This window comes from Halichoerus grypus, chromosome X, assembly GCF_964656455.1.
Source record: "Halichoerus grypus chromosome X, mHalGry1.hap1.1, whole genome shotgun sequence".
Classification (NCBI taxonomy): domain Eukaryota; kingdom Metazoa; phylum Chordata; class Mammalia; order Carnivora; family Phocidae; genus Halichoerus; species Halichoerus grypus.
In genome coordinates, this window is record NC_135727.1 from 88,474,381 (window position 1) to 88,906,926 (window position 432,546).

General features: G+C 38.6%; 2 protein-coding genes, 1 long non-coding RNA gene, 1 other non-coding gene and 1 pseudogene across 6 annotated transcripts; 3 read left to right on the forward strand and 2 right to left on the reverse strand.

Annotated features, from left to right (window-relative positions):
* The first annotated feature begins 36,387 nt into the window (after positions 1-36,387).
* On the forward strand, positions 36,388-40,110 carry LOC118541793 (GTP:AMP phosphotransferase AK3, mitochondrial pseudogene; annotated as a pseudogene).
* Positions 40,111-82,008: 41,898 nt separating this feature from the next.
* LOC118552117 (diphosphoinositol polyphosphate phosphohydrolase 3-beta) lies at positions 82,009-83,328 on the reverse strand. Its single transcript, XM_078064564.1, has one exon. The coding sequence runs from the start codon at positions 83,040-83,042 to the stop codon at positions 82,548-82,550; it is 495 nt and encodes a 164-aa protein (XP_077920690.1). The 5' UTR covers positions 83,043-83,328; the 3' UTR covers positions 82,009-82,547.
* A 47-nt stretch (positions 83,329-83,375) lies between these two features.
* On the forward strand, positions 83,376-353,653 carry LOC118551451 (uncharacterized). 3 transcript variants are annotated; one of them, XR_013444665.1, is made up of 12 exons: positions 83,376-83,501; positions 85,010-85,097; positions 88,221-88,303; positions 88,754-88,832; positions 297,406-297,475; positions 299,551-299,637; positions 301,610-301,687; positions 302,218-302,319; positions 344,269-344,467; positions 345,808-345,899; positions 350,208-350,264; positions 352,358-353,653. It is a non-coding gene; the product is annotated as an uncharacterized LOC118551451 (long non-coding RNA). The 3 variants fall into 3 exon arrangements; XR_013444663.1 differs by lacking the exons at positions 297,406-297,475; positions 299,551-299,637; positions 301,610-301,687; ... (3 more) ...; positions 350,208-350,264; positions 352,358-353,653 and adding an exon at positions 137,479-137,799; XR_013444664.1 differs by lacking the exons at positions 83,376-83,501; positions 297,406-297,475; positions 299,551-299,637; ... (4 more) ...; positions 350,208-350,264; positions 352,358-353,653 and adding exons at positions 84,138-84,290; positions 137,479-137,799.
* Positions 308,125-313,063, reverse strand: BMP15 (bone morphogenetic protein 15). The gene is made up of 2 exons (XM_036117216.1): positions 312,718-313,063; positions 308,125-308,981 (listed from the first exon to the last, which is right to left on the reverse strand). Exons 1-2 carry the CDS (start codon positions 313,040-313,042, stop codon positions 308,125-308,127), a joined length of 1,182 nt encoding a protein of 393 aa, XP_035973109.1. The 5' UTR covers positions 313,043-313,063.
* Positions 353,654-389,223: 35,570 nt separating the features above from the next.
* Positions 389,224-389,325, forward strand: LOC144380650 (U6 spliceosomal RNA). The gene has a single exon (XR_013444872.1). It is a non-coding gene; the product is annotated as a U6 spliceosomal RNA (small nuclear RNA).
* The last annotated feature ends 43,221 nt before the right edge of the window (positions 389,326-432,546 follow it).

Below are 432,546 nucleotides of genomic sequence, written 5' to 3' on the forward strand. Positions count from 1 at the left end.
GACTTCAGGCCTCAAATAGGATAAAATAAGGAAACAGAAGTTTGGAAAACGCATCTCAGGAATTTCAAAGAGGCTGTTACAATTTTGGGTGATTTCAAAACAGTTTTGTGACACAATAACCTGTGGCCCAGGAATACCTTATTTAATGAGCACTCACTATGTGCCAATCACTGTGTATATATTTATACATATACATATGCACACATATATAAATGCATGTGGGTGTAAATGTAAAAAAGCGTGTGTGTATGTATGTATACATATATGTATAATTTTTTTTATTTACTTGTCAGCGTGCACAAGCAGGGGGAGTGGCAGGCAGAGGGAGAAGCAGGCTCCCTGCTCAGCAGGGAGCCCGACATGAGACTTGATCCCAGGACTCTGGGATCATGACCTGAGCCGAAGGCAGAAGCTTAACCGACTGAGCCACCCAGGCGTCCCTACATGTATGTATAATTTAATACTCAAAACAATACATCCAAGACCATTAAGTACTGGTCTTACTCACATTTTAGAGATGAGGAATCATAGCTATAGGGAAGTTTAATCAAATTACCCAAGGTTATTTAGCAAAAAATAACAGAACCTAGAATCGAACCTATATGATATTCTGAATCCACAGTCAAATATTTTACTAGGTTACTTTCCGTATGAGGGAAAAAATAAATCTCTTTCTCTGTCCCTGTCTGTCTCTGTCTCTGTCTCTCTCTTAGGAACAAGGAATGCCATTATTATTATCAAGTCACACAGTTATTCTCCTATTGCTTCATTTAAGTAAAAAAACCCATGTGTTACAGAGATTGTGTAACAAATTGTCATTATAAGCAATTCAGCTCTATCAAGTAGGCCACATAAGTACAAAATGAATTCCTTTGAATAAGTCAACAATTATTCTATGAGTATTTGTTTGCACTGAGTTAGGTATTAGCAGTGTAAGAGTATGTTAAATCTTGCTCTCTATATTCAAAGATCCTATAGTCCGGTTGGAATGGCAGTGCATATCTATCTTGTACGCTGGTAAAACTGGAAGGGAGTTTGGTGTAGGCTGTCACGAGCATCAGATTATTTCTGGCACATAGAGTATATGTAAGGAAACTGTTCTGTGTCAGCACACTGACAGACTTGTGTATGGGCTGTGTGAGCTTTCAAAAGTTTGACCTGGAGCTGGGTAGAATGCCCTGTTGTCCTCCAGGAACATGGAAAGACGGGCTGGTGTCTGAGATGCTGCTACACGACCATTTCTCACCATCTCCCTTATCACCTCTCTGGTTCCGATACTTTTCATCTTGATTCCTCCCTTCCCCCTGACCTCAGGGTACAGGTGAAAGCTATAGAATAGCCCAATGCCTAGCTACAATATGGAAATGACTCTTAAGCAACAGAGTTCCACACCACTGATGATGCCTTTCGTCTGGCTAATTTTGCTTTGATGTCATCCTGTGGAACAAGGGAAGTGGGAGGTGACACCATGTGTATGTTTCTTTTTCTGTCTATGTAAGAAATAAACTGACTCTATCTGGGCTTGTTGTTACCAAAACTGTCAGCTTGTTTGACAGGAAGCTTTCAGTAGATGTTAGCTACTACTTCTATCATTATTATTATCATTTATGCACATTTTGCTATTCATAAGGAAAAATGTGGAATAATAAATACTATAATTGCAGACAGAATATACAGAATTCCGGTGTTCTTGATAACGGATTTGATCTTTATCTGAGGATATGATGATCTAGCCCTAAGGAATACACAAATTCTGGCATCATGTGGGATGTTGAGTCTAGCTATTAGGGTCAGAAATATCTGGGTACATGATAATAATACTAAAATCCCTCTTTACTGTGCCAGATACTGTTTTGAGCTCTTAACATGTATCATCTATTTTGATCCTTACAAAAATCTAGAAGGCATGTGCTATTACTGTGCCCAACTGACAGATGCGAAAACATAGGATCCCCCGTTCACTAATTTGTCTGGAACCACACAGCAAGTCAATGGTAAAACTGGAATTGAAACCCAGGATGTCTGACTCTGAAGCTAAGCTCAACATGTTAGGAGATCATGAAAATCACAAAGTTGCTTAGAGCTTCAATTTCAATGTCCATAAAATGGGAAGAAACATAGGAGTTTCCACATAGGAAAGCTGTTTTTATTATGTATTTTTTTTAAAGATTGTATTTATTTATTTGTCAGAGAGAGAAAGCACAAGCAGGGGGAACGGCAGGCAGAGGGAGAAGCAGGCTCCCCACTGAGCAAGGAGCCCAACGTGGGACTCAGTCCCAGGACCCTGGGATCCTGACCTGAGCCGAAGGTGGGAGCTTAACTGACTGAGCCACTCACTTGCCCCAGAAAGCTGTTTTTATTTATTTATTTATTTTTTATTTTTTATTTTTTTAAAGATTTTATTTATTTATTTGACAGAGAGAGACACAGCAAGAGAGGGAACACAAGTAGGGGGAGGAGGAGAGGGAGAAGCAGGCTCCCCGCAGAGCAGGGAGCCCGATGTGGGACTTGATCCCAGGACCCTGGGATCATGACCTGAGCCGAAGGCAGTCGCTTAACCGACTGAGCCACCCAGGCGCCCCCAGAAAGCTGTTTTTAAAATATATTATTAAAGAACAGAGTTTAATGGCTGACATACAACAGGCACTCAATAGTTGCTTAAAATTTTTTTAACTGTGGTAAAATACATATAAAATTTATTATGTAAAAAAATTTAAAACTAAACAATTTTAATTTTATTATCTTAAAAAATTTAAAATTTAAAAATTTTTAATTTTATTATCTTAAAATTTTAAATCAGTAGTATTAAATATATTCATACTGTTGTACAACAAAGCCATAGGACTTTTTCGTCTTGCAAAACGGAATCTCTATAACCATAAAACAACAACATCCCATTTCCCCCTACCCCAGCCCTTGATAAATGTTTTATACTTTCTGCTTATGAGTTTGACTGCCCTAGACATATAAGTGGAATCATAAAGTATTTGTCTTTTTGTGACTGGCTCATGTCACTTAGGATAATGTCTTCAGGGTTCATCCATGTTGTACCATAAGTCAAGATTTCTGTCCTTTTTAAGGCTGAATAATATTCCATTCTATGTACATACTACATTATCTTTACACACTTATCCACTGATGGACACTTGGATTGCTTCCACCTGTTGCCTATTGTGAATAGTGCTGCTATGAACATAGGTGTGCAAATATCTCTTCAAGACCTTTCTTTTAATATTTTTGGATATACACCCAGAAATGGAATTGCAAGATCATACAGTAACTCTAATTTTAATTTTTTAATGAACGACCTTACTGTTTTCCACAGTGACTGCACCGTTTTACATTCCCACCAACAGTGCACAGAATTTACAATTTCTTCACATCCTTGACAACACTTGTTGTTTCCATTCATTTTTTTTAAAGAGCAGCCATCCTATGGGTGAGTGGTGATATTATAATTTTGATTTGCATTTCCCGAATGATTAGCAATATTAAGCATCTTTTCATATGCTTGTTGCCAATATGTATATAATTTTTGTAGAAATGTCTATTCAAGTCCTTTGCCCATTTTTAAAGTAAGATTAATATTGTTGTTACTGAATTGTAGTGGTTCTTTATATATTCAGGATATTAACCTCTTATCAGATATAGGACTTGCAAATGTTTTCTCCCATTCCATAGGTTGCTTTTTTCACTCTGTGCATTGTGTCCTCTGATATATAGTTTTTAATTTTAATGTTCAATTTATCTATTTTTCTTTTGCCTATGCTTTAGGTGTCATATCCAAGAAATGATTACCAATTTAATGTTATGAAGGTTTCCCCCTGTTTTCTTCTAAGAGTTTTATAGGTTTTGCTCTTATGTTTAGGTCTTTGATTCATTTTGACTTAATTTTTGTATATGGTATAAGTTAAGAGCCCACCTTCATTCTTTTGCATGTGGATTTCCAGTTATCTCAACACCATTTGTTGAGAAGACTCTCCTTCTTCATTGATAGTTATTAGCACCCTTGTCCAAACTCCTTTGACCATAATGCAAGGTTTTATTTCTGGGCTTTCTATTCTATTCCATTCATCTATATGTTTGCCTTCATGCCAGTACCACACTCTTTTTTTTTTTCCATATTCTTGATTAATGTAGCTTTGTAATATGTTTTGAAATCAGGATGTGTGAATTCTCCAGTTTTGTTCTTTTTCAAGATTTTTGGGGGCTATTTGGAGTCTCTTGATTTGCATTTACCTGATGATTATTGATGTTGAGCATCTTTTCGTGTACCTGTTGGCCATTTGGATGTATTTTTCAGAAAAATATCTATTTGATTCCTCTGCCCATTTGTGAATTAGATTTTTGTTTTCATTGTTATTGAGTTGTGTGAGTTCTTTATATTTTAGATATTAACCTCTCATCCAGTATATGATTTGCAAAAATTTTCTCCCATTCTTTAGGTTGCCTTTTCATTTTGTTGGGGTTGTTTTTTTGTTGTTGTTGTTGTTATTTACAGAATCTTTTTAGTTTGATATAGTCCCATTTGTTGATCTTTGCTTTTGCTGTTTGTGCTTTTGGTGCCATATCCAAGAAATCATTACCAAGACCAATGTCGAGAAGCTTCTTCCCTACATTTTCTTCTAGGAGTTTTATAGCATAAGGTCTTATGTTTAAGTTTTTGATCCATTTCAAATTAATTTTGGTGAATGTTGTAAGATAGAGGTCCAGTTTCATTTTTCTGCATGTGTTTATTCAGTTTTCCCAATACCGTTTTTTTAATTTCTTTTTTTTTTTAGATTTTATTTATTTATTTGTCAGAGAGAGAGGGAGACAGAGAGAGAGCGCGTGCAAGCACAAGCAGGGGAAGCAGCAGGCAGAGGGAGAAGCAGGCTCCCTGCTGAGCAAGGAGCCCAATATGGGAGTCCATCCCAGGACTCTGGGATCATGACCTGAGCCGAAGGCAGACGCTTAACTGACTGAGCCACCCACGCGTCCCTCCCAACACCATTTGTTGAAGAGGTTACCCTTTCTTCATTAGGTGTTCTGGGCTCCCTTGTTGAATATTAGTTGACATAATATCTGAGGGTTTAATTCTGGGCTGTCTATTGTGTTCCATTGGTCTGTGTGTTTATTTTTATGCCAGTACCTTACTGTTTTCATTACTATAGCTTTGGAGTATAGTATGAAATCAGAAGTCTGATGCCTCCAGCTTTGTTCTTCTTTCTCAGGGTTGCTTTAACTATTTGGGGCCTTTTGCGGTTGCATACACATTTTAGAATTTTTTTTTTATTTCTGTGAAGAATGCCATTGGAATTTTAATAGGAATTGCATTGAGTCTGTAAATGGCTTTGGGTGGTATGGACATTTTATTTCTGACTCATGAACATGGGATGTCTTTCCATTTTTTTGTGTCTTCTTTGATTTCTCTCAACAAAGTCTAGTAGTTTTCATTATACAGATCTTACACTTCCTTGGTTAAATTTATTCCTAAATATTTTATTGTCTTTGATGCTCTTGTGAATGGGATAGTTTTCTTTACTTCTTTTTCAGATGTTTCATTTTTAGTGTATAGAAATTCAACTGATTTATGTGTGTTGATTTTACATCCTGTAACTAACTGAATTTACTGATTAATTCCAGCAGTTTTTGATTGTGTCTTTGGGATTTTTTTTTTTACATAGAAAATCATATCATTTGCAAATAATGAAAAATTTACTTATTCCTCTCTGATTCAGATGCCTTTTATTTCTTTGTCTTCCTAATTGCTTTAGCTAGGACTTTCAGTACTATATTGAGTAAGAGTAATGAGAATGGGCATTCTTGTCTTGTTTACCACTGAGTATAGTGTTAGCTGTGGATTTGTCATATAAGGCCTTTATTATGTTGAGGTATGTTCTTTCTATACCCAGTATGTTAAGAATTTTTATGATGAAGGGATTTTGTATTTTGTCAGATGCTTTTTCTGCATCTATTGAGATAATCATGTGATTTTTATCTTTTATTCTTTTAATTTGATGTATCACATTTATTGATTCATGTATGTTGAACCATCCTTTCATCCCAGGGATAAGTCCTACTTGGTCATGGTGTATAATCCATTTATTTATTTATTTATTTACTTATTTATTTATTTATTTAATTTATGTTATGTTATGTTATGTTAGTCACCATACAGTACATCATTAGTTTTTGATGTAGTGTTCCCTGATTCATTGTTTATGTATAACACCCAGTGCTCCATGCAATATGTGCCCTCCTTAATACCCATAACTGGGCTCACCCATCGCCTCACCCCCCTCCCTTCTGAAACCCTCCGTTTGTTTCCCGGAGTCCATAGTCTGTCATGGTTCATCTTCCCCTCTGACTTCCCCCCCTCCAGTTTTCCCTTCCTTCCCCTAATGTCCTCCATGCTATTCCTATGTTCCACATATGAGTGAAACCATATGATAATTGTCTTTCTCTACTTGCTTATTTCACTTAGCATAATCCCCTCCAGTTCCATCCATGTTGATGCAAATGGTGGGTATTCAAATGAATAATATTCCATTGTACATATGAACCACATCTTCCTTATCCATTCATCTGTTGAAGGGAATCTCGGCTCCTTCCACAGGTTGCCTATTGTGGACATTGCTGTTATGAACATTGGGGTGCAGGTGCCCCTTCTTTTCACTACATCTGTATCCTTGGGGTAAATAACCAGTAGTGCAGGAAAAGATGGCAGAGGACTAGGGACCCTATTCCAGCTGGTCCCCGGAATTGAGCTGGATATCTACCAGACCACTCTGAGCATCCACGAAATCAGCCTGAGATGTAAGAAGATCTGGATCTCTACAAACAGACTAAGGCAGGCAGTTGGTTTCGAGGTACGGAGTGGGGAGCCATGATTCCGCGGGCAGATATCAGAGGATAAACGGCAGCAGGAGGGAGCCTGGCCATGGGGATCCTACACCGCCGGTGAGAGACAGCCTCCAGTGCAGGGGACGGGCCACAGACTCGCGGACCGGTAGCGGCGGGGAAAGGACTTTAGGGTAGCCCCCCTGGGACGGAAACCCCGGAGCTGCGGGGTCGCTTGTGCAAACTGGGAGCGGCTGGTGGTTTTAGAAGCACAAAGGGCAGAGACATGCCGCAACCTGGAGGAAGGACTGGGAGCGCTACAGAGGGGCACACAATCCAGGATGCTGCAGTTTATACCAGCACAGAGAGAAACGGAGACAGTGTGGCCTGGAGAGCTCACTAAAGAACAGACTGTGATCTGTCTGCTCTGAGGCAGAGGGTTGGAAACGGTCTCTTCTGCTCTGACTCTTGGAAGAGATGCAGAAAGCCGCCAGGGAAAGCCGGCAGAGAACAAAAGCCCCCAAAACTGGTTCCCACTGAGCCCATCTCCCACCACAGGGGGGCAGGGCAACTCTGCCCAAAGAGGGTTGCCTGAGTAACAGCGCGGCAGGCCCCTCTCCTAGAAGACAGGCTGGGAAAACAAGAGGCCAGCAACCATAAGGTCCCTAGAAAACAGGTGCATCTTGCTTGGGTTGTGGTCAATAATTTGGACTCTATACATTCCCTCAACCACCCCTCAACAAAATGACTAGGAGGAGGAACCCCCAACATAGGAAAGACTCAGAGATTATGATTTATGCCGCAGATTTACAAATGGATGCAGATATAACCAAGATGTCGGAGATGGAATTCAGGCTAGCAATTGTGAAGACAATAGCTAGAACGGAGAAATCAATTAATGGCAACATAGAGTCTCTAAGGGCAGAAATGAAAGGTGAATTGGCAGAACTTAAAAATGCTATCAATGAGATCCAATCTAATCTAGATAATCTAACAGCTAGGGTAAGCGAGGCAGAAGAACGAATTACTGACCTGGAAGACAATATAATAGATAAAAAGGGAAAAGAGGAGGCCAGGGAAAAACAACTCCGAATCCATGAAAATAGAATCAGAGAAATAAGTGACACCATGAAACGTTCCAATGACAGAATTATTGGAATCCTGGAGGGAGTGGAGAGAGAGAGGACTAGAAGATATATTTGAGCAAATCGTAGCTGAGAACTAACCTAATCTGGGGAATAAAACAAACATTCGCATCCTAGAGGCAGAGAGGACCCCACCAAGATCAAGGAAAACAGGCCAACACCCTGGCATGTAATAGTAAAACTTGCAAATCTTAGAACCAAGGAAACCATCTTAAGGGCAGTTAGGGGGAAGAGATTCCTTACGTACAGAGGGAGGAACATCAGAATAATGTCAGACCCATCCACAGAGACCTGGCAAGCCAGAAAGGCCTGGCAAGACATATTCAGGGTACTACGAGAAGAACATGCAGCCAAGAATACTTTATCTGGCAAGGCTGTCATTTAGAATGGATGAAGAGATGCAGAGCTTCCAAGACTGGCAGAAACTGAAAGAATATGTGACCACTAAACCGGCCCTGCAAAAATATTAAGGGGGGTTCTATAAAAGGAGAAAGACCCCAAGAGTGATATACAACAGAAATTTACAGAGACAATCTATAAAAACAAGGTCTTCACAGGCAACATGAATACAATTAACTCATATCTTTCAATAATCACTCTCAATGTGAATGGTCTAAATGCTCCCATAAAACGGCACAGGGTTGCAGATTGGATAAAAAGACAGGACCCATCCATATGATGTTTACAAGAGACTCATTGTGAACCTAAAGATACATCCAGACTGAAAGTGAAGGGATGGAGATCCATCTTCCATGCCAGCGGACCTCAAAAGAAAGCTGGGGTAGCAATTCTTATATCAGACAAATTCGATTTTAAACTAAAGTGTGTAGTTAGAGACACAGAAGGACACTATATCATTCTTAAAGGGTCTATCCAATAAGAAGATCTAACAATTGTAAATATCTACACCCCCAACATGGGAGCAGCCATCTACATAAGCCAACTGTTAACCAAAATAAAGAGTCATATTGATAATAATACGTTAATTGTAGGAGACCTCAATACTCCACTCTCAGCAATGGACAGATCATCTAAGCAGAAAATCAACAAGGAAACAAGAGCTTTGAATGACACACTGGACCAGATGGACCTCATAGATATGTACAAAACATTCCACCCTAAAACAACAGAATACCCATTCTTCTCAAGCGCACATGGAACTTTCTCCAGAATAGACCACATACTGGGTGACAAATCAGGTGTCAACTGATACCAAAAGATTGAGATTATTCCCTGCATATTATCAGACCATAATGCTTTGAAACTGGAACTCAATCACAAGAAAAAAATTGGCAGAAATTCAAACACTTGGAAGCTAAAGACCACTCTGCTCAAGAATGTTTGGGTCAACCAGGAAATCAAAGAAGAACTTAAACAATTCATGGAAATCAATCAGAACGAAAACACATCGGTCCAAAACCAATGGGATACTGCAAAGTCAGTCCTAAGGGGGAAATACATAGCCATCCAAGCCTCACTCAAAAAAAGAAAAATCCCGAATTCACCAACTAACTCTACACCTTAAAGAACTAGAGAAAAAGCAACAAATGATGCCTAAGCCACGCATTAGAAGAGAAATAATTAAGATTAGAGCAGAGATCAATGAATTAGAAACCAGAAAGACAGTAGATCAGATCAACGAAACTAGAAGCTAGTTCTTTGAAAGAATTAATAAGATCGACAAACCACTGGCCAGACTTATCCAAAAGTAAAGAGAAAGAACCCAAATTAATAAAATTATGAATGAAGGGGGAGAGATCACGACTAACACCAAGGAAATAGAAACAATTATTAGAAATTATTATCAACAACTATATGCCAATAAACTGAGCAATCTGGATGAAACGGAGGCCTTCCTGGAAACCTATAAACTGCCAAGACTGAAATAGGAAGAAATTGACAACCTGAATAGGCCAATAACCAGTAACGAGATTGAAGCAGTGATCCAAAACCTCCCAAAAAACAAGAGTCCAGGGCCTGATGGATTCCCTGGGGAATTCTACCAAACATTCAAAGAAGAAATAATACCTATTTTCCTGAAGCTGTTTCAAAAGATAGAAACAGAAGGAAAGCTTCCAGACTCGTTCTATGAGGCCAGCATTACCTTAATCCCCAAACCAGGCAAAGACCCCATCAAAAAGGAGAATTTCAGACCGAGATCCCTGATGAATATAGATTCCAAAATCCTCAACAAAATCCTAGCTAATAGGATCCAACAATACATTCAAAGGATCATCCACCACGACCAAATGGGATTTATCCCCAGGATGCAAGGTTGGTTCAACATTCGCAAATCCATCAGTGTGATAGAACACATTAATAAGAGGAGGAGAAGAACCATATGGTCCTCTTAATTGTTGCCGGAAAAGCATCTGACAAAATACAGCATCCTTTCCTGATTAAAACTCTTCAGAGTATAGGGATAGAGGGAACATTCCTCAAGTTCATAAAATCTATCTATGAAAAACCCACAGCAAATATCATCCTCAATGGGGAAAAGCTGAGAGCCTTTCCCTTCAGATCAGGAACACGTCAAGGATGCCCACTCTTGCCACTATTGTTCAACATAGTACTAGAAGTCCTAGCAACAGCAATCAGACAACAAAAAGAAATAAAAGGTATTCAAATTGGCAAAGAAGAAGTCAAACTCTCTCTCTTCGCAGATGACATGATACTTTATGTGGAAAACCCAAAAGACTCCATCCCCAAATTACTAGAACTCATCCAGCAATTCAGTAATGTGGCAGGATACAAAATCAATGCACAGAAATCAGTTGCTTTCTTTATACTAACAGTGCAACTGTAGAAAGAGAAATTGGAGAAACCAATCATTTACAATAGCACCAAAAACCATAAGATACCTCGGAATAAACCTAAGCAAAGAGGTAAAGGATCTATACTCTAGGAACTACAGAACACTCTTGAAAGAAATTGAAGAAGACACAAAAAGATGGAAAAATATTCCATGCTCAGGGATTGGAAGAATAAACATTGTTAAAATGTCTATGCTGCCCAGAGCAACCCACACCTTCAATGCCATCCTGATTAAAATACCACTGACATTTTTCAAAGTGCGGGAACAAACAATCCTAAAATTTGTATGGAATCAGAAGAGACCCCAAATCACCAAGGAAATGTTGAAAAAGAAAAACAAAGCTGGGGGCATCCTGTTGCCCGATTTCAAGCTATATTACAAAGCTGTGATCACCAAGACAGCATGGTACTGGCACAAAAACAGACATATAGACCAGTGGAACAGAAGAGAGAACCCAGATATGGACCCTCAACTCTATGGTCAAATAATCTTTGACAAAGGAGGAAAAAACATACAATGGAGAAAAGACAGTCTCTTCAATAAATGGTGCTGGGAAAATTGGACAGCCACATTCAGAAGAATGAAACTTGACCATTCTCTAGCACCATACACAAAGATAAACTCTAAATGGATGAAAGACCTCAATGTGAGACAGGAATCCATCCAAATCCTAGAGGAGAACATAGGCAGTAACCTCTTTGACATCGCCCACAGCAACTTCTTTCAGGATACATCTCCAAAAGCTAGTGAAACAAAAGCAAAAATGAACTTTGGGGACTTCATCAAGATAAAAGGCTTCTGCACAGCCAAGGAAACAGTCAACAAAACAAAGAGGCAATCCACAGAATGGGAGAAGATATTTGCAAATGACACTACAGATAAAGGACTGGTATCCAAGATCTATAAAGAACTTCTCAAACTCAACACCCAAAAAACAAATAATCAAGTCAGAAAATGGGCAGAAGACATGAAAAGACACTTCTCTGAAGAAGACATACAAATGGCTAACAGACACATGAAAAAATGTTCATCATCATTAGCCATCAGGGAAATGCAAATCAAAACCACATTGAGATACCACCTTACACCAGTTAGAATGGCAAAAATGGACAAGGAAAGAAACAACAAATGTTGGAGATGTTGTGGAGAAAGGGGAACCCTCTTACACTTTTGGTGGGAATGCAAGTTGGTACAGCCACTTTGGAAAACAGTGTGGAGGTTCCTCAAAAAATTAAAAATAGAGCTACCCTGTGACCCAGCAATTGCACTCCTGGGTATTTACCCCAAAGACACAGATGTAGTGAAAAGAAGGGCCATAGGCACCCCAATGTTCATAGCAGCAATGTCCGCAATAGCCGAACTGTGGAAAGAGCTGAGATGCCCTTCGACAGATGAATGCATAAAGATGTGGTCCATATATACGATGGAATATTACTCAGGCATTAGAAAGGATGAATACCCAACTTTTACATCAACATGGATGGGACTGGAGGAGATTATGCTAAGTGAAATAAGTCAAGCAGAGAAAGTCAATTATCATATGGTTTCACTTATTTGTGGAACATAAGGAATAGCATGGAGGACATTAGGAGAAGGAAGGGAAAAATGAAGGGGGGGGGAATCAGAGGGAGAGATGAACCGTGAGAGACTATGGACTCTGAGAAACAGGGTCTTAGAGGGGAGGGGGGAGGTGGGATGGGTTAGCCCGGTGATGGGTATTAAGGAGGGCACGTACTTCATGGAGCACTGGGTGTTATATGAAAACAATGGATCATGGATCACCACATCAGAAACTAATGATATATTGTATGGTGACTAACATAACATAATAAAATTTAAAAAATTTTTTTAAAAAGTAAAAAATAAATAAATAAATACCCAGTAGTGCAATTGCTGGGTCATAGGGTAGCTCTATTTTTAACTTTTTGAGGAGCCTCCATACTGTTTTCCAAAGTGGCTGTACCAACTTGTATTCCCACCAACAGTTTAAGAGCGTTCCCCTTTCTCCTCATCCTCTCCAACATTTGTAGTTTCCTGCCTTGTTAATTTTTGCCATTCTAACTGGTGTAAGGTTGGTATCTCAGTGTGGTTTTGATTTGAATTTCCCTGATGGCTAATGATGTTGAGCATTTTTTCATGTGTCTGTTAGCCATTTGTATGTCTTTTTTGAAGAAGTGTCTGTTCATGTCTTCTGCGCATTTTTTGACTTATTTGTTTTTTGGGATGTTAAGTGTGAGAAGTTCTTGATAGATCTTGGATATCAGCTCTTTATCTGTAGTGTCATTTGCAAATATCTTCTCCCCTTCCGTGGGTTGCCTCTTTGTTTTTTTGACTGTTTCCTTTGCTGTGCAGAAGCTTTTTATCTTGATGAAGTCCCAAAAGTTCATTTTCACTTTTGTTTCCCTTGCCTTTGGAGACATGTCTTGAAAGAAGTTCCTGTGGCTGATGTTGAAGAGGTTACTGCCTATGTTCTCCTCTAGGATTTTGATGGATTCCTGTCTCACATTGAGGTCTTTCATCCATTTAGAGTTTATCTTTGTGTATGGTGTAAGAGAATGGTCAAGTTTGATTCTTCTGTATATAGGTGTCCAATTTTCCCAGTGCCATTTATTGAAGACTGTCTTTTTTCCAATGGATATTTTTTCCTGCTTTGTCAAAGATTAGTTGACCATAGGATTGAGGGTCCATATCTGGGCTCTCTATTCTGTTCCTTTGATCCATGTGTTTGTTTTTGTGACAGTACCATGCTGTCTTGGTGATCACAGCTTTGTAATATAGCTTGATATCAGGCAACGTGATGCCCCCAGCTTTGTTTTTCTTTTTCAACATTTCCTTGGCAATTTGGGGTCTTTTCTGGTTTCATACAAATTTTAGGATTGTTTGTTCCAGCCCTTTGAAAAATGCCATTGGTATTTTGATCAGGATGGTGTTGAAAGTATAGATTGCTCTGTATAATCCTTTTAATATGTTTTTGAATTTGGTTTGCTGATATTTTGTTGAGAATTTTTGCATGTATATTCATCAGGGATGTTGACCTCTAGGGGTTTTTTTCTTTTAGTGACCTTATCTGGCTTTGGTATTAGGGTAATGCTAGCCTCATAGAATCAGTTTGAATGTTCCCTCCTCTTCAAATTTTAAAAGAGTTTGAGAAGGATTGGCATTAATTTTTCTTTAAATATTTGGTAGAATTCACCAGTGATGCCATCTCATATTGGGGTTTTCTGTGTTGGGAGGTTTTAATTACTGATTCAGTCTTTTAATTCACTATTGGCCTGTTACTGATTTTTTATTTCTTACTGATTCAGTTTTGGTAGGTTGTGTGTTTGTAGAAATGTATCCATTTCTTCTAGGTTATCTGATTTGTTGGCATCTAACTGTAGACAGTAGTTTCTTATTATCCTGTGTATTTCTGTGTTATCAGTTGTAATGTCTCCTCTTTCATTTCTAATTTTATTTATTTGAGTTTTCTCTCTTTCTTAGTCTAGCTAAACACTGGTCAGTTTTGTTTACCTTTTAAAAAGCAGCTTACTTTTGTTAATCCTTTCTGTTGTTTTTCTGATCTCTAATTTATTTTTGCTATGATCTTTATTCTTTCCTTTCTTCTGCTAACTTTGGGCTTAATTTGATCTTCCTTTCTTAGTTCCTTGAGGTGGAGAGTTAGGTTGTTTATTTGAAATCTTTCTAATTTCTCAATATATGCATTTATCTCTATAAACTTCCCTCACAGAACTACTTTTGCAGCATCCCATAGGTTTTGGTATGTTGGGTTTCCATTTTCATTCGTTTTGAGATATATTTTATTTCCCTTTTGATTTCTTCTTTCACTCATTGATTTTTCAGAGTGTGTTACTTAGGGGCGCCTGGGTGGCTCAGTCAGTTAAGCGTCAGACTCTTGGTTTCAGTTCAGGTCATGATCTCAGGGTTGTGAGATTGAGCCCCGCCTTGGGCTCCGCACTCAGTCTGCTGGGAATTCTCTCTCCCTCTGCCCTTCCCCCTGCTTGTGTGGGTGCGCACTCTCTCTTAAATAAATAAGTAAATAAGTAAATAAGTAAATAAATATCTTTTAAGAAAAAAGAAGTGTGTTATTTAGATTCCACATATTTGAAGGTTTTTCGGCATTCCTTTTGTTAATTTCTAGTTTCATACCATTGTGATCAGAAAATATAGTTATATGATTTCAATTTTCTTAAATTTGCTAAGATTTGCTTTGTGTCCTATGATCTGTCCTGGAGAATGTTCCAGTACACTTGAGTAGAATGTGTATCCTGCTGCTGTTGGATGGAATATTCTATATATGTCTGTTATATCCATTTGGTCTACAGCATGTTTTAAGTCCAGTGTTTTCTTGATTTTCTGTCTGAAGTCCAGTGTTTTCTTGATTTTCTGTCTGGATGATCCATCCATTGCTGAAAGTGAGGTATTGAAGTCTCCTCCTATTATTATATCATTGTATATTTCTCCCTTCAGATCTATTAGTATTTCCTTTGATATATTTGGGTGCTCCAATGTTGGGCGCATGTATTTATGATTCTTATATTTTCTTGATGTTTTGACCACTTAATCATTATATAATGACCTTCTTTGTCTCTTGTTACCATTTCTGGCTTACAGTCTATTTTGTCTGATATAAGTATGGCTATCTCCACTTTCTTTTGGTTTTCACTTGTGTGGAGTATCTTTTTTCATCCCTTCACTTTGAGCCTGTTTGTCTTTAAAGCTGAAATGAGCCTCCTGTAGGCAGCATATAGTTGGGTCTTGTTTTTTTTTTTTAATCCATCTAGCCACTTCATACCTTTTATTGGTGAATTCAATTCATTTACACTTGCAGTGGTTACTGATATGTAAGGACTTACTATTGCCCTCTTATTGATTGTTTTCTGCTTGTTTTATATTTCCATTTTTAAATTTTTGCCCTTCTTTCTGCCTACCTTTGTAAATTGGTGGTTTTCCACAGTTATTTACTCTGTTTTCCCTTTTTTATGTTTTGTAAGTTTACTTTAGATTTTTCCTTTGCAGTTTCATGAGGCTTACATAAAACATCTTGTAGATAAAACCATCCATTTTTTGCTGACAGCAGCTTATCTACATTCATTTTTGAAGGCTTTGTTCTTTTACTCTTCCCTTTTTTTTGATGTCACAATTTACCTCTTTTTATGCTGTGTATGTTAACAAATCCAAGTAGCTATAGTTATGTTTAATACTCTTTTCCTTTAACTTTTATACTGTTGTTAAGTAATTAATATACCATTCTATTATAGAATTGGAGTCTTCTAAATCTGGCTATATATTTTTCATTTTATCAGTATGTTATGTACTTTTATGTGTTTTCATGTCTCTGATTATTGTCTTTTTATTTCAGCATGAAGAATTCCTTTCAACATTTCTTCCAAGGCAAATCTAGTGGTGATTACCTTCTCAGCTTTTATTTGTCTGTGAAAGCCTTTATTTCTCCTTCATATCTGAAGGATAATTTTTCTGGATAGAATATTCTTAGCTGGCAATTTTTATCTTCCATCACTTTGAATATGTCAGTTTATTCTCTCTTGACCTATATGGTTTCTGCTGTGAAATTTGCTGATAGCCCATTGGGTGTTCCTTTGTAGGTTGTACTCTTTTTTTCCTCCCTAGTGGTTTTTAGTATTCTTTTGTTACCTTTCATTTTTGATGGTTTCATTATAACGTGTCTTAGAGAAGGCCTTTTGGCATTGAGATGATAGGGTCATCTGTTAGCTTCTTTTCCCCAAGCTTGGGAAGTTTTTAGCTACTGTTTCCTTAACTAAAATTTCTTCCCCCCTTCTCTCTCTCTATTCTTTCCTGAATCCTGATTATTTAAATGTTTTCCCTTTTGATTGAATCCCATAGATCATGTAGGCTTTCTTTGCTCTGTATTCTTTTCCCTTTTTTTCTGTTGTAAATGTGTTGTTTCAAAATTCCTATTCTGCCAGTCATTATTCTATCTTCCATCTGGTGTACTCTACTACAGATGCTTTCTGTTGCATTCTTCATTTTATTCATTGAATTCTTCAGCTCCTGAATTTCTGTTTGGTTCTTTTTTATAGTTTCAATCTGTTTTATAAGAGATTTTTTTAAAGATCATATTTATTTGAGAGAGAGAAAGTGAGCGAACGAGCAAGCGAGAGAGCACAAGCAGGGGAAGAGACAGAAGCAGACTCTCCGCAGAGCAGGGAGCCCGATGTGGGGCTTGATCCCAGGACCCCGGGATCATGACCTAAGCTGAAGGCAGATGCTTAACTGACTGAGCCACCCAAGGGCCCTGTTTTTTTATAAGACATTATAAGAGATTTCTCTCATGTATTTTTTCCTAATCTCATTGATCTGTCTTTTTTTTTTTAAGATTTTATTTATTTATTTGAGAGAGAGAGCAAGAGATAGAGCATGAGCAGGGGTGAGAGGGAGAAGCAGGCTCCCCACTGAGCAGGGAGCCTGATGCGGGGCTTGATCCCAGGACCCTGGGGTCATGACCTGAGCTGAAGGCAGACGCTTAACCAACTGAGTCACCCGGATGCTCCTCATTGATCTGTCTTTCTGATTATAACTTGTTGAGTTTCTTTAATACAGCTATTTTGAATTCTTTATCAGTTGATTGCATTATTCTGTGTCTTTGGGTTCAGTTGCTGTACAGTTTTTGATACCCTTTCACAATGACATATTTCCTTCATTTTTTGAGTTCCTTGTATTTCTGAGTTGCTACTTTCTCATTTTAAGTTTCTTTACTTATTATCTTCAGATGGTGTGCTGTTTATTGGTGTTGTTTCTCTGGGGAATACCAGATTTATAAGGGATAGACCTGTTTTACTCTTGTTCCCTCTTATGGCAGAATTTTTAACCTTTGTGTTTTCTCTTGTTGTTATAATTTGCCAAGCTGCCTGCAGAAAGCCTCTCTCTCTTTTGTTTTACAAAAGGTGGCACTGCAGCTCCAGTTTGTGTTTTCTCCCTTGCCCACAGATTTTGAACCATTTTTCTGAGAGCACTCAGATTATCTGACCTGCTCTCAGTGCCACACTAGGAAGCACACACAAGGAGCTGCACACAAGGTAGGGTAGGTGGGTAGGCGGGAGCTTTGGGGATACCCATGTGCCTGGTGAGGCAATATGCTTCATTGGGGTACTCCCAAAGGCTTGTGGGCCGATTCCTGCTGAAGTCCTGAAGAGATACCTGGGAACTGCACTCCTTTAATGCCTTTTGATATTCACACCTGCTTCCTTCCTTTTCTCCTCCCTCCCTCCAGTGATGGAGGTCCTTCCACAGAAAGCAGGGTGCTCCTGGAGAGAAATAGGCTTCTCTGGCTACAGCTGCACTGAGATAGCCACTCACTGCTTTTGCTCTCCACTCCTCCGTGGAATAGGCTGCCACTTTCCAACTCCTCTATAGGAAGGTCGCCACTGCTGCTGCCAAACAGCTCAGATCCTTGCAGTGTCATCCTGGGGAAGGAAGTGGCTCTGGTGATCCCTCCCTCTAATGTATGTCCAAACTCATCTCTGTCTCACTCCAGAGGTATACTGGACTCTCCTTCAGGCAGGCTGGACTCTAATAGTTTTCTCATGTGTGGGTATCTGCCCAGGTGTGCCACTCTCCAGGTTTTCTTTCTGACCACAGTAATTGGGGGTAGGGTGGGTTCACAACTTCTTTGGCTTCACAGCCCTTATAGAAGTCTTGTTTGTTTATTGTATTTTTTTAATATTTTGTTTATTTATTTGACAGAGAGAGAATGAGCACAAGCAGGGGGAGCAGCAGGCAGAAGGAGAAGCAGGCTCCCCACTGAGCAAGGAGCCCGATGTAACACTCAATCCCAGGACCCTGGGATCATGACGTGAGCTGAAGGCAGACACTTAACTGACTGAGCCACCTAGGTGTGCCATTGTTTGTTTATTTTTGGATGTACAGCTGGGAGCAAATCTTCCTGGGTCCCTGGATGTAAAGGTGCACTTTTGTTCAGTTATAGATGTCTATTTATTTAAAAAGTGGGGAGAGAAAAAAACAAATTATGTTGCCATGATGCTGATGCAACTCTAGTTGGGGACTTTAACTTTCTCAACAATGGATAGATCGTCCACTCAGAAAATCAGTAAGGAAACATTGGACTTAAACTATACAATAGATCAGATGTACCTAAAAGACATTTTACAGAACATTCTATCCAAAAGCAGCAAAATACCTATTCTCCTCAAGTGCACATGGAATATTCCCAGGATAGATCATATGTTGGGCCATGAAACAAGTCTTAATAAACTTAAGAAGATTGTAATCATATCAAACATATTTTCTGATCACAATGGTATGAAACTAGAAATCAATTACAAGAAGAAAACAGGAAAACACAGAAATATGTGGAAACTAAACAACATCCTACAGAACAACTAATAGGTCAGAGAAGGAATAAAAAGAGAAATCAAAAAATATATTTAAAGAAAGGAAGCACTAAAACTTATGGGAAGTAGCAAAAGCTGTTCTAAGAGGGAAGTTTATAATGATAAATGCCTACATTAAGAAAAAGATCACAAATAAACAACTTAACTTTATACCTCAGGTAACTAGAAAAAGAAGAACAAACTAAGCCCAAAGTTAGTAGAAGGAAAATGATAACAAACATCAAAGCAAAAATAAATGAAATAGAGACAAAAAAAACCAAAAGATTAAGAGCTGTTTATTTGAAAAGATAAACAAAATTGACAAAACTTTAGATAAAAGAAAAAAGATGATTCAAATAAATTATAAATGAAAGAAAAGACGTTATAACTCATACCATACAAAGGATCACAAGAGACTACTATGAGTAATTATATGCCAACAAATTGGACAACATAGAAGAAATGGATAAATTACTAGAAACAATCTACCAATCATGAAGAAATAGATAATCTGAGCAGACCAATTATTAGGAAGGAGATATAATCAGTAATCAAAAATGTCCCAAGAAAGAAATATCTAGGACCATATGACATCATTCCAATTCTTCTCAAGCTCTTCCAAAAATCTGAAGAGGAAGGAACACTTCCAAACTCATTTTATGAAGTAAGCGTTACCCTGATACCAAAGCCATGCAAGGATACTATAAGAAAATAAAATTAGAGGCCAGTATCTCTGTTGAACACAAATGCAAAAATCCTCAACAAATATTATCAAATTGAATTCAACAGCACATTAAAAAGATTGTACACCATGATCAAGTGGAATTTATCCATGGAATGCAAAGATGTTTCAACATCTGCAAATCAGTAAATGCGATACACCACATTAACAAAATAAAGGATAAAATTATAATTTCAATAGATGCAGAAAGATCATTTGACAAAATCCAACATCCTTTTGTAATGAGAACTCTCAACAAATTAGATATAGTAGAAATGTACCTCAGCATAATAAAGGCCATATATGGCAAGGCCACATGTGACATCATACTCATTGGTGGAAAGCTGAAAGCTTTTCCTCTAAGATCAGGAACAAGAATGAGTGCCCATTCTCACCAATATTTTCAACATAGTATTAAAAGTCCTAGCCAGAATAATTAGACAAAATAAGTAGATAAAAGAAAATAAATAAGGCATCCAAATCAGAAAGGAAGAAGTAAAACGGTCTCTTTTTGCAGATGACATGATATTATATATAGAAAACCCTAGAGACTCTACCAAAACTTTGTTATAACTAATCAGTGAGTTCAGCAAAGTTGTAGGATACAAACTCAATATGCAAAAATCAGTTGCATTTCTATACAGTAACAAACAATAAGGAAAGAGTAAAATACTTAGGAATTGATTCAACCAAGCAATCTCCAGATTCAATGTAATCCCTATCAAAATTTCACAGAAATAGAAGAAAAAGTTCTAAAATTTTTATGGAACCACAAAAGACCCTGAATAGCCAAAGCAATCTTGAGAATGAATAACAAAGCTGCAGGCATCACAATTCCTGATTTCAAATTATTTTACAAAACTGTAGTACTCAAAACAGTATGGTATTAGCATAAAAACAGACCCATAGATTAATGGAGTAGACAACCCAGAAATAAATCCATACATCTGTGGTCAATTAATTTATGACAGGATCCAAGAATATACAGTGGGAAAGGATAGTCTCTTTAATAAGTGGTATTAGTAAACTATATAATCACATGCAGAAAAATGAAACTAGACCCCTATTTTACACCATAAAAATAATCTCAAATGAATTAAAGATTTAAATGTAAGACCTGAAATTGTATAACACTTAGAAGAAAACATATGGGGTCAGTTCTTTGACACTGGTCTTGGCAATGATTTTTTTGACACCAAAAGCAAAGGCCACAAATGCAAAAATAAGTGGGGGTACATCAAACTAAAAAGCTTTCCTTAGCAAAGGAAACCGTCAATAAAATGAAAGGGCAACTATGGAATGGGAAATAATATTTGCAAACTATTTGATAAGGGGTTAATATCTAAAATATACAAGGAACTCATACAACTCAATAGAAATCAAGCAAATAACCCAAATAAAAACTGGGGAAAGGATTGAAATGGGCATTTTTTTTTTCAAAAAAAGATACAAATGGCCAGCATGTACATGAAAAGGTGCCCAACATCACTAATCATCAGGGAAATACAAGTCAAAACCACGATGTGATATAACCTCAGACCTGTTAGGATGGCTATTATCAAAAAGACAAGAGATAAGAAACTCTAGTGAGAATGTAGATAAAAGGGAATTCTTACACAGTGTTCTTGGGAATTTAAACTGGTAGAGTCACTGTGGAAAACAGCATGGAGATTTCTTAAGAAATTACATAGAACTACCCTATGATCCAGCAATCCTACTTCTGGGTACATATCCATAGGACACAACCAAAGATCTTAAAGAGGTATCTCTACTCGCATGTTCATTGCAGCCATAGCCAAGGTATAGATACAAACTAAGTGTCTGTCAATGGATGAATAGGTCAAGAAAATGTGGGATTATGTGTATATACAACGGAGTATTATTCAGCCTTAAAAAGAAGGAAATCTTGCTATTTATGACAACATGGTTGACTCTGGAGGGCATTATGCTAAGTGAAATAATCCAGACAGAGAAAAACAAATACTGCATGGTATTACTTATAGGTGGACTTTTTAAAAATAGAAAAGAAAAAGAAAAAAAATAGAACGCATAGAAACAGAATAGAAAAATGGGCTTTAGGTGGAGGAAATAAGGAGTTTGGTAAGAGTACACACTTTCTTGGGCACCTGGGTGGCTCAGGCAGTTGAGTGACCGACTCTTAATTTCAGCTCAGGTCTTGATCTCAGGGTCATGAGTTCAAGCCCCATGCTGGGCTCCACACTGGGGGTGGAGCCAACTTAAAAAGTAAACACTTTCAGTATAAGATTAATAGGGTCTAAAGATCTAATGTATAGCATGATGACTAGAGTTGATAACACTGTATTGTATAATTGAAATTTCTAAGACGGTAGAACTTAAATGTTCTCTCCAAAAAAAGGGGAGTAAATGTGTGAGCTGATGGATTTATGTGAGGTGTTTATTAACTTGATGGGGAGAACCCTTTTATGTATACATATATCAAATTATCATGTTGTACACTTCGAATATCTTACAGTTTTTAATGTCAATTATACCTCAATAAGGCTGAAAGAAAAAGAGTCAAAGGGAAGGAGAGTGATGAGGTGTGGGTATGGGAGTGTAGAAGTGAAAGCATATGGTTTCAAAGAATATAGAAATGTTTAGTATGACCAGATGATGGATGGATTATGCAGGCGTCGGGGACTGTTGAGAAGTAAAGAAGTAGTATCCATTCGAGCAATTGGATTAGAAATTATATTGAGGGAGTAATAGAAAAAGTTCTAACACTTTAGCTGACAACCCATTTTTTGTAGTCTTAGCTGCAGCAATTGTTAGCAAAGTTCCCTCTTTAATCTGTACTTTAGTTAAAATGCATCATGACATTAAAATATCTTTTCTGTTAAAAATACTTTAAAATATTTATTATTTTTCTGAGACTCACTGGTATATTTGCAGAGATCTTAGGGTAGATCTGGGAAGAAGTGGCTGAAAAGCATAAGGAGAGAGGATGAAAAGGATTTCCTGCTATATCAGTTTTAAAAAGGAAAGAAACCAGGGAGAATTAGTGAACCATAATTAAATGAGAGACTGTATTCTTGTGACTGTTAAATAGCTATGGATTTGACTGGGGCAAGTCATTAAAGATTTATTGGACTCAGTTTCTCATTTATAAAATGGGATAACAATATTTTAAGCTTTTTTTGTGAGGGATAAAAGAGAGAATATACATTAAGTGCTTAGTATATTGGAAATCATTACACGAATTCGCTATATATATTTTAGCCAAAGAGAAAAAATGTGTTCCTTTCTCTTTAAATATCACAAAATTGGTTGTATGTTAATACAGATTTTCTATATATTCTTTGAATGTGTGAGGTGGTGTGTGTATATGTGTGCAAGTGTCTATGTAATGTGTCTACAGATGCTTCTGCTTTTTGAAGTCGTTAAAGCCACAGTTTTGTATTTTAAAAAGAAATCGGAGGAGGAGACGAACCATGAGAGACTATGGACTCTGAGAAACAAACTGAGAGTTCTAGAGGGGAGGGGGCGGGGGGATGGGTTAGCCCAGTGATGGGTATTAAAGAGGGCACGTTCTGCATGGAGCACTGGGTGTTATGCACAAACAATGAATCATGGAACACTACATCAAAAACTAATGATGTATTGTATGGTGATTAACATAACATAATAAAAAAAAATCATAAGAGAAAATACAAAAAAAAAAAAGACAAAGTCTTTATTGACTAAATCATTTTCTACCTTCAAGCTTTCTTCTCTCTCATAAGTCTTCTGTTCTTCTTTCTGTTAATACTAGGCTTTTAGAGACTATCCTGTCTTAGAGTCTAGAAAGGAACCTTGGATCTTCCTTCTATCGTATATAGCCTCTTGGTGTCACCACTCTATCCTTCAGGGCCTGGTTGGGTAATTTCTCTGGGGAAGGTGTGTAGAGGGGAGCTTGGAATTTGACAGGTTCTCTTCAGAGTTGTGACTTGTAAATGACTCTTTTTTTATTTTTTTTATTTTTATTTATTTTTATTTTTTATATCATTTCTATTTTTTTTAAGGTTTTATTTATTTGACAGAGAGAGACACAGCGAGAGAGGGAACACAAGCAGGGGGAGTGGGAGAGGGAGAAGCAGGCCTCCCGCGGAGCAGGGAGCCCGATGCGGGGCTCGATCCCAGGACCCTGGGATCATGACCTGAGCCGAAGGCAGACGCTTAACAACTGAGCCACCCAGGCGCCCCAATGACTCTTTTTAAAAAAAAGAAGCTATGAGGCTGATCTTTCCTAGAAACTTAGAGGCATAAAGCTGAATATCTTCACCCTCAAGGGGAGTAAGCCAAGATGAGCTCCTTGTTCTCTTCCTTGTCCATCTGCTCTACTTCACCAGACTCAGAAAAATTCTGAGATTAAGGAAGGGGAATTGCTAAGCTCTTAGCTTGAGGAACAGGTCTTTCTTTTCTCTGGTGGCCCTATCAGGAGCATTCCCTAGGACTGGGAGTACCAATCCCTAAGAGAGCCTGGGACCGGTGGGTGAACACTTGAAGAATCCATGGGGTTGGAGGGTGTATTCTTTGAGAGGATTCTGGGACTGATGTAGGTGTAGATATATTAACTTTCTAATTTTTATGTCATAATATTATTTATTTCCCAGACTATTCATTTTTAGAGTTACCTTGATTTAATTAAAATATTAAGTACAGGTCATATGTAGATGAGACAAAAACCATGAAGATGGCATGGGTTATTAAAATGGTAGAAATGCTGCTTAATGTCATATTATGTGTTGAGAACTGAGCTGGCACTGTGTGGCTAGGCCCAGAAAAATGAGTCCAATTTCTAGTCCTCAAACACCTCAGAGCTGCCCAAGAGAATTTCTATAACATCTGTTACATTAAGGCACCGGATACACAAGCAAGACATCTACAGAGAAAAAAATCTATACTAATTTCAGATTGGAAGGGGTATTTTTCCTATCAGTGTTAATGCCAAAATTAATTTTAATTCAACAGATATGTCTACTATATTTCATGCAGTGTGATATCTATTAGATATGAAAAGACCAATAAAATGGGGTCCTTCCTCTCAAAGGTATCACAAACTAGTGAGGGGGCAAACACTAACCGAATAGCATAACAAAGGACTACAGCTACTGAATTTGAAGTCTGTATAGAGTGGTGAGAAGGGAGGAAAAAGAGAAAGAGGAGACAGTGAAATAAATTGAATGAATGGGCAAAGGAGAAGGAAAATGAGGAAATATGTTTCATTATGAATGTGAAAGCTCTAAACATACTTAGTAATTTTATCAATCACTGGGTTCACATCTTTGATTCTTACCCATAGGAAAATGGCTCTATCATGGTGTCCTGGTGCCCTTTCATGTATCCTTATAGTCCAAGGCCTAAGCCACAGCTAATCTGAGTCCTATAAGAACACCTTGTGATCTTCTCAGAATACAAGAGCATGGGAGGCCATGGGAACTGCTACAAGGCCATTTACTCACCTTCCTATCTCCTCTAGGAGGCTGTCAGGAGACAATTTCTCATCTCCTCCCTGATTCTGAGGAGATAGAAAGCTTTCTGTCTTGTGTTCCTCAAAATAGAGCTGGGGAATATAAAGTCACTTAGCTGTTGTCTAGATTTGGCTCCTAGCAACAAAGTACGTCACAATTTGTGTTGTAATCTCCTGGCCCCTTTTTTTCCTGTTATCCTTTTTGATGTGTAAGACAAAGATCACAGGTTGCTGGTACCTTTGGCTAATCTTCCTTTACTATCTTTGTAAGTAATAAACTGTCTAAATCTAAAAAGTGTCTCATTGCATCTTTTCAGGTCAAAGTAGTCAAGCCTTGACTTGGCCTTGCCTTATTTTTATTAGTGAGCTTAACAAATTTTGTATCCAGTGTGGAGCTGTAAATTTAAAATATCCTTTTAGAAAACATGGGACTGCATAGGCCACGTTAGGAGATAAGATAGATTTCCTGGCACCTGGTAGCACATGCTTTCACCTATGTGGTACACAAAAGAGAAAGTAGGGTCCTCCTAGTAAGGGATTATAATGAGACCTGTTAGGAAGGGTAAGACTCCCCATGATCAGGTAGTGCAGCCCTTGGCCTAGGAGGTAGGCAAGGGGAGAGGAATCAGGGTCTTCCCACAGGAGCTGTGTGAGCCAGGTTAGGGGATAGGACTCCCAGGGATCCACTAGTGTTACCCGTTAATAAATGTTTGGAGATCAAGCGGCTACAAGTAAGATCAAAATGAGCTGCTCAACTGATGTTTTGTTTTTATTAAAAGTGCGTTGTTGAGACCTGTGAATAGCCATTTAAAACCAAAAGTAAATGTGAAGATAATGTTTATCATGCAAGTTGCTTTCTGTGTGCCACACTTTTCCCCCACCCTTTGAGCTTTCAGCTACAGTGTAATCTAGAAGTGCCTAAGTTAAAACTTTTTGTTCTGTGTTTCTGTAAAAAAAAAAAAAGAGAGAGAGAGAGAGAGAGAGAGAGAAAAGTACCTGATAGAGTATGGGGAAACTTGCCATGGATAATTTTTTTAAAAATTTAAAGTAACTTGTGAGTGAGGTTCAGGATGATTCATTGCGTGTACAGTTGTAAAAATGTGTAATTGGTTTGAAGTGTGATACATGTTTTAAATTTGAGTGTTTATAAAGTATTAGAAAATTCCTTTGATATCCAAAGTTTTCACTGTATAATGATGTTTTGTTAAAGATCTCATTCTCAGTGGCCTTGTCTGCCCGCTAGCAGGAGTGCCTGATCAGTCCCAACAAAATTCAAGGCCTGCTTGCCAAGAAAAGTTTCTTCAAATAATAGCAACTTCACAACATTAAATCCCTCTGGAAGTCAAAGAAAAACTGCTGTCTTTTGCAAACTAAAAAACAGTATGTTCCTGATAGAAAATTTGTAACTCCTACAAAAGTTGGCCATTTATCTTACAGTAAGAGAAGTGATACACAGTGGACTTTGGCCCCACCTGTTTCTGGCAGGCTGACTCCATTCAGATTTTTAACCCCTTCCTCTTAGAGGCCTATAAGGTTTAAATGCCCTGTTAGAAAAAAAGGTAGGTGAGACCCCTCAGGTTGAGTAGCCAGGTATGGAATGGGACCTTGGTGGGTAGTAGCAGACCTAGTTACTGAAGTGTTCAGTGCAAGGTAGAGAACTAGTGCTTGACCATCATGATGATGAGAACCCTAATGAATTGCATCAGTAGTTACAGTTAGAGATAAGAGTTAGGGACCTTTTAAAGCTAAACAAAGTATTCCATGGTTGTTATTCACTCTCCTTGCTATTGGGAAAGCAAAACTATTTCCCCCTGATCATTAGCTATAGTCACAGATAAAGTACTCCCTGGTAATCAAGAGTTGTCAGATACTCAGAGATGTGCTAAGGTCTACTCTAACAATGACTAGGAAATGTGGGAAATTAGAAGTAGGTTTGAGGAAAAGCCTAATGAAACTACAGAGGCTTGGCCCCTTTGACTAGCAGGTGAGGGAGCCATACTAGTTTTGATGGTGAGAGGGGATGGAAATCACTCGGTTATCTAAAGACAGACCCATGCTCAAAGCCAGCATGGCCACATGCACCTTGGCTGATGGACGACATGAGCATGGAAAAACAAGTAAAGACCAGTCATGGCTTGTTGCATTGGGTGTTTACATTTATAAGAAAATGGTGGTCTACCTGAGATGAGTTTCTGTCATCTGATAAACACACATGAATGAGAACAGGGAAAGCTATCACTTCCCTTATGGTCACTGTAACCCGAGCTGGATTTATAATGGAGAACATGAGTGCTCAGATGAGATATTTATCCAGGGAAAGACTGACTGGTTTCAGTCTGGTAGTACCAGGCTGTCAGGAGCAATTACATCTTCTCTTGTGCCCCAGAGATCGCTTCCAGATTCTGTCCAACAAACTGTCAGAATGGAAGCCTGAACAAAAGACCAAGAAAATGTCATTGAGAATAATGAAGAGAAAAAAAAAAAACAACTGAAGTTCTAGACCATAGAACCTTATTGACCAAGCTATTATGCCAGGAGAGCTCCAAAGAGGAGAGTGATAATTTGCCTATTGTCTTAGTCTATTCATGTTGCTTAACAAAATACTATAGACTGAGTGGCTTAAACAACAGACATTTATTTCTCAGAGTTCTAGAGCCTGGGAAGTCCAAGATCAAGGTGCGAGCATATTTAGTGTCTGATGTGAGAGCCTGTCTCTTGGTTTACAGACAGCCATCTTCTTGCTATGGCCTCACATGGCAGAAAGGTCAAGAGAGCTCTCTGGGGTCTCTCTTATAAACACACTAGTCCCATTCATGAGGGCTCCATTTTCATGAGTTAATCACATCCTGAAATCTGCACTTCCAAATACATTGGGGATTAGGATTTTAACATATGAATTCTGGGGGGACATAAACACTCAGTTCATTGCACCCATGAAGGAAACTCAATATCAGACCATAAGAGGACTACAAAACTTAAAGATCTTGGCTGTAGTAGGCTACGATCCCTGGTCAGCTTTGGCATTTACTGTGGACAAACAGGAGGAGGACCAAGAGGACCTTGCTGAAGTTTGTGTTGTTTGAATTAGTGTTGATCCAACACCTTCAATATCACTTCTTTATCCAGACCTTACCAACCTTCAAGACAAACAAGATTAGGACAAAGGCCAGGGTCCTTCCTTCCGTAAGAGGGTCTGAAGGCCTTGTACACTAGTCAGGGTGTGTTGGGGACATGATGAAAATGAAGGTTGCAAAACCTTTTCAACTCTTTGGGCATAGGGACACAAGCACTATGGTGCTGAGCAGCACCCATGAGCATGGCCAGGATGGTATGCTAAATGATGCCTTCCCCTCAAAATGTTCACATCCTAATCCCCAGAATTGGTGACTATGTTACATGGCAAAGGGAAATAAGCAGGTGTGATTAAGGTAAGAATCTTGAGATGGGGAGCTTATGCTGGATTATCCAGGTGGGCCCAATGTGATCATAAGAATCATTATAGTCCTTATAAGAGGGAAGCAGAAGGTCAGAGGAGAGAAGATTCTATGCTGCTGGTATTGAAGATTGAGGAAGGGGCCATGAACCAATGAATTCAGGTAGCCTCTAGAATATGGAAAAGGCAAGGAAACAGATTCTTCCCTGAAGTCTCCAAAAGGAATGCAGGCCTGCTAATGCTTTAATTTTAGAATTATGACTTTCAGAACTGTAACAGAATAAAATTGTTTTGCTTTGAGCCACTAAGTTTGTGATAATTTGTTATAGCAGCAATAGGAAAATTATACAGCCTCAAATTAACTAGATTTGGAAATAAATCTCAGATTGGACAATTGACTTATAAAACCATATATGTGGGCCTTTTGGGGCCAATACCCACTAAAGTGGTTGTAACATACTTTTCTTGACTTTAAAGGATATTCCCTATTGAGAAATACCACAATTAGAACAGTGGTGGTGATGTGAATGCAAAACCAGAAGTCTGCCTGACTTCCCAAGTCTATTCATGTAGTTACTGTAAAGCAATAAAGATACCAGGGTGGTAATCAAGAACTAGTGGAGGCAGAAATGCTTAAAGAAACCATGTAATCTTATATTATTTCTGTGTGTCTGGTGAAAAAGGCCAATGGTATTTGACACTTTGAACTGTTGTAAACTCAATGCAGTAGTCTCCCTAATCCCTGCAATTCCAGATAGCAAAATGATGACTGAGCATTTTGTGCGGACTGAAGGATTCTGATGTGCAGTGTTGAGCACTGCTGATCTCTTCTCAGCATCCCCCTAGATCTACATGATCAAAGCTAATTTGCCTTCATGTGGGTCAGATTAAAATATGTTTACTGAGCTGCCTCAAGGCGATCTGAACTCTGTCATGATTTTTCATCATTGAATAGGCTGAGACATAGAAAAGACTGAAACCTCACCACAGGTTTTCTAATAACATTACATGGATGATATTATTCTTGGCTGGAAGGGCTAAAGACAGCATACAGACTGCCTTAGTTAAATAGTACAATATGTGAGTAACCAGGGCTGAAGGATTAACTCTGACAAGAATCAGTGGCCAGCAATGCAACTAATACTCTTGGTAACCATGAGGGCTGATGCCCAGGGAACAATCCCTAAACTTATTATAGAAAAACTGATTACCTTAAAAACTCCAGTAAACAAAAGGGGATGTCTGATAGACTTGTTCAATATTTGAAGTTCATCATCCCTCATATGAGGAAAAAGTAACCATCTTTGAATGTGGCCCTGACCAGCAACAGGCCTTAGAAACTATCTAGCAAGCTGTATCGACTTCCACTTGGGCCACTCAGCTCTAAGGAGCCCTTTCAGATACAAGTGTCAGTAATTGACAATTATGCAGACTGGAGCTTATGACAGAGATCTGATCACTAGGCAATGGTGCTCCCCGGGGTTTTGGACAGCCTCCCACCAGGCAGCAGGTGACCACATGGTGTACCTCATTTGAGAGACTATTAGTGGCTTGTTATCGGGTGTTGGTGGACTCTGAAAGACTGACAAAGCAACAGCAAATCAGAACACCAACAAAATAGATATTGTACAAAAGCATCCATTATTAACTGGAAGTGGTATATTCAGGGGAAAAGGTAAGATAGGCCTTATGGCATGTCACAGTACATAAAAAAGTGTCTGGTCACCCTCCAGATGAGGTGGTCTCAGATATGGGGTCTGTGCCAGCACCTTGGGCTTCTTGGAGGCTTTAGTACACTTGAGGTTCCTGAGGATACCTGGGCCTGATTCACAGATAGATCAGCTGAATTCAAAGCCAGTGAGGTGTACTGGGTCCCTGCTTCTGTGCAACCCCAAAGAAAACTGTACTACAGCAGTGCATGAAAAAAGGAACTTTGTTCAAAAGGATATTTCCATGGTGTTTGCCCTGGAAAACACTTCCCAGAATGCACCCTGTTACATGGTCACTGACTTATGGGCAAAAGCCAAAAGGCTGACAGTGTGGTGCCTGGTAGGAGGATGACTAGATAATTCTCAGCCTCTGTAGAGACATTAAATGGCAGCAAATCACACAAGACTCACAACCCCTGTTGGTGACCTACACACACGCGCACAGATGTATATCAACTTGACTATTTGGCCTATGTGGAAGACAGATGGGTCTTGGAGAATGACAGTGGATCATCATAAGTTTAACCAGGTAGTGCCTCCAGTTGCAGCTCAGTTATTTTGGAGTATAGCACATCTCTTCATGGGTCATGCTTTGTACCTCACCTTTAGGGGTCTGCTGAGACTTGAATCTAATTACAGGTATAGAAGCAAACAGGTGGTGGGAGTGAGTCTTGGGGAGAATCAGCATTGTCTTGCATGGCAGCTGCCTGGGTGAAGACATTACAGTTTCCTCAAGTAATGCAGGGCTCATCTCAGATGGGGGTGGAAGAGCTGCTAACTCTGGGAGTGGAAAAGCTGCTACCACTGGGGTTGGGGAGGGCATTTTCACTGGCAAAGCAGACTCATCAGAATTTAGAGGCTTCATGTCCTGAACTTCATCAGGATCTTCCCATATGTTCCCATTCCAACTTATAATATCCCATTCTTTCCTAATCAATGACCTTACTTTAACAGTAGACACCCTGTGAGACTGGGAGTTCGACTTGTGTTGTAATTCAGCTAATTGCTGTATGAAATTCTGTGTTTGATTTTCAGCCATCTCAGCCCTGCTGCTGCAGGAGATAAGGGTCTCCTTCAGGGCACACATAGAAGCTCTTAGAAAATTTATGTGGTGCTTGAGCTGGGAATTCAAATCCCTGAGCCAATCCTTTTTGCTTCACTACTTTGTCTAGTGACATTAGGAACAACCTCCTAATGAGCCAACCTCATTATATTCACCAATTTTCCAAAAAATATTCAAAACTATCATATATGCAGTCACCCAGCTCCTTGCTTCTTATAAGTGGCTTATTAGGAATATACAATACAGATATCTTGTTTATCTGTATTGCCAGATCCTGCCATGTTCTATCATTGCTCTCTTTACTACTGGAAATAGTCATCAGCATCTTTAAATCTAATAAGTATGGAGAGTCAATTCCAGAAACTCTGAAACAGTTCAGAAAACTCATTCTTAACATCTATTCCTCTAGAACCACTGTCAGTATCAAAATCTGTATTAATCAGCGTTCCCCAAAAAAACGAAACCAATTGGATATTAATTAACTTATTCATTTATTTATCATGAAGAATTGGCTCAAGTGATTATGGAGGCTAAGAAGTCCCAGGACCTCACACTGTAAGCAGGAGACCCAGGAAAGCTCTGAAGGCCTGACAACCAGGGGGAGCTGATGGTATAAGTCTGTCTCAGGGCAGAAGACTGGTGTCCCAGCTTAAACAGTAAGGCAGAGAGATGACAAATTCTTCCCCCATCTGCTTTTTTGTTCTATTCAGGCCCTCAACAGATTGGATGATGACCACCCACATTGGGAATGGCAATCTGCTTTATTCAGTCTACCAATTCTAGTCTACTAGCTAGTCTACCAACTCAGTCTACTCAATTTTACCAAAAATGGTAAAATTCAATTGTTAATCTTATTCAGAAATATCACCATACACATACCCAGAAATAGGGGCGCCTGGGTGGCTCAGTCTGTTAAGCATCTGCCTTCAGCTCAAGTCATGATCCCAGGGTCTCGGGATAGAGCCCCGCATCAGGCTCTCTGCTCAGCGGGGAGCCTGCTTCTCTCTCTCCCTCTCCCTCTGCCTGCCTCTCTGCCTATTTTGCTTGCTCTCTCTCTGTCAAATAAATGAATAAAATCTTAAACATACCCAGAAATAATATTTAGTCAAATATCTGAACACCCTGTGATCCAGTCTAGTTGACACATAAAAGCAACCATCATACTGATCAAAACTGCAGTATCCAGAAAAGGACACCTGGATACAGCATCCATCTGAATATAACATTGCACAGGTATGGTAATTCATCTACAATCCAGGGCTGAACCCCAAAAGCAAGATCTACTGATTCCAGGGCTGAACTCCAAAAGCAAGACTTAGTACATGAGGCTAAGAAGCCTGGCAAATGTGCCCAAACTGCTAGCTACACAATCAAGTGGCAAAGGGAGCTTTGGGGCACATATCCTGAGGTACTAGATCTGGCCAATCCTGGCAAACAGACTATAATAGCCCCCCTATTTTCCTCTTGAGAGTACCACTGGGCATTGGCTTCATAGACACCTTTTCAGGATATGGTATTGCCATCCCTGTCCACTTAGCAAATGGAGACCATACTATTCAGTGCCTCTTAGGTGAACTATGTAGCATATTTTGATTCTCTAAACATGTGATTAGACATTGATACTGTCTTTATAGCAAAAAATAACAAATAGTGGGAAGTTATATAGGCATTCTATGGACATTTTATGCCCCATATCATCCCCAGGCAGTAGATGGATTAAAGTAAACTATTAAAGGAGAAAATGAAAAAGATAATTGGATAATAAAGGCTCAGCTCCCAGTGGAACACATACTTATGATAGGCAGTTTGGGCTTTAAAATGGTAATTCCACAGAAGGTTACCTTCCATTCAAATAAAATGCCTAATTATGAGGTTGGAGGTGGGGTGCGGGAGGAAGCCCAGACGGGCTGTAAGAAAATCCAAATCATATAATTCACTCTTCTCACTCTATCATTTGTTACTTCCATACCTGCTCCTGGGAAATCAGGCTACTAGAACTTGCAAGAAACAAGATTGTGGGGATGGGAAACTCTAATCTGATGCTTCTTTAGGTGTCTGGCTATGCTTGATGGATTTGGGCAATTGTGGATATTGATAATAATAATCATTAATGTGAGGTAATAACCCCTAAGGTGGTCTGGGCATGGCCCACATGTCAGGGGTTGCAAGATCATCTCAAATGGTACAAGAAATACAAAGAAGAAATTTCTGAACCACACAGGTACAAAATCAAGGATATGGTTTGGGTAACACATTGGGAGGATTGGAAAAAACGGTGAAGTGATTGCTGCAGGAACCAATCATACCAATCAAGTGGCTATGGAAAGAATAACAACCCTGGCTGGTGGAGAGAGAAAATCTTTGACCTTGGGTGGTCAAGGGTGGAGAAAGAGACTATTAATTTCTGTTTCCTTCTCTCAGTTCTTATCCATCGTACATCTGGTCAATTTAACACCAAGTGACACCATCACCCATAACTTAATTGCTGACCAAAACAAATCTTAGTTTAAAAACTCTCAGAAACCTCCTAATATCTGCTGACTCCAGAAAGAACAGCCTTGAAACAAAGAATAAGTTTAACATTCTAGACACTGATATGATTCTCTTTAGCCTTATGTTGTTATTGCTGGACTCTTTTCTATGCTTTTACATATTGAACTGGCTTGACTGCAACTGGCTAAGGTCTCTTCTCCAGATGGTTCCAATCATCCTACTAGGAGTTATAGTTGTCAATCTTATCCAGTGTTGCTTAAGTCAAACAGAACAGATTTGATACAATCCTCTATCAGTACAGTTGATTGACTTATTTGGGTGGTGCAATAAAGAGTGTGACTCCATTTTTGTATTTTTGTGGACTACTGAAAGCTTTTAAGCCATGCCTCTCCCTCTTGTTCATCTACCCACATTTGGGCAAGCTGATAAAGTGCACCCTTCATTAGTGCTGATGGGAGTTTTAAATAATGCAAGACCCTACTTATGCATAGGGACACTCACCATGGTGCCCCCCCAAACACAATAGAAACTCCAAGCCAGTTTCCTTTTCTTGCTCTCTCAAGATATTTTCAGACCCATTTGGGAAGTCCACTCTGCTCTCCCTCAAAATCCTCATTATGTGAATGTTAAAACTTTGAATATGCTCTTGGTGTGTAGGTGGCATTATCTGAACCTAATTTGGGGTGAGGGCCCATCCTGTGTCTTCAGAGTGGACACAACTATTGGCAAGGTGAGCAGTATAGCCTAGGTGATGACCACTACTACTGGGGGTCTTTTTTTTCTTGCCTTGGCTTGATAACTGGCTCTGCTGTCTGATAGAAAGTATGTAATTTGAGCTGTTACCTACTGGCTGGCTTGCCTTTTGAGTGTCCTCCTTTGTGTTGCATTTGCTAAGTTCTACCAAGTTTCTGTTATAGATTTGACCAGCCTAAGTTGGAAGTTTTGATAAATAATGAGCATTTGTGGACTGGAGTATAGGGTTGATGTCCTCTTTAAAGTAGCCCTGGGACATTTGTCATGGCCCAGACCCATCTATGTGTCTTAGAATGAATGATGTGTTTCAAAAATTAGAATAAACTATTACTGACACTAGGCTCAGGGGAATAACTTTTACCCTGTGACCAATTAATTGGCACCAATTAATCTCAACCAGGCATTGGTCCCCCATTCTATAGAGCACTCATGGGAAAGGCTATACCCTGTGAAATATATGCAATATGTGAACTGGTCAGGTGGTCACTTGTGTGGAGGAAGAATAATCACTATTTGGAGAGTAGTTGCTATTTGAAGATTTGAATTTTTGAGGTCCACAACCCTAAAGGCAGATGGCTCACTAGGACTCCACAAAATATTTTAGTTTCTGGTGCTGCCTATGCCTGTCACCAAAAAAGATCCCAATCCTGAGAATAATTATGGAAAAATGCCAATGATACTCCTGTAGCATACCAAGAGATTAATTCAAAACCAACTTAAGCTCAGGGTTCTTAAACTCTAAAAAACAAATATTGCAATGTGGGAGGTCCCTAATCCTCATGATACCAATTTGAGGCTCTCTGGAAAAAGAAATTTATAAATAAATAGGGTAGGGATAATGGCTCCAAGTATATGGAAAGAGAGAAAAAGAGAGGGAGGGAGAGAGAGAAAGAGAGAGATGAGGATTAAGGAGTGTACTCGTTGTGATGAGCACTGGCTGATGTGTGGAAGTGTTGAATCACTATATTGTACACCTGAAACTAATAATACACCTGTATGTTAACTATACTGGAATTAAAATAAAAACTTAAAATGGAGAAAAGAGGAGAGGAAGAAGGAAAAGGAGACAAAGAAGGAGGAGGAGAAAAAGGAGAAGAAGAAAAAGAAGAAGAAAAGTGGGTATAGGGAGAAGAAAAAAAATGAAACAAAGGTCCAGAATCTGACCCAACTGGAAATCCAACCATTCCTAAATGAATTCATACAAGAAAAAGATGAAGGGTCACTAATTGCCATTTGTGCTTCTACAGCATAGGTACTGAATTAATTTTAACAACTGCTGAAATGCAAAATTGGCAAAATTTCATGGTCTTAATCAATTCTGGGGATCAAATTGCAGTTATATCTCTGATCTCATTAAATTTATACATGGCGTGATAGATAATTTTATGTTTCAAATTAGAGGGTGTTTTTGAATGAGATTAACATTCTGCAGCCAGCCTTCCGGGGCTGGGCCGTGGAGCAGAAAGAGCGCACAGCCAGGCAGAGCCCCCTGTAGGCTCTGGGCCTCTCCTTTGGGCCATGGGGTCCTTGGTGAGGTTGCCGAGCGCCTGCCACGATTTTCACTGACCAAGGGAAGCTCATCCCAGATGATGTCATGACTCAACTGGCCCTTTGTGAGCTGAAAAACCTTACCCACTATAGCTGGCTATTAGATGGTTTTCCAAGGACACCTCCACAGGCAAAGCCCTGGATAGAGCTTATCAAATAGACACAGTAATTAATCTGAAAGTGCCTTTTGAAGTTATTAAGCAACGTCTTACTGCTTGCTGGGTTCATCTAGCCAGTGGCCAAGTCGACAACATGGAATTCAACCCTCCCAAAACCGTGGGCATCGATGGCCTGACTGGAGAGCCTCTCATTCAGTGTGAGGATGATAAGCTGGAGACAGTTGTCAAGAGACTGAAGGCTTATGAAATCCAAACAGGGTCAGTCCTGGAATATTACCAGAAAAATGTGGTGTTGGGATGTTGGAACCATTCTCCTGAACAGAAACTGACAAGATCTGACCCTATGTCTATGCTTTCCTATGAACAAAAGTTCCAAAAATAAACCAGAAGGCATCAGTTACTCTGAGGAAAAATGCATATAACTAGTAAGATAAGCAGAGGCTCCTCATCTCTGCATTTAGAAGTTCCTTGTCCTGAGAATTGCATGTATGAATTCTTTGAAAATTATTAGTTTCACTTCTACTGATTTTATTCTGGAAATTAAGGATGTGCCAAATAAGTCAGATACTAAGATTCATCTTTTTCATCTAGTGTGTTTTATCCAGTTATCTTCTATAGGTGTGCAAATCAAAAACATCAGGTATGTCGTAACTTTTGAAAAATCTTCCAAAGCCTAATTAAAAGAGCAGTTGGTTGTAATATAACTTTTGTTTGGAAGAGTAAATGGTTGATAAAAATGTTCTTATTTTTCTGGAAAAGTTAAAAAACTTCCATGCCATTTGGGAAAGTATCTCACCAGAGAAATTTTCTTATACTGATGCCAAAAAACTGGCATCATTAGCGCTGTGGTACATGGTTTTGTGAGACACCATGTCTATCAAATTTAAGAAAAAAAGCAAGGGATATGCGGATTAGTTTCAGGATGCAAATTCACTGCTGCTTTTACACTAAGAAACTTACAAGCTTAGCCATATATGCTATATTTATTTTGTTATTAAACATACCTTCAGTTTACTCAGAGGTTTCAGTCTGCTATAAAATTGTACTAAATTAGCATATAGGAAAATATTACTTTCCTATGACATATTTTCTTTTGAGAATACATGTGCATTGAGGAAAATGATTTATGTTAGAAATTGGCTTTAGAGGTTCTTGCAAAAGCACCGAAGTCGAATTTTCAATGGAAAATGTAATTACAGTCTTATGTTTTCAGATGTTACTCAGGTTAAGAAATATGTGCTTTAGTATCTACTTGCCAATTTCTCTTTTTGATCACTATGGATGATCTGCCTTGATGAGTAACAAATTAAAGTACAAAAAGAAAAGAAAAGAAAACCCATGGCCCTAAGTAAAGCAAGCATACTTTGTCCTTAGGAAATAGAAATAGATCAGGTATGCCTGGGGAACATTCCCTACATACAAAGCAATTATAATTAGTAAACAGGTGTAGCAATTAGAAGGATTTACATGACAGGTTAAAAAAGACCAAGAAAGTAATTGAGTTTGCTGAAGGAATTCTTTATTTCTAATCAAAGAAGTTGACAGCTACTAGCTTTCACTGCCCTTCTATCATCTGGCAGGAAAAGAACTCTGCCTGTGTGTATAAGTTGAGTAGCCAATTAAAAATGAAGATGATTTGACTTCTTAGTGGGGCAACAAGGATACATACTTATGTCCTGTGACCTGGTAGGAAGAGTGAGGCAATGAGAGGTTGAGGAGAAACACAACTACATCTTCAATGGCATATTTACTCTCACTTTACTTGGTGCTAAATCAAATGAAACAAGTCCTTGTACAAGCTGTTATTAACTGCCTTTGAACATTTGACCCATTTTGTTCCAGGAACTTAAAATACAAATGTCAGCAAGCAAGTGGTTCTTTATGTATGTTGTGGGGAAAAACTCATTTTCTTTTTCTTTTGATTTTTAAAAATTCAATGTTGATCTTTCAAAATGGACCAAGGCTTTTAAAAAGGATTATAATAAACATTTAATTCTTTACAAAACTTTCTATAATGCCTTATTTGATGTTAATATTATGTGCTTTCTAAAAATGTTGTGAACTACTAAACCTATGAATTATCACTGGGTTACCAGGCATACATTGGTATTAATGTACTAGAATAAAATTAAATTTTATTAAAAAAAATTACATCAGTGAGGGTGCCTGGGTGGCTCAGTCATTGAGCGTCTGCCTTGAGCTCAGGTCATGGTCCCAGGGTCCTGGGATCGAGCCCCACATCGGGCTCCCTGCTCCGCGGGAAGCCTGCTTCTCCTCTCCCACTCCCCCCTGCTTGTGTTCCCTCTCTCGCTGTGTCTCTCTCTGTCAAATAAATAAAATCTTTTTAAAAATTTTTAAAAAATAAAAAAATTACATCAGTGAACTTTGAGCAAGCAGACTGCTCTTCATAGTATGAGTGGGCCTCATCTAATCAGTTGAAGGCCCAAATGGAACAAAGAAACCATCCTCTGTGAGCCAGAGGGAATTCTCCAGCAGATTGATATTGGACTTTATCTGCACCATTGCTTCTCCTGGGTCTCCAGGCTGCTGGCCCACACTGCAAATTTTGGATTTACCAGCCTCTATAATCTCATAAGTCAATTCCTGTAGTAAATCGTCTCATGTTTATATATATATATATATATATAAACATCCTACTGGTTTTGTTTCTCTGGAGAACCTTACTAATATAGATTATGGTACCAAATGTTTCCAGAAGAACAGAATCTTTTTTTTTTAAGATTTTATTTGTCAGAGAGAGAGAGAGCACAAGCAGGGGGAGAGGTAGGCAGAGGGAGAAGCAGGCTCCCTGACGAGCAGGAAGCCCAATGCAGGACTTGATCCCAGGACCCTGGGATCATGACCTGACCAAAGGCAAGCGCTTAACCAACTGAACCACCCAGGTGTCCCCAGAAGAACAGAATCTTAAGCAAAAATCTTTTTAATTAGTTCTGGGGTTTCTGGTATTGTCTCTCTGATCTGGTTAGACTTAATGGCACTAATGACTCTATTTCCAGGAGTAAAGAGAGCCTTGATAGCCATGACACAATCTGGCAATAGAAATAAGCAAAATATCAACATTAGATACTCCTAATAAGATACTTATAAGAAGCAAGGAACTAGGTGATCATGCATATGATGCTTTCAAATATGGTTATCAAATTAACAGGTATAATGATATTGGCTGGTTGTTCCTAGTGTTGCTGGACAAAGTAGGGAAAGAAAAGAATGAACTCAAGAGTTCAAATTCCCAGCTCAAACACCACATAAACGATCTGATACATTCTGTGTCTGCCCTGAAAGAGACTTTATTTCCTGGAGTCACAGGACTCAGATTGCTGAAAACCCACAATCTCAGCCTGTGAGTGGCTGAATTACAACACAAGTTGAACTCCGAGGCTTGCAGGGTGTCTACTGCTAAAGTGAAGGCATTGATTGGAAAACAATGGAATCCTGAAAGTTGGAAAGGGAACATGTTAGAAGTCCCTGACAAAGCTGGGGACATTGAACTCCTAAATTCTGAAGAGTCTTCTTTGCCAATTGAAGTAGCTTTGTCTGAGGGGATTAACCCTACATGGCATAAGGAAACTGTAATAGCCTCCCTGGAGGCAGCTGCCATACGGAACAATGCTGATTCTCTTCAAGACTAACTCCCACTACTCCTCTTTTCCACCTCCTTCTCTGCTCTCCTCTGTACCGCTAGTGCTAGATTCTTGGTATTCTAGGTGGTGCTCCACAACCTCTTAGGTATTGCTAATGATATGCCTTTCTTTAAGGGAAGTAGAAGCCATTTTTATTTCTCTCAGAAGTGATCACAGATGTATGGCTTTGGCAGGTGTGAAGGTGTGAATGTTTGCAGTGGCCTGAGGATTCCTTTGCTAATCATTTGCCTCAGGAGTGCAGGGGGCGGGGGGACTTTTGGTAGGGGTTTCTTCCAGATGCCTGACTGTCTGCATTTCATTGGGTTCTACATCCAGTATGATTTCCACTGATCTCTATAGATTCATAAAACTTGATTATCCTTGATTATTATTTTCTTTTGTAATGCTGAATATTTCTAGTTTAACGATCACAAATGAAATAGTGATAACAAATAGATTGACTTTCTATGTCAGCTACACCCCACTCAAAAAACATACAAGTTATATCAGTTTGACTTCCATTCCTAGGGAGGTTTGGCAAGAGATATAATACCTGAGCTTCAGTGACTACTTCCTACCTTGCAAGGTCATTACCAGAATAAAATTAATTGGATTAGTAATAGGAGTAAAGATAATATTAAAATAGAACAAATAATAGTACTGTTATGGGCTGAGTTGTGTTCCCTCAAAATTCCTATGTTGGACTCCTAACAACTGGCAACTCAGAATGTGACTGTATTTGGAAATAGGATCTTTCCAAAGAGATCAATAAGTTAAACTGAGGTCATTAGGGTGGGCCTTCACCCAATATGACTGGAGTCCTTATAAAAAGAGGGATTTAGGACACAGACATATATAGAGGGAAGACCATGTAAAGGCACAAGGAGAAAATAGCCATCTCCAAGCCGAGAGAGGACTTAGCAGAAACCAACTCCGCTGACACTTTGATCTCAGACTTGTAGACTCCAGAATTATAAGAAAAAAAATTCTGTTTTTAAGCCACCCAGTCTGTGGTACTTTGTTATGGAAGCCTGAGCAAACTAATACATACTTTTAGTGCCTTTGAGGAGGTGGGTTTTATAGCTATTTACTATGCTACAACTCCTCCTACTACTAATAATAATATAATGACCACATAATAATATAATAATTCCTGTGTCTGAGCAACCAAGTGATGATGAGAAAACCTCAAAACTACATTTTATCTCAAACCTTAAAACCATTATTTTATCTTAAATGCATGACCATGAATGAATGGTTTCTTATTTTCACTCTCATTTTACCTATACCACAGTACTCCTCAATTGCTAGCAACTCCCTTTCTTTCTAATGACCTCCCTGAATAATCCATTGAGATAATAGAAGTAATAAGGTGGAACTTCTCAGAGCTTCCCAAACCCAGTCTACCTGTTTCTACCCTCAAATTCTCTGCCACCTCTCTGCATACATGTTCCTAACTGCAACCAGCCCCTCACCTCTGCTCAGGATCCCATGTCTTCCACATCTCAGCGACTTTGCTCCTGCAATTATTGCTTTTCCCTCCTGAACCATAAATTACCTCCTCTACATTGATTTGTTCCCAAGTTAAGGGGAGAAAATACTAAGCCCCATCCCATACATCCTTCTGTAGCTACTTGCACATTTATCTGTGTCCTTCAAAGAAAAACTGCTTCAATTTATCCTAAAACCATTCATTCCTCAATGCACTGCATCAGAGCTGATTCTAAAAATTATACAGAAAGGCAAAGGAACACTGTGTGTTATACGCAAACAATGAATCATGGAACACTACGTCAAAAACTAATGATGTAGGGGCGCCTGGGTGGCTCATATGGTTAAGCGACTGCCTTCGGCTCGGGTCATGATCCCAGGGTCCTGGGATCGAGCCCCGCATCAGGCTCCCTGCTCGGCGGGAAGCCTGCTTCTCCCTCTCCCACTCCCCCTGCTTGTGTTCTCTCTCTCGCTGTGTCTCTCTCTCTGTCAAATAAATAATAAAATCTTAAAAAAAAAAAAACAAAAAAAACTAATGATGTAATGTATGGTGATTAACATAACATAATAAAATAAAAAAAAAAGAAAGGCAAAGGAACTAGAATAGCCAAAACAATTCTGAGGAAGGACAAGTTGGAGAACTCACACTATCTAATATCAAGACTAAATATAATCTTATAGTAATCAAGACAGTGCGGTATTGAGAAGAAAGTGACATACCAGAGGAGTCCAGAAATAGACTCATACATATGATCAATTAATTTCAACAAAGGTGCAAAGTCAATTCAATGGAGAAAGATAAATTTTTCAAGAAATAATGTTGGAATAATTGGACTCCATAAGAAAAAAAATGACCCTTTACCTTGACTTTAGTCCAAATACAAAAATTAACCTAATATGGATCATAGAACTAAATGGAACACTTAAAACAATGAAACTTCTAGAAGGAAACAAAGAAGAAGATATTTGTGACCCTTAGATAGGCAAAGTTTTCTTAAAGAAGACACCATAAACACAATGTATTGAAAACTTGATACAGTGCCCTTCAAAATTAACAAATTATGCTCTTCAAAAGGCACGGTTAAGAGAAAGAAAAGCCAAGTCACATATGGGTACAAAATGTTTGCAAAGCACATATCTGATGAAATACTTATTTCCAGAATATATAAAGAATCTTCAAATCTCAATAATAAGAGAAGAAACAAACTAATTTAAAATAGAAGAACTGGACACTTCACCAAAAAAGATAATGAATGACTGATAAGATTATTATAAAATCCTTAACACCATGAACCATTAAGGAAATGCAAATCTAAAGCATAATGAGCTACCCACTACACACCTATTCCAATAGCTAAAATGAGAGAAATAACAACAGTACTAAAAAGCTCACTGGGGGGGGCGCCTGGGTGGCTCAGTCGTTAAGTGTGTGCCTTTGGATCAGGTCATGATCCCAGGGTTCTGGGATTGAGCCCCGCATCAGGCTCTCTGCTCTGCGGGAAGCCTGCTTCTCTCTCTGCCACTCCCCCTGCTTGTGTTCCCTCTCTCGCTGTGTCTCTCTCTGCCAAATAAATAAATAAAATCTTAAAAAAATAAAAATAAAAAGCTCACTAGGGTTTGCAGTGCAACTGGAATCTTATATATTGCTGATGGGAATGCAAAATGATACGGCCAATTTGGAAAACAGCTTGGCAGTTTCCTATAGTTTGAAACATATACTTACTACATGACCCAGCAATCCCACTCCTAGATTATTATCTAAGAGAAAAAACAGTTATGTTAATTCAAAACCTATAGATAGAAATTTATGGTGGCTTTATTCATAATTACCAAGAACTGAAAACAACTCAAATGTCCTTCAGTTGGTGAATGTATAAAAAAAAACAACTGTGGTATATCTATTAGGGAAATACTATTAAGGATAAAAAGGAAAGAAATATTGGTATACACAACCACATGGCTGAATCTCAAATGCATTATACAAAGTGAAAATAACCTCACTCAAAAGGTTACACAGTCTAGGGTTTCATTTATATGACATGAGCAACAGAAAGCCTATATATCTTTTACCCAGGGTCCCCAGCTGAGGCAGCTAGGATGCATCTTCAGCATGCTACTAACCCAAAGATAGATCCTGACACTGGTCTATGATCCAAAGCTGAAGGATATAAGGAGACTTCCACACACCTTTTATGGATAGACTTAAGTCTAAGTAGAACAAAACACAGGGATGTATCCACTTCTACAAGAAAAAAAAAATCTCCCCTTCTTTCTTTATTGACTGCATTTTCTGTCTTCCCCTTGAGTGTCTCCTCACCTAAATTTCTTAATCAAAGTTAGTCATCAGGTGACTTGGGGAGAGTAACAGAAATCAGCATGTTTCCCTGGTTTTAGCTTGCTCCAAGTTGAGATTGGCTCAGTGAAAACACTTCAACCAAAGTCAGTACAACTTAAGAATTCCTGTTCCCCACAGTCTACTTTTTTCCTTTTCAAAAAACATTAGGTTATTGTCAGGTTCAGGGATGTCAGGGCTTATAAATCCATGGGAAACATATAAGACTAGTGCTGTGTAAACTCTTCCACTGGGGAGGGAAAGAATGAGCTTCCAATACTTTGTAGCAAGTTGGCATAATATTGGTATCAAAACTCAAGAAGGAGACTTAATTGGTTAAGCTGTATATTTGTTTTAGGCCTCTGTTAATTAAGGTAATTAAGTAGAAATTTACTGGAAATCAGGAGCTAAAGACAAATATTCAGTGGAAGACTTGAAATCATCAGTTCAACAAATCTTTAGAAAGCTGAATAAAAAGATAAAAGAAGTGAAACAATAAAAAATAAAGTCTTAATAAATGTGATCTAGAGTTAGGTCAAGAAAATTTCCAGTTACTGAGAACAGAGAAAAAAATTGGAGAAACTTGTCAAAGATATATTGCAAGAAACCTCTTTAAAAATAAATATCATGGGGCGCCTGGGTGGCTCAATCGTTAAGCGTCTGCCTTTGGCTCAGGTCATGATCCCAGGGTCCTGGGATCGAGCCTCGCATCGGGCTCCCTGCTCCGTGGGAGGCCTGCTTCTCCCTCTCCCACTCCCCCTGCTTGTGTTCCCTCTCTCGCTGTGTCTCTTTCTGTCAAATAAATAAATAAAATCTTTAATAAATAAATAAATAAATAAATAAATAAATAAATAAATATCATGAGTATCCAGCAAAAATGTATAAAGACTTAGATAAAGTGGTATTAATGTAAACTTTCAGAATACCAAAAATAAATAAAAATAAATAGTAAATTCTCAAAACAACAAACAAGAGGACAAACAATCCAATAAAACATGTAGAAGACAACTGAACAGACAAGACTATATGTAGATGGCAAATGAGCATGTGAAAATATGCTCAACATGTTGAAATGCAAATTAAAATCCCAAAGAAATAACACTACACACCTTTTTAAAATTAAAAAACTGATCATACCAAGTGTTGGTGAGGATGTGGAGCAGAGAATGTAGAACAAATAGAACCCTCATATATTGCCTGTGGAATTGCAAAGTGATACAGCCCACTTGGCAATAAGGGTGTAAAAAAGAACTTGGGATGAATTTTTAAAAAGAACTTTATGGGACAAACAGAGCAAGGAAAAGTATTTCTGGTGAATTTGAATTAAAACAGATGGTTCTAAGCAAAAATGATGGTTCTAATGAAAAGTGCACATGGGGTTCTAAAAATCTTAGGTCCAAAACTGGTTGTACCAAGGACTAGTATTTTTCTTTTGGGGGGTTTTGTTTGTTTTTTCTTTCTTTTTGATAGTCAGGATATCTGATTGTATTTTATTTATATTTTGTTTTGTTTTGTTTTGTTTTATTACTTTATGACCAACTGCCCTGCATGAACAGACAAGCTTCTCTAATATCACCTGTTGCTGGTGGATAGATTTTCTTTGTCTTTTTGTTTTTAGCTTTATTGAGGTATAAATGATACCTTTAAACTGCATATATTTATTGTATACATCTTGAAAAATTTGGACATATGCATACACCTGTTATACCATCACCATGACGAAGGTATTAAACATATCCATCACCTCCAAAAATTTCCTCGTGTCTTTTGTTTTTGTTTGTATGTTTGTTGTTTTGTTAAGAACATTTTACATGAGATCTATAATCAAACATATTTTAAAGTACAAAATACCCCATTGTTAACTATAGGTGCTTGATTTCTAGAATATATTCACTTAGCATAACAGAAGCTTTATACCCACTGAAAACCAGTTCTCTATTTTGCCCTTCCCTAGCCCCTGCCAACTACCATTCTATTCTCCACTTCTATGAGTGACTATTTTTTGATAGTCATATAAGTGGAATAATGCAGTATTTGTCCTTCTGCACTTGGATTATTTCACTTAGCATTATGTCCTCCAGGTTCATTCATGTTGTCACAAATGCCAGAATTTCCTTCTTTTTTAAGGCTGAATAATATTCCACTGAATGTATATACCACATTTTCTTTATCCATTTATCTGTCAATGGACGTCTGAGTTATTTCCATACCTTGGCTATTGTGAAAAATGTTGTGATTAATATGGGGGTTTAAATATCTCTTTGGGATCTGATTTCAATTCTTTTGGATATATACTCAGAAGTGGGATTGAGAGCTCATATGGTAGTTCTGTTTTTAGTTTTTTTGTGGGAACTTTACACTGTTTTCCATAGTGGCTACACCATTATATGTTCCAACCAAAAGTGTGTAAGGGTTCCAATTCTCCATACCCTCACCGTTGCTTATTATCTTTTCTTCTATTTTCAGAAATAACCATCCTAATAGGTGTGAGGTGTTATCTCATTGTGGTTTTGATATGTATTTCCCTGAGGGTTAGTGATGTTTTTATATACATGGTGGCCATTCCTATGTCATCTTTGGAAAAATGTCTTATTCAGATCCTTTGCATATTTTTAAATTGAGTTATTTGGTTTTACTGCTATTGAGTTGTAAGATATTATATATTTTGGTTATTAACCCCTCAGCAGATAAATAGTTTGCAAATATTTTCTCCCATTTTGAAGGTTGCCTTTCACTCTGTTGATTGCTTCCATTCCTGTACAGAAGCTTCTTAGTTTGATGTAGTCCCACTTGTCTATTTTTGCTTTTTGCCTATCACAGCAAAGAAATCATTGCCCAGACCAATGTCAAGAAATTGTCCCCTTATGTTTTCCTCAAGGAGTTTTACAATTTTAGGTCTTATGTTTGAGTCTCCAATCCATCTTGAGTTGATTTTTGTGTATGGTATAAGATAGAGGACCAATTTAAATCTTTTTACAGGTGGATATCCAGTTTTCACTGCACCATTTGTCAAAGAGACTATCCTTTGCCCATTTGAGTTATTGGCACCCTTGTTGAAGATCAGTTGACTACATATACACAGATTTATTTCTGGATTGTCTATTCTAGTCCATTGGTCTATGTCTGTTTTTATGCCAGTGCCATACTGTTTTAATTACTGTAGGCTTGTAATATATTTTGATGCCTCCAGCTTTGTTCTTCTTTAGCAAGATCACTTTGGCTATTCTTTTGTGAGTCCATATGAATTTTAGGATTTTTTCTATTTCCTTAAAAAATACCATTGGGATTTTGATAAAGATTGCATTGAATCTATGAACAGTTTTGGATAGTATGAACATTTTAACAATATTAACTTCCAATACATGAACACAGGATATAGAAGAAAGATCTCAAATAACCTAATTTTCTATCTCAAGGAAGCAAAAAAATAGAATAAACTAAGCCCCAAAATAGCAGAAGGAAGGAAATAATAACAGAGCATAAACTTAAAACAATAGAGAGTAGAAAATAAAAAAGATCAATGAAACTAAGAGTTGGCTTTTTGAAAGGATAACATTGATAAATCTTTAGCTAGACTAAGTCAGAAAAGAAGACTGAAATAAAATTAGAGAAAAAAGAGGAGATATTACAATGGATACTACAGAAATACAAAGGATCAAAGGGAAATACTATGAACATTTATACTCCAACAAATTGGATAATTTAGAATAAATGGATAAATTCCTCAAAACATACAATCTACCAAGACTGAATCACAAAGAAATAGAAATTATAAACACACCAATAAATAAGTTAAGAGGTTGAATAGAAATAAAAAATATCCCCAAAAGAAAAGCCCATGACCAAATGGCTTCACTGGTGAATTCTACCAAATATTTGAAGAAGAATTAATGCCAATCCTCACACTTAGTGAACATTTTGAAGAGGAGGGAACACTTCCAAGCTCATTGAATGGGGCCAACACTATCCCAATACCAAAGCTAGATAAAGACACTACAAGAAAATAAAACTATAGACCAATATCTCTGATGAATATAAATGTAAAAATTCTCAACAAAATATTATCAAACCAAATTCAAGAACACACTAGAAGGATTATACACCATGAGCAAGTAGGATTTATTCCTGGGATGCAAGGATGGTTCAGACATATGCAAATCAATAAATGTAATACATCACAATTACAGAGTAAAAGAAAAATCACATGATTAACTCAATGGAACAGAATAGAAAGTCCAGATATAAACCCATGATTATATGGTCAATTAATCTTTGAAAAAGGAGGTAAGAATACACAATGGGAAAAAGAGTCTCTTCAACAAATGGTGCTGGGAAAACTGGACAGCTATATGCAAAAGAATGAAACTGGACCACTTTCTTACCACCATACACAAAAATAAACTCAAAATGGATTAAGGACCTCAATGTGAGACCTGAAACCATAAAAATCCTAGAAGAGAGCACAAGCAATAATTTCTCTGACATCAGCCAAAACAACTTTTTTCTAGATATGTCTCCTGGGGCAAGGGAAAGAAAAAGCAAAAATAAACTATTGGGACTACATCAAAATAAAAAGCTTCTATACAACAAAGGAAACAACCAACAAAACTAAATGATAACCTACTGGGGTGCCTGGGTGGCTCAGTTGGTTAAGCATCTGACTCTTGGTTTCAGCTCAAGTTATGATCTCATGGGTTGTGGGGTGGAGCCCCACGTTGGGCTCCATGCTCAGTGGGGAGTCTGCTTGAAGATTTTCTCCCTCTGCCTGTCCGCCTACTCAGTGTCTGTCTGTCTCTCAAATAAATAAATCAGTCTTTTAAAAAAATGACAACCTACTGAATGGGAGAAGATATTTGCAAACGACATATCTGATAAAGGATTAGTATCAAAAATATATAAAGAATGTATACAACCCAACAACCAAAAAACAAATAATCCAATTAAAAATGGGCAGAAGACATGAACAGACATTTCTCCAAAGAAGACATACACAGCAGACACATGAAAAGATGCTCAAGATCACTCATCATCAGGGAAATGCAAATCAAAACCACAGTGAGATATCACCTCACACCTATCAGAATGGCTAAAATCAAAAACACAAGAAACAAAAAGTGTTGGTGAGGATGTGGAGAAAGAAGAAAACCTCATGTACTGTTGGTAGGAATGCAAACTGGTGCAGCCACTGTAGAATACAGTATGCAAGTTTCTCAAAAATTTAAAAATAGAATTACCATATGATCCAGTAATCACACTACTGGGTATTTACCCACAGAATATGAAAACACTAATTCAAAGCTATACATGCACCCATATGTTTATTGCAATATTATTTACAATAGTCAAATTATGGAAGCAGCCCAAGTATCCTTTGACAGATGAATAAAGAAGAAGTGATATATATATATATATATATATATATATATATATAATGGAATATTATTCAGCCATAAAAAGAATGATATCTTGTGATTTGCAACAACATAGATGGAGCTAGAGATTATAATGCTAAGTGAAATAAGCCAGTCAGTGAAAGACAAATACCATATGATTTCATTCATACGTGGAATTTCTGAAACAAAACAAATGAACAAAGGGGGAAAAAAGAGACAAAACAAAAGAACAGTCTCTTACCTCTAGAGAACAAACTGGTGGTTACTAGAGGGGAGGGTGGGGGGATGTGTAAAATAAGTGAAGGGGATTAAGAGTACATTTATCTTGGTGAACACTGAGTAATATATGGAATTAGTGAATCACTATATCGTACACCTGAAACTTATATAACACTATACGTTAACTACACTGGAATTAAAATTTTTAAAAATCAAATGATCATCACAATAGATGCAAAAAAGCATTTGACAATATTCAACATCTTTTCACAATAAAATCCTTCAACACATTGTGAATAGAAGAAACATACCACAACATAATAAAGACCATATACAACAAATCTGCAGCTAACATTATCCTCAAAGGAGAAAAATTGAAACTTTTCCTCCAAGATCAGGAACAAGACAAGGATGCCCCTCTTTACCAGTGTTATTCAATATAGCACTTTAAGTCCTAGCTGGAGCAATGAGGAGATGAAGACAAACAAACAAACAATATCAAGATCAGAGAGGAAGAAGTAAAACTGTTGCTATTTGGAGAATATATGATTTTGCATATAGAAAACCCCAAAGACTCAACCAAAAATATTTTGGAACTAATCAATAATTTCGGTAAAATTGCAGGATATAAGCTAAACATACAGAAACCAGTTTTATTTTATACACTAATAATGAAACATTGATCAGGGAATTTTTAAAATTCTATTCACAATAGCGTCAAAAAGAATAAAATTCTTAGGAATACATTTAACCAAAGGGTTACAGTGAACACCATAAAATACTAATCAAAGAAATTAAAAGGACTAATGTGGTGACCTTGAATAAGATATTTATCTTTTTTTATCCTCAGTTATTTCCTTAATAAAATGGAGATAACTGAGCAGATATATTCTTTTATGAAAACTGGCCACTCTGATTATAGTTAACCCTTGAACAATGCAGGTTTGAACTGTGCAGGTCCACTTATGTCTAGATTTTTTTTTCAATAAATACAGTAGAATACTGTAAATGTATTTTCTCTTATGATTTTCTTAATAACATCCTTTCTCTAGCTTATCTTATTGTAAGAATACAGTATATAATATGTACAACAGACAAAATATGTATTAATCTACTCCAATCAAAAGTAGGCTATTAGTAGTTATTTTTGGAGTCAAAATAATACACGGATTTTTGACCATGTAGGGGGGTCAGCTCAGCTAACCCCCATGTTGTTCAAGGGTCAACCGTATTCAGTTGTTAAGTGTGAAGTTGGTAGGTTATTTTAGATTTAAATGTGAGGCTTAGATGTCACCTAGCCTCATAGCAGCAGGATCACATATACAAAATCAGTGACCAGTGGATGTGGGAATCCAGGTGGCCTTTTTTACTCTGACAATGAGTCTCCTTCTCCTGGTTTTCCTCCTGCTTCCTGCCACTCAACTCACTATGTTTTGTTATCTTTTGTTTCTTTTGTTTTGTTTTCTGGGTCCCTTCCTGTGTTTCTCCTCTGCATTTCAACAGCTTTTCTGTTTATGTATCTATCTACCTCACCAGAGTGTTACCTCCTCTAGCAAGCACCACATGTCCTTGGTCTTTTCATTTCTGGAATCCCAGATATTTTCTGAAACAAGCTAAAAATCAGTGCATGTGTACTAAATTGATCTTTTGTAACAACTCCCAACAGGAAAAGCACCTCCTCCATTTAGAAGTCAGCATTATAGATTTTATATTTGTAGGCACCATACATATGACCTTTTGTTTGGTGTCAAACACTGCAGGGGACTGGCTCTGCTTTGTTGCCCTGGTGAATTTGCATGTTCCTACTTAGGCCGTGTAGGCAAAGCTAGACGTCCCGCACATGACTCTTGGCAGAACACCTTGTGATTCCTCTTGGGGGGCGGGGGTAAGCAGCCTGATGAGAAGCTGCTACAAAGTAGTTTCTCACCTGCCTCCCTATCTAGCTGGAAGCTGACACAAGGTCAAATATGCATCCATCTCTGGTTTCAGTTAGGTACAGGACATCCCTCCTTGCTCCACCTGAGAGTACAGCTGTGGACTACAAAAATGCTCCCTGCCTTAGGGTACTGCTGTGAACTTCACACTGGCAGAGAGACCCACCGGCCTGTGTTGTCTGTCACTGAACAACTCCCAGTCAGTGTCAGTCCCTGTATGACTACTGGTGCAGGGAGCTGACACCGAGCTGATATTGCTTTTGCTGTGTCTGTAAGCAGTAAACGGTTTGAATCCATTTGGGCTTACCATTTCCTGACCGGTCAAATCTATGGAAGTGTGATAAGCCAAAATAACAGCTGCTGTGGTTAAGCATGTGGTCCTGTTGGCTTCTGCAGTGTTACTTAAGGACCACTTGACGGACTCTGGTGTTGACTTGTGTGGGTTGCATGACCAGAATATTGACTTATTTTCTTTGGCATCACACACAGCAAGGAACACAGTTCTCAGCACATACCATGACTTAGAGCAGCCTTGTCAGACCTCAGATATTTACAGACCCACTTTAGAATGGATGCCATGTCTAAGACCAGCTACATTGTTATTCAATCAATAAATGTATTGAAATCAGTTTTTAAAATCAAATCATTTAAAAAGTTAGCTAAAAAGACATCTATGCCTACTTGAGGGGCGCCTGGGTGACTCAGTCGTTAAGCGTCTGCCTTCGGCTCAGGTCATGATCCCAGGGTCCTGGGATCGAGCCCTGCATCGGGCTCCCTGCTCAGCGGGAAGCCTGCTTTTCCCTCTCCCACTCCCCCTGCTTGTGTTCCCTCTCTTGCTGTGTCTCTCTCTGTAAAATAAATAAATAAAATCTTAAAAAAAAAAAGAGACATCTATGCCTACTTGAAATTCAAAATCAGTATCACTTGCTAGAGATGGAATTGTGATGGTAAATGAAATAAAAACAATTTGAAAGTTTAAATGAAAAATAAAGGAACAAGCCAAATCCATTCGCAATGTAATGCCTAACTTCATATGTTATTTCATTTATTCTTCATAGCAATCAGTTAGTATAAATATTGTAATTTCTATTTTATTTTATTTTTAAAGATTTTATTTATTTATTTGACAGAGAGAGACACAGTGAGAGAAGGAACACAATCAGGGGGAGTGGGAGAGGGAGAAGCAGGCTTCCTACTGAGCAGGGAGCCTGATGTGGGGTTCAATCCCAGGACCCTGGGATCGTGACCTGAGCCGAAGGCAGAGGCTTAATGACTGAGCCACCCAGGCGTCCTGTAATTTCTATTTTAGAAATGAAACAGACCCAATGGATCTAAATGCCTTTCCTGTCATCAGACAGTCAGTGTCAGAGTCAGGACTGAAACCCATGGCTATTTCATGCCATACCCAAAAGGAGGCAGAATAGGTAAAAACCAAGTTAATTTGTTTCAGCCATACCCCCTTTCTCTCTCTCTCTTTTTTTTTTTGTTTTACTTAGCCCCTCATTTTTTTTTAATCCAACTCCACAACCCAGGGACCGCTCATATATTTTGTGGCTAAGTGTGACACCCTACCTTTAGTCTCACTTTTAATTTGAACCTTAGATTTTTCAGTACTTTTTGACTAAGGAGTATTTTTCATCCTCTGTAAAGTGGGGAAACAATTGCTCCTTGTAATCCCTTGCCATTCCCTAAATGGGGTGAATTTTGAGTAGTGCCCTTAGTTGCAGAAGTATTTTTTTGGAGTGTGAGGATGCAAATGGGGGTGGGGCTCAGTGATACAAGTAGTTCTTCTATCGTGCAGACTAATAGGGGTGTAAGGCTAGAACTAGCCTCTGGAGGTGCTTCTGAGATATGGTGATTGTTAGGCTGATAGAGATGTTGTATGTAGAGGGAAAAAGAGATCTGTGGCTTTTCCCTCCCTGCCTTTAAATAACTTTTGAAGAGAGGTCAGAAATTCTTCAGATGTTGTGGTCTTTTGCCATGGCGCCTTGTGTCACCAGTTCCTTTCTCTTTCTTCATACGAACCATTCCAAATGGCTTTAGTATTCTAGTTATATTTTTCTACAGCACAGTAATTTATGTTATCAAAATATTTTTAATGTTTGTTATCAATGATTTCATCTGGGACACTCACTATATGATCTGTGGGCCACATTTTGGGAAAACTTTCAAGAGAAGAACAAAACCTTTTATGTCAAATGGTGAAAAAATTACTATAAATTTTTATGAAAATATCAGATTACCATGATAGTTATAATGTACACTGTGAATTTTCCTAGATTTGGCATTTTCAGAAATATTTACTTCGAGAAAGAACAAGCCTTCTAACTTAGAACTTGAATCTCCAAGTCTGCTGCTTACTGGAGTCAGATATAAGTTTTGGGTACACTCTGACCTTTTTTGTGAGGTCATAAAATGTATAAAATGAGGTCATAAATGTATGAAACTTAGAACAAAGAAGTGGCTAACTTAGTACTCACAAATACAAGTTTTTATATTAACTCCTGTTATTATTAAAGAACACAATAAATGGAGTTACAGTCCTAACTGTACACAGCTCTGGTTGGTCAGCCATTCACAACCATTATCTAGGCAAGTTAATAGAGCCATGATGTTTATTTTTCTGGGTATAGAAGAGTAATATCAGCATAGAAACAGGAGCAGGTAGCTTGCATAGTGACAGCATCATTAGGGGTATCTTGTAGGAAAGATGGGCAACTCACAAGGCTTGAAAAAATAGTCACTGTACTTTAGATAGGGTCCAATGCTAAAAAGGAGATGCAATTCAGAAACAGCTAAACATGGGCAAGTCTAGCCCTGCATTACTCACAGCCTGTCAGAGTCTTCAGTTCCAGGGAGTAGAAAAGGGTTTTACATACCAACTCATTTTATGAAGCTAGTGTTACCTTGATACCAAAGTCCAAAAAAGAGAGTACATGAAATAAAAATACAGGTTAATGTCACTCTTGAGGACATACACAAAAATTCTAAACAAATTATTAAGACTTAGATTATTCAGAATAATAATATATCATGACCATTTTTCTCCCTCGTAATGAATGGTTGGTTAAAAACGGAGGAAGTTACCTATGTAATTCACCACATTAACAGATTAAAGGAGAAAAAAATCCTATGATCATCTCGATAAATGCACTACAAGTGTTTGATGAAAGTCAACATATATCCAAGATAAATATAGAACTTTCTTTACTATACAATAAACATGGTGAAATTTAAAATTTTCCACTTCTTATCAGGAATAAGACGAGAATGTCCAATATTACCAGTTCTATTCAACATTTGTACTGGGTGGGTCTGTCCAATGTTATGAGAGAAGGAAAAGTTACAATGTTTAAAACAGAAGAAGCAAACTGTTAGTATTCGAAGATTATATAGTTGTGTATGTTGAAAACCAAATGGAAGCCAGACATAAACTTTCAAAATTAAAAAGCATATTTAGCAAAGTTGCTGGAGAGAACATCAATTTACAAATATATCTGTATATACCAGGTAAATCACAATACAAAATTTAAAATAATGAACAAAACAAACGAATAAAGAAAAAAGGAGACAAAAAACAGACTCTTAAATACAAAGAACAAACTGATGGTTGCCAGAGCAGAGGTGGGTGGGGGGATGGGTCAAATAGGTAAAGGGGGTTAACAGTACATTTATCTTGATGAGCATCAGGTGATGTATGGAATTGCTGAATCATTATTTTGCACACCTGAAACTAACACTGAATATTAATTATACTTGAATAAAAAAATGACATATGAAAATTACAAAGTAGATGCTCAGTAAATGTTCTCTCCCAGGGAAATAATAAATAAATGAAGTGATATGATTTTCAATAGCATCAAATGCTTAGAAATAAGTTTAACAAAACATTTGCATGAGTCTTTGGAGAAAGTTGTAAAACTTTATTGAGAGAATTTTAACAGTGAAATATCCAGCATTAAGAACAGTTTGCATGGTTTCAGCTTGTCTTCATTTAATACTGTGACTGCCCGTCATCTGTAAGGTAAACAAAACAGTTGGAAACATTACTTAGCAGAATTTTATTTATAGTACATTAAAGGTATACAACAAACACTATAGTTTTGGTTTTATAAGATAGATTTTAAGCATATATTTAATCAGTATTTTTAAACACATCACTCTTTCTATGGGTACAAGGAAACAAAAAGGCAGTTCAAGTTCAGAACACACTAAATGAATGGAACTCAGGTCATGATCTCAGTGTCATGAGATCGAGGCCATGTAGGGCTCAGCAGGGAGTCTGTTGGATATTCTCTCTCCCTTTGCCCCTCCCCCTTCTTGTGTGCTCATGCTCTCTCTCTCAAGTAAATAAAAATAAAACTTTAAAACTAAAAGCTTCCACTTGAAATAACATTCTGAATATAAGATATCTAAAACAATGTCACATTTTTGCTGCTTAAGTGAATAAAAAGGCCAGTACTATATTTGTTTTGGCTCTATTGTGCAGAAGTGCAAAAATGTTTTTTTGAGCTAGTTTAGCCTTTATGTGATTGGTAACCATTTGTCCCCATTTCCACCTGTAATCCTACTATGATTATGAATAATGCCCTTTTTCACACTTGACAGTTTGTATAATAAATTACATGGTCATACTGATTTTAAGTTATCACCATCATTTCTGACATCAAAATGTGAAGCACATATATACTGTGTCTTACAGTATGATACAAAAATGGAAGGAATGAATTGAGGAAGTGAAAAAGGAAATGAATGGAGAGAGGGAAAGATACCTAGAAAAGTCAAACATTTGTTTCTAAAAGTAAGTGCTTTTTAAAAACTTTTATTAAGGAATAACTGACAAACATACTTGTATATATTTCAAGTGTACATGATGATTTGCTCCTATGTGCACACTGTGATTACCAAATAGACATAAGGAATTAACACATCCATCACCGCATATAGTTAACCTTTTGTGTGTGAGAATGCTTAAGATCTACTCTCTCCACCTTTCAAGTATACAATCAATATCATACTATTCACTAAAAGTAAGTGCTTCTGAGGGACAACTCTGACAAATTTCAGAAGTTTTCTCATAGTATCTGCAATGTTCAGATACTTCTGGGATATATTATATAAGTTTTCCTAATATATCAACCATTTCATCCATATTTTAAAAATATTAAGAGTTCAAGAATGTATTCACTTTCAGTTATATAAAATACTATTTGTTAGTGTCTTGTTCATATTCCTTATTGTGTGTACTTCATTTTTTTAGTTTCTTCAAGATTATGTAAACTAGTGGATACTCTTCATAAATATTTTTTAAAAGAGCAATCTGCCTCATTTATTAGTTGCATTACTTTTCCTTTTACTAATATTTCATACCTTTTATTTAGTACCTCTTTCCTTTTTGTTAGGTTTATTCTGTTGCTTTTTTTTCTTACCTTTTATATTGGATGCTCATGTAATGTATTATCTATGGAATAACATGCATTTTAAAGGCTATGATCTTCCTATGAGTACATTTTAGCCATGTTCAATAGGCTCCTGGAAGTAGTCTGAAAAATATCTCTTTATGTAAATAGTCTAATGGAATGGTTCAGCAATGTAGACTAAAAATGTTTAGGCCAATGAAAGGTAATTTCCTCCCTAAATATCAAGTGTGTCCTTTAAATTCAGAAGCTCATATAATTAATGGTCATCGATTTGAAAAACACGTATGTAAAACCTAAGTTGATTACTTAGGAATTATTAAAGTTATAGACTTTAAACTTCAAATCTTACCAATTTATGTCTCAAGGCAGAAACTTATTGTCACTTTTGCTATCGTTATAGGTGATTTTATCATAGTGTTCACATTTTTATTAGGGACAGTAGCTCATGAAGACTGACAGGGGGACAGTGAGTGTGCTTAGCACAGATATCTTATACCCATCTTGAGCATCAGTGACTACATGCATTTTCTCTACTTGATCAGCCACAGATACTAGAAACTTGACTCCCTCTTGCCATTTTCTTATGTAGTCATTTGAGGCTTCTTGGGAAAAAGGATTTAAAATGCAATTGTTTTTTAAAAGCCAGAAGAATTCAGAATTTGACAGAATCTACTTACAACTATTTGGGTCTCCATATAGAAAAACAAACATCAAGCAGTATTTACTCATTGTCTTAGTAACAATAAAATCTCATTCAGATGTTAACATTTCACCCCAGATGATATTTTACAATAACTGAGTCATGCAAAATAGCATATCTTTGTATTCTATTCATGCTATCCAACAGAACCAGAGAATGCAAAAATCAGCATTAAAAGTTACTTTAATACATCTGATTTGAATTCACTAATTATACAGGAGTAAAGGTGGGTTTAGAAGTTAAGGGATTCTCCTGGAATCACACAAATTACGTTAGAGCTGGTAGTAGAACCTACTTTAGTACCTCAGCATATTTCATACAAGCTGATATTTACTATAAATGCATTATGTATTTGTAAACGTAGACATTACAAAAGAATCTGAAAATTATTAGCTCTTGGCTAAAGTACTTATATTCAAAAGTAAGAAGATGTTTTATATTTCATAGTTCAATATGGCTTTGACCCAATTTGTTTCTAGATCTGTTAGTCTGTAAGTAAGGCAGTCAGGCACTTAGGGTCCAAATTACCTGCCAAATAATCTTTATTATGTGAACAATAATAAACTTGACTATGTCTTGTCATTTTATTATTTAGTCATCTGAGGCTTGTTTGGGGAAAGGATTTAAAATGCCACTGTTTTTATTAAAGTAACAATAATGTTATATCTATATTATTAATGATATAATATTCTGAAAACTAAAACCACATACTTTGCATTCTTAAAGGGTAGCATATCTGCTTTTGGCATTTTAATGAACTCTACATCTGATAAACTTGCCCCCTTGACATTCAGACCATCTCTACACTTACCCCCAGTATTTAACTCAGCCAGTTCCCAGAGATCAGCTTTCAGATCAGGCTCTTAAAAAAAAGTTAACAATTTAAGCAATGAACATGAAATATAAATAAGGAAAAAATATTTATTCCTTCAGTTATATGAAATAAAATCCTCTCGGCTACTATGATAATAACTATGATGGAAGGATGGACTTCACATCTTTGTTTTCCTGTATTATGAAACTATTTTAAATGACAACCTAAAGATAAACCACACACACAAAAAGATAAACCACACTACATCTACATTTCCATTATATTACCATAGTGTACCAAAAGTAGAGAGCATCAGCTATCTAAGAAACCTGAAGTGTACACCATGGATAGGATTTTAATTACAATAAAAATGTAATTTTCTGAAGGATTAACTGAGTGCATTTTTGGGCTTATGACAAATCTTATAGTAGTGACACACATCCCCTTTTGGGGTAGCCTGAAACTTATTTTGTTAAAAGTAACTAGCTATATTAAGGTACAAAGGCCCTTTATGTAATTTTCCATAAATAAGTCCTATTTAGAACAAAGTATCAAAAATACCAACAAATTATTAGGAAAATTTCTGTCCTAAATGAGAATAAAGGAAGTAGGTTGGAAGGAAATTAATGGGCTTTGTTGTCAGTCATGTTGTGGAAACCTCTTAACAATGAATTGCTAAAATAATCCATGGCCTAAATTATGTAAATAATTGACTATAACTTTTTGGTAAAAATACTATATTTAGAAGAAACAGTTTTTGGTTGTATGGTAATTTTAAGGTACTTCTGATTTTCCTAATCATAGAAGTATTTAAACATCTTTTAAAGCCGCTTTAAAAATCATACTAATATATTTAGCTATATGCCAGTATTCTAAATTATCCAGCTATTACCAAGCTTACCAGATCAAACTATCAATAAAAAGAAATAGTGGCTATCACTTATTGAGCTCTTTTCTGGAGTCTCTCTCCTGCTCCACTGAACTGCATTTATTCCTGGGCCAGGACTGAGCTACTTTACAGTAGAGACACATTTGAGTATTAAGCATTTTATATAAAACCATTCACTTTTGTTTGTTTTTATTTTTTTTCTTAAAGTTTGTATTTAAATTCCAGTTAACATACAGTGTAATATTAGTTTCAGGTGTAGAATTTAGTGATTCATCACTTACATACAACATCCAGTGCTCATCACAACAAATGCCCTCCTTAAGACCCATCACCTGTTTAACCCATCCCATCCTCCCCATCCCCTGCCCAGCTCCCCTCCAGTAACCCACAGTTTGTTCTCTATAGTTAAGAGTCTGTTTCTTGGTTTCCTCTCTTTTTTTCTCTCTGCTCATCTTTTTGTTTCTTAAATTCCACATGAGTGAAATCATATGGTATTTGTCTTTCTCTGACTGACTTATTTCGCTTAGCATAATACACTCTAGCTCCATCCACGTCATTGCAAATGGCAAGATTTCATTCACTTTTCATACAGTGTAGATGGTAAGAAGAACATAAGCCTTGGAATGAAATATGAATTATGCTTCCATGAGTGAAGTGCAAACCATGATCCCTGAGCCTGTTTTCTCATAAAATGAGACTACCATCCCTATGCAAATAGGCTCTTATTCCAGGTGTTATATGTTGACTTGGCACTCGGCCCATGCTGTTAAAAGTTGCTTACACTTTTTTTTAAGTCGCTTACACTTTCAATGCAATGACTAAAAAGGTCACACAACAATGTTCTGAGGAAAACAAATTAAACTACTGAAATAATGTGCAATTTTTGTAGTTATAACTAAACACAGTTTCCTCTGCTTTGGCAAGGTCTGTATTTTCAAGCAAAAGAAAAAATCAATCTTGTAGGAAAAGAGCAAGTTCATTATAGTGAAGGACTGCACAAAGTTGCAAAGTATAGTCTCTTCACATTTTCAGCCTATTTTCAGGAAAGGTTTGAGATAATCTCTGTTTTCCTTCCTCCTGTTATGGTATGTCATAATGCATGATGCCCACATATACCCCCTCCCCCCTTAAGCATTCTTCCCCTTCCTTTCACCTTGAAACACAGATGCTCCTTGATCTTCCTTCCCTTGATCCTGACTCTCAGGGGATGCCTCCTTTTGTTTCAGTTGCTCAGCACTGCGCTGCTGGGCCTAGGGGTGTGTGTGCGCACACACACGTGTGCAAATAAAAAGTTTTGTTGTTAATACTTGCCAACAATATGAATCATACAATACATAGATATATCTAGTCATAAATAAGTATAAAGGCATTTTAAAAATCAGATTCTATAAACTTATTCTTAATGAAGTTACTCTTCCCATACACTGACGACTCAAGAAGAAATACCAACAAGGACTTTGGAGGCTATTTTAAATTATACTGGGATAGATGTGTGCAATTTGCTGTTAAAAAAAAATGGGAAAGAAGTCCCAGGGTGTATTTCCACAGGCAACACCAGAATGGAATTCTCCTGGATCAGTGTTTCCCTCCCATTATCACCAGAGAAAACTTATCACTGTATCCATAATAGTTCAACAAAATTTTCAGAAAAATCAATTTCTGGTAATAGAAAACATCAAATATTAAAGTACTCACAACCACAATATTAATTCCCTGGGAAGACTTTTGATCATTTCTTCTTTGTTTAGATTGGGATCCTGATTTTACACGCCCACTCATATTTCACCCTGAAAGTATAATATTGGTATTTGGAAAATGTATTTAAGAGAATAGCTATACCACTACCATGTCTAAATGTTTTCTTTTAATTTCTTTTTAACTTCAAAAATACTTTATTTAAAAAAAAAGATGTATTTATTGCACAGAGAGAGCACGCACCAAGCACAAGCAGGGGGATCGGAGAAGCAGGCTCCCCCACCCAGCAGGGAGCCCCATGCGGGGCTTATTTGAGAGAGAGAGCACGCGCGCCAAGCACAAGCAAGGGGAGCAACAGAGGGAGAGGGAGAGGGAGAAGCAGGCTCCCCACCCAGCAGGGAGCCCCATGCGGGGCTTATTTGAGAGAGAGAGCACGCGCGCCAAGCACAAGCAGGGGGAGCAACAGAGGGAGAGGGAGAGGGAGAAGCAGGCTCCCCACCCAGCAGGGAGCCCCATGCGGGGCTTATTTGAGAGAGAGAGAGAGAGAGAGAGAGAGAGAGCACGTGCGCCAAGCACAAGCAGGGGGAGCAACAGAGGGAGAGGGAGAAGCAGGCTCCCCACCCAGCAGGGAGCCCCATGCGGGGCTTATTTGAGAGAGAGAGAGAGAGCGCACGCGCGCCAAGCACAAGCAGGGGGAGCAACAGAGGGAGAGGGAGAAGCAGGCTCCCCACCCAGCAGGGAGCCCCATGCGGGGCTTATTTGAGAGAGAGAGAGAGAGCGCACGCGCGCCAAGCACAAGCAGGGGGAGCAACAGAGGGAGAGGGAGAAGCAGGCTCCCCACCCAGCAGGGAGCCCCATGCGGGGCTTATTTGAGAGAGAGAGAGAGAGCGCAAGCGCGCCAAGCACAAGCAGGGGGAGCAACAGAGGGAGAGGGAGAAGCAGGCTCCCCACCCAGCAGGGAGCCCCATGCGGGGCTCGATCCCAGGACCTGGGATCATGACCTGAGCTGAAGGCAGACGCTTAACCGACTGAGCCACCCAGGCGCCCAAAAAATACTTTCAAAGTAAGTCCCAGAATATATGGCTGTTTTCACACTACAAGGGCAGAGATGTTTAGTTCCAACACCGACTAAAGGGTCTGATCCTCCCTTGCACTTTGCACGATGCACCACAAGTCTCGGAGAGGCAGTTACAACCCTACAACATTCCCCGTTTCTAGACCCTTTTTTATTGCCCACATGGCAGGCTCCCTGCCCATGGCCCCCGTGAGGAATCCAGCTTCCGCACTCTGCCGGCAGTTCCAGGTACTTCCGGGACTCAGACACCTCAAATAATAACCCCAAGGTGCACCCCCATCTTTATCTGACCCGTTACCTCCGTGGCCCACGTTTCTCCCTTGTCTCCCCCGCCCCCCGCCGCCTCGCCCAATAACGCGGGCCATGATGGTCACAACGCCTGTGAGAAAGATGACGACCTCCAGAACCTTCCTTCTTGGAGGCCACCAAATGTGCCACCTGGATTTGCCTGAGGCCCAATAGCACCCTCTTTACAGTCACTCACACTTAGATTCCTGGAAAAACTGATTTGTGGACCTACCAGTAGCGTCTCAGACAGAAAGAATCAAGACGGAAGGAACACGACAGCCTCCACCTCAGCTCTGCTCACCGAACACAGACAGCAAAGCGCATGTGCAGCAACTGACGCGCACAGCAACGGGCATGCGCACTGATTGAGGCACGTGAAATGTGCATTGAGGTTTGCGATAGGTTGCCACTGAGACTCAGAACCACAGGGTCTCCCGAGGACGACAAACGGGGCTTGAAGAGTGTTTTTTTTTTTTTTTTTTCCTCCCACCCAGTCTTTCCTATGCGTCCAGAAACTTTGGAGACAGACAGCCCCAGGTACCCTTTGGGAAGACTGTTTCTCAGAACAACGTGACAGAAATGGATATTAAGTATTTACTTTTTTTTTTTTAAGATTTTATTTATTTAGTTGACAGAGAGAGCACAAGTAGGCAGAGTGGCAGGCAGAGGGAGAAGGAGAAGCAGGCTCTCCGATGAGCAGGGAGCCCAATGCGGGGCTTGATCCCGGGACCCTGGGATCATGACCTGAGCCGAAGGCAGCCGCTTAACTGACTGAGCCACCCAGGCGCCCCAGTATTTACTATTTTTTACATGCTTTGATTAATCATTTCCTTCTATGTTTCTGGGACTTCTGTCATACTCAGTCCACTCTCAGATGGTGTACAGCAATGGTGACTATGCTCTTCATATACTGTACTTCCCAAATATCAACCAATTTGCTGAGTGAAGGTGACTTTATTGCATAACACTGTAAGGGAGAGCACTACCCAGACTGAGGCTTAGTAGAGTCTTGCAGGTGGCAGGGCAGGAGAGATATTTATTCAGATTTTGAAGTTGGTGTAGAGCAGGTCTACAAATGTCAGGGGAGTACAGGTGTAGTTAGGATTAACAATCATAATAGAATGGTTTGGGTTTAGTGAATGTGGTGAGGCAAGAATTTTGAGACAAATGGTTCAAAGAGGCATGAGGTTGAAAAATGTCACTTGGTACTTTTTATTGAAGAGTTGATGGGTCTTGTAGGTAGTTCCTGGAATGAATAAGAGTTATTTCCCATTTTTATCTTCTTAGGCAAGAGAATCCTGGATTAGTGAAGTAACGTTGAGGAACCCAGTGGAGTATGAACCCTTGTTAACATAAACAAGGAGCTGTGTGCAGATTTCCTTTCTTATTACTTTTTTATAACTTACCAGTTTTCTGAGGGAAGTAGTACATGGAAGGAAAGGACAGGAAGGGGGCCCTAATCAGAAAATAGCATTTTGAAAATAAATTAGGATGTGTTGGTGAACTCTTATGTATCCCATCCAGTTAGGCTTCTTTTAAAGAAATACCATGAGTGGGGGTAAGGGAAGTTTCTCAGTCTCTCTCCCCATAAAAAGCAGATTGAATAGGAATTGTGTTTCTTCAGAAAAATTTTTTAAGAGTGAGACTAATCATAATCCTTGATCTTTCATTTAGTTTATCTTTTATCTTTTTTGATCTTCTCAGCAAGGACACTATCATTACCAAATTTAACTTGCTTTTTTTCTGTTAATCCCAGTTATTAATGTAGTGCAATCAAATGCTCAAAGAATGGAAGATAGTGATTTTTGGATTTAGACTTTCTGTGAGCACATAACCAGCAAATGGTCAAATTCATGCCATCAAATGGCTAGACAGCAATGGTTCATGAGGACCTGGGCTTTGATTATTCCTGAATTGTTCAGTCCACTTCAAAGGGCAGGGGTTTGCCAATCTTCAGCTTTCTCTCACCATTCCTGTGGGAGATAACTGCTGCCCAACTTGTTATAGGGCAATGATTAGACTTGGATGAAAGCTAGTTGTGAAGCAGCTCTGGTGACACACAGGAAACAGCAGAAAATATGAAAGACACTGTAAAGACAAGAAGAATTGCCTGATGCATGACTCTAGGTAAACTCTCTCTGGGCTGCTAAGCAAGGAGTTAGGATCTGGGACTGCCAGCAGCTGCTCTACCTGTGGGAGGGCTGCAATTTCCCACATGACAAGAGTGTCCTTTCTTTCAAGTAGGAGAATCTAGGAAAAAAATTAAGTTTTAACAGGACCAAGGGTGAGAGTGGGGGATGGAGTAAGTTCTACAGATTCAGGGCAGCCACCATTTTCCAGAGTACCATAAAGAGCTGGAATCCAAGCTCAGACTGCTTGGTGGCTGAGGTCAAATTATGTATTACTTATCATGTGAAATGCAACTGTCACACTTGCCTCATAAGGTACACACAGGATAGGCACAGTAGGATATGGGGTCCTTTTGATACAGCCCAGCAATGCATAACATTTAGCTATGCCCCAGCCGAAGCACAGTATTCGTGACACCAAGAGATCAAGAGGCTATAGGCACCTGCTGACACTTAAGAAGAAGAAACAGGTAACATGAATACCTTATATGCATTAAAGGAATTTTCTTTAAAAAACAACAAAGAAATAAAACAACAAATCCAAAGGCTTTTCTTCAAGTAAAATCCAAGGCTCTTATGGCTTCACTGGTGTAATGGTTCATTTTATGTGTCAACTTGACTGGGCTAAAGGATGCTCAGGTAGCTTGTAAAATATTATTTTTGGGTGTGTCTTTGACAATGTTTCCAGAAGAGATTAGCATTTAAATCGGTAGGCCTGGTAAAGAAGATTGCCCTCATCAATGTAGATGGGCATCATCTAATTTGTTGTGCTCCTAAATAGAACAAAAAGGTTAGAATTTGCTCTCTGCTTCAGCTGAGACATCCATCTTTTGCCCTCAGACATCAGTGTTCCTGGTTCTTAGGCTTTTGGACTCAGACTGTGACTTAGGCCATTGGTCCCATGATTCTCAGGCCTTCAGACTCGAACTGAATCACCGCCCTGACTTTCCTATTTCTCCAGCCTGCAGACAGCAAACTGTGAGATTTCTCAGCCTCACAATCACATGAACCAATTACTATAATACTTTTGTATTTACCTATATCTATATCTTATTGGTTCTGTTTCTCTGGAGAACACCAGCTAATGCACATTTTGGTACTGAGAGTGGTCCTAGAGGAACTGAATGTTAAGGATGAGTTTCTGAATTGATTCTTGAGTTTCTGGAATTAACTGTTTAGTATTATTAGATTTAAAGAAGTTAATGACTCTATTTTCAGTAGTAAAGAGAGATAGTCCATGAACTGTTTATAGAGATACGCAAAATATCTGCATTGGATACTCCTACTAATCAGTGACACATAAGAAGGAAGGAGCTAAGTGACTCTGTATATGATATTTAGAACATTTTTGAAAACTAAGAAATATAATGACATTGGTTGGTTTCTCCAAATGTCCCTGGACAAAGTAGTAAAGAAAAAGATGAGCTGAAGGATTTGAATTCTGAGTAATGAATGACTTAAGTTTTTCTAGTTGTGCCCTGAAGGAGAGCCTTATCTCCTATAGCCACAGGGTTGAAATTGCTGAAAATCAAATGCATAATCTTATCATTTAATTGGCTGAATTACAATGGAAGCCCTAGCCTTGCAAGGTGTCTGCTGTTGAAGTGAGGGCAATTGACTGGGAAAGAAGGGGATCCTGTAAACTGGAATAGGAATGTGTGGGAAGGCCTTGATGAAGCTGGGTACATTGAGCCCCTAAATTCTGATGAGTCTTAATTTGCCAGTAGATGGTGTCTCCCCATGGCCAGTGGAATTGGTCTCCCCATTCCCAATGGTAGCCTCCCCACCCACAGTAGTATGGCCTTTTCACCTGTGTCTGAGGGTATTAAACTTGCATTGCCTAAGCAAATGATAGGAGCCTCCCATGAGGTAGTTTTCATGCATAACAATGCTTATTCTCCTCAGGACCCACTTGCCATGGCTCTTCTTTACTTTTAGACCTGTAACTAAACTTACATCCCAGTAGGCCCCTAAAGGTGAGGTACTATGTGACCCATGAGGAGGTGTGCTACACTGCAAAGGAACTATTTGAGTTTTTAATTTATACAGACAGAAATCTGGAGAACATGTGTGGGAATGGATACTAAGAATATGCATGGAATATAGAATAATGGTGAAATGAACATAAAGTTGGCTCAGGCTGAATTTATTGATATGGGCCACTAAGCAAAGATTTCACATTCAATGTTACAGCTCAAGGAGTTAGAAAGGACTCTAGCAATTTGTTTGGTCTGTTGGCTGAAGCATGGAATTTAGGTGGCCCACAGTGCATAAAATAGAAATTCCTGACCTGCCTTGGTATAATGTAGAGGAAAGTGTTCAAAGGCTTAGGGAAATTGGAATGTTAGAATCATTTAAGACCTACTCACCCACACCAGAAGAGTCCTGAAGCCATACCATGAGAAATAAATTTGTGAGAAATGCCCTAGTATCCTTGAAGAGTACCTATCTTTAGGTCATATCTCATAGTAGAAACTGCAGTCACTGAATTGGGCAACCTAAAGCAATGGGAGTAATTGGGTCCAATGGTGTCAGGAGCCAAGTTGTACCACTCATCCACCAAAGGCAAAGTGGATATGGTTACTGTAGTGGACAGCAGAGACAAAGCAACAATCTGAATAGCCTGACTCATTCAGATATGCCTTTGGCTAGTTGATCATTGTGTTTCTACCAGTGAAATAGATAGGAAGCCTACTAAATTCTTACTTGATCTGTATAAACCGAAAAGTTTTAGGTAAAATGAAAAAAGTTTAATCTGGATCATAAGAGAGAGACTCATGACTACTCAATCAATTTCCAGTTTATAGGCCTAGAACTCCTTGAATGAAGGGGAGACTAGAACTCCTTGAGTAAGGACCCTGGTACACTACTGATAAATATACTGTTACTCTTTCTCCCCACCCTCCCAAAGACACCTGAAGCCCCTTTTCAGGGTAACTGTACATTGGAGACAAGAAAATAGACCTTTCAGGAATTCCTGGACATTGGCTCTGAACTGACCCTGATTCCAGGAGACCTGGAAATGTCACTGTGGCTCCCATGAGAGTAGGGGCTTATAGAGGTTAGGTGACCAATGGAGTTTTAGCTCAGGTTTGTCTCACAGTGAGCCTAGTTGGCCTCCAAAAGCATCCTGTGGTTATTTTGTCAGTTTGGGAATGAATAATTGGAAGAATCCCTACATTGGTTCCCTGACCTGTGGAGTGAGGGCTATTATGGTGAGAAGGGCCTAGTGTAAGACACTAGAACTACCTCTACCTAGGAAAATAGTAAACCAAAAGCAATACGGCATTCCTGAGGGATTGCAGAGATTAGTGCCACCATCAGGGACTTGAAAGATGCAGGGGTGGTGATTCTCCCCACATCCCTATTCAACTGTACCATTTGGTCTATGCATAGGACAGATGTATCTTAGAGAATAACAGTTGATTATCATAAGCTTAACCAGGTGGTGCTTCCAATAGCAGCTGCTATACCTCATGTGGTTTTGTTGTTTGAACAAATTAACACATCCCTTGGTATCTGGTACCCAGCTATTAATCTGGCAATGCCTTTTTCTCCATTCCTAAGGTTCACCAGAATCAGTTTGCTTTCAGCTGGAAAGGCCAGCAGTATACCTTCACTGTTCTACTCAGGACTATATCAATTCTTCAGCTGTATGTCATAATTTAGTTAGCTGGAATCTTATTCACCTTTCTCTTCCACTAAATATCACACTAGTCCTTTATATTGATGACATTGTATTGAATGGATTCAGTAAGCAAGAAGTAACAACTACTCTAAGTTTATTGGTAAGACATTTACATGCCATGGGGTGGGAAATAAATCTGGCAAAAATTAAAAGGCCTTTTACACCAGAGAAATTTCTAGGGGTCCAGTAGTATGGGGAATGTTGAGATATCCTCTCAAATGGGCAAAAAAATGTGAAGATATTTGTGTCTTATGTGAATTCTTACCAAAGGGTGACCTCAGGAGAGAATTTAATAATCAAGTGGATAGGATGACCCATTCTGTAGATATCAGTCAGCCTCTTTCCCCAGCCAACCCCTATTTCATGAACAAAGTAGCCAAGGTGGCAAGAATGGAGGTTATGTATGGGATCTGCAACATGAAGTTCCATTCATGAAGGCTAACCTGGCTATGACCACTGCTGAGTACCCAACCTGCCAACAGCAGAGACCAACCCTGAGCTCCTGAATGGCAACATTCCCTAGGGTGATCAATCGGCCAGCTACTTCATGGCAGGTTGATTAAATTGGACAGCTTCCATTATGGAAGAGGCAGTATTTTTGTTCTTATTGGAATAGACACTTACTCTGGATATAGATTTGCCTTCTCTGCATGCAGTGTTTCTGCCAAAACCACCATCCATGAATTTACAGACTGCTTTACCACCATCATTGTATTCCATATGGTATTATGTCTGATCAAGGAACTCACTTCACCACAAATGAGGTGCACCAATGTGCCTACCTCATGGAATTCACTGGTTTACAATGGTCCCCACCATCTTCAAGCAGCTGGCTTGATAAAACTGCAGAATGGATTTTGAAGACTCATTATAGCACCAGCTAGGTGGTAATACATTGAAGGACTAGGAAAGATTCTCCAGCAGGCTGTATATGCTCTGAATCAGCATCTAATATATGATGCTGATTCTCCCATAGCTAGGATTTATAGGTGCAGAAATCAAGGGGTAGAATGGTAGTGGCACTACTCACTATACCCCTGGTGACCCAGTAGCAAAATTTTAGTTTCCTGTTCCTGCAACTTTATGCTCTTCTGGCTTAGAGGCCTTAGTTCCAAAGAGAGGATTGTTTCTTCTTCTAGGAGACACAACAATAATTCCATTGAACTCTAAGTTAAGACTGCAACCTGTCCCTTTTGGACTCATCATCCCACTGAATCAATAGGAGAAGAAGGGAGTTACTCTGTTGGCTGGGGTGATTGATCCTGCCTACCAAGGGGAAATTGGACTGCTACTCCACAACAGAGGTAAGGAAGAGCATGTCTGGAATATAGGAGATCCTTTAGGGCATCTCTTAGTATTACTATGGTCTGTGATTAAAGTCAATGGAAAACTACAACAACCCAGTCCAGGCAGGGTCACTAGTAGTGGGAATGAAGGTTTGGGTCACCACCCTTCCACCCTAAGTAAAGAACCACAACCAGCTGAGGTGCTTGTTGAAGGCAAAGGGAATATGGGATGGTTAGAGAAAGAAGGTATTTATAAATATCGTTTATGATCATGTGGCCTATTACAAAAATGAGAACTTAATTATCATGAGTATTTCTTACTTGTTATGAATGTTTTTTTGAGTTTGTGTGTATGTATATTTAATACCTTTCTTTCTTCCCTCTGTTAACCCTTTATCATGTAAGATAAGATATATTGGACTTTGTATCTTACTATTTAACTATTGGATTTAATTTATGGGATTTAATTTATTGTATTTAAGCTATGGGATATCAAGGAGAAGAGTAAACATCACTCAAGGACTTTACCTCATCTTCTAGGGAAGAGATTAATGTGTTTTGGTTATACACAGTATAGTTGTATCATGTTAGGTGGAAGGATGACCTTCCTATTGACCTCATTTGGAAATTAAGTATGGCTTAAGGAGATGTATATGGGTGTCAAATTGACAAGAGGTAGACTTGTGATGGTTAATTTTATGTGTCAACTTAGAGGTTGTTTTTGGATGAGATTAACACTTAAATCAGTGAACTTTGTGTAAGATTGCCCTCCATGATGTGAGTGGGCCTCATTCAATCAGCTGAAGCCCAAATATGACAAAATGACTGACTTCCTTGAGCAAGAGGGAATTCTCCAACAGACGACCATCAAACTTCATAATGTAATACCAGCCTTCAGACTGAAACTGCACCATTACCTCTCCTTCATCTCTGAGCTGTCATCCCACACTGCAGAGTTTGGATTCACTAGTCTCCATAATCATGTAAACCAATTCTTTATAATAAGTCTCCTATACGTGTGTGTGTGTGTATGTGTGTGTGTATATGCATGTGTGTGTGTATATACGACCTATTGGCTGTTTCTTGGAGAACCGTGACCAGTAAACATGGTAACCCCTATAATCTTAGGGTAGTTACTGAATATTAAATAGAGGACAACAGGTATACCTTATTTTAACCATCATAATTGCTGCCTTGACTAAATTCCCCATGGTAAAAGCACCCATTGCCCTTAAATATCCAATAGTGGGCATGGACACTTTGACCCATTAAGTAATAAATCAAAATTAAATTAAGTATTTGGCAAGTACAAACTGGTTTAAAGAAATGGAATGTCGTGGACATTTTCTCCACCTTTATCTAGTTAATATGGCCCAATGTAAATTAAAACAGAGCTTTCAAGGAGTGAAACCCATTATACAAGACCTATTTAGAAAAGAGGTGATCCTCACTGCTTCATTTCACAGCCTCATTTGGCCTGTTTTTCACTTGGAAAGAACAAATGGGTCTTCATAATGGATTACTATAATCTTAATGCCATTACGGCCCCCATAATTAATATTATGGAACTTATTGACTTCATCCAATCAACGACTGATATTTTTCTATTATAGATTTGGCCAATATGTTCTGCTTAGTGCCTATTTCAAATGCTTCTCAGCCTGTTTTCCTACCCCTTCAAAGGGAAATGATACACCTTTACCTGGCTATCCATAGGGTCTCAACAGCTCTTCTATCTCACACAATCTTTGCAGGCAAGACCTTAACTGAATTCAACTTTCTCCAGGAGCACAAATATGACGTTTACACTGATGCCATTCTTTTCCAAGGGGATTCCTTGAAAACACTAATTCAGGATATCCAAATATTCAAAAAGGAGCTCAAAAAAAGGGTGTGGGTTATTGACTCACACTTAAGTACAAAGTCTCACCATTTCAGATAAGGTCCTGAAAATTAGTAATCTGAGAGCTGCCAATTCTTGACACTGTCAAAAAAGCACAGCTTACCCTCTCAACACCCACATTGAAACAAGTCCAACACCTTTTAGTCCTTTTTTCATTCTGGAGGCAACATATTCCTCACTTATGAATTTTATTTTAGCCTATTTACACTGTTATTTGCAAATTGGCTCATCTTGAATGGCACCGCCCCCACTCCCCCCTACAAAAAGCAATACTATAGGTATTCCTATTAGTGTCCTCCAGAAACTCTTTCATTGTAGAGGCTTAGCAACCTACTCTGATACATCTTGGAGTCTCTGGACCACCCATGATGACCATAAATTGCCTGTGGCATTTTGACACAAGAAACTGCTCTATTAGGTCCTGTGCTATGTATCATTAGAGTGCAATTGCTGGCTACACACTGGGATCTTCTGGAAATAGAGGCTTTCACAGGCCCTGAGTTTATGACCCTCCATATCCAGCTACTTGTGCCTTGGGCCTTGGAAAAATCACCCCACAAACTCATCAGTCACCAGACCTCTTTGTATGGAGCCAAACCTGGGTCCTCTAGCATATCACACTTGCAGGTAGGAATAGTCCTCCATGTCCTCAGTCTCTTGCCAGATGTCATGGGGCTGGAAAATGTCACCCCTTGGTTACCTGAGGATCATCTTGGGATTAATTTAGTGGATAGCAATGGGAGTTTGTACACTTTATGGATACATTGCCGTAATCACACATGATGGATCTAAGTGGATTGTTGCTGCTTTTCATCCCTTAACCCATAAATCTTTGACAAAGTACTAGACCCAAGGATCAGCACAATTCACCAAACTTCAGGCGGTCATTTTAGCACTGGATACTCTGGGCAACAATTGGCCCCTTCTGCAAATTTTTAGACTTCTAGGCCATTGTCTATGGCCTGGTTATCTGGTTTGGCCAATGGCAGCAACATAAATTCTTTATTCAAGATTGTCCCTTTTGGGGTAAAGACTCTGGGAATCTCCTGCTTCACAGATAAGAAAATATAAATCAACATCACACACACCTCTATATATACTAAAGCTATGATACAAGTCTTCATCAAGAGAGTCCTTATCCCCTTCAGAGTTCTAGGCATTGTTGACTATGATCAAGGTATTCATTTCATTTCTCAGAATACACAATGCTGAGGAAGACATTTGATGGAAGTTTCATCTTCCTTACAGGCCTCAGGCTACAGACTTCACAGAAAACCGTAATGGCTTATTAAACCTGTACAAATTCAATTGAAGAAACATGGTACATGAAAAGATGCTCAGCGTCACTCATCATCAGGGAAATACAAATCAAAACCATGATGAGATACCACCTCACACCTGTCAGAATGGCTAAAATTAACACAGGAAACAACAGGTGTTAGCAAGGATGCAGAGAAAGGGGAACAATCTTACACTGCTGGTGAGAAGGCAAACTGTTGCAGACACTCTGGAAAACAGTATGGGGATTCCTCAAAAACTAGAGCGGGAAACCAAGAAAGAGACTCTTAACTATAGAGGACAAACTGATGATTACTGGAGGGGAGGTGAGCAGGGGGAATAGGTTAAATGGGTGATGGGTATTGTGATGCGAATCAGGAAATGCATATAAGTGATGAATCACTAAATTCTACACCTGAAACTAATTGCACTACTAGGTATTTACCCAAAGGACACAAAAACACTGATGCAAAGGGGCACATGGACTCTGATGTTTATAGCAGCATTATCAACAATAGTCAGATTATGGAATGAGCCCAAGAATCCATCGACTGATGAATGGATAAAGAAGATATATATATATATAATGAAATATTACTCAGCCATCAAAAAGAAGGAAATCTTGCCGTTTGCAATGACATGGATAAAGCTAGAGTGTATTATGCTAAGCGAAATAAGTCAGTCAGAGAAAGACAAATACCATATGATTTCACTCATATATGGAATTTAGGAAACAAAACAGATGAACATAGGGGAAAGGAAAAAAAAGAGGGAGGCAAACCATAAAAGACTCTTAACTACAGAAAACAAACTGAGGGTTGATGGAGGGGAGGTGGCCAGGGGATGGGCTAAGTGGATGATAGGTATTAAGGAAGGCACTTGTGATGAGCATTGGGTTTTATACGTAAGTAATGAATCACCATTACACTATATGTTAACTAGAATTTCAATAAACACTTGAAAAAAAAGAAACATGGTACATTTTAGTCATCAAACATCAGGGATGAATTGTAATAAAGTCTGTGTCCATTTTATTTTGATGTTTATTGACAGCTCTGAAACTTCACCCCTCACTCTTCCCCTTCAGCTGCACATCTGGACAAGCTAATAAAAACCCCGGGTGCTCTCTCCTTTGGTGCAATTGAGAGTTTCAAACCATTCAAGCCCCTGGCTGTGCATTAGATCCTTCACCTCAGCCCCACCCTCTAACCGCAACAAAAATCAAAGCCAGTCTCCTTCCCTTGTTCTCTCAAGACATTTTCGGACCAGCTTTGGAAGCCTGTTTTCCTTTCCTCATAAAGCCTCATTATGTGAGTAATAAACCTTTTAGTATCCTCTTGGTATGTAAGTGGCATCACCAATCCCAACATCTGAAACAAATTTTGGATGGGAATGGGTCCATTCTGTATTTTCAGAGTAGCCACAACCAGTGGCCTGTTTAGACAGAATTCCAAGCAGGATATATGAAAGTGGAATTGTAGGGAATGGCTCATCTATGGTGACATTTCATCCTTGCATATATTCATATAGGTTTGAACTGCAGCTAATCTGAGTCTGGGTTAAATGCCCCATGACTTCCCAGAACACAGTCATATAACCCCCCTTTCTTCCCGTTTTTATTTAAATTCCAGGTCATTAACATACAGTGCAATTAGTTTCAGGTGTAGAATTTAGTGATTCATCACTTATATACAATACCTGATGCTCATCACAATACCATCACCCATTTAACCTCTCCCCCTGCTCACCTCCCCTCCAGTAATCATCAGTTTGTCCTCTATAGTTAAGAGTCTCTTTCTTGGTTTGCCTCTTTTTTTCCCATGTTCATTTGTTTTGTTTCTTAAATTCCACATGAGTGAAATCACATGGTATTTGTCTTTCTCTGACTTATTTCGCTTAGCAATATACTCTCTAGCTTCATCTATGTCATTGCAAATGGCAAGATTTCATTCTTTTTCATGGCTAATATTCCATTGTGTATATTTATACCACATCATCCTTATCCGCTCATCAGTTGATGGACACTTGGGCTCTTTCCATAATTTGGCTATTGTAGATAATGCTGGTATAAGCATTGGGGTGCATGTATCTCTTTGAATTTGTGTTTTTGTATTCTTTGGGTAAATACCTAGTATTGCAATTGCTGGATCATAGGGTAGTTCTATTTTTAACTTTTTAAGGAACCTCCATACTGTTTTCCAGAGTGGCTGCCCTGGAAAACAGTTTGCATTCCCCCACCAGCAGTGTAAGAGGGTTCCCCTTTCTCTGCATCCTTGCCAACACCTGTTGTTTCCTGTGTTAATTTTAGCCATTCTGACAGGTGTGAGGTGGTATCTTATCATGGTTTTGATTTGTATTTCCCTGATGATGAGTGATGTTGAGCATCTTTTCATGTGGCTGTTAGCCATCTGTATGTTTTCTTTGGAAAAATGTTTATTCACATACAGCCCCTTTTGTTTCTTTGTTCATTAGGGTATGTGGGACAAGGACCTGGGGAGCTGGCACCATTAGCTCATCCTTCTTTGCACTGTGTATATAAACTGTCAAAATCTAAAAGTAGCTCATTGTATCTTTACCAGTTGAATCAGTCAGGTCTCGGCCTTGCCTTGTCTTGTATGTGTGAATTTGTTACCATATAATCCTGATTGCTATTTTTTTTAAGATTTTTATTTATTTATTTGAGAGGGAGAGAGAGAGAGAGAACAAGAGTGAATGAGAGTACAAGCAGGGGGAGGGAGACGCAGACTCCACACTGAGCAGGGAGCCCAACATGGGGCTCAATCCCAGGACCCTGGGATCATGACCCAAGCCAAAGGCAGATGCCTGACTGAGCCATCCAGGCACCCCCCTGATTGCTATCTTTTATCCATAAAATAGAATGATATAATTGGCATACTTGTACATTTCTTAAACTGAATAAATACCAAGGGCCTACCATATCTTTCAATCACTTGTATTTGGGAAAGTTCAGTGAATTACCAAATGCAGTGGTGGGGCCAGTTCAGCACCTGAGGGAATGTCCCATAGTATTAAGGTTAGGAATAGTTGTTACTAGAAGATTCTGAAAAAATGGAAACATGATCGATAGACAAATTTTTTTCCCAATAAAAAGAAATTTGAGTATATACAGTCTTATGGTATATCAATTTTCACATTTTCCAGCAAAAAAATACTTGGTAAAATAACAGCAATATATTTTTGACAAGTGGGAGGCATGACAATCATTTATATAATAAACATGAGCACCTGTGGGGCACCATGTTCCAGGCCCCATGCCAGACTCTGGGGACACAGAGACAATCATTTAGTCTCAGTCCCAGAGCCAGGGGACTTCAGAAGATAGAAACATTCAGGCTAATAAATATAATAAATAAAAATATAATTTTGATAAGAACTATGAAATAACAACGCAGTGGGGTACTTGGGAACATAAGAGTACACTCTACCCCAAGAGATCAAAAGGGCTTCTCAGAAGCAGTGTTATTTATAAAGGTGGGGGCTATGATTATCCCCATTTTACAGAAGAGAAAACCAAAGATTAGAGAGGTAAAGTAACTTGGCAGAGGCCACAATCAGTTTTGATCCATGGCCTGTTGGGACTCCAAACCACTATTTGTTTTAATTTACAACCACCACCTACAGTTCCATTCCCCTGATTCTTTTTGTCTTGAAATTTTATTTTTTTAAAAATTTTATTTATTTATTTGACAGAGTTCAGAAAGAGCACAAGCAGGGGGAGAGGCAGGCAGAGGGAGAGGAAGAAGCAGACTCCCCATCAAGCAGGGACCCCGATGTGGGGCTCGATCCCAAGACCCTGGGATCATGACCTGAGCCAAAGGCAGACACTTAACCGACTGAGCCACCCAGGCGCCCCCTGCCTCGAAATTTTAAAAACCTGCTAAAATTAGAGCAAACTCAAGTTAGGAAATGACTTCCAAGAAAAGAGAAATTTTGTGGAATTTTTCTGTTCCTTCTAACAGGAACCTTGCTTGGAAGGGAAAGCTCTGCCCAGCTGGGGCTAGTAAGGGACACTCTTAGGTAAACCTTTCATCTGGCCTTTTCCAAGAAACCGCTGTTTCTGGAGAACTGCTTGCTCTTGTAATTGAAACACACTTAGAGAGCAGAAGTAGAATGGGCAGCTTCAGCTTCACAGTACTTCGCACTTACAAAGGTGTTCATCTTTCCTGGAAGGGGCCTCCAATGTTGTTCTTTCTGCCTGCTCCTTCTTTACTCATGAAAGTTGGGGCAGACCCCAAGTCTGTTGATTTCAGCACAGCTTCACTACTTCTGCCTTTACAGAATTCTAAGCACAGTCAAAAACATAAGGAATATCTACAGTCTGGGATGTTAACTACTTACTTTCCTGTTTCACCTACCTTTGAATATAACTGTAAAGTTAATGAATATGCAATTAACAAGTCTACAGCCACTACTTTTTTAAAAAACTATTCAAAAATGGCATTTTATTGATTTTTATAAAATTCCATAAATTTGTTCCCTGGAGACTCCATTTCTTTGCTCTTTCACATTGAATATGAACTAGACTGTATCAAATATCCTGTTCAACAGAACATGAGAATCCATTCCCACTTTCCAATCAATAAGAATTTAACTCTTTGTTTCAATGAGCCAAATTAAGAGGAAAAAAATGCTAACACTGGCCTGTATGAAGAGAGACACTGGCCACTCTTCTTGGGCATTTGACCTCCTGGGCTAGAAGAGGCAACTTGGAACCAACATATTCTAAACAACCTAAAATTTTTTTCCCTCCTCTGTCTGTGCCTTATGTATTAGCTTTATTAAGAACTCTGATAACTACTTTTATTAACTTTTTCTTATGGAAAATGTCAAACATACAAAAGTAGAGAGGAGGGGCACCTACGTGGCTCAGTCGTTAAGCATCTGCCTTCAGCTCAGGTCATGATCTCAGGGTCCTGGGATCGAGCCCCGCATCGGGCTCCCTGCCCAGCGGGAAGCCTGCTTCTCCCTCTCCCACTCCCCCTGCTTGTGTTCCCTCTCTCGCTGTCTCTCTCTCTGTCAAATAAATAAATAAAATCTTTTAAAAAAAGTAGAGAGGAATGTAGGTAATGAACCATCATCTAACCATCACGCAGCTTTAACAATTATCAGCTCAAGGCCAACCTTGTTTTATTATCTCTAATGCACTTAACATCCACTTATTATGAAGCAAATTCCAGATATCATTCCAACCATAACTTTTTAAGAATGTATCTCTAAAAGTTAAGGACTCTTGTTTTCAACATAACCACAATAACATTATTCCAATGAATATCAAATATCAAGTCAATTTTATAATTATCTGGATTCTCATAAATGTATTTATTTTACAGTTTAGTCAAATCAGGATCCCAAAAAGATCCATATATTACAATTGGTTGATGTGTCTCTAAGTATCTTTTAATCTATAGGTTCATCCTCCATTTCTTTCTTTCATCCTGGCAATTCATTTACTGAAGAAACTGGATCATTTGTCCTATAGTTTCCTACAGTCTGGATTCTGCTGACATCAACTCTGTGGTGTAACGTTTCTCTATTCCCTTTTCTATAGATTAGCAATGTCTAAAGATATAGACTGATTTAGGTTCAAAATTGTGGCAAATATATTTAATAGGTGGTGTAGGATACTGCCATCAGGAGGCACATGTCTGGGATGATAGAGACATATGAGTAAGAATTTTTGCTAATATCTCACGGTTGCCTTGAAACAGTGTATGACACCTGATATACAAAAACATGTATGTGCTAGACAGCAATTTAGTGTCCTAACACCAGTTTAGGTGGTGAATGCTTTCCCACTCAGTGTCATTACAAAATATTAGACAAATCTTCAGTAATGTCTACCATATTTCAAGTGATGTCTTGTAGATACATAAAAAGACTAAGGAAACTAGGTCCTTGCACTCAAGGTCATATAACCAACCTGGTGGGAAATATAGACACATAGTCATAAAAATACAAAAAAGGCCCTATGTGCCAAATTAGAAGTCTGTACAGATACAGTGGTAGTGTAACAACCCGGAGAATAGTCATTGTAATAAACAGGAAAGTGTCCAAAACCATAGGATGAACTTGTCCTTGGGAGTGTGACAGAGCTCACCTGTGCTTCACAATTCCAATCATTGGGTTCACATACTTGATTCTTTCAAAGTAAACCTGAGTAACATCTATGCCATTTACCTAAAAAAATCTTATTGTTTTATTGGTTCATCAATTCCTCTAGGCACAAATATTGAGAGTCTACTAATGTTCATCAACCACTCTGTATTGGAACAGCCTTCAGTGAATTATCCAATACAGTTCCACTCTGAGGCCACGTGAAAATAAGATTGTTCCAGGTAAAATATGAAGCTAAGAAATCAAGAATATACTAGTAGTCGACATTTCTAATCTGTGGATCAACAACAAATGTCTCCAAATTTTAGCCATTCTTCTAGGCTCTGAGAATAGGGGCAGGATTCAGGCTGGGTCCTACTCCTCAAAAGAGTTCATAGTCTAGCAGGCCAACAATCATTCAGAAGGATGATTACAATACTAGAATGATGCTGAAAATATTTCCTGTTTTTCTTGGTGTTTCCACCAAAGGGACACTGAAAAAGAAAACTCTAGCCAGCTGTTAGTACTTAGGCTCTAACACAGATTTTTCACCTCCCTTCTCCCAGTTAGTAACTTTTGATAAAGGGATTGTCTTTCTTCTACCTGGACTCCATTTAAAAGGGAAGTGAGAGGAGCAGCTCCAGCTTCAGAGCCCTTTAAACCATCTGTCCCAGAAAGGCCCTCGAACGTTGCTGCAACTTTACAAACTGCCTGTTCCTGCTCTTACACTCTTACACACACACACACACACACACACACTTATTTGATGTTTCATAATATAAAAATGTTGAAATCTTTACAATTCTTTCAAATGAAACCATACAAAGGAATTCAAAATATTTATAGACACCCCCATCCCTTTCAGAGTTAATTCGTTCAACAGTGATTTGATAAAACAAAACATAGGTTTCTTAGAAAATAATACATTAGACTGAGGGAAATTATGTATCAAGCATCACCTTTATTCCAACATGTCTTTTTAAAACTTTTTAAAGATAAGAATAGGCACTTATCCAGTTGGGAAAAGAAAAAAAAAACAGCCTTTACAAAATCATGCTGAAAACAAATTTCTACCTCATATTTGAAAGTCTTATTTATCTTTGATCAATGCCTTGTTTTTTTGGGGTGCTATGAGCTGAAAGATTCATCTGTTCATTTTTTGTGCAATCATCACATAAATAATTCATGGATGCTATACACTGACTGCGGGGAGAAAATTCCAACTGTGCATCAAACTCTTAGAGGATGTAAGTTATAGACATGGTTAGGTTTGTTAGCTCTGTGTCAACTGTTTTTGGTGGAATTTTTCGGATTTCTCTTTTAAAATGAAAGGCTATTGTTTTGAGGTTCTTTCTTAATTTTTTCTAGACTGAACTCCAAAAGCATATATAATAACTTCCTGTGTGACTTTGAAAGCTTAAGTGTGATAACTGTAAAATGTTCTGTTGCAACTTAGAAATTCAAGCCGTGGAAGTTTTACAAATTGCATAAAGATACCTGAGCACTGAAGAAAATTCTAGCAAGTGACAGAACTCAATCCAAATGTTTCTGAATAAAATACAGTAAATACAGGCTAACAATTCTTAAGAGTTAACAACACTGTACTGTTCACATTCGTCAAATGCATAGATCAAAAGTCAAAACATAAGATTGTGCATTATCTCTAAAAATTCCATGTATAGGTTAAACCTCCCAGGTATTTGTGGCAGCATTTTAGATGAGGGCAGTTTTATATATGAAATAGTTGTAAAGCAATAATCCAGTTCCTTTACTGTTAGTTTATATTTTGAAAAATCTCAGGTTACAGAGAATATCTATCAGTCTATTTGGATTATTTTAACAGGAAAGGTCAACGTGTAGAATTTAGAAAGTTTAAAAAAATAAGACATGTCTTTCTGTACAAAGAAACATTTTTGAAAAACATTAGATGATTCTGCATAATTTACAATATGAAATTATATAATTGGTTTTTAAAAGCTGTTGATTTTCTACTCATTCCTTTAACAATAACTTTTGTTAACTAAAATATGTACTTTATTCAGACATATTTATATATGGCAAAGATTAAAAAAAAAAACGGTTGCACCAAAGTTAAAAAAAAAAAGGTAAGTCAATTCTACTAGGGATTGTGTTTTTAAACGTTAATATGCAGAATAACAAAGTATTTAGATATTATCCACTTATATTTATTACTAGTTTGTAGAATATTTTCTAGATCTTAAATGTTATAGGTAAGATGATATTACCCATCTATACTCTCTTCACAAAACAGGTTTTTCCTCAACCTTCCTGAAAGAAGATAAGGAGTTCCGAGAGGAATCTAGACTTTCAAAATTTCTTAATAGAGTGCAAAAAAAGTGACCCTCAAAGTTAGTTGAGTGACACAAAAAAACACCTATCAGTAATGATTAAAGATATGACATATTCTCAGTTGCCCTAAAAATTAGGAAAGATCTTTCCTCCCCCCAATACCGACTTCGTGAAGTCGGCTTTATTTTTACCTACTATTTAACATGGCTGGGGTGGAACACAGGAAGTTTCAAGACACATTTAAGTATTTTAGATGGTATTCTAAAATACTTGCAAGTTAGCAAGGCAAACGTAAGAATTTTTAGTTTGGCAGCAAAAGGAGTTTGTCTTCTGACACAAAATATTTATCCTAAATCTTTAAGAGAGATTATTCAGGCGTCCTGACAGTTTAAGAAGTCTGTAAAAGCTGAGTATCAAGAAAGGTACCTCACTGGATTGGGATCTTATCACCATATAAATTCCATTCCTATGGTTACTGGTAGTCAGGAATGTTAACTGGAATGTCACTACATTCAAATATGTGAAATAACTTTCTTTCAAAAACTAGTTTATATTGAGAGAACCATGGTTGTTCTAGGGTATTAAGAAAGGGGCAATGGAGTTGGAAGTTGAACATACTAAATCGCACTCTGTGAATACAGTTTTCATGATAGTATGTACATATCAGGATGTGTTTGGCTAACAATACTTTCCCAAGAAGATATTCACTGTGTAAAGTAATATTTTGTTAAACGACATTTGGGCTATATGGGAAATGGCCATTTCAAATAAGCAGCAACAAAATACCACTAGTGAAAATTCTTTTGAAAATCAAATCATGTACATGAGTAATGAAACTTCTGAAAAGGGCAAATTAGATCACATTACTGAACACAAAATTATTGCCCAGTGCGGAAACCACAAGATGTAAAATTTATACATATATGTGTGTGTATATATATATATATATATATATATATATATATATATATATAAAACACTGATTTTTAAACCAACTCCCATCACAGAAGGGCTTGCTAGCAAGTTAAGAAAATTAAAGAAGCCACACAACCAAGATGTTCAGATTTTAAAGGTGTTCAACTACAAAACAAACCACAAGATTGGTACCAAAAACGCACACGTGCACACACACACGTGTGTGCAATGTAATAAAACAAACCACAACGTGTACGTACACACACGCTAAAGGCTGGGCAAGCACTTAAGGCACCTTAAAAAAAACCCCAAAAACCCATGTGGTTTAGGATTACCGAAATCTGTTACAGTGCTACCAAGCAGCGATTTTCAAAGCATCTGAAAAACGTGCAAATTGTCTGAAAACAGTGGCTGGCAACTGAGACAGTTTGCAAGCGTGATTCAGAGGTCTGCCAAGGAAACAAAAGAAGCCCCCCTCCTCCCCGTGAGACCGCACAAGGAGTGAGAGGTGCTCCGGGCACTATTTATTCTAAGGTAGGCGGAAAGCAGAAGTCTGTGCAGGAGCGGTACATACTAGGGATCGCTCTGTGGCACGGATGGGGCCACGGAGTTTCCACTGGTTGGGGAACCGCCCAGCTTTAGTTTTTCCAGATATTCGGCATGCATGGGCTTGTGGCACTGGAGAACCTTGATCGCATCTTCGATTTTGAACCACTCTCGCTTCCTCCCAATGCTAACCGAATCTTCCCAATCCTCCAGAATCTCAGTGACAGTCAGTACGTACACGTAGGTTCTGTGCTTGCGGTCTTGGTTCTGTTCGAAAATGCCCAGGAGCCGGCCTAACTTCCCCTTGACTCCCGCCTCTTCGTACACCTCTCGGACTGCCGCACCGCCCGGCTCCTCCTCGGGCTCCACGCCCCCGCCCGGCACGATCCAGCGGTCCGGGTACCGACTGCTACTCACTAACAGCACCTCGTCCTCGCGCTCGCTCCGGAAGCAAAGGCACGCCGCCCGCTTCTTGAACCCCTCCGGGTCGTAGGTGCGCGTCTGGTTCGGCTTGCACTTCATCGTCTCAGAGGCCGCCAGCTCCCGCCGCTCGCTGCTGCTGCTGCTGCTGCTGGGGTCGCGGTAGCCGCCGCCGCCGCCGCCGCCGCCGCCGCCGCCGCCGCCTGAGGTGCCTGGGAGAGAAAGGGCCGAGGAGAGGTGCAGGGAGAGAAGGCGCTCCAGGAGTGAGCCCCGGGAGCCCAGGAAGCCCAGGGGAAGATGAGGAGGGGGCGGGGGCGGGCGAGGTACGTCAGTCAGTTCGTCCCTCGTGCGGGCCGGAGGGTCCCGAACGCAGCCGCCTGAGTGGACGAGGCGCCGCCGCCCCCGCGCCCGCCCCCCTGCCTCCGCTCCGCCCCCGCGCCGCCGCCGCCGCCGCCGCCGCCGCCAGCGGGTCCGCCACTCCGCACACCGCCCACCCGCGGCTGCCGCGCGCGCCTCCCTCCCTCCCTCCCTCCCTCAGGCACCGGCCGGGGGTTGAGCGAGGTGAGGCGCATTCGCGTGCGCGTCCGCGTCCACCTCCCGATTCACGTGCGCGTTCACGTTGCAGGGCGAGGGGCGGGGGCGGGGGTCTCGCGGCTCCCGCAGCGCGCGCGGCGCCTTGGGCCCACTGCGCAGGCGCCCCGCACCTCCCAGGCTGGAAATGTCTTTCCACGCGGAGGTCAATTCCCGCATTGTGACCGGGGCCAAGATCGCTTCCACGTGGGCCCTTGAGTTGCACTTGGCTGTGGCGTGGCCAGACCTTTCTCCTCATCCTCCCCGGCACGTTGTATGAAACACAGACCCTTATTTTACAGGCGGTAAGGTCGAGGGCATCATCATTGCCCATAATGAATGCTACCGCCTTATGTTTAGGAGGGCCCGGGGTTGTCGAAATGATCCTCAGTATTCTTGGCAAAATGGTACCTAGTCTTTGCTGAGTCATATCATACCCTTTTAGTTCTTGAACAGGTTTGTCCACCTAAAAGGTAAAACAGCCGGTTATAGTTTATCAGCAAAATGGGTTGATTTGGGTGTAGCAGAGGAATTGCAGTTTGGGGCAGGCAAAGTATGGCACCCCATAGGCCAGTCTGGAGATCAGACCAGAGGAACCTTCTTCTCTAGGGAAAAGGAGGCAGTTGGGAGAGATTGCTGTGAAGGAAAAGTCCATTGGAGGAGAGCGACAGTTCGAGGTGCTGACGTTTTTCTCACGGGCCCCGTTGTGGTATTTTCCTGTTGGCTGAGCTTGTTGCTGGGCGAGGAGAAATTCTTCCTTCCTCCTGCTGGAGTAGGAAAGTAAGCTGCTTCCTGGGGGGAATGCCAGGCACCCTTTGTCCTTGTTGGGGTCTGCAGTTAACTGCAGTGGTAGGGCATGAGAGGTCCCCCAGCTAGCCGCCCAACTCCATTTTAAATGAGGTTTCCTTGATTCGGGGTGGCAGGTTCTTGGCCTTGCTGGGCATGTTGGCACAGCCCATAACTTAACACTTTTCTTGAACCCCTATTGACCTCTTACCTAACCTCTGTTCCTCAGTTTCCTAGAGTAAACTTCTCGCCTACTTCTTTCAGCCCTTGGCACTTGGAGTCCTATTCACCCAACAGCTGCAGAACCTACCCAAGTCGCCTTTTATGATAAAGTCCCAACAATCTTCACCCTCCACACACTTCCACCCTTCTCTCTCTTTCTCATTGATAGGTACTGCTTCGGGTTTTGGAAGACATGCCTATAGAACTCCCTTCATGTTTCTCAGTCTGATGCTTAACGAGGCTCCTGGTGTGGGACTCCGGCAAGGCCACTTGGTGCTCTCTCACCACCTCTCTGTTTGGTCATGCTGTCCTCTTGGCCAGGACGTGGCCCATCACAGCCAAAAAGTTAACAAGCAAAAGCCTTCCCTCACCTTTTCATTTTTTCTTACTGTTTCCCTGCTCTAACAGTAGCCTTATGGAGAAGACCTCTGATGTCCCCTAACTTTTGCCATACTGCAGCCTAGGCATCTTTGTCTCTCTCTTCCCCACAGACCCTCTGCTGGCATCAAGCAACCAGGATCATGAAAACCCCTTTTCCAGTGAAATAATCCCTCATCAAAGGGAAGTGGAATCTGAAATGTAAGTGCAAAGGACTTTTTTTTCTTTTTTTTTTTTTTAGAGAGAGAGAGAGGGAGGGAGGGAGGGAGAAGGAGAGCATGTGAGCGGGAAGGGGAGGGGCAGAGGGAGAGGGAGAGAGAGAATCTTAAGCAGGTTCCACGCCCAGTGCAGAGCCCCATGAGACCCTGAGATCATGACCTGAGCCAAAATCAAGAGTCGGACACTTAACCGACTAGAGGCACCCAGGCGCCCCAACAGCCCAATTCTTAAATAACAAGTGAGATCAGCTTCCCAGGGTCTGCTCTCCTCCATGTCTACCCAGAATAGCTCATAAAAACGATCCTGTTCCCAGTGGCAACAGACGCGTGCAATACCTAGAGGATAATAGGACAAAAATGTGTCGGTTGCATGAGAAGAAAATGATAAAGTGGAGACATAAAGAGAATGACTTCAACCACTAGAGATACTACTAGTGTTGGCCATATTTTAATGGTATATGGATGATCAAAGAACATTTGATGGAATGTGACAGCCTGCAATTAAAAACAGAGTAGGAACGTAGATATTTGCAGGCTGTATTCCTCAGTGTGTCTAATATACAAATACACAAATGATGTTAAACGACTAGAAAAAATTCCATTACAATCAGGATCTAGGCAAATGTACCTATTATCACCAGTATTACTAACTTTTGCTTTAGATGGTCTTTCCAGTGTAAGGAGATTGTAAAGAGAAAAACATTGTTTTAGTAAAGAAGACAAAATTTTCATTATTTCCAAATGATATGAATATCTTCTTGGGAAAAGCGTAAGAAATGAGTAAAAATGAATTCCCTTCAATGGTAGAAGGAAGTATTAATATTTAAAGCAGCAATGCCAGCAGTAATCACATAGAAAATATAATGGGGGAATGATGGCCTTCACAGTAGCAATATCAACCACCACACAGTAAATAAAATACCAAGGGATCCTGAACAATATAGTTAGGACATTGGAGTAGAAAATGATAGAGCTCGGACTCAGCCTGGAAAGATGGCTTGGATGAATCAAGAGGAACTCTAGCAAAGCTGGGAAGTGGGGCTGGTGACTGCGGGGAGGAGTGGCCCAACCAGGCCCCAGCCACATCACAAGTCTACAGTTAGCACGGAGTTTGTCCTTGTCTTACCAGAGGGGCCGCTTCCTAGTCTAGGCCATCACTTCCCCATCAGATGATGCCTATGCAGTAGGTCTCTGCTGGGGGCATATTCTTTGGAAGGGAGAGGAATAGCAACATTATGATACGGAAAGAGGTGCGGGCTGGATTCCTACTGGCAGAGTCATGGCACATTTCTGGATGAGGGGATCCACAATTTACAGGTATGGTACAATGCCAGGGAAATTTCAAACTGGTCTTTTTTGGCAGAATTTCATAAAATAATTTTATTATTCACCTAGAAGACTGATAACAGGGCAAGATAGCTATGACTTTTTCTACGGAAGAGTAAAAGTCATTTTTGAGAGACTAGCTTTCATTCTCCTGTCTGGTTCACCCATAGTTAAGTATTTCTCTAATGAAGAACAGGGTCATTTCACAAACTACTGTAACAGTGGACTGTTACAGTAACGACTGTATTTTGCACTGTGCCTGCCTGTATCTCCTCCCTCATTGCCCTTGGCCATGGAATTTGCTTTGTTCACTGGAACACTAGCAAGTGTGAAGCAAGCAGAGAATTGAAAAGTGCTTGCACACCAGGGTTTGCCCTCTCTTGCTGCTCTTGACACAAGAGAACAACCATGTGAAGAAGCGTGGGTTAGGTGGATGATGAGAGACCCAGGGCCCATGCATCCCCTCCACCACAGCTGACAGTGAACCAATTGCCAGAAATGTGGGTGAGACCGTCGTGGACCATCCGGCCCCCAGAGCAGAGCCAGGGGCACTGCCTACAGATGCATAAGCAAGCCTTGTGAGAACAGCAAAAGGACCTCTCAGCTAAGCCCAGCTGAAATTATTGTCCTGCAGAATTGTGAGCAAAAGAATTGGTTGTTTAGAGTCACTACATTTTGGATGGTTTGTTGTGCATCAAAAACTGGCTGGCACAACCGGTAACTGCCACCCATCAAAATCCAACCAAAAATGGGAGAGAGAGAAAATAACTTTTCATAGCGGAAATGTAACCTCTGCTTGCAAAGGTTGACCGTGAACTTTCCCTGGAGTCTTAAGGGAAGGGATGAGGTTAAGACATGAGGTATTTGGCCAGTAGAGTCTGTGTGCCAAGGCCTGTGTTGATCCCTGCATCCTGTTTAACAGCGCATTAAGTCTTAACGAGGAGGTTACTATTTGCAGTTCATCGAAGAGAAGACTTAGAGTGGAGTTTGTATGTGATTTCAAGTCTTCATGTCTCTACAGCCTGTGCTCTCCCAACATCGCCGTGTCTTGTCAAAAGGATTATTTTTATCAAGAGCTTTGGTTTGTTGTGTCAATTTCTTTTTTTTAATGATGTTCAGAGTTGACTTGTTACGTAAGGTGTTCGTTTGCTAAGAGTCACTGGGTTCAAAGAAAGGTATTTTCCGTCTGGATGTTCTTCTCCTCACAATCTAGTGAAAAGAACACCTGAGTGCCTAGCTCACGGCCATCAGTCAAGTGTGTCACCTGGGCATGTTACTTGAGAACGCGAAGTTCCGTATCTTCTGCACACATAAAATGGAATTAAGTGATGCGGTAGAGAAGTTATTCTGTGTTGTCATCACTCTAGGCATTGATTTTGAGCTATTGATGGTCTGATTGGTTTTACGCACTTAATATTTATCTACCAACAAACCTGAACAATGAGTATCAGAATCTCCTTCAACAGATTAAGAAACAGGCTGAGATGTGCTTAAGTAAGACAGTAAGTGAGGGAGCTGAGGTTCACACCTTGGTCTGTGTGACTCCAAAGGTAATCCTCTTCCTTTCTCTCTGAGACATGTCGTGTATGTTGAGAGTTGCTGACATGCACGGTACATGCCATTCCTGTGGTACAGACGTCTTCCTTTCTCATTTTTTTTTTTTTTACTACCGGGAAGACCCAGGCACCCAGGAGAACATAGCTTCTGTGGAATGTTCTAATGCTGAGGGGAACTGCTGTGAGACCAGCAAGTCTGATACATGTTTCTGCCTTTTTTCTAGAGTAGGCAGGAACAGGCAGATTGGAAAGTGACAGCGCAGTGACATTAGAAGCATCTTCGTGGGACGTCGAGCACCTGACTTAGGTGAGATGGTGGATTACAATTCTAAGAGAGAGGAGCTCTCCAGACAGCTGTTACCTGGGATAGAGAATGTTACAGAACTTCCCAGAGCCTTTTAGCACTCACAGCTGGAACCAGCTTTCAGGAGAGTGACCGCAACATACCTGAGAGGATTTCAGGATCTAGTAAAGGGAAACAGTCAGGTGAAGTGATTTTAGTAGTAGTCAATGAGAGAAAATACGGTGTTTTGCAAACCAAATGACCTAGGATTTCAATCTGGCTCTCTCGAGTAGTTCTGCAGCCTGAAGCAAGGGAATATCTCTAGGGCTGTATTATTTCTCCTCTGTAAAATGGGGATTCTAAAAGTACCCACCTCATTAACCTCCCCTCGCCTGAAAAGGCTTTCCTGACCATGGGTGCTCACGCTCCCCGTACACTAGGACTCAGTTACCCCCCTCATTTTTTCTTTTCTAGGATCCCTGGACACTAGTTCTGTCGTCGCTCGAATCAAGGAGCTCTGTAATGATTGGCCAGCATGTTTGGAAGCAAGCAAGTAAGTAAGTCAAAGGCTGGGCGCCAGCCTGAAACATGCTTATTCTCCCTGAGTCAGCCCAGTGCCTGGAACTTGGTGTCCAGGAAGGATTCAAAATATATTGTTTGAGTGTAAGAGTATGATGGAAGCTCCATGGATCAACGGCCAGCGATTATCATACCCGTTCATGGTTTAGTAGTGATATAAAATGAAAGATGGGTGAACAGAGGCATCTCCGTATATCTTTTCACTTGCGGAAGTGGGGTGGGTTGTGTCTTTCAAATCACTCTGCACATGTCCTCCCAATTCGTTGCTTCTTTGTGGATCTTAGATACTCTGTTTTTCCCTCCATCATAGAACTGGCTCCGTAGGGCATCTATACTAGATAATTCAGTAAAATCTTCCCCAATACAAAGTGATCGGAGCAAAGAGTACGTCTCCAGTTTTTCCCTTTGAGTAATGAGTGAATCACAGGGTGACTACAGGCCTTTTACTTTTGTCATTTTGTGAGTCATGGCACAGCTGTGCAACCCAGGGTGTGAACGCAAAGCTCAGTGGATCTCAAGTCCAGGTGAGTGCTTCCATTCTCTCCGAGAGGCAGCACTCCTTGACTTCTGCTGCTGCTTTGGTCACTCCCTCTAGTTCCCTGACTGCTGTGTCTCTCCTTTTCACTGACATTGTCCCCGTACATACTTCTCAGTCAGCACCTAAACCATTTCTAGTGCTCCTCTGTTCATGTGTCAGAGTCAAATGCTAGATCCTCAGGAAGGTCTACAAGCCCCCGCCACCCCCTATTATATATTGCTAAGTGCACTCCCCCTTTCCACCCCACCCCATATTCCTGATCCCCTTTACCTTGGCCTGAATTATCACCTGCCAGACTATGTTATTTACTTCTTTGTTACGCTTATTGCTTATTTCTCTCCCCACCCCCCCCCATCATAACTCCTGCTTGAATAGAAGCTCCTTGATCTTAGGGATCTTTGTCTCTTGCCCACTGATATATGTGAAGCAGCCCAGAACATAGCTGAGCACACACTGTAGTCATCCAGACCACATCTGTTGATGGAATGGACATGTCTGTCTCCTTTGCTGCGTTGTGACACCCTTGAGGGCAAGGACCCTGTTTCCTTGGTCTTTGTCAATCCACCATCCAGATCAATTTCTGATACAAGTGGAAAGGCATTGCTGCGTATCTGTTGAATCGATTAGTTAATCGTTTGAAAGTGACACTGTTAGGGAGAACATTCTGTCTCCAGACCGCGCTTATTCTAGCAGGTGCTCTTGGTGTCAGCACCATGTGTGTATCAGCTGCCGTGCGAGCTCTGCTAGTCAGCTGGGAGATGTTTGAGGGGTGAAGTCTGACTCACTCTTGTGGATCCGTCCTAGGGCTGGCGCTGTTCTTCCTGCACAACAGGATTCAGGGTGGTGTTTCGGATAGCCATTCATCACCTGATGACTTGATCTGTGCAGGACTTGTACCATAATTTACATAATATATATTAAAATAAAGCTGTATCTTTGGGAATAAGACCTAGTTATATAATCGAACAGATAAAATGAAAGCAATTTACTGACAGGGTTGAAATAAATGTTGAGGCTCATGTGAAGTAATAGTGCACATAATGATGGGCCCTACACTAGGCTCTTCATCGATGTTTCATTTAGTCCTAATAAAAATGCTTCAAGGAAATACTGTCATTCCCATTTCACAAGGGAGGAGGATATTGAGATCAAGGACATCGTGGAAATTGCCCAGGATCTGAAAGCTGGTAGGTAGTTACATGAGGTAGAAACTCAGGGCTCATTGATGACAACACCCCAGAAAGTCTGCGGTGTAGGCTGACCCCGCTTAGCCTGCCCCCAGCAGTCCTGTCTGCTTCCCCTTGCATTTTCCACTGATACAGCTCTCCACTGTCTCATCCTGTCTCCCACCGTTTCAGAAGCTCTTCATCCCAGAGATCTTTCCCCTGTTCTTTTGGCCCAATGTTGATATATTCAGCACTGATTCTGGCTGCGGCAGAGGAAAGATGACTGTTTGGAGTCCTTGTGAAGGAATAGAGTAATTGTTATTTACCAGTCCTTCATGACTTTTGATGATTGTGGATCCTGAGGAGGGTCCTTCGTTGCAGAGCTGGTTTCCTTGTGTGAGAATCCTGTTTTTGGCAGGATGCCCTTCCCTTCCACTGAGGCATCAAACCCGCCCAGGAGGGAAGATCGCTTACTTGTCAATGACGCTGCGCACCCACAGGCCCAGGCACCATGAGACCAGTTCCCTCAGAGGCAAAACAGGTTTCTCAGGGCCACCAAGCTGTTCCACACATTTCACAGGCTCCTTAGATAAAGACAACAAGGCACATACAACCGATGTTTGGTATCAATTTGGGAAAAGGAAAATGGCTCCCTCCTTCTTTCACAGTAAAAGCTTCAAGTACCCCCCAATAACATCAGCCTGTTCTGGAAAGATGCACCATTATATTAGTGAGCACCATGGTAGAGTAGCTATGACCAAAGGTTCTGAGCCAGGCATTATTCTCTGGAATTTGAGATTGGTAGGAAGGCAGCTTTTCCTTTTCTTGTTTTCCATCTTCTTTTGGGTTACCTATTTTAAGGCAAGTTTGAAAATTAGTGTTTTTTTCAGAAGTTCTCTCAAAATCCAGTGGTATATCTCCTAGTAGAGGATACCAATGAGACTCTTAGTTTCTGAACTTCACTTTAACTTGGATCAAATAGCTTTTTCTAGCAGCCTACATCTCAAAAGAAGTATCCTAGATTTGTTGCTCTGGATGAACTTCCTGATGTATGTAATTCCCAAAATCCTCATAGAGGAATCCTACGTGGTTTTTTGTTTGTTTTTTTAACTACTGTATCAGAAGAGATCCTAAAAGCTCTTTGAGGGCCTACCATGTTTCAGGTATTTTGCATATTTTGCTGATCACTTTCATAAAATTCCTATGACATAAGTACCATTAATCCAATTTCACAGATGAGGACATTCAGGCCCAGAAGGATAGATACGTTGGCCCTGACCCATGGCTAGAAAGTGGCAGAGCTGAGATTTAGGACTGCTGTCACAATCCATTGCCCGCATTGGCCAGCGTATAGTGACATTAAAAAAAGAATGAGGGGCGCCTGGGTGGTTCAGTAGGTTAAGCGTCTGCCTTCGGCTCAGGTCGTGATCCCGGAGTCCTGGGATCAAGCCCCACATCAGGTTCCCTGCTCAGCGGGGTCTGCTTCTCCCTCTCTCTCTCCCCCTGTGTGCTCGCACTCTCTCTCTTTCTCTCTCTCTCAAATAAATAAATAAAATCTTTTTAAAAATACCTGTGTTTTTGAAAGTCACCCAACGTAAATTAAAATATTCTCTACCATTGCTTTGTTATCACTCTATTTACTTTTAGAGTTTTGCTCTCGCTAATAATGCTTTTCCTTTCCATGAAATACCAAGTTTATAACACTGTAGTCAGGGTGGTGGATATGGAAATGCATATACGTGACTAAGTCCTAGGAATTGTTGCTGTAAGCCATATTGTGTGCTGAAAAGTATGCTCTGTGCTATGTAGAGGCACATGGACAAATGGACCAGATTTCTATTCCTCCAACACGTCCTAGCTTCTAGAAGGGCTTACATGGCACCTGATCCTCAAAAGCCACAAATATGGTAGTGATGTAGGAAACATCTGTGCGACCTGCACATTGGAAGTGGGTGTTCTTGCTGTCAGTGTTTCTTTATGAAGTAGATGACGTCAGCAAACCTTCAGCAATGCCTCCCGTGTGTCCCGTAGTCTGCTTCATAGCGGATGTGCAAGGAACAAATCATGGTCCCGGCACCTAAGTGCCTCACAGGAAAACAAGCAAAAACGGAATATAATTTGTGAATTAGAAGTGTCCACAGGATACATTTGCAGTGCAGGAGGGGGAAAGGGGAAGAGGAGACAAAGAATTGGACTGAGGAAGAACAGAGGCAATAGGAACAGGAGTCAGATCAGGGGAACTGAGTCCTCGTGACTATGAACGTGTATGCCTGTACCTGAAAATTCTAGACTTTGGGCACTCACAGACGTGATCCCACGTCCCTGAAATTTATAATTTTCACCAAAACAGTAATCACATGACCAGTCTTCTATTTATTAATTAATTTCTCCAGTTCAATTTCTTTACAGGTGTGATTTCTATATATTCATCACTTTGTATTTGTAAAGCCTAGGGGAATTTCAAAACTTCTCCCACCGAGAGGACATTTCAGAAACTGAAAGATTATTAGAAAGGCCAACACGGATTAGGAGGCAGGAGGTCAGCAATACACTGGTCCTGGAAGCTATTGAACATAGGCAATGGGATGAAAGTCAGAAAATCCGTATGTACCACACTCTTTAGTAGGCTCTGGGATTAGGGGGGTCATTCAAGCTGATCCAGCTGTCTTAGTACCGAAAATCATAGAGGCAGATCTTAACCCCAGTGGTCTGTAAAGATTTGTCAAGATTGCTCATCAAGGAAGTGTTTTACACGCACGCACACACACACACACACACACACACAGACATTTAATAAATTAGAATTCTGGAATTCAGCTAGGATTATAGAGTGTTGGAGCCAGTCTGTCTGACTCTAAAGCCTCAAAGAATGTCTATGACACCTGACCCTTTTTCTTTTTTAAAGATTTATTGATTTTAGAAAGAGAGAGAGGGGAGGGGCAGAGGGAGAGAGAGAATCCTAAAGCAGGCTCCCCACTGATCGTGGTGCCCGTTGTGGGTTTTCAATCACAGGACCTTGAGATCATGACCTGAGCCAAAACCAAGAGTCAACTGCTTAACCAGCTGAGCCACCCAGGTGTCCCCAGGCCCTTTTGCATAATAATTTTTTTCAATTTAACTCAGAGCCCTTATCTGCAATTCCCCTGACTGTGCATTTCTGTTGTTGCCCTGTAAGATATCCTTGGAACTGAATGTTCTGCTTTATCTAAAGGGCAGGGACTGAATGGGCAGCTCCTGCTTGCAACTCCTTCACACTAAGTATGGCACACATCTTATCGGGAAATGTCCTCATGGTTACTGTCACAATTCAAGCTGTCCGTTCTTGCCTCTATATTGCAATTAATCTTCACTATATGAGAATTAGAATTCTCTGCATTGTGACTTTGGCTGTGCTTATTTTAATTTGCACCTTAGAGCTACATGTGGTTCTGGCTGGGGCAGAAATTATGTCCCCTTCTCTCCAGTAACTTGGATAATACAGAGAGTTACCTTAACCACAACAGATTCAATATGCTAATAGCATAAATCCCTGATATCAGTTTTCTATTGTTGCACAACAAATTGCCACAAATTTAGCATCTTAAATCAACCCATATTTATTATTTCAGTTTCTGTGAGTCAGATGTGTGGCACGGATCTAGTGAGTTCTCTGCTTAGGTTCTCAAAGGGCTGAAATCAAGGAGTCAGTTAGGCTGGAATCATACCAGGAGGCTCTGGAGGGGAAGCTATTTCCCAGCTCATCCAGGTGGTTGGAGGAATTTAGCACCCATGGTGCAGGATGTTGTCGGGGCTGCTCTCAGATTCTAGAGGCTGCCTGTACTTCTCCTTGTGTGGTTCTCCATCTTCAAGCAAGCAGTGGTGTGTCAAACCCTTCTTGTGCTTCACATCTCTCTTGCTTCCCCTTCTGCTGCTGGCCAGAGAAAACTGTCTGCCTCTAAAGAGCTCCTGTGATTAGGCTCTTTTGGATAATCTCTCTATTTAAGGTCAGTTGTTTAGTAACCTTCCTTACACCTATAAAATCCCTTTAGCCATGTAACTGAACACAAATATGCACAAGATAATTCATCTTATTCATGGTATCTGAGATTATGGTGGGAAATCTTGGGAGATCAGTTTTAGAATTCTACCAACCACAACCTTTAATAACCATCACTTAATTATTTATGAAAACCTTCTTTTGTGCCCTGATTGTTTGAATCCTGTGAACATAACGCCCACTCTTTACTGAGTTATATCATGTCATCATGTGGTTGTACTTCAACAAGTGCTTGTGCCTTCCCAAGTGTATTAGTCAGAGTTTTCCAGATGAACAGAATCAATAGGCGATATATATATATATATATATTTAGCTCTCAGGACAGAAAATCATACCAGCAGATCTTAACCCCAGTGGTCTGTAAAGACTTGTCAAGATTGCTCATCAAGGAAGTGTTTTACACACACACACACACACACACACACACACACTTAATAAACTAGAATTCTGGAACTCAGCTTGGATCACGGAATGTTGGAACCAGTCTGTCTGACTCTGAAGACTCAAAGAATGTCTTTGACATCAGACCATTTTTCTTTTTTAAAGATTTATTTATTTTAGAGAGAGAGAGAAGGGAGGGCCAGAGGGAGAGAGAGAATCCTAAAGCAGACTCCCCACTGACTGTGGCGCTTGTCGTGGGGCTCGATCCCCGGACCCTGAGATCATGACCTGGGCCAAAACCAAGAGTAAACTGCTTAACCAACTGAGCTACCCAGCTTCCCCCAGACCCTTTTTCATAATAATTTATTTCAATTTAACTCAGAGCCCTTATCTGCAATTCCCCTGACTGTGCATGTCTATTGTTGCCCTGTAAGTTATCCTTGGAACTGAATGTTCTGCTTTATCTAAAGGGCAGGGACTGAATGGGCAGCTCCAGCTTGCAACTCCTTCACACTAAGTATGACACACATCTTACCAGGAAATGTCCCCATTGTTTTATATATATATAAGAAATATATAAACTTGTTATATATATATATTGTTTATATATAAAATATATTAAAATGTATTTATTTTAGATAATAATATTTCTATATTTATATATAATATAAGAAATAAGTATAATATTTGTGTTTATATAATATATATTATATAATATACATTGTTTATATATAAAATATATAATATTGTTTTGTGCATGGGTAGATATGTAGATATATATATATATTTATAGTTATATATACCAGGAAATGTCCTCATTGTTTTATACATATATATAAAACATTGTTTTATACATATATATATAAAACATTGTTTTATACACGTAGAGTTATATATTTATATATATAAAACCTTGATATATATATATATATATATATATATATATATATATATATATATATTTAGACAGAGAGAGAGATTTATTATAATGAATTGGCTCAGATGATTATGGGGTCTAGGAAGACCAACATCTATGCCAGCAAGGTGGAGAGCCAGGAGAGCTCTGGTGTAGTTCCAGTCCAAACCGAAAGGCCTGAGAACCAGGAGAGGTGATGGTATAAGTTGCAGTCCAACAGCCGCTGAGATCAGGTCTCAAGAAGTTGGGATCTTTCAGTTCGAGTGTAAAGGCAGGACAAGAGCAATGTCCCATCTCAAGCAGTCAGGCAAGAGGGGTTCCCTCAAGCAGTCAGTGTTTTTGATCCATGTAGCCTTCAACTGATTGGATACAGGGCACCCACATTAGAGAGGGCAGTCTTTTTACTCGGTCTACCTATGCAAATGTTAGTCTCATCTGTAAACATCTTCACAGACACACTCAGAATAAGGTTTGACCTAATATCTGGCCATCCTTTGGCTCAGTCAAGTTGACACATAAATTTACACGTAACACCAAGCCTCTTGACACAGTCCATCGATTAACATTTATTTTTTTTAATTTTTTATTGTTATGTTAATCACCATACATTACATCACTAGTTCTAGATGTAGTGTTCCATGATTCATTGTTTGTGCACAACACCCAGTGCTCCATGCAGAACGTGCCCTCTTTAATACCCATCACCAGGCTAACCCATCCTCCCACCACCTCCCCTCCAGAACCCTCAGTTTGTTTTTCAGAGTCCATCGTCTCTCATGGTTCGTCTCCCCATCCCCCCCACCCCACCCCCCACTCCAGCAACCCTCAGTTTGTTTCCTGAGATTAAGAATTCCTCATATCAGTGAGGTCATATGATACATGTCTTTCTCTGTTTGACTTATTTCACTCAGCATAATACCCTCCAGTTCCATCCACGTCGTTGCAAATGGCAAGATCTCATTCCTTTTGACGACTGCATAATATTCCATTGTATATATATGTACCACATCTTCTTTATCCATTCATCTGTCGATGGACATCTTGGCTCTTTCCACAGTTTGGCTATTGTGGACATTGCTGCTATAAACATTGGGGTGCACGTACCCCTTCGGATCCCTACATTTGTATCTTTGGGGTAAATACCTAGTAGTGCAATTGCTGGATCGTATGGTAGCTCTATTTTTGATTAACATTTATTTTTAAATTTCCTTTGTATCTCAGTTAAATACTCTGTTTCCATGTTTCCTGACTATAAAATGCATCTGTGAATGATTTCACTTTCAGTCGCATGTTAACTAATTAGCTTTAAGGTTATATGTGTGATAGGGAAAACAGATGTGCAAGCAGTTTACATTCTTTACTGTAAAGGGGAAATTTGCATCAAGTTGCATGCAAATTTAACAATACCTAACATTTATGAAATACTTACCATATTTGGCAAGTCCTTTTGTAAGCTCTGTAGGTGCTTTACCTCATTTGGTCAGCACAATACCATGACATATGTGTCATTAATAGCCCTGTTTTTATGTGAAGAACTTGAACACAGAAATTAAGTAATCTTTCCATCATGACAGCTTGTGACAGGCCCAGGGTTGGAATCTATGGCTTCAGAATTGATGTTCCTAACTAATTCATGTGCCTATATAATTTGTCATCTAACCTAGTACATAAAATTTATTATATGAGCCAGAATGAGAGTACTTTTATAAATTATACTTGCTCAATAGGCATAAAACAGCAAATTTGTAGATATGCCTAGACATTGCTCACTCTGTTAGTGAAAATTCTTTTTGTTGCAAGTATTGGAATTCTCACCTAGATTGGCTAAACCAAAAAACAAATCCATGATCTCAGGGCATTTGTAAGATCATCATCACTTTTCCTCCCTCTGCTAGATTATTCCTTTCAGCCTACAAACTGGTATTATTTGCTTTCATCTTAAAAACAAAACAGAACAAAACAGATGGCCTCCCTGCAGCGCCCTTCATCCTCCTCCTGATAGCAAACCTCCCAGAGAGAAACTGTCTCCAATTCTTCTCCCATTCTGTGTTAATCACATGCCAATCCAATTTATACACCATCTACTAAATTGAAATTGTTCTGGTCAAGCTAACAATGTCATCAGTATTTCTAAATCAAATGGCTATCTCACAGTCTTTTCCTCAGTTGTCTTATCAATAATTTTGGGCAGACTTGATCACGCGCTCCTCCTGGAAGTACTTTCTTTCCTGGTGTGTTTTTCAGGGTTCTCTAGAGAAACAAACCAAATTGACACAAGTACACCTGGGTTCCAGGACAATACTTTTCTGGTTGTTCTCTGACCTCCTCAATCTCTTTGCCTGGCTCTCCTTTCCTTTTGACCTTTTGACATTGACCTGCCTCAGATCCTTGGTCCCTTTCTCTTTTCTGCCTACACTCTTTCCCTTGGTGATCTCATTTAGTATTTTGGCTTTATATGCCATCTATACCCTCTTCTCTCTTCAACTTGTATCTCCAGCTTTAATGCCAGAGTCTATTTCCAACTGTCCACTGGCATATCTAATAGACATTTTGATTTAAACAATGAAAAAAACAGAAATTCTTATTTCACCCCCTCACTTCATCTCCTTTAGTTCTTCTTCACCTCAGTTAACATTAACCTTATCCTAGATGCTCACTTAAAGATATTGGGGTCAATTTTGGCATTAAATCTATCCAGAAATCCTGTTGATTCCATGTTCTAACTATATTGAGAATGTAAACAAGTTTGTCACTTCCTCTGCTTCCACTTGACTGGAAGCCTTGGATTATTGCAATAACATCCTTCTTGGTTTAACTTCCAAAACTTTGTCTCTGATGTATAGTCTCATCACAGCACCAGAGGTATCATCAGATCATGCCACTCTTCCGTAATTGTTCTCCATCTTACTGAGAGAAAAAACTCAAAGTATTTACATGGACTAGAAGTTTGTACATGACTTGATACTGCCTTACTTCTCTAAAATCCAACTGCACTTCCACCAGACCCCCCATATCTACCTTAGCTATAATAGTCACACTTTCACCTGAAGACTTTAGCTTTGGCTATTCTCTGTGCTTGAAATGTTCTTCCTCCACATCTTTAATAGCTCATTCCATCAACTCCTTCAAGTCTTTTCTCAAATATCACCTTCTGAGGTTAGCTTATATTGACCACTTTTTATAAATTCCAATTCTGCAGCACTCCAGGTATTTCTTAACTTGCTGTAATGTTTTTTCATAGCATTATGAGCTTCTTACATGCAGTATAACTGAATTGGTTATTTTATCTATTGTTTGTACACTTATCCAAAAATACGAGTTCTATGAGGGCTGACACAGTTGTCTTTATTTACTATAGCATTTTCAGGGCCAATAGTAGTGCCTGGAAGTTAGCTATTACTCATTAAATATTTGGTCCATTTACAAAATAGACTGAAAAACAAAATAGGGTGGGTTCTAGACATGGGGGACCTCTAGCTCATCATGTTCAGATTCTTTTCCTCTATTTTCTCTGCCATCCCCAGTGTCCCACCAGATTGGTCCCAAGATGTCTGTAGCAATTCCAAACCTCACATCTAGGCATGGTAATATTTAGACAGGAAGGAAAAATATCTTCCAGTGTCCTTTTTTTGAAGAGACAGGAAGCTATGACATAATACTTTCCAGAAGTTATCCACCCGCATCAACCCCAGTATATGGGACTGAATTTGGTCACATGGCCAGTTCAAAACCAGTGTTTGTTAAAATATTAGATTTGTTGTGACGAGTTAGATGAATACAAGATAAAATGGATGTTGAGGAGTCAACCACAATGTCCCCTGTAACACATCAGTGCATTGGTATGGTAGGATGTACGTGTGTGTGTGTGTGTACCTGATAGGGAAATGAATTCTGGTACTCAGTTATTGTAGAGTGAAAAGAAACAAATTATGGTAATTCAGAAGGCAGAAGATGGGGGAAGCGTTGACATCTTACATAGAAACTCTGTTAATGGCATGAAACTAACATCATCCAATATGCCAATATGTCCATCTCACACTAAGTAATCCTTTGACATGGAGACCAGAAATACTCCCAGTGTCTTGGTAGAAATCCTTGCTCAGCAGAGAGCCTGCTTCTCTCTCTCCCTCTGCTGCTCCCCCTGCTTGTGTGCTCATGTTCTCTCTCTCTCTGTCAAATAAATAAAAAAAAGTCTGTTTTTTTGTGTGTGCCTTTTTTTATGCATACAGTGCTGAGATGGGCATTAAAAGTATTTCCTTTCAAGGATGACCAACCACTCCTCCTAATACATTCTTCATGTAGCCATATTAATACCTTTATTCAATTCTTGGTGTTTCTCTGAGCTGGGATCTTCCTATTCTATTTTTGTTGGCTTCAGTTTTGAAATACCATATACATACACACGAAAAAGTGCATAAAATATATATTCAGATATCAGTGATGAACAATATAAAGTAAAAACCTATGTAATCACCATTCAAAACAATAAAATCTAATATTATTAAAACCCCAGAGCCCATGATGCTCCCTTCCCTGACTACAAATCTGTATTTCCCAATAGAGATATCTACCATCCTGACAATTGTTTAGTATCTCTTTCTTGGTGCTCACTGTAGCTTTAATACCTATGTAAACAATGCTAAAATATCTAGTTTAGTTCTTTTAAACTTTATGGCACTGAGTTTTTAGTGCACACTCAGAAGACCACCCTATTTAACTTGTTTTTAGAGGCCCCTTAAGTGTTTAAAGGCAACCCCTCTTCCCAGGTTAGAAAGGACAAATCCTCTTCCCAAATAGGTACTTGGGGACCTACTGTGTGCTTGGGAGTGAATTAGATGCCAGAGTATACATGAGGGCTAAATGGCATTCTTTGCCCTCAGTAATATGATAGTCTAGTTGGAAGATGGTAGTTAATGATAGCGTACACTGGTAGGACTGAAGACAGCTCAGTTTAGTAGCCAGGCCATGCATATTGCAGTGAGATTTTCCGTGGGCCACTTCTTACTGGCTCTGTGTTTGGGCAAGTCTCTGAGTCTGTGTATTTAATTCTTAAAGAGAGAAAGATTTAAAACCTGCTCCTCAGGGTTGTCATGTATGGTACTATGTAGGCTGTCAATAAATGGTAGATTCTGTTGCTGTAATACATTGTGCTAGTCAGAAGGAAGGGTAAAAACTAATTCAGTTCTCCCTGAACAATTTGAAAGCATATGTACAAGTCTAGTGACTTTAGTACATACTAGATGTTAATAATGATTATTTGTTTGGCTGCCAGGTACACATCTGGGCAGCTAAATGGAATGGTTAGAGGCTAGACATTAAGATCATAAATGTTGGGATTAATAATTATAATCATGATGAAAGCTACCTTTTACTGAGCTCTATATGCCTCCATAAGCACATAGAGTAAGACTCCTGATGGGCACCTCAGTGACATGATTATATCTGAGTACTTGGAACCAGAGATGTCTAGGATAATGATGCACTTTAAAGACTTTTCAAAAATCAAAAACATTAAAGAGGTTTATCTTTTAATGAGTATTCCCTGGGTGCACGATATCGCTCAAAGCATATTGTATGTATAATTCCCTGGGTGCACGATATCGCTCAAAGCATAATGTATGTATAATGTATAATTTTGTGCAATTGTTGCAATGGCCCTAAGAGGTAGGTAGGCTTAATGATTATCCCTATATACAGGTCATAAACCTTGAATTCAGAGATTAACTGTTCTGTAATTACACAGTTAATAAATGTAGCAGCCAGGAACTTATCCCAACTGGTATCCAGAACCCACATTACTTTTTGTGAGGGAGATACTTTTATTTTGAAATAATTTCTTTAAAATTTTTTTTCTTTTCAAGTATAATTAATATGCAGTATTATATTAGTTTCAAGTGTACAATATAAGGATTCAATAATTCTATATATTTCTCAGAGCTAATCAAGATAAATGTACTCTTAATCCCCTTATCTATTTCCCCATCTCCCACCCACTTCCCCTCTGGCAACCACAATTTGTTTTCTGTATTTAAGAGTCTGTTTTTGGGGGCGCCTTGGTGGCTCAATTGGTTAAGCATCTGCCTCGGCTCAGGTTGTGATCCCGGGGTCCTGGGATCAAGCCCCACATCGGGCTCCTTGCTCAGCAGAGAGCCTGCTTCTCTCTCTCCCTCTGCTGCTCCCCCTGCTTGTGTGCTCATGCTCGCTCGCTCTCTCTCTCTGTCAAATAAATTAAAAAAAAAGAGTCTGTTTTTTGTGTGTGCCTTTTTTTTCCTTTGTTTCTTAAATTCCACATGTGAGTGAAATTGTATGGCACTTGTCTTTCTCTGCCATATTTCACTTAGCATTATACCATTTTGTCCATCCATGTTGTTGCAAATGGCAAGATACTATTCTTTTTATGGCTGAGTAATATTCCATAGTAGGTATATATCATATTTTCTTTTCCATTCTTCTGTCGATGGGCACTTAGGTTGATTCCATATCTTGGCTATTGTAAATAATGCTGTAATAAACATAGGGGTGCATATATCTTTTTGAATTAGTGTTTTCATTTTCTTTGGGTAAATTTCCAGTGGTGGAAATACTGGATCATATGATAATTCTATTTTCAATTTTTTGAGGAACTTACATATTGTTTTCCACACTGACTGCATCAATTTTCATTCCTACCAATCTTTCAGAAGGGTTCCTTTTTTCTCCACATCCTCACTAACACTCGTTATTTCTTGTCTTCTGATTTTAGCCATTCTGACAAGTATAAAGTGATATTTCACTGTGGTTTTTATTTGAATTTCCCTAATGATTAGTGATGTTGAGCATCTTTTCTTGTGTTTGTTGGCCATTTGTATGTCTTCCTTGAAAAATGTTTATTGAGGTCCTTTGCCCATTTTTTAATTGGATTATTTGTCTTTGATTGGTGTTGAGTTATATAAGTTCTTTATATATTTTTGGATATTAACCCCTTACTGGATATATTATTTGCCAATATCTTCTCCCATCCAGTAAGTTACCTTTTTGTTTTGTTGATGGTTTCCTTCAGTGTTCTGAATATTTTTATTTTGGTGTAGTCCCAGTAGTTTAATTTTGCTTTTATTTTTCTTTTCTGAAGAGACATATCTAGAAAAATATTTTTATGGCTGTTGTCAAAGAAATTACTGGCTGTATTTTCCTTTAGGAATTTTATGGTTGCAGGCCTCACTTTTACATCTTTAGTCCATTTTAAATTTAGTTTGGTGGATGGTGTAAGAAAGTATTTGGGTATTACGCTAAGCGAAATAAGTCAGTCAGAGAAAGATAAATACCATATGATTTCACTCATATGTGGAATTTAAGAAACAAATCAAATGATTATAGGGGAAGGGAAGGAAAAATAAAATAAGATACAAACAGAGAGAGAGGCAAACCGTAAGAGACTCTTAACTCTAGGAAACAAACTGAGGGTTGCAGGAGGAGAGGTGGTGGTAGGATGGGGTAAATGGGTGATGGGCATTAAGGAGGGCACCTGATATAATGAGCACTGGATGTTATATGCAACTGATGACTCACTGAATTCTACCCCTGAAACTAATAATACACTATATGTTAACTAAATTGAATTTAAATAAAAAATTAGAAAAAAAGAAAGTGTTCCTTTCAGTTTTGTTTTTTGCATGTTGCTGTACAGTTTTCCCAACACCATTTGTTGAAGAGACTGTCTTTTTCCCGTTGCACCTTCTTGCCTCTTTTGTCATAGATTAATTAACCTTAAAAGTGTGGATTTATTTCTGGGTTCTCTATTCTATTCCATTGATGTTTGTTTTCTATTTTTGTGACAGTACCATACTGTTTTGATTACTGCAGGTTTGTGATATAACTTAAAATCTGGAATTGTGATGCCTCCAGCTTTGTTTTTATTTTTCAAGATTGCTTTAGCTATTTGGGGTCTTTTGTGATTCCGTACAAATTGTAGGATTGTTTGTTCTAGTTCTGTGAAAAATGCTGTTGTTATTTTGATTGGGATTGCTTTAAATCTGTAGATTGTTTTGGGTAGTATGGACATTTTAACAATATCGTTTCTTCCAATCTGTGAGCATGGAATATCTTTCCATTCCTTTGTGTTGCCTTTACTTTCTTTCATCAGTGTTTTATAGTTTTCAGAGTACAGATCTTTCACCTCCTTGGTTAAGTTTGCTGCTAGGTATTTTATTATTTTTGGTGCAATTATAAATGGGATTTTTCCCTTAATTTCTCTTTCTGCTCCTTTGTTATCAATGTATAGAAATGCAACCGATTTTTACAAATTAATTTTGTATCCTGTGACTTTACTGAATTCATTTATTAGTTCTAGTGCTATTTGCTTTATCTTTCAGTTTTTTTTATTTTTTATTTTATTTTAAATTCTAGTATAGCTAACATACAGTGTTATATTAGTTTGAGGTATACAATATAGTGATTCAACAATTCCGTATATCACCCCGTGCTCATCAGGACAAGTGCACTCCTTAATCCCCATCGCGTATTTTACTCACCTCTCCACCTCCCCTCTGTAACCATCAGTTTGTTCTCTATAGTTAATGTCTGCTTCCTGGTTTGTCTCTCTCTTTCTCTCCCCCTCCCTCCCTCCCTTTCCTTTGCTCATTTTTGTTTTGTTTTCTTAAATTCCACATAGGAGTGAAATCATATGGTATTTGTCTTTCTCTGACTGACTTATTTCACCTAGCATTATACTCTCTAGCTCCATCCATGTTGTTGCAAATGGCAAGATTTCATTCTTTTCTATGGCTGAATAATATTCCATTGTGTACGTGTACCACATCTTCTTTATTCATCTATCAATGGACACTAGGACTGCTTCCATAATTTGGCTATTGTAAATATTGCTGCTATAAATATCAGGGTGCATGTATCACTTTGAAATAGTATTTTGTATTTTTTGGGTAAATACCCAGTAGTGCAATCACTGGATCATAAGGTAGTTCTATTTTTAATTTTTTGAGGAATCTCCATACTGTTTTCCAGAGTGGCTGCACCAGTTTGCATTCCCACCATCAGTGCTTAAGTGTTCCTTTTTCTCCACCTCCTCCCCAATATGTGTAGTTTCTTGTGGTTTTGATTTTAGCCATTCTGACAGTTGTACATATTTCATTGTAATTTTGATTTGCATTTCCCTGATGATGAGTGATGTTGAGTATCTTTTCATATGTCTGTTGGCCATCTGGATGTCTTTGGAGAAATGTCTGTTCATGTCTTCTATCCATTTTTAAATTAGATTGTTTGTGTTTTCATTGTTAAGTTGTGTAAGTTCTTTATATATTTTGGAGACTAACCCTTTATTGGGTATGTCACTTGCAAATATCTTCTCCCATTCCATAGGTTGCCTTGTCATTTTGTTGATTGTTTCCTTTGTTGTGCAGAAGCTTTTTTCATTTTGATATAGTCCCAATAGTTTAATTTTGATTTTATTTCTCTTGCCTCAGGAGATATATCTAGAAAAATGTTGCTATAGCCGATGTCAGAGAAATTAGTGCCTGTGTTCTATTCTAAGATTTTTATGGTTTCAGGTCTCAATTTAGGTTTTTCTTTAGAGTTTCTATATATATAGCATCATGTCATCTGCAAATAGTGAAAATTTTACTTCTTCCTTACCCATTTGGGTGCTTTTTATTTCTTTTATTGTCTGATTGCTCCGGCTAGGAATTCTAGTGTTATGTTGAATAAAAGTGTTGAGAGTGGACATCCTCTTGTGCCTGATATTAGAGGAAAAGCTCTCAATTTTCCACTATCGAGTATGATGTTAGTTGTGCATTTCTCATATATGGACTTTATTATGTTAAAGTATGTTTTCTCTAAACTTACTTTGTAGGGAATTTTTCTAATGAATGGATGTTATACTTTGTCATTGCTTTTCGTGCATTGAGATGATCATATGGTTTTTATCCTTTATCCTGTTAATGTGATGTATCACACTGATTGATTTACAAATATTGAACCACACTTGCATCTCTGGAATAAATCTGACTTGATCATGGTGAATGATTTTTTTAATGTGTTTTGGGATTTGGTTTGCTAATATTTTGTTGAGGAATTTTGCTACTGTGTTCATCAGACATACTGCCCTGTAGTTTTTCTTTTCTTTCTTTCTTTCTTTTCTTTTTTTTTTTTTTTTTTGTAGTGGCTACTTCTGGTTTTGGTATCAGGATAATGCTGGCATTGTAGAATGAATTTGGAAGCTTTCCTTCCTCTTTTATTTTTTGGAATAGTTTGAGAAGAATAGGTATTGTCTGATATTTAAATGTTTGGTAGAATTCACCTGTGAGGACATCTGGTCCTGAGCTTTCATTTGTTGGGAGTTTTTTGATTACAGATTCAATTTCATTTCTAGTAATTGTTTTTTTCAATATTCTATTTATTCCTGATTCAGTTTGGGCAGGTTATATGTTTCTAGGAATTTATCCATTTCTTCTAGGTTGCCCAATTTGTTGGCATATAATTTTTCATAATATTCTCCTTTAATACTTTGTATTTCTGTGGTGTTGGTTATTATTTCTCCTCCTTCATTTCTAATTTTATTTATTTCAGTTCTCTGTCTTCTTTTTTTGATGAGTCTGGCTAAAGGCTTATCAATTTTGTTGATCTTTTCAAAGAGCAAGCTCCTGGTTTCATTTATCTTTTATTTGGTCTCTATTTCATTTATTTTTGTTCTAATCTTTATTATTTCCTTTCTTTGACTGACTTGGGCTTTGTTTTTCTTCTTTATCTAGCTCCTTTAGGTGTAAGGTTAGGTTATTTGAGATTTTTCTTGCTTCTTGAGGTAGGTCTGCATTGTTATAATCTTCCCTCTTAGAACAGCTTTTCCTGCATTCCAAAGATTTTGGACTGTTGTATTTCCATTTCATTTGTCTCCATGTATTTTTTTATTTCCTCTTTGATTTCTTGGTTTACCCATTAATTGTTATTAGCATGTTATTTAGCCTTCATGTATTTGTGTTCTTTCCAGATATTTTCTTGTGATTGATTTCTAGCTTCATACTGTTGTGGTCAGAAAAGATGCATGAAATTATTTCAATCTTTTTGAATTATTGAGACTTGTTTTGTGGCCTAACATGTAATCTATTATAATGTTCCATGTGCACCTAAAAAGAATGGGTATTCTGCTATTTTTGGATAGAATGTTCTGAATTTATCTGTTAAATTCATCTGATACAATGTGTCATTCCAAATCTTTCCAAATCTGGGGAAGGAAACAGATATCCAGATCCAGGAGGCACAGAGAGCCCCCCAAAAATCCACCCAAGGAGGTCCACACAAAGACACATTAAAGACAAAATTAAAGTAGCAAAATATAGTGATAAAGAGAAAAAAAATTAAAATAGAGAAAAGAAAAGAGTTATATGTAAGGGAAACTCTACAAAGGAGATCCCTGTGGCCACTGTGGGGTTTTAGTTGGGCAGTGTCAGCAGTCAGACAAGATATGTGCCCTCAGTCCATTTGCTGGGGCTACAGTCACACTGAACTACAGAGTGCTCTCCCTGCATTGTCCCCTAAGAGGCTTTTGTTGATGGGCGGGACCAGCAAGGAAACCATATGCCTGCCCCCAGTTCTTCTGCAGGGATTACAGTAACCCTGAACTGCAGGGCTCTCTCCCTGCGCTGTGCCCAGAGAGGTTCTTGTTGGTGGGTGGGGCTGGCTGTCAGAATAGATGCCTGCCCTTATCTGTCTACTGGGGCTGCAAAAGGCATTGATCAGCAGGCACTCTCTCCACAATGCCAGTTATAAGGTTCAGCTGCTGAGACTGGTGGAAACACATAAAGGTTTCCTTCCACTCTCCTCAGGGCAGGAGTTACTTTAGAGTTGCATCAATCCCTACTGGGACTGAGTGTTCACGCTGGTTCCAGAAGTTGTCTGTCTAGGCTGCGGAAAGGAATGGAGAAATGATGCCTTCCAGCTCTTTTGTTTTTGGAGAAGTCACCTAAAGATCCCTGCCCCTCCAGCATGCTTTCTGAGGTTAGTAAATAATTCTCCTTTGGTATATCCCAGGCACTTTTCAAACTGCTGCTTCTATGCTATATCTCTGTGGGGTTGTTTGTTGTGCTGTCTCTTTAAGGGTGGAGACTCAGTTTCCAATTGCCCTCTGATCTCCCAGAGCCAAGCCTGCTGAATTTTTTAAAAAGATTGTATTTACTTATTTGACACAGAGAGAGCACAAGCAGGGGGAGCAGTAGTCAGAGGGAGAGGAGAAGCAGGCTCCCCACTGAGCAGAGAGCCCAACACAGGGCTCCATCCCAGGACCCTGGGATCATGACCTGAGCTACAGGCAGACGCTTAACCGACTGAGCCACCCAGGCGCCCCAAGCCTGCTGATTTTTAAAGTACCTGGAGTTAAGCCCCATTGGTTGTAAAAACTCACAGTTAAGCCCCACTGGTTTTCAAAGCCAAACGTTATGGGGACTTGTCTTACCAGCGCAGGTCCCCTGTGCCCGAGGTGCCTGGTGTGGGATCTGCTCTCCCTTCTCCATGCTGTTGTGTCCCTCTTGTTTGTAGTTTGCCTCCCAGGGAGTTTGGTTCTTGACTGCTTCTCTGCCTCTCCTACCATGTTTTCAATATGACCTCCTCTCTATGTTTTACTGTGGAAAGTCTGTTCTGTCAGTCTTTGGGTCATTTTCTGGGTTGGGTGCACTGATGTGCCTGTTATCCAGGTGTGCCTGTGGTAGGAGATGAACTTAGGATCCTCCTGCCTCACTATCTTCCTAACCGCCATCTATTTTGAAATAATTTCAAGTTTACAAAAAAGTTGAAAAAATAGTACATGGAACTCCTGTTTATACTTGACCCAAGTAGCTTAATTGTTAACATTTTGTAATTTACTCTCTTTCTTTTCCCCTTTGTCTCCCGATTTCCTTCTCTCCATCTCTGTCGCTCTCTCTTCCTCCCTTTTTCTTTTTCTACTTACACACATCACACACAGATACACGTACATACAAATTTTTCTAAACTATTTGAGAGTAAGCTGCAGACATGTCCTTTTATCCCTAAGCACTTTATTTTACTTTATTTTTAACATTTATTTATTTGACAGAGAGAGATACAGTGAGAGAGGGAACACAAGCAGGGGGAGTGGGAGAGGGAGAAGCAGGCTTCCCGCCAAGCAGGGAGGCCGATGCGGAGCTCAATCCCAGGACCCCGGGATCATGACCCGAGCCAAAGGCAGATGCTTAATGACTGAGCCACCCAGGCGCCCCTCCTCTAAGCACTTTAGTGTAACTTTTGCATAACCACACTACAATTACCAAAATCAATACATTAACATTGGTACTATACTATTATATATCTCATTTATAGACCTTATTCAAATGTGGCCAATTATCTCAATAATGTCATTTATAGAAAATTTTATAAATTTTATAATTTTTCTGTTCTCTCCAATCTAGTATCATGCGTTGTATTTAGTTGTTATTTCACTGTATTCTTCTTCAGTCTGGAACAAGTCCTCAAACGTATTGTCTTGTACAACCATAATGGTTTTGAGAAGTATGAACCATTTACTAGAGTGTCCCTCAACTTGGGTTTACCTGATTTTCCATTTTCGTGATTAGATTCAGCTTATGCATTTCTGCAAGGAAGACCACAGAGTGTTACTATATCCTTCTCAGTGCATTATATCAATTACCACATGATATCCATTTATTCCCTCATTGGTGATACTAAATTTGATCTCTTGGTTAAGGTTGTATTCATCAGATTACTCAATGTAAAGTTAATGTTTTTTCTTTGTGCACTTAAATATTTTGTGTGGAGATACCTGGAGGCTATGGAAATATCCTGTTCTAATCATCCATTGATGATTCTTGACTGAATCCATAACACATAATGGTTTAAAAATTATGTGTTTCTTTTTTATTTTTTTACCACATATACAACTAGATTTATTTTTATGGGGGCGATTCACATATTCACAACTTAGTGGCACTAAATACATTCACGGTTTTATGCAACCACCACATCTATTTAATTCCAAAGCATTTTCATCATGCCAAAATAAAATCCTGTATCCATTAAACAGTTATTCCCCATTCCTCTCTCTCCCCAGTCCCTGGAAACCTTCAATCTGCTTTCTGTTTCTTTGGATTTACCTATACTATATATTTCATATAAATGAAATCATACAAAATGTGATCTTTTGTCAGGTTTCTTTCACTCAGCAACGTTTCCGAGCTCATCCATATTATGGCATCTATCAGTACTTGTTACAACTGAATAATAGTCAATTTTATGGACATACTATTTGTATATACATTAATCCCTTGATGATATTTTATTTCTATATTTTGGCTACTGTGAATAATGTTGCTATAAACATTCATGTATAAGTATCTGTTGAACACCTGTTTTCAATTCTTTTGGTTTTACATCTAGGTGTAGAATCACTCGGTTACATGGTTGTTCTATGTTTAACTTTTGTGTTCATTTTTTAAAAATTTTATTATGTTATGTTAATCACCATACATTACATCATTAGTTTCTTTTCCCCCCCCAAAGGAATTTCTTTTTTAAAAAAATTTTTTATTGTTATGTTAATCACCATACATTACATCATTAGTTTTTGATGTAGGGTTCCATGATTCATTGTTTGTGCATAACACCCAGTGCTCCATGCAGAACGTGCCCTCTTTAATACCCATCACCAGGCTAACCCATCCTCCCACCCCCCTCCCCTCTAGAACCCTCAGTTTGTTTTTCAGAGTCCATCATCTCTCATGGTTCGTCTCCCTCTCCGATTTCCCCCCCTTCATTTTTCCCTTCCTAATATCTTCTTTTTTTATTTAACATGTAATGTATTATTTGTTTCAGAGGTACAGGTCTGTGATTCAACAGTCTTACACAATTCACAGCACTCGCCATGGCACATAGCCTCCCCAATGTCTATCACCCAGCCACCCCATCCCTCCCACCCCCCACCACTCCAGCAACCCTCAGTTTGTTTCCTGAGATTAAGAATTCCTCATATCAGTGAGATCATATGACACATGTCTTTCTCTGATTGACTTATTTTGCTTAGCATAATACCCTCCAGTTCCATCCACGTCATTGCAAATGGCAAGATTTCATTCCTTTTGATGGCTGCATAATATTCCATTGTATATATATACCACATCTTCTTTATCCATTCATCTGTCGATGGACATCTTGGCTCTTTCCATAGTTTGGCTATTGTGGATGTTGCTCCTATAAACATCGGGGTGCATGTACCCCTTTGGATCCCTACATTTGTATCTTTGGGGTAAATACCCAGTAGTGCAATTGCTGGGTTGTAGGGTAGCTCTATTTTCAACTTTTTGAGGAACCTCCATACTGTTTTCCAGAGTGGCTGCACCAGCTTGCATTCCCACCAACAGTGTAGGAGGGTTCCCCTTTCTCTGCATCCCTGCCAACATCTGTCATTTCCTGACTTGTTAATTTTAGCCATTCTGACTAGTGTGAGGTGGTATCTCATTGAGGTTTTGATTTGGATTTCCCTGATGTCGAGTGATGTTGAGCACTTTTTCATGGGTCTGTTGCCCATTTGGATGTCTTCCTTGGAAAAATGTCTGTTCATGTCTTCTGCCCATTTCTTGATTGGATCATTTGTTTTTTGGGTGTTGAGTTTGATAAGTTTTTTATAGATTTTGGATACTAGCCCTTTATCTGATATGTCATTTGCAAATATCTTCTCCCATTCTGTTGGTTGTCTTTTGGTTTTGTTGACAGTTTCTTTTGCTGTGCAAAAGCTTTTATCTTGATGAAGTCCCAATCCTTCATTTTTGCCCTTGCTTCCCTTGCCTTTGGCGAAGTTATAGGAAGTTGCTGTGGCTGAGGTCGAAGAGGTTGTTGCCTGTGTTCTCCTCAAGGATTTTGATGGATTCCTGTCTCACATTTAGGTCTTTCATCCATTTTGAGTCTATTTTTGTGTGTGGTGTAAGGAAATGGTCCAGTTTCATTCTTCTGCATGTGGCTGTCCAATTTTCCCAACACCATTTGTCTTTTTTCCATGAGGTATTCTTTCCTGCTTTGTCGAAGATTAGCTGACTATAGAGTTGACGGTCCATTTCTGGGCTCTCTATTCTGTTCCATTGATCTATGTGTCTGTTTTGTGCCAGTACCATACTGTCTTGATGATGACAGCTTTGTAATAGAGCCTGAAGTCCGGAATTGTGATGCCACCAGCTTTGCTTTTCTTTTTCGACATTCCTCTGGCTATTTGGGGTCTTTTCTGGTTCCATACAAACTTTAGGATTATTTGTTCCATTTCTTTGAAAAAAGTTGATGGTATTTTGATAGGGATTGCATTAAATGTGTAGATTGCTCTAGGTAGCATTGACATCTTCACAATATTTGTTCTTCCAATCCATGAGCATGGAATGTTTTTCCATTTCTTTGTGTCTTCCTCAATTTCTTTCATGAGTATTTTATAATTTTCTGAGTACAGATTCTTTGCCTCTTTGGTTAGATTTATTCCTAGGTATCTTATGGTTTTGGGTGCAATTGTAAATGGGATCGACTCCTTAATTTCTCTTTCTTCTGTCTTGTTGTTGGTGTATAGGAATGCCACTGATTTCTGTGCATTGATTTTATATCCTGCCACTTTACTGAATACCTGTATGAGTTCTAGCAGTTTTGGAATGGAGTCTTTTGGGTTTTCCACATAAAGTATCATCTCATCTGCAAAGAGTGAGAGTTTGACTTCTTCTTTGCCGATTCGGATGCCTTTTATTTCTTTTTGTTGTCTTATTGCTGTGACTAGGACTTCTAATACTATGCTGAATAGCAGTGGTGATAGTGGACATTCCTGCTGTGTTCCTGACCTTAGGGGGAAAGCTCTCAGTTTTTCCCCATTGAGAATGATATTCGCTGTGGGCTTTTCATAGATGGCTTTTATGATATTGAGGTATGTACCCTCTATCCCTATACTCTGACCAAGAAAGGATGCTGTACTTTGTCAAATGCTTTTTCTGCATCTATTGAGAGGATCATATGGTTCTTGTTCTTTCTTTTATTAATGTATTGTATCACATTGATTGATTTGCGGATGTTGAACCAACCTTGCAGCCCAGGGATAAATGCCACTTGGTCGTGTGGTGAATAATCCTTTTAATGTACTGTTGGATCCTATTGCCTAGTATTTTGGTGAGAATTTTTGCATCCATGTTCATCAAGGATATTGGTCTGTAATTCTCCTTTTTGATGGGGTCTTTGTCTGGTTTTGGGATCAAGGTAATTGTGGCCTCATAAAACAAGTTTGGAAGTTTTCCTTCCATTTCTATTTTTTGGAACAGTTTCAGAAGAATAGGTATTAATTCTTCTTTAAAGTTTGGTAGAGGGGTGCCTGGGTGGCTCAGTCATTAAGCGTCTGCCTTCAGCTCAGGTCATGATCCCAGGGTCCTTGGATCGAGTCCCACGTCGGGCTCCCTGCTCTGTGGGAAGCCTGCTTCTCCCTTTCCCACCCTCCCACCGCTTGTGTTCCCTCTCTCGCTGTCTCTCTCTCTCTATCAAAATAAATAAATAAAACCTTAAAAAAAAATAAATGTTTGGTGGAATTCCCCTGGGAAGCCATCTGGCCCTGGGCTTTTGTTTGTTGGGAGATTTTTGATGACTGCTTCAATTTCCTTAGTGGTTATAGGTCTATTCAGGTTTTCTATTTCTTCCTGGTTCGGTTTTGGTAGTTTATACATCTCTAGGAATGCATCCATTTCTTCCAGATTATTTAATTTACTGGCATATAGTTGCTCATAATATGTTCTTATAATTGTTTGTATTTCTTTGGTGTTGGTTGTGATCTCTCCTCTTTCATTCATGATTTTATTTATTTGGGTCCTTTCTCTTTTCTTTTTGGTAAGTCTAGCCAGGGGTTTATCAATCTTGTTAATTCTTTCAAAGAACCAGCTCCTAGTTTCGTTGACAGGTTCTACTGTTCTTTTGGTTTCTATTTCATTGATTTCTGCTCTGATCTTTATTATTTCTCTTCTCCTGCTGGGTTTAGGCTTTATTTGCTGTTCTTTCTCCAGCTCCTTTAGGTGTAGGGTTAGGTTGTGTATTTGAGACCTCTCTTGTTTCTTGAGAAAGGCTTGTATTGCTATAGATTTTCCTCTTAGGACTGCCTTTGCTGCATCCCAAAGATTTTGAGCAGTTGTGTTTTCATTTTCATTTGTTTCCATGAATTTTTTAAATTCTTCTTTAATTTCCTCATTGGCCCATTCATTCTTTAGTAGGATGCTCTTTAGCCTCCATGCATTTGAGTTCTTTCCGACGTTCCTCTTGTGACTGAGTTCTAGTTTTAAAGCACTGTGTCTGAAAATATGCAGGGAATGATCCCAGTCTTTTGGTACTGGTTGAGACCTGATTTGTGATCTAGGATGTGATCTATTCTGGAGAATGTTCCATGGGCATTAGAGAAGAATGTGTATTCTGTTGCTTTGGGATGGAATGTTCTGAATATATCTGTGAAGTCCATGTGGTCCAGTGTGTCAACAAAAAAGTCTTTATTTCCTTGTTGATCTTATGCTTAGATGATCTGTCCATTTCAATGAGGGGGGCTGTTAAAGTCCCCGACTATTATTGTTGTCAATGCGTTTCTTTGCTTTTGTTATTAATTGGCTTATATAATTGGCTGCTCCCATGTTAGGGGCATAGATATTTACAATTGTTAGATCTTCTTGTTGGATAGACCCTTTAGGTATGATATAGTGTCCTTCCTCATCTCTTATTACAGTCTTGGGTTTAAAATCTAATTTGTCTGATCTAAGGATTGCCACCCCAGCTTTCTTTTGGTGTCCATTAGCATGGTAAATGGTTTTCCACCCCCTCACTTTCAATCTGGGGGTGTCGTTGGGTCTAAAATGAGTCACTTGCAGACAGCATATCGATGGGTCTTGTTTTTTTATCCAATCTGATAGCCTGTGTCTTTTGATTGGGGCATTTAGCCCATTTACACTTAGGGTAACTATTGAAAGATATGAATTTAGTGCCATTGTATTGTCTGTAAGGTTACTGTTACTGTATATTGTCTGTGTTCCTTTCTGGTCTATGTTACTTTAGGCTCTCTCTTTGCTTAGAGGACCCCTTTCAATATTTCTTGTAGGGCTGGTTTCGTGTTTGCAAATTCCTTTAGTCTTTGTTAGTCCTGGAAGCTTTTTATCTCTCCTTCTATTTTAAATGACAGCCTAGCTGGATATAGTATTCCTGGCTGCCTATTTTTCTTGTTTAGTGCTCTAAATATATCATGCCAGTCCTTTCTGGCCTGCCAGGTCTCTGTGGATAGGTCTGTTGCCAATCTAATGTTTCTACCATTGTAGGTTACAGATCTCTTTTCCCGAGCTGCTTTCAGGATTTTCTCTTTGTCTCTGAGACTCGTAAGTTTTACTATTAGATATTGGGGTGTTGACCTATTTTTATTGATTTTGAGGGGGGTTCTCTGTGCCTCCTGGATTTTGATGCCTCTTTCCTTCCCCAAATTAGGGAAGTTCTCTGCTATAATTTGCTCCAATATACCTTCTGCCCCTCTCTCTTTCTTCTTCTGGGATCCCAATTATTTTAATATTGTTTTGTTTTATGGTATCACTTATCTCTCGAATTCTGCCCTCGTGATCCAGTAGTTGTTTAGCTCTCTTTTTCTCAGCTTCTTTATTTTCCATCATTTGGTCTTCTGTATCACTAATTCTCTCTTCTGTCTCATTTATCCTAGCAGTTAGAGCCTCCATTTTTTATTGCACCTCATTAATAGCCTTTTGATTTTGACTTCGTTAGATTTTAGTTCTTTTATTTCTCCAGAAAGGGTTTCTCTAATATCTTCCATGCTTTTTTCAAGCCCAGCTAGTATCTTTAAAATTGTCATTCTACTCTAGTTCCAACATCTTACTAATGTCCGTATTGATTAGGTCCCTGGCATTCAGTACTGCCTCTTGTTCTTTTTTTTGAGATGATTTTTTCCATCTTGTCATTTTGTCCAGAGGAGAATAGATGAATGAGAGAACAAAATGCTAACAGGGTAACAACGACCCCAAAACAATATACACTAAACAAATCAGAAGAGACCCGAAACCGGGGGAAAAGAAAGGGAAAGAAGAAAAAAAGAATATGATCAAGCTGGTGCATAGATCAGTGCCACACACTAGATTTTCGGCATATTTTGGTCTGTTAGAAGAAAGTCCCTCCCAAAATTTTAAAGAAAGGAAAACTTATATATGTACAAAAATAAGGGTAAATACGATGAAGGGATGGAATATGACTGTAAAGATGAAAAATATAAAAGATTTTATAAAAGGAAATGATAAGATAAGTTGGTTGAAAAAAAAGAGGAGGAATTAAAAAAAAAAAAGGGAGAGAATGTGGTCAGGCAGGAGGCTAGAGCAAAGCCATACACTAGAGATTTAGGGTATATTTTGGTCTGTTAGAAGAAACTGTATCCCAAAATTTTAAAGAGAGAACTATATATATATATATATATATATATATATATATATATATATACACACACACACACCAAAAATAAGGTTAACTATTATGAAGGAATAGAATATGACTCTAAAAATGAAAAATAAAAAGATTTTTTAAAAAAGGGATTGATAAGATGTTGGTTGAAAAAGCAAAAAAGAAAAATTAAAAAAAAAAGAAAAACGGAATTTAAAAAAAATTAACGTTGAAAGACTAAAGAATCAGGGGGAAAAAAGCCATGAATTCTATGTGCTGTATTCCCCTAGTGCTGGAATTCCGCTGTTCTCATTGATCGGTAAACTTGGTCTTGGCTGGCTGTTCTTGCTGATCTTCTGGGGGAGGAGCCTGTTGCCGTGGTTCCCAAATGTCTTTGCTGGAGGAGGAATTGCCCCGCCCTTGCTGGTCCAGGCTAAGTAATCTGCTCGGGTTTGCTCTCGGGAGCTTTTGTTCCCTGCAAGCTTTCCCTACAGCTTTGGAGGACGAGAGTGAAAATGGCAGCCTCCCAATCTCCGCCCCGGAGGAGCCGAGAACTTGGGGCCCCGCTCCTCACTGTGCCCCCAGAGAAAAGCAGTCAATCACTCCCGTCTCCCCGGTCTCGGGCCGCACTCCGTGCTCACCCGGCCTGTGACCAAACATTTCTATCTCTGGCGCACAACCCCGTGCGGAGTCTCCAAACCCAGCAGATCCCTGTGGTGTGCTCCCGCGCCACTCCTCCCGGGGGAGGAAAGGGAGTCTCCCCGGATCTGCCGCTTGTTGGGTCCCTGCTGGAAGAGCAATGGCCCAACTGTGCTGCGGATCACGGTTTATGGCAACTCCGAGCTGAGAGCCCGCGCCTGGGCTCCGTCTGTGCTGCCGGCCTCCCTGCTCCGATACCTGGGAGCTCTGCCGCATTCAGGCACCCCCAGTCCTTCTGTGACCCCAAGGGTCCTGAGACCACACTGTCCCAGCGAGGGTTCCACCCCTCGCTTAGCCACTGGAGCGACGTCCCTCAGCAGAGCCGACTTCTAAAAGTTCTGATTTTGTGCTCCGCGGCTCTATCACTTGCCAGAAGCGGACGATGGAGGCCCCCTCCCCCGCTGTCTATCCTCCCGAATATCACCTCGGATTCAGTTCTCCACACGTCCTACCTTCCAGAAAGTGGTCGCTTTTCTGTTCAGAGAGTTGCTGCTATTCTTTTCTTCGATCTCCTGTTGAGTTCGTAGGTGTTCAGAATGGTTTGATCCCTATCCAGCTGAATTCCTGGGACCAGACGAAATTTAGGTCTCCTACTCCTCCACCATCTTGCTCTTCCAATCAAAAAGTATGTGTTTCTAATTCCATTATTTTCCCCCATTTACTGGTGAGGATTCTTCTGCAATGAAGAGCTTTTCTCTCACCCTCATTTATTATTCATGTCTTCATTCGTTTCAGTATGGGTTCACAGATACATAATTTATTCACTAGGTAATAACCCATTACCATCATGATTTATTTTGATGCTTGAATTTGCCCAGATTTGGTCACTGAAACCCCCTTGATTCCTGTTCCTGTGTCTCTTGGATATGTGTCCATTTTTCTTTGAAAACTTTTTTGGTGCAGCAAGATGTTCCAGGCTCTTTTTGTACTTTGGCTGTTCCAGCCCTGGAATCAGGCATTTTCCCAAGGAGCCCTGGTTTCTTACAGTATTGAATGGTATATAGAATTGAGTCTGCACTTTTAACCACCATTTTCTCCTGGCACAATGACTTGACAATTCCGTACATTTCCCTTAACTTCAGTTACCCAATATGTAGAATTGGAACAAAAACAGGACTTTTGTCATAGGTATGTTGCAAGGTTTAGAAATAGTAAAGAAAGCATTTAGTACAGTGCTTGGCACACAGGTAATGTTTTAAAATGGGACAATTTGAGCATCATAATGAGTAATAATAATAATAATAATAATGGATTATGACCCAATGAATACAATAAGAATCTATAAGTACATTTGAAAACAAGTGGTAGCTATTTTTATCTTTATTTTTTTACTATCAAATACTTCTGGATGTCAATAAGATCCACCTCTGGGGAAAACCTCAGGATTACAATATTTGTCTTGTCAAGTCAAGGCCACCTCAAGCATTGCAGAGCCTGCAAGAATAGAAACATGAAGAATGATTCCAGAAGCAGACTTTAGGACTTGTTGACTGACAGACTTCAATATTAGAGACAAACAACAAGTGAAGAACATCAACCACTCCTACAACCCCTGCTACTAGAACCCAGTACTTTCCTTATCATGGCCCTAACACCACTATGCTATAAACAAACAGTTATTTGTCTGCTCTTTCATTAGACTGTGAACTGACAGAAGTAACTTGTTTATGACTTACCCTTGACACTCAAAGCAGTGCCGGTCAGTATAGGAGACATTCATAAGTGTGTGCTGAATGAATGAATGAAGGAAGGAAGGAAGGAAGGAAGGAAGGAAGGAAGGAAAGTGTTGAGCAGTTTCAAATAGCTCATTAGCATAACTAACAAGAAGACGAAATTAAGGCTGACAAAAGTAGAGAAGCATCCCCAAAGCCATACACTTGTAAGAGATAGAGGTAGAATTCCATCCTGTTCTGAATCTAGAAGCCTGAAGCCTTAGCTGTATTGCCTCCTTGGATGATGGGCCTTCCCTAAGTCTGCCCAGTTTCCATGTTTCCCAGAGTTCAAGTGGAAGCCCCATATGGTGCAGACTGTGTATCCTAGGCTGGTTCAAGGGTCAAGTAATTATTTCAATAAATATTTATGGATCACTTACTATAGATCTTTCAGGCTTTGGGGATATAGTTGAGAGCACAACAGTCAGATTCCCTGCTCCTGTTAATATTTCGTTTTAGTGTGGAGAGATATACAATGAACAAAGGGACTCATAAACTTTTAAATGGTGGAGAAATCAAAGCTTGATTAACAAATGGAGAATCATCCAGCATGTGTGTGTACAGAAGGAAGAATGAATGTGGAGGTGAAAGAGAGCTTGCTGGGTTCAGGGAACTTGGAGTAGTTTGTAATAGCTGGAGGTAGAGTGGAATATAGGCTGGGGGTTCAGTGGGAAATTAGAAAGTAGGATCCACAAGAAAATGAGTCACGTAACTTCTCTGGGACTAAGTGTTTTTGACAAGAAACGAGGGATGTAAACATCTGAGAAAATGTGTGGCAAATGTCTAAAGCTCAAATCTAGAAACATTAATGTTCTTTTCTGTTATTGAACAATAATGACAATTATAGCTGGTGTTTCTGAGTTTGCTATTTATTAGGCCCTGTGCTAATTGCTTTACATGTTTATTTATTCCTCTATAATGAAGAGTAGTGGGGATTTTTATAGTTTACAATGTTGGGTAGCAGTAGATGGCAAGTATTAGGATTAAATCCCAAATCTGTCTAATTTCAAAGAGCTTATTTTTTTGTCTGTTTGTGCTTTCTAGAGTGACACTCAGGCAAATGGTGACAACCGAGATGAACTGAATAGCCCAAAAAGTTTAAAAGGGCAGTTACAAAGATTAAATGACATAATGTTTACAGAGTGTTTAGTAAAAGGGAAATCAATTAAGTTTATTATATTTCAGTCTTAATTTTTAAACTTTTATATTTTCTTGAATTAATTTTTAGAAATACCATAGCAGCATGCTGTATTTTTTCAGTAATTTTATATGATTCCATTTGAAATGACCTTAAATACTAGCATGGATTTTGCATGTGTCATGTCAACCCTATTGTTATATCAGATGAATGACTGAGGTGCTGTTGAAAATGCTGTGCAAAGTCAGGCTTTAAAAAGAGAACTTTGTTAGGTACAAGGTAGAGCTGCTAAACATTTTCTGTTAATGAGATTCTCCCAGAAAGCCTCACAGTTGCATAAGAGTTTTCTTGGAATCTGATCTCTAAAGCCATACAAATGGTGCCTACAAAAGTGGGTACTTTTACCATGTGTGGTCTCTATAAACTATTAATTTGTTATAATAGCAAAATTCAGTTATTCCCACCATATTTCCAGAAGTTTTTCTCTGGATATGCAAGACCAATGAGACATGGTCTATTGCAATCATGGATCTCACAATCTTGTGTTGGGGAGAGATACATAAATGAAAAAATAAAGGAACTCTAGACTCTGAAATAAAAATCTGTACAGGTTACCATGGGAATCCAAGGTAGGGACATAGATCAGTAAACCATAGAAATGAACAGAGAAGTATCCCGAATTGTAGGATAAGTGATACCATACAGTGTTTGTCTTTCTGTTTGTCTGGCTTATTTCACTTAGCATAATGCCCTCCAGCTTCACCCGTGTTGTCATAAACGGCCCTATGTCCTTCTTTTTTATGGCTGAATATAAATATATATAACATTTTCTTTGTCTATTCATCTATTGATGGCTACTTAAGTTGTTTCCATATCTTGGCATTTGTGAATAATGCTACAATGAACACGGGAGTGCAGATATCTCTTAGAGATAGTGATTTTTTTCCCTTTGGATATATATCAGAAGTGGGATTATTGGATCATGTGGTAGTTCTATTTTTAATTTTTTGAGGAATCTTCATATGGTTTTCCATAATGGCAGTACCAATTTACATTCCCACCACCAGTATACAATGATTTCCTTTTCTCCACATCCTTGTTTACATTTGTTATCGCTTGTATTGTTGGTAAGCGCTAATCTTACAGGTGTGAAATGATACCTCATTGTGGTTTTGATTTGCATTTCCCTGATGATTAGTGATATTGGGCACCTTCTCATGTACCTGTTGGCCATTTGTATATCTTCTCTGGAAAAATAACTGCTTAGGTCCTTTACCCATTTTTAATCAGATTACTTGGGGTTTTTTTTGTTTTTTGTTTTTTTCTATTGAGTAGCATGAATTTCTTATATATTTTGGATATTAAACCCTTATCAGATATATGGTTTGCAAATATTTTCTCCCATTCCACAGGTTGCCTTTTCATTTTGTGGATGGTTTCCTTTTCTGAGCAGAAACTTTTTAGTTTGATGTAGTCACATTGTTTATTTTTGCTTTTGTGCTTGTGGTTTTTTTCTCAGATTAAAAAAAAAAAAGTGTTGTCATGACAAATGTCAAAGAGCCTTCTCCTTATATTTCTTCTAGGAGTTTTATAATTTCTTATCTTAGATTTAAGTCTTTAATCAATTTTGATTTAATTTTTGTGAGTGGTATAAGATAGGGGTCCAGTTTCATTCTTTTACATGTGTACATCCAGTTTCCCTATTGGTATTTATTGAAGAGACTATCCGCATTGTGTGTTCTTGGCGCCTTTGTCAAAGATCAGTTGATCAAATGTGTGGGGGCTTATTTCTGGGCTCTCTGTTCTGTTCCATTGATCTATATGTCTGTTTTTATGCCAGTAACATTCTAGTTTGATAACTATTGCTTTGTGATACAGTTTCAGATTAAGAAATGTGATGTCTCCAGCTTTGTTCTTTCTCAAGACTGATTTGACTATTCAAGGTCTTTTGTGGTTCCCATGAATTTTAGGATTGGTTTTTCTGTTTCTGTGAAAAATGCCATTGAAATTTTGATAGAGACTGCATTGAATCTATAGATCACTTCCCAAAAACTGTTAGAACTAATCAACGAATTCAGTGAAACTGCAGGATGCAAGATCAACATGCAAAAATCAATTGCATTTCTATACACTAACAATAAAATAACTGAAAGAGAAATAAAGAAAATAATGCCTTTTACAGTAGCATCAAAAACAATAAAATACTTAGGAATGAATTTAACCAAGCAGGAGAAAGACCTCTACACTAAAAACTATAACACATTGATGGAAGAAATTGAAGAAGTTTCAAATAAATGGAAAGATATACCATGTTTTGGGATTGGAGGAATTTATATCATTGAAATATCCAGGGATTGGGATATTTGCTCCCTGCATGGCTCTGTCACAACAGATGAGTGGGGAATTGGATTTACTTCCGTGGGCTGAAACTAGGATGGAATAGATCATCTCCTTCCTTGGCTCCAGTGAAACCACATGGGAGGTGGTAAGTTGGTGAGGTATAGTTTTTTCCTTTGGTGTTTGTCTGTAGTAGGGTGGGAATTGCCAAAAAAATTTTATGCTAGTAGGCCACCTGCTTCCTGGCCTTTTGCCTTGGGGAAATAGGCTTTCCTTAGAGCTTTGTAGCTGTTTGTAGTTTAGGTTGGAGACTTATGCAGCATTCTGTTCTGGATATATGTAAGGCAATAAGGAAACCCTGAGAACTCATTTCTGTGTTGTTCTTCAAGTTCCAAAGTCCCTATGTTGTCTTCTTTCTTTCCACTTTTCTGAGTCTTTCAGTGTCTACTTATTGTTATATCCAGGGTTTTTAGTTGTAAGAGGGAGGACCTAGGAAGAAAAGAGCTACTCTATCTTGGCCAGATTCAACTTATGTAACTTTTAAAAACAGGGAAATCTAATGTGCTAGAAGTCAGGATAGTGGCTACCGTTCAGGGAATAATCACTGGAAGGGTAGTGATAAAAGTACTGTTTCTTGATCTGGCCAATAATTATACATGTCTGTTCAATTTGTGGGAATTTGTTGAAATGTATTATGATTTGCATGCTTTTTCTCATAGATGCCATTTTTCGATGACATGTTTTTTTTAAGATTTTATTTTATTTATTAGAGAGAGAGAGTGCACAAGAGCAAGGGGAGGGGCAGAGGGAGAAGCAGACGCTCCACTGAGCAGGGAGCCCAATGCGGGGCTCAATCCCAGGACCTGAGAGGAAGGCAGATGCTTAACCGACTGAGCCACCCAGGTGCCCCTCAGTTAAATGTTTTGATGATGATGTAGGCATATTATTTGAAATGAAATTATATGTACTACCTAATGTCAAGCATAAAGAACAATTTACAGAGTATATGGTATTTCTACATATTTTTGTGAAGATATTTGTGAATGTGTGTGTGTGTTATACACAGATAAAAGTATGGAAGGCTACACTATAAAATATTGACAGTGGTCACTTCTGAGCAGAGACACTTCAGTTTTTTTTCCCTCTTTCTAATATATATTGTTATATTCTGAATTTCTTACCATGGGCAGGAGATTCTTATTTTTTCAATTTATCTTATTTCTAATTAAATATATAATTGCATTTATAAAAGCTAACATTGTTTTTACCACACTGGCTGAGCATAATGTGTATTCAACAGAGATCTGTTGAATGAATTAGTTATGCATTACTCACATATTCAAAGGCATATATTAAATGCTCACTATCTGTCATACATTCTGATTTCAGAAATAAGTATACTCACTCTTAAGAACATTGTTGCCTAGAAAAATTCAACTCCTCTAGCAGTGTTTTTTTTTTTCCACAGTTAAAGTAGTTAAGAGGACATTTTTTTTATTATGTTATGTTAGTCACCATACAGTACTTCATTAGTTTTTGATGTAGTGTTCCATGATTCATTGTTTGCATATAACACCCAGTGCTCCATTCAATACGTGCCCTCCTTAATACCCATCACCAGGCTAACCCATCCCCCCACCCCCCTCCCCTCTAACACCCTCATTTTGTTTCTCAAAGTCCATAGTCTCTCATGGTTCATCTCCCCCTCCGATTCCCCCCCTTCAGTTTTCTCTTCCTTCTCCTCATGTCCTTCCTGCTATTCCTTATGTTCCACATATAAGTGAAACCATATGATAATTGCCTTTCTCTGCTTGACTTATTTCACTTAGCATAATCTCCTCCATTCCCATCCATGTCGATGCAAAAGTTGGGTATTCACCCTTTCTGATGGTTGAGTAATATTCCATTGTATATATGGATACAGATGTAGTGAAAAGGGCCATATGCACCCCAATGTTCATAGCAGCAATGTCCACAATTGCCAAACTGTGGAAGGAGCCGAGATGCCCTTCAACAGATGAATGGATCTAGCAGTGTTTTTATGCAAATTTAGCTTATTACCTGAATAAGAATCTAATGTATTGAAAAAAATTTCCCAGTAATTTATAAAATTGAGGCAAGATATACATAACACAAAATTTACATTTTTTTACCATCAGTCAACCTACAAATGCATAATGACATGTATCCATTATTGTAGTATCATACAGAATAGTTTCATTGCCCTAAAAATGCTCTGTGCTCTGCCTGTTTATCCCTCCTTCCTTCCCCCAGCAACCACTGATCCTTATACTGTCTCCATAGTTCTACCTTTTCCAGAATATCATGTAGCTGGAATCATCCAGTATGTAGCCATTTCAGTTTGGCTTATTTCATGAAGTAATATGCATTTAAAGTTATTTCATGTCTTTCCATTGGTTGATAGTTTATTTCCTTTTAGTGCTGAATAATGTTTCCTTGTCTGGATGTACCACAATTTATTTATCCATTCACCCACTGAAGGACATCTTGATTGCTTCTAAGTTTTGGCAATTGTGAATTAAGCTGTTACAAACATTTGTGTGCAGATTTTTATGTGGTTATGTTTTCAGTTTATTTGGGCAAATACCAAGGAGCATGATTACTAGATCATATGGTAAGAAAGTTTTGTAAGTAACTGCCAAACTCTCTTTCAAACTGGGCCATTTTTTATTCCCACCAGTAATGAATGTGAGTTCCTGTTGCTCCACATTCTTGCTAGCATTTGGTGTTGCCAGTGTTTTGGATTTGGCCATTCTAATAGGTGTGGAATTATATCTCATTGTTGTTTAAAGTCTTCATATGCTTATTTGCCATCTGTATATCTTCTTTGGTGAGGTGTCTATTCAGACCTTTTCCCCTTTTTAAGTTGGGCTTTGTTTTTTAAGCTTTATTGAGGCATAATTGATATACACAAATTTATATACTTAATTTATACATTTTCATGAGTTTAGGTACATGTGTATACCCACAATATCATTACCACAGTCAAAGTACTAAATATATCCATCATAACCAAAACTATCCTTGCACTCTTTAGTAGGTTTGTCTGTGTGTGTGTGTGTGGGGAGTGTTAAGAACATTTAACATGGGATGTATCCTCTTATATTTTAAAGTGCACAATACTGTATTGTTAACTATAGGTAATACATTGTACAATGGATCTCATTGTTGAGTTTTAAAGATTCTTTGTGTATTTTGGATAACAGTTCTTTAGCAGATGTGTTTTTTGAAAATATTTTCTCCCAGTCTTTGGCTTGTCTTCTCATTCTCTTGGCATTGTCTTTTGAAGAGCAGAAGTTTTTCATTTTTGTTTTAATTAAGTCCAATTATTTATTTTATAGATTATGCCTTTGGTGTTATATCTAAAAAGTTATCATTATACTCCAGGTCACTTAGATTTTCTCCTATGTTATCTTCTAAGAGTTTTATAGTTTTGTATTTTACAGATAGGTCAAGGTCCATTTCTTTGTTTTTATTTAAATTCTAGTAAGTTAACATACAGTGTAATATTAGTTTCAGGTGTACAATATAGTGATTCAGCACCTCCATACAACACCCGGTGCTCATCACAAGTGCACTCCTTAATGCCCTCACCTATTTAATCCATACCCCCCTCCACTCCCTTCTGGTAACCGTCAGTTTGTTCTCTATAGTTAAGAGTCTGTTTTTTGGTTTGTCTCTCTCTCTTTTTTTTCCTTATGCTCACTTGTTTTGTTTTTTAAATAATTTTTAAAAATTTTTTTAAATTTTATTTTATTGTTATGTTAATCACCATACATAATTTAAAAAATTTTTATTTAAATTCAATTTAGTTAATGTACAGTGTATTATTAGTTTCAGGGGTATAATTTAGTGATTTATCAGTTGCATATAATACCCAGTGCTCATTATATCAAGTGCTCTCCTTAACGCCCATCACCCAATTATCCCTTCCCCCCACCCACCTCCCCTCCAGCAACGCTGTTTATTTCCTAGAGTTCGGCATCTCTTATGTTTTGCCTCCCTCTCTATTTTCATCTTACTTTATTTTTTCTTCCATTCCCGTATATTCATCTGTTTTGTTTCTTAAATTCCACATATGAGTGAAATCATGGTATTTGTCTTTCTCTGACTGACTTATTTCACTTAGCATAATACCCTCTATTTCCATCCACATCATTGCAAATGCCAAGATTTCATTCTTTTTGATGGCTGAGTAATATTCCACTGTGTGTGTGTGTGTGTGTGTGTGTGTGTGTGTGTGTGTGTGTGTGTGTATACCACATCATCTTTATCCATTCATCTGTTGAGGAACATCTGGGCTCTTTCCATAGTTTAGCTATTGTGGACATTGCTGCTATAAACATTGGGGTGAAGATGTCCCTTCAAATAGATATTTTTGTATCCTTTGGATAAATACCTAGTAGTACAATTGCTGGGTTGTAGGGTAGTTCTATTTTTAATTTTCTGAGGAACCTCCATACTGTTTTATAGAGTGGCTATACCAGTTTGCATTCCCACCAACAGTGTAAGAGGGTTCCCCTTTCTCCACATCCTCACCAACATCTGTTGTTTCTTGTATTGTTAAATTTAGCGATTCTGACCGGTGTGAGGTGGTATCTCATTGTGGTTTTGACTAGTATTTCCCTGATGCCGAGTGATGTTGAGCATTTTTTCATCTGTCTTTTGGCCATTTTTATGTCTTCTTTGGAGAAATGTCTGCTCATGTCTTCTGCCCATTTCTTGACTGGATTATTTGTTTCTTGGGTGTTGAGTTTGATACGTTCTTTATAGATTTTTGGATACTAGCCCTTTATCTGATATGTCATTTGTGAATATCTTCTCCCATTCCATAGGTTGCCTTTTAGTTTTGTTGATTGTTTCCTTTGCTGTGCAAAAGCTTTTTATCTTGATGAAGTCCCAATAGTTCATTTTTGCTTTTGTTTCCCTTGCCTCTGGAGACATGTCTAGCAAGAAATTGCTGCAGCTGAGGTCAAAGAGGTTGCTGCCTGTGTTCTCCTCTAGAATTTTGATGGATTCCTGTCTCACATTTAGGTCTTTCATCCATTTTGAATTTATTTTTGTTTCTTAAATTCCACATAGGAGTGAAACCATATGGCATTTGTCTTTCTCTGAACTGACTTATTTTGCTTAACATTATACCCTCTAGCTCCATCCATGTTGTTGCAAATGGCAATATTTCACTCTTTTCTATGGCTGAATAATATTCTTATATATATATATATATATATATATATATATATATATATATGTGTGTGTGTGTGTATATATCACATCTTTATTCATATATGAATGGACATTTGGACTCATTCCATATTTTGGCTATGGATATTTGGATAATGCTGCTATAAATATCAGGATGCATGTATCCCTTTGAATTAGTGTTTTTGTATTCTTTGGGTAAATATCTAGTATTGCAATTGCTGGATCATAGGGTAGCTCTGTTTTTAACTTTTTGGGGAACCTCCATACTGTTTTCCAGAGTGACTGAATCAGTTTGCATTGTCATAAACAGTGCAAGAGGGTTCCCCTTTCTCCACATCCTCACCACACCTGTTGTTTCTTGTGTTGTTGATTTTAGCCATTCTGACTGGTGTGAGGTTATATCTCATTCTAGTTTTAATTTGTATTTCTCATATTATTATTTTTATGTTATTGCTGAATTTAGTTAAAAAACTGTATTGAGCATTTTTTGTGTCTATGTTTATAAGAGATATTGAGCTTCTTGTTTTTTTCAATTGTCTTTGACTGATTTTGGTATCAAAGTAATTTTGGCCTTATAAAATGAGTGAGAAAGTTTTCCTCTGGTTCTGTTTTTTGTAGGGTACTGTGTGAAACTGGTATTATTTCTTTCTTAAATATTTGGTAGTATTCACCAGTGAAATGATCTGGGCCTGGAAATTAATTTTTTTGAGTAGTTGTAAACTATGAATTTAATGTCTTTTAATTAATTCATTTATTTATTTTTTATTATGTTCAATTAGTCAACATATAGTACATCATTAGTTGTCTTTTAGAACTATAGGAATATTCATTTTATCTTGGTGAGTTTTAGTAGTTTGTGTTTTTCACTAAACTTGTCCATTTTATCTACATTGATTAATTTATGTATTTAGAATTATTCATAGCATTCCCTTATTATCCTTTTAATGTCTGAAGGGTCTGTAATGAGATCCTCTCTTTCATTTCCTAAAATTGGTAAATTGTGTCTTATTTTCTCTTTGTCACTTTTGCTAGAAGTTTTCAATGCTATTCGTATTTCCAAGAAATCTTTTTTGTTTTATTGATCCTATTTCTTTTCTATTATTACTTTCTTTATTTTTTGTTCTTATATGTATTTTTTTTTCTTTCTGCTTAATTTGGTTTTGTTTTACTCTTCATTCTTTCACTTCCCAAACTAGAAACGTGGAATATTGATTTGACACTTTTCTTCTTTTAAAGTAGTTATGTGCTGCTATGAATTCCCCCTGTAAGTACTGTTTTAACTGTGTCCCACAAAGTTTGATATTTGGTATCTTTCATTCAGTTAAAAAATTTACTAATTTCCCTTGAGATTTCTCTTTTAACTAATGAATTAATTGGAAATATATTGTTTAATTTCCCATTATATGAGATTTTTACTATTATCCTTCTGTTTTTGATCTCTAGTTTAATTCTATTATGGTCAAAGAAAATTCTGTGTATGATTTCAATTATTTTTAATTAGTTAAGACTTATTTTATGACCCAGAATATAGTCTATCTTATTTCATGTTCCGTATGCACTTTAAAAGAATGTGTATTCTGTTATTATTAGGTATAGTGTTCAAAGTTGTTAATTAAATCTAGTTGGGTAATGATATTGTTGCTTTCTTCTTATTCTTGTTGATTTTCTCTTTGTTAATTCTGTCTGTTACTGATGGATAAGTGCCGAAATCTCCAACTGTATTTGTATACTTGTCTATTTCTCTTCTCAATTCTGCCAGTTTTTTCTTCATATATTGTAAAGCTCTGTTGTTCAGTGAATATGTATTTAAGATTGTTATGTTCTCTTGGTGAATTGATCATTTTATCATTATCATGATAGTAATGTACCTCATTATTGCTGGTAACTTGCTTGGAAGTCTACTTTGTCTGATATTGATATAGTTGCCACAGGTTTCTTCTGGTACTTTTTTTTTTACATGGGATATATTTTTCTATCATATTTCTTCTATCCTACCTATATCATTATATGTGAAATAAGTATTTTGTAGACAGCATATATTTGGATCATACTTTTATTTTTCCTGATGATCTTTGCCTTTTAATTGATATGTGTGGACCATTTGTATTTAAAGAAATTATTGATATGCTTGGATTTAGGTCTAAACTTGTTTTCTCTTTGTTCCCCTGATCTGTATTCCTCTGTTTCCCCTTCCTGCCTTCTTTTGCATTATTTGGACATTTATTGATATTTCATTTTAATTTACCTGTTATGTATTCTACTTTGTCTCTTTGTATTTTAGTGATTGTTTTAGGGATTTTCATATAAATACCTAACTTTTCACATTCTACTTAGAATCAATATTTTATGGAGTGGATTATAGAATGGAGTATAGAATTTTTAAGACCTTATAAATACATTTACCCCATCCCCATTTTATGTTATATTTATTGCATATATTACATGTGTCCACACTGAAAATCCCTTAAAACAATGTTACAATTTTTTCCTTTCAGCCATCAAACATATTTTAAAGAATTAGTAAATGAGAAGATTAGTTTTACTTACCAAGATATTTACCATTTATCTTGTTCTTCACTCATTCTCCATGTTCCAAGTTTCGTTCTGGTTTTATTTCTCTTCAGTCTAAGTCAAAAAATTCCTTCAATATTTCTTTTAAAGAATGTCTGTTGGCAATTAATCCTCTTAATTTTCCTTCTTTATGGAATGTCTTTATCATTCATTTTTTGAAGTTTTTTTTTTGGTTATAGAATTCTGAGTTGACAATTCCTTTCTTAAACACTTGAAAAAATTTTTGCTTCCTTTCAGCCACTATGGTTTATGATAAGAAATCCACAGTAACTCAAATTGTTGTTCTGTCATAGGTAATATGTCATTTTTATTCTGTCTGCTTTAATATTTTTTATGTGTTGTTTTTCAGCAGTTTAATTATTGTGGGAATGGGCATGTATTCCTTTGAGGTTACCTTGTCTGGTGTTCCCTGGTCCCCTTAAATTATTTCATTTTTTATTGTTACCATTTTGGAGACACTTTCAGCCATTAGTTGATCTAATAATCTTTCAACACTGTACTCTTTCCTCTATTTCTGGGACTCAGATGACATGAATACTAGGCCTTTGATATTGTCTCCAAGTCTCTGTTTACTTTTTTATTTTATTTTATTTTATTTTATTTTATTTATTTATTTGACAGAGAGATAGAGAGAGCACAAGTAGGCAGAGAGGCAGGCAGAGGGAGAAGGAGAAGCAGGCTCCCCGCGGAGCAGGGAGCCCGACGTGGGGCTCGATCCCAGGACCCTGGGACCACGACCTGAGCCGAAAGTAGCTGCTTAACCAACTGAGCCACCCAGGTGCCCCTCTGTTTACTTTTCTTAAAGATTTATTTATTTATTGTAGAGAGGGGTTAGGGGCAGAGAGAGAGGGAGAGAGAAAATCTCAAGCAGACTCCCCACTGAGCATGGAGTCTGATGCAGATCTCGATCTCACCACCCACGAGATCATGACCTGAGCCGAAATCACGAGTGGAACGCTTAATCAACTGAGCCACCCAGGCATTCCTCCAAATCTCTGTTTACTTTTAAATGACATTCCTCCCTGAGAATCAATTGACTACCTATTAAACAACACTAGGGTGAGAGGAGAACTACAATGATAATTATGGATTTTGAAAAAAAGATACAGTGAAATTAGTACATATCAGTATCTTTGTCATACATGAAAAGCATGGTCAGAGGAAAATTCAAAAGCTTACTCTTGTATCAATAACAATTAAAGAATAATAAACGAATTAGGTTTAAAGCTCAAAAAGTAAAAAAGAAACCCAATAAGGTAAAATTAAAAACTATTAGGAAGAACATAATAAGTATAAAATAAGGAAGTAGAATGTAGTAATGATATATAAAAGAGAAAAACATTGTTTTTCCTGGTTTCTTGAAAAATACTAGTAGGCACACCATAGCTAACACAATCAAGAAAAAAAGGAGAAAGCAAAGACATACAAAATAAGAAATTACAAGGGGGGTAAATAACTATTGAATTAGAATGTTAAAAAAATCATGCAATTTACTTTGCAGACTTCTGTGAAAGTACATTTAAAACCTAATGAGATGAATAATTTCCTAGGGAAATACTTGTTACAAAAATTGAAACTATTAGTGAAATAAAGCCTAAACAGACCAATTTTCCTAGAAGATACAAAGTTATCAATTATTCCGTCAAAAAGAGCTCAAGGCCAAGATGGCTTCACAGGGGAATTCTACCAAACTTTCTCAATAGAACAATCTGGTCTATTAGTATTTTTCAAGAAACCAGGAAAAACAATGTTTTTTTCTTTTATATATCATTACTACATTCTACTTCCTTATTTTATATTTATTATGTTCTTCCTAATAGTTTTTAATTTTACCTTATTGGGTTTCTTTTTTTACTTCTTGAGCTTTAAACTTAATTCATTTTTTATTATTCTTTAATTGTTATTGATACAAGAGTAAGCTTTGAATTTTCCTGGTATTAGATATTAAGGAAAGCTGCTTACTTTTTTTTTTTTTTAGCTAAAGCAAGTATCACTTTTATATTTAACCCTGATAAAAACAGTGTGATTCAATACCCATTCTTTTTTTTCTTTAATTTTTTAAAAAAGATTTTATTTATTTATTTGACCGAGAGAGAGCACAAGTAGGAGGAGCAGCAGAGGGAGAGGGAGAAGCAGGCTCTCTGCTGAGCAGGGAGCCCAACGTGGGACTCGACCCCAGGACTCCGGGATCATGACCTGAGCCGAAGGCAGATGCTTAACCACCTGAGCCACCCAGGTGCCCCTACACCCATTCTTGATACAATAGAAATTCATAAATAGCTTTTCAATAGAATAAAATCTCGAAGCACTTCCACTAATATTAGTAACCAGTTAAGGTTGTTCACTCTCTCCTCTATTATTCATCATTTTACCAGAAGTATTAGCCAATGCAATGAAAAGAGAAATTTATTAATGGCATAGGGATTAGAAAAGATGATGTAATATTATTTCTATTTGCAGATAATATGAAAGTGTACCTGAAAAAGAAAGTACCTGGAATACTCTAGAGAATCAGTGGTAAAAATAACTCAAAAAAAACATATTTAATTAGAGAAGCAGACTATAAAATTGCCATATATAAGTCAATAGCCTTAATTTACACAAATAATCAATTAGAAGATATACCATGGTAGAGAAAACCTCATTAACAATAGTAAGAAAGAAGATAAAATACTTACGAATACATTTAACAAAGAAATGTGCAAAACTTATATGAGATTAGCTTTCAAACCCTCCTAATAGGCACACATGGAGACTCTAAGAAATGGAAAGACAGCCCTTGTTTTTGATAGGAACACTCATCATAAAGATGTCAGTTCTCCCTAAATTAATTTTTAAATTTAATGCCATCTCAATAAAAATACCAACATACTTTATGGAATTAGACAAATTGGTCCTAAAGTTCATATGGAAAAATAAACATTCAAGAATCTCCAAGAAAACACTAAAAAAGGAAAGCTATGGTGAAGGGGCAGCCCTACCATACATTAAAACACACTATAGAGCCTCTGTAATTAAAACAAGTGGAACTGGCTTATGAATAGGCACACCAGTGGAATAGAATAGAATATCCTGAGATAGGCCTAGATAAAAATGGAATAGAATTTGGGATATGATAAAGGTGGGATCTCAGTACACTGGGACAAAAGTGGACTTTAAAATAAATGGTGCTTGCACGTTCTGCATGGAGCACTGGGTGTTATACGCAAACAATGAATCATGGAACACTACATCAGAAACTAATGATGTAATGTATGGTGATTAACATAACATAATAATAAAAAAACAAAAAACAATCATGGAACACTACATCAAAAACTAATGATGTATTGTATGGTGACCAACATAACATAATAAAAAAATGAATAAGGAATTAATGAATAAACTGGAAGCAAACCATTAAAAAAATAAATAAATAAATGGTGCTTGGACAACTGGAGAGCCATGTGGGGAAAAAAGATAAAATTAGATACTTCACACCATATAGAAGAATAAACTTCAAATAGATTAGCAATCTAAATGTAAAAAATACCATGTTGTACTAGAGGCAGATATAGGCGAATTCCTCTTTAACGTGGATATAGGGAAAAGTTTTTAAGCTATGGCTCAAAATCTGGATGCAATGGAAGAAAAGATTGAGAAATGTAACTACATAAAAAATTTAAAACCTTATTTCTGCATGGCTAAAAATAACTCATCATAAAAAAAATTTAATTGGCAAATTGGGAGAACATATTTGCAACATAAATAATAGACAAAAGGTCAAAATCCCCAATATATACGTATAACTCTTAAAAATTTAGGGGCAGAAGATGAGTGTTTTTCCTTCAGAAATTACACTTATGACTCTGCAGTTTGATTTTGTTTTCTCGACAGTAAAGTTTGGGGCTTTATTACTCTCAAATACAAATAGAACCACCTCATTCTGTTTACTCCCTGCATAGTAGAGCATTCCATAGTGTGCCATAGTTAACAAACCACTTTGCTTTGGGGGTATTCATTGATTCAGCACATATCTATTAAGCACCTACTATGTGTCAGTCACCACGTGATACCTTAGAAAATAAGGAAAAAGTAACTTCTCTGCTCATGGAGCTGATTTTCAAAAAATTTTTAAAGTTTTTATTTTAATTCCAGGTAGTTAACACATAGTGTTATATTAGTTTGTGGTGTACAATATAGTGATTCATAATTCCATACATCACCCCGTGCTCATCATGACAGGTGCACTACTTAATCCCCATCACCTATTTTACCCACCCACCCCTACCTCCCCTCTAGTAACCATCAGTTCTCTATAGTTAAGGGTCCGTTTCTTGGTTTGAATCTCTCTCATTTTTCTCCCTTTGTTTGTTTATTCTGCTTCTCAAATTCCACAAGTGAAATCATATGGTGTTTGTCTTTCTCTGTCTGACTTATTTTGCTTAACATAATACTCTCTAGCTCCATCCATGTCACTGCAAATGGCAAGATTTCATTCTTTTTTATGGCTGACAGTGCATGAGGATTTCTTTTTCTCCACATCCTCACCAATGCCTGTTGTTTCCTGTTTTTTTTTTTTATCTTAGCCATACTGACTCATCATGTGAGATGATATCTCATTGCAGTTTTATTTCCCTGATGATAAGTGATGATGAGCATCTTTTCATGCATCTGTTGGCCATCTGGATGTCTTCTTTGGAGAATTGTCTGCTTATGTCTTCTGCCCATTTTTTAATGGGGTTATTTGTTTTTAGGTGTTGAGTTTTGTAAGTTCTTTATATATTTTGGATACTAGCCCTTTATCGGATATGTCATTTGCAAATATCTTCTCCCATTCCGTAGGTTATCTTTTAGTTTTGTTGATTGTTTCCTTTGCTGTGCAGAAGCTTTTTATTTTGATGTAGTCCCAATAGTTTGTTTTTGCTTGCCTCAGGAGACATATCTAGAAAAATGTTGCTATGTCCAATGTCAGTCAAATTACTGTGTTCCCTTCTAGGATTTTTATGGAATCAAGGTCTAACATTTAGATCTTTAATCCATTTTGAATTTTTGTGTATGGTGAAAGGAAGTGGTCCAGGTTCATTCTTTTGCATGTTGTTGTTCAGTTTTCACAACACCATTTGTTGACAAGACTGTCTTTTCCCCATTGGATATTCTTCTTGCTTTATCAAAGATTAATTGACCATATAGTGTGGGTTCATTTCTGGGTTTTCTATTCTGTTCTGTTCATCTGTGTGTCTATTTTTGTGCCACTACCATACTGTTTTGATCTCTACAGCTTTGAAATATAACTTGAAGTCCAAAATTGTGATTGGGCCTTCAGCTTTGCTTTTATTTTTCAATATTGCTTTGGTTATTTGGGGTCTTTTGTGGTTCCATACAAATTTTAGAATTTTTTTGTTCTAGTTCCATGAAAAATGCTGGTGGTATTTTGATAGGGATTGCATTAAATACGTACATTGCTTTGGGTAGTATAGACCTTTTAACAATATTTGTTCTTCCATTCCATGAGCATGGAATGTCTTTCCATTTCTTTGTGTCATCTTCATTTCTTTCATCATTTTAAAATAATTTTTAGAGTGTACTCTGAAAAGACCTGTAGGTCTTTCACCTCTTTGGTTAGGTTTATTCCTAGGTATCTTATTATTTTGGGTGCATTTGTAAATGGGATTGCTTTATTAATTTCTCTTTCTGCTGCTTCATTATTGGTGTATAGAAATGCAACAGATTTCTGTGCATTGATTTTATATCCTGTGACTTTACTGAATTCATTTATAAGTTCTAACAGTTTTTTGGTGGTCTTTTGGGTTTTCTATATACAGTATCATGCCATTTGCAAATAGTGAAAGTTTTACTTCTTCCTTACTGATTTGGATTCCTTTCATTTCTTTTTGTTGTCTTTTATGTTCAATAAAAGTGGTGAGAGTGGACATCCCTGTCTTGTTCCTGTCTTTGGGGGAAAAGCTCATTTTTTCCCCATTAAGGATGATGTTAGGTGTATCTAATGTGGCCTTTATTATGTTGAGGTATAGTTACCTCTAAACCTACTTTGTTGAGGGCTTTTTGGTGGGAATGCAAACTGGTGCAGCCACTGTGAAAAACAGTGTGGAGTTATCTCAAAAAGTTAAAACAGAACTAACCTTTCCATCTAGCAATTTGGATATTTACTCAAAGAGTACAGAAATGCTAATTCAAAAGGATACTTGCACCCTGATGTTTGTAGCAGCATTATCTACAACAACCAAATTATGGAAACAGCCAAAGTCTCCATCAACTAATGAATGAGTGAAGAAGATGTAGGGTGTGTACGTGTGTGTGTGTGTGTGTGTGTGTAATGGAATATTACTCAGTCATAAAAAAGAATGAAATCTTGCCATTTGCAACGACATGGATGGAGCTAGAGAATATTATGTTAAGCAAAATACGTCAGACAGAGAAAGACAAATACCATATGATTTCACTCATATGTGGAATTTAAGAAAGAGAGGAAAACAAAGAAACAGACTCTTAACTATAGAGAACAAACTGATGGTTACCAGAGGGGAGGTGGGGGGGAAATGGGTGAGAGTTAAGGAGTGCACTTGTGATGAGCACAGGGGTGTTGTATATAAGTGTTGAATTGCTAAAATGTACACCTGAAATTAATATTACACTGTATGTTAACTGCAATTTAAATAAAAACTTAAAAAAATTTAAAAAAGATTGAACCTACTTTGTTGAGGGTTTTTATCATAAATGAATATTGTACTTTGTCAAATGCTTTTTCTGCATCTATTGCTATGATCATATGGTTCTTATCCTTTCTCCATTTGATGTGATGTATCACATTGATTGATTTGTGAATATTAAACCACCCTTGCAAACCAGGAATAAATCCCACTTGAATGTGGTGAATGATTTTTTTAATGTACTGGTCAATTCAGTTGGCTAGTATTTTATTGAGATGTATTGAGGTGTATTGGTAACATGGTAGGTCAGAAATCATCTGATTGGGAAGGGGGTATGGAATGACTACCAGAAATGTGAATGGAAGCAGGTAGGGTAACCTGATTTTTTCACCTATGTTCATTAGGGGTATTGGCCTATACTTCTCTTTTTCACTGGTGTCTTTATCTAGTTTTGGTATCAGAGTAATGCTGGCCATGGAGCTGATATTTAAATAGTAAGGACAGACAATAAGAAAATATATAATCCAGTATAAGAATCCTCTCTTGCCCTACACATCCCACCCTAGCTGCTATTCTATATTTCCTTCAAGATTGAGATATCAGGTTACCCTACCTGCTTCCATTCACATTTCTGGTAGTCATTCCATACCCCCTTCCCAATCAGATGATTTCCGACCTACTATGTTACCAATACATCTTTGCTCACTGCCACTGACCTCCAACGTGAAAATCCTAGGGGATGTTTATCAGTCCTCATCTCATTCTAGTTAAAATCTCTGCAGTCATTGACACTTGGTGACACTCTTCACACCCTTCTTTTATTTCCTTTCAGGCTACTGTTCTTTGGTACTCCTTGATGAAGACCGATCAGCCAAACCCTTCCCAGCAACTCTAACCCCATATATCCAATTGACTGCTACACTTTTCCACTGGAATATCTTGGATACACCTCAAATTCAGTGAGGGTATAAATGAACTCATTTTCGGATGCCTAGGTGGCTCAGTTGGTTGAGCAACTGCCTTTGGTTCAGGTCATGATCCTGGAGTCCCGGGATCGAGTCCCGCATTGGGCTCCCTGCTCAGCGGGGAATCTGCTTCTCCCTCTGACCCTCCCCCGTCTCATGTGCTCTTTCTCTCTCATTCTCTCTCTCTCAAATAAATAAATAAAATCTTTAAAAAAAATAAATGAACTCATTTTCTTTCATATATTTCTTTCTCTTAGTTCTCACTCCCCTATTTGTGCTAACTGGTTTACAGAGATAGTCTCTGATGAATGATGACTCAGTTTTTACATCTTTGTGTAGTCATTTTTCACACTGAATATGGGCTAGCTTTATTACCAAAGAATAAAGGAGTGATGATGTGCCATTTCTAGGTCTAAGCTTTAGGAAAGCCTGGAAGCTTCCAATTTCACACTATTGTGAGCCTTGAAGTTCTGCTACCCTATTATAAATAAAACTGGAGAGCCAGAGTAGTGAAGGAGAGGCTCTGAGACTGCACAAAGAGAGAGAGGCCTAGCAGTCTCAACTGAGTCTGGATTTCCAACTATGCCCTTCCAATGACCCAGATGTGTACATAAACTCTGGTAGATTTCCATTTGGCCAAGCCCTTGGATGACTGATGACTCAGCCAATATCAAGTGGAGCAGAAGAAACAACCAGCACATAATCTAAGAGGTAATAAAATGGTGGTTATTTGAAGCCACTATTTATGCACCACCTTACCCAATGCCCACCACCAGCACTCACCCATACAACCAAACAATAAAATCATTTTCTCCATTTAGACAGACATCTACTCAGCCCTGGCCATACTGGGGTCTTCTTATCACATTAGGCAGGATACTCTACAGGTTCTTACTTCTACCATGGAGGTTCTTTTTAACGTAGATGGGCCTCTAGCCATTCTTGCCCACACCTAATTCTCCAACACCACCACATGCAGTGTCGTGGTTCAATTCCATCATCAATCTCTATTATAGGTATGTTTCTTTTTTTACTTAAGTTTTATTATATTACTCCTCTGTCATACATAGGGATTCCACAGATACTTATATAACAAAAATTCCATGTGTGTGGTGCTGGAACCTATAATTGTATGTAGAATATACATTCTCCATATAGAGGCAGTTATTACATTTTGGCCTTTTCCATGGTTTTCATATACTCTGTGTGTCTGTGTATGTGCCCTTATTTTCCACATTCAAGTGACCTTGGATGGACTGGATCAGTTGTCCAAGTTGCAGTATACAAACTGCTACAGCTACTTTACTACCTACAGGGTTCCAGAGACCCATCCCAGACTCTACCTTTAAGTCTTAGACCCTATATTCTGTGCTCAATTATTCCTGAATTAGTTTTCTATTGCTGCTGTGGTGAACTTCCACAAACCTAATGACTTAAAAAAAACCCACAAATGTATTCTACTACATTTTTGGAGGTCAGAACTCAGAAATACTCTTATTGGGCTAAAAATCAAAGTGTCAGTAGGGACGTGTTCTTTCTGGAGGCTCTAAGAAGCAATCTGTTCCTTTCCCTTTCTCATCTTCCAGGGACTTTATACATTCCTTGGCTCATGGCCCTTTTCTCCATATTCGAAGCCAGTAGTGTAGCATCTTCAATTCTGTCTCTTCTCTGACCTCTGCTTCTGTGGTCTTCTTCTCTGAATCTGACTCTGAGCCTCTTGCCTCCCTCTCAGAAGGACTCATGTGATCACATTCAGCCTACCTGGATAATTCAGGATAATCTCCTCATCTCAAGATCCTTAACTAAACCATACCTGCAGTGTCCCTGTTGTCATGTAAGGAAATATACTTCCTTTTGGGGGTTAGGACATGGATATCTTTGAGAGCCCATTATTTAGCCTACCACAGCCCTCAGTCTTAACCCTCCCACCTCTATGTCCTGACCCTTTAAGCTGATCACTGACAGAATTATTTGGCATCAACACAACATTGCTGTTGAACAGTGCACCTAAGATTCTCCCAATATTCATGCTCTGCAACTAGTAGTAAAATCTCCGAAATCTGTCTAATCCTTCCCAGACTCAGCTTTGGTTTCAGATACCCTAGCCCAGTTACAGTTTCACATGCCTAGAAAGGGAGTTTGGACAGGGTTGGTGGTGGATAAAATAACTAGAATTGGGGTTCATACCCAAGGAAGAGACATTTATGAGAAACACAGGGATGAGTGCACAGATGAGAGTCATCTCACACTGCTTGAGGGAATCAGGGAAAGCTTCAATGGAGAGAAAAATTAGGTTTTGCAAAGTGAAAATGGAATATTGACAGATATTGAAGAAGTGGCAGATAGCAGGAAGGAGTTCTTGGAAGGGGAACAGCATGTGCAAAAATGCAGAGATACAAGAGAGTGCATCAGATTCAGGAATCCTACAGGGTAGTTAATATAGCTGAAGGGAGAAAAAGGATTAGTTTGAAGCGAGATGGGAAATAAGGGAGAGTGGATTGAGAGAGATAGTAAGAAGTAGAAACACTTAATGCATGTTGGGCAGTATGCTAATAGATTTATATGCATTTCCTTCATTAAATTTTCATTAGTTAGCCCAAGTGAGCATTTTTATAGATATGAAAAAATTGGATGCATTAGGTCCAGACTTGAAATTCCAGCCCAGCTCTGCCTAAAATCAAAGGCTGTCATCTTTTCACAAAGTCAGTGCTGCTTAAAGTGTAGCATGCAATCCATGATTGGTGCCCAATAGGTCATTACTAGTACATGGACAAAATTGTTGTTTGTTGTTTAATACTAATATATTTGTTTATATTTTAAAAATAAGATTTAATCCACATGTAGGCCTTTATGGGGAAATGAACAAGAGCATTTCCAGAAAATAACCCAAGGGGGAACCTCCATAAAATCCCCTCTAAACATGACACTGCTCTTTCTAGTGTTCCTCTTGAAGCAACAGCTGTCCAGTCAAAATCCTCCATGCTCTGACACTCCACACCTCCACACAGCATCCCTGAGTCTCTCCTCTCTTCCCATCAATTACTAAATGTGTATTTTTCATTTTACTAACCTCTTTCTTTCTCAATTTCCTCATCTATACAATGAAGATAATAGTAGGAGCTAACACATTGGATTGTAATTAGGTCTAAATGACTTAAGGTCCTTAGAATAGTGCTTGAGATACTCCAACAGACAGATCAATCTTTTTCATAAAGATCTTCCCTTGGATGTCCACCACCCCATATTTGAGTCCAGAGCTTCCATTGCCTGTTGACCACCTCTAACTCCAGTTGCCTCTCCAATATCCTGCTTCTAGCCATTATCCCTCACATTGTTTTACGAAGATGACAATCTGGTTTCTTAGCTCCTATTTACATTCTCTCGCTAAGTTACCAGCTTTGAACCAAAAACTCTCCTCAGAAGCCATAATTCTTAGTAAATAGTATGAGATTATAGCAGTTATCTCTTTATCTCAAAAATACTTGAAAGCAAAGTTGTTTTTTTGTTGTTGGTTTGGTTTTTTTGTTGTTTTTTGTTTTTTGTTTTTTGTTTTTTGTTTTTTTTTTTACAGAGGGTTAGTTTCAGGGAATATACTTAACCCTATAGGAAGTGACATGGAGTAACAAAATTCCAATGGAGATAGCCAAGCAAGAAATCACATTGGATCACCAGAAGTTGGTAAGTGCCAAAAGTAGATAATCAGACTTAATGAATCAGAGCAAAATGTTTATTATGCACTGCAAAGGAAACAGCAGGAACATTAGTATGGTAGCATGAGTTTACCTGTCCCCAAGTCCCACAGGGCCCAGATGGTGGCTTCACACAAAGGGAATTGCACTACAGCTGAGGAACCAAAAATCAAGAGCTCTGCACCTTTTGTAGCAAGCAGCAAACAGGTTAGTTCCCTTTCCCAGGGAGTAAGCAGTTACATAGTAATTAAGCTAAGGTCACTTTGACCTACTGAATTACCTATGTGACTAGCTACATAAACTGCTGAATATCAAGGGACAATTAGGCACCACAGTGTGGACACTCAGGACCCTTGGTTGACTGCTTTTCTCAACAGTTAGAAAATCCATTGTACAGTATTGTAATATATCACATGGGGCGAAAATGACATCAGTGTTGGATATGCACAGCATTTAACTACTGGTTCTTGAAGAAAGTCTCAAGAATGAGGAAGTACCTTGACTTGTTAGAAGATAAAATGAAAATTGTGAAGAGCTATGACAGAGAGGAAAGGAAAAGGAAAGAGTGGGACTTTGCTGGAGAATGAGTAAGTTGGGTACTTCCTACATTACATGACTCTGGGACTTCAGAATAAAATAGTCAAGGGTTGAAATCTGGCTTTGCCACATATATATAAGAGAATAATAATACATGCATTGAGGAAACAATGTGAAGATCAATTGAAATAACTTACTTAAGACACAATTAGATTTCCAATTCCCTGCATTTCTTTTTAATATAAGTTTTCAAAATTTTTTTTCTTTTAATTGTAATTATTTTTATCTTTATGGCAATTAATCATATATACATAAAAATATTAGGCATATAATAGAATTAGCTGTGTAACTCTGACAAAACCCTTTGAGGTAATATAAGAAAGAATAAGGTATAAAAAGTGTTGCTCAAGTCATGATGTATATGGGTAATTTTGCTAGTGTGTGTATAGGTTGATGTAGAAAAATATATGAGAATACCATATTGCTTGATACACAAAGATTTCACATGTTGTCTACACAGACAGGATCTACTATACTCACTCCAATTGGAAAGAAGGCTATTTCTCTAACCAGTGTTATCATCATAAATAAGTTATTCAGTTAAATATCCATTGATGTCTACTAGATCTCAAGAAGTGTTCTGAAAATTGGATATGCAAAATCCAGTCACTCAAGGCCCTACCTTTCAAAGATTGACTATCTCAGGGAAGGAAGCAATCATATAAGCATATAGGTCCTAGAGGATAGGTTACTTATTCAAGGTCACACAACAATAGTAGTAATAAATTGTCCACTTTAGTTCTACTAGTCTGAAATCCCATGCAATTGTTTTAACCCAAGTTTTCTCTTTTGATTTTCTCCATTTTAATTTATCTCACCTCCCCTGCCTCTGTTTGACCATGAATTATTAAAATATGCATAAGTTAATAAACTTGGATCAGGGGGCAGCTTCTGGGGAAAGATTGCTGGAAGCCTCTATATTTTCCTGGTGTTCCCTCAAAGAATAATTCTGGAAGTAAAGCTCTGCTTATCTGTGAGTGGTATAGGGATCTAAGGCAGGCCTTTCATCTTCCCTTTCCCAGCTAATAGCTAGGCCAGAAGAATTGCTTTCTCTTAGACATTGACCCCATTTAAGGAGTAATGACAAAATGCTCCCAAGCTTTTCAAACTAGGTAAAACTTCTGTTATCCTCAGAAGGGGCCTCTGACACTTCTGCCATTGTCCAAGGTACCTAATCCTTACTTATGTATAAAAATGTCAGGTAGTTGGACCTCAAGCTGGTTGGTTTCAGCATAGATTCTCTGGACTCTGACCTAGTCTTTTGAGGGATACCACAACTTTTCAAGTGTCCTCCTATGTTGGTAGGAAGATGACTCTGTCATCAGAAATGACATCTACATCTCAACAACTGTAACATAAGCAGTGTTTCTCTGGTGAGTGGATAAAAGCCCCCCTTTGGAGTTCAACAGGCCTGAATGTGAATCCAAGTTCTACCACTTAACTACCTAATTTACCTAACTCATTTCAGCCTATTTCTTTAACTGTAGAAGGGGAATAATAACATGTTTCTCTTAGGTCTTTGGGAAATAACAAATGTAAAGAGTTGAACACACAGTTGATATTCAATATAAGTTATCATAGAAATGATGTTTATATTATTCCTCCATATTGTTGATCTCCCCAAGGCACATACCCTATGTGCACTGATGTAGGAAAGATGTTAGGGTTTGGAGCCAACAACCAAGAAAGAATTTTTGAGACGTCTTTGGTGTAAAAATGTGGTTTTATTATAGCATGGGGACAGGACCTGTGGGCAGAAAGAGCTGCACTGGGGTCATGAGAAGTAGCTAATTATATACTTTCAAGCTGGGAGGGGGTTAGGGAGAGTGTAAATCTCTAAGGAATTTTGGAAGCAAGGTTTCCAGGACCTTAAGGGGGCTAACTATTGTTAGGGAAAGGTTATTTATTACTGTCTAATAAAACCTGAGTCATGAGACCCTTCAGATATATATCGGTGGGTCATATGCTTGGGGGATGATTACCAACATGTATCTTGGGGAGTAGAGATAAAGGAAGTTTCCAAAGGAATTTTTATATGTTAAAGAAGACCTACAGGATCCTGGGGTTTGGGCTAAGATTCCCTTTTGCCCTTAGCAAAGTATTAACTTCAAGGCAGCTGAGTTCCTAGAGGAATGTCACACTGTCTGTTTTAAGGACTTGTCAATGGGCTGTAAGTAGTAAGGAAATTTAATTTTTTCTTTTGCCTTTGTTTCCCACATCATATATCATCTCTGTGTCCTTCATACTCCTAGCACAGTATTTAAAATAAAGTGTCAGTGAAGGTTTTGGAGCACAGCTGACCAGGCTTTTTTTTTCATCTGAAAAACAAATGAGCTTTTCAATTCTGATTTTTTATAGCTCTGTATAAACTACCTTCATATGCCAATGTTGATATTGATCTCTTATGCACAAAGTAAAATGTTGCTGCATGTAACTCTCTTTCCATGATGATTTTCATTTGTGCTGTTGAGATACATGAGACTAGGGCTTGATTGCAGCATTTCTGGTCCTAAATCCAGACAGGACAATATACAAAGGCTGAAAGATTTGGTCTCTTATAGCATCTCTTTTTTAAAAGTAGAGAAATATATCCAAAAATCACCTCAGCAGACTTCTCTTCAGTGTGTATTGCCCAGCACTGGGCCACATGCCCAATCCTAAATCAGTCAAAGCCAAAGAAGATTTTATGAGAAAGGAGGTAGGTGTATATGTGGGTGTGTGGGGGCAAGGGAAATTCAGCTGTGTGTGCATATGTATTTGCCCATGCCTAACAAATGGCTGATTCCTGGGTGCATCAAGATGATGCAGAGTGAAAATGGTCCCATAGTTCAGATTTCAAGGAACAGGGGACAGCTGACATGACATTTGCATATAATTTACCTTTTTGATGACATCAGGATAAAATAGTCCATTGTATTTATCTAGCAATTGTTAAAGCCTTGCAAATGGGATCTGGTATATGCATAATCCTTTTGGTAAGACTTTTTCTACCCCAGACAGTGCTGGAATGGGTACTGATACTGATGATAATTGTTTCCATGGTTGACCAAATATTTACCTTTGGGATTGATATTTTTTTTCTGTAATTATTATAATATTTTAATAGTTTTAGTCTTAAGTTTTAAAGACTCTCTGAAAATATCTTCCCTGGTTTTGTAGTTCAAACTTAGAGAAAAAATATATTTACCTGAGGTCTCAGTGTTGCCACCTCCCTATGAACACCCATTGGAAAGATTTTACTTTCTGGGGTTTTCTCTCAGGTTTCCACATCCGCACATGTTCATGTAAGGAGCTTTTTCACATGAGGTAATTCTGGCTTCACATTACAAGTGTAAGGACTGAATAAACTAGTGGTCATGATCACATAAATTCCAAGAGGCATGGAGATGGTGCTGCAATGTTGAAATCTCTGAAATATAACAGATTTGAGACCTGCTTACCAGTGGTACAGTGATAGCTAATGTTTAACCATGAGACAAACACTTCTAAATTCTTTAATTATATTAATTATATTTAATTATATGAATTAATGATCAAAGCAAGGTCCCTATTAGTTTAGATACAGGCATTACCCAATTTTATCAATAAAGATACTGATAGAGAGGTTTAGTGATATGCTGATAGTCATTCAGCACACAAATAGTGGAAGCAGGATTTTCACCCAGTCTCCCTTCAAAGCCCAATCTTGTAACCACTGTGGCATACTGCTTTCACTCCAATGGCTAGAACAGGAGAGATGCTCACATTCTTTTATTATTTTGGGGAGGTTAGTGTGACCCAGTGCAAAGGGCATGGAGAATATTAATAATAATGTGCCTTCTGGTTTCCTCTGAGAATGAAAAAGAGAAAATATCATGCTTCAACTAGCATTTATATAGAAGCCCAGTGAATGATAAATGGCATATACAGAAAAAAGACAAAAGAAGGAAACAACCTCATTTGTGTTAAGAGTGAACGGTAATAACCTAACTATGGGAAATGGACTGTCAGATTATTTTGTAAATGTCTTCTCAGACCACCCCCTAGGTGTCTGGATGAGGTTTCTTCTGAAAAAGAATGGTCTGTTGTTACACATTTCAGATGAAGGTGGGTCCTGAAGCCTAAAATGAGGGTACTATAAATTCCCCCTTCTTATACTGAGATGAGGGAAGTTTTCCAACATTCTCTTTTGGGCTGGTAGCAAGCTTGGCCATGATTCCCAGATATAAAGTCTCACAATGGGGGTAGTTAACTGCCCCTGGCCATTTGGAGGCAAGCTGGCATCCAGGCAAGAAACTGGCATAGTGAGAGATCCCAGAATGGACCTGTTTGAACAGGTCCATTGACATAAGGTCTATGAACAGTTGGTTTTAAGTCCTAGTATTTGTGTTACACTTCTCTCCCATAGTGCAAGAAGTGTGGATAACATCTCATTAAATATCACAGCCTGGTATCTGCTGTGAAGTGGGAAATCTGGGGAAGTCCCAAGTCCATGCTTGGAGTAAAGAGGTGGAGGTAAGAGAGCAAGATCCCCTCCACTGAGGCCTGAGTGCTGATGGCTGAGGTTCACCAGACTGGAACCAAAATGCCCTGTGGAAGAACATCGTGAGGGTCAGAAATGGTGGAAGTAGAATGGTATGACAGCAGGGCAAGAAGTCCAGAGTAGATGGGAAGACTCCAGGGAACTTTTTCACATCACAGGGAAAGCAGCAGCAGAACTACCTGTAGCAAACCTGATTCATCAAACCAACTTATAAAAAGGACTCATCTCTGATCAGAAAGATGGCCTTGGTTTTCTTGTTTTGGTCATTGTAACAAGGGAAGAATTACTATCAGTACAGAAAAACCCTTGCACAGAGGCTAAAAACTGCTTAAACTTTTAGTTATGTTTTCTTTTTGCTCTTTTAATTCCAAACCTAGATGATAGATCATAAAAAGGAGATGAGGTTTTGAAATAAAGAGCGAGTGAGTCTAGGTCTTCAGAGTAGCAACGATTAATGATACCCAGGATTTCAATGAAGTTCACAGGCTCTGGACACAAACATTTCTATGGTGAAAAGTATGACTCCACCACTAACCGGTGAGTGATCTGGTGATTGCTACCAAACCTCCGGAAGCCATACTTTCTTCACCTGTAAAAAGGAGCTGATGATGGTACCTATATGAAAATTTTAAAATGATGTAAATTTGGTGAATCAGTCACTCATAAACTGCAGATTGTATTGTGAAGTGATTCAATCTTTATGGAAGTTAAGGTTCTTCAAAGATTAAATATGCAGAATCACTGAATCAACAATGTCCTTTCAACAATTTATTCTAAAGGAAATAAATGGACATGTGTACAAATATGCAAGTAAAAGATTGTTTATTAATGAAAAAATGCCATAAGTTTACATTACAGTTGAGCTTAAAGGCCATTAATTTCCTGACTACACTTAAGCAAGGTTATTTTACTCCCTTCCTAGGAAGGTAAGTGGACCTTCCTGGGATCAGTTCTGAGTTGGTCTCTTTGGGTCCTGCAGGGAGTTTCTGGGTGGTCTGCCGAAGGTGCTGTACCTAAAGAATGAGAGGGTTGTGGGGTAGGGACCTTGAGCTGTGGGGTATGCTGGTCTCCTAGAATCCCGGCACTCACACTCTTCAATTAGCCCCTCTCTGCATTTCCACTGCCTCAGTGATTCCACATCAGTACCTGTGCACCAGCTATGCCCCCTTGCAGGAATGCCCTTTCTGGACAAAGTGGTCAGATAGGCTTTCATGAGCTCCTCTGCTCCTATGTATCAGCTCCATGCTTGCCTGCTTGCCCCTTCACAGGGATCCATGCACTTAGGGGCACAAAACCCTATTCTTTCCATTTCCCTGTTTCTGTCTTTGCCTTCCTCCTCCTTCCCTGGCCTCCCTACCTCTTCTTTGTTGGCTCCTTCTTCTGAGGCGATGTAAGTTTCTGAGAGGAACTGCATACACAGCTTCTTCATCTCCACCCCAATCCTGGACACATGGTGAGATAGAGGAGGAGGAAGAGGGAGATAAAGGTTATACAAAGAAGAGAAGGAAAGAAGAGAGAAAAAGGAGAGGATGGGGGTGAGGAGAAGAGAGGAAAGGAGGAGAGGAGTGAGGGAATGTGGGAGGGAAAATATCATAGAGGATGATTAGGAGTGAAGGGAGAGCATTAGGAGGTAGAGGAGAAGGAGGAACAGGTGATGGAAGAGGAGGAAGAGGAAAGGAAGGATGCTATATTGAGGAGGAAGGGAAGAAGGAGTGGGAAGGAGAAAAAGGAGCTTGGGGTGGGGGTGAAAAGAAGGATAAGAGAGGAGGAAAGGAAGAAAAAAGAGGAGAGAAGGAAGAGGGTTGGATGAAGGTGTGGGGGGTTTTGTATGTCTGAGGACTTCAGTCCATGCTCCCCAAGGACACCTTTCCCAGGAGAGGTCTGAGTCTGACTCTTCCCTGCTTCCCCCACAGATAGCCCTTTACAAGGGTATTCCCTGCCCACCTCTTGTGCTTGTGCTGCAGTTGCTGGTGTTGTTTGGAAGCTGCCTCCAGGAATGCCTTTGCCTTCCTGTTCTCCTCTTCGAACAGCTTCCTAGAAGGTCAGCCACAAGGGTTGGGGGTCATCAGTCCATTCCCCAACTCCCCCCTTCAGCTTCCCTACATTCTGCTGTGGAAGAAGAGCCTTTTGCTGAGTGCAGAATAGCCCTTCTCATAAAATAGCTGGCTCAGCTGATGCTGCAAGTCCTCTTACTTTACCTGTATCAGATTCCCTGTGGAAGTAAGCAAGGCAGGGTGGAGACCTCTTACCTTTGGGCCTCACTTTCCTTTCCTTTGCATTGCATCAGGAAGATCCTCAGTGTGTCTATGGGAAGAGGAACCGAGGAGGCCCTGTGAGGACTCACAGAAGGAACCGGGGTTGAGGATATTATTAGGTGGAAGATGCCAAACTAATTTAAAGGAATCCCAGTCCTCTGCCTCTATATCTCTCATCCAGAGTCCCTATTTCTCAGATTGGGGCCCTAGAGAAAAAAACCTGTATTTTATTCATTCATCTTATTGGCCTTGGCACATGGTAAGGGCCCTGGTACAACTGCCACACATTTGCATGAACTGAACAGAATCATCAGGTGCCAGAATAGTCTGTGTGTACCTGCAGGTGTTGCTCTCTTCCACAAGCTGGTATAGAGCAGGAAGTCCATAAGTGTCTATCAGAAATGGGCAGTTTGTTCTGCAGTCATTTACCCTGGCCACTGAGGCATCAGGTTTTACACACCACACACACATAGAGGAAAGGTGATCTTCTGAGAAAAGTCTAGGGTTCCTATGACCTTTGCCTCTACTTCTGGAAGATTCTTATTTCCTCTTGGAAATGGCAAATGGTTGTTGGATGGATTTATGAATGCACAGATGGATGAATAAATGGTTGGATGGATGGACGAAATGTCAGTTGAACAGATAGATATAAAAATGGATTAGTGGAAGAGCAAATTAATGATTGGATAAATGAATGGTTGAAAGGAAGAGGAGATGGCTGGTTGGATGATGGTATGAATTTTTGTACATATGTATGTATGACTAGATGGATGGCTAATTGGATGATGGTTATATATATGTATGTTTGAATGGGTGGACAAACAGCTGTGTGGATGACTAAATTGATATACGGTAGGTAGACAGATGGATGGATAATGAAATAGATGAATGGATGGGTGGATGAATAGATGGTTGGGTCAATTGTTGGTTAGATGAAAAGATGGATGGGTAAATAGTTGGATGAATGGATGGTTAGTTGCAAAGAGTGATGAAATGGAAGAGTGGATACACTGGATAATTTGGATAGATAGATATATGTATAGATGGAAGATTGGGTGAATAGATGGCTGGTAGGTTGACTGGATTATTAAATGGATGGAGGGATGGTTAGCTGAATTGGATACTGCTGCTTTTAAGTTCCTGCATGGTTTTGGCCTGTCTGGCTCCCTATGTATTTTCTCTCTTTCTTACCCTGGTTTCCTCTTGCTGTTTCTTCCAGAGAGGCTGGATTAAAGCAATAATAATCCTTCATCCTCCTAGGAACTGATTCAAATTCATTTCCATAAACACTTATTTGATACCTATATATGTGTCAGACTTTGGGCTTGGGTTGGTAAAAATTCAATGAACAAAAAAAAGGGGGTGATTAATTGCCATTAAGGAATCAACAGACTAATGGGGGGCAGGTATTGAGTTCACTAGCATACAAATAACTCATTACTAATGAAAATTATTATCAGTGAGTAGAGTGTTTCATGCAAAAGGAATGGCAAATTCAAAGACTCTGAGATTTTGGAATGTACGTAGTGAGTGTCTGGGTAGTAAAGAGGCTAGCATGACTGGAGTGAACTCATCCAAGGGAAGTGGTAAAAGGTGAAATGGAGAAGTAAAGGGCCCAGATAACATCTAATTTGCAGCTCATTGGCAAGATATCTCTGTTTACTATGAGTGAGATTGTAGGTTGGAAGGCGTTTCATTATAGGAGGGATGTGACTTGATTTATGTTTCAACAGGATTCATCTGTCTACTATAGGAAAAGTAACTTTTGTGGCATGACTTGGCCAGAAGCATGTACACACATGCATACACACACACACACACACACACACACACACACACACATGCACACAGGGATTGAGAGAAAGAGCAGCTATTAAATACCTTACTTTTTCCTCAAGACCTCTTCTAGGCGAAGCTGTTCTAGATTCGCTGGAAAAAAAGAGTGACACTTTCAGACCCAGAGACCACAACCTGCCCTGCCCCCAACAACTCCAACTTCAGGGAAGGGACTTGCTTGATATAACATGAAAAGTCTTATACAGACCCAGGAGATACCTGAGTGTCTCCCTTCTATCCCATCTCCTTTGCCTAGTGAAGATCACTCTAAAACCAGTCTTCTCCCCGTGTGTGCCCATATTCTTTTTGAGTGCTAAAAGGCCATGGCATTTACAAATGACCATGTAAGTATGGTACAGAATGAACATGGTTTTACACAAACCTTACGTCTCATTGGAGAGATATGATAACAAAGATGTAAATATATCAGATTAGGTGGGGATAAGGGCTATAGAGAAAAAAAGCAAGGTAAGGGGAATGGGGAATGATCAGGTTGGAGACAGATGTTATTAGATTGGAAGATAAATTAATACCTCTATAAGGAGCTGAGGTTTGAGCTGAGGGCTGAATTATTAGAGGCAATAGGAGGACATCTAGATTATCAAGGGTGAAGAACATTACAGGCAGAGGGAACAGATCGTGAAGTCTTTAAGGTGAGAGTATAACTTGTGAGTGTTTCATTGTCATTAGAGTGGAAGGGGAGTGAGAGAAGTTGAAGCCAAAGAGGTGACAGGATACCTAAGTGGGTCTTGAGGACTACAGTGCAAAATCTGTGTGTCTGGAACCAAGTATTTAGGGAGGATAGGGGGATTTATGATTTAGAGATATCATGGGACTTCACTGTGTTCTTCTTGCACCACTTACATGAATCTAATTCCTTCTGTTTGGTCTCCCACAGGGCACAGGCCTCTCTCACCTCCTCACTGGCTTTCTGTTTCACTAGGCCAGAGAACAGAAGATAGATGTTGAGTAAGCAAAGTCCTTGGCTCTTCTCCCTCTTAAAATGTTGCATTTCAAATTGCTCAACAAGCATTCCCAGATTATGTAGATGAAGAAACAGAAGCTTCAAAGCTCAGGCCCTTCTCTTTGAGTTAAGCCAGCCAGCAAAGGTCCCTGAGCTCTCATTTTTTAAACTCCTTAACCTCGTTAACGAGGTCCTCAATCCATGGATCCAGGCTTTCTGCTATAGAGGAAAAGGTAGATTGAGCTGGAGACGGCCAGCCATCTGAAGCAGGTGGAGATGAGGTGCTGGTATGGTGTCTATTCTGCTTTCATTCAACATGAATTTATTGAGTGCTGCATCACAAAAGATGTGCATGACCCTTGTGAGCTTCTGTTATAAGTGGCAGAAAAAGAGTGAACAGAAAAACAGATCACAATATTTAACATCATGTTGGTCACTGAATTGTAAAAAAAATAATAACACAAGGCATAGGGAGATAGAGAGTGAAGGGATGGATGGTGTTTCTTTAAGTACAGGGAGAACTTCCTGGGCTCCAAGATAAGCAAGCTCTATAGTTCTCAAGGAGGGGAGGGTTGCAGACATTTCCAGGCAGAGGGAACAGCAAATACAAACACCTTGAGCTGGGGAGGCAAAAAGCACATGTTCTAGGGTATGGGGAGGATACCCAGTAAGCAAGTAGAGAGTAGCAGGATATGAGGTGGAGTGAAAGGATAAGGGAGATTCTATAACGTCTTGTGAACCAAGATAAGGGCTTCTGGATTTTACTCCAAATGCTGTGAGAAGCTAATAGAGATCTCCCTACAGTTTCATCCTATTAAAATCAAGGGTTAATGGTTGGGGAAAAACATGACAAATCTGTGACTAAGGGATTAGTCTAATTAGACAAAAGGAAAAAAAAATGCTGCTCTCTTACATGCCAGCTGGCAGCTTGCAAGCCCTCCAGTGAAAGGGAGCACACTGCCTCTTGGAGAACTTTGGCTACAATCTTCTTTAACTTAGTTTCCTCACAAGTTTCCCGATTTCAATGACCTGAATTGAGAAGCATTCTTCTTTTTGCCTCTCTGGCTCCAAGATCATCAGCACAAAGCTGGGGAATCAAGTTTGAGGAAAACTGTTCCAAATGTCCCTGGGCCCTCCACCAATTCCCTAAGAACTTCTGGACCCCAGGTACCCAGTTCCTTCTGTAAACCAGGGTTCTGGCTGTGGGACACAGATGTTACAATTCTACCTCTAGGATGGGATTTAAAAAACAAAACAAAATAAAACATGGAAATATAAGGCAAAACATTCTATCCATCTCTTTAAAAAATACTTTAGGTCTTAAAAGTTTTTAAAAAAGAAGTTTTACTTAAGCAGCAGGCCTGATGTTCCATCTTAGGAAGGAAAGCCAAAGATCCTACATCTGGTTTTGACTGACCACAGCATTTTAAAGTGAGAATGGGCTCAGCAGAACCCCTTTGCCCCAGTTCTGCTGTGGGCTCTGGGCTCATGTCATCTCTATGATACAGCACAACAACAAAAAGAAGATGCAAAGCCATCTACACTGTTTTTGGCCACTTGTATATTAAAAAATGGGGAAAGTGGGGATATATATATATATAGTCATGTATATGTAAAATATCTCTGGGAGGATACATACATTTTTGAATAACAGTTGTTACTTACCTGCCCGTGGGGAAGGCAAATGAAAGACAAGAGTTTATGGAAGTCATTTGCCATCTATCCTATTTAACTTCTTAATTCTGAATGATGATGTGGTATTGTTGGTTCAGATAGTTAAATTTTAAAATAAAAAGCAAAATGGGATAATTTCCTGAGGTTTTCATTGTGAGGGCTCTGAACCATGTCCTCAAACCCAGGCTCAGACACAAGGGGATACATGACCTTGCTGCAGCTCTTCCACCATCTCCAGAAACTCTTCTATCTTCTTTGAGTTGAAATGCCCTGTGGAGGCAAAAACTAGAATAACAGTATTTCCTGAGAGTGAGAAGGAAGTAAAGGGCCAAACTGATTTGGAAGTAGAGGGATGGGACCCCTAATGGACTTTTAAAAACAAGCCTAGGCTTCCTGATATTTCACATCCAAATACTTCAGAATGCATATCTAAAAATTAAAGGTAGGGGCACCTGGGTGGCTCAGTTGGTTAAGTGTCCAACTCTTGGGCTCAACACAGAGTCTGCATGGGATTCTCTTCCTCTCCTTTTGCCTTTTCCACTGCTCTTGTGGGTGCTCTTTCTCTCTCTAATAAATAAATATAGAAAAATTTTAAACTAGTTTAAGAATAAAGAAAAAAATAAAAAATTAAAATTAAAAGTATTTTCTTAGAAATCCACAACTCTATTATAATGGCCAACAAAATACCCTACTATCATCCCAAACCTAAACCTATACTAATGTTTGTGATTGTCCCCAAAATGTCTTTTTACAGTTGGTAGGTACAACCATTTCTCGGTGTAATGTTGGCAACAGATGTGACCTCCACCTCTTCTTTTTACCCTCCACTGTATTTTTAGTGCTTGTCACAAGGCATGGCTTGGTGTATTCTCATGTGTTCCCCTAGGATGGTGTCATCATTATTATGTGCCATCCGCCTAAGACAGTAGAAAAGATGTAATCCAAAATTTTTATTTATAGTGGTTTAAAGGGAGTGTAGAGGAGTTGAACACAAGAAGGGCCAGAAGTCAATGATTGTTGAGATACAACGGCTTTTTTTTATGAAGTATTTTTTTTAAAGATTTATTAATTTATTTGAGAGAGAGGGAGAGAGAGAGAGGGAGAGAGTGCAAGCGGGGGACCGTGAGGAACAGAGGGAGAGGGAGAGAGAGAATCTCAAGCAGACTCTGGGCTGAGCGCAGAGCCTGACTCGGGTCTCCATCCCATGACCTTAAGATCATGACCTGAGCCAAAAAAAACCAAGAGTTGGTAGCTTAACCGACTGAGCCACCCAGGCACCCCAAGGAAGAAGGGCTTTTATTATATATTATTCTCTCTACTTCTCTTTGAATGTTTTAATAAAAAATTAAAATGGCATATCCTCTGAGGTATGGAGTACAGTTATGGGAGACAGTTAAAGGATAATTTTTCAATGTTCTTATCTTTTTTGGATAGTGATTTTCAGAAGTTCTCTAAAATAAAATGCACTGGCTTTTAATTCTATAGGGGGAAATATCATATTCTAAAAGTAAAGGGAAAAATATGTTTGTGATAGAGGACGTTATTGATTAAGAGGTTCTTAAAAGAATGTGATATGTGGGCACTGGTTTAAAAAAAATACCACTTTTAAAAGTGATTGTGAGGGTAAAAGAGGAAGCTATATAGGAGCTGACTGCGTGTGAGATGATATTAGGGAATTGTTCATTTTTTCAACTGTAGTAATATGATTTTTGCTAAGGAAAATGTTCTTTTATTAAAGAGAAACATACTAAAATATTTCAGAGGAAATTGAAAGGATATTTAGAATTATTTACTTTTAAATACTAAAAAGTAGTTATAGCAAATATGGTAAAATTAATAAGACTGAAATGTAAGTAACAGAGTCAGAAAATCGTGATAGCAGTAACACAGCTTATCAGTCTGTCTTCATCACTTAAAAACAGACAGAACAACTAGATAGCAAAATAAAATATGACCATCAACAACATTTATAATAAAATGTGATGACAAACTCTTCTCATAGACTTTAAAATACACGTGGGTGGAGACAAACCATCAATACCCACAGGACCTGTTGGCATCTGTGTGATAGTAAAAGGAGAGAGTAATGGCACAGCATCTGATGGACCTGACAGGAGAACAACAAAATAGCATAAATTCAGCAGAAAACACAGAAGGCCAATTTGAGAACAGCAGCTGCAAGTGGTGGTGGTTTTGCCCTCTGCAATACTGGGTGAGTGTAAGGGCCCAAGGTAAAGACTGATGGAGCAGTTTAAACCCTATGTCTGTGGTGTCCTTAGCTATCTAAAGAAAAAAAAGGCTTGACTGTAGTATTTGTAAATTTCTCCCACCATGGCTAATTTCAAGTTGCCAGTGTGATGTCACTGAAATCAGACTGGAGAAAAAATGAAATAGAACACTATAATAAAATATCTCTATCATACAAACACAATAGGCATGAATAATCTCAAGAGTATAATATAAAATGTAATGAAATACAAATCTAAACTTTTGTATGCCTTGGTAATGTAGTTTCAAAATACATAATGCAAGAACTGATAAAACTAAAAAGAGTAATAGAAAAATCTAATTTATACTTAGAGATTTTAACAACCACCTGACAATAAAACAACTGGGCAGAAAATTCTTGAGCATACTAAGCCAACTGAAACTTATAGAACTATTAACCAACATAAGCTAATTGAAATTATAGAACATTCTATCCACAACAGAATCCATATTCTTTTTAAGTGCTCACAGAACATTAACCATATTCGGCCCCAGAAAAGTCCAAATAAATTAAAACATATTCAATAATACAAAGTATGTTCTAGTCATAGAAATAGAATAGGTCACAATAGAAATAAAGTAGAAATTAATAAAGGAAAAATATCAGGAAAGCATGCAAATATTTGGTAACTAAATAATATAGTTCTACATAACCCACTGGTCAAAGGAAAAAAAGGACGCTGAAAAGTGTTGTGAACTAGATTAAAATAAAAATGCAATCTATCAACATTTGTGGGATACTTCTAAGACAGTGCTTAACAGGAAGTTATGGCTCTAAATACTTATATTAGAAAATAAAAAAGGTCTCAAAATAAAGACAGAGCTTCCACTTTAAAAAATATAAGAGGAAGAGCAAAATAAGCCCAAATCAGAATGTAAGCAGAAAGAAGAAAGGAAAACAAAAAACTAATGAAGAAAATTAATGAAGCCAAAAACATTTGAGGAGAAATCAAAAGTTTAAGCTCATCAAATTGTACACAATAAGCATGTGCAGCTCTTTGTATATCAATTAATACCTCAATAAAGCTGTTTTTTTAAAGAAGGGGAGACAAACCACTAGCCAAAGTGATCAAGAAAAAAAGAAAAAACACTAATTACCATTATTAGGAATGTAAAGAGGACATAGTGATATATTTTACAGATATTAAAGTCATAAGAAGGAAATAGTATAACAACTTCATTGCAATAAATCTTACAACTCAGAGGAATGAATAAATGATTTGAAAGAAACTACCAAATCTCACTCAAGAAGAAATAGGTAATTTGGATGGCCTTGTAATTATTGAAGAGACTGTTTTTATAATTGTAAACCTTCCTGCATAAAAAACATGGGGCCCCTATGGCTTCATCTGAATTCTGAACATTTAAGGATAAAATAATATCAATTCCATGCAAAATTTCCAGAAAATTGAAGAGATATGAAAACTTCCTAGTTCATTCAATAAGGAAAGCCTTACTCTGAAACCAAAGACAGAGATAATACAAGAAAAGAAAACTAAGTAGTATCTCTCACAAACATAAATGCAAAAATTCTACAGAAACATTTAGCAAGTCTAATCTAAAAGAAAAATATATCATGATCAAGCATAGTTAAATATGAATTAATATAATGCATAATTAACAAATTACAAAAACAAAACAAATTTTAAAAGAAAGATGTACTGTGAAAAACACAAAATATTAATGAGAGAAATTTAAAAAAAACTAAAATAAATAGAGGCATATACCATATTTGTGAGTTAGAATATGCAATTTTGCTGAGATAACAAAACTCCACAAATTGATCTATATACTTAGTGTTATCACAATAAAAAATCAGCAGGTGGTATTCTAGACATTGACAAATTGGTTTAAAATGCATATGGGAATTAAGGGGACCTAGAATAGCCAATAAACTTTGAAAAAAAAGTTGGAGTCTTACAGTGCCTTATTCCAAAACTTATGATAGAGCTACAGTACCAAGACAGTGAGGTATTAGCATGAAGATGGACAAATAGATCAATGGAACAGAATAGATCCAAAAATAGACATATATATGGACAACTTATTTTTAGCAAATGTGAAAAGACAGTCTTTTCAACAGATGGTGCTGGAACATTTGGATACCCTATGCTGAAAAAAAAATTTTAAAAACCTCAAACAAAACCAACCAAAACTTGGAATCACAGCTTACAACATATAGAAAAAGTAACTCAAAGAGAATCATACACCTAAAATTAGAACATAAAACTATAAAATTTCTAAAACACCCAACAAAACAGAGGAGAAAACCTCTGTGAACTTGGGTTAGGTAAAGATTTCTTAGATTAAAAAAAAAGCAAAGCAGTCTCTGTAAAAGAACAATTTGATAAACAGTACTTCAAATTTTTAAAACTTCTGCTCTGAAAAAGATACTTTACAGAATGAGAAGACAAACTGCAGAGTGGGAGAAAAGCTTTGCAAAACATTTATCCGATAAAGAACTTCTACTCACAATAAATAACAAATTTTCAAAACTCAATAACAAGCAAACGAACAACCCAATATAAAATAGACAAAAGGTTTGAGCAAACACTTCACCATAAAAGATATACTGACAGCAAATAAACACATGAAAAGATGTTCAATATTATTAATTACTAGGGAAGTGCAAATTAAAAACAGGAAATACAATTACACACACCTATTAAAATGGCTAAAATTAATAATACCTGCTATACTAAGTGTAGGCGAGGTTGTGGAAAAATTCGAACATACACACTACTGGTGGAAATATAAAACGTAAAAGTGTAAAATAGTACGACCACTTTGAAAAACTGTTTGACAGATTCTTAAGAAGTTAATCATACATTCATCCTGTTACCTGGCCATTCCCATCCTAGGAAATTACCCACAAGTAAAACTATATGTCTATAAAGACTTTTAGCCAAATATTCTCAGCAGCACTATTTGAATAGAAAAATCTGCAAATAATCGAAGTACAAACACCCGAACAAATTGCAGTATATAACACAATAGCTTACTACTTAGGAGTAAAAAAAGGAACGTGCTATTGATACAAGATCATAGATGCATCTCAAAATTATCATACTGGTGAAAAACCAGACCAAAGAACGCATATCACATAGTTCCAGTTATTAACAAATAGTAAAAACGGCAAACTGATCTATAGTGATAGAAAGCTGATAAGTAGTTGCAGATGGAGGAGAAGCAGGAGAGAGGATTACAAAAACGAACAATGTAAGTGTACTCCTTGTTTTGATTGTGCTGGTTTTTCAGGAGCATACATATGTTAAAATTTATCAAATCATAAGCTTCAAATAAAACTGATTGTATGTCAACTATCCTTTAATAAAGCGGTTTAAAATAACCTACATAGCGGTTATTTTAGTTTTGATTAGTTTATTTTCTCCAATTTTCATAATAAAAAGCTTAACGTCATTATTTTAAAATTCATTATTCATAGTATTACAGTAGTATTTTATATGGAGAAAGCTTCCTGCTCTAATTACATCCATCAAGCCCAAGCCTCTATCTGCTCGGCATAAGGTCCAGACCATTTTTCTTTGCTCCCCTCCCAAACTTGGTACCACAGGGAGGCGCTCCATGGCCACCTAACCTCCTTACCTTCAACCTGCTCAGTCAAGCCATTATTCCTGGAGTACCCAATTTGGACATTCCTGACATTCCGGCCATTATCCAAGGGTCTTTTTGAAGCTCTTCTGCTAGTGATTGGACCAAAACCTTGCAAGGGGCGGAGTGCTCTTCAGCTTGAGCCTGCGCAGTATACCTCCTGGCCATTTTCGAATACCAGAAGCCAGGGAGCAAGAACGATGAGTTGGTGGTCTAGACAAAAGCAGTATATCTGGCTTGAGGAGGAGAGTGCCAGGAGTAGATGTCTGGTTTGGAACAGCTTAAGCACAAGGTTCTCTTTTAAAACGGCCCCAGGCAGGCTATGTGCAATGGCCTTTTTCACGTCTGAGCACCACAGTCCCCTATGCAGGCACTACCCTAAAAAGAATGCCCCTTTCATTCAGACCTGCCAACTGACTGCCTGCGAGACCATAAATAGTCCAGTCCAGTAATCTGTTCAGGAGGCAGATCTCTGATGCAGGGTCTGAGAGTAGGATGTCCAAGAGAAAAGGTATAGCCCCTCCCAGAGCCTGGAACATCAGTTGAGGTGGGGCGGTGGTGTTGAGGAAGTGGAAGCAAAGGTTTCCCAAAGGCAGAGGGGATTCTCTCAGGGGGCATCTGGCACCTCAAGTGGCTTGCAATCAGGCTGAGTCCTTTCCCACATTTTGTGTGGACCCTCAGAAGCTGCCCGCCCTGAGCGTAGAGGGTCCAGCCACAGGCTTCTGCAGCAGTCTTCCTCTTCTTCCTCCCAACAGTGTCGGGAGTCAGTTAAGCGTCTACCTTCGGCTCAGGTCATGATCCCAGGATCCTGGGATCCAGTCCCCTATCGGGCTCCTTGCTTAGGGGGGAGCCTGCTTCTCCCTCTGCTTGCAGCTCCCGCTGCTTGTGCGCGCTCTCTCTCCCTCTGACAAATTAATAAAAATATATATATATATATTTTTAAAGATTTTATTTATTTATTGGACAGAGAGAGACATAGTGAGAGAGACATAGTGAGAGCAGGAACACAAGCGGGGGGAGTGGTAGAGGGAGAAGCAGGCTTCCCGCGGAGCAGGGAGCCCGATGTGGGACTCGATCCCAGGACCCTGGGACCATGACCTGAGCCGAAGGCAGATGCTTAACAACTGAGCCACCCAGGTGCCCCTAAAAATATATTTTTTTAAAGTCTTCAGTTTTAAGTCATTATGGTGAGTCTCTTCTGCAGAAGCCAGGTGGGGAAGCAAAGAGCCACTACTTCTGTGTCTTCACCCACTTCGTATTTGTACAGCAATTACTGTATGTAAATAGGCTGGTCCTAACAGATTTACATACCCCAGTTTTCCTTGTCCAAATATGTGTATAATACCAAATAAATAAATATGTATAAGATAATGATACTTTAAGAGAAATAGTAGGGCAATACTAGCCTCAAAATAAGGGTTTAAAAAAAAGGAAAAAAAAATTGGGGCGCCTGGGTGGCTCAGTCGTTAAGCGTCTGCCTTCGGCTCAGGTCATGATCGCAGGGTCCTGGGATCGAGCCCCACATCGGGCTCTGCAGGAAGCCTGCTTCTCCCTCTCCCACTCCCCCTGCTTGTGTTCCCTCTCTCGCTGTCTCTCTGTCAAATAAATAAATAAAATCTTAAAAAAATAAAAAAAGGAAAAAAAAGAAGTGTTCCCTCCTATTTTCTGGAAAGTTTCGTGTAAAATTGATACTATTTTCTGGATGTTTGCTAAATTCTTCAGTGAAACCATTCAGGCCTGGAGATTTCTTTTTTTGTGTGTGTGTAAGTTTTAAGTTACAAATTCAATTTATTTAATGGTTTAGACTTATTCAGTTTATCTCTTTCCTTTGGCTGAATTTTGGTAGTTTTTGATTTTTGAAGAATTGGTCAATTTCTTCTAACTTGTTGAATTTATGAGTTTAAAATTGTCAGTCTTCCCTTATTATCATTTTAATAGTTGCAGGATCTGTTGTGATTCCCCTTACTTCTTTCAGATATTGATGGGTTTTGTCTTCTCTCTTTTTATCCTTGTCAGTCTTGCTATTAATTTTATTGTTTTTTCTGAAGAAACATCTTTTTTTCTATGTGTTTCTTATTTTCATTGCATTGATTTCTGATCATATCTTTGTTATTCCTTGCCTTCTGCTTGCTTTCAGCTTATTTTGTACTTCTTTTTTTGAGATAGAAACAAATTACTGACTTGAAATCTTTCCTTTTTTATTCCTAATGCAAGCATGTAGAGCTTTAAATTTTATTCTCAGCATTGTTTTAACTGCATTCCACAAATTTAGATTTATCATTTTTCATATTCATTCAGTTCTGTATATTGTTTTTATTTTCTTTGAGATTTCTTCTTTGATTCATGGAGTATTTTGAGATGTGTTGTTCAATTTCCAAGTGTTTGGAGATTTTTCTATTGTATTTCAGTTATTGACTTCTAGTTTGATTCCATTATGGTAACAAAACAGACTCACTATTATTCAATTTTTTAAAAAAAAATATGTTGAGATTTGTTTGATGACTCAAGATATGATCTATCTTGGTGGAAGTTCCACTGAGAAATCTACTTTGTCTGATATTAGTATAACCTTATTGTATTTTTGGTTAATGCTTTTATGATATATGTATTTTTCTTTTTTTAACTTTCAATTTACCTAATTTGTTATATTTGGTATCAATGTCTTATAAACAACCTATAGTTGGGCTGTATCGTTTTAGCTACTCTGCCAATCTCTGTCTTATATTGGCTATACTTGATCATTTACAGTTACATTCAACGTTAGGGCTTAAAAGTTCCATGTTATTGTTTCCTGTTTATTCCCTTTGTTTCTATTTTTTCAGTTCTTCTATCTTCCTATGGGTTTCATGTACATTTTATAAAGCTCTGTATTATTTATAATATTTTTGGGTATGTTGCTTTTCATAATTTTCTTACTGTTTACTCTATGTTATTGCCATATGCACACATAACTTACCATAGCCTACTAGTATTGATATTTTACTTCAAGAGAAGTGTAGAAACTTACCTCATTATGTTGTTTTAACCCTCCCCACTTTTATTTATTTATTTTTTTAAAGATTTTATTTATTTATTTGACAGAGAGAGAGAGAGCGAGAGAGGGAACACAAGCAGGGGGAGTGGGAGAGGGAGAAGCAGGCTTCCTGCGGAGCAGGGATCCCTATGCGGGGCTCGATCCCAGGACCCTGGGATCATGACCTGAGCTGAAGGCAGACGCTTAACGACTGAGCCACCCAGGCGCCCCTAACCCTCCCCACTTTAAAAAAAATATATTTTATTTTATTTATTAGAGAGAATGAGAGAGAGAGAGAGAGAGAGCATGAGAGGGGGGAGGGTCAGAGGGAGAAGCAGACTCCCCACAGAGCAGGGAGCCTGATATGGGACTCGATCCTGGGACTCCAGGATCATGACCTGAGCTGAAGGCAGTCGCTTAACCGACTGAGCCACCCAGGTGCCCCAACCCTCCCCACTTTTTAAATATAATTGTGCTAAGTATTTGTGTACATACATTGAGCATCACAATTAGATGGTGTTATAACTTTTGCTTCAACCATAAAATGTGATTAAAGAAATTCATGAAATAAAGGATGGTCTATTATGCTTACTTCTATTTTACCCATTCTATTGTCCTGGCTTGTTGTTGTTAATTATTTTCTTTCTGTTTGGAGAGGTTCCTTTAGCTATTGTTCAAAGGTAGGTCTGGTAAGGAAAAAAAATTTCTTGATTTTCCTTTGAGAATTTCTTCATTTCTTCATCATTCCTGACGGGTAGTTTCAATGGATTAACTATTCTTTTCTCTCAGTATTTGAAAATGTTATGCCCCTTCCTTCTGGCCTCCATGGTTTCCTATGAGAAATCCACCATCATTTGAATTGTTGTTACTTCATAGATAATGTGCTACCTATCGCTATTTTTAATATTTTTGTCTTTAGTTTTCAGAAGATTACTTATGGTGTTTCTTGGTGTGAATTTTTTTAGTTTATCTTATTTGGGGTTCACTCAACTTCTTGGATCTGTAGGTTTATGTATTCACTAAATTTAGAATGTTTTCAGCCATTATTTCTTCAAATACTTCTTCAGGCCTACTGTTTCTCTTCTCCTATAATTCCAATGATAAGAATGTTAGATATTTTGTTATCGTCCCACAGGCCCCTGATACTGTTTATTTTCAGTCCACATCCTCAACAAAAAGAATGGTGACGGCTCAAGAATCCTACAGATTGGGGCGCCTGGGTGGCTCAGTCAGTTAAGCATCTGCCTTTGGCTCAGGTCATGATCCCAGGGTCCTGGGATCGAGCCCCACATCAGGCTCTCTGCTCAGCGGGGAGCCTGCTTCTCCTCTCCCTCTGTCTCTAGCTCTGCCTACTTGTGCTCTCTCTCTCTATCAAATAAATGAATAAAATCTTTTAAAAAAAGAATCCAACAGATTATTTCATTTATTGATAATAATTTGTGTTATTTTGAAAATTTGGGAGATTTATTATGTAAAATTCAAGCAATATAGAGAAGTAAAAAGAACACAATTACTCCAAAGCCTCCCAATGAGAAGTAGCCAGTAATAACATTTTGTAATTTGCATTTCCTTTTCCATATCTATCTCTGCATATTGACCTACAGAAGAATGAAGAAAAAAAATTATTAAATTAACATCAAAGTATAAATGCTATTTTAAAAATATTCATTTTAAATGTGTGCAACACAAACATGACCACAAACCCAAATTGTGAAAAGAATGAGTGAATATAAGACTTTGTTTTCTACCTTGTCCTTTATCAAAACCTATCCCTCGGCATCTTTGGTTAATCCATTTTTGTACTTCCTTTTCCTGATATTTCAAGTATTTGCAAGGATTTACAAACACAAATTCCTTTAAAACATTCTTATTTGACAAAAATGATACCATACTTAAAAACAACTTTTTTTCTTAATAATCTACCTTTTGGATCTTCTCCTATTAATAAAACCCTGTGAGCTCTAGAGTGGTTTCTGAACTTGATCTTCCCTTTCCATTCTACTTGGAACAATAGACTACCATTCAAAAGTGTGCTTTTTCTTTTTTTTTTTTTTTTTTTTTTTTTAAAGATTTTATTTATTTATTTGAGACAGAGAGAATGAGAGAGAGAGAGCACATGAGGGGGGGAGGGTCAGAGGGAGAAGCAGGCTCCCCGCCGAGCAGGGAGCCCGATGCGGGACTCGATCCAGGGACTCCAGGATCATGACCTGAGCCGAAGGCAGTCGCTTAACCAACTGAGCCACCCAGGCGCCCAAAAGTGTGCTTTTTCTATTAATATCATAGTTTTTAGATTTAACTATAGAGATACTTGATGATATGGTCCATTCCATTTAATTGCTGTATAATTTTCATTTAGTAAAATATACATAGATCAGTTTATTTATCCACATTTCTTCTGAAGGCTTATTTTAACCTAGGTTACCATTAAAGCAGAGCCTGAAACAGAGTCTGTGTATGTGTGTGTGTGTGTAGCAGTAGTAGTAGCAGGAGCAGCAGGAGTTTATTTCAAAAGTAATTATGAGGAAAAAGAATGGGGGACAAATGAGAACACATATCCAGAAATGGAATTCCAGCACCAAATGGGCATTTGCATTTTTAATTCCACTTTCACTTTTTTTTCCTATATTTCATAACTTTATTTTTTTTTAATTTTATTATGTTATGTTAGTCACCATACAATACATCATTAGTTTTTGATGTGGTGATCCACGATCCATTGTTTTCGTATAACACCCAGTGCTCCATGCAGTACGTGCCCTCCTTAATACCCATCACTGGGCTAACCCATCCCCCCACCCTCCTCCCATCTAAAACCCTGTTTGTTTCTCAGAGTCCATAGTCTCTCATGGTTCATCCTCCCCTCTGATTCCCCCCCTTCATTTTTCCCTTCCTAATATCTTCTTCCTTTTTTAAATATATACTGTATTATTTGTTTCAGAGGTACAGGTCTGTGATTCAACAGTCTCACACTATTCACAGTGCTCACCAAGCACGTACCCTCCCCAATGTCCATCACCCAGCCACCCCATCCCTCCCACCCCCCACCCCTCCAGCAACCCTCAGTTTCCTGAGATTAAGAATTCCTCATATCAGTGAGATCATATGATACATGTCTTTCTCTGATTGACTTATTTCACTTAGCATAATACCCTCTAGTTCCATCCACGTCATTGCAAAAGGCAAGATTTCTTTTTTTTTTTTGATGGCTGCATAATATTCCATTGTATATATACACCACATCTTCTTTATCCATTCATCTGTTGAAGGACATCTTGGCCCTTTCCATAGTTTGGCTATTGTGGACACAGCTGCTATAAACATTGGGGTGCACGTACCCCTTTGGATCACTACATTTGTATCTTTGGGGTAAATACCCAATAGTGCAATTGCTGGGTCGTAGGGTAGCTCTATTTTCAACTTTTTGAGGAACCTCCATACTGTTTTCCAGAGTGGCTGCACCAGCTTGCATTCCCACCAACAGTGTAGGAGGGTTCCCTTTTTACTGCATCCTCGCCAACATCTGTCGTTTCCTGACTTATTAATTTTAGCCATTCTGACTGGTGTGAGGTGATATCTCATTGAAGTTTTGATTTGTATTTCCCTGATGCGGAGTGATGCTGAACACTTTTTCATGTGTCTGTTGGCCATTAGGATGTCTTCTTTGGAAAAACGTCTGTTCATGTTTTATGCCCATTTCTTGATTGGATTATTTGTTCTTTGGGTGTTCCGTTTAATAAGTTCTTTATAAATTTTGGATATTAGCCCTTTATCAGATATGTCATTTGCAAATATCTTTTCCCATTCTGTCGGTTGACTCTTGGTTTTGTTGACTGTTTCCTTTGCTGTGCAAAAGTTTTTTTATCTTGATGAAGTCCCAGTAGTTCATTTTTGCCCTTGCTTTGCTTGCCTTAGGCGATGTGTCTAGGAAGAAGTTGATGTGGCTGAGGTCGAAGAGGTTGCTGCATGTGTTCTCCTCTAGGATTTTGATGGATTCCTGTCTCACATTTAGGTCTTTCATCCATTTTGAGTCTATTTTTGTGTGTGGTGTAAGGAAATGGTCCATTTTAATTCTTCTGAATGTGACTGTCCAATTTTCCCAACACCATTTGTTGAAGAGACTGTCTTTTTTCCATTGGACATTCTTTCCTGTTTTGTCAAAGATGAGTTGACCATAGAATTGAGGGTCCATTTCTGTGCTCTCTATTCTGTTCCATTGATCTATGTGTCTGTTTTTGTGCCAGTACCGTACTGTCTTGATGATGACAGCTTTGTAATAAAGCTTGAAATCCAGAATTGTGATGCCACCGGCTTCGGTTTTCTTTTTCAACATTCCTCTGGCTATTTGGGGTCTTTTCTGGTTCCATACGTATTTTAAGATTGTTTGTTCCATTTCTTTGAAAAAAGTTGATGGTATTTTGATAGGGATTCCATTAAATGTGTAGATTGCTCTAGGTAGCTTTGACATCTTCACAATTATTGTTCTTCCAATCCATGAGCATGGAACATTTTTCTATTTCTTTGTGTCTTCCTCAGTTTCTTTCATGAGTATTCTATAGTTTACTGAGTACAGATTCTTTACCACTTTGGTTAGATTTATTCTTAGGTACCTTATGGTTTTAGGTGCAATTGTAAATAGGATTGACTCCTTAATTTCTCTTTCTTCTGTCTTGGTGGTGGTGTATAGGAATGCCACTGATTTCTGTGCATTGATTTTATATCCTGCCACTTTACTGAATTCCTGTATGAGTTCTAGCAGTTTTGGGGTGGAGTCTTTTGGGTTATCCACATAAAGTATCATATCATCTGCAAAGACTGAGAGTTTGACTTCTTCTTTGCCGATTCGGATGCCTTTTATTTCTTTTTGTTGTCTGATAGCTGAGGCTAGGACTTCTAGTACTATGTTGAACAGCAGTGGTGATAGTGGACATTCCTGCCATGTTCCTGACCTTAGGGGAAAAGCTCTGTTTTTCCCCATTGAGAATGATATTCGCTGTGGGTTTTTCATAGATGGCTTTTATGATATTGAAGTATGCACCCTCTATCCGTTCACTCTGAAGAATTTTAATCAAGAATGGATGCTGTACTTTGTCAAATGCTTTTTCTGCATCTATTGAGAGGCTCATATGGTTCTTCTTCTTTCTTTCATTAATGTATTATATCACATTGATTGATTTGCAGAGGTTTGAACCCAACTTGCAGCCCAGGAATAAATCCCACTTGGTCGTGGTGAATAATCCTTTTAATGTACTGATGGATCCTATTGGCTAGTATTTTAGTGAGAATTTTTGCATCCATGTTTATCAGGGATATTGGTCTGTAATTCTCCTTTTTGATGGGGTCTTTGTCTGGTTTTGGGATCAAGGTAATGCTGGCCTCATAAAATGAGTTTGGAAGTTTTCTTTCCATTTCTATTTTATTGGAACAGTTTCAGAAGAATAGGTATTAATTCTTCTTTCAATGTTTGGTAGAATTGCCCTGGGAAGCCATCTGGCCCTGGGTTTTTGTTTGTTGGGAGATTTTTGACTACTGCTTCTATTTCCTTACTGGTTATGGGTCTGTTCAGCTTTTCTATTTCTTCCTGGTTCAGTTTTTGTAGTTTATACATCTATAGGAATGCATCCATTTCTTCCAGATTGTCTAATTTGCTGGCATATAGTTGCTCAAAGTATGTTCTTATAATTTTTGCATTTCTTTGGTGTTCGTTGTGATCTCTCCTCTTTCACTCATGATTTTATTTATTTGGGTACTTCCTCTTTTATTTTTGATAAGTCTGGCCAGGGGTTTATCAATCTTATTAATTATTTCAAAGAACTAGCTCCTAGTTTCATTGATCTGTTCTACTGTTCTTTTGGTTTCTATTTCATTGATTTCTGCTCTGATCTTTATTATTTCTCTTCTCCTGCTGGGTTTAGGCTTTATTTGCTGTTCTTTCTCCAGCTCCTGTAGGTGTAGGGTTAGGTTGTGCATTTCAGACCTCTCTTGTTTCTTGAGAAAGGCTTGTATTGCTATAGAATTTCCTCTTAGGACTGCCTTTGCTGCATCCCAAAGATTTTGAGCAGTTGTGTTTTCATTTTCATTTGTTTCCATGAATTTTTTAAATTCTTCTTTAATTTCCTGGTTGACCCATTCATTCTTTAGTAGGATGCTCTTTAGCCTCCATGTATTTGAATTCTTTCCAACTTTCCTCCTGTGATTGTGTTCTAGTTTCAAAGCATTGTGGTCCAAAAATATGCAGGGAATGATCGCAGTCTTTTGGTACTGGTTGAGACTGATTTGTGACCTAGGATGTGATGTATTCTGGAGAATGTTCCATGGGCACTAGAGAAGAATGTGTATTCTGTTGCTTTGGGATGGAATGTTCTGAATAGATCTGTGAAGCCCATTTGGTCCAGTGTGTCATTTAAAGTCTTTATTTCCTTGTTGATCTTTTGCTTAGATGATCTGTCCATTTCAGTGAGGGGGGTGTTAAGGTCCCCCACTATTATTGTATTGTTGTCAATGTGTTTCTTTGCTTTTGTTATCAATTGGCTTATATAATTGGCTGCTCCCATGTTAGGGGCATAGATATTTACAATTGTTAGATCTTCTTGTTGGGTAGACCCTTTAAGTAGGATATAGGGTCCTTCCACATCTCTTATTATAGTCTTGGGTTTAAAATCTAATTTGTCTGATCTAAGAATTGCCACCCCAGCTTTCTTTTGGTGTCCATTAGCATGGTAAATGGTTTTCCACCCCCTCACTTTCAATCTGGAGGTGTCTTTGGGTCTAAAATGAGTCTCTTGCAGACAGCATCTCGATGGGTCTTGTTTTTTTTTATCCAATCTGATACCCTGTATCTTTTGATTGGGGCATTTAGCCCATTTATATTCAGGGTAACTATTGAAACATATGAATTTAGTGCCATTGTATTGCCTGTAAGGTGACTGTTACTGTATATTGTCTGTGTTCCTTTCTGGTCTATGTTACTTTAGGCTCTCTCTTTTCTTAGAGGACCCCTTTCAATATGTCTTGTAGGGCTGGTTTGGTGTTTGCAAATTCTTTTAGTTTTTTTTTGTCCTGGAAGCTTTTTATCTCTCCTTCTATTTTCAATGACAGCCTAGCTGGATATAGTATTCTTGGCTGCATATTTTTCTCGTTTAGCGCTTGAATATATCATGCCAGTCCTTTCTGGCCTGCCAGGTCTCGGTGGATAGGTCTGTTGCCAATCTAATGTTTCTACCATTGTAGGTTACAGACCTCTTGTCCCGAGCTGCTTTCAGGATTTTCTCTTTGTCTCTGAGACTCGTAAGTTTTACTATTAGATGTTGGGGTGTTGACCTATTTTTATTGATTTTGAGGGGGGTTCTCTGTGCCTCCTGGATTTTGATGCCTGTTTCCTTCCCCAAATTAGGGAAGTTCTCTGCTATAATTTCCTCCAATATACCTTCTGCTCCCCTCTCTCTCTGTTTCTTCTTCTTCTGGGATCCCAATTATTCTAATATTGTTTCACCTTATGGTATCACTTATCTTCCGAATTCTGCCTTTGTGATCCAGTAGTTGTTTATCTCTCTTTTTCTCAGCTTCTTTATTCTCCATCATTTGGTCTTCCATATCACTAATTCTCTCTTCTGTCTCATTTATTCTAGCAGTTAGAGCCTCCATTTTTGATTGCACCTCATTAATAACCTTTTTGATTTTGACTTGGTTAGATTTTAGTTCTTTTATTTCTCCAGAAAGGGATTCTCTAGTATCTTCCATGTTTTTTTCAAGCCCAGCTAGTTTTTTTATAATCGTCATTCTGAACTCAGTTCCTACATTTTACTAATGTCTGTATTGATTAGGTCCCTGGCAGTCAGTACTGCCTCTTGTTCTTTTTTTTTTTTTTTGAGGTGATTTTTTCCGTCTTGTCATTTTGTCCAGAGGAGAATAGATGAATGAGAGAACAAAATGCTAAAGGGTAACAATGACCCCAGAAAAATATACACTACACAAATCAGAAGAGACCCAAAAACAGGGGGAAAAGAAAAGGAAAGAAGAAAAAAAAGAGAATATGGTCAAGCTGGTGCATAGATCAGTGCCACACACTAGATTTTGGGCATATTTTGGTCTGTTAGAAGAAAGTGCCTCCCAAAATTTTAAAGAAAGGAAAACTTATATATGTACAAAAATAAGGGTAAGTACGATGAAGGGATGGAATATGACTGTATAGATGAAAATTATAAAAGATTTTATAAAAGGAATTGATAAGATAAGAAGTTGGTTGAAAAAAGAAAGAAGAAAAATTAAAAAAGAAAAAGGAGAGAATGTGATCAGGCAGGAGACTAGAACAGAGCCATACACTAGAGATTTAGGGTATATTTTGGTCTGTTAGAAGAAACTATCCCAAAATTTTAAAGAGAGAAAAACATACATATACAAAAAATAAGGTTAACTACAATCGAGGGATAGAATATGACTCTAAAAATGAAAATTAAAAAATATTTTAAAAATGGATTGATAAGATGTTGGTTGAAAAAGAGAAAAAGAAAAATTTAAATAAAATAGAAAAAGAAAAAATAAAGAAAATTTAAAAAAATTAACTTTGAAAGACTAAAGAATCATGGGGAAAAAGCCATGAATTCTATGTGCCGTATTCCCCTAGTGCTGGAGTTCTGCCGTTCTCATTGATCGGTAAACTTGGTCTTGGCTGGCTGTTCTTGCTGATCTTCTGGGGGTGGGGCCTGTTGCCGTGGTTCTCAAATGTCTTTGCCAGAGGCAGAATTGCCCCGCCCTTGCCGGGGCCAGGCTAAGTAATCTGCTCGGGTTTGCTCTCGGGAGCTTTTGTTCCCTGCAAGCTTTCCCTACAGCTTTGGAGGACGAGAGTGAAAATGGCAGCCTCCCAATCTCCACCCCAGAGGAGCCGAGAACTCGGGGCCCCACTCCTCAGTGTGCCCCCAGAGAAAAGCAGTCAATCACTCCCGTCTCCCTGGTCTCCGGCCGCACTCCATGCTCACCCGGCCTGTGACCCAGCGTTTCTATCTCTGGCACCCGACCCCGTGTGGAGTCTCCAAACCCAGCAGATCCCTGCGGTGCACTCCTGCGCCACTCCTCCCGGGGTAGGAAGGGGAGTCTCCCCGGATCTGCCGCTTGTTGGGTCCCTGCTGGAGGAGCAGTGGCCCAACTGTGCTGCGGATCACGGTTTATGGCAACCCCGAGCTGAAAGCCCGCACCTCAGCTCCGTCTCTGCAGCCAGCTTCCCCGCTCCGATACCTGGGAGCTCTGCCACACTCAGGCACCCCTGGTCTTTCTGTGACCCCGAGGGTCCTGAGACCACACTGTCCCGCGAAGGTTCCACCCCCCACTTAGCCACTGGAGCAAGGTCCCTCAGTGGAGCTGACTTCTAAAAGTTCCGATTTTGTGCTCCTCTGCTCTATCACTTGCCAGAAGAGGCCGACGGAGGCCCCCTCCCCCGCCATCTATCCTCCCGAATATCTTCCCGGATTCACTTCTCCGCACATCCTACCTTCGAGAAAGTGGTCACTTTTCTGTTCATAAAGTTGCTGCTATTCTTCTTTTCAGTCTCCTGTTGATTTTGTAGGTGTTCAGAATGGTTTGATCCCTATCTAGCTGAATTCCTGGGACCAGACAAAATTTAGGTCTCCTACTCCTCCACCATCTTGCTCCTCCTCCTCCACTTTCATTTTTTACTTCACTCAATACTGCCATTCTCCAATGTCTGTTCTATTTCTCATTCTCACCAACTGAAAGTATTCTCATTGCTCATCATGCTCACCATCACATGAATTATCAGACTTTCAATATTTTTCTTGTCATGTGTGTATAAAATATGGAATCCAAGGGTGGTTTTATTTAGCAATTCCATGATTTGTAACTAGGGAGGTTGAACAATTTATCATATGTTCTTTTTTTTTATTATGTTCAATTAGCCAACACATAGTACATCATTAGTTTTTGATGTAGTGTTCAATGATTCATTAGTTGCATATAACACCCAGTGCTCATCACAACATGTACCCTCCTTAATATCCATCACCCGGTACCCCATCCCCCACCCTCCTTTCTGTAACCCTCAATTTGTTTCCCGGAGTCCAGAGTCTCTCATGGTTTGTCTCCTTCTCTGATTTCTTCTCTCATGGTTTGTCTCCCTCTCTGATTTCTTCCCCTTCAGTTTTCCCTCCCTTCCCCTCTGGTCCTCTGAGCTATTCCTTATGTTCCACATATGAGTGAAACCATATGATAATTGTCTTTCTCTGCTTGACTTATTTCACTTAGAATAATCCCTTCCAGTTCCATCCATGTCAATGCAAATGGTGGGTATTCATCCTTTCTGATGGCTGAGTAATATTCCATTGTATATATGAACCACATCTTCTTTATCCATTCATCTGTTGAAGGGCATCTTGGCTCTTTCCACAGTTTGGCTATTGTGGACATTGCTGCTGTAAACATTGGGGTGCATGTGGCCCTTCTTTTCACTACATCTGTATCTTTGGAGTAAATACCTAGTAGTGCAATTGCTGGGTCATAGGGAACTCATTTGCCTAATTTATGTATGGTAGTTTATTATATATACAGAGTACCTAGTGTCATTTGGTTATATGCAAATATCTTCTTGTCTTTGGCTTAAATTACACCTGGCATTACAGGCGCAGTGGCATATAGTAGTTGGGAAATATATCCTCTGACCTCAGATTACTGGAAATTATATATTTACTCAAACTTTTATTAGCTGCATGTTCTTAGGGAAGTTATGTATCTTCTCCATAACTAACTCTACACATATAAAAAATGATATTAATTACAATACCTATAGTCTGGCTTTTCCTAAAGAATTGAAAAGCACAATCCCTGTAAAGCTCATAGAAATTGCCCCATGTAGAAAAAAATTCAGTAGGTATTAGCTATCATATTTTGATTACCTTTGGTAAAGCATAGGTTAATAATTTTAATGTAGTCAAAGTTCTGTCTTTACCTGCATTGATTGGCCTTTGTCTATGTTACTTAATTCTTCTGCATTCACAAATATGAAATGATTGTCCTTCCAATATTTGATGTTTACTCTCCATGACAATTTAATTTTGTTAGTGTTATGGAAAATGGGAGTCTGCCCTTTTGCTATTTTTCCTGCTCATTTACATTTTTGAAATGGGATAAACTTATTGTTTTAGTGTTAATCACCAACTGTTAGGAATTAACTTTTCTTTCACTCTGGCCACTTTGATAGTGCTACCATTAGTATTATTTGCTATAACTCACTACCAGGAATGTATGTACTTAGTTTGTGTGTATTTGAGTGACTAGTTAATGACCAAGTAAGTACTGAATTGAAACAGGCTGAATTTTCTTTGGGATCAGTCTCATGTATCCAAATTCTAGTCAGTGGTGCAGCCTCACAAAAGTTCATGTTGCATTAATTCCCTTGCAGTGGTCTTATGTTGTATGATTCTTGCTTGTATATAGCTATTAATTGCTTAAGTGTACATTTGCCAAGGCCTAGCTGACAGGATACTAAATATGAAATGACTCCAAACAATACCTCTCTTAAAAGTACATGCTTATTTGTATTAAAGTCATAGATGAGGTTTTATCTACCTATAATAATTATCACTACCTTGTAAGGAAAGCAGGACCAGGAATTGAGGTTCTTTTGTTTTCTGATCACAAAGCCAGATCTCTAAGCCTAATGGTTTATCACTTACATGAATCCAGTGTTAAAAATCAACTGGGTGGGTGCCTGGGTGGCTCAGTTGATTAGGTGACTGCCTTCGGCTGAGGTCATGATCCCAGTGTCCTGGGATTGAGCCCCACATCAGGCTCCCTGCTTGACAGGGGGCCTGCTTCTCCCTCTCCCTCTGCCACTCCCACTGCTTTTGCTCTCCTGCTCTCCCTCTGCCAAAAAGATAAAGTCTTTAAAAAAAAATCGATTGGGTGCATGATCCTGCAGGAAGAAGCTAGGAATAAACACTTGTCTGCATAAAAATTGTAAGAGATTGAAATATCCAAGAAAAGCTCTCAGAGGGAAAAATAGAAGCCAGTGGGATTAAGAGATTGTTCATCTGGAGAGTAAGGAGAGGAAATGTAAGAAGCTAGAGGAGGAAACAGGTGATTTAAGAGTATATATACACCTAATGGAGACAAACCTATTTTAAATGAGTAAACCCTGAAACTCATCTCCCCTTTGAAATCTTTAGAACAGCCAATATATGTTCCTAATGATTTGGTACAAGCAAAGAGGCACAGATCAATCCCCTAGGTTCCCTTATAATGAACATGTGTTTTAGGTAGAGCCCACAAGCTCCCAGGAGCTTCTCCCACAGAAGCAGTCCCAGATGAAGACCTGGGCTTCATCTGTGTTGCACCAATACTACCAAGTAGGTAGCATTCTATTCGTCATCAGATAGACCTTTATTTGGATCAGTCTCGCCAGAGCCTCTAGAGACTCTTGGGTGCATCCCCATGTAGATAAAACATTACATTTTAGTTAAAAACTAATTAATAAATACTATTTCAAGCCACTACTTATTTCTTTGATGGGAAATTTTTCTCAATGATGTTACTATTGAAACATGATTTCCTGTTTAAGGACACCTTTGTTTCAAGTTTTTATCCATATTTTAACATTTGGACCATTTTCACATTTTTCTGCATATTTTATACATTTAAAAATTCATTTAAAATTGTATTTTAGGATATGTCCCTGCCTGGCAGTATTATGTCACTGTTGTCCAGAGGAGAATGTCTTCCCCCACACCCTAGAAAATTCTTCCATTTGGACTTTGGAAGGGAGGAAGAACAGAAAAGGGGGAAAGTAGCTATTTTCAAATATACCCAGAGCATTCACAAGTATCCTTGTGAGGGCTATCCAAAACCAAGAAAACGAATGAGGGCATATTAGTGTGAAAGGCAGACATCAAGAAGTGAGTTCTGGTACCCTAGTTAGAAAGAGGGGAATCCTGCAGGAGGTACTGAGGCATCATGTTCTTCTTGTTTACCACAGGATCCTTATTCATGAACTTCACGTCAGAAAGCAGGTTCTACCTAGATCTGAGGACTATCATGTGAGTACTAAGAGAAATGAGTCACCACTTTAGGATCCTGTAGTGATAAATAATGCTGAGTGTAAATACATAAATACAGAAGATCTGCTTAATTAAAATGGCAAGGAACTCTACCAACACATAATTTCAAAAAATTGTACTGATTAAAAATAGTACTAATGATGACTTCTGGTCTTTGGTCCAGTATGCAAGGAGCTTGGAAGTTGTCACTCTTATCCTCACAATAAGAAAAAAAAAGATTAACAAACTAAAAATCAACAACTCGTCTTAGAATCATCAGAGAATTGAGGTCACAGGGTAAACTTCTGCCCTGAAAATTGTAAAGAACAGACAGACAGACAGATATAAAGAATTGCAACTTACTGGAGTAGAAACCCAAGAGAAGAAACCTCCATGGGAACCAGTACTGGGGTAGGAAAACCTAAACTGTAATTGATGAATTACCAAAGGCTCTGTGTGGACAAGTTTCGGGGCCCAGAATAAGGGGGAACCCACATTGTTGTGAGTTTTACCTCCAAGAGCTCTACCAGATTCTCACAGTGAATTTCAGAGAAAACTTCCTTGTGCTTTTGATAGGGAGAAGAGGAAAAATGGCCATTGTGAAATATACCCAAAGTAATCCACTTATTAACAAGGCTTACCCTCAGGAGAAACCGTTTCACACGGCCTAACTGACTAGGATTTTACCAGAGTCTAATGACCTAGAGAAGGGAAATACCCAATTCCAGACCCGTCTAGCTTTTCTGTCTCACATAAGGCAGGGGGAAACAAAACCGAGAAGCACTTGTGAAAGTCACAGCTCAGAGACAGAGGCTCATTAAAATATAACTAGTAATAGGACTTCTACCACACACACACCTTACCATCACATCATTATGGCTTCTATATAATAATAGGAGAGTATAACTAAAAGACGGCACATCTCAGATAGACCTTATTTAAGAGGTGTCTAGGGAAACCCAAAAACAATAGAAGAAAGAAAAACAAGGAAACCAGCAGAAATTTTAGCTTCTGACATCTACATTTACATCAAAAAATAACCATAGCTTAACTGCTAGCCAGAGAAACATAAAATCTCACATTAAAGGACTATTTATTTCAGTTCCTTTGGCTCAATATATCATGTCCAGCCTTCCATAAATTACAAGCCATAAAAGAAAAAAAAATACTATTTGAAGGGACAGAACAAGCATCAGAACCAGACTCAGATACCACAGAATGTTAGAATTATCAGACCAGAAATTTAAAACAATTATAATTAGTATGCTATTGGCTCTAATGAAGATATCGGACAACATGCAAAAGCAAATAAGTAATGTAAGCAGAGAGATGAAACTATGAAAGAATGAAAAGAAAAAGCTAGACATCAAAGACATATAAGAAATGAAGAATAACTCTGATGGGCTTATCAATAGATTTGGAAATCAGTAAGGAAAGAACTAGCAAGCTTGTAGAAATGTCAGTGAAAACTTCAAAACTGAAATGGAAAGGGGGGGTGGGAGGGATGGGGTGGCTGGGTGATGGACATTGGGAATGGTATGTGCTAAGGTGAGTGCTGTGAATTGTGTAAGACTGTTGAATCACAGACCTGTACCTCTGAAACAAATAATACATTATATGTTTTAAAAAAAAAAGATAGTAGGAAGGGAAAAATGAAGGGGGGGGGAATCGGAGGGGGAGACGAACCATGAGAGACTATAGACTCTGAGAAATAAACTGAGGGTTTTAGAGGGGAGGGGTGTGGGGGGATGGGTTAGCCTGGTGATGGGTATTAAAAAGGGCATGTATTGAATGGAGCACTAGGTGTTATATGCAAACAATGAATCATGGAACACTACATCAAAAACTAATGATGTAACGTATGGTGATTAACATAACATAATAAAATAAAATTAAAAAAAAAAGAATGAAAAAGACAGAACAGAATATCCAAGAACTATGGGACAATTAAAAAGGCTTACCATATGCATAATGAGAATGCCAGAAGGAGAAGAAAGAGAAACAGAAGAAGCATTTGAAGCAATAATAACTAAGAATTTCCAAAAATTAATGATATACACCAAACCATAAATCCAAGGAGTTCAGAGATACCAAGAAGGTTAAAACCAAAACATCTATGCATAAAATCTAGGTATATCATATTCAAAATGCAGAATCAAAGACAGAGAAATCTTGAAAGTAGCTAGAGGGGGGTGGAAAAAAGCCTTACCTACAGAGAAGCAAGGATAAGAATTATATCAGTCTTTATTTCAGAACCTATGCAAGCAAGAGAGTAGAATGAAATATTTAATGTGTTGAAGAAACAAAACACCAGCCTATAGTTCTGTATACAGTAAAATTATTATTCAAAAATGAGGAATAAATAAATACTTTTTCAGACAAACAAAAAAGAGTTTTTCAACAATAGACCTGCCTTACAAGAAATGTCAAATTCTTAATGATATAGGTCAGAAACTCAAATGTACGTAAAGAAACAGAGTGTTAAAGAAGGAATAACTGAAAGTAAAATTAAATCTTTTATTTTTCTTATCTAAGGTGATCAAACATATAACAGTTTGTTGACAATAATAACAATGTATTCAGTGATTGTGGTTTATCCATAAGTGAAAGGAATGAAAGCAATGTTATAAAGGATGGGAGGAAAGAATTGGGAATATTCTGTTTTAAGGCACCATACTACTCATGAAGTGGGATAGTGTTCTTTGAAAGAGGACTTGGGTTAGTTGAAAATGTATATTGAAAACTCAAGGGCAGCCACTAAAAAAAGTGAAAAAAAGAAGTATAATTGATATGCTAAGAGAGAAAGATAAAAAAATGAAATCATATAAAATGCTCAATTAAAATCAGAGAAGGTAGAAAAAGTAAAAGCAAAGATAGATTAAAAGTAAAGGGATTGGAGGTCAGCATCATGGTGGTATAAGACATCCCTCATTTGTCTCCCTTTTAATAACTAAAATTCGTCATTCATTCAAAAACAAAACTGCTCCTGTGGGAGTTGTGGGATCTAGCATGATAGGCTAAGGGACCCAGGATCAGTCTCACCCACCTGTGTAATTAGGCAGACAGACTTTGGTAGGGCCTGTGGAACCAGCAGGAGTGTTTGAACAGTCCCCATTCCTTCTTGGCTAAAGTTGGGGAATTCCTGGAGACTGCTGACTTAAGCAGATACCTGTGAATAGATGAGAGAGCCTTTGGAGAAGTCCAGGCTTCCTGAGGAGAGCTTTCAGCACTCTGTCAGGGAAAAAATAATACAAGTTTGGATTCACTGGAGAAGTAAAATGAAATTGCCAGTGCCACCCCTCCCCCAAGGTGGCTTAGGAAGGAGACCCAATGGCCTCTACCACTGGGAAGGAGAGTGCAGTGTGTGAGTGCCTGGCTTCCACCCAGGGTATTTAGGCACTCATGCCTGGGGGGAGGGAGGAGAATGAGAAAGAGGCAGATAAGAAAATTAGAGCATTTTTTAAAAATTTAAATTAAATTAATTAACATATAGTGTATTATTATTTTCAGAAGTAGAGGTCAGTGATTCATCAGTTGTATATAATACCCAGTGCTCATTACATCATGTGCCCTCCTTAATGCCCATCATCCTGTTACCCCATCCCTCACCCTTCTCCCCTCCTGCCACTCTCAGTTTGTTTCCTATGGTTAAGAGTCTCTTATGGTTTGTCTCCCTCTCTGATTATGTCTTGTTTTATTTTTCCCTCTCTTCCTCTATGTTCCTCTGTTTTGTTTCTTAAATTCCACATCTAAATGAAATCATGTACTTCTCTTTCTCTGATTGACTTATTTTGCTTAGCATAATACCCTCTAGTTCCATCCATGTTGTTGCAAATGGCAAGATTTCATTTTTTTGGTAGCTGAGTAATATTCCACTATATATCTATATCTATATCTATATCTATATCTATATCTATATCTATATCTATATATCACATCTTTTTTACCCATTCAACTGTCAATGGCCATCTGGGCTCTTTCCATAGTTTAGCTATTATGGACATTGCTGCTATGGGGTCCAGGTGCCCCTTCGAATCACTACACATGTATCTTTGGCGTAAATACCCAGTAGTGAGATTCCTGGGTCAAAGGAATATCTCTATTTTCAACCTTTTGAGGAACCTCCATGCTGTTTTCCAGAGTGGCTGCACCAGCTTGCATTTCTACCAACACTGTAAGAGGGTTCACCTTCCTCCACATCCTCACCAACATCTCTTATTTCCTGACTTGTTAATTTTAGCCATTCTGACTGGTGTAAGGTGGTATCTCATTGTGGTTTTGATTTGAACTTCCCTGATGCCAAGTGATGTTGAGCACTTTTTTTAACAGGGAACTGAGCTGGGTATTCTGGTTTGGAAGCTAGAGAAGATTCATTCATTTTTTTATTTTTTATCTTATTTTTAATTAATTTATTTATTTAATTTATTTTTTTATTTTTATATATTTTTTTATTATGTTATGTTAGTCACCATACAGTACATCATTAGTTTTTGATGATGTGTTCCATGATTCATTGTTTGCATATAACACCCAGTGCTCCATTCAATACGTGCCCTCCTAATACCCATCACCAGGCTAACCCATCCCCCCACCCCCCTCCCCTCTGAAACCCTCAGTTTGTTTCCTGGAGTCCATGGTCTCTCATGGTTTGTCTCCCCCTCTGATTTTCCCCCCTTCATTTCTCCCTTCCTTCTCCTAATGTCCTCCATGCTATTCCTTATGTTCCACAAATAAGTGAAACCATATGAAAATTGACTTTCTCTGCTTGACTTATTTCACTTAGCATAATCTTCTTGAGTCCCATCCATGTCGATGCAAAAGTTGGGTATTTATCCTTTCTGATGGCTGAGTAATATCCCATTGTATATATGGACCACATCTTCTTTATCCATTTATCTATTGAAGGGCATCTTGGCTCTTTCCATAGTTTGGCTATTGTGGACATTGCTGCTATGAACATTGGGGTGCATGTGGCCTTCTTTTCACTACATCTGTATCTTTGGGGTAAATACCTAATAGGGCAATTCCTGGGTCATAGGGTAACTCTATTTTTAATTTTTTGAGGAACCTCCACACTGTTTTCCAAAGTGGCTGTACCAGCTTGCATTCCCACCAACAGTGTAAGAGGGTTCCCCTTTCTCCACAACCTCTCCAATATTTGTTGTTTCTTGCCTTGTCAATTTTTGCCATTCTAACTGGTATAAAGTGGTATCTCAATGTGGTTTTGATTTGAATTTCCCTGATGGCTAATGATGATGAACATTTTTTCATGTGTCTGGTAGCCATTTGTATGTCTTCTTTGGAGAAGTGTCTGTTCATGTCTTCTGCCCATTTTTTTTGACTCGATCATTTGTTTTTTGGGTGTTGAGTTTGAGAAGTTCTTTATAGATCTTGGATATCAGCCCTTTGTCTGTAGTGTCATTTGCAAATATCTTCTCCCATTCCGTGGGTTGCCTCTTTGTTTTGTTGACTGTTTCCTTTGCTGTGCAGAAGCTTTTTATCTTGATGAAGTCCCAAAAGTTCATTTTCACTTTTGTTTCCCTTGCCTTTGGAGACGTGTCTTGAAAGAAGTTGCTGTAGCCAATGTCAAAGAGGTTACTGCCTATGTTCTCCTCTAGGATTTGGATGGATTCCTGTCTCACATTGAGGTCTTTCATCCACTTTGAGTTTATCTTTGTGAGTGGTGTTAGAGAATGGTCGAGTTTCATTCTTCTGCATGTGGCTGTCCAATTTTCCCAGCACCATTTATTGAAGGGACTGTCTTTTTTCCACTGGATATTTTTTCCTGCTTTGTTGATTAGTTGACCATAGAGTTGAGGGTCCATATCTGGGCTCTCTGTTCTGTTTCAATGATCTATGTGTCTGTTTTTGTGCAGTACCATGCTGTCTTGGTGATCACAGCTTTGTAATATAGCTTGAAATCACACAACATGATGCCCCCAGCTTTTTCTTTTTCAACATTTCCTTGGCGATTCGGCGTCTTTTCTGATTCCATACAAATTTTAGGATTGTTTGTTCCAGCACTCTGAAAAATGCCATTGGTATTTTGATTGGGATGGTGTTGGAAGTATAGATTGCTCTGGGCAGCATAGACATTTTAACAATGTTTATTCTTCTAATCCATGAGCATGGAATGTTTTTCCATCTTTTTGTGTCTTCCTCAATTTCTTTTTCCTGTGTCTGTTGGCCATTTAGATGTCTTCTATGGAGAAATGTCTGTTCATGTCTTCTGCCCATTTCTTGTATGGATTTTTTGTTTTTTCGGTGTTGATTTTGATATGTTCTTTATAGATTTTTGGATACTAACCCTTTATCTGATAAAACATTTTCAAAAACTCCTATTCTGTAGGTTGTCTTTTGGTTTTGTAGACTGTTTCCTTTGCTGTGCAAAAGCTTTTTATCTTGATGAAGTCCCAATAGCTCATTTTTGTCTTTGTTTCCTTTGCCTTTGGAAATGTGTCTAGTCAGAAATTGTTGTAGCAGAGGGCAAAGAGGTTGCTGCCTATGTTCTCTTCTAGGATTTTGATGGATTCCTGTCTCACATTTAGGTCTTTCATCCATGTTGAGTTTATCTTTGTGTATGGTGTAAGAAAATGGTCCAGTTTCGTTGTGCTTTATGTGGCTGTCCAATTTTCTGAACACCATTTGTTGAAGATACAGTCTTTTTTCCACTGGATAGTCTTTCCTGCTTTTTTGAAGATTAATTGACCATCGAGTTGAGGGTCCATTTCTGGGTTCTCTATTCTGTTCTATTGATCTACGTGTCTGTTTTTGTGCCAGTATCATACTGTCTTGATGATTACAGCTTTGTAATAGAGCTTGAAGTCTGGCACTGTGATGCCACCAGCTTTGGTTTTCTTTTTCAATGTTCCTCTGGCTATTTGGGGTCTTTTATGGTTCCATACAAATTTTAGAATTGTTTGTTCCAGCTCTGTGAAAAATGCTGGTGGTATTTTGATAGGCATTGCATTGAATGTATAGATTGCTTTGATTGTATAGACATTTTAACAATATTTGTTCTTACAATCCATGAGCATGGAATGTTTTTCCTTTGCACTGTGTCTTTTTTAATTTCTTTCATAAGTGTTCTATACTTTTCAGAATACACATCTTTTACCTCTTTGGTTAGGTTTATTCCTAGGCATCTTATGGCTTTTGGTGCAATTGTAAATGGGATTTATCTTTCCGCTGCTTCATTGTTGGTGTATAGAAATGCAAGAGACTTCTGTGCATTGATTTTATATCCTGCCACTTTGCTGGATTTGTGTATCAGTTCTAGCAATTTTTTGGTGGAATCTTTCATGTTTTCTACATAGAATATCATGTTGTCTGTGAAGGGTGAACATTTGACTTCTTCTTTGCTCATTTGGATGCCTTTTATTTCTTTTGGTTGTCTGATTGCTGAGGCTAGGACTTCTAGTACTATGTTGAACAACAGTGGTGAGAATGGACATCCCTGCTGTGTTCCTGACCTTAGGAACATTGAGGATGATATTAGCTGTGGGTCTTTCATATATGGACTTTATGATGTTGAGGTATGTTCCTCTATTCCTACTTTGTTGAGGGCTTTTATCAAGAAAGGATGCTGTATTTTGTCAAATGCCTTTTCTGCATCTATTGAGAGGATCATGTGGTTCTTATCCTTTCTTTTATTAATGTGGTGTATCATGTTGATTTATTTGCAGATGTTGGACCACCCCTGCAGCCCAGGAATAAATCCCACTTGGCCATGGTGAAAATCCTTTAAATGTACTATTGGATCCATTTAGTCGCTATCTTGCTGAGAATTTTTGCATCCATGTTCATCAGGGATATTGGTCTACAATTCTCCCTTTTAGTGGGGTCTTTGTCTGGTTTGGGGATCAAGGTAATGTGGCCTCATAGAACAAGTTTGGAAGTTTTCCTTCCCTTTCTATTTTTTGAAACAGCTCAGAGGAATAATATTAGTTCTTCTTTAAATGTTTGGTAAAATTCCCCTGGGAAGCCATCTGGCCCTGGTCTCTTGTTTGTTGGGAGATTTTTGATTACTTATTCAATTTCCTTGCTGGTTATGGGTGTGTTCAAGTTTTCTATTTCTTCCTGTTTCAGTTTTGGTAGTTTATAAATTTCCAGGAATACATCCATTTCTTCCAGATTGCCTAATTTGTTGGCATATCGTTGCTTATAATATGTTCTTATAATTCTTTGTATTTCTTTGGTGTTCCTTCTGATCTCTCCTCTTTCATTATTTTATTTTATTTGGGTCCTTTATCTTTTTTTTGATAAGTCTGGCTGGTGATTTATTGATCTTATTATTTCTTTCAAAGAACCAGCTCCTAGTTTCCTTGATCTGTTCTACTGTTCTTCTGGTTTGTATTTCATTGATTTCTGCTCGAATCTTTATTTCTCTTCTCCTGCTTGGTTTAGGATTTATTTGCTGTTCTTTCTCCAGCTCCTTTAGGTGGAAAGTTAGCTTGTGTATTTGAGACTTTTCTAATTTTTTAAGAAAGGCTTTTATTGCTATGTACTTCCGTCTTAGGACCACCTTTGCTGTATCCCAAAGGTTTTGAATGGTTTTGTTTTCATTGTCATTTGTTTCCATGGATTTTTTAAATTTTTATTTAATTTCCTGGTTGACCCATTCATTCTTTAGTAGGATGCTCTTTAACCTCCATGTATTTGAGTTCCTTCCAAATTTCCTCTTGTGACTGAGTTCAATTTTCAAAGCATTGTGGTCTGAAAATATGTGGGGACTAATCTCAGTCTTTTGGTACTTGTTGAGCCCTAATTTGTGACCTAGTATGTGATCTGTTCTGAACAATGTTCCATGTGCACTTGAGAAGAATGTGTATTCTGTTGCTTTAGGATGGAATGCTCTGAATATATCTGTTAAGTCCATCTGGTCCAGTGTGTCATTCAAAGCCCTTGTTTCCTTGTTGATCCTCTGCTTAGATGATCTGTCCATTGTTGTGAGTGGGGTGTTAAAGTCCCCTACTATTATTGTACTATTATCAATATGTTTCTTAAATTTTATTATTAATTGGTTTATATAATTGGCTGCTCCCAAGTTAGGAGCATAAATATTTACAATTGTTATATCTTCCTTTTGGATAGACACTTTAAATATGATATAGTGTTCCTCTTCATCTCTTATTACAGTCTTTGGTTTAAAATCTAATTTGTCTGATATAAGGATTGCTACCCCAGCTTTCTTTTGATGTCCATTAGCATGATAAATGGTTCTCCACCCCTCACTTTCAATCTGGAGATGTCTTTGAGTCTAAAATAAGTCTCTTGTAGACAGCATATGGATGGGTCTTGCTTTTTTATCCAATTTGATACCCTGTGTCTTTTGATTGGAGCATTTAGCCCATTTACATTCAGAGAAATTATTGAAAGATAAGAATTTAGTGTAATTGTATTACTTGTGAAGTCACTGTTTCTGTATATTGTCTGTTCCTTTCTGGTCTATGTTACTTTTGTGCTTTCTCTTTGCTTAAAGATTAAAGGGATACAGTTCTTGCTGATTACATTCAGAACTCCAGTAGGAAGTCTGAACAAGACCCTTTGGGAAAACCTCACCCAAGGATCTCCCCATCTGACCTGTGGATACCCCCAAAGTTCCCAGTGTTAAGCCCACACCTATCGCCACTCTATGCCAGGCTCCTTGTGTGTCCTCCTGAGTGGGGTGGCAAGAGCGAGCTCCTTTATGAAGCAAGTGTGCCCAGAGAATAGGATAGGGTCTGTGGGCAAGAGAGAAACCACAAACTTGAATTTTAGTGCCACCTTCTGGAAAACAAAAGAGGTTTCCAACAGCCAGTATGGTGTATTATAAGCTGGAGAGAAGACATACAGCTTATGAATTCTGCCACAAAAGGAAGTGAAATATGTGAAGCAGGTGTATCCATACAAAGGGAGAAAGTCACAGATACAAGCAGAACCAACAAGAAAACTCCCAATTGAGGACAAGTAGTAAAGACTAGAGGAGGTGACTGCTACTTCAAATGTAAAACAACAATAAAAAACACCAAGAATGAAGAATCAAGGAAATATGACATCATGAAAAGAAAATGATCCTCCAGTAACAGAAATCAGATACCTGGAATTCTGTGATCTACCTGATAAGAAATTTAAAATAGATGTTTTGAGGTAACTCAGTGAGCTATAAGAAAACACAGAAAGACAGAGGGGATTTAAAATGGAGGAGTAGTAGGGGGACCCTATTGTTGCCTCATCCCTCAAACACAGCTAGATAAATATCAAATCATTCTGAACACCCAGGAAATCAGTCTGGGGACTGAGAGAGAAAACACCACAACTAGAGGGAGAAAAGAGGCCACACAGAGGAAGGTAGAAAGTGTGGAGATTTGATGTGGGGGAGAAGAGAATCATAGATGCTATGGAGGAAAGGGACCACTAATCAGAGAGAGCAACAAGGGAAAAGAAATCCCTAACCTACAGAGAAGACAAAGTTAGCAGCAGATCTCTCCATAGACCAGAAGAAAGTGGCATGACATATTCAATGAGCTGAATGGGAAAACTATGCAGCCAAGAATACCCAGCAGGGCTGTCATTCAGAAAAGAAGGAGAGGTAAAAAGTTTCCCAGACAAACAGAAACTAAAGGAATTCGTGACCATTAAACCTGCCCTGCAAGGAATATTAAAGGAGACTCCACTCCCTGAGTGGGAAAGAAAGACCAAAACCAACAAAGACTAGAAAGGAATGTTGAAAATCTCCATAAACACCAAATTTACAGGTAATATAATGGCACTAAATTTATATCTATCACTCTGAATTCATTCATATAATCACTCTGAATGTAAATGGACTAAATGCTCCAATCAAAAGACATAAGGTATCAGAATGAAAAAAAAAAAACAAAACTAAACAAAAAAAAAAACAAGACCCATCTATAAGCTCCCTACAGGAGACTCATTTTAGACCTAAAGACACCTGCAGATTGAAAGAGTGAAGGGATAGAGAACCATCTATCATGCTAACAGACATCAAAAGAAAGCTGGAGTAGCCAAACTTAGACAAACTAGATTTTAAATCAAAGAATGTAACAAGACATGAAGAAGGGCACTATATCATAATAAAGAGGTCTATCCAATAAGAAGATCTAACAATTGTAAATATTTATGCCCCCAACATGGCAGCACCCAAATACATAAATCCATTAATAACAAATGTAAAGAAACTCATTGATAATAATACAATAATAATAGGGGACTTTAACACCCCATTCACAGCAATGGACAGATCATCTAAGCAGAAGATCAACAAGGAAACAAGGCTTTGAATGACAAACTGGACCAGATGAACTTAACAGATATATTCAGAGCATTTCATCCTAATGCAGCAGAATACACATTCTTTTCAAGTGCACATGGAACATTCTCCAGAGTAGATCACATACTATCAGGTCTCAACAAGTATAAATGATTGAGATCATACCATTCATATTTTCAGACCACAATGCTATGAAACTAGAAGACAACCACAAGAAAAAATTTGGAAAGACCACAAATACATGGAGGTTAAAGGACATCATACTAAAGAATGAATGGGTTAACCAGGAAATTAAAGAAGAAATTAAAAAATACATGGAAGCAAATGAAAATGAAAACATGACAGTCTAAAACCTTTGGGATCCTGTGAAAGTGGTCCTAAGAGGGAAGTATATAGCAATACAGGTCTACCTCAAGACAAAAGAAAAGTCTCAAATACACAACCTAACCTTTTGCCTATAGGAGCTAGAAAAGAAACAGCAAATAAAGCCTAAATCCAGCAGAAGAAGGGAAATAATAAAGATTAGAGCAGAAATAAATGATATAGAAACAAACAAACAAACAAACCCCCAGTAGAACAGATCAATGACACTAGGAGCTGGTTCTTTGAAAGAATTAATAAAATTGATAAATCACTATCCAGACTTATCAAAAAGAAAAGAGAAAGGACCCATATAAATAAAATCACAAATGAAAGAGGAGAGATCACAAACAACACCACAGAAATACAATAATAAGAGAATATTATAAAAAATTATTTGCCCACAAATTTGACAATCATGAAGAAATGAATAAATTCCTAGAAACATACAAACTACCAAAACTGAAACAGGAAGAAATAGAAAATTTGAACAGATTGATAACCAGCAAAGAAATTGAATGACTAATCAGAAATTGCCCAACAAGCAAAAGTTCAGGGTCAGATGGCTTCCTAGGGGAATTCTACCCAACATTTAAAGAAAAGATAATAACTCTTCTTCTGAAACTGTTCCAAAAAATAGAAATGGAAGGAAAACTTCCAAACTCATGCTACAAGGCCAGCATTACCTTGATTCCAAAACCAGACAATGACCCCACTAAAAAGGAGAACTATCAGCCAATATCCCTGATGAACATGGATTCAAAAATTCTCAACAAAATACTAGCAAATTGAATCCAACAGGTGTCCTCTAGAAGGTGCTGACTTCAGAGCGTCCATCCAAGGTGACAGAATAAGTCAATATCTTTAGAAGTTGATAGCTGCTACCCAAGAGAAAAAAGAATCATTTTTTTTCTTCAATACCCATTCTGTCTATTTGCTTTGCTACTAATCTTGCCTATTATTACACGTTGATGTCTTCTAGAACACTAACATGATCTCTCTTATCTTTCACCTATTATTTTTGATCCACATCATCTTCTTCTGACACTTAAAGAAGAATACAACTCTCTTTCCCAGTCCACAGCTACTACTCTGAATTTAACTAATTGCTGAATCTGACATCCTCTTCCCCCTCCACTAAAAAAAATTAATAGCATTTCTTTAATCACTTCAGAAGATATATTCTCTTTTATAGGTCCCAACCTTCCATCTTGTAAAAACTGACCCTTGACTTCATATCTTCAAAATGCCTCTACCAAGGGCATTACAAGACCTATCAGTAAGACCTAGATATTTTAAAGTAGTTACTGATATTGGGAATATGCTGGTGATTAAATTCAGTTTTTTATGTTCAGACATACTTTATCCAGTTTTGCAGAAATTAATTCCACTTGAGTTATTTGTCCATCTTAAGAGACACACATTTGACTCACTTTTTTGTGATAAATAACACCTATACTCTCAATGCAGTCCCACTAGGGTATGACTTCTTATATAGTCAGTAGGCTTATACTTGCCATACACTAACCTATCCTCTATCAGGATAATTATTAGAGATGTCCAGATATTTAAAACTACCACTCCTTCAATGGATCATTCCCCCCCCACACACAAACACACACAAAATTACCCAAGAATCCCCAAAATTAAGAATATATCAGCTCCTTTGGAGAACTCTTAGAAACTTGTTCCTTCTTTATGCATACCATGTGAGCTGCGATTCTCACCTTAGGAATGATACAACTGGAATAATAGTCCAAAACTCATCTTTGGCTCTAGTAAAAGTCATAAATATGCAACTCCTACTCTGAAGCCCAACAAACTAGTCTATATTCATTAGTTAAAGTTGTTATGGGCAATCACATAGCCCTAGATTTTCTCTTAATTACCTATAGTAAATACTTCTTACTGTACTTTTATACCACAAAACAAGCAAAACAGTCTGTGACTAAGCTTTATAAAAGGTCACCTGGATCTCTAAAACAAATCCAGATATATTTATTGAGTGAATTTTATAGACTAGGCCCCTAAATTCAAGGTTTGATTCAAGTACTAATAATCATTATTCTTTCTGATAGTTGCTTGTGTTAACATTTGGTTGGCATATTCTGTCCTGAGTATTAAATACTATTGCATAGCTGTTGCCACATCAGATAATTCAACAACTCATCCTATAACAAAGGAGCAGGAAAGATTAATCCTAGTCCAACTATAGACAACATTCTCTAAACAACTTCCTAATGAGCAAAATCTCAACAATGGTAAAAATATGGATATTATGGATAAATACCCTGCAGCCTTATGTTGGCTGTCCTTGGCCAAAGGGAGATGGGACTGACAAAGAACAAAGCAGCTCTGACATCAAGGAGTGTGTCTAGTAATATCAACTAAGTCTTGGTGTTGCTAGGAGCTGGCCTGGCACTCACAGCAAGGCCCTGGTGTTCTCCCATTAAACAATTTCTTAGAACATCAATAGCAGACAAGACCACGCTGTGACCATGATAGAGCAAAACAAAAATAACACCACTCAGTAAACATGCCTGAATATAGACAAAACTAGGAATATTATCCAAATTACAAAAATGATAAAATATCCCTCTACACTGGCTAATATGAGTGATTGCTTCTTTATTAATCACTGTTTTAGTTTCAGCCATTCCTTCTTTATAAAATTCATTGAAAAAATAAAATAAAATGTACTGAGATACTCAATTATAGAATTCTACCTGCTTCCTTGCAGTATGCAATCCAGACTAAAAGCTCCTCCCACGAGTGTTCTCTGAAATCACTCAAAACAAACCCAAACCATTATATATTTTTATCATCATTTTACTGAAATGTTCCATGGTTCCCTAGTCTTATTCTTCCTCACTATAGTGAACAATAAACCCAAAATCTTAACCACAGATGTGATCCTTCTGGTCTTTGATTCAGGGAATTAACACTATATACCTTTTTTTCTGATAGAAAAGTCAAACAATACAATCTAAGAATGTCCCTTCACTTTGTTACCATTCCCCAAATCTAAGTATTTCCCTCAGAATTAACAGTTAGTTTACATTCCACACATATGGGACAATAAATAATGTCTTTGTAGTCTATCATGATTTTTTTTTCCGTTTTTTAAAGATTTTTTTTTTAAATTTATTTGAGAGAGAGGAGATAAAGCACTTGGGAGAGCAGGGGAAGGGGCAGAGGGAGAGAGAGAAAGAGAAAGAGAGAATCTCCAGCAGACTCCCTGCAGAGCATGGAGGTTGATGCAGGGCTTGATCCCATGACTGAGATCATGACCTGAGCCAAAATCAAGAGTCAGATGCTTAACTGAATGAGACACCCAGGTGCCCCTTGATTTTTTTCCTTATAAAATTTTCTCTTTTGGAGATCATTCCATGGCATTAAATAAAGGTCTGCCCCATTGTTAAAATTAATCTGCTTAGATAAAAAAGATGTGGTCCATATATACAATGGAATATTACTCAGGCATCAGAAAGGATGAATACCCAACTTTTGCATTGACATGGATGGAACTGGAGGGGATTATTCTTAGTGAAATAAGTCAAGCAAAGACAATTATCATATGGTTTCACTTATATGTGGAACATAAGGAATAGCATGGAGGACATTAGGAGAAGGAAGGGAAAAATGAAGGGGGGGAAATCGGAGGGGGAGACGAACCATGAGAGACTATGGACTTCGGGAAACAAACTGAGGGTTTCAGAGGGGAGGAGGGTGAGGGGATGGGTTAGCCTGGTGGGTGATGGGTATTAAGGAGGGCACTGTTGCGGGGCGCCTGGGTGGCTCAGTCGTTAAGCGTCTGCCTTCGGCTCAGGTCATGATCCTGGGGTCCTGGGATCGAGCCCCGCATCGGGCTCCCTGCTCAGCGGGGAGCCTGCTTCTCCCTCTCCCTCTGCCACTCCCCCTGCCTGTGAGCTCTCTGTCTCTCAAATAAATTAATAAAGTTAAAAAAAAAAAAAAAGGAGGGCACTGTTGCATGGAGCAGTGGGTGTTATATGCAAACAATGAATCATGGAACACTACATCAAAAACTAATGATGTACTGTATGGTGACTAACATAACATAATTAAAAAAATAATTTGCTTAATTTTGTGCCTGATTTGAAAAAAAATCTCCACCAATATTCCACAATATTCTTGGATACACCTGGATTTAGCCATTCCCTTATTGTTGCCCATGTTTCACTATTACCAATACCTTGGTGACCACTCCTGGTTTATGTCTTGGTGTATTTTCCCCATTGAGGATGATATTAGCTGTGGGTTTTTCATATGTGGTCTTTATTACATTCCTTCTAAATTTACTTTGTTGAGGGTTTTTATCATGAATGGATGTTGCACTTTGTCAAATGCTTTCCCTGCATCTATCGAAATGATCATATGGTTCTTATCCTTTCTTTTATAAATGTAATGATCACATTGATTGATTTGCAAATATTGAACTGCCCCTGCAGCCCAGGAATAAATCTCATTTGATTGTAGTGAATGATTTTTTAAAAGATTTCATTTATTTATTTGAGATAGAGTGAGAGAGAGAGAGAGCACAAGCAGGATGGAGGGACGGAGGAAGAGGGAGAAGCAGGCACCCCACTGAGCAGGGAGCCCAATGTGGGGCTCAATCCCAGGACCCCCATGACATGAGCTGAAGGCAAATGCTTAAACTGACTGAGCCACTCAGGGGCTCCTATGGTGAATGGTTTTTTAAATGTATTGTTGAATTTGGTTTGCTAGTATTTTATTGAGAATTTCTGCATCTGTGTTCATTAAGGATATTGGTCTATAGTTCTCTTTTTTTAGTGGTGTCTTTATCTGGTTTTGGTATCAGGGTAATATTGGCCTCATAGAATGATTTGGAAGTTTTCTTTCATCTATTTTTTGAAATAGTTTGAGAATAGGTATTAACTCTTATTTATATTGTTTGTTGTGAGTTTTTTTGATTACTGATTCAATCTCCTTGCTGGTAATCAGTCAAATCAAATTTTTCTATTTGTTCCTGTTTCAGTTTTAGTAGTTTACATTTTCTTTCTTTTTTTTTAAAGATTTTATTTATTTATTTGGCAGAGAGAGAGCACAAGTAGGCAGAGTGACAGGCAGATGGAGAGGGAGAAACAGGCTCTCCACCGAGCAGGGAGCCGGATGTGGGGCTCGATCTCAAGACCCCAGGATCATGACCTGAGCTGAAAGCAGCCACTTAACAAACTGAGCCACCCAGGCGCCCCAGTAGTTTACATTTTCTAGGAATTAATCCATTTCTTCTAGGTTGTCCAATTTGTTGGCATATAGATTTTCATAATCTCTTATAATTGTATTTTGGTGGTGTTGGTTGTTATTTCTCTTTTCTTATTTGTTATTTTATTTATTTGTGTCCTTCCTCTTTTCTTTTTGATAAGTCTGCTAGAGATTTATTAATTTTATTGATGTTTTTAAGGAACCAGCTCCCGGTTTCATTGATCTGTTCTACTGGTATTTTTTTAGTTTCTGTATCAGTTATTTCTGCTCTAGTCTTTATTATTCCCCATGTTCTGCTGGCTTTAAACTTCTTTTGTTATTCTTTTTCTAGCTTCTTTACGTGTAAGGTTAGGTTGTTTATTTGAAAATTTTCTTGCTTCTTGAGGTAGGCCTGTATTGCTATATACTTCCCTCTTAGGACTGCTTTTGCTGCACCCTAAAAGTTTGAACTGTTCTGTTTTCATTTTCATGTGTTTCCATGCACTTTTTGATTTCTTCTTTGATTTCCTGATTGACACATTCATTCTTTAGTACCATGTTTAACCTCCATGTATTTGTGGTCTTTCCAAATTTTTTCTTATGGTTGACTTCTAGTTTCATAGTGTTGTGGTCAGAAAAGGTACATGATATGATTTCAAGTTTTTGTATTTGTTGAGGACGGATTTGTGACCTAATATGTGATCTATTCTGGAGAATGTCCCGTGTGCACTTGAAAAGAACGTGTATCCTGCTATTTTAGGATGTAATGTTCTCAATATATCTGTTAAGTTCATCTGGCCCAGGGTGACATTCAAAGCCATTGTTTCCTTAAGGATTTTCTGTTTAGATGATCGTCTCTTGATGTAAGTGGGGTGTTAAAGTCCCCTACTATTATTGTATTATTATCAATTAGTTCCTTTATGTTTGTTATTAATTGTTTTATATGTTTGGGTGCTCCCATGTTGGGGACATAAACATTTACAATTGTTATATCTTCTTGTTGGATTGTCCCCTTTATGATTATATAGTGCCCTTCTCTGCCTCTTGTTATAGTCTTTGTTTTAAAGTCTAGTTTGTTACTATAAGTGTTGATACTCTGGCTTTCTTTTGACATCCATTTGTGTGATAAATGTTCTCCACACCCACCCCACTTTCAATCTGCAGGTGTTATTAGGTCTAAAATGTCTCTTGTAGGCAGCATATAGATGGGGCTTAGTTTTTTTTATCCATTCTGACACCCTATGTCATTTGATTGGAGCATTTAGTCCATTTACATTCAGAGTAATTATTGATAGATATATATTTCATGCCATTTTCTTACCTGTTTTGTCTTTGTTTGTCAGAGATTTTCTCTGATCCTTCCTTGTCTTTGTGACTTTTGGTCTCTCCTTTCTTCTCAAAGAGTTCCCTTTAATATTTCTTGCAGGGCTGGTTTAGTGTCACAAACTCTTTTAGTTATTGTTTGTCTGGGAAACTCTTTATCTCTCCTTCTATTCTGGATAATAGCCTTGCTGGATAGAGTATTCTTGGCTGTAGATGTTTCCCATTTGGCACTTTGAATATATCATGCCACTCTCTGCTGGCTTGCCACATTTCTGTTGAGAAATCTGCAGCTAGCCTTATGGGTCTTCCTTTGTAAGTTAAGGACTTCTTTTGTCTTGTTGCTTTTAAGATTTTTTTTCTTTATTGCTATATTTTGCAAATTTAATTAAAATGTGTCTTGGTTTTGGCCTGTTTTTTAAAAAATTTGATGGGAGTTTTCTGTGCCTCCTGGATCTGGATGTCTCTTTCCTTCCCCAGATTAGGGAAGTTTTCAGCTATTATTTCCTCAAATATATTTTCTGCCCCCTTTTCTCTCTCTTCTTCTGGGACTTATAACATGAATGTTATTATGTTTGATGGCATCACTGAGTTGCCTAAGTCTATTCTCATGTTGCATAATTCTTCTTTTTCTCTTTTGTTCCGCTTCATTATTTCCCATTATTTTGTCTTCTAGTCACTAATTTGTTCCTCTGCTTTTTCCATCCTGCTGTTCACTGCATCAAGTGTGTTTCTAATATCATTTATCACATGCTTCATCTCTGATTGTTTCTTTTTTAACTCTTTTATTTCTGTAGTAAGGGTCTCACTAATGTTTTGTATTCTTTTCTGAAGCCCAGTGAGTATACTTATGATTGTTGTTTTAAATTGTCCGTCAAGCATGTTACTTATATCTGTTTTCCTCAGATCTCTGGCTGTGGCATTATTTTATTCTTTCATTTGGCATAAATTCCTCCATTTTGACATTTTGTGTAAGTCTCTACTTTCTTCGGTGTGTTAGAAAAACCAGTTATGTCTCTTGCTCTCTCTCTTCCATGTGACCTCTTCTCTCCCTTTAGTTGTAGAGTTTGTTCTGTCCATCTTCAGGTCAGTTTCTGGGGTACTTAGAATGATTTGATAGTTATCTAGTTGTGTTAGTGGGAGATGAGCCTAGGGTCCTCCTACTCTACCACCATCTTCCTCTCTCTCCCTGTATTTTCATTTCTTATCCTAAAATGATTACGAAGAAGTAGAATAACATTTTAATTCCAAAAAAATTTTCCAAATTGCTGTTCAGTTTCCTCCCAGAGTATAATCAACACTAGATACCATTTCCACACTGATTACACAAAACAATCCAAGGACTAAAAATGGCATCTCATTGTTATCCAATTTTTTCCACTTCAAATGAAGATGCTCATATCTTCATCTAAATATATTAAATAAGTTGAGGGTTTTGAGAAATAATGCTACAAGTTTCTTTAGCCCAGTAGTGGTTACAGTAAGAACTTAAATAATGTGATCTATTTACAGCTTTTTATTTATTTTATTTTTTTTGCTATCAGGCTGAGGGCTGGCACTCTATGCCAGGTCCTGCTCTTAATGAGCTCTCTGTGCATTAGTCTTGTATTTATTTTAAAAATTTACTGAATATCTACTATGTGGCAAACAAGCATTATTTTAGGTGATAGGAAAGCAGCAGCAAGCAAGATTCCTTTTTTAAGATGATAAAACTGCAGGTTTTTTAGACAATAAAAAGGTAAGTAAATCATCATCATCATGATCATCATCATCAGTATTCTTATATCTACCTAGATTAGTCTGGAAGGAGGCAACCTGTCATATTCAAATTATAGCAGCTTAAAAGATGTGCAGTGGATAAATAGAAGAAGAATGGCAGAAAGTCAATAATTGTTGAAGCTTAGTGATAGAGCTACCAATTTTATTATATATAGTTCTTTTTACTTTTGATGTGTTTGAAACTTCCCGTAATAAAAATTTTAAAATAAAATTATAGCAGCATATCCTCCAAGGGGTGGAGTAAAGCTATAAGAAAGATTTTCAATTTTTTTTTCTGGAATGCAAATTTTTAGCTTCGCTGTGATGAAAATGTGCTACCAAATTAAGCCTGTGGGGATGAGATTCTCCATTAAGAGAGATTTAAAATACCCTCATTCAATATGTAAACACAGGTGTGAAAAAAAAAACACTGGTAAAACCCATTTTGGGGACAATCCAGCAATTCTGGGTATAGGCTAGGTGAGAGATAATGTTTTTAGGGTATTTGTTGTTAATTTTCTCCATGTGGTTGTTGATTTTTTTTGAGGATAATTTCCTTTTATTAAAGACATGAATACAAAATTCTTAAGGGCAAAGGAGAAGAATGTCTATAATTCACTTTAAAATACTTAAGTAATAAAAATAGATTAAGCAAATATGATTAAATTAATAAAACTAAAATCTAGGTGATGCTGATTCTGGGTATATGGTAGTGGTAGCTACTTAGATTTTTTATATCTCTGAATCCCTACAAAAACCCATTGACAACATTTACAACAAAACTAGATGACAGAGTTTTCCCGTGGACCCTAAAATACAAGCAGATGGACAAGATCTGCATATAGGTCTTGTCTATGGAGGAGAATAAAGCTGTGAGCTACTTTCCACCCTAAGCCTGTCTGACTCAATACCTCATGCTCTTTCCATTACACTGAGCTCTCTCACACTGGGTAAGGCATTCATCTAGCCTTGAAGAGGCTTCTGATGTTGCTGTCATTTCCTAAGCTTCTTACTGGGGCTTTTTGTTGAGAGTCATCTCCTGTAACCAGAATGTAAAAGCCAGATGCACTCTGAATTTATGCTAATAATTTTTCATTTGAAATTCAAAAAGAAATTTAGTTAGGATAGGACAGAATTTTTTTTCTCATTCTCTCCATCAGGTGGCATAAAACATTCCAAAAATCATTTTACATACAACAGAGTAAACATAATTAGAGCTTCATTACCCGCAATTAACAGCACTGAATAATTTATGTAGGTCTTTATTGGTCCAAATTGTTGCTGGTATTTTTCATAAAAACATCATCTGCTCTTTGATGAATCACATCATAAAGTTTTATTTTACCCAGTATTTGTAATCTTGCCTCCCTTCTTATGTATGAATTATTCTTAAATAATTTAAGACATAAGAAGTTGCAAAATTAGTACAGAGAATTTACCAGCACCCTTCACCCAGATTCCCCAAAATATAATATAACCAACATACAATATCAAAACCAGAAAATCCACAATGGATTATTATATTATCAACTCAATTACAGACCTTATTCTGATTTCACCAGTTTCTATATGTACTTTTTATGGTGTATATCTCTATGAAATATTATTACATATAGATTTGTATAGTCATCATCACAATCAGGATACAAAACTTTTATCACCACAAGAAACTCCCTGTTGCTACCCTTTTATGGTCAAACTCTTCTTGCAACCCTAACCTTAGGAAATACCAATATCTTTTCAATCTTTATAATTTTGTCATATAAGAATGTTATATAAATGGAGTAACATGGTATGTGATCTTTTGAGATTGGTTTCTTGAACTTAGCATATGTTTTTGAGATTGATCCAAGTATTGCATGTATTAATAGTAATACAATTACTGTTGTATAGTAGTATTCAGTTGTGTGGATGCACCATAGTTTGTTTATCTATTCACCCTTTGAAAAGCATTTGGGTTGTTTCCAGTTTGGGACTATTACAAATAAAACTGCTATGAACATCTGTGAATAGGTGTTTGTGTCAGCACAAGTTTTCATTTACCTAGGATAAATACCCAGGAATGGAATAGAAGGATCACACAGTATGCATATATTAAGCATAAAAAGAACCTGCCAAACTTTTCCAGAGCAGCTGTACAATTTGACATTCCAAACAGCAATGTATGAGAGATTCAGTTTCCTTGCATTTTGTCAGTACTTGGTATTTTCCACATATATATTTTTAGCAATATTAATAGTTGTGTAGTAGTATCTCATCATAGCTATAACTTGTAGTTCCCTAATCTTTGATTATGTTAAATGTATTTTGATGTGTTTATTTTGGCATCTATATATCCTCCTTGGTGAAGTGTCTTTTCTAACTTTGTCACTTTTAAAATTTATTAATTTTATAGAGCTTTAAAAGAACAGCTTTTATCATGAAGGATTTTCTCTTTTATTGTCCTCTTTTTGACTTCCTGGATTTCAGCTTTTAATTATTTCCTTCCTTCTACTTTTTTTGTTTATTTTTTTCTCTTTCTAGCTTCTTGAAGTGTGAGCTTAGATTATAGATTTGAGACCACTCTCCTTTTCCTAATATATGGACTCAGTGCTACAAATTCCATTTTAAGTACTCAGCTCCAAATTTTTATTTGCATCAATATTTCACTTTTGTTTATTTTTTTCCATCTTGACTTCTTCTCTGACCCATGAATTATTTAGAAGTATATTGTTTAATTTCATGTGTTTGGATATTTTTCTGTTACCTTTCTGTTACTGACTTCTAATTTATTTCTACTATGGTCAGAAATCATAGTTTGTATGAATTAAAATATTTTTTAAAGGTTTATCTTAGGATCCAATATATATTATAACATAATGAGCACAGCATGTGAGCTTGAAAATATTCTGCATGCTTTTGTTGTTTTTTAATGTGTTCTGTAGATTGTATGGGTAGATGTTATTATTCACTTCTATTTCCTTGCTGACACTTTGTCTATTTCTCCTTTTAGTTCTGGGTTTTTTCCTTCATATATTTTACAACTCTGTTGTACAGTGCATATATATTTAAGATTATTATATTTTCCTGTTGAATTGACCCTTTTATCATTATGTAATGGCCTTCTTTGTCTTTGCCTCTTTATTTCTGGTAAATTTTTGCTGTGAAGTCCTACATTGTGTGATATTTTTTCAGCTTTATTGAGATATAAATGACAAAATTGTAAGATATTTAAAGTGTACATGATTTTATACATGTATACATTGTGAAAGGATACCCCTCATTGAGTTATTTAACACATCCATAACCTCACATATATATTCCCTCCCTTTTTGGGGGGAAAACACTTAAGTTCTACTTTGTTAGCAAATTTTAATTATACAGTATGATGTTATCAACTATAGCCACCATGTTATACATTAGATCCTCAGATCTTTTTCATCTTAAAGTTGTACCCTTTTACCATTACCCTCCCCCAGCCCCTAGCAACCATTTTTCCTCCTCCTCCTCCTTCTCCTCCTCCTCCTCTCTTCTTCTTCTTCTTCTTCTTCTTCTTCTTCTTCTTCTTCTTCTTCTTCTTCTTCTTCTTCTTCTTCTTCTTCTTCTTCTTCAGAATCCACATATAAGTGACACCAGGCAGTATTTGCCTTTCTCTGTCTGGCTTATTTCACTTAGAAAATGCCCTCCAGTTTCATCCATGTTATAACAAATGAGAATTTATTTTTTTATGGTTGAATGATATTCCATAGTGTGTGTATATATATATATATACACCACATCTTCTTTAGCCATTTTTCCATTGACAGACACTTAGGTTGTTTTCATACCTTGGCTATTGTAAATAATGCTGCAGTAAACATAGGCGTGCAAATATCTCTTCAAGACAATGGTATCATTTCCTTTCCCAGAAGTGCTTCTACTCTTATTTCACTAACAAACAGACTTTTGAAATACTCCAACAAACTCCAGCATTGAATAGGGTTGACATCAGCACAGACCTCACCCAGGGGATGGTGATTGGGACTCCTGTTACTCAAAGAAAAATGAGTGTCCAGGATTGTGGAAGTGACATCACAAGGACTTCATACATTGCAGAAATTCAGGTTAAAACTCCCACCTGCAGGTCTCAGGTGGAGGCTAACTTGAGAAGGAGTGATTGAAGGCTGTTGGCTTCTCCATATCTGTGATATATGCCTAAAAGTGTATTTTCCAGTACATATGTGAAGTCCTTTACAGGTTTTAAAAGGAATTGTCAAATGGCTAACAGACACATGAAAAAATGTTCAACATCACTCAGCATCATGGAAATACAAATCAAAACCACAATGAGATACCACCTCACACCAGTCAGAATGGCTAAAATTAACAACTCAAGAAACAACAGATGTTGGCCAGGATGGAGAGAAAGGCGAACCCTCTTACACTGCTGGTGGGAATGCAAACTGCTGCAGACACTCTGCAAACAGTATGGAGGTTCCTCAAAAAGTTAAAAATAGAACTGGCCTATGACCCAGCAGTTGCACTACTAGGTATTTACCCAAAGGATACAAAAATAACTACTCGAAGGGGCACATGCACCCCAATGTTTATAGCAGCAATGTCAACAATAGCCAAATTATGGGAAGAGCCCAAACATCCATCAACTGATGAATGGATAAAGAAGATGTGGTGTATGTATATATACAGTGGAATATTACACAACCATCAAAAACAATGAAATCTTACCATTTGCAATGACATGGATGGAACTAGAGGGTATTATGCTAAGTGAAGTAAGTCAGTCAGAGAAAGACAAATATATGATTTCATTCATGTGGAATTTAAAAACAAAACAAGATCATAGGGGAAGGGAAAGAAAAATAAAATAAAAACAGAGAGAGAGAGACAAACCATAGGAGACTCTTAACTCTAGGAAACAAACTGAGGGTTCCTGGAGGGGAGGTGGGTGGGAGGATGGGGTAACTGGGTGATGGGCATTAAGGAGGGCACTTGATGTAATGAGCACTGGGTGTTATATGCAACTGATGAATCACTAAACTTCTGCATGTGGCTGTTCAATATTCCCAGCACCATTTGTTCAAGAGATTTGTATTTTTCCATTGGATATTCTTTTCTGCTTTGTCAAAGATTAATTGACCACAGAGTTGAGTCTCTATTCTGTTCCATTGATCCATTTTTCTGTTTTAGTGCCAGTACCATGCTGTCTTGATGATTACAGCTTTGTAATACAGCTTGAAGTCTGGAATTGTGATGCCTCCAGCTTTGGTTTTCTTATTCAACATTCCTTTAGCTATTTGAGGTCTTTTCTGATTCCATACAAATTTTAGAATTGTTTGTTCCAGCTCTGTGAAAAATGCTGGTGGTATTTTGATAGGAATTGCATTGAATGTATAGATTTCTTTGGGTGGTATAGACATTTTAACAATATTTGTTCTTACAATCCATGAGCATGGAATGTTTTTCCTTTGCACTGTGTCTTTTTTAATTTCTTTCATAAGTGTTCTATACTTTTCAGAATACACATCTTTTACCTCTTTGGTTAGGTTTATTCCTAGGCATCTTATGGCTTTTGGTGCAATTGTAAATGGGATTTATCTTTCTGCTGCTTCATTGTTGGTATATAGAAACGCAAGAGACTTCTGTACATTGATTTTATATCCTGCCACTTTGCTGGATTTGTGTATCAGTTCTAGCAATTTTTTGGTGGAGTCTTTCATGTTTTCTATATAGGGTATCATGTCGTCTGTGAAGGGTGAACATTTGACTTCTTTGCTGTTTTGGATCCCTTTTATTTCTTTTGGTTGTCTGATTGCTGAGGCTAGGACTTCCAGTACTGTTGAACAGTGGTGAGAGTGGACAATCCCTGCTGTGTTCCTGACCTTAGGGGAAAAGCTCTCAGTTTTTCCCCATTGAGGATGATATTAGCTGTGGGTCTTTCATATATGGTCTTTATGATGTTGAGGTATGTTTCTCTATTCCTACTTTGTTGAGGGTTTTTATCAAGAAAGGATGCTGTATTTTGTCAAATGCCTTTTCTGCATCTGTTGAGAGGATCATGTGGTTCTTATCCTTTCTTTTATTAATGTGGTGTATCATGTTGATTTATTTGCAGATGTTGGACCACCCCTGCAGCCCAGGAATAAATCCCACTTGGCCATGGTGAAAATCCTTTTAATGTACCGTTGGATCCAATTGGCCGCTATCTTGTTGAGAATTTTTGCATCCATGTTCATCAGGGATATTGGTCTACAATTCTCCCTTTTAGTTTGGGGATCAAGGTAATGTGGCCTCATAGAATAAGTTTGGAAGTTTTCTTTCCATTTCTATTTTATGGGACAGTTTCAGAAAAACAGGCATTAGTTCTTCTTTAAATGTTTGGTAGAATTGCCCTGGGAAGGCACCCGGTCCTGGACTTTTGTTTGTTGGGAGATTTTTGATTACTGATTCCATTTCTTTTCTGGTTATGGGTCTGCTCAGATTTTCTTTTTTTTTTTTTAATTTTTTTATTGTTATGTTAATCCCCATACATTACATCATTAGTTTTAGATATAGTGTTCCATGATTCATTGTTTGTGCATAACACCCAGTGCTCCATGCAGAACGTGCCCTCCTCAATACCCATCACCAGGCTAACCCATCCTCCCACCCCCCTCCCCTCTAGAACCCTCAGTTTGTTTTTCAGAGTCCATCGTCTCTCATGGTTCTTCTCCCCCTCCGATTTCTCCCCCTTCATTCTTCCCCTCCTGCTACTTTCTTCTTCTTCTTCTTTTCTTTCTTAACATATATTGCATTATTTGTTTCAGAGGTACAGATCTGAGATTCAATAGTCTTGCACAATTCACAGCGCTTACCAGAACACATACCCTCCCCAGTGTCCATCACCCAGTCACCCCATCCCTCCCACCCCACCCCCCACTCCAGCAACCCTCAGTTTGTTTCCTGAGATTAAGAATTCCTCATATCAGTGAGGTCATATGATACATGTCTTTCTCTGTTTGACTTATTTCGCTCAGCATAATACCCTCCAGTTCCATCCACGTCGTTGCAAATGGCAAGATCTCATTCCTTTTGATGGCTGCATAATATTCCATTGTATATATATATACCACATCTTCTTTATCCATTCATCTGTTGATGGACATCTTGGCTCTTTCCACAGCTTGGCTATTGTGGACATTGCTGCTATAAACATCGGGGTGCACGTAGCCTTTCGGGTCCCTACTTTTGTATCTTTGGGGTAAATACTCAGTAGTGCAATTGCTGGATCATATGGTAGCTCTATTTTCAACTTTTTGAGGAACCTCCATACTGTTTTCCAGAGTGGCTGCACCAGCTTGCATTCCCACCAACAGTGTAGGAGGGTTCCCCTTTCTCCGCATCCCCGCCAACATCTGTCATTTCCTGACTTGTTCATTTTAGCCATTCTGACTGGTGTGAGGTGGTATCTCATTGAGGTTTTGATTTGGATTTCCCTGATGCCGAGTGATATTGAACACTTCTTCATGTGTCTGTTGGCCATTTGGATGTCTTCTTTGGAAAAATGTCTGTTCATGTCTTCTGCCCATTTCTTGATTGGATTCTTTGTTCTTTTGGTGTTGAGTTTGATGAGTTCTTTATAGATTTTGGATACTAGCCCTTTATCTGATATGTCATTTGCAAATATCTTCTCCCATTCTGTCAGTTGTCTTTTGGTTTTGTTGACTGTTTCCTTTGCTTTGCAGAAGCTTTTTATCTTGATGAAGTCCCAATAGTTCATTTTTGCCCTTGCTTCCCTTGCCTTTGGCGATGTTTCTAGGAAGAAGTTGCTGCGGCTGAGGTCGAAGAGGTTGCTGCCTGTGTTCTCCTCAAGGATTTTGATGGACTCCTGTCTCACATTGAGGTCTTTCAACCATTTGGAGTCTATTTTTGTGTGTGGTGTAAGGAAATGGTCCACTTTCATTCTTCTGCATGTGGCTGTCCAATTTTCCCAACACCATTTGTTGAAGAGACTGTCTTTTTTCCATTGGACATTCTTTCCTGCTTTGTCAAAGATTAGTTGACCATAGAGTTGAGGGTCCATTTCTGGGCTCTCTATTCTGTTCCATTGATCTATGTGTCTGTTTTTGTGCCAGTACCATACTGTCTTGATGATGACAGCTTTGTAGTAGAGCTGGAAGTCTGGAATTGTGATGCCGCCAGCTTTGCTTTTCTTTTTCAACATTCCTCTGGCTATGCGGGGTCTTTTCTGGTTCCATACAAATTTTAGGATTATTTGTTCCATTTCTTTGAAGAAAGTGGATGGTATTTTGATGGGGATTGCATTGAATGTGTAGATTGCTCTAGGTAGGATTGACATCTTCACAATATTTGTTCTTCCAATCCATGAGCATGGAACGTTTTTCCATTTCTTTGTGTCTTCCTCAATTTCTTTCATGAGTATTTTATAGTTTTCTGAGTACAGATCCTTTGCCTCTTTGGTTAGATTTATTCCTAGGTATCTTATGGTTTTGGGTGCAATTGTAAATGGGATCGACTCCTTAATTTCTCTTTCTTCTGACTTGTTGTTGGTGTATAGGAATGCCACTGACTTCTGTGCATTGATTTTATATCCTGCCACTTTACTGAATTCCTGTATGAGTTCTAGCAGTTTTGGGGTGGAGTCTTTGGGATTTTCCACATAAAGTATCATATCATCTGCAAAGAGTGAGAGTTTGACTTCTTCTTTGCCAATTTGGATGCCTTTGATTTCTTTTTGTTGTCTGATTGCTGTGGCTAGTACTTCCAATACTATGTTGAATAGCAGTGGTGATAGTGGACATCCCTGCCGCGTTCCTGACCTTAGGGGGAAAGCACTCAGTTTTTCCCCATTGAGAATGATATTCGCTGTAGGTTTTTCATAGATGGCTTTTATGATATTGAGGTATGTACCCTCGATCCCTATACTCTGAAGAGTTTTGATCAAGAAAGGATGCTGTACTTTGTCAAATGCTTTTTCTGCATCTATTGAGAGGATCATATGATTCTTGTTCTTTCTTTTGTTAATGTATTGTATCACGTTGATTGATTTGCGGATGTTGAACCAACCTTGCAGCCCAGGGATAAATCCCACTTGGTCGTGGTGAATAATCCTTTTAATGTACTGTTGAATCCTATTGGCTAGTATTTTGGTGAGAATTTTTGCATCCATGTTCATCAGGGATATTGGTCTGTAATTCTCCTTTTTGATGGGGTCTTTGTCTGGTTTTGGGATCAAGGTAATGCTGGCCTCATAGAATGAGTTTGGAAGTTTTCCTTCCATTTCTATTTTTTGGAACAGTTTCAGAAGGATAGGTATTAATTCTTCTTGAAATGTTTGGTAGAATTCCCCTGGGAAGCCATCTGGCCCTGGGCTTTTGTGTTTTGGGAGATTTTTGATGACTGCTTCTATTTCCTTAGTGGTTATAGGTCTGTTCAGGTTTTCTATTTCTTCCTGGTTCAGTTTTGGTAGTTGATACATCTCTAGGAATGCATCCATTACTTCCAGGTTATCTAATTTGCTGGCATAGAGTTGCTCATAATATGTTCTTATAATTGTTTGTATTTCTTTGGTGTTGGTTGTGATTTCTCCTCTTTCATTCATGATTTTGTTGATTTGGGTCATTTCTCTTTTCTTTTTGATAAGTCTGGCCAGGGGCTTATCAATCTTGTTAATTCTTTCAAAGAACCAGCTCCTAGTTTCGTTGATCTGTTCTACTGTTCTTTTGGTTTCTATTTCATTGATTTCTGCTCTGATCTTTATTATTTCTCTTCTCCTGCTGGGTTTAGGCTTTATTTGCTGTTCTTTCTCCAGCTCCTTTAGGTGTAGGGTTAGGTTGTGTACTTGAGACCTTTCTTGTTTCTTGAGAAAGGCTTGTATTGCTATATACTTTCCTCTTAGGACTGCCTTTGCTGTATCCCAAAGATTTTGAATAGTTGTGTTTTCATTTTCATTGGTTTCCATGAATTTTTTTAATTCTTCTTTAATTTCCTGGTTGACCCATTCATTCTTCAGTAGGATGCTCTTTAGCCTCCATGTATTTGAGTTCTTTCCGACTTTCCTCTTGTGATTGAGTTCTAGTTTCAAAGCATTGTGGTCTGAAAATAGGCAGGGGATGATCCCAATCTTCTGGTACCGGTTGAGACCTGATTTATGACCTAGGATGTGATCTATTCCGGAGAATGTTCCATGGGCACTTGAGAAGAATGTGTATTCCGTTGCTTTGGGATGGAATGTTCTGAATATGTCTGTGAAGTCCATTTGGTCCAGTGTGTCATTTAAAGTCTTTATTTCCTTGTTGATCTTTTGCTTAGACGATCTGTCCATTTCAGTGAGGGGGGTGTTAAAGTCCCCCACTATTATTGTATTGTTGTCGATGTGTTTCTTTGCTTTTGTTATTAATTGCCTTATATAATTGGCTGCTCCCATGTTAGGGGCATAGATATTTACAATTGTTAGATCTTCTTGTTGGATAGACCCTTTAAGTATGATATAGTGTCCTTCCTCATCTCTTATTGCAGTCTTTGGTTTAAAATCTAATTTGTCTGATATAAGGATTGCCACCCCAGCTTTCTTTTGGTGTCCATTAGCATGGTAAATGGTTTTCCACCCCCTCACTTTCAATCTGGGGGTGTCTTTGGGTCTAAAATGAGTCTCTTGCAGACAGCATATCGATGGGTCTTGTTTTTTAATCCAATCTGATAGCCTGTGTCTTTTGATTGGGGCATTTAGCCCATTTACATTCAGGGTAACTATTGAAAGATAGGAATTCAGTGCCATTGTATTGCCTGTAAAGTGACTGTTACTGTATATTGTTTGTGTTCCTTTCTGGTCTATGTTGCTTTTAGGCTCTCTCTTTTCTTAGAGGACCCCTTTCAATATTTGTTGTAGGGCTGGTTTCGTGTTTGCAAATTCCTTTAGTTTTTGTTTGTCCTGGAAGCTTTTTATCTCTCCTTCAATTTTCAATGACAGCCTAGCTGGATATAGTATTCTTGGCTGCATATTTTTCTCATTTAGTGCTCTGAATATGTCCTGCCAGTCCTTTCTGGCCTGCCAGGTCTCTGTGGATAAGTCTGTTGCCAATCTAATGTTTCTACCATTGTAGGTTACATATCTCTTCTCCCGAGCTGCTTTCAGGATTTTCTCTTTGTCTCTGAGACTGGTAAGTTTTACTATTAGATGTCGGGGTGTTGACCTATTTTTATTGATTTTGAGAGGGGTTCTCTGTGCTTCCTGGATTTTGATGCCTGTTTCCTTCCCCAAATTAGGGAAGTTCTCTGCTATAATTTGCTCCATTATACCTTCTGCCCCTCTCTCTCTTTCTTCTTCTTCTGGGATCCCAATTATTCTAATGTTGTTTCGTCTTATGGTATCGTTTATCTCTCGAATTCTGCCCTCGTGATCCAGTAGTTGTTTATCTCTCTTTTTCTCAGCTTCTTTATTTTCCATCATTTGGTCTTCTATCTCACTGATTCTTTCTTCTGCCTCATTTATCCTAGCAGTTAGCGCCCCCATATTTGATTGCACCTCATTGATAGCCTTTTTGATTTCTACTTGGTTAGATTTTAGTTCTTTTACTTCTCCAGAAAGGGTTTCTCTAATAACTTCCATGTTTTTTTCAAGCCCAGCTAGTATCTTTAAAGTGATGATTCTGAACTCTAGATCTGACATCGTACTAATGTCCGTATTGAGTAGGTCCCTGGCAGTTGGTACTACCTCTTGTTCTTTTTGTTGAGGTGATTTTTTCCGTCTTGTCATTTTGTGCAGAGGAGAATAGATTAATGAGAGAACAAAATGCTAGCAGGGTAACAACGTCCCCAGAAAATATACTCTAAACAAATCAGAAAAGACCTTCCAGAAAGTGGTCGCTTTTCTGTTCAGAGAGTTGTTGCTATTCTTTTCTTCAATCTCCTGTTGCATTTGTAGGTGTTCAGAATGGTTTGATCCCTATCCAGCTGAATTCCTGAGAGGAGACGAAATCCAGGTCTCCTACTCCTCCGCCATCTTGCTCCGCCCCCCTCGGGTCTGCTCAGATTTTCTATTTCTTCCTGTTTCAGTTTTGGTTGTTTATATGTTTCTAGGAACTTATGCATTCTTTCCAGATTGCCTAATTTGTTGACATATAATTGCTCATAATGTTCTTTATAATTGTATTTCTGCAGTGTTGGTTGTGATCTCTCCTCTCTCATTCATGATTTTGTTTATTTGGGTCCTTTCTCTTTTCTTTTTGATAAGTCTGGCTAGGGGTTTATCAATCTTGTTAATTCTTCAAAGAACCAGCTCCTATTTTTGTTGATCTGTTCTGTGTTTTTCATTTGTATGTCATTGATTTCTGCTCTAATCTTTAGTATTTCCTTTCTCATTCTGGATTTAGGCTTTATTTCTGTTCTTTCTCCAGCTCCTTTAAGTGTAAGGATAGCTTGTATATTTGAGATTCTTCTTGCTTCTTGAGGAAGGCCTGTATTCCTATATACTTCCCCCTTAGGACCACCTTTTCTGCTTCCCAAAGGTTCTGGACTGTCCTGTTTTCATTTTCATTTGCTTCCATGTATTTTTTAAATTCTTTTTTAATTTCCAGGTTGACCCATTCATTCTTTAATAGGATGTTCTTTAATCTCCATGTATTTGTGGTCTTTCCTAATTTTTTCTTGTGCTTGATTTCAAGTTTCATAGCATTGTGTTCTGAAAATATGCATGGTATGATCTTGATTTTTTATACTTTTTTTTTGAGAGAGAGAGAGAGCACATGAGTCAGGGAAGGGGACATAGGGAGAGAGAGAATCTTAAGCAGGCTCCACCCTCAGTGTGGAGCCTGATGCAGGGCTCAATCTCATGACCCTGAGATCATGACCTGAGCTGAAATCAAGACTCAGATGCTTTACCAACTGAGCCACCCAGGCACCCCTTTTGTACTTGTTGAGGGTTGATTTGTGACCCAGTATGTGATCTATTCTGGAGAATATTCCATGTGCACTGGAAAAGAATGTGTATTCTGCTACTTTAGGATGAAATGCTCTAAATATACCTGTTAAGTCCATCTATTCCAGTGTGTTATTCACAGTCCTTTTTTCCTTGTCGATCTTCTGCTTAGATGATCTGTCCATTGCTGTGAGTGGGGTGTTAAAGTCCCCTACTATTATTGTGTTATTATCAATGACTTTCTTCAAGTTTCTTATTAATTGATTTATGTATTTGGCTCCTCCCAATTTAGGAGCATAAATATCTATAATTGTTAGATCTTGTTGGATAGACTCCTTTATTTTGATATGGTGCCCTTCTTCAACTCTAATTAGAGTCTTTGGTTTAACATCTGGTTTGTCTGATATGAGGTTGGCTACTCCAGCTTTCTTTTGATGTCCATTAGCATGATAGATGGTTCTCCACCCCCTCACTTTCAATCTGGAGGTGTCTGGGTCTAAAATGAGTGTACTGTAAGCAGTATATCAATAGGTCTTCTTTTTTTATCCACTCTGATACACTATGTCTTTTGATTGGAGTATTTAGTTCATTTACATTCAGAGTAACTATTGAAATATATGAATTTAGTGCCATTGTATTACCTATAAAGTCACTGTTCCTCTAGACCGTCTCTATTCCTTTCTAGTCTTTGTTACTTTTCATCTCTCTTTTTGCTCAAAGGGCTCCCTTTAATATTTCTTGCTGTCTGGTTTAGTGTTCATGATCTCCTATAGATTTTGTTTGTCTTGGAAACCCTTTATCTCTCCTATTCTGAATGACAGTCTTGCTGGGTAAAGTAATCTTGGCTGCATAATTTTCCCACGTAGCACTTTGAATATATCATGTCAGTCCTTTCTGGCCTGCCAGGCCTCTGTGGACAGGTCTGTCACCAGCCTTATGTGTCTACCCTTGTAGGTTAAGGACCTTTTCTACTGAGCTGCATTCAGAATTCTCTCTTTATCTTTGCATTTTGTAAGTTTCACTATGATATGTCATGGTGTTGACCTGTGTTTTGTTTTGTTTTGTTTTGTTTTGTTTTGTTTTGAGGGGAGCTCTCTGTGCCTCTTGGACTTGAATGCTTGTTTCCTTCCCCAAATTAGGGAAGTTCTCAGCTATACTTTGTTCAAATAAGCCTTCTGCCTCTTTTTCCCACTCTTCTTCTGGGACTCCTATAATATGGATATTATTTCACTTTACAGAATCACTGCATTCCCTTCAGTCTACCTTCGTGATCTAATAGTTTTCTTTTTCTCTTCTTTTCATCTTCATTATTTTCCCAATTTTATCATCTATATCATCTATCCTCTCCTCTGCTTCTTTAATCCTTGTAGTGATTATATCCAGTCTGTTTTTCATCTCAGTTATAGCATTTTTTAAAACGATTTTATTTATTTACTTGACAGAGAGAGACACAGTGAGAGAGGGAACACAAGCAGGGGGAGTGGGAGAGGGAGAAGTAGGCTTCCCGCTGAGCAGGGAGCCTGATGCGGGGCTCGATCCCAGGACTCTGAGACCATGACCTGAGCTGAAGGCAGACGCTTAACAACTGAGCCACCCAGGTGCCCCAGTTATAGAATTTTTTTTTATTTAATCCTGACTAGTGTTTAGGTTTTTTATCTGTGCAGCCAGGGTTTCTCTGATGTCTTGTATGCTTTTTTCAAGTCCAGCTTTTGTCTTTTGACTGTTGATCTAAATTGCTCTTCAGATATATTGCTTATATCTGCTTTGAGCATGTCCCTGGTTATGATATCTTCCTGACCTTTCTTTTGAGGAGAATTCCTCCATTTTGTCATTTTGGCTAAGTTTCTATCTTTTGAGTGTTATGAAAACTTGCTATGTTTCCTGCACCTCAGAATAATGCTATAATAGAAAGAGGTCATACACTGTCCAGGGCCTGGCACTTCAGAAAATGTTTCTGGTATATGTTGTGTGCACTCTGCTGTTGTGTTTTGGCTGCTCTTTCCCCCTGGTCCATCCTCTGCAGCATTCCAGTGGGGAATGTTTGGACCTTTATCTAGGTGTTGAAGAAAGCCTGAAAAAGAAAAAAAGAAAGAAAGAGAAAGAAAACAAAAACACTTGATCAGAAAAAAAGGAAAAGTGACAGAAAAGGAAATGAAAAAGAAACAAACAAAAAACTATAAGCCTGATTCCAATGAAAAAGAAAAAAAAAAAAGAATACGAGAAAAAAAAAGGAAGCCTTGTCCTATTTCCACCAGAACTGAAGGGGACGCTGTGATGCAAGGGAGTGATCACTATACTTGGTGCGTGTTGCATGTTGCCTTTGTTGCCTCCCTGGGCTGGGAGAGAGGCCCACTGCGCTGGCTCAGAGTCAATCCTGCCCCAGTTAAAAAAGCACTTGTCAAGCACAATGGGGTGGGGTTTGATGTAAGTGGCTCCCACCTCCACTGGGGGCCACTGTGTTGCTCTCTGAAGTCCAATCACGTTGGTAGAGATGGTAAAACAGAGCTACCCCACACTTTCGTGCCCAGACAGGGGATCTCACATCCCTGCTGTTCAGGAAGTCCTCACAGAAAGGCAAGGGCCATCAGCACACCCAGCACAACAGCTCTCCTGGGTTTGATCTTTGTCACATGGCTGGGATTCAAAACTCCAAATCTTAAAGGAGCCAACACCCCTCGGATCTGCTCCCTCCTCCAGATTAGAGCCTCTCTGTGCTCTGACCAGTGCCCTTTGTCCCACAAAAACAGTCCCACACCTGTGCAGTGCACAGAATCTATGGTGTAGACAGCAAAAAGCAGCAGCAGGTTATACACCTGAGGCACTGGCCCCTGTGTGCTGTTTGCTGGTGCCTGCAGGGTCTTTTGTCCTTGGAGAAGCAATATACTCTCTTCCAAATGCACTCCAGGAAGGAGAACAATCTCTCCCGGTGCAACCCTGGGGATCCCTACATCACTTTGTGTGTGCTCCCAGGCCAGAGCTATCCTTCTCTCTAGGAGCTCACACTACAGCTCCACTCTAGTGAAAGTCTTGCACTTCCAAAAGCTCAGAGTTTGAGCTACACCCACTGTTTGCAAAAAAACTTGCGCCACTCCGTTCCCCCAGCTTCCCAGTCTGTAGTCTGAGAGGTTTTCTTGTGCAAACACACTGCACTCTTTCAACCCCTCTCTCCCTCTCTCCTTTTTCTCTCCCTGGGGAAAGCATTCCCTCCCCTCTGCAGCATGGCAGCTTTTCTTTTCCCCAATTCACTTCCATGCACTTCACACCTGCCATGCTGTCTCCCTCTAACCGTGGAAATCCTTCCTATCTTGAGATTGATTTCCTGGGTGTTCCAAGTGATCTGACCTCAATACAGCTGTGTTCCAGGGACAAGGAAAGCCCAGGGTCCCCCTACTTCTCTGTCACATTAACTCCTCCCCTGCTAATTTTTTTTAAAAAACTCAACACAAAAATTAAAATGGTACTCCAAAAATTACATTTCTAATACAAATTAACGTTGTGGAGGAACAAAGAACAACACAAAAATAAACAAGACAGAAAGAAACAAATAGCTAAATGAAAAAAAATCAACCTACCTATATAAGTAATTATTTTAAATTCCAATGGATTAATCACTCTAATAAAATAAGTGATTATTAGAATAGATTAAAATAAAACATGATCCAACTATATGCGGCCAACAAAAAAAATCATTTTAGATTCAAAGACATTAAAAGGTCAAAAGAGAAAAAAGGGACAAAGATATACCAGGAAAACAGTAAGCAAAAGAGAACTGGAATGACTATATAAATATTGAAAATACACTTACAGACAAAAATATAACCAGAGAAAAAGAGGTGCATTTTATAATGATAAAAGGGTCAATTCAACAAAAAGATAAAACAAGTTTTAAAATATACACATCTAACAGCAAAGAGTAAAATACAGGAAGCAAAATATAGGTAGAATTAAAGGGAGAAACAGATTATTTGCCAATAATATTCAGAGTCTTCAATATCTAATGAAAAGGAAAACTAGACAGAAAATCAGCAGAGTTATATAAGACTTGAACAACACTATTATCCAACTTGACCTCACATCTATAGGAGATTGACTCCAACAACAGCGACTATAAATTCTTTTTAAATGTTCATTAACCATTATCCAAAAGAGACCATAAAACAACTCTTAATAAATATAAAGGGATTGAAATCATACAGTGTTCTCTGACCACAAAGCAGTTAAGTTAGAAATCAGCAAAAGATGGAAATTTTGAAAACTCACAAATATTTGGAAATTAAAAAACACATTTCTAAATAATTCATATGTCACACAGAAATCACAATAAAAATTCAGAGTTTGAAATGAGTGAAAATGAAAACACAACATATCAAAATTTATGGGAAGCAGTGTTTAGAGGAGCACTGTTAACTGTAAATATCTATATTAAAAAAGAGTATCTCAAATCTATAACTTGACAGTCCACCTTAAGAAACTGAAAAAAGAACAAACTATACTCAAAGAAAGCAGAAGGAATACAGTATCTTCTCCCTTCCAGTGGGTTGCCTCTTTGTTTTGTTGACTCCTTCCTTTGCTGTGCGAAGCTTTTTATCTTGATGAAGTCCCAAAAGTTCATTTTCACTTTTGTTTCCCTTGCCTTTGGAGACCTGTCTTGAAAGAAGTTGCTGTGGCCAATGTCAAAGAGGTTACTGCCTATGTTCTCCTCTAGGACTTTGATGGATTCCTACCTCACATTGAGGTCTTTCATCCACTTTGAGTTTATCTTTGTGTATGGTGTTAGAGAATGGTCAAGTTTCTTTCTTCTGTATATAGCTGTCCAATTTTCCCAGCACTATTTATTGAAGAGACTGTCTTATTTCCATTGGATATTTTTTCCTGCTTTGTTGAAGATTAATTGACCATAGAGTTGAGGGTCCATATCTGGCCTCTCTATTCTGTTCCATTGCTCTATGTGTCTGTTTTTGTGCCAGTACCATACTGTCCCGGTGATCACAGCTTTGTAATATAGCTTGAAATCGGGCAACGTGATGCCCCCAGTTTTGTTTTTCTTTTTCAACATTTCCTTGGTGATTTGGGGTCTTTTCTCGTTCCATACAAATTTTAGGATTGTTTGTTCCAGCACTTAGAAAAATGCCATTGGTATTTTGATCAGGATGGCATTGAAAGTATAGATTACTCTGGGCAGCATAGACATTTTAATAATGTTTATTCTTCCGATCCATGAGCATGGAATGTTTTTCCATCTTTTTGTGTCTTCTTCAATTTCTTTCATAAGTGTTCTGTAGTTCCTAGAGTATACATCCTTCACCTTTTTGGTTAGCTGTATTCCAAGGTATCTTATGGTTTTTGGTGCTATTGTAAATGAAATCGATTCCCTGATTTCTCTTTCTACAGTTACATTGTTAGTGTATAGGAAAGCAACTGATTTCTGTGCATTGATTTTGTATCCTGCCACATTATTGATTGCTGTATGAGTTCTAGTAATTTGGGGGTGGAGTCTTTTGAGTTTTCCACATAAAGTATTGTGTCATCTGCAAAAAGAGAGAGTTTGACTTCTTCTTTGCCAATTTGAATACGTTTTATTTCTTTTTGTTGTTTGATTACTGTTACTAGGACTTCTAGTACTATGTTAAACAATTGTGATGAGAGTGGGCATCCTTGTCGTGTTCCTGATCTTAAGGGAAAGGCTCTCAACTTTTCCCCATTGAGAATGATATTTGCTGTGGGCTTTCCATAGATGGTTTCTATGAACTTGAGGAATGTCCCCTCTATCCCTACACACTGAAGAGTTTTAATCAGGAAAGGATGCTCTTTTTGGAAACAGTCAACAAAACAAAGAGGTAACCTACAGAACGAGAGAAGATATTTGCAAATGACAGTACAGATAAAGGGTTGATATCCAAGATCTATAAAGAACTTCTAAAACTCAACACCCAAAAAACACATAATCAAGAAAAAAATGGGCAGAAGATATGAACAGACACTTCTCCAAAGAAGACATACAAATGGTTAACAGACACATGAAAAAATGTTCATCATCATTAGCCATCAGGGAAATTCAAATCAAAACCACATTGAGATACCACCTTACACCAGTTAGAATGGCAAAAATGGACAAGGCAAGAAACAACAAATGTTGGAGAGGTTGTGGAGAAAGGGGAACCCTCTTACACTGTTGGTGGGAATGCAAGTTGGTACAGTCACTTTGGAAAACAGTGTGGAGGTGCCTCAAAAAGTTAAAAATAGAGCTACCCTATGACCCAGGAATTGCACTACTGGGTATTTACCCCAAAGATACAGATGTAGTGAAAAGAAGGGTCACACACACCCCAATGTTCATAGCAGCAATGTCCACAATAGCCAAACTGTGGAAAGAGCCGAGATGCCCTTCAATAGATGAATGACTAAAGAAGATATGTTCCATATATACAATGAAATATTACTCAGCCATCAGAAAGGATGAATACCCAACTTTTGCATTAACATGGATGGGACTGGAAGAGATTATGCTAAGTGAAATAAGTCAAGCAGAGAAAGTCAATTATCATATGGTTTCATTTATTTGTGGAACATAAGGAATAGCATGGAGGACATTAGGAGAAGGAAGGGAAAAATGAAGGGGGGGAATCGGAGGGGGAGATGAAGCATGAGAGACCATGGACTCTGGGAAACAAACTGAGGGTTTTAGAGGGGAGGGGGTTGGGGGAATGGGTTAGCCTGGTGATGGGTATTAAGGAGGGCACATTTTGCATGGAGCACTGGCTGTTATATTCAAACAATGAATCATGGAACAGTTCATCAAAAACTAATGATGTACTGTATGGTGACTAACATAATAAAAAGTAAATAAAAAATAGAAAAGATAATTTGACTTGTGATGAGCACTGGGTGTTGTATGGAAGTATTGAATCACTGTATTGTACACCTGAAACTAATTTTACACTCTATGTTAACTAACTGGAATTTAAATAAAAACTTAAAAAGACAAAAAAAGAAAGTTAATTAAAAAGGGCTTATATGAGGGAGAGGGAAAGATGGCAGAGGAGTAGAGGACCCTATTTCAACTGGTCCCCGGAATTGAGCTGGATATCTACCAGACCACTCTGAGCACCCACAAAACCAGCCTAAGAAGATCTGGATCTCTACAAAAAGAATATCACAGGCGGTTGGTTTGGAGGTATGAAGCGGGGAGCCCTGATTCCACCGGCAGATATCAGAGGATAAATGGCAGTGGGAGGGAGCCTGGCTGTGGAGATCCTACACCACCAGTGAGCGACAGCCTCGCGCGTGCTGGGGATGGGACATAGACTTGCAGACTGGTAGCGGCGGGGGAAAGGACTTTAGGGCAGCTCCCGGGGTGGAAACCCGGAGCGGCGGGGTCGCGCGTGCGAACTGGGAGCGGCTGGTGGTTTAGAAACACAAAGGGCAGAGACGTGCCCAACCTGGAGGCAGGACTGAGGGCGCTGCGGAGGGATGCACAACCCAGGCCGCTGCAGTTTATAGCAGCACAGACAGAAACGGAGACAGTGAGGCCTGGAGAGCTCACTGAAGAACAGACTGCGGTCTCTCTGCTCTGAGGCAGAGGGTTGGAAACCGTCTCTTCTGCTCTGACTCGTGGAAGAGATGTGGAAAGCCGCCAGAGAAAGCTGCCACAGAACAAAAGCCCAAAAACTGATTCCCGCTGAGCCCATCCCCCGCCACAGGGGGGCAGGGCAACTCTGCCCTAACAGGGTTGCCTGAGTAACAGCGCGGCAAGCCCCTCCCCCAGAAAACAGGCTGGGAAAACAAGAGGCCAGCAACCCTAAGGTCCCTAGAAAACAGGTGCATCGTGCTTGGGTTCTGGTCAATAATTTGGACTCTATACATTCCCTCAAACACCCATCAACAAAATGACTAGGAGGAAGAACCCCCAAAATAGAAAAGACTCAGAGATTATGACTTATGCTGCATATTTACAAATGGATGCAGATATAACCAAGATGTCGGAGATGGAATTCAGGCTAGCAATTGTGAAGACAATGGCTAGAATGGAGAAATCAATTAATGGCAACACAGAGTCTCTAAGGGCAGAAATGAAAGCTGAATTGGCAGAACTTAAAAATGCTATCAATGAGATCCAATCCAATCTAGATAATCTAACAGCTAGGGTAAGTGAGGCAGAAGAACGAATAAGCGACCTGGAAGACAATATAATAGATAAAAAGGGCAAAGAGGAGGCCAGGGAAAAACAACTCAGAATCCATGAAAATAGAATCAGAGAAATAAGTGACACCATGAAGCATTCCAATGTCAGAATAATTGGAATCCCTGAGGGGGTGGAGAGAGAGAGAGGACTAGAAGATGTATTTGAGGAAATCGTAGCTGAGAACTTCCCTAATTTGGGGAATGAAACAAACATTCGTGTCCTAGAGGCAGAGAGGATCCCTCCCAAGATCAAGGAAAACAGGCCAACACCCCGGCATGTAATAGTAAAACTTGCAAATCTTAGAACCAAGGAAACCATCTTAAGGGCAGTTAGGGGGAAGAGATTCCTTATGTACAGAGGGAGGAACATCAGAATAACGTCAGACCTATCCACAGAGACCTGGCAAGCCAGAAAGGCCTGGCAAGACATATTCAGGGTACTAAATGAGAAGAACATGCAGCCAAGAATACTTTATCCGGCAAGGCTGTCATTTAGAAGGGATGGAGAGATGCAGAGCTTCCACGGCCGGCAGAAATTGAAAGAATATGTGAACACTAAGCCATCCCTGCAAGAAATATTAAGGAGGGTTCTATAAAAGGAGAAAGACCCCAAGAGTGATCTACAACAGAAATTTACAGGGACAATCTATAAAAACAATGTCTTCACAGGCAACATGATGACAATTAATTCATATCTTTCAATAATCACTCTCAACGTGAATGGCCTAAATGCTCCCATAAAACAGCACAGGGTTGCAGATTGGATAAAAAGACAGGACCCATCCATATGCTGTCTACAAGAGACTCATTTTGAACCTAAAGATGCATCCAGACTGAAAGTGAAGGGATGGAGATCCATCTTCCATGCCAGCGAACCTCAAAAGAAAGCTGGGGTAGCAATTCTTATATCAGACAAATTCGATTTTAAACTAAAGTCTATAATAAGAGACACAGAAGGACACTATATCATTCTTAAAGGGTCTATCCAACAAGAAGATCTAACAATTGTAAATATCTATGCCCCCAACATGGGAGCAGCCATCTACATAAGCCAACTGTTAACCAAAATAAAGAGTCATATTGATAACAATACGTTAATTGTAGGAGACCTCAATACTCCACTCTCAGCAATGGACAGATCATCTAAGCAGAAAATCAACAAGGAAACAAGAGCTTTGAATGATATACTGGACCAGATGGACCTCATAGATATTTACAGAACATTCCACCCTAAAACAACAAGAATACTCATTCTTCTCGAGCACACATGGAACTTTCTCCAGAATAGACCACATACTGGGTCACAAATCAGGTCTCAACTGATACCAAAAGATTGAGATTATTCCCTGCATATTCTCAGACCACAATGCTCTAAAACTGGAACTCAATCACAAGAAAAAATTTGGCAGAAATTCAAACACTTGGAAGCTAAAGGCCACTCTGCTCAAGAATGTTTGGGTCAACCAAGAAATCAAAGAAGAACTTAAACAATTCATGGAAATCAATGAGAACGAAAACACATCGGTCCAAAACCTATGGGATACTGCAAAGGCGGTCCTAAGGGGGAAATACATAGCCATCCAAGCCTCACTCAAAAAAATAGAAAAATCCTGAATTCACCAACTAACTCTACACCTTAAAGAACTAGAGAAAAAGCAACAAGCGACGCCTAAGCCACGCATCAGAAGAGAAATAATTAAAATTAGAGCAGAAATCAATGAATTAGAAACCAGAAACAGAGTAGATCAGTTCAATGAAACTAGAAGTTGGTTCTTTGAAAGAATTAATAAGATTGATAAACCACTGGCCAGACTTAACCGGAAGAAAAGAGAAAGGACCCAAATTAATAAAATTATGAATGAAAGGGGAGAGATCACGACTAACACCAAGGAAATAGAAACAATTATTAGAAATTATTATCAACAACCATATGCCAATAAACTGAGCAATCTGGATGAAATGGAGGCCTTCCTGGAAACCTATAAGCTGCCAAGACTGAAACAGGAAGAAATAATTGACAACCTGAATAGGCCAATAACCAGTAACGAGATTGAAGCAGTGATCAAAAACCTCCCAAAAAGCAAGAGTCCAGGGCCTGATGGATTTCCTGGGGAATTCTACCAAACATTCAAAGATGAAATAATACCTATTCTACTGAAGCTGTTTCAAAAACTAGAAACAGAAGGAAAAGTTCCAAACTCATTCTCTGAGGCCAGCATTACCTTAATCCCCAAACCAGGCAAAGACCCCATCAAAAGGGAGAATTTCAGACCGATATCCCTGATGAATATGGATTCCAAAATCCTCAACAAAATCCTAGCTAATAGGATCCAACAATACATTCAAAGGATCATCCACCACGACCAAGTGGGATTTGTCCCCGGGATGCAAGGGTGGTTCAACATTCGCAAATCAATCAATGTGATAGAACACATTAATAAGAGGAGGGAGAAGAACCATATGGTCCTCTCAATTGATGCAGAAAAAGCATTTGACAAAATACAACATCCTTTCCTGATTAAAACTCTTCAGAGTATAGGGATAGAGGGAACATTCCTCAAGTTCATAAAATCCATCTATGAAAAACCCACAGTGAATATCATCCTCAATGGGGAAAAGTTGAGAGCCTTTCCCTTAAGATCAGGAACACGTCAAGGATTCCCACTCTTGCCACTATTGTTCAACATAGTTCTAGAAGTCCTAGCAACAGCAATGAGACAACAAAAAGAAATAAAAGGTATTCAAATTGGCAAAGAAGAAGTCAAACTCTCTCTTTTTGCAGATAACATGATACTTTATGTGGAAAATCCAAAAGACTCCACCCCCAAATTACTAGAACTCATCCAGCAATTCAGTAATGTGGCAGGATACAAAATCAATGCACAGAAATCAGTTGCTTTCTTATACGCTAACAACGCAAATGTAGAAAAAGAAATTAGAGAAACGATTCCATTTACAACAGCACCCAAAACCATAAGATACCTCGGAATAAACCTAACCAAAGAGGTAAAGGATCTATACTCTAGGAACTACAGAACACTGGTGAAAGAAATTGAAGAAGACACAAAAAGATGGAAAAATATTCCATGCTAATGGATCAGAAGAATAAACATTGTTAAAATGTCTATGCTGCCCAGAGCAATCTATACCTTCAATGCCATCCCGATCAAAATTCCAATGACATTTTTCAAAGTGCGGGAACAAACAATCCTAAAATTTGTATGGAATGAGAAAGACCCCGAATCGCCAAGGAAATGTTGAAAAAGAAAAACAAAGCTGGGGGCATCACGTTGCCCGATTTCAAGCTATATTACAAAGCTGTGATCACACAGACAGCATGGTACTGGCACAAAGACAGACATATAGACCAATGGAACAGAATAGAGAACCCAGATATGGACCCTCAACTCTATGGTCAAATAATCTTTGACAAAGCAGGAAAAAACATGCAATGGAGAAAAGACAGTCTCTTCAATAAACGGTGCTGGGAAAATTGGACAGCCACATGCAGAAGAATGAAACTCGACCATTCTCTAACACCATTCACAAAGATAAACTCAAAGTGGATGAAAGGCCTCAATTTGAGACAGGAATCCATCAAAACCCTAGAGGAGAACATAGGCAGTAACCTCTTTGACATCGCCCACAGCAACTTCTTTCAAGATAATTCTCCAAAAGGTAGTGAAATGAAAGCAAAAGTGAACTTTTGGGACTTCATCAAGGTAAAAAGCTTCTGCACAGCAAAGGAAACAGTCAACAAAGAGGCAACTCACAGAATAGGAGAAGATATTTGCAAATGACACTACAGATAAAGGGCTGGTATCCAAGATCTATAAAGAACTTCTCAAACTCAATCCCCAAAAAACAAATAATCAAGTCAAAAAATGGGCAGATGATATGAAAAGGCACTTCTCTTAAGAAGACATACAAATGGCTAACAGACACATGAAAAAATGTTCATCATCATTAGCCATCAGGGAAATTCAAATCAAAACCACATTGAGATACCACCTTACACCAGTTAGAATGGCAAAAATGGACAGGGAAAGAAACAAGAAATGTTTCTAGAGGTTGTGGAGAAAGGGGAACCCTCTTACACTGTTGGTGGGAATGTAAGTTGGTACAGCCACTTTGGTAAACAGTGTGGAGGTGCCTCAAAAAGTTAAAAATAGAGCTACCCTATGACCCAGGAATTGCACTCCTGGGTATTTACCCCAAAGGCACAGATGTAGTGAACAGAAGGGCCATATGCACCCCAATGTTCATAGCAGCAATGTCTGCAATAGCCAAACTGTGGAAAGAGCCGAGATGCCCTTCAACAAACGAATGGATAAAGAAGATATGGTCCATATATACGATGGAATATTACTCAGCCATCAGAAAGGATGAACACCCAACTTTTACATCAACATGGATGGGACTGGAGGAGATTATGCTAAGTGAAATAAGTCAAGCAGAGAAAGTCAATTATCATATGGTTTCACTTATTTGTGGAACATAAGGAATAGCATGGAGGACATTAGGAGAAGGAAGGGAAAAATGGGGGGGGGAATTGGAGGGAGAGACGAACCATGAGAGACTATGGACTCTGAGAAACAAACAGGGTTTTAGAGGGGAGGGTGGAGGGGGGATTGTTTAGCCCGGTGATGGGTATTAAGGAGGGCAGGTACTGCATGGAGCACTGGGTGTTATACAAAAACAATGGATCGTGGATCACCACATCAAAATCTAATGATGTATTGTATGGTGACTAACATAACATAATAAAATTTTTTTAAAAAGTTAAAAAAAGGGCTTATAAAAAAAGGAATACAATAGTAACGTTTAGATTGGAAATAAATAAAATAGAGAATAAAAAGACAATGATGAAATAAACTAATCCAGAAGTTGATTTTTTTGAAAATACTAAGCTAGGCAGACTGAGGAATAAAAAAGAAGACTCAAATTGCTAAAATCAAGGATGAAAGAGGGGCCATAATTACCAACCTCACAGAAATAAGAAAGGATTATAAGGTAAGACCATGAACAACTTTTGCCAACAAATTATATTACTTAGATGAAGTTGACAAATTTCTATAAAAACACAAATTACTGAAACTGAGTCAAGAATAAATTTAAAAATCCACATTTACATATAGTAAGTGAATAAGTTAAATGAGTAATTAAAAATCTTCATAAATGGAAAAGCTCAAGCCCAAATCATTTCACTGATAAAGTATAACAAACATTTAAAGAGGAACTATTACTAATAATCCAGAAACTTTTAGAAAATATAAGAGGAACAGCTCTCGGCTCATTTTAAGAGACCAGCATTATCATAGAAAAACCAACGACCAGAGGAAAAGAAACTTGCAGGAGTGATGTCAGCAAAATGGCCAAATAAGACATCCCTTGTGCGTATCCCGTCCTCAACAACAATAATTTGACATCCATCCCACAGACAAAAGTGCCTTTGTTGGAGCTTTGGGATTGAAGTAGGAGATTGTGAGACCCCAGTGCTATCCAAGCCCAAGAAGATCTGTTTTGAAAAGGCAGGCTCACAACCAGTTGGCTGACTTGATGAGCATGGTCCTAGTTACAGAAATGAAAACAGCTCCATACCACTGAGAACTCAGCTACGGCTCTGTATGGCTTTGAGTCTATCATTAGCACCATATACCAAAGGATCCAGGAGGAATCATACCCACCCATGCTCTGGGTAATAAACATATAGAATTTAGTCCTGTCTATGGACCCTGAAGTGTCCCATGACCTGGCTCCATTTCCTCTCAGCCACAATCTGGGAGCCCCTGGAGGTAAGCTTGCCAAACTCAGTCAGACTATAGATTCTGAAAGCGCCCTGTAACTGAGCTCTAGCCCATCTCAGCTACAGTCTGTGAACAGTCTTGCTGGCACAGGGACTCTGCAGGAAACACTCCCGTCTGCCCTCCCTGAGATCCTGAAAGGGCCCTATAATTTACTCCAACTTATCCATAGCAACAGTCTGCTGTCTGCCAATAGTCCTGAGATCCCAGGGTCCCAGCAGAAAGCACTCCTGTCTGTGCCCACAGAGATCTTGAAAGGGTTCTATATTTGGTTCCAACCCTTTTCAGCCACAGTCCATGAGCAGTCCTGCTGGCATAGGGACCATGCAGGCGACACATATTATCTGCACCTCAGGAGATCCTGGAAGGGCCCTAACCTCAGCTTCAGCCCCTCTGAATATAGGGACCAGTCTAGCCCACACAGGGACCTGGTGGGAGGCAAGCCCATTTGTGCCTCCAAGAGCCAGGTCCATATACTTTAAACTTGGATGTGGAACATGAAACAGCCTTGGGGTTTGGTTCAAGCCACTCTCAGCCATTGTCCAGAGCCAGTGCTTCCTACCCACGGAACTATTCAGTAACCAGGAAGGAGTCCTCCCAGGGACCTGGAGGGAGCAACACCTGTCATGCACCTGATAATAGGCCCACTGTACAAGGACTCAACTGTAGACTCTGGAGTGAAAATTTGTTCCAGAACTAACTTACTGAATAAGGTACTGCAGGCAGTCTCATCCAAGGGATCAGACCAGATCCACATCCACCCAAGCCCATGGTCACAAGTTCACCAACTATGGATGCCACTGCAGACCCAGCAACAGCCTCAAAACTGGCCCCAACCCAGCACAACTGTGATTTCAGAGGTAACCCATAGCTTAGGGAAAAGACTGGAAAATGTCTATACCTGCTGAAACCAGTCTGCAAATACTTCAGGCACCAATGCAAGGCTACGTGTATCACGAAAATTCAGATAACTATGACACCACCAAAGGAAACTGCTAAAATTTCAGTAACTGATTCCAAAGAAATGGAGATCTGTCCATATATAGTATATCTGGTCCAGCCTGTCCATATCCCTGAACCCATTAATCCTTTCCTTCATCATATCCCACAACAATTATGATATTTCAGTTTTACTTAGCATAAGTCATTATGTTGTCAATGTTTCTGGGACTCATCCTACTAATGGGTTTGTATCATCTACTATTATCATTACCAGCATATTAAGTTTTATATCTTAGAAGAGCACTTCCAGGTCAACTCTTGCTTATATAATTTTAAGTTATTGCTCCTTGATCAGGCACCCTATATTATAAAATATAGTTCTATTGGTGCTCCCCCAACTCCTTTCAGTATATACAGACTAGATTTTGCAATTTCTTTGGGATATATATCCCATTTCCTTTCAAATAAACTAGATTATTCCCCAAATGGGTTGTCCTATGACTTAACTCTGGTTGTACGTCTAGTGATCAAGAGAGAAGGTGGCCTATCCCATGGCTCAGAGTCTCAGTTATGCCTTAATTGGAGCTTTACTGTCTTTGAGGTTCAGCCACTCCAAATCCTGGGCTTGTTCTGCCTGGCTTTCTCTACCCTGTCACTATAACAGATGAAAGTTTCATTGTATTATACCAAAGATGCCTTCTGGGTTTTACATTTGGCTTTAAGTTGCCTGTTACTCTCAACTGTTCATTATCTTTCTAGTGATTATTGATGGTGCTATAATAGCTATCTAATACCCTTATTGTTAAAATTACTATTTTAGGGGCGCCTGGTTGGCTCAGTCAGTTAAGTGCCTAACTCTTGATTTTGGCTCTGGTCATGATCTGTCGGGTCATGGGATTGAGCCTCACATCGGGCTCCACACTCATGGGGAGTCTGCTTGGGATTCTCTCTGTCTCTCTCCCTCTGCCCCTCCTCCCATTTGTACTCTCTCTCTCTCTCTCAAATACATAAATAAAAATTTTAAAAAATTACTATTTTATCCATAAATCCCAAACAACTGATATGCCTGCCACTGCATTCCTTTCCATTGGTATGCATTCCTAATTCACCACCAATGAAAGTTTTAATAACTATGCCACAACTTTGTTCCAGAAGCTGTCTATGCTCCACCTACATCAGTGATGAAATTCTCATTGTAAGCTGAGTGGTCACTGATCCATTATCATTTTCTTTATCACAGTACTCCACTTTTAGTTCCAACAGTCACAGATTGGATTCATTGGAAGCAGAGGTAAGATTAAGTTGGAGATACAAGATATTTATCATGCATCATTCCCTGTGAAGAGAGGAGAAAGTGGGACTGGACAGAGGGATGTTTAACTATGGTGTAGTTCCAACATAGCCTTGGCCAACCCATCAGGGAGCTCTGGAGCAAATACTGTCCTTCACAGTGCCCCCTATTGAGTCCAGATAATCAGACCTTTATACCTCTGCCTTGCTCAGTCATCAGATGTGGGCTACCAGGGGAAGGGTGTGACCCTTGAGAATGGTGGCTTTCTGCAGCTGAGCCAGACTCTGAAGGAGCAGTTATATGGAAGCTGTCTATTGACAACATTCCCCACAGCTGGACATCAAGTCCTTCCTTGAAAGGGGATCTGGGACACACATGTCTATGTCTACCACATCAAGTCTCACCAGACATGCCTCCTAAAGATTTCTTGCCCTGGCCACCTCTCCACACCTCCTCTACCACTACCTTTGCACAAGTCACCATAATTTGTCTCCTGAATGATTACAATAACCCTCTAACTGGTCTTCCTGAATCCAGTGTTGCTTTCCACCAATCCATTCTTCATACAGAAGCCAGAGTGATCTTCCAACAATATAAAACTAACAATGACATTCCTGTGCCTACCCATTCATCTCAGGATGAAGTCTCAAACCATTAACATGTCCAATATGGTTTTGAATGATCGTGCCTAACCTATCTCTCTCATGTCGTATATCACCATTCTCTCTACTGTTCTCTATGCTCTAAACATACTGGAAGTATTGCTTTTTGTTCCAGCTCCAATAGGCCCAGCTCTTTCTTGACCCAAAGATTTTTAAAGATCTATGCTCTCAGCCTGAGGTCCACCTGCAACTTCTGTTCCCATTCCCCTGTGCCTGGCTAACCCATCTTCACTCTTCCATTTTCAGTTTAATTGCCACTGATTCAAACAAGCTCTCCCTGATCCTCCTATACTAGGTCAAGACCTTGTGATATTCTCTCATAGCTCCCTATACTTTTACCATGTATGTTAATCTCAATTTTAACCAGTCACTATGACTGGTTTGATGTCTGCTTTCCCAGATAGACTAAAATCTCAATGAGAGCAGACACTCTGTCGCCTTGTTTATTTCTGTGTTTGCAGGCATCCTCTTTTTTTTTTTGCCTAACTATATTTGCCTAATTTCTTGACATAGAGATTCTTAGCACTTTCCTTTGAACCTTTAATCTTGGTTCTCATCCTCATGTCATTTAATCCAGGCCTTCTCCTATGCTGGTCTGTGGTTCCCTAAATAAAAATAAAAATTATCATTATGATTATTATTACAAAAGAGATCACCAATAGTGACTTAATATTCAAACTGAAAATTCCATCCCTTTAACAGAACAATGACCAAAAATAAATGTTGCAAAACTCAAAATATCCCACTCTCACCTTGCTCTGACTCCATGAAGATTAATTCTTAATATCTATTCCAATTAAGCAAAAATAGGAACACAGAAAATTACCCACAGCCATTCTGTTATTATTTCTCAAACAGTACTACTGCAACTTATAGCCAAATACCTAAATGTAGGAAACATTTTTTCAACTACCTAATTTTATATTGTGTGATGCTTGTACCCACAACTCACCAGGAAATGCATAAAATTTCACTATGAAAATAATATTCAATGACAAGAAGAGCAAGATGGTGGAGGAGTAGGAGACCTAAATTTCATCTGGTCCCAGGAATTCAGCTAGATAGGGATCAAACCATTCTGAACACCTACGAACTCAACAGGAGATCGCAGAAAAGAATAGCAGCAATTCTATGAGCAGAAAAGCCACCACTTTCTGGAAGGTAGGACGTGCGGAGAAATGAATCCGAGGTGATATTTGGGAAGATAGATGGCGGGGGAGGGAGCCTCTGTCAGCAACTATCGGCAAGTGATAGAGCAGCGGAGCACAAAATCGGAACTTTTAGAAGTCTGCTCCGCTGAGGGACGTCGCTCCAGTGGCTAAGCAGGGGGTGGAACCCCCGCTGGGACAGTGTGGTCTCAGGACCCTCAGGGTCACAGCAAGTATGGGGGTGCCTGAGTGTGGCAGAGCTCCCAGGTATCAGAACGGGGAAGCTGGCTGCAGAGACGGAGCAGAGGAGCAGGCTCTCAGCTTGGGGTTGCCATAAACTGTAATCCACGTCACAGTCAGGCCACTACTCCTCCAGCAGGGACCCAACAAGCAGCAGATCTGGGGAGACTCCCCTTCCTCCCCCGGGAGGAGCAGTGCAAGAGTGCACTGCAGGGATCTGCTGGGTTTGGAGACTCCACACTGAGTCATGTACCAGAGATAGAAACGTTTGGTCACAGGCCGGGTGAGCACGGAGTGCAGCCGGAGACCGGGGAGATGGGAGTGATTGAATGCTTTTCTCTGGGGGCTTACTGAGGAGCAGGGCCCCCAGTTCTCGGCTCCTCCCAGGCGGAGATTGGGAGGCCACCATTTTCACTCTCGTCCTCCAAAGCTGTAGGGAAAGCTTGCAGGGAACAAAAGCTCCTGAGAGCAAACCCGAGCAGATTACTTAGCCTGGACTGGGCAAGGGCGGGGCAATTCCACCTCCGGCAAAGACATTTGGGAACCAGGGCAACAGGCTCCTCCCCCAGAAGATCAGCAAGAACAGAGAGCCAAGACCAAGTTTACCGATCAATGAGAACAGCAGAACTCCAGCACTAGGGGAATACAGCACATAGAATTCATGGCTTTTTTCCCCCTGATTCTTTAGTCTTTCAACGTTAATTTTTTTTTAATTCTGTTTTTCTTTTTCTTTTTTTTTAAATTTTTCTTTTTCCCTTTTTCAACCAACATCTTATCAATCCCTTTTTTAAAAAATCTTTTATTTTTCATTTTTAGAGTCATATTCTATCCCTTCATAGTAGTTAACCTTATTTTTGGTATATATACATATATATAAGTTGTTCTTTCTTTAAAATTTTGGGATACAGTTTCTTCTAACAGACCAAAATATACCCTAAATCTCTAGTGTATGGCTTTGTTCTAGTCTCCTGCCTGATCACATTCTCTCCCTTTTTTTTTTAATTCCTCTTTTTTTTTTCAACCAACTTCTTATCAATTCCTTTTATAAAATCTCATAATTTTCATCTTTACAGTCATATTCCATCCCTTCATCGTATTTACCCTTATTTTTGTACATATATAAGTTTTTCTTTCTTTAAAATTTTGGGAGGCACTTTCTTCTAAAAGACCAAAATATGCCCAAAATCTAGTGTGTGGCACTGATCTATGCACAAGCCTGATCATATTTGATCATATATTTTTTTATCTATTTCTTTTTCTTTTTTTTTCTTTTTTCTTTCTTTCCCTTTCTTTCCCCCCGGTTTCAGGTCTCTTCTGATCTGTTTAGTGTATATTTTTCTGGGGACGTTGTTACCCTGTTAGCATTTTGTTCTCTCATTCATCTATTCTCCTCTGGACAAAATGGCAAGATGGAAAAAATCACCTCAAAAAAAAAAAAAAAAAAAAGAGGGGCGCCTGGGTGGCTCAGTCATTAAGCATCTGCCTTCGGCTCAGGTCGTGATCCCAGGGTCCTGGGATCGAGCCCCACATTGGGCTCCCTGCTCCACGGGAAGCCTGCTTCTCCTTCTCCCACACCCCTTGCTTGTGTTCCCACTCTCACTGTGTCTCCCTCTGTCAAAAAAAATAAAAAGAACAAGAGGCAGTACTGACTGCCAGGGACCTAATCAATACAGACATTAGTAAGATGTTGGAACTAGAGTTCAGAATGACCATGTTAAAGATACTAGCTGGGCTTGAAAAAAGCATGGAAGATATTAGAGAAACCCTTTCTGGAGAAATAAAAGAACTAAAATCTAACCAAGTAGAAATCAAAAGGCTATTAATGAGGTGCAATCAAAAATGGAGGCCCTAACTGCTAGGATAAATGAGACAGAAGAGAGAATTAGTGATATAGAAGACTAAATGATGGAAAATAAAGAAGCTGAGAAAAAGAGAGAAATAACTACTGGATCACGAGGGCAGAATTCGAGAGATAAGTGATACCATAAGACAAAACAATATTAGAATAATTGGGATCCCAGAAGAAGAAGAAAGAGAGAGAGGGGCAGAAGGTATAATGGAGCAAATTATAGCAGAGAACTTCCCTAATTTGGGGAAGGAAACAGGCATCAAAATCCAGGAGGCATGGAGAACCCCCCTCAAAATCAATAAAAATAGGTCAACACCCCGACATCTAATAGTAAAACTTACGAGTCTCAGAGACAAAGAGAAAATCCTGAAAGCAGCTCAGGACAAGAGATCTGTAACCTACAAGGGTAGAAACATTAGATTGGCAACAGACCTATCCACAGAGACCTGGCGGGCCAGAAAGGACTGGCATGATATATTCAGAGCACTAAACGAGAAAAATAGGCAGCCAAGAATACTATATCCAGCTAGGCTATCATTGAAAATAGAAGGAGAGATAAAAAGCTTCCAGGACAAACAAAAACTAAAGGAATTTGCAAACACCAAACCAGCCCTACAAGAAATATTGAAAGGGGTCCCCTAAGCAAAGAGAGAGCCTAAAGTAACATAGATCAGAAAGGAACACAGACAATATACAGTAACAATGACCTTACAGGCAATACAATGGCACTAAATTCATATCTTTCAATAGTTACCCTAAGTGTAAATGGGCTAAATGCCCCAATCAAAAGACACAGGGTATCAGATTGGATAAAAAAAACAAGACCCATCGATATGCTGTCTGCAAGAGACTCATTTTAGACCCAACGACACCCCCAGATTGAAGGTGAGGGGGTGGAAAACCATTTACCATGCTAATGGACACCAAAAGAAAGCTGGGGTGGCAATCCTTAGATCAGACAAATTAGATTTTAAACCCAAGACTGTAATAAGAGATGAGGAAGGACAATACATCATACTTAAAGTGTCTATCCAACAAGAAGATCTAACAATTGTAAATATCTATGCCCCTAACATGGGAGCAGCCAATTATATAAGCCAATTAATAACAAAAGCAAAGAAACACATTGACAACAATACAATAATAGTCGGGGACCTTAACACCCCCCTCACTGAAATGGACAGATCATCTAAGCAAAAGATCAACAAGGAAATAAAGACTTTAAATGACACACTGGACCAAATGGGCTTCACAGATCTATTCAGAACATTCCATCCCAAAGCAACAGAATACACATTCTTCTCTAGTGCCTATGGAACATTCTCCAGAATAGATCACATCTTAGGTCACAAATCAAGTCTCAACCGGTACCAAAAGATTGGGATCATTCCCTGCATATTTTTGGACCACAATGCTTTGAAACTAGAACACAATCACAAGAGGAACGTTGGAAAGAATTCAAATACATGGAGGCTAAAGAGCATCCTACTAAAGAATGAATAGGTCAACCAAGAAATTAAAGAAGAATTTAAAAAATTCATGAAACAAATGAAAATGAAAACACAACTGTTCAAAATCTTTGGGATGCAGCAAAGGTGATCCTAAGAGGAAATTCTATAGCAATACAAGCCTTTCTCAAGAAACAAGAAAGGTCTCAAGTACACAACCTAACCCTATGCCTACAGGAGCTGGAGAAAGAACAGTAAATAAAGCCTAAACCCAGCAAGAGAAGAGAAATAATAAAGATCAGATCAGAAATCAATGAAATAGAAACCAAAAGAACAGTAGAACCTGTCAACGAAACTAGGAGCTGGTTCTTTGAAAGAATTAACAAGATTGATAAACCCCTGGCCAGACTTATCAAAAAGAAAAGAGAAAGGACCTAAATAAAATCATGAATGAAAGAGGAGAGATCACAACCAACACCAAAGAAATAGAAACAATTATAAGAACATGTTATGAGCAACTATATACCAGCAAATTAGACAATCTGGAAGAAATGGATGCATTCCTAGAGATGTATCAACTACCAAAACCGAACCAGGAAGAAATAGAAAACCTGAACAGACCTATAACCACTAAGGAAATTGAAGTAGTCATCAAAAATCTCCCAACAAACAAAAGCCCAGGAGCAGATGGCTTCCCAGGGCAATTCTACCAAACATTGAAAGAAGAATTAATACCTATTCTTCTGAAACTGTTCCAAAAAATAGAAATGGAAGAAAAACTTCTAAACTCGTTTTATGAGGCCACCATTACCTTGATCCCAAAACCAGACAAAGACCCCATCAAAAAGGAGAATTACAGACCAATATCCTTGATGAACATGGATGCAAAAATTCTCACCAAAATACTAGCCAATAGGATCCAACAGTACATTAAAAGGATTATTCACCACGATCAAGTGGGATTTATCCCTGGACTGCAAGGTTGGTTCATCGTCCACAAATCAATCAATGTGATACAATACATTAATAAAAGAAAGAACAAGAACCATATGATCCTCTCAATAGATGCAGAAAAAGCATTTGACAAAGTACAGCATCCTTTCTTGATCAAAACTCTTCAGAGTATAGGGATAAAGAGTACATACCTTAATATCATAAAAGCCATCTATGAAAAACCCACAGCGAATATCATTCTCAATGGGGAAAAACTGAGAGCTTTCTCCCTAAGTCAGGAACACGGCAGGAATGTCCACTATCACCACTGCTGTTCAACATAGTATTAGAAGTCCTAGCCACAGCAATCAGACAACAAAAAGAAATAAAAGGCATCCGAATCGGCAAAGAAGAAGTCAAACTCTCACTCTTTGCAGATGAGATGATACTTTATGTGGAAAACCCAAAAGACTCCATCCCAAAACTGCTAGAACTCATACAGGAATTCAGTAAAGTGGCAGGATATAAAATCAATGCACAGAAATCAGTGGCATTCCTATACACCAACAAGACAGAAGAAAGAGAAATTAAGGAGTCGATCCCATTTACAATTGCACCCAAAACCATAAGATACCTAGAAGAATCTGTACTCAGAAAACTATCAAATACTCATGAAAGAAATTGAGGAAGACATAAAGAAATGGAAAAACGTTCCATGCTCATGGATTGGAAGAACAAATATTGTGAAGATGTCAATGCTACCTAGAGCAATCTACACATTCAATGCAATCCCTATCAAAATACCATCAACTTTTTTCAAAGAAATGGAACAAATAATCCTAAAATTTGTATGGAACTAGAAAAGACCCCGAATAGCCAGAGGAATGTTGAAAAAGAAAAGCAAAGCTGGTGGCATCACAATTCTGGACTTCAAGCTCTATTACAAAGCTGTAATCATCAAGACAGTACAGTACTGGCACAAAAACAGACACATAGATCATTGGAACAGAATAGAGAGCCCAGAAATGGACCCTCAACTCTATGGTCAACTAATCTTTGACAAAGCAGGAAAGAATGTCCAATGGAGAAAAGACAGTCTCTTCAAGAAATGGTGTTGGGAAAGTTGGACAGTCACATGCAGAAGAATGAAACTGGACCATTTCCTTACACCACACACAAAAATAGACTCAAAATGGTTGAAAGACCTAAATGTGAGACAGGATTCCATCAAACTGCTAAAGGAGAACACAGGCAGCAACCTCTTTGGCCTCAGCCGCAGCAACTTCTTCCTAGAAACATCACCAAAGGCAAGGGAAGCAAGGGTAAAAATGAACTATTGGGACTTCATCAAGATAAAAAGCTTTTGCACAACAAAAGAAACAGTCAACAAAACCAAAAGATAACTGACAGAATGGGAGAAGATATTTGCAAATGACATACCAGATAAAGGGCTAGTATCCAAAATCTATAAAGAACTTATCAAACTCAACACCCAAAGAACAAATGATCCAATCAAGAAATGGGCAGAAGACATGAACAGACATTTTTCCAAAGAAGACATCCAAATGGCCAACAGACATATGAAAAAGTGCTCAACATTGCTTGGCATCAGGGAAATCCAAATCAAAACCTCAATGAGATACCACCTCACACCAGTCAGAATGGCTAAAATTACAAGTCAGGAAATGACAGATGTTGGCAGGGATGCAGAGAAATGGGAACCCTTCTACACTCTTGGTGGGAATGCAAGTTGGTACAGCCACTTTGGAAAACAGTGTGGACGTTCCTCAAGAAATTAAAAATAGAGCTACCCTATGACCCAGCAATTGCACTACAGGGTATTTACCCCAAAGACAAAGATGTAGGGAAAGGAAGGGCCACATGCACCCCAATGTTCTTAGCAGCAATGTCTACAATAGCCAAACTGTGGAAAAAGCCGAGATGCCCTTTAACAGATGAATGGATAAAGAAAATGTGGTCCATATATACAATGGAATTTTACTCAGCCATCGGAAAGGATGAATACCCAACTTTTACATGAACATGGATGGGACTGGAGGAGATTATGCTAAGTGAAATAAGTCAAGCAGAGAAAGTCAATTATCATATGGTTTCACTTATTTGTGGAACATAAGGAATAGCATGGAGGATATTAGGAGAAGGAAGGGAAAAATGAAGGTGGGGACATAGGAGGGAGAGATGAACCATGAGAGACTATGGACTCTGAGAAACAAACTGAGGGTGTTAGAGGGGAGGGGTGGGGGAATGGGTTAGCCCGGTGATGGGTATTAAGGAAGGCACATACTGCATGGAGCACTGGGTGTCATATGAAAACAATGAAGCGTGGATCACTACATCAAAAACTAATGATGTATTGTATGGTGAAAAATAATACCTCTGACATTTAGCTATCTATCCTCCATCTAACTGAAGACCCAGTTTCTTTTTTTTTTTTTTAAGATTTTATTTATTTATTTGACAGAGAGAGACAGCAAGAGAGGGAACACAAGCAAGGGAAGTGGGAGAGGGAGAAGTAGGCTTCCCACTGAGCAGGAGCCTGATGCAGGGCTCGATCCCAGGATCCTGGGATCATGACCTGAGCCGAAGGCAGATGCTTAACAAGTGAGCCACCCAGGCGCCCAAAGACACAGTTTCTAATTGCACTTTGTATTGAAACAGCCATGATGTTTCTTTATAATGCCATAGAAATATGGCAGTCATTAAAAATCACTGACATGCTCCTATGCTTTTGAATTGTTTAGATTCCCATGAAGGAGCAGATGAAAAAGGAAGACAAGAGCATATTTCACAACAGTTTTTCACCTTGTATTCATGCTCAAATATTCATCTCTCCCCACCATAAACACAGCCACACATTTAAAATTTCCTGAAATTTACTCAATAGGTATCCACTAATCCAGTTAAACATTACTTTTTTTTAATTTGCCAAAGAAAGAAACCACCTCTCCCCCACCCCGCCAAGCCCCCACTGAGCTCCCAGGTTAACAGGTAAAAATCACTCAAAGTGCACTTCCTATGATGCATTATAATCATCTGCTTGTGGACCTGTCTTCCTGAGAGACTCTGGAGTAAAGAGATCATGATTACATCTTTCTGCACCCTCAGCACCTCCAGTAGGGTCTGGACCAATGTATTTCTTCTGCTTTTCTTTAAGGCAGAGGTTCTTAAAATGTGGTCCCCTAACCAGTAGCACTGGCATTGCCTCACAACCTGTTAGAAATGTAGATTCTCTGGCCTTGTCCTGACCTATTGCATCAGAAACTCCAGGGTACGGGCCTAGACATCTGTGTTTTAATAAGCCCTATACATAGTGCCCGCATTCTGATGCATACTAAGTGTTAGAACTAGTGCTTTAAGGAATAAATACCAAATCCCAAGACAATGAAAAAATGCATAAAGACTCTGATTTATCTAAATGTCAGTCGTACTGCTATAGTTTTTCATTTTGAGAATATTTGCACCAATTAAGGTGAGTTTAATTACCAACAGTTACCAAGTATTCCAAACAAATTTACATACTATACTCATGGATTACAAGTCATTATTGCAAAAATATAAATTCTCCCTATATTAATCTACAGATTGAACCCAATCCTGTTCAAAATCTAAAGAGTTTTGTGGAATTTGACATCTGTTTCTAAAATCGATATGGAAATTCAAAACATAAAGAGTAAGCAAAGCAATAATGAAGAAGATGAATAAACCTGGAGAACTCACACTACCAGATGTCATGAACTTTTACAGGGCTATCATAATTGAAACAATGTGTTATTAGTACAAAGAGGTACTCAACTTCATTAATCTTCAGGGAAATGCAAATTAAAACCACCACTCATACCACCAGAATGGTGGAACACACACAATATGTGTTAGGGAGAATGTGAGACAATCTGAAGATACATTGCTGGTGGAAGGGTTAATTTGTAAAAACCACTTTGAAAACTTGTTGGGCACGACCTACTAAAGTTGAATATGTGTATAATTCATGACTCAGCAATTCCAATCTAGGAGGGAGATGGAGAAGTGGAGGAGTCTGTCATATCAGAACCCACAAAAACAGATTGTGTAGTAGTAGGAGGTAGGACTTGCAAATTGCCTCAGTGAGAAATGATTACCCTCAAACACTTGAAATTTAGTCTTCTCATCTGGGGTCATGGAATTATCAGAATATAGGGTGTGGACACCTGGTCTCAAAGGCTATAGTCTGGTAACTAGCTTGTGAAAGAAAAAGCCTTTGTCAAGAGAAAGGGCCTTATGGGGTTGTGCACAAGAACTCTGGAGTTATGTCAACAGGAAAGCAGCCCCTTGCTCCAAAATGGACCTTCCTTCAGACTCTCGCACCATCAGAAAACCTTTCTGAGAACAAGGTCTTCACCTCAGCCACTCAAATGTTCCAAGCCTTCCCTGTCCAGAGGTATGGGTGCCCACGTTCTATTGAGTGCTGACTCAGAGCCAAGTAGAAGGTATCACACACAGCCTCCTCCATGAAATACCATTCTAAACCCAGCATCCCTGTGGTGCAGATATCACTGCCTTAATTCTCATCACAGACTTCAGAAACTCCAGACCAATTTAGAACATAAGGGGCTAATGGGTGCTTCTGAACACTGAACCTGGCCTCTACATAACATCACAGCCTGTGAACTCATTTATGAAAACTATGGAAAAATGTATGTCCTGTCTCTGTGATGCATGGCTTTCTATCTACTGTTGCCACCTTGTAACCTACTTCATCTGTTAATACCCACTGGCCCTTATCCCACTGGGACAGATTGGGGTGTGTGTGTGTGTGTGTTTCAGCTGCCTAGGAAGGGACATGAGTTTTCTTTGTACCTGAGGTCCTTGCACAATGCCTGGGACACTGCATAAGTAATTGGGAAGTGACTGGGAGGAGCCAGCATCTACCCAGTATTTAAGAAAGCACCCATAACTTACAGAGTAATCACTGTGGGAACAGAGGGGGTGCTGTGAACAGTGGTGTGAACAGTGGTCACTCATCGTTCTTCTCTGGCCGTTTAAGCAGAAGCACTAATCATTTCCACTTGAGTGTACATGCTGAAGGATAATTGAGCTTTATCTTTAGAAGGTCCTATCACCAGGTTTCACCCTCATTTATGAAAAAAAATTTCCCAGGTCCTTCTGCTTTGTCTTCCTCTGGGTTCAATCCAAAGTAGACAACAGTAAAAACAACTCCTGGAAGGTCAGGAAAGCAAAAATATAAAAAAGGCAGCAAACCCCTATCCAAGTGGGTAGTCTGATTGCTGAAGGAATAAGTCCACCCATGAGGAAGACCTTAAATCAAGAACACTTTAGAAAAAAAAGGAAAGCACATGTGAGACAGAGAACTCTCTGTGTTCTGAAGTATTGAGAAGCTTTCAGGTAAAAGTAGCATCAGAGGTCTCTTTCCCAGAGAAGAGTTTGAAGCTGGGCCAGGAAGGAGGGTAGAAACATAGAATAGGGGAGAGTAGGAAGCCAGGGACTGTGAAAAATCTTAAGAGGAATGGGAAGTTAAAGGGAGTGGTATGGGGTACAAAGCCCACAAGTGACAATAGTAGCAGAGATGAGCAGGCCTAGAGCAGAGTATGTACCTATATATGGGAAGGGAGGGTTGGGGATAGGTAAGCTGTTGAAACAAGAAAAAGTATTGTGAAGTGTACCAGGGAGGCAGGAGGGCATGTGTCGTTGGCAGTGCTTAAAAGCCAAATACAAAACTAGAGTCTTAATGCAGAAGATGTCTATGCAGAAGTGTGATGGGGAAGCCTATATCTGAGGATGGCTCTTCCAGCACAGAGCTTTCCAAAGAGTTCATAAGGGAACCCTAGGATTCTTTGGGTGAGAGTCAGGGTGCATTACACTGAGACAGAAGAAGAGGGACCGAGTGAGCAAGAGCGTAGGCTCATGGCCCCCACTTCAATTATAGCTGTTCTGCCATCCTTGTTTTCATGGACTGGGGATGATGCACAGTAAAATTATTGCTACCTTATCTAGAGGAAATTATTCAGGTGGATACAAGGATTACATTAATAAAAACTTTGGAAACAACCATTTACCATTTTTATATAGGAGTACTGGGAAGAGGAAGATGTCGGCAGAGCAGGAGGACCCTAGGCTCATCTCATCCTATGAACATAACTACATAACTCTCACATCAGCTTAAATAACCCAGAAATTGACCTGAAGAATGAAAGAACAAACTCAACAACTAAAGAGAGAGAAGAAGCCTCATTGAAGAAGGTAGGAAGTGCAGAGACGTGGTTAGGGGAGAAATGGTTCATGAGTGGTGTGGAGGAAAGTGAGTTATGGTCTCAAAGAAGGGCAAGAAAGATAGCAGTACATAGAGGAGTGCACAAGGAAAACACTTCCCCAAATTCGTTGGCTTAGAAAATGAGAGGGTCTGAATTTCATGAGTTCTTGCAACCAGCAACACCTTAAAGCCTGGAGTTTTAAAGGTCAGCGGACTTGGATGAGATAGACTCCAGAGGGCACTATGCTGCTCCTGAAGAGAAGGCAGGTAAACAACCCGGGGGATAGACAGTGTGGAAACAGCAATCTGAAGAGCACCTGGGCACAATTCGGGAGATTATTTACTGTTCTTGGATGAGTCCTTGAGAGGCAGGATTCATGGAGACACCTCTCTGGGAACAAAGGAGCTGGCAGTGCAATTTTCATCCCCCACCCCTCAGCATAAACACAGAGCCACCTGTGGGGAAATAGCACAACACATACTGGCTGCCTAACTTGCTTACACCAAGCCCCACCCCCTGTGATCTGGTGGGACTGACCTCAGTCAAGCTTGTTTTGACCCAGCAGAGCAGGCCCCTCCCCCAGAAGACCAGCACAAACCCCTGTCCACACCATGTCTACAGACCAGAGAGCTCTGCAGGGACTCATTTCTGGTGGAGGTGGTGACAGGCCTCATTTCATAAAAAGACCAGAGCACATTTAGTTTTACCACATTCAGACCAGGGACCAAACACTGCCCAAATCAGACAAGGAGAGCCTCTGCAGATGACTGGCCTAAAGGATAAAACAGCCAAAACACAACAGCTGAGCACACACAGCACATACCTGAGATATTCCCTGAAACACCAGGCCCTGGCATTCCATGGCCATTACTTTCAGAAGTGGAGACATAACTGGATTTTCTTATAAGCAGAAGAAGGCAGAGACTTAGACAAAATGTCAAGACAGAGGAATTTATCCCAAATGAAAGATCAAGATAAAGCCACAGCCAGAGATCTAAAAGCAACCTACTGAATGGGAGAAAATATTTGCAAATGGCCGATCTGATAAAGGGTTAGCATCCAAAATATATAAAGAACTTACACAACTGAACACCAAGAAAATAAATAATCCATTAAAAATGGGCAGAAGATATGAACAGACATTTCACCAAAGGAGACACCCAGATGGCAGACACATGAATAGATGTGAAAAGATGTTCAACATCACTCATAATCAGGGAAATGCAAATCAAAAACAATAGTGAGATATCCCTTTACATCTGTCAGAATGGATAAAATCGAAAACACAAGAAACAGGTGTTGACAAGGATGCGGAGAAAAAGGAACCCTTTTGCACTGTGGGTGGGAAGGCAAATTGGTGCAGCCATTATGGAAAACAGTTTGGAGGCTCCTTAAAAAGTTAAGAATAGAATTACCCTGTGTTCCAGTAATTGCACTACTGGGTATTTACCCCCAAAATACAAAAATACTAATTCAAAGGGATACATGCTCTCTTATGTTTATAGCAGCATTATTTATAATAGCCAAATTATGGAAACAGCCTAAGTGTCCATCAACTGATGAATGGATAAAGAAGAAGGGGTGCATATATACATACAATGGAAAATTACTCGGCCATGAAAAAGAATGAAATCCTGCCATTTGCAGCAACATGGTTGGAGACAGAAAATATTATGCTTAGTGAAATAAGTCAGTCAGAAAAAGAATACCATATGATTTCACTCATGTGGAAATTAAGAAACAAAACAAGTAAGCAAAGGAAAAATAGAGAGAGAGAGAGACTATCCAAGAAACAGACTCTTAACTATAGAGACCAAACTGCTGGTTACCAGAGGGGAGGTGAGTGTGGGGATAAGTGAAATCGGTAATGGGGATTAAGGAGGTCACTTGTCATGATGAACACTGGGTGATATATGGAATTGTTGAATCACTATATTGTATACCTGAAACTAACATAACACTGTATGTTAACTATGTTGAATTGAAATTTTAAAAAATCAAAATAAAAAAACCCAAAATCCATTTATTGTCTAGTTTTCATGGTCAGAATTCTAGGAACAGCATGGCTTAAATGGGTCCTCTGCTTCGGGTCTCACAAGGCTATCAAAGTGCAGGCAGAACTACATTCCTTTCTGGAGGCTTTGAGGAAGAATCATCTTCCAAGCTCATTCAGGTTGTTGGCAGAATCTAATTTCTTGTGGTTGCAGGATGGTGGTTTCCATTTCTTACTAGCTGTCATCCAGGGTCCTTTCCATCCAGGAAATTCAGAGTGCCTGCATTTCTTCATACATGGCACCTCCATCTTCAAAACAGCACTGACTGCCAAGTCCTCAATGCTTCAAAAGTTTCTGATTTCCTTTGCTCTCTCTGCTTTTAAGGGCTCATGTGATTATATTAGGTCCACCAGCAAAATCCAGAAAATCAGTTCTTAAGGTCAACTGATTAGTAACGTTAATTACATCTGCAAAGTCCTTTGTGTCATGTAATTAACATATTCATGGGAGTAAATAACACCAACGAGTGAAGAACAAGGGGCTAAAATTCTGCCTCTTACAGTCAACAAGATATTAATTACAGTCATCTCAAGGTGGAGAAATTTCCAATGATCTTTACTTTTATTCACATGCATTCCTGTTGTTTGAGTTCGAAAATTCACATGTACTAATTATAACCAGAGAAAAAAATCTATTCATCCCATAAAGAAATAAAATATACCAGTATAAGAGGCCTGGCTCTTCATTATGGTTTAGTGGTTGGTGGTGGGGCTGGGAATTCTACAACCACACAGTAGCCTTGCATCTACAGTATATGTTATCCCATTATGTCACTCCTTTTTCTTCATTTTTTAAATTTAAATTTAAATTTAAATTCAATTAGCCAAATATAGTACATCATTAGTTTCAGATGTAGTGTTCAATAATTTATCAGTTGCATATAACATCCAGTGCTCATCACATCATGTGCCTTCCCCAATGCCCATCACCTTTGTCACTCCCTTGCTTAAGATTATGCAATTGCTCCCCTTACTTTCACAATCTGGGAAATGGTAAGATCCATTTTTGTGAATTGAAGCTTAGCTAGGGATCTGAATGTCACTTCATCCCAGGTGCCCAAGATGGTGCACTGAGCCTGTAGCAGGTTGCAGGGCTTGAATTTTCCAAGCTATTTCCAAGAAAGGATCATTTCTAGCAGAGTCTTATGGAAACAAGCAGCCCCACAAAGGCCCAGGTTGTTCACAGGCCTTTGGAGGAGAACAGGAGAACTAGCTCCCAGGTATCATGTGCATGGTTAATAGGCCAATAAATTTCCTCCCTTGGCCACTCTCAGACCCATCCAGAGGGAGAGAAGGGCAAACCCATCTGTATGCTGGTCTTTTCAAGGTTAGAGGTTAGCATTTCTAGGAATCTAGTCTTCCAGGTCAAAATGATTCCTGCTTTCCCATAAAAGAGCAGTATAAATTAGGTCTGTAGGGAATGGAGCAAGTCTTTCACACCTTTTTCAATGACTGGTGAAGTGATTGACTTGAATAGCCTCTGTGGAAGAAGGGGAGAGTCTATGTCCTATGAGGAGCTTTGTGGGGTTGACAGAGTGGAGGTTACCTTCAAGTTCCAGGTTTAGCACTGTGCAGGGATGAGCTGAGATCTGCAATGTAGCAAAGGCCATTCCTGGCCACAGCTGAGCAGAGGCCACACAGAAGGCCTCTGTTTTGGGTAGGTAGGATCTGTTTGGGGCAGATTTGTAGAGATACTGTGGAATGTTCCTAATATGGTAGGGGCCTAATACAGACCTTCTTTTAGGTGTAGGGTAGGATATAATTCTATACAAGGAAAATGAAAAAAGCATGTTTATATGTGTCTATACTCACACATCTACATATTTAGCTCTGCAGGGGGCATAGGCTGGACTGTTCATTGTAGTCACCAATTGCAGTGGTATTGGGGGTCAGGAGACAATGAGGGAGATAGTCCTCACTCTACACACATTTTGCCATCTAAATTTTTTAACAGGTGCTTATATTATGGAAGACAGTGACCATGGCATTAATGTCAGGGCCTAGCAGCCTGTCTCTCAGTTTTGTGTCTTTCCTGATCTGTAACCATGACCAAAGCCTTGGCAGTGTCTCCCAGCCTTTGGTGTTTTAAACATATTGTTTAAAACAGGCTCAGCAGCCTCTGCTGTTTTAAACATATTGTTTGTTCCCTCAAATGGCAAAATCTCCAGGGAGCCCACCACACTAACTGAAAATTTAGGGTAATGAGGTAAGATTTCTTCGTCCTACAGAAAAGAAAACACAGACTCCTTCTACTGAGCCCTCATTGGGAGAGTCTAGGAAATCAGACTTACCATATGGGAAGGCAGCAGTAATGTCACCAGGGAGTTGTGCATCATGCTTCAGGAAGATGTGATGAACAAGTAAGTTCTAGAATCCCTGGCAGTCACCCATTGAGTTTCTCACTATGCAGAGTACAAAGCAGCCCATGCCTTTCTATAATCTGCCTTTGCCTCCCCACCCCAGGCTGCACAGAGGACCTTGATCAAAAGCTGATATATTCCTGGTGTGTGGCAATGCCCACCTGTGTTTCTGCTTTTCAAATCTCATCCTCATCTTTTGTTCTCTAGTTTTTCTTTTTGCTGAGCCTGCTAGCCTTGTCTGAAAGTTCCAGACTCAAAGCCATATTTCAGTTTATTGAGCAGAACAGCAACGACAATAAAGCCCCAAACTGAAGAAATTATATTGGGAATTTTTCCAATACCTTTAATTGGGCTAAATCCTACATTGTTTTTCAAACATTTAGCAGCCTATAATGGTTTGTAGAAGAAAGTATACAAGAAAAATACATATGGATATAAGATGATTTTTATTGTGAAAAATATTATACTATATATATGTGTACATGTGTTTATGTCAAGAAATAGAACATTACAGCCTCCCAGACACTTTCTGTGTTCCTTTCTCACTCACTAAGTCTGTCTTCATTTCTAATTTAAGGAGAATATTAAATATGTATCAGTAAATTGCCATATATGATATAAAACATATGTGTGCACTTAAAATACTAATTATAAAACATACACTTGTGTAAACACTACCTAACTTAAAGAATAGAACACTTCATGTAATTTATAAATCTTTAGGATGCCCCTTCTCAAATACATCCCCCACTCTATCAAACCTAAAGTAACTCCTTTCCTGACCTTTAGAATAACCTTTACCTTGCTCTTATTGATACTTTTACCATCTTCTCTTGCACCCTTAAACACTATAGTTTTGCCTGTTCTTAAGCTTTTTAATATGCAATTATACTGCATATTCACTTCTTTTGACTTGCTAATTTTGCTCACTCTAATGAAACTTGTTTATCTTGATACTAGTAGCTGTAAATTTCTTCATTTTTCATTGCTGTATAAATTCCATTCTATGAACATTCCAGCATATATTCACCAGTTCTAATGATGAGGAGCCTTTGTGTTATTTCCAGTTTGGGAGTATTGTGAACAATAATGCTATGAACAGCAAAAACAAAAACAAAACAACAAAACAAAACAAAAAACCCTGTCATATTAGAGGAACTCAGAGATATTTGACACTTTAATAATTCTCAATATTTCTAATGTTTTAAATGACAGCTTTACTATTTTCTAAATTTTCCTATACATGGATAACCAAAAGTAAGAGAGTTCTTAACTTTTGACAAAAATGTTGAGTGCTCACAGAACAATGATGATTTTTCCTATTGATTACTAAGATCGCTTTGTATGATTCCAGCTTGCATGGCCCTCAACTACCATGCAAAGTAAGGACTGCCTATACTAGTAAAAATCCTTCTACCTTCTCTTCCTTTTTGGCATTCTTGACTTACTATAATATTTAGAATCATCTTGTCAAATATCATGCAAAATGACTGTTGGATTTTATTTGTGATTACATTTCTTTTTTTTCTTTTTAAAATTTTATTATGTTATGTTAGTCACCATCATCTTTAATTCAGAGGGAACTGACCTTTTTACAATATTAAGTTTCTCAGTGAGCATAGTATATTTCTCTACTCATTGAAGTTAGCATTAGTTTCTGTATTGGTTTCCTATGGCTGCAGGGACAAAGTACAACAAACTGTGTTGTTTAAAGAACAGGAATGTATTGTCTCACAGTTCTGGAGGCTAGAAGTCCAAGATCAAGGTTTCAGCAAAGTTGGCTCCTTCTGAGGGCTGTGAGGGAGAATCTTTTCCTTGCTTCTCTTCTACCTTCTAGTATTTCCTTGGCTTGTGGAAGCACAACTCCAATCTTCACATGGCATTCCCCGTGTGTGCACACCTGCCTATACACAAATGTCCCCTTTTTTTTTTTTTAAAGATTTTATTTATTTATTTGAGAGAGAGAATGAGAGAGAGCGAGCACATGAGAGCGGGGAGGGTCAGAGGGAGAAGCAGACTCCCTGCTGAGCAGGGAGCCCGATGTGGGACTTGATCCCGGGACTCCAGGATCATGACCTGAGCCGAAGGCAGTCGCTTAACCAACTGAGCCACCCAGGCGCCCACAAATGTCCCCTTTTTTATAAGGACACCAGTTATATTGGATTAGGGGCCCACCCTACTTTTATATTATCCAGTTCCAAAGCCACTTCCATATTTTTAGGTATTTGTTACTGTAGCACCCTATTTCTTGGTATCAAAATCCATATTAGTTTGCTAGGGCTTCTGTAAGTAAATACCACAAACTAAAATCTTAAAAAAAAGGGGGGGGATGCCTGGGTGGCTGGGTGGCTCAGTTGGTTAAGTGTCTGCCTTCAGCTCAGGTCATGATCCCAGGGTCCTGGGATAGACACCCCCCCCCCCACCGTCTGGCTCCCTGCTTCTCTCTCTCCCCCTACCCCTCCCCCCTGCTCATGCTCATGCTCATGCTCTGTCTCTCTCAAATAAATAAATAAATAAAATCTCAAAAAAATAAGTACCACAAACTTAGTAGCTTCAACTATAGAAATTTATTGTCTCACAGTTCTGGAAACCGGAAGTCTGAAAGAAGATGTTGGTTGGGTTGGTTCCTTCTGAGGGCCATAAGAGAATAATTTATTCCAGCCCTCTCTCCTTGGCTTGTCTTCTTCCTGTGTGTCTTCACATGATCTTTCCTCCATATATGTCTGTCTCTTTTTTTTCAAATTTCCCCTTTTTAGAAGGACACCAATCATATTGAATAAGGGTCCACCCTAAAGACCTCATCTTAGCTAATTTCAACTGCAATGACCCTATTTCCAAATAAGTTCACATTCTGATGTACTGGGGGTTAGGATTTCCCAACATATGATCTGGGGGGCAGGGGTACAATTCAACTTATAACAGTATCTCTGAATAAAGTTTTATAAATTTTCCATGTCAATCTTTACTTTCTTAGATTGTAAGTGGTATAATTAGTGGTATTTGTGTCAGTTATCAATTTGTTGCCTCTTAGCTTGAAATGTCTCCTTTATTATTTTTTTATTATTATGTTATGTTAATCACTATACATTACATCATTAGTTTTTGATGTAGCGTTCCATGATTCATTGTTTGCGTATAACACCCAGTGCTCCATGCGGTATGTGCCCTCTTTAATACCCATCACCAGGCTAACCCATCCCCCCTCCTCCCTCCCCTCTAGAACCCTCAGTTTGTTTCTCAGAGTCCATCATCTCTCATGGTTCGTTTCCCCCTCCGATTTCCCCCCCTTCATTCTTCCCCTCCTGCTATCTTCTTCTTCTTCTTTTTTTAACATATAATGTATTATTTGTTTCAGAGGTACAGGTCTGTGATTCAACAGTCTTACACAATTCACAGTGCTCACCATAGCACATACCCTCCCCAATGTCTATCATCCAGCCACCCCATCCCTCCCAACCCTCACCACTCCAGCAACCCTCAGTTTGTTTCCTGAGATTAAGCATTCCTCATATCAGTGAGGTCATATGATACTTGTCTTTCTCTGATTGACTTATTTCGCTCAGCATAATACCCTCCAGTTCCATCCACGTTGTTGCAAATGGCAAGAATCTGTATTCAGAAAACTATAAAATACTCATGAGAGAAATGTATCCTTTAATACATGCTCTGTGATTTAAAAATGTAATTCTGTTAAACATTTCTCAAGTAAGCACAATGTTAAGCTTTCTCAGTAGATGGCAGTAGAGAGACACTAAAGGAAGAAGAGGTTTTTCTTTAATTTCCAGCTGTAGCACCTTGAATACTTAGTGTAGGTCTGAGGCCATCTGGTGGGCCTCTGCCCCAGCCACAGGCCTAGAACTCAGGGTCCCTCTGATCTTGCAGCCCCCCTCTGGCAATAATCTGTCTGTACCCTCTCAACATGGAAACCTGAACCCCTAAGTCTTTTTACCAGCCCCTCTGTGAAATTGCCTCTCACCAGCACACATGCCCAAAAGGCCTTTTTCTAGGCGTGTGTGCCTGAAGGCCTCTTGCCTGATACCAGCATTCTGATTCACTCTGCAGGCCTCAGCACAAGCTGGTCTCTTGCCTGGAGGGTCCACACTGACCTGCTGCTCTCTCTGCAAGCCCTCTGCTCATTCTGCCTGTCTACTGATTGCTGCCTGGAGGGTTCCCACCCTCTCTGTTCACCCACCATGCATCCAAGACACCTTCTCCTTGCTGGTCCTCCTGAAGGTTGGGTTACCTTCTACTTGTCCAGAGACAGCCTAACTAAATCAGCCAATTTCTTTGCTATCCACAGGACTGAATTGCACCTTATCCCATGAGGAGGACTGAACTCCAAGTGTTTCCTTTCTTGGATACTCTCTCTCAGCCATAGGGTATCATATAGTTTTCTTATGTCTTATAGTTACTCTTTCATCATAGTTTAAGAATTATTTGTATTAAATTTACCATCTTTAACCTGCTATGTGGTGTCTAGGTCCTGATTAGACCCATGCTGATACTATACATCACATTTCTGAGGAAATTGTTAGTACATTTCAATTTTATTCATTCATACTTTTTGCAGATGTACAGGGCTATAAATTATATATATTCCAGTAGCCATAATTTAGTATAATAATTTATATATAGGTTAATTTGAGTTTTCTAGTCCATAATCATGACACCTTTCAGTAATGACTGTTTTGTTTCTCCATTTATAATTCTTGTACTTTTATTATTCTTGCCTTATTGAGTGAATTAAGATCGCCGATAGAATTGTCAAGAAGAACTACTTTTCTTTTTTTTTTTTGCCTTTTAAGTTTTAATTTTAATTCCAGTTAACATACAGTGTTATATTAGCTTCAGGTGTCGTTATTCAACAATTCCATATATTATTCAGTGCTTGTCAATTAAGTGTATTCTTAATCCCCTTCACCTTTTTAACACATCCCCCACCACTTTCCCCTCTGGTAAGCATAAGATTATTTATGAATAATAGTCTGTTTCTTGATTTGCCACTTTCTCCTTTTTCCCTTTGATCATTTATTTCTTAAATTCCACATTTGAGCAAAATCATATAGTATTTGTCTTTCTCTGACTGACTTATTTCACTTAGCATTATATTCTCTAGCTCTGTCCATGTCCCTGCAAATGGCAAGATTTCATTCTTTTTTATGGATGAATAATATTCCATTGTGTATATATCACATCTTCTTTATCCATTCATAAAGCAATGGACACTTGGGCTGCTTCCACGTCTTAGCTATTGTAAATAATGCTGCTATAAACATAGGGGTGCATGTATCCCTTTGAATTAGTGTTTATTCTTTGGATTGTTGGATCATAAGGTAGTTCTATTTTTAACTTTTTTAGGAACCTCCATACTGTTTTCCAGGGTGGATGCACCAGTTTGCATTTCTACCAACAGTGCACGAGTGTTCCTTTTTCTCCACATCCTTGCCAAAACCTGTTGTTTCTTGTGTTGTTGATTTTACCCATTATGACAGGTGTGAGGTCATATCTCACTGAGGTTTTGATTTGCATTTCCCTGATGATGAGTGATGTTAAGCATCTTTTCATGTTTCTGTTGGCCATCTGGATTTGGAGAAATATCTGTTCATGTCTTCTGCCCATTTTTATTTCATTTTTTAATTTTTAAAAAGATTTCATTTATTTATTTGAGAGAGAGAGTGTGTGTGCAGGAGCAGAGGGGAGGAGCAGAGAGAGAGGGAGAAGCAGACACCCCACTGAGCAGAGGGCCCCACGTGGGGTTCGATCCCAGAACCCTGGGATCATGACCTGAGCTGAAGGCAGATGCTTAACTGACTGAGCCATTCAGGCACCCCTTCTGCCCATTTTTAAATTGGGTTATTTGCTTTTTGGTTGTTGAGTTGTATCAGTTCTTTATATATTTTGGATACTAACCTTTTATTGGATATGTCATTTGCAAATATCTTCTCATTCTGTAGGTTGCCTTTTATTTTTTATTTATTTATTTTCTCTTTTTTTATTGTGTTATGTTGTAGGTTGCCTTTTAGTTTTGTTGATTGTTTCCTTTGCTGTGAAGAATCTTTTTATTTTGATATAGTCCCAATTGTTAATTTTTGCTTTTGTTTCCCTTGCCTCAGGAGACATATCAGGAGAAAAGTTGTGCAGCCAATGTCAAAGAGGTTACTGCCGGAGTTCTCTTCTAGGATTTTTATCTTTTCAGGTCTCACATTTAGGTCTTTAATCCATTTTTAATTTATTTTTTACATGGTGTAAGAAAGTGGCCCAGTTTCATTCTTCCACATGTAGCTGTTCAACACCATTTATTGAAGAGACTTTTTCCCATTGGATATTATTTCCTGCTTTGTCAAAGATTAATTGACCATAAACTTGTGAGTTTATTTCTGGGTTTTCTATTCTATTCCATTGATCTATGTGTCTGTTTTTGTGCCAATACAATACTGTTTGATTATTACAGCTTTCTAATATAACTTGCAGTCCAGAATTGTGATGCCATCAGCTTTGCTTTTCTTTTTCAAGATTGCTTTGTCTATTTGGGGTCCTTTCTGGTTCCATACAAATTTAAGGATTGTTTCTTTTAGTTCTGTGAAAAATGCTGTTGGTATTTTGATACGGATTACATTAAATGTGTAGATTATTTTGGGTAGTATAGACATTTTAACATTATTTGTTCTTCCAATCCATGATCATGGAATGTTTTTCCCTTTCTTTATGTTGTCTTCAATTTCTTTCATCAGATTTTTATAGTTCCCAGAGTATAGGTTTTTCACCTTTTTGCTTAGGTTTATTCCTAGGTATCTTCTTGTTTTTGGCGCAACTATAAATGGGATTGTTTTCTTCATTTCTCTTTCTCCTGCTTCATTATTGGTGTATAGAAATGTAACAGATTTCTGTACATTGACTTTATATCCTTCAACTTCATTGAATTCATTTATCAGTTCTAGCAATTTTTTTTAGTGGAGTCTTTTGGGTTTTCTATTTAGAGTATCATATCTGCAAATAGTGAAAGTTTTACTTCTTCCTTACTGATTTGGATGCCTTTTATTTCTTTTTGTTGTCTGCCTGCTGTGTCTAGGATTTCCAGTACTATGTTGAATAAAAGTGGTGAGAGTGGACGTCCTTGTCTTGTTTCTGACCTTAGGGAAAACACTCTCAGTTTTTCCCCCATTAAGGATGATGTTAGCTGTGGGTTGTTCATATATGATTTTTATTATTTTATTTTTTTACTATGTTCAGTTAGCCACCGTATAGTACATCATTAGTTTTTGATGTAGTGTTCAATGATTCATTAGTTACGTATAACACCCAGTTATATGACTTTTATTATTTCGAGGTATGTTCTCTCTAAACCTACTTTGTTTGAGGGTTTTTATCATGAATGGATGTTATACTTTTGTCAACACTTTTCCTGCATCTATCGAAATGGTTTTTTGGTTATCTTTTCTTTATTAATGTGATGTATCACCTTGATTGATTTGCGAATATAGAACCACCCTTGCAACACAAGAATAAATCCCCATTGATCATGGTGAATGATTTTTTTCAATGTGCTGTTGGATTCAGTTTGCTACTATTTTGGTGAGGATTTTTGCATCTATGTTAATGAGGCATATTGGCCTGTAGTTCTCTTTTTTAGTAGTGTCATTATCCAGTTTTGGTATCAGGGTAATGCTGGCCTCATAGAATGAATTTGGAAGTTTTCCTTCATCTTCTATTTTGTGAAATACTTTAAGAAGAATAGGTATTAACTCTTCTTTAAATGTTTGGTAGAATTTGCCTGTGAAGCTGTCTGGTCCTGGACTTTTGTTTGTTGTGAGTTTCTTGATTACCGATTCAATTTCCTTGCCAGTAATCAGTCTAATCACATTTTATATTTCTTCCTATTTCAGTTTTGGTAGTTTATATGTTTATAGGAATTTATCCATTTCTTCTAGGTCATCCAATTTTTTGGCATATAGTTTTTCATAATATTCTCTTATGATCTGTATTTCTATGGTGTTGGTTGTTATTTCTCCTACCTCATTTGTGATTTTATTTATTTGAGTCCTTTCTCTTTTTTTCTTGAAAAGTTTGGCTAGAAGTTTATCAATTTTAGTGATTTTTCAAGGAACCAGCTCCTGGCTTTCGTTTTGTGTAATTCTTTCCTCTCTCTTTTATTTCAACTTGATTACTTTCCATTACTCTGTCTTCTAGGTCACTAATTCATTCCTCTGCTTCTTCCATCCTGCTGTTCATTCCATCAGGCATGTTTCTCATTTCATTTATTGTACCCTTTATCTCTACTATGTTATTCCTTAACTCTGTGTTAAGGATCTCACTCATGTCTTCCACTATTCTCAAGTCCAGCAAGTATTCTTATGATCATTACTCTAAATTCTCTATCAGGCATGTTACTTATATCTGTTTCACCTAGATCTCTGGCTGTGGCCTCATCCTGTTCTTTCATGTGGGATAAATTTCTCTGTCTTCTCATTTTGTCCAAGTGTGCATATTTCAGAGTGTTAGGAAAGTCAGTTATGTCTCCTGTTCTTGAGGGTAAGGTCTTTATTAAGAAGAGGTCCTCCAGCCACATGCAGAAGAATGAAACTGGACCATTCTCTTACACCATATACAAAGATAAACTCAAAATGGATGAAAGACCTCAATGTGAGACAGGAATCCATCCAAATCCTAGAGGAGAACATAGGCAGTAACCTCTTCAGCAACGGCCATAGAAACTTCTTTCAAGACACGTCTCTAAAGGCAAGGGAAACAAAAGTGAAAATGAACTTTTGGGACTTCATCAAGATAAAAGCTTCTGCACAGCAAAGGAAACAGTCAACAAAACTAAGAGGCAACCCACTGAATGGGAAAAGATATTTGCAAATGACACTACAGATAAAGGGCTGGTATCCAAGATCTATAAAGAACTTCTCAAACTCAACACCCAAAAAACAAATAATCAAGTCAAAAAATGGGCAGAAGATAGGAACAGACACTTCTCCAAAGAAGATACACAAACAGCTAACAGACATGAAAAAATGTTCAACATCACTAGCCATCAGGGAAATATAAATCAAAACCACAATGAGGTACTACTTTACACCAGTTAGAATGGCAAAAATTAACAAGACAGGAAACAAGTGCTGGCAAGGATGTGGAGAAAGAGGAAACCTCTTACACTGTTGGTGGGAATGCAAACTGGTACAGCCACTCTGAAAAACAGTATGGAGGTTCCTCAAGACGTTAAAAATAGAGCTACCCTACGACCCAGCAATTGCACTACTAGGTGTTTACCCCAAAGATACAGATGTAGTGAAAAGAAGGGGCACATGCACCCCAATGTTCATAGCAGCAATGTCCTCAATAGCCAAACTGTGGAAAGAGCTGAGATGCCCTTCAAAAGATGAATGGATAAAGAAGATGTGGTTCATATATACAATGGAATATTACTCAGCCATCAGAAAGAATGAATACCTACCATTTGCATTGACATAGATGGAACTGGAGGGGATTATGCTAAGTGAAATAAGTTAAGCAGAGAAAGACAATTATCGTATGGTTTCATTCATATGTGGAACATAAGGAATAGTGAGGAGGACCACAGGGGAAGGGAGGGAAAACTGAATGGGAAGAAATCAGAGAGGGAGACAAACCATGAGAGACTCTGGGAAACAAACTGAGGGTTACAGAAGGGAGGGGGTGGGGGACAGAGTAACCGGGTGATGGATATTAAGGAGGGCACATGTAGTGATTAGCATGGGTGTTATACACAACTAATGAATCACTGAACACTAAATCAAAAACTAATGATGTACTATATGTTGGCTAACTGAAAATAATAATAATAATAATAATAATAATAATAATAATAATAATAATAATAAAAAGAAAACAAGGTCCTGTATTGCCCTGCCATGTGATGTCCCCTGTTTCCCAGGGCTTGGCACTTTAGGGAGTATCTCCAATATGTGCTTCATGTGCTCTGCTCTTTAGTCCTGGCCACTTTTTCCTTTAGGCCAGTCATCTGCAGAGGCCCTCTTTTGTTGTGGGCAGTGTTTGGTCCCTGGCCTGAATGTGGTGCATTTTTATTAAGTGTGCTCTGGTCTGTTTGTGAAATGAGACCTGTCAGCACCACCATGGGAACCAAGGCTCTGCAAAACTCCTGAATGAGGAGATGTGGGGTGAACAAGGGTTGGGCTGGACTTCTGGAGGAGGGGACTCCTTGCACTGGGACTGTGGCAATTGTGACTAGGAAAGGTGGTTCCACTGGAGCATGGTGGGGGTGGTTTGGACCTTGGTGTAAGCAAGTTAGGTAGTGAGTGTCAGTGCTGGGCTGGTTTCTTCAGGTGGCCCTGTGCTTATGCTGATGGGCAAGGGAAGGAAATGGTGCAAGCTAGGTCCTTTGTTCCTGGAGGGGTCTCTCCATGAATGCTGTCTCTCTAGGATAAGCTCTGAGAGAGTGAATAACCTCCCCATTGTGTGCCTAAGGTACTCTTCAGATAGCTATTTTCACATTACATGTCCATGGGTTGTTTGCTTGCCTTCTCTCCAAGAGCAGCACAATGCTCTCATGCTCTATCCCAGCCAAGCTTGCTGACTTTTAAAACACCAGGCTTTAAACCCTGCTGGTTGCAAGAACTCATAAAATTCAGCTCCTCTTGTTTTCCAAGCTAATTGTTATCGGGATTCATTTTCCCCATGAACTTCCTTTTGTGCTAGTCTGTCTCTCACCCTTCTCTTTGACTATGGCTCCCTTCCCACTGTGGTGGCCATGATCCCATTCTCTCCCAAACCAAGTCTCTGCACTTCCTACCTTCTTTGGTGTGGCTTCTTCTCTAACTTTAGTTGTGGAGTTTGTTCTACCAGTCTTTAAGTCAATTTCTGGGGTATTTAGAATGATTTAATAGTTATCTAGTTGTATCCATAGGACAAGGTGAGGCTAGGGACCTCCTGGTCCACCACCATCTTCCCTCTACCCAGAGGAACTATTTTTTTCAATATCAAAAGAAAAGCTTTTGATATTTCACCATTTAGTAAGATGTTTATTGTAGGGAGTTTTAAGATACCCTTTATTGTGTTAAGAAAGTGCCTTTCTGTTCTTAAATATCTGAATAATTTTATTATGAATGCAGCTTGACTTTTATCAAACACATTTTTACTGCATGTATTGAGATCATCATATGATTTCCATGTTTTGTTCTATTAGTTACACTGTTAATTGCTCTGTTAATTACACTAATTTATTTCCTAATTATAGACCAACCCTGGTCTTATTGTATTACTTTGTTTATACATTGCTGAATTTAGTTTGCTAATATTTTCTTGATTTTCCATCTATTTTCATGAATGTGATTAAACTCTTATTCTCTTTTACTTATTTATAATACATCCATTGTCACATTTACTAACAAAGTTATTCTTACCACATGACATGAATTAAGAAACATTCCTTCTTTCATATGTTTTATGAAAGATTTGTACAAGATAGGGATTATTTTCTCCTTTAATGTTTGCTGGGCCTAGAGTATTTTATTTTGCTTTAAATTCTTTGGGGAAGACTTTTTAAAATTACTCATTCATTTATTTTAATGGCTGTAGGTCTATTCACAATTTCTATATCTCCTTGAATCAAGTTTGTTAAATTATATTTTTCAAATATTCATTTTTTAAAATTTTCAAATATGTTGTCATCGAAATTTGTGTTTTCTCCTCATTTTTCTTTCTTTTTTTTTTTAAAGATTTCATTTATTTGAGAGAGAGAGGGGGAGACAGACAGGAATGGGGAGGAGAGGGAGAAGCAGACTCCCTGCTGAGCAGGGAGACCAATACGGGGCTGGATCCCAGGACGTGAGCCTAAGGCAGACACTAAACCAACTGAGCCACCCAGGCGCCCCTCTCCTTATTTTTCTTTAAGCTATCAGTATGATATATCACACATATACAAATGTGAATGAAATATAAATATGTGTTAAAAATACACATCTGTAGATTATCACCAAAGTCAAGAGATAAAACTCTGCTAGCATTCTTGAAGTCCCCATGAGCTTCCTTGTTACACCCATCACCCTCACTTGAGTAATCCACCATTCAATAATTACTTCTTTGCTTTGCTTTCTAATTTTCCTATATTCACATCTCTGAAACAATATAGTTTTCTTTTCCCTGTTTCCTAGATTTATATAAAAGAAATTTAAAAAAAAAACAACAGAGAACAAACTGGTGGTTGCCAGAGGGAAGATGGGTGAGAGGAATGGGTGAAGTAGGTGAAGGGGATTAAGAGTACATTTGTCTTGATGAGCACTGAGAAATGTATAGAATTGTTGAATCACTGTATTGTACACCAGGAACAATATAACACTGCATGTTAACTATACTTCAATTAAAATTTGAGTTGTTTGCAATTTTTTGGCTATCATGAAAAATTCTTCTATGAATTTTCACGTCTATGTATGCTACGACAAACATGTGTACTTTTCAGTTGGGTACACACCTAGAAGTGAAATCATAGGATATACATAACCTCAACTTTACTAGAGAATGCCAAATGTTTTTCAAAGTGGCTGTATGCTTTTACACTCCTGTCCACAATATAAAAAAGTTCTTATCTTGGTGAGCACTGAGAAATGTATAGAATTGTCGATTCATTATATTGTACACCTGAAACAAATATAACACAGTCTGTTCTTTATACTTCAATTTTTTAAAAAGAAAAAAAAGAGTTCCTGGTTCTCCACATTGGTGACAACACCAAGTATTATCAGATGTTTTCATTTTGAACAGATAAGCAGTTTTCTCCTTGTGGTTGAAATTTGCATTTACCTGATTCAAATGAGGTTGAAAACTCTCTAATATTACATATTTATTAGCATTGGCCACTTAATATCTTCTTTTGTGAAAAGTCTGCTCAAGTCTTTGTCCCATTTTGTATTGGATCGCCTCGCCTTTTTAATTGTCATGTAGATGCATTTCATATATCCTGGGTAAGAGTTCTTTGTTATTTATGTGTATTTTAAGTATCTTTTCTCATATTTCTCTTAATTCTATATATCCTGTCTCTTGCCAAAAATAAGTGCTTTGTTTGAATGTAGTGAAACTTATCAATTTTTACTTGCTGGATATTGTTTCTGTGCCTTTTTTGAGAAATCTTTATTAAACATGAGTCCATGAATATGCACAATCCTATATTATATTTCAAAAGATGTATGATTTTCCTTTCAAATTTAAGTTCACCGGAGTGAATTTTTATTTAAGATGTGAGGGAGAGTCCCAGTTTTTCCAAGAATAACTATGAAAAATATAGTCATTTCCCATGGTCTGCAGTGCTGCAGTTATCATTAATCAAGTGTTTCATATACAGATGAGTCTTTGTTGTCACCATACTGACTTCACACCTTGTTCTTTCTCTAATGAATCTTTGTTTTCTTAGACACTATGATTTTATATAAATTTTACAACTGGTTTATCAATTTCCACAAGAAGAAAATATATAGAATATTTAATTGGATTGCATTGAATATATAGATCAATTTTGGGAGGATAGGCATCTTTAAAATATTGGATCTTCTAGTCCACTAACATGTAATATTTCTCCATTTATTTGTCCCATTTTTTACTCTCGGTAACATTTAATTATTATTTTTCACTCAAAAGTGGCATATATTTTATTAGTTTTACAAATAAGTGCATTTTTAATTTGAGAATATATTATCATTGGTTACATTTGTTAAGCTATAATTTTAAATCAGTTAAATTCACTTTTTGTGTACAACTCATTCTAGGAGTTGACAAATACACACAATAGTGTAACTACTTCCACAATAAAAAAAAAAAAGAACAGTTCCATTATCCCCCAAATTTCCTCATGCCTCTCTGTAGACAAATTCTTCCCCGTTATCCCCAATTCCCAACAAACTGGCTGCTTAGAAGAGGTCCTTGGCCAAGAAGTTGTCCTGCTGAAACCAAAATTCATGTGGAAGGAAGTGATCTTATTTGGTGTTGTAGAAGGGGGTAAGGACACTTGATTACCTGCAGATTTGGAGCTGACAGTGTCTCTCTCCTCATTTTGCTTTCCTAACATTTCCTTACCATGTTCTCCTCCTACGTCTCTGGCCACTCCCGAGTTTCCTTCACTGGCACCATTCATTCCTCCTGCAGAAGATTTTTTCCCTACCTTTTTCCTTCTCAACATCTACTTATCCTTCAATTTGCAACCTAGATGCCACTTTCTCAGGAAAGGTTTTTGTACTTCTCCCCCTAGATTTGGCAAGTCCCTATTGTTACATACTCCCCAAACACCCTGTATTTTCCTTGATAATACTTTCTCCACTTACAATTGCTGGCAAACATTTTGTAACAATTTGTTTAATTATGAAATTTGTTTTCTGAAGCACTAAATTCTATGTTGCTGTTTTGTGCACCACAGTTGTCAGAATCTACTATAGGGTCCAGTACATAATCCATAGCGTATGGATTGTATTTGGCACATAAATCACAGTGAGTGATACGTTTTAATCTGATATGTCCATGATGATGATACCAAAGGTGCCATTCTCAGCACCCCCTCTTTTTTTTTTCCTGCTACACTCCCTCTGTACTTCTCCACTAATCTTTCCATCCATCTTCCCCTTTCTTTAGTCTCATACTTTTTCATTGTGAGCGCAACCATGCCCCATGATTTTAGGCTAGCACTATAGATTATCTCTCTACCTGGTCTTTTCCCAGCACCGCCCCCCCCCCCCCCCGCCGATCTCTGGGTGTAAGTATTTGACTGCCCCCTAGAAATTTCCACTTGGAAGACCAATAGAATTTCTCAAACTACTAAACTCTAACTCCTCTCCTACACCACAACCTACTCCAAATTTACTTTTCTTGTGCTTAAAATCTCAGGTCATAATATTATCATCCAACCAGTCTCCCAAGCCAGAACATCTGGGGATCATTTTACACTCATTCTTCTCCCTTCCATCTGGTCTCCAACTCTTATTCATTCCTAAATCTAAAATCCTTTTACCTCTAACACCCCTCCTCCATCCATCCCTACTACAACTTGAGTCCCGGTCCATGTCAGTTCACCCTGGTTCTTTTATTTGGGTCGTTTCTCATTCTCCTCTGCTTGGATTGTTGCAGTGTTCCCCTGACAAGTCTCCTCACCTCCAGGAACTCCCTTCTTCATTTCACCCTCTAAGCCATCACTACCAAGTCCTGTCCAGAATGCAGGATATTTCTCCTTCCGCAGTGACCCACTCACTGACTTCTCACTTGCTGCCTGTGGAATGAATGGCAAACATTCACTACAGCCTTATCTGGAATGTCTTTGAACTGGCTCTAGTATCAGAGCTGTAATTTTCCCTAGCCACATTGGCTCCCCCAGAACTTAGGCTCTGATTGGGGTCCTCTGTTCTTATCTTAGGTCTGTATGACACAATTCCCAGTCTGCTGTGTTCATATTCCACTGACCTCTGCACATTAATAATTGACTTACAGACTGTTAGGAAGTGGCATCCAGATCTTAGAAGCAAATCTTGACTGCCAAGCTTCCTATATCAAGCATGATGTCCCAATTAGGGGACTTCTACAGAATTCCCTGGTCATAAATAATGTTTGCTCTTTTCCACTAGACCAGGCAATTCCATGGCAGCTATGGTGGCCACCCTGTACCAGCTTGCTCTCTAGCAACCACTCTGTATCAACAAGTTCTGCAGGACACCCAAAATGATCTCCTGAATACCATGTACTATAACAAAGATCAGTATGAAGCCCACTTTAACAGGAACATGAGAACCATGGAAGCCAGAATAAGCTTGAGACATGATCTGTATCATATCTTAAGACATGCACATTTCCCAACATTTTATGTACAGTCACTGAGGTTGAGTCACATGGTATTCCCCTTCTAATTACCCTCTACATGCAGCTGTGCCCTTTCTTTCACTGCTCCTTGCCACTCCTAGCCCTTTTCAACTGTCTATCATTATTCACCAACCCCCTCTCCCACATATTCCCAACCCCAGAGGATGGAAATCCAATATAGTCAGGGGGAGAAATGGCAAGCTCCTGCCAACAGTGAAATAGCTCCCAGCCCTGGTACACTGGAAAGGGCATACTGGACCACCAGAGGAAACAAAATATGTAGTTTTTCCAAAATCCAAGAGTGGCAGTCACTAGGTGATCTTGGGTTCCAGATTGAGGGGGTTCTAAGAAAGCATAAGATATCTGGCTTTCTCTGTTGTTGTTGTTGTTAAAGTTATCCAGCAGATCTCTCAATGCCTTGCAGCAGCCATCAGGTACTGATGAGTCAGAGATGCCCTAAGTCTATCCAGGTAACTTTTCATAGACTCTCATTGCAGATTCCCTGCCTTCTCTCTGTCTGGTCCCATTTCTACCTGTTGGTAACTTCTGGATTCAGAATCATGACTTTAATGAAATACTTGCTAACATAGTAACATAAATACAAAATAATGTTAAGTTTAAAAAGTAATTTGTTGGGGTGCCTGGGTGGCTCAGTTGGTTAAGCATCTGCCTTTGGCTCAGGTCATGATCCCAGCATCCTGGGATCAAGGCCCACATTGGGCTCCCTGCTCAGCAGGGAGTCTGTTTCTCCCTCCCACTGCTCTTAATGCGCACGCTCTCTCTCTCTTCTCAAATAAATAAAACCTTTTAAAAAAGTAATTTGTTTAAAGTTGTTTAAAATAAAATTTATTATTGTTATTATTTTTTTAATTTTTTAATTTAGATTCAGTTAGCCGACATATAGTACATCATTAGTTTCAGATGTAGTGTTCAATAATTCATCAGTTGCGAATAACACCCAGTGCTCATCACATCACATGCCCATCACCCAATTACACCAAACCCCCCTTCCCACCTCCCCTCTAGCAACACTCAGTTTGTGATATTTAAGAGTCTCTCATGTTTCTTCTCCCTCTCTGATGACTTCCCATTCAGTTTTCCCTCCCTTCCCCTATGATCCTCTGCGCTTTCTTATATTCCACATATGAGTGAAACTATGTATTAATTGTCTTTTTCTGATTGACTTATTTCACTCAGCATAATACCCTCCAGTGCCATCCATGTCAATTTAATGGTAAGTATTCATTCTTTCTGATGGCTGAGTAATATTCCATTGTGTATGTGTATATATATATATATATATACCACATCTTTTTTACCCATTCATCTGTCAATGGACATCTGGGCTCTTTCCACAGTTTGCTTATTGTGGACATTGCTGCTATGAACATTGGGATGCAGGTGCCCATTCATTTCACTACATCTGTATCTTTGGGGTAAATACCCAGTAGTGCAATTGCTGGGTCATAGGGTATCTCTATTTTCAACTTTTTGAGGAACCTCCATACTGTTTTCCAGGTGACTGCATCAGCTTGCATTCCCACCAACAGTGTAAGAGGGTTCCACTTTCTCCACATCCTCGCCAACACTTGTTTTTTCCTGTCTTGTTAATTTTAGCCATTCTGACTGGTGTGAGGTGGCATCTCACTGTGGTTTTGATTTGTATTTCCCTGATACCAAGTAATGTGGAACATTTTTTCATTTGTCTGTTGGCCATTTGTATGTCTTCTTTGGAGAAATGTCTGTTGTCTTCTGCCCATTTCTTGACTGGATTATTTGGTTTTTGGGTGTTGAGTTTGATAAGTTCTTTATGAATCTTGGATACTAGACCTTTAATCGATGTGTCATTTGCAAATATCTTCTCCCATTCTGTAGGTTGCCTTTTGGTTTTGTTGACTGTTTCTTTTGCTGTGCAAAAGCTTTTTATCTTGATGAAGTCCCATAATTCATTTTTGCCTTTGTTTCCCTTGCCTTTGGAGACGTTTCTAGCAAGAAGTTGCTGCGACCAAGGTCAAAGAGGTTTCTGCCTGTGTTCTCCTCTAGGATTTTGATGGACTCCTGTCTCACAATTAGGTCCCTCATTCATTTTGAGTTTATCTTTGTGTATGGTATAAGAAAATGGTCCAGTTTCATTCTTCTGCATGTGGCTCTCCCATTTTCCCAGCATCGTTTTTGAAGAGACCATTCTTTTTCCATTGGATATTCTTTCCTGATTTGTCAAGAATTAGTTGACCATAGAGTTGAGGGTTCATTTCTGGGTTCGCAATTCTGTTCCATTGATCTATGTGTTTGTTTTTGTGCCAGAACCATTCTGTCTTGATGATTACAGCTTTGTAATAGAGCTTGAAGTCTGGCATTGTGATGCCTCCAGCTTTGGTTTTCTTTTTCAACATTCCTCTGTCTATTTGGGGTCTTTTCTGGTTCCATACCAATTTTAGGATTATTTGTTCCAGCTCTATGAAAAATGTTGATGGTAATGCTGATGGTATTTTGATAGGGATTGTATTGAATGTGTAGATTGCTCTGGATAGCACATTTTAACAATATTTATTCTTCCAATCCATGAGGATGGAATGTTTTTCCATCTCTTTGTGTCTTCCTCAATTACTTTCATAAGTGTTCTGTAGTTTTTAGAGTACAGATCCTTTACCTCTTTGGTTAGGTTTATTCCTAGGTATCTTATGGTTTTCGGTGCGATTGTAAATGGGATCAATTCCTTAATTTCTCTTTCTTCTGTCTCTTTGTGAGTGTATAGAAATGCACCTGATTTCTGTGCATTGATTTTATACCCTGCCATGTTGCTGAATTGCTGTATGAGTTCTAGCAATTTTGGGGTGGAGTCTTTTGGGTTTTCCACATAGAGTATCATGTAATCTGTGAAAAGTTTGACTTCTTTGCCAATTTGAATGCCTTTTATTTATTTTTGTTGTCTGATTGCTGATGCTAGGATTTCTAGTACTTGGTTGAACAACAGTGGTCAGAGTGGGCATCCCTGTTGTGTTCTGTCCTTGGGGGAAAAGCTCTCAGTTTTTCCCCAATGAGGATGATATTCGCTGTGGGCTTTTCATAGATGGCTTTTATGACAGTGACGTATGTTCCCTCTATCCCTACACTGTAGAGTGTTTTTTTAAGAAAGGGTGCTGTATTTTGTCAAATGCTTTTTGTGCATCTATTGAGAAGATCATATGGTTCTTGTCCTTTCTTTTATTAATGTAGTGTATCACATTGATTGATTTGAGGATGTTGAACGACCCTTGCGGCCCAGGAATAAATCCCACTTGGTCATGGTGAATAATCTTTTTAAGGTACTGTTCAAGCCTATTGGCTAGTATCTTGGTGGGAATTTTGGCCTCCATGTTCATCAAGGATATTGGTCTGTAATTCTCCTTTTTGGTGGGGTCTTTGTCTGGTTTTGAGATCAAGGTAATGCTGGCTTCATAGAACAAGTTTTCTTTCCCTTTCTATTTTTTGAAACAGCTTCAGAAGAATAGGTATTAGTTCTTCTTTAAATGTTTGGTAGAATTCCTGTGGGAAGCCATCCAGCCCTGGACTCTTGTTTGTTGGGAGATTTTTGATTACTGATTCAATTTCCTTGCTGGTTATGGGTCTGTTAAGGTTTCTATTTCTTCCTGTTTCAGTTTTGGTAGTTTGTAAGTTTCCAGGAATGCATCCATTTCTTCCAGATTGCCTAATTTGTTGGCATATACTTGCTCATAATATACTCTTAAAGTTTTTTATATTTCCTTAGTGTTGGTCATGATCTCTCCTCTTTCATTCATGATTTTATTAATTAGGGTCCTTTCTCTTTTCTTTTTGGTAAGTCTGGCCAGGGGTTTATTGATTTTATTAATTCTTTCAAAGAACCAGCTCCTAGTTTTGTTGATCTGTTCTACTGTTCTTTTGGTTTCTATTTCATTGATTTCTGCTCTAATCTTTATTATTTCTCTTCTCCTGCTTGGTTTAGGCTTTATTTGCTGTTCTTTCTCTAGCTCCTTTAGGTGGAAGGTTAGCCTGTGTATTTGAGATGTTTCTAATTTTTTGAGAAGGCTTGTATTACTATGTACTTCCTTCTTATGACTGCCTTTGCTCTATCACAAAAGTTTTGAACAGTTTTGTTTTCATTTTCATTTGTTTCAATGAATTTTTTAAATTCTTCTTTAATTTCCTGGTTGACCCATTCATTCTTTAGTAGCATGCTCTTTAACCTCCAAGCGTTTCAGTTCCTTCTTAATTTCCTCTTATGACTGAGTTCAAGTTTCAAACCATCATGGTCTGAAAATATATGGGGACTAATCCCTATCTTTTGGTACCATTTGAGACCTGATTTGTGACCCAGTATGTGATCTATTCTGGAGAATGTTCCTTGTGCACTCGAGAAGAATGTGTATTCTGCTGCTTTCGGATGGAATGCTCTGAAAATATCTGTGAAGTCCATCTGGTCCAGTGTGTTATTCAAAGCCCTTGTTTCCTTGTTGATCCTCTGCTTAGATGATCTGTCTATTGTTGTGAGTGGGGTGTTAAAGTACCCTACTATTATTGTACAATTATCAATGTGTTTCTTAAATTTTGTTATTAATTGGTTTGTATAATTGGCTGCTCCCAAGTTAGGAGCATAAATATTTATAATTGTTAGATCTTCTTGTTGGATAGCCCCTTAGGTATGATATAGTGTCCTTCTTCATCCCTAACTACAGTCTTTCATAATCAAGTCAAAAAATGAGCAGAATACATGAACAGACACTTCTCTGAAGAAGACATACAAATGGCTAACAGACACATGAAAAAATGTTCATCATCATTAGCCATCAGGAAAATTCAAATTAAAACCACATTGAGATATCACCTTGTACCAGTTAGAATGGCAAAAATTGACAGGGCAAGATACAGTCTTTCATTTAAAATCTAATTTGTCTGATATGAGGATTGCTACTCCAGCTTTCTTTTGATGTCCACTAGCATGATAAATCGTTCTCCACCCCTTCACTTTAAATCTGGAGGTGTCTTTAGGTCTAAAATGAGTCTCTTGTAAACAGCATATGGATGGGTCTTGGTTTTTTATCCAATATGACACCCTGTATCTTTTGATTGGTGCATTTAGCCCACTTACATTCGGAGTAACTATTGAAAGATATGAATTTAGTACCATTGTATTGCCTATAAAGTCCCTATTTCTGTAGATTGTCTCTGTTTCTTTCTGGTGTATGTTACTTTTGGGCTCTCTCTTCACTTACAGGATCCCTTTGAATATTTCCTGCAGGGCTGCTTTGATGATCACAAATTCTTTTAGATTCTGTTTGTCCTGGAAGCTCTTTATCTCTCCGTCCATTCTGAATGACAGCCTTGCTGGATAAAGTATTCTTGGCTGCATGTTTTTCTCATTTAGTACCCTGAATATATCATGCCAGCCCTATCTGGCCTGCCAGGTCTCTGTGGATAGGTCTGCTGCCAGGCTAATGTTTCTACCATTGTAGGCTAAGGAGCTCTTGCCTCAAGCTGCTTTCAGGATTTTTTCTTTATCTCTGAAATTTGCAAGTTTCACTATTATATGTCAGGTTGTTGATCTATTTTTATTGATTTTGAAGGGGGTTCTCTCTACCTCTTGGACTTGAATACCTGTTTCCTTCCCCAGATTAGGGAAGGTCTCAGGTTATGATTTGCTCAAATATAACTTCTGTCCCTCTCTCTTTCTTCTTCTTCTGGGACTCCAATATTTCTAATATTGTTTTGCTTTATGGTATTGATGAAAAGGAAAATTTTAAACTGAAAGATAAAAGAATCATGAGAAAAAACTTCAAATTCTATATACTGTTTTCCCCTAGTGCTGGAGTTTTATAGTTCTGTGTGCTCTATAAACCTGGTATTCCCCTGATGTTCCAGGTGGTCTTCTGGGGGAGGGGACTGCTTTGCTGATTCTCAGGTGTCTTTGCCTGGGTATAGTTGCACCACCCCTGCTTCAGGGTGTTCTATGTGCCTTCTGTTCCCTGAAGGCTTTCTGAGCCTTTAGAGGATGAAAACGGAAATGGCTATGCCTGCTCTCCCTGAGCTGAAAGATTGGGGTCCCCTCTCTTCAATAAACCCTCAGAGAAAAGCAGTCTTCATTTTTGTGTGCACCAAACTCTACAGACTCCTGTGGTGTGCACCCATGCAGATCCTCCTGGGGGAGGGAGGTGGGTTGCTGCGTTTCTGCCCTTTGCAGGGCCCCTGCATGGAGAGCAGTCAACAGATCATACCACAGTTTGTGGTTATGGCAAACCGAGCTGAGAGCCCACTCCCAGGCTCACTGACCATAGCTGGTTTCCCTGCTCCAATGCTTGGGAACTCTGCCAGCCTAGGCACCCCCGTTCTTTCTGTGACCCTGGGGATCCTGAGTCCACACTGTCCCACCTAGGATTCTGCCCCACTTTGCCACCTGAACACCTTTCAGGCAGGGATGTCTCTCATTGGAGCAGACTCATAAAAGTTCCTATTTTGCAGTCTGGGGCTATATCACTTTCTGGTAACTGGCTTACAGAGTCTCCCTCCCCCCATCGTTTATCTTATGATATATCCCCTCCGATTCACTTCTCTACACCTCCTACCTTGCAAAAAAATGGTTGCTTTTCTATTTGTAGAATTTCAGCAATTCTTTTCTTACATCTCAGGTTGAATTCATAAGTGTTCAGAATGATTTGATAGTTATCTAGCTAAATCCAAGGGAACAGATGAAACAAGGTCCCCTACTCTTCTGCCATATATTATGTTATTATTATTTTAAACTACATGTGCATCATTAAAAAACTGAAAGTACAAATTAACATAAGAAATTACAGACTTTGTAATTCTTAATTTTTATATTTTCTGTACTTTTTTACAATATGCATAAACTACATTTATACTCATAAAAACATTAAAAATGCAAAGAGACTACTTTGTTTTGGTTCATATTAAGCATTGCCCTAGGTCTCTGGTTTTCCAGTCTTTTGAATCTAGAATTCAAATTGCTAAAGTAGTAGGGCCTATTGCTCTTGGCACCAATGTGATTTGCAGTTATCTAGAGTTGTCTTAGACTGTGGCATTTGGAAATTGACAAGGCAGCATGCCAGGCAACAAAGATGGCTCATTTGATGGGAGGATGGTATTCTTTTCCAGGCAGCTGACATTAGCTAAAATCAGCTTTATTTAAAAAGTAGGTGCCACAGGAGCCTCTGTTGAAAATAAAGATCCAATCCCAGCATTAGAGACATTGGTCTCTATGATACAGGGATAGGTTGAGCAGGAGATCAGGCCACAGAGAAGGGTCTTCGTGGGCCCCTAAAAGCTGCCTGATGAACCCAGAGCCCAGTCAAAACCCTTTCCTCTTTCTTGATAAGGTTGGTCACCAGGGTGTTGAGTTTGAAGAAGTAGATATGAACCTCGTAATCTGACTCCCCTCCAATAGATCTGTCATTTACTGTCTGGGCTTGCCACTTGAAAGTTATAATTACCTTGCCTGGCACTGTCTCCACCCACCAGGAGATGAAGTGCATCAGAAGCTTAGGATGGGGTAAGAAGGATGCATCAAATGTGTAAGGGGGCCAAGAATATCCTGATTAAGGGAACTGTGAGAGAATATCCCTCTTCTTATACACCTCTCTGGAATATTACATGACTTAAAGATATGGGAAAATACTTTCTTCCAGGAATTTAACTGGTTAGCCAAAATTTTTAAAGGTGTACAATTATCACCAGAAAATATTCTTTGCCTTTTGCTCCCCAAGAAAGATCAAAATCAAAACCCAAATTAAACAAAACAAGCACCTCCCACTATTATTATCTGAAGTCAACTGTAATTTCCCCCAACTGAGTCCTCCCAGTTTCAACTGTAGAATTAACCTTTACTTGGAACAATGTCTGTCTTCTTGAAAATTTACATAAATCACATCTGTTTCTTTGGTTATATATTCATTCAACACTTCTTTAGCCCCTACTATGTACCAGGCAATATTCTAAGCACATGTAATTGTGTAAAGAAAATTGACTGAAAACCATTCTTGTCTTGGGAGGGAAGGTGGACCAAGATCCTCTTAAGTTAAATAAATTTAGGGTTCTATTAAAGTAACCCCAAATCAATCTCTTTTATAAACCACAGCCTCTCACACTTTATTTGAAAAATCCATATTTTTATATATTTTGCTTAATCGTGGGCTACCTGCATTTGTTCTTTTAATAAAATTGAAAATATGTGTGTATGTGTTTGTGTGCTATTAGAATACAATCTTAAGAGGTAGAAAGGACCTTAAAGGTTCTCTATGTAATCCTACCCAATAAATAATTACCTTCCACAACTCCTTGAGAGTAGACATTTAACTTCTGCTTGAATACTTCTGGTGACAAGAAGCTCACTACTGTAAAAGCATTTTTGTTTTAGGACCACTCTTCTCCTTAAAATGATCTTTGAAATTTACAATTAGAATGAAATTGCTAGTGTGCTTGTTTTTGATCTAAAAAATGAGGAGACTAGAAACTCATGTGACTTAGAGATGAACAGGGTGTAGGGGAGCTTCAAGAAAGGAAAGGGGGTACTGGGGAAGAAAACATTGAAGGTCATAGAAACATGTGAGTACATGGAGAGGTTGCTAGAGATTGGAGGAGGTTCCCTGGGTTTCAAGAATTCAGTTGCCTGACAGGGATGTCTATGTGGCTGGAGCAGAATGAGAAGGGAAGCAGGCAAGAGATGAGGTCAGAAAGGGTCTGGATCATACAGGGCCTTATAAGCCTTGGTAAGGGATTTGGATTTTATTTTAAGTTTGTGGGAAGTACTTGGGAGTTTTTAAGTAGAAGTGTAATTTTTTCTTTTTCTTTTTTATATTATAACCCCATGACTTATTTTATAACTGGGTTATGAAAGTTTGTACCTTTTGACCTTTTTTTTTTTTTTGCTTTTAAAATATCACAATTCTATCTAGTAATTCTCTTAGCATTCTTTCTGCCCTGTCACTTTATACTTCATTCCAGAAAACCTGAACTACTCACAGTCCCCTGACTATACCAGATGAAAGAAGCATATCATGTTTTCTTGCAATTATATGCACACCCACTCCTTTATTTTTACAATTCCCTCTTCCTTGCCCTTGTCAATCTGACAAAATGCTTGTTTTGCCACCAGACTTGGCTCAACCATCACCTCTTCTAGGAAGTCTTCTTGTACTTTCTCAAGCCAACCTGGGTGCTTTGTGTTTCCATTATTTCAGCTAGTTACAAGTGGCAATTTATGTGACACCCCTGAGGTCCAGGGCAGTATCTGCTTATCTCTGAAGCCCCAGATCCAGCACTGTGTCTGGATTAATTAATCCACTAACAAATTGTTGAACTCTTCTAAAATGAAAAAAAAAAACAAAAACAAAAACCCAACATTTTGGGAGCAGATATCCTCCCAAATATAATTAGTTTACATGCAATGATACCATATGGTACATTTTAAAAATTTTTCCTGGCTATATTTTGTAACTATTTCATCCTGGTGGTATCATACAGAAATAGGAGAGTTCAAATTAGTTGTTCTCTGAAAGCATTATGAAGTCTTTTCTAGAGCTGTGAGAAATGACCACTCCCACCTACCTTAAAAAGTTCCAGGTCAAAATCATCTGTACCATTATTTAAGTTATAGAACTCGGGGGCTCTTGGGGCACCTGGGTGGCTCAGTCATTAGCGTCTGCCTTCAGCTCAGGTCATGATCCTGGGGTCCTAGGATCGAGCCCCACATCAGGCTCCCTGCTCAGCGGGAAGCCTGCTTTTCCCTCTCCCACTCCCCCTGCTTGTGTTCCCTCTCTTGCTGTCTCTCTCTCTCTGTGTGTCAAATAAATAAATAAAATCTTTTTAAAAAAAAAAGGAACTTCGCATGTCCACAATAGCCAAACTATGGAAAGAACCAAGATGTCCATCGACAGATGAATGGATAAAGAAGATGTGGTATATATATACAATGGAATATTATGCAGCCACCAAAAGGAATGAAATCTTGCCATTTGCAACGACATGGATGGAAATGGAGGGTATTATGCTGAGCGAAATAAGTCAATCAGAGAAAGACATGTATCATATGATCTCACTGATATGAGGAATTCTTAATCTCAGAAAACAAACTGAGGGTTGCTGGAGTGGTGGGGGGTGGGAGAGATGGGGTGGCTGGGTGATAGACATTGGGGAGGGTATGTGCTATGGTGAGCGCTGTGAATTGTGTAAGACTGTTGAATCACAGACTTGTACCTCTGAAACAAATCATACATTATATGTTAAAAAAAGAAGAAGATAGTAGGAAGGGAAAAATGAAGGGGGGGACGTCGGAGGGGGAGACGAACCATGAGAGACTATGGACTCTGAGAAACAAACTGAGGGTTCTAGAGGGGACGGGGGTGGGGGGATGGGTTAGCCTGGTGATGGGTATTAAAGAGGGCACATACCGCATGGAGCACTGGGTGTCATACGCAAACAATGAATCATGGAACACTATATCAAAAACTAATGATGTAATGTATGGTGATTAACGTAACATAAAAAAAAAGAACTTGGGGGCCCTCACTAATTGTTTATGTAGCTATAAAATGTAGACTTGACAAAAGTAACTGAAGAAAGTAACCAGGGTAGGGAGCTGGAGACCAGTAGCAATGGTCTTGATGAGCAGTGGTGGGAAACCTAGTGAGTAAGGTCATGACCTCTGGAGCCTCACTACCTAGGTTTGAATCCTACTCCCTCACTTACAAGCAATTACCTCACCTTTCTGTGTATCAGTTTCTTTGACTCTAAAAGAGGAATGATGATAATAATAATACCTCGCTCACAGGATTTAAGTAATTTGCCTAAACACAATCCAGGCTACGGCTGGAGGGACATATGCACTGTTCCAGAGCAGCTCAGAGGAGGGAGGGGCTGACTGCTGGGTTGGTTGGGTAGGGTTCTTAGAAAACATCTGAGTTGGGGTTTAAAAGACTGAGAGAAGACTTTCCAAGGCAGGAGTCATTCATTTCAAGATAACCTAAGCCAAAACTTTGAATTTTTTCCTACATTTCCAAGGGGAAAATAAAGCCCACATTAAAGATGCCTTTTCCCAGGAGTTCTATTAATCAAATCCCTGGGTTCTATTTTGTACATCAGCAAGATGGCCACCAGGTGGCAGCACAAAGTTATAAAATCAAGTATCCCAGTGACACTACAATCCCTTTGCTTACGGTGCTCTCATAAATCAGGATGCTCTTAATTAATGTAATACAGGGGCTAGGATCAGCTGTCTAGAATATTTGCAAAGTCCTGCTCTCCAAGATTAGGCAAAGTGTAGCTTTACCCAGCTTAGGTCTGCAGAGGCCTGTGGTGGAACTCGAGGCAGACACCTATTCCAAAAGTTCCTGGGCTAGGAGATCCCGTGGAGCCTACTGGGTACAAGTAGAAGCTTGAAGCAGAGTGAGAGATGAGTTGGACCTGTCAGTCAAGGCTTTTCAGGTATTGGAAGCAGCAGGTAGCCATGTAGAAAATGGCATCCCAGGGCAGCACTGCTGCAGGGGTATACCTACACTGAGGATGTCTGGCTGACAGAGCAGGCAGCAGTGACTTTACCAGTTCCCTAAAGTCATAGGATCATAGGATGGGAGAGCTGGACAGGGCCTCATATATCAGAGACCAGTGCGTCTATAGCAGATGCTGTAATACACCATCCAAATCCTCCATCAGGGCTAAAGCAATTATTTCCCTAGTTGCTGAAAGTCCTACCTGAAGATAGCTTTTTGGGAATTGTCATTCATTGGAGAGAGCTGACTTGCCCTTAGCCACATTCCCAAGGCTGCCTGTATTCAATGACTGCTTTATGTGAGGGGGAAAAAAACCCAACCCTGACACCTGGTACCAATTCAGGAAGGTCATTCTTTTTTTTTTTTTAATTTTATTTTATTATGTTATGTTAATCACCATACGTTACATTATCAGTTTTTGATGTAGTGTTCCATGATTCATTGTTTGCATATAACACCCAGTGCTCCATTCAGTACGTGCCCTCTTTAATACCCATCACCATCCCCCCACCCCCCTCCCCTCTAGAACCCTCAGGAGGGTCATTCTAATTCTGGAGTTCCCTTATGGGGTCACTCAGAGCCTTTGTTGAGGCTGTATCACAGTTCAGCTTCTCTCTCTATTCACTCCTGCTTCTTTCCTCCCCCCACAGGTGTCAATTCTGAGAGTATCTCCAATAAACTTCTTGCACACTAAGCTCTGGCTCAGAGTCAGCTTTCCTTGGAAACCCAATCCCACCTTTGTTTTACTTGTGGGGAAACTGAGGCAGTTTTGAAAGTGATACACTGAGGGAGAAGTAATCACTTTCAACGATCAACAACCTCAAATCTAAGGAGAGTAGTACTCAAAGACATGCTGAACATTCAGTAAGCAAGTCCCCAAGAGCAGAGGTTTGTCTGTCTTTTCCCCTACTATATCCTTAGTGCCTCCACATAGTAGGCACACAATAGATATATGTCCAATGATTGAATGAATGAACACAGGCCCTTAGATGGCAGATATAAGCAGAATTCCCTTAGGGCTCTCCAATAGGAAACTATTGAGACTACATTATACTTCTCAGTGTCTCCGGCCACGTGTTTTCTTCTTGAAATCCCATAATTGTCCTCAAAGGAAACATTCCTCTCAGTCCCAGTTGAGGATGGTAGGAAGCTTTAAAGCAGCATGACTAACTCTATGCTGGTCTTTGGATACATAGACTATATTGACTTCATAAGACTACCAAACTGAGAACAGATACCCAAACCATCTTCATGAACCCTAAGCTGTAAAACTACAAATATTAAGACAAGCCATGTCTGTATTATTGAGGCCCTGAATCAAAACCAAGAGAAATTACTTTTATTATATCTTAGTCAGTATGGAGAGCATTCCTCTGACATTAATTGAGATTGACCTTGCTTGCCCACTCTTAACACTGTCATTTTTTTAAATTCGTGTACATCTAGGAAACACAATGACCTAGGAAAAACAAAATGTTATAGACCAGAGCAGATTGATTATGAGCATTGTTTCTGCGATCAGATAAGCTTTTGTTCAAATTTCAGTACTGCCACTTTAGTGGCGGTGTGACCCTGAGCAAATTACTTAATCTCCCTTTACCTCAGTTTCCTCATCAATAAAAGAGGGATTAAAACAATAATATCTCCTTAAAAGTTTTGTTGTGAGCGTTACATGTGTTAATATATATAACATGCTTAGAACAATGTCCAAAATACTAAGCATTTTATAAGGCTTAGCTATTATTTACATGTAGAATCCCATCCTGCCACATTTCTAAAGAGAATCTAGATACTGAATTGTGTATTTCAAGGAGCCTGTGGAGTCCTGGATGCCCTTTGCTTTAGGATTATCTGGCTCTGTGGCTACTGTTTGTATAGCTGCATAATTTATTAGAAGCTGAGGTTTCTGGTTGGAAAATAAAACAGATGCCTTATTTTAGCCACACTCAAATCACTGGTAAGCTGTGGTTTTTATTGTGGCTCTAGAAAGTACAAGGTGTTTCTGCTTACAGTTATCTCCATTCTACAAATGCTGCTGGAGATATTTCCAACCCTGGCCCCAGTCCACTTCTTCTTAGTTCTTGTGGCAAGGGGGTGAGGGTGGAAGCTGTAGAAATTACATGCAAACTGAATTCCCTCCTCAAGCACTTCTGGATGTAAGGAGATGTCCCCTCAAGTACTTCTGAATGTAAGGAGATGTAGGAGATTGGAAAAAAAAAACTGATTGTGTAATTATTGGTCCTCTGCAAGATGCACTTCCATGGAATCTTATTGGGATTGTTCAAGACCACTTGCCTGCTAGTTAAGATGAAATTCAGTTTTATACACTTCCCAAGTTTTCTATACTTCCCAAGTTTTCTATACTTCCCAAGTTTTCTACAATGATTATCTGATAATTAAGAAAAGTGGGAGGGGTGCCTGTGGCTCAGTCAGTTAAGAGCTCGACTCTTGATTTTGGCTCAGGTCATGATCTCAGGGTCGAGAGATTGAGCCCCGCGTCAGGCTCCACACTCAGTGAGGAGTCTGCTTGAGATTCTCTCTCTCCCTCTCTTCCTGCCCCTCCCCCTGCTCTCTCTCTCTTAAATAAATAAATCTTTAAAAAGAAGAAAAGTGGGGTTTTCCATTGAGCATCTCTCCTTGGATAGAAATACCCATCCAATTCCTTCTCCTATTATCTTGGGATGGGAATACCTTAGGGAAATCAAACTTAAAACCACAAGGAGGTATCACCTCACACCTGTTAGAATGGCCATCATCAAAAAGACAAGAGATAACAAATTCTGGCAAGGATGTGGAGAAAAGAGAATGCTTATGCACTGTTGGTGGGAATGAAAATTGGTGCAGTCACCATGGAAAACAGTATAGAGGATCCTCAAAAAATTAAAAATAGAACTACCATATGATCCAGGAATTCCTCTTCTGGGAATATATCCAAAGGAAATTAAAACACTAACTTGTGGGCGCCTGGGTGGCTCAGATGGTTAAGCATCTGCCTTCGGCTCAGGTCATGATCCCAGGGTCCTGGGATCAAGTCCCATATTGGGCTCCTGGCTCAGCAGGGAGCCTGCTTCTCCCTCCCCCTCTGCCTCTGTCCCTGCTCATGGTCTCTCTCTATCTCTGTGTCTCAAATGAATAAATAAAATCTTTAAAAAAAAAACCACTAACTTGAAAAGATATCTATACTCCCATGTTCATAGCAGCATTATTTACAATAGCCAAGACATGGAAACAACGTAAGTGTCCATCAATAGGTGAATGGATAGAGAAGTTGTGGTATGTATGTATGTATGCATGTATGTATGTGTATAGTGAAATATTATTTTCAGCCATAAAAAATGAGACAATCCTACCATTTGAGACAACATGGATGAACCTTAAAAACATTATGCTAAGTGAAGTAAATCAGAGAAAAACAAATATTGTATGAGCTCACTTATGTGTGGAATCTAAAAAAATAGGTTAAAAAAAACCAAACTCATAGAAAAAGAAATCAAATTTGTGGTTACCAGAGGTAGGGGTAGATAAGGAGGAATGGGAGGAAGGGGGTCAAAAGGTTCCAGTTATAAGATACATAAGCACTAGGGATGTAATGTACAACATGATGACTATACTTAACACTGCTGTGTGGTATATAAGAAAGTTGTTAGGAGAGTAAATCCTGAGAGTTCTCTTCACAAGGAGATTTTTTTCTTTTTCCCTTTTTTTTTTTTCTTTTTATGGTATATATATGAGAAGATGTGTGTTAACTGAACCTATCATGGTAATCATTTCACAATATATGTAAATCAAACTGTAATGTTGTATGCCTTAAACTTATGTAGTGATGTATGTCAATTATTTCTCAATAAAATTGGGAGGAAAAAGGATTGGGGTTGAGGATGTTTCATGTGGGAAAGGCTAGAACCTCTACCTCAAACACTGAATTTTTAAAAAGATGAAACCCATTTTCTCAAAAGGGAGAGAAAAATGTCAGGCATTAACATGTATATTGGGGCATAAAACAGCCTCCCCATTTCCAAGCAGATAATCATAGTCAACATACCAAAAGAAGGAGAAAAGAAAAGGAAAGGAGTAACTGCCTATAATCTATGAGCTCCTACTGTTTGCCAGAAACTATGCTAGGCTTCTTAACATACGTTATCATCTACCAAGTGAGGTATTATTTTTATTCTCATTATACAGATGAGGAATCTGAGACTCAGAAAGGTTAAATTACTTGCCCTTGGTTACACAGCTAGTAAGACACAACTAGAATTTAAAGCAAGGTCTGATTTCAACACCTATGTATTTTCCATTACACCAAAGCAGTCTCATTATCTTTATTGGTTGAAGAGTGCAAGTGTATTGCAATCATTGCTTAGGTTCTTTATAGGGCAGCAAAATGTTGGTTTTTTGGACTGGCTTTGACATCATTGCCTGATCTGAATCACTGCCTTGTTCCTTACTAGCTGTATGACCATGGGAAAATTACCTTCCTTACCTCACTGAATGTTAATTCCCATATATATAAAATAACTATATTTGCTATTGTTGTTATCTTCCTATAAGACCAATGAAATCAGGGAAACCAGGGTTACCTGGTTCTGCCATTTACTAGTTCTGTGATTCTGAGTATGCACCTTAACCTTTTTATTCCTCAGTTTATTCATCTACAAAATGGAGAGAATAACAGTATCTACCTCATAGTGGCGTTTTTTGGGATCAGATGAGTTAATACATATAAAAGTCTTACAGTGGTGCATGGCACATAGTAAGCACTCAATATTGTAAGAATTATTTTTATTTAAAAGGAAGATTACTGTTATTTAAATGGAAGATTCATTGCTTAAATTAACAAGGACTTTGGAAATAATCCAGGTAACTGAATCATTAGAACTTTTATTTAGGAAATAACCATTGCAAGCCTCTCCAAGTAATCAGTTGGGGGAAGGGACCCTTCCTCCCACTATGTAGATGACTTGTCTTTTCCCAGCCCAATTAGGAGTGCAGTTGGGAGAGTCTCTCTGTATGCCAGATATGTAAGATCTTGTGCTCCATCTTTCCTTAGGTAAGTAAAATGAGACAGTCAGTATTGCTCTCTGGGGTTATATCATAATTGCTCAGTGACTTCTGGGCAGATGATCTAGAAATACTAAGCTAAGCAAGAGCAACAAAGTGGATTTCATAAAAGTAAATCACAGAGAGATTTTAATCTAAAGCAAATAGACAGTAATTGAGGACAAATCATAGCCAAGTCTCTGTTCAAATGGAGTTGGTGGGGGGAGGTTTCAGCTTTGAAAAACATCGTGAATTTGGTTTTTCCCTTCATTATCCTATTGAGTGACCTTGAAGAGAAGATGGCAGGCAAAAATAAGAAAAGAGTTTCAAGTTTGAATGGTTGAGAAAGGTTTTTGCAAGGAGTGAAGGGGACAATGTTGTCTGTGCTATGTAGCAATTTTGTCCCAGAGATGAAGTCAAGAAGTAAAGGGGAGAAAATAAGAGAATGCACAAAAAAGGAATGCCAAAATAGAACGCACAAAACATGAAGAGATAAGGCCTCTTTAGGCCATACACTTAGGTACTCAAAAGGGCCTGTTTCCATACCTGTAAAGGAGATTGTTAGAATAGGATCCTTTTCACTTCAACACTCTCCAGTCCTGTTAACCTTTTACCCCATCCTACCCCTTGCCAAGCCCAGAGTACTAAACAATAAATATGAATGCCCTCTATAGCAGTATGGCATAGTGGTTATGTGTGTAGGTTCAAAAGTGAAACTGTCTACTACTTACTAGCTGTAGGCCATAGGGCAAGTTATTTAATTTCTCTGTGCCCTGGTTTCCTCATCTGTAAAATGAGGATAATAGTACCTAACTAATAGGGTTGCAAGGAATAAATGACAATACAAAAATAATGCTTTGAGCAGTGCTTGGTACACAGTGAAGGGCTCAATAAATATTAGCTATTATAAGAGATCTTGCAGGAGCTCCAACATGACTGAGTCTATCATTTTAAGTATTCCACAATCCCTGACATTTAAATCTTTTTGTAAGGTTTTATTTATTTATTTGACAGAGAGAAAGAGCACGTGCAGGGGGAGTGACAGGCAGAGGGAGAGGGAGAAGCAGGCTCCCCACGGAGCAGGAAGCCCAATGCGGGACTCGATCCCAAGACCCTGGGATCATGACCTGAGCCGAAGGCAGATGCTTAGCCGACTGAGCCACTCAGGCACCTCAATCCCTGACATTTAGAATCTTCTTTCTTTCAGATATAGTAATGGTTCTTAAAATGCTGCCCCTGGAACTCTTGCATCAAATTCCCTATTGTTTACTTTAAAATGCACTTTTCTGGGCATCCGCTTTGAGACCTATTGAATACAGTCACTGACGATGAGGCCCAAGAATCTGCATTTTCAACATGCCTTCTGAAATTTGAGAACCACTGCTTTGTAATTTTGGTAGGCTAATATAAAATCCTTCTAAAAAAAGTGGTGTTGAGTGGCACCCGTGTGGCTCAGTTAGTTAAGCATCTGACTCTTGGTTTTGACTCAGGTTATGATCTCAGGGTTGTGAGATAGAGCCCTGTTGTTGGGCCCGCACACAGCATGGAGTCTGCTTGAGATTCTCTCCCTCTCCCTCCCACTCTGCCCCTCCCCCTTCTCAAATAAATAAATAAATAAATAAATAAATAAATAAATAAAATCTTTTTTTAAAAATCTGGTGTTGAAGCCCTTTCTGCTAACTTTAACCTCAGGAACACCATCTAGGACCTTCCTAATTAGGCAATCAGGTCTCTCACTACCAGTATGTGTAAGAATCCTTGAGGAGACCTGAATTGTACTGGCTGGGCCCTAACTGAATTCTTAGGATGGGCGGATAAATACTAAATTGCAGCTTACAGTTGGTAGCACCAAAAATGTAGCAGTAGTCTCTATATTACTCAATAGGCCAAAGAAATGACCACCAGGTTAGCATCTTTTTTTGCAAAAATTTTCAAGTTCCTTAGGGGAATTCTCCCCCATGGAAACCCATCTCTGAATTCTTAATGGGGTGCATGGAATTCAATATAAGTGCTCTTTAGTTTTAGTCTTACATGTGGGAATTTGTGGGAATTAATCTATCCCATAAAGCAAAATATATGTGTTTTATACCATCAGGGTTTTTGGGGGAGCAAATATAAATAATACTGATTCTCTGATCAACCACCTTATTCCTACCAGCAGAGAAATCAAACTGCTACAGGTTTATCTTTAACCTATTGGTGAAAATTATTTGTGTCAGACTAGCTCCCTGACAGATGTTTGTGAAGTTTAAACAATGTTATTTTATTGCCAGTTTCATGCAAAATCAATCTAAAACTGGCTAAAATGAGGATTTAGTCTAACATGTACTCACTGTGTAGTCTGAGTCAATGATCTTAACAGCCATTTGCTCCTAGGTGAACTGCATAGATCTGTACCAAAATCAGACCTTGGGATTTTATTGGGAGAAAAATCATTGAAAAATGCCCCCTTGGTATCTCCATAAGAGACAGAGGTCAGAACTCTTAGTCTCAAATACTGACTCCAAATCTGATGCTCTTCTCTGTAGTGTTAAAATCTTCATGGAAAGCAAATCAGTTCTATGATTCTGTAGTCAGGCCCTGAGCCCTGAGATAGTTTCTAGCGTGCTAAAATTTCTGGGGTATTCAGAACATTCCTAGGCCTAGTTGCTAGTTATTTGAATTCCAGGGCATCTCTAGAATAAGCCAGTTTCTGCCTGAGTCTCAAGTCTTGCAAAAATCAATTTGACAGGCATCCCCCATATCTAAACTCTTGGAGATTCCCATGATTTTATAACAGCTTCTCTTCTACATAGTTGCAAATTGAATAGTGATTTGACTCCAAGAGTTTTCCATCATTTTTATTGTGATTGCCTTTAACATTGGCTATATACAGAACTGTATTAAATATGTGCACTGCAGCAGTATAAAAGACACTGTCCTGGTTTCCAGAATTTATGCTCTCAAGAATTACATGTATCTGCTTAACTCTTTACCCCTCCAGAACTCTGTGCAGGGAAACTTTTTGTTATACTGTTTTAAATTTTTATAGAGGGGCACCTGTGTTGCTCAGTCAATTAAGGGTCTGCCTTTGGCTCAGGTCATGATCCCAAGGTCCTGGGATCAAACCCCACATCAGGCTCCCTGCTCGGCGGGGAGCCTGCTTCTCCCTCTCCCTCTGCCTGCCACTCCCCCTGCTTGTGCTCTCTTTCTCTCTGTCAAATAAATAAATAAGATCTTAAAAAAATAAAAAATAAACTTTTATTGGGACATTTTTGGTAACATTTTTGACGTATAATTCACATACCATACAATTCACCCATTTACTGTGTATAATTCAATGTTTTTAGTTGATCCACACTTGTACAACAATTAGCACAATCAATTTTAGGACATTTTCATCACCCTATAAAATGATCCCATACCCACTAGCGGTTACTCCCCATTTCCTCTGTCCTCCAGTTGCTGGCAGCAATTTCTAATCTATTTTCTGTCTCTATAGCTTGGCCTATCCTGTACATTTCATATGAATGGAATCATATATGTTGTCTTTTGTGATTGGCTTCTTTCACTTAGCTTAACGTTTTCCAGATTCTTCCATGTTTCAGCATGTATTAGTACATCATTCCTATGTCTTTTTATTATTGAGTTGTGAGTACTTTACAGATTCTGAACACTAGATTATTACCAAATATATGATTTGTAAATATCTTCTCCCTTTGGGTTGTATTTTTCACTTTCTTGATAGTACCGTTCAAAGAACAAAAGCTCATAATTTTGACAAAGTCCAGTTTATTTATTTATTTTCTTTTGTTGTACCATGACATGGAAATGCCTACATGCAAGGACTCACTCTATTTTTTCCCCCAAAGTTCTTATCACCATGTATGCATACTATCTACTGTATGCAATTATGTTCATTGTTTATTATTGGTTCTTCCAACTTTGAGGTTAATCTATAAGGGCAAAGTCCTTTGTCTCTTTAGTTCACTGATGTCCAAGAATCCTAGATGCTCATTACACACTTCTCAAATAAGTGAATTTTAAATAATTTTCTTAGGCTCAATTTCTAGAAGTGAGCTAGTCAAAGTAAATCTAAAACAAAACTGAGCTCATACAAACAGAGCGTAGAGTGGTGGTTGCCAGTGGCTGGGGGGTGGAGGAAATGGAGAGATGTTAGTCAAAGGGTATAAACTTCCAATTAGAAGATGAATAAGTTCTGGGCATCTAATATACAGCAGGTGACTATAGTTAACAATACTTTATTATATACTTGAAAGTTGCTAAAAGAGTAGATCTTAAATGTTCTCACCCCCCCCCCCAAGTTGTGGAGTGATGGATGTGTTAACTAACCTTACTGTGGTAATCATTTTGCAGTATATACATGCATCAAATCATCATGTTGTACACTTTAAACTTACACAATATTATGTGTCAATTACATCTCAATAAAGCTGGAAGAACAAGTACATGAACCTTGGTTTTTGAGTGAGAAATTATAGCAAGATTTTCTTCCAACTTTGTACTGGCCAAATGGACCTTCAACTAGAATCAGAAGCACATGATTCTGGAGGTAGAAATTGGGTCTTTCACCTATAGTACTGTGGCCCACATTCAGTGCCTTAGTTTGTACATAATGTCCATATCTTGAAAAGATAAAATTAGAGGAGGGAACAATTGGTTTTCTATTTAACATGACAGTTTGAACTTGAGGCTAGGCTGAGAGCAGATGTATCATATGAGCTTTGAAAGCCATCTTTGGAAAACAAACCCTCTTTTTTTGTGGGAATGGACCCATGGAGCTATAAATATTGTTATTCTGATTTTTTTGTGCTGATGACTCATCTAGATACCAGAAGACTTTTCATGGCTTAGCACATAATTAGAAACCTGAGCACAGGTCCATTTTTCGTAGAAAAATAGTGATTAGTCTGTAGAAAAAGGCTAAATCCCCAACCACATGTTGCTACCCCACTCTAGTACTTGCCATGTTTTCTGTCACAAGGAAACACAGGGACTCCATGAGATCTGGAAACTGTGTCATAATGTAATAGTAAGATTAGAGAAACAGCACTAGATTAGCCAAGGAAAAGCACTGACATTACTGAGCCATTACTGTCTTCCACACCTTTCACATCCATTTAACTGCTCAACACAACCCTATGAGGTAGGTACAGTTTTTTTCCACCCATTTTACAAATGAAGAAACTGAGGCACATATAATTGAAGTAACTTGTCTGAAGTCAAGAGGTAAGTGCAAGAACAGGGATTCAAACCTGGGTTTGACTGACTTCAAACTGAGAATTTTCCTGTAGCAGCATTATGACATTATAATTCCACTCATAGAAGTGAAAACCTAATTCTCACTGTGGATGGTTTAGAGACTATGAACAATATCCTTCTTCTCTTGGAGCCTCAGTTTCCTTATCTGTACAATGAGGGAATTGGGTCTAGAGTTGGATCTCTAAGTACCCTTTTTTTTCTGATTCCACTTGATTATCACAACATTTTATGAAGAAAATTGGGCACATATTATCTCCACTTTCTGAAGAAACAAATGGGAGTTCAGAGAGATTTAGGGTCTTGTATACAATCACATACCTAGTTTTTGGGAGAGTCAGACAGAACTCATGTTTCTGAACTTCTAGATTGAAGCATTTGAAGCCACTGGCCAAGATTATGTTACCTTCTATTTCTTCTCCTCATTATGGGAAAATTCCCTATTCCCACAAACCAGGGTTAACATTAATAAAATAGTATTCTTTGAAATCTTCAAATACTTTCTCTGCATCTGAATGTGTGATCAGTTAGAGGTTTGTTCTTATTGTTCCAGAGATGGAAAAACCCATCAACTCATACTTTTTTTCCAAAGGATTTTGATGGGAAGAATTGATAGTTAAAATATATCAAGAACCTACCATGATACTAGATCCTGGGCATTATTTCTGCTTTTCCCAAGCTTGCCTGATAATCATAATCCCTGGAGAACTTGTTAAAAACACAGATTCCTACAATCCACTGAGAACTACTGACTTGAAATAAGCATATGAATTTTTAATAAGTGCTCACAGACAGTGGGTCTTAACCATGAGTTAGGGCTGATTTTTTTAATCAGCATGGATGACTAGTTGGTTTTTGACCAGTATATACTCTGATTGGTTAGAGCCTATGCCATACCAGTTGTTAAATATTCTGAATATCAGTCTTCAATATAGGGATCAACATGTCCATTTGACGGAAGAGGAACTAAGATTCCAGGAGTGTCCGTAGTTTTCACAGATATTAATCAGGCAGTGGTGGGAGGGGGAGCATGCTCATTTTCCTACAACTACAATAAGCAGTCACTGTCAAAGAGAGCAGACCATAGTCTGGAGTGTGTATCAGTCAGGATTCTCCAGAGAAACAGAAGCAGTAAGAAACATATAAATAAATAAATTTATTTTAAGGAATTGGCTCATGTGATTGTGGGAGTTGGCAAATCCGAAATCTATAGGCCAACAGGTTGGAAACTCAGGAAGGATTTCTATGTTACAGTCTTGAGGCAGAATTTCTTTTTTCCCAGAAACCTCAGTTTTTGCTCTTAAGGTTTGGATCAGGTCCACACATATTATCGAGGGTAATTTCTTTTACTTAAAGTCAACTGATTGTAAATATTAATCACATTAACAAAATACCTTCACAACAACATTTAGACTAGTGTTTGACAGATAATTGGGCACCACAATATAGCCAAGTTAACACATTAAATTAACCATTGTGGGTTGTATGGAGGAGTAGACAGGTTTAGGTCAACATAAGTTTGATCCCCAAAGACAAAGTCTGCTACCTCTCTCACCAAACTGCTTATTAGAGAAGGAACCTCCAGACTCAATAACTCAATCAGATTTAAAATACAGTAACTATTATACTGGACCATGTTCTCTCTGTCCCTGGAAGGGCAACTATTGAGGCTAGAAGCAAAGAAAGAGATCAGAGCTCTGCCTCTAAATGACCTAAAAATAAGAGATTTCCTACATTTGTCATATCTCTGTCATTTAACAGTTTCTTTGTCTATAACATGGAGATAACAATTGTATCTACATATTAAGGGTTTTGTAAGGATAAAATTGAATATACATAAAGTGCTTAGAACAGTATCTTGCAGATAATAAGCACCATAAAAGTGTTACCTGTTGTACTATTGTTTTTGTTGTTAGCAGCACCAGCACCAGCAACATCCTAGGTAGAGCCCTCTACAATAGACTGAAGTCGTAAGTTTGTATTCAAGGACCTCTTTTGATATTGGCCTGTTCTTGATTCTATTGGCAGCACCTACAGAAAGCTTGGGGAGGGTTAGCCTCTCTCTTCCATATCGGCATCAGCTATTCCCAATAAATATATCACATGAGTAAAAACAGTATGATGGTCACTTTAAAATAAGACAAGCGGGTCTCCTTGCTCCTTCTGTTTCTTTTACCCCATGACCAACCAAATGGAGAAAAATTCTGGAGTCTCCAAAGCTGCCCACCCAATAGCTCTGTATTACCCATATAAACTGACCTCCCTCACTTCTCTTTCCCTCTCCTCACCAAAACCCTATGACTTAAGTAACACTATGCTCAGCAAACTAAAGCCCAAAGAGTTAAAGGGACTTGCCCAAAGCCACCCAGTTAATAAATAGTAGAGCAGAGATTTGAACCCAAATATGTGGGACTCCAGGCTCATGTTTTGTTCACCGTACCACATGAATACATCCCAATATATCCATGGCTTCAAACCACTTATACAGAATTTGCATTTCAAAAGAAGAGTTGTGTAGATGCAAAAGGAATTTCTTTTAATTAAATTGTAACTTGTTTAAGATTTGGAAAGAATTGTGATGAAGATGAATTAAAAAAACTGGCAAGGATGCCTTCTAGGATTAACCAGTTACCTTTATCCTGATCATAAATAATTTTAGCATATATTCTTGATAATGTCATACAGGAATTAATTTATAAAATTGTAATATTTAGGCAGTGTGGCAAGAGAGTGAGGGACAGATTTGGAGGCAGGAGGTCTTTCAGGGATGCCTCCAAAGCATACCATTGTGTGAAGTCTAGACATTAGACTTAAGATGGTCATCTTACTGACAAACCAACTCAGGTGGATGCAGAAGATAAAGGAAGTCTCTTTATAGCCCTCATCTTGGGAGAAGAATGACAGGAGAGACTGTTGGACAGGCTAGTGTTAAGGTCAGATCCCTGTAATGTTCTCTCTTTCTAGGCACGCACTCTGCCAGGCTGCAGAGAACTTGAAAGTACTTTGAATTACTTTGGGACTTGCCAAATCTTAGCTAAGCTGTCAATGTGGAAAATCACAGAGTAATTACGAGTGCTTTCACTGTCCTTCTAAATTAGGCAATAAATAGGATGAATCACTGAATGAGACATCAGTACTTTCCAAGCTCTCTGCAGCATACTGAGAAAGGTAATTATTGAGTGAAAACCAAAGAGCTACCCAAGCAGAAGGAATATGTGCAAAGGGGAGGGAACTTAGAACAAATACTACTTTTAAATTGTTGCCATTTTGTAGATCAAGAAACATAGCAAAATATTCTTAATTTGCAAACAAACACTGCTACAAAAATGTCTCTCATAGCTACTCTCTTCCATCCCCTTCAAACACTGCTGCAGGGAAACTTTTGCCAATACTGAAGGCCCCACAAAGAACTTACCTATTTTTCCTACTTACCAGACAAAAAGCACCACCAAGAACAACCGCATGGAACAGTTAGAGTATCCCTTTGCCATGAAAAATATACTCACATGCAAACACCATTTTTATAACACTGTCCCCCTGCTCAGAAATTTAAAATTGTTCCTTTGCCCACTACATCAAGTTTAAGTTCTGCAATTCTTCGACTTTAGAAATGAGGTGTTTCATAATCTATTTCACTTCTATTTCCCATCAAATAAAATTCCTATAGGGAATTCCTTGTGTTCCTATAGAGTTGAAACCTGACACTTTTGGATTTAGTATTTGCAGTTTTAACTATATAAGTGCAATGCCAATGTTCAAGTTCAGGCTAGAGTTTGCAAATTTTGCTGAAGCCAGACTTGAAATAGCATTGCTGTGGAAGCTGATGTACAACACCCAGACTTCTAGCTAGTGATGGCATTTTATATGCCCTCCTGCATCCACATCATAATACAGTCTACTATTCTCCCAAATATTCAATGATATAGGTATCGCCATCGCTGTTTTACAAATGAGACAATTGAAGAAATTAAATATGATGTATTCCTTCAACAAACATTTACAGAGTGGCTGTTCCAGAAAATAGGGATACAGCAGTGAACAAACCAGCACTTCTGAAGCTTATACTGTTGAAGGGTAGGAATGAAAATAATCAAGTAATCTAATAAACAAGATGATCGCAGTGAAGGAATGTTTAATGAAAAGACATACATAATTTTAAAAGAAACAAAAGGAGGAGAAAATGACAACATGAGTGAAGACAAAATTATAATTCTAGCACAGAGCCAGTCAGATACCAGAGAAATCGCTGAATGCAAACTGTTACACTACTTCACACCAAAGCACCCAGTGTAGTGAAGGAGCTCTTGAGGTGATGTTGTTGAAATACAATTAATGAAACAGAATATTAAGCCCTACTAAACATAGCTTTTATTTTAAAAAGTTTATGGTTTTAAAATGTGTGCATAGAAATAAGATTGGAAAGATATTCATTCACTGAATGAATATATTTTTAGAATCTACTATGTGTAAAATGCTATTCTAGGCACACTGAGAATACAGCAATGAACAAGAAAGACTCTAAGAACTTTCTGCCCTCCAAGAACTGCAATTTCAGTGGGAAAAGGAAAATAAGTGAACAAATACATGGATTAGATACTTCTAAGAAGCTGTAGCATTCTGAAAGTAATATCAGTGATGCAAAGGGTTAGGCTACTTTAGATTAAGTGGTCTAAAAGAATATCCGAGGGGATAGCATTTGAGCTGAGACCTAAATAAGATGAAAGTCATGCAAAGATGTTGAAAAAGCATCCCAGAATGACAGAACAAATGCAAATCTCTGGAGAAGAACTGAGTTTTCCATGCACTAAGAACTAAAAGAAAATGCATGGGACTAGGATAGTGTGAGTGAGGGGCACGATATTAGTTGGGAGAAAGATGCAGGGGTCAGATTATGTAAGGTTTTGTAGGTCATCATAAGGAGTTGGTTTTAAGTAAAATGGGAAGCCACCTCAGGGGTTTTAAGCAAGGGAGTGATATAATCTTACTGAGGATTTTAAGGACAATTCTAGTTGATGCATAGAGAATGGCTTGTGAGAATGGCTAGAGTAGATGCAGAGAGAGCAGTAAAATATCTATTACAGGAGTTCTGGTCCTGGGTGACATGGAGTGAGCATGCTTTACCCTGTCTGTCTCACTGAATACAATTATGGAACCAGACTGAATACAGGGGCAGGTATTTGAGGTCTCTGAAAAGTAAACAGCAGAAGTAAAGAACACTAGAAGTAGAATCACCACCTTATCAGCAGTGAGTTTACCATTTTTTAAACTTTTCTTCTTCCTTTGGCATCTCCTAGTTTGAACTGTGAATACATTCACAGGATGGATTCAAATAACACTACAAAGCCTAAGAAAGCTTAACTGGTATTGGAAACACAACCAACAGAAGGCAAATTGGAACTTGGGGCCAGAAGTTAATTAAGTCAGTTGCTTGCTAAAACAAAATGTCAACATTCTTCATAGAATTTAGAAGAGGCCCATAGTCTCATAGCAAAATATTTAAAATGACAAGATGCAATCCAAAATTATTAGGCATATGAAAAACATTAAAACTTCAAGTTGCATGGGAAATAAACAGACATGAAAACAAAGATGACACAAATGTTGGAATCATCATACAAATACAGCTCTTATAAAAATGCTCAAATAAGCAATCTTGAACATTCTTGTAACAAATGTTAAAGCACAAATTCTCAATATAGTAGACAGACTTTAAGGTGGTTACTCCTTGTGATTATGCTATATTTTACAAAACTCCATCTTGTTAGCCAATTTGCTCTCTTTCTTCCTTGCTAGCTTTGAAGAAGCAAGTTTCCATATTGTAAGAGAACCATGTAGTAAGGAACTTCAGGCAGCCTCCAGGAGCTGAGCATGTTTTCCAACTGACAACTAGTAAGAATCAAAGGCTCTCAATCTTACAGACAAAAGGAAGCACATTCTAACAACCTGAGTGAACTTAGAAGCAAACCAACTACCAGTCAAGCTCCAAGTGAGAATAGAGCCCTGGCCAATACCTCGATTAAAGCCAAGGCAAGTATCTAGCTAAGCTGTGCCAACTTCTGATTGACAGAATATGTAAGACAGTAAGTTTGTGTTCTTTTAAGTCACTAAGTTTGTGGGTAATTTGTTACATAACAATAACTAATACACTTCACAAAGGTATAGAAGCTGTCTAAAAAACCCACTCATTGAACACTACATCAAAAACTAATGATATACTATATGTTGGCTAATTGAAATTAATAAAAAAACCCCACTGAAACGGAAATTTTAGAACTGAAATTCGCAATAACTGAAATTTTAAGAAAACATAACTGGATGGATGCAATAACAGAATGGAGATGACAGAGGAAAGAGTCAGTGAACTTTAAAATCTATGAATAGAAACTATCCATTCTGAAAAACAAAGAAAAAATTGAAAAATAGCTAACATAGGTTTAGGGACTTGTGGATCAATAACAAATGGTCAAATATTTGCATCATCAGAGGTAAGAAAGAGGAATGTGCTGCTAAAAAAATATTTGAAGAAATAGTGACACAGAATTTCCCAAGTTTGGCAGAGATATACACCTAACCAATTTAAGAAGCTAAGTGAATCCAAACTAAGATAAACCAAAAGAAATTCATGCCAAGAAACACCCTAATAAAATTGCCAAAAACCAAAGACAAAGAAATGATCTTGAAAATAGCCATAGAAAATATACCCATTATATATAATGGGTAAAATGATTCAAATGACGTTAGATTTCTCACTAGAAACCATGGTGGGCAGAAAGAAGTGGCAACATTTTTCAAGTACAGAAAGAAAAGATCTGCCAATTCCAAATTCTATATCCATATCCAGTGAAAATACTGTTCAGGGGAAAAGAGTAAAATAAAGACATTCCCAGATAAAGTAAATCTAAGAGTATTTATAGCAAGCAGATATGCCTTAAAAGAATAATAAAAAGAGGCTTTTTAGACAGGAAGAAAATTTAACCAAAAAGAAATATGGAACAGCAGAAATGAAGGAAGAGCAAAAGCAACAGTAAATACCTGAGTAAATATAATAGACTATTTTTGTTCTCTTGAGTTTTTAAAAATTATATTTGATAGCAAAAATTATAAAAATGTTTGATGGATTTTCAATATATGTAGATGTAATATATAAAACAATTATAGAATAAAGAAGGCAAGGTAAAGGTACCTATTAAGTAATAGTTTCAATATCCCAAATAGAGTGGTAAAATATTACTTTTAGATAGACTATGAAAGCTAAGTATATGTTTTTAATTCCCTAGAGGAAGGGTCATCAAATTTGGGACTACAGACCAAAACAATACATTGTTTTTTTCTTTTCTTGTTGTGGTAAAATACAAATAACATAGAATTTACCATTTTAACTATTATAAAGTATACAAGTCAGGGCATTTACTACATTTACTAGGTTGTACAACCACCAACTCTGTCTTGTTCCAGAACATTTTTATCACCCCAAAAGGAAACCCCATACCAATTAAGCAGTCATTCCACATTGTCTTTTCCCCCTAGTTCCTGGCAACCACTAATATATTTTGTCTCTGTAGATATGCCTTTTCTTGATATTTCATACAAATGGAATCATACACTATGTGCCCTTCTGTGTCTGACTTCTTCAGTTAGCATAATGTTTTCAAGGTTTATCCATGTTGTAGAAAGTATCCATACTTCATTCTTATGGTTGAATAATATCCTATTGTATGGATATATCACATTTTGCTTATCCATGCATCAGTTGATTTCCTATTGTGCATAGGGCTGGAATGAACATTTGTGTACACAGTTTCCCTTGAACACCTATATTCAATTATTTTGGATATAAAACCAGGAGTGAAATTGCTGAGTTATATGATAATTCTATGTTGAACGTATTGAGGAAACTCCAAATTTCTAAAACAGCTGAACCATTTTATATTCCCACCAGCAATGTATAAGGGTTCCAGTTTCCCCATATCCTTTTCAAACTTAATATTTTCCATTTTTTATATTATAGTCATCCCAGTAGGTGTGAAGTGATATCTCATTGTAGTTTGATTTGTATTTCCCTAATTATTAATGATTGTCTTAGTCCATTTAAGCTGCTAAAACAGAATTCCATAGACTGAGTGGCTTATAAAATAACAAATTTATTTCTGACAGCTCTGGAGGCTAGAAAGTGTAAGATCAAGGTGCTGGCAGATTCAGTGTCTGGTGAGAGCTTGCTTCCTCCTTCATAAATGGTCAACTTCTTACTGTAACCTTACATGGTGGAAGAGATGAGGGAGCTCTCTGAGGCCTCTATTATAAGGGCAAGAATTCCATTCATGAAGGTCTACCCTTGTGACCTAATCATCTCCTAAAGGTCCCGCCTCCAAGCACAGTTACACTGGGGGTTAGGTTTCAACATATGAATTTTGGGGGGATATAAACATTCAGTTTATAGCAGTGATGTTAAACATCTTTTCATGGACTTATTAGCCATTTGTATGTCTACCTCAGGGAAATGTCTATTGAGTTCTTTGCCTGCTGTTTAATTGGATTATCTTTTGCTATTCAGTTTTAAGACTTTTTTTTAAATATTCTGAATACTAGACCCACATCAAAAATATGATTTGCAAATATTCTTTTCCATTACAAGAGTTGTCTTTTTATGCTCTTGATAGTGTCTCTTAATACACAAAAGTTTTTAATTTTAATGAAGCCCAATGTATATATATTTTTTCTTTTGTTCCTTATACTCTTGGTGAAATATCTAAAAAACCATTGCCAAATCCAAAGTCACGAAGATTTACCTCTAAATATTCTTCTAATACTTTTATAGTTTGGGGTCTTATATTTAGGAATTTGATCTATTTTTAATTAATTTTTGTATACAGAGGAAAGATCAAACTACATTCTTTTGCATATGGATATGCAGTTTTTTCAACACATTTTTTTTTAAAAAAGACAATTTTTTCCCAGTTGCATGTTTTTTCACCCTTGTCAGAAATCAGTTGACCATAGATGTATGGGTTTATTTCTGAACCCTCAATTCAGCTCCATTAATCTATATGTCTATCCTTATGCCAGTTCACACTGTTTTGATTCCTGAAATTTTGTACCAAGTTTTGAAATTGGGAATTGTGGATCCCTCTACTTGATTCTTCTTTTTCAAGATTGTTTTATTTAAGATCCCTTGCAATTACATATGAATTTCATGTTGAGGTTTTCCATTTCTGCAAAAGAGGTCATAGGAATTACCTCATATCTATCAATCATTTTTGGGAATATTGCCATTTTGATACAAAGTCTTCCAATCTATTAACACAATATTGCTCTCCATTTTTATGTCTTCTCTAATTTCTTTTATCAATATTTGTAATTTTCTGTTACCAGTAAGATATCTTTTTTGTTAATTTATCCCTAAGTATCCTACTCTTTTTTTTTTTTTTTTTAAAGATTTTTTATTTATTTATTTGACAGAGAGAGAGACAGCGAGAGCAGGAACACAAGCAGGGGGAGTGGGAGAGGGAGAAGCAGGCTTCCCGCCGAGCAGGGAGCCCGATGTGGGACTCGATCCCAGGACCCTGGGATCATGACCTGAGCCGAAGGCAGACGCTTAACGACTGAGCCACCCAGGCGCCCCTGTATCCTACTCTTTATAATGTCATCATAAATGGAATTATTTTCTTCTTTTTTTTCTTAATTTCTTATTTGGTTGTTCATTGCTAGAGTAGAAAACTACAACTGATGATTATGTATTGATTTTGTATCTTACAGCTTCACTACATATTTTTATTAACTCGAATAGTGCGTGTGTGTGTGTGTGTGTAGAGTCATCAGGATTTTCTATATGTAAGATCATGATGTCTATGAATAGAGATAGTTGAAATTTTTTCTTTCCACTTTGGATGTCATTTTTTACTTGCCTAATTCCTCAGGCTATAACTTCCAGTACAATGTTGAATAGAAGTGACAAGTGCAGGAACCTGTCTTACCCTGATATTAAAGGGAAAACTTTCATACTTTCACCACTGAGCTTATTGAGCCTGCTGTTACCTAGAGTTGTTTCCTGAATGCTCTATATCATGTTAAGGAAATTCCCTTCTATTATTTATTCTTTGAGTTTTTTTATCTTAAAAGGATGTTAGATTTTGTCAAATCTGTTTTCTGCATCAATTGGGATGATCATGTATTTTCTCCTTTTATTGTATTAATGTGGTTATACTGATTATCATATATGAAATCACTCTTCCATTCCTGGGATACAACCCTCTTGATCATAGTGCATAATCCTTTAAATATGCTGCTGGATTTGGTTTGCTGCTATTTTGTTGAGGAGTTCTGCATTTATATTAATTTGGGATGTTAGTCTGTAGTTTTCTTATAGTATCTTGGTCTAGTTTTATTTTCAGGGTAATGCTGACCTCACAGAATGAGCTAGGAAGTATTTTCTACTTTTTGAAAGAGTCTGAGAAAGATTTGTGCTAATTTTTTTTTTAATTTTTAAAATTTTTTTGGAGGGGGAGACTTTAATTTTTATTTTTTATTATATTTTTAATGTCTTTATTTTAATTCCAGTTAGCTAACATACTAGTGCCGGTGTTATGTTATGTTATTTCAACATAACATGTGCCGGTGTTATATTAGTTTCAGATGTACAATATACTAATTCAACAGTTTCATAGATCCCCTGTTCTCATCACAAGTACACTCCTTAATTTCCACACCTATTTCACCCATCCCCCCTCCCTTCTGATAACCATCAGACTGTTCTCTATAATTAAAAGTCTGTCTCTTTCTTTGACACTCTCTCTCTCTCATTTTTTCCTTTGCTTCTTTTATTTCTTAAATTCCACATATGAGTGAAATCATATGGTATTTGTCTTTCTCTGACTGACTAATTTCGCTTAGCATTATAATCTCTAGCTCCACCCATGTCATTGCAAATGGCAAGATTTCATTCTCTCTTATGGCTGAATAATATTCCATTATATATATACCACTTCTTCTTTATCCATTCATCAGTCACTGGACACTTACGCTGATTCCATATCTTGGTTATTGTAAATAATGCTGCTATAAACATAGGGGTGCATGTATCCCTTTGAATTAGTGTTTTCTATTCTTTGGGTTGCTAGATCTAAGGTAGTTCTATTTTCAACTTTTTTTGGAACCTGCATACTGTTTTCCACAGTGGCTGCACCAGTTTGCTTTCCCATCAGCAGTACAAAAGGGCTCTTTATTCTCCACATCCTTGCCACTACCTGTCCTTTCCTGTGTTCTTGATTTTAGCCATTCTGACAGGTGTGAGGTGATATCTCATTGTAGTTTTGATCTGCATTTCTCTAATGATAACTCATGTTGAGCATCTTTTCATGTGTCTGTTGGTCATCTGGAGGTCATCTTTGGTGACATGTCTGTTCATATTGTCTGCCCATTTTTAATTGGATTATTTATTTTTGGCTGTTGAGTTTGTAAGTTCTTTATATATTTTGGGTACTAACCCTTTATTGAATATGTCATTTGCAAATATCTTCTCCCATTCTGTAGGTTGCCTCTTAGTTTTGTTGATTGTTTCCTTTGCTGTGCAGAAGCTTTTTTATTTTGAGGTAGTCCCAATAGTTTCTTTTTGCTTTTGTTTCTCTTGCCTCAGGAGACATATCTTAAAAAATGTTGCGGCAGCCAATGTCAGGGACCTTACTGCCTGTGCTCTCTTCAAGGATTTTTATGGTTTCAGGTCTCATATTTAGGTCTTTCATCCACTTAGAATTTATTTTCGTGTATGGTGTGAGAAACTGATCCCGTTTCATTCTTTTGGGTATTGCTGTCCCAATAACATTTGTTGAAGAGACTGTCTTTTTCCTATTGGACTTCTTTCCTGTGTTGTCGAAGATTAATTGACCATAAATTTGTGGGTTCATTTCTGGGTTTCCTATTTCACTCCGTTGATCTATGTGTCAATTTTTGTGCCGGTACCATACCGTTTGATTACTACAGCTTTCTAATACAACTTGAAGTCCAGAATTGTGATGCCTCCAGCTTTGCTTTTATTTTTCAAGATTGCTTTGGCTAATCAGGGTCTTTCATGGTTCCATACAAATTTTAGGATTTTTTTGTTCTAGTTCTATGAAAAATGCTGGTGGTATTTTGATAGGGATTGCATTAAATGTGTACATTGCTTTGGGTAGTATAGACCTTTTAACAATATTTGTTATTCTAATCTATGAGCATGGATGTCTTTCTCTTTCTTTGTGTCATCTTCAATTTCTTTCATCAGTGTTTTATAGTTTTCAGGGTCTTTCACCTTTTTGGTTAGGTTTATTCCTAGGTATCTTATTATTTTGGGTGCAATTGTAAAAGGGATTATTTTCTTAATTTCCTTTCTACTGCTTCATTATTGGTGTAGAAATGCGAGAGATTTCTGTACATTGGTTCTGTATCCTGAGACTTTACTGAATTTGTTTATAAGTTCTAGCAGGTTTTTGGTGGAGTCTTTCAAGTTTTTCTACATAGAGTATCATGTCATCTGCAAAGAATAAAAGTTTTACTTCTTCCTTACTGATTTGGATTCCTTTAATTGCTTTTTGTTGTCTGATTGCTGTGGCTAGAACTTCAGAAATATGTTGAATAAAAGTGATGAGAGTGGACATCCTTGTCTTGTTCCTGATCTTAGGGGAAAATCTCTCAGTTTTTCCCCCATTAAGGATGATGTTAGCTGTGGGGTTTTCATAGATGGCCTTTATTACGTTGAGATATGTTCCCTCTAAACCTATTTTGTTGAAGGCTTTTATCATAAACGGATGTTGTACTTGTCAAATGCTTTTTCTGCATCTATTGCAATGATCATATGGTTCTTATCCTTTCTCCTATTGATGTGATGTATCACATTGATTGATTTGTGAATATTAAACCACTCTTGCAACCCAGGAATGAATCCCATTTGACTGTGGTGAATGTTTTTTTTTAATGTATTGTTGGATATTTTTTGCTAGTATTTTATTGAGAATTTTTCCACTTATGTTCATCAGAGATATTGGCCTGTAGTTCTCTTTTTTCATGGAGTCTTTGTCTGGTTTTGGTATCATGGTAATACTAGCCTCCTAGAATGAATTTGGAAGTTTTCCTTTTCTATTTTTTGGAATAGTTTGAGAATAGGTATTAACTCTTTAAATGTTCGGTAGATTGGCCTGTGAAGCCATCTGGTCCTGGACTTGTGTTTCTTGGGAGTATTTGGATTACTCACTCGATTTCTTTGCTGCTTATTGGTCTGTTCAAATTTTTTATTTCCTCCTATTTCAGTTTTGGGAGTTTATAAGTTTCTAGGAATTTATCCATTTCTTCTAGCTTGTCCAATTTGTTGGCATATAGTTTTTCATAATATTCTCTTGTGATTGTTTCTATTCCTGCAGTGTTGGTTGTTATTCCTCCTCTCTCATTTGTGATTTTATTTGAGTCCTTTCTCTTTTTTTCTCGATAAGTCTGGCTAGAGGTTTATTAATTTTATTGATTTTTCAAAGAACCAGCTCCTGGTTTCATTGATCTGTTCTACTGTTATTTTATTTTATTTTATTTTTTTATTTTTTTAAGATTTTATTTGTTTATTTGACAGAGAGAGAGAGCACAAGCAGGGGGAGCAGCAGGCAGAGGGAGAAGCAGGCTCCCCGCCGAGCAGGGAGCCCGATGCAGGGCTCGATCCCAGGACCTTGGGATCATGACCTGAGCTGAAGGCAGCCGCTTAACTGACTGAGCCACCCAGGCGCCCCTGTTCTACTGTTATTTTAGTTTCTATATCATTTATTTCTGCTCTACTCTTTATTATTTCTTTCCTTCTGCTGTTTTTAGATTTTGTTTGTTGTTCTTTTTCTAGCTCATTTAGGTGCAAGGTTAGGTTCTTTATTTGAGATTTTTCTTGCTTCTTGAGGTGGACTTGTATTGCTATAAAATCCCCTCTTAGAACTGCTTTTGCTGCATCCCAGAGGTTTTGGACCATGTGTTTTCATTTGCATTTGTTCCCATGCACTTTTTATTTCTTCTTTGATTTCCTGGTTGACCCATTCATTATTTAGTAGCATATTGCTTAACCTCCATGTGTTTGTTGTTTTTGCCATTTTTTCTTGAGGTTGATTTCTATTTTCATAGCGCTGTGGTTAGAAAAGGTACATGGTATGATTTTGATCTTCTTAAATTTGTTGAGGTTTGTTTTGTGGGCTAATATGTGATCTATTCTGAAGAATGTTCCATGTGCACTTAGAAAGAAGTGTATTCTGTTGTTTTAGGATGGAATATTCTGAATATATCTGTTAAATCCATTTGTTCCAGTGTGTCATTCAAAACCATTGTTTCCTTGTTGATTTTCTGTTTAGATGATCTGTCCATTACTGTGAGTGGGGTGTTAAAGTCCCCTACTATTATTGTATTATCAATTCGTTCTTTTATATTTGTCATTAACTGTTTTATGTATTCAGGTGCTCCTATGCTGGGTGCATAAATATTTACAATTATAATATCTTCTTGTTGGATTTCCCCTTTATTATTCCTTGTCTCTTTGTTATAGTCTTTGTTTTAAAGTCTAGTTTGTTTGATATAAGTATTGCTATTCTGGCTTTCTTTTGACATCCATTTGTATGATACATGTTTCTCCATCCTCTCACTTTCAATCTGCAGGTGTCTTTAGATCTAAAGTGGGTCTCTTGTAGGCAGAATGTAAATAGGTCTTTTTTTTTTATCCATTCTGTCACCCTATATATTTTCATTGGAACGTTTAGTCCATTGACATTCACAGTAATTATTGATAAATATGTATTTATTGCCATTTTATTACTTGTTCTGTGGTTGTTTCTGAAGATTTCCTCTGATCCTTCCCTGTCTTTCTCTTTCATGTTTTGTTGATTTTCTTTAATAATATAATTGGCTTTCTTTCTCTTTCTTCCTTGTATGTTTATTAATGGTTTTAGATATACGGTTACCATTAGATTTGGATATAACCTCTTCTGCATATAGCAGTCTATATTTAGTTGATGGTCATTTAAGTTTGAACCCATTCTTTTTTCCTCTCCTCCCCACCTTTTAGGTATATGTCATTATATTTTATATCCTTTTCTTGTGAGTTCCTTGACTGATTTTTTATAGAAATATTCATTTTTACTGCTTTTGTGTTTTCCTGCCTTTATATTGTCACTTTTGGTCTCTCCTTACCACTCAAATAGTCCCCTTTAATATTTCCTGAAGGGCTGGTTTAGTGGTCACAAACTCCTTTAGTCTTTGTGTCAGGGAAACTCTTTATCTCTCCTTCTATTCTGAATGATAGCCTTGCTGGATAGAGTATTCTTGGCTGCAGATTTTTCCCGTTCAGCACTTTGAATCTATCATGCCCCTCTCTTCTGGCTTGCCAAGTTTCTGTTGAAAAATCTCCTGCTAGTGTTATGGGCTTTCCCTTGTAAGTTGCTGACTTCTTTTGTCTTGTTGCTTTTAAGATTTTTTCTTTATCACTATATTTGCAAATTTAACTATAATATGTCTTGGTGTCTACTTGCTTTTGTTGACTTTGTTGGGGTTTTCTATGCCTCCTGGATCTGGATATCTGCTTCCTTCCCCAGATTACAGAAGTTTTCAGCTATTATTCCTTCAAATAAATAATCTGCCCCCTTTTCTCTCTCTTTTTCTTCTGGAACTCCTATAATATGAATATTACCTTTGATGGAGTCACTGAATTCTCTAAGTCTATTCTCATTTTGCATTATTCTTTCCTCTCTCTTTTATTCTAGCTTGATTACTTTCCATTACTCCTCATTTCACTTATTGATCCCTTTATCTCTCCTCTATTATTCCTTATCTCTGTGTTAAGGGTCTCTCTCATGTCCTCCACTGTTTTCTCAAGTCCAGTGAGTATCCTTATGATCATTGCTTTAAATCCTTTATGAGGCATTTTACTTATATCTATTTCACTTAGATCTCTGGTTGTGGCCTTGTCCTGTTCTTTCATTTGGGATAAATTTCTCTATTTCCTCATTTTTTTGGCCTCATTGTGTCTATTTCGGTGTATTAAAGTCACCTGTATCTTCTGCTCTTGAAAGTAGGAACTCTATGAAGTAGTAGTTCTGGAGTACCCTCTGTTCACCAGAACCTGGCACTTCAGGAGAGTATCCTATGTGTGTTACTTATGCACTGTTGTTGTGTCTGGGTCACTTTCCCTTTCAGTGCAGTTGTTGGCACTGACTCTGTGCCTGTTGTGGACTGTTTGCTCTCTGTGGTATTAGTGGGACCCAGGTAGGCCAGCTCTGGGGGGGCGTGCCCACCAGGGAACTTGGAAGCAGGATGATGGTGTTAGCAAAATGTGTGCTGGGCCACTAGTCCTATGCCAGATCCCCTGAAGTACTGCAGTGTCTGGGGACTTCATGCTGGGGTGGCCAGGTGTGTGTGGCTGGGGGCAGGGCACAGCAGTGGCTGGGGCATGCAGCTGGGCATGGTGTGGTGCTTTGGCCCAGTGTCGTGGCTGGGCACATTGCTCAAGTGTGGCTGGTGTGGATGATTTGGTGCATTGTGCAAGGACATCCGTGGGTACCTGGCTGGGCATGGTGCACGATTGCAGCCAGGGGTGTGTAGCTGGGCAAGACACAAGGGAGTCTGGGGGCACACTGCTAAGTGAGGCGTGGTGGATGTGTGTGGTGCTCGGTGGCAGCTATGCACCCAGCAGCTGTGCAGGGCACTTGCTAGGCTTTAACCAAATTTGCCTTGAGTCCAGGGCCAAGGCCAACAGGTTTGGTGTGAGTGAGCCCTCAGGAGAACTCTTAGGTGGCACACTGTCAAGGGGTTAGGTAACAAGTGTCTGTGTAGCCCTGCCTTCTGCAGTTGTCTCTGTGCTAATGCCAAAGGATGGGGGAGGACAATGGCACCTACCAGCTCCTTGCTTTTTTGGAGAAGTCCCCCAACATGCTCTGAAATCAGTATGAACAGATTTGTCTCCCATTTGTCCTGGGAGGGTTATATTAACTGCCATTTTTATGTTGCCTATTTAAGGGTGGCAACCCAGCTATCACCTGCTTTCTGGGTGCACCCATTGCTGAGTCAGCTGACCTCCAAAGCTCCAGGTTCCAAGTCCCATTGGTTTTTACAAACTCATGGAATTCAAGCCCTCTGGTTTAAAGCCAAAGGCTACAGGGATCAGTCTTCTTGTGTGAGCTCCCTGATGCAAGTGCCCATTTCTCTGCCCTCTTCTTGCACACAGCTCCCTCCCTCCTGTGGGCAGCCTTACTCCACCTTTCTGATCTTCCTAACCCTTCAGATGCAGCTGCTTCTCTGTATTTAGTTGTGGAGTTTGTTCTGCCAGTCTTCGGAATGCTCTCCAGTTTATTGACTTGGATGTGGATGATGTTATCTAGTTGGAAATGTGGGACAGGGTGAGCTCAGGGTCCTCCTACTCCACCATCTTCTCAAGCTCCTCTTTGTGTTAATATTTTAAAGGTTTGGTAGAATTCACTAGTGAAGTCATCTGGTCCTGGGCTTTTTCCTTTGGGGAAGTTTTTGATTAGTAATTAAATCTCTTTGTTTGTTATAGGTTTGTTCAGATTTTCTACTTCTCAAGTCAGTTTTGGTAGTTTCTAGGAATATGTATATTTCATCTAGGTTGTCTGGCATGCATTTCTTCATAGTGTTTTCTTATAATCCTTTTTATTTCTGTAAGGTCAGTAGTAATGCCTTGCTTTCACTTTTGATTTTAGTTATTTGCATTTTTTTTCCCTTTTTCAAATTGCTCACTCTAGCTAAAGATTTGTTAATTTTGTTGAGCATTTCAAAGAACCAACTTTTTATTTCATTGATCCCCTCTACCATTTTTCTATTATCATCTATTTCTGCTCTAATCTTTATTATTTCCTTCCTACTACTAGCTATGGCTTCAGTTTGCCTTTTTTAGCTCCTCAAGGTGTAAAATTAGGTTACTGATTTGAGATATTTCTTCTTTTTTAATGTGAGTGTTTAGAGCTATAAATTTCCTCCTGAGAACTGCTTTTGCAGTGTCTGCTAGGGGTTCATATGTTGTCTTTTCCTTTCCATTTATCTCTAAGTATTATCCAACTTCTCTTGTGGTTTCTTCTTTCATCCATTAGTTGTTTAGGTGTGTGTTAATTAATTGCAACATATCTGTCAACTTTCCATTTTCTTTCTGTTAGTGAATTCTACTTTCATTCTGTTGTAGTTGGAGAAGATGCTTTGTGTGATTTCAGTCTTTTAAAATTTATTGACACTTGTTTTGTGGACCAAAATATGGCCTATCATGAGAATGTTCCTAGTGTACTTGAAAAGAATAAATATTTGGCTGTTGTTGGGTAGAATATTCTGTATACTGCATGGGTCCACTTATACACAGATTTTTTAAATAAATGAAGTACAGTACTGAAAATGTATTTCCCTTATGATTTTGTTAATAACATTTTCTTTTCTCTAGCCTACTTTATTGTAAGAATACAGTATATTATATATATACAAACTATGTGTTCATCGTCTATGCTATTGGTAAGGCTTCTGGTCAATAGTAGGCTATTAATAGATCAGTTTTGGGAAAGTCAAAGGTTATATGTGGGTTTTCAACTGTGTGGGTGATCAGCACCCCAACCCCAACCCCTGCATCCTTCAAAGGTCAACTGTATCTCTGCTAGGTCTAGTTGATTCATAATGGTGTTCAAATTCTCTATTTCCTTCTTGCCCTTCTTTCTAGGTGTTCCATCCATAATTAAAAGTGTGGTATTGAAGTCTCCAACTATATATTATTCTAGAACTATTTTTGAGTATACAATTTTAGTATCTTTTTGGTGGATTAACCCTTTTATCAATATATAATGTCTTCATCTCTTGCAGCAATTTTTGACTTAATCTATTTTATCTGATATTATTATAGCCAGCTCTCTTTTTGTTACTATTTACATGGAATAGCAATTTAAACTTTTTCACTTTTAATCTATTTTTTTCCTTTGGATTTAAAGTGTATCTATTGTAGACAATACATAGTTGGATCATGTTTCTTGTATCCATTCTGCCCATCTCTGCCTTTAATTCAAGAGTGTAATGCATTTTACTTTTTAAAGTAATATCTGGTAAGGAAGTGCTTACTTCTACCATTTTGCTATTTGTTTTCTCTATATCTTATACTTTTTGTTCATCATTTCCTCAATTACTGCCTTCTTTTGTGTTTAATTGATTTTTTAATATACAGTTTTTATCCCCTTCTCACTTCTTTTTCTGCATATTTTAAGGTTATTTTCTTAGTTAGCCTAGAGAATACAATTAACATCTTAAATTTATAACAATCTAGTTTGAATTAATACCAATTTAGCTTCATTATTACACAAGAGCTCTGTTCCTATACAGCTCTGTTCTTACTCCTTTATGTTGTTATTGTCACATATTACATCTTTATACATTGTATTCCCATCAACAGATTTATAGTTATCATTTTATACATTTATCTTTTGAATAATATAGAAAAACTAGGAGTTACAAACCAAAAATACAATAATACCAGCTTTTATATTTACCTACTGTATTAGATTCTTAGGGCTGTCATAAACAAATTACCACAAACTATGTGGCTTAAAACAACAGAAATTTATTCTCTCACAGTTCTGGTGGCTGGAAGTCTGAAACCCGGGGGAAAGGGGCAAAGAGCTATAGTGGTTCATGAGGCTCTTTCTTCATCTGACAATCACCCTCAGCTGGATTTCACAGACAGTTTGGGACTACTAGACTGGAAGGACACAGTAAAGGCTAGAGAAGTTACATGCAGGGTTTCTTCCTAATCATTTACCCATTCCTGGCTTACAAGGGGATGTGGAGAATGATAAGACAGCAGTGTGTGTATACTCTAGGAGGGGAAAATATACTCATCTCATTGGGAGATATAAAACCTGAAAAGCAGAGAGATATGGAGTATCATGGAGGGGTTCTGCATTCCTGTGGAATGAGGAAATTTGTGAGCTAATGTTAAATGCATAGGTCCAGAGAATTTCCATAGGAACCACAGGCCTTCTTCCTCTCTGTGCTGTCCAGATACTGACAGATATAACACACATGTGCATGTATTGGGTGGAGAGGTGGGGTAGAGAAAAAAATTTCTTCCACCTGGTTACACTAAACTATCCAAATTCAAAGCCATCTTCTGTTCATTGCAATGTTGTTTTGATAGGATCCTGCTGCAACTAAGACATAATCAGGATGGTCCTGGGGTACAATGGACACAGACTAATAGGGACAAGTGGTTTGATCTTTTCACCTATCCCCATATAATTCCTAGGCATACCTAGCCTGATATAAAGCATATATAATTCCAGTGAAGTACAATAAAATATGCTACAGTCAAAAAAATCAATAATGCTAGGAATTATTTAGGTCCATTGATGCAGAAACTAAGGACACCAAATGAATTGCTCTGCACAAGTGGCTGTATCTCCCTTCATGCTTTTATGTCTACTTTCTCCATGGTCTCAAAACCAAAGTTTCTGACTACACAGTATCCATTCCTAAAAAGACAAAACAGGGGTCATCTGAACCCTGGGAATCTTGGAGTTAGTCACTTTAGCTGTGAATAGGCAGAGACTGAAACAAAGCTCTCACCTGCAGTATTTGGTTACACATTCCAAGTGCAGGTAATCTCAACAGGTTTGCCATGAAGGATTCTCTAAAAGAGAGTCATCCTAGTCACCTGGAGATGACTGGCAGACCCATCTATCTAATGATTTTGCCACAGCCTCACTGACAGTTTCAAAAACAACAGTATCTTCAGCTGCGTAGGTAAGGGTCTAAAAAAGGGAAAAAAAAGAAATTAGACTCAATTTAATGTTCATTTCCCATCTCATTTACCCCCCAGGCCTTAGCACTGTGAAGTTCTAACAGACTTACCAGCTGAGGTGCCAGCAGCAGTAGCATCAGCAAAACATGGCATGATTCCAGTAAGGTACAATATGTGGGTAGTGCCAGAAAAGAATCCTGGCAGCTATCAGCTGAACTGTCATTTTGGTGAAAGTAGTACAAGTAATAAGCTTCTGTAGCCCATCCCCCATACCCATTCTTGAGATTACTCCTTCTAACAGACATTATTTAAGTATTTGATACATTTATGGTGTGTGGGAATCCATTTGCCTCTGCCTCTCTAACCAAAACCCCCTCCCATCTTGCTTTCTCTAATATTTTTCTGTTGGCACTCCCAGGGTGAGATAAAAGCACTAGGTTCAAGGTCAGTTTTCTGCTTGCTGAACATAAAAGCACTCAAATCCACAAAGATGAGAAAGTGATAAAAAGCATTTAATGAGGCAACAACCCATTGTGTAGGGACACAATCTTTTTCCTCCACATTAACTCTAGTTGCAAAAAAACTCTACTTACAAATGAAATTGCATATAGAATAGATGGATAGATTGAGATGTATATACATTGAGGTTGGAGTGCATGTGTAAGTATGCAGAGATAGAGACAGATAGATAGAAGTATATAAACACTCTGGTTCTAGGTCTGTTTAAAACTTTATAGGGTAATGAGAAATAGTCTATTATCTCTAGAACTCCATTTATATCTGTTGAACAAAAGAATGAGCAGAGAAGACATGAAGCTATGAATCTCTGGGACAAGTCACAGTAAAATGAGGCTTAATAGAAGAGCACTTCAGGAATGGTAGAGCAAGGACCTCCAAAAATCAACTCCTCAATAAAATCAGTGAGGACAGTGGCAAAAAAAAAAAAAAAAAATCAACTTTTTCAGAACTCTAGAATTAACCAAATGCTTGCACCAATTCAAGGAGGATTTATTCAAGAAAAAATGGCTGAACATTTATGAAAAGAGTGAGCTTTGGAATATTTTAACTTGTCCTATTCTAATCCCCCTCTCCTCAGATCCACACTAGCCTTGAAAAATAACAGCCTGACAACTCTGATAGTTGTGAAAATCAATAGTCTAGCAGACCCTGTAGTGGGCAGATGGGGTTTGAGGGTCCCCAAAAGTTCCATTCCTAAAGAATTGTCACAATTTGACTTGTCTGGCAGTTCTTGGAAACACCCACTCACATGACTCATCTTTATTTGACCTGCCTCAAAGCTCACCCCATGCAAAAAGCCCTTTTTGTTTTGACAGACCTTACTTTTTAGAGCAGTTTTGGGTTTAGAGAAATACTGAAGAGTTAAGTACAGAGAGTTCCCATATACTGCCATTCTTTCCTCTCCCCACTCCAAAGTTTTCCTCAATTATTAACATCGTGCATTAGCGTGGTGCATTTTTTTTACAATCGAGAAACAATATTGATATGTTATTAAAATCCATAGTTTACGTAAGGGTTTCCTCTTTCAATTGAACATTCTAAGGGTTTTGAAACATACATAATGCCATGTATCTACCCCCACAGTATCATACAGAAGAATTTCACTGTTCTAAAAATCCCTTGTGCTCCATGTATTCATCCCCCCTTCCCTTCTGAACTGATGGCAATCACTGCTCTTTTTACTGTCTGTGTAGTTTTGCCTTTTCCTGAATGTCATATGAATGGAATCCTACAGTATGTAGCCTTTTTAGATCAGCTTCTTCCACTTAGCATTTAAGTTTCCTCCATGTCTTTTCATGACTTGATAGCTCCTTTCTTTTTATTGATGAATAATATTCCATTGTATACATGTAGCAGAGTTTATCCATTTATCTATTAAAGGACATCTTGGTTATTTTCAAGTTTGGGCAATTATGAATAAAGCTGCTATAAACATAAATATGCAGGGTTTTGTGCAGATGTAACTTTCCAACTCATTTAAATAAATAACAAGGAGTGTGATTGCTGGATTATATGGTGAGACTATATTTAGCTTTGTAAGAAACTGTTAGATGATGGTTTTCCAAAGTGGCTGTACTGTTTTTCATTCCCTTTGAACCAAGTAACCATTTCTCCCCAGACCCACCTCGGCAGACAGACTCCCACATACCTTCCTCCACTAGCAAGTTATCTCCTTCCTTCCAGAAGAATGTTTGAGGTATGTAGATCTCTCTTACTTCAGACTTGAGAAAAAGTGCTGAGCTGAAAGCTGTATTTCAAAAGAAAAGAGAATCCATAACATAACATCAGCCACAAATAACTCCATCCTGCCAGTGTTTTCCTTGGATATTCTGACAACTCAAGGCTTAATTGGCGGGTGGATGGGGGGCTTGGGGGTGGATATGATGCCTGGATGCCTGCCACCATAAGGCAGGATTCTAGCAGTATAAGCTAGGAAGAGGAAGGCTGTAGTAGAGAAAATTTAGAATCAGGGGTCATGTGACTATGGGGACCAGCTCAGATGCACGCATGTGTATCTCTGTTCATATATATTTTTTAATTGGGTTGTTTTCTTATTGTTGAATCTTAATAGTTCTTTGTATGCTTTGGATACAAGTCCTTTATCTAATATGTATTTGGCAAATATTTCCTTCTAGTCTGTGGCTTGTCTTTACGTTTTCTTAACAGTGACTTTTGCAGAAGTTTTAATTTTAATGAAGTCCAACTTGGCAATTTTTTCTTTCTTAGACCATGTTTTGGTGTTATATCTAAGAAGTTATCACCAGGGCATCAGATAGATTTGGGTTAGGATCTGAATATCCACTCATTTGCTATGCTTTGTGACCCCAGGTAAGTCCAGAAACCTTTGTTTCCACAAATGTAAAATGAGATACTTGTTCAAGCCAAGATGAAATCATGTATGAAAATCCCTCAAATTAAAAAAAAAAAGAAAATCCCTAAAATATAAAACAAGATATATTGGGGGGGGAGTCATCACCAAACCAAAGGTTACCTAGATTTGCTATATTATCTTCTCACAATTTTATAGTTTGATATTTATGTCTGATTCATTTTCAGTTAATTTTTGTGATAAGTATAAGGTCTTTGTCTAGATTTCTTTGCATGTGGTTGTCCAGTTATTCCAGCATAATTTGTTGAAATTATCCTTTATCAATTGAATTGCCTTTGTATCTTGGTCAAAGATCAGTTGACTATATTTGTGTGGGTCTATTTGGGGGCTATTCTATTCCATTGATCTGTTCATTCTTTTACCAATACCATACTGTGTTGATTATTGTAGCTTTAAAGTAAGTATTGAAGTTGGGCATCTATGAATAAATCACAGCTACCATCAAACTTACTGCTAAAAGACTGAATACTTTCCTCCTAAGATTGGGAACAAGAATGTCTGCTCTCACTACTTTTATTAACATTGAATTGGAGGTTCTAGCCAAAGTAAAGGCAAGAAAAAAAAGAAGGCGTCCAGATTGAAAGAAAATAAAACCATCTCTATTCAACAGATGACATAAACTTGCATATAGAAAATCCTAAGAAAGCCACCCAAACCGTTGAAGCTAATAAAGGAGTTCTGCAAGGTTGCAGGGTACAAGTTCAATGTACAAAAACTATTATAATTCTATATACTAACAATTAATGGTCTGATAATGAAATTTAGAAAAATTCCTTTTATAATAGCATCAGAAAGAATTAAAAACTTAGGAATAAACTTAAAGTGTAAGCATATGCTGAAAAATGACAAAACATTATTGAAAAAATTAAAGAAGGCCTAAATAAATGGAAAGACACCCCATGTTTATGGATCAGAAGACGTAATAATATTAAGAAATACTACCCAAACTTATCTACAGATTTAATGCAGTCCCTAATCAAAAAAAAAAAAAAAAGCTGGTATTTTTTCAGAAATTGAAAATCTGATCCTAAAAATCACATGGAAATACAAGCAACCCAGAATAGCCTAAACAATCTTGGTGAAGAAGAAAACATTTGGAGGATTTACATTTCCCAATTTCAAAACTTACACAAAGCTAGAGTTATCAAGACAGCGTTATATCCTGTTGTAAGAATAGACATGGATCAATGAAACAAAATTGAGAGTCTAGAAATAAACCCTTATATTTATGGTCCATTTTGAACCAGAGTCCCAAGACAATTCAATGGGGGAAAGATTAGTCTTTTCAACAAATGATGCTGCAGCAACTGGATATCAACGAGCAAATGAATGAATTTAGACTCTTACCTCACACCATATCCATAATTAACTAAAATGGATTAAATGTTACAGCTAAAATGATCACACACATAGGAAAAGACATCAGTGTTTGTCTTTATGACCTTGATTATTCAGTATTTTTAGATGACACCCAAAGCACAAGCAACAAAAGATGGAAATAGTTGATTCATTTTCCAAATTAAAAACTTTTGTGTTTCAAAGGACACCATCAAGAAAGTTAAAAGAAAACCCACAGAATTAGAGAAAATATTTGTAAATCATACATCTGATAAGGGACTAACATCTAGAATATTAAAAAAAAACACCTTTTACAACTCAATAAGACAACTCAATTAAAAACTGGGCAAATGACTTGAATGGACATTTATTGAAAGAAGATATGCAAGTTGCAAATAAGCACATGAAAAGATTCTCAACATTAGGGGCGCCTGGGTGGCTCAGTCGTTAAGCGTCTGCCTTCGGCTCAGGTCATGATCCCGGGATCCTGGGATCAAGCCCCGCATCGGGCTCCCTGCTCAGCGGGAAGCCTGCTTCTCCCTCTCCCTCTCCCCCTGCTTGTGTTCCCTCTCTCGCTGTGTCTCTGTCTGTCAAATAAATAAATAAAATCTTTAAAAAAAAAAAAAAAGATTCTCAACATTATTCATCAATGCAACCAAAACCACAATGAAATACTATTTCACCTCCACTAGCACGGCTAAAATAAAAAAGACAATAAAAAGTATTGGTGAAGATGTAGAGAAATTCAGACCTTCATACATTGCTGGATTGTAAGATGATACAGCCAATTTGGAAAATAGTTCAGCAGTTACTCAAAATGTTAAACAGAGTTACCATAGGATTCAGCATTACTACTCCTAGGTATATACATAAGAGGATTGAAAATATAGGTCCACACAAAAACTTGCACAGGAACATTCATGACAGCATTATTCCTTTTTCTGTTTTTCTTCCGAGTTTTTAATTCCAGTTAGTTAACATACAGTATAATATTAGTTTCAAGTGTAGAATTTAGTGATTCAACACTTACATACAACACCTGGTGCTCAGCACAACAAGATAGCGTCATTATTCATAATAGCCAAAAAGTAGAAACAATTCAAGTGCCTATCAACTGATGAATGGATAAAGAAAATGTGGTATATTCTACAATAGAATTTTATTCAGCAATAAAAAGGAATGAACAACACAGATGAACCTTGAAAGCATTATGCTAAATTGAAGCCGTCACAAAAAGCCAAATATTATATGATTTGACTTATATAAATATCTAAAATCTATAGAAAATAAAGTGGATCAGTGCTTACCAGGGCCTAGGGTTGGCATAGAGGGATGGAGATTAATGGCTACAGGGCAAGGGCTTTTTTTGTGGTAAAAATGATTGTAGTGAATTTTGCACAACTTTGAATATACTAAAACCCACTGAATTAAACAACTAAAATGGTGGCTTTTATGGTATGCAAATTATATCTCAAAACAGTTATTTTTTTAAAAAATGGAGCAAATACCTCCTGTTTCATAGTGCTGTTGGGAGAACTAACTGAAGATATAAAACCTTTTACAAAATGAGGTACCCAAATATTTGGTAGAACTGAAATTTCACGTGCTTTTCAGCTTGGTCCAGAATGGATATAATATACTACCAAGGTAAATGCAACAGACCTCCAGGATCAGAATCAAGCTTAAATGCCTGCTCGTTTTGCAACCATACATTGAATGAAGTTCTGGTCTATTCACAGGGAAAGCCGGGACAAGGTGGACTTTGCTCTCTGCTTTCCCTTTCTGGACCAAGTAACCATTTCTCCCTACCCACCTGGGCAGACAGACTCCCACATACCCTCCTCCACTAGCAAGTTATTTCCTTCCTTCCAAAAGAATGTTTGAGGTATATATATCTTACTTCAGATTTGAGGGAAGAATGCGGAGTTGAAAGCAGTTTTTCAAAGGAAAAGCCACATGACATCAGCCACAAATGACTCCATCCTGCCAGTATTTTCCTTGGGTATTCTGACAACTCAAGGCTTAATGGATAATGTGGCCAATTAACCCTGAGCCTTTCATAAAAAGATTAAGTTTCAGATGTATTAAGGTTCAGATGTATTCAGGACTCAAAGCTAGGAGACCATGATTTTCTGAAAATTCTGAACACTGAAATGCTCAATTCAGAATCTGGTCCTGTGAAAAAGGTCTGTCTTCAGGCCTGTCAGGTATTTGTGTCTACCCCAAGCAGGCTAGGGAAATATCTAGACTGGAAGCCCACATTTTTTCTATGTCAACTTGCCACATATTACAATGATTCTGAAACTGCCTCATTCAAGAGCATAGCTGTCACATTCTACTGCAACTTGAATCATGGTTTTGAAATAATGGAGTACAAAAATAATCTTTATATACAACGGATATCTTATATTACATTTATTCCAATAGAAAATAAATGAAATGGGAACACTAAAATGTTTCATGTTAAGAAGAATGCATCACACAAAGTATCACTGTCTTATGTTTGTATTCATCGAGGACCTACTATGTCCAGGCTCCAGTAATATGGAGATGGGTAAAACAGTTGAAAATCCTCAAAGGATCTCATCTTTTGGCAACAAAGTTACATAAGAATGTGTTAAAGGAAAGCAAATAGTGCTATGTGAGAACAGAGGTAGGGCATCTACCCAAGTCTGGGGTGTCATGGGGACATTGAGGAAATAAATGTCTGAGCTGACTCCTAAAGATATAAGATAGATGAATGAAAGGATATTAAAAAAACAGCTCCTCTGGAAGAATAAAATTTGTATATTTATAGATGTATAAGATGTTTTGTTTGGCTGGAACCAGTTATTGAGAAGGGAAACGGTACGGTGAGTGAATTTGATGGACAGGTAAGAAAAATGGTGGTGGTGGGGAAGGGGTTTACAATTGGCAAATACATACACCTACCCTAAATCAGTCCCATCCCACTGTGAATGGCCATAAGACTAGTCAAGGAAAAGTTGGGCAGGGGAAATGACTGACTGGGCTTCCTCAAAGGGGCCCCTTGGGGAGGGCTGATCACTAGCAGTACTGCCTTAAGAGAGAACCTCGTAGGAGTCTGCAGCCCCACCCTTGGAGATTGGGGTTGAGCTCCCCACCACAGTTAAAGGGAACAAAGGAAATAAATTCCTTCCACCCACTCCCTCCCAATCCCCCAAACATTCAAGATTCTCTTTAACAACAACAACAAAAAATGATTTATTTGTAACACAGCCCAGTCTCCATCACTTCAGCACAGTATAGGAATAGAAAAGAGTCACACTGCAAACATCATTCAGTCTAAGCGGTACTTCATCCCTCCCCAAACAGCAAGCGCATCTCCCCCCAGAGATCCAGCCCAGAGCCAGATTGAACTCACAAACAGGCAAGCCCAGAAAGAAGTTGGCCACAGGCCTCAGAACATCTCACCCTTCCCCGACAGCTCTTCAAGCTTCCTGGCTGCAGTCTTCTACTCCTCCACCCCCAACCAGGCCAACTCCTAGCCTCTGAGCCGCCAGGGAGCTTTCTTTGTGATAATTAACAAGGATTTAAGTGTTAAATAAAACAATGCCCTGTGAAATCCATTGTTCCCTAGAAAGTTTAAAATGACTCCCCCACACATAATCCTAATCAGCAATGACAGCAATCCCTCTCTACACCATAGATGCAGGTGGTTTTGAAGTGATTATCCTCTCAGCTCCATATTCAAGTTTTCCTATTAGTCTTATTAAAGGCTGTTCTCCTTACCCTGGAGAAGGGATCCCAGATACTTTCCCCAGATTCAGAGGCTGAGAGAAAAATTCCTGATATCTTAGAAAGACTCCTGTTTCCCTCCAAAGATTTTAATGGAGTTTATTACCTAAATACTTTTAATCCATCTGAGAAAAGTCAGTTTTAGATTCAGAGGGCAATGCAAGCAGAGAAGCAGGCAGTCTTTCTGATCAGGTACTAGTTTTGAGGATACAGGAGGCAACATAGGAGTAAAATCTCAAGTGGCTTTCTTAACCCAAGGTCTTCTAGAAAGCCTCAAATGATGGATACTAGGAAGATTTCACCTTTGCAGGCCTTGGTAGGACAATTGCGAAAGTTCTACCATCATATACTGGTGACTTTTGACAAGGTCACTATAAAAAAACACAAGAAAGCTGGGTATCTCCAAAAGAACATCTTTAAGGGCTCTGACAAGTGGTCAAGATGTACTAATGTTTGGTATCAGAACTGTTTGTATAAAGTGAGAACCTCATACATGGGGAGAAGAGACTTAAGTAACACGGCAAAGAATGGAACCCACAGAATGGGTAGAAGATCACAGGTAGAACACTTGCTGCTTTAAACATTGATATTTGTTATGTTAAACTCTTTTCCAATTTCTCGGAACACCTGAGCTAGCTTTACCTTTGCTATCACCTGCATGTGCAGGACTGGGCAATCATATCCTCATACTCCTTGTACAAGATACTCCCATTTGCCTCAACCAAAAGGATGCTAATGGGAACATACTTATAAGGAACACAGGAGGGCCGAGGGACACTCTGGTCCACCAGCTCATTGACAATGTTCTGGATGATGGCATGATTGGGGGAATTGAGACCATAGTGTAGTACCCGAGGGCAGGCTCCTTTACAGTAGTTTGGGGTATATACATGGGGAGCAATAATCCAGTGATCCCAGCCCAGCTGGTGGAAGCTGACCTGGAAAGGGTGGAGGGAACACTGGTTACTTTTAGGCCCATCATGTTCCTTGGAGAGGCCAGGGACCCAAGATGTGATACGGCCTGCTTGCCGGGTCCTCCGCAAGAGAAGAGAAGAGTCCCTTTCCATGAACTCCTCCAGGCCTCTGGGGTGAAGTTTGGCCTTCTGAACACTTTTATGAGTGTCATTGACATAGAGTAACAAAAAGGCAGTGTCCAAGGATGAAGTGCCATGCCACTGAAATTCAAGAACCTCACTACCTTTTTGCTGCTGACACATGAAGCGGAGTCGTAGAACCCTGCGTCCTTTGGGATTCCAGAGCCTTTGCCGAACATGTTGTGTGATATCCATCTCTGTCCAAGCTTTGGACAGCAAGGAAGGCTTTGAAGAACCTCTTCCTGAAGGAAAGTGGTTGGTTTGGCTTTTCTGGACCCAGGGTTCCACATGGCAGGAGAGATGGAAATGAGCTAGGTGGAGTTGGTGGCGGTAAACCACAGTGGCTCTGACTAGTTGGTATGCTACTTGGTTTGGTCTCAGAGCAAAATCCAGGGTCTTTATACGCCAGGGGCCTGCATTAGAGGGGACAAGAGCAGAGGATTAGCTTCTTACCTGCTAGCCTGGATCTCCCTCACAAATCTGCACAATACAAACTAACAGCTGTAAGCAGCCCTAAAAATAAAGATCATGATAATCACTATCATCTGTTGAGCATTTACTATTAGATGTTTTAAAGCATTAGCTCTTTAATCTGCAATAGCCTTATGAGATAGTAATTATCACCATTTTGCAGACAAGGAAATTGAGGCTCAGAGAAGCTATGCCAGAGGACATATAGCCAGCATATGGTAGAATCAAGATTTGAGCCCAACTAGGTTTCCTTTAAAAAGAAATTGTGTTCCATTTTTAGATCACTCAGCACTAGATGGGGAAAAAAAAAATCAAATATGTAATTCTTTTGTGTGTATGGAAGAGGATAGTCTTTATTAGTTGACTATTAAAAATGAACAATTAAGAGAATTGTTGAGACATGCATAAATTAAGAATGAGTCCTTCTGTCATACCATTATACAGATGTAACTTTGAGGTAACAGTCCGATATTGGGGACTATCTATGGCCTGCCATCCCTTCAAATCTGGGGCCAAGATGCTACAAAATAATTCTATTTACCCATAGTGGGGGCAGCTGTTTTGCTATTTCTACCTTCTACATTAAGAATTGCTTCTTGAGCAGCTGTTCCTTCTTAAACCTTTTCCCCCTTAACCCTGTCTCTCTTTGTTCACTCTTTACTGGAAATGATTCTTCATATACTGCATTCATTGTACCACCATTCCCCTAAATACCATTTTCAACAAGGCCTTGGTCAGATAAATATTTTGTTTGCTAAAAATTCTACTAGAAGCTGAAAGCCTCTTGGCGATTAAGCGTTTTAATCCAGACTGAAATGCTGACACCCAGTGGCCAAAGGGTTGGAAGGCTGGGCCTGCAGTGCTCTGAATTTCTGCACCCCCTCCTGGAAAAAGGGTCAAGAGCAAAGATTACAAAAACCAGGCATTGCAGGAAAATGCCTCCTTTTATCTTCAAACATCTTATCGCTAAACATTTGCATGTTAATTTACATATTATTTACCTAAACTTCCTCCTTCCCTGAATCCACAAGCTTGGATTTTTCAGTAGGCCTGGACTGGGCCAATGTAGAAGTGCTTTAATGTCTTGAAGCATCAGGATATTTTTTCATAGTTCAGATTCAACTTATGCTCAATACACCCTCAAGTTTGAGGCACTGGACATCATTCACACAAAGCCCAAGCCAGACTTGTATTTGCTTTCTCAAGTTATTCTACATTCCCATCTTATAACCATCTTTCCAAGAGGCCCACCCATACACCTGCCCCACCCTGCCTGAGAAGGAGCCCAACCCAACCTCTAGCAGGCTGTCTGGTGAGGAACTGCCCTTTCCTTTCAGACCTTGACATCACATATTTCCTGAAGCAGGGTGGAGTGGCTAAGGATCAGAGCCAGGAAGGGTCTGCTCAGAATTTTTCAGGGAAATGGCTGACTCACACATCCTGTGTGATTGAACCTGGCATAGCTCTCCAGGCAAGTTCAATTCAGCTGGGTCATCTCCTAATGGAGAGATCTGCCCTGTGCTCTTGTCATCCATTTCTGGATTCTTTCCAGAGTCCCTAGAAGCCAGTATGTCCCACAGTCAGACCAAGATAGTGCCCTCCTTTCTAGCTCCATATCATCTGTACAAAGTTTATTTGCACAGCTTTCTGCTGCACTCAGAATGAAATCCAGATTCCTTACAATGGCCTATAAGTCCCTGCCTCTCATCAGCCTCATTCCCTGCCACTCTCCACAATGCTCAATACGCGCCAGCCACATTGATCTTCCTTCTAATCTTCAAGTCAGACAAGCTTGTTTCCACCCTCTAGGCCTTTGTACACATGGTTCCCTCTGCCTAAATCAGGCTTCTCTCTACTCTTCTCATGCTTAGTTTCTTATCTTACAGGTCTCAGCTCAAATGTCACCTCTTCGAAGATGCATTCCCTGACAATCCCATATAAAGGGAGGATTTGTTATTCTCTATCAAAACCTAATTCATTCTTTGATAGCACTTACCACAATTTGCAATTATCTGTGTTTACTTATCTGTCTCACCCATGAAAACCATGCCTGTCTTGATCATATCTGTATGCCAGCACCTAAAACAGTGCCTAGCCTTCAGTAGGTGTTAAATATTTGTTGAGTGAATCTCCAAGCTATTTTCCCTTTCCTCAATCAGAATGCATGTCTCTGCCTCTATGCACAGTCTCCTTACTCCTTCCTCAGGGTCCAGCTCAAATATTAGCTCTTCAGTGAAGTCTTTCATGGTCTCCCTGCTTCCCTTTGCTGGCTTTAAGCAGTAACTTATTTCTTCTTTCATGTCCTGGGAGCCCTACTGCTTATCCTTGTCAAAGCGTTGGTCATGCTCTAACACCGTTTTGTGATTACTTATCTGTCCATTCTACCTTAATGGGAGCTCCTAGAGGTCAGGGAAACAGTTATTTGCCCTTCAGACCCAACCCAAACACTGTGCCTGGTGCTCAATTAAAATCTGTTGAGTCAGCACAGCAGAATGATTAAGAGCACAAGCTCTGGAGCCCAAAAACCTGGGTTTGACACCCAGCTCTACCAATTACTAGCTGTGTTACATTAAGTTACTCTGAGCCTCAGTTTCTTCACCTATAAAATGATTATGTTAATAGAACCTACCTCACATGCTAGTGGTGAGGATTAAGGAAGATAATGTTTGTGTTTTGCCCAATGCCTGACACATGGTAAACTCACAATAAAAGTTAGCTAGGAGAATATTAGTTGTTTCATTTAAAGGAGGGAATGTAAACTAGGAAAGGCCCAAAATTAATCTCACCAGGTTCCCAAGATTTCCTAGAAGTTGATGACTTTCTGCATTCCCTAGAAAGCCCTGCACTTCAGAAGCCCACTGGTTTCCTGGATCAGTATCTAATGAAGATATTTTTTAAATCAAGCAGCATGGGAACAAAGAAAATTCCAAAATACCTTTAGTACCCCAAACTCAAACTAACAACATAGACTTAATAGAAAAACTGCTTGGTATACAAGGATATCAATGTACTATATCTAAACACTTGAGAAGTTATGGAGACTTCAGAACCAGGCAGACTTAACCTCAAATCCTATCTCTGCTACCCACTGTCTATGTTAACTTTGCAAGTTATTTGACTTCTGTGTTTTAGTTTTCTTATCTTTAAAAATTAGGCTAATTGCTCCATGACAGCTAATGGTAGTAGTCGTCCTTAAGGATTATATGTTCACCTAACCAGGTATACAGACCTTCCGATATTAATTTGTTTCTGTCCATCCTTGTAAATTTCCCCAACTCAATATCCTATGCTCTTTGCCTTGTAAGAATACAACCACATATAAAGAGCCCCCCCCCAAAAGAATGCATAGGAATATTTCTCAATTATAGTTTTCAGTGACATAACAAGCAATAACACTTTCTTCGAAAGATAGGAGCTGACACATCATTCAGTTTTCCTGAGGTCTAGGAGAGATTCCTCAGGTAGGCCCCAAGGAAATCTGTTCTTAAATTGGGACCCTAGAGGGAAGCAGGCTTGAAGCCAACTTCTTCCAACTTTTCCATCCTTTGAAATCCAAGCCTGAGAAAACAACTCACACATTAGGCAATGAAGCCTGACAATAAACTCACAGATCCCCTTTCTCTACATTCTTTTTCCCCATTTCTCTTCCCTACAGGACAGTATGGTATGATAACTCACCTCTGAGAGGCCTTGCTACGGTGGACAAGGGTCTCACCAGCCTCACCATGGTGGCCCCAATGGTGCGGTTCTCCCTAGGGTGACCACGTGCATCAGCTGAACGCTGGTACAACTCCAGCATGTACCGCAAAGGATGCCCTAGGACCTGGGGCTTCCTCTGCTGCTTGCCAGGAGCTTCTTCTAGCAGCTCCCGAATCAGGGGCAAGGAAGGGGCGTCAGCCATGAGGGCAATAGAGGGCTGCCCTACCTCTGTCATTTGGACCCTGTGTTCCATAAAAAGCAACAGTCCCCAAAGAAGAATTCTAAGGATGCTGAGGAGGACCATCTTGAAAGATGTGGTGTTCAGCAACACGTTCCAGCCCAAGCTCAAAGGATGTCACTCTGAGCCTTTCCTTTCACATAGGTAACTGCATCTGGCTCCACAACCACAAAATATGGGGCAAGAAGAAATGAGAGGCAAGCAGGCAAGTCCTATGTCAATTCCTCTAGGAGAATCTTCTGGACCAAAGGAGGTCTCCTAACTTGGCCTCTTCACATCAAAACAAACAGAAACAACAGGTGGGACAACACGGCATATCCTTCTTGCTCTTCAGGGCTAGGAATAAGATAACACTCGGATACTGAGGTAACCTTAAAGGAGAGGTCCATTCCAGGACCTGCTCCCTTACCTTATCCACTAGGATGAAAAAAAGCAGCCCTTGCTTGCTGTGCTCCACAGCTTTAAAGGTAGTTTCTTAATTAGTCATTAAAGGGCCAGAGACTTCTTGATTCCATCCCACTTCCATGTAGCCTTTCCTCTAAAGCAGCATTTCCCAAAATGTGATCTGCTATTGACTTGCAGTGGAACTATCTTGGGTGATTGTTAAAAGTGCAGACTCCTGGGTCCAAACCAAAACATGGACTCTCTAGAGGTGAGGTCCAGAAATCTGAATCTTAATAAATGCTCCAAGAAGTTTCCATGAACACTAAAATGTGGAAACCACTGTGAGTGTGGCTATTGGAACTTGAAGAAGATGCCTTAACAGGGGTTCGCAATCTTGGCTATACATTGGAATCATCTGGGGAGCCTTACCTATTACGGATGCCTGGGAACCATCCTCAGAGATTCTGATGTAGTGGGTCTGGGCTGTTATTAGGGCATTAGGATTTTTTTTAACTTCTGCAGGTGATTTTAATGTGCAGTCAAGTTTGACAGCTCTGACTTAGAATTTCTGGTTTACCATGGAACGTGTTAAGATCCTGAGTGGGCTTCATCAGAGAAGTCTGGAGACATTGGAAGATGAATCTGTAGAAGTTGGCTGGGAGCTCATCTCACTTGACTGGTTAATGGAAGGCAGTGGACTGGACCAGTTAGTTAAGGCTGCCCCAGACCAGGATTCTACAAAAAAACTGGTAGGTGTAGTCCTGGCAATCTCCAAGTAGAAGCAGTTCGTTGGGGCTCTAAGGAGAAGGTGAGGCAGGAGGTCAAAACGTAGCTCTAGGAGATGATGAGGCAGACATGATTTGTGGGAGGCCTTTACTTCATACCAAGAATATCTATGGACAGGCACCCCTATTGCATAACCAGCATGGACTTTGTAATCACACAGACCTGTGTTTGAATTGTGATTTTGCCTCTTCTCAGCTATAATTTGACACCTCCAACACAAATCTTTCATTTCCCTGAAATAAAATGAAGATAACATGTTTTATCTCACAAGTTGTTGTGAGGATACAAGGAAATAAGCTATGTTAATTACACAAAACCTAATTAGACACATGACATATTGTTACATGCTTGACATTATTTATTCCCTTCTTCCGTTTTTACTAACATGGCGTTGGTCCCTGGCATGTATTATAAAACAAAAGCCATAGGCTAACGGGTCCTCTGGGTCTGGACTCAAATCCCAACTCAACAACCCATTAGCTGAGTGACCTTAAGCAAGGTTTCTGCCAGCCTGAGTTTCTTCATCTGTACTGCTGGCTCCTTCAAAGAGTTGCTGTTGTTGTATGTTGTATACATTTGTATTGTATGCAATAATATACAAGTAAAAGATATAAACAGATGATTCATAGTAGGCAAAATCTGAACAGCCAAAATATATGAAAATATGTAATAGAAATCAGAAAAGTGCTATTTAAAACCACATGAGATATGATTTCATACCCTTTGGATTGGCAGCATATTAAAAGCCTGACACTATTAAGTTCAGGTGAGGATATAGAACACAGGTAGCTCTCTTACACTGCTGGTGGGAATGTGATTTGGTAAAATTGTTTTAGAGAATAATTTAGCATTATCTCTAGTGAAGATGAAGATGTATAATTCAGCAATACTATTGCTAGAGCAGTAGGTTTTAGACATTTTTGTCTGTGACTCACAGGAATAAATACATTTTACATTGCAACCCAGTACAAATAATAGCGCGCGCGCGCACACACACACACACACACTCATATATACCCAAAGTAAACATTTCCTGAAACAATACTTATCCTTACAATGAATTGGGAGGGGCAATATATCATGATGTGTAAGAACATGGCTCTGGAGCCAGTATCCTAAGTTTAAATTCCACCACTTATTAGCTTGACCTTGGGCAAGTTACTCAACTCTGTGTCTCAGTTTCCCTGTGTGTAAAATGGAAACCATAGCCCCTTCTTTGCTTCAATTTTCTAAAATGTAAAATGAGATTAATCAAAAGACTTGCATCATAAGATTTTTTGAGGATTAAATGAGTTAATACATGTAAGGCACTTAGAACAGTGCCTGACACAAAGTATTAGACAGAGGTTAATTATTGTTACATTTGATGCAAGTTGTGCTCTCCAGAAAGCTGGGTTCACCCTGATGGGCTAGTTTTGGCTTTGTGAGCAATAAAGAGGCAGTCAGAAAGCCTCTCTGTCCTCCATGTCCACACTACTACTCCTTTCTCTCTTACCCCCTTCTCTGCCTCCCCAACATTCTCTTTGGCCCTTGACCTCTGTCTGTTACCACTTTAAACTTCCTATCTTTCTATCCAACATAACTAAATAAAACAAGTTGTCAGGACAACTAGCAAAGGGTCCATATAAGGGTTTTGGGCACAGTTTTCTTTGATGTTTCAGTGGTATTGCATTGGGACTACATCTGTCAAGAACATTTTTCTAACATTTCTTAGTAGTGAAATATTGATACAGGGCCAAAAGAAATAAAAAGAGACAACATATTACACTGAAAAGAACACGATTTGGGTTTGAATTTCTGGTTCTACAATTTTTTTCCACTTCTTAACCTTTCTAAATCTCAGCTTTCTTAACCATAAATTGGAGATATTCTTTACCTTCTAGGACTGTAGTGAGATTTAAATGAGACAATGTATAGAAAGTATCTAGCACATAGATAATTTTAAATAAATGGTAAATTTTATCACAATAGCCTATGATTTTGAAGTATATGTAAAGTGTACCTGACCAAAGGAAATGTCTGCTCAGCATCCTTCTAAAGTTCAGCTGAATTTTTATTCCATTTCTCTATCCACCAGAGCTTCAGGAGACTCGCCTGATTGAATAGGTCAGCTTTCCTATTTTCAGAAAAAGATTCAATTTCTTATTTCATAAAAAGATCCAAAAATCAACTCTATTCTTATCACCAGAATTGAAAGAACTGACATGATTATTTCTTGGAAATGCCCCCCTGGTGGGCCCAATGTATGCTACGGCCCCAAACCCCCAGAAGAGGGCACCAACTGTCTTTCTAGCCTTATGGTTGGAGGGGTGGGGTGGGGTGAAAGGGTAGGTTATAGGTGATTGGAATAGGATCTTGTAAAGGATATTTACCAGCCCTTCCTGCTTTAGCAGGAAGCCAGTATGTGAAAACACTACTTTTTATAAATCGGACGGTTTAGGAAGTGATTATTGACATGACAAAAGAGGTTCTTGACATAACAAAATGGGTCACCACAAGTTGCTTTGAGTAGCAGGAACCCCTAATGCATAGTGAGGGTTAACTTTTAAAACAGTAATGTGCTGGCATACTGTTAAAATGCATGAAATTTAAAAAAGAATCGATTTTTATCCAATTTTTGGGAGCATGTCTTTTGTATAAGGTACACACGTATAATGGACTCCTTCTTTTACATGATTATAATTCACATTTTCTTGCAATTGTATTTATTCAACAAATATCTAATAGGCACCTTCTATGTGGTTGTGTTAGGTGTTAAGAGTGCAGGCCTACAGCCAGACTGCCTGGGTTCAAATTCTAGCTCTAACACTTAATTAGCTTGGTAATTTTGGACAATTGGCTTAATCTCCCTGTGCCTCAGTTTCCTCATTTAATAATAAGGATAATAATAGCACTACTTTAGAGAACTGTTGTGAGGATTAAGGGACTTAATGCATGTGATAAGCATACTATGTTCTAGACAGTATATGAGACCCTGAGGGTACAGAAATGAATAAAACAAATCCTCTATTCTTAGCAGTCCCAGGCACTATGCTAGGCACTGAGATTGGTTGGGGGATACCAAGATAAAACAGATAGTTTCTATCTCAAGAAGATAACAACCTTGATAGGGACATAAAAGATAGGAAACATTTCCTGTAACCATGACATTTCCTCTGATTACTATTCTGAGTCCTTGAAAACTGGACCTTTTTTCTAGATATGTTTTGTTTAAAAAAATCATTTTCCATGAAACAGGGAATATGATGTATTTTATACAAATATTTATTAATTTGGCACTAGACTATAACATTTTACATATTATATCTCATTTTATCTTCATATTAGCTCTATGAGTTAAGTATTATCATTCCCATTTGTGGGGAAAGAAATTAAAGATCAGAAAAGGAAACTTGCCCAAGGTTAAACAGCTTTCAGATGGTGGAATATACTATGACTTGGACCCAAGTCAGGCTGACCTCAGAGCCCCTCTCTGTATCTTGTAAGTTTGCTATTTAAGCTGCCAATGAGTATTTAGCCCCTTAAGAAGACTTAGTTCCCCTATAAGGTAATCCTACAGATATTCCTGAACATGATGACAAAATATAAGCTCTGTGAAGTCAAGGATCATGCCTTTCTTATTCATTATTATAGGTGCTCAATCAATATTTGTAGAACAAATGGTTCTAATAGGAGCCTATTGTTCTTGCAGAAATCTAGGCTGATGGGCAGACTCTGGCTGAGTGTTGTAATGTGTCCTCAGAGAAGGCTATCCTGAGTTTTGAGGTAGAACAAAGTCTGAAACAACAACTTTCCCCTGTGTTTTCAACTCTTTTTGAAAAAAAAAAATATCATTATTACCTGTGTTAAGAAGTCCTTGTGACTCTCTCCATCCCTAAAGATGCCAGAAGCCCCAGGAAAAGAAAGGACCTGCTTTCCCATGCATGGGTACCAAGAGTCACTTCTCACACCACTTGCAAATGGGAATTGCACCACCCTCCCTAGCCTGAAGACCAGGAAAGTTCTAACTCAGTTGTAATTCATTCAGACCCAAACTCAAATGTAGCCAAATCAGCCTCGGGTCATGGACCCTACACTAAAACAAACTCATCAAACCTCAACAGTGTGCCAAGCATTGTTTTGAGTTTATGATAGTGGAACCCAGTATAATAAGGAAAACATGTGCAAAGGTTCTGAGGGTGCAGAAGACCTGTTTAGCCAGAACACAGAGAGAGAATGAGGGAAAGAATCCCAAGTAAGGATGGTATATTAGGTAGGAGCCAGAACATTCATGGCCTTGTAACGACAGCTGCTAGCTTTTCTGCACTTTAATGACATTTAAAACAAGAATGCACAAATCAGAAAAAGATACTATTTCTGGGTGGACACAGCTCTATGGTTTAGCAAGCAGAGCATGGGCTGAATTTCAGCTCCCTTGACAAGGCACTTCGTGTAGTACACTAACTGCACAGCTATTTGAGACTGCCCTATTTGTAAGGTTTTGGGCCTTCTCTGTGCTTTAGCCACACTGACTTTCTGGTTATCTTTCAGTTTTTCCAACAAACCACACTATCTTTGCCTCAGGGCCTTTACATATACTGTCTCCTTTGCTCAGAATGCTTTCTCCCCTCTCATTCTCTGGGGTACTCCCACTCAACCTTCATATCTCAGCACAAACATCACTTCCTTGAGGAAGCTTTCCCTGAGTCCCTAGATTAGATCTAGAGAGCATTTAAAGAAGATTTGCAATGAGAATGATTTGAATTAGGTTATGAATAGGATTTTTGTAGGTGGAGAAAAGAAGATATGCCATTCCAGGATCAGTTCAGAATTTTTCAAATATTGCCCTGAAAATTGTAAGAAGGATGGATTGAAGGGACCTTGAAAGATTCCTTAAAGCAGGACCTGAGGAACAGTGTCCTTCCTACCATGGGATACATAGGAAGAGTTGGGAAGTAGTTATAAGGAACACATTCAGATACAAGTCGCACGTACTGAGTCTATACTGGATCCTTTATGCATGTGTTATTTCATTAATTACAACTTTCTGTTTTACAGAAAGAGAAACTGAAGTTCAGAACAGTTAAATGAATTAACCTGGATCTCACAGTCATAATGAAAGGCAGATTTGCACTCAGATCTCCTGACTCCAGGTCCAGGGCTTTTATCACACCTTTGAGGAGACTACTTACCATCTACCATACTCTCAAGGCTTGGCTTCCCACTCTGGGTCTCCAGAACTTGGTTTTTAGTGTAGGGATAGAGGAGTTTCTATCTAACTGATCTCTACAAGAGCTCCCAGTGGTGCTTCTGGGATCCTTGGCCTGCAGGAAATGTCCAAGAGAGAATCTCTGGGGACAGAAATCTGAAATATAACCTTGTAAACCTTAGCATAAGGTGTACAGAATTTTAACTTTTATCATTGGTTATAAACCATATCATTCCTAGGCAACCAGAATATCATGTTGTCTTTTAGCCAAGTACACAAACAAGAGCTAAGCAAGACCTAAGCATAATATACTCTGAAAATCCTTTTGGCCTCAGAAACAGCATTAGCTGGTGTAGCCTTTGGAGTTTTCAGTCATTTATGGACACAGTACTATGTCACCAGTAAACCATTGACCATTCTCTGGCCTCCCTCCCTCTGGTCCTAGTAATCACTTGTACTTTCAAAATTTGATACTAATGCAATTATAGAAAATGCTGCTCTAAACATTGAGATGCATGTATCCTTTTGAATTAGTATTTTTGTATTCTTTGGGTAAATACCTAGTAGTGCAATTCCTGGATCATAGGGCAGTTTTATTTTTAACTTTTTGAGGAAACCCCATACTGTTTTCCAGAGTGGCTACACCAGTTTGCATTCCAACCAACAGTGTAAGAGGGTTCCCCTTTCTCCGCATCCTTGCCTACACCTGTTGTTTCCTGTGTTGTTAATTTTAGCCGTTCTGACAGGTGTGAGGTGTTATCTCACTGTGGTTTTGATTTGATTTTGACTTCCCTGATGATTGATGTTGAGCATCTTTTCATGTGTCTATTGGCCATCTATATGACTTCTTTGGAAAAATGTTTATTCATGTCTGCCCATTTTTAATTGGATTATTTTTTGGGTGTTGAGTTTGATAAGTTCTTTATAGATTTTGGATACTAACCCTTTATCAGATATGTCATTTGCAAATATCTTCTCCCATTCTGTAGGTTGCCTTTTAGTTTTGTTGATTGTTTCCTTTGCTGTGCAGAGGCTTTTTATTTTGATGTACTCCCAATAGTTTCTTTTTGCTTTTGTTTCCCTTGCCTCAGGAGACATATCTAGAAAAATGTTGCTATGACCAATGTCAAAGAAGTTACTGCCTGTGTTCTCTTCTAGGATTTTTGTGGTTTCATGTCTCACATTTAGGTCTTTCACCCATTTTTAATTTATTTTTGTGTATGGTGTAAGAAAGTGGTCCAGTTTCATTCCTTTACATGTTGCTGTCCAGTTTCGCCAAAACCATTTGTTGAAGAGACTGCCTTTTTCCCTTTGGATATTCTTTCCTGCTTTGTATACAATAACTAAATTATGGAAACAGCCCAGTGTCTATTTTTTTTTAAGATTTTATTTATTTATTTGAGACAGAGAGAATGAGAGAGAGAGAGAGAGCACATGAGAGGGGGGAGGGTCAGAGGGAGAAGCAGGCTCCCCACCGAGCAGGGAGCCTGATGCGGGACTCGATCCAGGGACTCCAGGATCATGACCTGAGCCGAAGGCAGTCGCTTAACCAACTGAGCCACCCAGGCGCCCCCAGCCCAGTGTCTATTGATGATGAATGGATAAAGAAGATGTGGTATATGTATACAATGGAATATTACTCAGCCATAAAAAAGAATGAAATCTTGCCACTTGTAACAACATGGATGGAGCTAGAGAGTATTATGCTAAGTGAAATAAGTCAGAGAAAGACAGATACCATATGATTTCACTCATGTGCAATTTAAGAAACAAAACATATGAACAAAGGGGGAAAAAAGAGAGAGGAAAAGCAAGAAACAGACTCTTAACTATAGTGAACAAAATGATAGTTACCACAGTTGGGGGGATGGGTTAACTAGGTGATGGGGATTAAGGAGTGTACTTGTGATGAGCACCAGGTGTGGTATGGAAGTGTTGAATCATTATATTGTACAGCTGAAACTAATATTACATTGTATGTTAACTAACTGAAATTGAAATAAAAACTTTAAAAAAATTCATACTAAAGCAAATAAGTAGGTAACTGCCTTCTCACATTAGAGATAGAGAGACTGTTTTTCCCCTGAAAATCCTACCATTTTCTATTGGATGTCAGCTTCTCAGGGGTTGGGCATAGGTGAATATCAATGGATCCTGGGCCAGAAAAACTTAGTACAAGGAAGACATTCTGGATATTTGGGACAGAAAAGTAGGAGATTAAGAGAAGCCTCTTCAAAGACTCAGCAGCTATTCTCCTGCTCTGCAGGTCTATGAATCCTGTCCTTATCTCAAAAGCCAGTGTAGAATTTGGTGTTTAAAAGGAAAAAATTGGGGATGCCTGGGTGGCTCAGTCGGTTAAATGTCTACCTTCAGCTTGGGTCATGATCCCAGGGTCCTGGGATTGAGTCCCATGTCAGGCTCCTTGCTCAGTGGGGAGTCTGCTTCTCCCTCTGCCTGCTGCTCTGCCTACTTGTTCATGCTCTTGCTCTCTCACTCTCTCTCTCTCTGACAAATGAATAAAATCTTTAAAAAAAATAAAAATAAAAGGAAAAAATTTAATTGGCAATGAAGAAGTCAAACTTTCACTCTTCACACATGACATGATACTCTATGTAGAAAACCTAAAAGAGTCCACCAAAAAATTGCTAGAACTGTTACAGGAATTTAGCAAAGTGGCAGGATATAAAATGAATGAACAGAAGTCAGTTGCATTTCTATACACTAACAGTGAGGCAGAAGAGAGAAATCAAGGAATTGATGCCATTTACAATTACACCAAAAACCATAAGATACCTAGGAATAAACCTAACCAAAGAGGTAAAGAATCTGTACTCTGAAAACTATAGAACACTTATGAAAGAAATTGAGGAAGACACAAAGAAATGGAAAAATATTCCATGCTCATGGATTAGAAGAAAAAAATATTGTTAAAATGTCTATGCTGCCCAAAGCAACCTACACATCCAATACAATCCCTATCAAAATACCACCAATGTTTTTCACAGAGCTGGAACAAACAATCCTAAAATTTGTATGGAACCATAAAAGACCCCAAATAGTCAGAGGAATGTTGAAAAAGAAAACCAAAGCTGGTGCCATCACAATTCCAGATTTCAAGATGTTTTGCAAAGTGGTAATCATCAAGACAGTTTGGTACTGGCACAAAAACAGACACATAGATCAATGGAACAGAATAGACAACCCAGAAATGAACCCTCAACTCTATGGTCAACTAATCTTCAGTGAAGCAGGAAAGAATATCCAATGGAAAAAAGATAGTCTCTTCAACAAATGGTGTTGGTAGAATTGGACAGCCACTTGCAGAAGAATGAAACTGGACCACTTTCTTACACCATACACAAAAATAGACTCAAAATGGATGAAAGACCTAAATGTGAGACAGGAATTCATCAAAATCCTAGAAGAGAACACAGGCAGCAACCTCTTTGACCTCAGCCACAGCAATTTCTTGCCAGACATGTCTCCAAAGGCAAGGGAAACAAGAGTAAAAATGAACTATTGGGGCTTCATCAAGATAAAAAGCTTTTGCACAGCAAAGGAAACAGTCAACAAAACTAAAAGGCAACCTACAGAATGGGGAGAAGATATTTGCAAATGTCTTATCAGATAAAGGGCTGGAATCCAAACTCTATAAAGAAGTTATCAAACTCGACACCCAAAAAACAAAAAATCCAGTCAAGAAATGAGCAGAAGACATGAACAGACATTTCTCCAAAGAGGACATAGAAATGGACAACAGACGCATGAAAAAATGCTCAACATCACTCGGCATCAGATGAATGGATAAAGAAGGTGTGATATAGGGGCGCCTGGGTGGCTCAGTCATTGAGCGTCTGCCTTTGGCTCAGGTCATGGTCCCAGGATCCTGGGATAGAGCCCCACATTGGGCTCCCTGCTCAGTGGGAAGCCTGCTTCTCCTTCTCCCACTCCCCCTGCTTGTGTTCCCTCTGTCACTGTGTCTCTCTCTGTCAAATAAATAAATAAAATCTTTTTTAAAAAAGAGATGTGATACACACACACACACACACACAATGGAATATTACTGTGATACACACACACAATGGAATATTACTCAGCCATCAAAAAGAATGAAATCTTGCCATTTGCAATAGCATGGATGGAACTAGAGGTTATTAGGCTAAGCAAAATAAGTCAGTCAGAGAAGGACAAATATGATTTCACTCATATGTGGAATTTAAGAAACAAAACAGGGCTCCTAGGTGGCTCAGTCAGTTGGGCATCTGCCTTCAGCTCAGGTCATGATCCTAGAGTCCCAGGATCGAGTCCTGCATCGGTTTCCCCACTCAATGGGGAGTCGACTTCTCCCTCTGACCCTCCCCCTTCTCGTGCTCTCTCTCTCTCACTCTCAAGTAAATAAATAAAATCTTTTTTAAAAAAGAAACAAAACAGATGATCATAGGGAAAGGGAAGGAAAAATAAAATAATAAAAACAGAGAAGGAGACCATAAGAGATTCTTAACTATGAGAAACAAACTGAGAGTTGCTGGAGGGGAGGTGGGTGGGGGAAAGGGATAATTCAGTGATGGGCATTAAGGAGGGCACTTGATGTAATGAGCACTGGATGTTATATGCAACTGATGAATCACTAAATTCTACCTCTAAAACTAATAAAAAAATTAAAATCTCTATTTTATGAAAAAAAAAAACAATAAAAAAGAATAGATTTAGTACTTGGACCTAAGCCAAGCCCTTGAGACCAACAGTGTGATGTATGAAGGATTATTTTTGGAATGGTCACTTTCTGTCTCCAAACAAATCCTTGACACTGTTCTGCTGTGTAAAGGCTAGAAATGCTTTTGTCTTACTTTTCACTTCTGATATCAGGATGAAAATGCACAGGTTGATGTCTCTCCTTCATTGTCCATAACAAGTGTTCGCTTCTCCTACTCCTGTGGCAAGACTTCTAAGAAAGACCAGTGCATAAGCCCCCATGGACCTGGGACCCAAAATCTGGGACACAGCCACTGTGGGTCATAAAGCTTAAAAGTTAAGATTTCTTGTCTCAGTTTTTCCACCTTAGGCCCTGAGTTTTACTGCTTCACTTGGATCATGAGGAGAATCTAATTCCATCTTACACCAAAACTAAAATTTGAAAAAGTAAGTAGACTTGTGAAAGAATGAATTAGCCCCAGATAAACTGGTTGCATAAACTTGATGACAATCTAAAACTTTGGCCAAATCTCTAAGCAGACCTCAAATCTTCTGGATTCTCAGGAAAATCTAGTGAACATTTTTATGGTTCTTTTATTTTTGTCTTTTCTCAGGTTAAAGAAAAGCTTATGGAAATCCCAAGGAGAGGCCTTGGGACAAAAAAAGAATAAGAGTATAATAGCTCAAACTTGGGAAATAATTGTAAAACTGTTTGGGAAGTTTGTTGAGAACTTCACTGAGTTTTCAAAGACAGTTCTCAATCTTTTTGAGTATCCACTCATCAGACCCTGAAGAAGGCCCCCAAACTCAGAAGGTCCTTCCTCTTTAACAGAGAAATGCATGCTCTTTGAGAAAAACTTGTACTCATTTACTCATTCATATATTCACTGAATGAATATACATTAACTACCTTCTATGTGTTAGTTTTCAATGTAGAGCACACCAAAGAGAAGAGTGATAAGTGTTCCTGTCTTTGTGGAATTTACAGTCAAGCAGGGGGAGACAGTCATTATGTAGACAACCTCAAAAATTAATAAATATTTGGGGCACCTGGGTGGCTCAGTCATTAAGCATCTGCCTTCGGCTCAGGTCATGATCCCGGGGTCCTGGGATCGAGCCCCGCATCGGGCTCCCTGCTCGGCGGGGAGCCTGCTTCTCCCTCTCCCACTCCCCCTGCTTGTGTTCCCTCTCTCACTGTCTCTCTCTCTCTCTGTCAAAAAATAAATTAAAAAAAATTAATAAATATTTAAAATTGTAATGTAATGCTATGAAGGAAAATTATGGCCCACACTGGGAGCACAATCCAACAGGAGGTAAATGTAGGTTGGAAGACCCAATTTATTCAGATGTGTCCAGGAAGGTACATCTAAGAAAGTGACATTTATGTTGAGACATAAAAATTAAGTAGGCATTTACCAGGTAAAGATTTGGGAAAAGAACATCCCAGGAAGATAATATACCAATATAAAGACTGAGGCAAACAAAACAAAACAAAACAAAAGAAAAAACACCTGAGTATCCTCAAGGTTGAAAGAAGGCAAGTTTGGCATAAATGGAGAACATAAGATGAGGCTGGAGAATTCAGCAGGGGTCAAACCATGCAATGGCCATTTAGATTATATCAATGATTTTGCATTTGGGAGAGGGAGGTTTTGAGAATAATTGAATTCTGGTATATTCCACTGGTGGTCCTTGTTACTGAGTTGTAGAGTACTGGAAGAAGACTAAGTTTGGAGAGGAGGAGAGATAATGAGTTTGATTTTGGATAGTACAACTTTAAATGCATGTCAAGTAGGTGATGGATATATTATTTTGAAGTTCAGAAGAGAAATCTAGAAATACAGAGCAAGAGTTGTTGGCATATACATGATTATTGAAGCTATGGGGATGGTTGGGTTCATTGGAGGAGAAAGTACAGAGTGAGAATGAGAGGGCTTAGAGTAAAACTTAGATGCATCCAATATTTTAAGACTGAGTAGAGGTAAGAGGGCCAGAGAGGCAGGAGGAGAGCCAGGAGAATGCTGAGCCCAGGACCTAAAGAAAGATCATGTTTCAAGAAGGAAATAAAGAATTGTATAGAATTATGCACAGAAATAAAGAATATGAGAACCATCAAGTGACCCTTGCATTTAGCATCAAGGTCATTGATAACCTTGGTGAGAGTTGTGTTTGGTGAAAAAAACGGTAGCACTAATCTGTTTATATTGAGTTTGAGAGTGAATAGGAGGTGAGACAATGGAAAAAGTGAGACTAGAGAATCCTTTCAGAAGTGTGGTTGTAAAGGAGAGAAAATAGATTAAGTGGTAGCTAGAGGAATGTGTGGGATCCGGGAAATTTTTAAATGGAAGAAACTTATGACTGCTGATGGGAAAGTATCATGTACCAATTCCATTTTGCAGGATCCAAGGACCAGCAATTAGTCAAGGTCAGGCCATAGATAGAGTGCTTGGGCTCACTGCCAACAAAAGCTGATTCCCTTGGGGTGACCTGATCAGACCCAAGTACACCATTCTCAATTGCTTTTAAATAAGCTATACTTTAGTTTCTCTGATGGCCCCTAAAGGAAGAGGGGTTTTCTGTAACATTTATGGGCTAAGGCCCTGTTTTTCACTTGGATGTTATCTTGAAGCTGTGTTTAGTTTTGCTCAACATTGCTCATACTCTACTTGAGTAACTTTTCTAAAACACACATCTGATCATGTCACTGTCCTGTTTAACATATTTCAAATATTCTCCATGACCTTCAAGATAAAGTCCCAGACTCCTCAGAATGACAAGCAAGGCCTTTTCTTTCTTTCTTTCTTTTTTTTTTTCATTTGAGTATACTTTACACAGGATGTTACATTAGTTTCAGGTGTACAACATAGTGATTCAACAAGTTTATACATTATGCTATGCTCACCACAAGTATAGCTACCATCTGTCACCATACAATTCTATTACAATATCCTTGACTAGATTCCCAATGCTGTGCCTTTGATTCCTATGACTCATTCATTCCATAACTGTAAGAAGCAAGGCCTTTTCTGATTTGACCTTGTATAACTATTTTTCAAGTCTCATCTATATTCAAACGCACATTTGTATCCTACACTCCCTTTAAACCCAATTACTAACAGTTCTTTGATCCAGCTGAGCTCTCCCTTAACCTCCTCTGCCTTTTCTCATGCTGTTCACCTTACCTAGCTAGAATGCTTTCAGATGAGGAGCTCAACAAAAAAATTATTAAATATATGAATAAGTGTATGGATGAATGAATGCATGTATGCATTTACTTCAGTTCCATTCACCATTTTTGAGAGGGGCTACATGGCTGTACATGGTAATGAGTGGGGTATTTATTTGGGGTAGTTGGAGCATACTTATGTGATAAGATTTTAGGAAATCTTGAGCTCCTCATTGCATTAAACCATCACTCCTGTTAGCCTATCCCTGGACTTTATCCCATCAGAGTTTTATTTCCCTGAACAAGGGCTGGGTGTTACTGGAAGTCCCTAAGGAGGGAGGAGTGCTAGAAAGGGAAGAGGGGGCCAGACAGAGAAATTGGAAGTGGGAGGTAGCTGTTGAGAAACAGCTAACAGTATCACTTTGCCCAGAAGTGATGTTGGGATGGCACTGAGGCAGAAACAAGCCAATACGAAATATAACCAAGTGCAAGGAAAAATCGATTTAGAGCCTAAAACATACTTGGGGCAATTTTAATTATCTTGTTGAACTAAAAGGCATATCAAAATCACTTATACTACCCATCCCAGATGCCCAAGGTAGAGAACTCAGTGGAATGCAGCAGGGATTCAGGTCATTTCCAGAGATAGATCATTTCCAACAGAGCCTTTCGGTTTGATAAAGAGGGGGTAGGTAGGCTAGGATCCCCTAGCAGAGCCAAGTCCATGAGAAAAATAGCCCCCCAAATTCCAGGATTTTCACAGTCCCTGTGGAGGGATAGGAAAGGCCTTGCTTACGGATATCACAAGCGTGGTAAATAAGTCAAGATACCTCATCTGGCCACTTCAGGCCTACCCATAAGAAGACAAAGCCCACCCAGTCTGTTGGGCTTTTCTGGGATGGCTGGGATTGGTGTTTCTGGGAGTCCAATATCTCAGTTCAAAAGATTTCTACTCTTCTATGAGGGCCTGGACTACAACAGGAGGTAGGAAGTAAGAAAATCAAACTCCATTGTACTTTCCCTTTATACTATGCTTTCTGTCAACTACCAAGCATAACTTTCTTCCATTGGTCAATTTTATTAGTCCTTTGAAGAAACAGGAAATTGGAGAATTGGATAGGAGACAAAGCTTGGGAAAACATAGGAGCAATGAGCAATATGGGCCTGGTTAAAGTCCTGTAGAAGTTGTCAAAGTGTAGTAGAAGGAACACTAGCCTTAGACTCATTTTGTTCAAACTCCACCTTTGCCAATTTATTAGGTATGTGACTTTGGAAAAGTCCCTCATTGAGCCTCAATTTCCCCACCTATAAAATGAAGTTAGTAGTGCCAACTTCACCTATATGAGGATTGAATGCCTAGAACCTAGGAGGTAGTCAATCAATGCTAATTAATTTTTCCCCTATTTGTGGGAAACACCTGAGTGGTAGGTGACTCTTGCTCTGAGAGACAAAGATTTTGAAATCCCAAGTTCTGAGTTGAGCAGAAAGAGCTTAGCTAAGTGCTCAGATCTTACAGATGGGGTATATAGAGGGGAGAATCATTGGATGAATGAAGAAAGTACAACTGTAGCTGGGGATTATTATTTGAGTACTTTCTATATGGGTAAGCTGAGTTTGGGGGTAAATGAAAGATGTAATAGGGATGGTAACACCATAAAATTTGGACATCTTACCCTGTCAGTCTCAGCTTTACTTGTGTTGTCTTGCATAAGCCACTCTGTTTTCACAATTCTAATCGCTTTCTCTTCTCTCCTGCCCCCATTCCTACCATCAGATCAAGATGTAATACAGAGTAATTACTATTTACAGACTATGAAGCTCTGGATGCTCTGTGGAAAAAAGGAAAGGAGGGTAAAATTGAGATAGAGTGGGATAGAGGGCAGGGGCAGGCAGGGTGTCATCATCAGTGAAAGGAGGAGGTCTAGAGAGATGTTCTGGAAAGATGTTTTGCACAAAAAGGGGTATGGTTTGCATTTAACTTGTGGAATTTGAGACCAAGATTTATAACTATCTCTTTGTCAAGAGTAGAATTGGGCTGAGTGGCCCAATTGGAGAGCCTTGCTTTGCACCACCTAATACAGAGGTTGAGAACATGAGTTTATATTGTATGACATGGACATTTTTACAGGATTGATAAGGGTTTTGTGGTATGAATAGAGCTGGGGAGGACTAGAAAATAATATTTGCCATGTGATCATTTGGGTGATTTTTAGATTAATCACTTGTGTCAGGAATTCTACAAGTAGCCATATTAAACATGCTTTTCTCTCAATCTTTCTACTCCCTGGAGATATAGTTCTATCTCTTTCCCTCCTCTCACCATTAAACTGGCTTCATAATTCATAATTGTACACTGACTTCTGCTCCTGCTATTCAACCTATACTATTATCTGAGATGTTTCAACAGCCTCCATATCGTCTAAATCTCTCTTCTAACATTGCTGATTTATTCCTCTTTGAAACTTTTCCCCCCTTGGCTTCCATGTGCCAGCACATGTCAGGTTCTCTTATTACCTTTCTGACAGCTCTTTCTTTGCCTTTTAAGGCTCCATTTTTCCACTGGCCCACTCAGAGCAGGTTTTCCTCATGATTCTCTCTCTTTTTTTTCTTTTTTTTAATTAACATTTAATGTGTTATTTGTTTTAGGGGTACAGGTCTGTGATTCATTAGTCTTACACAATTCACAGCACTCACCATAGCACATACCCTCCCCAATGCATGATTCTTTTTTTCTCTTTCTGCAAACTCTTTCTTTCCACCACATTTCCACAACATCAACTATCCTCTCTGAGTGATTTTGGTCTCTTCATCTCAATCTCAGGCTCTACTTAGTATTTCTAATTGCTATCTGGACATCTCTACCTGGATTTCTTACTGTCAACTGCTACTCTTATCCTAACAACACATATCTACTTTCCCAAGCCAGTTCTCCATCATGTATTCTCTTCTACTATTGCCACTACCATTTTCTCTGCCAAGAAACCCAGTCATCTTTGACTTCTCTTTCTCCTTCAGCCTTCATATTTGGTCCCCACATCCTATTAATTCTATCCTTCAGAAGTATCTTAAATATGTTCTCTCTTTGCCATTCCCATTGCCATCACACTAAGTCTGGTTCTCATTACCTCTCTGCTGAACAATTACAATAACTTCTTTATACATTTCATTATTACTACAACAGCTTGTTTCTTCAACAAACATACATGGAGTCAATTAACAGCATGCTGGGCACTGGGTATTCAACAGTGTATTTGATTTCAAGGAACATGCAGTCCAGTAGGAAAAACAGACAACTAAAAAGGAAATAACCTTAACAGAGATAAGTGTCAAAATAGATGTAAATTCAGGAAACTGTGAGACACAGAAGGGTAGCCCCTAACTGAGACTGTAGGGTTAAGGAAAGCTTCACAGAGAAAATGGACTGATAAGTATAGGAGTTTATCTAGCACAGGAGAATTAATACAATATTCCAAACAGAGGGATAAGCATGAGCAAAAGCATGGGAAAAAGAGAGAGCACCCTTTGGGAAATACAAGTTATTTAAATATGAGTAAGTAGAGTGCAGCAAGAGAGGTGGGGTAGGAGGCTACATTAATTGACAGGGATTAGATTATGAGAGGTCTAGTATCCCAGCTCAGGAGTTTACAGAGCTTGGCAAACTATAAAAAATATTTTAATCAAGAGAGGAACAGTATCTGATTTGTACTTGAAGAAGTTTGCCTTGGCAGTAGCTTGGAGAATGAATTGGACAAGGCAGTTCCAATGAAAATCCTAATAATAACTTTTAGAGTCCAGAAAAATACACTTGGAAAAGTAAATGGCAATATAATTAAGAAAATTGTACAAAAGGCCAATTAATAGGTGTCAAGGAAGGCAGGCACGAGTAAAATAACCCCATAGTTAAACCCATTGTGATGGTTAATTTTGTGTCAACTTGACTGGCCCATGGGGTGCCTAGACATTTGGTCAAACATTTTTCTGGGTGTGTTTGTGAGGATAGTCCTAGATAAGATTAAGATGTGAATTGGTAGACTGAGTAAAGCAGATTGCCATCCCTAATGTGAGTGGGCCCTATCTAATTCACTGAAGACCTGAATAGAACAAAAATGTTGACCCTCCTGTGAAAAAGAAGAAGCTCCTCCTGCCTGACGTGGGTCTTTTCCTGCCTTTGGACTTGAACTGAAAAATCAACTCCTTTGGGGTCTTGAGCCTGGTGGCTCTCAGACTGTAACTTATACCATTAGTTATCCTGTTTCTCAAGCCTTCAGACTAGGATTGGAACTACATTGTCAGCTTTCCTGGGTCTCAACTTGCCTACTACAGATCTTGGGACTTCTTAGCCATCATAATTATGTGAGCTAATTCCTTATAATATATATACACACAAGCACATATATATATATATATATATATATATGTGTGTGTGTGTGTGTGTGTGTGTGTGTGTGTCACATATATATGCCTTTTGTTGGTTCTATTTCTCTGGAGAACCCCCTGATTAATATAGATTTTGGTACTTAGAAGTAGGGTACTGATGCAACAAATACCTGAAAATGTGGAGGTGACTTTGGACTTAGGTAATGGCTAGAAGCTGGAAGAGTTTTGAGGTGCATGTAGAAATTTGCACATTGAGGGCAAGTCTGGTGAGATCTCAGACAGAAATGAAGAACACATTATTATTGGAAAGAGGAGGGAAGGTGATCCTTGTTATGAAGTGGCAATGAACTTGGCTGAGTTGTGTTCTACTGTTCTGTGGAAGGTAGAACATGAGAGTGATAAAATTGGATGTTAGCAGAGGAGATTTCTAAGCAAAGTACTGAAGATGCAGCTTTGGTCATCCTCACTTTTTATAGTAAAATGTGAGAAGAGAGATGAATTTAAGAAGGAATTATTAGACAAAAAGGAACCAGAACTTGGAGATTTGGACAGTTCTTAGGCTATCTCATTCTCAGTATTCTCTATTCTCAGTATATTCTATCTATTCTATTTTTAAAAATCAGGAAGCTTGTCCTGAAGAGAACACTAGGGTGTGGCTGAACAATCATTTGATAAGGAGTTCATGGGTGTGACACATAAACTGATTAGCCATCTCAGCAGAAGCTAGAAATAGAGATGGCATTACACCAAGAGAAACACTGACAGCTGGGACTAAAAAGGACAGAAAAAATGAGACAAAATGAAGGAAGGCTATCAGACTTGTTAGATCCCACAGGACTGGACTCTAGATCTCTTTGACTGTGAACGTGCACTATTCTTCAAGAAAAGGAAAGAATGACCCCTGGGGCTCCTGGGTCGCTCAGTTGGTTAAACGCCCAACTCTTGATTTCGGCTCAGGTCCTGATCTCAGGGTTGTGAGATTGAGCCCCAGTAGGGCTCCATTCTCAGCACAGAGTCTGCTTGGGATTCTCTCTCTCCCTCTCTTTCTGCCCTCCCCCCCCCACTCTAAGTAAATAAATCAATTAAATCTTAAAAAAAAAAAAAAGAATGACCCTTAAGGCAATTCAGAGATGATCAGGTCTGTTTCCTTGTTTTCAAAGACTGGGGCTATCCTTTAGTTATTTGACAAGCCAGATGGCCTTTGACTAGAGCTGTGAGGACAGGGCTGCCTAGGGTCTTGGGGGTGGGACTACCATCCCTGTGCATCCAGAAGATGGGTCATTCAGCCAAAGAGAATTATAAGCAGAATCAGACCTATAAATACAGAGAATAAACTGATGGTTACCAGAGGGGGGAGGGGATGGGGGAATGGGTAAAATGAGTAAAGAGGAGTGGAAGATACAGGCTTCCAGTTATGGAATGAATAAGTCATGGGGATAAAAGGTACAGAATAGAAAATGTGGTCAGTGATATTATAATGGTGTTGTATGGTGACAAATGGTAACTACACTTGTGGTGAGCATAGCATGAGGTATAGAGGTACTGAATCACTATGTTGTATATCTGAAACTAATGTAACATCGTGTATCAACTATATTCATATAAAAAAGAAAAAAATCGAGCTTTAACATCTAATGGAATTTACCTTGCTAGGTCTTGGACTTGTTTGGGACCCTTCGCTTCTTCCTTCTTTCCTATTTCTTTCTTTTCAATTGGGAATGCCTATCTTATGCCTATCCTACAATTGTATTTTAGAAGTACATAACTTGGTCTGATTTCACAGGTTCTCAACTGGGGAAGAATTGCTTGGTTTTTAGGTGTTGAGTTTGATAAATTCTTTATAGATTTTGGATACTAACCCTTTATCAGATATGTCATTTGCAAATATCTTCTCCCATTCTGTAGGTTGCCTTTTAGTTTTGTTGATTGTTTCCTTTGCTGTGCAGAAGCTTTTTATCTTGATAAAGTTCCAATAGTTCATTTTTGCTTTTGTTTCCCTTGTCTCCAGACAAATGTCTAGTGAGAAGTTGCTATGGCTGAGGTCAAAGAAGTTGCTGCCTGTGTTCTTCTCTAGGATTTTGATAGTTTCCTGTCTCACATTTAGGTCTTTCACCCATTTTGATTTTATTTTTGTGTATGGTGCAAGAAAGTGGTCCAGTTTCATTTATGTACATGTTGCTCTCTAGTTTTCCCAACACCATTTGTTGAAGAGACTGTTTTTTTCCCGTTGATATTCTTTTGTGTTTTGTCAAAGATTAGTTGACCATATGGCTGTGGGTCCATTTCAGGGCTTTCTATTCTGTTCCATTGATCTATGTGTCTGCTGTTATGCCAGTCCCATACTGTTTTGATGACTATAGTTTGTAATATAGCTTGAAGTCCAGAATTGTGATGCCTCCAGCTTTGCTTTTCTTTTTCAGGATTGCTTTGGCTATTCAGGATTTTTTGTGGCTCCATACAAATTTTAGGATTGTTTGTTCTAGCTCTTGAAAAATGCTGATGGTATTTTGATAAGGATTGCATAAAAAATGTAGATTGCTTTGGGTAGTATAGACATTTGAACAATGTTTGTTCTTCTAATCCATGAACATGGGATATTTTTCCATTTCTTTATGTCCTCTTCAATTTCTTTCATAAGTGTTCTATAGTTTTCAGCATACAGATCTTTTACCTCTTTGGTTAGGTTTATTCCTAGGTATCTTATGGTTTTTGGTGCAATTGCAAATGAAATTGATTCCTTGATTTCTCTTACTGCTGCTTCATTATTGGTGTACAGAAATGCAAGAGGTTTCTGCACATTGAATTTGCATCCTGCAACTTTACTGAATTCATGTATTAGTGCTGGCAGTGTTTTGGTGGACTCTTTCAGGTTTTCTACATAGAGTATCATGTCTTCTGGGAAGAGTAAAAGTTTGACTTCTTCTTTGCTGATTTGGATGCCTTTTATTTATTTTTGTTGTGTGATTGCTGAGGCTAAGACTTCCAGCACGATGTGAAATAATAGTGGTGAGAGTGGACATCCCTGTCCTGTTCCTGACGTCAGTGCACCCAACCCAGAAAATGACCCAAAGACTGGCAGAAAAGACTTTCCACAGTAAAACATAGAGAGGAGGTCATATTGAAAACATGGTAGGAGAGGCAGAGATGCAGTCAAGAACCAAACTCCCTGGGAGGCAAACTACAAACAAGAGGGACACAACAGCATGGAGAAGGGAGAGCAGATCCCACACCAGGCACCTCGGGCACAGGGGACCTGCGCTGGTAAGACAAGTCCCCATAACGTTTGGCTTTGAAAACCAGTGGGGCTTAACCGTGAGTTTTTACAACCAATGGGGCTTAACTCCAGGTACTTTAAAAATCAGCAGGCTTGGGGTGCCTGGGTGGCTCAGTTGGGGGCATAAATATTTATAATTGTTAGATCTTCTTGATGGATAGACTCCTTCATTATGATATAGTACCCTTCTTCATATCTTGTTACAGTCTTTGGTTTAAAAATCTCGTTTGTCTGATCTAAGTATGGCTACTCTGGCTTTCTTTGACATCCATTAGCATGATGGGCCTTGTTTTCTTATCCATTCTGATACCCCATGTCTTTTTAAAACATTCTTTATTTAAATTCAATTTAGTTAACATATCCTGTATTATTAGTTACTGGGATAGAATTTAGTGATTCATCAGTTGCATATAACACCCAGTGCTCATTACATCAAGTGCCTGCCTTAATGCCCATCACCCAGTTACCCCTTCCCCCACCCACCTCCCCTCCAGCAACCCTCAGTTTGTTTTCTAGAGTTAAGAGTCTCTTATGGTTTGCCTTCCTCTCTGTTTTCATCTTATTTTTCCTTCTCTTCCCCTATGCTCATCTGTTTTGCTTCTTAAATTCTATATATGAGTGAAATCATATGGTATTTGTCTTTCTCTGACCCTATGTCTTTTGATTGGAGAATTTAGTCCATTTACATTCAGAGTGATTTTTGATAGATATGAATTTAGTGCCATTGTATTACATGTAAAGTTGGTGTTTCTGGTGTTGTTCTCTATTACTTTCAAGTCTTTTTTGCTTTCGGTCTTTCTTTCCCACTCAAAGAGTCCCCTTTAATATTTCTTGCAGGGATGGTTTAGTGGTCACAAACTCCTTTAGTTTTTGTTTGTCTGGGAAACTCTTTATCTCTCCTTCTATTCTGAAAGACAACCTTGTTGGATAAAGTATTCTTGGCTGCATAGTTTTCACATTCAGCACATTGAACATATCTGCCAATATCTTCTGTCCTGCCATTCTGTGGACAGATGTGCTGTGAACCTGATTTGTCTTTTCTTGTAGGTTAAGGACTTTTTTCCCCTTGCTGCTTTCAGGATTCTTTCCTTGTCTGTGTATTTTGTGAATTTGACTGTAATATGTCTTGGTATTGGCCAGGTTTTGTTGAATTTGATGGGAGTCCTCTGTGCCTCTTGTTTTTCAATGTGTGTTTCCTTCCCCAGATTAGGGAAGTTTTCAGCTGTAATTTGCTCAGATAAACCTTCTGCCCCCTTTTCCCTCTCTTCCTCTTCTGGGATGCCTATGATACTAATGTTATTACACCTTAAGGAGTTGCTCAATTCCTTAAATCTACATATGTGATCCAATACTTTTCTTTCCCTCTTCCTTTCAGCTTCATTGTTTTCCATAATTTTATCTTCTACATCACTGATTCATTCCTGTGCTTCATCCATCTCCATTGTCATTTCATCCAGTCAGTTTTGTATCTTGGTTATAACATTTTTGATTTTGGCCTGACTAGTTTTTAGCCTTTTATCTCTGTAGTAAGGGATTCTCCAGTGTCTCCTATGCTTTTCTCAAACCCAGCTAGTATCCTTATGATAGTTGTTTTAAATTCTGGTTCAGGCATCCAACTTATATCTGTTTTGATTATATCCCTGGCTGTGATTTCTTCCTGTTCTTTCTTTTGGGGTGAATTCCTCCATCTTGTCATTTTGTCTAGATCACTGTTTTTTAGTGCATGTATTAGGAAAGCCTGTTATATTCCTGCTCCTGAGATTAATGGCTATATTAAGAAGAGGTCCTATACAGTCTTGGGCATGGCGCTTCAGGGAATGTTTCAGAGTGTGCACTCTGCTATTGTGTTTTGGCTGTTCCTTCCCTCAGGTCAGTCCTCTGAAGAATTTCTCCTTGCCTGCAGTGAGGAGTGTTTGAATCTTGTCCACTCTGTGGGAAGTTTTAACTATGTGTGTTTTGGTATGCTTGTTAAAAGAAGCTAGATCTTATTTCCACTAGAGCTGAAGCTTTGCAGCGTTCTATGATCAATAGACTTGGTGTATTCAAGGGGTTTGTGCTCATCTTCTGGAGGATGGGCCTGCTGTGCTGGTTCTCAATCAGGCTTGCCCTTGTAAAGATGCCACCTGCAGGGCTTGGTGGGTGGGACTTGGTGTAAGTGTCTCCAGCCTCCACTGGGGGGTGCTCTGTTGCTCACTGAAGTCTATCAGTGCTGATTGGAAGGGAGAAAATGACTTTGGCCTGCTCTCTCATCCCCTGAACAGGGAGTTCATGCCCACCACTCTTCAGGAAGCCCTCACAGAAGAGCAAACAATCTCCCCTCTTGTGTCTCTGGCTTCCATCAAATCCCTGCCTCCACCCTGTGTCCAAGCTGTCTGCCTCCCAGGAAGCACAATACTCCCTATGTTTTTATCTCAGGCGCATGGCTGGGTTTCAAAACTCCAAATTTTAGGGACCCAGTGCAGTGCAGACCTGCACTTATCCTCTGGGGGACGGTCTTGCCACTGTGGCTGGTGCCAGTTTGTCTCAGAAAAGCAGTTGCAAGACTGAGCAGTGGTTTGGAGTTTAAGGTAAAGTGCAGCAAAAAGCCAGCACCAAGGTTTGCTGTCCTCAGCAGGTGTCTCTGTTCCTATGCTAATGAATAGGGCAGCATATTAGTGCCCAGCTCTTTTGTCCCCAGAGAGGCCATGCCACCTCTCCCAAATGCACTTCAAGAAGGGGAACTGTTTCTCCCCTTTTGATCCAGGGGATCCTCAGACCACACTGTCCACTCCTTGGCCTCCACCTCCTTCCCCACTGGAGCACCACTAAGCCTGCCAGGTACGACCCCAGCAATGGCAGGGACTTCTAAAACTTCAGACTTTGAGCCCGTCTCCTTTTCCCAGTCAATGGTTTTGGGGAAGAGTTTTTCTTATGTAATCCCCTGCATGATGCTTTCACTCTTTCTCTCTCTTTCTCTCTCACTCCTCTCTCCATAATCAGGGCTCCCTTCCCGCCACAGCACCTGCAATTCTTTTCTCCCCCAAATCAACTCTCCACAGTTCCTACCTTCCACAATGTGGCCATGTTTTCTGCCTCTAGATGTACACCTTGTTCTCTCAGTCCTCAGATCAGTTTCTTGGGTGTTCAGTGATTTGATATTTATCTGGCTGTGTTCAAGGGATGAGGCAAGCATAGGGTCCCCCTACTACTCCACCACCTTAAGTCCTCCTTCCCACTGCATTTCTGTTACTGTTACTTTGTAAAAAGTTTTTTTATTGAAATATAATTAACATACAATGTTATATTAGTTTCAGGTATATAATATAATGATGCGACAATTCTATACATTATTCAGTGCTTATCGGTATAAGTGTACTCTTAATCCCCTTCACCTATTTCACACATCCCCCCACCCACCTCCTCTCACACAACCACCAGTTTGTTCTCTATATTAAGAGTCAGTTTTTTTGTCTCTTTTTTGTTTGTTTGTTTTGTTTCTTAAATTCCACATATGAGTGTAATCATATGGTATTTTTCTTCTCTGACTTATTTCACTTAGCATTATATTCCCTAAATCCATCTATGTTGTTGCAAATGGCAAGCTTTCATTCTTTTTATGGCTGAGTAATATTCCATTTATCCATTTATCCATTGACAGTGTCCTTTATAAAAGGTTTTAGTATCTAGTACCTCTCCCTGTTATTGCCCAGCCTTTTCAGAACTTTCTTTGATGTTATTGCCTGTTTATTTTCTCAGTAATATTTTAGAAGTCATCCAGAAGAATAAAGACAGGAACATAGGCCCAGGGCTTTCTTCTATATTCTTCTTCCCTTAGGTGCTCAATAAGCATTTGTTAATTGAATAAAAGATAAAAGAAAGTCACAGCACGGTGTTTGATTGCTGAAAGATGTCAAAATATAAATAAGTTTATATTTGCTTTCCCATGCCACTGGCACTTCCAAAAGACACTTAGAATTTAGGGTATGTATTTGAGAAATGCTGCTCTGCTGTTGGAGGAATATTGTTTGCTCATGAACTCAGGAAATATTTTTTGAGCACCTACTATGTCCCAAACATTGTTTTAGACACTGAAGGTAGAGCAAATGAACAAAAGAGACAAATAAAATAAAAAATGAATATATTATATATACCAAATAAATACATGTATAAAAATAAATAACAAAGTTGGGATGCCTGGGTGGCTCAGTCTGTTAAGCATCTGACTTGATTTCAGCTCAGGTCATGATCTCAGGGTCATGAGATTGAGTGAGCCCTGCATCAGGCTACATGCTGAGCATGAAGCCTGCTTAGGATTCTCTCTCTCCCTCTCCCTCTGCCCTTCCTCCTTCTTGCATGTGCTCTCACTCACTCAATAAATAAATAAATAAATAACAAAACATAAAATAAATATATAAGAAATAAATAACTATATAAAATAAATAATAAATATAAAATATAACATATGATTGATAATACATGCTCTAATGTAAACTAAATTAGGGTAAGGACATAGGGAGCAATTGGGGTGGGGATAACACTAAAAGGGACAAAGAAGGCTTCTTTGAGGCATTACCTTTGAGCTAAAATCTGAATGGTGAGAAGAGGCAGGCATGGGAAGACCTGTGGGAAGAGCATTTTAGTCAGAGAGAACAGGAAGCATAAATGTTCTTAGGAATAACCTCTATGTTCAAAGAAGAAAAAGATAGCTATTGTGATTAGAGTCTCATGGATAAGGGAGAGACCAGTAGCAGATGTTGTTTAGGTCTGGGTTCCTCTTTTGCCCACAAACTCCCTTAGTGCTCAGTTTCTCCATGGTAACCTTGTTGGGCTCAAGTGAAAAAAGTGCTGGGGGAAGGGCTGACCTTTTCTCATGCTCGTAAATGATCCAAGCCACACTACATGACAAACGTCATGACTAGCCCTCTCAGGCTAATGTTTGCAAGTCATCATCTGGTGGAATTAGTGACTTGGAACTATCAAGCCTACAATCCAAGAGCCTTTCCTCTGCTCTAGGAGAGGTAGGATCCAGAGCTGCTCTTTGGGAGGAGTGGGGTTTCTCCCCCACCCCAATTGTTTGTTTGAGCCTAGACAAAAAGAAAATGGAGCTATTAGTAACTGTTGTGCTCAGAGTGACTTGTTATCAGCTACTCATAGTCTTTGAGAAGTCTTCAGATCTCAGAGTTGGTTCCCTCCCTATCAAAAGAGAAACCTCCCACATAAGAGCATTATGCAAACTAAATATCTTCCTATAGTGTAAAAAAATGCAATGTAAGTGTCTACAAAAATTCTATTTGTGAAAATCTATTAGAACACAACTCAATAGGATCTGCATTCAGATATACCACTTGGCATGTAATAATACATGGTATGAGCACACAGCTTCAGAGTTTATAAAACACTTCCACCCCCATTATTTCATTGATCTTCACAATAAATCCATGAGATAGCATTTACCTCTATATTGCTCAGAATATAATAGGTTATGCTGAGGTAAGAAACAATCCCAGAATTTCAGTGGCTTTAAACCAATGAAAGTATATATTTTTACTCATTCAATGTATTTATTTGCTGGTCAATAAAAGACTCTGGTCCATGTCATCTTCACACAGAAACCCAAGGTAATGGAAGCACTACAATTTGAAATGTTGTCTAGTAGCAAGGGCAAGAGAGGACAGATAATCACATGATCTCTTTAATGCTTCCACCCTAAAATGACACACATCACTTCTGCTCATATTGCATTGGTGAGAGGAAGTCAGTGAGCCACATTTAACTTTAAGATGACAAAGAAGAATAATATTCCTGCATTACTGAAAGTAGAAAGGAACTGAATAGTAATTTCCATCACAGCCTCATTTTATAACTAAGAAAGCCAAGACTCAGAGGAATGACATGTTGAAGGAAGCAGTTTGGAATTGTGGACCAAACTTGCAATAAATGATTTTTAGCTATTGTTACTAAGAGATAGAATTGCTTTTGGTTGAAAGAAGATTCTCAGAGGTTGAGAATATGAGAATACAGGCTTTGAAGCCAAACGGTCTTGGGTTCAAACTCCAAATTGTGCCACTTACTAGCAGAGTACTTTGAACAGGTAGCATCACTTCTCTAAGCCTCCATTTCCTTATCTATAAAATGGGGATGAAGAGCTAAAAGGAAAAGCTTGCAGGGTTGATTGATGATCTGAGTTTATTGGACTTAATGTGAATAAAGTGCCTGAGCCCAAACTCAGTTATTCTAACCCCAGACTTATTCCCCTTGCCTCTCTTAGGTATGTCAAAATGTGGAAATCCTGTGGAGCAACTACTAGTTCAATTCTTGTCTGGCTTTTTATTTCCCATTGTGACATGTGAATAGGTAAGAGGATAGAAAGGAAAAGGAAAAGTTGAGATAAGAAGAAAGGTCATTTTTACCCTGAGTTCAGAAATGCTTTTGTATACCCTGTTCCCTCTCTTTACAATGCCCTCTCCAGTCTCCTTTGCCAGTCGACCCCTACTTATCCATCAAGACTTAGGTCAATCTAACCATTTTTCTGGGAAGTTCTCTCAGATTTCCTCATGCTGAATTTAATGCCCCTTCTCTGAACCCATCATCCCCAAACACTTCGTGCCTAGGTCTATCTTAGTACTTAGCACAATGCCTTGTGTTTGGCATACAAGTGCTTAATAAATGTGTATCCAAGGAATGAATATGATCATTGCACAACATACAAGTACTTTGTTGTTTTTTTCTGTCTAGCCTAATTTATCTCTATCCATCCCCTTATCCTGCTCCACCTATCCCCAAACCACCACCCCAAAACACAAACTTGCTGTTCCAGAAATACTACACTGTTTATAGACTCTGGAATCCATCAAACTCTCTAGGTCTCCATCTTTGCACATATGGTTTCTTCTGCATGGCATGTTTTCTTACCACCTTGCAACCCCTTAATCATCTTTTAGCAAAAGCTGAAGATGTACATGTATACATATATGTAGTTTGGGCTCTGAAACCAGGCTGCCTGATTTTAAATTCTAGCTCTGGTTATTAGCTATGTGACCTCAGGCAAATTATCTAACTTCTCTGGGTTTCTACTTCCCCATATATAAAATAGGGCTAATAAAAGTACCTACCTAATAGGATGTTATGGAGAATAAATGAATTAATACATTTAAATTGTTTATAAGCATAGCTGGTACATAGTAGCCTCTATATAAGTATTTGCTGTTATCATTTAAATCATAGCACAAACACTACCTCCTTTGTCTAAACTGGGGTCACAAATGGGCTGCTTATAGGCTATGTTTTAGTAGGACCAAATGGCATTTACATTTTTTTTATTACAATACCGTCCAGTTTAGTACAAACTCCATTACTCCCTGCAACCACCTGTTTGATTCATTTGCTTGGTCCTGGAAGCTTTGGGTTTGCCATCTTAAGTAAGCACTTCTCTTTTCTCACTCCTTCAGAGTTCTACAGGCTCTGTGCATACCTCCATTAAAGCAGTTCTACTGCCTTCTGATTGTTTCCTTTTTTTAAAAGATTTTATTTATTTGAGAGACAGACAGAGAGAGAGAAAGGGAGAGAGCACAAGCAGGGGGAGCAGCAGAGGGAGAGGAAGAAGCAGGCTCTCTGCTGAGCAAGGAGCCCGATGCAAGGCTTGATCCCAGGACACTGGGATCATGACCTGAGCCAAAAACAGATGCTTAACCTTCTGAGCCACCCAGCGCCCCTGTTTTCTTATTTGAGTCTTTTCTGTGGGCTTTTTGAATGTAAGGACGGTGATCTCAGTATTGCTAGTACCTAGAATGGCACCTTACACAAAGAAGTGCTCAATAAATACTTCTTGAATGACTGACTGAATGAATGAAATGAAATGAAATAATGAAATGAAATGAAATGAAATGAAATGAAATGAAATGAAATAATGAAACGAAATGAAATGAAATAATGAATAGTTGCGCTATCCCCTACTGTAATCCACAGAGAGCTTTCTGGTCTTGGCTGGGAGATTTGAAGAGTTCTCTTTAACCCCTTTCCTCCAAGGCCACATCTTCTCTGACAGTCATTAATGGGATCAAACTAATGAGGTTAAGCTACAAAGGCAAAAGAAGGAAAATACAACATGACTCCCTTTGCCTTTATATGTAGTTTGGAAGTTGTCAGGATAAGAGCTGAAGTCTCCTAAAATGAAAAGGCATGCCTCCTTTTTTGAAGATAACAAGCTCAGGGTTTGCACAAAATTATCCCAAAACAACATTCCATCTTTAGAAGTGACAAATTGTTTTTTCTAAGTTAAGAAAATGGGAGTGTGTTCATATGTCAATTGGTTAGGACCCTAGGCTGTGTAACACAGGGCACAAGTTTAATGGCAGAGCAGGCTTCTTAGATTTCCTCTACTCTGTGCTTGGCAAATATACCTTTGAATAAGTGAGCACACATCTGGGAGTAGTAGGAATGGATATCATGCATCCCTGGCAGTAACAATGTGATCCAGTGGAAAGATCACTGGATTTGGAGTCAGAAAAGGCTGGGTTGGAGTCTATGACAAACAGACTTTAAGATGGCAGCAATAATAGCCACTTTATGGTATCCATGTCCCTGTATAATCCCCTCCCCTTGAGTGGGGATATAACCTATGATTTGCTCCCAACCAGTAGAATATGGCAAATGTAATGGGATGTCACTGTCATGATTACATTATGTTATATATGACACCATCTTTTTTTTTAAGATTTTATTTATTTATTTGACAGAGAGAGACACAGTGAGAGAGGGAACACAAGCAGGGGGAGTGGGAGAGGGAGAAGCAGGCTTCCTGCAGAGCAGGGAGCCTGATGTGGGACTCAATCCCAGGACCCTGGGATCATGACCTGAGCCGAAGGCAGATGCTTAACCGACTGAGCCACTCAGGCGCCCCTATATGACACCATTTTGATAGCAGACTCGCTCCCTCTCCCCTTGCTGGCTTTGAAGAACAAGCTGCCATGAATCCTACAACTGCAAGGAACTGAATGTTACCAACAACCACATGAGTGTGGAAGCAGATTGTTCCTTAGCTGAGCCTCCAGATGAGAACCCAGCCCTGACCAACACCTTGATTGCAGACTTGCAAGACCTGAAGCAGAGGACTCATCTAAGCAATGCCCAGACTTCTGAGAAAAGGAATTGGGAGATAAGAAATATGTGGTGTTTTAAACAGCTAAGCTTGTGGTAATTTGTTGTGCAGCATAGAAAACTAATACATAGTCCTAGCTCCATCACTCACTGGCTGTGTGACTCTGAGCATGGGCCTTTCCCTCTCTTTGTCTCAATTTGCTCATTTATAAAATAGGAAATGATGACCATGCAAATGCTTGCCCTGCCTCCCTTCCAGGGTTACTTTAGAATCCGATGAGTGTGGAAGCTCTTTGTAAATCATGAAGCATTGTACAAATGTGAAGAATAACTGTTATTTTTCTTTCCAGACTCCCCAGGGCCTAGCAGCTCAAGCAAGTGACCTTGGAAAAAGAGAAGATGGGAAACAACCAAAAAACTTCAATGGCCTTAAAAATGATGTTGGCTTGTCGAGCCCTTGTCGGAATGTATGATTTTAGGAAGCACATTCCTGTAAGCAGATTGAAACATCTCAAGCTGTTTGGAAGACATTCTGACTAGATTCTTAAGGTATCTGACTCCTTTGGCCTCAGACTACCCAGCAGCCCAGTGCAATGTCACATCCTTTTTCTCTCTACCCACCCTGCTTCCAAATCCTCACTTTACAGAAATCAGCTCCAAAAGCCATTGTCCAATCTTCATTACTCCTGGGCCACTCACTGCCTGAGGCCATGGGCATTATATGATGACTTACAGCTCTTACCAGGTAGAGCAGAAGGCTGCTGACAACTGAGGAAGTGTTGAGTTTTTTTCAAAACAGACCAGCAGTTCATATGGCCACTCCCAGCTATTCACTCTTGTGACCATGAGCTATGGAAAAAAAGTTTGCTGCATGCTAGGGGCACTAGGCCACAAATACAGGTTGATCACCCAGCCTGTTCTTCCTTGAAATAGCAGAAATGTAGGTATTAGTAAACCACCTCTTTGGAGATTCTGCTCCAATCCCATTCTGCTACATAGCTTGGCATAGTACATAACATTCAAAGTTCTGTATGATCTGACCCTTGCCTACCTCTTCTCAGTTCTCCTTCCAGACATCCTTGGGCTCTTCCTTAGTCATTGGCACTGCATCATAGAACAGAGAAACTACCACTACCACAAATAGCAACAATGATGATGATGATGATGATGATAATGATAATAATAATAATGGCATCTAATACTTATGTGCTGGGCAACTTTCTAAGTTTATTGCATATATTAATGCATTCAGTCATCACCATGACAGTCTATTAAGAGTACTGATATTATCATATCCATTTTATGGATGAGGATATCAAGGTTCAGGTCCTACTGCTAATGTGAGTGGCATTATGATTTGAACCCATATACATTGGGTATGAAAACTATGCTTTCAATCAGCAGGCTATGCTTTGTTTTTGGTTTACTTGTCTCTCTTCCTATGTGTTACTTATGAGCAGCAATTTTATGCCCAAGGCCTCGTACAGTGCTTGGCTCATAATAGTGCTTTATAAATGTTTATTAGGTGAGTGAATAAATAAACACACAGTTAAAAGAGCATAGAATATGGAGTCAGAAAGCCTAGTGTCCAGTCTAGTATCTACCATCTGATAATTTTTGTGGCTCTTAGTGAGTCAAGCTTTCAACCTTTCTAAGCCCAAATAACATACATAGTATTTATATGTGTGGGCTCTGGAGCCAGGGTACCTATGCTCCAATAAGGCACCACCACTGTTTTTTAACAAGGGTCAATAAATAATACATTTAATTTTTTTCCCTTTAAAATCTAAACTTAAAGTGTATATCATTCAACTCCTTGGGTAATCATGAAGTTTTCCTCAAATATAACAACAAAAGAATTACAGCATTTCTTCAATTTCATCATATAGGCACAGCATGGAAGACCACCTTCCTCAGCACAGACATCCTCAGGAGCTGGGAGTTCAGCAGGTGCAGGGCGTCACTGCACCTGGGCTCACAGGTCAGTCTGTCAGTCCTCAGGTTAAGTTCCAGTAGGCTCCTGCACACTGAGCTCCCAGGTAGGCCTGGAGCACGGGGGAGCTGCAAGTGGGAAGGGCCAGCCTCGCTAGGCGGCTGAGCACATCAGTACAGCGAAGGACACGAAGCATTAGAGCATGTCTGGTGGGTCTGAGGACCTACCACTTCCTACAGGAGCAGGTGCCAGAGCACTCCAAAGTCAGTGGGTGGATCTGTATGATCTCGAGCAAATCCCTTACCCTTTCTGAGCCTTAGTTTCCTAATCTAAAATTAGGATAATTGTAATAAAGTTACAGGGTTGTTGTGAGGTAAATATGAGTTAATATAGGCATACCTCATTTTATTGCACTTTGCAAATATTGTGTTTTTTACAAACTGAAGGTTTGTTGGCAACTCTGCATTGAACCAGTCTATTGACATCATTTTCCCAACAGCATTTGCTCACTTTATGTCTCTGTATAATATTTTGGTAATTCTCATAATATTTCAAACTTTTTCATTATTATTATATTTCTATGGTGATCTGTAATCAGTTATCTTTGATGTTACTATTATAATCATTTGGGGGTGCCATGAACCACACCCATATAAAATGGCAAATTTAATCCATAAATGTGTGTTTTCTGACTGCTCTGCCAACTGGCTGCCCACCACCCCCATCTCAGCCCCATCTCTCTCCCTTTACTCAGGCCTCCCTATTCCCTGAGACACAACAATATTGGAATTAGGCCAAGTAATAACACTACCATGGCCTCCAAGTGTTCAAGTGAGAGGAAGAGTCACATGTCTCACTTTATATCAAAACCTAGCAGTTATTAAGCTTAGTGAGGAAGACATGTTGAAAGCCGAGATAGGCTGAAAGCTAGACTGCTTGTGCAAACAGCCAAGTTATGAATGCAAAGGAAAAGTTCTTGACGGAAATTAAAAGTGCTACTCCAGTGAGTACACGAATGATAAGAAAGTGAAACAGACTGACTGCGAATATGGAGAAAGTTTTAGGAGTCTGGATAGATAAAATCAGCCACAACTGTTCCTTAAGTGAAAGCCTACTCCAGAGCAAGGCCCTAACTCTCTTCAATTCTGTGAAGGCTGAGAGAGGTGAGGAAGCTGCAGAAGAAAAGTTTGAAGCTAGCAGAGGCTGGTTCATGGGATTTAGGGAAAGAAGACATCTCCATAACATAAAAGAGTAAGGTGAAGCAGCAAATGCTGATATAGAAGCAGCAAGGTATACAGAAGATCTAGCTAAGATAATTAATGAAGGTGGCTAAACTAAACAACAGATTTTCCGTGTAGATGAAACAGCCTTCTATTGGAAGAAGAGGCCATCCAGGACTTTCATAGCTGGATAGGAGAAGTCAACGTCTGGCATCAAAGGGCAGGCTGACTCCCTTATTAGGGGCTGATGCAACTGGTGACCTTAAGTTGAAGCCAATGCTCATTTACCATTCTGAAAATCTTAGGACCCTTAAGAATTATGCTAAATCCACTCTGCCTCTGCTCTATAAATGGAACAACAAAACTTGGATGGCAGCACATCTTTTTTTAAAATTAACATATAATGTATTATTTGTTTCAGGGGTACAGGTCTGTGATTCATCAGTCTTACATAATTCACAGTGCTCACCACAGCACATACCCTCCCCAATGTCCATCACCCAGCCACCCCATCCTTCCCACCCCCCACCACTCCAGCAATCCCCAGTTTGTTTCCTGAGATTAAGAGTTTCTTATGGTTTGTCTCCCTCTCTGGTTTCATCTTGTTTCATTTTCCCCTCCCTTCCCCTATGATCCTCTGTCTTGTTTCTCAAATTCCTCATAGCAGGACAGCACATCTTTTTATAACATGGTTTACTGAATATTTTAAGCCCATTGTTGAGAACTACTGCTCAGAAAAAAAGAATTCTTTCAAAATATTACTGCTCACTGACAATGCACCTGGTCACCAAAGAGCTCTGATGAAGATGTACAATGAGATTAATGTTGTTCTCACACCTGCTAACATCCATTCTGCAGCCCATGGATCAAGGAGTAATTTTGATTTTCAAGTCTTATTATTTAAGAAATACAGTTTGTAAGGTTATAATTGCCATAGGTAGTTATTCTTCTGATGGATCTGGGCAAATTAAATTGAAAACCTTCTGGAAAGGATTCACCATTCTGGGTGCCATTAAAGACATTTGTGATTCATGGGAAGAGGTCAAAATATCAACATTAACAGGAGTTTGGATGAAGTTGATTCCAACCCGCATAGATGACTTTGAGGGTTCAAGACTTCAATGAAGGAAGTAACAGCAGATGTGGTGGAAATAACAGGAAAACTAGAATTAGAAGTGGAGCCTGAAGATGTAACTGCATTGCTACAATCTCAACAAAACTTACTGCTTCTTTTTTTTTTTTTTTAAGATTTTATTTATTTATTTGACAGAGAGAAACACAGTGAGAGAGGGAACACAAGCAGGGGGAGTGGGAGAGGGAGAAGCAAGCTTCCTGCCGAGCAGGGAGCCCGATGTGGGGCTCAATCCCAGGACCCTGGGATCATGACCTGAGCTGAAGGCAGATGCTTAACTGACTGAGCCACCCAGGCGCCCCAAAACTTACTGCTTCTTATGGATGAGCAGAGAAAGTGGTTTATTGAAATGGAGTCGACTCCTGGTGAATTGTTGAAATGACAACAAATGATTTAGAATATTATATAAACTTAGTTGATAAAGCAGTGGCAGAGTTTGAGAGGAGTTCTACTGTGAGTAAAATGCTATCAAAGAGCATCACATGTTGCCGAGAAATAGTCTGTGAAAGGATTGATGTAACAAATTTCATTGTTGTCTTTTTTTAAGAACTTGCCACAGCCAACCCAACCTTCAGCAACCACCCCTGCTCAATCAGCAGCCATCAACATCAAAGCAAGACCCTCCACCTGCAAAAAGATTATGATTCATTGAAGGTCAGATGGTTAGAATTTTTAGCAATAAACTACTTATGAATTAAGGTATGAATATTTTTTAGACATAATGCTACTGCATACTTAATAGACTATAGTATCATGTAAAATAATTTTATATGTACTGAGAAACAAAAAAATTCATTTGACTTACTATTTATATATTCATGTTATTGCAGTGGTCTGGAACCAAACCTGCAATATCTCTGTGGTATGCCTGTAAATACATAGTGCTTAGAACACTATCTGTGACATAGCAAGTGCTTGATGAATGTTAGGCATTAATTTATTATTCTTTAATATTTTTATACAAAAATGGAGATAAGAATATCTCATCAGGTTGTCATGAGGATCAAATGAGGCAAAAGATGTGGAAATGCCTTGTCATCTTAACAGCACAGTGTAGATGCTAAACCTAAACTTAGAAAATATTCCAAATCACTTTGTGCAGGCCTTGAAGCTCAGGTTCAATGTAACTTAGCTTCACATTCACAGGTGAGCAGCAGCTCCACAGAAGGCTGGATAAAACTTCTAGAGTTGGCCCTGCCAGTGTCAAGAGACCCACAATTGCTAGATCATGTGTGAGCACAGTGTTCTATAAATAGACCTCTTCCCTCATGCAGACCATGGGCTACACAGTCTGCTGGATGTCTCCTATTTTACCCTTGTAATAGGCCCAAGAGCTGGTCTGGGTTTGGCAGGAAGAGTTCCAGGGTACAGAAAGAAACTAGACTAGGGCGCCTGGGTGGCTCAGTTGGTTGGGCGACTGCCTTCGGCTCAGGTCATGATCCTGGAGTCCCGGGATCGAGTCCCACATCAGGCTCCCTGCTCAGCAGGGAGTCCGCTCCTCCCTCTCATGCTCTCTGTCTCTTATTCTCTCTCTCACAAATAAATACAATCTTAAAAAAAAAAAAATTAAAAAAAAAAAAAGAAAGAAACTAGACTAGATCAACTGATGTGACAAGGAGAAAAAAACCTGTGAAACCTTATGAAAAGTTTCCACCCTATGCACTGCAGGTCTCCTCCAATAAAGGGGGTGACCAAGATACAGACCAAATGAGAGACTTGGATTAGATCAATGTGTCCCAGTCCAAGCTACACATTGTCTACCTTGACACCATGAGTGAGAGAGAGAAGTATGGAGGAGGAAAAGGAGTTGATCAACAGTCCAGTAACCCTGGTTCTCAAGAAGAAAGTGAGTAGGGGACAAAATAACCATACATTGCTCTAAAATGTCCTAGGCTGGTGTGTATGAAGGGCTTGAGAAGATGATTACAGTTTATACATACTAGGATTTCTGAGACAAGACTGGCTAAATGCTGCTCAGGCTGTGACTTTCTTTGGTCTGCCTAGGACGAGAGCCTCATCTACCCAGCCTCACTGAGGGCAGGAAGAATCCAATCACTTCAAGTGAGTTAAACACATTTTTTAACAGTGAGGAAAAGGTAAAGTGTCTGGAAAAACCCCCGTTTGGGTTTTCAGATCCCCTGACTGCTGGCAGCTGCTGAGTGAGGTTTGAGTGGGAAGGTATGAAAGAAAGAGAAAGGAGGGAGAGATTTATGGACAGACTGGACTGAGGGACTGATCTAAAGGAGGCTGGATTGAGTATAAGTACAGTGCCTGGACTGGGACCAGAGAGACAATGGTGAGTAGAGTTTGCAGACATTTTTACCATGTAGAAGCTAGAACAGAACTTGTAGTATTTTTGTTTTGTAATGCTCACAGTGACATTATAGGGATGGCTACACAAACACCCCACTAGCCATTTAATAACAGAGGGGCTGCTGGGAGAGGCCTTAGTGAGGTTTGGAAAACATAGGCTATCTCAGACTGAATGTGAAAGCTGTGCTATACATCTTACATAATATTAATGTATTTCAACAAAAATATACAGCTACAGCTATATGGCTAGCTACTTGACTGGCTTGTACTATATCTACTGCTCATCAACCGGATTTTAATCTGGATTTTGTGAGCACTTAAGTGGTGCCTAGCCTCAGAAAGCGATTATAGTAGATACAAATAGGCTAAAAGCTAGGTTTTGCTAAAGATAAAACAAACCCTTGGGTTCCATTACAAAATGTACTAAAGGGCCAAATGAGTGGGCTCAGAGACCCCAGGAAGGCAAAAGTGAACTGAGCTGCTAGACCTTAAAGAATGGTTAGATTTGTGAACGTGGGAAAGGGAAAAGGCAGGGAGGGAAGGGAACTCCAGGCAAGGGAACAACTTGAATAAAGGCTTGGAATGAGCATATTTCATGTGATAGACATTTTCTCCATTCTTTGATCAAGCACAGATTTGGCTATTTAGAAAGATGGATAGATGATAGATGACAGACAGAGGATAAATAGATTAATGTGTAGATGGATGGATAGATAGATAATAGATAGAGGATAGATGATAGATAGATAGATAATGATAGATAGATAGATAGATAGATAGATGATAGATAGATGATAGATAGATAGATGATAGATAATAAATATTCCTAAGTCAAGAAACAGAACTATGATTAATTATTCTGGGTATGTCATTAACTTACTATATGCTAATTCAATAGATCACTATGACCTTGGACAGGTCACTTACTATCTGTGGCCTCTGCTTTTCCATCTGCAACAAAATGTGGGCAGGCACCCAAACTCTTAGCATGAAGGAAATTCACCCTCTTACAGACTTCTTCCCCACACACACACTCTACAATGCTACACACTCCAAGGAACCCAGAAAATAACTGTGAACAGTGTTTGCCCAATCTAATCAGAAACAATGACACCAACAGCTAAAGCCCATGACAGCCTGAACCCATTTTGTTCTCTTACTTTCAGAATTACACTTTATTTATTTATTTTTAATTTTTATTTATTTATTTTTTTAAGTTCCAGTATAAACTTAACATAGTGTTATATTTGTTTCAGATGTACAATGTAGTGATTCAACAATTCTATACATTACACATTGCTCATTGTGATGTGTACTCTTAATCTCCTTTACCTATGACACCCATCCCCCAACCTGCCTCCCCTCTGGTAACCACCAGTTTGTTCTCTATATTTAAGAGGTTTTTCTTTCCTTTTGGTTTGTCTTTTTTTCTTTTTTCATGTGTTTTGTTTCTTAAATTCCACATATGAGTGAAATCATATGGTATTTTTCTTTATCTGACTGACTTCTTTCACTTAGCATTATACCCTCTAGGACCATCTGTCCATGTTGTTGCAAAAGGCAAGATTTCATTCTTTTCTATGGCTGAGTAATAGTCTATTACATATATATATTCCACATATGTATATATAAAATCCATATACACACACACACCATATCTTCTTTCTCTATTCATCTATGCATGGACGCTTGGGCTGCTTCCATATCTTGACTATTGTAAATAATGCTGCAATAAACATAAAGGTACATGTATGTTTTCAAATTAGTGTTTTCAGTTTCTTTGGGTAAATACCCATTAGTGGATTTACTGGATCATATAGTAATTGTATTTTTAATTTTAGATTCAGAGTGCTGGGCAGGGGAAGGGACCCCAATGTGAACTTGGGATCTTGACTGCTGCAGGAGAAACAGCCCACATGTTTTTGGGAAGCAGAGGTTCCAGTCTCCCATCCTGAACTTCATAGGTTCCCTTTTGCCACCCAGGAAACAGGTGGGGCTGAAGTTAAGCAGCCAAGAGATGGAGCCAGCCCAGTGCACCAGAGTGTCAAGTGCAGAAGGAACTGGAATCTACCTGTTCCACTTCATCAGCCTTTCTCCATCCAGGCTCTCACCAGACTCAGGCTAGAAAAGCTTTCAGATCACCTGCTCCCACCTTCTCTACCTGGTGCAAGACTCCCCTCCTCAGCCTTCCTGCCAAGTGCTCTCCACCCAGCTTCCCAGTGAGCTGGGACAGACCTGGAAGCTCCCTGCCTCAGCAGGCACAGGATTCCACTTGGCAGCATGTTCTTCCTGCTGGTGAGCCAAACCTGCTCCCCTGTAACTTCCTACTGCACACCCACGTTCTGCCCTCAGGACAACCAACTAGACAAAACTTATTCTCGGGAATGTCCTGCACATATTTGAACACAGCTATCTCTGCCATTCTGGCTCCCTAACCAGCCGCTCCTCACCCCTCAGTGTTATTGTTATATAATTCACATACCATAAAATTATTCATCCATTTAAAGTGTACAATTCAATACGTTTTAGTTTATTCACAGAGTTGGGCAGCCATCACCACAATCAAGAAAATTTTTACCACCTCAAAAAGAAATCTAATACCTGCTATCAACTGACTCCTTCTCAGCACCTAAGGCCTAGGTAACCACTTATCTACTTCATATTTCTATTGATTTGTCTATTCTGGAAATTTCAAATAAATGGGGTTAGCAACATGGGTTTAATTTGGCTAAGTCACTTGACCTATCTATGACTCAGTGTCCCCAGCATAAAAAAAAATAGTAATATTGGTTTTTACTTCATAGGGTAATAATGATGCTTACATGAGCTAGTAGATTATAAAACATTTAGCAAAGATTTGCTTTTATTATTGCTTTTTGTAAAGTGAATTTCCAGATTATTGTTCTCACCTTCAACTGATGTGTTCTCATTGGAATAGAGCAGAGAAGGATCTGGGGTGATAATGTAAGTATTAGGTGATATTCAACAAATTTAGCAACCTGTTAAAGCATAGACATGACCTATCAGAATGGCCTCAACAAAGAAGCAAGTCCTATAGGCTCTCTGTTGGGCTGGACACTAACTCACTAATTTCTGCAGTGGGGAGGTCAAGGGTTCAAGGGTTCATTGGGGTAATAGTAGAGGCACTTGGAGGCTCCTGGCCTGCTGATATTTATTAATCAGTATGGAAAATTTCAAGTTATATACAAATCTAATGGTAACCATATATCAAAAACCCCTAATAAATATGCAAAGAATAAAGAAAAACAAACCTGAATATATCAATAAAGAAAATCAGCAAAACCATGAAAGAGAAAGACAAGACAGGATCAAAGAAAATCTTCAGAAACAACCACAAAACAATAATAAAATGACAATAAGTACCTACCTATCAATAATTACTTTGAATATAAATGGACTAGATACTCCAATCAAAAGATATAGGGTGACAGAATGGATTAAAAAACAAGAACCACCTATATGCAGCCTACATATAGACCTAAAGACACCTACAGATTGAAAGTGAGGGAACAAAGAAATGTCTCATGAAAATGGATGTTAAAGAAAAGCCAGAGTAGCAATATTTATATCAGACAAAATAGACTTTAAAACAAAGACTGTAACAAGAGACAAAGAAGGGCACTATATAATAATGAGGACAATCAAAAAGGAGGTATAACAACTGTAAATATTTATGCACCCAACATAGGAGCACCCAAATACATAAAACAGTTAATAATAAACATAAGGGAACTAACTGATAATAATACAATAATACTAGGGGACTTTATCACCCCACTTACATCAATAGACAGATCATCCAAACAGAAAATCAACAAGGAAACAATCGCTTTGAATGACACACTGGACCAGATGAACTTAACAGATATATTCAGAACATTCCATCCTAAAACAGCAGAATACATGTTCTATTCAAGTACACATGGGACATTCTCCAGAATAGATCACATATTAGGTCACAAATCAGGCCTAAACAATAAAAAAGGATTGAGATCATACCATGCATCTTTTATGACCACAACGCTATGAAACTAGAAGTCAACCACAAGAAAAAATCTGGAAAGACCACAAATACATGGAGGTTAAATAACATGCTACTAAACAATGAATGGGTCAACCAGGAAATGAAAGAAGAAATAAAAACAGTACATGGAAACAAATGAAAATGGAAACACAATGGTCCAAAACCTTTGGGATGCAGTAAAAGCTGCTGTAAGAGGGAAGTCTATAGCAAAACAGGCTTACCTCAATAAGCAAGAAAAAATCTCAAAAAACTTAGCCTTACACCTAAAGAGTCTAAAAAAAAAACAACAACAACAACAAACAAAACCTAAAACAAGCAGGAGATAGGAAATAATAGAGTAGAGCAGAAATAAATGACATAGAAACTTAAAAAACAATAGAACTGATCAATGAAACCAGGAGATGGTCTTTCAAAAAATTATTAAATTTGATAAACCTCTAACCAAACTAATCAAGAAACAAAAAGAAAGGACTCAAATAAATAAAATCACAAACAAGAGAGGAGAAATTACAACCAACACCACAGAAATACAATTATAAGAGAATATTATGAAAACCTATATTCCAACTAATTAGACAACCTAAAAGAAATGGATAAATTCCTAGAAACATATAAGCTACCAAACTAAATGAGGAAGAAATAGAACATTTGAACAGACTGATAACCTGCAAAGAAATGAATCAGTAATAAAAAAAAAACTCCCAACAAACAAAAGTCTATGACTAGATGGCTTCACAGGTGAATTCTTTTTTTTTTTTTTTAAGATTTTTATTTATTTATCAGAGAAAGAGAGACAGAGAGCACACAAGCAGGGGAAGCGGTGGGCAGAGGGAGAAGCAGTTTCCCTGCTAAGCAAGGAGCCTGATGCGGGACTCGATCCCAGGACCCTGGGATCATGACCTGAGCCGAAGGCAGACACTTAACCGACTGGGCCACCCAGGTGTCCCCACAGGTGAATTCTAACAAACACTTAAAGAAGAGTTAATACCTATTCTTCTCAAACTATCCCAAAAAAATAAGAAAGGAAGGAAAACTTCCAAATTCTTTCTAGGAGGCCATTATCCTGATACCAAAACAAGATAAAGACCCCACTAAAGGGACACCTGGGTGGCTCATTCAGTTAAGTACTCTGCCTTTGGCTCAGGTCATGATCCCCCATTAAGGATGAGTTACCTGTGGGTTTTTCATATAGGGACTTTATGTTGAAGTATGCTCCCTCTAAACTTACTTTGAGGGGTTTTTTTTTTTTATCATGAATGGATGTTGAACTTTGTCAAATGCTTTTCCTGCATCTATTGAAATGATCATATAGTTCTTATCCTTTCTCTTATTGATGTGATGTATCACATTGATTGATTTGCAAATATTGAACCGTCCTTGCAACCTGGGAATAAATCCTACTTGATCATCGTGAATGACTTTTTTTAATGCATTGTTAAATTCAATTTGATAGTATTTTATTAAGGATATTTGCATCTATGTTCATTATGTATATTGGCCTGTAGTTATCTTTTTAGTGGGATCGAGTCCCACATCAGGCTCCTTGCTTAGCAGGGAGCCTGCTTCTCCCTCTGCCTGCAGCTCTCCCTGCTTGTGTGTGCTCACACACTCTCTCTCTCTCTGACAAATAAATAAATAAAATATTTTTTTAAAAAAGATCCCACTAAAAAGATTACTACAGGCCAATATACATAATACACAATAACGTAAAGGCCCTATATGAAAAACCCACAGGTAACATCATCCTTAATGGGGGAAAACTAAAAGCTTTCCCCCTAAGGTCGGGAACAAAACAGGGATGTCCACTCTCACAACTTTTATTCAACACAGAACTGGAAGTCATACCCACAGCAATCAGACAACAAAAAGAAATTAAAGGAATCCAAATCTGTAAGGAAGACTTAAAACTTTCACTACTTGCAGATGACATGATGCTATATATAGAAAACCCAAGACTCCACCAAAAAACTGCTAGAACTGCTAAACAAATTCAGTAAAGTCTCAGGATACAAAATCAATGTACAGAAATCTGTTGCATTTCTATACACCAATAATGATGCATCAGAAAGAGAAATTAAGAAAACAATCCCATTTAAAATTGAACTAAAAATAATAATATACCTGGGAAAAAACCTAACCGGAGAGGTGAAAGACCTGTACTCTGAAAACTATAAAACACTGAAGAAAGAAATTGATGATGACACAAAGAAATGGAAAGATATTCAATGCTCATGGATTGGAAGAACAAATAATGTTAAAATGTCTATACTACCCAAAGCAATGTACACATTTAATGCAATCCCTATCAAAATGCCAACAGCATTTTTCACAGAACTAGAACAAACCATGCTAAAATGTGTGTGGAACCACAAAAGACCCCAAATAGCCAAAGCAATCTTGAAAAAGAAAAGCAAAGCTGGAGACATCACAACTCCAGACTTCAAGTTATATTACAAAGGTGTAGAGATCAAAACTGTATGGTAGTGGCACAAAAATAGACACCTAGATAAATGGAACAGAATAAAAAACCCAGAAATAAAACCACAATTTTATGGTCAATTAATCTTCAGCAAAGCAGGAAAGAATATCCAATTGGAAAAGGACAGTGTCTTCAACAAATGTGAAAATTGAACAGCATTACATAAAAGAAAGAAACTGGACCACGTTATTACATCATACACAAAAATAAATTCAAAATGGACAAAAGACCTAAATATGAGACCTGAAAAGATAAAAATCCTAGAAGAGAACATAGGCAGTAACCCCTCTGACATCGGCTATAGCAACTTTTTTCTAGAAATGTCTCCTGAGGCAAGGGAAACAAAAGCAAGAATAAACTATTGGGACTACATCAAAATAAAAAGCTTCCACACAGCAAAGGAAACAATCAAAACTAAAAGGCAACTTCCTGAATGGGAGAAGATATTTGCAAATGACATATCCGATAAAGGGTTGGTATCCAAAATATATAAAGAACTTATAAAACTCAACACCCAAAAAACAAATAATCCACTTAAAAAATGGGCAGAAGACATGAGCAGATATTTCTCCAAAGAAGACATACAGATGGCCAACAGACATGTGAAAAGATGCTCAACATCACTCATCATCAGGCAAATGCAAATCAAAAGTACAATGAGTGATCACCTCACACCTGTCAGAATGGTTAAAGGTTAACCATAAATGGTTAAAATCAACACAATAAAGAAGAGGTGTTGGCAAGGATGTTGAGAAAAAGGACCCCCCACCCCCTGTGCACTGTTGGTGGGAATGCAAACTGATGCAGCCACTGGGGAAAACAGTAGGGAGTTTCCTTGAAAAGTTAAAAATAGAACTACCCTAGAATCCAGCAATCACACTGCTGGGTATTTACCCAAAGAATACAAAAACACTAATTCAAAGGAATACATGCACCCTTATTTTTATAGCAGGATTATTTATAAGTCTATTTATGGAAGGAGCCCAAGTGTCTATCGATTGATGAATGGGTATAGAAGATGTGGTATATATATACAATGGAATGTTATTCAGCTATAAGAAAGAATGAAATCTTGCCATTTGCAATGACATAGAGCCAGAGAGTGTAATGCTAAGCAAAATAAGCCAGACAGAGAAAGACAAATACCATATGATTTCACTCATATGTGGAATTCAAGAAACAAAACAAATGAGGAAGGGGGAAAAAGAAGAGAGAGACAAACCAAGAAACAGACTCTTAACTATAGAGAACAAAATGATGGTTACCAGAGCGAGGGCAAGGACAGGGATGAGTTAAATAAGTGATGGGGATTAAGCAGGGCACTTCTTTGTGATGAGAACCAGTGATGTATGGAACTGTTGAATTACTATATTGTACACATGAAGCTAATATATCATTGTATATTAACTAACTGGAATTAAAATGAAAACTTAAAAAAAATAAACAGACTCTTAACTATAGAGAACAAACTGATAGTTACCAGAAGGGAGGGGGGTGGGTGGATGAGTGAAATAGGTGATGGGGATTAAGGAAGGCACTTGTGATGAGCACTGGGTTACGTATGGAATTTTTGGAACACTATATTGTACACACCTCAAACTATATAATATTGCATATTAACTGACTGGAATTAAAATAAAAACTTAAACATAAAATAAAAGAATTTTGATATTTTAACAACCACTATGACCATATCACGTATACTGGCTAGAGGTTGGGCCCGAGCAGGAATATGATCTTCCTTGCTATGGACAGCACACTTCTGGTTATGCAGACTATATTCTCGGTGGGTTTTGCTAGCCCCACCACACTGCACTGAGCACTGAGAATGAAGCCCTCAAGCCTTTTCTAATCAGATTTTTGCTAAGTTCTATCATCTCTTAATAAGCTGCACTAGGTCGTGTTTGGGACCAATCTTACATTTACAAAGGTGATTCATGTTGATTGTTAAGCTCCTTGAATTAGGATGTGTGCTTCATTACCAGACTTTCTAAAACGGCTTTGAGGCTACTGAGCAGGCAGTTTCGGCAATGGCAGCAATGACACCTAGACCCCGTATTTGTTCTTTGGCTCTTCTGAATTGGAAGGGGCTCTACTTAGCCTTCCCCTCGATGACGAAATTAGAATAGACTACACACTGAGAGAAAATGAGATGGCCTCAAGAAAGAGAAGGAGATAGACTTTAAAAGGGAGCAAACCTCCAATCTGAACAGAGATGTAGCCAAGCCAGATCACTTCTAGTTCCAGGCAGTTCTCCAGGTGAAGGCTGATCTGGGAAGAGCAGCCAGGAAGGAGGCTTCAGAAGTGCAGGGAGAAAAGAACCTCAGGCCAAGTTAGAGACAGTCCAGGAAATCTGAGAAGAGGAAGATGAATAGAAACATTACCCTGGAAAGAGGACAGCAAGTAGGTTTCTGGTCCTCAGTGTGGGAGGTAGTGGAGGACAGGGACAGGTAAATGGGGTGAGGGTGGTATCTAGAACATTCCCGCTGGGACTCAGACTAGCAAGGTAGTTCCAATCTTGTTATTTGGAGAGTTGGGCTTTTTGCTATTTGTCTGACTGGCTTCTCATTCATGCTGAAAGGGGTGGGGCGGGGAGGAGGGCAGCCGGGGCAAGCCGCTGACACATGGCTCTATCTGCGCTGAGGGCAGATAATCTGAGGAGCCAGGGTAGTGATGAGGGCAGCCTATCTAACGAGGAAGGCATAGGCTTTTTCGGGGTAGGCAGCTGAGGTGCTGAGGACGAGAGCTGCCATCTGGAACTTGGAGAAAAAAAAAAACAGTATCTCCTCAGAAGGCAGTAAAGCAGCTTAGAAGGGGAAGGGAGAGAGAGAGAGAATTTCAGCTTCGCTTCTTGCTCAACTTTGGTGGCTGAGTGTTGTGGGATGGGGAACAGTTATTCGAGAGACCTAAGATGCTCTGTACAGACCTTAGAGCTAATGCTACTGATTCTTACTTACAACATCTCTCTTGAATACTATGCTATGATTACTTGCTAATGAAAACCCCAAAGTGTCTAGCAAGGCAAGGTGTCCTTTGGAGTGAAACCCCCAAGTGTAGATTGGACCTTTCTCTCCAGAAGACAAGGCCAGCTGTCTCTTCCATTTCATCTGGTTTCATAATGTGATTGCTTAAAAGCAGAGTCTGCCTGGGCTCAAATTCTAGCCCTACCACTTACTGTTAACTTCACCTCTCTGTGACTCAGTTTCCTCATCTGTAGAATGATTATAATAAGAGAATCTGCATCATAGAGTTAGTGTGAGGAATCACGTTGTAGGTCACTTGCTTATTGGTGAGCACTTCCACAGAGCTTAGCAGGTACTAATAACTCAATAAATGTTAGGATGTGGATTCTGACACATTATCCAATTAGGCATTGTCTTTCCTGCTTTGAGTCTTATGTAAATGTCCCTAATTAAGCCACTGAAAAAATGATGTTGGCACAAAAAAGAATCTCCTCTTCCCTTCCTACCAGCCTCCCATTTGGTTCTCTGACCTATGTGGACACTTCTGGTATGTACATGTATACATACTATAATTACTGTGGTCCCCCCCACCCCTGCTGCACCATTCTAGGACCACTCCCCACATCCTCTATTCCCCACATTACCACAAACTTCTTTCTCCAGAAGGTTGCTCCTTCTATCTTTCCTCCCTTCCTCTCTGTCTTCTCCCTCTACCTGCACTGACCATCCATCCATCTAGTCACACAAGCAGATACCTAAGAGTCATCATACTAGATCAGGGATCAGCAAACTTTATCTTTTTTTAAGATTTTATAGTTCTGTACCAGCTATTCAACTCTGTCATCGAATATAAAAGCAGTCATAGGCAATACATAAGCCATGGGTGTGGCTGTGTTCCAATAAAATTTTATTTACAAACACAGACAGTGGGCCAGATTTGGCCTGAAAGCTGTAGTTCAATAAAAAATGTTGTAGAGCATTCCTTTTTCCTCAAAACCCATGAACTCTTATCCAGTTCATAAAAAAATATCTGAAGTCTGTTCGCTTCTTGCTAACTCTGCTACCTTCACCCTGGGCCAAGCCACTATCATTTCTTGCCTGGACCATTCATTATAGGAACTTCCTGATTGGTTTCTCTGATTCTACTCTTGTCCTCCTACAGTTCATTTTTCACATAATAGCCAGAGTGTTCCTTTCAAAATTCACATCTGACCATGTTATCCTTCTGTTTAAAATCATTCAATGGCTTTACACTTTTCTTAAGATAAAGACCCAAATTTTAATATGGCTTATAACATGCTACATGATTTGACCCTATCTTTTCAGGCTTTTTCCCTACCACTCTCTCCCCAATCACTATGCCTTAGCCGTACTGGTCTTCTGTTAGTTCTTCAAACATACCAAGCCCCTTTATACCTCAGGGCCTTTGCATAAGCTTTTCCTTGTACTAAAAATCTGCCTTCTTCCCATCCTTCCATCTCTATTAAAACATGCATAAATAATGCTTCTTCATCCACCAACCCTCAACTCAAAGGTCATTTGCTTTGGAATGCTTTCCCTAATCATTCCCAGACTAGAATGGACCCCACATTTAAATGCTATGTTTATAGCAGCATTATTTACAATAGACAAATTATGGAAGCAGCCCAAGTGTTCACTGATAGATGAATGGATAAAAAAAATGTGATATATATACATATGTATGTATACATACATATATACATATATACCATGTATATATATACAATGGAATATCATTCAGCTATAAAAAAGAATGAAATCTTGCCATTTGCAACAATGTGGATGGAGCTAGAGAGTGTTATGCTAAGTGAAATAAGCCAGTTAGAGAAAGACAAATACCATATGATTTTGCTCATATGTGGAATTTAAGAAACAAAACAAATGAACATGGGGTGGGAGGAGAGAGGAAAACCAAGAAACAGACTCAGCTATGGAGAACAAACTGATGGTTACCAGAGGGGAGGTGGGTAGGGGGGTTGAGTTAAACAGGTGATGGGGGTTAAGGAGTGCACTTTTTGTGATGAGCACCGGGTGTTATATGGAAGTGTTGAATCACTATACTGTACATCTGAAACCAGTATAACACCATACATTAACTATACTGGAATTAAAATAAAATAAAATGAAAAAATAAAATGCTTTCAGAACTCCCCATAATTTTCTTTCCTAGAACATATACCAGTTTTGAATTAAGCAGTGGTTTATGGGACTATTTTATTAAAGCCTATTCCCCTTACCAGGGTGTAAACTCCACGGAGCAGAGACTGGGCCTGTCTTGTTAATGCAGACACCATCTTTAACACAATTGCTTACTTAATAAGTTTTCATTTTAAAAAAAAACTGCTTTTTTGAGGTATGCATGGCACGTGATAACCTGAACATATTAAAAATGTACAATTGAATGAGTCCTGATGTATGTATGTATCCTGAAGCCATCACTGCAATCAATATAATACTTATACTTACCACCTCCAAAATTTCCTCCTGTCCCTTTGTAATCTCTCTCTCCCCAGGTGATCACTGACCTGATTTCTGACACAAAAGCTTAGTTTGCATTTTCAATTTTTTTTATTTTTTGCAACTGGGAAGTTATTTTTACTGTTGTCATTTTTTCCTCATCTCCCCCCCCCCTTTTTTAGGTATATGTAAAATACACATATAGCATAAAATTGCCATTTTTATCATTGCTAAGTGTACAATTCAGTGGCATTAATTACATTCATAATGTTATACAACCATCACTACCATCTATTTCCAAAATTTTTCATCACTCTTAAACAGAGACTCTGTAAACATTAAGCAATAACCTACACTTCCTCTTCTCCCCAGATTCTGGTTACTGCCAATCTATTTACTGTCCCTATGAATTTGCCTGTTCTAGATATTTCATACAAGTGGAATCATAAAATATTTGTCCTTTGTGTCTGATTCATTTCATTTAGCATAATGTTTTCAACGTGCATCCATGTTGTAGCATGTATCAGAACGTCATCCCTTTCCATGGCCAAATAATATTCTGTTGTATGGATACACCAATTTAGTTTATACCTTAGCCTGTCGATGGACATTAGGGTTGCTTCCACCTTTTAACCCTTGTGAATAATGCTGCAATAAACATTGGCATACAAGTATCTGTTGAAACTTGTTTTGAATTTTTTTGGTTATATATCTAGGAATAGAATTACTGAGTCATATAATAATTCTATGCTTAGCTTTTTGAGGAACTGCCAAACTGTTTTTCATAGCATCTAAACTGTTTTTACATTCCCACCAGCAAAGTATGTGGGTTCCAATTTCACCACATCTTTGCCAACACTTGATGTTTTTAATTTTTAAAAGTTATACTTATCCTAGTAAGTATGAAGAGGTATCTCATTGTGGTTTGCTTTTGTATTTCCCTAACAACAAATGGTGTTGAGTGTTAGTTCATGTGTTTATTGCCATTTTTATATCTTCTTTGAAGAAATGTCTACATAAATCCTTTTCAAATTTTTCAATTGGGTTTTTTTGTCTTTATATGTTGTTGAGTTGTAAGAGTTTTTATATATCCTAGATATTAAACCCTTATTGTATATATGATTTTCAAATATTTTCTCCCATTTCTCCCATTTCTCCCACATATTGTCTTTTCATTTCTAAATGATATCCTTTAATACACAAAAGTTAAATTTTTGTGAAGTCCAATTTAGCTATTTTTCCATTATTACTCATACTTTTGGTGTCACATCTAAGAATCTATTGGCAAATTCAAGGTCATGAAGATGTACCCCTATGGACATATATCTTATATAACTCCTATATTGATTTTTTTTTGAGAGAGAGAGAGAGAAAGCAAGAGCAGAGGTTGGGTAGAAGGAGAGGGAGAGAGAGAGAATCTTAAGCAGGCTCTGTGCCCAGCACAGAGCCTGATATGGGGCTTGATCTTATGACTCTGAGATCATGACCTGAGCCAAAATCAAGAGTCAGATGCTTAACTGACTGAGCCACCCAGGTGCCCCAATCTTTGATGAATTTTGAGTTGATTTTTGTATATGGTATGAGGTAGGGGTTCAAATTCATTATTTTACAAGTAGAAATCCAGTTGTCCCAGCATTATTTGTTGAAGAGACTATTCTTTCCCCACTGAATGGGTTTAGCACTGCTGTCAAAAATTAATTAGGCAAAGATTATGGGTTTATTTTTGGACTTTCAATTCTATTCCATTGGTCTATATATCTATCCTTATGCCACTACCACAGTTTTGATTACTGTAGCCTCTAGTAAGATTTCAAATCTGTGAGTGTGAGTCCTCCAACTATTTTCTCCTTTTTTAAGATTGTTTTAGCTAGGGGCGCCTGGGTGGCTCAGTTGGTTACGCGACTGCCTTCGGCTCAGGTCATGATCCTGGAGTCCTGGGATCGAGTCCCGCATCGGGCTCCCTGCTCGGCGGGGAGTCTGCTTCTCCCTCTGACCCTATCCCCCCTCATGCTCTCTCTGTCTCATTGTCTCTCTCAAATAAATAAATAAAATCTTTAAAAAAAAAAAAAGATTGTTTTAGCTATCTGAGTCCCTGACAATTCCATATGAATTTAATGATCTGTTTTTCCATTTCTGAAAAAAAAAAAAAGGCTTTTGGAATTTTGATAGGCATTGTGTTAAATCTGTAGATCATTATGGGTAATATTGACACCTTAGCAATGTTGTCTTCCAGCCCATGAATATAGGATGACTTTCTATTTATTTAGGCCTTCTTTAATTTCTTTCAGCTATGTTTTGTAGTTTTCAGTGTACAAGTCTTTCATTTCCTTGTTAAATGCATTCCTAAGTATTTTATTCTTTAAGACGCTATTGTAAATGGAATTGCTTTCTTAATTTCTTTTTCAGATTGTTTATTGCAGTTATATAGAAGCACAACTTATTTTTGTGTTGCTCTTTTTTTTTTAATTTTATTTATTTATTTGAGAGAGAGAATGAGAGAGAGAGAGCACATGAGAGGGGGGAGAGTCAGAGGGAGAAGCAGACTCCCTGCTGAGCAGGGAGCCCGATGCGGGACTCGATCCTGGGACTCCAGGATCATGACCTGAGCCGAAGGCAGTCGCCCAACCAACTGAGCCACCCAGGTGCCCTTTGTGTTGCTCTTGTACCCAGCAACTTTACTGAATTCTTTTATTAGTTCTAGTAGCTTTCTTGTGGATTCTTTGGCATTTTGTATGTGTAGGATCATGTCATCTGTAAGTTGAGATAGTTTGACTTTTCTCTTTTAAATTTGGTGCTTTTTACCTTTTTTCTTATCTAATTGCTCTGACTAGAACTTTCAGTACAATGTTGGATAGCAGTGGTAAGAGTGGGCATCCTTGTCTTGTCCCTGATCTGAAGGGGAAAGCGTTCAGTTTTTCACCACTGAGTATGGTATTTTTTGTGGGTTTTTCATAAATGCCCTGAATCATGTTGAGGCAGTTTTCTTCTATTTCTGGTTTTCTGAGTGCTTTTATCATGAAATGGTGTTGGATTTTGGAAAATGCCTTTTCTGCATCAATGGAGAAGGTCATGTGGATTTTTTCCTTCCATTTATTTATGTGGCATATTACATTGATTGATTTTCTTATTTTGAACAACTCTTGATTCCGACCTAGTCATAGTGTAAAATCCTTTCATTATACTGTTGGATTTAGTTTGTTAGAATTTGCTGAGAATTTTGCTTCTATATTTATAAGGGATATTTATTATTTTCTTGTGATGTCTTGTCTGACTTTGGTATCAGGGTAATGCTGGCCTCATAGAATGAGTTAGAAGAAGGAAGGGAAAAATGAAGGGGGGAAATCAGAGGGGGAGACGAACCATGAGAGACTATCGACTCTGGGAATCAAACTGAGGGTTTTAGAGGGGAGGGGGTGGGAGGATGGGTGAGCCCGGTGATGGGTATTAAGGAGGGCACGTATTGCATGGAGCACTGGGTGTTATATGCAAACAGTGAATCATGGAACACTACATCAAAAACTAATGATGTAGGGGCGCCTGGGTGGCTCAGTCAGTTAAGCGACTGCCTTCGGCTCGGGTCATGATCTCAGGGTCCTGGGATAGAGCCCCGCATCGGGCTCCCAGCTCAGTGAGAGGCCTGCTTCTCCCTCTCCCACTCCCTCTGCTTGTGTTCCCCCTCTCGCTGTCTCACTCTCTGTCTATGGTGACTAACATAACATAATAAAAAAAATTATTAAAAAAAAGAATGAGTTAGAAAGTATTTCCTCCTCTTTTATTTATGAAAAGTTTGAGAAAGACTGATGTTTATTCTCCTTTAAATATTTGCTAGAATTCACTATTGAAGCCATCTGGTCCTGGACTTTTCTTTCTTGGGAGGTTTTTGATTACTGATTCAATCTCTTTACCTTTTATAGGTCTGTTGAGATTTTCCACTTCTTGAGTCAATTTAGGTAGTTTGTGTATTTTGAGGAATTTCTCCATTTTATCTAGGTTATCAAATATTCTGGCATAAAATTGTATATAGTATTCTTTTATGATTCTTTTTAATTTCTATAACGTTGGTAGTAATGTCCCCACTTTCAGTTTTTATTTCAGTTATTTCTCTTTTTTTCATTGTCAGAATAGCTAAAGATTTGTTATTTTTGTTGATCTTTTCAAAGAACCAGCTTTTGGTTTTGTAGGTTCTACTGTTTTTCTATTATCTGTTTTATTTTTCTTCACCCTTGTCTTTATTATTTCCTTCATTCTGCTAGTTTTGTGTTTAGTTTGCTCTTCTTTTTCCAGTTCCTCAAGGTGTAACATTGGGGTATTGATTTGAGATAGTTCTTTTTTAAATTTTTTATTATTTTTTAAAGGTTTTATTTTTAAGTAATCTCTACACCAAATGTGGTGCTCAAACTCACAACCCCAAAATCAAGAGTCACATGCTCTACTGAGCCAGCAGGTGCCCCTCTTCTTTTTAAATATAGGTATTTATAGGTATACATTTCCCCCTGAGCACTGCCTTTGCTGAATTCCAAAAGTTTTGGTATATTGTGTGTGTTCACTGAAGTATCTGTTCCTTAGCTTGTGTTCAGCTAGTATTTTGGCACATTTCCTCAAATGCCCACAGCTTAAAACAAACAAACACCTCTTTCAGTCTTTGCAGATTGTCTCTTAGCCAAGCTTGCACAGAGCCTAGAGATCAGCCTGAGGTGAAAACTTAGGGTTCTCTCAAGTATTTTCTTAGCATATCTTGCCTTAAGCATGCATGTGGCCTTCTAAATTCTCCTGTATGCATGGTGCTTTTGAATGTCCTAATTTCCCAAAGAAACTCTTCCCAGCTTAAGTTCCCAGGCTTTAGACCAGACTATTGTATATTTTTAAAGTAATGTTTTGCCCCAGGCATCTGTGGGTTGTTAGTTCAGCTTGCAATGTTTTCAAGCAATGCCTGATGCTTTTCCAGCCTGAGTTCCAAGTTAGGTGAAACAGAAATGAGAATCATGTGTCCGTCCTTCAGGTTGCCCCAGACAGGTTAGAACAGACATAGCAAATAATGTGCAAATAAGGTGTCTTCTTCCTCTGGAACCAGGGACCAGCATCCCACACTGGGAATATGGGCTAAGACTGTTTATTTCTTCTCTGGGAAGGAGATGTGAGAAAAGCAAGTTAAAGAGCCACAAGGATTTCCTGCCATTTTGAAGTTGCATTTTTCTTGATGAAGCATTCAGTTGGTTGCTATAAACCCTTGACTATTTACCACAGCTCTGGCAAAGTTGGTTCTGACTTTTTTCCCTGCTTTTTGATGCTTCTGTGGGAACACAGAGTTTCTACAAGCCTTGTAGGTGATTCTGATGCAAACTCAAGTTTGACAACTTATTGTGTGGCCTGTAAGTTGTGGCTTAATTTCCTGGAGGCATAACTGGAGGCTTTGTGACACTCTGGCATCTCTATGTCAAGATTCTTTGAGAAATCCAGAATGGGAGTCCAGTGGTGAGTTGTAGTTCACTCATGTCTCCCTTTCCTACTGCTCCTCAACAGGACAGACAGTCATGGCCACTCATCATTAGCTCCACAGCCCTAATACTAGTAAGTTTTATCTAGGTGAATCAAAGTCTGAATAAAGCCAGACCAGCTATGACTGGACACATGAGATCTAGGACTTGATCTTGGCTTAATCCCACTCTACAGAGGCAGGGTTACTACTTTCTCAATAGCCATAAAAAAGTCATACACCCCAAATCTAGAGACTGGAGGAAATTCAAGTAATTCTCAAATAAATGATGCTGTGGGACAGTGGAGGCTTTCTTTTTTTTTTTTTTTAAAGGTTTTATTTATTTATTTTGACGGAGGTGGAGCACAAGCAGGGGGAGCGGCAGGCAGAGGGAGAAGCAGATTCTCTGTTGAGCAGGGAGCCTGATGCAGGGCTGGATCCCAGGACCCTGGGATCATGACCTGAGCTGAAGGCAGACGCTTAACTGACTGAGCCACCCAGGCGCCCCAGTGGAGGCTTTCTAAATTTCAGTGAAGGAGAAACTTGAATAATTGTTCTGTTTGTAAATGATCAGGGTGAGGGCAAACTAAGGAATTTGTTCTGAAACTACATTTGCATACTATTTTGAATTAGACTGTGTATTTTTCTGGGGGTTTTAAGAGTGACTAGTGGAGGTTATGAGGAGTCTAAAGCTCTACCTTTGTCCTGTTGCCAAGCCATGTGTCTCTCCCCTGGATGGCCCTAAGTTCTCCTAACAAGTAAATGGACTTGAAAGAGTGGAGGAAAAGACCGGTCAGATGAGACAGCAGAAATCTCCAGCTTGACTGTCCAGGGTCAGGGTCCTCCTATATAAGATTAGAGATAAAAAGCCTAAACTGATCACCAGACTTGAAGGCATGCACACCCAGTCCCCTGCACTCACGTGTTCCCCTAAGAGTCCACATACCACACCCCACACACATGCTATGAGCCGAGACACAGCATGATTGTACTCTAAAACAACAACAGCAAAGCATTTATTTCCAAAAAAGGGACAAGGTCACAAGAAAAAGCCTATAATAATTAACTAAGTGAATGGAAAACTCATTTTTTTAAATACCCCCCATGGAGGTTTAGGACAAAACAACAGCTTAGTGAATGTTTGGTTACAGTTTATAGCTACTTCTTTTGCCCTTGATACACTGCTGTGATTTTTCAGCTTCCTTTGCCAATCTTGCTCAGCACTAGTGATTCAAAGATTAAAGTCCAGGTATGTGAATAAAATAGCTCTATTTGCAGCTTTGATATGTGGGCTCTTCTGAGCCCAGCAGCTCCCTGTGTTGATTTTTGTCGGTTTTTACCCTGGCAAAAGGAGTAAGAAATATATCAGTTAGAATCTAGTTAGGAAAGCAGAGCTTGCATTAAGTGTCTAATAGATGAAATTTGATAAGGGTAGCAAATTAGGAGAGCTGAGAGACCAAACAGAAGAAAGTGAGGCAACCTAAAGATTAGAAATAGTAGAAACCTGCCTACAATCCCTAGGACTGGCAAGAATATAGGAAAGAAGTAGCGTTACTATGGCCCAGGTGCCTTGTTGATTGTAGAGGCTTCCAGGTAGAAGCTGTAACAATTGAGGCAAGGCTCCTCAGCAGAAACCAGAATGTAGGAGAACAAGCTACAGCCAGAGATGCCACTCGAATTAGGGAACACTGTGCTGGGTACATTTTGTTGTTGTTCAATCAACACCCATTTCAGTATCTTCTAATATCGTCACCATGATTTTTCTTTCTAGGGAACTGCTCTTCTCCCGTTTGGTTTAGTCTTGGTGATACTGTCATGTAAGGTGCTCTGCCCAACCCTCATGAGGGTATGGGTAGGCGTGTGATACATGGTATACCAAATACATCCTCTCTTAGTAATTTTAATCTTGAACACAAGAACAGAAAATAGTTGGACCTGTTTCAGCCATAGGCGGTAGCTTGAAAAGAAACTGCATCTATTACTATCCACCTAGATCCCCAAGAGAGACTCTAATTCATATTTTGTTTTATTTTCCCCCAAAGCCTTTATCATTTTTTCCATTAAATTCCTTCATTTGTTCTAGTTTGCTTGTCTGACAATTTTTTATTTATTTTTTAAGTTTTTATTTAAATTCCAGTTAGTTAACATATAGTGTAATATTAGTTTCAGGTCTACAATATAGTGGTTCAACATTTCCATACAGCACCCAGTGCTCGTCACACATGATGCCGGCTATTCCCCCCATACATAAAGTCCTGTTTCCAATCCCCAGAGTGCCCTTCAATGTTTCCTTGGCCTTAAGAATATCTATTCATCCGAGGGAGGCAACCACAAGAGACTCTTAACTCTAGGAAATAAACTGAGGGTTGCTGGAGGGGAGGTGGGTGGGGGAATGGGGTAATTGGGTGATGGGCATTAAGGAGGGCACTTGATGTAACAAGCATTGGGTGTTATATACAACTCATGAATCACTAAATTCTACCCCTGAAACTAATAATACATTATATGTTAACTAAATTGAATTTAAATGAAAACATTTTTAAAAAAGAATATCTACCCATCCTTCAATACCCACTCCAAATGTTACTTCTGTGAAAATGTCTCCAGTCCCCACTCTCTCTAGAAAACATTAGTTGCTTACTCCCCCAGTTTCCCTTAACACTTTATACATACCTCTGTTTCAGCACTTATCACACTGTCTGATTGTTTTATGTTTACTTGTCTGTCTCCCTTCTAGACTGTGAGGCTTTTGAGGGCAGAGCCATGTCTTATTTTATCTCAGGATTCTCAGCATCTAGCTGCTTGACACACTGCACATGCTTGATAAAACCTTCCTGAGTGTATGAATAAGTAAATGCATAATGGTGCCAGCATAGATCTACTTGATTATAGTGGAAACCAGAGTCTTTTCCTTTTTTCATTTAGAAGGGTTTATAGTTCATGCCTTTAAGGGCTTAAAGGGGAAAAATTTATCCAGTATTTGCTCCCAATAAAGAGAGAGACAGAAAGGTGGGGAGAGGGGAGAAAATGAATGAATGAATGTGAATGAGAAGGGGGCAATGAGGAGTAACAGCCAATTTCAAGTCTGTACAAGGAATACTGTTTCAGGCTCAGAGATACTGAGAGAGGTCTTGGTGTTCCACTTGAGACGATAGCCATTAGATTCCCTAGAGACTTAAGGGAGGTAAGTCCAATGGTATGCTGGTAAATATTTAACAACTTGCTCTCTGGGTGGGGGGAGACCTTAGTTTGTGACATTTGCCAATTTTCTTCTTGTAAATACTCCTCTCATGGCAAATTTCAAGCTATCAGTGTGGCATCATTGAATGCAGAGTTGAGAAGAAATGCTCTATAGCACAACATTATATAGTATTTTCACTATACAGATACAACAGATATAATTAACTTCAAAATCATAGATAATCGCAAAATACAATAAAATAATAAATGATGAGTATCTATTACCTTTATTTAAATGTAAGTTTATATAATTTAATTTTTAATGATGGTTGTGTTTAACAAGATCCTTGAAAATGTCTTGAAAATTTAACTATCAGCTCTCATGGGCAGGTACTAGCCAGTAGCACACCACTCTAAGTAACCCTGGACTACTTGAGGACTCAGAGAAACCTGAATAGACAGAGATATGCCAAGGTGAGATGAGGATTGTTGGCCAACTGTCATTGTAGTGTGATCAAGAGGATCTAGTCTTCTAGGTCTAAAAGAATGAGTGCTGGACAATAAGACAGTAAATAAATGCTGTGGTTACCTGGTACCCAGAGAAGAAACTACACTTGGTAGTTTTATTTTTTTATTTATTTATCAGAGAGAGAGAGAGAGAGAGAGAGCACACACAAGCAGGGGGAGTAGCAGGCAGAGGCAGAGGGAGAAACAGGCTCCCCAGTGAGCAAGGAGCCTGATGCAGGACTCAATCCCAGGCTCCTGGGATCATGACCTGAGCTGAAGGCAGATGCTTAACCGACTGAGCCACCCAGGCGTCCCTACACTTGGTAGTTTTAAATACTGGATAGCTCCAAAGCAGAATACCTCTAATTAATTGTATAATCTGCTTGTTGCTGAAAATTATCTTTATTTTTATTTAAATCCTACTTAGTTGATATACAGTGTTCTATTAGTTTTAGGTGTACGATATAGTGATTTAACACTTCCATACAACACCTGGTGCTCATCACAAGTACACTCCTTAATCCCCATCACCCATTTCACTCATCACCCCCACCCACCTCCCCTCTGGTAACTATCAGATTATTCTCTATAATTAAAAGAGACTTCTCTTCTCTTGCTTTGTCTCTCTCTGTCTCATTTTTTTTCCTTTGCTTGTTTGTTTTGTTTCTTAAATTCCACATATGAATGACATCAGTCTTTTCTGACTGACTTATTTCACTTAGCATTATACTTTCTAGCTCCATCCATGTTGTTGTAAATGACAAGATTTCATTCTTTTTTGTGGCTGAATAATAAAGAAGATGTGGTATATATATACCATGGAATATTATTCAGCCACGAAAATTGTCTTTATAATTGATATTGAGGCTATGAGCAAAACACCTTGTTCTGTTGAGACCATCCACTGAAGACCCCTGGACTGAGGTGGTGCTTACAGAGCCATGTTGAGAAATTTGGGTTCTCTGAAATTTAGGCTATCAACAGTTTGACCTTCCTTTTAAAGTTTTCAGTCCATAAAAACTCTCCTTTTACTCAAATATTGAAAATGTATTTGGAGTTCCTAGACACTGGTTCAGATTTTATGCATGCAAGAAAAGAGAGGTACCAATTATAGTCTGCCAAGAAAGTTTCACCTTTGCAAACTCATGTTGTCTCTTTGGAGTGAATTGGGCATATTTGTGGTTCCCCACTTTAACATAATAATTTTGGTCTTCCTTAATCTTGGGTTCCACCTTCACAGGTCATTTTCAGTACTGAGAACAAAGAGGCAATACAGCTCAACCTGGTATTGTAATTATATGAGCACCTACTACATGCTTAACACATTAACACACTACATAAATCATTTCATGTAATCCTCAAAAAAAAAAAACAAAAACAAAAACCCTGACAAGTGGACACAATTATTTTCCCATTTTACAAATGAGGAAATTGTGAATCAATAAGGCAAAGTACCTTGCCCAAGATCATGATAGCAGACCTGGGGTTTGAATCCAGGTGTGTGTGATGTCCATGATTCACAGGCTTTCTGCTACACCATGCTACCTTAAAAGCTGTCTCTCCCCCTTGGAGAGGCTAGTCTGGGAGAGAGGGCAGTCTATGTACACTGTCAAAGGATAAGTAGAAAGGTATGTGTCTACCATGGGATTTTGAACTCAGGTTCGTAAGATTTCAAAGCACAATTAATTACCCCACCTCCTTATATCAAACATATGACCAATCTTAAAAGAACTTCAAATAAATATTTCCTTTTAAACGCTAATAATTTAGGGCTGTTTTTAAACAAAATTATTAGATAAAATTAGACATCTTTGCTCCCTTTCTCTTGTTCTTTTTTTTAAAAGATTTTAATTATTTATTTGATGGGGAGAGAGAGAGAGAGAGAGGGAGCCCACAAGCAGGGGGAGCAGGAGAGGAAGAAGCAGGCTCCCAGACAAGCAGGGAGCACAATGGGGGGGCTCGATCCCAGGACCCTAGATCCCAGGACTCTGGGATCATGACCTGAGCCAAAGGCAGCCTTTTAACTGACTGAGCCACTCAGGTGCTCCCCTTTCTCTTGTTCTTAATTCCTTTTCCTTGTGATCCTTTGGAAAGGAAAGCTTTTCCTGGCAGTTTGGCCTGTACCTCTTATTCAGCATAAAAGTCTTTTCAGCCTTCATTTCACCTGTCAGATCAACTTGTCTTCCTATTTTGTATGTCTCTCTTAGCCTGAAAAATCACCTTAAGTGGAGGCAAGGGGGTAGGAGAAAGACTAGTGGTGATCTCTCTCCCCTAACATTTTTCCTTTCTTCCTTTCCTTGAGCAAGATCAAATGCCCCACTTGCTAGGCTTACTCCAGTTATACTGTTTTATAGCTATTTTGCCTGAGCAGTTTTTTCTTGTATGTAATTTTTCCCTTCTTCCTTATTAGAGTTCATTCTACATTCCACCCTTCCACAGGAGTGCCTCAAGCAGAGTTGCTTACATACACTTGCTAAGGTCACTACTAAGTTTCTTATCTAGTTCCTCCTAGAAACCCCTTAACAATGGACATACTTACAAAGTGCTCCAGAAAATGGAAAGAGACCATATGTGTTCTATCTTAACTAAATAATTTGAATAAAATTTGAACTGATAATTAAACTAGTTTTATTACAAGGCCTTTCCTATTCTCTTTTATTAGTGCCATCTTCTTTTTCGAGCATCCTCCCTTCTTTGCTGCCCAATGTCCTTCCTCTTCACAGCCCTGTCAGGAGCCCAGGATCAGCTCCCTCCCCCCCCACCAATTAAACAAAATTGGACAGAGGCCTATAAACCAGTGTTTCTCAACCCTGGTTGAATGATGGAATCATGTGGGGAGTTTTTTTTCCCAATCAATTGTCTAGGGTGGAGCTTAAGTATCAGTATTTTTTCACAGCTTCTTAGATGATGGTTCTAATTCTATTCTCAAGGGTCTGTCTTCCCCACCCCACCTTTTTATCTATCAAAATGTGTTCTTGTCTATTACTTGGAAAAAGATCTAGTAAATTCATCTGCCATAAGGCATTGATAACTGATAGAAGCTTAATGTGCTAGCCATCAGTGGAATTTTTCATTTTGATTATGAAAAACAGAAAAAACTCTGATGATAGAGATTCAGGCATGGGAGAGATATTTAGGTTGGAAAAGTTTCCCAGCCTCCAATTCATATAGGTTAGTGTTTTCCATGCTTTTTATACACACACACACACACACACACACACACATACACACACACACACACACATAAATATCCATTACAAACTTCAACTAAAACAAGGAAACCAAATTTCAAAAATCAATAATAAACATTTCATATAGTGAGAATAGCAATAATTTATTTACAATATTTCACCAAGACACCTATATCTAGCTAAATAATGCTGGAGTTGTAGGTCAGGTTTGATACCCCTTTGGTTTCTTTTTATGCCTCTATTTATGCCACTAGAAGAAAAAATCTAATTCACAAATTAAGTTTGTTGGGAATGATAGCAAGTATTTGGTGGTTCTGGCAGATAGTTTTGGATATTCATATTAGATAAAACATTAACCTAGATATTATGGAATTATTTCTCACTAAAAACTACATTAAACACTCCATCAGACATGAAGATGATAGATAAGCATTTCACACTTGCAAGCTGAAAGTGTGAATATTAACTTGAAAGATAATAGCAAATGGATCAAATCCTTTCTTTGGTTGCATTCAGTACTGAAAAGTATTTTTTCATGTTTCATTACAGCATGTGGATGTGGTTTTAAAATATGCCAGACATTTTTCTCCAATGAGTGAAGAAGATCACTACATCAAACTCGGTGACTGAACCATTTGTATCACATTTAAGTCATACAAAGAAATCCTGATATCATAAAATGGTAATATTTAAGCCCTGAATTGATATGTTCAGGCTGTTCTAAATACGAAATACATTGCTGAGATATACCACTTGAACAATTCAGTTGAAATAATTCAAATGGTCTTTGGTGTTATTACAGTCATGAAGAGATGCTTTATATTTCATCCCTCAAAAAACTTGGGAAAACATATTTCCTGTTGATAGGCCTCATAAACCAGTGTGGAAAATAGGCTTGTACTTACTGCCCATTTCTTCATTTAACACATCATGAAAAGATGAACACTCAATGGGTAATATGTTATCATACTCCCAGTCTTGACTCTTCAACACTGAATCAAAATCAAGAGGCATATTTTTGACCACTAATGTTCCTTTTAATACATCTATGTATGACTTGACATTCAGGTACAACTTCTTTTATGCATGTGGCTGATTTTAGCCTTATTTTTTTCAGTCTTTATCACACATCAGAAACTGATCTTTAAGTAAATTAATATTATCATCTCTGGTTTCTCGGTGGTAAATGGAACAAAAGTTCACTAGCAGTTTTCTTGAATATACTTATCAGTAATGCCAACGAAAATATCCCACAGCATGTTCACATATTAGAAATTGTTCTTCCACCGTGCAATCCAATGATACTATGAAACATATGGTAAAGATAAAGGAATACTGTCAAACATTCATTCTGAAGTTTTATGAATATAATAGTTGCCACAAACTTTGTGGTTAGCATGATAAGTTTTTAGAAATAGTGTCAGAAGTAGTGCCTATATTAGAATATATGTGATTTTGTTAATGCCATTGTGATTTGGGTTTCTTATCTCTTATTAGTAGTAATGCTCATCAATTTAGTATTAGAAAGCATTATTTTCTGCTTTTTCTGGAGACATCTGACAGGTTGCCAGAGGGGTCCCTGTGTTTTCTATTAAAATGACATGAAAGCTATGGTAGCATCATTGGATAAAGTTTCATAACAGGCTATGATCTCCACATAATAAAAGTCAGTGTTCAGATAATCATTATTTTAATTACTCTTTACTAATCTCTGCTGCTACATTAGCAGAAAATATTTTTGGTTTTTTTTTTTTAAAGATTTTATTTATTTATTTGAGAGAGAGAGAATGAGAGACAGAGAGCACGAGAGGGAAGAGGGTCAGAGGGAGAAGCAGACCCCCTGTTGAGCAGGGAGCCCGACGTGGGACTCGATCCTGGGACTCCAGGATCATGACCTGAGCCAAAGGCAGTCGCTTAACCAACTGAGCCACCCAGGCGCCCGAAAATATTTTTGGTTTTAAAAAAGCCATATATTAATCCTATTAATCATGAGAAAGTAGCATTGTAAATTAAAAGCCTTTTTATCTGCTACATTAAATCATCACATTTTCAGATTTACTTGTCCTAATGCATTTATTTTCACATTCTGTATTTATCCCAAAGTCAAGTTCACTATGTTTTTAATGTTACCTCGAGTTGCTATTATTTTTCACCATTGCTTTTGTGCTTGAACAAACCAATGTTGAGCCATTAATACATTTTTGGGAATTAGAGTTAAAACGCAAAAAATGATAACCATGAAACATGCAAAATTAAGAATAAAAATAATGACAAGAGCAAATGACATGACATAAACAACATCTTGTTAGCTAAGTGTTAGCTAAGATGAACCAATTACCGCATTCCTTGTGGTATATGCACAGCCTTACCTATTAACATCACATTGAGATTTCTAGGAAAAAAATCATGATTAGTAATGTGTAACTCTGCCATTATGTTCTACAAGCTCTGGCATAGAATGTAAAATATTCCATTACCAGAAAGAAAACCATTATACACATGGGGAAACTGAGTCTTAGAGAGGCACAGTGATTTGGCCAAAGTTTCACAAGTGTAAATCACACCCAAGTTGCCCAAGCTGGGCAATTAGCTGCCTCACTCAGGCATCAAGATAAGCATTACCTCCTTTGGCACTGATGAAGAGTGACTGAAATAAATGAGGGTATTTAGCTTGGGAAAGAGAGGCCTGCCTAGAGATAGCTGTGTTCAAATATGTGCGGGACATTCCCGAGAATAAGGAGTTTTGTCTGGTTGGTTGTCCTGAGGGCAGAATGTGGGTGTGCAGGAAGAAGTTACAGGGGAGCAGGTTTTGGCCAAGTGGAATCCTGTGCCTGCTGAGGCAGGGAGCTTCCAGGTCTGTCCCAGTTCACCGGGAAGCTGGGTGGGGAACACTTGGCAGGATGGCTGAGGAAGGGAGTCTTGCACCAGGTAGAGAAGGTGGGAGCAGGTGATCTGAAAGCTCTTCTAGCCTGAGTCTGGTTAGAGCCTGGATGGAGAAAGTCTGGTGAAGTAGGACAGGTGGACTCCGGGCACCTTGGGCTGCTCAGCTTCCACCCCACCTGTTTCCTAGGTGGCAAAGGGGAACCCATGAGTTTCAGGATGGGAGACTGAAACCTCTGCTTCCCAAAGACACGTGGGGTGTTTCTCCAGCAGCAGTCAAGATAACAAGTACACATTGGGATCCCTGCCCAACTCCCTGAATCTAAAGTTTAATCTTGAAAGCAGAAGAACAGGAGAGACTCGGCACTGTCTGCACTTGGCAACCAACACTGGAGAAATGTGAACAGCTGAGAGGACTCACCTTCCTCCTTGGCCATTCTCAAACTACAGGACACCTTCCACTTGAAAAATATAGTTGAAGACCCTCTAGCTTAACTCCACCACACTAGCAAGTTGTAATTCCCTTATCCACTAAACCCCATCGTGGCTTTAAGTATAAATACAGTAGCAATAGAACAGCATGGCTCAGGACAAAGCCAAGAAGACAATTGATTTGCAATTGGTCAAGACTCCAGTATTGCTGGTGTCATCAGCACACGTCTTCAAGGTTGATGGTAGAAGATTTTAGAGACTTATTTAAATCACCTCTTTGCAATGCTATAGTATCGGCTGTAGGCCTAATCACAGCTGACAGGAGGATTTCAAGGAATTTAAGAATTCTCTATGGCTGTGTAGGGGTAAACACCAAATAGATGGCTAAGAGTGCTCTTCTAAGCCCAGGACTGATATACCGCTGGTATGCTCTGTGATTAAAATTCTGCGGTTAAAATATTAACATACTTTTGTACTGGTTTGTAAATAGCCACTTCCCCAAAGCCTCTCAAGTACAGCTTTGGTCATGGCCACTCCAGCCTCCCTCTCCCCAAGGCTCCTGCCACACCTCCTTATGATCCAGCAACTACGGGGAAATGTCTGACGTTCAAGGAATATTCCAGACCCAGGTCCCGCTGAGACCAAAGATGGTTAAATATTTTTTAATGTTACCCCTGATTAAATCTCAAGTCTTTTGTTTGGGAGAAGGGAAATGAGACCTGTGGTCAAGCACTTCAATGGTGAGAAGCCAAATTTGGAAGAATTTTAGTGTTCTACATGTAAAGAAGAAATACAGAGCAATTCAGGTCAGGAAGAGGAGTCAGTGAAGGGCTGGGTTCTAATTCTCAACATCATAACCTGAGGTAGACACTTAAACTTTTTGTAACAAAGTGGATTTAGTGTTATAAAGATTAATAATATATTCCAAAATCTCCTGATGAAAGACAGGAAAGATTTTCTTTAACTACATAAGTTAGGATTTGTTAATTACTGTTATTGTTCCTCTGACAGTTCTTAGTACAGTAGATTACACCATTTTTTTCACAAGGCAGTGATCCTCTTTGAAATATCTGTCACATTTAATAATATCAGTTAACATTTACTGAGCACTTACTCAACCTGACACTATTCTAAGCACTTTACATGTAGTCCTATTTCTTATTTATTTATTTCAATTTTTCTTTTAAGTTTTTATTTTAATTCCAATTAGTTAACATACAGTGTTATATTAGCTTTAGGTGTGCAATATAGTGATTCAATACTGCCATACAACACCCAGTGCTCATCACAAGTGCATTCCTTGATCTCCATCACCTATTTCACCCATTTCCCTCACCCACCTCCCCTCTGGTAACCATCAGTTTGTATTCTATAATTAAGAGTCTATTTCTTGATCTCTCTCTCTTCTTTCCTTTGCTCATTTGGTTTTTTTCTTAAATTCCACATATGAGTGAAATCATTCTTTCTCAGTCTTTCTTTGACTGACTTATTTCACTTAGCATTATACTCTCTGGCTCCAACCATGTTGATGCAAATGGCAAGATTTCATTCTTTTTTATGGCTGAATAATATTTCATTGTATATATACCACTTTTCTTTATTCATCAATGGATGGATGCTTGAGCTGCTTCCATATATTGGCTATTGTAAATAATGCTGCTACAAACATAGGGGTGAATGTGTTCCTTTGAATTAGTGTTTCTGTATTCTTTGGGTAAATACCCAGCAGGGTGATTACTGGATCCTAGGGTAGTTCTATTTTTAACCTTTTGAGGAAACTATACTGTTTTCCAAAGTGGAGTTTGGACCAGTTTGCACTCCTACCCACAGTGCAAGACGGTTCCTTGTTCTCCACATCCTTGCCAACACCTGTTGTTTCTTGTGTTGTTGATTTTAGCCATTCTGACAGGTGTGAGGTGATATCTCATTATACTTCTGATTTGCATTTCCCTGATGATGAGTGATGATGAGCATCTTTTCATGTGTCTGTTGGTCATCTGTATGTCTCCTCTGGAGAAATGTCTGTTCATGTCTTCTGCCCATTTTTAAATGGATTATTTGTTTTTTGGGTGTTGAGTTTTATAAGTTCTTTGTATATTTTGGATACTAACCCTTTATTGGATATGTCATTTGCAAACTGAGAGCTTTTCCCCTAAGGGCAGGAACAAGACAAGGGTGTCCAGTCACCATTTTTATTCAATATAGTACTGGAAGTATTTATTTATTTTAAAATCAAAAGAAATATTTTTTATTCAAGTGTAATTAAAATACAGTGTTATATTAGTTTCAGGTATACAATGCAACAGTTCTATACACTTCTCAGTGCTTATCAAAATAAGTGTAATCTTAATCCCCTTTATCTATTTCACCCATTGCCCCACTGACCTACCCTCTGGCAACCACCTTTTTGTTCTCTGTATTTAACAGTCTGGTTTTTTGTTTGTCTTCCCCCCCCCCCACTGTTTGTTTGTTTCTTAAATTCCACATATGTTTGAAATCATATGGTATTTGTCCTTCTCTGACTGACTTATGTCTCTTAGCACTATACCCTCTAGGTCCATCCATGTTGTTGCAAATGGCAAGATCTCATTCTTTTTATGGCTGAATAATATTTCATTATATAAATATATATATATTTCACATCTTCAGTATTCATTCGTCTATGGATGGACACTTAGGTTGCTTCCACATCTTGGTTATTGTAAATAATGCTGCAATAAACATAAGGATGTATATATATCTTTTCAAATTAATGGTTTTCAGCTTTTTTGGATAAATATTCAGTAGTGGAATTACTGGATTATATGGTAATTCTATTTTTAATTTTTTGAGGAATCTCCATACTGTTTTCCATACTGGCTGCACCAGCTTGCATTCCCACCAACAGTGCATAAGTGTTCCTTTTTCTCCACATCCTCACCAACACGTGTTGTTTCTTGTGTTTCTGATTTCAGCCACTCTGCAGGTGTAAAGTGATATCTCATTGTGGTTTTAATCTGCATTTCCCTGATGATTAGGGATGTTGAGCATCTTTTCATATGTCTGTTGGTCATCTGCCTGTCTTTGGAAAAATGTCTATTCAGGTTCTCTGCCCATTTTTTATTTTTTTTATTTTTTATTTTTTATTTTTTTTTAAGATTTTATATATTTATTTGACAGCGAGAGACACAGTGAGAGAGGGAACACAAGCAGGGGGAGTGGGAGAGGGAGAAGCAGGCTTCCTGCCGAGCAGGGAGCCCGATGCGGGGCTCGATCCCAGGACCCTGGGATCATGACCTGAGCCAAAGGCAGACGCTTAACGACTGAGCCACCCAGGCGCCCCTCTGCCCATTTTTTAATTGCACTATTTGTTGTTTTGTTCTTTGTTTTTGTTTTGGTGTTGAGTTACATAAGTTCTTTATATATTTGGGATATTAATCCCTTGTCAGATCTATCACTTGTATGTGTCTTCTTCCAGACAGTAGGCTGTCTTTTTGTTTTGTTGATGGTTTCCTTTGATGTGTAAAAGCTTTTTATTTTGGTGTAGACCCAATAGTTAAATTGTGGTTTAGTTTCCCTTGCCTCAGGAGACATCTAGAAAAAGGTTTCTATACCTGATGTCAAAGAAATTACTACGTTTTCTTCTTCTGTTTTATGGTTTCAGGTCTCACATTTAGGTGTAGAGTCTAATTTAATATAACTACTCTGGCAGACATCACTATCATCACTATTTAATGTTGAAGAAATTGAAACCTAGGGATTATTTAACCTATCCAAGCCACTTGGCTGGAAAGTGGCCGAGCACAGTTTTGAACTGAGGCAGACTGACTTCAGATCCGACATGTATACCCATTATGCTATGCTGATATGGTTGACCAAACCCTAATACTTATTAAAAACCTGCTATATGGAGGGGGGAAAGATGGCAGAGGAGTAGGGGACCCTATTTCAACTGGTCCCCGGAATTGAGCTGGATATCTACCAGACCATTCTGAGCACCCACGAAACCAGCGTGAGATGTAAGAAGATCTGGATCTCTACAAACAGAATATCGCAGGCGGTTGGTTTTGAGATACGAAGTGGAGAGCCGTGATTCTGCGGGCAGATATCAGAGGATAAACGGCAGCGGAGGGTGCCTGGCTGTGGGGATCCTACACCGCCGGTGAGTGACAGCCTCAGGCGCGGCGGACAGGGCAGAGACTCGCAGACCGGTAGCATCGGGAAAGGACTTTAGGGCAGCCCCCGGGGTGGAAAACCAGACCGGCGGGGTCGCACGCACGCGAACCGCAGCCCCCGGACAGAAACCCGGAGTGACGGTCGCGCGCATGCTAACTGCAGCCTCCGAGAGGGAAACCCGTAGCACCGGGGTCGCGCTGGTGAACTGCAACCCCTGGGGAGGGAACCCCAAGCGGCAGAGTCGTGCGCACGCGAACTGCTGTCCCCGGGACAGAACCCCAAGCAGCAGAGTTACGCACACGCAAACTGGGAGCGGCTGGCGGTTTTAGAAGCACAAAGGGCAGAGACGGGCCGACCTGGAGGCAGGACTGGGGGTGCTGCAGAGGGGCGCACAACCCAGGCCGCTGTACTTTATAGCAGCACAGACAGAAACGGAGACAGTGTGGCCTAGAGAGCTCACTGAAGAACAGACTGCGGTCTCTCTGCTCTGAGGCAGAGGGTTGGAAACAGTCTCTTCTGCTCTGACTCACGGAAGACACGCGGAAAGCCACCAGGAAAAGGCGCCAGAGAACAAAAGCCCCAAAGACTGATACCCACTGAGCCCATCCCCCGCCACAGGGGTGCAGGGCAACTCCGCCCAAACAGGGTTGCCTGAGTAACAGCGCGGCAGGCCCCTCCCCCAGAAGACAGGCTGGGAAAACAAGAGGCCAGCAACCCTAAGGTCCCAAGAAAACAGGTGCATCTTGCTTGGGTTCTGGTCAATAATTTGGACTCTATACATTCCCTCAAACACCCATCAACAGAATGACTAGGAGGAGGAGCCCCCAAAACAGAAAAGACTCAGAGATTATGACTTATGCTGCAGATTTACAAATGGATGCAGATATAACCAAGATGTCGGAGATGGAATTCAGGCTAGCAATTGTGAAGACAATAGCTAGAATGGAGAAATCAATTAATGGCAACATAGAGTCTCTAAGGGCAGAAATAAAAGGTGAATTGGCAGAACTTAAAAATGCTATCAATGAGATCCAATCCAATCTAGATAATCTAACAGCTAGGGTAACTGAGACAGAAGAGAGAATAAGCGATCTGGAAGACAGTATAATAGATAAAAAGGGAAAAGAGGAGGCCATGGAAAAACAACTCAGAATCCATGAAAATGGAATCAGAGAAATAAGTGACACCATGAGGTGTTCCAATGTCAGAATCATTGGAATCCCGGAGGGAGTGGAGAGAGAGAGAGGGCTAGAAGATGTATTTGAGCAAATCATAGCTGAGAACTTCCCTAATCTGGGGAATGAAACAAACATTCGAGTCCTACAGGCAGAGAGGACCCCTCCTAAGATCAAGGAAAACAGGCCAACACCCTGGCATGTAATAGTAAAACTTGCAAATCTTAGAACCAAGGAAACCATCTTAAGGGCAGTTAGGGGGAAGAGATTCCTTACGTACAGAGGGAGGAACATCAGAATAATGTCAGACCTATCCACAGAGACCTGGCAAGCCAGAAAGGCCTGGCAAGACATATTCAGGGTACTAAATGAGAAGAACATGCAGCCAAGAATACTTTATCCGGCAAGGCTTTCATTTAGAATGGATGGAGAGATGCAGAGCTTCCACGACCGGCAGAAGTTGAAAGAATATGTGACCACTAAGCCGGCCCTGCAAGAAATATTAAGGGGGGTTCTATAAAAGGAGAAAGACCCCAAGAGTGATCTACAACAGAAATTTACAGGGACAATCTATAAAAACAACGTTTTCACAGGCAACATGATCACAATTAATTCATATCTTTCAATAATCACTCTCAACGTGAATGGCCTAAACGCTCCCATAAAACGACACAGGGTTGCAGATTGGATAAAAAGCAGGACCCATCCATATGCTGTCTACAAGAGACTCATTTTGAACCTAAAGATACATCCAGAAGGAAAGTGAAGGGATGGAGATCTATCTTCCATGCCAGCGGACCTCAAAAGAAAGCTGGGGCAGCAATTCTTGTATCAGACAAATTAGATTTTAAACTAAAGTCTGTAATAAGAGACACAGAAGGACACTATATCATTCTTAAAGGGTCTATCCAATAAGAAGATCTAACAATTGTAAATATCTATGCCCCCAACATGGGAGCAGCCATCTACATAACCCAACTGTTAACCAAAATAAAGAGTCATATTGATAACAATACGTTAATTGTAGGAGACCTCAATACTCCACTCTCAGCAATGGACAGATCATCTAAGCAGAAAATCAACAAGGAAACAAGAGCTTTGAATGATACATTGGACCAGATGGACCTCATAGATATTTACAGAACATTCCACCCTAAAACAACAGAATACTCATTCTTCTCGAGCGTACATGGAACTTTCTCCAGAATAGAGCACATACTGGGTCACAAATCAGGTCTCAACCGATACCAAAAGATTGAGATTATTCCCTGCATATTCCCAGACCACAATGCTCTAAAACTGGAACTCAATCACAAGAAAAAATTTGGCAGAAATTCAAACACTTGGAAGCTAAAGACCACTCTGCTCAAGAATGTTGGGGTCAACCAAGAAATCAAAGAAGAACTTAAACAATTCATGGAAATCAATGAGAATGAAAACACATTGGTCCAAAACCTATGGGATACTGCAAAGGCAGTCCTAAGGGGGAAATACATAGCCATCCAAGCCTCACTCAAAAAAATAGAAAAATCCCGAATTCACCAACTAACTCTACACCTTAAAGAACTAGAGAAAAAGCAACAAACGACGCCTAAGCCATGCATTAGAAGAGAAATAATTAAAATTAGAGCAGAAATCAATGAATTAGAAACCAGAAACACAGTAGATCAGATCAATGAAACTAGAAGTTGGTTCTTTGAAAGAATTAATAAGATTGATAAACCACTGGCCAGACTTATCCAAAAGAAGAGAGAAAGGACCCAAATTAATAAAATTAGGAATGAAAGGGGAGAGATCATGACTAATACCAAGGAAATAGAAACAATTATTAGAAATTATTATCAACAACTCTATGCCAATAAACTGAGCAATCTGGATGAAATGGAGGCCTTCCTGGAAACCTATAAGCTGCCAAGACTGAAACAGGAAGAAATTGACAACCTGAATAGGCCAATAACCAGTAACAAGATTGAAGCAGTGATCCAAAACCTCCCAAAAAACAAGAGTCCAGGGCCTGATGGATTCCCTGGGGAATTCTACCAAACATTCAAAAAAGAAATAATACCTATTCTACTGAAGCTGTTTCAAAAATTAGAAACAGAAGGAAAACTTCCAAACTCATTCTCTGAGGCCAGCATTACCTTAATCCCCAAACCAGGCAAAGACCCCATCAAAGAGGAGAATTTCAGACCAATATCCCTGATGAATATGGATTACAAAATCCTCAACAAAATCCTAGCTAATAGGATCCAACAATACATTCAAAGGATCATCCACCACGACCAAGTGGGATTTATCCCCGGGATGCAAGGGTGGTTCAACATTCGCAAATCAATCAATGTGATAGAACACATTAATAAGAGGAGGGAGAAGAACCATATGGTCCTCTCAATTGATGCGGAAAAAGCATTTGACAAAATACAACATCCTTTCCTGATTAAAACTCTCCAGAGTATAGGGATAGAGGGAACATTCCTCAAGCTCATAAAATCCATCTATGAAAAACCCACAGTGAATATCATCCTCAATGGGGAAAAGCTGAGAGCCTTTCCCTTAAGATCAGGAACACGTCAAGGGTGCCCACTCTCACCACTGTTGTTTAACATAGTATTAGAAGTCCTAGCAACAGCAATGAGACAACAAAAAGAAATAAAAGGTATTCAAATTGGCAAAGAAGAAGTCAAACTCTCTCTTTTCGCAGACGACATGATCCTTTATGTGGAAAACCCAAAAGACTCCACCCCCAAATTACTAGAACTCATCCAGCAATTCAGTAATGTGGCAGGATACAAAATCAATGCACAGAAATCAGTTGCTTTCTTATACTCTAACAACGCAACTGTAGAAAGAGAAATTAAAGAAATGATTCCATTTACAATAGCACCAAAAACCATAAGATACCTCGGAATAAACCTAACCAAAGAGGTTAAAGGATCTATACTCTAGGAACTACAGAACACTCATGAAAGAAATGGAAGAAGACACAAAAAGATGGAAAAATATTCCAAGCTCATGGATCGGAAGAATAAACATTGTTAAAATGTCTATGCTACCCAGAGCAATCTATACCTTCAATGCCATCCCGATCAAAATTCCAATGACATTTTTCAAAGTGCTGGAACAAACAATCCTAAAATTTGTATGGAATCAGAAAAGACCCCAAATCGCCAAGGAGATGTTGAAAAAGAAAAACAAAGCTGGGGGCAGGCATCACGTTGCCCGATTTCAAGCTATATTACAAAGCAGTGATCACCAAGACAGCATGGTACTGGCACAAAAACAGACATACAGACCAATGGAACAGAATAGAGAACCCAGATATGGACCCTCAACTCTATGGTCAAATAATCTTTGACAAAGCAGGAAAAAACATGCAATGGAAAAAAGACAGTCTCTTCAATAAATGGTGCTGGGAAAACTGGACAGCCACATGCAGAAGAATGAAACTCGACCATTCTCTAACACCATTCACAAAGATAAACTCAAAGTGGATGAAAGACCTCAATGTGAGACAGGAATCCATCCAAATCCTAGAGGAGAACATAGGCAGTAACCTCTTTGACATCGGCCACAGCAACTTCTTTCAAGATACATCTCCAAAAGCTAGTGAAACAAAAGCAAAAATGAACTTTGGGGACTTCATCAAGATAAAAAGTTTCTGCACAGCAAAGGAAACAGTCAACAAAACAAAGAGGCAACCCACAGAATGGGAGAAGATATTTGCAAATGACACTACAGATAAAGGGCTGGTATCCAAAATCTATAAAGAACTTCTCAAACTCAACACCCAAAAAACAAATAATCAAGTCAAAAAGTGGGCAGAAGAGATGAACAGACACTTCTCTGAAGAAGACATACAAATGGCTAACAGACACATGAAAAAATGTTCATCATCATTAGCCATCAGGGAAATCCAAATCAAAACCACACTGAGATACCACCTTACACCAGTTAGAATGGCCAAAATGGACAGGGAAAGAAACAACCAATGTTGGAGAGGTTGTGGAGAAAGGGGAACCCTCTTACACTGTTGGTGGGAATGCAAGTTGGTACAGCCACTTTGGAAAACAGTGTGGAGGTTCCTCAAAAATTTAAAAATAGAGCTACCCTATGACCCAGCAATTGCACTCCTTGGTATTTACCCCAAAGACACAGCTGTAGTGAAAAGAAGGGCCATATGCACCCCAATGTTCACAGCAGCAACGTCCGCAATAGCCAAACTGTGGAAAGAGCCGAGATGCCCTTCAACAGATGAATGGATAAAGAAGATGTGGTCCATATATACAATGGAATATTACTCAGCCATCAGAAAAGATGAATACCCAAGTTTTACATCAACATGGATGGGACTGGAGGAGATTATGCTAAGTGAAATAAGTCAAGCAGAGAAAGTCAATTATCATATGGTTTCACTTATTTGTGGAACATAAGGAATAACATGGAGGACATTAGGAGAAGGAAGGGAAAAATGAGGGGGGGGGAATTGGAGGGAGAGATGAACCATGAGAGACTGTGGACCTGAGAAACAAACAGGGTTTTAGAGGGGAGGGGGGAGGGGGGATTGGTTAGCCCGGTGATGGGTATTAAGGAGGGCACGTACTGCATGGAGTACTGGGTGTTATACAAAACAATGGATCGTGGATCACTACATCAAAAACTAATGATGTATTGTATGGTGACTAACATAATAAAATTAAAAACTACGGGGGCGCCTGGGTGGCTCAGTTGGTTAAGCGACTGCCTTCGGCTCAGGTCATGATCCTGGAGTCCCTGGATCGAGTCCCACATCGGGCTCCCTGCTCGGCAGGGAGTCTGCTTCTCCCTCTGACCCTCCTCCCTCTCATGCTCTCTCTCTATCATTCTCTCTCTCTCTCAATAAATAAATAAAAATCTTTAAAAAAAAATTAAAAACTACAAAAAATAAAAATAAAAAAATAAAGAAGGAGGGCACGTGAAAAAAAAAAAAACAACCCTGCTATATGCCAGGAAACTTTCATATAAATTACCTCATTTAATCCTCCCATATTTACGTTAAAGCAGGCATCATCACCTTCATTTTATAGACAAGTGAACTGATGCTCAGAGATGAAGCCACTCACCCAAGATCACCCAGTCAACAACCATCAGAGCTAGAGATGCAACCCAGGACTTTTATGCCAAAAGCTGTTCTTTCTTGCCTCATGTGCTTTCCCACCTCCCAAATAATTTTCCTTCTTCTAGTACTTTTATTCTTCCCAATTTTATGTTCTTATGGTCATCTTCAACTTTCCAGATTGGTAAGTCCCATCTGGGACCCCTGGTAACATTCCGTCTTTAACATTGACCCTCTAACCAGTCTATAACCTTCTCATTAAAATGTCCCCCAGACTTGTGTCCATTGATCTTTCCTGCACCAATCTTAACCACGATGGTTGCAAAATGATAATTTTTACAACTCTAGTATTGCCATCTTCCAAATCTTGCACACCTGAAATCACAAAGCTTGCCTTTTATCTGCTTTCTGAGCTAGTCAAGCAAACTTATTTAATGACCTCTGTATTGGTTACAGTGCTTTGGGCTGCGACTACAGATATCTCACTAATTGTCACTTAGACAATAAAGAGATTTCATGATCTCACATAACAAGAAGTATGGAAACAAGTCAGTTCCAAAGTTGCTTAATTCAGCAGTTCAATTATGTCATCAAAGACCCAAGCTCTCTCCATCTTTATACTCTATCATCCTAGGTGTCTAGTAATGAATGTCTCCCTTTTCTTCAAGAGCACATATTCCCTAAAACTGAAATGAAATAGAGAAGATTACCATTGCCCCTGTATAAAAATAATTGAATCATGAAGCATGCCATTTTTTCCTCAAATAACTCTTTTTTAATTGGACTGTCCCTGATGACCCTATTAAAAATTACAAACTCACTTCTGGCATTCCCTCTCTTCTTTCCCTGCTTCATTTGTTCCTTATCACTTGTCACCATTGGGCATACCATATATTTTATTTTTTTGTTTCCTCTCTCCCACATTAGAATGCAAATTCCATGAAGGCAGAGACTTTAATCTGTTTTGTTTACTCTTGTATCCCCAATACCTAGAACATTGCCTGGCACATAGAATGCACTCCATAAATATTTATTGAATTAATGAATGGCCATAAGATGACTGCTACCGCACTAAACATCACATTGCCAAACAATGACATTCTAGGCAGCAAAAAAGAAGCATGGGACAAAGAGGCTGTTTTCTTCCAAGGCCTGCAGCTTTTACCAGAAAGTGTGATCTTTTTCAGAAATACCACAACAGATTTTCCCTAAGGTCTCATTAACTAGAACTGGTCACATGCTCACCAATTGGCCTCACTAAGCAAATGGGAATGGGATTGCCATGATTAGCTTAAACTAATAATGATTCATCTCCCAGGGCTGGGCAAAGAACAACTCTGAGTTTTTCTTTAGCATGTGGGGCTGTCATGTGAGCGACCTACAATGTTTGCCATGGTAGCTGAACATACCCTTGAGAACATTTTCTAACCCCTATTCTCCCCTCTTTTCCTCATGGCTAGGACAGCTGTTGTCCATCTGGCCAGGTTCCATAATGCTTTCTGTCATTCAACTCAACCTAGTGCCCAGATCTTCATCTCTAATATCATTTCCCACTAAAAGAAGTCAGAGCTCTTTGGGGGAAATGGATGATTATACAGTTGGAGCAGTGTAGGTACAAGATGAGCCTGGAACATCTTATTATTCCAGAAAGTAAGGAAATGCTGAAAAAAAATGATAGAATGTATCACAGGAACACAGGAACCAGATTGAGGGGGTTCCCACTGTCCAAATATAGAACAATTTAAGCATCAATATAATTAAGGGCAGAAATGAATTATAAACCATTGATGAAAAATAGGAATCCATGAGGGCTGAGGAGTCCAAGGTGGAGGAGTAGGAGAACTTAATTTTATCTGGTCCCAGAAATTCAGGTAGATAGCTATCAAATCATTCTGCACACCTGTGAACTCAACCAGAGATAGAAAAGAATAGCTGCAACTCTACAAATAGAAAAGCAACCACTTTCTGCAAGGTAGGAGGTGCAGAGAAGTGAATCTGAGGCAATATATGGGAAGATAAATCATGGGGAGAGGGAGCCTCCATAAGCCAGCTACTGGCAAGTGATATAGAAATGAAGCACAAAATCAGAACTTTTAGAAGTCTGCTCCGGTGAGGAACATTACTCAGGTGGCTAAGTGGGGGTGGAACCCTAGCTGGGACACTGTGGTCTCAGGATCCTTGGGCTCACAGGAAGACCGGGGGTGCCTGAGTGTGACAGAGCTTCCAGACATTGGAGCAGGGAAGCTGGCTGCAAAGAGTGAGCCCAGGAGTGGGCTCTCAGCTCAGGGTTGCCATAAACCAGTCAGGTGACTCCTCTCTTAGCAGGGGCCAAAAAGTGGCAGAACCATGAGATCCCCCCTTCCTCCCCTGGGAGGAGTAGGGTGGGAGCACACCACAGGAGTCTGCAAGGTTTGGAGACTCGAAACGGGGTCATATGCCTGAGATAGAAATGCTCAGGCACAGGCTGGGTGAGCACGGAGTGCAGCCAGAGACCAGGGAGACAGGAGTGATTGACTGCTTTTCTCTGAAGGATCACTGAAGAGTGGGGCCCTGAGCTTTTGGCTCTGAAGCCAGAGATTGGGAGGCCACTATTTTCATTCTCATCCCCTGAAGCTGCGTGGAAAGCCATCAGGAAACAAAACCCACATAGAGCAAACTGGACCAGATTACTTAGCCAGGCCCCCTGGCAAGTGCAGGGCAATTCACCTGGGGCAAGTACACTTGAGAATCAACTCAACAGGCCCCTCTCCCAGAATATCAGCAAGAACATCCAGCCAAGACCAAGTTTACCGATCAATGAGAACTGCAAAACTCCAGTGCTAGGGGAATACAGGACATAGAATTCATGGCTTTTTTCCCCTGATTCTTTAGTCTTTCAACTTTAATTTTTAAAAATTTTTTCTTTCCTTATTCAATCAATTTCTTATTTTATCAACTCTTTTTAAATCTTTTTTAATTTAATTTTTTACAATTACATTCTATCCATTATATTTAATCTCATTTTTGTGTATATATATATATATATATATATATATATATATATATATAAGTTTTTCTTTCTTTACAATTTTGAGATGCAATTTCTTCTAACAGACCAAAATACACCCAAAATCTAGTGTATGGCTCTATTCTATTCACCTGACTGATCATATTCTCTTTTTTGTTTGTTTGGGTTTTTTTTTCTTCTTCTTCCTTCTTTTTGTTTGTTTTGTTAAAATCTTTTTTAATTTCCATCTTTACAGTTGCATTCTATTCTTTCATTGTATTTACTTTTATTTTTGTATTTATGTTTTTTTTTTCTATGCAATTTTGAGATGTAGTTTCTTCTAACAAACTGACCAAAATACACTCAGGAGAGAGTCTATTGCTCTGTTCTGTTCACCTGTCTGTTTATATCTCTTCCTTTTTTGTTGTTGTTGTTTTTTCTTGTCTTTTAATTTCCATTTTTACAGTTACATTCAATCCTTTCATTGTATTTAATTATATTTTTGTACATATATTTACAATTTTGGGATCTAGTTTTCTAAAAGATAGACCAAAATACACACAGAATCCAGTGTACTGCTGTAGTCTGCTCACCTGCCTGATTATATTCTCTTTTTTTTTTTCCTGGTTTCGGGTCTCTTCTGATTTGCTTAGTGTATATTTCTTGGTTGTCATTGTTGTCATTTTAGTATTTTGTTCTCATGTTCATCTATTCTTTTCTGGACAGAATGACAAAACAAAAAATCTCACCTCAAAAAAGAGAACAAGAGGCAGTACTGATTACCAGGGACCTAATCAGTATGGACATAGGATGTCAGAATTAGAGTTCAGAATACTGATTATGAAGATACTAGCTGGACTTGAAAAAAGCATAGAGGACACTAGAGAATCCATTTCTGGATAAATGAAAGAACTAAAATCTAACCAAGCTGAACTCAAAAAGGTGATTAAAGAGATGCAATAAAAAAAATGGAGGCTCTAACTGCTAGGATAAATGAGGCAGAAGAGAGAATTCGTGATATAGAAGACCAAATGATGGAGAATAAAGAAGCTGAGAAAAAGAGAGATAAACAACTACTGGATCACAAGGCAAGATTTTGAGAGATAAGTGATACCATAAGGCAGAACAATATTAGAATAACTGGGATCCCAGAAGAAGAGGAAAGAGAAAGGGGGGGGCAGAAGGTATATTGGAGCAAATTATAGTGGAGAACTTCTTTAACCTGGGGAAGGAAACATGCATCAAAATCCAGGAGGCACAGAGAACCCCCCTCAAAATCAATACAAATAGGTCAACACCCCGACATATAGTAGTGAAACTTACAAATCTCAAAGACAAAGAGAAAATCATGAAAGCAGCTTGGGACAAGAGGTCTGTAACCTACAAGGGTAGAAACATTAGATTGGCAACAGACCTATCCACAGAGGCCTGGCAGATCAGAAAGGACTGGCATGATATATTCAGGGTGCTAAATGAGAAAAATATGCAGCCAAGAATACCTTATCCTGCTAGGATGTAATTCAAAATGGAAGGAGTGATAAAAAGATTCCAGGACAGACAGAAACTAAAGAATTTGTGATCACCAAACCAGCCCTACAAGAAATATTAAAAGGGATCCTCTAAGCAAAGACAAAGCCCAAAAGTAACATAGACCAGAAAGGAATAGAGACAATGTACAGTAACAGTCACTTTACAGGCAATACAATGGCACTAAATTAATATCTTTCAATAGTTACTCTGAATGTAAATGGGCTAAATGCCCCAATCAAAAGACACAGGGTATCAGATTGGATAAAAAAAACAAGACCCATCGATATGCTGTCTGCAAGAGACTCATTTTAGACCCAAAGACACCTCCAGATTTAAAGTGAGGGGTGGAGAATCATTTATCATGCTAATGGACATCAAAAGAAAGCTAGGGTGGCAATCCTTATATCAGACAAAATAGATTTTAAACCAAAGACTATAATAAGAGATGAAGAAGGACACTATATCCTACTTAAAGGGTCTATCCGACAAGAAGATCTAACAATTTTAAATATCTATTCCCTTAACAAGGGAGCAGCCAATTATATAAGCCAATTAATAACAAAATCAAAGAAACACATCGACAATAATACAATAATAGTAGGGGACTTTAACACTCCCCTCACTGAAATGGACAGATCCTCTAAGCAAAAGATCAACAAGGAAACAAAGACTTTAAATGACACACTGGACCACATGGACTTCACAGATATATTCAGAACATTCCATCCCAAAGCAACAGAACACACATTCTCTTGAATGCCCATGGAACATTCTCCAGAATAGATCACATCCTGGGTCACAAATCGGGTCTTAAATGGTACCAAAAGGTTGGGATCATTCCCTGCATATTTTCAGACCACAGTGCTTTGAAACTAGAACTCAATCACAAGAGGAAAGTTGGAAAGAACTCAAAAACATGGAGGCTAAAGAGCATCCTACTAAAGAATGAATGGGCCAACCAGGAAATTAAAAAAGAATTAAAAAAATTCATGGAAACAAATGAAAATGAAAACACCACTGTTCAAAATCTTTGGGATGCAGCAAAGGCGGTCCTAAGAGGAATGTATATAGCAAAACAAGGCTTTCTCAAGAACAAGAAAGGTCTCAAATACACAACCTAACCCTACACCTAAAGGAGCTGGAGAGAGAACAGCAAATAAAGCCTAAACCCAGCAGGAGAAGAGAAATAATAAAGATCAGAGCAGAAATCAATGAAATAGAAACCAAAAGAACAGTAGAACAGATCAATGAAACTAGGAGCTGGTTCTTTGAAAGAATTAATAAGATTGATAAACTCCTGGCCAGACTTATCAAAAAGAAAAATGACCCAAATAAATAAAATCATGAATGAAAGAGGAGAGATCACAAAAAACACCAAAGAAATATAAACAATTATAAGAACATATGAGCAACTATATGCCAGCAAATTAGATAATCTGTAAGAAATGGATGCATTCCTAGAGATGTATAAACTACCAAAACTGAACCAGGAAGAAATAGAAAATCTGAACAGACCCATAACCAGTAAGGAAAGAAGCAATAATCAAAAATCTCCCAACAAACAAGAACCAAGGACCAGATGGCTTCCCGGGGGAATTCTACCAAACATTTAAAGAAGAATTAATACCTATTCTTCTGAAACTGTTCCAAAAAATAGAAATGGAAGGAAAACTTCCAAACTCATTTTATGAGGCCAGCATTACCTTGATCCCAAAACCAAAGACCCCATCAAAAAGGAGAATTACAGACCAATATCCCAGATGAACATGGATGCAAAAATTCTCACTAAAGTACTAGCCAATAGGATCCAACAGTACATTAAAAGGATTATTCACCACAACCAAGTGGGATAATTTCCTGGGATGCAAGGGTGGTTCAACATCTACAAATCAATCAATGTGATACACTACATAAATAAAAGAATGGACAAGAACCATATGATCCTCGCAATAGATGCAGAAAAAGCATTTGACAAAGTACAGCATCCTTTCTTGATTAAAACTCTTCAGCATAGGGATAGAGAGAACATACCTCAATATCATAAAAGCCATATATGAAAAGCCCACAGTGAATATCATTCTCATTGGAGAAAAACTGAGAGCTTTCCCCCTAAGGTCAGGAACATGGCAGGGAAACAGAAGGCCTCCAAATCAGCAAAGAAGTCAAACTCTCATTCTTTGCACATGACATGATACTCAGTGAGAAAAACCCAAAACACTCCACCCCACAATTGCTAGAACTCATACACAGAAATTCACCAAAGTCGCAGGATATAAAATCAATGCACAGAAGTCAGTTACATTTCTATACACTATCAATGAGACAGAAGAAAGAGAAATTAAGGAGTAGATCCCATTTACAATTGCATCCAAAACCATAAGATACCTAGGAATAAACCTAAAAAAAAGGCAAAAGATCTGTACTCAAAAAATTTTGAACACTCATGAGAGAAATTGAGAAAGACACAAAGAAATGGAAAAACGTTCCATGCTCATGGACTGGAAGAACAAATATTGTTAAAATGTCTATGCTACCTAGAGTAATCTACACATTTAATGCAATCTCTACCAAAATACCATCCACTTTTTTCAAAGAAATGGAACAAATAATCCTAAAATTTGTATGGAACCAGAAAAGACCCCGAATAGCCAGAGGAATGTTGAAAAAGAGAACCAAAGCATCACAATTCTGGACTTCAAGCTTCAAGCTCTATTACAAAGCTGTCATCATCAAGACAGTATGGTACTGGCACAAAAACAGACACATAGATCAATGGAACAGAATAGACAACCCAGAAATGGACCCTCAACTCTATGGTCAACTAATCTTTGACAAAGCAGGAAAGAATATCCAATGGAAAAATGTCTCTTCAACAAATGGTGTTGGGAAAATTGGCCAGCCACATGCAGATGAATGAAACTGGACCATTCCCTTACACCATACACAAAAATAGACTTAAAATGGATGAAAGACCTCAATGTGAGACAGGAATCCATCAAAATCCTAGAAGAACACAGGCAGCAACCTCATCGACCTCAGCCACAGCAACTTCTCGCTAGACACATCTCCAAAGGCAAGGGAAACAAAGACAAAAATGAACTATTGGGACTTCATCAAGATAAAAAGCTTTTGCACAGGAAAGGAAACAGTTGACAAAACCAAAAGCAAGCAACAGAATGGGAGAAGATATTTGCAAATGACATATCAGATAAAGGGCTAGTATCCAAAATCTATAAAAAATTTATCAAACTCAACAAAGATCAAATAATCCAATCAAAAAATGGGCAGAACACATGAACAGACATTTCTCCAAAGAAGACATCCAAATGGCCAACAGACACATGAAAAAATGCTCAACATCACTTGGCATCAGGGAAATACAAGTAAAAAACACAATGAGATACCACCTCACAGCAGTCAGAATGGATAAAATTAATAAATCAGGAAATGACAGATGTTGGCGAGGATGCAGACAAAGGGAAACCCTCCAACACTGTTGGTGGCAATGCAAGCCTGTGCAGCCACTCTGGAAAACAGTATGGAGGTTCCTCAAAAAGTTGAAAATAGAGCTACCCTAAGACCCAGCAATTACACTACTGGGTATTTACCCCAAAGATACAAATGTAGTGATCTGAAGGGGCACCTGCACCCCAATGTTTATAGCAGCAATGTCCACAATAGCCAAACTATGGAAAGAGCCCAGATGTCCATCAACAGATGAATGGATGAAGAAGATGTGGTATATATATACAATGGAATATTACACAGCCTTCAAAAAATGAAATCTTGCCCTTTGCAATGACATGGATGGAACTAGAGGGTATTATGCTAAGCGAAATAAGTCAATCAGAGAAAGACAATTATCATATGATCTTGCTGATGTGTGGATTTTAAGAAACCAAACAGAGGATCATAGGAGAAGGGAGGAAAAATTAAAACAAGACAAAACCAGAGAGGGAAACAAACCATAAGAGACTAATCATAGGAAACAAACTGAGGGTTGCTGGAGGGGAGAGGAGTTAGCAGGATGGGGTAACTGGGTGATGGACATTAAGGAGAGCATGTGATGTAATGAACACTGGGTGTTATATAAGACTGATGAATCACTGACCTGTACCTCTGAAACCAATAATATGTTACATGTTAATTAATTTAATTTAAATAAAAATATATTTTAAAAAACAGGAAGCCATGAGCTAATGGTAATAACAGATAAACATATAAAGGAGGAGAAGAGAGAGCTCATGCTTATAGTAGAATACTAAGGACTGACTGGTATATGTGGAGAAAGTACTAGAGTTGAAAAAAATCATCATTTTGCAATTATCATGGTAAAGACTGGTTCAGGCAGGGATCAATGGATACTAAATCTTGGGACATTTTTAATGAGAAGCAAGTTATTTGCAGGCTTTTAGTGTGTCTTCTCACAGATTTCAAGAGATTAAATAGTAACTATACAGTGAAAGTATTGGGCGACATCTTAACTGGGTGATCAAAATTAATATGAATAATAAAGGGGCAGATGGATGTTATCTGCCTTCATATGTGATTCCCTAAGAAGGACATAGTATCATCTATGTGGTATTCTAGCCTGGAATATATATATCCTGAATCTAAGCATGAGGGAAAATCAGGCAAATACAGTGAGAGACACTGTACTTTTTTTAAAGCATAAAATGGAGAAGACTGTATTCTTCAAAAATGCCAATGTCATAAAATACAAAGAAATGCTGTGGAAATGTTCTAGATCAAAAGAGAGTAAACATACATGACAACTAAATTCAATACCTGATCCTAGACTGGATTCTGTACTGGCAGAAACAAACAAACATGCTAAAAAGGACAATCAATTGCCATAGTTGGAATATGGAATATTACATATATCAAATATGGAAAGTAGATATTAAGGTATCATATCAATATTAAATTTAATGAAGTTGATAACTGTACTGTGGTTATGTAAGAGAATACTGAAGTATTTATGAGGAAAGGGGCCATGATATATATATATATATATAAGTTGTTCTTTCTTTAAAATTTTTGGATACAGTTTCTTCTAACAGACCAAAATATACCCTAAATCTCTAGTGTATGGTTGTTCTAGTCTCCTGCCTGATCACATTCTCTCCCTTTTTTTTTACTCCTCTTCTTTCTTTTTTCAACCAACTTCTTATCTATCAGTTCCTTTTATAAAATCTTTTATAATTTTCATCTTTACAGTCTTATTCCATCCCTTCATCATATTTACCCCTATTTTTGTACATATATAAGTTTTTCTTTCTTTAAAATTTTAGGAGGCACTTTCTTCTAACGCACCATTTAAAATACGCCCAAAATCTAGTGTGTGGCACTGATCTATGTACCAGCCTGATCATAGTTGATCATATTCTGTTTGTTTTTTTTTTTTAATTTTTTTTATTGTTATGTTAATCCCCATACGTTACATCATTAGTTTTAGATATAGTGTTTCATGATTCATCGTTTGTGCATAACACCCAGTGCTCCATGCAGAACGTGCCCTCCTCAATACCCATCACCAGGCTAACCCATCCTCCCAACCCCCTCCCCTCTAGAACCCCCAGTTTGTTTTTCAGAGTCCATCGTCTCTCATGGTTCTTCTCCCCCTCCGATTTCCCCCCCTTCATTCTTCCCCTCCTGCTACATTCTTCTTCTTCTTTTTTTCTTTCTTAACATATATTGCATTATTTGTTTCAGAGGTACAGATCTGAGATTCAACAGTCCTGCACAATTCACAGCGCTTACCAGAACACATACCCTCCCCAGTGTCCATCACCCAGTCACCCCATCCCTCCCACCCCACCCCCCACTCCAGCAACCCTCAGTTTGTTTCCTGAGATTAAGAATTCCTCATATCAGTGAGGTCATATGATACATGTCTTTCTCTGTTTGACTTATTTCGCTCAGCATAATACCCTCCAGTTCCATCCACGTCGTTGCAAATGGCAAGATCTTATTCCTTTTGATGGCTGCATAATATTCCATTGCATATATATACCACATCTTCTTTATCCATTCATCTGTTGATGGACATCTTGGCTCTTTCCACAGTTTGGCTATTGTGGACATTGCTGCTATAAACATCGGGGTGCACGTAGCCTTTCGGGTCCCTACTTTTGTATCTTTGGGGTAAATACCCAGTAGTGCAATTGCTGGATCATATGGTAGCTCTATTTTCAACTTTTTGAGGAACCTCCATACTGTTTTCCAGAGTGGCTGCACCAGCTTGCATTCCCACCAACAGTGTAGGAGGGTTCCCCTTTCTCCGCATCCCCGCCAACATCTGTCATTTCCTGACTTGTTAATTTTAGCCATTCTGACTGGTGTGAGGTGGTATCTCATTGAGGTTTTGATTTGGATTTCCCTGATGCCGAGCGATATTGAACACTTTTTCATGTGTCTGTTGGCCATTTGGATGTCTTCTTTGGAGAAATGTCTGTTCATGTCTTCTGCCCATTTCTTGATTGGATTCTTTGTTCTTTTGGTGTTGAGTTTGATGAGTTCTTTATAGATTTTGGATACTAGCCCTTTATCTGATATGTCATTTGCAAATATCTTCTCCCATTCTGTCAGTTGTCTTTTGGTTTTGTTGACTGTTTCCTTTGCTTTGCAAAAGCTTTTTATCTTGATGAAGTCCCAATAGTTCATTTTTGCCCTTGCTTCCCTTGCCTTTGGCGATGTTTCTAGGAAGAAGTTGCTGCGGCTGAGGTCGAAGAGGTTGCTGCCTGTGTTCTCCTTTAGGATTTTGATGGACTCCTGTCTCACATTGAGGTCTTTCAACCATTTGGAGTCTATTTTTGTGTGTGGTGTAAGGAAATGCTCCAGTTTCATTCTTCTGCATGTGGCTGTCCAATTTTCCCAACACCATTTGTTGAAGAGACTGTCTTTTTTCCATTGGACATTCTTTCCTGCTTTGTCGAAGATTAGTTGACCATAGAGTTGAGGGTCCATTTCTGGGCTCTCTATTCTGTTCCATTGATCTATGTGTCTGTTTTTGTGCCAGTACCATACTGTCTTGATGATGACAGCTTTGTAGTAGAGCTGGAAGTCTGGAATTGTGATGCCGCCGGCTTTGCTTTTCTTTTTCAACATTCCTCTGGCTATGCGGGGTCTTTTCTGGTTCCATACAAATTTTAGGATTATTTGTTCCATTTCTTTGAAGAAAGTGGATGGTATTTTGGTAGAGATTGCATTAAATGTGTAGATTACTCTAGGTAGCATAGACATTTTAACAATATTTGTTCTTCCAGTCCATGAGCATGGAACGTTTTTCCATTTCTTTGTGTCTTCCTCAATTTCTTTCATGAGTATTTTATAGTTTTCTGAGTACAGATCCTTTGCCTCTTTGGTTAGATTTATTCCTAGGTATCTTATGGTTTTGGGTGCAATTGTAAATGGGATCGACTCCTTAATTTCTCTTTCTTCTGACTTGTTGTTGGTGTATAGGAATGCCACTGACTTCTGTGCATTGATTTTATATCCTGCCACTTGACTGAATTCCTGTATGAGTTCTAGCAGTTTTGGGGTGGAGTCTTTGGGATTTTCCACATCAAGTATCATATCATCTGCAAAGAGTGAGAGTTTGACTTCTTCTTTGCCAATTTGGATGCCTTTGATTTCTTTTTGTTGTCTGATTGCTGTGGCTAGGACTTCCAATACTATGTTGAATAGCAGTGGTGATAGTGGACATCCCTGCCGCGTTCCTGACCTTAGGGGGAAAGCTCTCAGTTTTTCCCCATTGAGAATGATATTCGCTGTAGGTTTTTCATAGATGGCTTTTATGATATTGAGGTATGTACCCTCTATCCCTATACTCTGAAGAGTTTTGATCAAGAAAGGATGCTGTACTTTGTCAAATGCTTTTTCTGCATCTATTGAGAGGATCATGTGATTCTTGTTTTTTCTTTTGTTAATGTATTGTATCACGTTGATTGATTTGCGGATGTTGAACCAACCTTGCAGCCCAGGGATAAATCCGACTTGGTCGTGGTGAATAATCCTTTTAATGTACTGTTGGATCCTATTGGCTAGTATTTTGGTGAGAATTTTTGCATCCATGTTCATCAGGGATATTGGTCTGTAATTCTCCTTTTTGATGGGGTCTTTGTCTGGTTTTGGGATCAAGGTAATGCTGGCCTCATAAAATGAGTTTGGAAGTTTTCCTTCCATTTCTATTTTTTGGAACAGTTTCAGAAGGATAGGTATTAATTCTTCTTGAAATGTTTGGTAGAATTCCCCTGGGAAGCCATCTGGCCCTGGGCTTTTGTGTTTTGGGAGATTTTTGATGACTGCTTCTATTTCCTTAGTGGTTATAGGTCTGTTCAGGTGTTCTATTTCTTCCTGGTTCAGTTTTGGTAGTTGATACATCTCTAGGAATGCATCCATTACTTCCAGGTTATCTAATTTGTTGGCATAGAGTTGCTCATAATATGTTCTTATAATTGTTTGTATTTCTTTGGTGTTGGTTGTGATTTCTCCTCTTTCATTCATGATTTTGTTGATTTGGGTCATTTCTCTTTTCTTTTTGATAAGTCTGGCCAGGGGCTTATCAATCTTGTTAATTCTTTCAAAGAACCAGCTCCTAGTTTCGTTGATCTGTTCTACTGTTCTTTTGGTTTCTATTTCATTGATTTCTGCTCTGATCTTTATTATTTCTCTTCTCCTGCTGGGTTTAGGCTTTATTTGCTGTTCTTTTTCCAGCTCCTTTAGGTGTAGGGTTAGGTTGTGTACTTGAGACCTTTCTTGTTTCTTGAGAAAGGCTTGTATTGCTATATACTTTCCTCTTAGGACTGCCTTTGCTGTATACCAAAGATTTTGAATAGTTGTGTTTTCATTTTCATTGGTTTCCATGAATTTTTTTAATTCTTCTTTAATTTCCTGGTTGACCCATTCATTCTTCAGTAGGATGCTCTTTAGCCTCCATGTATTTGAGTTCTTTCTGACTTTCCTCTTGTGATTGAGTTCTAGTTTCAAAGCATTGTGGTCTGAAAATAGGCAGGGGATGATCCCAATCTTCTGGTACCGGTTGAGACCTGATTTATGACCTAGGATGTGATCTATTCTGGAGAATGTTCCATGGGCACTAGAGAAGAATGTGTATTCTGTTGCTTTGGGATGGAATGTTCTGAATATGTCTGTGAAGTCCATTTGGTCCAGTGTGTCATTTAAAGTCTTTATTTCCTTGTTGATCTTTTGCTTAGACGATCTGTCCATTTCAGTGAGGGGGGTGTTAAAGTCCCCCACTATTATTGTATTGTTGTCGATGTGTTTCTTTGCTTTTGTTATTAATTGCCTTATATAATTGGCTGCTCCCATGTTAGGGGCATAGATATTTACAATTGTTAGATCTTCTTGTTGGATAGACCCTTTAAGTATGATATAGTGTCCTTCCTCATCTCTTATTACAGTCTTTGGTTTAAAATCTAATTTGTCTGATATAAGGATTGCCACCCCAGCTTTCTTTTGGTGTCCATTAGCATGGTAAATGGTTTTCCACCCCCTCACTTTCAATCTGGGGGTGTCTTTGGGTCTAAAATGAGTCTCTTGCAGACAGCATATCGATGGGTCTTGTTTTTTAATCCAATCTGATAGCCTGTGTCTTTTGATTGGGGCATTTAGCCCATTTACATTCAGGGTAACTATTGAAAGATAGGAGTTCAGTGCCATTGTATTGCCTGTAAAGTGACTGTTACTGTATATTGTTTGTGTTCCTTTCTGGTCTATGTTGCTTTTAGGCTCTCTCTTTGCTTAGAGGACCCCTTTCAATATTTGTTGTAGGGCTGGTTTCGTGTTTGCAAATTCCTTTAGTTTTTGTTTGTCCTGGAAGCTTTTTATCTCTCCTTCAATTTTCAATGACAGCCTAGCTGGATATAGTATTCTTGGCTGCATATTTTTCTCATTTAGTGCTCTGAATATGTCCTGCCAGTCCTTTCTGGCCTGCCAGGTCTCTGTGGATAAGTCTGTTGCCAATCTAATGTTTCTACCATTGTAGGTTACATATCTCTTCTCCCGAGCTGCTTTCAGGATTTTCTCTTTGTCTCTGAGACTCGTAAGTTTTACTATTAGATGTCGGGGTGTTGACCTATTTTTATTGATTTTGAGAGGGGTTCTCTGTGCTTCCTGGATTTTGATGCCTGGTTCCTTCCCCAAATTAGGGAAGTTCTCTGCTATAATTTGCTCCATTATACCTTCTGCACCTCTCTCTCTTTCTTCTTCTTCTGGGATCCCAATTATTCTAATGTTGTTTCGTCTTATGGTATCGTTTATCTCTCGAATTCTGCCCTCGTGATCCAGTAGTTGTTTATCTCTCTTTTTCTCAGCTTCTTTATTTTCCATCATTTGGTCTTCTATCTCGCTGATTCTTTCTTCTGCCTCATTTATCCTAGCAGTTAGCGCCCCCATATTTGATTGCACCTCATTAATAGCCTTTTTGATTTCTACTTGGTTAGATTTTAGTTCTTTTACTTCTCCAGAAAGGGTTTCTCTAATAACTTCCATGTTTTTTTCAAGCCCAGCTAGTATCTTTAAAGTGATGATTCTGAACTCTAGATCTGACATCGTACTAATGTCCGTATTGAGTAGGTCCCTGGCAGTCGGTACTACCTCTTGTTCTTTTTGTTGAGGTGATTTTTTCCGTCTTGTCATTTTGTGCAGAGGAGAATAGATTAATGAGAGAACAAAATGCTAGCAGGGTAACAATGTCCCCAGAAAATATACTCTAAACAAATCAGAAAAGACCTGAAGCAGTGGGAAAAGAAAGGGAAAGAGAGAAAAAAGAAAAGGAAAGAAAAAAAGAAAAAAGATAAAGATAAAGATAAAAACAAACAAAAGCAGAACGAAACAAAACAAAACAAAAACAGAATGTGATCAAATATGATCAGGCTGGATTATAGATCAGTGCCACACACTAGATTTTGGGTGTATTTTGGTCTGTTAAAAGAAAGTCCCTCCCAAAATTTTAAAGAAAGAAAAACTTATATATGTACAAAAATAAGGGTTGATATGATGAAGGGATGGAATATGACTGTAAAGATGGAAATTATAAAAAATTTTAAAAAAGGATTTGATAAGTTGTTTGAAAAAAGAAAGAAGAGGATTAAAAAAAAAAAGAAAGAAAGAAAAAAGGGAGAGAATGTGATCAGGCAGGGGAGTAGAAAAAAACCATACACTAGAGATTTAGAGTATATTTTGATCTGTTAGAAGAAACTATCTCAAGATTTTAAGGAGAGAACAACTTATATATATATGCCAAAAATACGGGTAACTACTATGAAGGGATAGAATATGACTTCCAAAAAGTGGTCGCTTTTCTGTTCAGAGAGTTGTTGCTCTTCTTTTCTTTGATCTCCTGTTGAGTTTGTAGGTGTTCAGAATGGTTTGATCCCTATTCAGCTGAATTCCTGAGAGGAGACGAAATCCAGGTCTCCTACTCCTCCGCCATCTTTGATTCCGATCATATTCTGTTTTTTAAATCTTTTTCTTTTTCTTTTTTTTTTCTTTTTTCTTTCTTTCCCTTTCTTTTCCCCTGGTTTCAGGTCTCTTCTGATTTGTTTAGTGTATATTTTTCTGGGGTCGTTGTTACCCTGTTACTATTTTGTTCTCTCATTCATCTTTTCTCCTCTGGACAAAATGACTAGATGGAAAAAATCACCTCAAAAAAAAAGAACAAGAGGCAGTACCGAATGCCAGGGAACTAATCAATATGGACATTAGTAAGATGTCAGAACTAGAGTTCAGAATGACCATGTTAAAGATACTAGCTGGGCTTGAAAAAAGCAAGGAAGATATTAGAGAAACCCTTTCTGGAGAAATAAAAGAACCAAAATCTAACCAAGTTGAAATCAAAAAGGCTATTAATGAGGTGCAATAAAAAATGGAGGCCCTAACTGCTAGGATAAATGAGGCAGAAGAAAGAATTAGTGATATAGAAGACCAAATGAGGGAAAATAAAGAAGCTGAGAAAGAGAGATAAACAACTACTGGATCATGAGGGCAGAATTCGAGAGATAAGTGATACCATAAGACAAAACAATATTAAAATAATTGGGATCCCAGAAGAAGAAGAAAGAGAGAGAGGGGCAGAAGGTATATCGGAGCAAATTATAGCAGAGAACTTCCCTAATTTGGGGAAGGAAACAGGCATCAAAATCCAGGAGGCATGGAGAACCCCCCTCAAAATCAATAAAAATAGGTCACCCCCCCGACATCTAATAGTAAAACTTACGGGTATCAGAGACAAAGAGAAAATCCTGACAGCAGCTCAGGAGAAGAGATCTGTAACCTACAATGGTAGAAACATTAGATTGGCAACAGACCTATCCAGAGACCTGGCAGATCAGAAAGGACTGGCATGATATATTCAGAGCACTAAACGAGAAAAATATGCGGCCAAGAATACTATATCCAGCTAGGCTGTCATTTAAAATAGAAGGAGAGATAAAAAAGCTTCCAGGACAAACAAAGACTAAAGGAATTCGCAAACAAGAAACCCGCCCTACAAGAAATATTAAAAGGGGTCCTCTAAGCAAAGAGAGAGCCTAAAAATAACATAATCCAGAAAGGAACACAGACAATATACAGTAACAGTCACCTTACAGGCAATACAATGGCACTAAATTAATATCTTTCAATAGTTACCCTGAATGTAAATGGGCTAAATGCCCCAATCAAAAGAAACAGGGTATCAGATTGGTTAAAAAAACAAGACCCATCGATATGCTGTCCTCAAGAGACTCATTTTAGATCCAAAAACACCCCTAGATTGAAAGTGAGGGGGTGGAAAACCATTTACCATGCTAGTGGACACCAAAAGAGAGCTGGGGTAACAATCCTTATATCAGACAAATCAGATTTTAAACCAAAGACTATAATAAGAGATGAGGAAGGACACTATATCATACTTAAAGGGTCTATCCGACAAGAAGATCTAACAATTGTAAATATCTATGCCCCTAACATGGGAGCAGCCAATTATATAAGCCAATTAATAACAAAAGCAAAGAAACACATCAACAACAATACAATAATAGTGGGAGACTTTAACACCCCCCCTCACTGAAATAGACAGATCACCTAGCAAAAGATCAACAAGGAAATAAAGACTTTTTTGTTGACACACTGGACCACGTGGACTTCACAGACATATTCAGAACATTCCATCCCAAAGCAACAGAATACACATTCTTCTCTAGTGCCCATGGAACATTCTCCAGAATACATCACATCCTAGGTCACAAATCAGGTCTCAACCAGTGCCAAAAGATTGGGATCATTCCCTGCATATTTTTGGACCACAATGCTTTGAAACTAGAACTCAATCACAAGAGGAAAGTTGGAAAGAACTCAAAAACATGGAGGCTAAAGAGCATCCTACTAAAGAATGAATGGGCCAACCAGGAAATTAAAGAAGAATTAAAAAAATTCATGGAAACAAATGAAAATGAAAACACAACTATTCAAAATCTTTGGGATGCAGCAAAGGCAGTCCTAAGAAGAATGTATATAGCAAAACAAGCCTTTCTCAAGAACAAGAAAGGTCTCAAATACACAACCTAACCCTACACCTAAAGGAGCTGGAGAAAGAACAGCAAATAAAGCCTAAACCCAGCAGGAGAAGAGAAATAATAAAGATCAGAGCAGAAATCAATGAAATAGAAACCAAAAGAACAGTAGAACAGATCAACGAAACTAGGAGCTGGTTCTTTGAAAGAATTAACAAGATTGATAAACCCCTGGCCAGACTTATCAAAAAGAAAAGAGAAATGACCCAAATAAATAAACTCATGAATGAAAGAGGAGAGATCACAACCAACACCAAAGAAATAGAAACAATTATAAGAACATATAAACAACTATATGCCAGCAAATTAGATAATCTGGAAGAAATGTATGCATTCCTAGAGATGTATAAACTACCAAAACTGAACCAGGAAGAAATAGAAAACCTGAGCAGAGCTATAACCACTAAGGAAATTGAAGCAGTAACCAAAAATATCCCAACACACAAAAGACCAGGGCCAGATGGTTTCCCAGAGGAATTCTACCAAACATTTAAAGAAGAATTAATACCTATTCTTCTGAAACTGTTCCAAAAATTAGAAATGGAAGGAAAACTTCTAAACTCTTTTTATGAGGCCACCATTACCTTGATCCCAAAACCAGACAAAGACCCCATCAAAAAGGAGAATTACAGACCAATATCCTTGATGAACATGGATGCAAAAATTCTCACCAAAATACTAGCCAATAGGATCCAACAGTACATTAAAAGGATTATTCACCACAACCAAGTAGGATTTATCCCTGGGCTGCAAGGTTGGTTCAACATCTGCAAATCAATCCATGTGATATAATACATTAATAAAAGAAAGAACAAGAACCATATGATCCTCTCAATAGATTCAGAAAAAGCATTTGACAAAGTACAGCATCCTTTCTTGATCAAAACTCTTCAGAGGATAGGGATAGAGGGTACAGACCTCAGTATCATAAAAGCCATGTATTAAAACCCACAGAGAATATCATTCTCAATGGCGAAAAACTGAGAGCTTTCCCCCTAAGGTCAGGAACATGGCAGGAATGTCCACTATCACCACTGCTATTCAACACAGTATTAGAAATCCTAGCCACAGCAATCAGACAACAAAAAGAAATAAAAGGCATCCGAATTGGCAAAGAAGAAGTCAAACTCTCACTCTTTGCAGATGATATGATACTTGATGTGGAAAAACCGAAAGACTCCACCCCAAAACTGCTAGAACTCATACAGGAATTCAGTAAAGTGGCAGGATATAAAATCAATGCACAGAAATCAGTGGCATTCCTATACACCAACAACAAGACAGAAGAAAGAGAAATTAAGGAGTCGATCCCATTTACAATTGCACCCAAAACCATAAGATACCTAGGAATAAATCTAACCAAAGAGGCAAAGAGTCTGTACTCAGAAAACTATAAAATAGTCATGAAAGAAATTGAGGAAGACACAAAGAAATGGAAAAACTTTCCATGTTCATGGATTGGAAGCACAAATATTGTGAAGATGTCAATGCTACCTAGAGCAATCTACACATTCAATGCAATCCCTATCAAAATACCATCCACTTTTTTCAAAGAAATGGAACAAATAATCCTAAAATTTGTATGGAACCAGAAAAGACCCTGAATAGCCAGAGGAATGTTGAAAAAGAGAACCAAAGCATCACAGTTCTGGACTTCAAGCTTCAAGCTCTATTACAAAGCTGTCATCATCAAGACAGTATGGTACTGGCACAAAAACAGACACATAGATCAATGGAACAGAACAGAGAGCCCAACTCTATGGTCAACTAATCTTTGACAAAGCAGGAAAGAATATCCAATGGAGAAAAGACAGTCTCTTCAACAGATGGTGTTGGGAAAATTGGACAGCCACGTGCAGAAGAATGAAACTGGACCATTTCCTTACACCACACACAAAAATAGACTCAAAATGGTTGAAAGACCTAAGTGTGAGACAGGAGTCCATCAAAATCCTAAAGGAGAACACTGGCAGCAACCTCTTCGACCTCAGCCACATCAACTTCTTCCTAGAGACATTGCCAAAGGCAAGGGAAGCAAGGGCAAAAATGAACTATTGGGACTTCATCAAGATATAAAGCTTTTGCACAGCAAAAGGAACAGTCAACAAAACCAAAAGACAACCAACAGAATGGGAGAAGATATTTGCAAATGACATATCAGATAAAGGGCTAGTATCCAAAATTTATAAAGAACTTATCAAACTCAACACCCAAAGAACAAATGATCCAATCAAGAAATGGGCAGAAGACATGAACAGACATTTCTCCAAAGAAGACATCCAAATGGCCAACAGACACATGAAAAAGTGCTCAACATCACTCGGCATCAGGGAAATCCAAATCAAAACCTCAATGAGATACCACCTCACACCAGTCAGAATGGCCAAAATTAACAAGTCAGGAAACAACAGATGCTGGCAGGGATGTGGAGAAAGGGGAACCCTCCTCACTGTTGGTGGCAATCCAAGCTGGTGCAGCCACTGGAAAACAGTATGGAGGTTCCTCAAAAAGCTGAAAATAGAGCTACCATACGACCCAGCAATTGCACTACTGGGTATTTACCCCAAAGATACAAATGTAGGGATCCGAAGGGGTATGTGCACCCCGATGTTTATAGCAGCAGTGCCCACAATAGCCAAACTGTGGAAAGAGCCAAGATGTCCATCGACAGATGAATGGATAAAGAAGTGGTATATATACACAATGGAATATTATGCAGCCATCAAAAGAACGAAATCTTGCCATTTGCAATGACGTGGATGGAACTGGAGGGTATTATGCTGAGCGAAATAGGTCAATCAGAGAAAGACATGTATCATTTGATCTCACTGATATGAGGAATTCTTAATCTCAGGAAACAAACTGAGGGTTGCTGGAATGGTGGGGAGTGGGAGCAATGGGGTGGCTGGGTGATAGACATTGGGTAGGGTATGTGCTATGGTGAGCTCTGTGAATTGTGTAAGACTGTTGAATCACAGACCTGTACCTCTGAAACAAATAATACATTATATGTTAAAAAAAAATAAAGAAGAAGACAGCAGGAAGGGAAATATGAAGGGCGGGAATCAGAGGGGGAGATGAACCATGGGAGACAATGGACTCTGGGAAAGAAACTGAGGGTTCTAGAGGCAAGGGGGTGGGGGAATGGGTTGGCCTGGTGATTGGTATTAAAGAGGGCACGTACTGCATGGAGCACTGGGTGTTATATGCTAACAATGAATCATGGAACACTACATCAAAAACTAATGATGTAATGTATGGTGATTAACATAACATAATAAAAAAAAGGAAAAAAAATAAAGGTGGTTTCTGCAGTGTTCTTCCTGACCTCTAATAAAATAAAATAAAATAAAATAAAAAAATAAAATATAGCTCATGATCCATCCCATCCTTAGAAGCCTTCCCTGTGGAGGTTCTCAGGGCTTCAGAATAGTTGAAGGATGTCACCTGTGGATTTGTATGTTTTGGCAAATGTGAACTCATCCCAATTATTTGTGGGAGATCTTCCAAGAGAAAAATAATTCCTCAACAAATATTTACTGTGTGCCAAGCACTGTGTTACATATATGCTGGGATAAAAGGTAGACTAAAGTAAGCTTCTTGCCCTCAAGAATTTCACAAATAGACATGTAAACTATGTGCCAAGTGCTACAATTACAGAAATGCACAGGTTCTAGGAGAAGCCAGGAGAGGCATATCTTATTCAGCCACGTGTGGGGATCAGAGGTAGCAAAGGAATGTGGAGAGGTCAGCGAACATTTCCCAGGGAAGATTCTTGAGTTAAGCCTTAAAGGGGTTAGCCTGATGGACAATAAGAAGGGGGGAAGGACATTCTTAGCAGATAGAAAGAAATGAAAGAGGTAAGATAGTAGTCAAGAACACAGACTCTGGAACCAGACTTCATGGGTTCAAATCTCAAATCTGCCACTTATTAACTGCATGATCTTGTGTAAGTTAATTAGATTCTCCCTGTCTCAATTTCCTCATCTGTTACATGGAAATGATGACATTATCTACCATATAGTTTAGTTGCTGATAATTAAATTGTAAGAAATGATACATTTAGGGTAGCTACGACCTGACACATAATAGGTGTCAAATAAATTTGAGCTCAGTTCATATACCTTTCAGGAAACTAAAAGTTTCTGTCAATAGAATACAGGGCTCATGTCAGGGAATGTAGGGATAAAGGAGGGAGGATGTGATGCCAACCTAAGGAATTCATACTTTAGCCTAAAGGCAATGGGAAGTTATTAAGAAGTTCTAATGACTTGATTTAGGTTGTGTTTTAGAAAGGTCTTTCTGGCTTGGAGAATGAAGCAGGGTAAGAATAGAAGCAAGAAAACCAATGAAGAGTTCATTACATCAGTTCAGATGAGAGGAGATTAGAATCTGGGATACAGTAGTGAGGCAGAGTGTTATTGAGGAGGGAATGTATTCAAGAGTCATCATGGGAGTAGAAGTCGAGGCTAACTCCCGATGCCTGACTTGAACACCAGAATGGATAAAGGCTCCATCCTCAGAGATAAGGAATGGAGAAAGAGCAAGATTTGGGCGGTGGGGGATAGAAATGATGAGTTGAGTTTTCACCATGGTGAGCTTGAAGAGCCTGTGGGACATCCAAGTGGAGATGTCTAATAAAAGATAGAATGTGAGGATGCCTGGGTGGCTCAGTTAGTTAAGCTTCTGACTCTTCGTTTTGGCTCAGGTCATTATTTCAGGGTTGTGAGATTGAGCACCACGTGGGGCTCTGCACTCAGCGGGGAGTCTGTTTCCACTCTCCTTCTGCACCCCCCCAAAGAAATAAATAAAAATCTTTAAAATAATTTATAAATGTAAAAAAAAAAAATTAAAAAGATAGGATGTACAAGTTTGGGATTTGCTATTACTTAAGACTCACAAAGCAAATTCTACCATTTTGTACCTGTGTGGCCTTCAACTATCTATATGCCTTTGCTGAGCCACCATTTCCTCCACTATAAGATGATTGTAATAATTAAAATGCCCTAGTATAAGTGAAAATTACTCAATAAGGTATAAAGTATGATACAAATGCCAGGTATTTTTCTTTTGCGGAGGGCTGACACAAAAATCTTACTTTTAGATCAACTTAGTAAACTTCAGGAAACTCTTCCCCTCTGAGACAATAAAGAGTTTCAAGAACACATAGGAACAACCCTGCCTGTCCTAAATGTGTGTTTTTCTCTCTTCCTAATTTATCTAGACTACAAATAGGTCAGAAACTTGAAAGTACGTCTTCAATGGGCTGGAAGGAGCCAAAGCTTAAGCTTGGACTACAGAGACCAGAACTTGAGGTAGAATTTAAAAATTCTAGAGGTATGTCATCTGAATTGACACTGGCCAATTTCTAGACACAATGGTTAAAGCTCAGACCCTGACTAGAAGCAACCTTGCAAGACCTTTTGCAAAGTGCTTGGTTCTCATCTCCCTTTATGGAGGTAGGTGTGGTTTGTAACTACAGATGCCATGTAACAGGCACCCTAATTCTCTGTACCACAAACTTTTCTCTGCAAATCCTTAGGGGCTTGTCTGCAAAAATTGCACCCTTGTTTTAATGGCCTTGCCTCATAACTTTCTTATGGAAGTCCTCACAAGCCCCCAGATTTTTTTAGAACAACAGATACAGAATTAGCTATTCAGGTTGCAAAATTGACTTTATTTGTAGAAAGTGGGAGTATATAGTCTCTCCCTGGGGAGCGAGTATACAGTCTTTCTATTTAGCTCAGATTGTCAGAGATTCACTTATTAACTGGTATTTTATTGGGCTTATATTTTTGTTGCATCCCCAGGCTTTGTGACCCTGATCTATGAATCAATCATCTTCTAATCTATGGACTCAAACAAATACACGATTTTCTCAAAATCTCTGTCATTCTCTATGTGGGTGATAAGGAGTTTCAATTTCCTCACCTGTAAAATAGAAACGTTAATACTAATCTTACGGGGTTGTTGTGAGAACTAAATGAGATTATACATTGAAAGTGTCTACCCTCCTCATTCATTCAAAAAATATTTACTGAGAACTTCTATGTGCCAGATACTGCTATACACATTGAGGATACACCAATGAACAAAGACAAATATTTCTACCTGTATGGAGTTGATACTATAGTGAGGGAAGTTTGAGAAACAACAAAGTAAGTAAAATATATAATATGACAGAGGTGATATGGAGAAAAAAAAGACAGGCAGTAAGTACCAGAGTTGGAGATCACCATGCAATAGATACTTCATAAATGGTAGTTATTTCTGTTAGGTGTCTCTGGTTTCTATACTTCAAGCACATTATTTTGATACAGAACTCAAGTGCTTGCAACAGTTCAAAGACATATATGAAAATCTAATTATGGATCAGGGATGTACTAGGTTTTGGCGGTATAATGGTAAATAGGGCATAATCCATAGTCACAAGGATCATTTCAATATTTGTAGTAAGTGTCAGACATGGGGTGAGCAGGGCAGAGGGTAGACAAGAGTTAGCACAGTTAATGGTCAGGAAAGCCTTTCTGAAGGTACTGATGCCTAACCTGAGACTCAAAGTCTGAGGAAAGGAATTGGAAAGGGTGAACTTGGCAGAAAGAATTAATCAAAGCAAAGTCATGAGGCCATGGACTAGTGAGGTGAATTAAGAAGGAACTACATGAAGTTCAGTGGATATAGAGTGGCAGGAGAGGAAGCCAGAGAAATAGGCACAAGTCAGGAGGACATGGAGATTCAGATCATGGATATCACTCAGAGGACAGCTGGAAGACAATGGAACAACTAGAAGTTTGTGGATAGGAAAATTATGTGGTCAGATTTACATTTTTGAAGGATTACTTTGTACAAAAGAGAAAGTAAAAGAGAAGAGATCATGCTGGCTGCAGTTTGTAGGATAGATTACAAGGAAGTCAAACCTAGATGCAAGGAATACAGATAGGACACTACTAGAAAAGTCCATGTAGGAGAGAAGATGAAAGAATGATTGCAGGAGGTAGAGAGGAAAACACGGATTTGAAAAATATTTAAGAAGTAAAACTGGAAGGCCTTAATGGCTAATTCAATAAAGAATGAAAACTCAAGAGTGGCTTCCAAGTTTCTGGCTTGGGTTGATGGTAGTGCTATAATGAGAAGTACAGAACAAAGGATGGATTCCCTGGAAAAATATCATGAATTCAGTTTTGGACACTCTAAACATGATTCAGTGGCTTATTTCCAGAAGACACTTTTTTGAGATTTGGTATACTTTAAAGTTTTTAGTCAGGCATACCTGGGTCCAGATTTTATATGGGGGTAATAATAAAAATTTACCTCATAAGATGATAAAGAAGATAAAAATAATCTAGTGCATATGAATTGCTTAGCACAATCCCTAACACTGTAAATTCTAAGTATAGATTAGCTATTATTATTAGCCTCTTTCTTTTTTTTTTTTTAAAGATTTTATTTATTTACGTGACAGAGAGAGACACAGAGAGAGAGGGAACACAAGCAGGGGGAGGGGCGAGGGAGAAGCAGGCCTCCCGTGGAGCAGGGAGCCCGATGCGGGGCTTGATGTGGGGCTCAATGTGGGGCTCGATGTGGGGCTCAATATGGGGCTCGATCCCAGGACCCTGGGATCATGACCTGAGCCAAAGGCAGATGCTTAACAACTGAGCCACCCAGGTGTCCCTTAGCCTCTTTCTTATCTGAGCTCAGATCACACCCTCCGCTTCTACTCAACTCCCCTAAGTTTGCTTTTAAGGTTTTCTATCTGACTTGCTTCTGACCTCTTAGCATACTCCTTTGAGAGCTGCCCCATGAATTTCTACAATCTGCATTAATCATCCTGTTTACTTGCTAGTTTCTTCATGGTTTTGAAAAGAGCTTCATCTTTATTTTGCACATGTTTTCCTGCTGAGTCACCATCTCAGGCTCCCCTTGACCTTCAGATCACCAAGATTCATAGTGCTTGCTTAGAAAGAATTTTAACAGGTATTTCTCTCCAGGTAAAAGTCTACTTGGGATCACAATGAGCATTAAATGCCCCCTCTATCATCTGATAATTTGTTACTGGATGAGACTGCCCAGTGCAACGATTTTTGATGATGACAGCTACCATACATTTAGCACCTATTAGGCCAGGGGCTTGAGATTTATTCTTCCATTTCATCCCTATAAACCTTATGAGGTAGGTGCTTGTATTATCCCAGTTTTGTTGCCAGAAGCTAATGTTTATTGAGCATTTACATGATACTAGGTACTGTGTTAAGCACTTTGTATACATTAACTTATTTAATTCTCCTACCATCTGAAAATCTAAGTACCATTATTAGCCCCATTATTCAAATGAACAAACCAAGCTCTGGACAAGTTAAAGTAAGATGCTTAAGGTCACATAGCTGATAGTGGCAGATTTGGGATTGAAATACGGGTGTGTTTGCCGCTTTTTTCTTTCTTTTTTGAGTGTGTTTGCTTTTATGCCCTGCTGCATGCCACAGTAGACAAAGAAAGAAAGGGCTGAGGAGTGGAAGTATATGAGTACTCATATTGGATAGGATGAGTAGGTGAGGGTGCTGTATATCTTTGTATTGAAAGACAAAATTAATTTGATTTCTCAGTTGGCTTGACTTGTAAGGTAGTGAGTAGGAAACAAAGTTAAGAGGGCTGGCATTTAAAATTCTTTCCTCAACTCCTTCCCACTTCTCACCCCCAAACCAAACACATGTTAAAACTTCTGAAGTCAAGGGGTGCCTGGGTGGCTCAGTCAGTTAAGTGGCTGCCTTCAGCTCAGGTCATGATCTCAGGGTCCTGGGATCAAGCCCCACATCGGGCTCCTTGCTCAGCGGGGAGCCTGCTTCTCCCTCTCCCTCTGCCTGCCTGCCGCTCTCCCTGCTTGTGCTCGCTCTCTCTCTCTGTGTCAGATAAATAAATAAAGTCTTTAAAAAAAGCCAAAAAAACTTCCGAAGTCAATAATCACATTGAAGTGGGAGGAAAACACTATAATATGGCCCACTGTCCTAATGCAAGAATTTTCATTTTCTATAGTCCTTTCTAGGCTGTGTCCATATTAAGTCAATTTTACCTGGTTGTAACTATTTTGTATTTTGCTTTATTCATTTAACATTATGAATTGAACATTTCATCATTCTTGTTTCATTTATTGGTAGACCCGAGCATACATCAAGTTGTTCAGCATTAAAATTATTTCCAGTTTTTCACTAGTTAAAGTAATACTGCCCTGACAATCTCTGTGTCTATAGACTCTTGTTTTCCTTCTACTGAAGTCTGTCTTTAGGATAGAATTCCCAGAGAGGCACTGCAGTGTCAAAGGGCAGGAACATAATTATGGCTCTTGATGCAAATTACCAAATTGTTTTCCCAAAGGATCAGACCTATTTGCATTGCAGTTGTAAGAGTGCAAGCTCATCACTGGCAGACAGGTTTTTTAGTTGCAATTTTTCTTTCCATGTTTTAAATTTAGTCTTAATCTTTATTGTTTCTATGATTAGATACATACTCAAGATAGTGTGAAAGTGGCAGTAAAATAAAAGTTACAAATAAGGAATGAAATAACTGGCCACAATTTAAAATCCCTTTCAGGGCTTAATATCCAAAATATATAAAGATCTCATATAACTCAATAACAATAGAAAAAATAAAAATTTGATTAAAAAGTGGACAGAGGATCTAAATAGACATTTTTCCAAAGAAGAAAAACAGATGGCCAACAAATACATGAAAAGATGCTCAACATCACTAATCATCAGGGAAATGCAGATTAAAACCACAATGAAATAACACTTTACACCTGCAGAATGGCTAAAATAAAAACACAAGAAATAACAAATGTTGGGTGAGGATGTGGAGAAAAAGGAATCCCCATGTGCACTGTTTGTGGGAATATAAATTGGTGAATATATTTACATTTATAAATATAAAATGGGAAAAAGTATGGAAGCTCTTCAAAAAATTAAAAATAATTTATAGGAGTGCCTGGGTGGCTCAGTCAAACATCTGCCTTCAGCTCAGGTCATGATTCCAGATTCCTGGGATTGAGCCCCTCATGCGGGAATCCCTGCTCAGTGGAGAGTCTGCTTCTCCCTCTTCCTCTGCCCCTCCCCCCAACTTGTGCACTCTCTCTCTCTCAAATAAATAAAATCTTTAAAAACAGTGTATAGAATTGTCAAATCAATATGTTGTACACCTGAAACTAATATAACATTGTATGTCAATTACACTTCAATTTAAAAAATGAAAAAATAGAACTACCATATGATCCAACAATTCCACTACTGAATATCTATCTGAAGAAAATGAAAACACTAATTTGAAAAGATATATGCACCCCTATGTTCATTGTGCCATTATTTACAATAGCCAAGATATGGAAGCAAACTAAGTGTCCATCAATGGATAAATGGATAAAGAAGTATATACACACATATATACAATGGATATATATATATATATATATATACACACACACACATATACACAATGGAATACACACACACACACATATATATGTGTATATATATACACATATACACAATGGAATACTATACATCCAAAAAAAAGAATGAAATCTTGCCATTTGCAACAACATGGATGGACCTTGAAGGTATTATGCTAAGTGAAGTAAGTCAGACAGAGAAAGACAAATATCATGCGATTTCACTTATATGTGAAATCCAGAAAATGGAACAAACAAAATAAAACAGAATCCAGATTCACAAATACAGAGAACGGATCGGTGGTTGCCAGAGAGGAGGGGGGTTGAGTGAAAGGGCCCAAGAAGTAAAAACTTGCAGTTATAAAATAAATGTCATGGGTATGTAATGTACAGCATGGGGAATACACTCAATAATATTGTATTAACTTTGTATGTTGACAGATGATAACTAGATTTATTGCAATGATCATTTCACAATGTATATGAATGTCAAATCACTATGTTGTACATCTGAAATTAATATAATATTGTATGTCAATTGTACCTCAATAAAAATAATACTTACAATAACAAAAAATAAAATAAAATCCCTTTAGGGATATTCGTGTCCATGAGGGTCTCACAGCAGGCCGGCTTTTCAGTTCTTTTCAGATGCACTTTTCCATAATGAGATGATAAGTGGAAATATGGCCAGCCTGGCAGGTGTCCCAGTTGGGAAGGTAAAATGGAGAGTGGGGAAAGACATCAGCAGTGTTGCGAGACTTGGTGCGTGGCACATGTAATCAGGACATAGAAGGCAGAATCACAGTTTGATGATGAACTGAGAAGACCATTGGCACCAGTTTCCTTTATTCTGTAATTGGCCCAGTAGTACCTCCCTCATACAGAAACTAATTTGTAGTCAGACTAATTAGAATCAAGAAGTAGTACTGGCAACATAGAAGGAAAGTCCAGACCTGCTGCTCCTAGGAAAAATGGAAGACAGAATAATAACAACTCTTATTTAGACAGCTCCTTCCATGTGCCCAGTATTGTGTAAAATGCTTCCCCCAGTTCATCTCTAATCCTCACAGCAACCCTAGGAGGTGGGCAAAATTAAGCCAACTTTTTAGATGAGGAATCCGAGGCTCAGAGAGGTTGATAGCATAAGTTCTAGAGCTAGAGTGTCCGGGTTGGAAACCTGGCTTCCCCATTTACTAGGTATGTGATATTAGGCATGTTACTTAACTTGCCTGCCTTTCAGTTTCTTCTGCTTATAAAAGAAGAAGAAAAAACCTCCATGCACTGTTGGTGGGAATGTAAACTGGTGCAGCCACTGTGGAAAACAGTATAGAGATTCCTCAAAAAAAATTAAAAATAGAAATGCCATATGATCCAGTAATTCCACTACTGGGTATTTACCCAAAGGAAATGAAAACACTAATTCAAAAAGATACATGCACCCCTATGTTTACTGCAGCACAATTTATAATAGCTAAGATATGGAAGCAGCCCAAGTGTACATCAATTAATGAATGGATAAAGAAGGTGTGATATATAGATATAGATATATAGATATATTGAAATATTACTAAGCCATCAAAAAGAATGAAATCTTGTCATTTGCAACAACATGTATGGACCTACAGGGTATACTGCTAAGCGAAGTAAGTCAGACAGAGAAAGACAAATACCATATGATTTCACTCATATGTAGAATTTAAAAAAAAAAACAAATGAACAAACAAAGAGAAAAAGAGAAACAAAAAACCCCACCAGACTCTTAAATACAGAGAACAAATAGGTGGTTACCAGAGGGCAGATCTCTGGGGTGAATAGGTAAAATATATAAAGGGGATTAAGAGTATACTTCTTGTGATGAGCTCTGAGTAATGTATAGAATTGTTGAATCATAAAAAATAAAAATAAAATAACCTTAAAAATTCAAAACACTACTTCTCCATTCATTCCTTTGAAAAGTTTAATCAAGATGATATTACTGTGACTTTATTAATAATTATTTAAGATCCACTGGAAAACTAGGTAGCTATACTGAACAACCTAGGAAATTTGTCATATTTAAATAGTTCTTCAGCAATTCATTATATTTTAACTAGATGTTACTCAAAAACATAAAAAGAATGATGGACTTTTGGAGACCAATTTGACAGCCTTGATCAAAATATTAAGTGTGTATATTTGTGACCCAGCATTCTCATATCTCTATAAATTTATCCTATCTTAAAGCACTATAAATAAAAGTATCCTAAAATGTAAGTATGAAAGTGTTTGTTGCAGCATAGTTTGCAATATAAATAATTGGAAGCTTAAATGTCCATCCATATTGGGCTAGTTATTAAATTATTGTACAGCCAAATAATGGAATACTCTATACCCATTAAAAAGAATAAGATAGATCCAAATGTACTGACATGAAAAGATGTCCATGATATATCACAAAATCAAAAAAGCAAATTGTAGAAGAGTGTTTATGTGTTTCTTTTTTCCCTAAAGATAGGTATCTATATATGTTTGTGTATTCATAGAAACAGGTCTGGAAAGGATATAGAACAAAATGTTTTCACATTTACTTCAGGGTGGGGTTGGGTGGGGATATGAGGATTTCTGTACTGTTTACATTTCTTTCACAAGGATTTTCTATTACTCTTATAATTAAAAATAAATATTTCTAAAATAATTTAAAAAAAGAAGATAGTGATAGAAGAACCTACCTTATAAGGTTGTTTGCAAGGATTGAAGAAAACAATATAGACAAGGTGCTTTGCATAGTTACTGACACATAGTAAGCACTCAAAATGTCTGAGGTGTGATCATTATTATTTCCCAAGAGGCCATAGTAAATAAAGAGAAGAACTTGGATTTTTAACCCAGGTTTGCTGTCCACCATACATCCTCTCTTCATTAAATCAAAGAGCCCACTTAGAACTTGTATATGTTGCTAGGAAACCCTGTTGAGCCATCCAAACTGTTTGCTTATACTCTGATTCTCCTAGTGAGCCATATGCAGTGGCAATGTTGGGGTTTAAGACTCATCTCCTAGCTCTTGTGGAACACCACCTTTTCCCCAAAAGAAAAGACCACTTCATCCTTCTCTATATCCATTAAGCTTGGACTAGTGGCTCACCGGGAAATAGTAATTTCACACTAAGAAAGCCTCTGTTCTATGTCCAAATATAATTCTGCCAGGGCTGAGAGAAGCTTCTCTTCTGTTCTATTTTCCTTTCTTGAAGCCCGGAAGTTGTATTTAGGCTCAATTTTAAATCCCTAACCTAGAGTCTTGCCTCAGATCAAGCATAATGAGTAAAGCAATATTTCAGTGGAGAAAAGATTCTGCTAATAGCTAATCATGAATTAACACTTATTAAGCACTTAAAAATGTTTAGGTACTATTCTCAACTCTTCACATTCATTTCTACATTTAATCTTCACAATAAACCTCTATGGTGGGTTCTATTCCTACTTGATAGAGGAAGAAACTAGGCACAGTGGTTAAGTAACTGGCTAAGGGCACTTAACTAGTAAATGCAAGTGCTAGGATTTTATTTAATCCAGGGCCCTAGAGCCCACACATACAATCAATATACACTACTGACTCTCATTAATGCTAAAGGGCTAATTAATAGGGAGAAGCTAATCTTAACCTCTAGCACAGTGCCTGACACATAGAAAGCATTTATTATATAATTTTGGAATGGTGAATGAACTGTTCACTATTTATGCCTCTTTACCATGCAACCCAGTAATAATTGTGCATTTAATCAAATAAATTAGACTTATACTATTAATCTAATTATCAAATTAAACTATTTGCCTGGATTAGCCTTCAGTATGGCTCCATGTAATTTAATCATATTTTCAAAATGCACAGCAAGGCCATTCATTCATCCTTCATTGACTGAGAATACCTCCTAGAAACCAAGCCCCCATGTGATCTCTAGCAATACAGAGATAGGCACGGGAACTCACAGTCTAGTGGAAGAGACATACATATATAGAAATACAAATGATACTATCTGATCAGAAGCACTGAAAGGGAGAGAAACTGGAAGAGCGTAAGAGGAAAACTAAGTGTGAACATATAGTGCTTTTGCTGCCCAAAATGTCTTCTTCTGGTAACAGATCTTATCGCACCTAGATGGGTATATCACCCATTTTATATGTCAACTTAATGCCCAAATAGCTGGTAAAACATATTTCTGTGTGTGTCTGAGAGGTTGTCTCTGGAAGAGATTAGCATTTTTTATCAGTAGACTGAATAAAGATCACCCTCACCAATGCCTATGGGTATCAACCAACCTGTTAAGGGTCTGAATAAAACAAAAAGGCAGAGGAAGGGCAAATTTGCTATTGACTGAGCTGGGATATCACTATTTACTCCTGTCTTTGGACATCAGTGCTCCTGGTTGTCAGACCTTCTGGCTTGGACTGAATTACACTGCCAGCTTTCCTGGCAGCAGATAGACCATGGGACTTCTCGCCTCTCTGTTTCTCTGGAGAACCCTAATACACCTGGCTACTTGGAGAATTCTCCTTCTCTGGTTACTGGTTCAGGAATGGACTTAATTCTGGAAGTTTTGCTGGGACTATTGAGAAAGTGGGTCTATGCTTCTACTGGGGTTGCTAAGTGGCAAAATGCAAATCTGTAGCTCTTTGTGGCTATCTTGGCCACCATGTAGGGAGAGCCTACTGGAGAACTGAGTCAACATGGAGAACATCAGAACTAAGAGAAACAGATTGCTGATGACATTATTTGAGCACCTGATCTAGCTATGCCTAAAATTACTCCTGTGCTTTTCAATTAGTATCAGTAACTCCTTTTTTAGCTTAAGTTTTATTTATGTTATATTTCTGTTACTTGTGAGCAAAAGAGTCCTGATTTATACAGACGTATATCTAGACTGTGTGTATGTGTGTGTGTAAGTGCATGCATGCACACATGTGTGCATGTTGGTTAGTTGAGGAAGGCTTCCTGGAAGAAGTAAGGCCTCTGCTAAATCTTAAAGTGTTGGTAGAAGTTGCCTAAAGCAAAGGCAAATGTAAGCTAGGTAGAGAGACGGTATGAGTAAAATTATGGAGGTAAGATATACCACAAAATGAGGGTAGTGGGGATAGGGTTTGGTATGGCCAGAGGGTAAAATAAGAGAGGAGGGAGAGGCAAAGCTGGAGAGCAGGACCGGGGCCAGTTTTTGGAGCATCTGGAATGCTATGTTAAGAAGATGGCAATTAGTATTCCATATATTCCTTTTCTATAGTGCAGCCACATTTTTACATTTTTTTCCTCTTCTTATTATTAGTTCTTCAGTAACATGTACCAACAAACAGCATCAATGTAAAAAGCTTTATGGGCTTGGAATTTGGTCAGTCTCAGGGTTCTTTTTGGTTCTGAATCACTAGAGGACCCTCTTTGTGGTGTCCTATTTGCTGGCTGCTCTAGGGGAGGCAATCCTTATCTTCCATTCCATGATTAAGAGGTATATCCAGGTGGTTGCCAGAGGAGAGGTGGGGTGGGCTGAATGAAATGGGTGAAAGAAATCAAAGGTACAAACCTCTAGTTATAAAATAAATAAGTCATGGGGATGTAATGTACAGCATGGTGACTATAGTTAATAATACTGTATTGCATATTTACTAAGAGTAAAATCCTAAGAGTTCTTATTACAGGAAAAAAATTGTAACTATGTATGGTGGTGGATGGTAACTAGACTTATTGTGGCAATCATTTCTCACTGATACAAAGGGTCAATCATTATATTGTACACCTGAAACTAATACAATGTTACATGTCAATTATGCCTCAATTAAAAAGGAGATATATCAAGAGAGCAACAGAAAGTTCTTTCTCATATGGCCAAAAATACCTTTGGTCTTTCAGGCCCAGGGTCACATGTCAATGAGGATCAAACATCAACTATGTTCATGCCCTATGCTAAACACTGGGGAGAAAACTGAAGAATCAGACATGGTTTATGCCCTCAAGGAACATCCAGGCCAGGGGAGGAGATAATTATGATCAAATATGATCAGGGCCACAATGGAGTGATATAAAGGGGGCAGTGTGAACATCAAGAAAGAATAGCTTAAAGGTATCAAGGAACATTTCTTCTATAAGCATAACTTTTAAACTGACTTGAAGAAAGAGTAGGGATTTGCCAAATGGACAAGGATGAAATGGAGGGTCTTCCAGGCAGGAAGAAAAGTTTGTGGAAAGGCATAGAAGTACAAGAGAACAGGTTGCGCTTGGAATAACTACCCATAATTTGGTATCTCTGGAGATGCAAGTGTGTGTGTGGGGGGAGGTTGGGACAGGGTTGGGGTGCCAGCTATGTAGGCAGGAGCCACATAAGAAGGATCTTAGTCAAGGGACTTAGATTTAATTCAGTAAACAATGGGAAACCATTGAAAAAAAATTAAATAGAGGAGTGACATAGAGTTTGTGCTTTAGAAAGAGTGCCCTGGCTGCAAAGTGCTACAAAACAGAGAATGAATTGGAGGCATCTGGGCAGAACTGCAGGCATCAGAGAGCCCAGTTAGGAAGCTGTTCTAGTGGTCTAGGTGTGAGATGATGATGGAGTGGCAGTAAACATGGAGAGAGTGGATGGATTTGAGAGCTATTTTAGGACTAGAAATGACAGGGCTCCATGACTGAGTGGTTGTCAGTGATGTGGGAAGAAAGAGGGAGTTAAGTATGATGGCCAGGTTTCTGAAGTTTGATCTAAACCTGTGAAAGAGAAAACACCAAAAGTGCCCTATGTATTAGAACATCAAGTGACTGTCAGGTTCCTAAGAGTTGTTCCAGAATACTCTTTCTTTAGCAATCTGAGCTGCCAGACCCTCAGAGAAAGGAGCCAGGCATTCCCAAATTTGAACATTGGTTCTTTTGTGTGGCTTTGTTCATGTCTCTATATGAATGGAGGTTTGTATGTGTACACATCTAGGCACATGTACACCTGCCTGGAACTATCTCCCCCAAACAAAGTAGTTGGAGAAATGAATCTTTTTCAGAAGCCCATCTGATACTCCTGGACAAAGGCAGTTGGTTGTTCTTTCCTCTTTGGGCTAGGTCATTTTAGATTCACGCCAAAACAAGATGGTTCCCTCTTTAGCTAATATTTCATAAATGGGGTTTATTTTTACTTAGTCTGAAGTAGAAATAAACTATGAAAGAAAGAAAATAAGCATATCTAAATCGATATTTTGAGTGTCTGCTGCGTACTTCTCCAGAGCTTCATCAAAACTGTAGTGGGCTCTTTGTTTTGCTCAAATGCACACTGAATTGATGTACCTCCTCTGCATCTATAGGAGAGCAAAATGATGGAAACTTTCTGAAAGCAAAAAGGCTGGGTTTTGTATGTTTGTGCACGTGATTTTTTCCTTCCATAGATGGAAGAGTTGAGGTAAGAGCTTAATATGTACCAAAAATATTATTTTATTAATGACCAAGGAGCAATGAATGGCTCACAGAAAACAGCATTTGAGAAATAAAACAGATGGGCTAACCCACAACTCAAAGCAAGGGGTGACCCCTGTCTAAGCTGGGTACCAAGAAGGGGTCACATTCGAGCCCACATGTTGGGTCTGAGCAGTTCATCTGATTTTCACCTTCTTGATATGAAGGAATCAATCCCTGGCTGAAACTCCTCTAGAGCAATGGCAAACATTCATTACAGCTCAGCTGAACCTGTACCAGATGACTGATTTTGCCAATGGCAAATTGAGGTTTTCCAATTGGGCTGACATTAATGTGAACTTAGAACACAAACAAACCAACTCCTGCTCCAACAAGCCTTCCCAGAGAGCACCAACCACCACAGATGGCAGTCTCTTACGTGCACGCGCGTGCGAGCACACACACACAGACACACACACACACACACACACGAGCTGTCCAGATTTGTCACCTCAAGGATGAAGAGGCTCTACTCTATAGTCTCAAACAAAAGACCATGCCAAGATTCTGAGATTCCATGAGACAATTGATATTTTTTTCTGGGTGGATAAAAGCATAGCATGATCCGAATGGGATACCTTGGCAATAGGAGGAATCTTTATAAAGTTACCCAAGGAGAAACTAAAACTCCGTATTTCTTTAACATCATGTACTTACAAGGAATTATTTAACTAAAATAGTTAAATAAAGCTATAGTACTTTGTATACTAATTTTATAGTAGCTTTAATGCAAAAGAAACAGGCCTTAACCATAAAATCTTTCCCTAGCCCTACGTAAAATTCTGCGGGAATCAGACTCTTTAGTAGAATAGTCTACTTAAAATTGTCCTTTGTTGTACTCCCCCAACACGCCCTTAGATGTAGAGCTAGGTTGGAGGGAGGAGCTTGCTATTGTTTTCATGTAATCTGTATATGAATAATACCTAAAACATTAGACTTTGTTTCCCTCTCCACTGATAATTATCATTGCCCCAGATCTCTCCTCTGTGAGAAACATTCAGAAGAGCTAAGGTAATTGTTGGGAAGGGTGGGGATAAATGGGGAAGGGAAGGAAGAGGAGCCATAGAAATCCAAGAAGAATAGTCCAGAAGATCTAATTGATGAGATTAAAAATGGACAGCTTTTGATATTATTTATGAAAAAATCTCTTTCATTAAAAAAATGCTCTGGGTCCCCTTTTGCCAGTGGGTCCCCTGGTCCAGGAATATTTGGGGCCCACCAATATTCAATTTTCCAGGGAAGCATGGATGGTTGATTAGTAAAGCAATGAATCTATTTTCCCATTGGTTTCACCTATAAAATGGTGACTTTTACTCTCTTACCTTATTTTTCCCAAGGCTGTGATGAAATAAAGAAGATGACTTGGTAAAAATTCACTGAGTACGTGCCATAAAACACTAGGTAACAATTACAAAACACAGGTTAGATTTCTCTAATGTGATAATTTCCCTATGACAAATGAGAACTTCCCTAGTCAGTAAATAATCCGTAAACACTCTTTGAACCAGAACAGAAATGGTTTCTTAAATGGTGACTGCTAGTACACACACAGGAAGAGGGAAGTCTGTGGCTCCAGGTGGAAGAAAAGGTACAGAAATGGGATTAAGCAGCCTTTCCAGGTAGAGCCTGCTTCGAGGGGAGAAGGGCAACAATCATTGTGATATAACTATGGGAAGATGGCCTCAAAGCCTAATTCAAGGAGTGTTCTTCATTCTCTCTCTGTCTCTTTCCTGAAGACACTCAGATCAAACTCCCTTCAGGATCATATGGAGCTTGGGCCTAATACCCACACATACTTTCTTTTAAAAAATTTTTTCCCATCCTGTTTTATTTTATTTTTCTAATTTTAATTCCATTTAATTAATAGACACTGTTATATTAGTTTCAGGTGTACAAGATAGTGCTTCAACAGTTCTATACATTACTCAGTGCTCATCATGACCAGTGCAATCCTTAATCCCCATCACCTATCTCACCCATTCCCCTCACCCACCTACCCTCTGGTAACCACTAGTTTCTTCTCTAGTGTTAAGAGTCTGTTTCTTGGTTTCTCTCTCTTTTTTTCTTTTGTTCATTTTTCCCCTTAAATTCCACATATGAGTGAAATCATATGGTATTTGTCTTTCTCTGACTGACTTATTTCACTTAGCATTATACTCTCTAGCTCCATCCATGTTGTTGCAAATGGAAAGATTTCATTCTTTTTTATGGCTGAGTAATATTCCAGTCTGTGTGTGTGTGTGTGTGTGTGTGTGTGTGTGTGTGTGTGTTTATATCACATCTTCTTTGTCCATTCATCTATCAGTGGACACTGGGGCTGCTTCCATAAAATAGCTATTGTAAATAAACATAGGAGTGTATATATCTTTTTTAATTAATGTTTTTATATTTTTTTGAGTAAATACCCAGTAGTGGAATTACTGGATCATACGGTAGTTCTATTTTTAACTTTTTGAGGAACCTCCATACTGTTTTCCACAGTGGCTGCACCAGCTTGCATTCCCACCAACAGTGCAGGAGGGTTCCTTTTCCTCTACAACCTTGCCAACACTTGTTGTTTCTTGAGTTTTTTATTTTAGCCATTCTGACAGGTGTGAGGTGTTATCTCATTGTGGTTTTGATTTGCATTTCCTTGATGATGAGTGATGTTGAGCATCTTTTCATGTGTCTGTTGGCCATCTGGATGTCTTCTTTGGAGACGGATGTGCACACAGAGAGATGTTTATTCAATCAGTGCTGTGTTAATAGGCCCATATAGGGTTGCCTGGGTGGCTCAGTCAGTTAGGGTCCTGGGATTGAGCCTCATGTCAGCAAGGAGCCCCACTCAGCAGGGAGTCTGCTTGTCCTTCTCCCTCTGCCCCTCCCCCTGCTCCCTCTCAAATAAATAAATAAATAAATAAATTCTTTAAAAAAAAAAAACAGAAATAGGCCCATATAGACATTCAGGAGACAGTATGGAATATATAAGTGGACGGAGGACACACAAACTATGTAGAAATAACACCTATCTCATCTACTCTCAAGTTCAGAACAAACAGAAACACAGAAAACAGGCAGAGAGGAAAAATACCTGTTTATTACTGTTAAAAGCTGGATTGGTGGATAGGGAATATATAGGCAATAATAATAGGCTTCCTAATACTCTTCTCACTTAACTAGACAGAATTTCTAACTCCCCCAGGGGTGGAGAAACAGGCCAAGTGAGTTATTCTAGCAGAAGTTCTCCCAAGTAGAAACATGAAGAGAGCGGAATGGAGGATTCCAATCACTTGCCTCCCTTGCAAAAGAGGAAAATACAACAGAGACATGATTTAAAAAGTTATCACAGGATGCTTCTCCAGCCTCCTTGCCTTGTAATCCTGGTTTTACCACTTCCTGGCTCAGTTGGAAACTCACTCACTTCTCATTTGGAAAACAGTTAAAAACACCTACTTTGCAGGTCATTGTAATCATTGCAAATAATGTATGGAAAGTCCTTGCAGAATGCCTAGCATTTAGCTGTTGTTCTCTCAAACTAGGGCAAATTAAACTCACTGAATGAATGAATTGCTACATTTTCTGTTGAAACATTATTTCAATAATATATGTGAGCTCTTTAAATAAACACATGTTATGTGCATATAACCAAAAACAATCTATAGACAATGCAATCTCTATCAAAATTCCAATGGCATTTTTCACAGAAAGAGAAAAAACAGTCCTAAAATTTGTATGGAGCTACAAAAGACCTCGAATAGCCCATGCAATCTTGAGAAAGAAGAATAAAGCTGGAGGCATCACACTTCCTAATTTCAAACTATATTACAAAGCTATAGTAATCAAAACAGTATAATACTGGTATAAAAACAGACAAATAAATCAATGGAATAGAATAGAAACCCCAGAAATTAAATCCAAGCATATGTGGTCAACTAATCTTGAACAAGGGCACCAAGAATACACTATGGGGAAAAGATAGTCTCTTTAATAAATGTTGTTGGAAAATTGGATATTCACATGCAAAAGAATGAAACTGGACCCCTATCTTACACCACCCACAAAAATGACCTCAAAATGGATGAAAGACTTAAATGTAAGACTTGAAACCATAAATTCCTAGAAGAAAACATAGGGGAAAATCTTCATGACATTGGTCTTGATAATGATTTCTTAGATATGACACCAAAAGCATAGGCAAGAAAAGCAAAAGTAAACAATTCGGACTACATCAAATAAAAAGCTTCTGCAGAGCAAAACAAACAAACAAAAAGAACAAAATGATAAGCAACCTACAGAATGAGAGAAAACATTTGCAAACCATATATCTCATAAGGGCTTAATATCCAAAATATATAAGGAACTTCTGCAACTCAATAGCAAAAAAAAGAAAAAAAAACCCAAAAATCAAAAAAACAAACAACTTGACTAAAAAATGGGCAAAGGATTTGAATAGATATTTATCCAAAGAACACATACAAATATCCAACAGGTATATGAAAAGATGTTCAATATCACTAATCATCAGGGAAACGCAATGCATATCACATCACACCTGTTAGGATGGCCACTGTTGAAAAAAAAAAGAAATCTATATCAACAAGTGTTGGTGAAGAAGTGGAGAAATTGTAATCTTTGTGTACTATTGGTGGGAATGTAAAAATGGGGTAGCCACTGTGGAAAACAGTATGAAGTTTCTTGAAAAAATGAATAATAGAACTAGCAAATGAGCCAGCAATCCCACATGTGGGTATTTATCCAAAAGAATTTAAGACAGGATCTTGAGATATTTGCACTCCCGTGTTCACTGAATCATTATTCACAATAGCCAAAAGGTGGAAACAACCTAAACACCCACTGACTGATAAATGGCTAAAGAAAATGTGGTACGTGCATACAATAGAATGTTATTCAGCCTTTTAAAGGAAAGGAAATATTGTCATAAACTACAACATGGATGAACCTTGAGAACATTAGACTAAGTGAAATAAGCTAGTCACAAAAGGACAAATACTGCGTGATTCCATTTATATGAGTTATCTAAAGTAGTCACCAAATTCACAGAAGTAGAAAGTAGAATGGTGGTTGCCAGGGGCTGGGGAGAGGTGGGAATGGGTGTTGCTGTTCAATGGGTATAAAGTTTCAGTCATGCAAGACGAAAATGTTCTAGAGATTCACCATACAACATTGTGCATATACTTAACAATACCATACTGTATACTTAAAAATTTGTTAAGAGGAAAAATAAATAAATAAAAATTTGTTAAGAGGGTAGATTTCATGTTATGGTTTTTTTTTTTTTTTACCACAATAAAAAATCTTATATTTTATTAGAGCAAGGATTCTGAAGCTATGGTCTGTAAGTCTCAGCCCAAATTGAGTATAACATTGCATGATGATGTGTAGCTCTCTAGGGGAGGGAATGCATAGATTTCACTAGAAGCTCAAAAGAATCCTTAATTTAGAAAGGATTTAGAGGCACTGCTATGAGGGAAATTGTATTCAAAATCAAGTTTACAAAAGATGGAGCTAAGGAAGTTTTAAAAAAAAGAAGTTCAGGGAAGGACTGCTATTTTAGTCTTCTTCCTTCCAAAAAGATAAACTGGTCAATAGATTTCTAATGAAGAAAAGACTTGTGAGGATTTTTTTTAATGAGGTGGAAGTAAACAGCCTGTTTTTAATTTCTCTCCCTGTTTCTGCTAATTGGCCTTTTGCCCACCTCCTCTGTCTGTTCCTTTTTAGATCCTTTGTGATCCTTCTTGACTTTTAAATATTAGCATAATCCAAGATTCCATTTAAATCGAGCTTTTTTTTATCATTGTGGTACCCTGGGTGAGATTATCCACTCCAAATGGCTTCAACTATAATCCAAATGTGTATTATCAATCACCACCCCTCTCTTATAATGCAGTTTCCTATTTTTACCTGCCTACTGGACTTTCCACCTTATTTTTCCACAGGCAATTTAACATACTTTAGAGTGCATTCATTATCTGTCGGTCGGACACACCATGTGTGCACAAGCGCCCACACACAGAAAAACATTCCTGGATTCTTCTCCATTGCATTATTTTCACTTGGTTCATCTCCACCATCAAGCCTTTGTTTGCACATATGCTCTTTTTAGCACCCTTGCCAGGAAGTAGTCATAGAATTTGCCAACTGTAGAGAAACTTAAGAAATCAAGTAGCTTAATCCCTTCAATTTACAGAGAGGGGGTATGATCTTTTTAATATCACACAGCAATTTAACAGCAGAACCAGCTTGGAATCCAGGCATCTCAAGTTCTACCCAGTACCTTTTCCACTACATAATCATGCTCCCACTAACTGGAAGGAAGAATAAGATCCCTGCTACTAGCAGTAATTTTTATCAGTAAAGAAGTGACATTATCTGGCCATCTGATGTTCAAAATGTCTACTTAGGAGCTGTTTGCACCAGGGGCTAGGTAATTTATGTTCTTCTGCAGTAATGATACAAAGGATAAACTGAAGAGTGCAAGAAGACATGGTGTTTTCATATGCATTATTTTATTTTAGGCTTCAACAGGCCTGGAAGGTAGGTAGGTCAGGGCTTACTAGCTGAAGTTTACAAATGAAGAAAATGAGACTAAAAACAGTTCAGTGATTTGCCCAAGGTCACCTATCTAGTTATTGACAAGGCCAGGGCTCATATGTGTGTCTCCTGCTTCCAAACTTCTTCCTCTAGTCTAGACACATAATTCTAGTAGACCTTGAGTGATGACTACATATCCTGTGAACTGAACTTTGCAGATTTCAATATGTTGAGACTGAAGCATGCTGAGTTCCACCAAGCAATAATCATGAAGATCAGAGTCTTAGCACAAAAAGAAGAAAAAAATCAGTTTCAATTCAGTTTCAAATGAATGTCACAGGTTGACACACAATTGAGAGTCAAGAAATTGAGGTGCCATTTTCTCAAGCTTTCTGCTTTCTAGGAGGGGAAACACAAAACAGTGAACATGATCGAAATGGTTTTTGTAGGTCTAGAAGTCTAAAAGATTAAGGTGGTTTCCTCGGTGAATCATCTCTAAGGACTTTAAAAAAGGGAGGCTATAAACAGCCAAATTGCAGTTTTATTAAAGAAAAGTCAGGTCAGCATCATATAATGCAGGCAGTTTAGAAGGTTGAGAAGAAAGGATTGGGGGAGGGAGGGAGGTCTGTGAGAGACGTTTCACTGGCCCTGCTGCAGTACACAGCAGGCAAGGGGAAGAGTCAGTGACAGGTGAGGGAACGGAAGCAGAGAGTGGAAACCTTGTCTGCAGAAAGCTGACTGTGGAAGGCAGGGAGCCATAGTGTGTTCCTTGGTGATGAGGAACAAGCTCCACAAGAAGAGGGCAAGAGACTGAACAGACAAGAGGCGGTGGAAGGTCCTCTTGAGTCACAACGGAGTTGTCAAAACTTCCCCTGCCAGTTGGGAGGCCCTTTAAAAAAAACTTACTGCCTGCATGTGGCTCTAGAGACAATACCTCAGGGAGGGTAAGTAACTTGTCTAGGTCAAGACTGAGAAATCAGCATAAGATTTAATAAGAGATTCACTTTTTGAGACTATTACTGTGGGTGTTTGCGCGCGCGTGTGTGTGTGTTTGGTCTGGTCCAAAAGCCCGGCTCAAAAACTACAGCCTCGAGCATGAACGGATGAGCAGAAATGTTCTGGACCCTTGTCTAAAAGCGGATTCTTCCAAAAGGCACAACATTGTTAATTGGCCAGTTTATCAATGGATGCTCTTTTCTGTAGGTTTGTTTAGGAGTGGAAACAATACTACTAGTCTGCTAGCAGTTTGCTGATTCCTGGCTTGGTCATCTCAGTGGGGCAAGTGCAAGGCCGTGCCAGGAACTCCAGATGACTGGAACATACACAAGCACAGTGCTACCCACAGACGCCAGCGCTGAGCCAGGGTGCGGCTAAACCCGGGCAGGGGGCATCCTCAAAGTGCTTCTTTATTTAAACTATGCTCCGGGGCAATGTTTCATAATGACCCCACACACCTAGTGCATACACACAGAGC

What these genes read in the sequence shown, in the direction of transcription:
- LOC118552117 (XM_078064564.1), bottom strand. Translation starts at nt 83,042, where the DNA reads ATGAAGTGCAAGCCGAACCAGACGCGCACCTACGACCCGGAGGGGTTC.
- BMP15 (XM_036117216.1), bottom strand. Translation starts at nt 313,042, where the DNA reads ATGGTCCTCCTCAGCATCCTTAGAATTCTTCTTTGGGGACTGTTGCTT. An exon ending in CGTAGCAAGGCCTCTCAGAG is followed by an intron (nt 308,982 to 312,717) that starts GTGAGTTATCAT and finishes CCTCTAATGCAG; the next exon opens with GCCCCTGGCGTATAAAGACC.